Source organism: Heterocephalus glaber, unplaced genomic scaffold, assembly GCF_053883595.1.
Source record: "Heterocephalus glaber isolate CG9 unplaced genomic scaffold, H.glaber_assembly_v1.0 deba00001561, whole genome shotgun sequence".
In the NCBI taxonomy this organism is placed as follows: domain Eukaryota; kingdom Metazoa; phylum Chordata; class Mammalia; order Rodentia; family Bathyergidae; genus Heterocephalus; species Heterocephalus glaber.
In genome coordinates, this window is record NW_028258349.1 from 9,707,961 (window position 1) to 10,178,407 (window position 470,447).

The window sequence follows — 470,447 nt, forward strand, 5'->3', positions numbered from 1 at the left end:
ACCGGTCCCTGCCTTCTATACGTACACAAGTATTTCCAAGAATGTGCACAAAACCATTTCCCTATTACAAAGTTATTTGAAAATGTACCAAGGACAAACCCATGTTTGTAGCTGTAGGCCAAAAACATAAAAAAATAACAGTATAATCTATAGAAATTTATAAAAAGTAATACATGGCAATAAATTCTAACTTAAACATTGACCTGGTTTGTGCTGTAAGTTTTGAATTTGAATCAAAAGACTTAAGGAAAGATGTGCCAAATCTACCCTCTAGTAACCATCCATTCATTAGGTGTGACCTTTAAAAGGTTATTAAATTTTATTTTTTTGGTGGTGCAAGGGATTGAACCCAGGGCCTCGCTCGTCCTAGGCAAGTACCTTGCTGCTGACTGCTGTCCTCTGCCCTTAAGGGAGGAGGTCCTTAACGGAAAGGTATATTTCTGGGAACACTGCTATACGTGCATACATGCAGTGGCCAATGTCTGCTGGAAGAGAACAGCTCTTATGTGTGCTAAGATGAACGTCAGAATGGTTCCAATGCTGCTTTGCAAAGGAACATTTTCCGGGTTCCACTTATTCATTTCGATGTGACATTTCTGCCTGGCCTCCATGGTACCATGAAACCTAAGTTTCTTCTCTTTGGCTTATCCCAGATGAAGGGATTCTCTTTGCATATGCTTTGCTAATTTATCACAGAGATGAGCACCTTGGGGTAGGAGGACGGAATCTGACAGTGAACCCTCTACCTGCAGCCAGGAAATTCGAATACTTAGAGACACACCTCAGATGTAGGAGCTGGACACTTACCAAATTTCTCTCCATTCCTTTTCAAGTGTATTCATTAGCTTTGAAGAGGAGAGAGATGGTGAAACGTTTTTGTTGCACTCATTCTTTTAGCCACGGAAAAGCTTCTGGGGACCTTCTGAAGACAGCCTGTCAAGTCAGTTATTTCAAATATACTTAGGTGTAAGCTGTATTCATGCTGAGTGTCATCTCGCATGCTCACTTGCTGGCAGCAAATTTAACCCCATTACTGTTGAGGCTGGGAGATAGTGGCCTCCTGGGAGGGGGTTGGGCTACCAGCAGTCTCTGGGTCCTTGGGGACAACCACGACATCAACCGTATGCCTGCGGAGCATTCGCCGGTTCCTGGGAACCAACTGCTTCCGTTCGGGCCTCTCCTCAGGCAGGTCATCACTTCCCTCATCAGCCGTCTGCAGTCTGCTCTGCTCTGGCAGGCAACTGGTTCTGTGTGCCTCTTTGCCTCTCTGGCTAAAGAGAAGGTACAGTTCAGTTTATGTCTGCGTGATGCTGTAAACACGATGTCCACAGCAGCCACCTTCGAGTGTTACTATGTCGGGCCATGGGCTCAGCACTCTACAGGAATGATGCCGATCCCAGCATCCGTGCGCTGTGGTGTGACTGTGTGGTTAGTGCCTTTTATGTTTTCATGTTTTTATAGCTCTTCAGATTATTCTCCTCACTATAACATTTAGCAGCAATTAAAACTGCAGTTCTTTTTTTTTTTTTTTTTTTTGGCAGTGCTAGGGATGGAACCCAGGGCCTTTCTTACATCAGGCAAGTGCTTTACTGCTGAGCTACACCCCCAGCCCTTAGTGGGACAGACAGCCCACAGTACACACTTCGTTGATGTATTTAAATACATTTCCAAGTGGAGAAAGGAAAGTGAGGGCAAAATGGAAAGTCGCATGCATGGGAAGCTGTGTTTTTCAGTGTGTACACTCAGTGAAATATCTCAAATTTCTGTTGTTTTAATCATGAAAGGAAGAACAACAGTTTGTACATGGGTGGGTAAACAATATCTAAATATGGTATAAAATTGTTTATCTACACTATTCTTTATGTGGCCATCTCCCTACTACATTAGTTAGTTATGAAAAGAATCCTGATTCACAGTCTACTACTGAAAGTAATTCATCTCTGAAAAATGCCATTCAGAGAGACCACCATGGCCTATGTGGCTGGGCTTATTGGAACAAATACTGTACCTAACATTTTAAACTACACTTAGTTTCAAAGTGATTTCTTGTTGGTGCATGTCTGTAATCCCAGCACTTGGCAGGCTGATGCAGGAGGATTCCTTTGAGTTTGAAGCCAACTTGGGTTACACAGTTTAAGGCCAGTCTGAACCACATGGTGAGACCCTTAAAATGTGATTTCTATTAAAGTGACTAATTTTGATATCATATTTAATATCTCATGGCTTTGGTTGGAGACCTACTCCTTAGCAGGAAACCCCATTAATGAAGAAGACTACCAAGAAAAAAATGTGTTTACCAAGGATTACTTTTAAAAAAGGCAGGCTTTTAAAAGTATGACTATAAGCCAGGGTTTAAAAACTCACCTCATGCAAACAACCTTCTGTAAAATTAGGGACACTTCTATCTCTTGCTGTAATCTCCCTTGAAGTCCTTCCCCTGAAACCCAAAAGAAACGAAATATTAACCCCAAATAAGTATTTGGGATATTGGGTTGAAACTGGTTGGTCACAAGGTGGCAGCACTGGATGACAGTCATACTGTAGATTAAAAGCTGTACATGTGCATCTTCTGTTTCAAGTAAACTGCAGGGTCAGAAGCACAAAAATCAACTTGAATTTTATACTCACTTAAATGGACCAACTGAGGGAACAAAGTAAAACTGTCTTGTAAAAGGCTCATCTGGTAGATCACACATTTTTGAGTTCCCTGTAAATGAAAGGATAAATATTTGAAATCTTAAAATGGATTAGATTGTTTTAAAATTGAAGCATAGAAACAAGCTTCCAATTTTCTTTAAACAAAATATAGAAAATTAGGCATTAAAGTTGCTTAAAGAAACACAGCAGATACCTATTTATTATGTGAGTCCCTGCAAGACAAAACAATAAATCCTTAATACACTGATACTCAGCCAATTATGGTACAGCAGCCTCAGGATCATCCAGATACATGAGTGGGTTATGTACAGTACTGCAATGCAATTATGAACTGCATAATGTTATTTTACAAGACAGGAGAACAAGGACCTTTTTTTAACTTTCAGAAAAGAAAATACTTCCGACTCGCAGCTATTTGGCTACTGCTGTTCTAATTACCATCAACCTGCATCACCTGCTGGGGCATGGATGTAACCCAGCAGTAGAGCAAGCACTTGCCTAGCTTGTGCCAGGCCCTGGGTTCAATCCCCAGCACTACCAAAACCCAAACAAGCAAAAAACGTTAAAGGTAACATTACCCCAGAGTCCAAGAAATATACACAACACCTGGCTTTGGCACATGAGGTCTGGAGTCTACCAGAGGTCTCTCTTCCTTGCCATTTGGTAAGTGGAGGCCTAAATCTTCAGGTAAGCTGAGAGTATCTACTTATTTCCTCAGGAAACATCCTAACAATCAGCCAGAAGATTAATTTAAAAACTTTCCCCTCACCTGAAGAAATCAGAATGTGACAGACATTTCTGTGGTTCCTGTATGCCTCCCAGACGTAACTACAATTACATTTCACATTCAAAATTAAAACCAGTAGCTATCCGTGAATTTCCAAACAAACCCAAGTGAAGATTGTACATGCTTACACTTTTTCCTGATCTTGACAGTCACGTACTCCTTGTGCTCTGTTTCAGCAGCATCATCTAATGAGGCAACACAACTTGGTACTACTTCAAGTAACTCCATTATTTTTGAATTCTACAATTTAAAAGGGAAAATGTAACACAATTTTTAATTTTTTCATAGCAAATTATTACTTGTCTGTGTCGGTATTGGTGTGGATGGAACAAAAAAATGCTCAGAAGCAACTATGAACAAAGTTTTGAGGCCATAAAGCCCACTGGTAGAAGCAACCCTGTATTTACAGCCCAGCTGTGCCCTCTTTGGGGTACTCAGGGCTGTGGGTGTAACTGCTCCATGTAGTTGGGCTGGCAATAGTAGGACCGCCACATAGTAAGTACTCAACAAAACACAGTCATCATTTGAAAAAGTCTTCAAACTAAAATATTTCAATTCCGTTAAGAAAGGTCACTGAAAATTAAAAATCAGGAGGCCTATGGTTAAGCTGGATTTATGGTGACTTCAATATCCCATTTGGGTCGTTCAATACCCTTAACTAGCTGTCCATTCTGAGTGGAAAACTAGATAAAGGTTCACCAAGAAGACAAGAAAAAGAGGTACCTTGTCCCAAGAGACGAGGCTGTCTCCCCTTTGGCCCTGACAAACACCCACTGCACTGGAGAGAGTTAAACTGCAATCATGCCTCTCCTCGCAGAACTTCAGGAACTGGAAATCCACAAATGCATTGAGCTACAGGGACTGGCAGAACCAGAGGAGTCGTAACTCCCTACTCCCCTTGAGCGCCGTGTGCAGTGAGGGTGCCACACGAGGGCACCTACTGGGGGCCGGGATGGGGACACCTGCAGCCAGGCTTTGGAAGGTTACCCCAGAAAGGATGGTTCCTGGCTGCCTGGGCTGCCGCCCACCCTGACAGGTAACCAGGAGCAGGTGTCCGGCACACTAACAGCCAGGCACTGAGTTCCAAAGGTGTCGGTGGCTGTGGCCATGGAGAATCTTGTTCCAAAACTGGGCTGCAGGGGAGCTTGGGACCCCAGATCTCTGGCTGTCCCTGCTCACCTGTTCTGCGCAGTCCATAGCTGTGCGCTGCCGCTTGTTCAGGATGTGCACCGATGCCCCGTGAAGCAGAAGCAGCTCCACCACGAAGATATGCTTTTCTATCACGGCTTCATGCAGGGCTGTGTTGCCCATATTGTTAGAAGCATTAATGGAGGCACCATGCTAGAAAGGGAAACCACACAGTCAAAAGGGATGTGAAAAAATGCTAATCAGAATCTAGGTGGTGGATGTATGGATATTTACAATAAAATTCTTTCAACTTTTCCATATCTCTGAAATTTTCTGAAAATCTTGGTGGTGAAAGTAACACTGAGAAAAAAGATTGATGAGACAAGGATGTTTACTGCAGCATTTATCATTATAGCAGAAAAAACAGAAACCACTTAAATGTACAGATCAGTAACAGTTCAGAAAAAGTGGCCTCTAATCCCAGATACAGGGGACGCTGAGGTAGGAGGATCATAAAGTCAAGTGTAGCCCAGACAACTTAGCAAGACCCTGTCTCAGAAAAATTTTAAAAGGGTGTGGGGATACAGCTCAATGATAGAATGCCCCTGGTTCAATCCCCAGTATCACCACAAACTTTTTTAAGAATATCCAGACTTACTTGACCATTAAAAATCAAGACTTTAGGGCCGGGGATTTAGCTCAGTGGTTCCAGTGCCTGCCTTGCAAGTGCAAGGTCTGGAGTTCAATGCCCAATACCAAAAAAAAAAAAAAAAAAAAATCAAGACTAATAAACAGTTTTCTACATTAAATGGAAAAGAAAACATTTAGTGATCTAAACCATGCACATTTTTGTTTTGGTTTTTTTGAGACAGGGTCGCACTATGTAGTTCAGGCTGGCCTTGAACCATACACATTTTTAAAAATCCACCAAAATGAGTTCCTTTGAGCAGGAAAGTGATGAACGAACCAGGTTTTCCTGCTGCTTTAGATTTTGCTCTGCCTCAACAGTGTGTAACCTCCAGCAAGAAAGTGCAGAGAACCAAGGCCACCTGACTGGCACTGAGGTAACGCCTCGGCTCAGCAATGGGAAGTCGGGCCAGGCCCAGACCTTCAGAAAAACAGAGCCCAAGTCCTCAGTGCTGCAGCCCGCACGCACAGCACAGACCTTGAGGCCTGTTCCGCCATGCCCAGCAGAATCATGGGAAGTAGGGAGGGGCCTGACCTGCAACAGCAGCGTTGCGACCTCGTGATGGCCCCCAGAGCAGGCGTATATGAGGGGTGTGTTCCCACTTACGTCCTTTTTATTGGGTTTTGTGTTAGAATCCAGTAGGTACTTCACCACCTAGGCCAGAGAAGAGAAAATTTCAACCTTAATCAAAATTTACAAGAAATCCTCTAACTTGAAATTCTGACTTCTCTAAGCTTATTGAGGCTTTTCAGACATGGCTGACCCTCAGGAGAAAGGACAGCCACAGAACCGGGAGGGACATTTGCTCTGAGGGACTCTGTGCCAGGCAGCATGCTAGGCACCAGTGTTTCCACTTCATCTTTAGCTCTTTTCCCTGTGGAGAGCTGGGGTTATGACTCCACTCTGACAGGTTAGGGAGCTGGTGCTGGAAGCACTCTGCAAGGAATTCAGGGGAGAGATGGACCATGTCTTTAAAAAGCTTACAGTGGGGCTGGGGATTTAGCTCAGTGGTTTCGCCGCCTGCTACGGAAGCACAAGGACCCGAGTTTGATCCTCGGTACCAAAAAAAAAAAAAAAGTGCTTACAGTGGAGGGCTGGGGATTTAGCTCAGTGGCACCAAGTCTGCCTCAAAATGCAAGGTGGTGAGTTCGATGCCCAGTATCAAAAAAAAAAAGTTTACAGTGGAACTGAGAAAGGAAAATGAAAAAATATACGCATAGATAATTTTCCCCCAAATACAGGATGAATCCTTCCCAAATTCTTTCTTGAACCCCTCCAAGGAGGCCATGCTTTTATGAAGGACTGAACTGTTTAGCTCAGGTAAGGTAACCCAACACCTGAGCACAGGAGACAGGTCAGAGTGACACCGCTGTGTCCCCCAGATGTAAATGGCAATGGAGCAGGGCTGGCTGTGCCCGAGGGAGGACCAGAGTCCTATGCTCTGCTGCAGAGTGATCCCGCCACAGGCATCTCAACTTGGGCAGAAGGAAGGAATCATGCTACTGACCCTGAACCCTGGGCCTCTGCACAATTCCACCCAGTGAGTTCAGCCAAAAGCAAGCTCCTGCTATGCCACCTAAGAAACAGAGCCCATACCTGAAAGTGGCCCTTCTGGCAGGCCAGGTGGAGGGGCACAGCTTGGTTTGTGTTCCTGGCACTCGGGTTGGCACCGTGCTTCAACAGGAGGGGGACAAGGTCTGCTCGACCGTGCAGGGCAGCGATGTGCAGCGGGGAGGAGCCGTCCTGGTTGGTCACATTCACCCCCAGCCCACTGGCAGGAATCTTTGCCAGCTTCTGGTACATGTGAAAGATGAAACAGAAATGTCACCAATGTTCAAGAAATCAGGATGAAGAAACAGAAGCCATCTGCCCTCCGTCCCTGCTTGTATGCCAAATCTGGGATGACAGTGGGATCCGGAATCACATGGCCCTAGGTGAATCCCTGTTACTTAAGAAAGGTGTGCTATACCAAAAGATTAGCTTCTATTTTTAGTAAAGCAAGCCTGCTAAAAGGATGCCCTGTTACAACAGGCATCAACAAGGAAAGTCTGTGGTGGGAATGGGGCAACGAGCTAGCCACACAGGGAAATGTGGCACATCAGCCCTTTCTCATTCCAAACATACAAATCAAAAGCCATCACAGACAGACAAGTAAAAGCTACAATTGGAAAGCTTGCTTATTTACTTATTCAGACACAGAATATCACTATGTAGTTTAAGCTGGTCTTGAACTCATTATATAGCTTAGGATGGCCTCAAACTCATGGTGATCCTCCTGCCTCAGCCTCCCAAGTGCTGAGATAACAGGCATGTGCCACCATGCCAAGCTATACAACTATAAACTTCTTAATCAGGCATGGTGGCACACATCTGTAATCCCAGCACTTGGGAGGCTGAAGCAGGAGGATCGCAAATTTGAGGCCAGCCTGAGCTACATAGCAAGTTCAAGTCCAATCTATACTACATATTGAGATGTTATGTCAAAAAAAAAACGAAAGAAAAGGAAGGAAGGAAGGAAGGAAGATCTTTATGGTACTGGGGTAAAGATTCCTTAGAGAAGATATAAAAACTAAAAGTTTGATGAACTGGACTTATAAAAACTTTAAATGTTTGCTCTCTGAAAGACATGATAAGAAGATGAAAGAGAAAGTTGCAGAATGGGAAAAAGTGTTTGCAAGAAAAATGTTTTTTAAAAATTTATATCTAAAATTTCATACAGCTCAAAAAGATCATCTATCTTAAAAAATAAATAGCACAAGATCTGAAGAGACCCTTCCACACAAATGACAAGTGAATGGTCACTGAGAACCTAGGTTATCAAGAAAAGGCAAATCAGAGTCAAAAACAACCGCACCGAAGGGTGAGGGAATAGAGCAGCGGCAGGTGGGCGGGAAAGTAATCTGTGTGACCAGGAGAGGATGCAGGGCTTACAAGGCTGTGCGCACCTTTGTCTGACCTCATGAGACTGCTCCTTACTTATCTCCATTCTTCTTCATTTTTATCATGAAACGACCTTGTCATTCACAGTGGTTTCTCAATCAGCCATGCTGGGAAGGATGATAAGCAGTGAAAACCAACCGCTTTACAGGCCTATCACTAATTAACACATTAAATTGTATGCTCGATTAAAGGCTGAATTTTACTATGAGTAAATCGCACCTCAAAAATCAAATGAAGAAAATCTGAACACACAGAATGAAATACCCCCTCATATTTTTTAAAAGGACACAAGTAGAAGTGCACCTCCCATTTCCACCTGTTCCTGGCCATCGAGAGCCTCCAGCCATGCAGACGACACACCTGTACAGTCAGCACCTGCACCTGCACCAGAATGGCTCCCACTGAAAAGTGCTGAACCAGATGTGGAGCAACTAGAACTCTCACAATCCACTGGTGCAAATGTAAAAAGCTACAATTCCTTTGGAAAATTAGTGGTTTCTTTTAGGGATACTCAAAGCCTATGCAAATATTTCAAAACCTAAAAAACGGAGACACTTCTGGTTCCAAGCACTTCAGGTAAGTGATACTCAACTTGCACTTTTTGATTCTACTTCTACATAAAATCCTAGAAAATGCAAACTAATGTACACAGACGTGTGCCTGGGGCGCAGGAATACGGAGGAAGGACTGACTGCAAAGCAGCAGGTGGAAACCTAAGGAGAGACACAGAACTCCACCCAGACTGTGTGTCAGTCTGCACATCCCTAACAGCTCAATGCCTGTAAACTACACGCATATACTTTATTGCATGTAAGTCACACCTCAAGAAAGAGGTTTTGGTTTCTTTTTGGTTTCCTGAGACAGGGTCTCATTATGTTACCCAGGCTGGCTTTGAACTCAATCCTCCTGCCTCAGCCTCCCAAGTGCTGGGATTAGAGCTGTGAACCACCACACTACTTTCAATAAAGAACTTTTAAAAAAAATAAATTCTAAACACACTTCTGGGCTAGAAGAGGATGATGGTTGGGGTGGGGATTTTAACAATTTCAGACATGAGGCAATTTAGTGTTGCGTATTTGAGAAATTACAAAACAGAAAAGGATGAGAGGTTTTAAAAGACCAGGGAGTGTAAGACTTATCCAATCTACCAATATTTTTATGTAGAATTCCATTTCTTGCTACAACTTGTGAACTGTGAGGTGGGGAAGCACAGCAGGTAGGTAAACGACAAAAAAGGACAGTAGCAGGGACACAGTAAGTGCTTCTGGCCACCCGCAGGCATGGGCACCAACTTGCTGGCCCCCAGGCTCCTTTGGAACAGCATCTGCCTTTCAATGCCTGTGTTTCTCACAGCAGGAGCCTGAGGAAATCAGTCTTTGGACCACAGAAACCCAGCAACTTAGGGACAGATTGAAAGTTGCATGTCCTCAGTGGTCAGCTCAGCCTCAAATGAAAAGCTGTAGGTGGATGAAACCTGTAGTTGTTTTCAGGACTCTTAGGTTAGAGTAGCCTCACAGCTGTCTTTTTTTGGGTTGTTTTTTCTTCTATTTTTTTGAAGCTGTCTAAATAAGGTAGTGTTTTCTCACAACACTGTTTTGTGAAGGCAAATTAATTTTTTTCGAAGAGGATGTAAGCACCTCTAGTTACCCACATATGAGTAAGTATGATGCACACAACACCATTCACAAGTGCTGTAAAGAAAATAGCTAACAAAAGGCAGAGTATCTGTGCTACAAATCACAGACTGTTGAAAGAAATCTGAGGCCAAAGTACCTGGAGAGATGGGCCATGTTCTCTGATGATTTCCACATCATAGAGATGTTACAGTGGACCCTTGACCTACAAACTCAATTCATTCACAGGGGCTGGTTGTAACTCAAGAGGCTCAGGCTCCTCTACACAGACTTCAAAGTCTCTCTCTTGCATAATTTTAGGCCACACTTTCTTCCTGGCAGATCTCAGTGTCCTTGAGACATTGGCCCAGGATTTCTCAATTAACCCTACACAGGAAAGGATGTTGTAATGTTCCTTCTGGAACTCTAAGGGTTAAATCTGTATCTGAGACCATCTGGAGGCACAAGCAGCCAGCATTTGGGTTGTAACGCAAGACTTTGGTCGTAAGTTAAAACTGAAAGTCTGGTCTTAACCCAAGTCGTTCATGTATCAGGCCAGTCGTAACTCAAGGATCCATTGTATTTCTCCCCAAATTGATCTACAGATTCAATGTAATTCCTATCAAAATCCAAAGGAGTTTTTGGTTTTTTTGTGAGTATATGCAAGCTTGTAAGATGTAGATGGAAAGGCTCAGGCCCTAGAAAAACTATAACAATCCTAGCAGAGAAGAATAGATTAGGAGGACTAACTGCCCAGGATCAAGACTTACTACAGAGCCTCCATAACGGAGACAGTGTGGTAGTAGTGAGGGACACAGATCAATGGAACAGAGCGGAGAACCCGGAAACAGACGCACACAACTGAAGTGCAAAAGGCACTCTAAAGAAGTGTGGACACCCATAGGCAAGTAAAACACTTCAACATAAATCTCACACCTTGTAAAAAAATTAACACAAAGCCAGGCACAGTGGTGCCCACCTGTTATTGCCAGCACTCTCAGAGCTGAGTAGCTGGGAGGATAAGCACATTCGAATTAGTGGTTCCCAGGGGTCAGGCCAGCGGGGTGGGGGCAACAGGGAGAGGGGTAGGTGTGTTTAGAAAAGGACACGATGATTATTCTTGTGCTGAGGAAACTATTCTTGAATGTTGCTATGGATATGCAAACCTGTGAGTGTTCCCAAGCAAAATTATATGGAACTAAATCCACAAACGAGCACAAGTCAAATTGAGAAGATCTCAATTAAGATCAGTGGATTACATTCACATCCTGGTTGTGATGCTCTTACTGTAGTTTTGAGAGATGCTCACCTTGGGGGAAACTGGGTTAAAAGTCCAAGGGATCTCTCCGTACTTGCACAGGGATCCCCAGGAAGGGCGAACCCCAGAGCAAAGGCAGCAAAGGGAACCCCAGCACAGGGACGGACACCCTCAGGCACCTCCGCTCAAACTCCTACTCCGTTACTGGGGCCCAGAGTGCAGCTGGGCGCCTAAGCAGTGGGCGCGTACCAGCCCTCTCACCTGCCAAGGCAGAGAGCAGGCGGCAAGCCAGAGCCCACCCTGGTGTCAGTGTCTTCCCACCCTCAGCCAGTTAGTCCCCAGGACATCTCAGGGGACACTTCTCATAGCTCCTCAATAATTATTTGGCCAAGCAGCAGAGAACCTTCCTAAGGGGAGAAAGAAGAATTTGCCTCCCCAACTCCAACAACAGAGGCAAAGCCAAACCTTTTGGGCTGGAGCACATTTGGGGCACTGGCACAGGGGATGACAGAATTCAAGATCCACTGCACTGACAGCATCCTCCACTTCGTCCAGGTCCTCCTCCGTCCACTCCAAAAGGTAGCGCACCTAGTGTTGGACAGTAAAGAGAAACAGGAGCTGGAGGTTACCCTCAGCACCTTTATGGGCAACGGTGCCATACACACCCTGAACTATTCCCACTGCGGGGAATACACTTCCTTCCTCGACCAGCAAAGCAGACACACCTGTGCCCAGGCCTTTCTAAATTCCTGTATAAAAATGAACTCAAAGCCAGGCACAGTGGTGCACATCTGTAGAGGATGGAGAGGGATCTGCCTACCATGTTTGCGGCTATTAGTTTCTCTTCTGTCTTACAAAGGGGCATGCTGGTGCTGCCTCAGGCAGGCTTTCCGGCCTGTCCTGGCACCTGCTGAGTATGTCCCTTACATTTGTTCCCTAGCTGTATGTGTCCCACACGCCAGAGGCAGCTCCCAGAGCCTTCCCTCTTTACCTGCCAGACCATGTGCACTGGGCGGTCACCAGCCCATCCCAGAGCGTACAACCAGTTGGGCAGTGAGACCCACCCACAGGCACCTGGACTCCACACCAGTGTTCTGCCACTACTGCACTTTAGCCCACAGGGGAGCACTGAAAAGACCCTCAAATGGAGCAAATTTATGTTTCAGTAAAGGCTGGTTTCTATGATATCAGATGCCAGAGAATAAAGCATATAAATGTGTTTCAAGGCCTGGTTCTAAGTACTGCAAGCCACCACATTCCTGCAAGGAGGGAGAGTTTCAGGAGGACCCCTACTGATTCCAACCTTCAGCACTCCAGGTCACTTCCACATTCCTGATAAGGAATGCTGCCCAAGGGGACACACTCCAGGCCTCTAGGCAGGGACCACCAGCCTAGGTGACACAGGCCGTGGGCAGCTCCTCTTGGAGAGAGGAAGGGAAAAATATTAGGGTGGGAACCTGCTGGGCAGGTGGCCTGGGTAGGGGAAGGCAATCAAATGTGAGGAGGTCAGCCTGAGGACGACTTAGGGCCCTGGGCAGCTGCCCCTGTCCATCGATGACCTGCCACAGTACAGCAGAGCACCCGAGCCTGAGACAGTCACGAGCGCTTCTCTACTCAGGCTGTGCCCAGCTCACACCCTGGCACCCTCCTCCGTTTCCACAAAGAATGCCAAGTGCTCCTGGGGCTGGTCTCAGCCCTGGCCAGACACTGACACTCGTGCCCCCCCCCCCGCCCCGGCCCGAGGCTCCGTGTGCCACTCTCACAGACCGACAGGGGCCTCTGGGTGAAGACCAATAACTATTCAGATTCTGCAAGATTCTGCATCCTAGAAGCGGTAAGAATAGTGGAAGATGATTTTCTCGTAAGAGAGGAAATCACCCCTCTGTATGGAATTGGGCAACTGTGGGGTAACTGTTTTTAGACAACTAGGGGTTAAGTGGGTAACTATGCTGTTTCTGGAATGCACCTGAGTGACCATGACAACTTCTGTAATTTGTCACCAAAGGAACGTAATGGACTCAAAAAGTCCTGCTGGGCCAGGGATTTAGCTCAGTGGTTTCACTGCCTATTGCGCAACCACAAGGACCTGAGTTCGATCCCTGGTACAAAAAAAAAGTCCTGCCAGAACTCTTCCCCTTCCCACACACACACATACCTGCTGCTCTGCTTTGTGTAAATCCTGCTTGCTATATTCCCAGGGAAACGCCAATGAAATCAAGCCTTGTAAATATGAAAAGAAGTATATAAAGAAGAATAAACTCTTAAGACTGACAAGAGTCACTTGCTGAACCGCCAGCATTAAAGCTGATTTGCTTCTTCTTTATGTGTCAGAGTGGTCTGTCTGGGAATCTCATGCAGTTTCCTACTGCACTCAGGGCTTCTAAATGGTTAAGCACCTAATTTACTACTCCATTAAAAGTGGCAGACATAGGCTGGCCACTGTAGGGCATGCCTGTGATCCCAGCAGTTTTCCAGGCTGAAGCAGGAGAATCTCAAGTTCCACCCCAGCCTGGGGACCTTAGTGACTTAGTGAGACTTTGTTTCAAAACAAAAAATAAAAAAAGGGCTGCGGATGTAGCTCAGTGTGAAGGCCCTGGGTCTCATTCCCAGTGAAACACACATGGCATATTCCTTTCCGGAAGCCAAAGGAAAGCCAGGGGAAAGTGCCCTTAGGAATCTCCCAAAAGCTATCTCTGCTGTCCACCGAGTTCATCAGATGTGCCCCGTCCCTTGGCAGTGATGGTAGAACAGATGCCTTCCCAAAAGTCACAATATCATCTTCAGCTGCCAGCCCAGAGTAGTCAGACCCCTGCTTGTGACTCTCAGAGCCCCAAGCCTCAGACCTCAGCCCCTGCCCCAAGTCAGAACTGCCAGCAACTGCAGCCCCACTCAGGGCTCTGGACTTGGCCTGGTCTCTACTACCTCCTCCTCTCCCCGTGACCCTGCACTCTCTAGGCCGCTGGGCACAGTCTGATCTTGCCCACATCTCACCATCCCTGGAGCAAAAATGTCTTCATACTGTGCCTCCAAACTCATTTGGAAAATACAACATTGCTGCCATCAAATACACATGTACCACCTCATCTAATGCAGACTGAGCAAAGAACCCAGAGCTCAAGAGTGCAGACAGGAACACAAGTGTACTGTTTCAGATTGAGCACTAGCTTCTTAAAATACTCATCTGAAGACTCACCATCTCCAGGTCTCCATCAGCAACTGCTCTTAAGAGTTTTTCTACCTTAATAAAAGGAAAACAAAGAGTCGGAGATTTAGCTCAATGGTTTTGTCGCCTGCTGCTAAAGCGCAAGGACCTGAGTTCGATCCCCGGTACCCAAAGAAAAAACAAAAAAAGGAAAACGAGTGTTAGGAAAGTGATTTTAAAAATACAGTAATAAGAAATAATATAAACATCCTGAAAACCTAGTAAGTAGCCTTTGTCTCCTGATGTGTTTTTTTTTTTAATTCATTAAGTTTATTGGCACATTTTAGGTATACAATATGATGACATTTATCACTGGGAATTTGTACCTTTATATGATATACCTTGGTTCTTCTTTTTTTTCCCCATTCCCCTGCCCTCCCTTCAACCCCTCCACCCCTCCCTATTTACAAAGACTTTGTTTCCATTTTTTCCTTTTCTCATATTTATGCCTTTCCTTTCTTTCCTTTCCCCTACCCCTCCCAATTCCCCTTCTCTATCCCCTTTGGACCTTTTCTTCCTATTTCACATTATCTATTATATATTTTGATCTTTATTTACACTTTTAGTTTCTCACACTAGAGAAACTATTCGGTATTTACACATGTGTGTCCTATTTATTTCTCTTAAGAGTATGGCCTCAATGTGCATCCATTTAGCTATAAATGTCCCTATCATTCTTTATGGCCGAGTAGTACTCCATTTTATTAAAAAACCACATCTTCTTTAACCAGTCACCAGTTGATGGGCATTTGGGCTGTTTCTAAGATTTAGCTATTATAAACTGCGTGGCAATAAACACAGTTTATGCACATGTGTTTAACAGCTTATTTAATACATTTCAAACATATCCCTAGAATTGCTCCAAAAGAGCATCCTGGGAAAAATCTATTGTCATTTAAGGTACATAAAACATAACTATTAGCTGTGCATGGTAGCATACACCTGTAGTCCCAGCACTCAGGAGGGTGAGGGAAGAGGATCTCAAGTTTGAGGCTAGCCTGGACTTCATAGTAATGCCTGTCTTCAAAAAGAAACAAGACAGGACCAGGGATTTAGCTCAGTGGTGCCACCGCCTGCCTCGCAAGTGCAAGGTCCTGAGTTCAATCCTCGGTCCAAAAAAACAAAACAAAAGAAACAAGACAAAGGCCGTGGATTTAGCTCAATGGTCGCCTGCTGCGCAAGCGCAAGGACCCGAGTTCGATCCCCGGTACCAGAAAAAAAAAAAAACAAAAGAAACAAGACAAAAGAAAACAACCATAGCTCTTAATTACTAGTCTGTAAAAGGTGAGATGATGGTGACCTTGGTGTATACTGCTTTCTAAGAAGCCAGGCACCCTATAATTCAGAACTAAACAAGGCCTAGAGATTTAGCTCAGCCTGGCAAGGGGAAGGTGCCAATTTGATTTCTGGTACAAAAAAGCAAAACAAAACAAAACTTGGGCTGGGGATTTAGCTCAGGGGCAATGCTCCTGCTTTCCAAGCGCAAGGTCCTGAGTTCAATCCCCGGCACCAAGATTAAAAAAAAAAAAAAAAGGACTACACATACTCAGCTCTCATTAACCACTACCCAGGAAGGTGGATACCTCCTCACAAGAAAGACTTCAGGTCTCTGCTGGCCTGTGGACCGTGCCTCTTGGCTTTCTTTGTGGGTGCTTTGCAGAGACTAAACTTGTTGGGTCTCCAAGAACAGGTCACAGCTTGGGTCTTAGGGATGCTAGGGCTGAGTCACTTCTTACCTAAATTCTCTAAGAAGCCAGGGATGACCTGTATCAGATTATTAGTGGGGTGCTTATGGGTTTGGGATGGAGAGCAGAGAATGTACTTTGCAAAAGGTCTGAAATCAGTGGACCGGCAGGCAGCTTTGCTTGTATTTTTCTTAGACTATATTCTCTCTGCCTCTGTCTTTTTCTTCTTCTCTCATACACATAGTTCATCAAGCTGCTGAGGGAGGAGCCTGGAAGGGCCCAGAAGTGAAGAGCAACGTGAGGTACAGTTGGGCCCATCACAAAGGTACTACCTTGGCCCCAGCACAAGCGGCTGTTGCAGTACCAGGCAAGCAGTCTGATGGGCAACTCACATCAGGTTATAGCTTTTTGTTTTTGCAGTACTAGGGATTGAATCCAAGGCCTCTGCACTGAGATACATCCTCAGTGCCCATCACCACTATACCCCCAACACATACTTTTTTTTTTCTTTTTGGTACCAGGAATCGAACTCGGGTCCTTGCGATTGCAAGGCAGGCAGCAAAACCACTGAGCTAAATCCCCGGCCCCACATACATTTTTTTTGAGAGGGTCTAAGTCACTAAGTTGCCTAAGCTGGACTCAAACTTGCAATTTAATTCTCCTGCCTCAATCTCCCAGAATGCCAAGATTACAGGCACCATTGTACCCAGCTCAGGCTATGGCACGTCCACTGGCCACCCTAACACCAGAGCCACAAGGTCCTCTTCACCCTCCTCCCATCAGGAAGGCTCACCTCTCTGTAGTCCTTCTTGGGGTCCTTTTGTTTAGAGCTCACCAACACAGAGAAGCTGGAGGTGGAGGAGCCCTGGCTGATAGAATCCTCAGAGTGTTGAGGGGACAGTGCAGGGACCTGCAGGAAGTGCACCCAGGCAAGAGAAGGGACACGGGCACACAGGCACGTGAGGACCATGGAGGGGCCCGGAGCTCCCATCTCACCAGCTAGTGCAGCCCGGCTAACTCACCTCAGGAAGCTTTGGCCTCCTTTCAAAGGACAGATGATGGGCTTCCATTATGGACAGGATCTAGGAGGACATGGAGACATGAGAAGCAGTGAATGAGATGTGCTGTCACAAAGGGTCATCACCCACAGTTCCTCTGCCCATCTGTCCCCATGGAATGTCAGCGCAGCAAGAGTCAGGTCCTGCAGCCCAGCCATAACCTCGGTCAGACGCCAAACTAGCCCTGGTGCAGTGGGAACGCATTCAGTATCACACTGGACAGAGTCGGGGCTTCCTGCCCTTGTACTGCACTCCTCTAACAGCGAGGCAGAGCTTCCTAGGTCTCAAAGCTCCCTGTCTGGCCTCAGCCTGCCCTCCACAGCGTCAAGTGGGACTTTCTGACTGGTGCTCACTAGTCTCAAGCAGGGACAGCCCAGAGTCAGGCCAAGAAGGCAGCCTGCTCTCTCCTCTGCAGCTCTCCCTGCAGATGGGCCTCTGGTAGCAGCATCGCAACGCCAACCCAGGAAAGCACAGCTCAGTCCTCTAAGCTGCTGCAACCTGAGACCTTGTGGGTTTTCAGGGCAGCATAGCCGGGGCCTCTGGAGCCAGGAGCAGAGGCGCAACCCTTCCAAACCACTGCTGCTATAGACCTAATGCTAAGGGTTCTTAGCACACGCACGAAAAGAGCAATAATAAATGACAGGCAGGGGCTCACTGGTGACGGCAATGTTCACAGCACAGGCTGTGGTGATGGCTTCATGGGTGTGTACTCAGCTCCAGATCCATCAAGTTGTCCCTGTGGAGTATGCACAGCTTTTTCTATGTCAACCTCAACAAGGTGGTTTAAAATAGATGAAGGCCGGGGATTTAGCTCAGTGGTTTTGCCGCCTGCTGTGCAAGGACAAGGACCGGAGTTCGATCCCCAGTACCAAAAAAAAAAAAAAAACCACAACAACAACAAAAAATAAAATAGATGAAAACTGTGCTACTCTCAGAATAGATGTGAATAAGACAAAGGAACTCCCCGAATTGGAAATGATCAGGGAGAGCCAGTAAAACATCAAAAGGCAGAAAGTTGGACCTGTGTGAAGGGGGACAATTGGAACCTTGTTCTAAAATGGAGACACTTCTATAAGCTGAGAATCACTGCTGTTCTGGGCCCACAGAGGGTTCATCTCACAGGGGTCCTTGCTTCCCCTGGCAAATCGCCAACTTGCTTCTCCTAGGCTACCCCTCCCACCAGGGAGGTGCTGGGGTGCTGGACATAAGGATTGGTCCCCATGAGCTGCCTTCTTCCCCACCCACTCATGAGCAGTGGGTACTTCCATGCAGGGTGCCAAAAATCATATTTTGAGAAATCACTACCAGGAAAAGGTGTCCAAGCTTGTTACAAATCATTGATGAAAGAAACTCTACCCAATGAGGTTCAGCATTGGCCAAATGAAAATAAAGCTTCTAGCTGGACATGGTGGCCCCTGCCTGTAATCCCAGCACTTGGGGGACTGAACCAGAAGGATCACTGCAAGTTCAAGACCAGCCTGGGCTACATAGTGAGTTCAAGGCCAGCCTGAACTACATAGGGAGACCCTGTCTCAAAAGCCAAAAAAAAGGAAAGAAAGAAAATAAAGCTTCTGGAAGCTGAAGCGATGGTAGACAGAACTAGGACATGTTCTGCTTTCATTCCCCCATCCCCTATGTCTGTTCCTCTCACCCTGGGTCCCACTGTCACCTGTCCACTGCTGGAAGAAGTCCACAGCCTTCAGAGGCCAAGCCAGCTCAGCTGGGAGCAGCTCTTAGTACAACACTGAGAAAAACTGCTAGTAACGCTGAAAATAATCTAAATAAGTAAAACCTATTAACAACGACATTCCAAATATAGCACAGAGGGTGCAGACCAAGTTCCACCACTAATAACACGTCCAGACACTAACGGACATTCATCTAGTGAGGCCAATCTATGAACACTGATTTTTTACACTTATCTGATGCTCAGAGACGAAAAGAGCTACCTTTGAGTTTAATGCACACTTGAGCGCCGTCTCTTTCAGCCTGTTTTGGATTTCTGTGGGTGCCCCATTCTGCAGCAATGTCTCTATGATGCCTTGGTAACCCCAGCGTGCAGCTATGTGAAGGGGCGTGTCTCCTTTCTCATTGCCAATATCCAGTCTGCAGGACTGCACATCATAGTAGACCAAAGCCTTCACACACTGCAAGGAAATGAGAAGGTGCCACTTTGTCCTAACGTGCAAAGTCTCAGGCAGCATCTGCACCCCCATGGCTTCAGTCCATGTCCTGCTTCAGCTGAGGCCCCATGCACGAAGCCAAAGTATAGCAGCACACAGTATAGCTCTGGGAGCCATGTTACCCCAGCAGGACACTGTGCTGTTTTCAAAAAGAACACAATACAATCAGTAAATCAGTAAGAAATAGCTGACTGAAACTGTGATGTCTCCATGTACAGCCCAGAGGCCTGGGAATGCTTTCCTTTAAAGGCCTTCTAACGAGATCGTCCCTTGGCCTGTACTGTTCCTCAGACCCTGGATATAGGGAGTGAGCCATGGTCCCCAAGCTGACAGGTGGCTCACGCAGCCTGCACTGTGTTGTACAACAATGTGGTTTATGCCGAACATATGCTTTCCTTCAGGGGTGTGGAATTCTGAGCCACAGGACGCTCAGACAACCAGTGAGAATAAAAGTCTTGGGCACCCAGTCCCTAACAAGCTTCCCTGAGAGATGACACTTGGTGTGTGTTGTCACAGCTCACTGCTACAGGAATAAAGCACATCTTGTGCAACTCCAGAGAGAAAGGACTGTCGGAAACTCTGCTCTGGTTTCCTCCAGACTTCATTCCTGTGCTTTTTCTCTTTGAGGATTTTGCTATGTCCTTTCGCTGTAATAAACACAGCTGTGAGTCACGCAACTATATCGTGAGTGTTCCTAGCAATCGGTGAACCTATGTGGTCCTGAAGTCCCTTGATATACTACAGGTGGATTGCTGTGCTATTAAAAGCTATTTAAGAACAGGTGAGATTTATGCTGATCGCCCTGGGGGATTTTGCTGACATAATAAGGTGGGAAAGCGTGTTGCATAGAAATGTACAGGGTATGATCTCATTTTTGTACATTAACCCCAAACTCAGCCTCAACTTTACACGTGCACATATCTATTTCTGTATAATTCTGGGGGATGAAAAGGGAGAAGAGTAGATAGCAAAAGATAACACAAGCAGAGTAAAATAGTAAGCAGAAATGGAAATTATAAAATTCCTAGCTGTTACTTATAAAATGGAAAATTTGAATATGCACTGAGTTAAGAACCAGATGGTAGTGGAAATGAGTGAAAATGATTTAATTTCAGGATAAGATAATGGGCAATTAAGTTTTAGTTTCTGTTACTTCAATAAAACATCTGTAATACATTAAATTTTTTAAACTAAAAATATTACACACCCCATGCTTCAATAATTATCGACACAATACACAACATTAAACTAGCTAGAAGTTCACATTTCTCCGGGAGTTAATGAAGAATGAAAACAGCCGCTCCTGGAAGGCCAGGTGCCACTTACATCTTCGTGCCCGTAGGTGCAGGCCAGGTGCAGGGGGGTGTTGCCGTTGTTGTCCTGTACCTCAGCACTGGCCTTGTAGTGCAGCAGCAGCAGCTGGCAGACAGACGACAGCAGGTGAGCCCAGCAGGGCAGCAGGAAACAGGAAATGTGTCTTTGCGTCTGTCTCATGGGCGGAGGTCATTTGTTCCCATCTTGAATCTATGGATTGACCATTCCTAATCCAAAACTCTCAAATCCAAGATGCCTCACAATCTAAAATCCAGAGCCTTGTGGATACTGGGCAAGTGCTCTACCACTAAGCTACAGCCCCAATTCCCACAATCTGAAACTTTCTGAGTGCCAACACATCACCACCAAGTGGAAAATTCCACGCCTGACCACATGTGATGGGTCGAAGTCAAAAAACAGATGCATTTAAATACTGTATGAGATTGCCTTCAAGTAGGTGTACCAGGTAAGCATGAATCATAAATGAAGCGTGGAGTGGTGACGCACACCTGTGGTCCCAGTACTCTAAGAGAGGCTGAGGGAGGAGGAGCACAAGTTTGAGCCCAGCTGGATATCCTAGTAACTTAGTGAGACCCTGTCTCAAAATAAAAAATTAAAAAGGGCTGGTGAGGGCCTAGGATTTAGCTCAGTGGTTCTGCCACCTGCCTCGCAAGTGCAAGGACCCAAGTTCGATCCCCCATACCAAAAAATAAATAAATAAAAGGGCTGGAGATATAGCTCAGTGTGAAGGCCCTGGGTTCAACCCCAGGACTGTAAGCAAGCAAGCAAACATACATGAGGGAGGACTAGAGGAGGGGAAAAAGGTGATCAAAATGATCGAGATATGTTATATATGTACCAATTCCCCAAAACAAATGCTAGTATCATGCACTGCCAACATATACCAACACGAATAATTTTTTTAAAAAAAACAAATGAATTTTGTGTTTGTACTTGTGTTCCATTCCCAAAATATCTCCTTATGTATGTGCCAATATTCCAAAACCTAAAAATAAACTTAAACCAAACACCTTTCCAAGCATTTAGGATAAGGGATATTCAACTTGTGCTACTACTAAAACTATGCCACTGCTTTCACCCTGCCTGTCAAAAAGTTTGGAGATTAAAGGGAAACATCTCCAGCCCCACCCTCTCTTCCCTCGGACGTTCAGTGGACCCAGGCAGGTGCCTCCTGCTCCCACCCACACTGCACTGCCCACACAGCTAGAGGCGCAGCACCGGGACACTTCGGGCAGCGCAGGGCGAGCTCCTGAGCTCCCAAGCTCCCAAGGCCCCTGCTCACCGTCACGCTCTGGTAGCCCCTCTGACACGCCAGGTGAAGCGGAGTGGAGCCGTGATAGTCCATGGCATTCACCACAGCACCCTTGGAAACCAGGAGGTCGATGAGGGACGCCTGCCCTGCAGAGTGGAGAAGTAAGGGCAGGAGCTTCCCACACCTGATGTGAAGCCACGGTGCATCTTACCCACCTCTTACATCCCAGCAACAGGCACCCCGGGATGTCTGTTTTCTGCTGGAGAGGAGCCACAGTAAATGTCAAGACAGGCTCTGCAGACTCAGAAAACACTTAAGGGTCGGACCCAGCCCAAGCCCATCTCAAGGCAATCAAAGGCAATGGAAAAGAGCCTTACACAGCCACAGAACATGTCAACTTATAGGGTGGAACACTATGCAGCCATTAAAATACAAATAGGGAGAAATGCTCTGATACATTGCCAAGTGAAAAGCAGCACCGTCCAGAGCAATATGAGCCTTGTGACATAAACAGATTTTATACATACATACACAAAAGCATGCAGAAATTCCAGATACTCAGAAATTAAAATTATCTCTGAGAGATTAGAGGATGGCCAGTGACACAGGAGAAGTTTGGATTTTCTGCCTTCACTGTCCACTGTAAAAACATTTTTAAGCCAGATATGATGACACACGCCTATAATCCCAGCACTCAGGAGGCTGAACCAGGAGGATCACCAGGAGTCTGGGGCCAGTCTGGGCTACACAGTATGTTCAAGGCCTGTCTGAACTAAATAGTAAGGCCCTGTCAAAAAACAAAACAAAACAAAAAACACATATACACACAAAAACACCCACATTTTTGAGGGTAGTGAATGATGGCATCTCATTATGTTGCCTAAATTGGTCTTGAACTCAGAATCTTCCTGTCTCAGCCTCCTGAGTAGCTGGGATTATAGGTGCACAGCACCAACTGGGCCCAAAATTATTTTTAAAGGCAGAGTTAGAAGAACCCTAAACTGATAATTCTGAGACCATTCTCATGGTAGGGATTCCAGCCTCTTCTCCCTGGGCCCCAGCCCCAGGGCAGTGTCAGGCAGTGTCTACCGGGTAAGACCCATGGATGAGCTCTTCTGGCCCAAGAAGCAGCACGATGGCCACAGAGGTCACACAACGGCTATCCAGGCCCATGGGACATTCGCTATTCTCCCCTTGCCAGCCCTGGGAGTGCATCCACCATGCATGCTCTGTGCTACCCCGTCAGCCAGGCTGCACCGGGCCACCTCGCTCGGTGCCACCCCTTTGCCACAGGAGCCACAGCAGGGCCACATACCACAGAGAGCAGCCACATGGAGAGGCGTGTGCCCCCTGTCATCTCTGGAGAATGGAGTGACAATGGATGGATCATTCAGCCTCCTAGGACAGAGAAGACACAGAAAAGCACATAGGTGGAATGGCATGGTAAAGCCTCTTTCCAGCCAGGCCATCATGCCGGCATCTTGAGATCGCAGAATGTGTCCGCACTGGCAAGGGACCTCCTGGCCAACTCCTATAGGGAGAGGATCCGAGGCCTGTAGCTCCAGTGTTCCTCCCCGTCCAGCCCTTTAGGTCTCAGCACTTGGCAAAATAGCCTTTTGTTTTTGTTTTTTCCCAGTACCAGGGATCAAACTCAGGACCTTGCGCTTGCCAGGCAGGCATGCACCACTGGGCTAAATCCCTGGCTCCCCAAATAGCCTGTTGAAACCAAAAGTGTAATTTGGAAAAACTGACATTGCCCCACCCTAAAGCCCCCTTTAAAGCTGAGGCTGAGGAAGCCCTTACACCAGCCCAGTGGCATGCAGATATTTTTACAACCTCTACTTCGCCTGGTTCTCCTAAGGAGCGGATGTCACATGTGGCAGCAGAGGAAGCTGAGATGCAGTGAGAATGTGGCCCTTTTCATAAGTGCACGGAAGATAAGTGGAAAATTCCACCAGGACCATGTCTCCTACCCCTGGCACACACAGCTCCCTCTTACCCAGAGACCAGTTTCTCACAGTCATCACAGAAGCATAGTGGGTGACACATCTTTTGGACAGCATCTTTGTCATGGTCTTCTTGGCTCAGAAGTCTTTCCACTTCCTTCTGGTTACCTGAAGCGATGTGCTAAAAACCGAGATCCCAAACTCTATCAATGCTAAAGAATCACTTGTCCTTGGAGGTGTGAGTATTTTGAAAGCCCTGATTTGCTCTCTAGGATTTCCTTCAAAATTATCTGGGCAGATGGGGAGACTAGGAAGGGCTGGAGATGAAATAAGTCTGGGTGATGGTTACACAGCAACTTGCTTTTTATACTACTCCCCTTATTTCTATAAATGTTAGAAATTTTCCATAATTAAAAAAATGATAAAATTCCCAAAGCAATAGGAAGGGCCACACACAGTATATCTCTGAACCTTAACGTGGTTTTTCATTCCTCGGTCTTATTCCTCTTATATTCGAATACAGCCTCAGCTTAGGGGAAAAAGATCAGGTACAATGGGCAAGAGGCCCCACTGACACACAAGCCAAGGGCTTAGCCCTGTGACTGCTGGATGCACTCGCTGGGAGCATCAGTAGGCTCCCCAAAAGGCCAGCCTCTCCCAGCCCTCCACGACTCCCTGCAGGCACCACCCCAGCCTCCCAGGGTCAGTCAGTATCAGTGCAGGGAGCTGTCTCATGTGCCCACGATCAAACCACCAAGGAATCAGATGCTGCAGTGGCTCGGGACCTGCACACATACCTAGGTGACAGCAGCTCCCACAGCCCAGCAGAGGTAGCAACTCTGCGGCAGCTACCAGGGGAGGGGAGGCACTGCTGAGCCGACCACGACAAAGACATCCCAATATCTTACCTTAAAGAGGCAGTCAATAGGAGTTGAGGTCATCTGAGACAGTAAGCTCATCCTCTGCTTAAGAAACAGTCTGTCATCAAAGCCCTCCGACTCCTGCAGGAAAAAGCAAACAACCGGTCTTATCACACAGACCCTGCCACATAGAAGGCCCAGCTGTGATCCCTGCCATTCATCACAGAACAGGTCAGGGCCACTTCTCCCACACCTGGATCTGCTCACTGAGGCAGAGAGCAAACTCAACTGGAAGGGGAGACTCTCACTACGGCTGTCTGTTTGGGACCAGGAGGCACTGGCTATGCAGTGTGGAATGTGCCACCCCTGCACGTGGAATGTCGCGCACACACACACCATCATCCTGCAGATGGAAGGCTGGACTGCCCTGGCCTCTTTCCCTCTTCCCCATCCCATCACATTAGCCAGAGGTACAGACAGAAAGCAATCAGACAGGCTGGTCCCTCCTACTTCCCAGTGCCAGCCAGCACAAGGAGGCGTCCTGCTTTGGGAGCGTACTCATGAAAGAGATGCCACACTCCTGGGGCCAAAGTCTGGGAAGGCCCTAGGGAAGAATTCCTGACACAAACAGATCCTCTCATCTCCAACCACTTTTGACATTTCAAGGACCTGCCCTACTTAACAAATCCAGATCTTCATACTGCAGATATTATTTGGATACAAAAATCTAGACATTTGTCCCTCCTTTATGAAATCATATCAGGATAATTCAGTGGTCACTTGAGCACCTGCAATGAAACTGTCTCATCATGAATTAACTTCCTGAAAATGGGTCTTGGTGGGAGGCGAAGGGAAATTTTTCCCCCAGCCGGGTTCTATAGGAATGACCCTAAAACCATCACAAAATGGTGGGGTGAGGTGCTTTTTTTACAGTCCACTGAGTTCTGAGTTGGCCGAAGACAGAGCCAACAGCATGTCAGGGGATGGACGTTCTGGGCTTCTCCATTAAACAGGGTCCTTAAACAGGGTTAACTTGACAGACAAACACCAGCGCCTCTGAATGAGCCACTTCGGCCCCCAGCTGCTAGATGCTATATAAAGCTCACACAATCTGCTTTATAGGGTGACTCATAGCTGAGCCGCTTAGGGCCAGAGAAACTCAGATCAATCCAGGACTTCTTCCTCAACTCAGGGTAGCTGTCTGAAGGGCAGCAAGGAAGAAAGTAGGTCTTCCAGGACTGAGTCTTCAGGGGGAGTGAGCAGTCAGAAGGGACAGTGCATCAGCAGAGACTTATTTGGGAAATGGGTAAATACTATTTACTAGAAACTCAGGCTGGGGATTTAGCTCAGTGTTTCTGCTGTCTGCCTCGCAAGTGCAAGGTCCCGAGTTTGATCCCTGGTACCAACAAAAACAAACAAACAAACAAACAAACAAAAAAGGAAAGAAACTCAGGACAGTGAAGAAGACCAGAAGTATGCAAATCTGGAGCAGGGGATGATAGTACAAACATATAACCTCAGAACTCGGGAGGCTGAGGCAGAAGGATCATGAGGTTGAGGCCAGCCTGGAGTACATAGTGAGTTTAAGACTAGGGCTGGGGATTTAGCTCAGTGGCCCCGCACCTGCCTCGCAAGCTCAAGGTCCTGAGTTCGATCTCTGGTACAAAAAAAAAAGACTAGCCTGGACTATACATTGAGACCCTACCTCAAACAAGGAGGAAGGAAGGAAGGAAGGAAGGAACAAAGAAAGAAAGAAAGAAAGACAGAGAGAGAAAGAAAGAGGGAAATAACTGGAACAAGAAATGGTACAAATTGTTTCAAGGGTTTTCCCTTAATTTTCTGATGAACAAAGGCAAAACTGGAGCCATCTCAGTAATATTTATTCTCAGAAAACTAAAGTCTTCATTTGTGAACACACTTAAAGAACGTGTGTGGTCAGACCGGGAATGCTGGTGCACACCTATAATCACAGCACTCAGGAAACTGAGGCAGGAAGATTGTGAATTCAAGGCCAGCCTGGACTACAAAGGAACATAGCAAGATCTTGTCTCAAAAAAAAATTGTTTATGTCATCTCAAGTATGGTTATACCTTTGGGAGAAAATTTCTGTGGAACCATATTCCATATTAGATGAAGAGTTGAAAGTAAAATCTTATATAATTTACTAATATTTCATCCTTACTGCTTTTCAGAAACCTTGCCTGCTGTGCGGAGACACATGTGAGCTCTTCCCCCAGGAAGCAGCACCATGACATTGCACTGACTTCACCTATTCCCTAAATGGAACTTCATTACCTAAAAGAAGCCAGTCAGCAGCAAAGGCAGACAACTGGTACAGACAGAATCCCAATGATGGTGTCACCGAAGACAAGGAGGCCACAGCACCTGGTCTGTCGATAACAGGCCAGGCTCAGGACAGGTGGGGAGCAGCTCTCAAGGGTGACTCACTTAACACCCAGGGGACAGGCCCCAGGCAGGCCACAAAGACGACACATCCATGGCCCCAACATCCACCAGAATCAACACCCTGCATTCAGGAAGGCAGGATCAGGGCAGACACCCCAGGCAAGATGGGCTGTGACCCTCCCTTGCCCGCCTAAGCCAAACACCATCCTTGGGGATAATCTTTCAGGATACACAGGGGAACCCAGATGCAGGGGAGAGCAAGCAAGGGCACCAGAATACCTTGGTGCTTCAAAAGTTACCCTTTGCTAACATGTCTGATTCTCCCAAAGATCTATCAATGGGTAAAATATGCAGCGTTGTCCCCAGTATAAATGGGAAAATGGACAGAGCCTTAGAGTGACAAGCAGATTTGCCAAAGGTCAAATAAAAGGGCAGGATTCAAACTACCACCAGCAGGAGAGGGACCACTTGCAACATTTTCTGGAATAAAAGCAGGTGAGAGAAGCTCCCTGGTTTTGTTTGGTCAGCTACCTCCTTCTAACCTGGCCAAAGCCTTTAGGTATTGACTTTCCTAAGTGCCACAGAAAGGAAGAGCCAGGATGGCCACACTGTGGGGCAGCAAAGGGACAGGACCCCCCTCCAGAAGACAAGGGATGCTCCCAGCCTCATCATGGAGCATCAGGCTGATTCCCCTGCATGATGGAAGAGCCAGGAGAGAAAGAGGAAAGAACCACAAAAGGCAAAAAAAGGCAAAAGACATGGGAAACCACTCCAGACATGATGAGAACAGCACATGATGCTCCTAGACCCTCACAGAAAATAACTGCAAGGAAGAAGCCTTACAGCCAAGGGAATGAACAGCAATTCTGATTCTGCACACACATGTGCACGCAGAGGCATGTGTGCACACACATGCATTCTACAATGTTATTGATTTCCCCCTAAATATGGACACCACTTCAGAAGAGCCACAGCCGGCCACACCTGAGCTGAGAGGGATCCTATCACACCCCAAATAAGGGCAGACACTAACTCTTCATTGCTAACCATAAAACCATCAGATTACACACAAGTAAGTCAGCAAAATACAATTATATCTGCACAGAGAAAAAGCATATACTAAAATGTTAATAAGTCACCCCGGTTGTTAAGTTCATGAAATTTTTTATGTCTTCACTGTAATTTTATGTATTGCAAATATTATCTATAAGCAAATATCAGTCTTCTGATCAGAAAAAAAATAAAGTTCTTTTCAGGGAAAAGCAGTATGCAGTTAGGTAACATGCATGGATAGGGAAAAGTCTAGAAAATGCCCCAACATGTTAGTGAGGAATGGATTCAATGGAACTGCTTTCACCTGAGGGCACCTGTCTGTGTAGGCAACGGATGGACTTCCCAGGTGTTTTAACTTGATATTTATTGCAGGAGAGAATCTGAATTAAATGATATTCAATTCTCACCATTCTTGGTTTTTAATGCAGAAATCTCCTCACTTTATTGACCTCACCTTTGAGGCTTCTCTGAGGACTATTAATTTTGACTGAAGGTATGTAACAGAATATGCCAGTGTTGTGGTTTATATCCAGATACCCCCCAAGGGCACTCACAGGCGGGGCTTCCGGAAGGTGATCAGATTATGGGGGCTTTAGCTGATCGCTGCTGGGGGGGTCTGGCTGGAAAGGGCAGGTCACCAGGGCCTGTATCTCTCTGCTTTCCGGATGCCACGAGGTGAGCAGCTCTCCTCTGCCCAGGCCCTTCCACCACGCCTTCCCGCCTTGGAGCCAGCCAACCATGGACTAAAAACGTGAGCCAAAATAAGCCTCTCCTCTTTCAATACCTGCAAGTGTCAGGTACTTTGTCCCGGTGATGGGGACAGTGACTACAACAGCCAGCAATGCAAATGTGGCCCAAGATTCCCACAGTTCACACAGAAATATAAGCATCTCCTTTAGCCAAAGTTCACCGATCAACCAAGAAAAAAATGATAAGGCCACTGAGTCCTAAAACTGCACACATTAATAATCACTTCTTGCCTCTCATTGTCAAGAAATCCAAATTCACCGTTTCTGGCTTCCTTTTCCACGCATGTGCTTCTGAAGATGACAGGGGTTAATGAAGCAGGACATTAACAGCATGAATCGCAATGATAACCAATCAACTTTCACAAGCAATGAAGGGCTTAATGTTTGGTTTCCTGGGTGGTCATCAAGCATCACAGCCCTCCAACAGCTGAGGCCCCATTCTTTGGACACACTGTAAGACTCCCCCCTCCACAACCAGCCCAGAACACTGTCAGAGGCACCACGGTGCCCACAAAAAGCAGGGAAGGAGTGTGGTCTTACAGGTGGTTTAATGGAAAGGCTTCCTTGCCGAATATATTCGATCGCAGCCTCAACTGAGGTCAGGCAGTATCCCAATTCATCTTTCGCTGAGCTGCTAAATCTGAAGTTTTTGATGTAACTCAAATTTGCCATCCTACCACAAAGAAGAAGAGTTTTATCATTGAGTACTTAGTTAACATTTCTCCAAAAATAATGCTATTGGTTTGGGTGACTGATCAAACACCCACAGTAAGTCAGGTAAGGGAGCTACAACCACTGTCCCTCCCTTGATCTCTCTGCGGAGTGTGTGCCATTAGGACAAGTAAAACTACCTGTTGCTTCCCTGAATAGGCTAGCTTTCAGACAGCTGATTATTGAAATGTGAACTATGGGTTCCTAGGGGAAGAAAGGACTGGAGTCAGCTTCCTGTTCAGCCACAGCCTCGCTGCATGGTCCAGAACAAGAAACATAAGCTCCCTGAGGCTCATTTTCCCCACCTGTAAATAGGAGGAGCCCCTGGAGGAAAGAGGAGAGGACAAGCACCCTGTCCATAAGATGCACAGTTAGAAGTGGCTATCCCTGGGTTGCACTGAAACTATACAGTACATGGTGCTGCCACTTTTAAAAAGCATTTTAACAAAAAACGTTACCAATTAGGGATCTCTGTTTTCACCAGCAAATATAACAGGACTGAGAGAAGATCATCAGTACACATGGTCTCCAAGTTCACTGCAAGAGAAAAATGCACGTTCAAAGCCATCATGAGACTCCAAGGGAAGGATAAGTATACAAATTCCCTTTTGCCATCCAACCCACAAAACCACACTCCAGCAAGATTACAGGTCACTAAGAAACAAAATTGCACAAGTGCCCTTACAATCTCCTGAACAGATGTCAGACTCAAGGGGATAAAAGAACATACAGCATTTTCAGAACATGTGCAGCAAAAGGCAGCATCTCCATGCGGACCAGGTCTTACCATCCTCTCAATGGGTAAAGATCCCAGGGAGGCAGTGAAAGTAGACACAAAGGAAGACTTGCCCCAACCCATCAACAAAGCCCCTCTCTTCCTGAGGTCACTTTTGGTTTTTCCACGCATAGTCTTATGTCCTTGTGTACCTTCACTTTTTTTCATTTTGCATTTTTAAGTAATCCATTCACGACTGAAAATTCGAACAGTACAGAGTCAGGAGTGTGACTCAGTGGTAGACCACTTGCCTAGCATGAATAAGGCCCTGAGTGTGAGCCCCAGCACTGCAATAAATAAGCAAACAAATTCAAACAGTACCAGAGAGCAAGGAATGAACGCCCCTCCTACCCTTGCCACTCAGCCTCCTTTCCCAGTCTCTGCTGCCACTTCCTGAGTATCTTTTCAGAGGCAGCCTATGGACTTGCCTTCGTATATACAGACACAGAGCTGCCCACACTTTCCTGGATGCTCCTGTGGGTGCACCATATCCACTCCATTTGCTCCACTCAGTATGCTTAGAGACCATCCCCTATTCATATGTGTAGACCTGCCTCTTCTTTTTAATTTTTTCTTAGCTTCTTTTGTTTTACTTTTCTTTTTTAAATTTTTTACTTTTGCAGTGTTGGGGGTCAAACCCAGGGCCTTGCACATGGTAGGCAAAAAAACCTCCCACTTTACTTTTTATATTGGGAAATTTCAAACATATACCAATGCAAAATTAGAAGGAACAGCCTAACAAACAGTGACTCCTCCCTGTACCCTTCACCAGCTTGGCTCATTTTTGAGGCCACCACTTCTGTCACTGTTTTCTCACCCTTATCATGCCTGACCCAGCTGTCCCCAAAGTGCTCCCACTGGAATGCACTGCGGAACCTCAGCCCCAGCTGAAGGACCCTTACAACAGGGGCACTTCTGAGCAGGTGCCCTCATCTGGATGTGTGCATCTAGCCCTTGCCAGGCCCTTCCCCAAAGCACCAACCTCTCTGGCTGGGAGACTGTGTAATGAGCTGTACCACTTTTCGCAAGCAGAGCAGCTTCTGCTGGGGCGAGGAGCATTTGTTCAGCTGAGCCAGCTCTCTCTTTGCACGAGGGATGTTGAAGCTGTAAAATAAGTGGGAAACATGACAACTGCAAATCATGGTGGGAGCACCCTTCTTCCTCGTTCTAATAACATACCTCAGGTTATACTTTTCTTACATCAAACTGCAAGCAATGAAAACAAAAACAGAGAAGTAATTGGACTCAAGCCAGTGGCAAAACAGAATGGATTTACATCCTATTCAGCCTGCCAGGTGATACAGCTGCATTAGAAATCTGGAACTAAATAAAAATCCTGAGCCCCAAAGGAAAGAGGAAAACAGCCCTAGAGGGGGGGGGCTAAACATCAACCCTGTAGACATTTTTGCAGCCCTAGGTGCTTCTACGGCAGGGTTCTCTGAGACAGGCAGGTGGGGAGAGACTTCGAGCCTGCAGACCCTACCTGAAGACCAGGTGTACAAAACAAGGTCCCCTTTAGCTCCCAACCAGCCAGCTGCCTTGCTGGCTGCAGAAGGGGACAGCTTCAAAACAGAGTCTAGTCAATTTCAGCCTTTTATCTTTGGTCGAAAGTAACTGTGAAGCTCCTCGCAGGAGACTAGGACTTACTGCAGAGGCTCTAGTAACGTCCCCTTTCCCTGTTCCCTGCAGCTCCTCAGTAGTAACCATGTCAAGCTGGTGGCCACCACTGCCACTGGGAGAGAGGCCAGCTCTCAGGAGAAGATGGCGCCTCTGAGGAGATGTCTCAGAGAACACTGAGCTGCTGTGGCAGCACAAACTCTTACCTGAACTCAGGTTTCACCCCAATATCTTTCTGCTGGAGATCTTGAAGGCTTCTTGTGATTTTGTTAAAGGCAGCATCCTAACAACAGATTTTAATGAGGCTTCAAATTTCTTAAAGAGCACAGAGTAAGGCTTCCACCCTGGATGATGGTGGTGACTGTGAACCTACCTCGCTTGCCTCCATGGTCCCCATGTATTTGAAGATGAGATCATAAATATGGTGATGGACGTACATCTGTGAAATAAAGGGACCTCAGTTCAGGCCGTGTGTCCAGCAATGAGGAGAACCACAGGCTGCAGCCACCCTCCCTCTCCTTACCTCCACTGCCTGCTTCATCAGGGTCATCTGGGCCTCCTGCTTCGCAAGCACTTTCTAGAGGGTAAGAGGAGCATGGTTAAAGAGCCGGGACTCACAGGTGAGCAAACTGCAATTCCTTCTTTTGAAAGTCCCGCTGCTTACCAGGTGAGAGTCCCTCAGAAGCTGGTGGAGGCATCTGGTGTACAGGGCATTCACTGAGTCCTGTGCAGCCCAGAGCAGACAGAGGTCACTCTCACAATCCGAGGCCAGAAACACAAAAACCCAAGTGCGCAACCCATCCCAGAGCAAGAAAAACACACCTCAAAATGGGTTTCCTGGACAACAAGCTTGAAGGAGTAATGCAAGCTTTACCAACTCATTTTCATGATTGATTCTTCAACTTTTTTAAAAAGGTGATTGTGCATTAAAAGTAGGAAGAAATTCCCCTTGGGGTTAACATAGGTGATAATGGTGCTTATTGTTTAGACATCTCCAGGATTTTCAAGTTTTCTATTGTGGCTTATATTACTTTTACAGTCAGAGAGAAACATTTAAACAAAACTTCCTACAGTGGAGATAGCAGCTAGGAAAGTCGGAGAATAAACAGGGGGACTGAGGGCTCTGAGCTGGCATGGTGGGCACAGCCAGACCCGGTACTGACTATGTGGTGACGGAGGCTCTTCCTTTCACATTCTCGGAAGGTTCGGTTGAAGGAGGCGATGTTCCTGTCAAATTTCTCAGAGTGTCTTCCCAAAAATTCTCTCACATCTTCAATGGTTTTCAGGGTAAAAGGATCTGAGGGGGCTGAAGACTCTTCTGAAAAAGAGACAGAGGGTCAGGCTGGCTGAAGCCTTCACTGTCTCCTGAGGGGAAATGTTGCATCCCCTGTCCTGCTTCCACAGGACTGAGGGCCCCTGTTGTGGGGGAGGATGGTAAGGCGTGATGAGGGCAGGCAAGGTCCTTTATCTCAAGACACTTCCCAAGAACGCCTTAGTTATAGGACAGCCTGGGATCCAGAGAGCATGCTCTTCTCAAGGCCTTTCCTTGGGACAAAATTCATAATATCTGGAGTTTCGTGAGGTGAGTTGTGGGGCTAAAGTGAAAACGCTGTTTCCTGACAATAAGAGCTTCAGAGCTGATTTGACATACTGTTATTTCAATTTCCTGGGGCAACGGAAGAATTATTCTTCTTTCCAAATAATGAGATCTCAAAGAGGCACCACGGCCAGGCTGGGAGAGGAATGAAGCTAAGCCCCACAGATAAAGCCAGGGCTGCTCCTCTGCACACCTTAGGAGTGAGTCACATCACATGTTTGTCACAGGTACGGCAGGGTCTGTGTGAATGGTGCCTCCTGGAGTTGTATAACACCCAACCTGCATGACCACACACCCCAGTCCACACCCCCTGAGCTGGAGGTAAGTTGGATTAAGTTCTGGGGAATTCTAATAAATAGTTACATAGGTTTCTAGTGGGCTCTTCACTATTTTCTGTGACCTTTCACTTTTTAACAGAAGGAAGAAGCTAGACCAGGAAGAAGCTCAACACACATACATTTCTCCAAATCAGGAGAAAAGGGTTTCCACCCATAATACCTGAACTCTCTCTCTTTTCCAAAGGATGAGCTATACACAGGATGCTGAAACTTTCTTCTTTTTCATTGTAGAAAGTTTCTTCAAAAAGGATGGGTACTGAGAGAAGATGGGCAAAACCGGCTCCTAATTTAATCCTGTTTCCTTGTATAGACACATCCTGGAATGAGAAAGCCATCACTGTACCAGCAGCTAGTGGCAGCCACTCTCCCCCAAGGACAGTACTTAACCAGACCCTGCCGCTTCACCCAGCATGGGTTTGCTAGGGCACTTAAACAGGTGAGCTAGCTATGGTGAGCAGCTCCTCTGCAGGAACACAGTATCATGCCTAGTGAGCCACAGAGCTGCTGACCCTGAGCGGGCCTCCTGGTAACTCCATCCCTGCTCTCCCCACCATGGGGCCCACAAGCTTGGGCGGCTGAGTCTAGGGCTGCACTGCAGCCCAGCCCCAGAGAGAAGGGCAGTGTAGCCTGGCTTTCCTGACCTTGTGTAGGTTGGGCAATGAAGCCAATCCTGACTGTGAGTGGAACTTCCCCCTCTCAAAACCTACCTGCTTCCATGAAAGAAATTTTTAAAAACCCGAAACATATGCTCCAAATTACCATTAACAGTGAGACAAACTGGTATCACGTGCCTCCTGACAGGACACACTCAGAAAGATAAAACACCCTTGCCACGTCATTCCTACCAAGAACGCCTGACCGTAATCTAATCATGAGGAAACATCAGACAAACCCACACTGAGGGAGAGTCCACAAAACCAAACAAAAATCTCAATGTCATGACAGACAGATGCTGAGGAACTGTTTCAAATGAAAGTAAAAAGACTTCAAACAGCCAAGTGCATTATTTGATCATGGGTCTTAGAGAAGAAATTTCTTTCTTTTTTGATATAAAGGATGTTGTAATTAGTACCGTGTGCCTAAGGACAGCGAGTTGGGAACATTCACTGAACAAGCAGGCCTCTGAGCATGGCTGTGGCACAGCAGATAAGAGAACGCTGTTCTTAGGGTCGGCACATGTCTGCAGCTTACTCTCACAAGATTCAGAAAAATTAGCAACAGGTATACAGAGTCACAGATAAGTCAAGTGTGGCAAAATGCAAACAGTCAGCCAGCCTGGAGAAAAGGGTGCATTAGAGTTCTCTGTACTTTACGCAACCTTCTGTGGGTTCAAAATTATTTCAAAACAAAACGGTTTAAAAAGAAAATTCATCCCTGATGTCTAATTTTTGGCTGAGAAACCAAGGGGCTTTCAGGAGCACTGAGAAGAAAGAGCTCACTCAGACACACACTTCACTGAGGAAAGATGCTGAGGAGAGCCCAGCCCTCCCCACCCTCCAAGGTGACCCCGGCCCCAGGCATCATTCCCCTCCTTTCTCCAGCCCTCCCTGGGCTGCTGAGTGTGTGTCAACACTGTCATTTAACTCAGTAGAGGCGAAAGGCCAAGAAACAGAGCTCTCTCCCCTCATCCCACCTCCCACCACTGACCTAGCGACCCAAGAAATACCTTTCCATTTAAGGTCTGAAAATGTCCTTCCACAGGTATCAAAATGTAGGACTCGAACTGACAGGTGGACTGAACACTACTGGACAGGCTTCCTCTGCAGGGCACTAAGACCTGGAAAAAAACAATGAGGGGGAGCTCTGGAGAGAGGTGGAGCATATGGCTCCAGCAGCAAGCACGTCTTCAAGCCACTCGACCGGACCCACAGCAGGACCTGCAAGCAGACTCTGGCATCGCTGGCCCAAATGGCCACTGTTGCTCTAGCTGGGTCCCTCTGCTGTGGTAGTGACGGAAGCAGACACCCCTCTCCCAGAGGTGGGAGGATGGAGAGGCACAGGTCAGTCTCCATCTTCAGATTCAGACATTGGGCTCCTTCCAACCCTTGCTGCATCCCTCCCACAACTGACCCCAGAGACTCTCCGCTCCCACCAGTCCAGCTCTAAAATGCAGCAGGCTCAGGCAGAGAGAGGGGGTATGGAGAGGACAGAAAGGGAAATGAGAGAAGTCACACCGATCCCACCACCTGAAAGATAAATGCTTCATGCTGAAGACGGCTGCCATGACAGTTTGTAAGGATGCGTCAAAGGCCACGGAGAGTTTCTTATCACAGGCTGCCTCCTGAGCCTGGTGTCTCAGGGTGCCAGCCTTTCCCTCAGAGGCAGGATCAATCGGAAACATGCAAAAGAGACCACAGCCACCACACTGACAAGATGTCACCTTAGCAGCACGGTGCAGCAATGGGAAGGGGCTCTCTCCCCAGGCCAGACCTGGGCTTAGCTCAGAAACTTATGTTTAAACAGAAATCTCTGACTCAAGTGTTCCAAAAAGGAAGATGGCCAAGGCAGAGAAGCCCCACAGAGCCTGACTCTCACAGCAGCCCAGCACAGAGACCAACAGGCAGACAGCCTGGGTGCCACTCCTGGTTCTATGCCCCCCAGCTGGGGCCCGAGCACATGAGCAGTCCTTGTTCCTCGGTATCTGCATGTGGACAGCAGGGTTGGTGGGAGTGTGCTAGGAGTGTGAAGCAAGGCCTTGGGGCATGCGCAGCCCACCGGCTGACCTATAACCTGACCCTCAGTCGGGCACTGCCCTTGTTATGACCCAGGCTCTTAAAGCAGTGCACACATCCTGAGGGTTTGACTGGTGGTCTTTGAAGAACTGGGGGACTGCAGGAGAAGAGGAATAAAAGCTGCCAGTTAAGTCTTGGCTGAGTTCACTCCAACATTAGATGGCACGAGTTAAGGAAGCTCAGGCAGAGAAATAAACCACCCTTGGATCACTTCCAAAACTAAGACTTACTGATCCAAATATTCAAAATCATTAACTTTCAAGAGATGTCACAGAAAATGGTGGAGTAAAAAACCCCAGAAGTCGAGCCCTCTACCAAAACAATTATTAAGCTTGGAAAAAAACTCAAAATCAATGATTTTGGAACTCTAAGTTCTGACTTTATACTTGGGGCAGGCCAATGAGTGCCAGGTGAAGCAAGGTTGCTGATAATCACATGCTCCTCAGCCCCTGCCCTGGCCTTGGGGACAGCACCCACATTCCAGGAGGGGCAGGCAGTTAAGAACCTTGCCCTTCAAAACATTCCTAAAAGTGGAAACAATACAATGCATGCAATATCCAAACACCTACACCCGAGCTTTATCAACTGTAAATGGTTTGCCACTGTCTTACTCTCTCTAAAGAAGAAAGGTTTGTTTAGCCATGTCATCTAAACAGGCTTGAGAAATTCTTGTGTAATTCTGGGCTGAGGCTCCCATTTCTGGAGCGTCACTATATGCTGGGCACCGTACTGAGCAGTCTAACACTATGACCTCAATAACTGCCTGAGTAGTTTCTGTGTCATCCTCATTTTACAGACAAGAAAACTGAGGCTCAAGAGTTAAGGCTTGTCCAGGGTCACACAGCCAGTGGTACAGCATCATTCAAATTCCAGCTGCCTCCTTGACCACTGCCCTATCTGCTGCCCCCTGGAGGCGACTGGAAGTAAAACCATCATATTCCATCGGAGCCTTCAAGAATGGTGTCCTCAGGTAGGGGACACTTTTTTTTGTTTTTGAGACATGGTCTTGCTAAGTTGCCCAGGCTCGGCTTGAACATGTGATCCTCTTGCCTGGCATCCTGAGTGCTGGGATTACAGCCGAGTGCCACCACACCTGGCTAGACAGGTGAAAGGACAGCAAAAAAAGAGGAAGTACTTGCTGATGGGGAAGACAACTCTGTGAAGTGCTCTTGCCCTCTCCTCAAAAAAATCAAAACTGAGTCAGATTGAGAACTGGATTTAACTACCAATGTCAGGAACATGAGGCCATGTCAAATACCATCCCAAGACTACAACTGGCAAAAGGTAGAATGCCAGGAATGCTACAGGATAAATGACCTGGTTTCTCCTACAAGTGAACTGCAAGAAAGGAAGGGCAGGGGATTTAGCTCAGAGGTTCTGGTGCTTGCTGAGGAAGCACAAGGTCCGGAGTTCGATCCCCAGTACCAAAAGACAAAAAAAAAAAAAAAGAAAAGAAAGGAAAAAGAAGGAAGGGAAAGCTACAATTAAAAGGAAAAAAAACCCTGCCTGGGCATGGTGGCTCACACCTGTAATCCCAGCACTCTGGGAGGCTGGGGCAGGAGGATCAAAAGTTCCTCCTGGGCAAGTTAGCAACTCAGCAAGACCCTGTCTCAGAACAAAAAAGGGGCTGGGGATGTAGATCAGTGCAAAGGCCCTGGGTTTAATTCTCAGTACTACCAATAAATAAATAAATAAACCTTAAGACTACAGTGAGACTACACTGACAGTTTGACAAGTCTATAAAGCATGTCAAAATTGACCAAATTTTACAGTGTGTTTAGCTTAGTGAACTTCATTTTAACACAAGAACAGTGGTAAAGAAGACTTAGAAGTCCTTTATAGGTCTTTAATTGTGGATCTCCTCTGGGTCTTGACTTGAACAAACCAACTGTAAAACAAAAATAAGCTAGGAGATAATTTGGGAAATTTGAAATGACTAAATATTTGACAATACTGAAGAATTTTTGAGAAATTATTTTAGATATGGTTATGGTATTATGGTTATATTTTTTTAAGAGGCTTTATCATTTAAAAAGTACAACCCAGCCGAGTGTGGTGGCCCATGCCTGTAATCCTAGCACTCAGGAGGCTGAGGCAGGAGGACCACTGTGAGTTCGAAGCCAGCCTAGGCTACATAGCAAGTTCAAGGCCAGCCTGAACTACATAGTGAGACTTCAACTCAAAAACACCAAAAAAAAAAAAAAAAAAGTACAACCCTAAAAATATTTACATTTGAAGCCATATGTCACCTTATATAATTTTCTGGGATTTTCTTCAAAATAATCCAGGGGCTGGGCCAGGGATTTAGCTCCACCACCTGCCTCAGAAGCGCAAGGTCGGTCCTGAGTTCGAACCCCGGTACCAAAACAAACAAACAAACAAATAAAAAATAATCCAGGGGCTAATGCTGGGTAGAGATAAAATGGGATTGGCCACTACACTCCTTCTGTTGAAGTTGAATGAAGGCTGTGTGGGGCTCACTGCATTACTTTTAACTACTTTAATATGTTTAAAATTAAACATGATAATCTGAAATGTTAGTAGAAAAAGTTAAAATAAAGGGAAGCCCTCAAGTATCTGCTTGAAATGAGAAACAACCTCAAGGCTCCGAGGTGGCTCAGAGTTACACAAAAAGGGCAGCTCACATTGAACACGAAAGAAGATCCTGGGGACCCAACAGGGGAGCCCAGCCAGGGGAGGTACCCAACGCCCCAATTCAAAGACTGAGAGAAGGCTCCACCCACATGCCAGCTTCCAGGATGAAAGGCCCACACGGACAAGTGGAAGGGCCATGCTGGAGGGAGAGGAACTTCCCAGGCGCTCAGCAACTCCGCCCCAATTGCAATCATCCTGTTTACCAACTGCCACACACCTTCTCCACCTTCCCAGTGTGAGCAAAGCTTGTCCAGCCTCAGTGGCATTGTAGCCCGTGGCCAAGCACACTGTGTCCTTCGGTAGATGCCCAATCCATGTTTGCTGAGTGAACAGGGACCCTCCTCCCAGCCCCCTGACTCCCACACGCAGTTTTCTAGCCTTGTGAAAGAAGCTCCATTCCTCCCATTCCAAGGAAGAGAGACCCCTTCTGCCCAGGGCATCTCACTGCAAGTGTGGCCAATCACTCTCCATCACATCCTGCAGACACAGGGGTAAAGGGACCACCAGCAGCAGGCTGCAGAGCAGCTATGGAGGCCCCCAGGCAGCTCAGGGGCTCTCCCCTGAGGAAGCTGCAGAGCTCTCCTGGAAGTGTACAGTTACCAGGCAGACTGAGCTGGGGACCTACTCACTTCAGAGTTTAACAATAAAATGTTTTCTAACCCCTTTATAGGTAACTTTAAATAAAGGAAAGGAAAATAAAAAGCAAGAATCTGCATTAGTGGCACCCACTCCAGCGTACTCTCCTACTCAGTTCCTTCGCAGGCCAGCCCCCAGGCCTACTTAACCTAAAATCAAAGGATGTCAATAAAAAGACCAAACTTAATCTCTTTTAGTAATTCTATTTTTCCTATGGGTAACTGGGCCCACCCCCATACACCCAGAAAACCTGAAGGCCTTTCCCTTAGCAGCCCATGGACAAGAGCCTCAGGGACGCAAGCCTGCCTAACCACCTGTGAGGAAGCCGCGGTGCATAATTAGCCAGGTGGTTGAAGAACAGGGGTGTCTATTAGAACAGTGCGGTGACAGAGGCCCCTGTGATTGGAACCTGGGGAAGCACAGGAGAAGGGATTTCACTGTGCAGTCAGAGAAGGCAGCCAATGGCAGGAAGACTGATCCTGTAGATGCACACCGTTTGAGGACTAGTAAGGACTCGAACCCCCAGGGAAGATTCTAAGATGAGCACACCTGTCCCGTGGCCAACCTCTATGGAGAGAAACTCCACACTCGCCTGCTGAGGCTAAGCAGAGCTTCCAGAAGTGAAGGGAGCTGAGTCCCTTCTACAGATGACCAAAACATTCTACTTTCTCATTCGACCAACAAACGTGGCTGAAACCCAACTAAGAACTGGACAGGGAGACACCAGTGTCCCCTTGCACAGACAACAGGTATATGTATGTGTGTGCCCAGGATATGACTGTTTCTTGAACTAGGATTTAAGCTCAGGGAAAGCAAAGAGGATGAAGTGTGTTCCTATTTTCCTGATGAACTCCCAGGATCGAACATAGTGCCGCACATATAGTGGCATCTAATAACCCCTGTGAAATGAACAGATGACAATGAAAGTTTCTGGTGAGCTACATGAGATTTTTACTTTCTTCTCAGGACACAGTTATATTTTTTAATTTTTTTGTTTGTTTATTTTTTGAGACAGGGTCTCACTATATAGTTCACGCTGGCCTCAAATTCATAGAAATCCTCCTGTCTCAGCCTCTCAAGTGCTGGGATTATAGGCATGTGCCATCATACCTGGCTATATTCTCTTATTTTTATAATGAACTTTGGGAAACTTATAAAATCCAAAGTAAAAAAATTCTACTGAAAGCATGTGAATCATAAAACTAATCATAAAAACCAGAAGTGACCTCAAGTAACCAGGCTTCTGAGGGCAGAAATAAGGGGAAAGTTAGTTCCGGTTTTCTAGGGAAACAACTAAGAACGTGAGGCCAACCACAGTCAACCTGAATTCTCCTGACTCAAAACCCCAGATGGATGACATGTCTGAGCACAGTCACACCATAGGGTAGGAGAAGTGGATCCACACTGTGAAATGACAAGGGAACAACACAAAGAGAGGACAGACAATATCTCAAGCAGGGGTCATAATGAAAAACACCCAGCACACCGTGTCCCAAAATGCCACCTACGGATGCCCACCAGGGTCACTGACCCGAGAACTAGAAAGACCCTTAACATGGGCCTGCCCTCCCTCCACACAGCAGAGGCCTCGCCAACAACTAGTTTCTTCCACCTGCATCTCCTATTCCTGCTGTCTCGTTGCCCCATGGGCTTTTAGGTTGCACCAGTGTTAAAAAGTTCTTGCCCTTTAGGAAACACCCTTCATAGCTATGCACAAAATCATGAGTTCCCTTCTTCTGCGGGAGTGAGCACCCAGCTCAGGTGAGGACGTGTGAGGCTCTGAGAGGAACACAATTCCTGCCTGGTCAGGGAGGGAAATAAGATACAAAGATGAGCACGAGAGATTACAGTGCCATCGGGAACACGCCCCAAGCAGGTCTGTAACTGACTTCCTCTAAATGCCACCTCAGTCTCCCACATTCCTGGCATTAGCCACACCAAACAACAATCCTCAGGATCAGTGTACTCACAATGCCATGCATTTGGGCCACCTTGCTGCACAAGTCTGGACGCCACTTCTGCAGGGCCAGATAGAAAGGATTTTTCAGGAGATCTTCATCATACAGAGCCATATGGACTTCAAAGGGATCAAAGGGAGTTTCCTGGGACAAGGGAGGAAAAAGCAATGAATGACCACCTTCAGGTTTATGTAATGCATAAAAAATTTTCTGGTCATTTCTAAAAAGCATCCTTGACACATACTATTCTGCTTCACAGTTAATACTCCACCAGCAAATATCATAGGTAATCTACAAATATCCAGGTGGCCTATTTATTGTTTAAATGTATAAACTGTGGCCAGGTGCGATGGTGCACATCTGTAATCCCAGCACCCTGGGTGGCTGAGGCAGGAGGATCACAAGTTCCAGCCCAGCTTGGCACCTCAGTGATTTAAAGAGATCCTCTCTTATGGTTAGGTAATGTTCCCCTAAATTAGGCAGATGTCCCCCTAAAGCTTTCTGAGCTCATAGGTGGGACATTTGGAAATGTAACTGGATTATGGGGGCTATGGCCAATTTGCTGTTGGGGGTGGGGCCTGGTCAGAAGAAGTGGGTCACTGTGGGCGTGACCTGAAAGGTTATAGCTCTCTTCCACTTCCTCCCATGACTCTCTGCTTCCCAGATGCCAAAAGGTAAGCAGCTCTCCTTGCCAAGGCCCTTCCACCATGCCTTCCTGCCTTGGAACCAGCCAACCATGGATTTAAAACATAAGCCAAAATAAATGACTCCTCCTTTATGCTGTGGGTGTCAGATATTGTGTCCCAGTGACAAGGAAAAGGAACTAAAGCATCCTCTCTCAAAATTTATAAATTTTCAGTACTAGGTTCAATCCCCCCCAAAATGTGTAAATTTCTATATGTATAAAAATGAAAAAATGTATAAATTGTGTCCAAACAATCTTGCTAAACTCCAACTTGTGATAAGAACAAATGGCAACTTTTTGCATGTCCTACATGACCATAATTATGACTTTATATTTCTTTTTTTTTTTTGATACCAGGGATCAAACTCAGGACCTTGCACTTTTGAGGCAGGCAGAGGAACCGCTGAGCTAAATCCTCAGCCCAATTATGACTTTATAAAGATTCACCTGTACACATTTTTGTGTGTGAGATGGGTTCTTGCTATTTTGTCCTGGCTGGTCTCCAACTCCTGGGCTCAAGAGAACCTCTGGCCTGAGTACCGTGTATCAGAGGAGACATGTACCCCCCTCCCATTATCTCCTTCCCTTTCAGAGGCAACCACTATCCTAAAGTTGGGGTGTACCTTCTTTCCCATGTTTCTATGCCTCTAACGGTTACATATCCCAAAACAATAAAAACTATTTTTTGTGGGTATCAACATTTACATGAATGGATCACACTATTACTGTTCTGGAACACACCCTTTTCAATCCACATTAAGTTTTGAAGTTCTACTCATGATGAGCCATAAAGCTCACATTTAGTCACTGACTTCTGTTATACAATATTCTTCTAAGTGAATGTGTCACAATTTACCTCACACCCTGTATTTATTCAAGTTTCTTCTACCTTTTCGGTATTATACACAATGGTGCGAGGAACATCGTCATGGCCTTGTATGTGTTCCCTGAACACGTAAGACAGGCACCAAAGGGGGATTCACCTGTGAATGCAGCAGAGGCTGACAATGCTGGATGACCCTCTACCTCCATGGAACTGTATGAGCATTCCTCTTCCTCACGCTGAGGTCACATCATGACTAACAATGTTTGCAGTCATCAAATCTGGGTTTGTTCATTTTATTCTCCTGCTGGGGAGGGAACCGAAGGCCTCACATATGCTAGGCAAATGCTTTACCACTGAGCTACAGCTACACCCTCAGCCCTTCATCAGATTGTTTCATTTGTCAGTCTGAATGTTCGTGCTTCCCCAAGTTTCACATATTAAAATCCAAAACAATTCCATATTTTCAAAGGTGATGACACTGGAAGTTGGAACCTACAGGTAGTAACTGAGTTACTAAAGCAGAGCCCTTGTGAATGGGACTGGTGCTCCTATAAAGGAAGCCTAAGAGAGCTCCTGGGCTCTGCAGAGGAGTTACAGAAAGGAAGGGGCATAGACAGAATTAAGATGTGTCATGTATATGTATGTAGCAACTCCCCATGATGAATGGAAACTTTATTTACTTCAAATGTGTACTCATAAAAATAAAACATTTTTTAAATATTTAAATTTAATTTTTTTTAATTTTCTGTAACTGTACAAAGACAGCCATCTATGAACTAAGCAGCAGCCCTCACCAGACACAGAATCAGCTATACCTTAACCTTGTATTTCCCAGCCTCCAGAATGAGAAATAAATTTATGAACAACAAAATGGTATTTTGTTACAGCAGCCTGTGACTATAAAGTAGCACTCACTGTTCTTCTCTAAAATAATCAGAGAAAAGAAAATTAAGTGACGTTAAACATCACTTCTTTTTTTTAAATAGTTTTTTTTTCTTTTTCTTCTCCCCTGTACCAGGGATCAAACTCAGAACCTCGCACTTGTCAGGCAGGTGTGGCGCCACGGAGCTAAATCCCTGGCCCTAAACATAATTTCTTTATGTTGTGTGAATTGCTGTATGTCTTTTGCCTACTTTTCCCTTGGTTGTTGGCCTTTTCTTGTGATTTACAGTTTTCTAGGTTGTTTTTTGTTTGTTGGTTGGTACTAGGGATCCAACTATAAAAGGAGCTACATTCCAAGCCCTTCTTTAAATATTTTTATCTTGGGACTGGGTCCTGAACAGGGCTTGAATGTGGGATCCTCCTGTGTCAGCTTCCTTCAGTGCTATGATTACAGGCAGGCACCATATAATTCTTTATATATCTGGATTCTCAAATATGTTACAAATATCTTCTCCTGGCCTATGACTTGTCTTTCCATTTTTCCAAATAAGTGTTTTCAGAAATATTTTTTTTATTTTATTTTAATGTAGCTGTATTTGTCAGCCTTTGCCTGTTATGGCCAGTGCTCTGGGGATCTTAGGAAATCTGTGCCTATCCTCTGGCATGCTTCTTTGCAGAGTGACTTCACCATTTTCCCTAACAGAAGGTGGGGTTTATTTCCCTGTTTTTTGAAACTGAGCCAGCACTGTGACCTCCTTCAATCCACAGAAAGAAATGACATTCTAGGGTTTTTCAGTGGCAGCCTCACAGATCTACTCTCATTCTCTCCACACCCCAAGAACAGCACGCTGGGATAAAGGCCATGTGATGAAAGACCAGCGAGGAGAGAGAGGCTCGGATGGTCCAGGAGCACAGCAAACCTGCCAGCAGAATGCACCCACGCAAGTGAGCCTAATGACACCAGCAGAAGAGCCACTCAGACGACCCCTCCAACAGTGGGAAATGATGAAACTGGAGCAGGTTTAAGGTTCTAGTCCTGAGTTGGTTTGTTATGCAGCAAAGGCTACCTGAAACCACATCCATCTTCAAAGGCATAAAAGACATTTTATGAAAACAAAGCTCTATAATGCATAGGGATCTTAAAAAGTTTTTCATGGTTCAGCCTTCAATTCATCTGGATTTTAATTTTGCATATGCTTTAACTGGACATTTAATTTTATTTTTCCAAGGGCCAGGGATTTTGAACAGTGGTTCCACTGCCTGCCTTGCAAGCACAAGGACCCCAAGTTCGATTCCTGGTACCAAAAAAATAAAAATAAATAATTTTATTTTTCCATATGGTAAAACAATTGTCCACTATCGGTATTTGAATGTTCTATCACTTTTGATAATGCTATCTTTGTCACATTCCCAGTCTCCATATGTGTGGCCTGCTTCTGGGCTCTAGTCTGTTTCAATGGTCTAGATCAGCACTGTCCAATGGAAGTACATGACAAATATGGCTATATCACATATAATTACATATATCAGTTTATTATATTTATTTTGCTTTGTCTTATCTTTGTTGTTTTCTTGAGATAAGAACTATGTTGTTGGGCCGGAGATTTAGCTCAGTGGTTCTGCCACCTGCCTTGCAAGCACAAGGTCCCAAGTTCAATCCCCAGTACCAAAAAAAAAGAACTATGTTGCTACGGCAGTCTGAAATTCCTATGGTCAAATGATTCACCTACCGCAGCCTTCCAAGTAGCTAGGCTTATAGCACACACCACGGTACCTAGTGCATACATAATCGCAATTTCCCAGTAGCCACATTAAAAAGGAAATGGATGAGATTAAATTTAATAATATATTTTATGGGGCTGGGGATTTAGCTCAGTGGTTTTGCCACCTGCTGCACAAGCACAAGGACCCAAGTTCGATCCCCGGTACCAAAAAAAAAAAAAAAATGAATATACACACACACATAGTACCTTAATCTAGCCAAAATATATTTTCAACGTGTAACCATTATTTTTACATAACAGATGACATATTTTACATTCTGTTTTATTCCTACTAAGTCTTCAAAATCTGGTGTATAGAGTATTTTGGTTTTAGAGCACTTCTCAATTCCTACCAGTCATATTTCAAGTGCTCAGTAGCCTCACGACTAGTGGCTATTGCGCTAGACAGAGCAGGGCCAGCACACATTTTATAGAACTACAGCTTTGCAGTCCCATGGAGACTACTACCACCTGGCTGCAGGATTCTCACACGGGACATTTACATGCCACCATCATTATATTTGACATACTGCAGGGCAGGGGATTTAGCTCAGTGGTTCTGCCACCTGCCTCGCAAGCTCAAGGTCCCGAGTTAGATCCCTGGTACCAAAAAGAAAAAAGAAGGATATTTGACATATTGCAAACCAATGGACTCCTAGTCACTGTTGGCTCACCTGGTGTCCTTGTGAGAATTAGAAAAAGGCATCTCTTCTTCCCAGCGCATGCAGTCCTGTGCCACGGCATATGGTGTGCTAAGGAGCTCTTAGCTGTGCATTGGCCCCCGAGAAATGAATAACCTGCACAATTATATGTAAGGGTTCTGTTGTTAGCGTTTGACATTTTTCCTTAAACATCCACTCTTTTTAGAAAATGAAACCTTAGTACTTCAAATAGAAAAACAGTGTCCTTTCCCATAAAGAAGATCATCTTAAAATTACAAAAACGATTGATGTTATACTATTGCCTGCCAAAGGTTCTTAGCTTCAGCCTAAACCCTTCTTCCCCTCTTTTATTTTTATTTATTTATTTATTTTTTTGGTACCGGGGATCAAACTTGGGTCCTTGCGCTTGCGGGGCAGGCGGCAGAACCACTGGGCTAAATCCCTGGCCCACTTCTTCCCCTCTTTTAAACACAGAAAATTAGCAACTATTAAAGAGCACCATGCAAATTTTTCCTTGATACAATCAGATGAATGAAAAACTGAATTACTTTCTCACTATATAACAATGTTCCCAGAATGTCTCCTTTGGAAAACACTAGAAAGTATACATAAGTGCATAATGAATTCTACCTTTTATGGTTAATGACAAAAACAGCCACCACTGAGGAACATCCTTGTTCCATGCACCGTGGTAACGTGTAGACATCCTCATCCCATTTTGATACTTATAATAATGTCAAATAGGTAGCACTGGCCCCAAGTCACAGATGAAGAAACTGAGGTTCAGCTGGCTGACTCAAGGTTATAGGATGTCAAAATGTATCCTAAAACTCATCCTTTAGCCGCTAGGCTCATCACGTAAAATTAAAATGCCTGGAAAAGGGTTATTTTATGGGCCACAGATGGACAGGATACTTTATGTCCCTGGATGGAAAAGTCCACAGGATACACAGACCCCATACCAAATTCCCTTTGTTCAGCCAGAGCAGTCTCGCCTGCAAACCCTCCTGGGTCTCCCTGAGGGAGGCCACTGAGCTCCGTGCAAATCCTTTTAGGAAGAAGAGTCTAGCATAAAAATGGCTGCAAGTAATCCTTTCCTGGGCCCACGGAATGCTGGCTCTGCAACTATTCAGGTATTTTAATTGCAGGATTCAACTATTACTAGAGCCCAGATGATCCTTTTATGAGTCCCCCAAAGAACTACAAGATAAATACATTTTTTCCAGGATAGAATCACAAGAAAACATTCTTCTCAGTTCTATGTGGCAGAGTACAACAGTCAAGATGTTTTGGATTAAAACCACCTGACAAACAAGATCCACAATACGGTCAGATTAAAACTGGGAAAGAACACTCCTGCTCCTCAGACATGACGCTGGCAGAACTCCAAACCTTCACTCCCCAGACAGAGGTAACAAGCGTGGGTTTCCCAGATGGGAGGTAAGGACCCAAGAGAGAAGAAACTGGCAGAGAGGGGGGAGGGGTGGCATGATGGAGGCATGCCAGGCAAGGACAAGAGCAGGACCAAAGGTTCAGGAGGCAGGCTTCCTGTAGGCACAGAAGAACCAAGTGGATTTTTGTAAAAACTAGAATCCAAGCAGAACCAAGCGTGGTGGCATACATCTATAATCCCAGCACTCTTGCAGGCTGAGTTAGGAGGATCACAAGTTGAAGACCAGTCTGGACAAGACCCTGTGTCAAATTTTAATAAAAACAATTAGGGAGGGCAGGGGATTTAGCTCAGTGGTTTTGCTGCCTGCTGCACAGGCGCAAGGACCTGAGTTTGATCCCCGGTACCAAAAAAAAAAAACAGGGATAGCTCAGTGCAAAAGCCCTGGGTTCAATTCCCAGTAACACACACACACACACACACACACACACACACACACACCCCTACACAGAGGGCTATAGGTATACCTCAGAGACAGAACATACACTCTGCATTCAAGAGCAAAGCTCTTGAACCAGCATTCATTCCCCAGCACAAAAAAAAAAACAAAACAAGTATCCAAGTGCAGCAAGTCAGAGAGGGGTACAGTAGCAAGGGAAAGAAGGGCCTGACTACCACAGTGAAACATTCAAGTCACACGCACCAAGTGTATAAACACACAAGGTTCTTAGCAAGTGCTGCTGCTGCTGCTGCTGAGCCTCATGTGATCTGCTTTCTCTTGAACATCAGTCTTCTTTGTTGGCAATGACTGAATCCAAGAGTAGGAACTCAAAGAGCTCTGCCCAGCACTATTCTCAACTCTTCTGTCCTGGAATGAACAGTATGTAATAATATCATACAATCTGGTGCTTAATGCCACAGATTAATTCTTATGTGTGGATAAATGCTTAAAAATAATTTAATATCCTGACAAGTTTACTTGGACGAATTAGTCTTCTATTTTAAAACAATATGCAATGAAGCTGGCTGTGGTGGTACATACCTAAAATCCCAACACTCGGGGGGCTGAGGCAGGAGGAGCTTGAGTTTGAGGCCAGCCTGGGCTGCCTGGTGGCTTGGACTACACAATAAGACTTAACCTCAAAACAAAACAAAACAAAACACCTGACTTTTCTTTATAAAACTAGAAAGTGAATTCTCTTATAAAATTCCTTTAGGGTCTGGGGGCTCAGTTGTAGAATCCTTGCCTAGCATGCAAGAGGCCCTAAGTTTGATCCCAGTACCACCATTACTCAATCATCTATAAGGAAAAAAATAATAATTCCATCCCTGCCTGACTTTACAGAAAGTCCAGTGAGTTAGTCAAAGATACCAAATAACCCTGCCCATGAGTTATCTGAGGTCACTCTATGAATAGGGAAGCCCTGTGATGCCTCCAATTAGGACAGCACTTTACGAGGCTGCATGCACACTCATGGTTTGTGGTCTTCAACCATTCTGCCACCCAGGATAACTCTGGGTAGTCAGGAACCATCTGGTGACAGCCTGCAGCCCAGCTCAGCAGAAAGTACCACAAGAAAGTCTGTGCCTCCCAGAGATGTACTCCTTGCCAAAATATCTCCATTGTTATTGTTGCTTCTACCCTTCCAGACTCCTCACCAAAGACCCTAACCAGGCATACTTTTCAACTGATAAGCAATTCAAGAAGAAAAAAGAAAATGTTCTATTCTTCCATCTTTAATGCCAGTGGAAGCAACTTGGTGACATAATGTATGCTCTCAGAGTCCTTCTGGCCTGTAACTTGTGTCCTTCTGGCCCGTCACATTTAGCCTGTCCAAATTAATCTTGTTTGTTTTTGGGGTTTTTTTTGGTACTGGGGATCGAACTTGGGTCCTTGTGCTTGCACAGCAGGCGGCAAAACCACTGAGCTAAATCCCCGGCCCAGTCCAAATTAATCTTAAAGCCTCTCAGTAAAGCTTCAGCCCTGTATCTCGCTCACTGTAGACATGAACTGTCATACACTTGCACAAAATAACTGAGGTTTTAAGAGGAAGCTCAACCTCCCAGGGAGAGATTATCTCTCACAGGATCTGGAAATCCCTGTCTGAGTAGGTGAAGCGTCAGTCACAAAGGCAAACAACCCAAAACAATAAGGCCAGTCAGAGCTGGACAAACACGACAGCTGGAATGTGCAGGGTTACAAGGTCCCAGGCCTGGAAACAAGGTGGAACGACAGAGGGAGCAGGCCAGTTTGGAGGAGCAAAAGCACCCCTCAGAATGCCACCCCACCACCTTGTTCCTGGAGTTCCACCATGCACCCATCTCTCTGCCAGTATCTTAGGCAGTAAGAGCCACTTCCTAGTGTCTCTCAGGTGTATACTCAACAGGACAAACCAGGTCCAGATTCTTCTGGTCTGAATTCTTTCAGGTCTGATGTCTATCACCACAGTCACATTCCTCAGTGTCTCTGAGAGGATAGTTATTGGATACCAGCCTAATGCTCGCCAGTAATAAACAGGAGAGCCTCAACAGAGCAGAAACACTGAACAGCACAGTCGCATCGGTAACACAGGCCTGCCTAAGAGCTGCCTGTATGAGGACAACACAATCCTACAGGCCCCTGAAAGCAGTCAAGCCTTGATCCCAGGCCCTAGGCAGACACTGCCTGGCAGAATGACTTCAGGTGGCAAGTAAAGGCTGGGAGAGCTCATCCAAGGTCAAAGGAATATAAATCTGCCCAACTACAGGGCCCCAACTGCTTTGTCACTAGGGCTGGTGAAGAGATGCATCTGCTCCTGTCACATCCTGTTCCTCCTCCAAGGCCTAAGTACTCCACCTCCTGGATCTTACTCCCACCTGCCCTCCTGGATCAAAGTGATCCTTCCAAAAGCAGGGGTGCCCCTCTGCTCCTTATCAACTTCTCTCAATCTCTGTTTGGTGTCTTGCCTGTGGCCTCTGTCCACTTTTGCAGCCTCACCATCCTCAGCTGTCTCCAAAAGGATGAGTTCTGCTTCCTTTCATCCGTTTTGTCCTGAAAACCACTATTTCCCGTGAAGACTGTGGTCTGTAGGTGGCTGAGACTTTCCTCTCCAGAGTACGGCCAAGGCCCAGAGTGCCCAAGCTCTGCCTCCAAACCGTCAGTTCAATTGGTTAAAGGGCAGACCCCTGAATGACAGTGAGTCCCGGGGCCCAGCACTCCAAACTTCTTGGCTGCTTCAATGCCTGGCCCCGAATGGAGGATCTCGAAATGCTGATAAGGCCAGTTGAGAGCTGCGTTAATTATAATAGGACCTTCTCTCAGTGAAACCCATAAACTTAGAAAATTCCAGCTCATGTACACCCTGATACTCCCTCTTGTCTTGCCACCTCTCGTTCCCTGAATGTCCTAAATCCTTAGTGAAGATGCCCCACTTGCTCCCACCGCCTAGCATAGTCCGAGGGTGCCTGAGTCCCCTGCACTGCAAGGGGCAGCCAGAGGGGTAAGGCCTGGCTCGCACACCTATGGACAGTCCCTTTTTAACGAAGAAACCTAATAGGGTCAGAGTCTGGAGCATCCTTTGGTGCGCAAGTTTTCAAGAAGTAATCTTTACACAGGAGAAACTAGGAGAACCCGCCCCAGAGAAGGCAGGCAAGCAGGTAGGCAGGGATCCCCCCTCTGCCGGCATTCCCCACCCCCCACCCCCACCCCCACCCCCACCTCCACCTCCACCTCTGATCTGCGCGCACCGCCAGGACCCCACCCCCACTGCCGCCGCAGCAAGCGCCCGGAAGCCGCGCGGGGGACTCCGAGCCGGAGCGAAGGCCCCGCCCACTGCCCCCAAAGCAGTGCTCCCGGACCCTCGGACCGGTCAAGGAGTCGCCGGGGTCAAAGGGAGCATTCTTCGCGCGGCCCTCTGCTTCCCTCTGGACCCTAGGGCTCAGAAGTCAGAGCGCACCGGACTGAGGATAGGACGACCGGGCCGGCTAGGGGCCGGGACCCAGCAGCACAGCCCGGGGCGCTGGTTCCGAGAGAAAGGAGCTCCTCCCCACCTGCTCCCGGGCTCCGCCTGGCCTCTGGGCCCAGACGTCCGGAGAAAAGGGAGGCGCAGAAGGAGACAGGCTGAAGGACACTTACTTAAGAGCTACATACTCCCACTTCCCACCTTTAGGCTAAGGAGGTACCTCGCAGGTCCTCGATTGAGATCTTATTGCCCACCACTCCAGGGCGGCCGCTCAGCATTGCGACCCACCCCTTTACTCTAACGTTGGGCGGAGCCGAGCTCGGGTCAGCCCAATGAGCGGCCGTTCTTATCCAGAGTGACGTGCACGCAGAGCAATCATTGAGTCGGCCCAACCGAGGGTAGGGCTCAGGCGACTCACTTGGCTTCCTACTCAGGCTGGACCCGCCCAAACCACCGACTGCGCGTGCCCAGAATGGGAAGAGGCGGGGCTGAGGGCCGGTCTGACTCTAGGGTTGGGGTCCGAGCTCCTAGACTGCGGGCACAGCGATGGGGAAGGAGAACCCACCCGGAAGCTTCTGGACCCCCGAATCGCACTTCCCCGCACGCTTTGCAGGACAGAGGTGCTCGGCTCTGAGAGGCGCGCCACTCTGTTTCTGCCACTGTCCTTGGGTTCTAGTCCTCTCACTTCCATGGACTCCGCACGAGCTAAACCCTCTTTTCAGTAGTACCAGGATCTCAGTGTCCTCATCCGCAAAATAGCGAGAGGTTGCCGGCTGTGGTAGCGCACACCTGTGATCCCTGCACTAAGGGAGGCTGAGCCAGGAGGATCACAAATTCCAGTCCCGCCTGGGCAATTTAACGACATCCTGTCTCAAAAAAGGCTGGGGAATGTAAAAGCCCCGGTATCTGACCCCCACCCCAACCCCGCGGAAAAGTCGAATCTGCTGAGTGCTGACGTTCCAGAACTGTGTGGAGTGCAGAGAGAGTGATAGGAGACTCACAGGTGACCGCCCGAGCGGGCCACGCCCACCCCAGTCCCGGGGGGGGGGGCCGCCTCGCGCCGGACAGCGGGGGTGGGCAGGTCCTCGGGGACCGGCCCCGGCAGACCTTGTCAGTGGCTGAAGCGGCGCGCGCGGCTGCTGGCCCTGGGGTTGGCACCAGAGGAGGATGGGGTCCGCAGCCCGGGCATGGCAGGGAGCCACGGTGGAGGCCAGGGTCGCGCAGAGAGGCGGCGTGTGACAGAAGCGCGTCTGGGAGAATGAGTGAGCCGGTGGGCGGCAGCTAAGAGGGCTCCCTCTCCGCGCCGGTCTTCCGAGGCGCCCGTCGCGAATCCCGGGCCGGCTCGGTCGACGGCAGCGGCAATGCCTAGCGAGTGGCGAGCCATGCGGAGCGCTGGGGACGCACAGCCCAAGCCTGGCCTCGGGGCCGGCCGCGTCCTGTCGCGCTGAGGGCGAAAGGGGAGCGGGGGCGCACCGCCATGGCCAGGGAGGAAAGCAAGGTGCTGCTGGACGCGCTCAACAAGACGACCGCGTGCTGCCACCACTTGGTGCTGACCGTCGGCGGCTCGGCGGACTCGCAGAATCTGCGGGAGGAGCTGCAGAAGACGCGCCAGAAGGCGCTGGAGCTAGCTGTGGCCACTGGCACCCGACTGACGGTAGCGCTGCGCGACAGGGGTCTGGCCGCCGAGGAGCGCGCGGAGTTCGAGCGCCTTTGGGTGGCCTTTTCCGGCTGCCTGGACCTGCTGGAAGCCGACATGCAGCGCGCGTTGGCGCTGGGCGCCGCGTTCCCGCTGCACGCGCCCCGGCGGCCGCTGGTGCGCACGGGGGTGGTGGGCAGCTGCTCGGGCGTGGCGGCACGCGCCCTGAGCGTCCGCAGCCTTCGGCACGAGGCGGGGCGCGACTTCTACGTCGTAGACTTGCAGGAGTTGGAGCGAGAGGTCCTTCAGGTGGGCGAGATGATCAACGACATGGAAATGAAGGTCAGCGTGCCCCACTGGACAGTACAGCCCCGGCAGACGGCGGGCGCCGAACTCCTGTCCAGTGCCAGCGCCGGAGCTTCCTCAGCCATGTCGGTACCGGAGCGCTCGGGGCACTGCGACCCGAGCAAGGCCCTGGCTGCCACGATTTTCAGCGCGGTGCTGCTGGCGGCTGTGGCTCTAGCCTTGTGCGTAGCAAAGCTGAGCTGACCGACACCAGCTGGTCACCGCCGCCGCAGCTCCCACCGCGGAAACAAGACTCGGGATGGGCTTGAGGTCTGGGCTGTTAAGGGGAGGGGCACTAAAGCACTTGTGTGTACCTTGAGTACACACTCATTTCATGCATACCCCTGCCTGGGTAAGACATCGTTTTCTCTTGCTGGGCCCGGAGTTAGCTTTTGCGGGCCGTCAGGGCATTATGGCTAATGTATGCGGGAGCATTATTCTCTACCCCAGATCTCATCTTGTTAGTAGGGCATCGTTACACAGAGTCCACATTTGGTGCCCCCAACCCTGTCAATGTTTGTCCCCCCTGGGTGTGACAGTTTGGAAAAATGGGTGAGGTGGAAGGAAGCCTAAAGAGCAGGGCGGTTTTGCTCCATGTGGGTGATTGTTTTGTTTCCTGGACAAGAAACAATTTGCAATAAGATATGAGCAGTTTCTATGACCTTAACCCCGTGGGGCCCATGCTTAGAAGGGTGCACAGTTAGAAGTTCATATACAGTGCTTTCATTATGGCGCACTATTGTGCTTCTTGGCAGAGTTTATCCATTAGTCACCAATAGCAGCTACAGAGAGGTTTGGGGTTGTGACCTCCCACTACTGTGCAGGATCTGACCCTATTTAGGAAACCAAAGAAGATCATTGAACCGCTGTGGCAGGATTGTATCTACTGTACACACTTTGGCCTGCAGAAGAGGGCCCTCCTTAGCCAGCCCAGGACGGGGGAAAGATGGGTCCAGGAGGCTTTGGAGAGAGCCACAGGTTATATGAACGGGCACTTTCTCCTTCACAGGGACTTATTTTCATTCCAGAACTAGACCAGAGTGTTTGATCCTCCTTTGAGGGAGTGCTGGGAAATCCTCTTTGGAGTACTTAATCCTGTCTATCCCCAGAATTTGCTTGCTGGCCAATAGGAGAGCTGGGCTTTGGAGGGAGCTGCGAAGCTCCCTGACCCCAACTTTGCCCAAAGAAGGTAATGTGGCGTTACTGGCCTACAGAGGTTTTCAGCCAATCAGCTCTGAGACTGGGTTAGAATTTGTAACAGCTTTAAATTGGAATTTAAGAAGCTTTTTAAAAAATGATAATCATCTGAGAGAAAAAAATCACATAAGTACTATCAAAGCCGTTTTTTTAAAAAAAAAAAAAATAAAGGACATTGGGCCACAAATTCATATGTGCCAATGAGCCAAACATAGAATTCTTTAGGTGGACTTAGGTTACAGAAAATACATTTGCATCTATTTTTAAAAACCTATGTTCTTAAATATAGACTGAATTTTGAGGTTGTAGCATAAACTACTGGCGTGGATGACAGAAGTAAATGGCCCCGGCTTCTTTTGATCAATAAGTACGTAAATGTGGAAAACACTCTTGGTCCCATTTGCCTGAGCAATGCTGCCACCTTCCACCTGGGGTCCAGAGAGGGCTCTGCCACAGTCCTGGGGGAAGTGAGGCTGAGGAGACTGATGTACAAAACTTTCTAAAGGTAATTTTTTGGTTTGTTTTAAATTTTTTATTTTTTTTGAGACAGGGTCTTGCTATGTAATCCAGGACTGGCCTTGAACTCAGTGTGTAGTCTGGGCTGGCCTCAAACTTCTGGCCATCCTCCTACCTCAGTCTCAGCCTTGGGTTATAGGCATGTGCCACCACGCCCAGCTAAAGGTTATTTGGAACAAAAGAGACCTTGGTTTGGTTGAAAATTGTTGCAATTTTTTTTTTCATAACCCCAGAAGTGGGAAAGGAGACCAGGTGGAGGGAACTGGCAGTTTTTCACAAGGGCACCTTGAGAGCTAAGGGGGCAGAAGTAAATACTATAGCGTTGCTGTCTGGGAACCCAGTCCTAAAGGCCACTCTCCTCGCCCATTCCCGCTCCTCTTCAGCACAGATTCCAGAGCTTCAGCTAGGGATACGTGGACTCTAAAAGCCCACAGTAGGGCTTGGGTGTGGCTCAGTGGTAAGGTGTTTGCCTACCACACCCAAGGCCCTAGGTTCAATCCCTCTGCTTTGTAAAAAGGTAAATAAGATCTACCAGATCTTAAACTGATCAAACCGAGATTGTTTCAAAGAACACCAAAGGGGTGGATATGCACCTCAGTGTGAAGGCCCTGAGGGTTCAATCTCCAGTGCCACAAAAAAAAGAAGGAAAAAAAAAAAACTTGTACGACAGTTACTAATAATTGAAGCTTCTTCTGCCTCACTAGTCTGGGTGAGTCTAAATAGAGGCCACACTCAGTTTTCTTGCACTTGCCTGCTCAGGATGCCTTTGGAGATGACACAGAAAGACTTTAAACTCCACCTCCCACACACAACATGGAGAATCTGATACCTTCTCCAAAGTCTTCTCCCCCTCAGGCAAGAAAAAAATGGGGCATTTTATGACTCTGTATTGGAAAATATCCCTAAAAACCAAGCCCCAAATGTACTTCTAAGATTGCTGTTTCTAAGAGCTCAACCTTCTGTTTTTTTCAGGGTATTTTGATTCACGAAAAAAAATATTCAGTACAACCTATTTTTTAAAAAACACTCTCAGGGACTGGGCATTTAGCTCAGTGGCATTGCATCTGCCTCAAGCACATGTCCTGAGTTTGATCCCCAGTACTGCAAAAACAAAACCCAAAAAAATGCATATTAGAAAAAAACCTCTCAGTTGAATAATCCACTGAGAGCAAACAGGACAAACACATTTTCTTGTCACTTTTTCCAGCCACCTGGCAGTTCCTAGGGTTTTTAATTCTATGTGCAATCAGGTGCATATCTGATTCAGAGATTCTTTTACCCACTAAAATTAGTAATAAAATGTTGCAAAAAGAAATAGCTAATTAGAGCATAATACTCACCCTGTGAACCTGTTAACCTAACACAATTCTTGAGTCTGAAAATTTTAAGCATTAGGAATACTTGGCATTCTTTGGAGTTATAACATCATCTAAGAAAACTATATGACAAGCAAAATCACTCTCTGCCTTGTGCTGTAGGCTGCTCTCTAATATCCCTGCTTTCATTTCTATGTATAATGCAAGAGATTGCTTTCTGATATAAGCCTAATTCAATTTAGATGTTTGGTAGGGAAGTGATTGATTTTCTATAAATATTTGATATGATCTTATACTGTGATACAAGTGATAGTAAAATATTTTAAATGCATTGGTTGACATTAAAAAGAAATTGGAATGGCAAGGCACTTATGATATAATAGTTGTAGGAGAAAAATGCCTGGCTATTTTTTCATATGTTCTAAAAACCTATGCTTTTAAATGACACAAGGGAAAAATATTATTGCTAAGTAAAAAAAAGTTAGAGTATAAATTTCATGATTTGCCTACAGCTTACAGTAAGCTACATAAAAGATGTGTGATATTTAAAGACTAAAAAAATATGTGTGATGCTGAATGACTATAAAGTAGCTCTGATTGAAGAGAGTTCGGTGTTCATGAGAACCCTGGTAATGCTGCTTCTTTTCTCCAGTGTGCACATTGATCCATTTTTAGCTACTTGGTCCGTTCTGAGACTGTGCTTCTCCACTCTGCAATGAATACTTTGTAAGGGTGTGAGCCCCAGAGTGTGAGCCTATGTGTCAGCCTGAGAAATGAAATGTAGAACCCACCTCTGCATTCCCCTGAGGTGTGCCTCCTTCCTCAGGGCTCAGCCAGCTGTGATGAGCCAGGGACTCTGCCTCTCTCCTGGTACCTCAACAAGACATTGACCTCCCTGTGCCTCAAATCATTCATTTGTGAATTGGGATTTCACAAAGGACTGGTTCACTCTAACATCCTTTTCGAGCTTAAAATGTTTGACAGAATATAGTTAAGCAAGAAGGGTTATATTGTTGATTGGTTAAGTCTGGGGTTTGTTGTCTGTTGGTTTTGGTGCATACAGGAATGAAACCTTACAGCTTAGTGGTTACTGTCTAAAATTAGTTTTTGAAAAATTATGTCAAATTCTATATTAGTTTTAAAAATCAGAACTAATAAGGCTTATTGCGATTTTTTGTTTTTTTGGCACATCAGAATTAGTAAATGGACTTTAAAAAGCAAATGTAGGGCCAGGGATTTAGCTCCAAGTTCGATCCCCGGTATCAAAAAAAAAAAAAAAAAAGTAAATGTAGGCCAGGTATGGTGGCACATGGCTATAATCTCAGAACTCACGAGGCTGAGGCAGGAAGATCCTGAATTCAAGGCTAACCTGGTCTACATAGCAAGGCCATATTTCAAAAAACAAGCACAATAACCAAAGCAAATGTGGGGCTGGGGTTAAAGCTTATTGATAGAGATCTTGCCTAGCATGCTAAGGAGCTGGCACCACAAAGAAAAGAATAGTAGGGGCCGGGGATTTAGCTCAGTGGTTCCGCCACCTGCCTTGCAAGCAGAAGGATCCAAGTTCAATCCCCAGTACCAAAAAAAAAAAGAAAAGAAAAGAATAGAATAGTAAATGTGTATGTATGCTATTTGTTTATAGTACTTAAATTAGATGAGAAATTTAAATTCAGACTCTATGTCTGAGTCCAAGAAAACCCAGTTATTTAAATGGTCTGTGTTGCCTGGCAATTAGGCCCCCTGAACAAATTCTGGGAAATTCTAGATACACACCCCTGTCATTTGTCACAGAGGCTGGAAGAAAGATTCTATAAATTGGTGGCCTCAGAATTGTAACTGCATTCGAAGCAGCAAGGTTGCTTCTGTATGTGGCATCAGATGCACAGTGAGATTAAAGGCTACATGTCCGCTCTTTGACATTTATTTTGACAGGTTCTAGAATTTTTATTAATTAGTGAAAATTTAAAGATAATATGCAACTTGTATAACTTACTGGGAAAAGGCACCTTCAAATGATTCAGCTATCAACTTGTGATTTTAAAATAATATCCTTGGGCTGGGGATTTAGCTCAGTGGTTTTGCTGCCTGCTGCACAAGTGCAAGGACCTGAGTTCGATCCCCAGTACCAAAGAAAAGAAAAGAATATCCTTAATTTTCCTCACATATATTTGAATAAAAGTGAACATCCTGATCAACATATTTATCCTTTACAGATTATATAACATCAAGAGATGTTCACAAATACTTTACAGATCATAAAGGGCTAGGTGCTTTTCTACAATATGATTATACTCAGCTTTTAATACAGGAAGGAATCTGGGAGGAGTAGATCTTTGGCTCAGGTCACTACAGGTCAAAGTTATATTTTAAATACTGTTTCTTCTGGCTCTCTGGAATTGGCAAGATGTAGATGCTGTGGTCCTGTGTCCATGAGGACAAGATAAATTTCTCATTTATATATTTTTCATCTCATTCCGTAGATCAGGGGTGGCGAACCTAAGGCACATGTGCCACAGCAAGCATACAGAGCCCGCTCAGTGATAATCTCACAAGTTGTATGAGTCGTTTTTCTAAAGTAAACCCTCAGAATTCAGGTTTAATTGCAGTGTTGGCACTTTACAATAAATAAGTGGGTTTTGGGTTGCAGTTTAGACACTCAGTCTCTATAAGGTTTCCCATCACTGCCATAGAGGATCCTGGGTGTTTTCACTGCAGTACTATGAGATGTTGGACATACTCATTCTTGGATGTTTAGGTTGAGAATTTACAACCTTAGGGCTGGGGACATCCTAAGAGGTAGAAGTCTGACTAAGTGGCAGAGCTCTTGACTAGCATGCATGAGGCCCTGGGTTCAATCCCCAGCACTCCAAAACAAAAACCTTAAGGTTTATATGACCTATGTAAATAAACAAAGAAAGCTCCTGTTTTCAAATGTTTTTTTTTAAAGAGCCTTTTTCATTTCTGGTGCCAGAAAGCAAAGTTGAATGTCCACTGCTTGTAATATATGTATTAGGTATGTGGAGAGTCATAAGAAAATATAGAGAAATGAAAATACTTGTTAAAGTGATGGGATTGTGAATGGTGTTTTTCAGTATTTTTATTTCATGTTGTTATGTTGTTTTTACAATAAAATTTTAAATGCTGTTATCATCTAGAAAATGTTATTTAGTTATTAAAATTTTAGCAGGCGATGGTGGAACACACCTTTAATCCCAGCATTCTGGAAAGCTGAGGCAGAAGGATCACAATTTCAAACCCAGCTTGGGCAACTTGGGAACTTAGTGAGGCCCTGTCTCACACTAAAAAATAAAATAAAATGCTGGAGATGTAACTCAGTGTGAAGGCCCTAGGTTCAATCCCCAGTAGCACAAAAAAAGTGTGTTTTAGCAGTTTGGGTATCAAGTAGAGTTTCAGAACTTTCTCCCAAAAAGCAAAGCAAAATCCTTGAAAATATTACCCAAGAAATCAGAAGAAGCATGTTTTACAATGTCCTGCCACTGTTATTATTATTTGTCATACTATGTTAAAAGCCCTAAAAATTGAATAGTAATAATGCAGTCATGACATAATCAAGGACCACTATAGGAATGGGGAAATAGGCAGAATCCTAGACCCTGATGTGCTGATCATTAAAAGCATGATTTCTGTTTTTTTCTTGGACTTTAAAGGCCATTTCTACTGTTAACTGAGACAAGAACTAAGATTCTATTAGTAAAGACAGCAGCCCAAAAATTGAGTCAGTAAATCCAAAATGAAGTCTGCTGGGTCATCATTCTCTGGAGATCTTACAAAAATATCTGCCAGGTATCCTGCACTGTCACGGAGCTCCCCAGAGCATGATCAGACAGGCCATTGGCTGAAGGGCACATGAGCCAAGCATGAGCATTACATGAGCACTGTACAGATTAGACCCTGAAAAGTATGTAGTCTCCTATAGGGTAGAGATCATATCACTTACATAATGGCCCAACCTCTCTTCTAAACTCCTTAAAAACTCCAAGACAAAGAGCCTTCAAGGGTATTGTGTTCAGTGTTAAGACCGAGGGCCTTACCAAACGCTCCGAGGAGCTGAAGTGGAGCACACCCGGGGATCCCAGCGGTGCCTCCAGAATGTAAGACCAAAGGCCTTACCAAATGCTCCAAGGAGCTGGAGTGGAGCACACCCGGGGATCCCAGTGGTGCCTCCAGAATGTAAGACCAAAGGCCTTATCAAACGCTCCGAGGAGCTGGAGTGGAGCACACCCGGGAAGGAACACACCGGCCAAGTTGGGAAACAGACCTTTATTAGTCTGGCCAGACGGCACTCCCGAAGCAGAATAGCTTAGAGAGGCAACTGGCTCAGAATCCCAGGCTGTTTTTATAGGGGGTTAAGGGGGAAGTTAACATATCAAAGAAAAGGGGACAAAGGTTAGTGGTCGACTGTCACATATTGATGGTTAGCAGACGTCTGCAGCTTGTTCTAACAATTGTGGTGCCTGGAATATCACTTCTGGATAAACAAAGAGTTGAGTAGTTTACTCTGGGACCCTAGGTCGGTTACAGATCCCTATCTAGCATCTCTAGACTAACAAACATCTCCATCCATTAACTCACATTTTAATCACAATGGGGCTGGAGGATCTAGCGTCCTTAGACTAACAAGCATCTCCATCTATTAACTCATTTTAATCACAATGGGGCTGGAGAAAAAGGGGCAAAGGTTATGCAGTCCCACATTCAGGACTCCCTTCCAGCTAGCAGGAGGTTTACTTCCTTGCCTTTATATCTTTTAAATAAATTGGCTTACACTGTGCCTCCTCCATCCATAAGTTTATTCTTCATCACCATGAGACATGACTCTAACATTCTGATATCATGTTTGGGGGTTTATCAAGGATCCCAAGAGGAGGTAAGTAAAGTCTACACTTTCCTACACTCTTTACTTGTACTTTGCGGCTTTCTGCTGAAGACAATATCAGGACCCCATTGGCCAATTAAAAATAATTTATCACTGCCACCAATCTTTAAAGACTTGGGGGACAGGTTTCACTGATGCAGGCTGTATCAGTCAATGTTTACTAGAGAAACATTTAATGCAAGATATACAAATATATAAGAATTTACAAGATTGGCTTACAATGGTCACCCACAGAGTCAGATGTAGAAGAGTGCTGACAGCCTGTCTGCATGCTGGAGATCTAAAGAGTCCAATCAAAGGCTTGGAGCTCAGTGTGGTGTCCCATGCAACTCCATATCAAGAGGCCAAAGAGTCTGTGATGGAAGCCTGAGGATGATATCTAAGGTGAAGACAAAGACTGCAGTTCTTCTGAAGAAACAAGCAACCCTTCTTTCTGAATTTCTCCTTTACACTAAAGTGATAAGTTGCCCTAGGGTGGGTCTTTGGTCTTCAGCAAATCCTCTCAGCTATACTCAGAACTTCATTGATCCAATTTAGTACGGTGTTTCTTACTCAAATTGATACAACCAGTTAACTATCACACGGGCTGAGCTGATCCCCCCAACAGGGGTAAAAGAAGTGTCAACACAGTCTCCCCTCAGCTTTCCTTTCCAGTTTGATCCTTCTGCCCTTGGTGCTCTTGGCTCTCCATAGCCAGCAGTCCTTAGATTTATTATATCTTTAACTTGCCACAGGTGTCAGAGGAAATGAAACCCCTTTCTCTATTATCACTGCCTTTCCTGATGAGCTGAGCCAGGGGATAAGAAAGAATCTACATCTTATCGTATCATCTTAATTGTCTGGTTACACTCTTGTGGGCATGGGTCAGATAATTAAAAGCCTTCATGGCATCAACTGCTTTATTTGTTTGTTTTTTTGGTACAGGGGATCAAACTCGGGTCTTTGAGCTTGCTAGGCAGGCGGCAATACCCCTGAGCTAAATCCCCGGCCCTGTCAACTGCTTTAAAGACTCTTCTAAAAGGACAATTCATTTGTGAAATGGAACATTTTAGACTCTTCCAGAAACAAAAAGAACTTCCACAAATCTGCTAGGTTTATGTTTTATATTTATATAACAAAATGATAAAATGTCTTTGTCTCACAATATTCTCCTGCACCCTAAATGTTTTGCTCTTGTTGCTTTGGAGTTCTGGGGGTCTTGTTTATAATCCATTGTCTCCTTTCTGAGTCATATTCTTCCTGTTGCTCAAACACTTCTTCCACCACCCTCATCCACCAAATTACATCTTGGCTGACTGATAACTTTTGTTTAGATTCCAATTTCAATTGGTATTTTTATCTAATTGGTGTGCTTAAAACATTTTTTGTATCTTGGGATAATTCTTTTCTTTTCTTTTCTTTTCTTTTTTGGTACCAGGGATTGAACTCAGGACCTTGCGCTTCCAAAGCAGGTGGCGGCACCACTGAGCTAAATCCCTAGCCCAATCTTGGGATAGTTCGTAAACTACAGTTACAGAATTAACTTGCTCTTCTGCTCCTTTCTGCTCAGGCTAAGATAAAGATGTTACTCTAGGCCACTTGGAAGTATATTGATCAGCCAGTCCTAATTAAAATATAAACATCTAAAACTTCACTGAAACCAAAGGAAAAAAATTATACTAAGGATATTTTAATATGCAAGCAGCTACTAGCCTTGTTACCAAACAAAACAAAAACCCCACACATACAAAGTAAAATTTAAAAATATTTAAAAATTATGAATATAAAGATATATTTTTGGTACAAAACATTTTATATGATAAGGTTTATCCTACCAAGATTAAAAAGATGGCAACAAAACTAAGAGGTCCAAGTATGTTAAAAGTTTGTACAGGATGGTAGAGTGGTGAACAGCAGAGAAACAGCTTCTCCAAGATTTGATGTCCAAACACTGGAATATAGCAATGTGAAGAGGAAAAGAAGAAGAAGGGGATTAGGTCCTTGAGGCCCAGCAAGGATCTAAAGGGAGAACTGAAGCCCACAAGGTGAAGAGAGAAACCTCAATGCAGAAGGAGATGGCAAACAGCGCTTTCTCCCTTAGTCCTGACTCACTGCGTGGAAGGGGCAACTCAAATCTGCAGACTCCTGTTGATCCCAGAGTCCTCCATGAAGAAATGCACCAGTGGAACAGAGCAGTGGACACAGTGGACTGGAGTGGTTGCTGAGATATTTGGGTTCAGACACCCTCCATGAGAAGGTACTTGGCCAGTAGCCATCTTTGAGAGAGGCCAGCTGAGTTCAGACCTCAGAGCAGCTGTGGGCTGGCTCCATCTAGTGGCTCCCAGAGTCACGATGAGGCAGAATAAAGTTCAAGTCGCAGGTCAAGGAGTGTTGCAGGCTGAACAAATCGGTTTTCAGCCTCAGCCAGAAACCAGCCTGAACTTCAGTGGAACTAAAGGTGCAGGCTTGCTGGTGTTATCCACTACCCCACTGTAAATCTACAGCTGGCTTGCTGGGAATAATCAACACATATCTGGGCTCTATCTGATGACTCTGCCTATCAGTTACAACAGAGACATGCCCTGAAATGGATGTATTTTCTTTTCTGTTTTTGATTTATTTTGTTTTCTTTTTCCTTGATTGTTTGTTCTTCTTTTTATGAGTGTGAACACTGTTTCTAGTTTTTGTTGTTGTTCAGTTCAGTTCCTGTTTGTATTTCTTCCTTTTTTCTTCCCCTCTTGCCTTGTTCACCAGTTTACCAAAGTTTGCATAATCTTCCTTTGTCCTTCAGTCTTGCTTCTTATCTCCTCCTCTTCTTCTATTTCTCTATTTTCCTCCATAACCCCTTTTAAATTTTTCTCCCCTGATGGTAAAATCACCATATGGAGGGCATATTTATTTACTGTATACAAACATCTGGTTTGTCTTAGATTTTGTTACATAACCACAAATACAGTTCATATGGTTAAAGGTGACAAATCAATAGTTATCATAGTTGCTTATTTTCTAGGCTGTTTGATGCTATTGTCATTCCTGATCTTACTGATTTAGCCAAGGTGACATAATTGTTCTAATCTATTCTTCCTGGTATGCTAAGACTGAGATTGCCTTTGCTTCATAAACAACACTATAGATCAGTTCCAAAGAAACAGGCTAGGCCAAATGAGCAGCAACTTCTCATTCTCAATAAATTGAAGAGGTAGTATCTTATAACAGACTCAAAACCCAAAAGCGAGCTACACCTGGAAGACATTCCTGAGAAGTAGTCATTTCCTGAGGGTTCTAAATACTAGCAATAAAGCAATTTACAAGCATCAACTCAGGAATTAAACAAAAAAAAAAATAGAAAGTGAGAAGACACTTAAGCAAAAGGCAACCCCAAATTTCTAGCTCACCAAAGGCAAACCTAGGGGACAATGAGGTGGAATAATTTGAAAGCCTCTCTGTTGGACTCTCTGATGTGGTAATAGCAGAAGTAAAAAAGGAGATGAATGAGGCTTGTGTTAAGTTATTTTTCTCTTGTTGCTGAGACAAAATAGCTGACATACAAAGTTAAAGGAGGAAAAGTTTATTAAGTTCACAGTTTGTAGAAGTTTCAGTCCATAATGGGCTGGCTCCAAAGAAGGGTAGCACATGGCAAAGGAGCAACAGTTCATGGCAATGGAAGACAGCAAAAGCAACAAGGGACCTTAACAGTGTCATTCTGCCCCTTTTAACCAGACTACTTAGGGTGGTTAACACTCACACCCTTAATCCAATTCCCTTGAGCCTAGCATTGCAACATAAATCAACCACACACTCTAGATTCAGCCACGTATTAAAAAAAGCCTCATCTAAAACTTTGTGAGGTGTTGAGGGGACATCTGGACACAAACCATAATAAGGCTCTAGAAAAAATCAAATCAGAAATACTCTCTCAGATAACTACAGAGGTGTTGACCATAATGAAAGACATTGTCGGTGACTCTAGAGCAGATACAAATAAAATAATAGAGGAGTTTAGGAAAATTATGAAAACTATGAATGCACAACATAGAAAAGAAATAGAATCCATGAAACAGATTCAAACAGATATCATGGAGTTGATAGTGCCCATGGCAGAATGAACTAATGTGAATATCAGATATAGAATATAGATATAGAAAACAGGATTGCAGATAGTGATCAGGAAAATTAATTAATTAATTGTAATGGTACATTTTAGGTGTACAATATAATCACATTCATCATTAGACATTTGCACCTTTACATAATCTCTCTTGGTCCTTATTTTTTCTCCACTCCCCTGCCCTCCCTTCAACCCCTCCCTCCCTCCCTATTTACAAAGAGTTTCTTTCCATTTTTTTCATTTTCTCATATTCCATTCCCTTTTTTCCTAGGAAAAGAAAGATTTCTTAAAAATAGCACAAAAAAGACCACAAAAAAAATCAATCCAACAGCTGCTAAGTGATGTAAAGAAGAATAGCATAAGATTGCTTAGAGTCAATGAAAAAGCAAAAGATAGTGCAAATGACATAAAAAACTTGTTCACAGAAGTAATGGTAAAAAATTTCCCAAGAATGGAAAAAGAATTTGACATACAGATAGTGAACACAGTGAACCATATAGAACACAAATTATCCATGATTAAAAAAAATCTACACCAAGGTATATAATAGTCAAGATTCCAGAAACACAACACAAGAACACAAGAATAGAATATTGAAAGATGTTAGAGAAAAGAAATAAATCACATTTAAAGGAAAGCCCATCAGAGTCACAGAAAATTTCTCAACACAAACCCTCAAGTTAAGGAGAGCTAGGAGTGAAATATTACAAGCCCTAAAAGAAACAACCTCCAACACAGATTGATGTACACCACAAAATTATCTTTGAAAATTGATGGAGAAATAAGATACTTCCTTGACAAAGAACACCTGAAGAAATTCATGACCACCAAACCAGCACTCCAAAATGTTCTGAAGGACAACCTAGAAAAAGATAACAAGGAGTACAACTCCATGAACTCCAAGAGAATGAATCTACTGGGCAAGGCAAGTAATTAAATGGGGTGGGGGGGCAAGCAACAGGAAAATAGCATCATAAGGATAAGTCAATACATATCAATTGTAGCCATCAATATAAATGGTCTTAATTTACCAATGAAAAGAAACAGACTGGCAGAATGTATCAAAAAGCATGATCCAACCATATGCTCCCTATATGGAACACATTTAATTAAAAAAGAAATTCATAGACTGAAAGACAAAGGATGGAAAACAATACTCTATGTAAGAGGAACCTGCAAAAAAGCCAGGGTAGGTATTCTGTTTGCAGAAACAGTGGATTTCAAGCCAAAATCGATTAAGAGAGACAAAGGTCACTAAGGGAACAACCCAAGAGGAAGAGATAAGAATCATGAATATAAATGCACCAAATACCAGCATACCCAACCATATAAAACAAATATTAACAGGGCCGGGGATTTAGCTCAGTGGTTCTGCCACCTGCCTTGCAAGCGCAAGGTTCCGAGTTCGATACCTGGTACAAAAAAACAAAAAACAAACATTAACAGACATGAAAAATCAAAAAAACACTAACACAATTATAATGAGGGACCTCACTACCCCATCATCACAAATAGACCAATCAAACAGACAACAAATAAAAAGGGCCAGGGATTTAGCTCAGTGGCACTGCACCTGCCTTGCAAGTGCAAGTTCAATGCCCAGTACCAGAAAAAAAAAAAGCGGGGCAGCGGGGGGGTAATGTGTTAAAACTACCTATCTGGGGCTGGGGATTTAGCTCAGTGGTTCTGCTGCCTGCCTCGCAAGTGGAAGGACCTGAGTTTGATCCCCAGTACCAAAAAAAAAAAGTCGCTCTCCTCTTGGTCCAGAGATTTAGCTCAGTGGTTCCAGCACCTGCCTCGAAAATGCAAGGTCCTGAGTTTGATCCCTGGGACCAAAACAAAAAAAACAAAAAACAAAAAAGTACCTATCTGGCCAAAGTACCATAATTCCCTTCCACCTATTCAAAAACTAGACCAAAAAAATCAACAAAGAGATAAAGAAATATCTGAACTAAACCAAAATCTTGAACAAATGAACTTAGTAGATGTCAACAGAGTGTTCCACCCCACAACATCAGAATATATATTCTTCTCAGCTGCACACAAGACATTCTCCAAAACAGACTACAGACTAGCTCATAGGACATGCTTAAGTAAATGCAAAAGAATTGAAATTATACCATGCATATTATCAGACCATACAATGAAACTGGAAATTAATATCAAAAGAATTCACAAAAATTCACAAACACATAGAAATTAAATAACACCCTCCTGAACAATCAATGGGTCACAAATGAAATTAAAGAAGAAATTATACAGTGTCTACAATTAAATGATAATGCCAATACAACATACCAGAACTTATGGGACACAATGAAAGCAGTCCTACAAGGGAAATTTATAGCAATGAATTCTCATTTCAGAAAAACAGAGCAAGCTCAAATAAACAACTCAAGCTTCTAGAAAAAGAAGAGCAAGTCACGCCCAAAGTTTGTGCAAGGGAGGTGTAGGACTGCATAACTCTCTAATCATAAAACTCCCCTAGAACCAACTGTGATTGAATGTGAGTAAATAGATAAAGATGCTTCTTAGTTCCAGGACATTAGATAAGATCCTATCAGCCGTAATTATTCAACTCTTTGTTCCGGACACCACTATCTATAGAACAATCTACAAAGCATCTGCTGACTATCAGTACATCTCAGGCTAATTAACATACCAATGTAAGACCACTAACCTTTGTTCCTTCTTCTGTAAATTTCGCCTGTTAACTTCCCTGCAAGCCCCTATAAAAAGAGCCTCAGACTCTGGGCTGATCGCCTCTCTAAGCTACTTTGCTTTGGGAGTGCCGTCTGGCCAGACTAAAGTCTGTTTCACTTTCCAACTTGTCAGGTGTGTTCCTTCCCGGGTGTTCTTCGCTGCAGTCAGCTCCTTGGAGCATTTGGTAAGGCCCTTGGTCTTACATTCTGGAGGCACCGCTGGGATCCCTGGGTGTGCTCCACTACAGTCAGCTCCTTGGAGCATTTGGTAAGGCCCTTGGTCTTACTTTCTGGAGGCACCGCCTGGGTCCCTGGGTGTGCTTCACTATAGTCAGCTCCTCGGAGCGTTTGGTAAGGACAGCAGTCTTACAGAGGAAATTATAAAGATCAGAGCAGAAATTAATGCAACTGAGACTAAAAAAAATACAAAGAAATAATGAATTGAAGAGATGGTTCTGTTAAAGATTGAATAAAATCGACAAGCCCTTAGCAAATCTTATCAAAAAAGGAAAGAAAAGACTCAAATCCATGCAATTAAGAATGAAGAGTGAAATCACAACAGATCCTGCAGAAATCCAGAAGATCATCAATACCTACTTCGAGAACCTGTATTATTTTTTTGTTTGTCTACCATTTTCAAAAAGTATCAAAAAGTGAGTGTATTTAACCATACTTGGCTGATAATAGAGCAAATAGGTGAAAAATAATTCACACTACAGCATGTTCAGTGAACTGAAAACAGAAAGTTGGTCCGAGGAAGACTGAGGAACGTTTATCTTGTAAGAATTAGAGCCGAGGGGCTCCATAATCATCTGACATCCGCTTGATGTTGTATCTGTGATTAGAAATGTATATGACAGCCTGGGCCCCGGGAGGCGTGGCTTGTGTACCTGGCCGTAACGCTTCGCCGGCTTGAACCGCAGCCTCGCGGAGCGGAGCGAGATGAAGCGGGCTCCAACGGCCGAGGCCACGGGTCGGGAGACTGAGCGGGAGCGCGGCGTGGAAGGGGCGGCGTAGTGTAGGGCTCCGGCTCCAGCTCTAGGAGTGGAGCTGCAGTCGCCCCGTGAGAGCCGCGGGGGGCTGCTCTCCTAGCACTCCACTATGATCGACTGGGTGAAGCTGCGCCGCGATACCGCGGCCGACTTCTTCTGGCACTACGAGTACCTGTGCGCGCTGCAGGACTTGGTGCCACTGCCCGCCGTGCGCGCCTGCCTCCGGGAGGGCGTGCTGGACTTCAACGCCGACCGTCTCCGCGTGGTGGACTGGGCACCGCTGCTGAGCACCCTCAAGACCAACAAAGACCTGCCCCTCATCTCCATCCGGAGCTGCTTCCAGCCGTGGCTTGGGGAAACAGGTTCTAACATAAATAAGGTTTACAGAAGTCGTGTTCCTGCGATAAGATCCAAAGATGTCACCTTCCAGTTATGTAGAGCTCTTAAAGGCTGTTTAAATATATCAAGCATGCTGAGGAACCTGGAACTAAATGGACTACTGAGAGAGATTTAACTATTTTAACAAAGGGATTGAATAAATCAACTTCTTTGGTGCACCTGTCTCTTGCAAATTGCCCAATTGGAGATGGAGGTTTAGAAATTGTCAAGGAATAAAGAACTCTATTACTCTTAAGATAGTCAACTTCACGGAGTGTAATCTGATGTGGCAAGGAGCAGATCACATGGCCAAGATCTTAAAGTACCAGGCCATGAGAAGGCATGAGGAGACATGGGCTGAGAGCCTTTGCTATAGGAGGCCTGATCTTGACTGCATGGATGGCCTGAGGTGCATCACATTGAACTGCAACACATTTGTTGGGGACCTGGGTGCATGTGCTTTTGCGGAATCTCTTAATGAGGAGTTATGGCTTAGAGCACTTGACCTGCAACAGTGTGGCCTCACCAGTGATGGAGCTGAGGCTTTACTAGAGGCCCTGGAAACCAACGGAACTCTGGTGGTTCTGGATATAAGAAAAAAACCCACTCATTGATCATTCTATGATAAAAGCAGTTAAAAAAGTTCTCCAGAATGGAAGGAGTGCTAAGTCAGAGTACCAGTGGATGACTTCTCCATCAGTGAAAGAATCACCTAAAACTGCTAAACAGAGAAAGAGAACTATAATTCTAGGAAGTAATCAAAAAGGAAAAGCTACTATTAGAATTGGATTGGCTACCAAGAAACCTGCAAGTAGTGGAAGAAAATATACCCATGCTAAAGAGTGCTGTGCTCCTGAACCTCTCCCACCCCGTGTGTCTGGTTTCTTGCCATGGCGAACTGCAGAACGTGCTAAGAGAAGCAGGAGTTTTCCATTAATCAAAACTCGAGATATACCTAATCAGCTGCGGCCATCAGATTTTCCTGTGACTGTGACAGTAGAGAGTCCTTCATCCTCAGAAATTGAGGAGATAAATGATTCTTCAGAAAGTGTTCATGAAGTGCCAGAGAAAACCAGTGTAAAACATGAAGTCTTGCAAGAAAAACTGGAGGATTGTCTAAAGCAGTTAAAAGAGGAAAGAGTAATAAGGCTTAAGGCTGATAAACAAGTCAGTGAGCTAGAAAATGAAAATGCCCAATTAAGAAATATAAACTTCTCTTTGTCTGAAGCCCTTCATGCACAGTCATTGACAAACATGATCCTGGATGACGAAGGTGTTTTGGGAAGCATTGAGAATTCTTTTCAGAAGTTCCATGGTTTCCTGGATCTTAAAGATGCTGGACTTTGGTAGCTTGCCACAATAGCTGGTATAGATCAGTCAGATTTTCATTTATTAGGTCGTCCCCAGATGAATTCTACTGTTAGTAATCCACCTGAAGAAGAAAAGAAGGCACTTGAAGAAGAGAAACCTGATCCAAAGCAGAGTGCCGTAGGACAAATGCAAAATATACAAGTTTCTATTTGTATGCAGTCAGCTTACAATGAAGGAATACTAATGAAGTTTCAGAAAATTACAGGTGATGCTAGAATTCCTTTGCCTCTTGACTCCTTCCACATCTCAGTTTCTACTCAGGAGACCATTGTAACTTCCAGAGACAACCTGGGAACCCCAGCCCCTGAGCAGCAGCAGCAGGACTCTTTTGAAGGATTCATTGCTAGAACATGTTCTCCTTCAGCAGATAAGATCCCTGAAACTGGAGAAGAGGAGTTGTCTAGAAATAGCAGATCACCTTCAGAGAAAATGACCAGAGCAGGTGACTATACCAAAAAACACTCTGCTAAGAAACATCCTGGAAAGGACCTACATTCCTATTCTGACTCTTCTATAAGCTGGAAAAACAAAGGAACTAAAGAAAATGTTTCTTTAGTTAATGAACCAACCAAAAGTGAGTCTTTGAAAAAATATATTTCTGTCAAGAAAGAAAGTAGAATAGTAACTGTTTCATCCAAGACAAAAATAAAAACAATCCACTAGAACATTCTGAAAGTGATACTCTTGGATCTGACTCTGAAATTCAAGAAAGCATCCATTCTCTATCACATTTGACATAGGTTTAACCTCTGAATTATGTTTTTGCCTTCCAATTTTAACAAATTTTCTCATGTTTTTATTATGAAAAAAAAAAAAAAAAAGAAATGTATATGACAGGAACTCCAGGGATCTTCTGGATTCTCCTTTTAAGGTCCCAGGCAACTGTGGCCACAATGTAACACTTGTGCTGAGTTACTCTCTGCATTAAGCAGTCATCTGCATAGGTCCCTTTATGTATGCAAGGTAATTGTTTAAATCATGGATCCCTTCCGTGACCCCCATTCTTACTAAAAATCCTGGTATGCTTGCTATGTCACTTGTTCCCCCATTTGACCCCCATTTCATCAATATTACCTGGGTGACTGTACTTGTAATCTTATTGGCTGGTCATGGTTTTGTCCCACCTTATGCCCACCTTGTAAATTTCCATTGGGTCTTATAGTTTTGTCCCAATTTGTACCTGCTTCACCATATGGCTTTGCTGTATACATCTTTGAAAAGTGGGGTGAGTGGGCAACCCACCTTCCGGTCCCCCTTCTGTTTCTCTTAGGCAGAAGCTTTCTTTCTCCCAATAAATTTTTCCCACTTTTAAAAACAAACAAAAAAACAAATCATGGATCCTTGGCAATCCTTAGAGCCACTCAATACTTCTGTCCTTATTTCTCAATTTCAGCCATTACACAATCAGTTATACAAGGGATACACTTGGCATACAGACAGCCCATCATTGATTATACTAAGTCCAATTTAGCTTTGATGAAAAAGTTGATGAAATTGGTACCAACCAGGATATGATAAGGTGGGCCCAGCTGTGTATTATATTGGAAGAATAAGCAGGAAGGATGTTGGGGGCCTTCTCCTTCCTTTAGAGCACTGGGATCTTTCTTTTCTTTCTTTTTAGGTTTTAATCTATCCTTTTCTTTGCGTCTCTCATCTCTGAGACTAAGCATTTGCTTCATGGTCCCATACTTCCTTGCTTTCTTTTGTTTCCCCATGTTTAGGCCCTGTTTGTTTTGTTTTTTTGAGACAAGGTCTCACTTTGTAGACTGGCCTTGAACTCACTATGTAGCCCAAGCTAGCCTGAACTCACAGCAATCCTCCTGCCTCAGCCCTCAAGTGCTGGGATTACCACCACACCCAGCAGGAAACTGTATTCTAATAAGATGGAAAATACAGAAGAAATGGACAGATTCCTAGATACATATGAATTACCAAAGCTAAATCAAGAAGATACAAATATTCTAAATTAATATCAGTCAATGAAATTGAAGTTGTAATTAAAAATTGAAGTTGTAACCAAGAAAAGCCCAGGCCCTAATGGATTCACTGCTGAATTTTACAAGAAATTTAGAGAAGATCTAATGCTGCTACTTCTCAAACTCTTTAATTAAATTGAAAGGGAAGCAATACTCCCGAATTCATACCTGGAAACAGGTATTACCCTGATACAAAAACCAGAGAAGGATCCAACCAAGAAAGAGAAATACAGGCCAATTTCCCTAATGAACATAGAGGCAAAATTCCTCAATAAGATACTGGCAAGCAGAATGCAGCAAATTCTCAATGAGATTATATACCATGACCAAGTAAGATTCATTCCATGATGCAGGTATGTTTCGACATACCCAACTCAATAAATGTAGTACACCATATTAACAGAGCCAAGGATAAAAACCATATGATCATCTCAGTGGATGCAGAAAAAGCATTTGAAAAATCCAACATTCATTTGTGATAAAAACCGTACAGAAAATTGGAATAGATAGTCTTTATCTCAATCTGATGAAAGCCATCTATGACAACATCAAATGAACATCATATGAAATGGACAAAAACTGAAAGCTTTCATGCTAAAATCAGTAACAAGAGAAGGATGTCCACTACCACCACTCTTATTCAATATAGGTCTGGAAACATTAGCCAGAACAATAAGACAAGAGAAAGAAATAAAAAGAATAAGGAAAAGAAAGAAAAAAGTTAAATTATCATTATTTGTGGATGACATGATACTCTACATAGAAGACTTCAAAAACTACCAAAAGACTCCTAGATTTAGTAACCAAATTCAGTAGTATAGCTGGACACAAAGTCAACACTCAAAACTCAATAGCATTCCTTTACCCAAATAACAAACTCACTGAGAGAGAAATTAGGGAAACATCACCTTTCACATCAGAATCCAAAAAAATGAAATACCTAGGAAGCAATCTAACAAAGGAAGTAAAAGACCTTTACATTGAAAATAACAGTACTCTGAAAAAGGACAGTGAGGAAGAAGAAATAAGAAAATGGAAAGACATCCCCTGTTCTTGGGTAGGAAAAACCAATATAGTGAAAATGGCAATACTTCCAAAATTGTTATAAAGATTTAATGCAATTTTGATCAAAATACCAATACCATACCTCACAGAATTAAAGAAAAGAATCCTAAAATTCATTTGGAATCAGAAGAGACCTAGAATAGCAAAACCAATTCTGGGCAACAAAGGCAAGGCAGGGGGCATCACAATCCTTGACTGGAAATTATCCTACAAAGGTACTATGATAAACACAGCATGGTACTGGGGGAAAAAAAAAACCTAGACCCAAAATGTTTTTAACTTTAATGTATCTATTACTTAGATTTACTTAGACTAGACAATAACAGCATATAAAGAGTACAAATAGGGCTGGGGATTTAGCTCAGTGGTTTTGCTGCCTGCCTCGCAAGTGCAAGGTCCTGAGTTTGATACCCAGTATAAAAAAAACGTGCTATCTGACCTTTTATGCCTATGCCTGGCCCAGGTTCCCTCTGGAAGATGGCAAGGAATTGTTACCTAAAAACCAAGCTGGGAGGCAACCATACAAGGTAATCCTGTCCACCTCAACAGCCATCAAAGTGAGAAAAATTAAGTCCTAGATATAACTTTCTGGATTCAGACCCTGGACATTGCTACCCCCCAAAGATAAAAGAAACAAAAAACTGACCATTACATCTGTGAGCCACTAGAGGACATCAAACTCCTCTTTTTTAAAAAAAACCCCAAACAACTCTGATTTCTTCCAAGATAAGTCATGAAAAATAAAGAGGTTCCAACTCATCCCCTGTTTCAGCTAGTTGTATTCATAAGTATCCTTACTTTAACCTTTAACTTTTGATATGCCTGCTTCCTGGGGGATGAAATCTCTTCAGATGCTATCATGGTAAATAAGTGGTCACATACCACATCCCAATCCCAAGCTCACTCTGGAAATAATTCAATTATTGGTTCTTCTCTGAGCAATATGGGTGAAGCCCTACTTTCATCTTTTATCCTTTTTCTCACTGAAGCTACTGGGGAAGGCTCCCAATGACAACCAGTAATACCAGCCCTAAAAAACATGACAAGTATTACCAACCTAAACCAAAAATCTTGGTTGGGCTTCCTCCTTAAATCCTTATGGAGGCTGGGGATTTAGCTCAGTGGTTACACCACCTGTCTCAAAAGCACAAGGACCCGAGTTCAATCCTTGGTACCAAAAAAAAAAAAAAAAACACCTTATGGAGTTGGGCTTAAACCCTTATGAGTCCCTTCATACCAATGTTGATGCTCTTGCGACTAGTCTGTACTCTATTTCTCCAGAACTTGTTTACTCAATCTGCTTATTTATTTTGTTTCTTCTAGCCCAAAGTATATTAAACTTCACATGGTCATGCAGATAGAACTGTTAAGGAACGTATAAAATAATATAGAATAACTGTCTGCCTCATTCTGCTTCTATAACTTGCTTCACTTGCTTGTTTCACTTCTCAGAATAGTAATATCAGATGCTTTGCCATTAACCACAAGTTTGTGGGCACAAAATAAGCAAATGCCTGCAACATTGCCTAACCGCAACCCCCACCCACATGAAGCCAGATGTCTGCACCAAGATAACAGTCACCATGCCTCATGAGGAAAATTACACATGGACCCTAAGCTTTCTGTAAACCACATGACCAGAATTGTATAAATGTAAGCCACCAGTGTAACTCCGGGTCAGCCCTGGAAGGCATGTTCCTGTGGGTCTGGCCTGCTAGCAAATAAATTTTTTTGTTTTACCCCTGCTCCTCCATCTCCTGTGAGTTTTTCAGTTACTCCCAGCAAAATCCACAACAGAACCTGCCGTGGAGATCCCACCTGACTTCTATCACAGACTATTAGACAGATGCCCCAGAAGCTGCCCCTGACTGCTGACCCCTTCTCACCACCCCTGTACAACACAAAGCAGCTGGAGTGGTCATCATCCCTTTTCCCTAATGGTAGTTAGGGTAACCTCTTCAGAGGGGGAAATCAGACAGGAGTTAAGATTCTATTGCGTAGTAAAGACAGTGGCCCTAAAGTGGAGTCGGAAAACCCAAAATGAAGTCTAAATGAGACAGATGTGAAGTGTGTCACTCTCTCATTTTTCCCCTGCTGGATGGAGGAGGTGTGGCTTAGCCACCAGCAGTCTTCCTCTCCCCCTCCCTTCCCTTTGCTCCCTCTTGCACTCGAATGGACTGGGACAATTTGCTCCAGTGTCCTCTTTGCTCTCTAGTGGTGTCCTTCCTGGCACTCAAAACTGCCATTCACTACTCCAACATGAGTGTAGCCAGTCAGGCAGCATGGTGACCCTCTCTCTCCCATTCCAGCCACTTCAAAGATACTGATGTATTTTTGAGAACAGAAAGGGTAGCCTGGAGTGGCTAAAATCAGGAATAGATAAATCTAGGCCCCTTATTTACATATCTAACATTTCACAGCAAATGTTTCAGAAAAGTCCTTGGTTTCAGCCCTCACCCTCACTGAAACAGGCCTGCAAGCTGCTACATAAATTGCATTTCCCAGGTCTTAGTCTAGGGAGGCTTCATCTGTATGCTGCCTGCCCTGTGCTACAACACAGGCCCTGTTAAAATAAATCCTTGCTTTGGTGTTCTTGTAAAGCTACTTATGATTTATTTTTCAAGTAATATAGACAGAACAGTGGGTTTCCAAAGAAAGACAAAAAAATCTTCAAAACTGTTAATACCAAACAGGTCCATATTTAATAAATGGTGTTGGAAAAACTGGATTTCAACCTGCCAAAGATTAAAACTAGACCCATACCTATCACCATGCACTAAACTAAGATCGAAGTGGATTAAAGATCTAAATATTAAGTCAGAAACACTAAACTTGCTGGAAGATAAGTTAGGTAGAACTCTTAATGACATTGACATAGGAAAAGACTTTATGAACAAATCTTCAGTAGCACAGGAGCTAGCACGAAGAATCAACAACTGGGATCTCATCATATTAAAAAGCTTCTGCACTGCAAGAGAAACTACCAACAGAACTAAGAGACAACCTACAATATGGGAAGAAATTTTTAGCAGCTGTACCTCAGACAAAGGTCTACTATCTAGAATATATAAAGAATTGAAAAAAATCAGACCCCCCAAATTCAAAGACCCAATTCAAAAATGGGCATCCAAAATGAACAGACATTTCTCACACAAAGAAGTAAAAACAGCAAATAAATAGATGAAAAATGTTCAACATCATTGGTTGTCCCGGCCCGCGGGTAAGTCAACGAAGACCCTAGAGGGGGAGCGAGGATGAGAAGGGACAGGGGACACGAGAGATGGAGACAAGACAGGTTTCTGATCAAGTCTCGTTTATTGCGGAAGCTGCTACAACATATATACCGTAGGGCTAGAGGGGAGGAGCGAGAGGAGGGTACTGGGGCTACTTCCTTGTTGCCGGGTAGATTTGCAGCAGGCCCGGATATGTCCGTAAAAGGCACTCAAGAGTTCTAGCGGGGGTCAAGGCCCCCCACAGGTCCTCCCTTTAAAATTATAATTATAAGAAAGGCGTCAGGAGAGCCAAGCCTGCGGGGGCTGAGCCTGTCTTGGGTCAGAGCAACATACGTGTCTGCACCGTGCACCTTACCCATCATCGGTTAACCAGAGAATCAATGCTCTGGCACCTGTCTTAGGCGGCACACAAGGGCCTTTTTACAGCATGGCACGCTTGCTCAGTTGCCCGTCATTGGCTTGCCAGCCCTCTCACCAGGTACTCATCCTGATCAGCCATGGCTAACCGATTATAATGGACCTGTATGGGCGCTGTTTTTATTGCCTTGATTTGGGCTTTTAGGAAGGCCACGATTTTGTTATAAAGTATGGGCCCTAAAGAAATGAGCAAGAGTAGACCCAATAGAGGCCCCAACAAAGGGAGGAGATAGGGGAGAAAACCATTGAGGCCAGTCCAAAGGGGATTTTGAATGAGTTCTTGTCGTCTTCTGTTTAAATCTTCTTGAAGTTCGCGAATTTTTCCCTGACGATCCCAGATTTGTTGGCATAGAAACAGCAATGTTTATTTAAGGCTATGCAAATCCCTCCTTGTTCTGTTGTGAGGAGGTCCAGACCCCTTCTATTTTGAAGGACCACCTCAGCCAGGGAATCAATCTGATCTTGTATATCTGTAAGAGTGTTGGAGAGAACTTGAACATCATTAATCAATTGGTTGGATAATTTGGCATAGGAGTGTAACGCCACCCCAACGCCAGCAGAGCCAGTGGCAAGGGCGCTGGACACCCCTAGCCCCACGAGCAAGGGGACCAGTGAGATGGCCCTTTTATGTCGCCCAGCGATATAGTCAAAGCTGGGCAAGGGCACTGGCTCATCTCCAGGAATAAGGGAGATGCCCGGGAGGACAGTCGCCACCACGCACAGCCCAGTCCAATTAGTGGGGAGGGAGATGAATGCCAAGCTCCCTCCACAGACGAGCACGTGACCCGGGGCAGGGCAAATGGCGGCAGGGCCATTAAGCACTACCGAGCAGAGAAAGAAATTTTGGACTCCAACACATATATCGAAGCTATTGTTGTGGCCCGAATTTAGATAACAAACTGAGGCATTGAACTGTACTGGCTGGACCCTGAAGGGCAGAGAAAAACTGCAATTGTAACTAGAACTGTTGGCATAGTCAGTTTGGTCGACAACTGGCAAGGCGAGGGGCAGGGGTGTGTCAAGAGTCAAGCATAGCCAACAATCCGCAGCAAAGGCGGGGTTGGATGTATTGATCAAATGATAAGTGGCCTCTAGGACACTCAGAGTTTGGGCGTCAGGGTCTGGGCCTCGAGGTTTGGGAAGGACCAGTGGATGATAATTTAGGGAGGGATACATCTCTTGGATGATAGTCTCAAGTAGTTTTTGTACTCGCTCTTCCCTGAGCTGATCTGAAGGCCCACCACCATCAGATATATGGATTGGGGCCTGTGGTGGCCAGGAACAGCAACAGACCATGCAACAGATTCAGGGATGTCATCTCTTTAACCTGTAAGCAAAATTTCATCCTGCGATGTAAACAAGGCTGGGCTGTAGATAAGAGAGTTAGGCTAACCTGATTAAGCTTTTGAAGATAACCAATGTGGACATACTACAATAACATATTCAGAACTTAACCAATATAAACATTTTGTAACAACATATTCAGTGCTTAAATATCAAGGACAACCAATACAATCAATTTATAACATATTTAGATAATATTCATTGTGATATGTCTCCCATAAGATTATATAATATAAAATTTACTAGGGGGTCCCTTTAATGAATTAAGACCAGAATAATCATTTTCTGGGTGGCCACTTCTATATTCATCAAAGGGAGTCCCCATCTTAAGTCATTTTGACAAACAAGAGTCTATATCTTCCTATTTTGTAACTGTCAATTGCAAATTGATTATTGCTTGTAATGCACATTACTTTCACAACATAAATTCCAATGGTACTTTGATCCATTAACAACCTGGAAAGGAAGGCATGTCTTTAATTCAGTCATATTTATCTGTAAATCAATTTAACAATAGGCGAATATCCTATGAAAGGGAAGGAACATATTGAGCTCAACTGTACGAACACAAACAACAGACAATAGACAAACATATAAGACAGTGTATAAAATTAGGGTGCACCCAAATATAACTAACCAAATTGAATTATACTATACTCTTGATGATTATTAGATTGTAATTGTAGGCGCCGTTGTTAACTGGTTAAGATTGGACAATGTCAGGTCATCGGCATCATCAGCACGCCTATCGACTTGTTTTACTAGGCATTCTGGGAGCCACCTGGCTGACTTCATTTCCTTGGAGTAAATACACACTGATCCTCGGCCCCAGATAAGTACAGGATCGGGCCCGTGCCATGAGTGGTCCAGGGGGTCTTTCCACATCACCGAGGCAAATTGTCGTTGCGTCTCTGGTTGCCAGAAACGATTGGCTGCAGATAAACCTTTGGCATCCAAATTTAAGAAGTTAAGAATAAATAGTGCATGTGATATCAGGTTTCTAGGTGACCCCTTGATAGGGTACCATTCCCCTCCTTTTATTTTATCTAATGTAAGTTTGAGTGTGAGGTTGGCTCTTTTTATAATGCCTTGTCCCTGTGGATTATATGGGATTCCCGTTATGTGTGTTATGTCTAATTGTTTGCAAAACTTTGAGAAGCCAGAACTGGCATAGCCTGGACCATTGTCTGTCTTAATTTGTTGTGGACATCTAAGTACTGAGAAGGCAACTAGAAGGTGGGCAATTACATGTTTAGTAGCCTCCCCGGATTGTAGGGTGGCAAATACAAATCCACTATATGTATTAATGTTGACATGTATATATTTAAAATTTCCAAATTTAGGGTAATGTGTGACATCCATATAGTGTATAACATACATTTGGGCCCAAGATTTACGTACGGCCTGAATAGCTGAAGCTACAAAGGACTGGCTCAATGGGCTGTACAATACCTGTAGAGTGTTTACCTAGCCCTTTGCCTGGAATGTACCCATTTTTAAACATCTGTGTAGTGACAATTTTATTAGGGCTAGAAATAATCATCTCCATTTGTGATAATAGGTCTCTCCCCCATAGATTAATGGGTAACCCTGAGATGATATAAGGTTGAATGGTGTCCTGATTACCATCTTGGTCTCTCCAGGTCAGATCTTTGGCACTTTGTTTAGGATTTTGACTCTGACCTATACCCCTGAGATGGGTGAGGGTGTCTTTTAATGGCCATGCCTGAGGCCAATTTTTTCCCTTGATGAGAGTTACATCAGCACCAGTGTCTACCAATCCAGAAAATTGTCTCCCATCCAACCACAAGGTCATGAGAGGCTTCTGGGCTGAAAGCATCTCCGACCAGTAGACATCGGATGAGCCGAATCCCTGGCTGCCTCGGGCGTTGTTAAGAGCCTTATTAGAGGTAGAGAGAAGGGGAAGGAGTAACAATTGAGCAAATCTTCGGCCTGATTGAATGGTGTTAATGACTTTGGGGGAAGAAACCATAACTCTAATCTCTCCGGAATAATCACTATCAATCACCCCCGGGTAGATCAGCAGCCCATCTATAGTGCTGTTGTTTTTGTCTATTACAAGCCCAAAGGTTTCCTTAGGCAGGGGCCCAAAGACCCCTGTCGGAAGGGCCTGTATCCCCATTTCTGGAGTCAATACTGTGTGGGCAGTGGAACTGAGGTCCAGTCCGGCACTTCTCGTTGTTGCTCTGAAGAGGTCTGGAATGGATTGTTGTTTGCTGGAGCAAAATTGAGCGCCCCGTAAATTTGTTTGGGTGTGGGGGCCCGGGGCTGGCCCCCTTTCCCGTTTCCCTGGTCCGGGTTATGGACAAGCGGGAGGGGCCAGCCTTGAGCGTCAGTCATGGACTTGTATTTATTTGTCCAATGTCTCCCTTTATTGCATCGAGGGCAAGGCCCCGGAGGTGTGGCCCTAGGGGCCGACGTCCTAGGGGCCTGACATTCTTTGGCAAAATGACCCGTTGTCTCGCACCGGAAACATTTGTTACCCGGGCGGTGTGACAAAGCGACAAAAACTGTTTGACCGTGTAACCCTGCATGGCGGCAGCCCTGGCAAGTCCCTGTTGGTAGGCAGTCCCAATTTCTGAGCAAAGGCGAATGTAACCTGAGAGATCAGTTTTCTTTTTATAAGGGCGGATGGCGGCCTGGCAAGCAGCATTAGCATTTTTAAAAGCAAGCTGTTTAACAAAATCTGTCCCGGTTTTTGTGTTCCCAAAAATCTGACCCGCTGTTGTGAGCAGGCGGTGAACAAAATCCGCGAAGGGCTCATCAGGCCCCTGTCGGATATTGGTGAGAGAAGTACTCACATCCCCTTTAGAAGGGAGCTTTCTCTAGGCTCTAGTGGCTGCGGTCTGAATCTGGGCATATAACCCCGCATCAAATTGCATCTGTTGATCGTTGGTAGCATAGGCCCCATCCCCTAGAAGCATATCAAGTATCCAACCATTACCCGCCTGAGCATTGTGTCTAGCAGTATCTCGGCAATTTTCAATATATTCAGATTTCCATAATAAATAATCACCTCCTGTAAGGGTGGCGCGGGCCAGAGTCTGCCAATCAATTGGGGTGAGCCAATTTTCTGCCACCGATTCTAGAATAGCCATGGTGTAAGGTGCAGTGGCCCCGTATTGAGCTGCGGCCGTTTTAAGTTCTTTAATAACCTTGAAATCAAAACCACTATGGTGTCTCCACGCCTGTCCCTGTGCGTCAGCAGTCTCAGTTACAGGAAAGACTTCCACAGTTTCAAGTTTTAGGGGTACCCTTGATCCAGATGGCACCCTGGGGGTCGCCCCTCTAATGGGGGGTCGTGGCTTAAGGGTGTCTTTTCTACGGACATTTTTATGGGCTTTGCCTGTTCTTAAGCCTTCAAGCTGGGTAATAAGGTCTTGATGTTCCTTTTCTAACCTTATCTGTTTTTTTAGAAATTCTATTTTGTCCCAGAGTTCCTTTTGGGGATCAACAACAGGGCATGTCAAAGCGGGCGCAATGGGAGTGTTGGGTTCTGGAAGATAAGGAGGCGGACATTGAACTACGGGTGGCCAATCAGGATTGCGATATCTGGTTGCCTCCTCCTCAAGATTGGTCCAGTCAGCCTCCCCCGGACCGTTCTGTGGGAAGGGGGGGGTTTCTGAAGTGTCGGAGGGAAGGCTACAAGGCTGGTTCCTCCTTAACAGGCGGGGCGGGGTTAGAGGCAGGGGCTGAAAGAGCGGGGGCGGAAGCTGAGGAGCGCCGAAGCTTTTTTTTTAAAAGGCTTGGAAGAGGCAGAGCCCGCCTGTAAGCCCTCATCAATAACATTTTGTTTTTCCTTGTCTAAGTCATCGTCGCTATCAAAAGACATCAAGTCTTCTCCTTCATCCTTTGAAGGAGTCCCGTCCCGCAGGGGCTCGGGCCTCGGCGCCATCTTGGCGTCCCACAGGGTATTTACAAACTCCTCACTCCGAGGGAGAGTGATCAACCCTTCCTCCGATCGGAGAGCTATCTCCCCGACCTGGATGGCTTGAGCCACCACCGGATCTTTGGTTTTCTGAGAGATAATGTCATTAATAAGATTCCAATAAGAAAATGCAGTGATCGGGACCTTTCCTGGTCCGCAAGTAGCATAATAATCTTTAAGGGCCTCCCCTACTCTTTTCCATCACCTCTCGTCAATGGTACCCTTGGCGGGAAACCAAGGGCAGAGATCTCTAATATAATAAAAAAATTTCAGCAATTGTTTGACTGTAACCTTTACCCCTCGTGCCTGTAATGTCTCCTTGAGACCTTGCACGAACAATTCGTGCTGACTAATGCCCTGTCCCATAATCGCTGCTCAACTTACCGAGGTGCGAAAAAGACGGCAGGTTTACGTCAATTGCAAGCCTCTCCTGTGTCGAGTGTGCTCTTTGTTCCTCAATCTTAATCTTAGGGCCCCTGAGCAGCGTCCTTCACTGGATCCCCCGTTCTCTGGCCCCACGTTGGGCGCCACTTGTCCCGGCCCGCGGGTAAGTCAACGAAGACCCTAGAGGGGGAGCGAGGATGAGAAGGGACAGGGGACACGAGAGATGGAGACAAGACAGGTTTCTGATCAAGTCTCGTTTATTGCGGAAGCTGCTACAACATATATACCGTAGGGCTAGAGGGGAGGAGCGAGAGGAGGGTACTGGGGCTACTTCCTTGTTGCCGGGTAGATTTGCAGCAGGCCCGGATATGTCCGTAAAAGGCACTCAAGAGTTCTAGCGGGGGTCAAGGCCCCCCACAATTGGTTATTTAAGAGATGCAGATGAAAATAACACTGAGATTCCACCTCACCCCACAAAGAATGGCTGCTATCAAGAAATCAACCAATAACAAATGCTTGCAGGGGTGTGGAGAGAAAGGAACCCTTCTCCATTGTTGGTGGGAATGTAGACTGGTGCAACCACTGTGGAAGTCAGTATGGAGATACCTCAAAGAACTAAGACTACAGGTCCCATTTGACCCAGCTATTCCCCTGCTGGGTATCTTCCCCAAAGAATTAAAAGAATCATACCACAGTGATATATGTACACCTATGTTTAAAGCAGCACAGTTTGTAATAGCTAAAGCTTGGAAACAGCCCAAGTGCCCATCAACTGGAAACTGGATAAAGAAGATGTGGGCTTTTTTATAAAATGGAGTACTACTCAGCCATAAAGAATGAGAAACTAGAGTCATTTATAGCTAAATGGATGCATATTGAGGCCATACTCTTAAGTGAAACAAATAAGACACACATGTGTAAATACCAAATAGTTTCTCTAGTGTGAGAAACTGATAGTGTAAACAAGGGTTAAAATGATTAAAATGAATAATTGATAATTTGAAATAGGAAAAGGTCCAAAGGTGTAGGGGTGGTGGGAGGAGAAGGGGAAAGGGAAGAAGGGAAAGGAAAAATTATGAAAAAGAAAAAAAATGGAGACAAAGTCTATGTAAATAGGGAAGGGTGGAGGGGGTGAAGGGTGCACAGGTAATGGGGGAAAAAATAAGAACTAAGATACATCATGTACAGGTATAAACACCCAATGATAAATGTAAATGTATACCTAAAATGTACCAATAAAGATATTTTTAAAAAATACCAAAGAGGTACAGAGACCGGCAGCCAGTGAAGACCAGAAGCACAGACCAGTGCCCGATTGAATTGACCTAGTGTTCATACAAGCTGGCACTGGAAGGTCATGACTAGCAGCAGCAAGGACCCAGCATACAGTAGATCAACATAAGGTATTCGGCACAAGCTGGCATCAAATGGTGATGGCTGGCAGCAGCAGTGACCTAGCACCCAGTAGAATTGACCTACGGTGCCCAGCATAAGCTAGCACCAGACGGTGACGGCCCGGAGCAGCAGTGACTAGCAGCTGGCTGTGTCAACTATTAGCATCCAGCATTGTCTGGTGTTATCTGGTGACATTAGGACTGCTACCAGAGCTGCACTTTGCCAATTCACAACTTCCACCTGAATTGAGCAAAGGAACCCTAGGATGATTGTTAATGTACTGAGTCATCAGTCTCCAGAGATCTTACAAAAGCATCTTCCAGGTGTCCTGCATTGTCAGGAATCTCTCCCCAGTGCACAATCAGACAGGCCATTAGCTCAAAGGCACATGGGCCCTGCAGGGTACTGCTGAACATTGCATAGATTGGCCCCTGAAAAATATGTAGTTCCTATAGGGGAGAGATCATATCACTTACACAATACTCAAGCTCCTTTCTAAACCCCTTGAAAGCTCCTAGACAAAGTGCCTTCATGTGTATCATACTCAAGACCCCTTCCTGGCTAGTAGGAGCTCTACTTCCTTGCCTTCATATCTTTTTTTTTTTTTTTTGTACCAGGGATCGAACTCAGGACCTTGTGCTTGCAAGGCAGGCGACAGCACCACTGAGCTAAATCCCCAGCCCCACCTTCATATATTTTAAATAAATTTGCTTACACTCTGCCTCCTCCATCCATGATTTCATTGTTTGTCACTGTGGGGCACAACCCCTGTGTTCTGCTATCAGAACATAACTCCTAGCCATACATGGTGGTATACACTTACAATCCTGAGCAGCACTCAGGAGACTGAGGCAGGAGGATCATCAGGAGTTCAAGGTCAACCTGCACTACATATGAGTTCAAGACTAGCCCAAGACCCTGTCTCAAAAAGCAAAATGAGAGAGAGAGAGAGAGAGAGAGAGAGAGAGAGAGGGAGACAATGACTCTTGACTTGGACCTACCAATGACCAGTAGATAACTAAAAGCAGAACAAAGTTTGTCTTTTGTTTTGTATCCTTTCTTACTATAAATCTTGGCTCAAATCTACTCTCATCTCTGCACAGGGGTATCCCACAAAGAGGATTAGGGTTGATTAGCCCTGAATTTATAGGACCTCATCCACCTTCAAGACTGGGAACACTTCTAAAATATCTCCAAGGCAGTTTTCTCATCAGTTGAAAAGTCCTTCAAAAAGAGAACTATTAGGAAACCATGGTTAATGATGGTGGAAAAGAAAAGCTCCATCAGTTTTTGGAGGGAATAGCTTTAAAAATACTTGAGTGGGGTCCAGGGATTTAGCTCAGTGGTTCTGCCGCCTGCCTCAAAAGCTCAAGGACCAGAATTCGATCCCCGGCACCAAAAAAAAAAAAAAGTTATTGAGACAATAAAATTGAGAGGAGATAAAAAAAAAATTGAGAGGCCATTGGTTTAAAAAAAATACTTAAGTGGTTAAGTTTACTTGGTGCAGTTAAACATTAAACTTTTCAATTTTAACATTGCCATTACATCTGAAATAAACTTATATGATGTTCCAAAAAGAAAGAAAAGACTGAGAATACCCAGATAAGAGGTTTACAAGGACATTCAGCTACACTAGAAGCCTCCAGGAATTGTACTAGCCCTGTAATCAGCTGGATTCCAGGAAAGGTGGAGCCCCACATGACTGAGACCACCACAGAAAGAGACAGTCATTTCCTGGGAATGAAATCCTCCCTCAGGTTCTTGAACTGTGTGAGATCAGTGCTGAGACTGTGATCAACCCAACCCCCGCCCACCAGCTATTCCTTAAAAGCAGGCCTCCTGCCATTGTGGGTGGGCCAATCTGAACCCTTGTATCAGAGTGTGCCCCCTCCAGACACCTAACCTAGAGTCCTTACCTATCTTCCCTCTAATTTTCCAATTAAAGCTTTCTCTGTAAATTTGTGCTTCGGTTTTAGTTTCCATTTCTATTAAAGCAAAGATCCATGGTGGTTGGTGACAGTTGGGCAACAGCAACAATATATATGAAACTTGCTATAACTCAGCATCTCTTAAAAATCAATTTGAAGAGCCAGGTATGGTGGCGCATGTCTGTAATCCCAGAACTCAGGAGGCTTTGGCAGGAGAATTACCTCAAGTTTGAGGTCAGCCTGGGCTACATAGTGAGCTCAAGAATAGTGTGAACTACAGAGAAAGGCTCTGTCTCAAAAAAAAAATCAATTTGAAGGTTAAAGCTAGATTTACTGGTCAAAAGAGAAAAGATATGCGTAAAAGAAAAAATAGTTTAATGTGGTAGGTTTCTTTCCTACTGAGACAGGAGATTAGGGCATGGCAAAGCTGGTTGGGGAAGTAGGTGTGACCTATTAATTACAAAATCCCAGGACACAGGTGCAGAACAATTCCTAAAGCTCTGCATATGGACTTCTTGCAAGAATTTGAGCAGGTTTTCGATAGGATGGCTTAGACCTGACATCAGCCTGAGGAATGGGTGATACAAAAAGGACAGTCATCATTGAATTTTTGCTACTCTGTTCCCTCTTGTGTGGTGGCCCACCCTGACACTGTACGGTATACTTCTTGTCCTATTTTTACCTGGCCTAAACTCGCTTTCCAGAGCATGTTTCTTTTCCTGTCTCTAATAAAACTTTGCTACCATGTATGTTTGGCTTGATCGATTCTTTGCTCAGGACAGAAAGTACCTAGAAACCACCTCCAGAAGGAGACTCCAGCACCCCCAAAACATTGTAACACTAACTACCAAGAAATTCTTCAGCAGAAACCAGCTTGGGTGTCCTATAATTCAATTCTGACCCTGTCTACCTACAGATACCATCAAATCCCACAGACTGAGAGCTCTTTCTCCAAGATTGCCAACCTCTTGCTTCAGACATTAGTCACAAGTATGACCTCTACTCACAAAGCAAAATTTAGAGGAAAACAAGTTTTCCTTCTTCCCTAGCCTTGAGCAATTGTCCCTCAGACTTCTCTTCCCTGTAACCACTGATCCCAGCCCTGTTACAGATAAGAGTAACAACCATGGTCCTGTAAACAAAGTCCTATGACATCCTGCTTCCACAGGATTCTGTTTTCTTTCAAGGCTATTATAAAGCTGTCACTGGGTAAGTAACTGCCTTTGTCCTCTGTAATTTCCTTTGCCCACCCAACAGTCTCATGGCAACCCTTTTCAACTAAATGTATGAAAGCTAGAGCTTTTCCTTTGTTCGGTGCTCATTCCTTTGGACACAAGTCTGCTGAGTCAGTGTACACCTAAATTAAATCCTCCTGTTTCTCCCATGGTCTCTCTGGTCTCTTGAATTCCGCAACACTCACACATTAGCTAGAACTTGTCTCAAAAATAAATAAATAAATAAACTCTAGCCCCAAACCATAATGCACTCTCTTTTGAGGCCCCGTACTCTATTTTTTCTTGAGGGTGAACTCCTTTGATCTTGACCAATAAACCTTCCCACATTTTTCACGTCATACCCTGCAATTCTTTTCTGTGATGAAATTTAGCAAATCTACAACTTCCCCTGTGGATAGGGGAGTTGAAGTCCCCATCTTCTCTTTCAGGGACCTCCTCAGACCCCATCCAGTGACACTATTGTGGGACTGCATGATTCCAAAATCAATTATTCCCCTAGCCTCTACTGTACTTGTAAATTAATGGTTAAAATGTGCTTGTTAGTTCTGGGAGAATAAAATCTGTAACGAAACAGAGTTCCTAAGTAAAATTGCTCAACCCCTTGTTTGTCCGGAGAACGAATGTTCCTGGGCCCACTACCTGTAGAACAATCCATCAATGTGTCTGCTGACCATCAGTACGTGACAGTCGACCACTAACCTTTGTTCCTTTTTTTTGTAAATCTACATGTTAGCCTCCCCCTCAACCCCCTATAAAACAGCCTCGGACTCTGAGCCAGTTGCCTCTCTTAGCTACTTTGCTTTGGGAGTGCCGTCTGGCCAGACTAATAAAGGTCTGTTTTATTTTTCAACTTGTCCAGTGTGTTCCTTCCCAGGTGTTCGTCGCTGCAGTCAGCTCCTCGGAGCGTTTGGCAAGGCCCTCGGTCTTACACTATCACTTAGCTACATCCCAGGCCCCTGCTAATGGTTAATTTTGGTTGTGAACTTTACTGGATTGAGGGATGCCTACAAAGTAAGTAAAGAGTTCTTCTGGCACTGTGTCCCACCCTGCTCTGCCTTGAGATTCTTCCTGGAAGAAGACTATTGCCAGATGCCACCCCTGACCCTGGCACAGAGCTATCTGCCCAAACCAACCTCTTTCCTTTACAACCATCCAGTCTGCAGTACTGTTATTAGCAACAGAAAATCGACTTGGACAATAGGACACAAATAAAATGATGTACTCACCCCCAGGCCACAGATCTATGCTAAATGTCTCACACCCGGGCCTGGAAAACTTCAGCACTCATTGCCTAACATGCCTAACATGTTTGGGTATGGGCAACCTCAACACCTGCCCAGAACCCAGCACCTGACTTCCCCTGAGGCCGCCCCAAGCCAGACACCCAAAGGCAGGACAGGGCAAGACAGGCTGTCTTGGCCTTCCTCTGGGCAAGCACTGTGGACCACTGTGACCACCTGCCCTCCCTGATTCACTAGTGTGGGGACAGCTGGCCTTCCACTGCCTTGCATCTGTGTTAGCAGAATTTAATCAGAGCACAGGGCTCACCAGAGGGAGACCAAGTTTCCAGACTCCCTCGGGGACAGGTGTGGCCAAGTGACTAACCAATGAGCAACTTGCATCCCCTTGCTTCACAGGAAATTGCCTGTCCAGACTTCTGTTCTTTGTCCTTCTCTGGAGTTGGAAAAGCAAAGTGGGCAGCTTAGGCCTGGTTTACAAGGACTCTGACCTGATGCAGGCACCTTAGAACATTCTGAGGCATGGACTCCTTAGATCTCTTCTCAGCAAAACATTCATAAATGCATAAAATAAAATACCCCTCATAACACCCAGGAGAGAGGCTGAAAACCCAGACCAGAGACAAAACAGAGCAACTGGCATGCTTGCGCTGCTCATCCAACCCTGGGGGGAAGCAGTTCAGAGCGTTCAGGAGTGTCTACACTAACCCTACATCTGCCCCGTAACCCAACCCACAGCTTTATCCCCAGAGAATCAAGTGCTGCTGTCTCCCAAAGATAAACAATGTTCATGGTAGCTTTTTTATAATAGTCACTGTCAGGTAAAAGGGCCAAAAACCAAGACCAGACCAGGCCACAACAAGCCTTTATTAGAGGAACAGATCTGCCGGGCTGTCTCTGAACAAAGGAGAGACAAAAAAGCAATATAGCCAGGACAGCAAGTGCCTTTTATAGGAGCAGGGGTGGGGCTTGTAGGAGCTGAGGTGGGGTTGAGTGAGGTAGTGGCTAGGGAATGGAGGAGCCAGTGACGTCACTAGGTGGCAGGAGGTGAGCGAGTATTAGGCTAGTCCCTAGGTGGGAACAGGGGCATGCTGGAAAGAAGGGTTTGTTCTTTGGTGGGAGCAACCATCTTGGCATGATGTCACACAGGGGAGGGGGCAAGGCACGATGGAAGAAGGCCGCTACTATACATAATAGCTGCTGAGGCAGTGGGAGACCTATCAGTCAGGAATGAGAAGCAATCGCTTCTCGGCCTTTTGGCTAAGATCAAGTGTGGAACGAGAAGCAACCCATCTGTGCACCAAGAGGAAAGTAGACAAATATATTGTGTTGGTTCATAAACTGGAATACTGCACAACAGGAAGAGAACAGATGAGCAGACACCAGACAGAACCAGACACCTCCCACCACAACTGTGTTGGGAATGAAGCTGACACAAGGGTTGCTCTCGGTGCTGCAGTGAGCAGAGAACACTGACACGGAAGTCCAGGTGAGTCACTTTCCCACAGGAGGCCACACAAGAGAGTAGCATACCACAAGGAAACTCTGATACCATCAAGCAGGTGTACATGCATGTCTGATTTCACTAAGTGCACACTTAAGGTTGTGTATTGCATACACTTATTCTGTATGTATTAAAACTCAGTGAAAAAAAAAAACTCAGTGAAGAGTAAAAGCTAACAAAATAAAATAGAAAATAACATTGTAAAAAAAAAAAAAAAGAGTTCTTCTGGATGTGTCTGTGGGGGTGTTTCCAGAGAAGACTGGTGTGTGTTACTGACTGTAGCTAGAACACATAAGTTCCAGGCTCTTGTGTATGACAAGCGATGAATTGCAAATGTACACCCAATGGTAAGTAAAAAGCAGCTACATTTATTAAAGATCATGGGAAGATGTGCTCAGGCCAAGTCCATGCCAACAGAAACAAAAGGGTGGCACAAACAGAAAAGTGATATTGGGGCAAAAGGGATGAAAAGCATAGCACAGAACACTGATAACTCTGCCTTTCAGATTTTTAAAAGAAGTACACCCCAGCCAGTTACCTCTGAGGAGCTCTTGCTTAGAGCTTCAAAGATTTCCTGGGTCTTTGTTATTTTATTTTCTAACTCTCTTAAAACAATGGAAGGAGGATTGGCCCTAGGGTGTTGCCCAAACTCAAGTGGTTGGAGGAGATTGATTTCTTCAGCCCCATTATGCTACCTGAACTATGTGTGTGGGCTAACCCAGTCAGGGAATACCAGCTCTATCTGTGATTGGCACTATCCAATAGGCTGGGGCCCGATGGACAGAAAAAGTGGAAGAAAAGGAAAACTCAAGTGTGCACGCCCTCAGCCCTCTGGAGCTGTTGCTGTTACCTGTGGACATCAGACTCCAGATTCTTCAGCCATTGAATGCAGACTCATATCAAAACTCTCTTGCAGGCTTCCCAGCCTTCAGCCTCACTCTGGGGCTTTATCTTTGGTCCCTCTAGTTCTAAGGCTTCCAGCTTCCAGCTTCTTTTTTGGGGGGGTACCGAGGATCTAACTTGGGTCCTTGCGCTTGAGCAGCAGGCAGCAAAACCACTGAGCTAAATCCCCGGCCCAGCTTCCAGCTTCTTAAAGTGAACAGCTATCATTTCCTAGCTCTGCAGCCTACAGAGGTTCACTGAGGAACTGAGGTAGGATAGAAACAATAATGATAGGTAAAAAGAGGACTACTAAAAGGACTGCAACTTCCATAACCCAGTCAAAGGTATTCAAGGCTATCCATATCAGCATTCCCTTCATTAATTTAGGCTCCTTTCCTTCCAGACTCATCACACCCAAAATTTCTCAAGAACACAGTCCCTAAAATGGCTTAGTTTAAAAAGAGCAGGAAACTGATGCTAAGATAAAAGAACAAGTTGAAAGAATTCAGAGAATGCTTAAATTGCCCATCCTTTAAAGAATCGTTAAGTTATCCATCCCTAAAAGAAAAACAGGCCAATGTGATGGTGCATATCTGTATTCACAACATTTTCAAGGCTGAGGCAGGAGTGCCACAAGTCCAAGCACAGTGAATTCAGGACGAGCTTAAACTATATAGGTAGACCATGGCTACAAAAGTGGGTAGAGGCTCATACTTGTAAAATGGACCAATACCCTTGCTCTGTGTGTGTGTGTGTGTGTGTGTGTGTGCGTGTGTGTGTGTGTGACACCTTTTCCTGGATTTTCCAGCCCTTCAAAGCATAAATGTTCCCAATTCCAAGGAATAATCTGTCTCTCAGCTCCACTCTATTTCTTTGTGCACTGTTTTTGTTTTGAGACAGGGTCTTGCTATGTAGTTCAGGCTGGCCTTGAACTCACTATGTAGCCCAGGGCTGACCTTAAACTTTTGGCAATCCTCCTGCCTCAGCCACCCAAGTGCTGGGATTATAGGGGTGCCCCACCATACCCAATGAGTGTGTACTTTTAAATTTATGCCTAATAAATACCTTTACGCCTCTTAATGACACATCCTGAAAATTTTCTTTCTGAGACAAGAGTCAACAAACCTGTAAACTTATTCTGTGGGTAGGACGGGTTTAGGATCCTTATCTCAGTGGGAACCTCTTGGGACCCTTTCTGGTGACACGACTGACTATTCAGCCCCCGATCATGTAAATCAATCTAATAAATCCCCTCATATATTCTATTGGCTCTGTTCCTCTGGAGAACCCTAATATATCACATATTCCTGAATTGATTCTTTGCTTTGGAGAGTTGGTCTATCACTAATTTATTTGACAACATTTTATGTTATGTTTATTTGATAATTTCCTAGGATAGCAATCAACTCAGAGAAACAACTTACTTACATCGACCAGGGTTTGTTTGTTTGGAGACAGGGTTTCATGGTGTAGTTTTCCCTAGTCTTAAATTTACTATTGTAGCCCAGACTGGCCTTGAACTCATAGAAATCCTCTTGCCTTAGCCTCCCAAGTACTTAGATTACAGGCAGGTGCTACCACACTCAGCTTGAACAGTTTATTGTAAAGGATAAAGATGAATGGCCAGAAAAAGAGATGAACAGAGCAAAGGATTGGGGGTGGGGACAGGGTTTTGATGCCCTCTCGAGATGGCAGCCTGCCAGGACCTCCATGTGTTCCACAACCCATCAAATGTGGAAGTTTTTATAGAGACTGATTGCCAGTTGTCCTCCTTTCGTGGAGGTTGGTGGGTGAGGATGGAAGTGTCATCCCTTTAATCCTCTAATCACCTGGGCTTATTGGTGGATGACCCCATCCTGTGGCCATGTAGGGGATCCCTGCAAAGTCACCTTAGCATAAACTCAGGTGTTCTCAAAGGAGCTCAAAAATCACTCCTATGACACAGAAAAGTCCAAAGATTTTTAGAAGTTCTGTGACAGCAACTGAGGACCAATGCAAATATATGTTCTAGGACATGGCAATATGTAATCTGGAAGAAAACAAGCCAAAACAGGAGGGCCCAAGGAAAGGCTTTATTGGAAAGGAGCTTCCAGAGAGAGAATGAGATTAACTGGGGTGAGGTTTATATAGGGCGGTGTAGTGGGGAGAGTATCGTGAGAGTTGAGAATTGGTCAGGTTGTTGGGCAGGCAGCCAGATGCCAAGTGATTGGAAGGGGAGAATCATGAGGGCAGCAGTGATGTAGGGGGAAGAGAGGTAACTCCCAAACCTACTAGATATCTGAAACATGAGTTCGTGTTCTCTAAAATTGAAGCATGATAGCCGGGGATTCAGCTCAGTGGTTTTGCCGCCTGCTGCGCATGCGCAAGGACCCAAGTTCAATCCCTGGTACCCCAAAAAATAAATAAATAAAATAAAATTGAAGCATGAATTCTAGGAACAGAGGTTAAGAGTAGGAAAAATTTATTGGGAGAAAGAAAGCTTCTGCCTAAGAGGGACAGAAGGGGGACCGGAAAGTGGGTTGCCCGCTCACCCCACTTTTCAAAGAGGTTGTATACAGCAAAGGCATGTGGTGAAGTGGGTACAAAGTGGGACAAAACTCTAAGACCCAATGGAAATGTACAAGGTGGGCATGAGGTGGGACAAAACCATGACCAGCCAATAAGATTACAAGTACAGCCACTCAGGTAATATTGATTAAATGGGGGTCAAATGGGGGAGAAAGTCACGTAGCAAGCACACAAGGATTTTCAGTAAGAATGGGGGTCAGGCATTTATCCTCAGGGGAAGCACAAGGGTGTGTAGTTTCTCTCCTTTTACAATTCTGGCCTTCAGTGAGTATGTCTTGATTGTCTTCCATGTTAGCTCCTTGCCGTGTTAGCTCCTGGAGGGCTGGTCCTGTCTAACTGCACACGAGATATCTAACTTATCTATCTGCAATATTCCCTCCTCTGAAGAAGTACCCATAACTACTGTGAGGGGGCAAAGGGCAAAGACTGTTCTGGCTACTTCCAGCTGAACAGGGTTGTAGTTGTGATCAGCAGTAAGAGTTACTCTACAGAGTCTATCTAAAGGCCCTCAATAGGTGCCAGGTATTGTCATCTTGGTAGCCATACAGCTTTGAGTCTGGAGGACACAAAACCAAAGAAACAGTTAATACATGGGCCAAATTATAAGATCAGCAGGATTGCTATGAATATAGCCAACAAGGGTCTCCACTGGGAGGAACTAGTAATAACCTCCCACAAAGAGGATAAGGAGAAAGTCCAGGGGACTTCAGAATCCAACATAGAAGTTGTATTGTATAGTTTAGCAGTTATGAGCTGTATACAAGGTCGATCTGGTGAATCCTGGTAAAAGAAGTCTAGCAAATTTGTCATTGGTTCCATTTGTATGACTGCTTGGAGTTTGGCAGCCTCTAGGCAAGAATAAACAAAACTTTTAAGAAATTAGAGCATGTGTAATCTAAGCATGAGCACACTAGAATGGAAGGGCAGGTTGGGGAGAAAGTTGCACTTAGAAATTGAAATAGTGATTCTAACCTGCTGGGTCTTAGATTCTTTCATTGATAAGTTTATATATAAGTCTGATACTTTGTTATAAATCTCTCTAGTTTTTTTTAAGGTGGGGAAATAAATTTTATTTTGATTGGTACATGATGCAAATACATAACGATTACATTTATCATGAGGCCTTGGTACACGTACATGACATCTTCATTATAGTCACCACCCTCTCCCCCTCCACAATCCCCTCCCATTGGACATTTTTTCAGTTTTGGGGACAAAGTCTTCCGTGTACCCCAGGCCAGCCTCCAACTTGCTCTACTGCCCAGGCCGACTCCACAGCTCTCAGGCTTCAGTCAGGGGCTGGTGTGGTGTCATCGGGGATCAGGGCAGCAGAGCAGTTCTCCTGCCCTGGGACTTCTCGCCCCAGATGCAGGCCTGGAGCTGCCCACACAGGAGGAGCCAGGATCCACGCCCAGTCAGCTTTTCCCAGCTTGGCCTCTGGGGACTCACTCGGGCCCTGGTCCTGGGTGCAATGGGCTCCAGGAGAAGCCACAGCAGCTGAGCCACAGGACCAGGAGGACCCGAGGCACTTGCAGGACCACAACCGCACTCAGGTGGCCTGGGACATGTGTGAGACCAAAAGTGACTCCATTTTGCTAATGTGAGACCAGAATGACTCCATTTTGTCCAAAATGGAGCAGTCTCCTTTGTTCTTTCAAATTAATGATTAAATGTGCTTAATCTGGGACAAAAGACATGATCTGTAACTCAAGATTCCTAAACTCATTACTCAGCCATCTGTTTGCCCTAGAAACAAGTGTCCCGGGCCCACTATCTATAGGACAATCTGTTAACGTGCTGACTATCCACACAGGGTGGTCATGACCATTAATCAAGATGTCTGCTGACCATCAGTACGTGACAGTAGACCACTAACCTTTGTCCCCATTTTTCTTGTAAAAACCTATATGTAATCCCCTTCAACCCCCAATGAGCCTAGCCAATCAAAATTCTACACTTCATACTTGCTAAATGTTAACCAATCATATGGCTGCTAATGATTGAAGCTTGCTGTAATCTCAATAAAAACCCTGCTAATTTGGAACTTGGGGCTCTCAGTCTTGATCCACTGTGTCGGTGACAATTGAGAGTCCCTGCTTAAGCTTGAATAAATGACCCTCGTGTGCTTACATTGGAAACGGCCTCCTGGTGATCTTTGGGACTTCGTAATCTTGTAAGACCAAGGGCCTTACCAAATGCTCCGAGGAGCTGATTGCAGCGACGATCACCCGGGAAGGAACACACCGGACAAGTTGGAGAATAAAACAGACCTTTATTAGTCTGGCCAGACGGCGGCACTCCCAAAGCAAAGTGGCTAAGAGAGGCAACTGGCTCAGAGTCCGAGGCTGTTTTTATAGGGGTTGAGAGGGGGAGGTTAACATGTAGATTCACGGAAAAAAAAGGAACAAAGGTTGGTGGTCGACTGTCACGTACTGACGGTCAGCAGACACACAGTAATGGTCAGGACCATATGGTCACGACCGTCACGTACTGATGATCAGCAGACATAGTGATGGATTGTTCTACCGATAGTGGGTCCGGGAATTTTCATTCTCCGGACAAACAAGGGGTTGAATGATTTACTTAGGAACTTTGCTTTGTTACAGATTTTATCTACTATCTCAAGACTAACAAGCACATTCTAACCATTAAATTTTTAAACACAACAGAGACTAGGGGAATAATTGAATTTTGAATCATACAGTCCCACAATCTGGGCACAACACATGTCCCCCACCTGATGCTGCTCCCGGCCGAAGGCGGCCAGCTCCGCCCAGCTCAGCGGGCGGCTGCGCACGCGCTGCAGCATCGTGTGGCCCCGGGCCTGGCTGCCTGGCTCCCCATTGCCCAGGCTGCACAGCAGCCCCCACAGCCAGCGCTGCGCCCCCGGGGGGCCCACCACCGTGACACGCATCTGGCCCACCTCCGTGGCCCAGGCCTCCAGCTGGATCAGCGTGTGGCTGTGCTCCTCGATGCGCCGCCGAAGGTCGCTGTCCTCGCGGCCGAACACGAGCTCCTCCTGCTCCGCGTCCACGTAGAAGACCAGCGGTGCCTGGAAGTGCTCGGCCACCGTCCACCAGGCTCGCCCGCCACCACCAGCGCTGCTCTCCATGGCCCCTGGAACTCTTGATTTTGCTCTGTGAAACTTCCTTTGAGAAGTGGGCTTCTTTGCAACCCACTTTCCAGTCCCCTCCTGTCTCTCAGAAGTTCTCTCTCTCTTCCCTCTCTCACTCAAAATTTCCCTCCTGTGAACCTCCGTAGTTCCTTAGAATTCAATCTTTGATTCTGGGTCCCATGAATTCGGCGTATCTGATATCTACTGGGTGGGGAGTTATATTCATTTCCTCTGTATCACCCTGGCGGAAACAGCCTAGAGCTCTGGATCCTCCTGCTTCAGCCTCCTGAGTGCTAGCAGGCACCACCACTGCCTCAGCTCCTTTTTAAATGTTGAGACTACTGGGTGTGGTGGCTCACGCCCGTAATCCCAGCAATTGGGCGGCTGAGGCAGGATGATCATTACCTTTTTTTTTTTTTGATATATCTTGATTCTTATTTGTCTTTTATTTATTTATTTTTAATTAATTTATTTTTTTGGTACCAGGGATTGAACTCAGGACCTTGTGCTTGGAAGGCAGGCGGTGGAACCACTGAGCTAAATCCCCAGCCCTAAATCTCTAGTTTTAGCTGTAAGACGATAAGAGACAATTTGAAGAACAAATCTTGCCTAAGAAATTTAAAACTCTAGCTGAGCACTTAGAGATTTTACCATGGTTTTTTCCTAATGACCCATAACTGTGGTCAGCTACTGGTATAGCTAGAAACTGCCAGAAAGGGTCAGTGACTGCAGCCCCTTTTTATATCTAGCTTTATTACTATGGCATTATTTTATACCTCTTTTGGTTATTCTTTTCTGCTGGGTGTTTAAGACCAAGTTAAAGTGAGACCTGTGTCAATCAGTATGAACCTCTTGCTATCTATCAAGGTCAGTTAAGTCTCCTCAGGCATCACTTTGGAACCATGAATAGAGCCTCTCAGCTCCTCTGTCAGGGTCAGCTATCAGGATGGGTGATGGCCTTGCTAGAACCTTGTTGCTTTTAGTGAAAACATGGGAGATTTTTACCTCATTGTGACACTCCTTTGGCACATGGTACATTTGTCTTCTGGTGCCCAGCAATCTCCCTGCTCAGGAGGTTGAGTAACTTACCAAAGATGTAGGTAGGATACTGTAGGAAAGGTTCCTTCATGTCCTGGATTTTTTGTTGACCTTGAGGAGCCAGGGCCAAAATATTGGCTGTCCTCTTAGCCCAGTTACCTTTCTAGTTTTGTTCTTCAAACTTTAGTTGTTGAACACCCAGAAGAGAAGATCAGTGACATAAGTATTTCAGTAGGAGCAGTGAGCTTAACTGTTGTAATAGTTAAGACACCAGACTTTTGAAGTATAAAGCACAGTTAGAGGGCTGTTGTTTTACCAACCATGGTTGGTAAAATGCTAACAGACAACAGTTATATGTTGTATAGAAAAACTTAAAATCAAGAGCCACAGGTAGTATTTTAGCATGACAATCATGATGATATCTTCTTTGTAACACTTACATGTCTGTCTTAGTATGGAATAGTCTTTTAGTCAAACACCTTCATCTGATCACAAAACATTAAATGACATAAGGAAAACTTATTGGGCTGGGAATTTAGCTCAGTGGTTCCGCTGCCTGCCTTGCAAGTGCAAGGACCTGAGTTCGGGCCCCAGTTCCAAAAATAAAAAAAAGAAAACTCTTATTTATTATTCTTTATTAGGATGCCATCTAAAGAGAACATACATATTGGCCTATAAATGTATCTTAGGAGTTCATAATGTCTAGCCTCTAATTTTAGTGTGACATTGTTTCAAGTGTTTGGTGACTGAGCATCCTTAAGTGTGGTGACGCATATAACATACATCATGTAAGTTTTTAAAATAACTATTATTTGACTGGTTTTCTCATGCTGGCTTGACATGTACCTCTTATCACAAGTAGATAGAGTGCAAGAAAAAGGCAGATACCTAAGTCAAAAAAGATCATTACCATATACAATATCCTAGAAGACTTGTACACCCGGAAGGCATGAATATATATATATATATACACCGTGTAATAATAATGAGTATCAGTTACATGAAACCCTTTGTCCCTTAATTTTGTTTTGTACCAAGAACATTTAAAATAAAACTTGGTTTTCCCACAGAAAACTTAGACCATGACCAATGTATACATATCACGATATGTTTAGCAATATATTTCCCATGACATTATGAAATTGGGGTCCCCTTTGTGAGCAAAAGCTGGAATAAATTTTTCCAGGAAGCTGCTCCTTTATTTACCAAGGGGAGTCCTGTCCAGTAGTTTTCCTAAGCCCAAGAGTCTTTATTTAATTATCTTAACAAATTTTTAGATGACCTGAGAGCTAGGTCATAACAATTAACACATTATTTTTGACCAATGAAAGATTCCCAATATTATACATAGACAACAATATGTACTGTATTTGTAAAACCAGTTGACATTATTTGGATCATCTGGCAACCTGGGGGAACCATGTCTTTAATTACATTTATCTATAAGCCAACCTGAGTTACAGGCAAACATCTTTAAAAAATCTAAAATGCCAAAAGAAAAAAGCTCAAACATAACAGCTGTACATGTTGTAACAAATTGAACAGACAGCAGACACACACATAAGACAACTTGTTTGTAAACTGGAGTGCACTCAGATGTATTTGGCCAAGTTGAATTATAATAACTTTTATAATTTTTAGGTTTATAACTATAAATAAGACTAGTCAAAAATTTGTAGATCAATTAATAAAGATCTCTTGTAATAAGAATCAAAAGGAATAAAAATCTTCTACAACTGTGAAAGCAAAGACCATTTTAAGATAGGCCCTAAGCTGATGGTTTATCTGACTGGAATACCCAGCTACACAGGCTTCTCATTGTTGCTTTGATAACCACAGTTGTTTGATGGCCACATGTAATTGTTCCCTCTAAAGGGACAGACCGTTAAAGGTAATTTTAACTATCTCCAGTGGGGTCTGCTCAGGCCAGGTTTGCATGTAGAAGAGACTAGGTGACACTCTTTGGAGCTAAGTATGAATTTCAAACAGTGAGGGAAGAAGCCCTGCTAACACTCCAACCTGCTGTGCTGTAGATGTCTACCTATGAGTTTTTCCCATTTTGAAAACAAAGGGAAAGAAGGTATCCTTGTCTATCTCTCTTGTTCTGTGCCCAATCTAAGGTGCCTCTTTTTTTTTTGTACCGGGGATTGAACTCTGGACCTTGTGCTTGTGAGGCAGGCACCAGAACCACTGAGCTAAATCCCCAGCCCCTAAGGTGCCCCTTAGACTATCTCATCCAGTGCCAGTGGTGGCTGACGAGAGGTGCAAGGAAGTGGCCAGAGCCAGGTTAGCCGTTCTTAGCATTCTCTAATTTTGCCTGAGGGCTGAAAGACAGATAAATATGAACTAAAACTTTGACATTTATCTTTTGTGTTTCAGGATTAAACCTAGACCAGTTTTCTATATGGTCCAGTGATAAATGAAGGTCAGCTTTACTCTGGAAGGATTCCAGGGAGGGGAAACTCACCATTCTGGAAGCTTTGTCTTGAAATCCAGCAGCCACAGAAAAGGAAAGTTCCTTGAATCAAACTGTTATTTATTAGAAGGGCAGTGGAGAAGGGACAGAGGAGTGCCTTTAAGTATGGCACAAGAACTAAATCTTAACCATCTCAGGTGTAGAAGGACAATTAAGACCAGGAGCTTTTCCAGAGTGGATCTGTGATCCTTAGCAAAACATGTCTCCAGAACAAAAGCTATGATTGACTCCCACTGCATTGCCAAGCAGAAAAATCAAACCAATAAGCAAAAAACCCAAATGGCTGCTTTTTGCCTCTTCATAGAGAATGAAAGTGTTCTAACTATATTGTTTAGGGCTTACCCTTTTAATGAATTACACTGAATCTATAATATCTAATTTATGATTGAAATACCCTACAGGCTGTTGAGCAGCTCACTGATGTTGTAGAAACACTCCCAAAGCCATGTCTCACCTTTTATTAACATACAAACTGAAATGGTGTACTGTAGTTAGGCACTTAGAAGTGCTTGTTTGAAATTCTAGAGTGGGGTCTGGGAATGAGGTCCCCAGGTGTCTGTCTCTTGGGTTTTTCTATAAGCTAATAGAGGGGTCACACATTCTCATTTTATCCTGCTATGTGAAGGCCACAAAAGCCTATAATTTCCAGGAATCTCCTTAGCTGTTTTAGAGTCTTGGACTGTGGAAAGGAAAGAATTGATTTAATTCTTTCTTCCCTCAGTCTTTGGGTTCCCTTAGATATAATAAGCCCTAAATATTTTATCTCAAGGCTGCAAAGCTGTGCCTTAGATCTAGAAACAGTACAACACCTGTCTGTTAGAAAATTCAGCAGAGCAGATTCTTGGCTAGAAAGCTCTTCTGAGGGGGAAGATAACATACCATCTACATATTGCAAGACTGTGACTTGGGAAAAACTAGTATTTCCTTCTATCAAATCAGGATCTAGGGATGTCCTCATCTTTTTCCTGGTAAAGAGTTGACAATTTAAAATAACTGAAGGACTTAGTTCTTATCTTTCTTAGATCTTCAAGAATACATGCCTGAAAATGTCTTCTATTTTACTTTCCTATCTGATTGGTAGGCCAGTAGGGGTCTTGTATAGGAACTGGTTGTGTTCCAGTAGGAACCAGTTAGTCCCTTGGCTGCCTGTCTTTTGAGCTTCCAAATTAAGGTATTTGTCACTATATGTAGTAGCAGCTTGTAATAGTACTTGTCTCTCATTAGAAATCAATGTTTGATTTAAGAGCAACATTATATCTTTTTAATCTAGTCCATAGGTCTGAGTAAGCCCTCTAAAAGACCTCAATGTACATATCAGGGTAATCTGAAAACTTAAGTCTCATTTGATCTGTCTAAGATTACTGAGAGAAAGACACATGAACCCAGGTAGTCCCATATTTGCCATTTACTTCCTGCAAGGGATATTGTCTTTGAAGGACCTCAACAGCTTAGCTCAGGATGGATATAGGCTCGTGGAGATTAATTATAACTGGCCTAGAAATTCCAACCTCAGCACCTGGTGGCTAGGGTGAGGAGTAGCCTTAGGCTTAGAGGTACTGAATGCCTTAAGGATGAGGTGTCTTTCATTTTCCATGGCCCACATTTATATTTGAACACAAGCAAGAATTACTTCTTAATGTAAAGAAAATCTCAACATAAGATTATTTTGACCATTTTCTCTCTTTTACAGCATAATTCTAATCGTGCTTTCCTCTGTGTACTTGGCTTTAGGAGGTAGGCATACCACGAGTGGGTGTGGAGAAATACTAAATTGCTCCTTAATATATTTCAAAGGAGTAAGAGGTTCAGATATGGAGCTCCTAATCTGAAACAAGAGAAATAAATATGGCATCCCATAAGTCTCTGCTTGATTCCTGTTCCCCCTAGGGCATCCCCAGGGCATCCCCAGGGCATCCTCCAAAGTTTATACCACCCCAGGGTAGGTAGCTACCATCTGGAGAGAGAACCAAAAAATAAAACTGGACTCAAGTATCTACCTTTTACCAGCATGCAATCTTATCTTCCTCAGGTAACTTACATCTTTACTCCAGTAGGTACTCTTAAAGCACAAGTTACAATTGATGTTAGCCATAACAATCATGTTTAGAGAAGGAATTATTGCTAGCAAACCAAGAGGTTTAAACCACTGCTTTCTAGTTCCTTGAAGGAGAGAGAAGAAAACAGGTCAACAGTCAAATTAGGGCACTTTCCCTGCAAAAGAGATCACTTCCAGAGATTGTTCAGAGATTTTGCCCTGGGCCCTAGGGCAGAGAAAGCTCTGAGAAATTTCTTGTCTATCCAGTCATTTGGGAAACTTTTATTAGCAAGGCAAGGCTACTCCTTTAAGGTCCATTTAAAATTCACTAAGTATTTGAAACTCATAGGTCCTCCTTTATCAACTTCCTACAGGCATGCACGAAGGAAGAGGAAGGCTGACGAAAGTAGTCCCATATTCTATTTAGCATGTAAAAACACAAATGCAAGTTACTGATTGTTATTTTCCCAAGTGCAAGACAAAACAGTTGTTTTGAGTTGCCTTAGTCTGACTTTCTGGAAGGAGGAGCGGTCTGACTACTAGGGATTCTGAAATGAACTCCCAACTGTTCGGCATTCCGAACCCCCCACAAGAACAAGCTCTCTCCTCCCGCTTCTCACCTCGGTTCTCCTCCCAAAACGGCAAACAGGGAACTCCCGCATAACAAAGGCTTGACCCCCCCTAGTTAATGACCTCCTACCCTGTTAGGGGCTTCTCTGCCCCACCAGTTTTCAGGACCAAATGTTCCCTTAAGATAGGGACCTCCTGGAGCCTGTCACTCCATCCCCCAACCAAAATTTGTTGCTATATGCCCTAACTGCAATCACCCACATCAAAGGACTACGTGCTCTCCCCCATGCAAAAACTCCATATAAGCCTCCAGCTCAGCTCCTGCTGTGGCTGGCCTCGCTTTTGTGAGTCAGTCCTGGCAGGCTGCAGACTGCCGCCCCAATAAAGCTTGCTTGAACATTTGTGTGCCCCTTCCTTTCGGCGACCCCTTCACCAACAAGCTGGAGAAAAATTTAAGGGGAGTTTTTAACTCACTAGCAGAGAGAAAAAGTCCAAAAAAACCCCAAGCTGGTTAAACATTCCCCAAAAACCACCATACAGCATTTTATAAGTCCACAGTCAATGTTCCAAAGTCCATAACCTATCAGAAAAGGCATTTTTCCCCTACACACAAACGATGAAGACCATGCCTGGGGGGAGAAAAGGTTCAGGTAGCTTTTAATCTATCAAAGATTCATTTTCTACATTTGTCTAGAGGTCTGTCTTACTAGTAGTAGAGAAAGCACTCCAAAACTGTAGCTCAACTTTTAATGGAGGCTTAAGAAAGGGCTCTGATGAAATTGCTTCAGATCACTCTGAGACAGAGGATATCTGATGATCACCGACAGAGTTCCCCTTTCACCTCACTGAGGAGTCCAGATAGGGACAAGATGTGGAGATTTTCTGATTACCCAGGTGGGCTGTCGGGACCTAGTTTCTTCTGAGGGACCTTTGGGTATCCGCCAGAGAGTAGCCCTGGCCTTGACCCCTCAGTCGTCACCTCAGTTTCCACTAGTTCCACACAAGCAGAGATCTATCCCCGAAAGGAACCCAATTGCCTGTCTGGTCAACATTCCACCCACCATTGGTATCAATGGGAGTGGGGATTCACCAGAGGACAACTGGAGAAATCTGCCCTCTGCTTTGAGAGTGGGAGCTGCCCTAAAGGCAATTACTAGCTGGCAGAGTAACCACTGTTTGGCATTCTATAAGGGACAGATAAAAGCCTGAACTGTTTTTATCTGAGACAATTTCATAAGAGACCCATTTTACAACATTTTAAAGCAAGTAAGTCCAAATGTAACAAAACAATAAAACGTAATTTTAACAAAAGACAATGCATAAGAAATTTGCAAACATTTAAAACACACAACTTAAAATTAAGACACTTTTGGATTTGTTTTTTTTTTTTTTTTTTGGTACCAGGGATTGAACTTGGGTCCTTGAGCTTGCGAGGCAGGCGGCAAAACCACTGAGCTAAATCCCTGGCCAACACTTTTGAAACAAAAGCTAAAACAAAGGCCAGAATTTATATGAAACAAAACCCAGAATCTACGAAACAAATGTCTAGAGCCTATGAAACAAAAGTTACAATCTATGAAGCAAAGAGACCAAAGTTAGAACCTATGAAAGAAAACTCTTACCTCTGACCATTAATCTTGGTGGAAGACCTCCAAAATGATATAGGGGGAAGAGGCGTAACTCCTAAACCTACTAGATACCAGAAATGTGAGTTTGTGTTCTCTAAAATTGAAGCATGAATTCTAGGAACAGAGGTTAAGAGTAAGAAAAATTTATTGGGAGAAAGAAAGCTTTTGCCTAAGAGGGACAGAAGGGGGACCAGAAGGTGGGTTGCCCGCTCACCCCACTTTTCAAAGATGTTGTATACAACAAAGGCATGTGGTGAAGTGGGTACAAAGTGGGACAAAACTATAAGACCCAACGGAAATTTACAAGGTGGGCATGAGGTGGGACAAACCCATGACCAACCAATAAGATTACAAGTACAGTCACCCAGGTAATATTGATTCAATGGGGGTCAGTGGGGGAGCAAATCACATAGCAAGCATACAAGGATTTTCAGTAAGAATGGGGGTCAGGGATATTTCCTGGAGAGGCTGGGTTAAGACCCTGATCCCACCATCAGATGATTGATACCTATTTCGACTATCAATCAGTGCCATTTATCCCCAAGGGAAGCACAAGGGTGTGTAGTTTGTCTTCTTTCACAATTCTGGCCTTCAGTGAGTGTGTCTTGATTGTCTTCCATGTTGGCTCCTGGAGGGCTGGTCCTAACTGCACACAAGATATCTAATTAACTTACCTATCTGCAATAGCAGGGTGGAGCAACAAGTTAGGTTTTGCTTCTCCAGAAGGAGTAGGGTTCCCTCCACCCACCCACCCCCAAGTGGCTCAATTCCATAAGCGGGAACCATTTTAGGAACAGGAGCCATTTTCGAATGTAGGACCCTTGGGGCCATTTTGTCTGGTAGATAACTCTATCATAATCAAAAGGCCCAAGTTACAGAGGGGAATTCAGGTCTATCGAGAAGATGGAATCTATACTTTTTTACAGTCAGCTTTATTGATGTTTTTGGTGTTTGTTTGTTCATGGTACTGGGGATTGAACCTATGACCTTCCTATCCACCAGGCAACATTCCCAGCCTTTTTTTTGAGACAGTGTCTCATTAAGTCATTAAATTGCCCAGGCTGGGCTTGGATTTTCTTTCTTTCTTTTTTTTTTTTTTCTTATTACAATTTTATTATAAAAGACACAAATCAGAGCCAGCCAAACAAGGAGACGGACAGGGCAAGGAGGAGGGCCTTGAATGGAGAGCTTGCTGCCCTGTTCTCAAGGAGCAGGGAGCATCACCCTCCTGGCCCAGCTGTGTCCTTGCCAGCCAGGAAGCCCTCTGAGCCTCTATGTTCATGGATCAGATTGGAATTTCATTCTGTAGGCAAGATTGGCTGCATCAAAGGCTTGAAGAATTGGCCACATGACTGAGCTCCATCCCCACCCATCTTGCTCTCCCAGAGGTCAGGATGGCTCAAAGCCCCAACCTGCTATTCACACCATAGGTCTTTCAGGTGCCGGCCCCATCCTGAGCCAACTCCTCCTGGCATAAACTCAGGTGTGACCCAAGGGCTTGTGGCTAACAGAGACACTTGTATCACTCAAGAATTTCCAAAAACTTAGGGCCCTCTCTCCAGGACTCAGGAGCAAAATCAGCCAAATTCTCCCCACCACCACCACCACCACAGATCAAACTCAGGACCTTGTGCTTGAAAGGCAGGCACTGCCATTGAGCTAAATTCCTGGCCCTCAAATTCTTTAATGTACAATAACCTTAGCCCTACACCTCTTGCGACTCCTCCTATCCTAACAGGGATAAAATGCCCTGAACTGGGCCCACTGCTGGCCTGGGCTGCTTTCTGTTTTACTTTTTAGCAGAGAAATTTTCAAACATGCAACAGTAGAAAGAATAATGAGACCTTGGTTCCCACTGTTGTTCACTGATTATTCATATGTAGTTTACTTGTTCCCTGACCCTCCACTGGGCACTTTCCTAAAGGTAAGCCCAGATACATATCCTACCAGTCTGAGAGCTCTTCATCCAAAGCTTTCCATGGGTGCTGCACCCATAGCAGGGCCACCAAGGGTCCAGAGTGGCTGGGTGGGGGCTGGAGCCCTGGGCCCCTGTTCTGTTGAGCTCGAACCTTTGTTTTTTTCCTCCTTTTTCCTAAGTTTCCAGAGTCACCTGAGATGGTAGATGCCTCAGACTTCTCTGGCTTCTTCCCTGGAAGCTGCTGGAGGGACCACTTCAGCTTATTCTTGAGGTGTAAAGATCTGGTAGCCCCCTTTATCAGCTCACGATCCACCTTCACCTTGGGGATGTAGACTGGTGGCTTCGTGGAGATTTGACACTTTTGGGAACAAGCAGGGGATAAAGGCAGGCAGTTCTGGGGAAGCCAGAGTCTGTGCTTCATCCTTTCCAACCTCCTAGGAGCTCCCTGTGCTCATGGGTGCTGAGTCCAGGGAGCCTGCTCAAATTTCAGACCTGAGGTTGCCAGGGCTTAAAGTATTCCTTTACCGGCATTTAAAATCTGGACCTAGAAAACAGCCCTGAGGTCCCTCATCTCACAGATGTAGAAACAAGTCTGGACATGACAAGTGTCCTTCCAGCAATTCTGCCAACTAGTGGCACACAAACAGTTGAGACAGAGGTTTTTTCTGTGCCTTCCTCTCCTCCAGCAGCAACTACAAAAGAGTCTGGGCTCAAATTTTCTTTTTCTTTCTTTCTTTTCTTTTTTTTTCTTTTTTGGAAATAGGACTATGTAGTCCAGGCTGGCCTCAAACTCACAGTGATCCTCCTGCCTCAGCCTCCCAAGTGCTGGGATTATAGGTGTTCACCGCACCCATGCCTGGCTCAGGGCTCAAATTTTCAATCCTCACGTCTCAGACTCCCAGAGGTTGCAGGCATATACCATCACACCTGTCTTGAAGTATAATTTAAATACAATAGTATTCACTCTTTTTAGGGTACACAGCATCTCAGTCACTTTCTCATCACTGTGACACAATACCCAACACCAGCAACTTAAAGGAGGAGAGATTTATTTTGGCTCACATTTCAGCAGCCTCAGTCCTTGTATGTTCAGCTTGTTCCCAAGCAGAACGTCATGGCAGAGGGGCATAGTGGAGGAGAACTGCTCATAGCATGGGGGACAGGAAGAAGGGAGCTAAGGGAGGAGCTAGGAAAGGAGATAAACCCTTGCAGGTCATGCTCATAGTACATTTTGACAAATGTATACACATGTATATCCCCTTATCCATTGGGATACATTTCAAGACTCTGAAAGCACCAAACATTATATATACTATTTCTTTCTATCATTGTGTGTGTGTGTGTATATATGTGTATATATATATATATATATATATATATATATATATATATACCAATGATAAAGTTTGCTTTATAATACTGTCCTTTGTTTGTTTTGGTACTGGGGATAGAACTCAGAACCTTGTGCTTGCGAGGCAGGGGGCAGCACCACTAGGCTAAATCTCCGGCCTCAATATTGTCCTTCTTTTGATGATATGAAGTGATACAATGCTTATGGGAGACATTAGTTGTGTTATATAGCTAGTGTGTCAGGATCACTTGAACACAAGCACTGCAATACTATCACAGACAATCTGATAATAAAGAAAAGTACTAACACAGGAAAGGCAGGGTAGTCTATATAGTGATCATATGCTGGACAAAGGGATGATTCATGTCCTGGGAAGGATGGGGTGAGACTGTGCAATATCTCATTATGCTACTCTAACTGTACACAATTTTAAACTTATGAATTGTCTATTTCTGGAATTTTCCATTTAATATTTTCACCATGGTTGATTTTGGGTAACATAGAAAGTCAAACCTCAGAAAAGGGGTATATTATTCAGCTTTCCATCACTGTAACAAAAGATCCAAGATAAGTAACTTATAAAGAGGATTTTTTGGGTATTTTTTTTCAGTACTGTGATTGAACCCAGGGCCTGCATACTGAGCTATATCCCCACTCCTTTTTATTTTTTTATTTTTTTATTTTGAAACAAGGTCTCACTAAGTCATTAAGTTGTCCAAGCTGGGCTTGAACTTATGATCCTGCTGCCACAGGCACCCAATGTGCTGGGATTACAGGCATGTTCCATCATACCAGCTATGAAGATAGATTTATTTAGGCTCACAGGTTTGGAGGTCCAGTCTAAGATTGGGTGACCCATTGCATTGGGCTTCTGATAAGGGGTGTTGGGATAGCAGGGAGCCCAGAGCAGAGCAAATTGCTCACCTCATAACCAGAAAGTAAAAGAAATAGGAAGGGGCTGAAGCCTCACATTTGAAGGCACATTCCCACTGATCTAGGAACCTTCCGCTAGATCCCACCTTTCAAAGGCTCTAACACTTCCCAATAGCCCCACTCTGGGTACCAAGCCTTTAACACATGGATCTGTGGGGAATATGCAAGATCCAAACTGTAAGGGGAGGGGCCTAGCACACAATCATGTAGGTACTACAACAATCAAGGTAAGGAATGTTTCTATCATTCCCAAAAAGTGTCCTCATGTTTATTGTTTTGTTTTGTTTTTGTCTTTGTATTTTGAGACAGGGTCACTCTATGTAGTTCAGGCTGGCCTTGAACTTACTACGTAGCCCTGGCTGGCCTTGAACTTGAAGCAATCCTCCTGCCTCAGCCTGCTACATGTTGGGATTACAGGCATGTGCCTGGCTCCTTCATGTTTTTTGAGTGGTATTTTTTGCCCACCCTAAGTTCTGGAAAACATTGAACTGATTTCTGTCCCTAAAGTTTTGCCTTTTCCAGAATGTCATTATCGAAAGACAGGGGCTGGGGATTTAGCTCAGTGGTTTCGCCGCCTGCTGCACAAGTGCAAGGACCGGAGTTCGATCCCCGGTACCAAAAAAAAAAAAAAAAAAAAGAAAGACAAGATTATAACAAAGTTAGTTATAGATCTAATTTATCTAATTTGGTTATAGATCACTTTTATTTGTGAGTCATGAATCAGGCCAGTGTCCATTCTACAAAATAGAATGACAACACAGTGGGAACAAGGAAACAGACCAATAGGTAAAATTGATTTGTTAACATCAAATTACTTTTCTCTTTTTGGTATGGGGGATTGAACACAGGGCCTTTGGACTGAGCTACATCCCCTTTTTAAATCTGAGACAAGTTCTTGCTAAGTTGTTCAGGCTGGCCTTGAATTTATGATCATCCTGCATCAGCCTTTCACTGTCCTGGGACTACTGGTATGAGCCACCACACCAGGCAATCAGGCTATTTTTAGGGGAGGTTTTTTTTTTTAAGTAGGTAACAGGCCATTTTTAAGGCTAAATCAGAGTACTTCCTTATTGTGCTAACTCAGGTGGCTGGAGTCTCCTGTTTTCAGGAAAAACTGGCCTGTTTTGGGACCTATTTTATTCCTTAAAGTTTCAGTTTGATTATGTAGCATTTAGCATGAATGACTCCATTTTGGTTTGGTCTGTTCTGCTGGAGCCTAATGAGGGAGCTCCATTCAAAATAATGACCTTCTATATATCTGTTTAATATTATGTCTTAGTTACTTTCTCACTGCTGGGACACAATACCTGATGCCCACAACTCTAAGGAGTAAAGGTTTATTTTGGCTCACAGTTTGTAGAGGTTTCAGTCCATAGTTGGTTGGTCCAAGTCAGGGTGGACAGGCAGAGAGACATGGCAGAAGAGAAATAGCTTGTGGCATGGCAGCAGAAAGAGATCATGGGAGGAGAGAGGGAGATACACCCTTCAAGGCCACACCTCTAGTGCTCCCCACCTCAGACCAGTCATTCTCTGCCAACATCACATTTAGCTATAAATTTATCAGTGGACCAACCCACTGATCAGTATCATGCCCTCATAATTTAATCACTTCCTAAAAGCCCCACCTAGGTGTACATGAAGCTTTGGAAGGATATTTTTATATATACTATAACATAGCATATAAGTGGAATTCCTACAATTTGAGGAAGCAATATTGTAAACCTGCATTAGTCATTTTCCATTGCTATAATGAAATGCCTGAGTCTGGATACTTTATAAAGAAAAGAAGTTCATTAGCCCACAGTTTTGGAGAATGGAAGTCCAAGACTGGAATCCCCACTGGTGTGACTACTATTGGCTGCCTCACATCATGGAAGCTGGCATTATGGCTGAAGCACGCACAAGAGGGAAAAATTGCATAGCAAGATAGGATGCCAGAGAGCAGGGATGGTCAGACTTCTCTTCTAGAGAAACTTACTCTCTAGGGAACTAATGAGGGTCACATAAGGACAACCTTAAACTCTTCTGAAGTCAGTGCTCCCAGTGACATAACCAACATCTAGTAGGCCTGATCTCTTAAAGATTCCACCATAGTTAAGCTTGGTGGTGCAAGCTTGTAGATGCTGTACACTCTGGGAGGCTGAGGCAGGAGGATGACAAGTTCAAGCCCACTTTTGGCCATTTAGCAATTTACTAAGACCTTGTCTTTAAGAAAAAAAAAAGGTTCCATCAGCTTTCAACATTGCCATACTGAGAATCAAGCTTCTGACACATGTGCCCCTAGGGGCCACACTCAAACCATACCCAAATCCAAACCATACCAGAACTGGGCTGGGGATTTAGCTCAGCTCCACCTGCCTTGCAAGTGCAAGGTCCTGAGTTTGATCCTCAGTTCCAAAAAACAAAACAAGCAGAACTTTTAAAAACCCTTCTTAAAAAACATAATGAAGCCTGGCATGGTAGCACACACCTGCAATCCCAGCACTCATGAGTCTGAGGCAGGAAGACTGCCTCAAATTCAAGGCCAGCCTGGGCTACTCAGGAAGAATTTGTCTCAAAAAAACAAAAACAAAAACAAAACATCATGAGCCAGGTGCAATGATGCAAGCCTGTAATCTCAGGTACTCTCTGGAGGCTGAGGCAGGAGGACTGCTGAGTTCAAAGGCCAGCCTGGGCCACTTACTGAGACTCTGCCTCAAAAAATAAACACTAAAAAATGGCTGTGGTCAAGTGTTTGCCTAGTATGTGCAAGGCCTTGGGTTTAATCTCCAGTACTCAGGAGAGTGGGAAGGGAGATTGGATGTTACTGATTATTCACAAATGACTTTTGTTAATCCGCAGTGACATGGCTGGGTTTATAGGCAGGTTAAACCAAGTCACTTTTAAAATTTTTATTTTTATTAGTACACGTTTGCAGTACATAATGGTTACATTTGTCATGGAGAAACCAACTCACTTGTGCCTGGTGTCTCCAAGCTGAAGTCATCTCTAGCCCTGTAGACTACACTCTCTTCCACTTCTCTCCTCTTTGTCCTCTTTCTTCTTTGCTTTGGTGTACTAGGTCAGAAATCTAGGACCTTCGTACTGAGCTACATTCTCATCCCTTTTTTCTTTGATTTATATTTTTTCACTTTAGAGACAAGGTCTCACTAAGTCACTAAATTGCCCAAGCTGGGCTTGAATTTATGATCCTCTTGGCTCAACCTCCCAGAGTGCTGGGATTACAGGTGTGAGCGAACACACCTGGCTATCAGGCTAGTTTTTAAGGTTAAACTAGAGTACTTCCGTATTATGCTGACTCGGGTAGGGTAAGAGCTCCTGTTTTCAGCAAAGACTGGCCTGTATTAGGACCTATTTGCTTCCTTAAAGTTGTTTGATATGTGGCATTTAGCATGAGTGATTCCATTATGTTTTTTTTGCTGTTCTCTTGAGGCCTAATACAAGAGTTCAATTCAAAACAATGAACATTTTTATTTAATGTCATAAATGGAATCCCTGCATTTTGAAAAAATAATATCGTGAAGGTTACTGGTCTGTTTTCCACTACTATAACAAAATGCGTATTTTGAAAAAGAAAAGAGTTTTTTTTTTTTGGTACCAGGGATCGAACCTGGGTCCTTGTGCTTGCGCAGCAGGTGGCAAAACCACTGAGCTAAATCCCCGGCCCAGAAAAGAGATTTAGCGCACTCTTTTGGAGGCAGAAAACCCAAAATCAGATGACCCCATGGGTTTGACCTCTAGTGAGGACACCGTTGGCGAAGTCACTTCATTGAAGATGGCATTAGAGCTGGAGCATATGAGAAAGGGAGATCACATGGCCAGATGGGAAGCCAGAAAGCAGGGGTGAGTTAGATTTGCTCTTTTAAAACAACTTATCCTTGAGGGAACTAACTGGGGTCTCATGAGAACTACCTCTTCCATGAGCAGTGAGCGTTCCCAGTGACCTCACCACCACCCACTACACCCTACCTCTTGAAGATCCCACCACCTCATAACATTGCCACACTTAGAACCAAGGTTTATAACACACAGAGTCCTGAGGGACACACTCAAGCCATATCCAAGTCATAGCAGAACCTTTAAAAATCCTTCTAGAAAACACTGGACCAAGAGGTGGAGGGAGGAGAGAGGGAGGGAATGGAAAGGGGATGTAAAAAGAATTAAGATGTGTTGTGTACACGCACCAACTCCTACAGTGAATGTAATCATTATGTACTGCAAATGTGTACTAATAAAAATAAAACATTTTGAGCCAGGAATGATAGTGCATGTCTGGAATTCCAGGTACTTGGGAAGCTGAGGAAGGATTGCCATTTCTAGCCAACTTCGACAACATGATGACACTTTGTCTCAAATATAAAAATTTAAGCTGGGAATGGTGGTACACACCTGTAATTTGAGCAGTCTGGGAGGCTGAGGCAGGACACAAGTTTGAGCCTTACCTTGGCAATTTAGCAGCTCAGTGAGACTCTTTCTCAAAAATTAACAAAATAGAGGTCTGGAGAAGTAGCTCAGGGTAGAAGTCCTGGGTTCAGTCCCCAGTATAATAAATAAATAAATAAATAAGGAATTAAATAAATAAATAAGTTAGGAATGTAGATCAGTGGTGGAGTGTTTGTTTTGCATGTGTGAGGAGTTGGGTTCACTCTCCAGTATGTAAAAAGAGAGAGGGAAGAGAGAGAGAGAGAGAGAGAGAGAGAGAGAGAGAGAGAGAGAGAGAGAGAGAGAGAGAGAATTTTCATGTGGTGAGTCTCAATGCACAAGATATTACTGTTCATTCATGAGTTAATTTTGTTTGTCCTCAGTGACATGCCATAGGATGATTTTTTTGGAGAAGATGAGTAACAGGAACAGAACCTAGGGCCTTTGCACTGAGCTATATTTCCAGCCTCTTTTTTTTTTTTTTTTTTTTTTTTTTGCCAGAATCTTACTAAGTTGCCCAGGGTGGATTTAAAACTTGGGTTTTTGCTGCCTCAGCCTACAAGACTGCTGGAATTACACTTACCAGACTTCATGCCTTGTTTAGTAGGCAGCTATCTTAGTCACTTTCTTCATTACAGGAGCGAAACAGTCATCAATCTCAACTTAAAGAAGGAGAGGTATGTTTTGGCTTCTATTCCAGTCCATAGACTGCTGGCTGTACAGCAGAATGGCATGGCAGAGGCACATGGCAGAGAAGAGGTGCTCACAGCATGGTAGATAAGAAGCAGAGAGTGTCAAGAGAAGAGCTATATTCGGGATCATGCACATAGCAACCTGGCCCCTTTGACCAGACCTCATCTTCTAACAGCAAGTCAACTATAGTATCCCTATAAACCAATCGCCCCTCAAAGGTCTCACCTATGATCTCATGGGGTTCTTGGGGGACAGACTCATATACATCTTTTTATGCAAATTACATTTAGTCTATCTCTAAGAGTCATTAAAGTCCTAACAGCCTCACCACTGTTGCAAAGTTCAAGTGCAAAGTCTCCTCAGAGACTTAGGGCAAAGTCTAAGCTGTGAGCCTCGATAAAAGTAAAAAAGAAGTTAAACACTGGCAACATACAATGGCACAGGATAAATATTCTCATTTCAAAAGGTAGGTCTAGGAACAGAGAAAGGAATTGGACCAAAGCAAGACAGAAACTCAGCAGGACAAATAGCAAATCTCATAGCTGCATGTCCAGCATCCAGGGCAAGTTGTGGCAAAATCTGAACTCCATAAGGGCTAGAGAAACTGACCCTATGGCATTGCTGGTGGTTGTAGCCCTCAGGGCTTGTATCTCAGGCTGGCTTTGCTAACTGCTTGCAGCTTTCCTCAGATTTTCCACATTCCTGGCTTCTTCACCTTTCTCAATTTTCCACTGTATTTTCAGGTTCACAGCCCTTATAGGGCCTCCTTGCCTGGCCTTCTCGGCTTTCTTCAAGAAATGTGGGTGGAGGCCTTTCACTCCACAAATCTTGCATTCTGCATGCCTGTAAAACCAGCACCAATGGAGGATGCCAAGGTCTGCTGCCAGCTCGAGCAGTAGCCAGGCATTTTACATCATGGCTACAGAAGTCTCTGAGTCCCTGGATAGATGAGCACTGTGAACAGAATTCCAGGAATGCACATTTCTATGCATCTTTCCTCCAGGTTAGTGCCCAGGGGCTTTCTTGTTAAAGCAGTCTTTCACTTTTACAACTTTGAGCCTGTAAAGAGTAGGATGTTGTTGGTTTCTAAAGTGCTTCAAGTCATCTTTCTTATTGTGCTGTTGTAAATTACCTGGCTTCTTTAATGCTAATTAGTGGTAATCTTTTCAGCAACCAAGCTCTCCCCTTTTCTCACTTTGTAGGCCCCAGCTTTATAGGAGTTTCCTTTCAGGTGAAACTGAAAACTTGAAATAACTCAGCTGTGTCATTTGCTTTTGATTCTCAATGTAGAACTGGCTAGAAGACACCAACAGTACCCATGCCACAACCTAAATGTTGGGCTGCCTTGAAATTTCCTCTTTCAGATTAATTATTCTGCCACCTTTAATCTTAGTCTTCCACAAAGACTTTGGACCTGAGCAAAGTGTAGACAAATTTTCTGCCAGAACATAACACACATGGCCTGGCATCCATCTGCAAATGGAGTCCTTCTTCCTTTACCCAACTGAAACCTCCTGAGCCTGGTCTTTTCCATTTTTTTTTAAAATCAGTGTTCTGGACTTCTGAGCTCTAACTAGAATCTCCCATCAAGCTCAGCTTACAGTATTCTAGGGCTGGTTGTCTAGCCAACATCTCCAAACCTTTCTAAACTCCTCCTGTGAACCAGTTCCAGGGGCTTTTGATCCAGACTGTCAGGTAGCACCACAGAAACAATCTCACTTCTCTGGTACCTAAAATCTTTCTTAACTACTTTTTCATTCCTGGGACAAAAACTTGAGACCCACAACTGATGAAGGAGAGATTTATTTTGGCTCATGTTTCAGTCCATAGCTGGCTACCTGCAAGGCAGGATAGCTTGGCAGAGTGGCATGATAGAAGAGAGGTGTTCATAACATGGTGGACAGGAAGCAGAATAACAAGGGAGGTGGCAGGGAGGCAGGTGTAACCTGCTAGGTGACACCCACAGTGACCTGCCTCTTCTTACCAGGCCCTTGTGGGGTACCGCTCTGCCTATACTCAAAGCCCAGCTGTCTGGGGGTGTCTGAGGACACAAGTCTACTCTCAAGGACATCCACATAATGGGCCACAGTTGTCTAAGAATGACAGCATACTCAACCACACATGCACAGGATAGCCAAGGTCATACAGCAGGTATTTTGTCTCTCCATGTCCTGGTAAGCAGATAAGACACTATAACTCCTGTGAACTAAAGAACACTGTAACCTTTTAGTAGCTGTGTTTGCTATGTAGCTGTAACTTTTATTTTTGAAGAAGGAATAAAAAGACATGCAGCTCTTGAGCTCTGGAGCTGCAACTCCAGTTCTGCTCTGCTCTGATGCTGATGATTATCACCACATGTGTTATTCTCTTGGGGGAATGAATTAATTAACTCACTCACAATGGACTATATGGACTAAATGTACCCCTTTCCAGGTGCCTACTGGGGAGGGTTGGCTCAGCCCTCACAGCCCTACCTCCTAACAAGTCAAGTTTTTTGTTTTTGGGGGGTTTTTTTGGTAGCCAGGATTGAGCTCAGGACCTTGAACTTGCAAGGCAGGTGTGGTGCCACTAAGCTAAATCCCTGGCCCTAACAAGTCAGTTATAATGGGCCGGGGATTTAGCTCAGTGGTTTCGCTGTCTGCTGCATAAGCACAAGGACCCAAGTTTGATCCCCGGTACCAAAAAAAAAAAAAAATAATGTCCCTATATTCTAATCACTTTCTGAAGGTCCTACCTATGATTGGATGAGGTTTTACTGGGACATATGCATATAAACCATAACAGCAGCTTAAACCAACACTGTGGTAGTTGTCTCCAAGCTGAAGGCATCTCTTCAGGTAGCCCTATAGCCTATACGCTATTCTTTTTTTTTTTTTTAATTAAAAAGGCTGATTAATAATGAATAACAGAAATGAGTTTGAACTTGCTGAATTTGAGACTGAAGTAGAAGTAGAGCCCACATGGAGGTAGGCAAACAGCCATATGATCTGTTTGCAAAGTTTATTTTTTCTCTTTTCTCAGTTATACATGTTCTAGTAAATCAAATGAGACCATTTCTTATTATGAAGATAGCCAGGGAAGATCACTAAAATAAAAGAATGAAGAGTCGAGTTTTTAAGCTATGAAGTGAGCAACTGTTGTCATAAACACAGCTGCCCACTCCCTTGTGACCTAGTGGCACACAGTTATTAGTAGTGCTGATAAGGGATGGTTTTGTGGACTTACACACAAGGCTCAGGTCTGGAGCTGCTGGCAGTGTGCTATCGTACCGGACAAACAGTACAGGGCACTCAGAAGATGCTGGTGGGTTTGAAGACCAAAAAACACTTGTCTTTATGATCTTAGTCACTATGAACTGTCTTTTTCTATCTCTTGATCATTTTTCCACAATCGTAGTTTTTTTCATATTTTCTAAACTCTAAAATTTAGTGATAGACATTCCAGATAATTTTTCTACTTTACCATATGTCTTAGACTTTGCTGTTAGTGTTTTTTTGTCATAACAGTTATGTATATAGACAGCCAAGTTGATCAATCTTTTCTTTTATTGTATCTAGCTTTTGAGACAAAGGAGAGCAAGTATTAGGTTACTCTTTTGGTGGGAGTAGGGACATGTTGGGAAGAAAAAGGTAGCTATTATATACAACAGCCACCCTAAATTGGAGGGAAAGCTATCACTGAGGATGTGGCTCAATGGCATAGCACTCCAGCTGTGATCTTAAGCATCATTAAAACAATAAATACTCCTCAGTACTACCCTGGAGTCTATAGTAGACTCAGAAATGATTATCAGATCAGAGAGTTCCATGCTTCATAGCTGAGAGAAACAGATCAGGGATAGTTCCTGTGTTAGTTACTTTGCTCGTAACTGAGATGCAATACCTAACACCCACATCTTAAAGGAAGAAATGTTTATTTTGGCTCATAGTTTGTAGAGGTTTTAGCCCATAGTTGGCTGGCTCCAAGGGAGGATGGCATGGAAGAGGGGCATGGCAGAGAAGCTGCATACAGCACAGTGATGGTGCTGGTGAGGTGTAAAGAGAATGGAGGAGTAGGAAAGAGAGATAAACCTTTGAGACCTCTTCCTACCAGACCCCACCTCCTAATAGCAAGTGAGTTATAAACCCCCATAATCCAATCACCTTCCAAAAGCCCCACCTATGAGGACATGAGGCTCTTGGGGGCATAATTAGAGATAAACCACTATAGACTCCCAACTCAGGATTCTGCAGACTTCTTAGCAAAAATGTGGTTTCTCCTACAAAGGTGGAGGCCTGGAAAGCAGGATGTTTTTCTGTTCAGTGTCATCAAGCCAGAAAGTGAAATGGAAGTTGACAGCCAAAAGCACAAGTTTATGTACTCCAGAGAATGGAGAAGCAGGAGTCTAGGCTTGAAATTGACTTCTCAACCCATTGGCGATGCATACAGGATACAAGAAATGAAGGGGAGGACTGGGCAAATAAAGAGGAAGAATATCTTTATGGTCATGGACATGACAATTGTCAATTGTTATGGTGCTAAGGGTTGTGTCATTTAGCATGCAAGTGGGATTATAATGGGATTTAGGTCTGTTTGAGATTTAGATGGTCATTTTGAAGCTAGCTTGGATTCTAGCTGGATCAGTGAGAACTCTGGGTCTAGAAATAGTCTATTCTCAAAGATAAGCTGACTAGAGGTTGGCAAATGTCTATCCAGACTAATTATTATTGTGGGCATCAGACCTAAATTGGGTGGAAGCTGGTAGATCCTCTCTGTAGAACACGTCTTCACTTGACCACTATGTGCCTTTTTCAACATGTGGCCCCATTTTCTGCTTGGGGGAATGCAGTAAGTACACAAGTTATTTGCACCTTTAGAAATTATATTAACAAAAATTACCCTAAATAGTGGCATTACTGTTTGTGGATTCTCATGAGGGGGGGAAAACCTATATTAAAACATGGTTTGTAAATAAGCCTCAGCAGCATCAAAGGGTCACTTGTGTCAACTCTACTAAAATGCCAGTGGATAGAAGGGGTCATGAGCTAGGTTCTTCTGCACAGCAGGCTCAAGCATCTGGCTTCCCTGTGCTCTGGCTCCTGGTGACAGGATCCATACCCTAATCCAGCTTAGGACAGCCAGCTGGACGTTGTGGGACCTCAGGCCCCTCAGATTGAGGGCAGAAATAAGCAAGGGGTGACTTGTCACTGGCACTGAAGGACAGAACTTTAAGTTAGGTTTTTCCTTCTAGAACTAAACAACTTCTCCAGACTTCCTCCTACTGAACACATAACTAACATTTTCCCTTTTTTTTTATGTAGGAAAATTTTTATTTGATAAATATAACTTCATAAACTTTAAAAAAGTACTGAGTACTGTACAATAAGTATACTACAGTTACTGACAATGCAGAGAATTTTTAAAGGATTAGACAGCCACAGTATCTAAGGTCCAAAATTTTAACTAAGTATTGCTACATATTTCCAGCTACTCATTTTTCATAAAAATCTAACAATTACCATTATTACAAATATATCATTAGTTATGATTTTTTGTAGGAATATCATTCAAGTTATATATATTAAACAGCATTTTAATAGTTTTATTTTTATGAAAATAGATGACTCATTTTAAGATAGAAGTAAAAATGTCTATAAAGGGGGACCAAAATAAATAAACATGTTTTACATAAAACTCTTTGGTTCATTAGGTTTTTCAGTACCTGCCTCTTAAAAAATTCCCTGTAAAGATTGATTTTTACAGGGAAAACACAAACATGAACAATTCCTTTCCCTCAGTACCCAAGATTTCCAGAGTAGTGAATTAATTATTTATCCTGGTACCGGGGATCAAACTCAGGACCTTGTACTTGCCAGGCAGGTGCAGTGCCCCTGAGCTACATCCCCGGCCCTTGAGTAGTGAATTTTAAACTTTCAGCTCTTCACTGTAAATTTTAGTGGCCGCAGTTCCTCCCTATTGAGTCCCAAGCTTATCAGACAAGGTCAGTTCCACCAGCTTCTGGAGTGGAAGTGACCACATTTTCTCCTCTTGGCCTAAAAGAGAGAATATGCAGACACTGGAGACCAGGTTCTGGTCCACGAGAAAGGGAACAATGGGCTGGAGGCAGCTGAAGGGACACAGCATCAGAGCTCTGTGCCCCCCTGCTGTTTCCTTCCCACCCACACACAGGCACATGGGCCCTTCTGTCTCCTCAGATCCAGCTTTGAAAAAATCCTTTTTCCTTTTCACCAAAACGCTTGGCCTCCTTTGATTTGGTCAGTAGTGAGCAGATGAACCTGAGAGGCTGGGAACAACAGAGCAATTTCTATCAAATAAAAACCTGATGATTTACGATCTCGAAGATAGCCAGGACAGTGCAACTAAAGACCCTCAGGAAAGACTCCAGAGCTGCTGCAGAAAGTGATGAGGAGGAAGGGAGGAGTGCACTGGAAGGGAGGAGGAAGATTTTGAGGGGGAATTCATGGCCATGTTTCTTTTCTTGGAACAATTTTTTTTTTGGTACCGGGGATGGAACTCGGGGCCTTGAGCTTGCAAGGCAGGCAGTCGAACCACTGAGCTAAATCCCCAGCCCTCTTGGAATACATTTAAAAAAAATTAAAAATAAGGCTCAGCAGGAGTATAGTCTAAGTCATCCAAAAACATAAGGAATGTGTGATCCATAGTAATAGAATTGTAGGAGGTGCTGTTGGTGACTCAAAAGGAATTGTAAGAGAGGGCTCAGATTTAAACAGGCTCTTTCCAAAAGACAGTGCTACTCTTGGAGCTTGGAGTCTCCTGGCTTCTAACAAGCTGAAGAGAAATCCCTGTCCCTGGGCCAAGACAGAACATCTCCCAAGAAAGTGGAATTAATAAAATAACCTAAGATGCCTAAGGAGGTCCCCAGGTGTCCTGACAATAAAAGGCATCTAGTAATAAGACAAACTGGCACCGGGAATAGGGATTCTGGAAGGATCGTTCACATTTAGGTTGCACAGGAATACTGTGATTTAGCATCTGATTCATCCATTTGTTTCTCGTTAGCATGGTTCATGTGAACCTGCAAAACGCAGACACCTGCTCCTTGAGCACCCTCTGCCCTACTCCAAAAGAAACACTTCCAACCTTGTTCAAGGGAAAAAAAAGTCCTAGTCCTCAGGTTTTAGTGGGCGAGGAAGGTATAATAGTTAGGCCTTGGTTTCCATCCCCTGTGTAATATGGCAAGTCATATGCGGCCTTAAGCACTCAGCTCTTGGTCTAAGCATACCGAGTAGGGCTAATGCAGCCCCCTTTTCTGGCAGCTGTGAATGACAATCACTCGCTGGAGCCCCGCACATCCTGGGACAGTGACTTGGCTAGACGCGAGCTCATTCGAGGCGGTGCCCGCTCTCTCCGGTGTCACGCCCCTCCCACAGGCAGGCGCTGGTGTAAATAAAGGCCCCTTGGTGCCCCGGAAGTGGCCCGGTCGGAGTAACACCAGACAACCTGTCCGGGCGCTCGGGTCGAGCCTGAAAGCCGTGCGCTGCCGGCCGTCATGAGTAAGCCCCTGAAGCCAGACCTAAGGGTCTGGCGCAAGGCGGCCACCGTAGTGCTGGCGGCCGGAAGGAAGAGCTCGGGCGCCGCCGCGTCCTCCCTGCCGCCCACCGAGGGGTTCCGATTGCTGCTTTTGCGGCGCTCCATGGGCCAAGGCTTCTTGCCCGGCGCGCACGTCTTCCCAGGCGGCGTACTGGACGCTGCCGACCGCTCGGCTGACTGGCTGCACCTCTTTGCGCCGCACCACCTAGCACCTCGCTTTGGCCTGAGCCCGGCTACGCCCCAGCGACTAACCTTCCCGGTGTTGCCGGACTCTCGGCCCGAGGTCGAAAACGGGGATGCCGCGGCGCTGCCTGATGACGTAGCCATGCGCATCTGCGCCATCCGCGAGGCCTTTGAGGAGGCCGGCGTGCTGTTGTTGCGGACCAGGGGCCCCCGGCAGATTCCGGAGTCCCAGGATTCCGATCCCGAACCCGACTGCTCCCTCGAGCCTCCGCCGGACGTGTCCACCTGGCGCGCCCGCGTCCGTGGCGACGCGCGCCACTTCCTGGACCTGTGTGCGCACCTGGACTGCACGCCCAACATCTGGGCGCTACACGACTGGAGCGGGTGGCTCACGCCGTTCATTCCTGAGAAACGCCACCGCTTTGACACGAATTTCTACCTGTGTTGCTTGCGCGAGCCGCCGCCCATCCAACCTGATTTGGCCGAGGTGGTTGACTGCCAGGTGAGGTGTCCTCATGGTAGGGTGTAGGGTATCACAGATAAGCTGAGCCTGGGGAGGATAGTTACTAGCCAGGAAGTGACTGAGCGGTCTTGGGGCCCCGGCCGCCAGTCCCTCACCTCTGCAGACTAAAGCCCAGAACTTGGTGGAGGGCTGTTTTGGTTTCCTTGGCTTCACAGTCTCAAGGGCTCGGCTCTTACCCCTGCGGGGCACTGTCTCAACCAACCACTCTATCTGGATACACTCGTTTCATCCCCACTTCAGTTTATTTTGGTTTCCTTTATGTAAATGCGAAAAATTGCAGTCCTTTTTTTTTTGGTACCGGGGATCGAACTGAGGTCCTTGCGCTTGCGACGCAGGCGGCGGCACCACTGAGCTAAATCCCCGGCCCTCTTTTTGAAAAAAATATTTTTTTGTCTTACGTATGTACAAAAATTGGCACTATTAAGGAAACACAACAAGGCATTCTACTAGCAGTCTCCCTCAAAATAGATTTAGGTAAAATTGGGTCATCAAAACTTAAGACGGGCCGGGGATTTAGCTCAGTGGTTCAGGCGCCTCCCTCGCAAGCTCAAGGTCGTGAGTTCGATCCCCGGTACCAAAACAAAAGAAAAAAACCTTGACTTCATTGATTTCAGTTCTGAGGCCATATGTGTAAATCAAAATATGTATTACATTAAGGCAGTAAAAATGAGCTGAAAGTAACCACAGTATTCGGAAAAATTAAACGTTGCATTTGCTAGCGTTAGAGTTACTATGTGAATACGCGAATCTCAGTAGATTTTAAAAGTAGTGCAAAGAGGGCCAGAGATTTAGCTCAGTGGTTCCGCCGCCTGCCCTGCAAGCACAAGAATCCAAGTTCGATCCCCGGTACCAAAAAAAAAAAAAGTAGTGCAAAGATCATCTGGGCATCGAAGTTGATGTCGCAGAGGTGAGCAAACAGCTCAGTGACCCGGTGTAGCTTTGCCAAGGGCTCTCTTCTGTGCATCTCCTTTCTTGGGTTTTTGCTGGAGTTTGTAGTCCACCTCAGTGGTCGTGATTGCATCTTCTTCCTGAATGGGGCAGTGCAGTTTCACCGGCGGAAGGCAGAGCTCCTTGGTGTCTCTGTGTTTTTGATAATCAGGGTTTTCTCCCCTTTCTTCCCTTTCACCCATTCCAGGCCTAATGGGCTGGAGGCGATTGTAGAAACACAGCCAAAGGTTTTAAAACTGGCATCCACAATCTTCCTCTTTTCATCCACTTGAATATGTAATTTCAGGATACCACCACATGCAAGAGCACTCACCAATACAGTTTCAACATTTTTAGATGTCTTTTCTAGGGTCTTCACATTTCTTGGATTTCTGTAACCATACACAACCTTGTGATAAAGCCAGGCTGGAGCTGACAGCAGCCAGGTGGGCCTGTGTGGGCTCTAGAACAGCTGGGCAGATGCCACCCACCTCAGATGCTCCTACGGCTTTTATCTTGCCAGCCTGCACTTGCTTCTTTTAAAAAAAATAAAAAATAAAAATTGTTATTATTTTGGTACTGGGGATCGAACTCAGGGCCTTGCACTTGCAAGGCAGGTGGGGGAACCACTGAGCTAAATCCCTGGCCCTGCACTTGCTTCTTTTTAAATTTCTTGAGATTCATTTATGGCCATGCATATGGTGGATCTTGGTGAATGTTCCCTTTGCATTTGGAAAGAATATGTGTGTATTCTGTTTGATGGGGTGTTTGTAAAATTCTTCGCCCTAGGTGAGCTGTGGGAATTTAGCCTAAAAGCTCCTGGGTGGGGGATTTAGCTCATTGGTTCCGCTGCCTGCCTTGTACAAGGTTCCGAGTTTGATCCCCGGTACCAAAAAAAAAAAGGGCTCCTGGGTAATTCTTTTCTGACCAGCCATCTTATGTGGTTTTACTTTACGCATGCGAATGTAAGTATTTAGCCAAGATTCAAGAGTATTCTATACAGATTTCTAGAGCTATATTCTCTGTAGATCCTTCCTGTCAGGCATACTGCTAACGCGAGCAGGCCTCCCAAAGTCTGATTTCTGTCTTCTCAACCCAGTAAGAATCCTAGACTCCAATTAGGTTCTCCCTCCCTGTGCTGCAATCTGGGAATTACTTTTAGGAGGAAACCATAGGCAATAGTTAGACTCACCTTACTCATTTTTCTTTTCTCAGGTTATAATTCTACATTTTCACAGTCTGGACATAGTTGTTTCATACATTTTATCTGGATTTCTGCTACTTACATGGGAAGAGGAGGATGATTTGAAGTCCCATGGATAGAAGAGGAAGTTCAAATAAACATTTCTTTTTAAAAATTTTTTATTAGTACATGTTGGCAGTACATAATGTTTACATTCCTAGTGGAGAGTTGATACATGGACATAATGACTTTTTTCATCTTCCTTCCATTTCCCTTCCTCTGATACTCTTCCTAGTTGATTCTCTTGATACCCTTCCTTGTTGAGAAACATCTAGTACCTCCGTACTTCCTATTATTTTCTTTATTTTGCTCTTTATTTATATTTTGGGTTTCTCATATAAGAAACCATATGATATTTAAGCTTATGTGCCTGATTAACTGCACTTAACATTATGGTCTTAAGGTGCATCCATTTGCCTACAAATGACTCAAGTTTATCTTTATGGGAGAGTAGTACTCCACTGTGGGTAAAAAACACATTTTCTTTATGCCTTCATCTGTTGATGGACATATAGGCCACTTCCAAGACTTAGCTATTATGAACTGTGCTGCTATAAACATGGGTATGCATGTATCATTGTACTTTCTTTTTTTTTTTTTGGTACCAGGACTCAAACTCGGGACCTTGTGCTTGCGAGGCAGGAAGCAGCACCACTGAGCTAAATCCTGGCCCTGCATGTATCATTGTAATACGATGTCGTAAAACTCTTTTGGGAAAATACCTAAAAGGGGAGTAGCTGGGTCAAGTGGAATTTACAGTTTTAGTTTTTTGAGAAATCATAATGATTTCTATAGTGGTTGTACTAATTTACATTCCCACCAACAGTGTAGAAGCATTCCTTTTTTCCCTGCAGCTTTGCCAGCATTTGTTATTAAACAATAAACAGTTCTTTTTTTGTTTTGGTACCGGGGATCGAACTTGGGACCTTGCGCTTTCGAAGCAGGTGGTGGCACCACTGAGCTAAATCCCCAGCCCAACAATAAACAGTTCTTAATCTGGTTTAGTTCAGTGGTTCTCAGTGGTGTGATATGTTAATCCTATCCCGAGTGCATTTGGCAAGGTCTGGTGGGGTTTTGTTGTTATTGTTGTTTTGGGTTTTTTTCGAGACAGGATCTTGCTATATAGTTCCAGCTGGCAATGAACTCACTGTGTATCCTAGGCTGGCCTCAGACTCAGTGATCCTCCTGCCTCAGCCTCCCAATGCTGGGATTACAGGTGTGTGCCACCATGCCCATTATCTTTTGGTTTTTTAGGGTCTCACTGTGCAGTTCAGGGTTGCCTTGAACTCATTAAGTAGCCCAGGATGACCTCAAACTTCCAGTAATCCTCCTGTCTCAGTCTCCTAAATGCTGAGATTACAGGCTTGCTCCACCATGCCTGGCTCTGAAAACTTTTTAAATGGACTTTTTGCTTTTGTTTGAATAGATCTTGCTATTGGAAGCGGTAAGCAGTAACTATGCCACAGGCTGAATATTGACCTGCCTTGAAACTTCCTCCACCAGATTAATTAGTCCACTGCCCTTAATTTCAGCCTCCTGCAAATTCTGAAGACATGAACAAAATGTAGACAAATCTGCCAGAGTGTCACACACATAGTCTCTACCCTTGATGCTAATGGAGTCTTTTTTCCCAACTGAAATCTCCTAAACCTGGTCTTTTCGTATTTCTGTCAACATTCTGGTCTTCTGAGATCAAGTGCAGCTTACAGCATTCTAGGACTCTTTCTCCAGCTGGCATTGCCAAACCTTTCCAGACTCCTCCAGCAAAGCAGTTCCAAAGGCTTCTGAACCACATTGTCGATACCCAACACCTGCAACTTATGGGAGGCTTTGTTTCGGCTCACATTTCAGCCCGTAATCAACTGGCTTCAAAGCAGGATGGCATGGCAGAGGAGTATGGTGGACAGGAAGCAGAGAGAGAATGGAGGACTGGGGAAGGAGATAGATCTTCCAGGGTACATCCCCAGATACCCACCTCCTGGACCAGACCCTTTCTCCTAACAGCAAGTCAGCTAATAGCCCCCATAATCTAATCACATTCCAAAAGTCCCATCTGTGATCACATGAGGTTCTTGAGGGACATCTAGATTAAAAAGCATAAAGAATGTCTTGCACAACAGCAGGCCAAGAAGATACCCATACCCTGAGACAAGAGGAAGGGCTTATATGCTAAGCTACTGGGCTGGGGTCAATATCAGTTGAGAAATAGTCTAGGTGTCAGTGGCTAACACAAAACCCCAGGCTGACTGTCTTAACTTTTTCCTGTAGAGTTTAGAGTGTGTGCAAGGGTCACTTGGCAGGCAAAATGAGAGTTACCACCACAATGGCTTCAGCCACATCAAACTGGATCCCTACAGGGTAGCAGTTTCCCTTAATGCAAGTGGATATATTTAGAAAACCAATTAACAACCTTTTGGAGTTTTTCCATATGCATTGAGTCCTCTCTTTTTGTCTGAATATCTGTGGAACGCGTGTTGGGGATGGAGAGCAGGCTACAGCAGCATGGCCATTGAAATTTAGTGGGAAGCACTGTCTGGTTGGAACCCTGCAGAGTTATTCCACTCCCTAGACTGTGGGCTGAGTCATGCCTCTTGACTTTCACAAAAGCTCCTACTGCTCTTGATTCTTCACCCGATTGTAACATGTTGCCTAATGTGATGCGTTTTGGTGGCCGAAGTCCCCAAAGGGCCTAAGGACTGTGTTGTATCTACTATCATAAGCTCAGGGGCTAGCCTAGGTACACATTTATGGGAGGAATGAATGGACACCAAATTCTCAGTCTACCATGAAGTTCACCCTTGAGCCTTCCTTCCTTTGTGAGTGGCCAGAACCACATTGCCCTTTCAGCGTCTCTTACCTTTTATGCTGAACAACACTTCTGGATCAAGTCTTGGTGATCTGTTCTGGTTTATGTACTAGTTCTCAGGGTCAGCATCCCAACAATTAACCTCTCAAAAGGATCAATGTAGCTTTCTTCTCCAAATCTCCCTCCCCTCCCCAACCTTCCCCTGACCTCCCCTCCCTTCTCTCCCTTCCCTTCCTCTCCACTTTCTGTCCCTTCTCTTCTCTCCTCTCTTCCTCCTTTTCTGTTCCTTCCTCTTAGATCAAGTCTTTCTATATTGCTCTGGTTGGCCCTGAACTCTTGGGCTCAAGCAATCCTCCTGCATTGGATTTCTTTTTTTCTTTTTAATTTAATAATTTTCTTTTATTTTAAAATCACAAATCTAATCAAATATTCATAATTTACAAATTGGAATTAGTGTCTCTGTTAGTCCATGATGCAAAATGGTTAACATGCCAAATTCCCTCATGTGTTTATTTTTATTATTTATTTATTTATTTGGTACCGGGGATCGAACTCAGGTCCTTGTGCTTGCGCAGCAGGCAGCGAAACCACTGAGCTAAATCCCTGGCCCACCCTCATGTGTTTTTTTTCCCCATTAACTTTATTGGTACATTTTAGGTATAAAATACAGTTACATTCATCATTGGGATCTTGTACCATTACATGAGTCTCTTGGTTCTTATTTTTTTTCCCCTTCCCTTGCCCTCCCTTCACCCCCTCCACCCTTCCCTATTTGCAAAGACCTTGTTTCCATTTTTTTCCTCTTCTCATATTTTTTCCTTTCTCTTTTTTCCCTTCCCCTACCCCTCCCAATTCCCCTGCTCTTTTAGACCGTTTCTTCCTGTTACACAATATCAGTTATACATTTTTTAAATTACAATATTAAGATCTAGGACACATTACCACAGATTTTACAGAATTTAAAAGGATATAGAAAGCATATTACAAAAATCTTTTTTGAAATAAATTTGACAACTTCTAAGAAGTAACTTAGAAGACAAATTAATGAAACTAACTCTGGAGGAAATATAAAATTTGAATAGCACCTATTAAAGAAAGTATATTCCTAGCTTGAAAACCTACCTATATGACAACAGCAGGCTCATAAACATTTTAATTGATAAATTATATCAAACATTTAAAGCAGAAAAAAGAAGGAACACTTCTCCCCTCATTTTAGGAACTCAACATTGTGCTAATCCTAAAACTGGATAAAGATAATAGAAGAAAAAAGTATTAACATAGATAGAAATTTGTTTAACAAAACAAACTCTTAGAAGTCAGATCTGGCAGTATGTAGAAAGTGGTTTTGTTATAGGGATGGCAGTGTTGCTTCAGCATTGGAAGATCCACCCCCAAAAGTAATCATTTTAACAGAGGAAAGGAGAAAGCCATATGATCTTGTCACTAGTTGGAGAAAGAGTATTGGGCTAAATTCTACAGCTGTTCATGGTAAAAGCTATCAGGAGACTAGAAGTAGAACAGAACCTTCTCAACAGATCAAAGACATGTACTCCATACTTCCAACAAAAACTCCTTCTATGAATGGAGACGATACAATGCTTTCTCCCTAAAGTGGGGAACAAGGGGAGATATGCCTACTCTTCTTCTGTCCATTAAACTTTGAAACATAGGTCTAAACCAAAATAGTCTGGCAATGAAATGACACAACTAGGATAGGATTGGCATGGCAGAAGCAAAATCTTTATATGTAGATGAAATGATCATCTACAGAGAAAATACTAAGAAATCTCTAGGAGCCCCTAGAACTTGTACTTGAATTTAGCAGGATTAGAAAACACAAAGTATATATAAAAATTCAGGTCTGTGTATACTTGCTATAAATGAAGAACTGGATATTGAAATTTAAAAGTTATGTAGGAGTACAAAGGACCCAGAAAAGCCAAAAACAAAAACAGTGTTGGAAGACGTTTAGCACCCAATTTTAAGACTTCTTCTAAAGCTACAATAATCAAGGCAGTGTTGGTATAAGGAAAGACATGTAGATCATTTGAATAAAACAGAGAATCTAGAAATAGAACCACACACACATGGTCCACTGAGTTTTGAAAGACTATCCAACATCAGCATTTTATAGAATATAAACTCGATTCAAGAGCCAAGGAAGAGATAGTATCTTCAGCAAACGGCACTAGAACATCTGGTATCCATATATAAAAAATTAACCTCAACCCTTTTTTTCCATACATGAAAATAACTTGAAGGGATCTATGAACCTAAATAAGAAAACCTAAAAGTATAAAACTTTAAGAAGAAATTATAAGGGAAAATATTTATGAATTCAGGGTAGGCAAGAACTACCTAGGATACAAAAAACATGATGTATAAAAGAAAAATGATAAATGAGATTCCATCAAAATTTAGAACTTTAAATGACATCATTAAAATGAAAAGTAGTCCTTAAACAGACCATATTTACAATGCATATAACCTATGAGCAGAATATATAAAGAATTCTTAGAGCTCATTAATAGACAACCCAATTAAAATGTAGACATAAGATGATAAATAGCCAGTATAGCACAAGGAATGGTGTGCAATTCTAGAATCAGAAAAATACTAATCAGTACAATAACAAGATTGAATTATACACTCATTAGGGAGATGAAGTCAAAACTTTTAAAAGCCTTGTCATAACTTTTTCTTTTTGTTGGATTCTCCCCCTTTGCGATTAATTTGTCACGCCCAATGGATTCATTCTGCTGGGTTTCCTGGGGTTGTGATCCTCATTGTCTTTTCCTAGGGTATTGTCTAAAATTTTTTGGAGTGCTGGTTTGGTATTCATGAAGCTCTTGAAGTGCTCTTTATCATGAAAGTATCTTATTTCTCCATCAATTTTGAAAGATAGTTTTGCAGGGTCCATCAATCTGGGTTGGAGGCTGTTTTCCTTTAGGGCTTGAAATACATCACTCCAAGCTCTTCTTGCCTTGAGGGTTTGCATTGAGAAGTCGGCTGTGATTCTGATGGGCTTTCCTTTGTATGTGATTTGTTTCTTTTCTCTCACTGCTTGTAGAATTTTATTCTTCTGTTGGATTTCTGGAATCCTAACTATTATATGCCTATGTGTAGATTTTTTTTGATTAAGGCTAGCTGGAGTCCTATATGCCTCACTTATCTGTATGTCAAGTTCTTATCCCCTCTTTGGGAAGTTTTCTGCCATCACTTCTGTGAAGAGTTTTTTTATGTCATCTGCACTCTCTCCTCTTTCTTCATTGACTCCAGTCAGTCTTATGTTATTCTTCTTTGCATCGTCTAGCAGCTGCTGGATTGATTTCTCATGTTCCCTTACAATTTTAAAGCAATTTTTCTTTTCCTCTTCACTAATTGCAATCTTATCTTCTATATGTGAAATTCTATCCTCACATTGGTTCATTCTGCTGCGCAGACTTTCAATGGAGTTTTTAATCTCTTGGAAATCTGTTTGTATCTGTTTTATGGATTCCATTTGTTTCCTATGTTGGGCTTCCATCGTGTTCCTCAGATCCTCTATTTTTTTATCTGAGTCCGCTCTAGATTTATTAATCATGTCTTGCACCATGAGCAAAATCTTTGGTGTTATCTGAGTAATTATTTCTGATTTCATTTTTCTCAGATCCTCTTTTGTTGCCAGTTCAGAGAGTCCAGGTGGTTGAGTATCAGAGTGTTCCATCTCGTTTCCCTTTGGGGTTGCTGTAGGTGATCTGGAAGTCTGTTTGTGAGGCTTATTTATGTGTCTTCTCATTTCCATGGGGGTGGGGTGGGGGGGGTGCTTCTGGTGCCTGAGCAGCTCACCTTGTCTGCCCTAGGAGCTTGGGATGGAGGCAGGGGAGCTTCCTTCTGGGTGCTGGGACCGGCTCAGCTTCTCGGTCCTAGGAGCTTGGGATGGTGGCGGGGGAGCTTCCTTCCGGGTTCTGGGACTGGCTGAGCTTCACTGCCCGAGGACCCTGGGATGGAGGTGGGGAGCTTCCTTCCGGGTGCTGGGACCAGCTGAGCTTCTCTGCCCTAGGAGCCTTCTTGGCCCTAGGAGCCTGGGATGGCAGCGGGGGAGCTTCCTTCTGGGTGCTGGGACTGGCTGAGCTTCACTGCCCTAGGAGCCTGGGATGGAGGCAGGGAGCTTCCTTCCGGGTGCTGGGACCAGCTGAACTTCTCTGCCCTAGGAGCCTTCTTGGCCCTAGGAGCCTGGGATGGCAGTGGGGGAGCTTCCTTCCGGGTGCTGGGACCAGCTGAGCTTCACTGCCCTAGGAGCCTGGGATGGAGGTGGGGAGCTTCCTTCTGGGTGCTGGGACAGGCTCACCTTCTTGGCCTTAGGAACCTGGGATGGCAGCGGGGGAGCTTCCTTCTGGGTGCTCTGGATTTCTGATTAGTTACGACCACAGGTATGTACTACTATGCTAGTTTTCCAGACCTTTTCATGTTGTCTCAGAGGGAGTTAGCAAGGCACATTAATAAATTAATTTTAGATCTTCAGATAGCTCTTAAGTAGTGATTTAACAATCTCATATCCCGTTAATATAATAAATCTTAGGAAGTCCTACCTTTGTTTTTCACAGTGGTCATCTCCATCAGAAGCAACTAAAAGTTTCCTTTCAGAAGAAATTTGGCTGGCACCCCCACAGTTCTATGAAATAAGAAGACTTGAAAACTTTGCTTCTCTTTCTAACTTGCACAAATTTTGTTTGGAGCATGCATCAGAAGGGGCTGAAAGATGGCTGCCTATCATCTGTGTAACTGCTGATGGGATGGTCTTTCTTTATCCAGGTAAAGTAGTGGAACATCAATGCTGCTGTTAGTATTAGCACAGTGCAGTGGGCTGTCCAGCAGTACTATTCAACAGACATGAGTTATAGTCAGTATTTTATAGCCTATAGGATATAACTTAAATACTGTCAAAGTTTATAACATCTCCATAGTGTTTATTATAACCCAAAATTCTGAATGTTGTATATACACATACATGTATACATTTATGTAAATATATAGTGATACTTTGGTTTACAAATGCTTTGGTTTGTGAACAGTTTGGTTCACAAACCCAAGCATTTGGCAAAATTTTGTTTTTGTTTGCAAACTCAGCTTCCGGTGATGAACACAGCTGTGTCCATTTTTCCTGGACGAACACGAACGTGGCCTCTTTTCCAGAATCATTAATGAATGAATTAAGTTTGTGAACCGAGATTCCACTGTGTTTCCTAAACATTAACAGAGTTCCTTTTCATATACTGTCTCACTTTTTCACATTTTAATTTTGAATTATGAGAATTTGTAAACTGCCAGATTACTTAAATTAGGAAATTTGTTGATGGTCAGTTGGAGTGGGATGAGCACAGGTTAGAGATCTGTGCCAGGGATTTTGTGACCTGTTATACTTCGTGTTTGACTGGTCAGTTCCTGAGAACAATGGTAAGATTTGTTATTCAACCTACAGGGGGACAATTTAGCAGTTTTAATGTAAATCATAATTTCTTTAAATTAACTTTCAGGTTATCAAAACACCCCACAATGAAGCACCAGAAGTATGGATCTCAAGACCAATATTAATGTCAATGTTGAATAGACTAAAGAGAGTTATGAACTAGTATAAAAGTACGGTTCACAATGAAGACTTTCCGGTGTAACTTTAGGTCACCCAAGAAAATTTTTGGCTGGGGATGGATATATTAAAAATAAAAGAAATATATTGAGATAAACTCTTAAAATTAGAGTTATTTAACAACTCAGTTTCAATTATATGACATAGATAAATATTGATTTGTGTGTCCCCAGTAAATATATTGGAATGATGTATCAAAAAATATTTTATGGAATAAAATTTTATTATTTTTCAGGAGATGAGCTATACTTAGAAGATTCAGACTTTTTAGAAAAGGTTTTGTCTACTGAAAAAAAGACTGAAGAAATCATGAAGGAAGGCAAGAAACTTCACCGATTAGTGCAACACAGCAGGCATCTCTATAGCATTCATGTGACTATTCAGTCAAAGGGTAAACACATTTACCCTAAGAACTATGTGGTAAATAAGAGCCATTTGTAGGGTGTAGCTTCTTTGTAAGCTAGCCTCCTTGAAGTACAGTTCATGATTAATAAGAGCCAACCATATTTGCTTAAAATTTAAGGAACTTTGTGCCTATAAAAGTTATAATGCAGTGTTTCTTATTTCAAGTGGACATCTCTTGTTTTATTGTATAAACTATATAGCATCCACATTATAAAATTTATTAATGATTTTGTTACCAAAGTAATAAAAAATTCACAATGTTTCCTACTTCTATATTGCTTTATTGGCTCTCCTGTCATTATTTTAACTGTTCCTTGTAGTAGCACTTTCCCTGATATGCTTTGGAGGTTGATCCATGAATTTTCTTTATGCTGGAATTAATTTATGGGTACATGATTAGTGAACAGTAAACTGAGACAATCTTCAAATGATAAAGTTTAAAATAAAATGGCATTAGTTATTATGTTTCCCAAATTAGAAATCTATTTTAGTTACTATTTTAAAGAAACATGAAGTGATAGAAAAACTCTGAAGTGCTAGTTAGTGAATGCAAAGGTCAGGGTTACAGTGTTAAAAATTAAGTTTACTTTCAGTGTGCTTTTTTTTAGTACTGGGGATCGAACTTGGGACCTAGTGCTTGCAAGTCAGGTGGCGGAACCACCGAGCTAAATCCCCGGCCCAATATGGGTAATTTTTTTTTTTTTAACCTGTCTAAAGAGGAATAGTTTTTTTTGTTGATTAAAGGTAGGAAATGATAGTTAAGACAATTCTACTTTAAGAGCTTTGACTATATTATGTGTTAATGGATTTTTTTCATGAAATGTCTTAGTTTTCTACTCAAGATGAAGGCAGTGATAATAAAGTTTATATGTATATTTAATGCTGCACTGGAGCCAGGTGTTGTGGCTCACGCCTGAAATCCCATCACTTGGGAGGTTGAGGTAGGACGATTGCTGTAAGTTTGAGGTCTGCCTGGGGTACATAGTGAGTTCAAGGGCAGCTTGAACTGCACAGTGGGATCTTGTCTCAAAAAACAAAAAACGAAAACTGCACTGGCTGTCAACATGGGCATTTGCCCTTGGGAGTTTTTGGCTATTTCTAGAAACATTTTCATGGGTCACAACTGGAGGAGATACCATGGCCATCTAGTGGACAGATGCCAGTGATGCAGTTAAATGACCATGTGCAGGATAGCAGCCCAAAACAATTATCTAGCCAATGTTATGAAACTTTGAACTACAGTAAAATCCATTTTTTTATTGTTGTTTATTTAGTAAATGGTCCCAATATATAAGTTTTGAGAACCACTGTTATTTAGTTACTGTTATTTTATCCAGCTTCTGAGTCTACAAAAATCTTTGACTTTAAGCCTTTAACATATACTTTGATTCTCACAGAATATTAGAATGCTACAGCTAGAAGGGATCTGAGTAAACATCATGATTTTGCCAGTGAGAAAACAAGAGTCATGCAGCTAGGTGGTTCCACAGCCAAGGGAAGAGCTTTATCCCCAGCCCTGTACCCTCTTCACTAGAGTTCTTATGTAATGTGACTGGTTTTTGTCATAGAAAAGATACAGTTCAACTTGGTACTGTTTTTTGTGGTTGGTTGATTTTATTGAGATGGGTCTCACTGTGTTATAAAGGCTGGCCTTGAACTTGTGATCTAAATCTGAATGGATCTTAAAATTACTTATGGGAGACTATCACATGACTTCCTACCAGCACTGATACCGTTTCAGTAGTCCAAGATAATAGGACTATCTTCATGTGCCAAAAAATTACACTGTTGTAGTGCTCAGTTCATGTTCATGGCATTTATTATGCATACTGGCTTTCTTACCTAATGGCTACCTGGGCTTCATATACAGAAGCAGAAAGCCGACTACGGTATTTATTCCTATTCCTCCTTGTCACCTTCGAATTGGTATCCCTACTTGTCTTAATCACTTTCCTGTTGCTGGGACAAAATACCCAATACCTATAACTTAAAAGAAGAAAGGTTTATTTTTGCTCATGGTTTTAGTCCATGGTTGGCTGGCTCCAAGGCAGAAATTTCACAGGAGAGGAAAGTTGTTCAACTCATGGAAGCCAGTAAGCAGGGAGAGAAGGGAGATGAACTGATGAGTGTCCAATGATTAGTACAGCACCCTCATGATCCAAACACATGAGACTTTTGGAGCAGTTTTAGATCTTAAACCATCACATTCTGTTCCTGGGCATTTGGGTTCATATGCTCAGGTTTGTTTGCTCACCCCTGACCAAATCAAAAGAGGCCATTTATTTTGCTAAAAAGGAAAAGATTTATTCAAAGCTAGCTCTGAGGAGACAGAGGGACTCATTTGCTTCAAATCACTATCTCACCATGTGCACGTGTGTTGGGGTCTTTTACAGCGTTTACAGTGAGGAGCAGTGGGGGAGGGAATACAGTGGAACAACAGATTTTCAGGAAGATAAAAATTACAAAGACAATCAGATTTGTGAGTTTGTCACAGTAACAGGATACACTAGACAGTATGCATAAAATATTGAAGTTTTGGAAAAGGATGCATATAGTTGATAATTCTGTATCAGCCATATGTGAATACCACAGAAATAATCTTCATTTACATATGGACTGAAGATTCCACCCTCTCTGAAAAGATTCATGATAGGGAATGCCATAGTTGACTGAAAGATTATGCAACATAAAAAAGCTCACTTTTTCAGTAGGAGTGTGCAGTAGAAATCCTGATGGTGAGTGTGGAAATCAAAGAAATATGGAAAGTAGGTCTGAGTAGTTACATATGGCTAAGAAGCACTGCAAATACAAGATTCCAAATTTTGGCCTGTTTTGTAAAAGAAAATACACCTTTTTCATAAAAATAATTCAGTTCAACAATCTCAGATTATACTGCCATAAATAAGAGTGGCTACAGGAGAAATAACAAGAGGAGGGGTAAATAGCTGCAGATTTGTATTACAAATACTTTTGTAGGTATGGTTTAGGTACAGGTTGCATGCAAAATAACATTCATTCAGAGCCTCAGTGCAGTAAGCTCCTATTACAGGAAGCATGATTCTTTGTCCCAGTATGATGCACAAGTGTTTTATTTTCTCTAGGCCATGTTGTGAAAGAAAAGCTTGCAAAACACCATACTGTGGCATGTAGGGATCAAGTCAAAGGCTGAAAAGGTTGTCCCACACTATGACTGGGAGAAGGTGTCTTGTCACCAGTTCAGACTGAGGAGGCTCACTTGAGATTTGGGAAGCCCAAAAAGAGACACAGAACTGTGGACTGGGTTAGACATCTTTTATTCAGCTGTTTAGCTATAATCCACCTGTGTGGCTGCTCTTGCAGTTCCCCACCATCGTACACTACTGGCAGTCCTCAGGACTCTAGCCTACCCATGCTCGTACCAGTCTTCAGCTGCTTACATTTACCCCAAAATACACAAAGGTGGCCACGTGCCAGTAATGACTTTGGGTACATTATTTACACTGAGCTTGCACTCAAATCTTGATGACTTGGACTTAATGTCCACCAGAAATCACCTTCCAAGCCTGAACCAAAGTGTAGCTGTCTTGTGCTTTGCTGCTGCCCCAAGAAGGTTCTATTTTCTGTCTTTGGGGCTTGGGAACTATCTCTGGGACCTCGTTAAATCATATCTTATGGTTTCCATCTGCAGCTTTCAGGTGAGCTGGCCTTGCCAGGTGCCCTGACTCAAGGTTGGTGTGAGGACCTGATTAGCAACAGGTGAAATTCATGCATTCTGCAGCAGCGTTTTTCTCCTCTGGCAGTCACTTACCATTTCTGACTCTCCTGCTTGAGATATTTATTAAGCATCTATTTATGGGACCTTGTGAATTTTTATTTTTATTTTATTTGGTGGTGGTGATTGTGATGATAGGGCTGGAACCCAGGGCCTTCACACTAAACTACATCCCCAGACCTTTTAATTTATTTAATTTTACTTTGAGATAGGGGTCGCCTTCACAAGTATCCGACTTGCTGCCTCTATGGTGATCAAGGGTTCAGGTCAGGTCACTGCTTCTGGGGCCATGTGCCCACTTCTGGAAAAGGCCCCAGCCTGTTTTCGTTATTGAGGGAACACGGATTTCTCCAACTTAAGCATTTCTAATTGAGCCTGTTTTCTCACCTAAAAATTAAGACTCGCAGAGTGGTTCTCAGAGTTTGATGTTATCACACTGTGAAACCAGAAAGCTGGGTCCCCACTCATTCTTTTATTTCGACGCCGCCACAGGTGCGCTTGGCTTCAGTATCCATACTGCGCAGGCGTGAGCATCACGTGCGCGCCAAATGCCGGTAACCGCCCACCTGTGCGTGGAGCCTTCAGGTGCGGTAGAACCCGGCACGAGGGCAAGGGTTAGAGGGACGCTTAGTTTGTCACCTCACGCGCAGGGCCTCTGAAGGCTAGGGACTTATCTGCCCTCTGACTTACCTGTCTGAAGGGGCAGTCAGTTCCTCACCGTTGCCTTCCAGGCGCCCGGGAAACACGACCTCCTGGCGGGCCCTCCCGACGCCGGAGGGCGGAGACGAAGAACTCTGCGCATAGGCTCGAGGACGCAGCGGGCAGTGGAGGGCTCAGGATGCTGGAGGTGCTGGTGCTGAAGGTGAGGGCGGCGCGGGGCGGTGTGAGCCCGGGATTCGGATAAGCAGCGGGGAGTTTGGCTGAAGTTTGTCTCCTGTGCTGCTGGGGATTTACAGTGCTACATTACTACGGGTGGTTTCCCCGAAATTCAGATGAAACTTGCCCCGTGCGTGTGAATATACGATCTCTCCTTTTTCTTTTCTTCTCTTTTCCTTTTTTCTTTTTTGGTCTTCTTTCTTTCCCTCCTTTATTTCCTTTCCTCTTATTTTCCAAGGCCTTTGAACTCAGCTACATCTTTTTTTTTTTAAATCTTGAGACAGTCTTTAAAAGACGTTAAATTGCCCAGTCTGAGCTCGAACTTGCCATCCTCCTGCCTCAGCCTCCCAGAGTGCTGGCGTCACGCTTGTGCCACCACGCTCGGCTTGCCCAGTATTAACTCCTCGGAACCCGGTCCCGCGCACACCCCTTCCACGCACGTGTATTGGACGCAGGGCGGTGACCTGTTCCCCTCCCCCGATGTGAGCACAGCTCGGTCTTAAGTCTCCCGCTTTGCTTATTACACCGTTCCGCTTGGGGCAGTGTGAATGTCCCCGGCCGCTGTGGGGTGGCCACCTTTGGGTCTTTGCAACAGGTGATGCTTCTTGGTGGATTGGGAACATGTGCTGCTTGGAGGAAGGAGCTTGCAAACAATCACAAATGACCAGGCCTGGGTTATTGGAAAAAGGGAATATAAGTTATTTTAGAATCATGCTTCAGTAGGCAGAGAAGAGACACATAGAAAATAATGGGATTTTAAAAATCATCCTATTTTATGTAATTTTTCTGCACAAAGATGCACGAACTTTTATAACACCCCACTCTATAATTAGACGATTTGCCCTGAGATTTTAGAAGTTTCAGATTTGCCTGGCAAGGTTCTCTTCATCACATCAGGTGTTGTCAACCCATCCTAACTTTGGTGACTAGATTTCTCCTCTAAAAAAGACAAGGCTGTTCCAGAACTGGAGATCCCTCCATGTGGAGGTCCATGGGGGAGAACCTTGGCAAGAGGAGCTGGACTCTGCTTCCTGCTTGGGAAGTCCTCTCCTCTCATTTGGCCCTTGGGAACCTTTTTCTTTGCCCTGTTGCCTCTGACCTGCCCTTACTTCTGACTCCTACCCAACTCACCCACTGAGGAAATTCTCTGTCCTGTATAGGAGTGCATATTTCATCAAGTGTGGTACAGATACCACTTGTCCTCCATATAGCTTTTACGTGGATAAAATATTTCTCAAGTGTCCAATACTGAATACAATATTGTTTAACCTTAAAAAGGAAGGAAAACTTGATGTACAATTCAACACGAGTGAGCCTTAAGAACATGTTAAAGCCATTCACCATGGGACTGTGCTTTTCCAAGGCAACAGCTAAAACTATTTCAGCCTTCCAGCTGTTTGTCTTCTCTGACTCTTTTAGAGTCTTACCTAAGCAATTCATGGTCAGCCAGGATGTGGGGGAGGGTTCATATGGAGGTTTGGGGGCTCCTCCATGGTTCTCCTTTTCTGATTTTTTCCCCTTAGTTTTCAGCTGCCCTAGAAGCCCCCAAAATCTGTTTTCTTATTTTCAAGCCTCAAAATGTACAAACATTCAGAAGACTAAAAAGAATACTAATGTAAACAACCTGTATTCCTTCCTCAGCCTCCCAAGTGCAAGGATTACAGGGATACACCATCATGCCTTGCTGAGAATCTTGATGTTTTACTTTGTTTTGTTTTATGTAGCCCAGGCTGGCCTCAAACTCATGGTGATCCTCTTGTCTTAAACTACCAAGTGCTGGGATCACAGGCATGCACCACCATGCCTGGCTGAGAATCTTGATTTTTTTTTTTTTTTTTTGGTACCGGGTATCGAACTTGGGTCCTTGCACTTTTGAGGCAGGCTGTAGAACCACTGAGCTAAATCCCTGGCTGAGAATCTTGATTTTTAGTAACAGTATATCACAAGATACATTCACTGAGGTCTTTTGTTCTGTCCTAGTCCACTCTTACCTCTTCCAGTAGCTAATAGTATATATTTGTTTTATCTATTTTAAAAATAGCAGAATGTAAATATATTTCTCTTTCTTACAAAAGATTAAAAACATTGTACTGAATCTTATAGATATCATTATGAATATTTTTTAAAATGTAGGAGATCAAGAGCCCTGTTTATAGTCATAACATGAAATTGAGAATTATTTGCATATTATTGCTTACATGCTTTGGAATTCATCTTTGACCATTTAAGAATAAGATACTTGTCAAGAACTTGTTAGATCACAAATTAGAAAAAGTTATTTTGATTTTAAGTTTATTATTTTACAGTTCTTTTAAATCAAAAATTTTATCTTCTAAAAAATTGTTTTTTGTCTTCTAAAATTTTTGTAGATTGAAGATCCAGATTGCTTCTGGGTTGTTATAAAAGGATGTAGTCCTTTTTTAGATCATGAAGTCGACTATCAAAAACTAAATAGTGCCATGAATGACTTCTATAATAGCAGGCATCAAAATACGGAAATGAAACCGTTGATTTTGGAAGAAGGGCAGGTATGTATCAGATGTGCTTTAATCACCATGCCTTGAAACACTACTCAGAATGTAAAATATGTTGGTCCCTAAGGTGATGAAAGCCTTTGGAATATTTTGGTTGTTTACAATCATCGCCCAGTGTTAGGTTTGATAGGTTGCGTGAGATTTAGGCCAGTCCTAGAAAGGAAGGGTTGTTGTGCAAGGCTTATAGTGTGCAATAGGAGATGGCATGTCATCAAGATCCAGGCACTGGGGCCATCCTCCTGGGGCTGGGAGCCAGGAGATGGTCTTGGATCCAACACAGGTGTAGAGATTTCAGCAATGAGGGCCTGGATTTTCAGTCTAGGGCTGATGCCTGCCTTGACATTGCTCGTGACTTTGGCAGCTCACACTGCTTATCTCTGTATTCCACATCATGGCCTCTCTTTGCCTTCTTGCAGAATCAGCCTCTCATTGTTCATTGTTCTTGACAGGTCAGCTGTTTTTCAGAAGAGTTTGAATTTTTTTTTAATAGTGTAATGGGAAAAGATTTATACAATATGAGAAAACTAGAAAATATTTGTATTCCTCCTCCCAAAATCATAGTAACAGTTTACTTTTTGTAGGTGTATGTAGTATTGGAGATCAAATCCAGGGTCTTAGCACTGAACTACATCCTCAGCCCTTTTTAAATTTTAAGACAGTCTTGCAGAATAACTTCTAAGTTGCCCTGCTGGGCCTGAACTTGTAATCTTCCTGCCTCAGCTTCCCAGAGTGCTGGTATTACAGAATGTGCCATGTCTGGTTCTTTAAAAATATTTTACATTTTTAATATGTTGATTGCTGTTTGGTGGAGGTAGTTTTAACTTTTCACTCTATCCTCTGTATTTTCTGTGGTTTGATATTTAAATACAGTTAAATATAAAATTCTAGGTAAGTTCAGGGTCAGGTTTTTTTTCCCAAGAATGTTTGCTCTTTGAGCTTCTTCTTGTATTAAATTGGGAGATAACATCACTTGTGGCCAGTGGATTTGGATAGTGAGAGCCTGACACCTCCCTCTGCCCCCACTTTGGTAGTTGCCTGTCAGTCATGCACTGATCTCTCCATTCAGTGACCACTGCTGCCCAGTCAGCTTTCATTCATGCTTGTATCATGGTAATTTTTCTTATTCCTTCTGCATTCATGAGCTGGGGTTCTTCTGTGTAGAACTTTCCCTTATTTATTGTATTACACTCAAATAATTAAGTTGATACTATAAAGATTTAAAAATTACTTGATTCTTTCCCTTAGAAATTTTCAGTATAATGCTTTGTGTCTGCATATCTCCACTGGTGTTCAGATGTGTCTTTTTCACCCCTCCTTTTTTTCTTGTGCTGGGGATTGAAACTAGGGCCTTGTGCATGCTAGACAAATGTTCTGCCACTAAGCTATGTCTACAACCTCATTTCTTTTCATTTTTAAGTCACATTTTGATCTTCATGGCTTTTTAATATATTTATCAGTTGCAGTCACTGTTGTTACTTAAATTGTCCCCTTTTTGGCTTGTAGAAGCTCTAGTGTAACCCACTTTCAAAGTTTTACTGCTATGTGAATTATTAACTGTTCAAACTATTCCTACAAGTTGCTTTGATTTTAGTGTAAATAGAAATACCATTTATCCTTTGTCAGGATTTCTCTTGAGTCATTTGAGGTTCAAATTATGTGAGGTACTCAGGATCCTATCCCTTGCAGTGTGGCTATAACTGCATTTTCCAGTTTCCATTCCTAAGGTCTGGAATCTGCTGGCAGGCCTCTTTCCAGCTTGGGCACAGCTTCTCCTCTGGGTGGCTTTAGAAGCCCGTGGTCAGTGTGTGGTCTTCTGGGCTATGGGTGGCCAGTTCAGTTGCTGTGGCCTGGTGGTCCTGCCATCTAGTCAGCATGGTTCCCCTTAAGAGGGACTAATGCAGGCATTTATTTAGTAAGCTGTTTGACAAGTGGGTTTTGTTATTCTTGGTGTTTGTTTGCAGTGCTGGGGATTGAACCCAGGGCCTTCCCACTGAGCTACATGCCCAGCCCTTTTTTATTTTCTATTGTGAGACAATGTCTTTAAGTCAGTAAGTTGCCCATGCTGGGCTTGAACTTGTGATCCTTATGCCTCAGCTTCTAAGAGTGCTGGGATTATAGCCACCATGCCTGGCTCAACAAGTAGTTTTGAAGACTCAGTATGAGCCAGGCTATGCTAGGAACTGGGATCATGGCAATAAGCATGATCATGGAGCCAGCCTCCACTTGTGACAGATAGTAAGCAAACAGTAGAGGGCAGGAAAGGCCATGAAAGAGAATGGGAGGATGAACTTGGGGTTGCAGTTTTCCAGTGGTTTGATGCAGCATTGCCAATCATTTGTAATTGTGAGCTTTATTTTTCTGATTTAAAAAGGTAAGGCAATGCATTTTTAAAATTTTGCTTTCTAAAAATTGTCCTTAGTTAAGGAGTCAAAATTATTTTACAGTAGTCTCTCATCTGTAGGGGATATGTTCCACAACCTCCCATGGAGGCCTAAACTGTATACAGTATATAAACATGTACATCTACATATATGTACATATACAAGTATGTGTGTATGCATGCTTAGGATAAAGTTTAATTTATAAATTAGTCACAGTAAGAGATTAACAACAGGGCCAGGGGTTTAGCTCAGTGGTTTTGTCACCTGCCTCGTATATGCAAGGTCCCGAGTTCAATTCCTGGTACCAAAAAAAAAAAAAAAAGATTAACAAAAACCAGTGATATAATAGAATGCTTATAACCATATACTTGTGTGTTAGCTGTCCATCACTGTGACAAAACTTCGGATATAAATCAGCTTAAAGGAGGCAGGGTTTCTTTAGGCTCCCATGAGCCTAAAAGTTTCAGTCTAAAGTCAGCCAGGTCCATTGCTTTTAGGCCTGTGTGAAGCAGAAATATCATGGTGAAAGGCCAGCAAGAAAGGGAAAGGGCCAGAGGTCAGATATATCCCCTAAAGTCACACCCCTATAATCGCCTCCCTTCTGCTAGCCACCACTCCTGTTCCATCACCCCCCACTAATGGCATATAGTTATGATTCTTATAGTCTAATCACTTCCCAGAAGCCCATCAGCTGGCCTTTAGGGGACATTTTAGATCCAAACTGTAACAATACCATAATAAAAGTTTCTGCTTTAGGGCTATTAAGTAAAACAAAAGTTTCTTTCTTTTTTCTTTTCTTTTTTTTGGGCGGGGGCAGGTACCAGGGATCTATCTTGGGAGCTTGAAAACAAAGGTTTCTTGAGCATAAGCACCTGGGATCTGTAGTAGCTCGTCTGGTAACTGAGACAGCTGCTAAGTGACTTAAGGGCTGGATGGGTCACACATATGGTGTGGCTGTGCCAGACAAAAAAGCAATTCATGTTATAGGCTTTGTAGGGGTGAGATGGTGCAAGATTTCCTTGTACTACTCAGAACAGAGCCCACCTTATAACTTATGAATTGCTTACTTCTGGAATTTTCCATTAATATTTTCGGACTGTATTCATCTGTAGGAACTACTGTAGTAAAAACTGGAACAGATTGCAGGTGACCTATGTCCTTCCTTTTTTTTTTGGTACTAGGGATTGAATTTGGGTCTTTGCGCTTGCGAGGCAGGCGGTAGAACCACTGAGCTAAATCCCCAGCCCTCTATGTCCTTCTTGAAGTTCTTTTCCTGACAGGCTGTGTTTGGTTAGGGCAGGTCCATCTCCCAGCATCTCTGTCCTCTTCTATGAGTTAAAATGCAGGGCAATACGATTTTGAGAGGAACTTTTTATTTCTGTCATTATGTGACTGGGTATTTTAGCAGGGAACTTAAAAAATAAAACCTTGCTCTTTATTTTGTAGGTTTGTGTGGTCTATTGTCAAGAGCTAAAGTCCTGGTGCAGGGCTGTTATTAAATCAATCATACTTTCAGAAGACCATTACCTGGCCAAGTGTTTCCTGGTGGATTTTGCCAAGTACATTCCAGTAAAATCTAAAAAGTATGTACGTTGTTTATTTCACCTTACGTTCTTCAAGGAGAGAGATGTCAGTTTGGACAAGGAGAATGTTAGTTTTTAAGGGGATATAGAGGTCATTCCCTTTTGAGAAAAGATAAAATAGGAATTTCTTAGCTTCAAGAAGGCAGCACTTGCAAGTTCCAATTCTTCACCTACTGATTGGAAGAGCAGGTAATCAAATTGAGGACAACTCTGGCCCTTGGCCTCCTTGCTTCTGGAGAGGGCAGGTCAGGTCCAGGCCCTTCTGTCTGCATCTCCTGGACTCATTTGCCAGGTGCTCTGTGGTCTGGCCCCTCAGATGATGAGGTGAGTCCCTTAGGGAAGTGTGGCCCCCAAAAAGACACTAGTGCAAGGTAGGAGAGGTTGCTGGCCCAAGCTCAAGTTGCAGAGAGCAGAGTACACACTCAAGTATGTAGTCCTGAGACTTTTCTTCTTCACACATGAGGATGAAGAAACATACCACAAACAGCAAGAGCACAGCCTGATGCCAACTGGGCAGCCACAGGTCAGTTACTGGAAAATTCTAGCACAAGTTGTTCTTGGTGTTCATGATAACTATTCCATAGTTTCCTTCCCAAAGTAAGAAGTCGTCAGTTTAATAAATAAGTAGGAGGATACTTCTTCCACTAAAGAAGGAGCAATGTCAAATAGACGTTAATAGCAATAAGAGAGGTCTCTTAAGAATCTCATGGCAGAAGGGCTTGTTAGACATTGGGAAATTACAGATATTTAAGGAAAAAAGATGGCTTTCCAGGTTGTGATTCTGTACCTTGATAATTTTATTAAAATTACTGTTATGCTTAATGTTGGGTAGCTTTTCTTTTTGTATTTGGTATTTTAAGTTTAGCTTGTTTTGGGACGAGAACTATATGCTGAGATAGAGCTGTTGAAGCAATTAGTGTAGCACCTGTTGGAGATAGAAGACAGTGCAACTGGCTATGCTTGACACCTGGAATCCAGGGAAAAGAACTGGCTTATGTTTAAATAATATCTTTTTTTTTTGGTACTGGGGATCAAACTCTGGTCCTTGCGCTTGTGCAGCAGAAGGCGAAACCACTGAGCTAAATCCCCGGCCTTTAAATAATATCTTACCATCATCATTGGCCTGAAGAAGAATAGAATAAGAATGTAGAATTTCTTATTTGTTAAATGTCAATCTTTTGCCTCTTTTGTGCTAACAGCAATTTATTATTGAAACATCCATTTATATACAGAAACTTTTTAGTTTATAGAAACTTCAGTGTGATTCTAGTCAGATATTGAAATTGATACTTAATCTTAAACAGAATTTTCTTCACAGGTTTTGCTCATCATTACTCAATATTTCTCAACCTTGTCATCCTCTCTAGACCTTTTTTCCTGAACTCCTGCCCCTGTGCTGTGAAATGTTAATACCACAGAAATATTTAACATCTGCTTATGCACCATGTGTACCTGTGCTTTATATACAAAGAGTGTATTTTCCACTCAAGAAGCAGCTTTTATCCCCTAGACCAGTGATAGCAAACTTTTTAGACCTTTCAGTGATAATGAACAGCCCACCATGGCACGTGTGACCTAGACAGAGTGTCTTCAAGCACTGTTGGTAGCTAGATTGGAAACAGAATTGTTTCTGTTAAGTATATTAACTATATAGATGTACTTTAAATGAAATGAATTTATTGTATATAATTTTGTTTATAATGGATCTCTCTTTCAAGCATCTGTGTTGCAGTAGAATCTTTTATGCAGCTCCCCTATAGAGCAAAAAAATTCAGACTCTATTGCACAAAACCTGTTACATTACACATTGACTTCTGTGAAGACAATGCTGAAATTGTGTAAGTATAGCTTCTTAAATAACTTAAATCATTAAAAAAAGCCTTAAGTCAAGTGTGTGATGATTATTTGAAATTAGGCCCCATGTGGAAGTGCTGAGAGTTTTTTGTTTTGGAGGAGGTGGGTTCTGAGTTTCTGTTGGTCAAACCTGCCCATGCAGCAGAATCTCATGGGTTAGCCCCATCTTCAGAGGCTGTGTTTGGGGGCTTTGGAGGAGGGCCTGAACTCATGCTTTTTATCTTTTTCTAAAAATTTATAAAAAGTAATAAATTACAGTAACTGTCTAGGAAAGCAAAATTTTGCTCATGGACCATTAAAAAGTTTATTATTGAGGTGCAGTGGTACATACTTGTAATTCAGCTACTTTGGAGGTTGAGGCAGGAGAATCAGGTGAGCCCAGGAGTTTGGGGCCAGCCTAGGTATCAGCAAAACCCCATCTCAAAAACAAAACAGCTGAGTGTGGAGGTACATACCTGTAGTCCCAGCACTTGAGAGGCCAGCCTGGGCTATTAGTGAATTCAAGGCCAATCTGAACTATCTAGTGAGACCCTGTGTCAAAAGCCCAAAAAACAAACAAGTTTATTACATTGTTCTCCAGCCTCACATTCTCTCTCCTAGGGGTCGTGGTCTATTACAGCTCTGAACTTCCAGACATTTGTCACTGTTTTATCTGTGTGGAACTTTAATGAAAATTAGAACATGCTGTCTTACTTTTAAAATTAGCTTAATAATGCATGTATATTGAAGCTCTTTACCAGTATGCGTCCCTCTTTTTAGTTTTTCAGTCTCTTTCATAGATGGATATAATTATCATATTTAACCATTCCTCTCCTAATAGCCATCTATATTGTTTCTAAACCATTTGGTACATCCACATAAAGTTTAAAAAAGATATAAAAATCATTTAATTTATGTACTATATAATAATTTAATATTTTAAAATATATGCTAAAATGATTAGGTAACTTTACATCCATATAAGCTACAGATATGGAAAGGTATACATATACACTCCCTCATCTTTGCTCCTTTTTCCTAGAACTCAGCTGTGGGGGTAGTGTTTGGACTGGATAGATCCCTGCAGCCCTCTGATACCTCTGGTGAATAGCTTGATTCCTGGTCCTGTGATTGGCTAGGCAGTCTTGTCCTCTACCTCTGGCCCACAGCACTATGGGAAGAAAAACCATTCAGAACAGTTCCAGTGATTCATTCATTATTATCATCATCATCATCATCATTATTTGGTTCTGGAGATTGAATGGAGGGGCTTCTACATTGAGCTACATCTTCAACCTTTTTTATTTTTTGAGACATAGTCTTACCAAATTACTCCGTTGCCCAGGCTGACCTTAAATTTGTGATCTTCCTGCCTCAGCCTCCTAAAGTGCTGAGATTACAGGCATGTGCTACCTGTCACACCCAGCTGAGAACAGCTGAATTCTGACTACTTGTATGTCCTGGTGATGTGGCATTATGCTCTCTGTACTGCGGAGCTGTTCTCTATGGATACTTGTATGGGCTCTTCTAAGACCTGAGACCTTCCTGTTTGCTCCCTACTCTCATCACCTGCAGTCTCTTTCAGGTAGTGAGTGTGTCACCTTGTGGCTGGCCTTGAATTCACACCAGTAGGATAAGAAGCAGCATATTTCCACAAGGCTGCCCTCCACCCATTCCACACCACTATTCGTGCACCTTTGCACAGAGACTGGGTTTGAGGACCCTGGAGCAGCAGCCTCACCGCCCCCCGCCCCTAGTCTGTCAGAGCAGGTGTGCAGCCCACTCCTCCTCAGAGGAAGCATGTGTCCTGTTCAACTTGCTCCTCTGTGCAGGACACTGCAGGCATCCTTGGGCCTTCTAGGATACCTCCAGTATAGATGAAGGGCCCATAACAGCTCATCTCACTCAGTTTTGTTTTGTTTTTTGAGACAAGGTCTCACTTTGTAGTTCAAACTGGCCTTAAACTATGTAGCCCAGGCTGGCCTTGAACTCATGGCACTTTTCTTGCCTCAGTCTCTTGAATGCTAGGATTATAGATGTGCTCCATCATGCCTGGCTGAGTTTTGATTATCTTCTTTGACATGTGATACCTGTTCATTTATCCTTCATCTAAAACATTTTCTTAATGTGTGTATTCTAATTTTCGACAGACTGTCAAATTTCCTACTTTCAATAGGATTAGCAATTTCTGTTACCATTATTCGGGTAGTAGAAAGTGATCCTTTTCCCATGCTACGTTGGCTGTTATGGGCTTTTTAACTGTTGCTTGTTTACTGGGTGGAAATGGTGCTTTGTTTTAATTTGTATTTTTTTTTTTTACTTACAGAGTCAAATATTCATGTGTTTATTCTGTGAGTGAGAGACTGATTGAAAATGAATTACTTGTTCATGTCCTAGATTGGTTTTTCACTTGGGTTTTGTTGCCTTATAGGAATCTAATATATTTGGTTTTTTAAAACTTTCTAGGTAATTTTTGTGTGTATAGCAAGATTTTAGAGCCACTAGCTTTTTTACTTCATTCTTTTATGAACCTTTTGTAATTCTCTTAAAGTAATGTGCTTAACTTCTCTCTTATTAAAAGTAAAAATAACAGAAAACCTTTTTGGTGTTAGGGATTGAACCCAGGGCCTTATGCATGCTAAGCATGATCTTTACCACTGAGTTAGAGACCCAGTCCCTGTGTACCTAATATTTTTGAATACTGATTATGTCTGAGTACAGTATTAGGCCACATGTTTTTGTATGTTACCTCATATGATGTTTAAGACAACTCTTGGAAGATGGTGGCAGGAACCCTGTTAACTGAAATAAGAAGCATAAAATGTATCATTTTAACTTTAAAATTTTATTTTTATTCCTTGCTTCCAAATACTGGTTTCTCCTGCTTTCTCATTGCCTAAAGATTTTATTTTTCAGTTTGTTTGTTTGAGACAAGGGCTTGCTGTGTAGTCCAGGCTGTCCTTGAACTTACTATGTAGCCTCATCTGGCCTTTCTCCCATGGTGATCCTCCTGCCTCAGCCTCCTGAGTGCTGGGATTACAGGTGTACACCACCATGCCCAGCCGTACCTACAGATTTAATATACAGACTGATCAAAAAATATAGTGTGCATTTAAATTTTAAAAAGTTTTATTACAGTAAAAGATGCATTGCTATTAATCTCCCTCAAAATACTCTTCCTTGCTTCAAACACATTTATCTCATTGTTCTTGCTGCTTTCTGAAGCAGGTCTGAAACTTTTCTTTTGTGAGTGTCTTTATGGGGTAGATCAAAAATATGTTGAAAAAAATATGTTGAATTCTATACCAAGTCTCATCCAGTAGAAAGGCAGACTCGTAAAAACATTATGGTGTCAGCTTTTTCACCTAGTCTGGCACGTTTTATCTTCTGGCTAGGGGAAGTATTGTGAGGGGGATTAAAGGCAATGTATCTATTTTTTTTTTTTTTTTTTTTTGGTATCAGGGATTGAACTCGGGACTTTGTACTTTCGAGGCAGGCGTCAGAACCACTGAGCTAAATCCCTGGCCCAAAGGCAATGTATCTTTTACTGTAATACATTTTTTTTTTTTTGGTACCGGGAATCAAACTCAGGACCTTGCGCTTGTGAGGCAGGTGGTGGTGGCACCACTCAGCTAAATCACCGGCCCCATACTTTAATACATTTTTAAAAATTAAATACTCATTGTACAGTTTAATCACACCTGATAGGAAGGCTGTAGAAAGAGCAAGCTGTTGGAAGTCAAGTGGGAGATGGCACCTGGGTGCTTGTCAGCAGAGTGAGAACTAGCATGGGATGATGACAAATTCCCCCTGACCACCTCTGAGAGTGCTGGTCTAGCCAGCGTATGGATCCATTTGCAGGACCTCTGCCCCAAGGAGTTGATGTTAGGGAGATAGATTTGTGATCAGGGCAAAGATGGTATTGGGACAGAAAATGCCATGGTATTGGGCACAGATATCTCACTGGGGCCTCTGTGCAATGTCACTGGTGCAGGTAACATTGCAGGATGCAGGCTCCCTGTTGTCTACACCATATGCTTGATATTTAATATCAGAAACATTCAATGAGTAGTTTACAAATTGATCTTATGTACCAGTCTTATGTTTTTATTTAGTGAAGTTGAATCTGTTTACTATTCCAGACCTGCAAAGAAATGGGACAGTGCTGCTATCCAGTACTTTCAGAACATCCTGAGAGGTAAGGCCAGTGCATTGTGTACTCTGGGCTGCTTTGAACTGACACGTGCAGTGACTTACCCTTCTGTCAGCAAGAGGGTTTGAGATGTGCTTGCCAAGCTCTTGGTCTTCCTCAGATGGGTTTCATAAGTTACCTGAAGTCTCTTCCACTCCAGATGTCACCGTGACTGCCCCCCTGGGACTTTGTGGGTGGATGTGGATGTCAGCAATTGACAGCTGAAATTGGAAAGGGTCTCTTGTGTAATAATCATTATTGCTAGTTTAATATATACAAGATGTCTGGCTATTTAGGGTACTTTATTTTATATAAGTGACTATAAAACATAGTCCTTTTCCTATCATTGTTCCTACCCTCTGGTAGTGGCTGATCCTCCCTCTGAGTGGGTGTGAGGTGCCTGGGATGCCTCTGTGTACCTGGTTGGTCCCAGCCTCTCCTGTGCTGTCCTGTTGCCTGGGTAAGGGGAAAACCCAATGCTTTGAACCTAGGAGATGTGAAAAGTTGTGGAATGTCACTAGGTTTGGCATCTGGGCCCTTGCATACCCATTAAGGGGTGATGGGAGATAAGAATATGGTTGAAAGCAGTGGTGGTGAGCCTATGGCACACGTGCCATGGCTGTTTGTTATCATCGAAAGGTTCACTATCACTGGTTTAGAGGAAGCAGACCACCTGGGGTTGAATTTTGCCCATCTCCTTCTGTGTAGCCTTGAACAGTGTACTTAACTTTCTCTGAGCCTGGCCTCTTCACCTGTAAAATGACAGTAGCAGTACTTGCCTCAAAGGGTTGAGTTAAAAATAAATGAAATATGGTATATAAGTGACTTTGCACAGTGCATGATAGATGCCCATAAATGGAGTTGCTGTTTGGGTCTTTAAGTCTCTGATAGTGTAGCCTAGAAGTGTGATCCATAGGGCATTTGGGGGAAGATGGAGCACTCAGGTGAAAGGGTGTGCCTGGAAGTTTGGATTTGAAAAGAGAGAACCCAAAAAGTACTTGAGGTTTTCATAGGGTGACAGGAGGACCCTGGTGATGAGGATAAAAGATAGGCGTCCCACTCCATTGAAGAGTCTTTTGTGTGGATCGGTCATCTCTGCTGCCTTTATTCTGGGAGTTGTCATGCTTGAGGAAGCCATTGACCATTCTGGCACTGGGTACCCTTTAAGTAGTTTTGTTTGCAGAGGCTGGGGAATAATCTTAAATTGCTTTTAAGTATGTGTTTAATATCTATTCATTTGTGCTTTCATGTATGCCTTTTAGCAGCTACTGAGGTGCAAGCCAAATTATGTGCTGTGGAAGATGATACTTTTGAAGTTTACCTTTATGTAACAATAAAAAATGTAAAAGTAAGTGAAAGAATTCTATTTTAAAAAATATTTATAATTACCTTAAATTTTGCTTTAATAAATAATAAACCCTAAAGAAAACAGTATAATTTACACAGCATAGAAATTGTTTTTGTTTTTTGAGATAGTCTCTTTATAGTCTAGGATGGCCTTGAACTTGCTGTGTAGCCCAGGCTAGCTAGCCTCAAACTCTCAGTCCTTTGGCCTCAGCCTCCCAAGCGCTAGAATTTCAGGGGTGTGCCACAATACCTGGTCAGAAATTTTTTAATGTTTCAAGGTCTGACTTAGATCAGAAATTAGCCATGATTCTGTCTTTTTTTTTTGGTACCGGAGATCAAACTTGGCTCTTTGTGCTTGCGAGGCAAGTGGCAGAACCACTGAGCTAAATCTCCAGCCCTCTGTCTTTTTATTACTTAAAAATTACTGGGCTGAGGATTTAGCTCAGTGGTTGCGCCACCTGCCTCACAAGTGCAAGGTCCCAAGTTCGATCCCTGGTGCCCCCCCCCAAAATTACTTTAGCATTTTACCAGGATGGCATCTCATTTAGTAATGAACAAGAAATTCCTGTGGTGATAGGAAATGTTTTCTTGTAAGAGGACATAGTTTATGAATACACTCATTTGCTGTGGTTCACTGCTTTTTGAGATTTTCTATTTGTAATTTGTGGTCATTGTAAAGAATTCAGCTGTCCTCTAAGTGTAGAAAGAAAGAGGGTGTGACATATGAGAGCAGTCTCTCTGTCATTTTGGTCGCTACACCATGCTGGCTGCAATTCCTGAAAGGTGTTGCAAGGTACAACTCTGCAAAGGGCACAGATCTCAGGGTGTGCCCAGAATCCACAAAGGGCACCTTGGGAGGGACTCTCTCCCTCCCTCCTTTTGTTGTGGTGGGGATGGAATGCAGGACCTCACATATGCTAAGCACACACCCTGCCAATGAGCTACACCCCCTATTCCCACCTAGGGATTTAAACATTTTTGTTTTGAAATTTTAGACTCACAGAAGAGATGCAGAAAAAATGTGGAGGTTTCTGTGTGTGCTTTGCCAAGGTTCCCCTAATGTTTTGGGTTTTTTTTCTTGGTACTGGCGATCTAACTCAGGACCTTGTGCTTGTGAGGCAGGAAGCAGCACCACTGAGCTAAATTCCCGGCCCTCCCTAATGTTGATTGTATAGAATCATAGTACAGTAATCAAAACAACAAAGTTGGGCTGGGGATTTAGCTCAGTGGTGCTGCTTCCTGCCTTGCAAGCACAAGGTCCTGAGTTAGATCCCCGGTACCAAAACAACAACAACAACAAAAGGATAGAAGGGAATGGGATTAATATGAGAAAATGGAAAAATAGGAACAAAATCTTTGTAAATAAGGAGGACTGGAGGGGTTGAAGGGAGGGCTGGGCAAGGATGAAAAATAAGAACCAAGAGAGACCATGTAAAGGTGCAAATTTCCAATGATGAATGTCATTATATTGTATACCTAAAATGTACCAATGATTAGAATGAATAATCGAAAATGTAAAATAGGAAGAAAAGGTCCAAAGGGGTAGGGGTAGTGGGAGGGGCAGGGGAAAGGAAAGAAGGGAAAGGAAAAATGATGAGAAATGGAAAAAATGGAAACAAAGTCTTTGTAAATAGGGAAGGGTGGAGGGCGTGAAGGGAGGGCTAGGAATGGGGAAAAAATAAGAACCAAGATGCATTATATAAAGGTACAGTTCCCAATGAGAAATGTAATTGTGTTGTATACCTACAATGTACCAATAAAAGAATTTAATAAAAACAAAAACCCCCACAAAGTTAACATTGACAAAATACTGTTTTAAAAAATTCTCAGACCTTATATGAATGTTGCCAGTTTCCCTGCTACTTTTCCTTTTTCTAGTCTAAGCTGATCCAGGACTCCATGTTGTTTCTGGCTGTCATGTCTCCTTTGTCTTCTCTAGCCTGGCACTCTTCTCAGTCTTCCCTGACCTTTCATTCCCTGGACACTTCTGAAAGTTCTGGCCGGCTATTGTGTGGGATGCTGCTCGAGTTGCCTGCCCCTGATGTTTGCTCTTGATTTATCAAGGTGGTGCATTTTGAGAATGCCCCAGAAGTGATGATGCCCCCTTTCAGTGCATCCCTGTGGGGCATTCATGCTGGGAATGTGTCTAACCGCTAGATTTAAGTTCGTTCGCTTGGTTAATAGAATGTTGATGGGTCTTTCCTGTTCAGAGGTGCCTTTTTTTTCTTTTGAAATTAATAATAGGGAGATATTTTGAGACTATGCAAATATCCATCAATGGTTCTTGCTTATAAAAGTTAGTACTGGGCCAGGGATTTGGCTCAGTGGTTCTGCCGCCTGCCTTGCAAGTGCAAAGACTGGAGTTCAATCCCCGGCACCAAAAAAAAAAAAAAAAAAAAAAAGTTACTACTGGGGCTGGGCATGGTCCAGAACTCAAGAAGCTGAAGCAGGAGAGTTGCTGTGAGTTTGAGGCCAGCCTGGACTATGTAATGAGTTCAAGGCAAGCCTGAATTACATAGTAAGACCTTATCTCAAACAAACAAAAATGTTAGTACTATGGTGTTGGCCTGTTGGCCTATTTCCATCAATCTTGCTGTGTTTTTAATTGGAATTTTTCTGTAACAAAGACCTGTCCCTCCTCCATTTATTAAGTTATTCACAACTTATATTAGTATGGAGTTGGGTTATTTTATTTGGAGAATATGATCCATTGCTATTATTATTGTCTCAGCCGTGGGCCACTAGGAGTTTCTTCATAGTGGCTCACATGTCCTTTCAAGGTGCCCCATCATTTTTTAATCCTCCCTATTTTCTGGTGCCACAGGATCATTTTGTCATTTTCTAACCCCAGCCCTGGATTCCTCCACTTCTCTAAGAAACTCTGGCTCCTTTTGTTAAGGAGTATAAGATGAGGGCACTGCATGTGCTTGCTGCTATAAAGTATTGTGGAGAGCCTGTCTTCTCAACAGAGTCACACTTTACACCACTTACACCACTGCCATCTGTGCCTGTATCCAGAGCTCTGACTAGCTCCTCCCTCTACCCAGTGTCCATTCTGACCCTCATTTTTCCTTATTTTCAACACCCTTTTCCAATAGTGAGAAATCCCCTCTTGTTACAGTATGTTTATTTGCTCTTAGTATTCACATAATTTCACAATTGCTAGTCCATATTCCTTTTAAAAAAATTGTCTCTAGTCTTACATTATATAGCCAAAATACTGTTCTGAAAATTGCTCAGGTTAGTTTTTCTCTTTCCCGCTCTCTTCATTGTTATTCTTTTGTAGTAAGGTTCATTTGACACTGTTCATATTGCATTTTGGATTCTCTACATCCTGGTTAATTTTAACTGTGATTCTTCACTGCTTATTTTGCATATTGGTAAAAATACTACGGTGTTTGCTGTAGGACCAGTTTTTAAAAACATTTCTTCCAAAATAAAATCTCTACTGATTTGCTTTCCTCTTTTCAAAAATTAGGTTCCTCTTTCTCACCATGTGATGACTTACATTTATTTCATGGTGGTGCAGTGCAGAAGGTAGGGAGGTCCATGCTCATTTGAGTGAGAACTTACTAAATAATGTGTGGGTCATAATTGCCAGAAGATTAGGGCCCCCCAAAGGGAGTACAAAGATATGTCTTAGGGTATTCTCATTTTTGGCCTGGTTCCTTTCAGCAAAATTAGATACATCCATGTTGCTGCGTGTATCAGTGGTTCATTTCTTTTACTGTCAAGAACTTTCCTTTATGTGGATATACTAGAGTGTATTTATCCATTCTCATTGATATATATTTGGTTTGTGGTCAATTTGGGGATATTGCAAATATTCACGTATAAGTTTTCCTGCGGACCTATGTTTTCATTTTTCTTCGGTAAACACCTACAAGCTCAACTTCTGGGTAGTATTGTAGGTACTAAGAAACTGCCATATTGTTTTCCAGAGTGGTTGACTATTTTATATTCTCATCAACAATGTATGAAACTTCCAATTCTTCCACGTCCTCTTTGACTTACTGGTTTTTTAGAGGCTTTTTTTTGAGACAGGATCTCACTATGTAGTCTAGACCAGCCTTCAACTTGCTCTGTAGCCCAGGTCGACCTTGAAGTTGTGGTCTTCCTACCACAGCTTGTTGAGTGCTGAGATTACAGCATTCTGACTCTTGTATGATTATTCCAGTAGGTGTGTAATGGTATTTCTTTGTGCACTAGATTTGCATTTGCCAAATGATAAATGATGCCTTATGCTTATACAATTCATTTATCTTCTGTGAAATATTCATTCAAGTCTTGCCTGTTTTTTTCACCACACTGTTTTCTTTTTACTGACTTCTGAGTGTTCTTTATTCTGGATATAGTCTTTTCAGATACTTGATTTAAAAGTGTCTTGCGGCAGATCTTTGCCTGGTCAGGCTCTGTGAGCTCTCCATGTCATCAGCAAGATGTTTCATTTTTATGTCATACAGGTCCCTGCCGTTTCATCAGTATGAGGGTTGTTGAGAAGTTTTTAGTTCACTGTTACCACAGCAGAAGTCAAGAGATCTATTTCTCTCAGATTATATAAAATAATATTTCTGAAGATTGAAATTCAGGGTTAAGTTTGGAATATTTACAGTCACTTGACCATGCTCATTCATGGAATGTTTTAACATTTTTCAGGTTTGCGTTAATGATGACCTAGTTGCAAAGAACTTTGCCTGTTATGTGTCACCCAGAAAGAATGAACACCTTCATTTAGAGGAAGCAACATTCAATATAAAGTCAGAATCCTTTTCCAGTAAACTCAATCCAGCACTTACTCTTTGGCCAATGCTTTTGCAAAGGAAAGATTTTCAAGGAACAAAAAGTGAGTGGATCCTCACCAATATATATTTCATTTAAAATGTTTTATTTTTAATATTAGTATATTGTTAGAAGGTGGTATATAAACTTTTCCCTATGTGGAGACAGAGACTTGGACTCTGCTTAACAGTTAAAGTTTAATCTTGATGAGTGTGTGACAGGTTTTATGATCCTAAAGCTCCTACAGTTAGTTTTTATGAAACCAGAAAAAAGCTATAGTCAATTTCTCAATATGATTCTTTTTTTTTTTTGGTACCGGGGATCAAACTCAGGACCTTGCACTTGAGAGGCAGGTGCGGTGCCACTGAGCTAAATCCCTAGCCCTATTGTCAATTTCTTATTAACATTGAAGTATATTTTTAGAAGTCTATATGTTTGTAGTTTGAAGCTTTTACCAAAGTAGGATTTTGAATATTCAATTATTTATTTATTTATTTATTTATTTGGTTGGTTGGTTGGTTTTTTGAGACAGGGTCTCACTATTCAATTCAGGTTGGGCTTGAACTCACTATGTAGCCCAGGCTGGCCTAGAACTCCTGGCAGTCCTCCTGCCTCAGCCTCCCAAGCCCTGGGATTACAGGTGTGCACCACCACAGCTGGCTTGGTTTTTATACACTTTTAAAAAGAGCTATTTATCACAAATGATCTCAGCATGAAAGTATGAGAAGAGTTAATCATGGACCGTGGAAGACAATTTTCGTGTTCCTCTCTATTTCCAGAACTTAGTCCCCTCACATACTGCTGCCCTCTTGTTAGGGCTTCTTTAACATTATAGTAAAGCAAGAGCAGAAGAACTATACTAACAGATTGACCTTTTTATTTTGCTTTTTATTTCATGGTTTAATTTTGAAATTTGTTCTTTCAGATTCACATGGGTTAGATTTTCTGGCACAGTCTCTCCAGCACACATGGTGCAAGGGTGTTGCTGGTGACCTTGGGCCAGCTGCTGCAGTACTGGGTGAGTCCTGCTAGTTTGGTTCATGTATTCATTCATTAATTTTGCTGCTGGAGATTGAACCTAGGCCTCATATGCGCTGCCACTGAACCACATCTGCAGCCCCTTAAAAGCCTAAGGATTATAAAGATAACTGTTTAAAAGGGCTATGGTAATTTTCTCTCCCTGGCCTTTTTTTTTTTTTTTTTTTTTTTGGTACTGGGGATCGAACTCGGGTCCTTGTGCTTGCGCAGCCGGTGGCAAAACCACTGAGCTAAATCCCTGGCTCTTTTTTTCTTAATATAATGGAACTAATTTATGAAAAAAGGCTGACAGTGATCATTAACTCTGCAGTCTACACTTAGAGATTTTATGATGTAAAGAATGTAACAATCTTGTGAGCAGATGTGGTGGTACATGCCTGTAGTCCCAGCTATTTGACAGGCTGAGGCAGGTGGATCGCTTGAGCTTAGAAATTCAGGGCCAGCCTGGGAAATATGGCAAGACCCATTTCAAAAAAGGAAAGAAAAGAAGGAAGGGGAAGATGGGAAAGGAAGATGGGTGAATGACTCGATATGGATTAGGGATAAAAGAGCTCATTATGTTATACACACTAGTAGCATCTAAAATGATTCAGACTCAAATAGAATACATATAATTGTTTTAAAATTTGGAGATAAAAGCCAGGTGTTTGGCATGTGCCTGTAGTTCCAGCATTGTCTTGACTTATAGGACAGATGAGTTCTGACCAAATCCATATTCACTCACTCATTAGTTATTTATGAAACACTGTATACCAGGCACTGTTCTAGGGGCTCATCAGGAAAGGACCGAAGTCTCTGCTTTTGTGGAGTTTCCATCCATCTTTTTAATAAAATTGTTCCCTTTTCTTTTGTGGTTCTGGGGATTGAACCCAGGGCGGTAGGCGAGTGCTTCACCACTGAGCTTTCTGCAACCCTGAAATCAACAGTTTCTCCAGGTTGCCTTGGCTCCCTTTATGGAGAGTGGCATTTTCAAGCCAAGGTTTGAAACAAAGGCATGTTTTTTGTTCCTGGGATGTCATTGTTCCCAGGCACTAACAGTGGACGGAGCTAGGGACTTTGTATGTATGTCTATGTGTGGATGTATGAATATGTACACATACATTTGTGTATCTTATGTCTGTGTACGAAAACTGGGAGCTTGTGTGTGTATGTGTGCACATTTTTATCTTTCTATACATATTTTAAGAACAAAGAATCTGTACTAATATGTACTTCCATTTGTGATTACTGCTGGATTGAGTTTAGTTTTCTGCTTTTCCAGATTTCTAACTCCTTTCTCTGTGAGAATCTCATCTCCTGTTATCTTTAATACAGTCACTTTTTGGGTCAGTCTTCTATATGTCAACACTCTTTCTGGTTTCCTCACTATTTGGTGTTCATCACCCTTCTTGTCCCTTCTGTGCTGACATACTCCTCAGACTAGGAAGATCTAATGCCCCCTACTGGGGGCTCCCACAGGTACTTCCTTCTTTCACTGGAGCTGGGACATCACTCTTTTCACCCTGCCTGGCTCTATTCCCTTAGGGGGTTGTCCCTGCCTCTGAGCCTGTCACATAGAATTGAGTTAGTTAATATATAAAGCCCTTAGAGGAGTTCTTGACATATACTAAGCACTAAGTAAATGCTGGCTTTTATTCTTAATGTTATTATTGCACTACTGGTTTATTTTTCTTCTTCTTGAAGTGTATACTTTAGTAGTTCTTTAGTAAAAGACTCTGAGTGTAGTATGTGTTAAAATACGGTAATAGTTAAGCTGAATGTAGTACTCATGTTCTTAGTTACTGTCCATCAGCATTGAATATAGTACTTAATATTCCATTAAATGTTAGTCTTTCTTTGTAAGTAATTGGTATATTCTCTTGATGACTTTTTGAATTTTTCTTTTTTCCTTGATATCCTGCAGTTTTTTACAATGTATCTTGATGTGGATGGTGCAAAATGTATTCTGTTGACATTTAGTGTTTTTCAGTTACAAAATTCATGTATGATTTGTTTCTCAAAAGTATATGTTAACATTTTATAAGATTTTTTCCTTCATCTTTTCCTCTTGTATCTGAATCTTTTAGTCAGATTCATGTCTTCCAGTTCTCTTAGCCTTTTTTTTTTTAACGTTTTCTTTTTTTTATATTTCCTTTTTTTTTTTTGGTTCTAGGGATTGAACTCAGGACCTTGTGCTTGTGAGGCAGGAGGTGGAACCACTGAACTAAATCCCTGGCCCCTTTTTTAACTTTTTCTATTTTATCTCTCTGAATCGATTTCTGAGAGGTTTTCTTTTTGTTTGTTTGTTTGTTTTTGAGATGGGGTCTTGCTATGTTGCCCAGGCTGGACTCAAACTCTTGGACTCAAGGGATTCTCCCATCTCAGCCTGCTGTGTAGCTGGGACTACAGATGCATACCACACAGCCTAGCAACCTGAGATGTTTTCTTAATTTTTCAATTTACCATTTTTCTCTTTGCTTCTATTAGTGTTTATCTTTTGAGTTTTTAACTTGATGGCTATTTAATATTACTTAGAGTTCTCATTGGTTCTCTTTTATTTTAAGACACAGGTTCATGATGCATTTCAGGGTGGTCTCAATCTCATGGCAGTCCTCCTCCTCAGCCTCCCAAGTGCTGGGATTACAGGCATTTGCCGCCATGCCTGGCTCTAGTTGGTTCTTTTTTATATTTGCCTATCTTTATACATCCACTTGTTTTGGTTCATTATTACTGTTCTTTTTTTTTTTTTGGTACTGGGGGTCAAAGTTGGGTTATTGTACTTGCGAGGCAGGCAGCAGAACCACTGAGCTAAATCCCTGGCCCTCTTTTTTTTTTATTAATACATATTTGCCATACATAATGATCACATTTATCATAGAGAATTTTTACCTGTAAGTACTATTCTTCATCTTTTGGATATTTAATTTTTAAATTTTTATTAGTATGTTTGTAGTACGTACTGTTAACATTCCTTGGTTTGTTTGTTTGGTACCGGGAATTGAACTTGGGACTTGGTGCTTGTGAGGCAGGCAGCAGAACTACTGAGCTAAATCCCCGGCCCTGTTTGTTTGTTTTTTGAGGCAGGGTCTCTGTGTTGTTCAGGCTGACCTTAAAATCACTATGTAGCCCAGGCTAGCCTCAGACTCATGGTGATCTTCCTGCCTCAGCCTCCCAGGTGCTGGGATTGCAGGTGTACGGCACCGCGCCCAGCTTTCAGGCTACTTTTTAGTGTCCCCCCCCCTTTATCATTTATAATGGCACTGAAATACTTTGTGATTTTTATTTAAGAGCTTGTCTTTGTAAAATTTTTAATAGTACATGTTTACAGTACATAATGATTACATTCATTGTGGGGAGTTAGTATATGTACATAACAGAAGAGCTTGTCTTGTGTGGACATTTTCTCTTGGTGAAAACTACCACCTCCATTTCTAGCTCCAGATCAAAGATTTTGTATGCTTGGCTGAAAAGTTGCCTGAAGAGATAATATAATTCTAGGCCCCAAGACTGCATAACATGCAGTACTTTAAGGAGGGATTAGGTGAGTTTATGTGTCACATATTTCTGGTATTAGCTATTACTTTAGTGCTTTGTATTGTTTTAATGGGTGAAAGTTGTAACTCACTTCAATATGTATTTCTCTTACTAATAGTTAAAATGAACACTTCTAGAGTTGTCTCAGTAGTTCTCTATTAAATAATCACTGAGTTGGGTTTCCTTTTCTTTTTCTTGAAGTCATGCCTCAATTTTTACCCAAATGTTTAAATTACCCAGCTTGATTATCTGTATTATTCAGTAGACAACTTTTGTCACTTTTCAGGCCTAGAGAATTAATATACTTGAAAGAGTCTGGTGTAGAATGTTTTTAAATTTCTTTTTTGTTTGATTTTTAAAATTTCCTTTTCTTTTTGCTTTGGAATTTTGATACCTCCGGGGTTGTTTAAATTCAGCCCGTATTTTAATACCTTCTGTATGTATTGTTCAATTAAGAAATGAGATGCACAACAGTGACCCTAAACCACAGCTAACACTGAGTTCTGATTGGTACTTGGTTACTATTACCAGATGACACATCTCCCAAAACTTGTAATGTGAAACAGTAACTTCTGTAACACTAGTGGATTCAGAATGGGCACAGGAGGAGTGTGTGTTCCTATCCCAGGAGGTGGGACCTCAGCTGGGAAGACATAAAGGCTGGTGTAACTAGCCAGTTGGATTCATCTGAAGACATCTGCAGTCACATTTCTGGCAGTTGATGCTTGCTTTTGTGTGGGACCTTGGTTGAGGCTGTCACCCAGAATCCCACCATGGCCTTTCCATATGGTTGCTTGGGCTTCCTCACAGCATGGCAGCTGGGCTTCAGAGGTGCATATCCTAGAGAGCAAGTCACCAATATGTGTGTTCGTGTAATGTAGCTTTAGAGTTGCATCACGTCACCCCCACCATGTCTACAATCCCACCTAGGTTCATGGGGAAGAAATACAGATTGCATCTCAGTGGGAGTCAGAGTCCCATTGTAAGAAGAACATGTGTGTGGGAGACACAGTTGTGGCCTTTGGAAAATACAGACTGCCAAGTTGGGAAAATAAATTAGGTTTTATTCTTGGTAAGCTGGTATGGGAATTTTTATTTATTTTATTTATTTTTTTGGTACTGGAGATCGAACTCAGGTCTTTGCGCTTGTGAGACCGGCGGCGGAACTACTGAGCTAAATCCCTGGCCCTGGTATGGGAATTTTTAGAACTTTAACAAAAGGTTGAAACAAGATTTTTAAATTTAATCTCCTTGAGTAAAGTTTAAGGCACAATCCTATTCCACAATAATTTCATGTATTAAGATTATATAGTGGTATTTGTTTGTATCACATTCTTTTTTTGTCCTGTTTCCTATCAACATTTTTTAAGGTAGTTTTTTATTATTTTATCTTGCAGTTAAAGGTGTAAAATGGAATATGGGTTCATTGAGAGACTCACCTAATAAAAAATCTGAACAGCAGCAGCAGTGTGTCTCTTTAAAAGATATAAATAAGGTTGTATCTTTTAAGTGTTCTTTAAATATAAAGTTCATATAATGTTAACATTCTTCTATTATGAACCAAAGTTATTTCAATTAAAAATATTTGGCTATGGTGGTTTTATTTGTGAAAAAATATACTTTACATGTTTGTTTATTTTGAAAGAACAAGGTGATTGCAGCCCCTCTCTTGTCAAGCTCTCATTTTTGCTGAGTAATGGGCTTGCTATAAAATCAGGAATTTATCATTTTAATAAGGATGTGAAAATCTGGGATTTGGAGGCGCACTAATAGTTAATTTCAGTTTTAAATTCCCTTCCAGTTATTTGCACAAGACAGGTGAAAGTAATTGTAGGACATGTTAAACAGTAGTTATCTGAAATGCCAGCTGCCTGTTATTTGGACATTTCAATTTAGTGATTATACTCACAGCATAATCATCCAACTTGCCAGCTCTTTGTCTCTTATGTGTGTGTATATGAAAATTTCCTGGAATGGTTTATGACAATTTCCATAGAATTTTGATTCCAAAAGAATATATAACTTGTTGAACATACATATTCTTTCTGAATATTTTTTGTAGTGTGTTGAATCTTCAACTTACTGGCCAACAAAAAGAGGCATAACCATATATGCTGATCCAGATGTACCGGCAGCAAGGTATGATTTGAAAATTCAGTGGAATCCACTGGAGCCTCAGGTGTAATACATGGCCTTATGTAAGATGTCATCCCCCGCTATCTTTGAGGGATTGGTCCCATGACCTGGAGAATACCCAAATCAGCATAGCAGCTCAAGTCTTGTACATAGAATGGTATAGTACCTATGCACATCCATCCATGTACTTTAAAAATCATCTCCAGGCTACTTATAAATAATGCTACATAAATGTTATTGCTTAGAGAATAATGACAAGAAAAAAGGCCTATACATATTTTTCTCATATGTTTTCAATTGGAAGTTGGTTGAATACACAGGTACAGAGCCCACAGATGTGAAGGGTCAATTGTACACGATTCTATGTTCTAAAAAGTGAATGGTGGGAAAGTATTCCATTTCAAATAAGAGTGACCCAGGACATTTGATTGAGTACATATTAATTTAAAGGAAAAAATCTTGTGACAGCTGGTTAGCAACACAGTGGACTGAAAACTGGCAGTGGCTCTCCTTGTTACCTTGGTGGGAAAAATTGGTTTTGGAAGGCTGGCAAAAGTGGGTGTGACATGAAGGATGGGTAAATGGACCAGTGGCAGTGCAGCCTTGTGCGTTACTTGAATTCAGCAGCTGATTGTGCTGTTAGGAGGTGAGGTGTGGCTGGAAGAGGCAGGTCTCTCCCCTATTCCTCTCTGCTCTCTCTGCTTCCTGATTGACATGACTTGAGGAGCTTTCCTCTGCTAGACCCTTCTACCATGTCTTCCTGCCCTAGGGCCAGCCAACTATAGATTGACTCTACATAAATCTGTGGGTAAAAATCGACCTCTCAGGTCAGGGATTTAGCTCAGTGGTTCCACTGCCTGCCTTGAAAGTGCAAGATCCCGAGTTCAATCCCCGGTACCAAAAAAAAAAAAAAAATCAACCTCTTCTCCTTTAAGTTGTGGGTGTGTCCGGTATTGTGTCTCAGCAACGACAAAGTGACTACGGTACCAGTTAATGGAAACCAAAGAATGGTTTGTTATTGTCTTCAGAAACTCAACTATACACTGTTCTCATGGAGATGTACATCGGTGACATTAATAAAATCACATGAAAGATGTCATGTACTCTTCATGTAGAGGTTAAGAGCTTAAAATGGGATACTTCTATTTCCCCACTTCTGGACTTTATGCTATGGTTATTATATGTTGTATTTATGCATATGTTAAAAATGTTTAAACTCTATTATCACTTTTATTTAAATAATTTACTTTTAGATTGAAATAACAAGAAAAGCACCATATATTTACCTCCGTAGTTATACTGATGGTCTTCACTTTTTGTGTAGGTCCACATTCCCATTGGATACCACTTTCCTTCTACCTGAAGGGCTTATTTTAACACTTATGTTGGAGATCTACTGTTGATGAGCTCTTTCACTTTTTGTAGTCTGAAAAATTGCTCATTTTAGCTTTATTTTTGAAAGTTTTTTTATCTATAGAATTAGTACTTTGCTCTATATAAAGATATTGCTGCACTATCTTCTTGCATTTTTCTTGGTGGGAAATCTGTTAATCTTTTTCTTTGTCCCTTGGTAAGCAGTGTGTCTTTCCTTTGACTGCTTTTAAGATTCTCTTTATTACTGATTTGAGCAATTTAATTATATGTCCTAGTGTAGTTTTTATATTTTTCTGCTTGGGTTATAGTAAGGTTCTTTGTAGTGTTCTGTCTTTCATCAAATTTAGGAAGTGCCTTTGTTCATTTTGTGTAGCTGTCACAAAACACCCCAGACCAGGTAATTTATAAAGAACAGAAATGTATTTTGCACAGTTCTGGAGGCTGGGAGTGCGATGTCGAGGCATCAGAAGTGTTGGTGCGTGGTGAGGGCCTGGTCTTGCCTTACAGGATGGCACCTTGAACACTGCGTCTTCCAGAAAGGAGGACCACTGTTCCCCACATGACACAAGAGCAAGAGTGAAATAAACCTACTGCCACAAGCCATTTGTTGATTTTTCAGTATTAGGGATTGAACCCAGGGCCTTCACACTGAGCTACATCCTCACTCCTTTTTTATAGTTTTTATTTTGAGACAGGTTCTCACCAAGGCACTAAATTGCCCACACTGGGCCCAGATTTTTGATCCTCCGGTCTCAGCCTTCTAGAACATTGGGGTTATAAGTGTGCACCACCATACCCACCTCCACAAGCCCCTTTTTTGGTGGCATTAATTCACTTATGAGGGCTAGCTAAAACACCCTCAGGAGGCCACCTCTACATGCCACTTAAGTTGCAGCGGGAAATATGGGGAAGACAGAACATTCAAACCATAGCACAGTTTTTAATTGTTATTTCTATAAATACTTTTTCTGTTGCAGTCTCTTTCCTTTTGAGACACCAGTAGAAATTTTCAGACATTTTTGTATTTTTAAAGGTCCCTGAGGCTTTCATTTTCAACTTTTTTTCTTATTAATAATTATACTGATCTGCTTCTTCTGTCATCTCCATTGTTACTGACCTCATCCAGTGATTTTATTTTTTTCATTTCTAAAACTTTCTTCTGTTTTTTTATAGATTATATTTCTTTGCTGAGAACTTTTATTTTTCCATTCAAGAGTGTTAAACTTGGCCAGTTGTGATGGCACACACCTACAATCCCAGCCCTCGGGAGGCTGAGGTAGGATTGCCCCAAGTTTGAGACCAGCCTGGACTGCATAGTGAGACCCTGTCTCAAAAAGAACAAACACAATAGTGCCAAACTTTTCTTACAGAGCAAGGTTATATTGGCTCCATTGAAGTGTTTGATAGGTCCCACTTATGAACACTCTTAGGGTTCCTTTTACAATATCTGATTTTCCTGTTTTTTGTCTGTTGGGTAAAATTGGATTGTGTTCAGGATATTTTGAGTAATATGTTGTGAGACTCTGATTTCTGTTAAAACCCTCTGGATAAGGTTGGAGGCAGAAACTTGGTAAGGTTCAGACCTCAGGGTCTGCCTCAGTCTGTGTAGATGGTGGCAGTATCAGCCCAGTGTTTCGGACTGTTTTCCCTGAGGCTCATACTGGGGTCACAGCAGCAGGGTGTCCCCATCCAGGGTCCCTGTGTTTCTGGGATACCCTCACCAGTTTCAGGTGTTCCTTGTTCCTGCTTCTCTGGCCTTTGTGCAGTCTGGGCTGGGCATAGGCAAAACAATAAGAGGAGTAAGAGAACAAGGGCAATGGAGATTTTCTTTGCACACTGGACACAGGCCCCTCATTTCCCAGTTCCTCTGACTGCAGGGACAGGTTTTATTTTGGGATTTTAGGTGACTGAGATGCCCCTCTTAAGATTAGAGCTGGCCTTGGGGCAGGGCTAGGGAAACAGAAGAAGAAAAGAAAAACAGGGCTAAACCTTAGTCCTTACAGAAATTCATTTAGCTAGACCAAATGATTCCTCATTGCCACAGCTTAATTTTCCCCCTAGAAAATAAAGATGTTTTCAGTATTAAGATAAATGGGTTTACAAACTTAAATACAATTTTTGATTTTTAAAATTTCTAGTGCTTCAAGTCAGAAGCCAAATGAGAAACCACTAAGATTAGCTGAGAAGAAAGAGTGTGATGAGAAGAATAGCTGTGTAAAGTAAGAATTTCTTCTTAACCTTGTTTATTGAAATAATTGTAATAAAATTATAAGCAGGAGAGATTTACATTATCTTATTTTGTGTGTGTGTGTGGTCCTGGGGATTGAACCCATGGTCTTTGCATTGAGCTCTGTCTCTAGGCCCTTTTATTTTGGGATAGTCTTGCTAAGTTACCCAGTTGGGGCTCAAATTTATGATCCTCGTGCCTTAACCTCCCAGATTGCTGGGATTAGAGGTATGCATGTGCAATGGCACCTGACTTACATAATTTATTATTAACTTCCAACTTGTATTCCCATCAAAAAAAAATGTATGTCCGTTAAAGTCTCCTGTAGGCTTTGAGGGTGGTTTCTTCTTTTCTGTTCACTATGGTAAATTTTACTGTTGAAAGCTTTTATCTGGTGTGAGTAGTCATCCCCTACCCCATTCTTTTGGTGAAGTGAACAATTTTATGAAGTGAATTAGGTATAGTTAGTTGTTTTGAACTGTAGATTTTTTTGTGGATTGGTGTTTGGTTTCTTCCTACTTTTCTGATGTTAAATGGGCCTACCTCTTGCTTTATTAGCCGCAGAGTAATAACTTCATATTTTTAACCCACAAATTATTTTCATGATTTTTTTATATCATACTAGTCTTCAGCAGCTTAAAGAATGTTACATTCCAAGTAAGTATGGCTACTCTGAGTGACCAGAGTGACACAGAGTCCAAGACAGCTCAGAGGTGAGTGGGTGGTGATACACCCACCCATTGTCCTGGGGTTGGAGGATGTTGGCTGCACAGCCATACAGACACCCACCTTCTGCACACTGATGCTCATCATGAGCCCAGGCCTTTCCGGAGAGCTCACAGTGCAAGGTGGGGGGATGGCTGTTCATGCACCTGGTGTGATATCTATCTCCCAGAGCAACCTGATACCTTACGGTTTTTCTGCTCTAACTGGTTCTTTTCCTTGGAATAAAAGACCTTTCATTATCTATGCTGCTCATTTGGTTCTTAAAATTATAACCTGGAAAAAAATTATAACCTGGTAACTTACCCCTAATGTATTATATTCCCTTTTATTTCTGTATTAGAAAGCTCTATTTTACCTTCTGTTCTATTGAAAGCCCTTGATGTGGAACCCATTGAGGGAAGTACATGAGTTATTCCATTCATCTTCTGTGGGTTGAGGAAACCTTGAAGTAGTTCAAGATTAAACAGCAAAGGGCAAAGAAGGCAGTGTATTTCTTAGAAACCCAAGGGCAACTTGGTGACAGTGCGATCTGTCTCTGTGGCCAGCCTGTGGTCCTATTACCAGCCACACTGTGTCTGTAGCCTGAGAACCCTAATTTATTTTTTTGAGATAAGGTCTCCCTATTTAGTCCAAGCTGGCCTTGAACTTGCTGTGATCCTCCTGCCTCAGCCTCCCAAGTTCTGGGATCACAGGTGTGCGCCACCACACCCGGCCCAGCCTGGGAAACCAAGTGTCTGTCATTTCTGGTCAGTAGTGAAGGCAGCCTGGAGAAGAGACATCTTTTCTTCAGAGATGGCCAGCTAGGGATTTGCAGGTATCACATAATGAGATGCAAGCAAAACACATGGTAGATGTTCAGGTTTTAAAAATAGTATTACAGTAAAAGACACATTGGCATTAATCCCCCTCACAGTACTTCCTTGCTCTGAACACATTTTCCCCGTCATTCTTGCCACTTTCTGAAGCAGTTCTGCAAGTCCTTTTCCATGAGTGTCCTTAGTTACTGTTGTGGCCGCCTTAGTGTCCTGAATTAATTCAAAGACATTTGCCTTTCATGGTCATTTTGTCTTTGGGGGAGGATCAGAAGTTGGACAGTGCCATAGCAGGTGAATAAGGTAGCAAAGATACCATAATATTTTTACAAGACGCTTTTTTGTTGGATGGCACTTGGTAGCGGCATTCACTGTATTTTTTTTTTCTTTTTTTCTATTTTTTGGTACCGAGGATTGAAATCGGGTCCTTGTGCTTGCACAGCAGGTGGCAAAACCACTGAGCTAAATCCCTGGCAATTCACTGTATTTTTTTATCAAAACTCATAGAGACACTTAAGAAAAAGGACTTTTAGAACTGCTTCAGAAAGTGGCAGTAATGATGGGTAAGTGTCTTTGAAGCAAGGGGGAGTATTTTTGAGATATTCATAGAAATGTCTTTTACTGTAGCAATTTTAGAAAATTTAACATTCACCATACATTTTGATCACCCCTGTAGCTTGGTATGTGATAACAGTGACATTAATCACAATAGGGAGGGCCACACACAGTGACTTCTGCATTTCATCAGGACTCCTGCCTTGCCTTTGAAGGGCCACCCTAAAGACCAGGCATGCCCTAGCCTCCTCTGAAGCCTGCAGTTTTTTGTCCTGTCTGCTTGTCATACAAGTGGCATCGCTTAGCCTGTAAGAACCTGCAGCCAGTTCTGTTTCTTTCTTGTCCTTCACTAATTTATATCCTTCACTGAACTCATTTGCAAAACCTCAGATTATAGTACATTCAGGAAAAGATCGCGCCATATTTGGTAGTCTTTCCCATTCTATGATTCCATACTACTTTCTCCTTTGGAATCCTGGAATTTGGATTGGCAAGAGAGTGTCAGGTTCTACATTCAGAGTTTAGGAGCCTGCATAGCAGATTTCTTTTTAGGGATTTCTAGGTGTCCAAGAGATAGTGCTCTGTTCCTCTGAGATGTACTGGAGATGACTGGACAGCTTAGATTGAAACTTAATTCTAATCTGTGGCAGCTTTATCAGTGGCCCTCCAGTATATGCTGGGAATGGCAGAGGAGTTCCATTTCATTTGGTGGTTGGTGGCTCCCTGCAGCATTATTTTGAAGAGGATTTTGTGCTGGGGAAGGATACTTTTCTGATTAAGGTGTCTGATCTGGATATAGGAACATGCAGTGGCTTCCCTACTTGCCACCCTTTTGTTGTCTGTTATGGTTTATATTTAGATGTTTCCCAAGAGCCTCATGTACTCATAGGTAGGGCTTTTGGAAGGTGATTGAATTATGGGGGCTTATAGCTGACTTGTTGTTAGGAGGTGGGGTCTGGTTGAAAAAGTTGAGTCACTGGGGACATGACCTGGAGGGTACATCTCCTCCCTTCACTCTCTGTTTTCTGGCCACCTTAAGGTGAGCAGCTTTCCTCTGCCCAGGTCCTTCCACCATGCTGTAAACCATGCAAGGGCTGAAACTTCTGAAACGAGCCAAAATAAACCTTTCCTTTTAGTTTCAAGTATCAGGTATTTTGTCACAGTGAGAAGGAAAATGACTAAGACATCATCTTTGATGTTTAATGTAATCTTGTACCTTTCTTTGCAGTTCTTTGCCTTTGTGTATCCCAATACCTACTATAATACGTGTTTGTTTCTCTTCACTTGCCTTTCTGTAAACATTTTAACATTTCTCTACTCTGTACCATCCACTTATTTAAGTTGGAAAGTTCTTATAAATACACATATTTTTTACAATGCTACTTCAGTGTCAAGAGTTAGAACACCAGTACCTCACTAACACCCATCCTGAATGCTGTGTACATGGGCTGTTGGGTTCCAGTGGTTGGCAGCTGTCCTTCCTGGCCAAAACTCTCCATAGAGTGACTGTTGACAGACTCAGCTCTGTTCACCCTCCTCCTCTCTGCTCTGAAGTCACATCACACATGGTTCCTCCCATGACCCCACTGTCCCTGTGTCAGATTCTAGTGAGCTGCACGGTCAGTGTCAGCAGGCTGATCCACACAGGAATGCAGTGGCTGCTTCTGTTTTGGCACAGCTACTTGGCTTTCCTGAAGTCAATACATTATTGTCTGCTATTTTTGTTTCTTTGTTTTTTGGTATGGGGGATCGAACTCGGGTCATTGTGCTTACAAGGCAGGTGGCAGAACCACTGAGCTAAATCTACGGCTCGTCTGCTATTTTTTATGTATTTTCATTAATTCATCTCCAGAACTTCCTTATGTTATCTAAACTTACTGTCAGTATTTTCTCTTGTGTCTCTGGAAACCCTCCCACCTGCTGTGACCTGTGGTGAGGTGTCCTGTGTCCCTTGTCACCAACATCCTCCAATTTCCTGCATTTTTCCTGAATTGAGGCCCTTTTTTTCTGGATCTTCATCTTCTCCATACTTAGTTCGCTCCTTGTTATGGAGGAGAACATCCTCCACTAGCTTCTTGAGAAGGGAAACACAAATGAAAAATTTTTGAGACAGCAAAAATGCTTATAGATTATCTTTACTTGATTCACATTTTCAGTATCAATTTTTGAAGGAAATTCTTCATTCTAGTGGCCAGTGTTAAGTCAACTCCTTTTTCATTCCTTATTTATTTATTTTTTTTAGTCCAAAGAATTTATTAAGGTAACTTACAGAGAGAGGGCTGGATTGTATTGTCATGGACAGCAAAACAGAAGTTACTGTCTCTATTTTTTTTTTTTTTTTTTTTTTTTTGCAGTACTGGGGATGGAACTCAGGACCTTGTGCTTGCCAGGCTGGCACAGTGCCGCTGAGCTACATCCCTGGCCCAAGACAGAAGTTACTGTACTGGAGTGTGTCTGTATTAAAGGGTTTATGGAGTTTATGTAAGATTTAAGGAGCAAGCTTTGTGAATGAGTTGTGCCATGGAGTTCCCCATAGTGATAGATGTGTCCTCAGCCTGTATCCCCTTCCAAAACCAGCCCATCCTCCCAGCTGCTCAGAGAGTGAGGGCCAGTGTCCACCCACTTTTAACAGCTGTGAGCTGGCTCCCTTAGACGCTGTCACAATGCCACTCTCTCGTTCCAGCCTCCCAAAAATGAGAAATGATAGGGTCCCTATAGAGATGAATCAGAATTTAAAATTGGAAGGTCTGGCTGTCAAAGACCTGATTTTTTTTTCACTTCTTTATTTTTAAAAATCATGTTTGTGATACATAGCTAATACATTCATTATAGGGAGCTGATACATACACACAGTACAGCTTAGTCCTTTTTATCTCTCCTTCCTCTCCTTTTTCCCCTCTATCTCCATCCATAGTACACCTTCTCATCTGCCAAAGGTCTACCTCCCTCTTTGCAATTGCATGTATTTTATTTTGTTCTTTAAATTACTTGTATTTTAGGTTTCTCATAAAAGAGAAACCATGTGGTACTGATTTATTTCACTTAGCATTATGATCTCAGGGTGCATCCATTTTCCTACAAATGACTCAAATTTATGCTTTTTATGGCGGACTAATGCTCCATTGTGTATATACATCACATTTTCTTTATCCATTCATCTGTTGATGGACATATGGGCCATTCCCTTCCAAGACATAGCTATTGTGAGTTGTGCTGCTATAAACATGGATATGCATGTATCCCTGTAGTATGACGTCTTTAATTCCTTTGGTAGGATACCGAGAGGAGGCATAGCTGGGTCAAATGGAATCTCAATTTTTAGGGGTTTTTTTGGTACCGGGATCGAACTGGGATCCTTGTGCTTGCACAGCAGGCGGCATAACCACAGAGCTAAATCCCTGGCCTATTTTTAGTCTTTTTAAGGAATCGTCAAAGTGATTTCCATAGTGGTTGTACTAATTTACATTCCCACCAACAGTGTAGAAGGGTTCCTTTTTCTTCATAACCTTGCCAACTTCTTGTGTTTTGAGTTCATGACTGTAGTGTTCTTTTTACAGCAAAATGGAATCTGTGTTGTTTTGATTTGCATTTCTCTGATGGCCAAAGAGGCTGAATATTTTTTCATGTACTTATTGGCCATTTGTAGTTCTTCTGAGAAGTCTCTTCATTTTCGTTGCCCATTTTTGATTGGGTTTTTATTTTGTGGGGGGGGTCTTCCTTTGTGGTACTAGGGATTAAGCCCACGGCCCTCACCTTGAGCTGCATCCCCAACTTTTTTTGTGTGTGTGAGACAGTGTCTTGCTAAGTTGCTCAGGCTTGCCTCAAACTTGTGATCCTCCTGCCTCAGTCTTGTGAATAGCTGGTATTATATGCATGTGCCACCATGCCTGGCTCCAACCCTCTGCCTTTTCGCTTTATTTATTTTTAAATAGTGTCCTATTCTTGTTTCATATAGGTGATGTTTTTTCTCAATTCTCCAAAGATGAGGTGCTGATAATTTGGAGGAAAGCTTTCTTGTGTTTCCATTTCTTACAAGTTGAATCACTCTGTTTTTATTTGTGGTGTCTGGGAGGCTAGCAGGTTTAAGGTGCTACGTGCTTCTTGACTGACTGTTCACCTGTAACACAGGGACCTAATGTACCAATTAGAGACTGAGTCTGCAGTGGCGCCTTGACCACGAGTCTCTCTGTGGAAGGAGGTGCTGTTAATGGTGGAACTTTTGAACTCAGTCCCTGGTCTTTCACCTCAAGTGGATCAGATTCCCCAGCGAGGCTTCTGCTGTCTCTTACTCCTGAGTGAAGACCTCCTTCGCAGGTGTCCTGGGTTCACAGTAGCAGAAGCCAGCTGCAGTCTCAGTATTCACAGTGAACTTGTGGGCTTAACACCCCGCATTCAGTGTGGTTTCTCTGTCAGAGCTGTGCCTCTAGCACCCCAGTCCTGAGAGCCCAGCTTTATCCTCTCCAGAGACTCGCCCTCTAGTCTTCTCTAGGATGGGGGTTGGTAGTAGCTGTCTGTACTGAGACACATCAGGGGATCTAGGGGGTGCCCCCTTTATTTTAATCCCCTGCTCCATTGCCACAAGTGGAAAAGCTTGGTCTTCATTTCTACACTTCCTTTTTTTTGGTACCAGGGATTGAACTCAGGTCCTTGCGCTTGCAAGGCAGGCGGTGGAACCATTGAGCTAAATCCCTGGGCTGTTTCTATGCTTTCTGAAGATTGCTCTGTGCAAGCCAGGCTGGGCCTTGCCTGGCTGCCTCAGACTCGGCTCTTGCGGGTCTGCTGAGTCACTTACCATTGGTCCATGTGCTTTCTAACTTCTAAAATTTAGTTACAAATATCGTGTCCTCTGTAGTTCTTTCCTTCCTTGTGGCTTTAGAAAATAATTTATTGAGATATGGTTCATCTTCCATAAAATTTACCCCTTTAAAAATGTACAGTTCAGTGGGTTGTTTAGAATGTTCTCAGACATGTGCAACTGATCACTGCTGTCTAAGTTCAGAACATTTTTATCACCCCCCACCTTGAAAAGCCTATGTGCATTAGGAATCTCTCACCATTTCCCACTTTTCCCATTTTCTGGTAACCACTAGTTTACTTTCCATTTTTAAGGATTTTCCTATTCTTGAAATTATATATAGATAGAACCATACAGTATGTGGTTCTTTGTGACTGGCTTCTTTCACTTAGCAAAATTTCAAAATTCACCTCTGTTGTGCACAAATTCCTTTTTATGGCTAATATCCCATTGTATAGATACAGCACATTTTATTCATTCTTTGGTGGATAAACATTTGGGTCTTGCTGTTTTAGTATTAAAGATTTTATTTACAGGAATGAGATTTCAGAAAACAGTGCAATTTGACTTGTGTATTTAATCCACCATTTTTCTCCCCAAGTGCTGCACTGAAAATGGTTTACGAGTTCTCTGCTGCTCTCGGCAGACCTTACTCATACTGGCATTGGGTTTGAGTTAGCAGAAGCGGTAGGGTACAAGTCCATCTAGTCTTCTGAGATTTCTTTATTTTGAGGGTGTTGTGTTTTCAATGCTGAAGGTCAAACCCTGAGCCTTGCACATGTGCTCTACCACTAAGCTATAGTTCCAGCCCTTTCTTCAAATGTTATTTTGAGCCTGGGTCTTGCTAAGTTGTCTGTAATTTGAACTTGGTCCTTTTGCAGCCTCCTGAGTAGCTGGTATTACAGATGTATCATATACAGCTGAGTCTTGTTTTATAATCTGTAAAATAAAGCCAGTGAAGAAGACCAAGCTCAGAGCTCCCTAAGCTTGGCTGGGCCTCCTTTCAGGTATTCTGCAGGATATGGGAAGTAGCATTGTGCACCACAGACATAGACCTAGGCTTGTGAAACACAAAATTGGTCTGACCAAAATGACCTTCTTTTCTTAATGAACCAAGAAAAGCAACGCAGTCCTTTGATGGCTGTACATTAGGGCATATAGTCCATTAGACCTGTGTCAAGAGGAAGAATTGAATTAATAGCTCAATTGATGGTACATACTTTTCAAATTGTTCTTAACAATTTTACAGATTACTGCAGTTTTTAAACCCTGATCCTTTGAGAGCTGATGGAATCTCTGATCTGCAGCAGGTATTACAAGCCCTACAAAAAGTTAAATAGAACAGAAAACTCTCTTCTTAAAAATCCTTCTTCCTCTAGTTTTGAGATTAGAAGGGAACTCCTTAGGTGGGGAACTTTGCCTAAAGACATCCTTTAAAAATTATCTGGTGAGGGCCGGGGATTTAGCTCAGTGGTTCCACCGCCTGCTGCACAAGCGCAAAGACCTGAGTTCGATCCCTGGTACCAAACAAAAAAACAAAACAAAAATTATCTGGTGAATGGGCCAGGGATTTAGCTCAGTGGTTCTGCCACCTGCCTTGCAACTGCAAGGCCCCGAGTTCGATCCCTAGTGCCCCCCCCAAAAAATTATCTGAGAAATATTTTTTATTTGATTAGATGATCTCTTAATTTTGGTAGTTTTGGGGGTTTTTCAGAAAGCATATATATTTAGGTTTTCACATGGTTTTCTTCTGTGTAAAGTTCTTGGTACTCTATACTAATGGCTCAGGGGAAATACTGGTTGTATAATGCCTGTATCGCTTAGTTGCAGAAGCTGAAGTCAGGCACGCAGCAGCCTGTCATGGTCCTCCGGCACAAGATCGAGCCTTGCCTGACCATTGACAGTTCACCACTGTCTGCAGATTTGAAAAAGGTGAACATGCTCTTAAAACCAAACTCGTGAAGAAATACTGAGCTTTTCTAACACAGAAGGATTTCTGTATGTGTGTGTGTGCACGCGTGTGTGTACACGTGGTGCTAGAGACTGAACCCAGGGCCTTGTGCATACTAGGCAAGTGTTCTACCTCTGAGCAAGGCCTTCAGCCCATAGATTTTTTTTTTTTTGTACCAGGGGTTGAACTTGGGACCTTGCACTTGCGAGGCAGGAGGCAGAACCACTGAGCTAAATCCCCAGCCCAAGATTTTTTTAATAAGTCATTCTAAGGTTGTTTGTATAGCTTCTTTGCTTTTGAAATTCTCCTAAGACTTTGTTACTACTTATTCTTAAGTACAGGTTAACATCTTATAAATACATAATTCTTTTGTGGAGAGGCCGTTGTAGAATTCTAAATCCTCTTCTGAAATAAATTTTCAAATGTGCCTTTGAAAAGGGGGCTTAGAAGAAGCAACAAGTTTCAAGGAACTGTAAGGTAATTCTTAGCCACTCTTTCCAAAATTGCTTCATAGATCTGTGGTTTTACTTGGTAAATTGATTGTACAGGCTTACCTGTACACTCCTTCCTGATTAGAAAAGGGTTAAAACTTTTAAAGATCGAAAAATAAAAACCACAAGAATGAACAAAATAAGTCTTCAAGGGCAAAAGATTTCTACAAGCCTGGAACATTTCTATAAAATGAAACACAGCAGCCATTGTATTGCTCTACATGTTCTACAGAAGATGATTGGAAGATCTCTCTGGAAAATTTGATGGCCCTAGACGAACAACCTTGAATGATGCTGTTTATGGTTTAATTATGAAATGTCCTCAAAGATGCTGTCTTGATGCCCCATGCAACAGTGTTCAGGAGTGGGCCCTAGAGAGGTGACTGGGCTCTGACTTCATCATTGAAGCCATAATTTGATGGCATTATTAGGAGATGATGGAAACAGGAGGTAGGGCCTCATTGAGGGCAGTAAATCATTGAGGCATGACCTTGGGGACTAGCCCTGGTCCCTGGCCCCTTCCTCTTTGGCTCTTTCCCTTTTTGTCTCCTGCCTGGCTGGAATGAGAAGAGCACCTTTGCTCCACCATGGCCTTCCACCATAATGTTCTGTGTTACTTCGGGCCCACAGTAGTTGAAACAGCTGATCATGAACTGAAACCTCTGAAACTGTGAGCTAAAATAAATCTTTTTTCCTTTAAGTGGTTTTCTCAGGACTTTGGTTATGGTGACAAAAAGCTAATACAGATACTGTTTAAAATTCTCACAGTAAAAGTACCTGCTTCCTGCCCTGTCTTCCTGAAGTGATGTGACATTTACACGGTTGCAGGGTTTATCTGTCCACAGAGCTTGCAGTCAGGTTTTAGTATTTTTCTCTTTAATATGAATGAACATCAGGAATCATAGACATTTGAAGAAAGAGTTCACATTAAAAACAATAAAAACAAGACTTCACATTAAAAACCAGAACAAACTCTGAAAGAAACAAACAATGCAAAAGTGGAAGAAAATGTTAGAAAATAAGTATTGCCAGGTACAGTGGCATGTGCCTGTAGTCCCAGCTACTTGGGAGGCTGAGGCAGGAAGATTGAAATTTAAGCCTACCCCGGGCAACTTAATGACTTAGAAAGAATCTGTCTCAAAAAATAAAAAGGACCATGAATGTAGCTCAGTGTGAAGGCGCTGAGTTCAATCCCCAGTACTGTCCCTAAAAACCTTAGCGATAAGAAAAGGTACTGTATTCATTTAACAATAACAATTATAAGGTACTCCTATAAAGAAAAGAAACAAAAGATACTCAAAATATTATAGAAATTTAAAACAACAAATGGCAGGTTTGAGATATAAAATAGAAGTTCACAGAAAACAGAAAAAGCAGAGAGCTGGAAAGAGGAGGAAAAATGAATTTGAGGCTCTATTCGAGAGTCAGTATCTGAAAATGGAATATTTAGAAAGACTTAAGGGAAATGGTAGATAACTCTCTGTCACATGAACATTTTCTGGACCTAATGGACTCAAGTTTCTGTCTTCAGAGTTTTTACCTCCAGACAGCACAGCTGATGAACAGATATTAGATACATGGGTGTGAAGCATCTATAGGGGCTTAATGAGACCATGGAAGCTTCTGGAGGAAGAGAGTCTCACACATGAGTCTATAAGTCAGCATGGTGTCAGACTTCTTCACAGCAACATCTGAGCAGCATGGACTTTAGCACTCTTGATGAGAAGTTACTTCAGCCCTCAGGTCCACACTCTGTGCCAATGAAGTATGAGAGTATAATGAAAATATTTTTACATAAGCAGGGTCTCAAAGGACCTCCCTTCTGCCTTTTGTCAAGAAGCTACAGGAGTATGTTCCCCACAAAACAAAGCATACCAAGAAAGAAGACTAAGGATTGCAGACCAAGGAAGCTCCTGGGTCAACAGCAGAGAATAAGCTGTCCCATTCAAGCCAGACTTCAGGATTCTGTGGAGGAGGATGTCACAGACATTGGTGCTGATGAGCTCAGCCTTTTGTGAAGTAATAATCAGTGTGGTTGGAGAACTCTGTTGGAACATTTGGGTTTTAGTGACAGTAACAAAAATAAGCAAATAAAAGCATGTTTTTAACAAAGCTTTATAAGTGAGGCTGTTGGACTGGCAGACTACTAGGAGAACAAGGAGAAGAAACTGGCTTTATTGTAGTGAACTTTAATTATCTGACCAGTGGACTACCTATTGGGTCCTTTTTATTTTGGGACCCAGAAAAACAGTCTTAAAATAGTAGTTTGGTATGGAGTAAAGATTCCTGGGGACTTACCAAGTTTGGTCTTGGAACCTCTCTGCTGCATACTGGTAGTTGGGAGTAAAGGGAACAGTGAGTGGGATTTTTGTCTTCTCTACTTTCTTGTGGTTTTGGTTGTTGATTTTTGTTGTTGTTAGGCTCTTCAGAGAAAGAAGTTCCCGGGACCCAGCCGTACTGAATCTTACTCTTGGCCTCCCATAGCACGTGGCTGTGATGTGGTTGTCATTTCTCACTGTGGAAATGACCCTTTGTTGTACCTCCCACCATTGCTTACCATGTTGCAAATGGGGTGTTGCTACAAGTCATTACCAAGTAGAAACGGAGTAAGTTGACAGTTTTATTTCACAATAAAATGGAATAAGTACTTATTTTAAAATTGTATACCTAAGCTTTGGTAAATTTAGGTTACAGTTATTCAGTTTGGTTTCCAGATTGCCAGGACATAAGCTATCCTGTGAAAATGTTAGCCTTTCTCTTCACCGTGAGCCCCAGTTGTGGGCCATTGGCTGGGTAGAAGAGTTCTGGTTTTTAGGGATTAATATAGAGTTTATAAAAATGATCTCACTGATCATAATACATGTAACTGTCATGGCAACCATGTGAGATAGGTGTGTATTCTCACCACTTTAAACAGAAAATTCAGCTCATAAAAATCTATTGGGATGAATTCTTAACAACTGACAAGAGGTAGACGTGGGATTAGAAGCTCAGTTTTGGTGGTCTTTGTTGCATATTCTTTAAATTACATTATAGTACCCCACAGTGTCTCATAATCTTACTTTCTCCCTGTGTAAGAATCTGAAAATAACTGAGAAAACAATGGAAAGCAGGGAAATGGGGAATTGAGGACCAGATGGTAGTAGGTGGTGATGTCCGCTTTGGCTCTCAGGAGAACTAATAGATATAAAACCTCCATCCGAGGTCTCAGTGCAAAGAATGCACTACAGATGGTTCCATCATGCATCACATCATGAGAAACACAGATATAGGCAAACACGCTTAGAGTTGCAGTTAGAAAAGATCATTTTTCTAATTATGCCGCACCTGTGATGCTTCCTTTAGGAATTTGCTCTAGTTACTATGTATTGGTTTAATCAAATTAAATGAAAATATCTGTACTCCTTAAATTAACAGGTAAGCCCTGCTGATGAGATGTGACTTGTGTTGAGGTAGAACCCTGGCTGGGCGCAGGGAAGGATGCCAGGCCTTGCCCCTCATGTCTCCCTGACTGACTCCATTCGTCCATGGTCAGCCTGCTTTCAGGCCTGTGCCTGGCAGCTGGCACTCACCTGGATCTGCCTGAAGGAAAGAAGAGATTAGGCTTATGTTCAGTTAACAGCAAGCATGTGTCCAGAAAGTTGTCTGGCATACATTGCTCATGCAGGAGAATCCAATAGCAGGAGGCTATTGGAGGGCAGGGTTCAGAAGGTAATTTCCTAAGGAAGAGAAGTGTTAGCCTTTTTTAAGGCCCCCTTTGGGAGGCAGTGAGTTAATTGTCATACCTAGGAATGAGAAATCTAGACTTAGGTTAAAATCCTATTGTCACCATGTGGTAGCTATACAGCCCTGGGCAACTGATTTCACCTCTCTGTCTCAGACTCTTCATCTGTGAAATGAGCCCTACCCTGTAAGAGTGTTTTATAAACAAAGTGAATTAATACTTATAAGGTACTTAGTTTAAATCCTAGAAAAACCCAGCTCAATGTGTCTAAATCTATCTTACTGAAACTATTCTTTTCCACTTATATAACAGTAGCAAAAATTTAACATAGTACTTTTTCTATACAAGGAGCTGTCCTAGAAATTTAACATATGAGGTAGATAAAGTATGGTGTGTTTTTAAATTTTAAAAAATGGATTACAGTAAAAGATACATTGCCATTAATCCCCCTCAAAATACTGCTTTCTTTGAACACACCCCATTGTTCTTGCCACTTTCTGAAGCAGTTCTGGAAGTCTTCTTTTGTGTCTTTAATTGCACTGTCTTGGCTACCGTGATGTCCTGAAGTGATTTAAAACATTTAGGGCTGGGGATTTAGCTCAGTGGCACTGCACCTGTCTTGCAAGCACAAGGTCCTGAGTTCAATCCCTGGTACAAAACAACAACAACAAAATTTACCTTTTATGGTCATTTTTACTTTAGGGAAAAGCCAGAGGTTACGAGGTTATGAGGCCAGATCTGGTGGATAAGGATACACCATAATGTTTTTACAAGGCTGCTTTTCTGTTGGATGGCAGTTTATAGCAACATTCATTATATATATTTTTTGGTACCGGGGATCGAACTCTGGTCCTTGCACTTGCGCAGCAGGCAGCGAAACCGCTGAGCTAAATCCCCAGCCCAACATTCATTATATTTTTGATCACATCTTGTAAAGACATGAAAAAAGACTTCCAAAACTGCTTCAGAAAGTGGCAGGAATGATGGGATAAGTATGTTTGAAATGAGGGGGAGCCAGGGATTTAGCTCAGTGGTTCCACTGCCCGCCTCGCAAGGGCAAGGACCTGAGTTAACTCCTGGTACAAAAAAAAAAAAAAAAAAAAAAAAAAAAAGAGGGGGAAGTATTTTAAGAAGGACTAATAGCAATGTGTCTTTTACTATAATAAGTTTTTAAAATTTAAATATTCACTGTAGTTTTCAATCACACCTCGTATACTGTGTTTGATTCCTAACTACTGTCCAAAATTATTTGAATTTGTCTTTGTAGCCTCTTGTAATAATCGTGTGCCCTGGGTGGAAAAAGGCCCAATTAACTTTTGAATTATTGGGAGACTACAGCATGTCCTCCAGGCCTCTTCATCCGATGTTCTTAACAATTGGACTTCACAAAGATGAAGCCAAAAACATGAAGCTTCCAAGGGGGTGTAAGCATCCTTTTCTAGCTGTTTGGTTTCCCTACAGAAGACAGCAGAACCCTGGGGTCACAGATGTTGCAGCTTGTATAATACTGCAGCTGGTGGTCATTATCCAGACCTTCCTTGTCAGTTACTGATGGGTATTGATGATGATGATTCAATCTGGATCTATATCCGTTTCACTGAGAAAACTACATGACTTGATTCATTTGTCAGTTATCTACTGACCACTTGCTGTTTGTTAGATGCTGGGCTTGCAGTGTTGGCTAAAACCCTCCTGCCTTCCAGGAGTGCAGAGCCTGGCAAGGGCCCAGGCATTGGGGTCAGATGCTTGGGGGTGGAGGTAGGGGTGGGGGTTTCCTCACCCACCAGAATAGAGAAACAGCTTCTGAAAGGTATAAGATACCTTAGCAAAGGAGGTGTTAGAAATCCTTTGGAAAATCTAAACTGTTCATTGCTTTTTCTTTTAAAATGCAGGTGATGTGATAGTCACAACACCACACAACCTCCTGAGGCTTCTTGAATACCAGAGTTTGTTATTTCTTAGAGTCTGTCACCTGGTCTTGGATGAGGTGGAAGTACTATTTTCTGAGGCTAATGAACAAGTAAGTATGACATCCATTTGGATGTCATTACTTTTCGGAATGTATATTTCTTTTTTTTTTTTTTTTGATACCGGGGATCAAACTCAGGACCTTGCGCTTGCAAGGCAGGCGCAGGAACCACTGAGCTAAATCCCCGGCCCAAGAATGTATATTTCTGAAATATATGTCTTAACTGCTTTCAGGAATCAGGAAAGTCTCCAGTTGGGAGTAAACTGGTTGATCTCCAAAAAAATTTTTGTCTTTTAACTTCTGTAATTTAGAAGAGAGAATGTTTATCTGAAATTGCCTTCCCAATGTTCAAATTCACTCTTAAAGAGCAAAAATTCTTTCCCAAGAAGATTTGTTAAAATATTTAATACTTTTCTGATTATAGAAATATTTTTTATTTTTAAGAATTTGAGAAATAGATTCAAACACTTGAGAAAATTCAACACCTTTAATCTTACACCCAGAGGTAATCATTCTTTTGAAGTATTTTCATATTTTTAAAAAAATTCCTGCATGTGGTAGGGTTACTGCACTCCTGCCAGCAGGAGGCCTGGGCCTGGTTTTCTTTGCCAGGCTGATTGTTAAACAAGTGAGATCTCATTAGTGTAGTTTGTATTTCCTTGATTACTTAAGTTGAGCATTAATTCATATTGATCACTGTGTTTATTCCCCTATGATTTGCTTGTGTCCTTGGAGTCATTTTTTTAAAATCAGTTTTTTAAGTTTTAAATGTGAGTACTTTAATCTCTTGTTAGATATGTTACACATATTTACCAAGATGTTATTTTTGCTTTAATCCTTTTTATAGTGGGATTTTATGATATTTATTGACTTTGAGCATTTTCTTTTAGCTTTCCTTTCCTTTCCTTTTATTTTCAGAAGGGCTTTTCCCACTCTGAAAACAGAAAACACATAATCCTTTACATTTTATGTTGTCAAACCAATTCTTACTCTTCTTAAATATATATGAAATTTATGTCATTTTTTTTTAGATGTTTGCTATATTAGATAACTTTAAAAAAAATGTTAAAATGGAAGAAAGGGAGTCTGCACCACGTCAGATCATTGCAGTTGGCGTTCACTGGAACAGACACATAGAACACCTGATGAGAGAGTTCATGAGTGATCCCTACGTTGTGATCACAGCCCCAGAGGAAGCTGCCCTCTATGGGAACATTCAGCAGGTGATTTGCGGGGGCAACTGATGAGCACAAGCAAGTTACCTGTATTTCTTTTCTTTTCTTTTTTCTTTTTTTTTTTGTACCAGGGATCGAACTTGGGTCCTTCCGCTTGCGAGGCAGGCGTCAGAACCACCGAGCTAAATCCCCAACCCAGTTACCTATATTTCTATAGCTTAGCTATGAAAAGTGAAACTGCAGCCCTCTGAATATACCTTGCCTTATGTATTTCATTACCAGGTGGTGCATCTTTGCCTAGAATGTGAAAAAACCTCTACTTTACTCCAGGTTCTTGATTTCATCCCCAGTCGGGCACAAAAGACCTTGATCTTTACCTGCTCTGCAGCTGAAACAGAAATAGTGTCTAAGGTGAGCCCATCCACCCATAAAAATGTTTTCACAGTTAGTTTACACGGGGGCTGAGTCTTTAGTGGTCAGAAAATTACTAGAGTGAATATGTGGCAGAGATACATTTTCCCAAACTTCACATCAGTCTGCAGAGGAGGCAGGTTCTGCCAGAAGTGCTGAGAGCAGAAGACCTGGCCCAAGGGAGGAACCACACAGGGGTCCAGTTTTTCCCAGAGGCGGGTTCCCCAGAGAGCAGTGATGGGTGGCCTTGTCACTGTGGAGCGTGACAGTATCCGAGTGCAGAAGTGCCCACATCTTCTCTACTCTGAGAAGATAACTGTAAGATACTGTTCTGAGCCAGAATAGCAAAAGAAATTGGCTTAAAAACTTACTATGTTTTACTCTGATTTTGTATACATTAATGCTAAAATGTAGAAACAAAGGCAAATACAATAAAAGCAATCAGTAATGCATCTTTTTTCCTTTAAGAATGACCTTGAGAGAAGATAAAAATAAAAAGTCCTTGTTGACAGTAGGACCTTATATTTAATGTATACTTTCATTACAGTATGTATATATGCACATACACATGTGTATGTATTTTAAAAGGTAGGGAAATAGTTAAACAGTTACAGAACTTTGAAAATATTTAAGTTTATATTCATTTCATTCTCAAGAATTACTGGGTCCATGAGGTAATGCCTTCCCAGATAATGTAAAGTCATTTACATTAATAATTACTCATGAAATAGTCAACTTCAAGCTTGTGTTCCCTACTGCAAACTTACTTTTGGTTTTATCTTTAGGTAGTGGAAAGCAATTCAATATTTTGCTTGAAAATGCATAAAGAAATGGTTTTTGACTTAAAAAATGTTTTAGAACAGTGGAAGAAGTTAAGTTCTGGCTCTCACATTGTATTAGGTAAGTGTTTTAATTTCTACTTATATTTAGACAAGGCTGATCTAATGGGAACCATGTCTTCATTTATATATCTTCAGATTTCTCATTATTTCTCAGAATGTGTTAGTGATATTAATTTTATAATGAAAATTAACTTCCAGTTGAGGTGACTCTAGATGCTCCCAGGGCTCTCAGGGCCATAGGCAGCAACTGGTAGTCTAGCTATTCTCCCTGGGATTCTAGTCTGTATGCAGATAGCTCACAAAGTCTTTATTTATCTATGCACCAGTGCCTACAATGAGTCATGGTCATAATATTAGAAATATAAAGCCAAAATGTAGAAAATTAGTGAAAAATATATAGGTGGCCTGGATTTGTCATAGAAAAAAAGCATTTTTTTCAGCCCAAAAGGGAGGCCATTTCTCTCTGGAATTTAAGCACTGGGCTGTGTCATTTTTTGGGAAAAAAAATGGGAACGTTTCTTTGCATCTAAAAAGTAAAATGTGGGACTAGAGGTATAATGATACAGCACTCGCCTAACATGCTTAAGGCCCTGGGTTCCTTCTCTAGCATCACAAAATATAAAAGCAAAATACAGTATGGAAATGCAGTGCACCATGATTACTGGGACTGCTCATTAAAGTGAGTGCCAAAAGCTCCCGCTCATGGAAACTTGTTGGAATCCTTTCCTCCAGCCTTAACTGATGACTGCATACCACTCCTGGCCATCACTGATGCCACATGTGTGATTCACTTCAGCTTCCCTTCTTCACCAAAATTTTTTGGTGGTCGCCTATATTGCATGTCTGATCACTTTGAGAGTTTAACTGAACAGGTTTGATCAATTTTTGTTACCTTCACTGTTTCACTGTCATTTTCTGTGTAAAAAATTCAGAGCCCGTTAAGTTTCATTGAGACTGGTATAGATGATCACTTCCTTTGTTTATCCTGATTTTAAGGGTTCTCCTGCAGAGCAGAGAGATAAAAAACCCAAGTCTGTCTTGTTGCTGACGGAGAAAAATGCAAGCCAGGCAGTTGGTGTCCTGCGCTACTTGGAGCGAGCAGATGCCAAAATCCCATTGGAGCTGTATGAGTTTACTGCAGGAGTCCTGGAAGCCAAAGAAGATAAGAAGGCCAACCGACCTCTGTGTCGGTATCTTAAGGCTTTTGGATTTTGCAAGTAAGCCTGAGTTCTTTCTAAATTGAAGTGTAACATACAGTAAAGTACACAGATGATAAGTTTACAGCTTGAAACATCACATCTGTGCATCTGCATAAACCACCACCAGCTCTCAGAGCACAGAGCTTCCCGTACTCTTCCTAATGTGCCCTCTCCAGAAGTAACTACCCTCCGTCTCTCTCAACATTGATAAGTTTTGCTCCTTTTCACCCCAATTTTAACACATCTTTATTGTATATGTTAACAGGGTTTGATGTGATATTTACCTACATGCATATAGTGAAATCTGGCTCTCCTTTTTTTTCTACCCCACCCTTACACTCTTCTCTTTCTAGTAATCACTAATCTACTCTCAATTTCACTTTTTTTAGCTTCCATATATGAAAGTGAATATGAAGTACTTATCTTATTTCACCAAACAATGTCTTCCAGATTCATCCATTTTGATGCAGACAATAGGATTTGTTTATGGCTGAATAGTACTCCATTGTGTATGTAGGCCGCATTTTCTTTATCCATTTATTTGTTAATGAGCACCCAGGCTGATTTCATATTTTAGAGTTTTGCTCATTTTTGAACTTTCATATAAGTGAAATTATAGTGTGTACTCATGTTTCTGTCTTCTTTCTTTCAACCTAGTATCTCTGAAATTCATCTGGGTTGTATGTATCCATTTTATTTATTTTGTGGATATAACCCTTTGTATGAATATATCACAGTGTATGTATCTATCCTGTTGACAATCATTTATAATCCTAAAATCTGAAATGCTCTCAAATCTGAAACTTTGTGAGTGCTGACATATCACCTGGTAATCCGTATTGCTTTAGTTTGCATGTATAATCTGAGGTCTTGACTTTTTGCATATAGATTATCATCTGTTCCATCAGCCAAGTGGTGGGGTATGCAGTCTGTTTTGGGAGTCTGTTTTACTAAATTGGACCATTTGTCTCTCCTTTTATCAACACTACACTTTAAGCATTGTAGCTTTATAATGAGTCTTGGGATCTTGCATATAAACCCTCCAACTTTATCTCTGAGGTTGTTTTGGTTATTTAAAATCTTTTGCTTCTCCATACACATTATAGAATAAACCTGTTAATTTCTCCAGAGATCCCACTAGAATTTTGATAGAGACTGCATTGATGCTGTAGATCAGTTTGGGGGGGTGGGGATACCTGAATAGTCCGGAGGGCCTGCTAGACATGATGCCACTACTTGGTAAATGGACAGCTGGTGTGTAGGTGTCTGGTAACATGTACTGGATTGAATTTAAGATAACTATTGATGTTAATTATTTTGCATTATGATATATTAAATACCTTATTAGGTATTTTATTTATGGTTTTAAATAGAATATTGTAGCCAGACATAGTGGCACATGCCTGTAATCCTAGCACTTGGCCAGCCAAAGCAGGAACATTGTGAATTCAAAGCAGACCTGGGCTGCATATCAAGTTCAAGGCCAGCCAGGACTCCATAGCAAGGCCCTGTCTAAATAAGTCAATAAATAGGAAAAGAAAAGAAGTATCTCGTTTACAAACTTGATTCTTTCCATAATTCTGGTCAGAACTGAATCAAATTCAGTGGTTAGGTTCAATGTTAACCTTACGGGGAAGTTTGATTTGGTTCTTGTCCAGCTTGGTTTGTGACCAGAATTGTGGAGAGAATTGAGTTCATGAACTGAGGTATAACTGTATATATGTAAAATTCAAAATTTCTTTTTAATATTAACTTTTAAAATTGGAACTTTAACTGTTTCTCAGTTTGGAGGTAACATTTAAGGAGTGGCTTCTAGTTCAGAGGTTAATTGTCCTGTATTTTGGATTATGATGATATTATGTTGCTGAATATTTTTGAAGCATATTTTGTTAGTTTACATATCTCTTTTCCACTTATCTGTATATTTATATATTGTTAGTGTCACCTGAAGTATTTAATGTGTTTACTTAAGATGTAAATTTACTTGGAATAAAAGTTCTCTAATTTCAGTTGCAGATTAATTTTTGAAGAATGTTTCAGAATTCATGTTAAATGTTCTTATTTTTTCCTAGCTTTGAAATCTAGTCATTTTAGGGCGCTAGGCATGTAGCTCAGTGGTAGAGCTCTTGCCTCGCATGTTTGAGGCTACACACAACTACCACCACCACCACAACAGACCTAGTCTTTTTTTTTTTTTAAGAGACAAAAGGATCTGTCCTGACCGACACCATATTAATCCAGAAACGGACATGCCAAGGAAATTAACCAAACAAGCACTACCGATGTTTGGATACATTAAAGTAAGTTCTGTTAAGATGCTTTTGTTCAGTGTGGATGGTTGTTTTAATAAATATATTTAAGCAGAAGGATCTTGGTACAATTTGTGGTCAAATATACTACCATTAATCCAGTAACAGAAATGGATTCTTATAATGTGCTTTATTTTAGGGCTTCGGTTTATATAAGACCTAAATCAAATTGGGTAAATTGATGACAATTTAGGGATTTTTGAAAGTTATATTTTTAGAAAAAATTATGTGTTTGGAGGCCATTAAAAATAATGCAGTGCCGGGCATGGTGATGCATGACTATAGTCCCAGCACCAGGAAGTTTGAGGCAGAAGGATCACCGCAGATTTGAGCCCTGTGTGGGCTACCTAGTGAGTTCAAGGCCAGGCTGGAATACATAGTGAGACCCTGTCTCAAAAAATAAAAGAAAGTTAACTCTCTTAAAAATAATGCACTTGGGGCCGAGGATTTAGCTCAGTGGTACCAGTACCTACCTGGCAAGTGCAAGGTCCTGAGTTTGACCCCTGTTACCGGGGGCAGGAAATACAGTGATTAGCTGAGTCTTTTCCAAACATCCCTGATTATTCTTGTGCAGAAAATTCTCATAATCAGAATTGCTGAGTTGTCATTTTCTTTCAAATCCCTTTGATTAATTTCTACATTCCTGAATTTAAATTTTTTCTTCTCCTTTTTCATTTAATGCATTATCTTCTATATTAGTTTCCTGTGGCTTCTGTAACATATTGTAACAAATCACCTCTTTTGGTGACTTAAAATGACACAGATTTCTTTTCTCCCAATTCCAGAGGCATTGGCTGGGCTGTGCTGGGAGCCTCTAGGAAATACCCTAGTCCTTGCCTCTTCCAGCCTCTGGCTCCACGCATGGCTTGGCTGGTCTCAGCATGTAGCCATAGCTCTCCTGCCTTTGTGTCTATCACATCACTTTCTCCTCTTCTCTCCTGTCCCTCATGGGGACACTCTTTATTGGAGGGAAAGCCACCTGAAAATCTACAACAGTCACTTCCTTTGGAAATCATCACTTATATCTGCAAAGACCACCCCCCTTTTGTTTTTCTTTTTGAGACAGGGTCTTTCTATGTAGTGCAGGCTGGCCTTGAACTCACTATGTAGCCCAGGCTGCCCTTGAACTTGTGACCCTCTTGCCTCAGCCTCCTGAGTGCTGGAACTACAGGTGTGTGCCGCCACACCTGGTAGAACTCTTTTTTAAGTAAGGTCACAGTGACCTTGGGAATTAGGATGTGCATATATATTTAGGGGAAGGACACCATTTCAAGCTACTAGTTTTTATTGAATGTTTTTTTCTTTAATTTCTAATTTGTTTCTGAGTTTTAACACCTCATTTCTAAGTTTTTCTAATTCTTTTTTTTTTTTTTCCCTGGGGGAATGGGAATGCTAGGGGTTAACCTCAGGGCTTTGTATGTGTTAAGCACACTGTGCTCTGCCATTGAGCTATATGCCAATCCCTGATTTATGGTTTTTGTGGGGTTTTTTGGTACTGGGGATCAAACTTGGGACCTTGCCCTTGCGAGGCAGGTGGCGGAACCACTGAGCTAAATCCCTGGCCCTGATTTATGTTTTTTATTTTTTAATTTATGTTATTTTTAAATGTCACATAGCATTTAAAAGGCTAAAAGGCACCGTGTTTTGAAATTAAAGGGTACAATTTTGATCTGTTTTGTGATACATCTTTCATTTTATTTTGGACCCAGGGGAGCTCTACCACTTAGCTACATTCCCAGCCATTTATTTGTTTATTTATGTGGTTATTTATTTAAATCTTGACACAGAATCTCAACTAGTTGCTTAGGCTAACTTCAAACTTGTGATCCTCCTGTTTCAGCCTCCCAACTAGCTGGGATTACGGGTGTGTGCCACCATGCCTGGTTGTGGATAGTCTTTCTAATGGTTTTCATTATCTCTAAGGACTGGTTTTTTTTCTTTCTTTCTTTCTTTTCACCAGGGATCGAACTCTGGACCTTGCGCTGGGAGGCACGTGGCAGAATCCCTGAGCTAAATCCCCGGCCCTTGATTCTTTCTTATTTTATTTTTATATATTGTTTTTATTAATACGGGATTTGACCTTGGTACTTTACTATTGCTAGTTTTTAGATAAAATTTATTTTCCTTAAATTTGAGAAGAAGCTGTACATCAGAGTAACTTTTCTCATTTCAGAGAGTTCTCCTTTCTGTTGTTTATGTGTTCTGTGAAAACAAAACAAAACAGCATGACAGAGCATCTGATATCTTCTGGCTCCCTTCCCTTCTTCTATCCAGCCCTTTCCTTCCTTCATTGTTCTTGTTGCTAGAGGGAAGTCTTGAGATATTTTGGCAGCTGGAGCTCCCCTGCTGTGGGAGCTGGTGAGAGCTGGTGGTGGGGCTGCCTTGTCCTGCAGGCTCATATGTTTTCCTGACCACCCGTGGGCTCTGCTCTGGGCCAAGGGCTGCTCCACTGCTTCGCTCTGCTGTTCTGTACTAAGCCCTGAGGCAGCACCGTGAGGCTCTTGTGCTCATGGAGCAGGATTTGCTCATTTGCCCTTTTTTTATTAATAGATTTTGATTTTTAGAGCAGTTTTAGATTTATAGAAAATATAGACAGTTCCCATAAACCACTTCACTTCCTCTCTCCTGTTTTTCCTATTATTGAAATCTTGCATTAGGGTGGTACATTTGTGACAGTTGAACAAATATTGGTACTTTATTATTAACTAGAGTTCTTAGTTTACATTAAGGTTCTCTCAAAGTTGTATAGTCAGGTGGATTTTGACAAATGTAAAAAGTTTGTATCCACCAATATAGTATCATTCAGAGTAGTTCCACTGCCTTAGACATCCTCTGTGCTACACCTGTTCATCCCTCCCCTTCAACCCAGACTTCTGGCAACCACTGCTCTTTTCTCTTTTTCTCTTTTCCAGAATATATAATTAGAGCCATACAGAATGTTTCCTTTTCAGGTTGTTTTCCTTTAGTAATATGCATTTAAATTTTTCACGTCTTTTCATGGCTTGATATGTACGTAGTAGCCCATTGTCAGGATGAGTCACAGTTTATTTATTCATTCATTTTGAAGGGCTTTATAGTTGATCCCAAGTTTTGGCAGTGAAGAATAAAGCTGCTGTGAACATTATTGTGCAGATTTTTGTGTGACCATAAGTACTCATCTCCTTTGGGTAAATAAATACAGAGGACTGTGATTGCTGGTTCAAATGGTAAAGATACAGGGCCAGGGATTTAGCTCAGTGGTTCCACTGCTTGCCTCACAACCACAAGGACCCCGAGTTCAATCCCTGGTACCAAAAAAAACCCAAATGGTAAAGATATATTTAGTTTTGTGACAAACTTCCAAGTTGTCTTCCAAGGTGGCTGTATCTTTTTTTGCATTCCCACCAAAGATACCTGAGAGTTTTTGTCACTCTATAATCTTACCAATATTTGGCACTGTTGGGTTTTGTTTGGATTTTAGCAAGTTTTTAGCTATATAGTGGTATGGGTCTTGTTAAATTTTCCTGATGACACACGTAATATGATTCAAAAATATGGTGAATGTTAAATTTTCTGAATTTATTACAGTAAAAGACACATTGCCATTAATCACCCTCACAATATTCACCTTCACTTTGAACACACTTAGCCCATTCTTCTTGCCACTTTCTGAAGCAGTTCTAAAATCCTTTTGTGAGTAACTTCAGTGGCTCCCTTGATGTCCTGAGTCTGTTCAAAACATTTACCTTTCATGGTCATTTTAACTTTGGGGAAGAGCCAGACATCCCACTGTGCCAGAGCTGGTGGATGAGGTGGATGAGGACACACCATAATATTTTTATGATCTTGCCTTTTTGTTAGATCAGAAGCAGCATTCACCATAGTTTTGGCCACATCTCAAAGACATAAGAGGACTTCCACACTCCCTCAGAAAGGGGAAAGAATGATGGGATAAGTGTGTCTGAAGCAAGGGGGAGTATTTTAATAGGGATTAGTGGCAAAGTGTCTTTTACTGTAATAAGTTTTTTTTTTCCGGTACTGGAGATCGAATTCAGGACCTTGTCTTGTGAGGCAGGTGTGGTACCACTGAGCTAAATCCCTCGCCCTCACTGTAATAAATTTTAAACGTTTAAACATTCACTATATATTTTCATGATACCTCATAAGCTGTTGAGCTTCCTTGACATGCTTATATGCCATCTGTATATATTCTGTAGTATGCTGTCTGTTGAAAAATTTTTAATTGATTCTCTTATTGTTTTATTTTTTGTGGTGCTAGAGTTTGAACTCAGAGCCTTATGCATTCCAGGCAAGTGCCCTACCACTGGGCTTTCTTAATTGTTTTAAAAGTTCTTTATATGTTTTGCATAAAAGTCCTTTGTCAGGTAAATGTTCTGCAAAAATTTTCTTGCCCTCTTTGGATTGTCTTTTTCATTTGCTTTATGGTATTTTTTGTAGAGCCTAAGGTTTTTAAAATTTAATGAAGACAAGTTACTAATGTTTTTTATATCATGGATTTTACTTTTGGCATTATATCTTAAAACATCAACAGGATGTAGTAGCATATACTTATAATCCCAGCTGGTTGACAGGCTGAGGCAGAAGGACAAAAAGAACTAGGGATATATCTCAGTCAAATCCAAGGTCACTTAGATTTTTTTCCTGTGTTATCTCCCTCGTCTGCTGTTATTTTAGGGTGCATGGGAATATTTTGTCAATTACTGTTGTAAGTTATGTGCCTGAGTTCTGCTTTTGCCGACCTGTTGTTCTGTCTCTGTTCATGTGAGGATTTAGAAACAAAAAAATAACTGGCATTCACTGTTGCCACCTTTCGAGACCCCCTCCCACTCCCCGCCAAATCTCTTAAAGTCTCTTGTTTTTCAATCAGCTGTATTGAGGTATAGTTTACATACAGTAAAAATAGTTGTATAGTTTGTCAGGTTTTGATAAATCTGTATAGCCACTTAACCACTACCACTGTCATGATACAAGCATTTCCATCACCCCATAAAGATCTGCCCCTTGACGGTGAGACTTTGCTCTACACCACCATCCCTGGTAACCCCGATCTGCTTTCTTTTGTGATAGTTTTGCCTTTACTGGCATTTTATATTAATGGAATCATGCAGTATGTAGTTTTTTAGTCTGATTTCTGTTCTTCAGTATAATGCTTTTGAGATTCATCTATGTTGTTCTTTTCATTACTGAGTAATATTCAGTTATGCAGATATATAGTGCCATAGTCGGTTCACAGGTCAGTGAACATTGGGTTGTTTCCAATTTCTGTCTGCTTTAAACATTTGTGTTATAAGTCTTTTTGGACATATATTTTCATCTCTCTTGAGTTAGACTTAGGAGTAGAATTTCTGGGTCATAAAAGTATGTTTATGAGAAACTGTCAATTTTCTAAAGTGCTTGTAGCATTTTTACATTCTCACTAGCACAACATTTGGAAATCTAAGTTGGTCCATATTCTCATTAGTACTTTAGCTATTCTGTTTCACTGATATCTTATTTGTAGTTCCCTAATAATTAAGGATCTTAAGCATCTTTTCTTTCCACCACATCCTTTTGGGGCCATTTATATCTCTTACGAGATCTCTGTTCAGAATTTTTTTCCTACAGAAATAGGGATGGAACGTAGGGCTTTTGCACTGAGCTACATCCCAGCCCTTTTTAATTTAATTAATTAATTAATTAATTAATTTATACCAGGGATCAAACTCGGGACCTTGTGCGGCGCCAGAAACACTGAGCTAAATTCCTGGCCCCTCCCTTTTTTATTTTTTGAGACAAGGTCTCACTAAATTTCCAAGTTGCCCAGACTGGGCTCAAATTTGTGAATCTGTTGCTTCAGTCTCCTAGAGTGCTGGGATTATAGGTGTGCACTACTACAACCCATCTCTTGCCTATTTTTTAAATTTGTTTTTTTATTTTCTCTATGAAGTTTTAAAGAGTTCTTTACATATTCTGGATGCTCTGTGTCATGTGTGTGTATGTGTGTGTGTTTGTGTGTGTGTGTGTGTATAGAGAGAGAGAGAGGGCGAATAGATTTTTTTCAATTGCAGAGCAAAGTTTTTTAATTTCTGTGAGGAGTTTATCACTTTATTTTTTGTGCTTTTCATGTTGTAAGAAATGTTTGCCTACTCTGAGGTCACAAAGATTTTTTTCTTTTTTTTTCTATATAATTTTACATTTAAGTCTCTAATCCATCTCACATTACTTTTTGCTTGATTTGACATGTGGCACAAGGCTTAGTCTCATGGATAATCAGTTGCTCCAGCATCATTTACTATAAAGACCTTCTCTTTGCCTTTAATTACATTGGCTCCTGTGATGTAAATCAGGAGACCATCTATGTGGATTCTGAGTTCTTGACTCTGTTTCTCTGTCTGTCCTTACACCATACTGGCTTGATTAGTGTTATAGTCTTGAAAACTGGTGGGTAAGTTTTGTACTTTTGCCTTTCTTCAGTATTCTTTTTCTATTTTTTTGCATAGTCATATAAAATTTTACACTTGTAAGCCTATAGGGACTTTTGATTGATACTGCATTGAGTCTATAGGTTAATTTGGGGAGAATTAACATTTTAACCAGATCAAGTGATCTAGTCCATTAACATTCTAAATCATCTTTAATTTCTGTAAGCATTGTGTTACAGTTTTTAGTAACAAGTGTCATATTTACTATGTTAAAGTTATCCCTAGTAATTCAAGTTTTGGTTGCCATTGTTAATATTATTTTTAAGCTACCTTTTTTTTTTCTTGCTTGCTTTTTTCTTTGAAACAGGGTCTTGATATGTAGTTCAGGCTGGTCTTGAACTCACTATGTAGCCGTCTGGCCTTGAACTCATGGTGATCCTTTTGGCTCAGCCTCCCAAGTGCTGGGATTACAGGCATGTGCCACCATGCCTACCTAAACTACCTTTTCTAATTGTTTTAGAAATTAACTTGGTTTTAATATTCTTACCTTGGATTCTGCAATAATAACAAACTGAATTATTTATCTGAAAAGGTCCAAGGGAGAGTGGGATTGAAACAGGCAGGGGAGAGTGCCTAACAGGCACCCTCTTAGTTTATACAGTCAAGACAGGGCTTTTCCAGCACATGGGACTTCCGGTGCTAAAGCTAGGAAAGACCCCTGCACACCAGGATGAATAGGTCACTGAGTCTGAAAGCCTAATACTGCCCCACCCTTTTGTGAAGAGCATCCAGTCCCCCAAACTTCCTTTGACCATCTCCTTTCTGCTGCAGTAAATTGTGTTTTGATATGCTAATGCTGTGCAGGGGAACTGCCTGGCTGAGGCCCCTTAGCCTAGCACACACAGGTGTATCATTTGGGAAGTGCAAGACTAAAAAGAATCCCCAAGTCTTTATTTTTTATTTTGAAATGGGGGTCTTGCTTAATTACCAGGTTGCCCAGGCTAGACATGAATTTGGCATTCCTCCTGCTTCAGCTTTCCAGAGGGCTGGGATTTCAGGTGTACACCACCAATATCCTCCACTAATTTTTTTTTTTTTTTGGTACTGGGGATCGAACTCGGGTCCTTGCACTTTCGAGGCAGGCGGCGGAACCACTGAGCTAAATCCCCGGCCCCACTAATTTATTTTTAAAAGCCCTGTGGTCACTCTTTGGATTCTTAGGTCAGGTGCATTTTCTGCAGATACAGGAGGTGTGTATACATCTTTGTTTTAAGTTAAGTTTGGTTTTTGGATATGTTTATTGTGTATGTTTCAGATAATACCTTGTTACATTTCAAATGCAACGAATTATTTTGGTCGCATAATTGATAAACATGTGGATCTTTATGCAACTCTTAATGCTGAAATGAATGAGTATTTTAAGGATTCTAGTAGTAAAACAACTGTTGAGAAGGTGGAGAAATTCAGATTGTATGGATTAGAAGAAAAAACATCTTTTCACAGGTAAAATAACTGTTTCATCTCTAACATTGTGAGGCATGAGATAATTCTAGTGGTTTTGCATGCCTGTTTTCACTCTTGGCCCTTGACTGAATGTGTGCACCTTATGCCTGGCCCCTCCTGGGAGGGTAGTGTGGCACAGTATACCCCAGACCCCTGGTTTAAGGTGCATGGGACACCACCCTGGCTCCCAAGCACAGAGCATGATAGCAGAGCAAACCCAGATGTTTATTAAGTCGACACTGTATGGAACATACACACGCCTCTGTAATCCATTTAATTCTTACCAAATTCCTGTAAAACCGGCAGTGTTTCCGTTTTACAGATAAGCAGCCTGAGCTATGGAGGGTTACGTCGTATATAAGTTGTTGAAGCTCAGCTCAGGGTAGCACAGTCAGTGTGGCCTGCCTGACCCATGTGCTTGTTTGCACCCACTTTTCTGAATCCACACCCAGTGCTCCTGGTTACTGCCTTGAATTGGAAACTGTGAAACTGTACTTTGCTGTGTTTTTATTAGGTTGTCTGGTAAAGGGAGCTACTCACTTCAGAAGTACTACCTGCTTTATATTTCTGTATACTTTAATCAGCCATTAAGAGCTCTTGAAGGCCCTAGTTTTTAATATTCCGAATAGAGGGTAAAATCATGCAGTGTGGGAGTCTTTTGTACATTTTCTGTTTTATGGGTAAGTTGAACCAGAGATGATTTCCTGTTTTAGAATTGCTGATGCCACAGTTGTTCTCCAGGGTTCAAGTGTTAGAGATGAGCCCACGAGAAGATTCATGGGTCCTGGACAGTGTCCTGGTGAAATTCATAGATGAAGGCAGGACAGGACTGGTCGCTACAGCCCAGCTGTTGCATCTCCCTGAGAACTTCAGTGCTCTTCCCCCGCAGGCTGTGGAGTTTATTGTCTGCAGAGTGAGGCCCGCTGACAATGAGATAGAATGGAATCCAAAGGTGAGTCTCCTTGGCTTTTTATGTTTTCTTGACTTGTAGAATATATTTAACCCAGAACCTATACAGAATTTAGGCTTATTTGAATTTAGAGCATTGCATTTGGGCCTTAGCTTTATGCCCTAGCATGCAGTCTGCTTAGGTTCCTGCTGGTACAGAATGGTGCTGACTGCCACCTTGCATGGAACCGTATTACTGATATAACACAGGAGTCGTGGTGAAATAAACTGGTTGTCAGCTTAATTGGAAGAAACAGTGTGAGCACCTACAAAAACAGGTCCCAAAGTGGGGATAGAAGTGGTGCCTGCTTTCTAGAGGGCCCTAGAGCTTCTGTTGGGGTAAAGGATGGACAAGGAAGGGGAGGTGGAGGCTAGAAAAGCTTCCAAAGGAAGGGACATTTACTATGGGATCACTAGGATGTTACAAAGCAGTGTGGATAGATAAGGGACTGATGGTAGAGACATAGCCTGTGCCAGGACATGGGGGACAGAGTAGTCCCATGTGGGCTCATGTGATGCCAGAGTGGGTGGGGGACCTGACAGACCGCGCTGCTTATCACTGGAGCAGTGAGCCCTGTTCCTAGTGATGCTCCTGATTCTTCAAGAGAAGGTTAAATATTGTGGATGCTGATTAATGGGATATAAAACCATTACAATTAGCAAAGTAAAATCAGTTTGTGTTATAAATAAGTTTAGGCACTGCCCAGGAAATAAGTTGATTATCTCCAGGATAAACTCGCTGTTATGGGTTTAGTAAAAATAGCCTTTATCAAAGTGTAGTCCTTTCTTTTGTCATATGAGGTTTTTTCTGAGAGGCTATTGTGTGCCAGGTCCCGTACTGGGTCTGGATGTGTAGCTATCAGCTAGAAGGTCGAGGTCCTTGTCCTAAAGAAACTTTTGGTCTGTAAAGATGCCTAACTGTAATGTTCTTTGAAACATAGCTTTCTGTAGAAATGGGGGCATGTTCTCCCAGATTCACTTAAGAGAGTTCACGGAGGGTGGAAACAATCTCATGAAAATGACTGGCTCCCTCATTCTCTGCTTTATTGGTGTTTAACTGCTCATGAAACATTGTTCAGACAGTTTCACTTTTAAAAAAATTAATTTATTGGTACATTTTAGGTATACAATATAATGACATTCATCATTGGAAATTTGCACCTTTACGTAATCTTTCTTAGTTCTTATTTTTCCCCCTTCCCCTGCCCTCCCTTCAACCCCTCCATCCCTCCCTATTTACAAAGACTTCGTTTCCATTTTTTCATTTTCTCATATTAATTCCATTCCCTTCTTTCCTTTCTCCTACCCTCCCACTTCCCCCTCCCCTTTGGACCTTTTCTTCCTATTTCATATTATCTATTATACCTTTTAGTTCTTATTTACACTTTCAGTTTCTCACACCAGAGAAACTATTTGGTATTTACACGTGTGTCCTATTTATTTCACTTAAGAGTATCACCTCAGTGTGCATCCATTTAGCTATAAATGTCTCTAATTTCTCATTTTTTATGGCTGAGTAGTACTCAGTTTTATAAAAAAAATACCACATTTTCTTTATCCAGTCTCCAGTTGATGGGCATTTGGGCTGCTTCCATGTTTTAGCTTTTACAAATTGTGCTGCTATGAACATGGTACACATATATCACTGTGGTATGATTCTTTTAATTCTTTGGGGAAGATCCCCAGCAGGGGAATAGCGGGGTCAAATGGGACTTCCATTCCTAGTTCTTTAAGCTATCTCCATACTGATTTCCACAGTGGTTGCACCAGTCTACACTTGCACCAGCAGTGGAGCAGTGTTCCTCTTTCCCCACAGCCCCTCCAGCATTTGTTGTTGGTTGATTTCAGACAGTGTCACTTTATGGCCCTATTTGAGAGGAAACAGTAATGCACTGTTGCTGGCTATAGAGTGGCTCCCTAGTGCCTAGTGACATTCTCTGGAGCCTCAGGGACAACCTTCATTTCACTCCCCTTGAGCTTTCAAGGAAAAACATTTATACTCTAAAGATAGGTTGATAGCTGGAGGAGAAGGAAGCACCATGACCACAGTGGAAATACTTGTCGAGAGCACAAAGGCTCAGACCCTCACCTGCCCTTGGAACTTGCTAGCAGGAGACCTTGAGCAAGCTTCGGTGCCTTTCCACTCCTATCCTTGTTAAACTCTACTGTTACCTTCAGCAAGGAAAGGGTGTGGATGCCTTCCTAACCTATAGGGTTGTTGTGAGGCTCAAATGAAATGCAGTAATATTTTGCAAAGTACATAGTATATACAGAATAAGGTATATTTTCTTATTAAAGTTTCAGAAAAATAACAAGTGCTTTTTTCAGGTTACTAGGTACATTCATCATAAAGTTGTTGGAAAATTGCATGATGCAAAGGTGGTATTGGCTTTGGGAAATACAGTTTGGATTGATCCAATGGTAGGTATTCAGACTTCCTAAGAAGAAATTATTTTGAACAGGCCACTAAAATGATCCAAATTGTTCTAATGTGTTTCACTGCTTATATGGTACTCTGTGTTGGGGAGGAGTGTTTTGTACATTATTTGTGTTTTTAATTTGGTTGTGGGTTATTTGATGGATTGTTTTACATTGTAACCAAGCACTCATATGCATTTGTGTATGTGATGTCATGCTCTCATGCATACACAACTGAAGTTTTGTGAAACTGTCCTTGCTACCCCTGTCATTCTGTAATATCTACAATTCTGTTCTACTTTTTTCAAGCATTGATCATGATCATTAAGTTGATTTCACAGCCCACTGTCTATACAGTGTACTACACAGAGGCCCTGGGCTGATAACTGCTACAATAGTGCCTGTCTTTTCTAGTTTGTAAATGATCCTAAAGACCTGGGAGGTGCTTGGTAATCCTGAGGGTTCCAGTCCTTGAGCACTAAAAGATAGGTTTTATGTTGACATTTCACTCATCAGATGTTTGTTGAGTACCTGTGGTACGACCAGAGCTAGACCCATGGGTTTCACCTGTGAGCAGAGCAACAGAGGCCCCTCTACTGCAGCAATAGGGGTGGAGAGTGAGTATGACACAGGACATGGGCTTGGGGCCTCTGTCTCTGTACTGTGCTGGCACCATCCCCTTTCCACTTATACCACTAGAACTCTACTTTTCAATTCAAGGTTTTGCTGTGTTAGACAAATCTTAATTATTATGATTAGATATAAAGGAATTCAGTTCAATTAAATGAACTATTTTGCTGAAAGTTATTTGCATAGGGTTAGAAAAGCTTTAACATGTTAAAAGGGCAGTATCAGTATAAGACTTAAGAATAAGAGGAGAAGCAAGGCATGGTGGTACAAATCTGTAATCCCAACACTTGGGAAGCTGAGGCAGGAGAATCACTGAGAGTTCAAGGCCAGCCTGGGCTACAAAGTGAGACCGTGTCTCAGAAAAAAAAAAAAAAAAAAAAAAGGAGAAAATAGTTTTTAGAAAAGAAAATACAGATTATCAGTGCAGGTAAGTAGAGTGATAAAAGGGTCATAGTTGATGTAGTCATTACTCAGTATTACAGTTGCTTTTTATTCAAGAAGAAAAGTGGAAATTTGAATTAGGCAGGGATTTTTAATACTACAGCTCAAAGAATGGAACAAAAAAGACAACCCACTTGGCAAATGTATTTCCACAGCTACAAAGTGTGTAACAGTGCCTCCTGGCACACTGGAGGGGAACAGACCCCAGCCACCTCCACTTCTGTCTTCCTACCCAACAGCGTAGCTGGGGTTTGTACTTTGTTTGAAAGGAAGCATGCAGTGTGTCTCTTTCATGTCTAGCTTCTGAGACTCAGAATTGCCTTTGTAGTTCTTCTGTACCCAGCCCAGCTCCCTGTCCACTTTGAGGGGGGAAAGGCTCTTCTGTCCAGCCCAGATGGGACTCATGTCCAGGGTTCACTCTGGAAGGTGCCCATCAGACTAGCCTAGCCCACTCCTGCCTGCCATGGAAGGGACACTCCTATACTTCCCCTCCATAGGAATCAGACTATTGCAGATTTTCATGGTTTACTTAATATTGTATAAATTAAAATGAATGAGAATGTTTTGGTTGCAAAAAAGATGGAGGAAATGGTCCAGAACGCAGGATTTAGGGTCTTGACATAAGCCCTTTCTAGGCACAGGAGGACTCTGAGCTTTAGGATCTCCTTTGTTAATAGAAGTAAAAGTAATTGAGTAAGAATCAGAAAACAAATCACAATTTTCTTTCCAGTTGTAGCATTGTAGATTTATCTGAACTGAGGATTTTATTCCCATACCTGCTCATATTTTTGCAGGTTGGGACTGGGTTTTGGGTGGTTCTGTTGTAACTTCAGTTGTGAAGTAAGCAGATGCTGCAATGGAAAACCTTTGTGCACTGTGGCATATCACAGAGAGACACTTTAGAGCATTCATTGTTCAATTAAAAATCAAAGAATGGCCGGGCATGGTGTTGTACCCCTGGAATCTCAGCAACTTAGGAGGCTGAGGCAGGAAGATCAAAAGATTGAGGATAGCCCTGGCAACTTAGACAGATTCTGCCTCAAAAAACATAAAGGTCTGAGGCTGTAGTGCAGTGGTAGAGCATGGTACTGGGAATAAGGTGTGACTCCTGCAGACATTGTTTTTTCTTTGATTCAAGGTACATGTTACAAAACTTTCAAATTTGAGAACTTCTGTTGTTGATTATAATGTGCGAGCTGAAATTTTGTCCATGGGAATGGGCGTTGATAATTCAGAACATGTAGAAGAACTAAAAAAATTATACAAAGGAGCTAAAATGCCAACTTCTGAAGAAACCCTAAACCAAACCCCGTAAGTGCATCTCTGCCTCCCAGTCAGGATAGCGGTCCTGTTTTATGGAAGTACGACTCCCAGGTATGAGGTTCAATGAGTGTGCTTGTTGCCATCGCTCAGCTCTAGTGATCACCAAGAAGTAACATGACTCAGAGCCACCTCTGTCACCCTCCCAAAAGAACCATTCTCCCATCATGGAAAAGCATAGCTGGGGTTTGTACTTTGTTAGTACTTTGTTTGCAGTGTGTCTCTCTCATGTCTAGCTTCTGTGACTCAGCAGTCCACCTGCAGTTCATCCACACTAGGCATGTAGCTATAGACCTAAGTATGCCCTGCTGCCTAATGTCCTTTTGTCTGAGTGTACCCTAATTGTTTACCCACTCTGCTGTTGACTTGGGAAACTTAGGTTGGGGCTACTTCAGGTAATAATGCATTAAACATTCTCCTTTGTGTCTTTTGGTCATCTCATGGAGTGGAATTTCTAAACCGTAGTTAGAGCCCCTGCTCCACCTGTTTTCCAAAGTGACTGTCCCAGTTGCCATGCCCTCAGCAGAATATGAGCTATCTAAGTATATGAGATTTGAGTATGTGAATGTATGAGAGACTATGAAGTCCTTCTGAGAGGGTATACCGGTGAGCCCAAAGGTGGGTGATGTCATGGAATGTTTGTCCTGGAAGGATTTGTACCAAGAACTAATCAGAAAGAAAGATGCAGACTACTAGGGGTAAAAGACTTGGAGCAGCTGTTTTGCAGTATATGAAAGAGTGCTCAAGGTTACTCGTCAGCAGGGAAGTACATGTTAAAGCCATGCTGAATAATACCTCCACAGCCCCACCTGAAAGGGGAAATGAGAAGGGAAATTCCAAGTGTTGGTGAGGATATGGAGGAACTGGCTTTTAAAAGCATACACAGAGCTGGGGATTTAGCTCAGTGGTTCTGCCCCCTGCCTCCCAAGCGCAAGGACCCGAGTTCGATCCCTAGTACCAAAAAAATGTATATGCAAATATACCTACTTGAGTCCCTGCTTTGACTTCCTTTGGGTGTATAATCAAGCAGAATCTGGCCAGGCAGTGATTCTTCTGCATTTAATGAACCATCACAGAGTTTTCCATACCAGCCGCCCCATTTTTTGGTTCTGCCAGCCATGTGTGGTGACTTCAGCTTCTCCACACTGTCACCTAGGGATCAGCCCAGGATGGAAGCTAGGGGGGCTCTTCTGAGCACGCTTCTTACCTCTGCGCTTGTGGAGTTCTCTGAATTCCCCTTCTGCCTCCTTTGACCTCCAGCTTTTCCTCCAGGCCCCAGAGGTCGGTCTTGTGTCCCCACCTGTCATCACTGGCCTTGGCATCAGTGGGTCTGTTGTGCCTTGGAGTTTTTAGGAGCATGTGCACCACTTTTCTTGCCTGGGACACAGAGACCAGCACCTTGCACGGTCCCCCAGGTGTCCCCTGGGCAGATGGGACCAGACGCACACAGTAACTCACCAGTGAAATCTGCTCTCCTCTCTCCAGTTTGAGTGGGGCAGAAACTAGGCTGCTTCCAGCTCAGGACAAGACCAAGCTGAGGAGGAGGTAGGGCGAGGGCAGTTCATGCCGCAGAACTGTCCTGCCGTTGTGAAGCACAGCATTTTTAATTGCTGTAAACCATTCCCTTGATTGGGCATTTCTTGATTGCAGCACACTTTCAGCTGTTTCGCATAGTGCCTCCAATTAGGCCTCATCTGGTTGTATTCTGACATTTCTGAGAGGGACAGGAGCTTGGGGCCGCCCAACCCATCATTTTGCTCTGTGTGTATCTTCATAGCAAGTTGCTGGGACATTTCTTCAATCTAACTTTGTTCCAGTTGACCTATTAACAGATAAATTAACAGGTAAATACTTGGAATTGAAATACCATTAACTGAAGTGTAGTTTTAAAAGTCACTAAGTATGGTGGCAGATGTCTGTAATTCCAACACTCTGAGAGACAGAGGCGGGAGGTCCCCAAGTTGAGAGCCAGCCTGGGCAACTCAGTGACATTGCAAGCCTCTGTCTCAAAATAAAAAGGGGTAGGGATGTAGCTCTGTGCAGAGGCTCTGGGTTCAACCCCAGTACAACAACAATAATAGTAATAATAATACTAAGAAGAATTATTACTCACTTGGTCAGTGAATATTTAATAGATCCCCCCCTCCCCCGGATTCAGTTGGGGAACAGACAGCCAGCCCTCCCTTCAAGGGGGTTAGGTTTCAGTGGAGAGATGAAGAACGCATAGGTAAAATATGCACAGTGGGTCAGATGGCAGTAGGTGAGATGAAACAGTTAAAGCAGGAAGGAATATGGGGAGCTGGGTCTGGGGAGGGCTAGAGCACAGACTGAAGCAAGATTGTAATGGGTTTCGAGAAGCCTCCTGTGGGCAGAGGGAGGCCTGGGCAGTGAGTTGTGAGATCAGGAGGAGAGCTGAGCCTGGAGCAGCAAGTGAGAGAAAGGGACTCCTGTAGGTCAGAGGGGGTCTGGGGTGAGCTCTTGCTGGACCCTGTGGCCGATGCTAGGAAGATGCTCTCAGGGTTTGGAGCAGAGGAATAACTTGGTCAAAGGACAGCTTGAGGCTGCTGTGCTAGGAATAACTGGAGAGGGGGTGGGGGACACAGGCTGTGCCCAGAGGGCAGACAACATGGCATGGGGAGAAGCAGCTGGTGCTGGGATGTGTCCTGAGGCTGGGGCACAGGGCTTTCCAGGCCTTCTGGATTTGTAGTGAGAGATGTGGGAAGATTAGTAGATCATGTTAAGTTTGGGGCAAATTAGGCAACAATAAGTTCAGTTTTGTGGAAAGAAGGTGTACAAGGCTGGGTTAACAGCTAGGCATAGAAGTCCTCATTGTTCACATTTGGTATTTGTACCTAGATAGCAGCCAGTGCACATTAAAAGGGTTTGCAGAGTTCTGTACACCTGAGCGCAGTGTACTGGGATGAGGGAGGACATTTCAGGGGGAGGTGGGTGAGGGAGTGGTGGGATCACCTGGACCTGAAGGAGGCCAGCACCTTCCAACCAGCAGGCTAGGAAGGGGTGCAGGGTCAGGTGCTCACGAATGGAGAAGCCATAGAGCTTAGTGAGTGGCTAATGTAAGGGGTCAGACTGTGGCTCTGAGACCCAGTGGCAGACCCAGGACATTGACACTGTGGGCAGTGAGAGATGCTTCCCAGAGAGTGGCTCACTGGAGAGGAAGAGATACTGAATTTGGTTTCAGACATGTTAAATTTTACGTTTATTGAAAGTACCAGCTGAGAGCTTGGAGGAAGCAGTTAGGGATGCCACTTTTGAGGATACTTCGAGGCAGAAGGAGCAGAACTGGCAGAGGAGCATCCAGTGAGGAGGTTAGCTGTGGATGAGGAGGAGGAGGATGCAGCAGCCTGGGGGTGGAGTGCTCTGCCCTCTGCTGTTTGGGGAGTGCCGTGACCGGGTTAAAAGACAAAGGTGAGAAGTCCCCTGGGAGATGCATTAGCTAACACTTCGTCCTCGTAGGATGTGTTGCACTGTGATCTTGTAATTGAGCAGGGATGCCTGTGTCTGTACAGGCTTGCTCATTTAGGCTTGAAGCATCAAGTAAAGGATGCACAAAAAATGAATTATATTGCCACCCTTGAAGGGAACTGGATTCCTGGGAAATGGATGCAAGGTAGGTTTCACCATATAGACGTTTTTATTTACTTTTAAGATACTGAACTGCGTCACCTGCAGTCTCAGCACCCATGGACCCTGAGACAGGAAGAATGTGAGTTCAAGGTCAGCCTGGGCAACATAGCAAGACCCCATCTTTGAAAAAAGAAAAAAATCTTCGATGTGCAGGTGTAGCTCAGGAGTAGAGCTTTTCCCTGCTGTGCATAAGCCCCTGGCTTCCATCCCTAGCACTGCAAAAGAAAAACTCAATGTGATTATGGTGGTTTTGTGGTCCACAAAGCAAAAGAATAATGTAATACAAGAAATTTTTAAAAGAATTAAGTTGACTTTTGTATACTGAGAGGAAGTAATCTCTAGCTAGCTATTAGGTATAATGAAATGAGGAGCAACACATTTAATTTAGTAGGTTGCCATGTGTTTAAGAACATGTATCTGTCTGTTTTAGATAGACATAAGTAGTGTTTGCTTTTTCAAAGAACGTTTCTAGAAGTTGACTTGGCTGGTAATGGGATGGTCTCTGGGAAGAGCCTGAGAGACAGGCAGGCAAGGAAGGGAAATTCCTTTTCACTTTTTGCCCTTTTATCCTATTTGAAACAAGGTAGAAGTGTATGTTGCTATTCTCAAAATTTCAGTGAATTTGGAAGGAAAATTATTTTAGTAAATAGGCAAATTCTTTTCCTTGATAATCCCTGTCTGTTATTAACCAAGCGCTTGATGCACGGCCCAGCAGTGAGCAGAGCTGGTCAACAACCCTGTCCAGCCCTCGGTAAATCAGTCATCAACTTCAGTGTCGTAAGCACCTCAGTCTTTTAGTGCCTGCCTCCTCTTTTGCTGAAGCATCTCTGAAAGTCCTACAGTTAATCTCTGCCTCTTCTGTCCAGGACACCTCCCTCGACATCTGCCTCATCTCCTTTGCTGTCAGCAGAAGATACCACTTGTCTCCAGGGCTCGAAGCAAGAGAACTGTGGTGCAGAAAGAGGGACTGGCTCTGAGACAAAGTCAGAAAACTCAGCGCCTGGTTGGTACTTCTTAAAGATGGTTAATGAAATCATTCATGTTGGAGAGTTTCTCATGTTTAGGCTTTCCTTTACATCAAATGCAGTGAAGATGACACAAACTGACATCACTTAGCTGTTCCTGCTTAGACAGTTCACTTCAGTGACATTTTTTTGCAGCTGTTTTCCATTTTTGTTATTTGAAGCATAGTGTATAGCTGGCGAAGTGCATGAGTGAGACATATGCAGCTCATCAGGTTTTGTGCATATGCATCTGTCCCTTAGCCATGCCTGGATATGCTGTTGAGGGTTTCCAGGACCCTCCACAGTGACCACTCTGCTGAGTCCTCTCACCATTAGTTTCACTGAATTGGAAGCATGCAATATATACTCTTGTGACTTCCTTCAGTCAACATTACTTTTACAAAATTTCTCTGTATTATCACAAGTAGCAGTAGATTTTAAATTGCTAAGTTGTAGTCTGCGATATGAATATACCACAATGTATAGTCCTTCACTTAGGACTATTGTAGTCAAAGCTGCTATGAACATGGTTGTTTAGGTTTTGAATGGTAGCCTTAAACATCTCAGATCGCAGGGATTAAATTGCATTGTCTTAGAAAATATGTGTTCAGCATTTGTTCCTGCAGCATGATGTCTATATCCTGGATGTCATTTTTGGCACTGTCCTGACAGGTTAAGACAGTACAGAGAAGCCTGGGCATTTGTATCCCATAGGTAGCAGTCATAATGTGGTTCCTCTCCAAAGAGTGACTGTACTTCCCTGATTGTTTAATACTTGTTAAAACTTGTTTTTATTTTAAAATGTTATGTTAATATAACTGATTTGCATTTTTTTCTAATTCTTTGCAACTGGGTACTTGGGTGACTATGAAATTTGTATTACATGAGTACTTTCTCATCTGAAAGTTGGATAAGGTGCAAAACACCTTATGTGTATGATCTGTATATGTTATGTAAAAATATTTGATTTTGTACAGAAACTTTATCTGAAAACCCTGGAGATATTTCCGCTAGTAGAACATTGCAGCCACAGCTGAAAAGGTATGTCTGTCCATTGCTAGAGCACCTGCTACTCCACTGGGGACTAAACACTGGTAATGTGTAAGCCATTCTCTCCCTTTCTAGCTTCCACCCACAAATAAAGTGGTTCCAAAAAGATGATGCTGTCATCCTGAAGATAAAAATAACGAATATAAAGGATTACAAATGTAAATATTTTAGAGATAGAGTTGTTTTCAGGTAAGTTGTGTGTATCTTACAAGGTAAATTAAAATAATTTCCAACACTTAGCAGGTTGACTTTGTTTCTTTTTATAAACCCAGTGCATGGGTGGGAGACAAATTTTACTTGGCTGATATGGAGCTGCAGGCCAGCATAGTAAAAGAAGACTGCAAGTGCATAATTACAAATGATGAGCCTGTAATCACTCTCCCAAAAGAGAAAAGGGGATCCTGGTGTGGCTTACTCCGACAGAAGGTGGGTTGTGAACTGTGGTTGACTGGACTTCGCTGTGTGGCTGTGTTATAGCCACTCACTTCTGTAAACTGTTGTATTGAACAGAATCCTAATGTGACATTTGACTTCGACCACTGGGAAGAATGTGATGAGGACAGAGAGGAAGGCCTCTTCTCAAAGGGTGAGATGGGAAGGGCCCTCTCCCTGAAGGGAGGATCCTGAATCTAGAGTGGGAGGGAGAGGCTGTCAGTTGATCTTAGGGATTCAGACTCTGTGGGAATGGGCTGTTTGAGTAAAGCCCTTAGAAATTTCCTTTCTCTTTCTGGTTGGTTTTGGTACTAAATGTTCTGGTAAGAGGACTTATCAATCTACATACGCTTCGATTTTTTTTTTTTTTTTTTTTGGTACTGGGGATTAAACTCAGGACCTTGTGCTTGTGAGACAGGCACAGTGCCACTGAGCTAAATCCCCGGCCCAATCCACATACTCTGCTAATACTTTTACACATAGTCTTTGTAGGGGAGTAATTTATTTGTAAGCAGACAAATTTTACCTGCTCATTTCTTTTTTGTTCGCTTGTTTTATAATTCAGTCTGGTCTTGAACTCGCTATGTAGCCCAGACTGGCCTCAAATTCAAGCCAATCCCGCTGCCTCAGCCTCCCAAATGCTGGTATTACAGGCATGCTCTGCCACACAACCTCTACCTGCAAATTTCTTGCCTAAAATAATGAAAATATTAAATAAGTTGCAAGATAGAGCTAGAATCCAAGAGATATTTTCTGTATTGAGCAAAATAATGGGGGTGGAGAGATTTACTAATCTGTACTTAATATTTTAAAGTAGTATCTAACTCTTTTAGTTGTAAGTTGTAAAAACCAGTCCTGCAAAATGTCCAAGGTGTTTGAAGACAGTGACACCTCTTCACATGATGACGGGAGTGAGAGTGAATAACAGTGTCATTTAAACCTTGAAGAGCACCCAGAGGACTCTGAGCAAAAATGGAAGTTGTTATGTGACTGGAAGTTAGGAAAACGAGCAATCATAGCCAAGCCTTTTTTCAGCTAAAGGATAAGGCTCTACTAAGTGTTGCCTTGTGGCAGCGGGATGGACAATGCTGAGAAATTCTTAGAAATATTTCTGAGAAAAATATGTTAAGAAGATGATGTTGCTGATGATGATGATTGTCAGAGGAGGGTGGAAGCGGGGTCTGGGGTGAGAGAAGCAAAAGCGCAGGTCTGGTCCAAGCCCAGGCTGCAGTGTGTGTCCCCCCAGCCGCCTCTCACACCCATCCTGACATGCTCAGGTTCCGTGGCACAGAGCACACTATGGCAGTCGGGTGATGGGCTGTACTCCCTGGAGTCCGTCCTCACGCTTTCGTCACTTAGACCTCCACTTGTGTTTGGTATGTTCTTCAGAACGCAGTCCTATGCATGTAAGTGGAGGCTTCCACCTTGCACATTCGTACTTGGCAATTACCTCACGGACCATTCAACCATAAGTCCGTTGGGATTTGCCGTAACTGAGTAAAGTACTGATGCTTTTACAGTTCTCAAGACATGGAGAGCTGCTGAGACAAGGAAGCTCACATCTTTTCCCAAGGACAGTGGGATGGCCTCCGTGAGACCAGCAAGACCCAGGCTTTCTAGAGGTGACGCTTCGGGTTCTGGATAATGCCTGGACTTGAAAAGGGACTAAGGCAGTGATGACAAACCTTCTAGAGCTTTCAGCAATACAAACGGTCCACTGAGGCATGTGTGCCATAGTTTCTCTACCGCTGGACTAAGGGGTCTTTGTTGGCAACTTAACAGGAGTCGTGCAGTGCCTGGAGGTAACCTTCAGAACACCTGGGAGAGGTGAGCACCCTGGGTAAGGTGATAGCACCTGTCGTCACCAGATTCTTGGGAGAGCGTACATAGTCCTTGCCACTTAGGGTAGGAGTGTCCAGGGGCTGACCTTGCGTGTTTGGATTTCTTTGTTGATTGAGAAAGTTGGAAATGTGAGCTGTTGGGAAATTGAAAACCTTATGCACTCAGCTGAGGCGGGAGGATCACAAGTTCAGGGCGAGCCTGTGCAACTTAGCAAGACCTTGTCTCCAAAAGGGCTGGACATGTAGCTCAGTGGTAGAGCACTCCTGGGCTCAACCCCTAGCATTCCACTCCCCACAAAACAAACCCCTGTGCACTTCCTCCATGTCAGTTGTTAGATTCTTCTAGAAGTAGAAAAGACCACTGACAGAGCGTGACTCGGGGGTGAGCACTGCAAGACCTCTATTCTTTTTGTCACCGCTCTGCTTCTGTTTCCTCATCTGTGAAGTAAGATCCTGAGCTCACACACAGCCTCCCTTCTCCACAGGCAGTGGCCAGGGACCTGCTCTGCGTCTGTGCGGGGACTCTGTGACAGGCATCAGAGCACTGCCCTCCAGGTGAAGGATGTGGCCCAGCCTGGCTAGAGGCCAGGAGCCTGTCCTTGCTCCCCTGTGACTCTGATGGGTTGATTGGCAGGTATCAGCTTGGCCATGTGAAGTTGGGTGGCTCATGACGAAGCAGAGAGTTCTGGTGTGTTTGCTGGAAAGGCTGCACTCAGAGCTCATCCTTGTCAGTGGGCTCTCTGCAGTGGAGGCCTAGAGCAGTGGCCAGGCCTCCTGAGCCTGTCCTGTGGGCAGCAGCTTGCTGTGCTGAGTCTCTTAGGAATAGCAGTGGCGCGTCCTAGAGAGCACAAGCCTGCTTCCAGTGCAGGCGGCAGTGGCACCTGCCTGGGAGAAGACACAGTGCAGACTCTTGCGGTCCACTGACAGACACTGAAAATACTGGGGCAGGAGGGCTATGGGTTTCAATCTCAGCTTCTTTTTCAGACACTCGAATTTTCTAATATTTAAAATTCTGAATAGTATTTTGTAGGAAGTGGAATGCCGACTATGTCAACAGTTACTAATTGTTTTTCTGTACTGCTATTAAAACATACGGGTTCAAGTCTGGGTAAATTTCTGAAATGCAAAGTAAAAGCACTTTAGTGTTTATGCTTCCAAAATTGGTCATTGCTCTGTTTTGATGTGAATGACTTTTGCTTGCGGTGTCTCATCAATAAAATTTCAACGTTTCCCCCAGAAATGTTACTGTTTACATTTTTTAAACAATATTTTCCCTGAATGCCAGATGCAAAGTAAAATTTTATTCACTATGCTTTCTGGTGACCAAAATACCAGTGAAAGCTGGTGGGAGCAGGTGGTGTGACCTGTGATGAAGCTGACCCTTGTCACGCAGGCTTCCAGTAGTCCTAGAGGGGTGAGGAGCTTGGCAGTGAGGGTCTTGTTAGGCAGCCTGGCACTGACCTGCGGTGTACATCGCAGGTAAATCACAGAGGCAGCAGTGCTTTTGAGGTAGGGAGTCAGAGTAAAACATACTTTAAAAAATCTTTTAAAAACAATTGGCACTAATAAATATCAATCACAGTGAAAGTATTACCTGATTTATGTAAAAGAGTAGACTTTATTGATCACTGAGTTTAAGGAATATCTTTTATTTTTAATTTCATTTAACTTATTTACTTGCAGTGCTGGTGCTGGAATCCAGTGCCTTGCATATGCTAAGCAAATGCTCTGCCACTGAGCAACACCCCAAGTCCTGCTCTGTGTTTCAGTGTGATGTGCCCTCATTAAATAGTTGTCACCAGAATGGTGGTGGTTTTATGCAACCTGCCAGCAGCCTTCTGTTAGGTGACTCTTCTCTTGATAACTAACACACACCTATCACTTCTCCTATAGAACCCCTCCCATAGAATTAAGGTTATCTAAAGATATTACATAAACACTGGAACACTTTTCATAAGAAAAAGAAGAAAGAATCACAAATACTGCTTACAAAAATAAATTCATCACAGCTTTGACTGAGCTACAAGAGATGCATTTGTTAATCCAGATCTTTCTCCGGTGGGACGATTTCCATCAGCATCTGTAGGTACATGGTAACTGGCTCTGGAACACAAGTCAGCAAGTCATGAAAGTTAGAAAAATGTAGCTGAGAGGCCTCACTGTGCTTGTTGGTGAGCAGTGATATTATTCTTACCCTGTGGTAATATGTCCCTCTTAGACCCTATACTCAGGATATCTGGTGTTTAAAGTGAATCAGAACTATCCTACTAGCTGCACTGCTTCTTCGGGATTCAGTTCTTTCCTAAATATTACTCCCCCTCAACAATTTACCCAGTAGGAGACTATGAGTGACTCATTTATGCAGGTGTGTTTACTACCACTGACCAAGTGGTGACTAGTCTTAAGTCACTGAGACGGGTTTTGTTTCAAATACAGATTGGTTTTTTTCCACTACCTTGACCCAACTGCTTATCAGTTTTTGGAGGGAACAGCCAAGAAGCAAACCACATTTTGTACCATGAGGTTGCAAGTCGTCCTGCTTAGGCTCTCTGTCAATCTGATCAAATCCAAGTGCATTTCTGAGGCTCAGGGCGGGGGCGTTTCACTAATTTTCTTTCCTTTCTATAGCTGTGTGCCTGTAGCCCATCAGCTTAGGTTAAGAGCAAAGAGGTTGGGGGTAAAAGGAACTACGTGGGGAAGGAAAAAGTCCTGATGGAAATGACACTCGTGTCATGCGTTGTTTTCACTTTGCTAATTACAGAAAATGAATTCTCCCTCTCGCCTCTAGCACCACTGTCAGGTAAGCGATGGTCCCTGACTCCCCAGCTGAGCAGACAGGGGAAAGGCTCTGAGGACAGACAAGCTCAGCCACTTTCGGCTGCACCTGAGTCCCACGTCTACTTTCCTGCCTTCTAGTTGGGTGTTGCTCTTCCATACCTCTGTAAGTTTTATGTAAATGATGGATGGATGGCTGATTATTTTCATTTTCCAAGTTGCAGGTACATAAATAAAAACCTCATAGGGCCAGCAGGATTTACTTTCCTGGCCAGATAGGCCGACAGGAGCAAGGAAGAGCTAAGTTTCTCATCACAGTTAACAAAAGAAATATCCAGTAGCTGGAGTGTGCCGGGCACAGTGCTGGATCCAGGATGAAATTGTGCACCGCCCCAGTTCAAGGCATTCAGAGCAGAGACAAAATGGGCCACTGACCGCCTCACTCCCTGGTGAGGCTCCTCAGGAGGCCTGAAGGTTTCCCGAAACTAAGCTGCTGTAGGAGGCAAAATGTTGTGAATATAATACTGCTACCAGCTTTTAAATATCGTTACAGTTCAGCCTCTCTTTTCATAGACTTTGGCATAGTGCTTCTTTTAGAAGGAAAGAGGCTAACGTGGCTCAATTAGTAAACATTTGTCCTAAGATAGATGAGGGTCAGGACTGCAGAATGAAGAGTGACACCTATGGCCTCAGTGCAGGAAGGCTCAGGCCCTTCTCCCAGTTGCCCCCAGTGCCAACTTGCCCACTTTGGGGTCTTTGGGAGCCTCTTCGATGATGTCTCCATAGCTGTCAGGAGAAAACGGTGCTCTGGGGATGAGAATATACTCCATACTACTAAGCCATCCACTCAACATTGAGAAGGAAATTTTGTGTTAAGTGTATTTAACAATTAAAAAGAAAATAGTCCTTTTCCTTCCTACTTGTTACAGTCATTAGCAGGAATGAAAGCCACGTATGGTGGTGCCTGTCTGTAATTCCACACTGTGGAGGCTCAGGCAGTAGGATCAAGAATTCAGGGCCTCCCAATGATGAATATAACTATATTTTATATAAATGTAGCAATAAATTTAACAGGAAAGAAAATAAAATAAAGTTCTAAAAAAAAAAGAATTCAGGGCCAGCTTGGACAACTCCGTGAGACCCAGTCTCAACCCAGTGACCCCCCTCCTCCAGGGTTGAACCCAGAGGCACGGCAGTGGGGGAGAAGGTCACATGTCCTGGGGTGACATCTGCTGGATCCTGTGATGAGGGTATTTGCAGGATGAGGAGAGGTAAGGTGGTGGTTTGCTAGGCTGCCTGACCTTTTCTAATATCAAGAAGCCTTCTGGTGATACTTACTTGAGATTTTCTGAGCCCATCCAAACTTGCAGTAGACAAAAAGGAAGTAAAATATAAGGCCGCTCAGTATAAACAACACACAGTAGAGATATTCCCAGGCAGGCTTGCTGATGATCGGCGCCAGAACCAAAAACACAGATAGGAGAATCACCAAGACGGGGATGAAAATAGGCACCTGCAAAGAAGACAGCAAACAGGGGTCATGGTTTGGCCTCAGTGGTGTTTTATTGTCCCCCTAAATCCTCATGGAATCATAGGCAGGACCTTTAAAAGGTGATGGGTTATGGGTATATTATAACATACTTGCTGTTAAAAGTGGCTGGTTGAAAAGGGAGTCATTGTGGATGAAACACAGGATTCTAACTCCTTCCTGGCTCCTCCCCTGAGTATCTCTCTGCTTCCTGAATGGCATGAGGTGAACAGCTTTCCTTCCACCATGCCCCTCTGCCATGCTATCCTACCTTGGAGCCAGCTAAGTATTAACTAAACTGAGCTGAAATAAAGTTCCCCTTCTCTAAGTTGCAGGTGTCAGGTATTGTGTCTCACTGAAGAAGAAAGTGACTAATATATTGCTTATTTGTTGGAGAAACTGGATAGTTTGTTCTCTCTAGCATCTTATGCTAGTTTTGCATGATTGCTTCCTTTGCATGTCATTTAACTTTGTCCTGTCTTTCCTGTAGATGAGTAGTGAGAGAGAGAGAGGCATAATGCTTGGTAGTCGGAGCAGTGTACATCGTTGTGTGTCACATGGATGGGACTCTTAATGTCAGATTTTCCCACATCTGAATTGCTGAGACCTGGGCAGGTCTCCATTGTAACTGCCCCCACAGTGGCGATCATGGTTTAAAACTAAAGCTAAATATTTAGTGGTTTCAGCCTCCACTGATCATTGCCTTGGTTATTTCATCAGTGGTTGTAAAATGTCAGTTTTCTAATTCTGTATTCTGGATTTAATTATTTGAAGTTCTACAGTAAAGAACTTCAGCTGTTATTCTAAACTGCAGTTTGTATAGGAAAGGCATGATGAATACTTGATTCTTTTATTTCTTAGTTTTCACAGTGATGAGTTGGTTCCCTGAAACCTCCAGTGGTGACTCAAACTCACGTGTTGTTATGTATTTGTGGGTTTCAGCCCTTTGTAGTCATTTTTGCTGATATTCAGAATGTCCTATCAATACCAGCAGGATCCCCATGAAATTGGCTTTGGCCCTTTGGTGTGACCCCAGTGGTCTTAGGCAGCTTTTCTGCTTTGTGTGACAGGATGTTCCAGACCTGGATTCACTCATCTCTCCAGGGAACTTCATATCCCTTTCATGAGAAATGGGATGTAAAGATGTTATTCTGGGTAAGTGAAATATTCATTGTTCTTTTAGAAGGACAGCGATAAATAAGCTTCTTAGGGCAAAAAAATCATAAATTCACACTGATACGTTCGTGGAAATGTAAATATTCTTTTTCTTCCATTATTTAAGATTTGTCTCTTATTTTCAGTATAATTTCTAAAAATCTTGTTTCTCAATAGGTTAACATATAATCTTTATCCTAGTATGTATGTATATTAATTTCAAAATAACCGTGTTATTGCTACTATTATGAATAGTACCATGACATTTAAGATATTTTTGTGCAGTTCTTTTTAACCACAGTATGTAATCCACAATGGAGATTCATTTAAAATACTACACTTTAATACTAGTTCTGGTACTTATTTTCTCTGTTTGGTTATGTTACCTACTTGTTACAGAGTAAGGTTTAGTTCCATTTGTTTTTAATTTTTAGAAATGCATTTTTTCCTTTATATTTGTTTTGGTTTTTAGTATACTTTTTTACTTCTGCTTTTTTCCCCATAATACTGTGTCTTAAACTGAGGGTGTTCAAGATGTTAGCCTTAGTGTGTGTGTGTGTGTGTGTGTGTGTGTGTGTGTGTGTGAGATATTACTTGCAAACATTTTCTCATTATTTTAGAAGTGTGTTTCTTTCTCAAAGACAGGCATGAATTTTTCGTTTATTAGGATATTTTTATCAGTTTTTTTCCCCTTACTACTTTTGGATTTTGAGTTAGAGTAAACAACCCCATTTATGAATTTAGAATTTGTTTTGTTCATGCAGCAGTGCCATAATATTTCAATTTTAGAACCTTGAATAGTGAGGTTGTATTTTAGGGTTTTCCTTCATATTCTTGCTTGCATGTTCTTCAGTATGAATTTGTTAATTCATGCAGCTCCAAAGAAGAAAAGCATGGTGAATTTTATGATTACAGTAGATGTCTAAATTAAGGAACATTGAATTTTCCTGTTCAAGAACATGTGTGAATTTCCATCTGTCCAAGTTTACCATTTACATCTTTCAAGAGTATTTTATAGGTTTCCAGGGAGGGCCCTATCTCCTTGAAGTTAGTAAGCTTTTTGTTGTGTTTTGCTTTGGGGCATGAGATACTCTCTTCAGTTATTGTTCTATAGAAGTCACTTGCATAAAGGCTTTGGATTTCACTATGCTAACTTTATATATTGCTACTTTGCTATAGATTCTCTTCAAAAGAGGAGAGTTTTGAAACTTTTATTTCCCCTGCAAGACTGAGGATTGGACCCAGAGTCTTTGCACTGGACTACATCTTTAGTCTTCTAAAATTTCTTTTCAACAGACTGTCACTAAGTCACTAAGTTGCCCAGGCTGGTCTGGAATTACCATCATCCTTCCTCTGGCTCCCAAAGAGCTGGGGTTATAGGTGTGCACCACTACATCTGGCTTAGAGACTTTTTTAATACTTGTTTTCTTCTCATTGCCTTGCTAATATCCTTAAAACAATGCTAAATAATAGAAATAGAAGTCATTCTTCTTCCTAGCTTTGGCAAGGATCTCTCTACTTATCAAATAAAATAGCTTTTTGCCTTGGGATGGGAGAGGTAGCAGGAAGGCTGGCCATATTAAGGTCTGTTTATGTCTTTATCTTTCATGTATGTTGAATTTTATTTTTTGTCTATGATGATCACAGTTTTCTCCATAGGTATGTCAGTGTAGTGAATTAAACACATCCATAAGTTAGTGGACTTTATGACCTTTAGCCACCCTTGCATAGACTGGACATATTTGTGACATATTTTTTAATGTAACTGATATCAAGTTATTAACATTTATTATTATTATTCATAAGTGAGACTATCAATCATGTTTCCTTTTTATGCTATCTTTATAAGGGTTGCTATTAATATTCTATACAAATAATTTGAAAATAGGACTTCTGGGAAAATGGTGGTGCAGTGCGCAGCAGTGAGCCAGCCTCTGTGAGATTCAGAGTCCGGACACTGTGATACAACAGCTTGGAGAAGAAAAGAAGGAAGGAGGTGAATCCCCAGGACCCAGGAAGAATCTCAAGGGAATCATCGGAGCCCACAGAGAAGATGAAGAGATGGACCTCAACACAGAAAAGGGAGGTGGCAAACTTCACTTCCTCCCTGACTCCCAGCTCTCAACATGAGAGAGGAGGCTCAAATCTACAGAGATACAGTGGGGGCAGGTGACCCCAGAGGCTTCCACAGAGAAATCCTCCAGGGGAATGGAGCAATGGATGCTGTGAACTACGACAGCTGGTGATTAATTCCAGTCCAAATGTCTCCTACAGAGGGAGCATGGCCATACACCATTGTAGGGAGGTGACAGCTGAACCTGGGACTTGAGTTGTATGCTGGGTTCTGCTCAGGGCTCCCAGAGACTGTGTGAGGCACCACTGAGGGAGACATCCAGGGCTAGGGAGCTGAGATCAGGGCAGCAAGAGACACCCAGGGAGTTGTAGGTTGAACAACTCAGGCACCAGCCCCACAACCAGAGGCCAGGATTAGCTTGAAGTTTTGTGGAATTGAAAGCACCAGAATTGGCTATTCCTACTGCAGGCTTGCTGGGATTATGCAGAATTCTGCCCTAATCCTACTGAAGGCTTGCTGGGAACATACAGCACATATCTGGGCACTGTCTGCCTCCTATGTCTAACAGTGACAGTGGAGACACACACTGAATTGAACATTACCACAAATCCGTAGCTCCTAGATGATAATCACAGGGTTGAAATCACAGAGAAATATTTTCTCTTTGCTTGTGTTTGTTTTTCTTGATTGTTTGTTTTTGTTTTTTCATGAGTGTGAACATTACTTTTAGGGTTTTTGTTTTTGTTTTTTCCTTCTTTCTTTCCCTCCTGTCTTCTTCCCCAGTTTTCCAAAGGTCGGGCAGTTTTCCTTTATCCTTCAGCCTTGTTTTTAATCTCTTTCTCTTCTTTTCTCTAGTTTTTCCTTTTCTTTCTTTTCGGTTTTCTCCCCTGAGGGTAAAATCCCTTTATTGAGAGGATATTTACTGTGCATAATTTTCTGATTTGTTTTAGGTTTTTTTTTGGTACAGGGGATCAAACTCAGGACCTTGCTCTTGGAGGCAGGTGTGGCACCACTGAGCTAAATCCCTGGACTCCTAGATTTTGTTATATAACTGTCAATCTTGTACCTGTGGTTTAAGGAGGTAACAGCACAGTTTGGAATTTTCTAGCCTGTGCTTGATGCTGCGGTTACTACTGATGGCACTACTTTAGCTAAGGTGGCATAGTTGTGATCAGTTGTTCTTCCAATAACAAGATTGTCTTGGGGTCATAAACAATACCATAATCCAGGACCAAAGAACTGAGTGCTAGGCCAAATAGGCAGCAACTTCTCATCCCTAAATGAAGAGACAGGATCTTGAGATAGATTCAGAAGCCAAAAGCCAGATACACCCAGAAGACATCTCTGAAAAGTAGTCATTTCCTCAATACAAGTAACAAAACCTACCTACATCAAAGCAGGAAAGAAATTTGAAAATTATAAAATGAGACATGGAAGCAAAATGCAGTCCTAGACCTTCAGCTGACCCAACAAAAATCCAGGGGGCATTGAAGTGGAAGAAATAAAAAGCCACCCAGCTGAACTTTCTGAAATTGTAGCACCAGAAGTAACACAGCAGATGAATAACACCCTAGACTAAAACAAGTCAGAAATAATTACACAGATTACTAATGAAATGATGACCATAATCAAGGATATTTTTAATGAATCTAGAGTAGATACAGATTTTTAAAAAGAGGAAAGTAGGGCCAGGGATTTAGCTCAGTGGTTCTGCCGCCTGCCTTGCTAATGCAAGGTCCTGAGTTCGATCCCTGGTACCAAAAAAAAAAAGTTGGGCCTTTGGAAGCTGAATAGGTTTTGAAGGCTCTCTATTCATGAATGAAAAAAAAGAGGAAAGTAAGAAAGTGGTGGAAATTATGAATGCCAAACATAGGGAAAAACTGGATTCCATAAAGCAGATTCAAACAGATATCCAGGATATTAAATTTTCTATTGTAAGTATATGCAGCAGAATCAACCAATGTGAAGATAGAATATCAAATATAGAAGACAGGTTTGTGGTTATTGATCATCAGATGAAAGAATGAAAGACTCTATTTGCACATAAAGTGGATTTCAAGCCAAGACTGATCAGAAGAGACAAAGAATGTCACTACATGCTTGTTAAGGGAATAATCCAAGAGGAAGAGATAACAATCATAAATATGTATGCACCAAACAGCAGCACATCCAACTAGATAAAACAGACACTAATGGATATGAAAAATCAGATAAGCAGTAATACAGTTATAATAGGGGACCTCAATACTCTTCTGTCTCAAATCAACTAGACAAAATTTGACAGATATCAGAGTTGAACCAAACCTTTGAACAAATAGACTTAGTGGATATCTACAGAGTGTTTCAACTCACAACAGAATACACATTCTTCTCAGCAGCATACACGACTTTCTCCAAAATAGACCACACACTAGTTCATAGGACATGCTTAAGTAAATGCAAAGAAACTGAAATTATACCATGCATATTATCAAATCATAGTGCAATGGCACAAGGAACCACAAAAAGTATATAAACAATGGAAATTAAAAATACCCTCCCAAACAACCAATAGGTCACAGATGAAATTAAAGAAGAAATTAGTTTGTACAATAAAATGATAATGCTAATATGACACAGCAGAACTCACAGGATGCAATAAAAGCAGTCCTGTGAGAATAATTTATAGCATTGAATTCCCATGTCAGAACAGCAAGCTCAAATAACCTAAAGTTGAAAAAGTTCTAGAAAAAGAGCAAGCTAAACCCAAAGCACATATGAGAGAGGAAATTACAAAGATATGAGCAGAAATTAATGCAGTTGAAACTAAGGTCAGTACAAAGAATCAGTGAATTGAGTTGGTTCTTTAAAAGACTGAATAAAATAGACAAACCCTTAACCAACCTTATCAGAAAGGAAAAAACTCAAATCCATGCAATTAGGAATGCAAAGGGCAAAATCACAGGGGATCCTGCAGAAATTCAGAGGATCATCAATACCTACTTTGAGAACCGATACTCTATTTTTTAAAACATTTTATCCCATTCCCTCTTTCAAGCCCCCTCCCCTCCCTATGTACAAAAGCTTTGTTTCCATTTTTTCCTTCTATTTTCACTTTTTTCTTGTCCCTCCCTCCTCCCTTGTTCCCCTTCCCATTTAACAGTTTCTTCCCATTTCCCAACATCCATTATACATTTCAGTCCTTATTTCCACTTTTGGTTTCTCACACCAGAGACACAATGCAATATTTAAACGTGTGTCTGATTTACTTAAGGGTATATTCTCAAGATTCCTAGATACATATAAATTATCAAAGCTGAGTCAAGAAGGTATAAGAATTCTAAATACAATACCAGTCAATGAAATTGACTACCAACAAAGTGCATCCTGACAGATTTACTGCTGAATCCTATAAGAAATCTAATGCCACTACACCTCACTTTCTTTAATGAAATTCAAAAGAAAGCAAAACTCCCAGACACATTCCTGGAAGCAAGCATTACCCTGATTCCAAAACCAGAGAAGGACCCAATCAAAAAAGAACTACAGGCCAATCTTAATGAACATAGATGTAAAACTTCTCAATAAGATAGTGGGAAACAGAATGTAGCAAATCCTCAAGAAGATTATATATCATGACCAAGTAGGATTTATTCTAGGGATACAGGAATGTTTAACCTACAACTCAATAAATGTAACACACCACATTCACAAGACCAAAGACTAGAACCACACAATCATCTCAATAAATACAGAAAAAGCATGACAAAGTTCAATACCCATTCATGATAAAAATCCTACAGAAAATTAGAATAGAAAGTCTTTATCTCAATCTGACAAAAGCCATTTATGACAAACTAATAGCCAACATCATACTAAATGGTCAAAAACTGAAAAGTTTCACTCTAATAATAGGAACAAGACAAGGATGTCCATGATTACAACTTGTATTCAATATGGTTGTGGAAACGTTAGCTAGAGGAATTAAGAGAAAGAGAAGAAAGGACTATGGATAGGAAAGGAAGAATTTAAATTATCATTTGCTGATGACATGATACTGTACATAGAAGACCCCAAAACTCCACCAAAAGACCCCTAGATTTAATAACCAAATTTGGCAGCATAGCAGGATACAAAGTCAAGGCTGAAATATCAATAGCATTCTTGCATGCAAATAACAAACTCACTGAGAGAGAAATTAGGGAAATCACACCTTTTACACAATAGCATTGAGAAAAATGAAATATTTGGGAATGAATCTAACAAAGGAACTGAAAAATCTATACATTGAAAAGTACAGTACTCTGAAAAAGGAGGTCAAAGAGGGTTTCAGAAAATGGAAAGATATCCCCTGATCTTGGATAGGCAGAACCAGTATAGTGAAAATGGCCATACTTCCAAAACTGTTGCACACATTTTATGCAATCTCAAAATACCAACAGCATACCTTACCGAATTAGAGAAAACAATCCTGAAATTCATTTGTCACCAGAAGAGACCTATAGTAGTAAAACCAATTCTGGGTAACAAAGGCAAGGCAGAGGGCATCACAGTCCCCAATTTGAAGTTATACTGAAAGATACTGTGATAAAACAGCATGGTATTGACAAACAAAAGGCCGTTCCACTGCTCCCACCCCAGAGGAAGTGAGCCATGTGGGTGCCAACAGCACACCCCCCTCGAAATGAGAAGACAAGTCTCAAAACCAGACTTCCAGATCACCTACAGCAGCCCCAAAGGGAAATGAGATGGAACACTCTGATACTCAACCACCTGGACTCCAGGAACTGGCAACAAAAGAGGATGTGGAAAAAATGAAATCACAAATAATTTATCTGATAACAGCAGAGATTGTGCCCATAGTACAAGACATGATTCATCTAGAGAGGACACAGATAAAAAAAATAGAGGCACTGAGGAACACGATGGAATCCCGACATAGGAAACAAATGGAATCCCTAAAGCATATTTCCAGGAGATAAACTCCATTGAAAGTCTACACAGCAGAACGTGGCCAATGTGAGGACAGAATTTCAGATATAGAAGATAAGATTGCAATTAGTGACCAGGAAAAGAAAAATTTCTTTAAAATAGTAAGGGACCACCAGAAATCAATCCAGCACCTGGTAGACAATGCAAAGAAGAACAACGTAAGACTGATTGGGGTCAACGAAGAAACAGGAGAGAGTGCAGATGACGTAAACAAAACTGTTCACAGAAGTAATGGCAGAAAACTTCCCAAGCAGGGGAAAAGAACTTGACATACAGATAAGTGAGGCACACAGGACTCCAACTAGCCTTGATCAAAAAAAAAAAATCTACATCTAGCCATGTAATTGTTAAGATTCCAGAAACCCAACAGAATAACAAAGTTCTACAAGCAGTTAGAGAAAAGAAATCACATACAAAGGAAAACCCATCATCAGAATCACAGCAGACTTCTCAACATAAACCTTCAAGGCAAGAAGAGCTTGGAGTGATGTATTCCAAGCCCTAAAGGAAAACAGCCTCCAACCCAGATTGATGTACCCTGCAAAACTATCTTTCAAAATTGATGGAGAAATAAGATACTTGCATGACAAAGAGCACCTCAGCAACTTCATGAATACCAAACCAGCACTCCAAAAAATTTTAGACAATCTCCTAGGAAAAGACAATGAAGATCACAACCCCAGGAAGCACAGCAGAATGAATCCATCAGGCACAAGAAATTAAATGTAAAGGGGGGACTCCAATAAAAAGAAAAAGTCATGAAAATGATAAGTCAATACATATCAGTTATAACCATCAATGGTATCAATTCACCAATCAAAAGAAATAGACTGGCAAAATGGGTCAAGAAGCAAAATCCAACAATATGCTGCATACAAGAAACACACTTCATTCAAAAAGAAACTCAGACTGAAAGTTAAAGGGTGGAAAACAATACTCCATGTGACAGGAACCCGAAGAAAAGCAGGAGTAGCTATTCTCTTTGTAGATCAAGTGGATTTCAAACCAACACTGATTAAGAGAGACAAAGAAGGACACTACATCCTTGTAAAGGGAACAATCCAGCAGGAAGAGATGACAATCATAATTATATATATGCATCAAATGCTAGTGCATCCAACTATATAAAAATACTAACGGACATGAAAAGTCATATATGCACTAATACAATAGTAGTGGGAGACCTCAGTACCCCACTGTCATAGATAGGTCAACTAGACAAAAAAATAAGTAATGAAATACTAGAACTCAAACTCTTGAACAAATGAACTTAACAGATGTTTACAGAGTGTTCCACCCCATAAAATTAGAATACACATTCTTTTCAGCTGCACATGGGTCATTCTCCAAAACAGACCACATACTCGCTCATAGAACATGTTTAAGTAAGTGCAAAGGAATTACAGTTATCCCCGGTATATTATCAGACCATAGTGTGATGAAATTGGAGATGAATAGCAAAAGAAACTGCAAAAATTTCATAAACATGTGGAAATTGAACAACACACTTCTGAATAACCAATGGGTCACAGAGGAAATTAAAGAAATCAGACAGTTCCTTCAATTAAATGACAATGACGGTACAGCATATCGGAATTTAGAGGACACAATGAAAGTGGTCTTATGAGGGAAATTCATAGCAGTGAATACTCATATTAGAAAAACAGAGTGAGCCCAATTAAACAACCTGATGCTAAACCTCAAGCTTCTAGAAAAAGAAAAGCAGGACAAGCCCAAAGCTCATACAAGGGAGGAAATTATAAAGATCAGAGCAGAAATCAACTTAATGGAGACTAAGAGAGCGATACAAAAAATCAATGAAGCCAAGAGTTGGTTCTTCAAAAGAATAACCAAAATTGGCAAACCCTTAACCAACCTTATCAGAAAAAGGAAAGACGAGGCCCAAATCCATGGAATTAGGAATGAAAAGGGTGAAATTACAACAGACCCCCCAGCAGAAATCCAGAGGATCATCAGCACCTACTTGGAGAACCTATATGCCAATAAGATGGACAACACAGAAGAAATGGACAGATTCCTAGATATATATGAATTACCAAAGTTGAATGAAGTAGACCTAAAAATTCTAAACAACCTAATATCAATGAAATTGAAAATGTACCAACTAAGAAAAGCCCAGGTCCTGATGGCTTCACTGCTGAATTCTCCAAGACATTTAGAGAGGAACTACTGCCACTACTGTTTAAACTCTTGAATGAAATTGAAAGGGAAGCAAGTCTCCTGAATTCATTCCTGGAAGCAAGCATCACCTTGATCCCCAAAGCAGAGAAAGACCCAACCAAAAAAGAGAACTATAGGCCAATCTCACTAATGAACATAGATGCAAAAACTCTTAATTAGATACTGGCAAATAGAATGAAGAAGATCATACACCCTGATCAAGTGGGATTCATCCCAGGGATGGTTCAACATATGCAAATCAATCAATGTAATACACTATATCAATAGAGCCAAGGACAAAAACCATATGATCATCTCGATGCAGAAAAAGCATTTGACAAAATCCAACACATTTATGATAAAAACCCTACAAAAAATTGGAATAGACATCTCTACCTCAATCTGGTAAAAGCTATCTATGAAAAACGAACAGCCAGTATCATACTAAATGATAAAAAACTGAAATCCTTCACACTAAAATCATGAACAAGACAAGGATGTCCACTATCACCACTCATGTTCAATACAGTTTTGGAAACATTAGCCACGGCAATTAGACAAGAGAAAGAAATGAAAGAAAGATAGGAAAGGAAGAAGTCAAATTGTCATTATTTGCAGATGACATGATACTCTATATAGAAGACCCCAGGAACACCACCAAAAGATTTCTAGACTTAACCAAATTCAGTAGAGTGGCTGGATACAAGGTCAACATACAAAAATCAATAGCTTTCCTCTACACAAACAACAGACTCACTGAGAGAGAAATAGGGCAAACAATTCCTTTCACAATAGCATCCAAAAAACTGAAATACCTAGGAATCAACCTAACGAAAGAAATCAAAAACATCTCCTCTGAAAACCATAGCGCTCTGAAAAGAGAGATTGAAGATGATATCAGAAAATGGAAAGACATCCCCCGCTCCTGGGTAGGAAGGATTAATATAGTGAAAATGGCCATACTTCCAAAACTGCTATATAGATTCAGTGCAATGCCAGTTGAAATCTCAGCAGCATTCTTCACAACCCTTTAGGAAACAATCCAAAAATTCATTTGGAACAAGAAGAGACCCAGAATAGCAAAAGCAATTCTAGGTACCAGAGACATGGCAAGGGGTATCACAACCCCCAACTTGAAACTATACTACAAAGCTACTGTGATTAAAACAGCATGGTACTGGCAAACAGACCTGAGGATCAGTGAAATAGATTGGAAGATGCAGAAACAACTCCAGACACACTCAGCCACCTCATCTTTGACAAAGGAGCCAACCACCCTCATTGGAGGAAAGATAGGCTCTTTAATAGTGCTGGAAAAATTGGATTTCAACTTGTCAAAGATTAAAACTAGACCTATATCTCTCACTATACACTAAACTAAAATCGAAATGGATTAAAGGTCTAAATATTAAAACAAATGCTGAACCAGTTGGAAGAGAGGTTAGGTAGAACTCTTGAAGACATTGGTGTAGGAAAAGATTTTATGAACAAAACCTCAGGTGCCCGTGAACTAGCACAAACAATTAACAAGTGGAATCTCTTCTTATTAAAAGGCTTCTGCACAGTAAGAGAAACCACCAGCAGTGTGAAGAGACAGCACACAGTGTGGGAAAAAATCTTCACCTGCTGTTCCTAAGACAAAAGTCTACTATCTAGAATCTATAAAGAACTTTAAAAAATCAGACCTCCCAAATTTAAAGACTCAATCTGAAAATGGGCCTCTAGAATGAACAGGCATTTCTCAAAGAAGTAGAAATAGCAAATATATGAAAAAATGTTCAATATCACTGTTCATTTGAGAGATACAAATGAAAACAATGCTGAGATTCCACCTCACTCCAGAAAGAATGGCTACTATCATGAAATCAACCAACAACAAATGCTGGAAGGGCTGTGGGGAAAGAGGATCCTGCTCCACTGCTGGTGGGAGTGTAGACTGGTGCAACCACTGTGGAAATCAGTATGGAGATACCTCAAAGAACTAGGACTGGAAGTCCCGTTTGACCCAGCTATTCCCCTGCCTGGGTATCTTCCCCAAAGAATTAAGAGAATCATACTACAATGATATATGTGCACCCATGTTTATAGCAGCACAATTTGTAATAGCTAAACCTTGGAAGCAGCCCAATTCCCCATCAACTGGAGACTGGATAAAGAAAACATGGTTGTTTTATAAAATGGAGTACCACTCAGCCATAAAAAAAGAGAAATTAGAGACATTTATAGCTAAATGGATGCACATTGAGGAGTTACTCTTAAGTGAAATAAATAGGGCACGTGTAAATACTGAATAGTTTCTCTAGTGTGAGAAACAAAGTGTAAACAAGGACTAAAAGGTATAATAGATAATGTGAAATGGGAAGAAAAGGGGCAAAAGGGAAGGGGAATTGGGAGGGGTAGGGGAAAGGAAAGAAGGGAATGGAATATGAGAAAATGAAAAAATGGAAACAAAGTCTTTGTAAATAGGGAGGGATGGAGGGGTTGAAGGGAGGGCAGGGGAAGGGGGAAAAATAACTAAGAGAGATTATGTAAAGGTGCAAATTTCCAGTGATGAATGTCATTATATTGTATACCTAAAATGTACCAATAAAATAAAATTAGAATACCATGGGGAAATTCTAAAATTCACAAAATCCCAGTATTTTTTCTAGAGCATTAAAAAAATTTCAAAATGCCAGTCTGACTGGTATTAGTTATCATTTATTTCTGTTTTTCTCTTTTCCAACACCATAAACTCTTTTAGGTCTACTAATTAGTTTTACACTCAGTTGTTCTCTCGCTTTTTGAATTGCCTGTTTTCTATTTCATTTTCATTAATATAAACCTTTAAGGAAATGTCAAAGCTTACGTTCTTAGAATATATGTCTTGTTTTTATTAATTTTTAGAAATTTATATGCTTTAATTTCCTATTTCTAATGGGACCCAAACATGTATTTTTTATATTATTCTCTTTCATTCCACTGTAGAGAATGTAATTTATAATTTTTCTTTAAGTACCAGGGTTTTCTTTTTGCCACAAAGGATTGTCAGTTTCCAAACACATCCTCGGTGCACCTGAAGTGTGTCTGCTGATGTCGGGCAGACCATGACGGAAATCTCTAAGATCTGCCCTGTGATAGTTCATAGATCTTCAGTCAGTTTTACACAGGGGTGTTGGAGGAGGCGTTTTCAAGCCAGCTGCGGTTAGTGTATGTGTTTCTCCTTGTGTGTAGTTTCTGCTTTGTAAATATGGTTGCTGTGTGGTATGATGTAGAGGTTTCATAACTTCTCTCTTCCCTGTGAACTTTAGTTTTCACCTTACTTTGTCTTTAGAAGTTGTGCTTTGGGCCTGGATGCTGGTCTAGTACTGTTTTCTGTTTTTTCACTTACTGATGAATCTTTGCGTGTCCTTTGTTTTTAATTTTGCAAGCTTTGTAGATCTGCCTGGATAATCTTTTGCTTGTAATGGCTGATTTAAGCCAGATAAATCAGTTTATTCATACAGTTGATAAGTTTGGTCTCCATTCTCTCATGTTGTTTTATGTTAGATTTCTACACATAAATGTCTCCTTACTGTCAGTCTTGTGCCCTCAAAAAGTGACATTCTGTGGAAAAACACTCCTAGGAATCTATTTCTCTTATTTTAAATGGAGAAAAAATCATGCATTATTTGAAACCTCAGCTTCCCAACCAGTATTCTCAACTGTAGCTAAAACACAGTGAATATATATAAATAACATAAGCTAACACCATAGTGTGTTAGGAATTAAACTGGTTGTGTGTGTGTGTGTGTGTGTTACTATTGAACCTAGGGCCTTCACACTGAGCTACATCCCAGCCCTTTATTTTTTGAGACAGAGTCTCACTAAATTGCTCAGGCTGGGGTTGAACTTGAAATCCTCCAGTCTATGGCTCCCAGAGTGCTAGGATTACAGGCATGGGCTATCAAGCGCAGGTTGGTATCCTCAATTGAGAGTTTATTTGGTCTACTTTCCTAGATTGGCACATACTTGTCATATCCTTTTTCCATTTTTGTTGTGTAATATTAGCACACCATTCTGCCACTTTTATATCCCATCATTTACTCTTATCTCTGTAGTGAAATACTCATCTTATGCTAATGACTTCATTGTTTCTGAAGTTCATTCTCCAGGAAATTACTTGGGAAGAGCACATATAATAATATGCATCTTGAGTCCTTTCATTCTGGTAACTGTATCATACAAGGTCAGTTTGGCTGGATATAAAACTATTGACTTATATTTTCTTTCTTTGAATATCTAAAATATATTGCTCCCCTGTCTTCTGGCATGAAATATTGATAACAAAAGGTCTGATGCTAAAGTTCTTTTTTTCCTTTGTAAGTGAATTAGTGGTGGAATTAGGAACAAAAAAGAGTTAGAAATTAGAATAAGGAACAAAAAAGGAGGAATGGATTCACAATTCTGTCAGACTATATTTTTGTTGCCTATTTGCCAGTTGTATTGCATGCCTTTCACTGTGTTGGTGGGATGGTAGAGTCCTCCCTCCAGTCATTCCTTCTACCTCAGAAAATAGTTATTGAATTACAATTTTTAAAATTCTCTAGAATTTATTTCATTCTCTTCTTCTTCAGGGACTCCAACTTTACATGTATTACAACCACGTTTTTGCTGTCTCCTTTACTCATTTCCTCTCAAATCCCTTTTGTTTCTGTTTGCACGTTCCAGTCCTTTCCTGGAATGCTTCTTTGCTCATGTTCCTTTTTGCTTACTCTTCTGAAATGATTTTGTTTCCTGAAATGTTGTGAACGTGACATGGCCTCCCTGTGCGGCCCCCTCCCCAGTGGGGAGATGCATGTCCCCAGGCTCCACTTGCTGGGCCCCGATGTGCTTGCCATGTTTGGTGTGGTTTCTGTGCCCAGCATTTATTATAATCTCGTGGTTCTGGAAATGTTTCCATACCAGAAAGGAGCTTTTGTGGGAACTTGCAGGATCCTTGAGGACTGAGCTAGCCCTGCTTCTTCCTTCAGCTGGTGGGGGCTCATGTCTCCTTCTGGGAACCCCACCAGTGGACCTTCCGTTGTGGCTTGTGGCACTTCCATGCAGTCTGGGGTTTGTGGCAATACCTCATTTCCTTGTTTTGTGTTGAAGATGTTGGCTGTCAGTTTTTCTCTTTGCTTTCCTAGTGATTCTGCCTGGGTTTATGGGGGATTTTGTGCAAATTAAAAACCTATACTGCCACCACAGTCTTGCCTCCTGGGAGAGTTGCCCCATGTCTCCAGAGACATGATGGAGGTCCAGAGACAATGCAAGGTAGACCATTAGATTTCTGAAACAAAGGCCTAAAGCTAAGCCAGGTCTCGTGGTACATACCCATAATTCCAATACTCTGGGAGGCTGAGGCAGGAGGATCACAAGCCCGAGCCCAGCCTGGGACATTTAGAACTTAGTGAGACCCTGTCTCATAATACTTAAAAAAAGGACTGAGGATGTAGCTCAGTGCAAGGTCCCTGAGTGTCCTAAATTGAAAGACAGTATCCTTATTCTTGTCCTGTTCATTTGCCTATTTTTTTCTTCTATCTGTGGTCTGTTACCCTAAGAATTAAATAGCACGGTGGTTTGTGTTTTTTTCAGTCCTTAACATAGAAAAACCAAATAAATTCTGCTTCATCTTCATTGGTACACAGATCTTTGCAGCCTTTCAGGGAGTGGGAAGGAGCTAAAAGTATGTTGTGAATTTGGACAGGAAGGGGCCAAGGGCCAGGGTTCAGAAGACCCCAGCAGTGTATGGAAAGTGTCACAGCTATCCCTGATAGCTTAGTAAAATGATAGCCAAGTAAAATGAATGACTATGTGGTTAATTAGATCATAAGCTATTATATGAAGTGCAGAATAAACTCCTGTCTAAAGGACGATACTCAAGAACAGAGTAGAGTCAGGTAGGAAGAAACAAGCTTTTCTTCAGTCTAGTCACCAGAGCTGCTTGTGACATTTGGGTATGACACTTACCTTGATAGGCCTTTCCTGGTTTTTCTTCGTAAACCTCATCACAAGAAGTCCTATAATCGTCATCCCATAAAATAACCATGTAGCAAAACTGAAATAATTGACCAAGGTGTTTATGTCACCAGGGATGATATAAATCATTGCTATTAGGCCCTGATAGAAAGAAGAACAAATTCCCAAGTCATTAGTGCATAAAAACATTACTCTTATCACCTCATAGAAGTCTGAAGAAGCAGTTTTTCCTCTGGATAAACAGATCAGCATGAAAGAAACTTCCCATGTATCCCATTGCAGTTGGTTTGAATGTGACCTTGGCTATGATAACTGTTCTCTCTGAAGCCTGGAAGGAAGAACTTGAATAATTTTTGAGTCTTTGAAGTTATGACTTTAAGCAAGGAAAAAAATAGATAAACTCTGTATATATTTTGTACCAGCTTCATGATGATGGATTTAACTTCCAGGAGTCTTCATCATGGGCAAGAGCCCTAGACCAGGAAACCCGGGTCTGATCTTGACTGCGTTAGTCACCTGGGCCTTGACTTGTGTCCCTGTTCTCTGGCTGAGGTTCCCCATCTTCAGAGTGTGCAGGTGGAAGAGAGACCTGTTCTCCTCTGGAGCTGGCAGGCGGTGGACTGGCCTGAGCTAGGAATGTGGAAGGTGTCTGTGTGCCCAGAACTGTTGCACCTGACCTAGACGATCTACCAGTGAGAATCTCCCATTAGAGATGCAGAGGCTCTCAGGACAAGCAAGTTAGTAGACCGTAATGAGAGACTGCGGTTAGCAGCACCTTGTAAAGTGCCTTGTTCTCCTTCCCATGTGCTAGAGGGCTTCCATTTACCTTGTTACCAGGCGCCCAGAACAAACAAATGAACATACATGAAAAGTAGCATGGTGCCAGTTTGGGGGATTCAAACAGTATCTTTGGTGGGTACATTCCGAAACAGGAACAGAAATGAGATAAGTTGAATTATCCTGGGAATTTTTTTTCATGTCAAGGAATAAGGGAACCTGGATCCTTTTGAGGTAAGGGATTAGGGCATGGATATGAGCCTGGACAATCAGGTGTGACCCGTCAGTCACAGAGAGCTGTCTGTCAAGGCCTGGATGCATGTGCAGAGCCCTTCATGGGATGGCCCTGCTATCCGCAGTGGGTATAAAAGACAGTGGCCATTAATCTCGTGGCGACTCTGAGTGTTCTCACCCTCTACCCTCCACTCTGCTCAGCTTACTTTTCCTACATGAACTGGCCCACCCTCGCTCTGCAGAGCGCACTTCTCTTTCCTTCTTTTCCTACCTTTGATCCTACCTTCAATCAGTGTTAAACATTTGTGTTCTTTGTTCCGTCCAGTTCTTTGAGGAGGATAATACGAGCCTGGACAGGACCACTGGTTACAACACCTGGTAACACTTTGAAAACCACTGGGAGAAGTGTTAGCAAAGGAGGTCTGTTTCATTCCGGAACTGAGGGCTCTCTGCATGAGGACAGGTATTGTGCTGCACTTCATACTTACATGGAAGATGATGGCAGGGGCGGGCGTGAGGCGCCTGACACTGATGTAAGAAAGCACCTTTAGCATGTGCCCTTCTCGGCCTGCGACGTAAATGAGTCTGAAAGAAGAAATCACACGGAGGTGCCGAGGAAGTGTGTGCTGAGTTTTACCAGTGTCACAGAGAAGACAGTTGAGTGGTGACTGGCCTTCTTTGGGTGACTCTGTCCCCTGGAGGGATGTAAGTTTTGAAAGGGTGAGGAGCCTAAGTGCATCTTGGCACAGCAGAGTCACCAAGGCGGGGACAGATGGAGATTGTGTGCACACTTGTAATCCCTGCACTTGGGCAGCAAAGGTAGGAGGAGGATGGCCGGGGCTACATAGTTCAAGGCCAACCTGAACTACAGAGCAAGACCCTGTCTGAAATATATAAAATACATCACATGGAGGATGAATTAGCAAACATAAGTTGGCACTTCCCCTCAAAAGTCTTGACAATTTAGTTATATGAAAGACTATGTTTAAAATATATAAGGGGGAAAAAAGCTAAATAGGATTTCTAAAGAAAAAGTTACTCTAATTAGAAATTTAATTAGAAGTGAAACAGTAAGTTGGAGGGTAGAGCGCAGCATGAAGCCTGGAGAGATGGAAATGTAGATGGGAAGGTGAGAGAAGACACAAAGAAGCCCAGACATCAGGGAACAGCACAGACAGCAGAGAACTTTCCCAAAATTGAAAAACATTGTGAGCCTCAAACTACCCCATTCTACACAAGAAAAAACATACTCAGCTATAAGCAATATAATGGGAGGGGAAAAAAATCTGAAAGGCTACTGAATTTAAGAGTTTACAGAATTAGGACGAGGAGAACGACAGCAGACATTTTATGAGAAATAACATTCTCAAAGTGATGAGGGAGTTTCAGACGAATTTACATCATTAAACTAGCAGTCAAGACTACTGGGAAAGTAAGTACAGTTTTAGGTGAGCTATGAGACATTTACTCTCCATTCCTTAAAAGTGTCCACTATAGAAAAAAAATTGAACTTGGGGGAAGAATTGATTTTAAGAAAGAAGGTTAAGGAAAACACAGTAAAATATGTTGGTATTCAAGTATGAGGTTAGGTTTTGTTTTGGTTTTTTGTAATAAACATTTTTTGGAGGCATGGGTTCATGAGATTTGAAACACTAATATCCTATTACACATTCATGGTCAACTTTAGGGCAATCATTAAATGAACAGATAGATAATTTCCACACCAGGAGAAAAATGGAATAAAGACAAAAAATATAACAACTTAGTATAAGATCATTTTAAGCCCAGGAGATGCAAGGTGATATGTGAGAAATTCATCCAGCTCTATCATTAATCACATTAAATATAAACACATTTTAAGTTTGCTAGAAACTCTCAGGTTGGATTTGTTCAAACATACAGGCTGAGCTCAGTGACACTGAAAGCTGATGATAAAAGACACCGGACATTACCGAAAATAGCTTAACTATAGCTGAGGTAGTATTACCAGACAAGATAGTTTAAGGCTTTAAACAGAGTTCCTAATGAAGAAAGAAATAGTCCACCAAGAAGGCAGAAAAGGGATGATACAGAGATCAGGAGCCCTTGAGGTTGGATGTGGTGGTGCATGCCTGTGATCCCAGCTAATTGGGAGACAAAGGCAGAAGAATGGGCAAGTTCAGGGCCAGCCTGGGCAATATAGCAAGATACTGTCTCAAAAAGGACTTGGGGTGTGGCTGAGTGATAAAGCATTTGCATAATATGCACAAGGCTCTGCATTCAAACCTTAGTACCAGAAAAAAGAAACCAAAAGGAGTCCTTGAAACAGAAGGTAAAATTTGGCAAATTTGTTATTAAAGTGGAAGAGTTAAATGGTACAAGTTACAGCCTTGATGATTTTAAAATCTAGAAACCGTTACATGAGCACATTATCCTCAGTATCATGAGAAATAAAATTCTCAGGAAGTAAATTTTAAGACCTCTGAATTGATGTCCTAGAGACCACATAATCTGGCTCCACTGCCATACAATTTAGTGTTAGGAATACACAGGCCAATCTGGGTATGGTGGTGCATGCCTGTAATCCCAGCACTCTGAGAGAATGAGGCAGGAAGATCACAATTTGGAACTCAGCCTAAGCAGTTTAGTGACTTAGTGTGGCCTTGTTCCAAAAAGGGCTGGGAATGTAACTCAGTAGAGGTCCCAGGTTCAATCTCCAGGACTACTGCAGAAAAAAAACCCCACAATGACCAAAAGACCCATCTACATAAAACTACATATTTGAAGTTTGAAATGATGTAAACATGATATAGAGTCCCAGAAAGAAGTAGTGGAAACAGGAAGTGAATTGACAGAAGAGAGACTCAAGATGCTACTGTAAACTCAATCTACATTTCATCAGTTCTCCACAAATTAATATGTAAACTCCAAGCCATAATAGTGCAGCTGGATAAAGAAAATGTGTTAACACAAAGTGGCATATTACTCTGCCCTAAAGATAAACTGGAGTCATTTGTAGGAAAATAGATGCACCTTGAGACCATAATATTAAGTGAAATAAATTAGACGTACAAGCTTAAATATCACATGGTTTGGTTTCTCTTATACGAGAAACCCAAAATATTAATGAGCAAAATAAAAGATAGTAGGAAATAGACAAATCTCTTGCAAGTGGGAGGGAGACCAAGAAATGGAGGAAGGGGATTAAAACTGAATGAAGATGTATGCATGTACCAGCTCCACATGAGGAATGTGATCATGTCCTGCAGACATGCACCAATAACAATACAGATTTTTCAAATGCAACTGGATAAAATCGTTACAAGTGCATCTGGAATGCCAAATAGGCAAACAGTCTAAGTTGGGAGTGCTAAGTCCTGCCAGATTTTATGTCACCACAAGTAAAATTTTCCATAAATATAACAGCACAGAAAAATTCAGTGACACCAAATGAACCAGAAACAGTGACAATGATGGCATTTCTACCCAGTAGGGGACATAAATGGTAGACTGTGCAGTAAACAATATTGTGACAACAGATAAAGGTTTAGAAAAAATGACTTGGGCCTAATGTCAATGTACATTCCACATTGATCAAAGAGCTAAAGTTATGCTAGAAATTAAACACAGGAATCTCTATAATTTTAAAAGGAGGGAGGAAGATATGTCAATGTGAGAAATTCAGAATCCATTAAAAGAAAACTTTATATTTTATTCTAGAAAAATTATATAGAGCAGAATGCAGTGGTGCATGCCTATAGCCTCAACTATTGGACAGGCCGAGACAGGAGGATCGCTCAAACCCAGGAGTTCATGACCATCCTGGGCAACATGTCAGGTGAAACCCCATATCAGGGAAAAAGTGATAGTCATCCTTCCATTTCTTCCAGGGTTGGTTCACGGGTCCCTGCAGATACCAGATTGCTCAGATATTCAAGCCCCTTCCATCAAGTGATGTATTATTTGCATATAACCTATGCACACCCTCCCATGTCCCTTAATCTGATCCCTAATGGAGTGTAAATGCTATGTAAGTTACACTGCATTGTTTATTGAATAATGACAATCTGCACGTGTTCACTACAGATACAATTTTTTTCTGAATATTTTTGCTGTGCTATTGGTTGAATCCATAGATGCAGAAACTATAGATGTGGAAGGACAACTATAATATAGCACAAGTCCCTGGGCAGCCCCCAAACTGCACATTTGTGAAACTGTAAAAAATTAGTTCAAGTTATTGGGGCACAGAGGTGCACACCTGTAATCCCAGCACTCCAAAGGTTGAGGCCTGAGGGTCACCATGTGTTTGAGGCCAGCTTAGGCTACATAGTGAGACCCTGTCTCAACCACCCCCCTTCCCATTACCTGAATTGTGCATCTGAATGGAAGGGCTAAACATATAAAACTTCGAAGAAGAAAATCTTTGTGAATTTGTATTAAGCAAAGACAGTAAAAATATGTCATGTAAAAAGTGATAAGCTGGGGCCAGGAATTTAGCTCAGTGGTTTCACCACCTGCTGCACAAGCGCAAGGACCCCAGTTCGATCCCCGGACCCCCCCCCCAAAATGATAAGCTGGACTTTGTCAAACTTAGAAACATTTACATCAAAAACACTATTACAATGAAGTGTGAGATGTATGCTTGTGTGTTTGTGTCTATTTCAGCCATAAAGAAGAGAGAGGACAAACTATAAGGTCTTCTGGAGATGCAGGAGGGGAAGGGGATGGAGGGGAAGAAAAGAGAATAAAGGGGAAGAAAAGAATAAAAAATAAATATTGATGAAAATAATCAAAATATGATCCATGCCTGTATGAACACACCGTAAACAATCTCATTCTGTGTGAATAATATGCACCAATGAATAAATCAGCATTATAAAAAGACAAGCTGCAGACTAGAAGAAAATATGGGCAAATCATATCTGATAAAGGATTTGTATGCAAAGTACATGAACTCTTACAATTCTATAATGATTAACCTAATTTTTAGATGGGCAGATTTTTAAATATTTTACTAATGTAGATGAATCCCCAGCCCTTGCACATGCTAGGCACATGCTCTACTACTAAACTATTCCCTCAGCCCACCATATTGGTACTTTAACATAAATAAAAGTGGATTTTTTTTTCTCTCATATGATTAGTTGAGTAAAAATTTAATTCAGCTGGGATACGGGCTCCACAACTATAAATAAATGTCGAGTTTCTTTTCACCAAAAAGAAAAGTTAATCATGAAGTTACTATATGGCCTAGTAATTCTATCCCCAGAAATTTCGAGAGAAAAGAAAACATGTCTCCATGCAAAAACACACAGAGGAAGGTCCAAAGTAGAGCTATGCATAACAGCCCAGACTGGAAATAATCCAAATGAATGGATGAATTGTAGTACACCTGTTGATGTAATATTTTACAGAAGCAGAACCACACCTGGCTGGTTTGTTTTTAGTACTGGAGTATTGACTCCAGGGCCACACTGAACTACATCCCCACCTTTTTTTGTTTTTGAGACAAGGTCTTGGTAAGTCACTAAATTGCCCAGGCTGTGCTCCAACTTGGGATTTTCCTGTCTCAGTCTCCCAGGGTGCTGCTGGGGTTACAGCACCATGCCTAGCTAGCTGTTTTATTTTTTTGTGCTGCAGAATTGAGGATTTATAATAGACACCTTCATACCTACAGCCTAGAGTATTAAACTTTGACCATTTAAGGGAAAGTCTGGTCCAGTCTGTATATGTAGTAACCTGAGAAGATGTTTGGGAATCGCAGTAGGTAAAGCAATGCAGCTTGAAAGGTGCCATGCAGAAACCAAAGCTCATTTTGCCCCTGTTGCCTCCCTCTGCCCTGTGCTGAGCACTGTTTCCCCCATAGTTAGCAAGCTTGGCTCTGCCACAGTGGCTGCGCTGAGGTTGCGGGGAGCCTTGTTCTCGCTTCCCTTGCCAGTCTGCCTTTTGAGTCAGGGCTACATATGTTCTCTAGACTCTGGGACTCCGAGTTGGGCCGTGAGGCCCTTGATCAGGCGCAGTTCCAGGGACTGAGGGCCTCCTCACCGTGACATCAGCTTTGCCACCTCCTGCCCACCCTGGGACAGAGTGACTTTGGGGTCCCCTACCTGCCCGCAGTAAAACAGGACCCGTTAGCAGCTCCAAGGGTGGAAAACGCCACAAACAGTGGGACGACCCAAGAGGCTGGATAGAGAACGCGGTCACCAAAGGTCTGGTGGGACAAGGAAACGAATCCTGAGGATCTTCTATAACCTCCAAGAGCCATTGGTCCGAAAAAGCTCCTCAGCCCTCCCAGAGAACCCAGGTTCCGACCCCGCCTCCTTGGGCGCAGCCTCTGGGGGCCCCTGCTGGAGAACAGAGAGTGGAAAAACTCTTCAGGGTCTTAGGATTTTATATTGATGGACAATCGATGGCAGCACTGGGGATAGAACCCAGGGCCTTCACACTGAGCTATATCCTCAGTCCTTTTTTTATTCTGTATTTTGAGACAGTGTCTTGCTAAGTTGCTCAGGCTGGGCTGGAACTTTTGTTCCTCAGGCCTCAGCCTTGCAGAGTGCTGGGATACAGGCCTGTGCCACCACTCTGCATGCTTAGGATCTTTTGGTGCTGACAGGAACCTTCAAAGCCACCACTTCTGGGCTTCATTCTTGGGTATTGAACAATCCTGCCAGCACCTGAGCTCGGAATGACCTTGTTCTCCTTCCCCTTAGCTGCCCAGGCTGGTGATTGGTGGCCTGGACATTAACCAAACTGCAAGTCCTGCTCCTGCTAAGCCCCCACCATGTCCTGTCTTTGTCTAACTCATTTTCTGACCTATCCCAACTCCACCAGGCCTCCAGCATGTGGAATCCATGCATATTTTCTAGTCCTTGGGGCCCAATACCTTTTTTTCCTTTTTGTGTGTGTGTTTTTGTTTTTTGCTTTAGTGGAATTGAACCTAGAACAGTTTCTCTGAGCTACATCTGAAGACCTTTTAAATTTTTTTTAAATTTTGAAATAGGGTTTCTCTAAGTCACTAAGAGTTGCCTAGGCTGGGCTCAAACTTGTGATCCTTTGTGTGTGTGGCGGGGGGAGGTTATGTGGGTGTGTGTTGGCACGGGTACTTGAATCCAGGGGTTCTCTACCTCTGAGCTACGTACCCAGCCCTTTTATTGTTATTTTGGGATAAGGGCTCCATGAGGTGCCCAGGCTGAGCTCGAACTTGTGGTCCCCTGCCTCAGCCTGCCAAGTAGCTGGGATGATAGGCGTGCGCCCCTCTGCCCAGCTTGCCTGGTCTGCCTTCCCTCCTCACTTGGCTTAGATCCACACCTCAGTATGTGAATTCACTCCTTGCACTTTCCTCCTCTCCTTCCTCCTGCCAGCCCCCAGCCCTGGTTCCTGGAGCCCCCCTCTAGCCAGACACTGTGCCTGCACCCAGGCAGCTGGGGCCCGGGCTGGGGCTGGAGAGGAAGAGCCCACCACCCCTGCCCAGCTGCCCTAGGCCCAGTCCTCTCACGTCAGCTCCCCGGATCCGTCCCCTCTCCAACTCTCCCCTTGCCTCCTCCCGCAGGCCACGGCCCCTCCACGCTCACCACGGCCACTGCTGGGGACTGCAGGAGTTCCGTTGGGGTCATCACGGTGAAGTAGGAGATGTTCATGAGAATGTAGCACACTGTCACCAGAGGGATCCCGATGATAATAGCCAGGGGCAGGTTTCTGAGAGAGAGGGTGACAGGGAACCTGGGGTCAGACCAGAGGGTCCCGTGTGCTTTTCATCCCATCCTTTCCCCTCCCTGCCACACACCCCTTTCTCAGTGTGATGACCCAGGCCACAGATGCCCTTCCTCAGGCCACTTAGGCGGGGTCTGCGATATGGCAGAGCCCAGCTGGAGCAAGAGAGATTTTCCAAGGAGAAGTTTCCCTCTCGGGCACTAAGACAGTAGAATCAAATTGTTTAAAAGAAAGTAACGTGAAGATAAAGGAAGTTGGAGTTCCTCCTTCCCCTTAGAGACCATTCCACTGCCCCAAACACAGCCAAACCCTAAGAGTGGATGACGAGCTTAGAAGGAGCCATTCTCTCCCATGGCAGAGCGCTTGCCTTGCATACACGAGGCCCTGGGTTGGAAGGACAAAAACTTCACTGCCTGGAATGGAATCATGGAATAATAGGAGGCAGCAGCTCTACTTTTGCCTGGGAGAAGTGAAATATGCTTTGGATCTGTTGTCTCCTGCCTGGCTCAGCTTTCTTACCTGTAAGGATTTCTGAGTTCTTCTGTGATGTAATTGAGTTGATTCCTGGGAAAAGAAAAGGAACAAGGGTGACATGTGACTTGGATTTCTTGACTAAGAATGGGAAACACGCAATAATAAATGTTGGCCTCATTTTAGATTTCCCACTGCTGGGCATGGTGGCACACACCTGTAATGCCAGCACTCTGGGAGGCTGAAGGAGGAGGATTGCAAGGTTGAGCCCAGCTTGGGGAACTTAGGGCCTTAGAAAGACCCATCTCAAACCAAGAAAACTTTAGAAAGGGCTCAGGATGTAGCTCAGTTGAAGGCCCTATGTTCAGTCCCCACTACCGCAAAACAGGAAGGCAGGTTGGAAGAGGAGGAGAAAGACAAAGAGGGAAGGAAGGAGAAAGAGTGTCAGAAAGAAGTGCATGTCAGTAGCAGTGTGTCACCAGGTCCTCTAACAAAGTGGGGGCTTTTGGAAAAGGGGATGAAATCAAAAGGTGAAGGAGAGAAAGCCCAGCATCAGGATGCTCATGCTTCTCCCTCAAGGACCTGAGCAAAGAACCAGCGACCTCCAGGTCTGAACAGAAGTGCCTGCCGTCCCCTGAATATTCCTGGCTGAGACAAGGGCTCGGCCTCGCTGGCTGCCTCTAATTCAGCTGAGCCAGTGTTGCCCGGTGAGAATTTCGTTCAGGGCCTCAGCACTGACTGCTCACTGGGCGTGGTCGGGCCAGTGCCACATCCAGGGAGAAGAGCAGATGTCTCGGTGTCTGTGGGGTCCCAGGAAAACGGAGCGGACAGGGCCCAGAGCCTGGCATGATGGTGCACGCTCACAGTCCCAGCACCGTGGGAAGCTGAGACAGGAGGATCACAAGCTCAAGTCCATTCAGGGCAATTTATCAACTTAGACCCTGTCTCAAAATAAAAAATTCAGAAGAACTGTCCTGGGTTCAGCCCCCAGGACTAGAAAAGAATGGGGAGTGTGTGTGAGGAATTTTTCCTAGAAAGGAGATGCCTTTACTTTGCTGGACAAGTGAAATCAGAGTTGCCTATAGAAGCCTATGCGCAGTCTTGCAACACCTCAGGGTCCCCCTCACCATCCATCGTACGCCCAGAGTCCATTGTAAAACGCCAGGCTGATGCCGCCCACAGATGCTGGTGTACCCACAAAGGCGTTCTCAAAATTTGTTGTGTTTCCTGTAATTAAGGCAGACGGTGACTGATTTTGACGCTGCACTGCTCTCCTGAGGGCTAGGGCAGGACACACACTGAGAAGCAAGCAGCTGAGTCTTGCTGCCCAGTCCCCGCCAAGGTCAGACACAGGCTAGGGACACGAGCCCTCAGACGGAAAGGAGGTATGAGCAGGGCGGCACCCGCACTCCCCCTCCTGCCACGGTCACCTTGGGCCAGGAGGACCAGGCCGCTGACGATGATGATGACCACAATCACCATCTTGGCCGCAGTGAAGACGTTCTGGACGTAGCTCCCCAGCCGCACACTCAGAGCGTTCACTGTGGTGATGACCACTGGGGAGTGGGGGTGGGCGACACCTTCTGTTCAGGTTTCCCTGTGTCCCTGCTGTCCCTGTTCCATCCCTCCACACTGTGGCCCAGGGCACAGAGCACAGATCCAAAGGAGGGGGTGGAAAGACCTTTACAATGCCCCTGGCGGTGGCCTTGCAATCAAGCCGCTGCCTCAGAGGGTGAAGCAGAGGCAGCAGCCAGGCCCTGAGTGGAGGGCACTGCCCGGTGACAGGGACAGCCCGCAGTGGCCCTCCCTGCAGCCCTGACAGGCCTGGATGTGGCTCAGCACCCAGGGGTGGCCGCCAGCCCCGCTGCTCCAGAGACCCCAGCCCCACGAGGCCTCTTTCTCAGTGGGCACAGAGGATCTGAGGCCAGCATCCCCGGCCGCAGCCCCGGCCTCTGCCAAGCTACCTCTGCCCCCTCCGCAGGGTGACAGGCTTGGGCACTCACGGATGGCGGCGGCGGCAAGGCATTTAATGACCACTTCGGGAGGTTGGCAGCCCGAGTAGAAGGCTGCACACACGTACTCCGAAAAGCTGAGGCAGATGATGGCGAAGGATGAGGGCTTCATGACCACCATGCTGGTCCAGGAGAAGAGGTAGGCAGGGATGGGCCCAAAGGCCTGCATCAGGTACGGGTACTCACCCCCTGACTTGGTGATCATGGTGCCAAGCTCTGCAAAGCACAGAGCACCTGGAACAGACAGGTAGGGCCCCACCCAGCCGCTCGTGAGATGTTATCCTGTCTGGGGCCCTTCCCTGGGGGCTGAGTCTTGCGGGTCACTGGACATTTAGCTCCAGCCCCATTTACCCTTCTTTCCTCCCAGTCACTGAAAGGGGACCAAGCCGAGTGTGGTGGTGCAGGCCTGTAATCCCAGCACTCTGGGAGGCAGAGGCAGGAAGATTGCAAGTTTGAGCCTAGTCTGGGAGACTTAGCAACTTACTGAAACCTTGTCTTGAAATTAAAAATGGGCTGGGGTCCCAGCAGCAGCAAGGACAATGCTTATGTGACTTGGCCCTGCTTTCCACGGGGAGGAGGCAGGAGGCGGAGTCTTTGTTACCCAGTGTGGCGAGGACTCCACAGGCTGCCCATATGATGAGACAGGGCCCCACGGTTCCTGTGTTGCTGAGCACAGACTTGGGGGAAATGAAGATCCCAGAGCCGATGATGGTGCCCACGATGATGCAGATGCCACTGAACAGGCCCACCTGGGACGGCACGTGGAGGAAGGAAGAGGAGTTAATGCTGTCACCCCGGGGCTCACAGGGTCAGAGGCAACCCCCAACCCCTGGGTCTGGCCAACTCAAAGTGGACCCCATGTTCCAGGCGTGTCCGCCCTGAGGTGCTGTGATTCCACCAGGACGCTGTTACTGGGGCTGTGTGTGCGTTGAATTGGTCAATCTGCTGAGTGTGGAGGTGGACACCTGTAATTCCAGGCTGAGGCAGGAACATCTTAAATTTGAGCTCAGTCTGGTCTGGGCAATTTAGCAACTTAGCCATATCCTGTCTCAAAAGTACTTAGAAAGGCGTAGGGATGTAGCTCAGTGTGAAGACCCTGGGTTCATTCCCCACCCCACGCCCAAAAAACAAATTCCTAAAACAGCCCCATGAGTTCAGTACACCGTACCATACCCATTTCATCATAGAGAAAAGAGCACAGCAGGGCTGCTTGAGACCTGAGTTACACAGCCAGGACCAGGTTCCAAGCTCCTGGCCACCACCCCTGGTCCCCTCCACAACAGAGGCCCTTGGGAGGACCCTCTTCTCTGGGCTGAGTAGAAGGAACTTGTCACCAAGGAAACCAGGATCAGGACCTGAAGTCCTGGCCAGAGGAGCCACATGAGCAAGAGACGCCTCCCAGGGAGGGCCTGGAACTTCTCTGTCATAATATCCTGTAGGGCGTGAACTTTCTAAGATCTACTCAGGTACGAACAGTCCCATTAAATCCATGTGAGGGTCAAGGACAGTGTGGGGGGACACACAGCAATAGATATTCCAGGTTAAGGGCCACGTTGTCTCTCTCACACACACATGCACAGATCCTTTTTCTTTTTCTTTCCCCCCTTTTTATTTTCCAGTCCTGGGATGGAAAGCAGGACCTTCACACTAAGCTACATCCCCAGCCCTTTGTTTTTGTTTTCGTTTTTGGTACCGGGGATCGAACTGTGCTCCTTGCACTTGTGCGGCAGGCAGTGAAACCACTGAGCTAAATCCCCGGCCCTTTGCTTTGGGACAGGGTTTCACTAAGTCACTGTGTTGCGCAGGCTGGCCTGGAACTTGCAGTCCTCCTGCCTCAGCCCCACAGAGGTCTGCAGTTACAGGCATGAGCCACTACACCTGGCTACTCCAGCTCCTCCACCCCTACCCCTAACCGTCCGTTCTTTCCTGACCCAGAACCGGCCCTACCTCCTCACCATGTCAGCTAAGAGCATTCAGCTGTGGCCCATCTCTGCCAGCCGAGTCTTGCAGTGAGACCCTTAAAACAGAGCACTGCCGCTGGAGGCCCTGCCATTCTCACCTCCAGCACAGTCGCATGAAAGAGGATCAGACGTTTGCCGAGGATGGAGAGAGGGGACTCCACCACAAGACTGCTCCCTCTGACCACCCCTGAGAAAGCCATCGGTTTCAGCACATACCAGACCCTCCGTCGCTCCCCAGCTGATGGAAGCACACACGTGAAGCTCGTGTATGATACAGGACCTTCAAGAGTGTGCTGAGTTCACCGGTGACAGGGCCAGGGTTAGCCCCAGAGAATGGCTCATTTAGAGACAAACTTTATAGATACAAAGCCATGAGCTTCAGTGGGTCACAGGGGAGCAGCCAGGCCTCCACTGCTTCTGCCCTCATTCAGATCACCCCAGCCCAGGCCTGGGAAGGACCCACCGGGAAACAGACAGCCTCACCTCTTTCTGGAGACTTGTGGTCTTGGGTTCATTACTCTGGACCGACCTCTCATCCTCCTTGCGTTTTCTGGGGCTCATCTCCTCCCCCATCTTTCCTCCTACCAGTTCCAGGAGGCTGCAAGGAGAGCACGGGCTGAATCTTGATTCAGCAAAAGCAGACAAGATACAAAGGGGGGCTCGGTAAGGGCTGCCCCAGGCTGGTGTGCCCAAGTGGAGGGCACTGACGCCCAAATCAAAGGTCGGCTTGGCTTTTAGAGGGGTGCAGGTGGCAGTCCCTTGGGGATAATTTGCTCAGCCCCAGGGAGAAAATCCAGTCATTCATATTATTCTGGCTGCAGGAAACAGTTTCCTGTATCTTTTCCAAAGCTCAGGGGCTTGTTTTGCCCCTGGCCGGTGTGTCTGCCAGCCCCCTAGGTTCCATGCCAGGTCACTGTCTGCTAATCCTTAGCTGTGACTTGCTTGAAACTCATCCTGCCTCCATCATCCAGCGTCTTTATTTTCAAAGGTAAAAGTTGCTTAAAACATACTGGAATATACTTAGCAGAATCAAGTCCAAGGCAAGTATGGTTTTTTATATAATTCCTTCTTAAGATTAAGGCCCCTGGTGCACAACTGATCCGCAGTATAGGTACAGTACTTTCTCATTCTGGGATGCAAGGAATAAAACAAAACAATTGCTGAGGAAAACCAGTGTGAGATGGTCATGTCACCACTCTAAATTCAGTCTCTGTCCAGGCCCCGCCACCCAGCCAAGACAGCAGTGGGCCTTCCTATCACCCAGCCGGGCTTACCTTTCTCCTTGACCTTGTGGATCAAGTGGAGCGGCCAACCCAGCTGACTGCCTGTGAATATGGACCAGCCCAGGAAGGGCCATATCTTGTGCCCAAGAGTGGAGGAAGCCAGAAAGTACAGAGGTCAGCAAAGGTAATTATTAAACCTCCCCCACCTCCTTTTTCTAAGCAATACAGCTTAGACCGACCACACCAAAAAGAGAGGGTCAAGCAAGCCAGTTTCTCTCCAGAAATGTTTTTGTTTATCTATGTCTGCATCAATTCTTTTTTAAAAACAGACTCTCCTAGATCAGCTACGTCCCTGAAGAGGAAATCTCTGCAAAGAGTAGAAATCCTGCTTGCTTTCTTCTTGGGGAATCAGGGGAGATAAACTTTGAACCAACTCTATCATTACCTTAATGGGTCATATTTATAACTCAAGGCAGGCAACGTGTAGGTAACTTGACAGCTGTTTCCCTCCCCACTGAGGAATTTTTCCCAAGGAGAAGCAGGTGGGGAGGTAGGTGAGGCCTCCCACAGAAGGTGGGGTGATGTCACGAGGCCTCAAATGGGCCTCCGCTCTGTCCTCACCCACAGCTCTGGCCATGAGCTGTCAGGTTTGGTGGTGGGACTGTCCAAGGAGCCCAGGACCCTGTTCCCTGGACTTAGAGTGGGAAAAGGACACAAAAATGTCATCCATTTCATGCTCTGGGGGAAACTGGCCCAGCAAGAGTCAGAAGCATGAAGCCACAGATCCCTGGCCCTGCTCCAGCTCCTGGGCCCTGAGGGCTTGGCTTCCCTGGGAGGGAGCAGAGGTCCTCAGGCTGGGCTCAGAGCAGGGGGTTATAGCAGACTCTCCCCTCCCACCAGGCAGGCTCAGACCCCACAGCCAAGCAGGAGTGCTAGACTCTTATCTTAGATCGGCCTTCTGCTGGGCAGGATGTTCCTTATCAGAGACTCCAGGAGGCCAGCAGTGACACAAACTGAAGCAAGCACCCTTGCTGTTACCTCTAGCCACAATTCTCCAAGGTTTGCCTTGTGGTAAATTTCATAGCATCCCCAATGTGGGCATGGGAACAAAGGTCAGGGGACAGAGGTGGTTGTCCAAGGTCATTTGGGAGCTCTTCAGGGCAGATTGACCTGGGAGAAGGACAGATTTCTAGGCTCATCTCTTATGAAAACCCTTGCTATCCTAGAGACAGGGAGGAGTTTATCACTTGCCCTCTTAGCTGGGCCAAGCCTGTGCACCTGGGCAGAGTCCTGAGTAGAGCGCTGGTGTGCAGGATCATCTGCCTGGATGAGCATCCAGAGGCAGCAGCCAGGCCTGCCCACAGGATGGGTGGGGCCCTGCCTTAAGTATTCCCTGCACTGTGGCTCTCAAAGCATTGGCCCATCTATTAGTGAAACATAACAGCATTGCAGAATATTCCCAGTCAAAAGTACCTCAGTAGGATGATTTTTTTTTTTAAAGATCTGGGGTCGGTGACCCTCTGTGGTGATATAAGTCTGTAATCCTACCACTCTGGGAGGCTAAGGCAGGGGGGTCACAAGTTTGAACCCAGCCTGGGAAAATTAGTGATTTAGCGAGAGCCCCGGTCTAAAAATAAAAAATAAAAATAAAAAGGGCTGGGGACATATGTCAGTGCAAAGGCCTTGGAGTTCAATCCCTAGTGCCGCTCCCCCACTCTCATATGCGTACACATCCACACACATATCACACAGACATGTGTGCACCCACACACATGTGTACATAAGGGAGAAAGATGGGGTCTGGGCGTAACAGCCTCCCCTGTGTTCACCACGGGGCCACAGCAGGTGCTGCTGACTAAGAAGGGATTTGTTCAGCTAGGCTATGACCAGGGCAGAAGCTACCAATGCCAGAACCAGATCCCTGTGGAGCTGAAGAACCGGACTGATAGGCAGCAGTTTGAAGAAACAGTTCAGACTCTATAAATAGCCTTTATGGAAAGTAGAGAAACTAGGGGGCCAGTCAGGCCCTGAAGGCTGTTTGGCTTAATATACCATCTTATGAGGGAAACCCATTGTGACAAGTTTCTGAAGGAAGTCTCCAAACGTCTTCAGGGACAGAGTGAGAAGAGATGCTCCCCAAGGCCTCCTCCTGACAGACCCCACTGAGAGAGAAAAAATATGTTTTTTGGTGGTATTGGGAATTGAACCCAGGGCCTTTGCATTGTGCTGCATCCCTAGTCTATTCTCTCTCTCTCTCTCTCTCTCTCTAAATAGACAAATTCTTGCTAAATTTTCTGGACTGGGCTCAAACTTTTTCATTTACTCCAGGGACCAACTTTGTAAACTGATACCAGTAATCCCAACAGAGACATTTGGGAAATGGTTAGGAAAGAACTTCTAGAACATCCAGAGTCTTAGGGTCAGCATATATGACTACCAACCGTATTTGAACTACAGACTTGTGAAATGTGGGTTAATGTTGGGCAACAGCAAAGCTTTTGTTGTACTTATATTCTGATATCCACTCATCCTTATCACTCTTACCATTTTATAGTCACTATTAGAAAAAGAGAAGATAAAGAAAATGAACTACTCTTCAGTTGTCTTTTTTTAACTACTGAGAAAAAACAAGGGAAAAACGTGTAAACCTGTTTATCTTCTGCATCCTTCCGAGCTCCACCTCCAGGGCTTTGTTCCGCACCATCAGGCTCTTTCTCTGCACTTGCAGGAGCGCCAGCTTCTCTACCAGCTCCTCCATCTCCTCACTCTCTTTCTCTTCCTCCTTCCGCAGCTGGCTGAAGGACAAAGACATCACAGGCTCGGATCCAGGGCACCCAGGCTGAAAGGAGGCTTCGCTGCCAGACTGGAGACCTGGACAGTGCAGGGAAACCTCACCACCAGGCCCCGGGGCCAGCTGCGGGGGACGCATGCACTTCCTTCATAGTGATCCTCTGACCCCGGCATTTTTCTGTCCAGTTTTTGTTTCTATCTGTGTATATACACTCATTTGTATCCTATTCTTTTGAGAAAAAAAGTTCAATTTTTTATGTGGCTGAAATTGCCAGGAGACAGTCCTACCTCCAAAACCAATTTCACTTCATGATAATATAATGATTACATATGCTTTATGATAAAAGAAACAAACAGATGGGGCACTTGTTTGGTGAACACCGGCTGGGTACTGTCCACGCTGTGTAGAGGGTCACCTGGTTTTGGAGCAGGAATACCCAACAATGCAGAACTTTGAGGTTAGTTTGTCAACTGTGACTAAAAACACAAAATCCAAAATTCATTTCTTTCATTGAAAACTGAGTTAGCTATTATTTACTGGATAGATAACTGAATTGGGTTCACAATAAAGGGTAAAGGACAATGGAGAAACTATAGACTTCTGCTTCCAGCCAGGATAAAATTACAGGGGGCAGATGTACTCTTTGGCGCGCACACACACACACACAAAATTGCAAAACAATACTTTTCAGACTTCGGACAAGAGGCAGGGCAGTGAACCCCAGAGATGGAAAACATGGGAGTCTACGGCTGCTTCACCTCACTGCCACCCAAACAGAACCTTCGGGCGCTGTTTCTTGAGGAGTCAGGGAGAAAGGTCAGGAGGTTATAGCAGTGACAATGTCTAGGACAGAGAAGAGGGAGAAAGGGCACTGGAGCTCTTTAGGGGTCACAAGTCTTTGGCTGAGCACTGCTCTCTTCCTGTGTGAGAGGAAACTGCCCAAAGCTGAGGAAAGAAACACTAGACATGAAGAGGAGGAAGAAGAATTTCCGGCAGCCACAAATAGCGCCTGAGCCCAGCAGAAGGAGTGGAAAGAGGTATGCTGTAAGGGACACGGAACAGAATCCTCAGAGGTGGGCAGGAGGTTGCTTTGGAGACACCCAGAGGGAGATCAACTCTGAGCGAATCCAGCGACTCTCTAGGAACTTAAGTGTACAAAAGACCAATGTCTAACACCATGTAAGGCAATGCAATAAATCTAGCATCCCACATAAAAATCTACACCGTGCAGCATCTACTCAAGCAATAATAATAATAACCTGATCCATGATCAGGATGGAAACAAAATCAAAGAGCAGATTCAGAAGTGAGGGAGAAGATGGATTTGGGAAAGGTTTTAAAGAGTTATTATTCTGCTTGCAAGAGAGCAGAGAAAAGTAAGGATTAAAGGAAAAATGGAAAATACAGAAAACAAAAACTCAGAGGGATCTGCTGCTATAGATGGAAAAACCAACCCTGTGAAATGAGGAGTTGATGGGAACAACAGCAGATCAGACTGCAGGAGAAAAGAGTAGTGAAGGTGAAAACAGCGCAGGAGATGCTGTCCAGTGGGACAGAGAAACATGAAGGGGGTGGCACAAACATGGGACACATCCACGGGACACTAGCAAACAGTCCTAGGAGAGATAAGAGGAAAAACCAGAAAAGAGTATTAAAGAATTATTAGCTGAAATGCTTCCAAATTTGATGAAAGATACAAACCCACAAGAAGCTCAGTGAGATCAAGCCAGGGCACATCCTAACTGAATTTCTGCCAATCGGTAATAAAGAAAAATTCCTTGTAAGCAGCCTGACATTGTATCTAGAGGAGCAAAGAAAATAAAGACAGCCAACTTGCACCAGAAGCAATGCAAGCCACAAGAATTTGGAGAACATCTTTAACCAGAATGGAAGCAGATACTCAAAAGCTACTGGGTTCAGATTCTTTACCTGTTGAAATTATCTTATCAATAAAGTATTATGATTTCCCAATAGAAGTACTGTACATCTTTCTATTCCTTATTATTTGTGATGTTTTGAGAATGGTTCTTTCCTTCTTTTGAAAATATCACTTTCTATATATTTGTCCCTACAAAGAAGTACAATTAATTTTTATTGTTTGAAATATACAAAGATCTTTTTTCCCAGTAACTTTACTAAAATTCGTATTATGTCTAGTGAGTTCCTGGTAGATTTGTTTCTACACAGAGTTATATAGCTCTGAATAAGGACATTTCTATTTATGTCTTTCCAACCCTTCTAACTTTTGTTTTCATGCCACGTGGACTAGTTATCACTTAGTAACAAGTGTGGTTAGTGTTGCTCAGAAATGGGGTCAGAGGACCATCTTGCATTATTTCCAATCTCAACAGAAAAGCTTTTAACATTTTCCTCCTTAGTGTTTTACTTACTGCAGTTTTATTTATTTTGGTACCGGGGATTGAACTCAGGTCCTTGCGCTTGTGCAGCAGGCGGCGAAACCACTGAGCTAAATCCCCAGCCCTGCAGTTTTATTTTACTTATTTATTTTTTGGTACCAGGGATCAAACTCAGGACCCTGCACTTGTGCAGCAGGCAGTGAAACCACTGAGAGAAATCCCTGGCCCTGCAGTTTTATTTTTTAATAGAAGCGTTAAAGATGGTCTTGTCTATACCTGATAGTGTCTCTAGATACTATCTAGATTCATGAGTGAAAAGTTCTACCTTGTTGTATCAAGGTTGTATTAACCCCATTAAATGACTTTGGCAGCATTAACTTTTTTTGACAGCTCAGGTTACAGAACCCAGGACAGGAAACAGGCCCTCTGTCACTGAGCAACATCAGCCCAGCATCAACTCTTTCTTTTCTGTAGAAGAGTTTATAGAAGACTGGAGCTGTTTATCTCTTGAGTGTCTGTAGAACTCTGCAATCCAAGTAGGTCTGTTGTTTTCATCAGAGAAGGTCTTTGATTCAGTTCTTTTAATGATTAAAAGTATTTCAGGTACTCTTTTTCTTCCTGAATATGTTTTGGCCAGTTATGTGTTCTAAGGAATTTGATTATTTCATCTAAATTTTCAAATGTGTTGACATGAAACTATTGCTAGGTACACACAAATGTAAACCTCTCCTTGAAGAATTAAGCCCATTGTGTTTATGAATTGATCCTCTTTGCTAAGTGGTGCTTTTTACATAACATCTATCTTGTTTGGGGCTAAAATTAACTACCTCTTTTGGTTTATATTTGAGTAGCATACTTTTTCCTGCTGTTTAATTTTTCACGTTTCTGAATCCTCATGCTGAAGATGCATACTTTAAAGATAAGAGCAGCTTTTCATTTTATCCAGTCTGGCAAACTTTGCCTTTAAAACTAGAGTAGGGGGCCAGGAATTTAGCTCAGTGTTTTCGCCACCTGCTGCGCAAGTGCAAAGACCCGAGTTCGATCCCCAGTACCAAAAAAACCCCCCAAAAAACTAGAGTAGGCAGTCTATTTAGTATATTTACTATGGATGTATTTGGTTTTAAGTGTAACATTTTACTTTGTGTTTTCTATTTTTCTTGCCCTCATTTGGATTTTTTATTTTTTGAGACAGGGTCTTATTACATGGTTTGGCTGGTCTTGAACTCATTATATATCAATATATAGCCTACGCTGGCAATCCTCCTGCCTCAGCCTCTACAGTGCTAGAATCACAGACATGTACCACTATACCTGGCATCATTTGGATTATATTTTTAACCATTCTCCTTTCCCTGTATTAGTTTAGAAGTTACAGTAGCCCCCCTTTATCTGTGGTTTTTGGTTTCTGCAGTTTCAATTACCCATAGTCAATTGCTGTTTAAAAATATTAAATGAAAAATCTTAAATATTAAATATTAAATCAACATGGCTGGATAGAGGAGGAGCCACACTGGAGCTACTCAGAGAAAATCAACTAAAAGCACAGGCAATTGGAAGAAAGGGAAGGACACACATCTTGATGTCAAAATCAATCTGAAATAAGAGACTTGCAGATCAAACAAAACATAGACATAGGACTTTATAAAATGATGAACCACCCCACAGGGCTGCTGCCTGCACTCAGAGCAGGAACCACCATTCTGGGAAGTTTCCAACAAACTGGTGGACTGCAATAGTGTGGCCAACTAAGTCACACAGGATAAACTTGGGATATAAGGCCCTCACCTCTGTTGCCTCCCTGCCCACAGAGGATTCTGCAGCCTGGAAGCAAATTTTGCCAGCACACACAGGGATGAGTGACCAGGAAGCAGCTCCCTCTCTGATGGGCCACTAGTTTTTTGTTGTTGTTGTTGTGTACCATAGTGGCTGACTGGCACCTCTAGGGACAACAAGGTTATTGACTTCAGCGGTGATGGTGAAAGCAATGAGTAGAGCCACACAACCTCTCCTGCCCTGTGACCAGTGGCATGAGAGAGGGATACAGACACACGGGGTTTAAGCAGCCTTAAATGTCATGGGCCATGACAGGGCAATGAGTGAGAATTGAGCACTCTCTGCTACAGAGGAGATTGAAGTGGGACCAAGAAGCCTTGGGCTGTCTTGGCAGTGGCAGCAGGGGCAGTAAGTTGGCTGACAGAACTCCTGCCACCATGACAAGCAGTGTAAAAGGAGAGAGTCAGTGGGAGTGGAACAGAGGAGGCTGTGCTAGGACCAGGAGGGGCCAACTGGGCATGGGACTGGGAGCAGCCTTGGGCTGCCTCTGTCTGAGGGTGCCACAGCAAACGAGAGAGTAATGCAGAGACAAACAGGGTAAGGAGATGTGGGCAGGCCGCTGAGGGACGTACAGAAACAGAAAGGTACCAAATTAATAGTTACCACGGTTGCTGGCTGAAGACTGACCCCAGCCCCCACATCTGGAGAGCAAGATCAGCCCCACATCCAGCACTGATCCTACTGCAGACCTGGCAGGGTTACCCAGCATAGTTTTGGGCTCTGACTTGGATGCTACCACAAAACTGTGGACATGAGAGGAATTTTGACCCATGTGACCCAGGAGTACTTTACTCCAGTCTTGTTGACCAGGAGGGGACAGGGTGTTGCTGAGCCTCTTACTTTTGCTTTCAGGACTGGAAATGATGGGGAAATTAATTTCCTGGTGACTGAGTTTATTTTTCTCGAGCATACTGGAGTGCACAGGTTTGCTGACTGTTCTGATCACGATGGGCAGGGCAGAACTTTTGGGCTGTGTGAGTCAGTGGGGTGACTCTGATGTTTTCCCATTCCCCACAAGTAGCTCTTCCCTTTGATCATCTCAGTGTTTTCACAGAGCAGGAAGATTGAAGTTTTATGTCACCGTAGTTCTCAATGCTACTTTCAACAGATGCCCAGGGAACACTTTATTAATATATATGACCTTGTCCTGTAGGATGAGAATACTTATGATTTTCTTTTCTTTTTTTGAGACAAGGTCTCACTGTGTAGCTGGCCTCAAACTCACAGCCATCCTCCTGCCTCATCCTTCCAAGTGCTGGGATTACAGGTGTGCACCACCGTGCCCAACATGATTTTCTTTCAACCCAGGACATAAAATAAAATCTTAGTGAGAGGAAAAATAGACATATAAATTCAATTCTTAGGCCATGTTTGATCCTTAAATGTCTTGAAAATCTTTCAGTTTTAGGAACAACAGCATATATATGCTGGTTCATCCATATATGATTTAAGACTTTGGAAAGTCAGCTCCTGGAGGACTGGACTCACATCTTGTTAAATATTAGAGTGAACCCTGGGGCTGGGGATTTAGCTCAGTGGTTTCGCCACCTGCTGCACAAGCGCAAGGATCCAAGTTCGATCCCCAGTAGCAAAAAAAAAAAAAAAAATTGACATAATAGAGTGAACCCTGGTAAATGTTGTAGCGTGCACAGGGAGTGGTTCCAGGTGTGCACAATCAGGGTGGACCCCAAAACCTGGCAGAGGCTCGGTCCCTGTATAAAACATGGTCAGATTCACATCCGGCCTCCTGCACACTTTAAATCACCCCCAGGTTACTTCCACTGCCTACACAGTGTAAATGCTACGTCAATAGTTGTCACACTGTGTTATGTGAGACATGGTGACAGGGAGAAAGATCTGTCTATGTTCAGTGCAAATGCAATTTTCTTTCCCCAAATATTTTTCTTACACGGTTGGTTGAAATCCACTGATGTAGAACCCACAGATATGATATAGAGGGCTCATTGTATACTTAGTGAATGCTGAATACAGGGAAAGCCATTTCTATGTGGAAGGCTTTGGTACTAATTTATAACATTCCAGAAATTTTTATTTATTTGGTATTTGGAGATAGGCCCTCACTCTGAATTCAGGCTTACCTTGAACTCACTGTAGCTCAAACTGGCCTGGAACGTGCAGCAATTGTCCTGCCTCAGCCTCCTGTGTGCTGGGATTACAGGCATGTGCCACTACGCCTGGCAAGAGTTTTTTTAAGATCACTTTTCACCTGACTCTCGCAGAATCTATCTCCCAGTAATCGGTACTCAGGTTTGACTAAGTGTTCTGTGCCAAGTCTTTGTCCTTCTCTTTTGCTTTTCAGTTTCTAAGCTGACTAAGCAGCTCATGCTCCTAGAGTCACAAACACAGACCCAGGAAAAGGAGCTGATGGAAAACAAGGAGCAGCTGGAGAGTTTTCGTGCCAAATGCCAAGAACTCAAAACGGACCTGGATGGCAAGATTGCCATGAAAGTTCACGCTTCCATTGTAAACAAATTGAAAGGGTAAGGACTGAAGTCTCTCCGAGCATTTATGAGTCACCGCATGTTGCTATGGGCAGAATGGAAGAGGTGGCTCAGTTTTTCTTTCATTTCCTCACTATGTTGCCCAGGCTGGGCTTGAACTCCTGGACTCAGGTCATCCTCCTGCCTCAGCCTTCCAAGGAGCAGGGACTCCAGATCTCTCCACTTGTTTGTTCTCCAAGACTTTCTGTTACCTACACCTGCACAGGGACGTGAGGGTGAGTACAACAAATATTTTATTATAGAGGAGCTTGGTATCAGTTAAGACTACAATTTGCATTTTGTGTGTTGATTAGTTGTTTTTCCTGTTCTGGCCTGAATTAGTCTTAAAACCAAAGATCACATAAGGGAGTATAACTGGTAACCTAGATACCGAGTATAGGAAACTGTTACATGTAAAGATACAACCATAAAATGGTTGTTATTAAAAGTATACACAAATATACCTACTTGAGTCCCTGCTTTGACTTCCTTTGGGTGTATAATCAAGCAGAATCTGGCCAGGCAGTGATTCTTCTGCATTTAATGAACCATCACAGAGTTTTCCATACCAGCCGCCCCATTTTTTGGTTCTGCCAGCCATGTGTGGTGACTTCAGCTTCTCCACACTGTCACCTAGGGATCAGCCCAGGATGGAAGCTAGGGGGGCTCTTCTGAGCACGCTTCTTACCTCTGCGCTTGTGGAGTTCTCTGAATTCCCCTTCTGCCTCCTTTGACCTCCAGCTTTTCCTCCAGGCCCCAGAGGTCGGTCTTGTGTCCCCACCTGTCATCACTGGCCTTGGCATCAGTGGGTCTGTTGTGCCTTGGAGTTTTTAGGAGCATGTGCACCACTTTTCTTGCCTGGGACACAGAGACCAGCACCTTGCACGGTCCCCCAGGTGTCCCCTGGGCAGATGGGACCAGACGCACACAGTAACTCACCAGTGAAATCTGCTCTCCTCTCTCCAGTTTGAGTGGGGCAGAAACTAGGCTGCTTCCAGCTCAGGACAAGACCAAGCTGAGGAGGAGGTAGGGCGAGGGCAGTTCATGCCGCAGAACTGTCCTGCCGTTGTGAAGCACAGCATTTTTAATTGCTGTAAACCATTCCCTTGATTGGGCATTTCTTGATTGCAGCACACTTTCAGCTGTTTCGCATAGTGCCTCCAATTAGGCCTCATCTGGTTGTATTCTGACATTTCTGAGAGGGACAGGAGCTTGGGGCCGCCCAACCCATCATTTTGCTCTGTGTGTATCTTCATAGCAAGTTGCTGGGACATTTCTTCAATCTAACTTTGTTCCAGTTGACCTATTAACAGATAAATTAACAGGTAAATACTTGGAATTGAAATACCATTAACTGAAGTGTAGTTTTAAAAGTCACTAAGTATGGTGGCAGATGTCTGTAATTCCAACACTCTGAGAGACAGAGGCGGGAGGTCCCCAAGTTGAGAGCCAGCCTGGGCAACTCAGTGACATTGCAAGCCTCTGTCTCAAAATAAAAAGGGGTAGGGATGTAGCTCTGTGCAGAGGCTCTGGGTTCAACCCCAGTACAACAACAATAATAGTAATAATAATACTAAGAAGAATTATTACTCACTTGGTCAGTGAATATTTAATAGATTCCCCCCCCCCCCGATTCAGTTGGGGAACAGACAGCCAGCCCTCCCTTCAAGGGGGTTAGGTTTCAGTGGAGAGATGAAGAACGCATAGGTAAAATATGCACAGTGGGTCAGATGGCAGTAGGTGAGATGAAACAGTTAAAGCAGGAAGGAATATGGGGAGCTGGGTCTGGGGAGGGCTAGAGCACAGACTGAAGCAAGATTGTAATGGGTTTCGAGAAGCCTCCTGTGGGCAGAGGGAGGCCTGGGCAGTGAGTTGTGAGATCAGGAGGAGAGCTGAGCCTGGAGCAGCAAGTGAGAGAAAGGGACTCCTGTAGGTCAGAGGGGGTCTGGGGTGAGCTCTTGCTGGACCCTGTGGCCGATGCTAGGAAGATGCTCTCAGGGTTTGGAGCAGAGGAATAACTTGGTCAAAGGACAGCTTGAGGCTGCTGTGCTAGGAATAACTGGAGAGGGGGTGGGGGACACAGGCTGTGCCCAGAGGGCAGACAACATGGCATGGGGAGAAGCAGCTGGTGCTGGGATGTGTCCTGAGTGATGGAGCCAGCCGTCACTTGTCGAACAGTACCTGAATGGGGGAGTGAGGATGAAGAAAAAGACGCAGAAAGAAAGACGCAGAGGTAGAGTCAGGAGCCTTTCAGAGAGAGGGGAGAAGGGAGGGGGGGCAGAGAGAGGGGGGAGGGGGGGAGAGAGGGGGGAGAGAGAGGGGGGAGAGAGAGGGGAGAGAGAGAGGGGGAGGGAGAGAGGGGGGGGAGAGAGAGGGGAGAGAGAGAGGGGGGAGAGAGAGGGGAGAGAGAGAGGGGAGAGAGAGAGGGGGAGAGAGAGAGGGGAGAGAGAGAGGGGGAGAGAGAGGGGGGGGAGAGAGGGGGGGGAGAGAGAGGGGAGAGAGAGAGGGGAGAGAGAGAGGGGAGAGAGAGAGGGGAGAGAGAGGGGGGGGAGAGAGGGGGGGAGAGAGAGGGGGGGAGAGAGAGGGGGAGGGAGAGAGGGGGGGAGAGAGAGGGGAGAGAGAGGGGAGAGAGAGGGGAGAGAGAGAGGGGAGAGAGAGGGGAGAGAGAGAGGGGAGAGAGAGAGGGGAGAGAGAGAGGGGAGAGAGAGAGGGGAGAGAGAGAGGAGGGAGAGAGGGGGGGGAGAGAGGGGGGGAGAGAGAGGGGAGAGAGAGAGGGGAGAGCCCCACGCTTTTCACTCTCCTCCTTTTATTCACCGGTGAGTTTGGTTGTTCATCATGACCCTTATCCAGAGACACCTGCTTCCTTGTTTTCTAGTTCTTTGGGAATTACCCACCCTCATGGGCCTTCCTGTTTCTCGGGCTTACAAAACATTCATCATGCTCCAGGGCAATCTAATTCAGCAAGGATGGGGTTCCTCATAACAGTCTCCTTGCTCTATACAATGGAGGGTAAGATTTAACATGGAGCCTCTATGGCTAACACCACTCTCCACATATCCCCGTTTTATATGTTATGATCAAGGTCCCTTGATCACGCAGATAGGCTGTGCCTGTTTTAGGCGAGGAATATAAAGAAATCCCTTACCCGTCATGGAGTCAAGAGCGTCACAGTACTCTTGCTTTGTCTTAGGTTGGTGATTTCCTATACTCCTCTTACCCGTCATTTACTACCAGCCTCTGCAGGGAATTACACCATGGGTTTAGGGGGTGTAGCATGTAATTATAGACCAGCCATCCTCATTAAAAAATGCATAAACATCTGCAGTAGCGCCGGAAGGATCATGCATCTAAGAGGCAGCCCTCCTCCAATAATTACTATGGAAATGAGTTACTGCATAAATGCAGATGTAGATGGCAGAACTTTTCTAATTTGTTCGATAAAAATCCTGTGCAGCCTGGGCTGCATCAAATTCCAGGGATTCTGCATTTTGGGGATCTATAATATCCAAATCTAAGAACACATTCGCAAAACCATTATCTGATTTTCTGTTTGGGTGACACAATTGCTTATTTGACAATTGAAGTAAATTACATTATAATAATCATAATCTTTCTGAACACTAATATTTCCTACAAGTAATACCTAAGAGCACATGACATATGCAGTGACATTTCTTTTGGGATGACAAGAATTTTCAGACCAGTCCAAAACATAAGTATCAAGTCCAGTAATATTATATCTCACAGAGGCATCCGCCACACATCTCTTCCATGGAATAGTCTTATTGGAGCATTAAAAGTCTGAGGCACTACACCAGTGGTCTCTATACCCACAGGTAGATGTAGATGGACTCCAGTGATCCCGCCTTTGCATTGATCTACCTGCCTTCCTGTCAGGGTGCGAGCGCTCAGTCTTATACAATCAGTTCTGTTGATTTTGAAGAAACATATGGGGGTTCCGGTTTCTGATCCCGTATAGTTGAACAATAGGACCTCGTTCTTGTCAGGTGCCGCCGTCTCATCCAACAGCCTGGTATTGTTCACCCATACCATTACTTCTCCATTTTTTGAGCTCATTGGATGTACAACAGGTGGATCAGGTACATAAGTCCAATAAACCTTCTCATTCAGCGTCATCATTAGATTTATCAGCAGGACAGTTGTCAGGATCATCCTAAGGGGCAGGAGAATTTCCCGCAAAACGGACTCATCTTTCAGGCAGCCACCTGGCACCTTCAGCGTCCTGCGGGAAAACACAAACATGCCCTCGTCCCCATATTAATACCAGGTCGGGGCCACTCCATACACCCGTGAGGGGATCTTTCCACCTCACTTGAGCATATGATGATTTAGTTTTAGGATGCCACAGCCTTTCTGCTGCAGTCAATCCATAAGCATCCACAATTTCCCTTTGCCAGGGGTCCAGGAAGCCCAGAATGAGCGCTAATGTGACCCACATAACAAGGACAGGTGCAGGCATGTATGCACCATTGTATCTGAGCAAAGTAATTGATTGGCGAGGTCTGCATATTGCCCTTCTCCTGCCAGCATGTCATAATCAGTACCATTTCTATTAGCCCAATTTAATTCAGCTGTTCTTTAACACTGCTTGGAAAATTCTGTTTTCCAAAGGAGGTAATCTCCCCCAGACAGGCATGCTTTAGCAAGCTGTTTCCAATCTCCAGGAGGCAGCGCCTCTGTGCTCAACGATTCTAACGTAGCCTGAGTAAAAGGTACAGTAGGGCCATATTGCGCACATGCCATTTTTAACACTTTAAGTTGCTTAAAAGATATCGGCCGATGGATTCTGACCATATTCCCTTGAGCATCAGCTTCCTCAAATACTGGACAAGCTAAACGAAAGCCCTGGGTATCTTCCCCTCTGTCAACCACATGTTGCAGGGTAGCTTGTAATGGCAACAGAGACCGAGATTTGACAGACAAAGGCCTGGGTCCTAGGGGATGTTTAATCATGGCTATAAGAGGGTCAGTTTTTTTCATTAATCTTGGACCTGCAACTGGCGGGGGATCAAAACCAGCAATTATACTAGGAACTATTCCTCCCTCACCCTGAGTCTTCTACAGGAGGTGGAGGGACAACCTTGGGAACACCAGCCTTGTCACGCTCCTCCGAGGAAGGACTTGAGGGTCCTTCAACCCTCTCTCCCTCATACTGAGAATCCAAACTATCTCTAATTAAAACCCATAAACTAAAAGCATCTATAGGGATTTTAGTGGGTCCATGACCATCATAACAGTCCTGAAGTCGCTTCCCTACCTTGTTCCATACTCCTAAATCTACTGTGCCTTCTTCAGAGAACCAAGGACAAACTTTCTCTACGAATTCTAAAAATTACATAATTATTGATGCCCTACCTTTGCTCCACGAGACCGAAGCATTTTTTTTAAGCATATGTACAAAAAGCAGCCGGCTATTACCAATACCCATCTTGCTAGACGCCGAATCAGCCCGCTGCAGACAGGCAGGTCTGTGCACGCCCTACCAAGGTCCTGAGTCACGTGGAAGACACCGAATCACCCCACTGCAGACACGCAGCCACCTGATTCCACATTACCAAGGCGCAGAGGACACCAGACCACCAGACCAAGGTACTGAGTCCCACTGTTCCCGGCCCAGAGGTAGGGGCTTCTGAGCCGTCGTCCCACTGCTCCTGGTCCAGAGGAAGGGGCTTCCCGGTCCCCATCCCTCCCGATGCTCCCAGCCCAGAGGAAGGGGCTTCTGGGCCACCATCCCTCCCACCACTCCCGGCCCAGAGGGAGGGGCTTCAGAGCCACCATCCCACTGCTCCTGGTCCAGAGGAAGGGGTTTCCAGGCCACCATCCGTCCGGCTGCTCCCAGCCCACAGGAAAGGGCTTCTGGGTCACCATCCCTACCGCTGCTCCCGGCCCCTGTCCCACCTCACCCAGCTCAGAGGAGGCAATCCGTGCAGGCGCTAACAGCCCCTGCCCCAGTCCAAATGAGAAAACACATAAATAAGTCGCAAAACCAGACTTCCAGATCACCTACAGCAACCCCAAAGGGAAATGAGAGGGAACCCTCTGATACTCAACCACCTGGACCCACTGAACTGGCAACAAAAGGGGATCTGGAAAAAAAATGAAATCAGAAATACCCATCTTGCTACTCCCAAGTGCATTCACCACCCTTAATTTACTTATCCGAGCTCACGACCCACGGTGTCCTTCACTATGGTCCCCCGTATTCAGGTCCCTGTTCAGGCACCACCCGTGACAGAGCCAGCCGTCACTTGTCGAACAGTACCTGAATGGGAGAGTGAGGATGAAAAAGAAAGATGCAGAAAGAAAGACGCAGAGATAGAGTCGGGAGCCTGAGAGAGAGAGAGAGAGGAGAGAGAGAGAGAGAGAGAGAGAGACGAGAGAGAGAGAGAGAGAGGAGAGAGAGAGAGAGAGAGAACCCTGGGTAAAGTGATAGCACCTGTCGTCACCAGATTCTTGGGAGAGCGTACATAGTCCTTGCCACTTAGGGTAGGAGTGTCCAGGGGCTGGCCTTGCGTGTTTGGATTTCTTTGTTGATTGAGAAAGTTGGAAATGTGAGCTGTTGGGAAATTGAAAACCTTATGCACTCAGCTGAGGCGGGAGGATCACAAGTTCAGGGCGAGCCTGTGCAACTTAGCAAGACCTTGTCTCCAAAAGGGCTGGACATGTAGCTCAGTGGTAGAGCACTCCTGGGCTCAACCCCTAGCATTCCACTCCCCACAAAACAAACCCCTGTGCACTTCCTCCATGTCAGTTGTTAGATTCTTCTAGAAGTAGAAAAGACCACTGACAGAGCGTGACTCGGGGGTGAGCACTGCAAGACCTCTATTCTTTTTGTCACCGCTCTGCTTCTGTTTCCTCATCTGTGAAGTAAGATCCTGAGCTCACACACAGCCTCCCTTCTCCACAGGCAGTGGCCAGGGACCTGCTCTGCGTCTGTGCGGGGACTCTGTGACAGGCATCAGAGCACTGCCCTCCAGGTGAAGGATGTGGCCCAGCCTGGCTAGAGGCCAGGAGCCTGTCCTTGCTCCCCTGTGACTCTGATGGGTTGATTGGCAGGTATCAGCTTGGCCATGTGAAGTTGGGTGGCTCATGACGAAGCAGAGAGTTCTGGTGTGTTTGCTGGAAAGGCTGCACTCAGAGCTCATCCTTGTCAGTGGGCTCTCTGCAGTGGAGGCCTAGAGCAGTGGCCAGGCCTCCTGAGCCTGTCCTGTGGGCAGCAGCTTGCTGTGCTGAGTCTCTTAGGAATAGCAGTGGCGCGTCCTAGAGAGCACAAGCCTGCTTCCAGTGCAGGCGGCAGTGGCACCTGCCTGGGAGAAGACACAGTGCAGACTCTTGCGGTCCACTGACAGACACTGAAAATACTGGGGCAGGAGGGCTATGGGTTTCAATCTCAGCTTCTTTTTCAGACACTCGAATTTTCTAATATTTAAAATTCTGAATAGTATTTTGTAGGAAGTGGAATGCCGACTATGTCAACAGTTACTAATTGTTTTTCTGTACTGCTATTAAAACATACGGGTTCAAGTCTGGGTAAATTTCTGAAATGCAAAGTAAAAGCACTTTAGTGTTTATGCTTCCAAAATTGGTCATTGCTCTGTTTTGATGTGAATGACTTTTGCTTGCAGTGTCTCATCAATAAAATTTCAACGTTTCCCCCAGAAATGTTACTGTTTACATTTTTTAAACAATATTTTCCCTGAATGCCAGATGCAAAGTAAAATTTTATTCACTATGCTTTCTGGTGACCAAAATACCAGTGAAAGCTGGTGGGAGCAGGTGGTGTGACCTGTGATGAAGCTGACCCTTGTCACGCAGGCTTCCAGTAGTCCTAGAGGGGTGAGGAGCTTGGCAGTGAGGGTCTTGTTAGGCAGCCTGGCACTGACCTGCGGTGTACATCGCAGGTAAATCACAGAGGCAGCAGTGCTTTTGAGGTAGGGAGTCAGAGTAAAACGTACTTTAAAAAATCTTTTAAAAACAATTGGCACTAATAAATATCAATCACAGTGAAAGTATTACCTGATTTATGTAAAAGAGTAGACTTTATTGATCACTGAGTTTAAGGAATATCTTTTATTTTTAATTTCATTTAACTTATTTACTTGCAGTGCTGGTGCTGGAATCCAGTGCCTTGCATATGCTAAGCAAATGCTCTGCCACTGAGCAACACCCCAAGTCCTGCTCTGTGTTTCAGTGTGATGTGCCCTCATTAAATAGTTGTCACCAGAATGGTGGTGGTTTTATGCAACCTGCCAGCAGCCTTCTGTTAGGTGACTCTTCTCTTGATAACTAACACACACCTATCACTTCTCCTATAGAACCCCTCCCATAGAATTAAGGTTATCTAAAGATATTACATAAACACTGGAACACTTTTCATAAGAAAAAGAAGAAAGAATCACAAATACTGCTTACAAAAATAAATTCATCACAGCTTTGACTGAGCTACAAGAGATGCATTTGTTAATCCAGATCTTTCTCCGGTGGGACGATTTCCATCAGCATCTGTAGGTACATGGTAACTGGCTCTGGAACACAAGTCAGCAAGTCATGAAAGTTAGAAAAATGTAGCTGAGAGGCCTCACTGTGCTTGTTGGTGAGCAGTGATATTATTCTTACCCTGTGGTAATATGTCCCTCTTAGACCCTATACTCAGGATATCTGGTGTTTAAAGTGAATCAGAACTATCCTACTAGCTGCACTGCTTCTTCGGGATTCAGTTCTTTCCTAAATATTACTCCCCCTCAACAATTTACCCAGTAGGAGACTATGAGTGACTCATTTATGCAGGTGTGTTTACTACCACTGACCAAGTGGTGACTAGTCTTAAGTCACTGAGACGGGTTTTGTTTCAAATACAGATTGGTTTTTTTCCACTACCTTGACCCAACTGCTTATCAGTTTTTGGAGGGAACAGCCAAGAAGCAAACCACATTTTGTACCATGAGGTTGCAAGTCGTCCTGCTTAGGCTCTCTGTCAATCTGATCAAATCCAAGTGCATTTCTGAGGCTCAGGGCGGGGGCGTTTCACTAATTTTCTTTCCTTTCTATAGCTGTGTGCCTGTAGCCCATCAGCTTAGGTTAAGAGCAAAGAGGTTGGGGGTAAAAGGAACTACGTGGGGAAGGAAAAAGTCCTGATGGAAATGACACTCGTGTCATGCGTTGTTTTCACTTTGCTAATTACAGAAAATGAATTCTCCCTCTCGCCTCTAGCACCACTGTCAGGTAAGCGATGGTCCCTGACTCCCCAGCTGAGCAGACAGGGGAAAGGCTCTGAGGACAGACAAGCTCAGCCACTTTCGGCTGCACCTGAGTCCCACGTCTACTTTCCTGCCTTCTAGTTGGGTGTTGCTCTTCCATACCTCTGTAAGTTTTATGTAAATGATGGATGGATGGCTGATTATTTTCATTTTCCAAGTTGCAGGTACATAAATAAAAACCTCATAGGGCCAGCAGGATTTACTTTCCTGGCCAGATAGGCCGACAGGAGCAAGGAAGAGCTAAGTTTCTCATCACAGTTAACAAAAGAAATATCCAGTAGCTGGAGTGTGCCGGGCACAGTGCTGGATCCAGGATGAAATTGTGCACCGCCCCAGTTCAAGGCATTCAGAGCAGAGACAAAATGGGCCACTGACCGCCTCACTCCCTGGTGAGGCTCCTCAGGAGGCCTGAAGGTTTCCCGAAACTAAGCTGCTGTAGGAGGCAAAATGTTGTGAATATAATACTGCTACCAGCTTTTAAATATCGTTACAGTTCAGCCTCTCTTTTCATAGACTTTGGCATAGTGCTTCTTTTAGAAGGAAAGAGGCTAACGTGGCTCAATTAGTAAACATTTGTCCTAAGATAGATGAGGGTCAGGACTGCAGAATGAAGAGTGACACCTATGGCCTCAGTGCAGGAAGGCTCAGGCCCTTCTCCCAGTTGCCCCCAGTGCCAACTTGCCCACTTTGGGGTCTTTGGGAGCCTCTTCGATGATGTCTCCATAGCTGTCAGGAGAAAACGGTGCTCTGGGGATGAGAATATACTCCATACTACTAAGCCATCCACTCAACATTGAGAAGGAAATTTTGTGTTAAGTGTATTTAACAATTAAAAAGAAAATAGTCCTTTTCCTTCCTACTTGTTACAGTCATTAGCAGGAATGAAAGCCACGTATGGTGGTGCCTGTCTGTAATTCCACACTGTGGAGGCTCAGGCAGTAGGATCAAGAATTCAGGGCCTCCCAATGATGAATATAACTATATTTTATATAAATGTAGCAATAAATTTAACAGGAAAGAAAATAAAATAAAGTTCTAAAAAAAAAAGAATTCAGGGCCAGCTTGGACAACTCCGTGAGACCCAGTCTCAACCCAGTGACCCCCCTCCTCCAGGGTTGAACCCAGAGGCACGGCAGTGGGGGAGAAGGTCACATGTCCTGGGGTGACATCTGCTGGATCCTGTGATGAGGGTATTTGCAGGATGAGGAGAGGTAAGGTGGTGGTTTGCTAGGCTGCCTGACCTTTTCTAATATCAAGAAGCCTTCTGGTGATACTTACTTGAGATTTTCTGAGCCCATCCAAACTTGCAGTAGACAAAAAGGAAGTAAAATATAAGGCCGCTCAGTATAAACAACACACAGTAGAGATATTCCCAGGCAGGCTTGCTGATGATCGGCGCCAGAACCAAAAACACAGATAGGAGAATCACCAAGACGGGGATGAAAATAGGCACCTGCAAAGAAGACAGCAAACAGGGGTCATGGTTTGGCCTCAGTGGTGTTTTATTGTCCCCCTAAATCCTCATGGAATCATAGGCAGGACCTTTAAAAGGTGATGGGTTATGGGTATATTATAACATACTTGCTGTTAAAAGTGGCTGGTTGAAAAGGGAGTCATTGTGGATGAAACACAGGATTCTAACTCCTTCCTGGCTCCTCCCCTGAGTATCTCTCTGCTTCCTGAATGGCATGAGGTGAACAGCTTTCCTTCCACCATGCCCCTCTGCCATGCTATCCTACCTTGGAGCCAGCTAAGTATTAACTAAACTGAGCTGAAATAAAGTTCCCCTTCTCTAAGTTGCAGGTGTCAGGTATTGTGTCTCACTGAAGAAGAAAGTGACTAATATATTGCTTATTTGTTGGAGAAACTGGATAGTTTGTTCTCTCTAGCATCTTATGCTAGTTTTGCATGATTGCTTCCTTTGCATGTCATTTAACTTTGTCCTGTCTTTCCTGTAGATGAGTAGTGAGAGAGAGAGAGGCATAATGCTTGGTAGTCGGAGCAGTGTACATCGTTGTGTGTCACATGGATGGGACTCTTAATGTCAGATTTTCCCACATCTGAATTGCTGAGACCTGGGCAGGTCTCCATTGTAACTGCCCCCACAGTGGCGATCATGGTTTAAAACTAAAGCTAAATATTTAGTGGTTTCAGCCTCCACTGATCATTGCCTTGGTTATTTCATCAGTGGTTGTAAAATGTCAGTTTTCTAATTCTGTATTCTGGATTTAATTATTTGAAGTTCTACAGTAAAGAACTTCAGCTGTTATTCTAAACTGCAGTTTGTATAGGAAAGGCATGATGAATACTTGATTCTTTTATTTCTTAGTTTTCACAGTGATGAGTTGGTTCCCTGAAACCTCCAGTGGTGACTCAAACTCACGTGTTGTTATGTATTTGTGGGTTTCAGCCCTTTGTAGTCATTTTTGCTGATATTCAGAATGTCCTATCAATACCAGCAGGATCCCCATGAAATTGGCTTTGGCCCTTTGGTGTGACCCCAGTGGTCTTAGGCAGCTTTTCTGCTTTGTGTGACAGGATGTTCCAGACCTGGATTCACTCATCTCTCCAGGGAACTTCATATCCCTTTCATGAGAAATGGGATGTAAAGATGTTATTCTGGGTAAGTGAAATATTCATTGTTCTTTTAGAAGGACAGCGATAAATAAGCTTCTTAGGAGGGCAAAAAAATCATGAATTCATACTGATACTTTAGTATAAATATAAAATTACATGAGCATTTTTTTCTTCCATTACTGTACTTTAGACCTGTATCTTTTTTTATTATGCTTTTATAAATCTTGTCTCTCGATAGCTTAACATAATTGTTTATTTTCTTTATCCTGTAATGTGTCTATAATAAATTTCAAAGTGACTATACCACTACTACTATTATGAATAGTACCATGATGTTAAGATTTCTTTTGTAGTTCTTTTCACCCTCAAAACATAACCCACGTGGAGATTCAATTAAAATACTATGCTTTAATATCAGTTCTAGTAATTATTTTCTTTGTGTCATTATGTTACATGGTGATTATAGAGTAAGATTTTTTTTCCATTTGTATTTCATTTTTAGGAATTCATTTTTTCCTTTATTTGCTTATTTTGGTCTTTAGTATACTGTTTTATTTTTCTTGCTTCCATTTTCTGTTTTTTCTTTTCTCCGCTTTCTGTTTTTTCTTTCCAGTTCTGGGTAGTGAACTTAGGCTCTTTAAGTATGTTAGCCTTTTTCTGTGTCTGATATTACTTGCAAATATTTCCCTTTTACATGTGTGTGTTTCTAACTTTCTTTTTCAAAAGCAGAGCAGGAATTTTTGGTTTATTAGGGGGTATTTATCAGTTTTTTTCCTTATTACTTCTGGATTTTAGGTTGTAGGACAGTTTCTAGTTCATGAATTTAAAAAGAATTTGTTTTCTCCATGCTTCAGTGCTATATTTAAATTTTGAATAGTGCTGTCATATTCTAGAGTTTTCCTTCATATTCTTGCTTGTGTGAATTTAGTAATTAACTCATGCAGCTCCAAAGGGAAAAAGCATGGTGTTTTTTTTACTGTGATTACATTAAGTGTATAAATTAGGGAATCCTGATATCTTCATGACATTGAGTTTTCCTGTCCAAAAACATGTATGAATTTCCACCTGTCCAAGTTTACCTTTTAGATCCTACAGGAGTATTTTATAGCTTTCCAGCTAGGGACCTATCTCCTATGAAGCTAAGCAGTAGTTTTATTTGTTTTTGTATTTTGCTTTGGAGAATGAGATACTCAGTTATCTTTCCACTAGCAATCACTTCCATAAATGCTTTAGATTTCAGTGTGCTAACTTTATATATTGCTACTTTGCTGTATTTTCTTGTAGTTTTTTTCTTTGATCCTTTTAGGTTTTCCAGATATATAATTATATTACCCCAAAAGAAGAGGGGGGGCATATTAAGGCCACTATAAATTCCTGTTGATGTCTTTATCATTTATGTGTGTTGAATTATATTTTTCATCTATGGTGATCACGGAAGTTTCTCCAAAGATATGTCAGTGTGGTGACTTATACCCATCCATAAATTAGATTAATGGACTTTATGATCTTTAGCCACCCTTACATAGACTGGACTTACTAGTGATATATTATGTTTTTAATGTAACTGGATTCCAGTTATTATATTTTTATTCATAAGTGAGATTGGTGAATGTTTCCTTTTATATGCTGTCTCTATAAGGCTTGGTATTAATGTTATTTTTCTGTACAGATAATTTGAAAATAAATTATTTTAAAATGTAAAGAAGGAGAGAAAACACACAAATTAGAGACATAAACTTCAAACATAGGAAGGTTTTTAAAAAAATATATCCTAAGACTATTATGGACAACTCCATACAAATAAATTTGAACACCTAGATAAAATATCAATTTCCTAAGAAAATAAAATTTGCTAAGACTGATCTCAGCAGAATTAGAATATCATGGGGAAATTCTAAAATTCACATAATCCTAGTATTTTCTTCTAGAGCATTTAAAAAGGAAAACTTTCAGAATGTCAGTCTGACTGCTATTATTCATCATTCATTTTTGCTTTTCTCTTTTCTAAGATCTTAAGCTCTTTTAAGTTTATTAATTCCTCCTACACTTTGTTGTTCTCTCTCTTGTTTTTTAGATTGGTTGTTTTCTATCTCTTTAATTTTCTTTAATATAAACCTTTAATGAAATGAAATGTCAAAACTTATGTTCTTAGAATATATGTCTTGTTTTCATTATTGTTAATTTTTAGGAATTTATATACTTTCATTTCCTATTTCCTCTTGAACCCAAAAGTATATTTTAAAATTATTCTCAGTTTCGTTCCATTGTAGAAAATGTAATTTGTATGATTTATAATTTTTTTGAAGTACCAGGTTTTCTTTATGCCATGAAGGACTGTCAGTTTCCAAACACATCCTCGGTGCGCCTGAAGTGTGTCTGCTGATGTCGGGCAGACCGTGACAGAAATCTCTAAGATCTGCCCTGTGATAGTTCATAGATCTTCAGTCAGTTTTACACAGAGGTGTTGGAGGAGGCGTTTTCAAGCCAGCTGCGGTTAGTGTATGTGTTTCTCCTTGTATATGGTTTCTGCTTTGTAAATATGGTTGCTGTGTGGTACGATGTAGAGGTTTCATAACTTCTCTCTTCCCTGTGAACTTTAGCTTTCACTTTACTTTGTCTTTAGAAGTTGTGCTTTGGGCCTGGATGCTGGTCTGGTCCTGTTTTCTGTTTTTTCACTTACCTGATAATTCTTTGTGTGTCCTTTGTTTTTAATTTTGCAAGCTTTGTAGATCTGCCTGGATAATCTTTTGCTTGAAGTGGCTGATTTAAGACAGGTAAATCAGTTTATTCATACAGTTGATAAGTTTGGTCTCCATTCTCTCATGTTGTTTTATGTTAGATTTCTACACATAAATGTCTCCTTACTGTCAGTCGTGTGCCCTCAAAGAGTGACATTCTGTGGAAAAACACTCCTAGGAACCTATTTCTCTTACTTTAACTGGGAAAAATATCATGCATTATTTGAAATCTCAACTTCCCAACCAGTATTCTCAATTATAGCTAAAACATAGTAAATATATATATAAATAACATAAGCTGACACATATTAAAAGTAAACTGTTGTTTGTGTGTGTGTTACTACTACTGAACCTAGGGCCTTCACACTGAGCTACATCCCAGCCCTTTACTTTTTGAGACAGAGTCTCACTAAGTTGAAATCCTCCAGTCTGTGGCTCCCAGAGTGCTAGGATTATAGGCATGGGCCACCATGCTCAGCTTGATATCCTTAACTGAGAGTTTGTTTGGCCTAAATTGGCACAAACATTTCGTATATTTTATTTCCATACTTGTTGCATAATAATGGCACACCATTCTGTCACTTTTACATCCCATCATTTACTCTTAGCTCTGTAGTTAAATAGACTTACCTTATGCCAATGACTCTATTGTTTCTGAAGTTCATTCTCCAGCCAATTCCTCAGGAGGAGCACATATAATAGTATGTATCTTGAGACATTTCATTCTGTTAACTGTACTGTTCAAGGTCAGTTTGGCTGGATATAAAACCATTAGCTAACATTTTCTTTCTTTTGAGTATCTGAAATATATTACTCTGTTGTCTTCTGGCATGAAATATTGATAACACAAGGTCTGATGCTAGTATTTTTTTTTTAAGTGAATTGGGGGTGGAGTTGGGAACGAGAAAAGGGGAATGGATCCACATAATTCTGTCAGACTATATTTTTGTTGCCTATTTGCCAGTTGTACTGCATGCCTTTCACTGTGTTGGTGGGATGGTAGAGTCCTCCCTCCAGTCATTCCTTCTATCTCAGAAAAGTTATTGCGCCAGGGATTTAGCTTAGTGGTTTCGCTGCCTGCTGCACAAGCGCAAGGACCCAAGTTCGATCCCAGGCACGAAAAAAAAAAAAGAAAATAGTTATTGAATTACAATTTTTAAAATTCTCTAGAATTTATTTCATTCTCTTCTTCTTCAGGGACTCCAACTTTACATGTACTACAACCACCTTTTTTCTGTCTCCTTTACTGATTTCCTCTCAAACCTCTTTTGTTTCTGTTTGCATGTTCCAGTCCTCTTTCCTGGAATGCTTCTTTGCTCATGTTCCTTTTTGCTTATTCTTCTGAAATGATTTTGTTTCCTGAAATGTTGTGAACGTGACATGGCCTCCCTGTGCGGCCCCCTCCCCAGTGGGGAGATGCATGTCCCCAGGCGCCACTTGCTGGGCCCCGATGTGCTTGCCATGTTTGGTGTGGTTTCTGTGCCCAGCATTTATTATAATCTCATGATTCTGGAAATGTTTCCATACCAGAAAGGAGCTTTTGTGGGAACTTGCAGGATCCTTGAGGACTGAGCCAGCCCTGCTTCTTCCTTCAGCTGGTGGGGCCTCAGGTCTCCTTCTGGGAACCCCACCAGTGGACCCTCCGTTGTGGCTTGTGGCACTTCCATGCAGTCTGGGGTTTGTGGCAATACCTCATTTCCTTTTGTATTGGCTGTGGGGTTTTCCCTTTGCTCTCTTAGTGATTCTGCCTGGGTTTACGGGGCAGGGGGAGGGTTGTGGGAATGAAAAACCTATACTGCCACCACAGTCTTGCCTGTTGGGTGAACTGAGTAACGGGACACTGCCTAGGTCCAGGTAAGCTGCCCCATGTCTCAGCTGACTCCAGAGACATGATGGAGGTCCAGTGACAATGTAAGGTAGACCACTAGACAGATTTCTGAAACAAAGGCCTAAAGCTAAGCCAGGTCTCGTGGTACATACCCATAATTCCAATACTCTGGGAGGCTGAGGCAGGAGGATCACAAGCCCGAGCCCAGCCTGGGACATTTAGAACTTAGTGAGACCCTGTCTCATAATACTTAAAAAAAGGACTGAGGATGTAGCTCAGTGCAAGGTCCCTGAGTGTCCTAAATTGAAAGACAGTATCCTTATTCTTGTCCTGTTCATTTGCCTATTTTTTTCTTCTATCTGTGGTCTGTTACCCTAAGAATTAAATAGCACGGTGGTTTGTGTTTTTTTCAGTCCTTAACATAGAAAAACCAAATAAATTCTGCTTCATCTTCATTGGTACACAGATCTTTGCAGCCTTTCAGGGAGTGGGAAGGAGCTAAAAGTATGTTGTGAATTTGGACAGGAAGGGGCCAAGGGCCAGGGTTCAGAAGACCCCAGCAGTGTATGGAAAGTGTCACAGCTATCCCTGATAGCTTAGTAAAATGATAGCCAAGTAAAATGAATGACTATGTGGTTAATTAGATCATAAGCTATTATATGAAGTGCAGAATAAACTCCTGTCTAAAGGACGATACTCAAGAACAGAGTAGAGTCAGGTAGGAAGAAACAAGCTTTTCTTCAGTCTAGTCACCAGAGCTGCTTGTGACATTTGGGTATGACACTTACCTTGATAGGCCTTTCCTGGTTTTTCTTCGTAAACCTCATCACAACAAGTCCTATAATCGTCATCCCATAAAATAACCATGTAGCAAAACTGAAATAATTGACCAAGGTGTTTATGTCACCAGGGATGATATAAATCATTGCTATTAGGCCCTGATAGAAAGAAGAACAAATTCCCAAGTCATTAGTGCATAAAAACATTACTCTTATCACCTCATAGAAGTCTGAAGAAGCAGTTTTTCCTCTGGATAAACAGATCAGCATGAAAGAAACTTCCCATGTATCCCATTGCAGTTGGTTTGAATGTGACCTTGGCTATGATAACTGTTCTCTCTGAAGCCTGGAAGGAAGAACTTGAATAATTTTTGAGTCTTTGAAGTTATGACTTTAAGCAAGGAAAAAAATAGATAAACTCTGTATATATTTTGTACCAGCTTCATGATGATGGATTTAACTTCCAGGAGTCTTCATCATGGGCAAGAGCCCTAGACCAGGAAACCCGGGTCTGATCTTGACTGCGTTAGTCACCTGGGCCTTGACTTGTGTCCCTGTTCTCTGGCTGAGGTTCCCCATCTTCAGAGTGTGCAGGTGGAAGAGAGACCTGTTCTCCTCTGGAGCTGGCAGGCGGTGGACTGGCCTGAGCTAGGAATGTGGAAGGTGTCTGTGTGCCCAGAACTGTTGCACCTGACCTAGACGATCTACCAGTGAGAATCTCCCATTAGAGATGCAGAGGCTCTCAGGACAAGCAAGTTAGTAGACCGTAATGAGAGACTGCGGTTAGCAGCACCTTGTAAAGTGCCTTGTTCTCCTTCCCATGTGCTAGAGGGCTTCCATTTACCTTGTTACCAGGCGCCCAGAACAAACAAATGAACATACATGAAAAGTAGCATGGTGCCAGTTTGGGGGATTCAAACAGTATCTTTGGTGGGTACATTCCGAAACAGGAACAGAAATGAGATAAGTTGAATTATCCTGGGAATTTTTTTTCATGTCAAGGAATAAGGGAACCTGGATCCTTTTGAGGTAAGGGATTAGGGCATGGATATGAGCCTGGACAATCAGGTGTGACCCGTCAGTCACAGAGAGCTGTCTGTCAAGGCCTGGATGCATGTGCAGAGCCCTTCATGGGATGGCCCTGCTATCCGCAGTGGGTATAAAAGACAGTGGCCATTAATCTCGTGGCGACTCTGAGTGTTCTCACCCTCTACCCTCCACTCTGCTCAGCTTACTTTTCCTACATGAACTGGCCCACCCTCGCTCTGCAGAGCGCACTTCTCTTTCCTTCTTTTCCTACCTTTGATCCTACCTTCAATCAGTGTTAAACATTTGTGTTCTTTGTTCCGTCCAGTTCTTTGAGGAGGATAATACGAGCCTGGACAGGACCACTGGTTACAACACCTGGTAACACTTTGAAAACCACTGGGAGAAGTGTTAGCAAAGGAGGTCTGTTTCATTCCGGAACTGAGGGCTCTCTGGGTGAGGACAGGTATTGTGCTGCACTTCATACTTACATGGAAGATGATGGCAGGGGCGGGCGTGAGGCGCCTGACACTGATGTAAGAAAGCACCTTTAGCATGTGCCCTTCTCGGCCTGCGACGTAAATGATTCTGAAAGAAGAAATCACACGGAGGTGCCGAGGAAGTGTGTGCTGAGTTTTACCAGTGTCACAGAGAAGACAGTTGAGTGGTGACTGGCCTTCTTTGGGTGACTCTGTCCCCTGGAGGGATGTAAGTTTTGAAAGGGTGAGGAGCCTAAGTGCATCTTGGCACAGCAGAGTCACCAAGGCGGGGACAGATGGAGATTGTGTGCACACTTGTAATCCCTGCACTTGGGCAGCAAAGGTAGGAGGAGGATGGCCGGGGCTACATAGTTCAAGGCCAACCTGAACTACAGAGCAAGACCCTGTCTGAAATATATAAAATACATCACATGGAGGATGAATTAGCAAACATAAGTTGGCACTTCCCCTCAAAAGTCTTGACAATTTAGTTATATGAAAGACTATGTTTAAAATATATAAGGGGGAAAAAAGCTAAATAGGATTTCTAAAGAAAAAGTTACTCTAATTAGAAATTTAATTAGAAGTGAAACAGTAAGTTGGAGGGTAGAGCGCAGCATGAAGCCTGGAGAGATGGAAATGTAGATGGGAAGGTGAGAGAAGACACAAAGAAGCCCAGACATCAGGGAACAGCACAGACAGCAGAGAACTTTCCCAAAATTGAAAACATTGTGAGCCTCAAACTACCCCATTCTACACAAGAAAAAACATACTCAGCTATAAGCAATATAATGGGAGGGGAAAAAAATCTGAAAGGCTACTGAATTTAAGAGTTTACAGAATTAGGACGAGGAGAACGACAGCAGACATTTTATGAGAAATAACATTCTCAAAGTGATGAGGGAGTTTCAGACGAATTTACATCATTAAACTAGCAGTCAAGACTACTGGGAAAGTAAGTACAGTTTTAGGTGAGCTATGAGACATTTACTCTCCATTCCTTAAAAGTGTCCACTATAGAAAAAAAATTGAACTTGGGGGAAGAATTGATTTTAAGAAAGAAGGTTAAGGAAAACACAGTAAAATATGTTGGTATTCAAGTATGAGGTTAGGTTTTGTTTTGGTTTTTTGTAATAAACATTTTTTGGAGGCATGGGTTCATGAGATTTGAAACACTAATATCCTATTACACATTCATGGTCAACTTTAGGGCAATCATTAAATGAACAGATAGATAATTTCCACACCAGGAGAAAAATGGAATAAAGACAAAAAATATAACAACTTAGTATAAGATCATTTTAAGCCCAGGAGATGCAAGGTGATATGTGAGAAATTCATCCAGCTCTATCATTAATCACATTAAATATAAACACATTTTAAGTTTGCTAGAAACTCTCAGGTTGGATTTGTTCAAACATACAGGCTGAGCTCAGTGACACTGAAAGCTGATGATAAAAGACACCGGACATTACCGAAAATAGCTTAACTATAGCTGAGGTAGTATTACCAGACAAGATAGTTTAAGGCTTTAAACAGAGTTCCTAATGAAGAAAGAAATAGTCCACCAAGAAGGCAGAAAAGGGATGATACAGAGATCAGGAGCCCTTGAGGTTGGATGTGGTGGTGCATGCCTGTGATCCCAGCTAATTGGGAGACAAAGGCAGAAGAATGGGCAAGTTCAGGGCCAGCCTGGGCAATATAGCAAGATACTGTCTCAAAAAGGACTTGGGGTGTGGCTGAGTGATAAAGCATTTGCATAATATGCACAAGGCTCTGCATTCAAACCTTAGTACCAGAAAAAAGAAACCAAAAGGAGTCCTTGAAACAGAAGGTAAAATTTGGCAAATTTGTTATTAAAGTGGAAGAGTTAAATGGTACAAGTTACAGCCTTGATGATTTTAAAATCTAGAAACCGTTACATGAGCACATTATCCTCAGTATCATGAGAAATAAAATTCTCAGGAAGTAAATTTTAAGACCTCTGAATTGATGTCCTAGAGACCACATAATCTGGCTCCACTGCCATACAATTTAGTGTTAGGAATACACAGGCCAATCTGGGTATGGTGGTGCATGCCTGTAATCCCAGCACTCTGAGAGAATGAGGCAGGAAGATCACAATTTGGAACTCAGCCTAAGCAGTTTAGTGACTTAGTGTGGCCTTGTTCCAAAAAGGGCTGGGAATGTAACTCAGTAGAGGTCCCAGGTTCAATCTCCAGGACTACTGCAGAAAAAAAACCCCACAATGACCAAAAGACCCATCTACATAAAACTACATATTTGAAGTTTGAAATGATGTAAACATGATATAGAGTCCCAGAAAGAAGTAGTGGAAACAGGAAGTGAATTGACAGAAGAGAGACTCAAGATGCTACTGTAAACTCAATCTACATTTCATCAGTTCTCCACAAATTAATATGTAAACTCCAAGCCATAATAGTGCAGCTGGATAAAGAAAATGTGTTAACACAAAGTGGCATATTACTCTGCCCTAAAGATAAACTGGAGTCATTTGTAGGAAAATAGATGCACCTTGAGACCATAATATTAAGTGAAATAAATTAGACGTACAAGCTTAAATATCACATGGTTTGGTTTCTCTTATACGAGAAACCCAAAATATTAATGAGCAAAATAAAAGATAGTAGGAAATAGACAAATCTCTTGCAAGTGGGAGGGAGACCAAGAAATGGAGGAAGGGGATTAAAACTGAATGAAGATGTATGCATGTACCAGCTCCACATGAGGAATGTGATCATGTCCTGCAGACATGCACCAATAACAATACAGATTTTTCAAATGCAACTGGATAAAATCGTTACAAGTGCATCTGGAATGCCAAATAGGCAAACAGTCTAAGTTGGGAGTGCTAAGTCCTGCCAGATTTTATGTCACCACAAGTAAAATTTTCCATAAATATAACAGCACAGAAAAATTCAGTGACACCAAATGAACCAGAAACAGTGACAATGATGGCATTTCTACCCAGTAGGGGACATAAATGGTAGACTGTGCAGTAAACAATATTGTGACAACAGATAAAGGTTTAGAAAAAATGACTTGGGCCTAATGTCAATGTACATTCCACATTGATCAAAGAGCTAAAGTTATGCTAGAAATTAAACACAGGAATCTCTATAATTTTAAAAGGAGGGAGGAAGATATGTCAATGTGAGAAATTCAGAATCCATTAAAAGAAAACTTTATATTTTATTCTAGAAAAATTATATAGAGCAGAATGCAGTGGTGCATGCCTATAGCCTCAACTATTGGACAGGCCGAGACAGGAGGATCGCTCAAACCCAGGAGTTCATGACCATCCTGGGCAACATGTCAGGTGAAACCCCATATCAGGGAAAAAGTGATAGTCATCCTTCCATTTCTTCCAGGGTTGGTTCACGGGTCCCTGCAGATACCAGATTGCTCAGATATTCAAGCCCCTTCCATCAAGTGATGTATTATTTGCATATAACCTATGCACACCCTCCCATGTCCCTTAATCTGATCCCTAATGGAGTGTAAATGCTATGTAAGTTACACTGCATTGTTTATTGAATAATGACAATCTGCACGTGTTCACTACAGATACAATTTTTTTCTGAATATTTTTGCTGTGCTATTGGTTGAATCCATAGATGCAGAAACTATAGATGTGGAAGGACAACTATAATATAGCACAAGTCCCTGGGCAGCCCCCAAACTGCACATTTGTGAAACTGTAAAAAATTAGTTCAAGTTATTGGGGCACAGAGGTGCACACCTGTAATCCCAGCACTCCAAAGGTTGAGGCCTGAGGGTCACCATGTGTTTGAGGCCAGCTTAGGCTACATAGTGAGACCCTGTCTCAACCACCCCCCTTCCCATTACCTGAATTGTGCATCTGAATGGAAGGGCTAAACATATAAAACTTCGAAGAAGAAAATCTTTGTGAATTTGTATTAAGCAAAGACAGTAAAAATATGTCATGTAAAAAGTGATAAGCTGGGGCCAGGAATTTAGCTCAGTGGTTTCACCACCTGCTGCACAAGCGCAAGGACCCCAGTTCGATCCCCGGACCCCCCCCCCCAAAATGATAAGCTGGACTTTGTCAAACTTAGAAACATTTACATCAAAAACACTATTACAATGAAGTGTGAGATGTATGCTTGTGTGTTTGTGTCTATTTCAGCCATAAAGAAGAGAGAGGACAAACTATAAGGTCTTCTGGAGATGCAGGAGGGGAAGGGGATGGAGGGGAAGAAAAGAGAATAAAGGGGAAGAAAAGAATAAAAAATAAATATTGATGAAAATAATCAAAATATGATCCATGCCTGTATGAACACACCGTAAACAATCTCATTCTGTGTGAATAATATGCACCAATGAATAAATCAGCATTATAAAAAGACAAGCTGCAGACTAGAAGAAAATATGGGCAAATCATATCTGATAAAGGATTTGTATGCAAAGTACATGAACTCTTACAATTCTATAATGATTAACCTAATTTTTAGATGGGCAGATTTTTAAATATTTTACTAATGTAGATGAATCCCCAGCCCTTGCACATGCTAGGCACATGCTCTACTACTAAACTATTCCCTCAGCCCACCATATTGGTACTTTAACATAAATAAAAGTGGATTTTTTTTTCTCTCATATGATTAGTTGAGTAAAAATTTAATTCAGCTGGGATACGGGCTCCACAACTATAAATAAATGTCGAGTTTCTTTTCACCAAAAAGAAAAGTTAATCATGAAGTTACTATATGGCCTAGTAATTCTATCCCCAGAAATTTCGAGAGAAAAGAAAACATGTCTCCATGCAAAAACACACAGAGGAAGGTCCAAAGTAGAGCTATGCATAACAGCCCAGACTGGAAATAATCCAAATGAATGGATGAATTGTAGTACACCTGTTGATGTAATATTTTACAGAAGCAGAACCACACCTGGCTGGTTTGTTTTTAGTACTGGAGTATTGACTCCAGGGCCACACTGAACTACATCCCCACCTTTTTTTGTTTTTGAGACAAGGTCTTGGTAAGTCACTAAATTGCCCAGGCTGTGCTCCAACTTGGGATTTTCCTGTCTCAGTCTCCCAGGGTGCTGCTGGGGTTACAGCACCATGCCTAGCTAGCTGTTTTATTTTTTTGTGCTGCAGAATTGAGGATTTATAATAGACACCTTCATACCTACAGCCTAGAGTATTAAACTTTGACCATTTAAGGGAAAGTCTGGTCCAGTCTGTATATGTAGTAACCTGAGAAGATGTTTGGGAATCGCAGTAGGTAAAGCAATGCAGCTTGAAAGGTGCCATGCAGAAACCAAAGCTCATTTTGCCCCTGTTGCCTCCCTCTGCCCTGTGCTGAGCACTGTTTCCCCCATAGTTAGCAAGCTTGGCTCTGCCACAGTGGCTGCGCTGAGGTTGCGGGGAGCCTTGTTCTCGCTTCCCTTGCCAGTCTGCCTTTTGAGTCAGGGCTACATATGTTCTCTAGACTCTGGGACTCCGAGTTGGGCCGTGAGGCCCTTGATCAGGCGCAGTTCCAGGGACTGAGGGCCTCCTCACCGTGACATCAGCTTTGCCACCTCCTGCCCACCCTGGGACAGAGTGACTTTGGGGTCCCCTACCTGCCCGCAGTAAAACAGGACCCGTTAGCAGCTCCAAGGGTGGAAAACGCCACAAACAGTGGGACGACCCAAGAGGCTGGATAGAGAACGCGGTCACCAAAGGTCTGGTGGGACAAGGAAACGAATCCTGAGGATCTTCTATAACCTCCAAGAGCCATTGGTCCGAAAAAGCTCCTCAGCCCTCCCAGAGAACCCAGGTTCCGACCCCGCCTCCTTGGGCGCAGCCTCTGGGGGCCCCTGCTGGAGAACAGAGAGTGGAAAAACTCTTCAGGGTCTTAGGATTTTATATTGATGGACAATCGATGGCAGCACTGGGGATAGAACCCAGGGCCTTCACACTGAGCTATATCCTCAGTCCTTTTTTTATTCTGTATTTTGAGACAGTGTCTTGCTAAGTTGCTCAGGCTGGGCTGGAACTTTTGTTCCTCAGGCCTCAGCCTTGCAGAGTGCTGGGATACAGGCCTGTGCCACCACTCTGCATGCTTAGGATCTTTTGGTGCTGACAGGAACCTTCAAAGCCACCACTTCTGGGCTTCATTCTTGGGTATTGAACAATCCTGCCAGCACCTGAGCTCGGAATGACCTTGTTCTCCTTCCCCTTAGCTGCCCAGGCTGGTGATTGGTGGCCTGGACATTAACCAAACTGCAAGTCCTGCTCCTGCTAAGCCCCCACCATGTCCTGTCTTTGTCTAACTCATTTTCTGACCTATCCCAACTCCACCAGGCCTCCAGCATGTGGAATCCATGCATATTTTCTAGTCCTTGGGGCCCAATACCTTTTTTTTCCTTTTTGTGTGTGTGTTTTTGTTTTTTGCTTTAGTGGAATTGAACCTAGAACAGTTTCTCTGAGCTACATCTGAAGACCTTTTAAATTTTTTTTAAATTTTGAAATAGGGTTTCTCTAAGTCACTAAGAGTTGCCTAGGCTGGGCTCAAACTTGTGATCCTTTGTGTGTGTGGCGGGGGGAGGTTATGTGGGTGTGTGTTGGCACGGGTACTTGAATCCAGGGGTTCTCTACCTCTGAGCTACGTACCCAGCCCTTTTATTGTTATTTTGGGATAAGGGCTCCATGAGGTGCCCAGGCTGAGCTCGAACTTGTGGTCCCCTGCCTCAGCCTGCCAAGTAGCTGGGATGATAGGCGTGCGCCCCTCTGCCCAGCTTGCCTGGTCTGCCTTCCCTCCTCACTTGGCTTAGATCCACACCTCAGTATGTGAATTCACTCCTTGCACTTTCCTCCTCTCCTTCCTCCTGCCAGCCCCCAGCCCTGGTTCCTGGAGCCCCCCTCTAGCCAGACACTGTGCCTGCACCCAGGCAGCTGGGGCCCGGGCTGGGGCTGGAGAGGAAGAGCCCACCACCCCTGCCCAGCTGCCCTAGGCCCAGTCCTCTCACGTCAGCTCCCCGGATCCGTCCCCTCTCCAACTCTCCCCTTGCCTCCTCCCGCAGGCCACGGCCCCTCCACGCTCACCACGGCCACTGCTGGGGACTGCAGGAGTTCCGTTGGGGTCATCACGGTGAAGTAGGAGATGTTCATGAGAATGTAGCACACTGTCACCAGAGGGATCCCGATGATAATAGCCAGGGGCAGGTTTCTGAGAGAGAGGGTGACAGGGAACCTGGGGTCAGACCAGAGGGTCCCGTGTGCTTTTCATCCCATCCTTTCCCCTCCCTGCCACACACCCCTTTCTCAGTGTGATGACCCAGGCCACAGATGCCCTTCCTCAGGCCACTTAGGCGGGGTCTGCGATATGGCAGAGCCCAGCTGGAGCAAGAGAGATTTTCCAAGGAGAAGTTTCCCTCTCGGGCACTAAGACAGTAGAATCAAATTGTTTAAAAGAAAGTAACGTGAAGATAAAGGAAGTTGGAGTTCCTCCTTCCCCTTAGAGACCATTCCACTGCCCCAAACACAGCCAAACCCTAAGAGTGGATGACGAGCTTAGAAGGAGCCATTCTCTCCCATGGCAGAGCGCTTGCCTTGCATACACGAGGCCCTGGGTTGGAAGGACAAAAACTTCACTGCCTGGAATGGAATCATGGAATAATAGGAGGCAGCAGCTCTACTTTTGCCTGGGAGAAGTGAAATATGCTTTGGATCTGTTGTCTCCTGCCTGGCTCAGCTTTCTTACCTGTAAGGATTTCTGAGTTCTTCTGTGATGTAATTGAGTTGATTCCTGGGAAAAGAAAAGGAACAAGGGTGACATGTGACTTGGATTTCTTGACTAAGAATGGGAAACACGCAATAATAAATGTTGGCCTCATTTTAGATTTCCCACTGCTGGGCATGGTGGCACACACCTGTAATGCCAGCACTCTGGGAGGCTGAAGGAGGAGGATTGCAAGGTTGAGCCCAGCTTGGGGAACTTAGGGCCTTAGAAAGACCCATCTCAAACCAAGAAAACTTTAGAAAGGGCTCAGGATGTAGCTCAGTTGAAGGCCCTATGTTCAGTCCCCACTACCGCAAAACAGGAAGGCAGGTTGGAAGAGGAGGAGAAAGACAAAGAGGGAAGGAAGGAGAAAGAGTGTCAGAAAGAAGTGCATGTCAGTAGCAGTGTGTCACCAGGTCCTCTAACAAAGTGGGGGCTTTTGGAAAAGGGGATGAAATCAAAAGGTGAAGGAGAGAAAGCCCAGCATCAGGATGCTCATGCTTCTCCCTCAAGGACCTGAGCAAAGAACCAGCGACCTCCAGGTCTGAACAGAAGTGCCTGCCGTCCCCTGAATATTCCTGGCTGAGACAAGGGCTCGGCCTCGCTGGCTGCCTCTAATTCAGCTGAGCCAGTGTTGCCCGGTGAGAATTTCGTTCAGGGCCTCAGCACTGACTGCTCACTGGGCGTGGTCGGGCCAGTGCCACATCCAGGGAGAAGAGCAGATGTCTCGGTGTCTGTGGGGTCCCAGGAAAACGGAGCGGACAGGGCCCAGAGCCTGGCATGATGGTGCACGCTCACAGTCCCAGCACCGTGGGAAGCTGAGACAGGAGGATCACAAGCTCAAGTCCATTCAAGGCAATTTATCAACTTAGACCTTGTCTCAAAATAAAAAATTCAGAAGGACTGAGGATGTGAAGATCTGGTTCAGTTCCCAGTACCACACACACAGACACACACACACACACACACACACATACACACACACACACACACACACGATGGAGGGAGAGATGTGAAGGCAAATTTTACCAGAAAGGAGAAGGGCTCTGTAGATGAGAAAATAGGATATGGGGCTACTTAGGTTGTCTGGCTGGTCTTGACTAGAGGGAGCTAAATATAAACTTCATTAGAGAAATTCCCCTGGGAAGCAAGCCAAAGACAGATGTAGAGAAAGAGAAAAATCCAGATAAAGAAAGGCACCAAATGGCCTTGGGACTTGCACTGAGAGACCAGAAAAACAGCTGACAGGCCCGACACAGAGAGAAAGGCAGGTACACAAATGATAAGCCACCCATACCTCCGATAAAATATAGGAGAAACAAAATGGGGGCTAACTTTAAAGCAGCGTGTGCTCACACCTGTGCATTAACATCTACACATATTTATATGCACACGCACTCTAGAGTCACTGTATTATTCACTCTGTGGTCACGATAGAGTACAGTAGATGTCCACACGCCCCTGACTGACTCTCAGCTCACCAAGAATAAGGCACCCCCTTGCCAACTAGCCACCCACCCCAAAGACAAGGCCTTCAAAGGTAGGTCACGGACAAGTGAACAGACAGAAAGGAGCTGCTCATAGACCCCTGAAGAAATGACGACAGGCAGAGGTGCCCAAAGCCAGTGCAGTCATGGCCAGTTCCGGCTGAGGAGGAAGCCCACTTGACTCCCTACAAAGCAGCTGGGGGCAAAGGGCTCCCGGGTCCTCCATCTTTCCGAAGCCGCTACCCTGAATCTCTCTTATCAGAGTAGCTGTCTATCTTCTCCTTTCTTCTCCCTTCCTTGTCCTCTTTACAAATAAAGACTTCCTTTTGTTAAACTTCATCCCTCTAATTTTTTCTAGGGGCTGAGTTACAATCTCAATGGGCTGCTTGGATAGCAGAGCAACAGTGCTCGGCCCCCAGGATGTGGCATCTTTGGTTCCCTGACCAGGAGCCAGATGTGACACCTACCATCCATTGTATGCCCAGAGTCCATTGTAAAACGCCAGGCTGATGCCACCCACAGATGCTGGTGTACCCACAAAGGCGTTCTCAAAATTTGTTGTGTTTCCTGTAATTAAGGCAGACGGTGACTGATTTTGACGCTGCACTGCTCTCCTGAGGGCTAGGGCAGGACACACACTGAGAAGCAAGCAGCTGAGTCTTGCTGCCCAGTCCCCGCCACGGTCAGACACAGGCTAGGGACACGAGCCCTCAGATGGAAAGGAGGTATGAGCAGGGCGGCACCCGCACTCCCCCTCCTGCCACGGTCACCTTGGGCCAGGAGGACCAGGCCGCTGACGATGATGATGACCACAATCACCATCTTGGCCGCAGTGAAGACGTTCTGGACGTAGCTCCCCAGCCGCACACTCAGAGCGTTCACTGTGGTGATGACCACTGGGGAGTGGGGGCGGGTGACACCTTCTGTTCAGGTTTCCCTGTGTCCCTGCTGTCCCTGTTCCATCCCTCCACACTGTGGCCCAGGGCACAGAGCACAGATCCAAAGGAGGGGGTGGAAAGACCTTTACAATGCCCCTGGCGGTGGCCTTGCAATCAAGCCGCTGCCTCAGAGGGTGAAGCAGAGGCAGCAGCCAGGCCCTGAGTGGAGGGCACTGCCCGGTGACAGGGACAGCCCGCAGTGGCCCTCCCTGCAGCCCTGACAGGCCTGGGTGTGGCTCAGCACCCAGGGGTGGCCGCCAGCCCCGCTGCTCCAGAGACCCCAGCCCCACGAGGCCTCTTTCTCAGTGGGCACAGAGGATCTGAGGCCAGCATCCCCGGCCGCAGCCCCGGCCTCTGCCAAGCTACCTCTGCCCCCTCCGCAGGGTGACAGGCTTGGGCACTCACGGATGGCGGCGGCGGCAAGGCATTTAATGACCACTTCGGGAGGTTGGCAGCCCGAGTAGAAGGCTGCACACACGTACTCCGAAAAGCTGAGGCAGATGATGGCGAAGGATGAGGGCTTCATGACCACCATGCTGGTCCAGGAGAAGAGGTAGGCAGGGATGGGCCCAAAGGCCTGCATCAGGTACGGGTACTCACCCCCTGACTTGGTGATCATGGTGCCAAGCTCTGCAAAGCACAGAGCACCTGGAACAGACAGGTAGGGCCCCACCCAGCCGCTCGTGAGATGTTATCCTGTCTGGGGCCCTTCCCTGGGGGCTGAGTCTTGCGGGTCACTGGACATTTAGCTCCAGCCCCATTTACCCTTCTTTCCTCCCAGTCACTGAAAGGGGACCAAGCCGAGTGTGGTGGTGCAGGCCTGTAATCCCAGCACTCTGGGAGGCAGAGGCAGGAAGATTGCAAGTTTGAGCCTAGTCTGGGAGACTTAGCAACTTACTGAAACCTTGTCTTGAAATTAAAAATGGGCTGGGGTCCCAGCAGCAGCAAGGACAATGCTTATGTGACTTGGCCCTGCTTTCCACGGGGAGGAGGCAGGAGGCGGAGTCTTTGTTACCCAGTGTGGCGAGGACTCCACAGGCTGCCCATATGATGAGACAGGGCCCCACGGTTCCTGTGTTGCTGAGCACAGACTTGGGGGAAATGAAGATCCCAGAGCCGATGATGGTGCCCACGATGATGCAGATGCCACTGAACAGGCCCACCTGGGACGGCACGTGGAGGAAGGAAGAGGAGTTAATGCTGTCACCCCGGGGCTCACAGGGTCAGAGGCAACCCCCAACCCCTGGGTCTGGCCAACTCAAAGTGGACCCCATGTTCCAGGCGTGTCCGCCCTGAGGTGCTGTGATTCCACCAGGACGCTGTTACTGGGGCTGTGTGTGCGTTGAATTGGTCAATCTGCTGAGTGTGGAGGTGGACACCTGTAATTCCAGGCTGAGGCAGGAACATCTTAAATTTGAGCTCAGTCTGGTCTGGGCAATTTAGCAACTTAGCCATATCCTGTCTCAAAAATACTTAGAAAGGCATAGGGATGTAGCTCAGTGTGAAGACCCTGGGTTCATTCCCCACCCCACGCCCAAAAAACAAATTCCTAAAACAGCCCCATGAGTTCAGTACACCGTACCATACCCATTTCATCATAGAGAAAAGAGCACAGCAGGGCTGCTTGAGACCTGAGTTACACAGCCAGGACCAGGTTCCAAGCTCCTGGCCACCACCCCTGGTCCCCTCCACAACAGAGGCCCTTGGGAGGACCCTCTTCTCTGGGCTGAGTAGAAGGAACTTGTCACCAAGGAAACCAGGATCAGGACCTGAAGTCCTGGCCAGAGGAGCCACATGAGCAAGAGACGCCTCCCAGGGAGGGCCTGGAACTTCTCTGTCATAATATCCTGTAGGGCGTGAACTTTCTAAGATCTACTCAGGTAAGAACAGTCCCATTAAATCCATGTGAGGGTCAAGGACAGTGTGGGGGGACACACAGCAATAGATATTCCAGGTTAAGGGCCACGTTGTCTCTCTCACACACACACACATGCACAGATCCTTTTTCTTTTTCTTTCCCCCCTTTTTATTTTCCAGTCCTGGGATGGAAAGCAGGACCTTCACACTAAGCTACATCCCCAGCCCTTTGTTTTTGTTTTCGTTTTTGGTACCGGGGATCGAACTGTGCTCCTTGCACTTGTGCGGCAGGCAGTGAAACCACTGAGCTAAATCCCCGGCCCTTTGCTTTGGGACAGGGTTTCACTAAGTCACTGTGTTGCGCAGGCTGGCCTGGAACTTGCAGTCCTCCTGCCTCAGCCCCACAGAGGTCTGCAGTTACAGGCATGAGCCACTACACCTGGCTACTCCAGCTCCTCCACCCCTACCCCTAACCGTCCGTTCTTTCCTGACCCAGAACCAGCCCTACCTCCTCACCATGTCAGCTAAGAGCATTCAGCTGTGGCCCATCTCTGCCAGCCGAGTCTTGCAGTGAGACCCTTAAAACAGAGCACTGCCGCTGGAGGCCCTGCCATTCTCACCTCCAGCACAGTCGCATGAAAGAGGATCAGACGTTTGCCGAGGATGGAAAGAGGGGACTCCACCACAAGACTGCTCCCTCTGACCACCCCTGAGAAAGCCATCAGTTTCAGCACATACCAGACCCTCCGTCGCTCCCCAGCTGATGGAAGCACACACGTGAAGCTCGTGTATGATACAGGACCTTCAAGAGTGTGCTGAGTTCACCGGTGACAGGGCCAGGGTTAGCCCCAGAGAATGGCTCATTTAGAGACAAACTTTATAGATACAAAGCCATGAGCTTCAGTGGGTCACAGGGGAGCAGCCAGGCCTCCACTGCTTCTGCCCTCATTCAGATCACCCCAGCCCAGGCCTGGGAAGGACCCACCGGGAAACAGACAGCCTCACCTCTTTCTGGAGACTTGTGGTCTTGGGTTCATTACTCTGGACCGACCTCTCATCCTCCTTGCGTTTTCTGGGGCTCATCTCCTCCCCCATCTTTCCTCCTACCAGTTCCAGGAGGCTGCAAGGAGAGCACGGGCTGAATCTTGATTCAGCAAAAGCAGACAAGATACAAAGGGGGGCTCGGTAAGGGCTGCCCCAGGCTGGTGTGCCCAAGTGGAGGGCACTGACGCCCAAATCAAAGGTCGGCTTGGCTTTTAGAGGGGTGCAGGTGGCAGTCCCTTGGGGATAATTTGCTCAGCCCCAGGGAGAAAATCCAGTCATTCATATTATTCTGGCTGCAGGAAACAGTTTCCTGTATCTTTTCCAAAGCTCAGGGGCTTGTTTTGCCCCTGGCCGGTGTGCCTGCCAGCCCCCTAGGTTCCATGCCAGGTCACTGTCTGCTAATCCTTAGCTGTGACTTGCTTGAAACTCATCCTGCCTCCATCATCCAGCGTCTTTATTTTCAAAGGTAAAAGTTGCTTAAGACATACTGGAATATACTTAGCAGAATCAAGTCCAAGGCAAGTATGGTTTTTTATATAATTCCTTCTTAAGATTAAGGCCCCTGGTGCACAACTGATCCGCAGTATAGGTACAGTACTTTCTCATTCTGGGATGCAAGGAATAAAACAAAACAATTGCTGAGGAAAACCAGTGTGAGATGGTCATGTCACCACTCTAAATTCAGTCTCTGTCCAGCCCCGCCACCCAGCCAAGACAGCAGTGGGCCTTCCTATCACCCAGCCGGGCTTACCTTTCTCCTTGACCTTGTGGATCAAGTGGAGCGGCCAACCCAGCTGACTGCCTGTGAATATGGACCAGCCCAGGAAGGGCCATATCTTGTGCCCAAGAGTGGAGGAAGCCAGAAAGTACAGAGGTCAGCAAAGGTAATTATTAAACCTCCCCCACCTCCTTTTTCTAAGCAATGCAGCTTAGACCGACCACACCAAAAAGAGAAGGTCAAGCAAGCCAGTTTCTCTCCAGAAATGTTTTTGTTTATCTATGTCTGCATCAATTCTTTTTTTTTTTTTTTTTTTGGTACTGGAGATTGAACTCGGGTCCTTGAGCTTGCGTAGCAGGTGTTGAAACCACTGAGCTAAATCCCCAGCCCTAGCATCAATTCTTTTTAAAAAACAGACTCTCCTAGATCATCTACATCCCCGAAGAAGAAATCTCTGCAAAGAGTAGAAATCCTGCTTGCTTTCTTCTTGGGGAATCAGGGGAGATAAACTTTGAACCAACTCTATCATTACCTTAATGGGTCATACTTATAACTCAAGGCAGGCAACAGAATGATGTGTAGGTAACTTGACAGCTGTTTTCCTCCCCACTGAGGAATTTTCCTAAGGAGAAGCAGGTGGGGAGGTAGGTGAGGCCTCCCACAGAAGGTGGGGTGATGTCACGAGGCCTCAAATGGGCCTCCGCTCTGTCCTCACCCACAGCTCTGGCCATGAGCTGTCAGGTTTGGTGGTGGGACTGTCCAAGGAGCCCAGGACCCTGTTCCCTGGACTTAGAGTGGGAAAAGGACACAAAAATGTCATCCATTTCATGCTCTGGGGGAAACTGGCCCAGCAAGAGTCAGAAGCATGAAGCCACAGATCCCTGGCCCTGCTCCAGCTCCTGGGCCCTGAGGGCTTGGCTTCCCTGGGAGGGAGCAGAGGTCCTCAGGCTGGGCTCAGAGCAGGGGGTTATAGCAGACTCTCCCCTCCCACCAGGCAGGCTCAGACCCCACAGCCAAGCAGGAGTGCTAGACTCTTATCTTAGATCGGCCTTCTGCTGGGCAGGATGTTCCTTATCAGAGACTCCAGGAGGCCAGCAGTGACACAAACTGAAGCAAGCACCCTTGCTGTTACCTCTAGCCACAATTCTCCAAGTTTGCCTTGTGGTAAATTTCATAGCATCCCCAATGTGGGCATGGGAACAAAGGTCAGGGGACAGAGGTGGTTGTCCAAGGTCATTTGGGAGCTCTTCAGGGCAGACTGACCTAGGAGAAGGACAGATTTCTAGGCTCATCTCTTATGAAAACCCTTGCTATCCTAGAGCCATGGAGACTTGATTTAGGAGTTTGTCACCTGCCCTCTTAGGAGGGCCAATCCTTTGCATCCTGGCAGAGTTCTGGACAAAGCACTGATGTGCAGGGCCATCTGGCTGGAGTGAGTGTCCAGAGGCAGCAGCCAGGCCTGCCGACAGGTTGGGTGGGCCCTGTTTGAAGTATTTCCCAGAATTGTGGCTCTCAGAGCATTGGCCCGGGACTTCCAGGAAGATGAGGGAGAGGTAAACAGCAACAAATAAACCTCTATGAGTTTTGGCATCCAGACACTGGAATATAGTAACTTGAGGAAGAAAAGAAGGAGGAAGGTGGATCCCCGGGACCCAGGAAGGATCTGAAGGGAAAATTGGAGCCCACAGAGAAAGTGAAGAGACAGACCTCAACGCAGAAAAAGGGGGTGGCAAGCTGCACTTTCTCCCTGGCTCCCAGCTTGTGGCATGAGAGAGGAGACTCGAATCTACAGAGACACAAGAGGGCGGGTGACTCTAGAGGCCTACATGGAGAAACACACCAGTGGAATGGAGCAATGGATACTGTGAGCTACAACAACTGGTGAGTGATTCCAGTTCAAGCATTTGCTGAGTCCTCTGAAGAGGGTGCTTGACCAGATGCCATTTTAGTCTTGGGCCTACTGAACCCAAGACTTGGAGTAGCCATGGACTGGCTTCATCTCAGGGCTCCCAGTGACTGGGTGATGGACAACTGAGGGAGACACCCAGGATCAGGGATTTGAGGTCAGGCCAGCAAGAGATACCCAGAGTGTTGTAGGCTAAACCTACAAACCCACAACCCCACAACCAATCAGCTGAGGCCAGCATCAGCTTGAACTTCTGTGGAGTTGAAAACACCAGAATCAGAATCGACATCCCACCCTCTTCCTGCTGCAGGCTTGTCTACTAGTGACAGCAGACATTCCTGGAATTCTACACTACCACAAAAATGTAGACCCCATAAGAGAACCATAGGCTTGAAATTTCAGAGAAATCTCTTTTGTTTTCTTTGCCTCTGTTTTTCTTCCTGGATTTTTAAAAATGAATGTGAACTTGTTCCTAGGTTTTAGTTCTGTTTTGTTCCATTTTTGTTTTTTTTCTTCATCTTTCCCTTCTGTCTTCACCAGTTTCCTGAAGCTTGGGTAATCTTCCTTTGTCTTTCAGCCTTGCTTCTAATCTCTTTCTCTTCTTTTATTTCTCTATTTTTTCTCTTATCTCTTTTAAATTTTCTCCCCTGGGGGTAAAACTGCTCTATCAAGGAGATGTTTACTGTATATAATTTTCTGAATTGGCTTAAATTTTTGATACAACTATAAATTTTGTACCTATGGTTAAAGGTGGCAAATTAAGAGTTATTACAGTTCATCATTTTCTAGACTGTGCTTGATGATTTTGTTATTATTGATTGTACTACTTTACCCAAGGTGACATAGTTGTGATTGGTTGTTCTAACTTGTATTTCAATACTGAGTTTGTCAGGGGTTGTAAACAATACCACAGTACATTATCAAAGAACTGGGTGCTAGGCCAAACAGGCTGCAACCTGTCATTCCCAATAAGTTGAAGAGGCAGGATCTTGGGACAAACTCAAAAGCCAAAAGCTATACCTAAGAGAAGATCTCTGAAAAGTAATCATTTCCTAAGGAGGTCTCAATAGTAGTAATACAGCCACCTGTCATAAGCAATTTATAAGCATCAACACACAAAACAAACAAAATAAAATAGAAAATGAGAAAATATGGAAGCAAGATCCAAACCCAGCCCTCCACTTTGCCAAGGCAAATCCAGGGGTCACTGAGGTGGAAGAACTAAAAAGCCACCCAGCTGAACTTTCTGAAATGGTAGCAATGGAAGTAACAAAGTAGATGAATGAGGTTCTAGAAAAAAAAATCAGAAATAGTTATACAGATAACTAAAGAGATGAGGACCATAATAAAGGACATGGTTACTGAATCTAGAGTAGATACAGATTATTTATTTATTTATTTATTTAGTACCGGTGATCAAAAGGATACAGATTTTCTTAAATAGAGGGGTTTAAGAAAGTGATGGAAACCATGAATGCCCAACATAGGAAAGAACAGGATTCAATAAAACAGATACAAACATATACCCAGGAGAGTCAAATTTCTATTGAAAGTATATGTAGCAGAATCAACCGAAGTGAAGATAGAATATCAGATCTAGAAAACAAGTTTGTGGTTAAGGATCATCAGATGAATCACTTCTTCTTTTTTTTTTTCTGAGACAGAGTCTCACTATGTATTTCTGGCTGGACTTGAACTCACTATATAGCCCAGGCTGGCCTGAAACTCACATCCATCTTCCTGCCTCAGCCTCCCAAGTGCTGGGATTATAGGTATGTACCACCACACCTGGTGAATCACTTCTTAAAAATGGCAATGGCCCATGAAAAATTAATCCAACATCTGCTAGACAATGCAAAGAAGAACATAAGAATCAGAATCAATGAAAGATCAGAAGATAGCACAAGAATGTAAAAATCTTGTTCATAGAATAGCAGAAAACTTCCCAAGCATGGAAAAAGGCAATGACATACAGATAGTGAGGCATATAGAACTCCAATTAGACATGATTAGAGAATTTAAAAACTACAACAAGGCATATATTAGTCAAGAATCCAGAAATTCAACATAAGAACAAAATTAAAAGCGGTTAGAAGACAAATCACCTATAATGGCAAATCCCTCAGAATAACAGCAGACTGCTCAACTCAAACCCTTCAGTCAAGGAGAACTTGGAGCCAAGTACTTCAAGCTCTAAAAGAAAACAAGCTCCCACCCAGATTGATGTACTCTGTAAAATTATCTTTAAAAATTGATGGAGTAATAATATACTTCCATGATAAAGAACACCTGAAGAAATTTGTGACCACCAGACCAGCCCTCCAAAAAGTTCTGAAGGATATTCTAGAAAAAGACAATGAAGGCAAAAATTCCATGAATCCAAATAGAATGAATCCACCAGGAAAGGCATGCAATTAAACACAAGGGAAAGAAAGGGAACCAACAACAGGAAAATAATATGACAGGATAAGTCAATACATATCAGTTATAACCATCAATGTAAATGGTCTCAATTCACCAAACAAAAGAAACAGATTGGCAGAATTGATCAAGAAACAAGATCCAGCAATATGTCATGATACGGAAAAGTTTTAGATAACTTAATAGATTGAATATTAAGGTAGTTGTAGAAGCAAAATAAGTAATGGGTTCTTTTAAGATTTGCTTTTCCTGTAACTCCTTGTTTAAGGTGAAGATTATCTGACTCTAACCAGTAACTTCATTAACCTAACAAAGTTACCAGGCCAGGGTGAATTTACATTGTACTTGTCCTATCTTGTGTCTGTGACTTCTAAATAAGAACTGGAATTGTATACATATCAAAGACCACTAGGGATGAGATAATGGCTAAAAAGGAGATAAAAAGGGAAATGCTGAACAAAGGGGGCGCTGATATTGACCAGACTGGTTTCTGGTGTTCCCATCCGCTCACGAGAAGAAATTTTATTATTTTATCCGAATTCTGTGTCTCTGTGTATTTCTTTCCGAGATTTCCGTAACAGTCACATAAAAGAAACATTTAATTAAAAAAGAAATTCATAGACTGAAAGTTAAAGGATGGAAAACAATACTCCATGTAACAGGAACCCTGAAAAAAGCACAGGTAGCTATTCTGTTTACAGACAACGTGGATTTCAAGCAAAGATTGATCAGAAGAGACAAAGAAAGTCACTACACACTTGTTAAGGGAACAATCCAGAGAAAGAGATAACAATCATAAATATATATGCAGGGCCGGGGAATTAGCTCAGTGGTATCGCTGCCTGCCTTGCAAGTAAAAGGTCCTGAGTTTGATCCCCGGTACCAAAAAAAAAAAAAAGAAAATCAACAATAGATATCTACAGAGTGTTCCACCCAACAACACAATACACATTCTTCTCAACTGCATAAAGGACTTTTTCCAAAATAGACCACATACTAGCTCATAGAACATGCTTAAGTAAATACAAAGGAATTGAAATTATCTCGTGCATATTATCATATCACAGTGTAATGAAATTGGAAATCAATGGCAAAAGAAACCACAAAAATATCATAAACACAAGAAAATTAACACCCTCTTGAGCAACCAATAAATCACAGATGAAATTAAAGAAGAAATTAGACAGTTTCTACAATTAAACAATATGATATACCGTAACTTTTGGGACACAATGAAAGCAGTCCTATGAGAGAAATTTAAAATTTTAATTTTTTTTCTTTTTCTTTTTTTTTTTGGTGCCAGGGATTGAACTCAGGTCCTTGTGCTTGCAAAGCAGGCAGCGGAACCACTGAGCTAAATCCCTGGCCTACAGAAATTTATAGCAGTGAATTCTCACATCAAAAAAGCAGAGTGAGCTTGCATAAATAACCTACTGTTGAACCTCAAGGTTTTAGAAAAAGAAGAGCAAGTTAAACCCAAAGTGCATTCAAGGGAGGAAATTATAAAGATCAGAGTGGGAATTTTATAGCTGTGAATTCTCACATCAGAAAAACAGAACAAGCTCAAATAACCCAAAGTTGAACCAAAAGCTTCTAGAAAAAGAAAAGTAAGTTAAACCCAAAGCACATATAATGGGGGAAATTATAAAGATCAGAGCAGAAACTGATGCAATTAAGACCAAGAAGAAGAAGCAATACTGAAACAACAACAACAACAACAACAACAACAACAAACTACCAACAAAGAAAAGCCCAGGTCCTGATGGATTCCCTGCTGAAGTCTACCAGACATTGAGAGATCTAATACCAATACCCTTCAAACTCTTTAATGAAATTGAAAGGGAAGCAATACTCCCAAACTCATTCCTGGAAGCAAGCATTACTCTGATACCAAAACCAGAGAAGGATACACACACACACACACACACACACACACACACACACACACACACACACACACACACAAAAGAACTACAGGCCAATCTCCTTAATAAACATAGATGCAAAAATCCTCAATAAGATACTGAATGCAGCAAATCCTCAAGAAGGTCATATACCATGACTAAGTAGGATTCATCCCAGGGATACAAGGATGGTTCAACATACACAAATCAGTAAATATACCACATTAACAAAACCAAGGACAAAAATCATACTATCATCTCATTAGACACAGAAAAAGCATTTGACAAAGTCCAACATCCATTCATGATTAAGAATCCTACAGAAAATTGGAATAGAAGATTTTTATCTCAATCTGATAAAAACCATCTATGACGAACAGCCAACATCATACTAAATGATCAAAAACTGAAAGCTTTCATTCTAATTCAGGAACAAGATAAGGATGCCCACTATCACCACTCCTGTTCAGTATAGTTCTGGAAGCATTAGTCAGAGCAATTAGATCAGGTGGCTTTCGACTTCAACAAGTCATATTATAGTCAATATTCAGTCATATTCCCCCAATCATACTGGCTTTCCTCTAGGGGAAGGGTAATTATGTCTGTGGTTTTGCTAATGCAATGCCTAGACTTCAGAGAACAGCCAGTTTTGCCATGATTCAAATCCTAAGGCTGATATCATTTCTGAAACCAAAGCTCATTGTTTTATTATAGTGATTATTCCTAATTAGAGCAGTATGCAAAGCAATTAAAAAAAAAAAAAAAAGATGAGGGTTTCACTATGCTGTCCAGGCTAGCACCAAGCTCCTGGCTCAAGGGATCTTCTTGCCTCAGCCTGATTCTGAACACCTGGGCACAGAATTCTTCATCAAGGTCAGAAATCTCTGTTGCACTTCATCTTTGGTCCCTGGAGCACTTTTGTTTTTTCTTTCATTTTGAGACAGTCTTGCTAAGTCACTCAGGCTGGCCTCAAAGTCAAAATCCTCCTGTCTTGGCCTCTTGAGTAGCTAAATTACTGGCTGGTGATGATGACCATTTCTTAGAGCTATTTCATAATCCATTGTCACTTCAATCCCACAGAGTATTCAACCAAATACAAGGGTTTTTCCTATGGAAAATAATACAGATTTGATTTTAAAAACAAAAATTTTTCCAGTTCTTCTTTATCTTTATAAAGCTCATTGTGTATCCAGCTCTTCTTCTTCACAGCTGAAGTTTCACCCCCTATAGTCAATTACCTCTTACACTTACCCCAGGACGCTTCATCAACTCCACTATTTAACTGTGTGTATTTGTGTAGAGACGGGGAGCACTGGAGCTTGAAGCTGGGGCCTTTGCACTGAGCTATATCCCCAGGCCCTTTTTAAAATTTTGAGACAGGGTCTTGCTAAGTTGCCCAGGTTGGGTTTGAATTTTTGATCCTCTTGCCTCAGCCTCCCAGAGTGCTGGGATTACAGGCGTGCATCACCATGCCTGGTTTGTGTTTTATCTCTTGAAGGTCCCATCACCTCTGATATGGCCACCCTGAGGATCAATCTTTAACATATAAAAACGCTGGAACCATAGCAAGACCTACATTAAGGTTTCCACCTTTCTTCAGTAAGTTCACTGGATCTTATGTTCCTTCTCATTGCCACTGACAGCAGCATGGGGCTTTGGTTGACCCAAAAGACAGGTGTAACACAGGTGTTCGCTGAACTATCTGAATTCCAATGAGAAGCACTTAGGAAGTCTGTGGAATATGCGAAAGTCAGTGTGAAGGAATTACAAGAAGTCATCATAAGACAATTAACAAGGAAAGCATGATTTCAAAGTCTTATCTGGGAACAATCTATTTCTATATTCAGGACATGCCGGAGTACTGCAATTCTGCCTTAGAACTTTGTCCATTAACTTGCTTCTTTTTCTTCCTTCCTTTCCTTCATCTCTTCCTTTCTCTTCCTCCAAACTAGAACTGTCCTTTCCCTTCCCCCCAACACCACTACCATATAAATGAGGCAAGAACCCAGTGTGATAGCACATTAATGCTACCCAGCTACTCAGGAGGCTGAGGCAGGAGGATTGTATGCTTGAGGCCAGCCTGGGTAACTTAAAAACTATTTTAAAGGGCTGAGAATGTAGCTTAATTGTAGAATGCTTGCATAGCATGTGCATAGACCTGGCCTCAATCCTGAGAATGGCAGGGGGTGCAAAATAAAAGGGCAAAGCCAACCCTGGCAGGCTAGGACAGGGTTTCCACCTGGACTGGCTGCCCTGGACTCACTGTCCCTCAGAAACCCAAGAAGCCTGATATCCTGACTGCCAGCTACTTAGACTGGGGGGAGGGGGTTGCTGCTCAGTCTGTATTTACGGGCCCTTCCTGCTGGCAGGCCCAGGAAGGTCACGCCTGGGCCACCCACACTGTGAATGTGTCTTTCATTCGCAGGCAGCACAGGTAGCTGGGCTCCCATTGTGGTACCTCAGCTCTAGGGACCAAGCACTAGGTTGCCTCTTCCCTGTCTCTTTCCTCTCAGAGCCATTACTGACAACACCCAGTGTTGATGAGGATGTGGAGGAACTGGAACTCTCAGTGCTTCCTGGTGAAAAATGCAAAATGGTACTAATAGCAGACAGGGCTGGCGATTTCTTCTTTGAGATGAGATAACTGATGGATAAGTGGACCGTTGTCCACTGTCCAGTTAGGGTCAGGGTTAGCGTTAGGATTAGGGCTGAGGTGAGCGATTTCTTCTTTAATTGAGGTGAGGAGACACAGAGACAGATAAGCCTCCCCCTTCTTGCTGTGACAGCCAAGGGGGACGTGGCTTGGCCAGCAGGAGTCATGCCCCTTCCCCTCACTTCTTTTTGCCTTCTCTCGGTCCCCTTACCCTCCCTGCTCCCTCCAGCTCTTGTTCCTCTTCCCATTTTGAAAAGCTCTATTTCCATTTTTTCTCCAGTTTTGTTTTAATCCCTTTTCCTTCTCTCCCTCTATCTTATCCTCCTTCACATTTGAAAAGGATTGCCCTACTTCCTATGATCCAATTTTTATCTTGCTCTTGATTTATATTTTGGGCTTTTCATATAAGGGAACCATGTAGTATTTAAACTTGTGTGTCTTATTTATTTCACTTAAATTAGGGTCTCAAGATACATCCATTTACCTACAAATACCTCGTTTATGCTTCTTTATGGCAAAGTAGCACTCTATTGTGTACAAATATCAATAAATGGGATCCTATCAAATTAAAAAGCTTCTGCACAGCAAAGAAAACAATCAACAGAGTGAAGAGACAATCTACAGTACAGGAAATTTTTTTTCACCCCTATTCCCTGGATAGAGAGCTAACATCTAAAATATATACAGAACTCAAAGGCTGAGGAAGTAGGATAGCTGTGAGTTCAAGGCCAGCCTGAACTACATAGTGAGACACTGTCTCAAAAAAGAAAGAAAGAAAGAAAGAAAGAAAAAACTAAAAAAAAAAACCTCCCCAAGATAAAAGACCCAATCAAAAAATGTGCAACCAAAAATAGACACTTCACAGAAGAAGTATTGATGGCCAATAAATATGTGAAAAAATGCCCAACATTGCTGACCATTAGAGAAATGCAAATTGAAAAAAAAACTGAGGGCCAGGGATTTAGCTCAGTGGTTTTGCTGCCTGCTGTGCAAGCGCAAGGACCCGAGTTCGATTCCTGGTACCAAAAAACCCCACAAAAAACCGAGTTGCCATCTTACTCCAGAAAGAATGGATATCATCAAGAAATCAAATAACAAATGCTGGCAAGATCGTGGGGGAAAAGAAACTCTACTACATTGTTGGTGGGAATGTAAACTAGTACAACCATCATGGAGATCAGTATGGAGATTCCTCAAAAAACTAAAAACAGAAATTCCATTTGACCCAGCTGTTCCCCTTCTAGTTATCTCCTCGAAAGAGTTAAAGACATTGTGTTACAGTGATAGGTGCACACCCATGTCTAAGAGCTAGAAACATTTTTAATTGGTCCATATTTCATTAAGCACCCTAAAAAGGCCTTAGACTTAGCTCAGTCAACTAGCAGGCAAGGACATGCAGGCTGTAAAAAGATTCACAGCAGAGATAAGGTTGTAGGGTAAAAGGTTATTGCTAAACAAGTCTTCCCCAATTGTGGGAAGCCAAAAGGCTAAAGTAACTACAAAGAGAAATACAGAGGAGGGGAAGGGAGAAGGGAAAGGGGTATGGGGGGGGCAACAGGTGTGGGCCCAGACAGATTGCTTGGAATAGACTGAGAACCCTGGGTCCCAGGCCATGGAAGATAGGGGGAGGAAATCTCGCAAGTTAGAAATAAAAGCACACAGCTTCTGAACTGGAGGGTATCTGTCTGTGTTTCCGGGTACCACTCTTGGAAGTGTATGGATTAGAGCCTTGCTTTCGCTACCTCTGGAGTCCAATTTTTTGGAGATCTGTAAATTCATTTCTTACACCATGCTTATAGCAGCACAATTTATAATAGCTGTATCTTGGAAGTGGCCTACATGTCCATCAACAGCTGAATGGATAGAGTCACGTGTTTACCCACCACCACCCAAAGGTTTTTTTGTGGCCACATTCTCGGCTGCGCTGACTTAACCCTAACCCTAGCCTTGTCCCTGACCCTGACCCTGGAGGTCAGCTTGGCTCCCTCCCCCACTCTCACTGCCCTAGACACAACTGCCACCCCTGGAGAACTGTCAGGAAAACCACCCCTACATGGCAGATACAAGGGAGGGATCTGGGCCCATCATTCACTGACATCTTCAAACTCTAGTAAACCATGACAAGCCCAGCTAGCCCTCCTGAAGATTCCAGACTTAGCTCCACTATTTATTTATTTATTTATCATTATTTTTTTGTCAGTTAAGCAGCGGTGTCTCCCCATACTCCCTGCACTGTTGCCCTGACAGCCGTGGCTGCATAGGACACCCCAGACCACTCTGGGAGGAGTCTAACTGCAGCAACTTCGAGTTTGAAGCTAGCAGTACAATTGAATTTGCACCCATAAGTAAGCTTGAAATGAAAGGCTTGAACGTAGACCGATTTGAACCAAAGAGTAGGCTCAAATGTGGACCAGTCACAGGCTTGAATTTGGAGCAATCTCAGGCCTGCTGCTGCTATATAACCAGGACTCCTCTCAGACCTCTCAGGTTGGTCCTGAGGGCTCTTAGCCTATCTCGTGCATTGACCAGGCCTATTCAAATATAACCTTGCACCCCTGGTCCTGTAAATCTACTTGGAATCCTGAGTAATGTGGGCATAGTGGTCACTTTAAAAAGAGCTATACATAGGGCCAGGAATTTAGCTCAGGGGTGCCACCGCCTGCCTTGCAAGTACAAAGTCCTGAGTTCAATCCTTGGTACCAAAAAAAAAAAGGAGCTATAAATACTAATGGTAAATACTAGGGGCTGCTGGCTCTAAAGAGCTCCAGAGACCAACAGCAGAAATTGGCAAGAGCAGTGGCTGGTGAATGAGGCAGTTACCGAAAGAAGCAATGGGTAGCCACAGAGACTAGCAGCAGCAACTGGAAACCTAGTCAGCACCCAGAGCCACTAGCTGAGTTGCACTTTGCCAGTTCATGATTTCTCTCTTAAAAGAGCAAAGGACCCCCAAACTGATTGACAACAATGTCACTTCAGAGCTCAGTTCCAGGAGGGGTCAGCTTGAAACTGAGGAGAGATCCTAGCAGCTCCAGGACACACTGGGCCTTGCCTGCTCCTCCACCCAGTCCCAGTTTACCCAGGGCTGCTTTTAAATTTAATGCCAAAGCCTGCAGAGCTCCCTTGAATTCCTGGGTCATGTTTAATAGTTGTTGACTTTGGGTAATGTCAACCTGATGAGGAACTTTCTGGTGCCTTTTAATACCTTGCTGGGACCAGAAAGAAACTGCAGTTTCCTGCTCAGATTGGAGATGGGTGATGAAATGCAGAGCCCCTTCCCAGCATTCCCAGCTCCCCTGGCTCCAGTGTGGCCTCATTTCCCACCCAGCCTCCAGCCAAAGGCCCTGGTACACCTGACCTCTTCCTCTGCCCCCAAGGGCCTGCCTCTATGCCCTTCTCCAGCCCTCAAACCCTGTTCATTCTGCAAAGCCAGGGATACCAATTCCTCCACAAAGCACCTCATCATTTGTCCTCTCTTGAAACCTCGCAAGTTCTCTGCCCTCAGCAGCCTTGTCTTTCTCTGCTTTGCCTGCCTTGTCCTTTCCATCCTAGCCTCGCAGCCATCACTCACATCCTACAGTGCCCAGCAGGAAGCTGGCAGTGACCAATCTTGGCTCAGCCCCTACCTCTGCCCTGCTTATGATGCGGTCCAGGCATCTCCGAACTTGCAAAGCACATCTGAAATGTGATAAACTTATAGCAGAAATTTAAGGATGTTCTCAACAAATAAAATCCTCTCATAAAGGCAGAAAAAGGGGGTACCTGCAGTGGTTCTCTAGGTAATGTTTTCCCTCTGACAAGCCACCCAGAGCATGGGACATCTTTTGGACATTTAGCTAAATTCCTTTGAAATAACATCAAAGTCGTTTGCCAGGCCATCTCCCTGGGAGATGTTACACAATTTTAAATCTTGCTGTGTGCGCCTATTCTTTTAAAAATAAAGTAAAATAAGGATGGTTTAACTCTTGAATGGGATTAATATATAAAATAAATATAATTTCCTATCTCATCTTTCCATTTAGTAAGCAAAGATTGCATGTGTAATTTCTGTAGTGTACAGGGAGCTACTTCACACCTAAAGCGACACAGGACTCAGCTGGAGTGGGAGAGGCAGGTCCGAGACAGGACATTCAGGGTCCATCCCTTCCACCCATGGTTTGCAGCCCTTCCAGCCTCGGGTCTCCGACTTCTCCCACCAGGCCTGGCAGCGTCTACTTGTGCAGAGGGCAGAGTGGAACAGAGCCATGGCCCCTGCTGTCTTTCTTGCTAGCAGCAGTGGAAGAGGCACCCCAGCTGGGTGCTCAAAGCCAGGGCTGTCTTCAAAGGGGTGGGGAGCCACACGGCTGCATAATAAATTACCTTGCCAGGTGATGAAAGAAGGGCTAGGACAGAGGTTATAGCACATTCTGTACAGAAAATCAGCACCCAATATATTTACCAGCTGAGCAAACACTGCCTGGGCCCAGTGGAGAGCTGCCATGTGCCTATAATCCCAGCACTCTGGGAGGCTGAGGCAGGAGAACTACAAGTTCTACTTGCCTGGGGAACTTAGTGAGAAAACAAAAACATAAATAAAAAGGGCTGGGGATGTAGTTCAGTGCAAAGGCCCTGCATTCAATCCTCATATAGTAATGGCAAAAATTAAATTAAATTTTAAAAAATAAAGCAAAATGTAAAGACACAATTAAGCATCTGTGATGGTTTATTTCTTCATGGTGCCGCAGCACTGGGTGGGCTTCTGAACTTGGCCTCGCTGCTGGATCTTCTCCTGGGCCAGGGGCCACTTCCTTAAACCTTCGGGGCCACAGGCCTAAGACACAGGCTCCCTTAGACTCTGGTGGGTGGCAGCAGGGGGCTTCAAGTCACAGCAGCTGAAGCTGCAGCCATCCAGCAGATCTCCCTGCAAGGCGACCTGGAGGCTGGGATCCTCTGGATGCCTGGTGTCGTCCTTCACGCCTGCTCTGTCCAGTGTGGCCTGGAGCAGCACTCTCATCCTTTGGTTTTCCTTGGAGGTAGACTGCCAAACAACCTCGAGCTCGCCTTCCATTTCTCTGAGAGCAATAAAACAAGACCAAGAAAAAGCTTCACAGAGTCCTTAGGAATCCTAAAATAGCAAGATCTCGAGAGAAAGACTGCGTAACAGCAGAGAGCAAAGCCTGCTGTGCTTCTGTTCTGGAGCAGACTGGATGTTGAATTAAGCACCCAGGGACCCTGGAAACAGAAGGAAGTACAAAAGCACAAGCTGCAGAAAGGACTTCTTACTTAAAGCCAGGTGTGGTGGTGCAGGCCTGTAATCCCAGCACTCTGGGAGGCTGAGGCAAGAGGTTCGAATGTTCAAGCCCTGCCATAGCAACTTGGTAACTCGGAGAGACCATGGCTCAAAAAGGTGTGAGAGAGGATTTCTTATTTTTACGTCTTGAAGTTTTGCCTTCTTGACTTTGGCATTAAGACACAAATCCTCTATTCCCTAAAGAATGAACACATGCACATATAAGAGTGAAACAGAATAACCGTGGGGCTGACCCAAGCCAGTCAGACACCACAGCACAATGGCCTGGCCGTGGCCACCACCTCACAGGGCCGCAAGGTCCCCAGGAGTGTGGGAGAGAAGCTCAAGCCTTTGCCCAGGACAGCAGGTGTGGAAGGCCTGCTCCTCAGAAACTGCCAGATGGTTCTGGAAAATTCTAGAAACTGAATTGGCAGGTGGACTTAGTGCTGTTGTTTAATATTGAGGGTGGCCAGGCTGACTGATCCACAGTCACTTTTCTTGTGAGATATTTCTTCCTTTGGAGGCCCATGATGCCTACTGAGAGTTGGCGCAAATGGAGAAAATTAAGTGAAATAAGAATAAAAAGCCCACATGATCTCATATGAGAAATCTAAAATGGTGATCTCATAGAAGCATGCGAGTTTAAGGCAGGGTCTCACTATGTTGCTAAATTGCCCAGGCTGTGCTCGAACTTACAATCCTCCTGCCTCAGCCTCCCAGAGTGCTAGGATTATAGGCATGTACCACCATGTTTGCCTCAAAATTATAGTTAGAATAAGTTCTAGTGTTGTATTACATAATAGGTGACCATGGTTAGCAGTAATTTATTGTACAGTATATCTCCAAATAACAAGGAGAAGATTTTGCAGGTTTCACTACAAAAAAATGATAACTGTTTGAGGCAACAGATTGCTAATTACTTAGATCTGATATCACACAAGGTATACAAGTATCAAAAAATCACCTTATATCCCACAGATTTATATAATTATTATGTGTCAGTTTGAAAAAAAAAAAGAAAAGAAGCCCAATAAGGCAAGAGTCACAATACAAGATTTATGTATTTGTTTGTTTTGGGTTTTTTCGAGACAGTTCTGCATGTAATTCACACTAGCCTTGAGTTCACTATGTAGCCCAGGCTGGTCTCAAACTCATGGCAATTCCCTTGCCTCGGCCTCCCAAGTACTGGGATTACAGGCATTTGATACCAAGCCCAGCAACAAAACAAGATTTAAACACTACCCTTACCCCAATTTGAGATACACATACAATACAAAATAACTATGAATGAGATATTAAAAGAAATAAAAGATGTATAAAAATAACCAAAGACCAAGAGTTTATTTTTTAAATGATAGGTAGCTTTTCAAAATTATCAAATAGAACTTCTGAAAATGAAATATAGAGTTGTTAAAAAAATGGCTTGGTTAAACAGATGAGAAAAGAATTAGTAAACAGCAATATTGAGCTGAAGAACTTATCCAAAATGTAGACCAGAAAAACAAAGAGACAGAAAAATATAAAAATAAGGAATAAGGGGAATCAACGGCAAACCCTGACAAACATCTAATTTGAGTTCCAGAAGGAAGTTTAGAAACTGTGAGAAAAGACATTTTTATGAGCCAATGACTAAGAATTTTCTAGGACTAATAAAAGACACAAAATTAGCTGTACAGAGTGTACTTTATTCTAGGTGGACAAATAAAAAGAAATTCATAAATATATAACAATGAAACCGAGGGCGGGGGATTTAGCTCAGTGGTTCCGGCGCCTGCCTCGCAAGTGCAAGGTCCCGAGTTCGATCCCCAGTACCAAAAAAAAAAAAGAAACCGAGATCACAAGAGACAGAGAGAACTTTACAAAAGGCACGAACTGGGCTTGGTGGCACATGCCTGGAATACCCAGCATGGTGGGAAACTGAGGCAGGAGAATCACAAGTTCAAGCCTACCCCAGTTAACTTAGTGACTTAGTGAAACCCAAATTCAAAAAGTTTAGCTGAGCACAGTGGCACATGCCTGTAATACCAGCACTTGGGAGGCTGAGGCAGGAGGATCACCACAAGTTCGAGGCCAGCCTGAGCTACACAGTGAATTCAAGGTCAGCCTGAATTACATAGTAAGACCCTGGCTCAAACAAAAAAATATATTAAAAAGTGAAAAAAGGTCTGGGGATGTAGCTCAGTGTAAAGGCCTTGGGCTCAGTCCCCAGTATTGCAAAAATAAATTAATTAAAATATAAATAAATAGGCAAGAGAAGTGACAGACCACCTGTTTTTAAGAATGATAAAAGGCTTCTCAACAACAGCAATGAAAAAGATGACAGTGGAATGTGCTGAAAGAAATTGACTTGTCAAGGTAGGTGTCTGTATCTAGAAAAAGCAATCAACATTTAATTTTGGGGGCTAAAATGATAGCAATAGATTGTTGTTTTTACTTAGATTTACTTGGACTAGACAATGACAGCATATAGAGTACAAATAGGGCCGGGGGTTTAGCTCAGTGATTCTACTGCCTGCCTCAAAAGCCCAAGGTCCCGAGTTCAATCCCCAGTACCAAAAAAAAAAAGAGTACAAATAAGCCAGGTGCTGCACGCCTGTAATCCCAGCACTCTGGGAGGCTGAGGCAGAAGGATTCTAAATTAAAGCCCCGCCTGGGCAATTTAGTGGAACCTATGTCATTAAAAAAAAGAGCTGAAGGCTGGGGATTTAGCTCAGTGGTTCCACCGCCTGCTTCGCAAGCTCAAGGACCAGAGTTCGATCCCCAATACCAAAAAAAAAAAAAGTTCAGAGCCAGGCATGGTGGTGCATGCCTATAATCCTAGCCCTTGGGAGGCTGAGGCAAGAGGATCGCTGTGAGTTCGAGGCCAGCCTGAACTACATAACAAGACCCTGTCTCAAAAAAAAAAAAAAAAAAAAAGCTGAGGATGTAGCTTAGTGCAAAGGCCCTGGGTTTATTTAATCCTAGTACCAAAAAAAAGTAGAAATAATTAAAATAAAGCATCATATCTCATATTTGGGGAGAAATATAGAAATGCTGATTAAATTTAGACTTTTAAAACTAAGTGTCCATGGTAGATCTTAAAGGTAATCACAAAAGAGGAATATATAATTTTCAAACCATCAGAGGGCAAAAAAATGAAAAATAAATGTAATTCTAAACCTCCTGTCTGGCAAAAAACTTGGTACTGGTCTTTTTCCAAAGTGACTGTTTTACAGCAGTCAGAATTTCTGTGACTACAAAGTCTATGTTAGATAAGAATTTGCTTTGCCTGGCACTAAGAAGAGTCTTCCAGGGGCTGGGGTGTGGTGCAGTGAAGAGTGCTTGCCCGGGTTTCATCTCCAGCACTGAGACAGGAGATAGGGTGTGGCAGAGCTGGCTGGGAAATGCAAGGGACCAGTCAATTACAAGACCCCAGGACAGCGCCAAATAATTCCTAGGACCATGTATGTAGAGCTTTTCGAGGGTTCCCATGAGATGTGGACTCCATACAAGGACAGACGCTACAAGGAGCCTGTTATCGTGACTCTTACAGTAGCCCACCCTGTGCCTCCCAGACACAGGGGGTATGTTTTTTTTATCCTTCTTCTCTTTTATTTGGCCCAAGTTTGCTCTCCAGAGCCAATTTTTCCCTTTCTCCTTCACCCCTCACTTTTAAAACTTTTGGCATTTTTGGCTTCTATTGTCCAATTCTTTGTTCAAGGCAGGAAGGACCTGGAATATGTTTAATTGGTGACCCATTTCTAAAGGAACTACCTGATAGCACACACACACACACACACACACATGCACACACACACACGCACACACACCAGAATCTGGCTACTGGGTGTAGAGGTAAAAATACTTTTAATTGGTCCATATTTCACTAATCATTCTAATAAGCCCTTATACTTAGCTCTGTCAACTAGCAGACAAGGATACACAGTCTGTACAAAGACTCAGACCAGAGATAAGATGCTAAACAAGTCTTCTGGAATCCTGGGATGCCAACAGGCTAAAAATAACTACACAGCGAAATACAGAAGGAAGAGGAGATAAAACGAGAGGGGGTGAGGGAGGACAACAGGTGTGGGGTGAAATAGATTGCCCGGGATAGACTGTGAACCCCGATCCCAGGCCCCCCGGGGAGATGCGGGAGGGACCCCTGCGAGTTCAGAGTGAAAACAGCTTCTCAACTGGAGGGTGCCTGTCTCTGTACAGCCAATTCTCTTGCAAGTGTTTGCACTGAAAGCCTCACTTTCGCTGCCTCTGGAGTCCAATTTCTCTTTGGCCCAGACACGTGAGATCATTTCTTGTGGTGGGGAACACAGACAGATATCCGCATTCCAATGGCATCAAACATGATTACACTCAAAAAAAAAAAAAAAAACACAGCCAAGAAGTACTGAATTTTGGTAATGCTTCAGTTTATGTTCCAGCTGTCAAAGAGGCCAGCATTTGGGAACCCCAAACCACGTGAGGGCCGCCAGGTTCCCTTCACAAAGCACATGATGCCCTCTAGTGTCTGTCACACGCTGACAGTGCTACCTGCCCTGCTTTGAGGACAGAGGTGCAAGGAGTGCAATACCTCACCTCCTTGGAACATACTGTAGCCCATAAGCTTAGGATTACAATCTTACAAAAAGGCAAATGATCAGAGATCTACAAGTTCTCAGAAATTAAAAAAAAAAAGAAATAAAGCATTTAATAAAAAATTAATAAAATCTCCCAAGGAAAAGAAATGAAACAAAAATACCAAAGAGGAGAATAAAAGGAGACACAGAGCTCTGGAGTGTTTTTGGAGGTCTAACTCTAACATGAATTTTAAAAAGAGACTAAAGAAAATGAGAAAATAAAAATCAAGGCCAATGCTAAACTCAAATAAAACCAAAATGTGAAAACAACATTAAGCAAGCAAACAACAGGCCCTGAGGATTTTACTGGGAAATTTCCTGAAACATCTAGAGGACAGATGTCCCCGGGGGCCCTGGGATGCAGAGGCACTACCTCCTCTTCTGCAGGGCCTCGTCCAGCACCTCCTGCTTGTCCTGCAGCATCCGGTGTAAGTGCCTCATCTCCTGCTGGTAGCGAGCTGTCTTGCCAGCGAAGTCCTCCTGCTGCTCCAGCAGACGGTAGCTGATGTTGCCCAGCTTCTGTGAAGTCTGCTTCCTGTATCCCTGAGGGAACAAGGGGCTCTGTGAGCAGGGTGCTGCCTCCTGGTCACTCTACCCACTTATTTTCATGCTATTAGGGGTCAATGAAGTTCAATAAGCCCTGTGTAAGGCCAAACAGAGACAGCAAGCTTGGGGATCCTAATAGTTATAAAAAGAGCTGGGTGTGGTAGTGCAAGACTAATCCCAGCACTCTGAGAGGTTGAGGCAGGAGGATCCCAAGTTCAAGCCCAGCCTGGGAGACTTAGCAGGATCTTGTCTCAAAAGAAAAAAAAAGTGTGTGTGTGTGTGTGTGTGTGTGTGTGTGTGTATGTATGTGTGTGTATATATATATATATATATATATATATATGCATATATGCATGAATGCATGCCAGGCATGGTGGTGCATGCCTATGATCCTAGCATCCAAAAGGCTAAGGCAGGAGGATTGCTGCAAGTTGAAGGGCAGCCTGAGCTACACAGTGAGTTCAAGGCCAACTTGAACTATGTAGTAAGACCCTGTCTCAAACAAGCAAACAAATAAATAAAAAGAAAAAAAGACTGGAGATGTAGTTCAGTGTGAAGGCCCTGGTTCAATTCCCAATACAATACACACATACACACATGCACACAGACACACACATCATAAAAAGTGATAAAAGAATTTCAGATACAATAAAACTAAATTAGTTTGTATTATATCTTTTTATATGGCATTAATAAAAATTAAATAAAATATATCAACATCACTGAACAAATTGGCTGTTCTTGCAAATTAATCTACTTCTACATTTTCTTCCAGGACAACTTTTATCCACTGGGTAACTGATAACTTAAGAACTAGTACCACAGCCAGGCATGGGAGCAGGCATCTATAGTCTTAGCTACTTGGAAGGTTGCGGCAAGAGGTTCGTTTCAGCCCAGGAGTTTAAGGCCAACCTGGGCAACACTGTAAAAACCCACGGTAAAAACAAAAAAAATCAAACCACAAAAACCAAAGAACTAATGTCCACACTTGACAACAAACACTGCTGTGCCTTATGAGGGAAACCCCATACAAGAAGCTAGCAAGGGGCCAGGGATTTAGCTCAGTGGTTTTGCTGCCTGCTGTGCAAGTGCAAGGACCCAACTTTGATTCCCGGTATCAAAAAAAACAAAAAGAAGCCAGCAAGGCCTGTCATTCTCTATTGTCAAACGGATGACAGAGATAGAAGCCTGGCTCATTTATTAGCCCTCTTTCATTTTTATTGTATGATATTCAAGGTTCTCACAGCTGAGGATATCCACAATTGTTGTCATAGTCCTGCTATGTAGTTCATACGAACTCATTGTTTTAAAGATATTCTGATAACCAGTTTTTACAGTCCCTCTGGCAGAACTGGTTGCATGCATGTTTTACATTTCCCGGTGAAATAAATTTTTTTTAAAATTTTAAAAAATTGGGGGGATTGAACCCAAGGCCTTTCCACTGAGCTGCGTTCTCAGCCCTTTTTTATTTTTTATTTTGAGACAGGGTCTTGCTAAAATCACTAGATTGCCCAGCCTGGGCTTGAACTTTCAATTCTCCTTCCTCAGCCTCCCAGAATTACAGGTGTGCATCACCTTTTTGCCTTCTGATTTTGTTTATTAATTTCTGGTTTTTACATTTGTAATCAACAAATGTCTACAGTATTTCTACTTTAGGGATTTACTGAAGTATTCTTTGTAGCCAAAGTGAACAATTTGTGCTTTTATTATTTATATATATATAAACACATCCTATTCATCATGTTGTCATATCTTCTATACCTTTACTTATTTTTGTTTAACTTTGGTCATAAGAGAGAAATTAAAGTTCTTCTTATCATGCTTTATTTATCTTCCACATTTATTACTATGTTTTCATTTTTCCTTTGTGTTTCCTACAGTTTATACTTTATAAATTTGCTGCTGTGTTAATACACAGGTATTCACAACTACTACATATTATTTCTAATTTTTAGCATTATGAAGGCCTCCTTCATCATTATTTATTTATTTAATTGATTTTTTTTTTTTTTTTTTTTTTTTTTTTGCAGTACTAAGGATTGAACCTTTGCACTGAGCTATATCCCCAGCCTTTTTAAATTTTTGAGAAAGGGTCTTGCTATATCAGTAACTTGGGATTTTCCTGCCTCAGCTTCCCCTGGACCTTCCCCTGCTGGTGCTCCCCCCTGGCTGGCCCAGTAGAAGCCAGGGTGGGCTGTCTGGTAAGGCTGTGACTGCAGGGTGGGGACCAGTAGTTGGGACACAGTCTTCAAGGAGGGGAACTGGTTAGGGACAGACCCAGGGTGGGTACAGTGACAATGCCTGCTCTGGGCAGAGAAACTGGAGGGAACAATCAGGGTGAGGGCAAGAGGCCAACACCACTCTCTACTAGGACCAAAAATGCTGGGCTTGATGACAGAGCAGGACAGTCACTTAGCAATACAACCTGGAGAATTTCTGTTAATCTTTTTTTTTTTTTTTTAACAAACTCCTGTATGGTATTTTGTTGTGTAGGACCAAAATTTATCTGATGAGTTAAGACAGTGATGATGTACAGTTTAGAGACTAATGTCCAGACTGTAACCCAAAATCCATGTATTTATCACAAAATAGCAACACTGCAATTCAACCTGAGTATCTGATCCTCAGCTACTGGGGCGACTTGCCTCGAATGCCGACAGAGAGGGCTCTTCTGCACGCCTGCTACAGCATATGTGCCATGGGTTTGCCAACACTCAAATAAGAGGTGCTGTTTCTGACAGCAAGACCTTGTACTGCTTTCCTCTGTGATGACTAGTGACACATGCATGCAGAAATGTCATTTTCTTGATTCAGTGTGATGTTGTATGCCTGTAATCTCAGCATTTGAGACCTGAGACAGGAGGACCGCTGCAAGTTCAAGACCAGTCTGGGCTACATAGTGAGTTCAAGGTCAGCCTGAAGTATACAGAGCAAGACCTTGTCTCATTCCCCCACCCCCACATCATGTACAGGGACAAATTCCATATGATGTATGTTATCATTATGCATATTTAAAATGTACTGATAAAATTAATTTTATAAAATTCCACCCCCAAAGTCATTTTTTAAAACAGAAAAATCTGTATTTGTAAGACCTCTTTCCCATGGGAAAATGGGCTCTCTGAGAGTAAAGCACCACTTACCTTGATTTTCTCCTCTAACTTTCCCAAGCGAATATTGCCTTTTAGGATCTTGTTGAGGGCTCCATTTTTCTCACTTTCTAAACATTTAGCCTAAGGAGAAAGGCGAAAACAAAAACAAATAGGATCTTGATTTTATAGAAAAATTAAAATGATAAAAGTTTCTTGGGCTGGCAATATAGCTCAATGCTGGGGCACTTGCCTGGCATGGATGAGGTCATGGATTTGGTCTCTGGCACCTTGGGGGAGAAGCCCTCTTCTCTACAGAGTTGCTCCCCAGGAGCAGTCCCCATCCTGCCCCATCCTGTCCCTCCCACCTCACCCTACTTCCACTTCCCTCATTCCCAGGGTGACAGCTATGAGCAGCTATAGGCTGGGGTCTGAGTAGGGCTATGCAAGGGCCAGCACACTCGGCATGGGGGGGTCTATGTCCAGGCCCCACAGACGAGGGAAAGGGTCGTGATTGTTTTCAGAACACAGCTTTATCCTCACAGAAAAAAAAAATGTTAACTCCTTTAAGTACAACTGAGCAACAAGTGGTAAGGTACAAATAAACCTGTCCCTGGACTAACTTGATTAAGGACGGCAAATGAAGGATAATAACATGAACACACAATGCTGTTCTCCACACCAAGAATGCCAGAGAGAGTCTCCAGAGGGGCACCACTTGAAGCCAAGTGAGTTAAATTAATGTGCAGATGGGAAATGAACTACCACACACTATTCCTTATTGCAGTTGCTAAAATTTAAGAAAAAGTAAAGGTGAGCATTCCTTCTGAAGCAGCCTAGTGGTGGCAGTTTGACTTTCTAGAAAAGAAAGATAAGACACAGGAAAGTAAATATCGAAACCCTCAGTTAGAAATCAAGATGTCAGAATCAAAGAGTATGATGTCTCCCATAGAATCCTGATAAATGAGAGATGGGAAGATGGTGCCCGGGAATGGCAGTGATTTTAGCCACCGGTAATGAGCAGGCCCTCCCAGAACTGAGTGGGGCTGCCGCGGGCTGAGTGCACATGCGAGAGTGAAGGTGGGGTCTCTCCTGGGGCCCGGAGACCCAAATGGGACAAGGTAGGAGAACATGGCTCAGACCCAGACAGGGCAGAGGGCAGCGGGGCAGCCACTGCCAGCCCTGGTCCTGGACTAGAGGGGCGGCCTTGGCACCTCAGGGCCAACGGGTCCCGGGTGTTGTACAGCTCCCAAGAACCTCCCTGTTTGGATAGCACTGTCTCTGTGTACTCAAGAGCTCCCTGGTGACAGGTGGAGCTGGAGCTGGTGACAGGAGCTCCACCAGCTTTCTCTGTTTCAGCTGTGACTCAGAGGGGCCTGAAGATTCTGAACCTGAACCAGGCTTTCAGGCCATCATAAAGATCAGGGCAGGAGGACGTTTTATTTATGGTGTTGGTTTAATGTGCAATTTATAAATACTTGAGCACACAGTATGTGGCTTCCATTTGTATTTCCAGGCCTGGCCCACAGAGATGAGGCATGGGCTCAAGGGGGACCAAAACCGTAAGGGTCAGGGACCATCTTCATCATGGAAGCCCATGATACTCTGTGGCCCATGGGGGAGGCACGAGGCCTGCATTCCATGGACTGGGCTCCCCGCCCGCCCTGCCCTGCACACAAGACAGCTGTGCATTCAGGGTGGCACTGACATGTGGCAGGCAGGTACCCAGGGACATCTGCTTCACATTTTCCAACAAGGTTTTGCTTTGCCCTCTGGATGTCCAAGTGGGTGAGGTCAGCAGGCACAGCAGAAAACAATGGCCACTTGGTGCTGTTATACAAAGTACCACTAAGGCCAGCACTTTGGTTGGGACAGGAGTTTTTCAGGAGGGGATGACTGAGCCAGGAGATCTGAGTGCTTTCAAGGTTCCTGCCATGCCGTGTCCAAACAAGTCAAACTGGTTTCTAGAAGATTCCAGTTCTTAGAAGTCACCAGTAACATATGACCAGGCTGACCACACTCCTGAGAGCGACTGCTAGGGTTGTAAAAAATATTTCATGAGGGCCAGGGATTTAGCTCAGTGGTTCTGCCACCTGCCTCACAAGCCCAAGGACCTGAGTTCAATCCCTAGTACAAAAAAAAAAAAAATTTCATGACATTAGATAAAGAACAGGATCTTGATACTAGTTGAATGAGTATCTCTTTTATTAAAGATAAAGATATACATTTTTCCCTAAGAGCTGCCTACTATCTGTATTTCCTCCTATGTGAACAATTTCCTGTGGAAGAAATTAGCCACTTTCCCACAAGTAGCAGTGAGCCCAACACAGCTCACTAAGCCCTGGAGAAGGGCAAGTTCCTTCCAAGGCTGCTGGCCTCTGACTTTCTCATAGTGTCGACTGGCTTCCTTGGTCCTAACATCCATTCCACTACTGCTTGTAATCCTACACTACAGAGATTGCAACACTGCTCAAACGCACTAACGCATACACGTTCACAGGCAATATATATTCACTGCAGAAAAAAACAAGATGCAGATAAGTAAGAAGACTTTAAAAGACCACCTGGAATCCACCCCTTGGAGATAGCTCACTGATACAGTTGGGGATAAATCCTAGCAGGCCTTTTTCCATGCACATGCTTAGCATACCACGGGTCATCTTTTGCCGCACAATCTGTTGCAGGCATCTTTCTGACTCAACGTGGAAATGCCTAGAATCACACTTGCACCTCACTCCTGCTGGCTGCACCACACCGTCATCTGGGACACTGATCACTGACTGATTCCCTTCCTTGAGACAGCAGCTTTTGGAAACAACACAGGAGGAATATCTTGTGTGTGGGCAGCCACATCTTTATGCTTGTTGAACTATGTCTATAGGATGAGCTCTATTTGAGCTGTCTTTGATTTTTTAAATTTTTTCAGTACCAGAAAATCTCAGTGCATTTTAACCACACATTCCACTGAACTGCACCCCTACCCCTGTGCCTATGATTCTTATGTTTCATCTTCAAATGGGGAAAAAGTTGGACAGCATAAAGGTGCATATATAAAAGAAACAAGTGATGGCTGCTGATCCTACTGAGTTAGATGGACTAATTCCCTTAGTTTACCTTCTATAACAATATTCTATAACCCACTACTGAAAACCGAGGGTTATTTGTCTTTTAAAAATGTTTCTGCCAATGGTTAAAAGATTCAATTTTGGAGAATTTGGAAATGTATGGTTGATATTTTAAAACAGGGAGCTTTTAAGAGAGGTTTCTAAAATACTTTAAAAAATCACTTTTGCCTATTAACTTACTTTACCTAAGTTACTTGACGTAACTTTACTTAAGTTACTTGAGGAAACTGAGGAAACTTACCAAATACATAAGACTGTCTCGTTCCTGTGTCACGTTCTCTGCCAGGCCAACAAGGTTTGCCAGGTACTGGTGAGCAGACATTTCGTTCCCCGTGGCTTTTTCCACTTGCTTTTTGAGGACATCAATTTTTTTTTTATATCTCCTGGAGAGAGCCCCACCACCACCACCAAGAGTGGAATTAAAAAAATGATTAGCCTGCATGGCTAGGGCATGGTGAGTATGTGTCTTACAACAACAAGCATATAAATATGGAGACACTATTCTTGGGGCTGAGGGTGTGGCTCGGAGGCAAAGCATTTGCCTAGCAATGCTTGAGGCCCTGAGTTCAATCCCCCAGCACTGCCTCCCCCCTCCCTCTACCAGGGATCAAACTCAGGACCTTGCGCTTTTGAGGCAGGCTCGGTGCCACTAAGCTAAATCCCCGGAGTGCTGTTTTTGTTTTTTGTTTTTTTGTGGTACCAGGGATCAAACTTAGGACCTTGCGCTTGCTAAGCAGGCATGGGTGCCACTGAGCTACATCCCCAGCCCTCACCAGCACTGCCTAAAAATAAAAAAATTAAAGTATTCTAAAATGCTATTGTTCAGCAATTTAAATCTTCTATTAAATTTAAAGTAAAAAGAGGTAAAATAATTTAATTTGAAACCAGGTATAATAAGTGACTCCAAATTAACAGGTTTCATAACATGTCTTATAATAAATAGGCTAGTTAAATATTATTCTATCAACTTTTTTTTTTTTTTTTGGTACCAAGGATCAAACTCAGGACCTTGTGCTTGCAAGGCAGGTGTTGGAACCACTGAGCTAAATCCCCGGCTAGTCTATTAACTTTTTGACTCATGTTCAGAAAGATATTTTTTTCTTTTCTTTTTTTTTAGTGTTTTGAGACAGGGATTCACTATATAGTTCAGGTTTGTCTTAAATCCACTCTAGAGGCCCTAGCTGGCCTCTAACTCACAGTGATCCTCCCAACTCAGCCTCCCAATTTCTGAGAAAACAGGCATGCACCACCACATCCAGCTGGAAAGATACTTTTAAAAAAGGTATCTAGTAATCCCAACAGAGACATTTGGGAAATGGTTAGGAAAGAACTTCTAGAACATCCAGAGTCTTAGGGTCAGCATATATGACTACCAACTGTATTTGAACTACAGACTTGTGAAATGTGGGTTAATGTTGGGCAACAGCAAAGCTTTTGTTGTACTTATATTCTGATATCCACTCATCCTTATCACTCTTACCATTTTATAGTCACTATTAGAAAAAGAGAAGATAAAGAAAATGAACTACTCTTCAGTTGTCTTTTTTTAACTACTGAGAAAAAACAAGGGAAAAACGTGTAAACCTGTTTATCTTCTGCATCCTTCCGAGCTCCACCTCCAGGGCTTTGTTCCGCACCATCAGGCTCTTTCTCTGCACTTGCAGGAGCGCCAGCTTCTCTACCAGCTCCTCCATCTCCTCACTCTCTTTCTCTTCCTCCTTCCGCAGCTGGCTGAAGGACAAAGACATCACAGGCTCGGATCCAGGGCACCCAGGCTGAAAGGAGGCTTCGCTGCCAGACTGGAGACCTGGACAGTGCAGGGAAACCTCACCACCAGGCCCCGGGGCCAGCTGCGGGGGACGCATGCACTTCCTTCATAGTGATCCTCTGACCCCGGCATTTTTCTGTCCAGTTTTTGTTTCTATCTGTGTATATACACTCATTTGTATCCTATTCTTTTGAGAAAAAAAGTTCAATTTTTTATGTGGCTGAAATTGCCAGGAGACAGTCCTACCTCCAAAACCAATTTCACTTCATGATAATATAATGATTACGTATGCTTTATGATAAAAGAAACAAACAGATGGGGCACTTGTTTGGTGAACACCAGCTGGGTATTGTCCACGCTGTGTAGAGGGTCACCTGGTTTTGGAGCAGGAATACCCAACAATGCAGAACTTTGAGGTTAGTTTGTCAACTGTGACTAAAAACACAAAATCCAAAATTCTCTTCTTTCATTGAAAACTGAGTTAGCTATTATTTACTGGATAAATAACTGAATTGGGTTCACAATAAAGGGTAAAGGACAATGGAGAAACTATAGACTTCTGCTTCCAGCCAGGATAAAATTACAGGGGGCAGATGTACTCTTTGGCGCGCGCGCACACACACACACACACACACACACACACAATTGCAAAACAATACTTTTCAGACTTCGGACAAGAGGCAGGGCAGTGAACCCCAGAGATGGAAAACATGGGAGTCTACGGCTGCTTCACCTCACTGCCACCCAAACAGAACCTTCGGGCGCTGTTTCTTGAGGAGTCAGGGAGAAAGGTCAGGAGGTTATAGCAGTGACAATGTCTAGGACAGAGAAGAGGGAGAAAGGGCACTGGAGCTCTTTAGGGGTCACAAGTCTTTGGCTGAGCACTGCTCTCTTCCTGTGTGAGAGGAAACTGCCCAAAGCTGAGGAAAGAAACACTAGACATGAAGAGGAGGAAGAAGAATTTCCGGCAGCCACAAATAGTGCCTGAGCCCAGCAGAAGGAGTGGAAAGAGGTATGCTGTAAGGGACACGGAACAGAATCCTCAGAGGTGGGCAGGAGGTTGCTTTGGAGACACCCAGAGGGAGATCAACTCTGAGCGAATCCAGCGACTCTCTAGAAACTTAAGTGTACAAAAGACCAATGTCTAACACCATGTAAGGCAATGCAATAAATCTAGCATCCCACATAAAAATCTACTCAAGCAGTAAGAACAGTGTGATCCGGGCCACTGTGGCTTTCCTCGAAGAGCCTGCCCTGTGTCCACCACGCGTGCTTTTGCTCTTCTTTTTGGCTTAAGCTCACTCTGCAGAGCCAGTTTCCCCCCTCAATCTTCACATTTACTTTCTCAAATAAACTTTGCCACCATTTAATAATAATTATTATAATAATAATAATGTGACGTGATTAGAAGAGAAACCCAAACGTGGGAGAGAAGATGGCTTTGGCAAACAAAGGATTTAAACAGCTGTTATGAACGAGCCCCATCTGTTCCAGGGAGCAGAGAAAAAGAGGGATGAAGAGAGAAATGGAAAGTACAGAAAACAAAAAACTCACATGGATCTGCTGCTCGAGATGCAAAAACCAACCATGTGAAATGACTGATATGCTGACGAACAACAGCAGATCAGACTGTAGGAGAAAAGAGTAGTGAAAGTGAAGACAGCGCAGGAGACAGAGGACATGAAGGGGGTAGCACGAACATGGGACATGTCCATGGGACACTAGCAAACAGTCCTAGGAGAGGTGAGAGGGCAAACCAGAAAACAGTATTAAAGAATGAATAGCTAAAATGCTTCCAAATTTGATGAAACATACAAACCCACAAGAAGCTCAATGGATCTCAAGCAGAATAAAGAGGCCAAGCCAGGCACATCCTAACTGAATTTCTGTGAATGAGTAATAACGAAAAACTCCTTGTAAGAAGCCTGAGAGTGAGCCAGGCATGGTGGCGCATGTAATCTCAGCACTAGGGAGGCTGAGGCAGGAGGATGACCTGAGCCCAGGAGTTCAAGCCCAGCCTGGGCAACATAGTGAGGATATGTCACAAGACAAAATGAAACAAAAACTGAGCCACCTCTTCCACTCTGCCTATAGTGTCATGGAGCAACTCATGAATGCTTGGAGAGACTTCGGTCCTTACCCTTTCAATTCGTTTACAATGGAAGCGTGAACTTTCATGGCAATCTTGCCATCCAGGTCCGTTTTGAGTTCTTGGCATTTGGCACGAAAACTCTCCAGCTGCTCCTTGTTTTCCATCAGCTCCTTTTCCTGGGTCTGTGTTTGTGACTCTAGGAGCATGAGCTGCTTAGTCAGCTTAGAAACTGAAAAGCAAAAGAGAAGGACAAAGACTTGGCACAGAACACTTAGTCAAACCTGAGTACCGATTACTGGGAGATAGATTCTGCGAGAGTCAGCTGAAAAGTGATCTTTAAAAAACTCTTGCCAGGTGTAGTGGCACATGCCTGTAATCCCAGCACACAGGAGGCTGAGGCAGGACAATTGCTGCACGTTCCAGGCCAGTTTGAGCTACAGTGAGTTCAAGGTAAGCCTGAATTCAGAGTGAGGGCCTATCTCCAAATACCAAATAAATAAAAATTTTTGGAATTTTTTTTCCTCTCCTCACTAAGATTTTATTTTATGTCCTGTGTTGAAAGAACATCATGTTGGGCATGGTGGTGCACACCTGTAATCCCAGCACCTGGGACGAGGCAGGAGGATTGCCGTGAGTTTGAGGCCAGCTACACAGTGAGAATTTCTCTCAAAAAAAGAAAAGAAAATCATAAGTATTCTCATCCTACAGGACAAGGTCATATATATTAATAAAGTGTTCCCTGGGCATCTGTTGAAAGTAGCATTGAGAACTACGGTGACATAAAACTTCAATTTTCCTGCTCTGTGAAAACACTGAGATGATCAAAGGGAAGAGCTACTTGTGGGGAATGGGAAAACATCAGAGTCACCCCACTGACTCACACAGCCCAAAAGTTCTGCCCTGCCCATCGTGATCAGAACAGTCAGCAAACCTGTGCACTCCAGTATGCTCGAGAAAAATAAACTCAGTCACCAGGAAATTAATTTCCCTATCATTTCCAGTCCTGAAACAAACAGCAACATTCTATCTCCTCCCAGTCAATGATTCTGGAGCAAAGGATTCTGGGCCATGCAGGTCTATGGAGAAGTCTTGCAGGACAAACTCTCAGGGGACTCTTCAAGAGATGGGCTTGTTTATTTTTTTTTTTAAGTATTGAAGATACAACTCATGGGATCTCTACTACTAAGAGCTACATCCTATCACTTTTGTTATTTTTTAAAATTTTGAAACAGGGTCTCACTTGTTCCTAAATTGCCCAGGCCAGGCTCTAACTTATAATCCTCTTGCCTCAGCCTCTGAGTGCTGGGATTATAGGAATGCCCCACCATGCCCGGCAAGGTGCTTCATCTTTCATATGGCCTGGTTTTCAGCAGCACAGTAGCTTCCGTGCCAGCACAGGCTGGTAATGAGCTCTCCCACAGGATGGGAGGGGGCCATAATGTGCACAGGTGTGGGAGGGAAGTCAGGGCAGCAGGTTACAATGGCCCATGCAAGACAGCTTATATTTCAGATTCCTCTCCGATGTCATTTTCACTGGAAAAATCAGTAAAGGGGGAAAATGACAATGTTTTTGTTCTCATAAATTGGGTTTTAATCAAGGCAAAAGAAATGACCCTTAACTTGGCTGACTTTGATGTCTGTCAAATACTGTGGAGCTCCTACAGGTTCGGGGGCACGTGGGGACAGGTGACACTCAGAGGCATTCAATGGAGACCTAACTACAGAGGATTATCCTATGATGCCCAAGCCCCAATAAAAGGGAAAGAGCACAGAAAAACTGTGTACAGACTGAACTCTACTACTTATTTCTAAGTTCAACAAACATTTGAGAGGTCAACCCTGTGTTGTTTTGAAGGTTTACCTTGAGTGACTTCTCCCCCTTCTAGGACTGATGCACGAAATACAAAGAATGGCTGGGAGGTAGGTGGAATCTGAGAGAAAGCAATCCATGAACCAAGGCGGGTTAATGGCTAGAAATGTGACCCGCAGCTGCACTTCAGTTAAAGACCTGAGCGACAGGACCTCCCCATTGTCAAAGACACAGTAGCAATGTCACTCACCCTCTTGGAGATGCTCCTGCTGGGTGTCCTTGGCTTTCCTTTGCTGAATCTCCAGCTGCTCTAGCAACAACTTGTTTTCCTCTAAAACTAGTTTTGCTTGAGTCTGAAGCTGATGCCTGCAATTGATTTACAAAATTAAGTCCTGCATCCTGGTACTGAGTGATTATAGAAACACACAGGAATCTACAAGAAACCAAGTAAAGCAATGTAGGCAGTGACTATCTGGACAAGGTTCGGCATTTAACATACATATTAGTAACAGAGCAAACCCTGCCATGTGCATTATAGGAGGGAAAGGATCACAAGGGAGTTTGAGTTATGGATACTTCACTGCCATTTTTTTGGTTGTGTTGTTTTGTTTTTGATACTGGAGATTGAACCCAGGGCCTCTCACATGCTGGAAAGATCCTCCATCTACCACTGAGCCATACCTCAATCCCTCTGGTAACTTTCTAAAATGTAAAATTTCAGGCTAGAGGTGAAGCTCAGAGGCAGAGTGCACACTTAGAATGTGTGAAGCTTATCACTTCTCGGCCTTTTGGCTAAGATCAAATGTAGAATGTGTGAAGCCCTAGGCTGGACTCCCAGCTTAATCAAATAAACAAAGATTGCTGAAAATACAAAATTTCAAATATATACAAAAGAGAACAGAAGAGTAAATGCCCATATACATAATATTCAGCTGACACAGTCATTAAAGGGCTAATCTTGTTTTATCTATATAAACTGTCATTCTTCATACACACTGGATTATTTCAAAGCATGGACGGAGTTTCTAAAGAATTTAGAAAATTCATATTTAATTAAAAAGTTCTGGTTTGTCATCAGCAGCACATTTGCTGGGAAACACTGACTGTCGGAAAGCTTTGGAGTGGTCTGAGAGCCACTCCGGGCTACCCTTGGGCTGACTTCCCCGGGAACAACCCTGTCCTCAGCTGGGTGGGATCAACCCTTGCTCCACTCAGCCTGCACCATCACAAATTCCAATCAGTATGAGCAGCTGGAGGCTGACCACCCAAACACTCTATACACTGATGGGCTGTCTCAGTGGTCTCCCTTCAGTTCAGAAGTCCAGGTGGACAAGGGAGAGAAGAAAGATGAAAGGAGCCAGGCTGTGTCAACGGCCTCACAGGGACAGTGGCTGCACCCTGTGCAGTGTCGCGGCCTGTGACCTGCACTCAGGGCACCCACTGCCTCTTCATTCTTGCCTCGAACACAGCAGCTCCACTCAGGCCTGCTTCACATTTCAGACTTCCTGACAAGACTTTTCCTTTGCTAGTTCATTCATTCATTTTTCCTTCCTCACTCAACTCCCTCCTTTTGTTCCTTGCTTTAAGAGATCTCTCATTCCTAAAAAAGATGGAAGATTCAAATTTAGTTTAATACTCACTCCTGTTTTACAGGCGAAGAAACCAAGGCCCACTGAGTCTGAGGTTACCCAGCGGGTCAGGGAAAGTTAGGAAAAGAAATGCAGATTGGGCTGCAGAGTAACCACATACCTGCCCAGGTACAGGAAGCAGCCAGGAGGCTCGGGCAGGGTTTCCCAGGGCCACAGAGCTCAGGGACCCCAGCTCACCCATTCTGCCCAGACAATCAAGCTGGAGCTGAGGGCCAAGTCCAAATCTCAGCAACCCAGGATTGGGGAATTAGGCAGGGCTGGGAATTTGAAAGTGGGGCAGTCTTTTCAATTTAATTTAAGAAACACAAAAGGGCCTGACTCCAGCTTATAAACAAGGTTAGAGAAAGATCCTAAGACTCAGATTCTCCCAGCAGCCCTTGGAGGCCCATGAGACTCCGTCTAACTGAGCCACTTTCCTGGGTGCTGTTCATGGAGGGCACAAGGGAACACAAGCTAGGGTCTGTCCAGAGAAAATCCAGGCTCAACTGGAGAAGTCACGACACACCCAGGTCCAGTAGCTGCCCAGGCCAGTCCCAAACTCAGAGAGAACTCTAATGCCAATTCAGAGGATTTCACTAGGATTTCACTGTACCTTATTCATTGCTTAGTAACTCTCCCTTAAAATTCTTTAGTTAGAAAGAGATAATGTAAGTGGGGGGTGGTGGTGGGGCAAGCTTGTAATCTTACCACTCTGGGAGGCTGAGACAGAAGAATCACTAGTTTGAGCCCAGCATAGGTAGCATAGGGAGACCATGTTTCAAAATAAAAAACCTAAATTTAAAAAGGGCTGGGGATGTACCTCAGTGCAAAGACCCTCGGTTTAATTCCCAGTCTCTCTCTCTCTCTCTCTCTCTCTCTCTCTCACACACACACACACACACACACACAAAGTATTTCATGATATGTTAAAGTCTGTTCCTAGTATCTTGTATTTCAAATTAGCAGAATATCAGAAACACAACACCACTTGCCATTCCTCTCTGGTAACAGGACTACTCTTATTTAATTCCTGGTGCAATTCTTCATTTTCTTTCACCACTTCTTGGACTCGTATCCTAAACATTCTCATTTCCTCCTGAAACAAAATTGATGTAAACTATAACACGGGCATCCACATACAGCTCTAGATCTCAGCTCTAGTGATGTCGCTGGGCTCAAATCCAATGTCAGCTGCTGGCGGCAGTCTCGGCCTCACACCGACCTTGCACTCGGTGCTGGTGCCCCGCACCTGCCCACAGGAGATCCCTGGAGACGACAGCCATGGACCCGAGCACAGGGACAAAGCTCCTGAGTGTAATCATTCCATTCTAATTTGGTAACTTTTTTTGTTACAGCCAATACTTCAGAAATTAGTGTTTTAAAAAGAAAGCAGAGATGTCCATAAGTACTGCGGTTTTTGTTCAAAGACTTTGGAGGATAAAGTGACGATTTTATGTAACAAACAAGAACTTTCCATCCTCAATGGAAGCCTATTTGGGCGGGGAAAGGACGAGTGCAGGGGCTGGGGGACACTTGCTCCTTGCCAAAGAGGAGGAGCCACTCTGCTTAGACACCACTCCCTACCCTTTGTCAGCCCTGAGCCCTCGAGGAGAAGTCTGCGACTTGCTGCGGGATTGACTCATAATAATCTGTGTCCCCATTTCCAGCACAGTTCTTCTCAGCCAACAGCTGGCTGGCTTCAGCATCCAGTGCTGCCCTTTCGTGAGAATCTTGGATGCCAACACTTACTTGAGTTTTTGCAATATTCCCCCAGCCATCAGACATTTTTGCTACACCTGTTTATCTCAAGCAGCGTTGCCAAGTAACTTCCCTTCTTCTCACCTGCTGCCCAGACAAACTCACCAGTTGCTGGCAGCTCACTTGACTGTTTTTGGAACAGATTCAGGCAAACCAAAGCTGGTATGCCAGTCACCTGTCTTTGTAAATAAACTTTTATTGCAACAGAGCCCTGCCCCTTGTTTACATGTTGTTTATGGCTACTTTTATGCTATAGCAGAGAACAGAAACTACACGGCTCACAAAGCCAGAAATATTTTACTAACTGGCCCTTTACAGAAAAAGTGGGCTGACCTTGATTTAGAAATAGCACTAACATAGCCAGGGGTGGTGTAATCCGAGCACTCTGGGAAGCTGGGGCAAAAGGACTGAGTTTCGTAGCCTGGGCAACTTAGAGACTTAGTGAGACCCTGTCTCAAAATTTAAAATGTAAAGGGTTAGGGATATAGCTCACTGTGAAGGCCCTAGGTTCAACCCCCGGTACCCGCCCCCGCAAAAGCACCAAAATAGTAATTTTATTATTAAGATTGATTGCGGGGGAGGGGGGAGTACTAGGGCTCAAACCCAGGGGGGTTTTAACACTGAGCTACATCCCCAGCCCTTTGTATTTTTTATTTTGAGACAGGATTGTACCAAGTTGATCGGGCTGGCCTCAAAAGTCCCTCCTAACGATGGTGTTTGTACCTGTGGAGTCCAGAGAGCAGTGCCTCCCCTCTGCCACCTTCTCTGTACCCCACTGTCCCAGCCTACGTGGGGTTGTCTAGGAATCAACGGCTCCCTCCCAAGGAAGCAGCACCCTTCCCTCCACACCACTCCCTCTCCCCCTACTACCTTCTCTCTGCCAATTACTCCCTTCCTTCCTCCCTTCTCCCCAACCCTGCCCCGACATACCTCTTCCTTCCTTTAATAAACAGGAGAGTATCTGCCATGTGTTGAGCATACTTACCTTCAAAACCTTTCTGCAAAGTTTGAAACAGGCTTATCCATCTTGTTTGTCCTGAGACATCTGCCAACCTACCTCAAGGGTGGCATTGAGTTCGTCCTTCTCTTTCATTCTGTCTTCATAAGCCAGCAGCAATGGGGAAAGGTACTTTACATCCAACTGAAGATTACAGTGAAAGATGCAGTGCAGTAAAAGATGGTTAATGTATTTCCTACATTGAAATGTAATCAGCAAATTTTTAAAAAGGCAAAAACTCACTTATTTCGGAATGATTCTTAGTAGCTACACAAACAGAGCTGAGAAAATAGGGGCCTGAAATTAAATAACTCTCACTTACCAACCAGGGTGGTATAGGGCCCTTTGATGGGAGGCCTTCAATATGTAAACTCTAAGAAAAAACACATATTAAAGACAAAATAAACTATACTTCCTCTCAAATAGTGAGTCTTAGATAGTCTTTTAGGGGAGGCAGCTTGTGGTGGGGATACTAAGGATTCAACCCACAGCCTGTGCACTGGGCTACATCCCCAGAGCATTCTGAGACTGGGTCTTGATAAGTTGCCCTAGCTGGCCTCAAACTCAAGATTCTCCTGCCTCAGCCTCAAGAGAAGCTGGGGTTACAAGCATATGTGTCTTAGATATTCTTAAACTAGACCAGACATCACCCATCTGTGTGTGCATGTGCATGTGCGTGTGTGTGTGTGTGTGTGTGTGTGTGTGTATAAGAAACATTCTTTCTGAAATGATTTAGGAGTAATGCCCCTTTTCCTCTATATACTTCAGTGTATACTTTCTGAAAACAAAAACATTCATATATCCAACAACAGTACCAATATAAAAAGAAGGAAATCAAAACTGATACAATTTTACTTTCAAACAGACTATCTTCAATTTTGTTTATTTTCCCACTAATGTCCTTTCCCAATCAGGGATCCAGGAGAGGGTTGCATTTCAAATTGAGCTTCAACTTTTCTCTTCATTGTTTTGTAGTGTGAGGGCTGGAACTCAGAGCCTCATGTACGACAGGATGGTGCTCCACCACTGGGCCACACTCTCAGCCCCTGCACTCTGCATCCCTCTATCCTGTCCCAATATTTTACCAAGGGTCTTTATTGCCTTGATGAAGGAGAAGGGAGGGAAAGAGGGACAGTCTTTAGAAAGAATATGCTTTGAATACATTTTATTACTAAATTATAAGAACCCATTGGAATCAGAAATCAATTCAACGGTAAAGGCTAGAAAAAAATCTGATCTTTTGTAATTAGGAACATTACCTCTTCCTCGGACAAATGCCTAAATTTTGTTTGGTAGCGACTCAGTTCTACATTCAAACGATGGACGGTCATTTTCAAGCCATCATTCTCATCCACCAGCTCTTGGGCTTGTTTCCTCAGATAAAGTAATTCAGGTACAGCAACTCCTGAAAGAAAAATTAATGTAACATTATGCTATAATAAATTCCATCAAACTTATCAAGATTTTACATACGGTGATCAGGTAGTGAATTTTATGTATCTACAGAATAAATAATGAAAAGTTACCAAGTTTTTTAACACAAAACAGTCAACATTGTTTTGGAAGTTTATGGATGTTTTTGTGGGTACAATAATGCAAAATAATAAGTTTCTAAATAATAACTTTCTAAGCTGGAAAGAAATAGTCATTTCAGATGATATATTTGTGTCTTGAAAATTACACAGAATATTTCCAGTACAAACAAAATTGCATAAATGGAAAATTTGTTAAAACATAACTTTTCACATAATAGCAATCCACTATTAGAAAATACAATGGAAAATAAGTCCCACATAGAAACAGCACAAATGAAGTATCCAAAAATAAATGTGCCTAAGACAAGAAATATGCAGGTTCTGTTTGCAAAAAACCAAACCACTTGACTTACAGCCATTTATGGTCATGTTATATAAATATGAAAAAATATAAAAAATATTAGTGAATATTTATACAACCTTAAGTAAAGGACTTGATGCCAAGGGAAAATATTCTAGAGATTGAATTAAATTATCAACAAACTAAGGAAATATATACAAGACAAAGGGCTAAAATCCTTAACACATAAAGACTTCTGACAAGTCAAGAAAAAGAGAAAAGTCCTTCAACTTAAAGTAGGCAAATTTATGAATGAGAAAATTTATGAGATAAAATATCCACATAAAAAAGAACCAAAAAATCCAACAAAACAAAATAGCAATAAATATACAACATAAAATATTGACTCTCAAAATAAATAATAAAGTGTGTGAAGTCAGTTCAGCCCTTTAATAAAAGAACTGGGTACTCACCCCCACCTTCCTGAGAGGATGCTTTCTCAACCTCTTTCAGCCTTCCGTTGTCTTTTCCCATCCTTTTAAGTTTTAACTGTAATTTTTTCATTGCTTGTTTTATTACATTTAGTTCAAGTATAAGAGCTTGATTTGCATTGTGTAGGTGCAAATTGTCTTCTTTTAACTCCTCAAACTTTTCTTTGGTTATTTCTATACATCTCTGACGTATTCTGCCAGTTACATCTGAAAAAGTAAAAGGGAAAAGCTTGCAAGTATTGATGTTTACCATTTTACATCAAAAGAACATGAGACTTTATTTCCAAATCCATGTGAGCAACTACTTCACATCAGGCCTAGTGCTGTGTCCTTGGTCCCTGAAAGGGAATGGCCATGCAGGAAGAGGCCTGTGGTCTGGGGAGGCCATGATGGGTGGCAGCAAGAGAGGTGACAGAGGGGAGGCGGGCCAGAGGAATATTGTAGACAGCTAAGTTAAGTAGAAATATTATAGGCAGTCGGGCAGGGATAGGCCCTCAAGGAAATCTGCAGAAGATAAGAATAGGTTACAACTGTGGGATTCACTGAAAGCCAGGCCTCAAGATAAAGATGGAATGACTAGACCTACATACCTCCTGGAGGGATAAACAAAAATACTATGTCTGATATTCTACATAGGCATCAGTCACCAGGGTGGGTGTCTAGTACCTTCTAATTCATCTCTTCCAGAAAAGGTCTTTGTTCTTTTCATGCACACTTGCTACATGACCTGCTTCCCCACTGGATCAATTTTACCTAAGTGACTATACTTGTAGTCTTATTGATCATGATATTGTCCCCTATTGTACCCATCTCATGATTTTGTACTCACTTCATGATTTTGCTCTGTAAAACTTCCTTTGAGAAGTGGGCTCATGGGCAACCCTCTTGGGCCCCCTCCTGCCTCTCAGGAGTTATATCTCTCAATAAATATTTCTTACTCTTGACCTCCATTGTTCCTTAGAACTCATTCTTCGATTTTGGGGAATATGAACTCAGCATATCTGACACCTAGCAGGTTGGGAATTGTCATATTTCCCCTATATCATTTGGAGGTCCTATATCAGGAGGCCCTGGGGTTTGACAATGCACAGAGGAGTTTCCACCCTGCAGGCCACCAGGAGCCAGAAACTCTTCAGGACAGAGGGGTGAGAAGGAAGTGGTGCCACTCTCAATGGAGCTGAGGCCAGCGGGGTGGACAATGGACTGGAACAAGGCCTAGCCAAAGGGAGATTAAAGGGCAGCACTAGAGTAGGGCAGGGAGGAGGGGACAGCGACAGCAGGATTCAGAGGCCGAAACCCAACAGGTCTCAGTGGCTCACTGGGTTTGGGCAGTGAGGCAGGGAAATCAAGGATGAGTTTGTTAAACCAAAACTACAAGAGGCTATTGTTTGGGACTAAGGTCCTATAGTAGGCCCCAAGAGATCAGACTAAAAATCACAGTAGTGTCACTCATACTAAAGTCCCAAGTCCAGTACTGCACTGTTATCAACTAAGCTGTTATCTGACCTCAGGAGAGAGAGATAACCAAATTTCTCAAACAGGCCAGTTTCAATCGACCAGGATGATAAACTTCCTTCAGCTTTAACCCTTAAAACAAACAAACAAACAAACAAACAAACAAAGTAACCTGATATTAACCAGCCAGCTATTTTTGTACTGTTCTGTCTCCCTAAGCCCAATTTACAAGGAAAGAAATTGAAATGACCAATGGGGTCATTGTGGGTGGGGTAATTGTGATTGAACAGAGGCCTGTCATACTGAGCTACATCCCCATTTTGGGGTTTTGTTTTGTTTTTCGAGACAGAGTCTCACTATGTAGTTCGGGCTGGCCTTGAACTATGTAGCCCTGGGTGGCCTGGAACTCGAGGTAATCCTCTCACCTCAGCCTCCAGAGTGCTGGGATTACAGGTGTATACTACCATGCCTGGTAATCCCCCAGGCCTTTCTTATTTTAATTTTTATTTTTGAGATAAGGTCTTGCTAAACTGCCCAGGCTGGGCAATTTGGAACCCTCCTGACTCAGCCTCTCAGAGTGCTGGGATTTCAGATGTGTGTCATCTCGCCCAGCTTCCAATTCTCTTTTGTTCTTTGTTTCTCTTTCTTTGCCCTGTCCTTCTCTGTGTAGAAAGCCAACCTCTATTGCTCATGTCAGTGGAAAGTTTATTGTTTCATTCAAGTGTTGCCTGATGCTGGAATCACAAATAAAGCCAACTGAGTTCATTACATGCATCTACTGTAATTCTGTGGAGACAGTGACCTAGACAAGGGACAAGAGAGCAGGTGTGAGACTCCAGCAGGAGGGAAAGTGAACTTAGGTCAGGAGACGGCCCAGAGCTGGGAAGGCAGCTTCATTAGGACAGACTGGAGAGCCACCAGACAGAGGAGGTGACAAAGGGTTTCAGGAAGGAACAGCAAGAATTGTTAGAGGAGAAGAGTGTTCCAAGGGCAAGTTGTGCTCAAGATCAAAGGAGCTGAGAACCACAGCGGGCCCCTGGCCAGGACAGGCTCCCAGTGGAGGAGCAGACAGAGGCCGCGCTTCTGCAGGTGGACAGGGCAGGAGGGCCACCCTGCCCCTGACACACATGTGCAGTCCCTAGAACAGGGATGGCAAATCTTCTAGAGCTTTCAATGATAACAAACGGCCCACTGAGGCACACGTCCCATAGGTTCACCACCACTGCCCATGGTGGGTGGCAGGAAGAGAGGTGACAGAGAGGGGGTGGGGCCAGGGGAGGCCCTGGAGCTTTATAATGCAGAGAGGAGGTTTCATCCTGCAGGCCACTGGAGGAAAGGCTGAGAAACGGAGGACTCCATAGTTACACTGAACACAGGACTGAAGCACAAGAGAAATCCCAGGGTTAAAGTACAGTGTAGTTGAGGTTAGACCGAAGACAGAAGTCATAGCTAACTTGTGCTGGGAGAGGACACCAATAGAAGTGTGTCATGGCTTATATTTAGATGTCCCCCCAAAGCCTCATGTGCTTAAGGGCTTTTGGAAGGTGGCTGGATCACGGGTGTGTGATATTGGATTAAAGGCGCATGATAACTGGATTAGTCCACTGACTGGTTTAGTGTAGTCCTGGGTGTGGATTATGGGAAGGCCCACCCTGGGTGTGGATGACACCAACCAATAGGCTTGTAGCCTGGGTAGAACATGAATGGAAAGATGGAAGGTAGGCTCACTGCCTCCTGCCTACCCTGCCATGAACTGTTTTTCTTCTGCCATGATGCTCTGTCATGCTGCCCTCCCTTGGAGCCAATCAATTAAACTAAAACCTCTACAAACTGTGAGCTGAAATAAACCTTTCCTCCTTTAATTGTGGGTGTTGGGTATTTTGTCCCAGAAATGAAAAAGTAACTAAGACAGAGGGAGTGAGGCAAAGTGGCCAGGAAAGAGCTGATGTGGGGTCCAGTTAGAGCCCTAGGGTGCAAGAAGCAAGCAATCAACGACTGGGCCAAGCAGCAAGGGCAAAGACATTAGACAGGCAGAGCAGAGCAGGGTGCTGCAGGAAAAAGACAGCTTCTGCACCTGCTGGCTGGTCATATGTCCTGCCTGTCCCACCAGTCAATGGAAACAGGCTATATGGCTACAGACTCTCGGGTTTCTTCTGTTCAAGCAGCCTAAGTAGGGTCACAGCATTTCCAGATAAGCCAACAGACTCTCAAGGACCAATACAAGCACACCAACAAGAAAACCATCAAGTATCTCAGCCACGAGATGCACTGAAGTCAAATGACAGAGAATGGGTGTGGGGAGGGAGTGCAGCATAGATACAGAACTGGATAAATATACAATAGGTTCTCAGAAGAAGCCAGGCATGGTGGCACAGGCCTATAATCCCAGCATTCTGTGAGGCTGAGGCAGAAAGAGCTCAGGTTCGAGCCCAGCCTAGGAAACTTAGACCTTGTCTCAAAACAAAAAATAAAAATAGAATGAAATGTAGCTTGGTGCAAAGGCCCTGGGATAAAACCCCAGTATGGCAAGAAAAAAAATGTTCGGATGTTAGTATTTCACAGAAATCATTTTTTTTTTTTTGGTACTGGGGATCGAACTTGGGGCCTTGCTCTTTCCAGGCAGGCGGTGGAACCACTGAGCTAAATCCCCATCCTCACACAGAAATCATTTTCATTAGTAACAAAAATTTAAAGGATGGGCTGAACATAATACTTACAAAGTGGGCTAGAAGTTAGAATCCTAGCACCCTCCCAGAACACAATAGCAATAGCCCCAAGACAAAAAAGAGTCAACCGAACACAAAGGACAGATAAAAACTGGATTTTCAGACTACTAATGCAAGTCATACCAGCCTATAATCACAAAATCCACCTTAAAAGCTACTGTAGCACACCAAACTGCGCAAGTAATGCACCTCATAAAGTATCAGCCCCAGAGCAGAGCCCTCATTTGCATACACCAACTCCTCAGGGCCTAAGCATGCCCCTCGCTGCACCCCACCCCAGGACCTGAGTGCATGTCACATAGAGGTGTGCCCACCACGCAGTGTTATGGTTTATATCTAGACTTCCTCTGAAGACTCACTAAGCAGAGGTGGGGCTGCAGTGAGATGACTGAATTTTGTGGGTGTTATAGGGATAGGTAGATTAGTCACTGATGAGTTTATAGCTAAATGTGCTGTTCAGAGAGGTGGGCCACTAGGGGAGTGGCCTGGAAGGGCTTAGCTCCCTCTTTGGCTCTTCCTCTAGCTCACTCCTACCAGTCAGCCATGCCCCTCTGTCCTGGCCACGCCCCTCTGTGATGCTGGAGCCACCCAATTCGGGACTGAAGCCTGAGCCAAAATAAACCTCTCCTCCTTCAAATTGCTGGGGTCAGGCATTTTGTTCCAGCCTGAGGAAAGTAACTAAGACATCTGGTGTTTGGACCTTCTTTCCAGAGGCAAAGGTAGGAGTTCAACAGGAAAAAAAAACCTCTTTCCAAGTCCAATGATGGGGCAGAAGCAACATGCTTTCTAAGGAAAAGAAACCTAAACTTTACTTCCAGTGAGGCTGTTCTGTGCATTCACTAAAACGATAAGCTTTTCACACGTAAGGAACTCAAAAGGCAAATACCTGGGGAGGGAGGCGGCTTCTCACATAACAGAGTTCTTTCACCCTAGGGAAGAAACAGTATGGAGTGAGCTCGGGGTGTGAGCAGCTTCTGAGCGTGGGCAGGCAGAGCCCAGGGCAGTAGACACCAGGGGTACAAGCACACTTTCCCACTGCACTTTGGTTCTTGTGGTTCTCAGTTTATTTTAGCTTTAGGAAAGAACTATTATGGGATGATTTTTTTTCCACTACAAATAACAAGACTATTTTAAAATTATAGAGGAAATTCGATTTATTGAGAATATGGGTTTTTTCCAAATATGAGCTTACCTTTAAATTCAGAACAGAGTATTTATCATCTGATAAAAAAAAAGAAAAAAAGCCTCTTTAAAAGTAGATAAGAAATTTGACAAGTCAGGAGCGTGCAATCATACAAACTCACCTCCCACAGATGACCCGAGCAAGGCTCTAGACAGGGTCGGGATTTTGCACTGCCGCACAGCAAGTAGGTCCCAGGCCAAGGCAGGGCACCTGACTTTCAGCTGCTCATCTCCATCTGCCGTGCTTTCTCCTGAGCACTGTCATGGGCTCCAAGGATCGCAGACCCAAGCCCCTCCCAGCCACCCTTCCCTGCTGGCTCCTCCCCACCTCTCCAGCCCCCACACCTCCTCCCTTCCTCGCCGTGGGGGCCAAGGCTGACTCCTTCCCGCCCACCCTGTCTACAAGTAGCGCCCCCCTTCCTTGGTCAGAAAAATAGCCATTGCTTGAGGAAAACTGCCTGAGTGATGCAACTGGAAACAAAGCCCGCCAGGTCCTCACCTTCGGAGGACTGGGATCCCGGGCCCCCAGGAGGGGCTGACCTTAATTAACACTTTGCTACCATGAAAAGTTGGACATCTAGGTTGCTTCTAGAGTTCCACTACTGACGCACAGAGTATAAATAACTGAAAATAAGAACTACATAGTGAATTCAAGGACAGCCTGAACTACATTGTGAGACCCTATCTCAGAAAGAAAAGAAGTTGTAAATTTGCAGGAAAAAAATGTTTAATGCCCCCAGAATTCAAAACACCAACAAACATGCTTAAAGATACATAGAAGATTCCAAATCCACGTCTAGTTCATTAAAATTACCAATACTTGAACAATTCATCACCAGAGAGCTTACCTTTGGCCAAAAACTGTGGGAGCTGCAATCCCCCGACCAGCACTTGTGCCCCAAACTGAGGTTTCCTGGTGTGAACACGATCAGTCTCCAGCTCCCTGTTCTCATTCCCACCCTGCAGTTGGCACCATACTGAACTCTGTCAGTAGAGGGCGCAGGAGAGACGGGGGGGGGGGTGTCTTCCCTCCCACGGCTTCACTTCCTCCATTTGGGCGGGTGGGGCAGCCAGGTGCATCCTGCCCCGGAGAGCCTCACCTGAGTTACCCTCCAATCCCCAGCCCACGCCCTCTCCCGCCAGGCCTCAGCTCTGGGGCAGGGCAACCATTTCCTCAAAAACAGTGTGGCTGCTCCCTGAAGGGCTACTGGCATCCTTCTGCAGCGCTCTTTACCCCTCAGCAGGCAATCCTGTCAAACGAATCTCCCTCCCTCCTTCTCTGCTCAAATCACGCCATGGGCTCCATCTCCTGACTGGATCCTGGCTGGTATGTGACCCAAGCCACACAACACAGATGTTAGAAAGGGCAGAGAGAGCCACATGGACAGACTGGGGAAGTTATTCAGGGGCCCTTGTGAGATGAAAAGGCAGGTAAGGAAATGGTGTGCATTTTATAAATATGTATACACCATAAAGGGTTTAAAGTAATTATCCTAAGGTCCACAATTACGTGTGTTTAGTTCTATACATTTCCGTACTGGGCATTTCCCCCACCCCGGTATTGGAAGTGGAACCCAGGCCTGCTCACTGAGCTACATCTTCAGCCCTTTTTATTTTGCTCAGCTGCCCAAGCTGGCCTTGAACTTGAGAGCCTCCTGCTTCAGCCTCCTGAGTAGCTGTGATTATCAGACTTGCCTTTTTATAAACAGTGAAAAAAACCCTATTTCTATCATTTAAAATATGCTTTTTATGTGAATTTAATATTTATTAATGCTAGTCAATATTTTAAAATATGCATAGGCAGATGAAGTGGCACACACCTTTAATTCCAGCTACTCAGCAGGCTGATGCAAGAGGATTACTGAGTCCAGGAGTTCAGGGTCAGCCTGAGCAATGTGGCAAGACCTTGTATCAGAAAAATACACACACACATGCACACACATATATCTATACATGGTATATATGCTAACTATGTTACAGCTTGTGTCTAGATGTCCCCCCAAAGCCTCGTGCAGTCATAAGTGGGGCTTTTCAGAATGTGATGCTGGGATTAAGGATACAATGCTGGCACTGATTCAGTGTGATGCTAGGATTAAGGCTGCCCCACTCTGGGTATGAGTGCAGGTAGCCTGGATAGAATATAAGGGACAGAAAGAAGGCTGCTGCCATCACTTGCTGCTTTTGCTGCCTTCTGCCTTCCATGGACTGTTTCTCTTCTGTGATGCCCCTCTGCCATGCCACTCTGCCTTGGAGCCAGCTGACTATGGACTGAAGCCTCTGCAAACTATGAGCTAAATAAACCTTTTCTCCTTTAATTCTGGGTGTCAGGTATTTTGTCTCAGGAATGAGAAAAGTAACTTAAGACACTAAGGAAGAACAGTTTTACTCTCTTCCTCTCTGGTTTTACTCACCTACCAGTTTTATTCTCTGGTAGTAGAACAGGTACTACTATGCTAGCATTGTTCCCCCTCAAGCACCTTGTAAACTGATTTCCACAAAAGTGTCCCAAGCCCAGGCAGCTGTGAGGATCCCGATGAAGCAGTCACTGGTGGCCTGCTGTATGCCAGCTCCCCTCTTCACTTCCAAACATAACCCACTTCTTAGGAACCTCAAAACTATCCCAACCTTTGCTATAATACACCGAATGCTCTCATTGTGCAGCATGACACATGCTGTATAAAAACAGCTGACATGCACTTCCAGAATCGTATCTGAAACGCATCCATGTGCTCATACATTCAGCAAACTTTCACTGCCGGCCCAAGTAGCCAGGCCCTGCTCCAGGTCCTGGGTGGGGAAGGGGGCACGGGGGCAGGGATGGGGCTGGGCCACACAGGTGACCTCACCTGTGCACCCCCGGGGAGCAGGAGACAGAAGTCACAGTCTGGTAGGACACTCTGCCCCATCTGTCCTCTCACAGCCCAGGGCCGGCACCTTCTATGTCAAAGGCAACCTAATATCCAGTGAAAATAAATCTTAAGTATATTCCTAGGTAAGAACCCGGAAGCACAGTATGGAGGTGCAATAGCACCAATATTGGTATCCTATATGCTCATAAGAATTTTGGGTTTTGTTCTTTTTTACCTTTTTGTTGCGTAGGTGGAGGTATAAGAGATGACGAGCCTGGAAACCCATCTTGCTCAGAAATATTTTCATCATCTCCTCTGTCCACTTCATGTGACAATGGCACCTTTTTGTTACAAAAGATTAAGGGACAAACATGGGATAAGTGTTACTTGCATAATATGTCCCCTAACAAACCAGAACATCTTATTTCATACTGAAGCACCCATGCTATGCTGCTTTCCTTAGTGAGATCTAAGGGCTACCCCTGGGTCCCAGTGACACCTCTGACCCCTCAGGAGAAGCCTAGGGGACAGAGACAATCCATATGACACATAGCTGTGGAGCTGGATATCCCACCCAGGCCCTGGGGATGGTCCCCTTCCCCATCCCACCACCTAACTGATACTCATTTCCCCATGGGACAAGAACTGCTGACCTGCCTGGAGAACTGTCATCCAGGCAACAGTTAGGACCCAGGCCCTCCATGGTTGCTGACCTGATTCCACTGTTGGAATGGAACTCTCCCCTCCACTGCCATGATGAGCACCTATGTGGGTATCAAAGGTGGCAGGGCCACAGAGCTGTCCCTTAGAGGCTGTGCAAGGAACAGAACTTCCCCTGCCGAGGAAGGGGCATTCCCACGGGCAGGGATCTGGGGAATAGGGACAGGGGCTGCCCAAGGAGAAGAGTCAGAAGCAAGTCCCGCAGGATAAACTGGCCCAGTGCTCTCCAGGTTGGCTGCCCTTCTGCTACCCAGATTCTGCAGTAAACTCCTGCTGTGGTCAGCTTGGCAGCTGGCTGTGCTGAAGGCTGGCAGGGAAGTGGTGGCAACCGCCCCCAAGATACCCTTAAGAAGGGGCACTTCAGAGCTGAGAGCTGAGGCTGCTGGGTTCACAGGCTTTGTGCACATGGCTCTCAGGTGACCTGGTTCAGGGGAAGGAGTAGCTGGGTCTCCCAACCTACTCATCATTTGAAGGAAAAAGAGAAAGGACTTCTTGCTTTTGTGGCAGGAGGGGGCTGCAGCTGGGAACTAAACATAGGGCCTTCCACATGGTAGGCAGTGGTCTACCACTGAGCTACATCACCAGCCCTTTTTATTTTATTTTGAGACAGAGTCACTGAGTTGCCCAGGGTGGCCTCAAAGTTGTGATCTTCCTGCCTCAGATCCTGAAGAGCTGGGATTCCAGGCATAAGTCACCAACTTGGCACACCTCTTGCTTTTCACCTCCCAGGACCAAACCTCCCCAAGATAACTAAGCTATCCATTAGGATCAAGGAACTGTGAAAATGGTAAGAGCATGCAAACAGCATCATAAAGACACCCGACGTGGCAAACTGTCTGGCAACATCCACTAGCACTATGCCTGATCAATGCCTACGATCATGTATTCCCACTCTTCGGGTCTTTCACTCACCACAAGTATAGACACGTGTGTGTCCAAGGACACATCTGCAAAAGGTCATAGCAACACTATGCCCAAGAGCCCCAAACTGGAAACAACCAAACCAGTTAAGTGGATAAATGACTGACCAGCTGGTTATACAATGCAATGCTATATATCAATAAGAATGAAACAACTGCTGCTACACACAATAACTGAAGACTTAAAAACTCCAAAAAATATGTACTGCATGGTTAAACTCATGTAACTTTCAGAGTTGGCAAAACTCTGAGCCCTAATTCACATAACTTTTAAAGATCTAATCTAATTTTGGAGCTAGGACAATGGTGAAATCTGGGGGGGAACGGTAACGGGGAAGGGGGACTTCTAGAATCCTGGGATGCTGGTTATGCTCATTTGTCTTGAGACAGGGTCTCATTTTGTAGTTCAGGCTCACCTTGAACTCAGCATGTAGCCCAGGCTGGCTGTGAACTTACAGCAATTCTCTCGCCTCCACCTCTTGAGCGCTGGGATTACAGCTATGTGCACGACCGCGTCCAGCTCAGCTATGTTCTTCTGAATTTCTGTTTTGTGTATATGTGGTGCTGAGGGTTGAGGCCAGGGCCGCCTGCCTGCTAAGCAGGCATTCTACCACTGAGCTACATCTCCAACCCCTTTTTCATTTTTTTAGAAAAATCTCATGGTGGCTATTTTGTAAAAGAGTGTGTGGAGTTGTACACTTGTGATTCCTGTACTTTTTATGTATATTTAATATATCAATTTTATTAAAAACATACTCTTATAAAGAACTTGTGATACTATTCTACAAACATATTCTAAAAGGCTTACCTTTGAGCATTTTTTTTAAGAACTCCCCAATATTTCTGAGTGTGATAATTCCCTTCGGTAACTAAAACAAAACTTGCTTGGGTGCTGAAGAAGGGAAGGAAGCCGCAGGCCCACCCTGCCTCAGGGCTGACAAGAACCCAACAGCGCCTTTCACTCATGGCCTGCGGCTCTTGTCCCAAACCTCTTCGTCCTCTTCCTGGGTCTGACACTAACTTAGACTGGAAAGAGCAAAGGACACACACACCGTCATCTCTAGGGAGACCGCTGAAGTAAAAACAGTATCACTTCCAAAGTCATAGAACAATTGAAATAATGTCAATCCAAAGAAAGAAAGGAGAGCAGAGGGTGTAGCTTAGTGGTAGGACACTAGCCTAGCATGGGTAAGGAAGGCCCTGGGTTTGATCCTGAGCAAAAATAAAATAAGATAGCCAATCTAAATTCAGACACATGTATATATATGTACATATTATATTATAAAAATAATATATAAAATATTATAAAATACTACACTATATTATAAAAAGATTAAATCATCTGGTTAAAAGACAAAGCCAAAGATTGCCAAACTGAGTTAACAAAAACTATATGTGGCATTGAACTGTACACTTCATTTAAATGCCTGAATCACATGGTATGTAAATTATATGTCATTAAACTTGTTTTTAAAAACAATATGCTGTCGACAAGACACATTTAAACATAGGACATACAAAGGTTGAAATTAAAGGACAGAAAAATATTGACCATGAAAATATCAAGCAAAAGAAAGTTGGAGAAAAAAACCCAGCTGGCCCTGGAGACATGTGGCCCTTTCGAATCCTGTACATCAAATCCTGCATGTGAACCAGGGTAACAAACAGCACTGAGTTAGTGGGTGGTCAGCCACGCTAAAGGAACAGAAGAGAGACCTGCACTATTAAGAGACACATGGCAGCTGGGTGTGGTGGCACATGCCACTCAACAGGCTGAAGCAGGAGGGTGTTCATGGGTGTGAGGCCAGCACGGGCTTCATCGTGAGTTCAAGGCCAGTCTGGACTACTCAGTTTTAACACACACACACAGAAGAGACACATGACAATATTCCTCTAGTTAGGCATGAGTTTGAAGAAGGGTTACAATGTGCAGACTGAAAAGTGATAGGAAAATTAGCTTTTGGAGTCCAAGGAAAGAGCAGATTGCTAGGGGTTTTTTGTTGTTGTTGTTTTGTTTTTTGGTATCAGGGATCGAACTCAGGATCTTGCGCTTGCAAAGCAGGCACGGTGCCACTGAGCTAAATCCCCAGCCAGCTTCTGACATGAATCCTCATCAAGAACACAAAGTCGTTTACACTTGTCTTTGAAGGCCTTGATTTTGCCACATAAAGGAATGAAACTTAAATGTTAGCCTAACTAGACAGAAATGAGGCTGGACACATAAATCAACCAAACAACTAATTGATAAAAAGCCTGAAAGCAAAAGCTTTGAAATGCAGAAGAGAGAAAGGAAGCACTTCCTCAGCACTCTGTGCTATTTCTTATAGAGGGGGTGCTGAGGCAGGGACGAGGGGACACTGCTCACCAGGCTTTTGTGTGGCACGGTGTACGCAGCATCCCTGTGGCCGCCTCTTTCCTTCTGGGTGCTGCCATCCCCCGTCTCCTCCTCACTGGACGACTCCTGTGTTTCAGCATCATCTTCTTCCCCATAGCCTAGCGCTTCAAAGGATGATAAAGAATGTCTCCTTCCTGCTCCACTCTGCCAACTTGGCCTGTGTTAGAATATTAAAGAACATAAACAAATGACCTAATGCTTGACTTTTTTTCTTTTTTCTTTTTTGCAACACTGGAGATTGAATCCAGGGCCTTCACACTGAGACATATCCCTAGCGCACTCCCTCACATCCTTTTCACCCATTTTTGTTGACACAGGGTCTCACTAAGCTGCTAAATTGCTGTAACTTGCAGTCCTCCTGGCTCAGCCTCTCGAGTGCTGGGATTACAGGCATTCACCACCAGGTCTAGCTCAATATCAACACATGTATTAAATGCATTCCCTCTAAGCCTCCATAACAGCAGTATTATACTACAGTATAAAATATATAGAAGCTCCAAGATTAAACCACTCACTAGCTCACCTTTTGGTCTTTCTTTGGGGGGGGGGATGTTGAGACAAGGTCTTGCTATGTAGTCCTGGCTGGCCTTGAACTCACTACGTAACCCAAGCTGGCCTTGAACTCACAGTGATCCTCCTGCCTCAGCCTCCAAAAATGCTGAGATTACAGACATGCGCCACCACTCTGGGCTCTGCGCGCTTGTCTTTCTAGTTGTGGTTGTTCTTTTTCTATTTATTACTGTATACATATACAATCTGTCTTGGTTTTTTTTTTTGAAGAATATTAAAATTAACCCTTTCTAAAAAGGTAACAGTATATAATAGAGTAACAATTTAGGGCTGGGGACTTAGTTCAGTGGTTCCGCTACTTGCCTTGCAAGCACAAGGACAAGAGTTCGATTCCCCCCCACCGCCCCGTACCAAAACAACAACAACAAGAACAGAAAACAAAAAACAGAACAATTTAACTCATTTAAGCACTTAGCAACTTAGTAAGACCTTGTGTCAAACTTTTTTAAAAATGCGAGTGGGGTAGTAATATAGCTAGGTGCAAAAGCCCTTGGGTTCAATCTCCAGTACTGTAACAACAACAAAAAAAACCCCAAAAAAAACAAAAAAGAAAAGGACCAGTGTGTCATCATTTAGCAAGATCTACCCTGGAGAATTTTATTTTTGTTTTTTGGGTTTTTTTTGTTTGTTCTGTTTTTTGTTTGTTTGAGACAGGTTGGCCTCAAACTCACTTCTGTTGCCCAGGCTGGCCTCAAACTAGCCTCCATCCTCCTGCCTCAGCCTCCCAACTATGAAGAAAATTTTGATCAAAGCAATTAATGTCCCTGAACAGCGTCCCTTTAACGCTAGTGATAAAAACTGAAGGACTAACACTAGTCGTGAACACTCGTGCATGAGCACACACAAGCACACGGGGCACGGTCCCTACCGAAGCCGCGGCTGGGAGGCGGTGGCGTAGGGTTCGATGAGGCTGTCCTTCTCGGCGCAGGAAGCGTCACTCTCAGACCGCGACCTCTGGCGAGGCTGGGGGATGGCGACGGTCCTTCCAGTCAGCGTCGTCGCCAAAATGGCCGCGGCAAGCGCCGACCTGGGAACAGAAACAGCGCCCTGAGACCGGGAGACAGCACATCCGGGACGTCCAAGGCTGCCCTGGGAACCACAGAGATCTTCTGGACATCGCTATGGGCCCACAGTCCGCGGGGCCTCCAGACAGTCTCCTGGTTTTCACACTGACCGTAAGGATGACTATACTCTCAGCCCATGTCGCACAGAAATTAAATGACTACGATTTCCTACTCAAAACCAAATTTTAAAAAATTTTTGAAGAGAAAAAATTAAAAAACAAAAAGATTTTCTCATCAAAAAGAGAAAGCCAAGTCTCTAATGAAGGCAGTCAGATCCCAAAGTCTGTACTCAAATGGTATTTTTATTAAAATGTCAGATCAGAATGGAGAAAAATAACATAAAAAAGACATCAAAGTTTATTTGAAAACACTTGGAAATTAGTCAAAAGTATGTTACAGGTAAAAGAGTAACAGATTTATCCTCCTGCCTAAAAAAGGCCAAATGAAACAGACTTTTTTCTGGTTGTCGGGCTGACTACAGGAGAGAATTCACAGGTCACAGGGCACAGGCGGGGACCGGAAGCGCAGCCAGGCAACTTCCCAAGCTGTGGTGACCAAGCTGACAGCTGGGAAGGGACGCCAGACTGAGAGAGTCTGCAAGACAGCAGCAGTAGGAGGGAGCTGCTCAGAGAGAAGCTGGGAGATGCGCACAGGTGCCCCGAGTGTTCAGCAGAAGATTCGTCAGCACATGCTTGTGAGGAAAGCGGCGAAGGCTGGAAAAAGAGAGATGTCCAAAGCATTAAAGAGACAGAGACAGATGCTTACACACTGCCTGGGACAGTGCCACTAGGCTGGAAAAACATCACTTGTGGGACACTGGGGCCAGAACTCGGAAGGGCATCCTAGCTAAGCTCAGCCCCAGACCCTCCCTGACAGATCAAGCCTCCAAAGATCAAACTGTTGCCTACTCACTTAACTGCATCCAGGAGCAAAGGTCAAGAAGATTTATAGAAATACAAAAATATGCAGCATTTAACAAGGTAAAATTCATAACAATGTCTTGCACCCAAAGGTAACAGGAATGTAAAGGGACAGAAAAACATGGCCTATAATGAAGAAAAGAATTAATTGAAATTTGAAATCCAACAAACATGTGAGAATTAGCAGGAAAAGATATTAAGAGAGCTAATTTAACTGTATTTTATATGTTCAAAAACATTAAGTAGAGCCTGGAAGTTTATAAAAAAAAAAAGACCTGAACTTCAGGAGATGAAATGACAATCAGAGATTTAAAATATACTGGAGGAAATTAATAGCAGATCACACATTACAGAAGAAAAGATCAGTGAAACTGAACACAAAGACAATAGAAAACAAAATGAAACAGAAGAAAAAAAAGAAAAGAGCATTACTGAGATATGAGATAAAAAATACTTTTTGTTTTATGTTTTAAATACTACATTGGGCTGGGCATGGTGGCACACATCTGTAACCCCAGTACTCAGGAGGGTGAGTCAGGAGGATCACTGTGATTTCGAGACCAGCCTAGACGGCACAGTGAGTTCAAGCCAACCTGAACTACATAGCAAGACCCTGTCTCAACCCCCTAATACATACATACATATGTACATACACAAACATACATACATACTACATTGGGCTGAGGGTACAGCTGAGTAGTAGAGCACTTACCTACTTCACAGGCAGCCCTAGGTTTAATCCCTAGCATACACACACACACAAAATCCATTGAATCTTGGTGCAATTTGTTACACAGCCTTAGATAGCTGATATAATAGCCTTTTCATCAAAGTAGTGCTGGGAGAAGTGAATATTCACATGCAAAAAAGAAAAAAAATGAACTTGTATCCATGTCTTTCATGCCATATACAAACTTAAACTCCAAATGGATCACAGAACTAAATGTAAAGCCTAAAACCAACTACTGGAAGAAAATATAGGATAAAATGTTTGTAAACTTGAGTTAGGCACAGATTTCTTAGGTATGATACTGACAGCATGTATTTTTCTATTAAAGAAAAAACTGATGAATTGGATTTAATAAAAATTAGTAACTTCTGCTCTTTGAAAGGCACTGTTGAGAGAATAAAAAAACAAGCCATAGATCAGGAGAAAATATTTGCAAATCACATATTTGATAACAGATCTGTTCTTTTTTTTGGTACTGGGGATTGAACTCGGGTCCTTGTGCTTGCACAGCAGGTGGTGAAACCACTGAGCTAAATCCCCAGCCCTTGATAAAGGATCTGTATCCAGAACATATAAAGATCTATCAGAATGCAATGATAGGAAAATGAAAAGCTCGACTTTGGAAAATGGGCAAGACTTGAATGGACATTTCACTAAAGAAAACATACAGATGATTTTTTTAAAAAAGCATATTAGGGCCGGGGATTTAGCTCAGTGGTTTTGCTGCCTGCTGCACAAGAGCAAGGACCCGAGTTTGATCCCTAGTACCAAAAAAAAAAGCATATTAAAAGATGCTCAGCACTGTTAGTTATTAGAGACACGCGAAATAAACCCACAGTGAGATACTAATCATGTGGTAGTTTTTGAGTTTTGTTCTGCTCCACAGCTCCTGTGACCTTGATATTTCCTAAGAGACTAGAGCAGTAAGAGTATCTTATTTAAGTATTTGGCCTTTAGTCCTTGGTTCCTGAAGTGGCTCTAGAACAACTTCAGAGCAATAAAAGTAAACGACACAATCTTTTATTATTTACAAGCCCTTTCAGACACCCAAGTTTCGGTTACTGAGGTGATCTGCTCAAGTCCCTAGATAACCACAAGAGGAGGGGATTGGTTGCCATAGGAACCAACCCGGGCTTTCGAGAGTAGAGACTTTCAGCTCCATCTCCCACCTGTGGGGAGGTGAGAGGTTGCTAGTTAAAGGGATCACTGATGGGCATTTAACCCACCATGCCCACATAATAAATCTACCATAAAACCCAGAAAGACTGGGTTCAGGGAGCTTGCAGATAGCCAGACCATGTGGGGGCTTCTAGGAAGGTGTACAAGAACACATCCATGTGCCAACTCCACGGGGACAGAAGCTGTCTCATCACCTGGATGTCTGTGTCTTTATACATACTGTGTCCTAGGCTGGGGATTTAGTTCAGTGGTGCTACCACCTACCTTGCAAGCGCAAGGTCCTGAGTTCGATCCCCGGTACCAGAAAAAAAAAATACTGTGTCCTTTATAAGTAAACTGATAAACATGTTTCTCTGACTTCTATAAGCTGCTCTAGCAAATGAATCAAATGTAAAACGGGGGACTGTGGGGACCCATGTTTGTGGCCAGTATGTATAAAACACAGGTGAAACAAGCTGGGCTTGTGACTGGCATCTTAGATGTGGAAGGGGCAGCATTGGGGACTTAGCCCTCAACCTGTGGGGTCTGCTGCTCCCTCTAGTTAGGCACTAGAAGAACTGAACTGGGTCAGAGGAGACCCGGGTGGTATCCACTGCTGAATTAATTGCTTGTGTGCTGGTGGGATGGGGGAATCTACACCTTTTGGAGTCACAGAAGTGATCTCTGTTGATTGATGCTGGTTGAGAGTACAGGAGAAACAGAGGGTATAGTTGTGGTGGATTAATTAATGGTCAGCTTGTAACACCTAACTGAATTAGCCTGGTCTGGGCATGGAAGACCCACTTGAGGACTGTTGCCAATAGCCATAAAAAGAGAACTGGAAGGAAAGATTGTGGCCTACTGATTTTTCTAGGAGGAGCTTGCTGCAGATGGTTTTCCTGATGTGAACTTGGCTGTTCTCATAGGAGGGGATCTTGGGGCCTTGCTGTTGCTGGGAATGGCTGCTGTTCTCATCAGGGGAGCTCTGATCTTCACCGTGAACATTACTTCCTAGCTCCAAAGTAGATCCCTCAGCCTGATGGCACAAATCCTTCATCTCACTGGTATAGGTTTTTGGCTTCCACCACTGCCCTTTGGGCCTTTCAGGTGCAGATCCTCAATACCAACAAGCATGACACATTGCCATGGGCTCTAGGCCACTGGCTGGACTCGTGGAGGACACTGCCTTGGACTCTAAGCCTTTGGGCTTTGAGTGTATGGTTAATCTCTTACACTCCTTTGTATTTAACTTTTGGGTAATTATCATAAAATGATCCTATAAATTGTGTGTCCTGTATTAAATCTATTTCCCTTGGAAACCCTGACTACAACAATAGGAAAAGTCATATCCTCAGAGCTGCATACTATTAAATGTCCCCCCACTTTGTGGCACTGGGGATTGAACCCCAGGCCTTTGCACTGAGCTACAACCCCAGCCCCTTTTTTATTTTTTATTTTGAGATAGGCTCTCACTAAGCCACTAAATTGCCCAGGCTAGGCTCGCTTTCTTTTTTTTAAATTTAAATTTTTATTAATACTTGTTTGGAGTACATAATGATTATATTCATTGTGGGGAGATGGTACAGGTACATAACACATCTTGATTCTTTTTATGCTCCCGCCCCACATCTCTTGGTCCTCTTCCTGTTTGCAAAAGATCTATCTTGCTGTTTACTATTATCTATCTTTTCTTTCGCTCTTTGATTTATTTCTACTTTGGGTTTCTCATATAAGAGAAACCATGAGATTTAAACTTGTGAATCTGATTTATTTCACTTATTATGGTTTCCAGGTTGAATTTTCAATCCTCCTACCTCAGCCTCCCAGAGTGCCGATCTTACAGGCAAGGCATGTGTTATGGCTTATGTTTAGATATCCCCCAAAAGCCTCATGCAAGTGAAATGGGGCTATTTTGGAGGTGGCTGAATCTACAGTGTGTCATGCTGGGATTAAGGGCATGTGATTACTAAACCACTATATGTGAGTGATTGGTTTGACAACGCCCTAATCCCATTAGTCTGAATAAGATAAAAGGGGCAGAAAGATGCTGTTAAACTTCTTTTGTTGCTTTTGCTGCTTCTGCTCCCATGAACTATTGCGCCTCTGCCACCCTGCCTTGGAGCCAGCTGATTATGGACTGAAACCTCTTTGAACTGTAAGCCTAAAAGACCTTTCCCCCTTTAACTTTGGATGTCAGCTATTTTGTCTCAGCAACAAGAGAAAACAAATTTGGTACCAGAGAAGTAGGGCTGTTGCTACAACATTACCTGGCCATGTGGATCAAGAGCCTTTGGAACTGGCTTATGGGAAAGGGAAGAGTTAGGAAAGGTTCGGAGATGCCGGCTGAAGCAGAGCTGGAACTCCTGAGGCTGTTCTGTATGGGAGATTCTGGTCAGAGCTCAGATGACCAGAAAACCAGTAAAGATCAGGCTCGGGAGGTTTCTGCTGGGAAGACTCCAGATGATGTGTGTTATGGTTTGGCAGAAAGTTTGTCTGCATTTTGTTTGTGTCCAGAGACTTTGCCTGAGACTGATTTCAAGGCAAGCTAATGTTAAAGTCATGGCATGGCTGCTGTTGGGGGCTTTTAGCCAGATCTATGTTGAGAATCAAGAGCAAAGATCCCAGCAGAATGACTTAAAATGTTTTGAGTTTGGCCAGAAAGGAAGCTCCAGTAAAGCTGTGGACTGTAAAGATAGAGCAGAGGAGATCTTGATTGCTGAGAAAGAACAGGAAAATAAAAAAGATGGTGTGAGGGTATCACAAGAAGCAGCAGGATCTCACCCTTTAAAGCCTCAAAACTGCAAAAGTGAATGACTTTGTTTTGAGAAGAGAGCCCCAGAGCACCATGTTCCAGAATGGCAGCAGCCTAGAGAATCTGTTCCTCAGAATTGGACTCAGAGTGCTCAGCAATCGCACTGAACCCCTACAGCTCAGAGGAAAGACTAGCTACTGCTCCAGAGGGCAGCTGACCTTGGCATCATCCATGTGGCACTGGTTTTAGGTGCATGCAGAATGTGAGAGTTGTGGGGTCAGGAAAGCTTCCATCTAGATCTCAGAAGAAGGCCTGGGAGCCCAGGCAATGTGCCCCTGAGAAGGCAGTGTGTGAAGTCGAAGGTGCAGCGGAGACCCCAGAAGTTTGAAGAAGCCAGGAGTGTGGATTGTCTGAGAACTGCAAGGAGGGAGCAGAGCTGCCCCAAGAGAGAAATAATGGGAGCTACAACCACCGGAAGTGCCATAGGGGCGGAGCCACATAAGCCCTTTGGAGTTCATAACTTGCCACAGATTGCCAGGGATGCTGGAAGTTGGAACTGTGGGATTTAATGTTTGCCCTGCTGGATTTTGGACTTGCTTTGTTCCCATTCCTTTGTATGCTCCTGTCTGTAACTTCTGGAATAGAAATGTCTATCTTATGCCATTGAATGTTGCAAGTGTTCGACTTTTCTTTTCATTTGTACAGAGGCTTGCAGCTAAAAGTTCGCCAGTTTGCCTTAATTCTCAGAGGAGACATTGAACTTGGACTTTTCAGCAATGCGTAGAGGTAAAGAATTTCAGGACACATCAGTGAGAGGCATGGGCAGATTTCTTAGGCAGAGTTAGGGAGTAAGAGAAAAATCAAGAAGGGTATTAGGCTTGAGGAGCTATAGAAGTCACAGACACAAAAGAACAGGACAGCTTCTATGGCTTCGCTGGTATGGACGAGGGAGGGGCTGGTACTTTCGCATTGGGTCGTGAGTATGGCATCTTTTTAAACTTTCCCCTCATGTCTTATGGGATTTTCTCCGGGCAGGATACAGATTACTGGCATGCATTCCATATGTTGTTAGCAGCTTAGTGAGACCATGCCCCAAACTAAAAAATATAACTGAGGGTAAGCTCAGTGGTAGAGCCCCCCACCCCTGGGTTGCATCCCCAGTACTTCAAGAAAAAAAAGTTATCAAATTATGGATTTAAATATGTACAGTTTATTATACCTCAATAAAACTGACTTTACCCAAACAAGTGACTATCTAAAGCAAAAATAATAACCATACACTGTGGCATTTCTACAGTTAGAATTTATGTGTATGACAACAGTGGCGCCAAAGAGGGGAAAGAAATTGATTGCTGGAAGATTCTTACTTTATATATGAAGTGGAGAACAGGGCATAGTGGTACCCACCTGGAATCCCAGCACTTGGGAGGCTGAGGCAGGCAGACTGCCACAAATTCAAGACCAGCCTCAGCTACAGAGTGAGTTCAAGACCAGCCCAAACTACATAGCAAAACCCTACCTCAAGAAAATGAAAAATAAATAAATAAATAAATAAATAAATAAATAAATAAATAAAATAAAAATACAAGAAGTGGAATAATATGATTCACTAGGGTGAGGGATTTAGCTCAGTGGCACCACGCCTGCCTCGCAAGTGCAAGGTCCTAAATTCAATCCCTCGTACTAAAAATAAGATTAACTGAGATGTTATCTTTTAGAAATAAAGAATCTAGAAATACGCCAAATTTGCTAAAACCATGTTGATTATTTGAGGTTATAAAGACTATAATCCAGGAAGATAGTTGTGTAAAGCACAGGAGACAATGAGAGATTTTTCTAATAAGTCCACAACACGCTTGCCATGAAGTAACCTGTTCCATTACTTTTCTCCTGCACAGTGGATTATAATAGAAATAAGTCCCCAAAACACAACGAAAAAGCCATTCACACCAGTCTGAGGAGCTACAAAGAGCCACCTTCCCATTGTGGGGAGGCAGCCGCTCAACAGCCAGGCCTGTGATTCTGAGCCTCCCTACCACCTGAGCCTCCGGGGACCCCTCTCACAGGGTTGTTGAGAGGATGGAGGATGGAACAAGGCCATCTACTTCCAAGAGTACTCAGCAGAGAGTAAACACTAATACATGCTATCCATGTTATCAAGATTATGCTGAAGGAAAAATCAAACACTAAGACATTTCAGAGTGGCTCTTTTTTTTTCTGCTTTGGTGGTGCTGAGGAATTAAACTTCATGCATACTAGGTAAGTGCCCTACCACTGAGATATACCCTTAGCCCTTCAGAGTGATTTTTTTAATCAGGAGGCATACGATATTCTAGTACCAAAGGAGACTAAAAAGCACCTTTCTGAGATGAAGTCAGTTCTCATTCAGTGGAGTTTATGAATTAAAACTAGGCGATGCCAGGCATGGTGGGGCATGACTACAATCCCAGCACTCTGGGAGGCTGAGCCTAGCCTGGGTCAACTTAGCAACTTACTGAGACTCTGTCTCAAAAACTAAAAAATATAAAGGCTAGGGACGTAGCTCAGTGTGAAGGCCTTGGGTTTAAACCCCAGTACAAACAAAACAAAACAAAAACAAAAAAAACACTAGTCTTAAACCCTCCTGTCTTAAATCTTGGCGGGCACAGGCAGAAGTTCCAAGAATAAGAGTCAGCTTTTTGGTGCATTTGGAGTGCTGAAGAATGGGAAATCATAGCTTATTTTCTTTTGGGGGTGGGCTTGAGACAGGGTCTTGCTATATAATCCAGGCTGGCCTCAAACTCATGGCAATCCTCTTGCCTCAGCCTCCTGAGTGCTGGGATTGCAGGGGTGCACCACCACACCCACATAGCAGATCTTTTAAAAGGAAGAATTGTGTCTAAAAAGAAAATACACAATTTTTTGTGCACAATTCAAAACTCTCTGAAGGATTATTAAGCTGGGCTTTCATGCTTTCTGTTTTGAAAAACATGAACTGCAGCCAATTGTGAAATGCAACAGCACCAGACACTGAAAGGGACAGAGCCCAAAGAAGTCCACTGCCGCTCAGTGGAGGCAGAATCAGGGCACTGTGGCAAAAATTTCAAATTATAAGATTCCAGTCGCCCTACTTGCACTTTTCTATAGGATTCTAGTCATCCTGCTTGTGAGTTTTCACCTTCTAGGATCCTGTACTTGGCAGCTGAGCATGGGGTGGACCTCAGTACCTGCTCATCTGAGACTCACCTGGGTCTCTCTGAGGATGGGCTGGGGCTTCGGGGAGGAGGTGTTCGAGGCACAGCTGGCTTCGGAGCAATGCTGGCTGCAGGCAGGAGGCCATGGACGATGTGTCTCTGCACAAATAAAACCCAGCAGAAGTCACCAGGCTAGGAGAAATCACCTGGGTCCTGTCACCACCTCTTCCTACCCGAGGATCCAGCCACTTTCCAAGTGCATGCACCAGGGACTGCTGCCACCACAATGCCCCTTAGAGGGGCCTCTGTCTCTCCCTCCTCAGCTTTGCTGAGCATCCCCGAGTCGCCCTGCAGCCCCTCCACTTGTCCCACAGCACTACTCACAATGGGACCTCCCATGCCTCCCCTGTAGGTAGGAATGACTTCCTGGGAAACAGGCGCCTTTACCCTTGTCAACCCTAGAACTCTAGCACTGACCACACTGACCCACATCTGGTAGGAACTTAGGGAAAATTTTAGGTAGCTCAGCTCAAACATGCAGAGTAAGAGCCAAGGATAGTGACCCACACCTATAATCCCAACACTCTGAGTGCCTGAGGCAGGAGAATTATAAGTTAGAGCTCAGCCTGGGCAGCTTAATGAGATCCTATCTCAAAATATAAAAAAAATTTTAAAGGGCTGGGAGCTGAGCATGGTGGCACACACCTGTGATCCCAGCACTTTGGAAAGCTAAACCAGGAGGAATGCAAGTTAGAGCCCAACCTGGGCAATTTAGCAAGACCCTGTCTCCAAAATAAATAAATAAATAAATAAATAAATAAATAAATAAATAAATAAGGGATAGGGATGTATTTCAGTATTAAGGCCCTGGTTTGTTCCCCAGTACCACACACAAAAGATTCAAAGTAAGGTATGGAAAACAAATTCCTATACACAATGAAAGGCAGAAAGAACACTGCTTTAGGTAACTGAAGGTACTGGAGGTAAAAGTTTCTCTTTTTTTGTACCGGGAACTGAACTCAGGGCCCTTTTCTTGCCAGGCAGGCAGTGCACCCCTGAGCTACATCCCTGGCTCTCTCAGAAGTTTCTGAGACTTGCCTAATCTTCATTTTCTTGACACTAGTCTCCAGAGGCAGGATACCATGATAGCAATGAAGAAAACATGTCTTCATCCTCAAAGGGGTATAGAGGAATAAACACCCAAATCGTTGTTATAGAACACAGAATTAGTTGGGCATGGTTTTGCACACCTGTAACTCCAGCTACAAGGTAGGCTGAGTCAGGAGGATCATAATATTGAGGCCAACCTGGGAATTTTAGTAAGACCTTGTCTTAGCTCAGTGGTCCTTGGGTTCAACCTTCGGTACCATTAAATAAAAAAATATCAAGGGAGATGTAGCCCAAAGAGGGAAAGCCTTCTTAAATCTTGGAGCCAGCAAGGGGACCTCAAATGTTCTCTCTGGAGAAAATTACAGAGGCATTCAGACTCGGTCTTCAAAGACAGCCAATGTTCTCACATTTGGAATGTGATGGAAAAGCATTCTAGGAAGAACATGGACAAGGGACCAGAGTGAGACACTGGTGACAATGTCCTGCAAATTACAAGCACTCCAGTTTGCCAGCATCACCTGGGTGGGAGAGACCAGGACGATGGGCTAGGGGTGGCAGTGGGGATTATTTCCAATTGCAGGGCTTTGATACAAACTGACCAGATCTCATGGCCCAGTGAGCAGCACCCTTTGAAAGTGGCCTCTTCAAAGACTAACTGGCTGGTGGTAGGTACAAGGTACTGGGCAGGGAAGGAAGTGCAGCCAGGGGCTTCCTTCAGGAGTCAGGGATGGGCAGATCTATGGTGTCTCCTGCAGACCCCATCCCCAGTTCCAAGGCCACTCACAGGAGCAGATGTTCCAGAGACATCTCTCCTATCCCTCTACTCTGTGAACTTCTTTGTGTGACATCTACCTCCCTGTTTTTGTCATATAACTTGTCGCCCTCTTCCCTCTCCACTCTCCTCCAGATACTCAGGAAGAAAGGGGTTTCTTTTTCTTCTCCCCCCGCCCCCACTGGGGACTGAACCCAGCGCCTCAGAACTGAGCTACATCTTCAGCCTCCCCTCTTCTTTTTTTGAGACAGGATCTTGCTGAGTGGCTAAATTACACAAGCTAGGCTCAAACGTGTAATCCTCCTGCCTCTGCCTCCCAGAGTGCAGGGATCAGGATTTTCTTCCTAACCTTTGAATCCCCAAGGGCTGGCATCAGGTAGATCCTCCAAAAAAAGGCTTCATGAGCTCTGCTTGTTTTGATTGTTTTTGGTACCGGGGATCGAAAGGCAGGCATGGTGCCACTGAGTTAAATCCCAGGCCAGAGCTCTGCTTGTTTTGAGAGTGGACCCCCCATTTCTCACTTGTATCACGATAATTGTTTCCTAGGTATGGTCCTCCAGTCTCTAAGTGACAGAATGAGCCTACCTCCACCCTCAGGGACAGGGCATGGCACAGGCCGTATAAAATGGTTCCTACCAAGGGACCCAAATCCATCTCTTGCTACCCCTCCTCATCCCTGCATATCTTTGATACTCTAGCAGTCAGAATGGCCTTCCATATTCCAAACAGCGGATAATGTATTATTTTATTTTGCAGTAGTGGGAATTCATTACGAAATGATTTACTTTTTTCTTTGAAGTCTAATAATCTTCAAGGGATTGTGGTACTTCAAAAAACACAGATGAGTGAACAGTACTTCCCATCCATACAGAAGTACTGTTCCCGACTATGGGAACGCTGAGCTACACCCTCAGTTACGTATTTATACTTATTTATTTCTTTAGAGACAGACACTCGCTAAATTGCCCGAACTGGGCTCGAACTTGGGATCCTCCTTCCTCAGCCTCCCCAGGGATGGAATTACAAGCAGGCACCACCACACCCGAATAAAATCTGAGCTTTTCAAACTGAAAAACACTTCCTCCGGTGCCGCCGCCTTGCCTTAATCCCAGGCCAAAGCCCAAATACGCCCCAAAATCTCATCTCCTACCTAACTCCCAGCCCCATGGGGCCGATGAGCAGGACAGGATTGAATCTACTTACGAACTGGCTCCTGCGGGATCTCCGAAATCCCAGGAGCATCCTCGCTGCGGGGGATGACCAGGTCAAGGGTTGGATTTAAGAGTATCTATCTCCAGGGCCAGAGACCGTTCCCTAAAGCCAGTTCTACTACCACTGGAAGAACTCCGGACGCTTTTTCTTCCCAAGGAACTTCACAACAACCACGCCCGCCACTGGCTGTGTTTTATTTTCGACCAATCAGAGCTAAGGTTACTTCCAAGCCCGTCGCTCTTGGCAACTAGTGCGTCTCGTTCAAATCTCTACCAGCGCGGAAGCTTTCTTAGCTGTCTGTCCTCTTATTGGTCAGATCAGGTATCAATCACAGGCACCACAGCCTATCCGACGCTGTGGGAGGACGAGGGCGGGCAGGACGAAAAACTGGGCAGGAGCAATGGATGCGAACCCGGAAGTGGACCAGGCTCAGGTAAAGTTCTCTGATCCTACCTACAGGGGTGGAGGCGTGGTCCGCTCCTCTGCCCGGATCCTGGACTGGACGGAAGAGACAGGGTGCGGACCCAGCTGGGGTATCAGGGACCAGGCAGGTACCAAAAACGAGGGATGCAGCCACCAGGTCTCCTGGTTCTTAGACCTGAAAAATTATTCAGTCTTTCACTGACCACTCTGTAGCCGGAATCTTGCCAAAGGGGGCCCGGCTTCGAGGGGAATGTGGAGTCGTGTGCAGTAGAGCCTTTCAAATACTGTCTTGCATTTGCCTCATTAGATCAAGACCACCGATGGACAACCCCTCTGACAGCACGGGACCCGTGCACGTGCCTTTTGGGCACATCTTGGCCAACGAGAAATGGCGTGGGTCGCAGCTGGCGCGAGAGATGCAAGGTCGGTGGGTTGGGGTACTCTCCATTGCCAAGCCCTTTTTTCACCACACATTTAACGAAAGGTCACAGAACTCATTTTGTTGTCTGTATTTTAAGGGAAAATTAAACTCGTTTTTGAGGATGGCCTGACAGCTGTAGATTTTTACCTGTCCAGCAGATCTTGCATTCTCTATATCACCGAAGCTGATTTAGTGGCAGGAAATGGCTACAGAAAGAGACTTGTTCGGATCAGAAATGTAAGTACTGAATTTAAGAAACTGAAATTGAACATTGATTTGTGTCATCCCCGCCCCACCCCCAATCCCTTGGAATAATTTCTGTAATCCCATTGGTCATCCCAAGCCAACGATGGAGACCACCAATAACGTGATAGGTTTTTTGTTTGTTTGTTTGGTACCAGGGATTGAACTCGGGACCTTGTGCTTGCAAGGCAGGTGGCGGAACCACTGAGCTAAATCCCCGGCTCAGGGTTTAAATTTTGAAAGGAAACTCTTTACTAAATGGTTTGTTTACATTTTTCTTTTAAGTCTCATAATCTTCAAGGGATTGTAGTAGTTGAAAAAACACAAATGAGTGAACAGTACTTCCCAAACATACAGAAGTTTACCGTGCTGGACCTTGGGATGGTGTTGCTTCCAGTGGCCAACCAGACAGAAGCGTCCTGCCTCATTGTGCAGTTAGTAAGTATGGATTCCTCCTTCACAATAGCCCTGTCCTCATGCAGATTCTCAACTCACTTTGATGGATCATTTCACACTAGATATAGTTGTAACCCCTGACTCCAATCTGTGTGAAAGTTCAGCAGCCACCTCTGCAGCCAGCTGAGCCTGCCACCCACTTCAGGCAAGTGAATAACAAAGCGAACAAGTTGAAGATCTGATTTTAAGACTCCCAGGCTAATGTGATAATTCTGTCATTCATTATCCCGCAGTTAATGCTGGTGAACTTTTTTAAAAAAGTGACAGAGCTGGTAGTGCAGCTCAGTGGTAGAGCTCTTGTCTAGCATCTATGAAACCTTGGGTTTGATCCCCAGCACCATACAAACACACACACACACACACTCACACACACACACTCACAAAGTGATGCATTAGGTTTACCTCTGACCAACTGAAAATCAGAACATGAGGACAGGCCCTGAGCATCCATTTTTGTTTTTAAATCCCCTCTGATGTGCAACTTGGGTTGAGAACCAAATTGGAAATGCAAGCAGCCCTGTGAGGTTCACAGATTTCTCTCCACTGCATCCTTTGGTTCTTAATTCCTAACTTGCTATGAAATAATGCTACTATCTGCCTTGGTATAACCACCACTGACTTGAGTGGGTTTCTCCTTTGATAGGCAAGCTTCCCACAGGTCCTGTATGAAGCAGGTCTCATTTAGATACTGGGTGTGAATGTTTAAATTAAAAATTAAAGGGCCGGGGATTTAGCTCAGTGGTTCCGGTGCCTGCCTCGCAAGCGCAAGGTCCCAAGTTCGATCCCCGGTACCAAAAAAAAAAAGAAAAATTTAAAAATTATTGCATTAAAAGACACATTGGCATAGTGAGATCTTGTCTTAAAAAAAGATACATTGTTGTCAGTCCCTCAAAATTCTCCACCTCTCTTCAAACACACTTATCCATCATTTTTGCCACTTTCTGAAGCAGTTCTGGAAGTCCTCTTTTGTGAGTATATTTTCATGGCTGCCTCGGTATCCTGAATCAATTCAAAACGTTTATGGCAATTTCAGTCAGATAAACATTATGGTGTGTCCTTGTCCACCTTATTCGTTAGATCTGGCATTGTGTGACTTCTGGCTCTTATGAAAGATTAACATTTTTAATTGATTCAGGACATTGAGGCAGCCACTACAGCACAACTAAAGATACTCACAAAAGAGGACTTTCAGAACTGCTTCAGAAAGTGGAAAGAACAATGGGATGTGTGTATTTGAAACAAGAGGAAGTGCTTTGTGGGGGATTAAAGGCAATTGCTTCATAAGGGATTAAAGGCAATTGTAATAATTTTTTTAAAGATTCAGTTATTTTGCTGATGTCTGAAGATTTATGTTCATGGCGTCTGTAAACATTTGAACCTACAAGACAAGCCCAATCAAATGGAAAAATTTTAAGAAAACTGCTAGTCCTCCAGAGGGCGCTTATGTGCTTTTTCCTTTCATTTCCTGTTCAGGTTCAAGAGCAAACCAAAGAGCCCAATAAAAACCCTTTCCTCAGGAAGAAACGGGCTGTGCTCTCTGAGCCATTTCTTCTTCGAACTGTGCAGCAGATCCCAGGAGTTGGAAAAGTTAAAGCTCTTCTTCTGCTCCAGAAGTTTCCAAGTATCCAGCAGCTGAGTAATGCTTCCATCCAAGAACTCGAGCCGGTTGTTGGACAGGCAGTAGCACAGCATATCCATGTCTTCTTCACCCAGTCCAGGTGACCATTGGCCTCACATCTACGATGTTTTTCTCCTTTAGACCACAAACTACAAGATCCGGTTTTTATATTTAAAAAACAAGAAAAAATTTCCTTTCACAGCAACTTGTGAAACACAAGGAGAGGCCTAATGGAGACTGAATTGTAAGGGTTTGCTCTCTAGGTTTGGGCATTTAAGTTAGTGGCTGCAGGTGACACTACCTCATTCTGCTAAGATGAAAAGACCATCGAGGATCTGCCTTTGCTGAGACTCATTCTGAGCAAAAATCTAGCTAAGGCGGATTTTTGAGTGACCTTGACCAACATCTGCCACGGGAAGGTCTTGTAAAGTTCAGACACTGCGTGTGACCATTTAAAGGAAACTAACCGACAGTGAAGCACTGTGTATGCTAAGTCCCCCGTTCCTGGTGGCAGTTGCTGCTCTTCAGGTCTGGTCTGCATATGCTGTGCTCAGAGGGCTGCTGCCAACGTAAATAAACAGATGTACAACAGTCCCTTCCTTTGTGCCTTCATTCCTCCCTTCCTGTTTTTTTGGAGGAAAGGGATAGCCACCACACAGTCTGTTTATAACTACTGGGTGTGTCTTCTGAACACAGAAAGCCTGGGGTCTGAAATTCCCCATTTAAAGATGAAAAATACGTGTGAAGAAGGTGTCTGTATACCTGTGGCCCAGCAATGGGAGGATACACCAGAAAACATTAAGAGTGTGCTGCAGCCACTGAGGGGAGCCAGGGGCTAGGGATCAAAGGGTACAAGTGCCCATTAAAAAAATACACACATTAAAAATGCCACGTTTTTAAAAATACTAAGATAACTTAAGAGCTCATTTTATTTTAATGTTTAAAAATCAACAATAAAAACATCTTGTGCATTAGGGTGATACTTATTTGAAAGAATTAAAGTGACCCAAAAGCAAAAAAAGTCAGATAAATGTATTTATTTAAATATTTATACAAACATGGTTCTATGAGCAGTGGATAGATACACTTTCCCAAAGGTGGTTGCTTCCCTTAAGATATTGCACAATATAAAATATTTAAATTCTCATTCTCAAAATGCTATATTTTTAAGCTATGTCACTTTTACTATGTCAACCATGAATCTTTATTAGTCACAGTGTCATCCAACTTATAGCCAGAGAAATCAAACTGGTAAGAATGTTCATTTAAAAAAGTCAGAGCTTTAAATTTGAATCATTTACATCTTCACCGTATAAAATGTAAATCTACTTTTTTTACCCAAGACTCTTAAAATATAGTTATGTACTTTCTACTTTAAACACAATGAAAATGTTTTGAGTATCAAACAGCATATTATCTACCCTGTAGACAGCATCTCCATCTAACACTGCCACTGTGTTAGCAACTTACAAATAGCATGAAACTGGGAAAAGCTGCTTTTAAATTTTATTTTTATTTCTTGGTAGTACTTTTTTTTTGGCACTGCAAAAAAAAAAAGAATAATTCAAGACAAATTTGGCACTAGGCTTTATTTGGAAATAGCATTCATATTAGGTAGAAATAATGGGAAAATCTTATTTTAAGTTAATGAATTCCATGAGGAAGCAGCTCTTTAGAAGTTTTTAGTAACAAATTTCATTCTGTCATAGTCCTGTGACCTGCCTTAATTCAAGGGTCATCTGAATTCTAGGTTAAGGAAAGATTATTACCCAAACCTGGGCAGTTAACAAACAGTACTAATGTAGGTAACCACAATTTAACGCTGAGAGTACTTAAAAGTGGTCACTGTAACCATTAAAAACAGCCATAATGGGCCGGGGATTTAGCTCAGTGGCTCCGGCACCTGCCTCACAAGCGCAAGGTCCAGAGTTCAATCCCCGGTACAAAAAAAAAAACCACCATGATTTCAACACTACTCTATGTACAATACTTTATAGAATAAATAACTTGCAGCAATATTGCGATACTCAAGTGTGTTTTCCACAAACTTCAGAAGTTTCTTGTTACTTTCATAAAAGCACATCAAACACATGAGAAAATGGGATTTGAAAATATTGAGATACTCTGCATTATGGCACAAATGTTAAGGCCCAGTGAACCCCGGAAGTGAACATTTCCACTTCCTCCCGTCAGTACCGAGAGCTGTCAGAGCTGAGCAGGCTGAAAGGTGTGGGGAGCTTCTTCTTGACATGAGGCCTTGCCACCCCCACTGCTGGGATGCACAAGGTGCTGGCTGACTTCCGTCGGTTCTTATTGGTGCCCCAACTCAAAAATGAAAGCTTTTTCGTGATTTTCTTGGTTTTATCAGTTTTATCATCATCATCTATAGCTAAGCAGATCATGGAGTAAGTTTTCTGCATTCCCACAGAGTACGTGGCACACTTATTATGCTGCACAGAGAAAAGGAAGAAAGGAGGTTAGAAGTCTTCAAGATGCCTACTCAGTGATTATAAAGTTTCAGACCCACATTCTGCACCTACAGCATCCTATTAAGAGGATTCATTCTAAAACCAAGGTGACCAATGCTTACACAGAATTTGGCTCTTAAAAGCAAGGACAGGCACAGGCAGAGCAGGAACAGGCTTAGTGCGCCCTGCTTAGTACGGCTCACTCCGCCCACTTTCGACCAGGAGACCTAGCCGGAGACCTAGCCAGTGAGGACCCCCGGCATGCCCACCAGCCTCCAGCTTGGCCATGTGGGCGCCTGCAACAACAGCCCCCACCGCGGCTGGATCCATCCTACAGAGGCAGAGGGGAGCATAAAGGCCATTGTCCTCAGCTGCAGAAGTGAACAACAGAGAGAGGGCCACTCTCAGGCTCCCTGATGAAAACTGAAGCCCACTGGAAAAGTGAAGAGAATCTCTGCAATAAAGGCACACCAGACCACTGTACTTGGTAAGCTGGAGGGATCATCACCTCCCATTGGAACCTGGACTATCTTTAGGGGAAAGGCAGCTGGAACCTGCAGTAGAACCTTGCAGAGTTCAACCCTGCAGGATGACAGGGAGCTTATCTTGGGACTTGCAGACAGAAATCTGCCGGAATCTCACAAGTCACTGACTGGCTTACTAAGACTCATTGACTTATAACTGCACACTGCTACCCACATTGTCTATTGTGATAGCAGAGACATACCCTGAAGGAGGCCCTTCATTTTTCTTGTTATTTTCAAAATTACTCCTTTTTTTTTGCTCTTATTAATTTTTTTTCTTCTTTGCTATTTTTAAAATTTTTATTTTTCCTTTTTTTTCTTTTCTCTTTTCTGTCTCTCTGCCTCACTCCCTTGCTGTCCCACATTGTTCTTCATCTCCCTTTGTGTTCCTGTTCTGCCCCTAATTCATATTTCTTTTTTATCTTTCTTTTCTTCTCTTTCCTTTCACCTGTGTCCTCTGGCCTCACTGCTAACCTTCTCCTATCCTACTTACCTATTCCTCCCTCCCCAACTCCTTCTAACTCCCTATCCCAAAGGGTAAAGTTGCTATATTGAAGAGTTTATTCACTATAAACATATGTTGGGTTGGTCTCTGATTTTGAATTAATTCACACAGTTGAAGGTGATAGATTAATAACTACCACAAATTGTCATTTTCTAAGAGGTACTTGATGCTATTGTGTTGCTGATTATATCACCTGGGCTAAGGTGTTGTGATTGATCTAATCAGTTGTCCTTCCTGGTATAATGAAAATGACACACCCTCAGAGCCATTAGAAACTCAAAACCTAAAGACCAGCTATATCTGGAAGACACCTCTGAGAAGTAATCATTCCATAAGGGTTCTAAATATATCCACAAAGATATTTACAATAATCAACTTCAAAGAATCAACCCAGGAATTAAACCAAGGACAGTACCAAAAACAAAAATAAGACATTCAAGTAAGGGACAAATTCAGACTTCCACCCCACAAAAGGCAAATTCTGGGGGAAATGAGGAGGAAAAATCTGATAATCAACCACCTGGACACCCTGAACTGATAGCACAGGAAGTAACAAAACAGATGAATGAGGCTCTAGAAAAATTCAAAACAGAAATAATTTCCCAGATAACTACAGAGATGGTGAGCAGAGTGAAAGACATGATTAGAGGCTCTAGAACAGAAACAGATAAAAAAAATAGATGAGCTCAGAAACATGCTGGAAGCCATGAATGCCTAGCATAAGAAAGAAATGGAAAACATGATTGCCCAACATAAGAAAGAAATGGAATCCATGAAACAGATTCAAACAGATATTCAGGAGATTAAAAACTCCACTGAAAGAATGGAGAGCAGATTAAGGGAATCTGAAGATAGAATACCACGTATAGAAGACAGGACTGCGGTTAAGGACCATGAAAATAGAGATTCTCTCGTAAGCGCAAGGTCCCGAGTTCCATCCCCAGTACCAAAAAAAAAAAAAAAAAAAAAAAAATAGAGATCTCTTCCAAATAGTAAGGGACCACAAGAAATCAATTCAGCAGCTGCTAGATGATGCAAAGAAGAACATAAGAATGATAGGAGTCCATGAAAAAACAGGAGAAAGTACAATTGACATAAAAAAAAAACCTGTTCACAGGGCCGGGGATTTAGCTCAGTGGTTCACACTCCAGCCTTGAAAGCCCAAGGACCCAAGTTCGAGCCGAGCCACGGTACCAAAAAACAAACAAAAAACTGTTCACAGAAGTAATAGTAGAAAACTTCCCAGACAGAGGCGGAGAATTGGACATACAGATAAGCGAGGCATATAGAACTCCAACTAGCCATGATCAAAAAAAAATCTACACTTAGGCATATAATAGTCAAGATCCCAGAAACCCAGCAGAAGAACAAAATCCTACAGGCACTTGGAGAAAAGAAACAAATCATCTACAAAGGAAACCCATCAGAATCATGGCAGACTTCTCAACACAAACCCTAAAATCAAGAAGAGCCTAGAGTGAAGTATTTCAAGCCCTAAAAGAAAATAACTTCCAACCTAGTCTGTTCTATCCTGCAAAATTATCTTTCAAAATCGATGGGGAAATTAGAAACTTCCACAACAATGAACACCTGAGAAATTTCATGAACACCAAACCAGCACTCCAAACAATTCTAAGAAATATCCTAGAAAAAGACAATGAAAGTCACAACTCCTTGATGCCCAACAGAGGGAAGCCACCAGGCAAGGTAAGAAACTAAAGGAAAAGGGGGGGAAAAACAAGAAATAAAAGAGCCAACAACAGCAAAACATCATGACAAGGATGAGTCAATATCTATCAATTATAACTATCAATGTTAATGCCCTCGATTCACCAATCAAAAGAAATAGAATGGATTAAGAAGCAAAACCCAGCAATATGCTGTATACAAGAAACACACCTAACTCAAAAGGAAATCCATAGACTGAAAGTAAAAGGATGGAAAACAGTTCTCCACGTGACAGGAACCCAGAAAAAAGCAAGGGTAGCAATCTTATTTGCAGACAAAGTAGATTTCAAACCAAAACTAAGAAGACAAAGATGGTCACTACATCCTTGTGAAGGGAACAATCCAAGAGGAAGAGATGACAATCCTAAATATATATGCACCAAATACAAATGCCCCCAACTATACAAAATAAATTATTAATGGACATGAAAAATCAAATAAGCACTAATACAATTGTAGTGGAGGACTTCAATACCCCACTATCACAAATCGAAAGATCATCTAGACAAAAAATTAACAACAAAATTTTAGAACTGAACCAAGCTACTGAACAAATGGACTTAATAGATGTTTACAGAGTGTTCCACCCCACAAAATCAGAATACACATTCTTTTCGGCTGCACATGGGTCATTCTCCAAAATAGATCACATGCTAGCTCATAGGACATGTCTAAGTAAATGTAAAAGAACTGAAGTTACCCCCTGTATATTATCAGACCACAGTGCAATAAAATTGGAGGTCAATAACATAAGAAACTGCAAAACTCCCACAAACAGGCCGGGGATTTAGCTCAGTGGTTTCACTGCCTGCTGCGCAAGCGCAAGGACCCGAGTTTGATCCCCAGTACAGGAAAAAAAAAAACTCCCACAAACACATGGAAATTGAATAACACCCTCCTGAACAACCAATGGGTCAGAGAGGAAATTTAAGTAGAAATTAGACAGTTTCTACAAGTAAATGATAATGCCAGTACAACATACAGGAATCTATGGGACACAATGAAAGCAGTTCTACGTGGGAAATTCATAGCAGTGAATGCCCATATTAGGAAAACAGAGAGAACTCAGATGAATAACCTAATGCAGAACATCAAGTTCCTAGAAAAAGAAGAGCATAACAAACCCAAAGCACGTACAAGAGAGGAAATTATAAAGATCAGAGCAGAATCAATGCAATGAAGACTAAGAGAATGATACAAAAAAATTAATGAATCCAAGAGTTGGTTTTTTGAAAGAATAAATAAAATCGATAAACCTTTAGCCAACCTTATAAAAAAAAGAAAAGGCTCAATCCATGCAATTAAGAACAAAAAAGGTGAAGTCACAACAGACCCAGCAGAAATCCAGAGGATCATCAATACCTACTTTGAGAACCTGTACTCTAATAAAATGGAAAACACAGAAGAAATGGACAGATTCCTAGATACATACGAATTGCCAAGTTAAATGAAGAAGATATAGAAATTCTAAACACCCCAATTACAATGAGTGAAATTGAAAATGTAATAAAAAATTTACCAACAAAGAAAACCCCAGGTCTTGATGGCTTCACTTCTGAATTCTACAAGACATTTAAAGAAGAACTATCACCATTACTCTTTAAACTCATCAAGGAAACTGAAAGGGAAGCAAGGCTTCCAAATTCATTCCTGGAAGCAAGTGTTACTTTGATTCCTAAACCAGGGAAAGACCCAACCCAAAAAGAGAACTACAGACCAATCTCCCTAATGAACATAGATGCAAAAATCCTCAACAAGATACTGGCAAACAGAATACAGAGGGTCATCAAGAAGATCATACACTCTGACCAAAGTCGGATTTATCCCAGGGATCCAAGGATGGTTCAACATTCGTAAATCAATAAATGTAATACATTATATTAATAGAGTCAAGGACAAAAACCACATGATCATCTCAATAGATAAAGAAAAGGCATTTGACAAAATCCAACACCCATTCATGATAAAAATGCTACAGAAAATTGGAATAGGAAGTCTTTATCTCAACCTGATTAAGGCTATTTATGAAAAACCAACAGCCAGCATCATACTAAATGGTCAAAAACTGAAAACTTTCATGCTAAAATCAGGAACAAGACAAGGATGCCCACTATCACCACTCCTGTTCAATATAGTTCTGGAAGCATTAATTAAAGTCTTCTAGTCTTCTAGACCTAATTGACAGATTCAGTAGAGTAGCTGGATATAAGGTCAACACTCAAAAAACAATAGCCTTCTTACACATAAATAGCAGACTCACTGAGAGAGAAATTTGGGAAATAATTCCTTTTGCAATAGCATCCAAAAAAGTGAAATATTTAGGAATCAACCTAACAAAGGAAGCAAAAGACCTCTACACTGAAAATTACAGCACTCTGAAAAAGGAGATCATGGAGGATATAAGAAAATGGAAAGACATCCCTTGTTCCTGGGTAGGAAGAACCAATATAACGAAAACGGCCATACTTCCAAAACTACTATATAGATTTAATGCAATGCCGATTGAAATTCCAACAATATACTTCACAGAACTACAGAAAACAATCCAAAAATTCACTTGGAACCAGAAGAGACCTAGAATAGCAAAAGCAATTCTAGGCAACAGAGACATGGCTGGGGGTATCACAATCCCCAACTTGAAACTATACTACAAAGCTACTGGGATAAAAAAAAAAAAAGCATGGTACTGGCAAAGAAGCAGACCCGAGGATCAGTGGAATAGATTAGAAGATGCAGAAACAACTTCAGACATACTCAGCCACCTCATCTTTGACAAAGGAGACAACCACCCTCACTGGAGGAAAGATAGCCTATTTAATAAATGGTGTTAGAAAAACTGGATTTCAACCTGCCAAAGATTAAAACTAGACCCATACCTATCACCATGCACTAAACTAAGATCAAAGTGGATTAAAGATATAAATACTAAGACAGAAACACTAAACTTGTTGGAAGATAAGTTAGGTAGAACTCTTGAAGACATTGGCATAGGAAAAGACTTTATGAACAAAACCTCAGTAGCATGGGAACTATCACAAAGAATCAACAACTGGGATCTCATCTTATTAAAAAGCTTCTGCACTGCAAGAGAAACCACCAACAGAGCTAAGAGACAACCTACAATGTGGGAAAACTTTTAGCAGCTGTACCTCAGAAAAAGAACTACTACCTAGAATATATAAAGAACTGAAAAAACTCAACCTCCCCCAAATTCAAAGACCCAATTCAAAAATGAGCATCTGAAATGAACAGACATTTCTCACACAAAGAAGTAAAAGCAGCAAATAAATATATGAAGAAATGTTCAACATCACTGGTCATTCGAGAGATGCAGATGAAAACAACACTGAGATTCCCCCTCACCCCACAAAGAATGGCTGCTATCAAGAAATCAACCAATAACAAATGCTGGTGGGGGTGTGGGGAGAAAAGAATCCCTCTCCATTGTTGGTGGGAGTGCAGACTGGTTCAACCACTGTGCAAATCGTATGGAGATACCTCAAAGAACTAGGGCTAGAGGTCCCATTTGACCCAGCTATTCCCCTACTGGGTATCTTCCCAAAAGAATTAAAAGAATCATACCACAGCGATACATGTGCACCCATGTTTACAGCAGCACAGTTTGTAATAGCTAAAGCTTGGAAACAGCCCAAGTGCCTATCAACTGGAAACTGGATAAAGATGTGGTTTTTTTTTATAAAATGGAGTACTACTCAGCCATAAAGAACGAGAAACTAAAGCCATACTCTTAAGTGAAATAAATAGGACACACATGTATATGCCAAACAGTTTCTCTAGTGTGAGAAACTGAAAGTGTAAATAAGGATTAAAATGATTAAAACAAATAATTGATAATTTGAAACAGGAAAAGGCCCAAAGGTGCAGGGGTGGTGGGAGAGGAAGGGGAAAGGAAAGAAGGGAAAGGAAAAATTATGAGAAAAGAAAAAAATGGAAATGAAGCCTATGTAAATAGGGAAGGGTGCAGGGGGTGAAGGGCGCACAGGTAATGGGAGAAAAAATAAGAACCAAGATACATCATGTACAGGCACAAGCACCCAATGATACATATAAACGTATTGCACACCTAAAATGTACCAATAAAAGAATTTTAAAATAAAATAAAATATATTTTTTTAAAAAGCCAGGACAATTCTTAAGGAAAAGACTCAGTAGTAGTGATTTAGGCTTCAGAATAACTACTCACTTTTTAAGCTTCTTATTGCATTTGAGAAATACACAGCAATGTCAGCAAATGAAAATACAGTGCACAGCAGGTCTTCTCACTCTGGCTTCCTGGTGCCTCCTCTGAGTTAACCACTGTGCTATACTTATAGAGATAATGTACATACGTATTTGTATATGCCCATAAGGATACTTCACCATTTGTCTGGGGTGCTTGGGATTGAACCCAGGGCCTTCACATTGAGCTCCACACCCAGCTCTTTCAAATATTTTTGAGACAAGATCTCACTGAACTGCCTGGGCTGGGCTTGAACTTGTGATCCTTCTGCCTCAGCCTCCCACAGTGCTAAGATTATAGGGGTGAGCCACCACCTGGCTACCTCTTGTCTTAAAAGGAACATACTATACCTGTTTTCTACACTTTGCTTTCTTCATTTAGCAGAACTTAAGATTTCAATCCCTGCTAATAGGTATAGATGAATTTCATTCTCTTTAAAGACAATATAGAAATCCATGAAGATACTGCCATTAACTTTTTCCTCCTTCAAAATACTGTGATTTACCATTTTAATTAAATGTGCATTCAGCTTCAATAAACATGTTCACACTGTTATACAACTATCATCACCATCCATCTCCAGAGCTTTTTTCATCTTCCTCAACTGAAACTCTGTACACTATTATCTTTGAAAAAATTATGTAAGCCTCAAGTAGGAAATCTAAGGAAACAGCTTTCTAAGTCAGTTGCCTCTAGGATGGCCTAATATTGAGACAGTTTTGGTCACCCAGTGTTTTGTTCCAGGCACTAAACCAGGCCTTTTATAGAAATCTACCAAGGTAGGATCTCTGATCATAAAATACAGTGAATGTTTGCTTTTTAAAAATTTATTATGGTAAACAACACTATAATTAATTGCCACTATTTCCTTTCCCCTCAAAACACCCCCCAGCCCCCGCTTCAAACACACTTATCCCATTGTTCTTGCCACTTTCTGAAGTGATTCTGGCAATCCTCTTTTGTGAGTGTTTTTATGAAGTGTCATAAAAAATACATGAATGCTGCTGCTGAATGCCATCCAATGGAAAGGCAGGCTGGAAAAACATTATGTTGTATCCTTGTTCAGCTGATTCACCAGTCTAATAACATGTGACTTCCAGCTTTTCCCCAAATTCAAAATGACCATGAAAGGTAAATATTTTAAATCAATTCAGGACATCAAGGCAGCCACGACAGCACAACTAAAGATGCCCACGAAAGACTTCCAGAACTGCTTGTGCCAAGTGGCAAGAACTATGGAATAAGTGTGCTTGAATCAAGGAGTATTTTGAGGGGTGTTGATAGCAATAGCAATGTGTCTTTTACTATAATACATTTTAAAAAATTTAAACATTTACCATATACCATGTATCTACAGTGGTCAAGAACATTCATAATACAAATCTTAGGAGGAACTAGAGTAAGATAACAACAAAGGAGAGGCATTCCTTTCAGAATTTGATAACTTTGAATGAGAATTTCTCTCCCTTTTAATAAATATAATCATTAATCATATCATGCTTTCCAGGACACATACACTCTATCAAGAAATAACAAAACGGGGCCGGGTTTTTAGCTCAGTGGTTCCACTGCCTGCCTTGCAAGCGGGAGGACTGGAATTCGATCCCCAGTACCAAAAAAAAAAAAAAAAAGAAAATAAATTAATGAAACTAATAAACCCAGAGGCAGATTCAAAGCTGCCAACATTTTCTACCCTCAACCTGCTTAAGGGTCCGTCCTGTATCTAGAACCATTCTCTTATAAATACAGCTATCAACTCCAGTTAAACTCTACCCTCTGCCTCCCCTAGCCTCATACACAAACAGCTGCACATTTCGAAGATAATTACCAAGCAGAAGGCTTCCCTTGAAATGTTAATGTTCATGGAGGGAGGGGAAGAGGATGTAAAAATAATTAAGATGTCTTATGTACATGCACCAACTTCCCACGATGAATGTAATCATTATGTACTGCAAACATGTACCAATGAAAAAAAAAGCTTAAAAAAAATTTCTTATAGCTTACCCAAACCTCTGAATAGGCACCTGTCACTCCTGTCAGTCATATCAATCCTTTTCTCCTGGATACCAGTCTCATACCTCCTTCCCTCCTCAGGCCACTCACATGTCCTCCTTATGTAACATCCCTGCCTTATACTTAATGGCATCTGTCCCCACAGATCAAGGCCTCCTGAGCCTGGATTCTACTCCTTCTCTCCCTGCCCCAGCCCACTAACCTACTGTCTGACTCTACAGAAAATTCTATCAATGGAATTGTAAAATCCATTCATCCACCAGCCCTCTCCAACCTGATTCTGTTGTCATCTCTCCACAAAAACTGTCCGCTTGTCCTGCTGCCAAATGTAATAGATATGACTCAGCCTCTCCCATTCACTGCCTCTTAATTCAATATTCAATACAACTAGTCACTCCCTGATGCAAGATTTTCTTCTCTCTCTCTTTCTGTTACTGGGGTTTGAACCCAAGGCCTTCACATTGAGCCACATCCCTAGCCCTTTGGTGATCTCACCAATTTGCTAAGTTGCCCAGGCTTGGCTGGAACTTGTGATCCTCCAGCCTCAGCCTCCCAGAGTGCTAGGATTACACACATGCACCACCACACCAGACTGATTTTCTTCCTGACTCCAGAAGCTCCTCCTAACCTCCCTCTCTGAACCCTCCTTCTCAGTTCCTGTGCACCCATGTCTCTTCTAACTGGCCTCTAAATGCTCGAGGTGTCTCAGGTGTCCATCCACACCCCCCTGGTGATTTCATCTCGCTTCACAGCTCTAAATATCATCTCTATGTTGATGACTCTCAAATATTTATTTCTAGCTCTGACTTCTCCCTTGAAGGTTTGAACACTCAACTGCTGCCTACCTTTCACATCTGATGACCAGCAGCACCTGAAACATCCAAAGCCCAACTCTTGTTTTCTGTCTCCTCCACATCCCCTGCCCTGGTTCCCCACATGATGAAAAAGACCCCCTGCCCACACAGTTCTTGAAGCTAGAAACTGGGGCGCCTCCTCCCTGCTCTCCATCTGTACAAAAGCACCCACAACTCCCTCTCAGCCCCACCTCCAAACTACGTCTCAGGTGCACCCTCCTCTCTCTACTCCACCACCACTCCCACGCCTGACCACTGACGTCGCTGGCCTGGGCTGACCTCTGCCAAAGTAAACACCCCACCACTCACCGCCCTGCTGGAGGGGTCAGTGCCTTCCACACCTGCCACACACCCTGCCGCCTCCTCCCAGCACTCTCTCCCACCACTCAGTGCTGCCAACAAAAGGCTTTCTTTCTGGTGCTGGCAGAAGCCCATCCTGGGGCAGGGCCTATGAGCAGCACACTCTTCTTATCTCTAGGGCTCAACCTTGTCACTATGGTTAGTTCCAGCCCAGTCTAGGAGCCTCTCCCCAGCCCTAGACCTCTGACCACATTACGTGTTTTCTTTTCCTATAGCCCTTATCAAATCACAACCACGTACTTGCTTGTTTAGTGCTGGCTTCCTGGGGACAGGGACCTGCTCTGTCTACTTGGAGCTGAAGCTCCAACGCCTACTAGTACCTGGCCCTAGTGCTGTGGCTGGGATGTGGTTTGTTCCCCAAAGGCTCACATGTGGGAGCCTGGTGCTCGGTGAGGCACTGTTGGAGCCGAGACCTTTAAGAGACAGGGCCCAGCAGGAAGTTCCTGGGTCATCTGGAGGTGTCCCCTCAGAAGATGGACTTGGGTGGCTCTGGCTTCCTGTTTTGGGTTTGTTTTGTTTTTTGTTTTTCTGTACTGGAGATTTAACCCAGGATCTTCAGACTTAGCTACATCCCCACTCCTTTTTATTTTTTATTTTGAGACAGGGTCTCGCTAAGTTGCCCAGGCTAGGCTCAAAGTTGTGATCCTCCTGCTTCAGCCTACCAGAGTGCTGGGACCTCCTACTTTGGGATGTGATCTCTCCCTTTTGCATGTGCTCCCACCATGCTGCCATCTGCCATTAGGCAGCTGCCTGATCTTGGACTTTCAACCTCCAAAACTTTGAGCTAAAGCTAAGTAATCCTCTTTTTTCATAAGTAGCCTGCCTTAGGTAATTCACTAGAGTAACAAAAACACTAACACACACACAGCTGACGAGCAGTATTTGCTGAATGAATAAATGTTATAGAGGGCCTGTTAAGGTACACTGTTAAGAGTGGCAAAGTGCAGGAGAATCTCAGATATGATTCTTTCCACTGGGGAAAAGTTAAAGGTCCAACTGAGCATGAACTTGGAGAAGCATCAAGTACTTTCAAGGTCTCCCAGGAAATAGTGCTGCCTCTGAGGAACAGGGGACTTCTGCTTGCTGTCTTAACCCCTTCTGTACCATCTGAACATTTTTTAATCCTATGTGTTACTTCTGTAATTAAATAGAACTTAAGCAGAAAAACAAATCTACTGATTATTTTATCTATGGGATTAGAATTTTGAACTTTTCAAGTGATCCCTCTGACCCGGTGAGCACATGCAGGGGTGACTGGCTCGAAAGCAAACTGTGCGTGCTATGATGCACAGGTGGAAAGCAGGGGCCTGGGAAAGGCCTCGGGCTGAGCACACAGTGACCCCACTCCACACTGCATTCACCACTGGGAGCCTCTGTGCTCACCATGGACGACGTGGAATCCTGGAGGTTCGTGACCTTCATCTCAATCTCCTCCCCACCGAAGCTCTTCAGCAGTTTCATAACCTCGCTCACCGTCAGCCACTTACAATCCACGCCATGAACGGAAATGATATAATCTCCTTCCTTGGCTCCTGCCAGCTACAAAAATATCGTTTAAATAAAGGTCAGTGTTTTGTACATTTAATTCCTAGTCAGTTCCCAATAGACATGTGCATACGTTTGCTTCAAGAGAGGGCAAATGTTCATTCTTCCCTCTTTGGGCATGGAGCACCCAGCAGGCCTTTGGCATAGGTGAGCCCTAAACTCCGTCATCCAATAGGTATCTGGGCTGTCTGCTTTGTGTTCCCCCACCTGGAGAGCAATGGGCTTACCGCAGCAGAACAAGAAGGATCCAGAAAGTGGACCTGAACGGGGGTGTTGCCTCGCAAGGTGAACCCCAGGTCGCCTTCCTCCACAGAGAAGTGAATGCTTCGGGGAGGTGTCCACCTCTTGTTAGCCGAAAACATAGACAGGGGGCCCTTGGGAAGAGAGCATCATTAGGTTGAACATCTGAAGGTCAAATCAGACTCTTTTTTTGAGACAGGGTCACACTATGTTATGTTGCGCAGCCTGGTCTCAAAGTCATGAGCTCAAGGGATCCTCCTGCCTTGGTCTCCTGAACAGCAGGAATTGCAGGTATCCCGTGCCTGGTTCTGAACCAGACACATGGAAGCAAAGAGGAACATTGCCTGTTGTCCTGAAGACCTCCTTTGGCCTTGTTGAGAGGCTAAAGATACCATCTGGAGCAACAGGTGCTACCACAGGCATACAAGAATACTAACTGCCATTTTCTCTAACCTATCCAATATATTTAAAACAATATTATCTTCTAAAAAGTATCGTAATTAAAATTATTTTAAGCCAGGTGCAGTGGTGCAAGCCTGTCATCCTGGCACTCAAAGAGGTTGAGGCAGGAGGATTTCAAGTTCAAGGCCAACCAGGGATACACAGTGAGACCCTGCCTCAAAAACAATGAACAAAACAAAACCAAGTCTTAAATAAAACCTTTAACATAAAAAAAACCCCAAATACCTAAATATAGAGCTTTTAAAATATGCTATGGTCTGAAAGTTTTTGTCTCTCCCAAATTTGTGCTGAAACCAATGCGATCATTAGGATCAGGCCTGCTGGGAGGTGAATGGGTCATGAAGTGGAGCCCTCAATAATGGGATTAATGCTCATATAAGAGGGCCCACTGGAGCCACTAGTCTCTTCCACATGAGGACACAGTCGGAAGGCACCATCTCTGAGTCACAAAGCAAGGCCTCACCATACCCTGAATCTGCTGCTGACTTGACCTTGGACCTCTCAGCTGGCAGAATTCATGGACAGGGATTTCTGTTGTATAAAAGCCATTTGGTTTATAGTATTTTGTTACAGCAGCCTGGATAGGCTAAGACAATGTATTTTCTATTGGAAAATAGAAAAGCCAGTGGTTCCGCTACCTGCCTTGCAAGTACAAGGTCCCGAGTTTGATCCCCGGTATCAAAAAAAAGAAAATAGAAAAGCTGTCCCCTTAGGTCATTTTTGAAATAGGTGTTCAACATACCAGCTTCTGGAAGAAGTCCGTTACTGTCACTTTGGAGAACTGGGGCAGTATCATTTCAGCCTCTCGTTCCGTTTTAGCTAGAAAAGAAGATTAAAAATGAAAAGATAAATGTTTCTGTAATGGACAGCTATCCTTTAAAACTCAGGTCTTCAGCCTTCTCTCCAAACAGAAGACAAAGCAAGGCTCTCTCCTGGCCATGTGTCACTCGCCTTGGTTGGGACAGTGGGACAGTGGAAGATGGAATCCTGCTCAACCCTGGCTGGGGTCACTATGCCTTCCACTGGGGGCCACCTATGAGACATAACCTATTTGGGGCTGGGACAGAGGAGTAACAACCAGACACATTCCTCACCCCCTCGAAGGAGCCTACTCCTCTTCTGGTGGACTTCAACTGCCACTCTACTGAGAAATGACCTGTTTCAGATGTGGCTCTCAGTATACAGCCCTGATGTAATGGGCTTCCTGCTCTCATTACTAACATGTGATGCAAGCATTTCACAGTGAGCAGTGGCCCACATTCTGACATCTCCATAAAATCCCCAAAGGACAGGGCTCAGAGTTGCTTTGGGAGAGCTAAACACAAGGTGGTTCCTCGAGGGAGAACCACCAGAAAAGGCTGCAGAAGCTCAGCAACCTTCCCTCCACCTCGCTGTATCCTATGTCATTCTAGGAAACTGACCCAGAGGAGGAGTGCGGGAAGCTGATTTACAACTGGCCAGTGGGAAGTCTGGTGAAACCACCCAGGGCTTGTGAGCAGCATCAGAGGGTCAGGGAGTTCTGGAAACTAGGCCCTCAGCCTGGGGGACGTGATGCCACCTGGGGGTGGACAGCGTGGGTACTGAACTGGGCTACAGAGCACCCACGGGTGTCAGCTTTGGAACTGCTCGTCTGCTGGGTGGGGGCAACCACCTCTCACCTGGTGTCAGGAGGGGTCTGTCTTGTGAGTGTGCAGTGGGAGAAGTGGAGCCTGAGTTGGTTTTTCCTCTGTGTCCTCAGGAGGATCCTGATCCTTACCCTCCCTCACCATAAAGCCACTGCTCTAAGGAGGCCTTTGCACTCCCACCATCCCAGGCATAAGTGACCTCCATGAATCTAGGGCAGCAGCAACTGCCCAGTTCACAACCCACTCCTGAGCCAAAAGGGTGCCCACAACCCAGAGACGCTGAGAGATGGTGGTGGTGATGGAAAATGAAGAAAACAGAGCTAGGAGCAAGCTCATGAGGGGTACCACAAGGCTGTCTAGGAAGCAGGAAGTAAAAGACAGCAGAGCACAATTTTTCTAAAAAGTAGCTGCAATGTTCGTGGTGTGGAGCCTCTGAGGGCATCAGGGAGAAACATGAGTTCCCGGGGTCGCCTGACGACAGCAATGGCTGAGCCCCAAACCAGGTCCTGAGACCTTATGGAAAGGGCCCTAGAGAAGACAAACCAGGGAGAGCAGACCGTAGAAAAGGCTGGGATGGGTAAGACCAGACCACAAGTGCAGTCAGCCCAGAGGACAGAGAATGAGGGCTCACAGTACAGAGGTGGCAGGCACCTGACACTCATGGAGGAGTGTCAAGGGGTTAGGAGAGGAGCAGGGGCTGCACAGGCATCATGGGGAGGAAGACTGCAGAAGCCCCTGGATGTGGGGATCCAGAGATGGAAAGGCCAGGTCAAGGGAGGTCCCTCCCCATGCAGCCCTGCAGGACGAGCAGGCAGTGTGAATAGCAGGCGTCTGGCTTCCCACAGGGGCGTGGGAACTCCATACACATGCAGGGTCTCAGTCCTGGCCACTCACGGACAACGTTGGGTGCATTGGTGAAGTTCAGGAGATCGTCGTCGTCCTCCTGGTGCTGAGTGTACTTGAGCCTCGTGCGCTGCTGTGCGGCCGACAGCACCTCCTGAAGCACCTGGATGTCACGCAGCTTCTTGCACAGGCTGGCCTCCCTCACCGACTCCTCGTGGTGGGTGATTGCTTTGTGCAGGTGGCACTTTCCTACAGGAAGAAGACTCCACTCATGTGGCATGTGACTACATCACAGAGCAGCACAGGGCTGAGGTCCAGCCAAGAAGGTGGCCCTTTCTAAAGGATCTGCTGGGACAGCCAGGGGCCCTCTGAGATGCATGTTTACTTGTGTCTATTAAACGTGCACTCCACAAACATTCACAGAATGCCCTAGGTACTACAGATAAGTCATGACCAAAAACTTTCCCCCAGGTTCATGGAGTTACACATTACTGGATGAAGAGATGATTAACAGGCAAAGAAATTTGTAGTGGATCATGTGATGACAAGGTTATAGAGAAAAAATAAAACAGAGTAGGTGGGTGTGGTGAGAAAGATTGGGAATAGAAGCTATTCCATGATGGTGGACAAGGAGGAGTTTTTAAATAAAGTAACTTTTTTGACTTTATATTTTTATTTTTTATTCATCTTTTTTTCCTGCTTTTGTTTACCGTGTGATAGGGTAACTTTTGAGCAGAACCCCGAAGGAAGTGAAAGAGCAGCCATGAAGATATCTAATGAAAGACCATTTCTGAAAGAAAGCACAGCACAGGCATAGGTTTTCAAGGCCACCAGGAAGTGGGGGTATGGCTGGAGGGAGAATGACACAGAATGAAGTCAGAGAGGACCAGGGGCCAGATCAGGCCTGACCTTATAAATAGGATAAAGACTTGCTCACTCCCAACCCTGGGCCCATCAGGGTGTGGGGCAGTGGACTGAAATGTGGAACACAGAGAAGTGGGAAGACCAGCTATGAGCAGGGCACGCTGCACATCCACTCCAGGCCTCTGTTTCCTCCATGCCAATACCTGTCTCAGAGGGTTGTGTGGGGCGTGTTTGTCAAGCGAACACTATCTATGCGTGGCTTTTACCAGTGTGGAAGGGTAAGCAGTGACCAGATTTAGGATTATGTTTCCTAGGTAGGACCGAAGGAATTTGCTGATCAAATATAGGGTGCAAAAGACAGACAAGGGTGCAGAGTCCAAGGATCCTGGCCAAAGCATGGAGGGTGGAGCCACCATCCCCAAGGTGGGGGTGGGAGTGGGTGCTGCATGGAGCCAGGCTGCAGTGGCAAGGGATTCCCACTGACACATGGCAACCCACTGCGCCTTGACTTGCTCTTGGTCAAGCATAAGAAAACTAACACCGTGTCCTGCACTAGGACAGCAAAGGGCCACCCAAGGGCCACCAGTGTTGGGAACCAGTCACAGCTCTGCCTCCATGGTAAGAACCCTAGGCACCTCTGGGAGCCCTTTGAGCCAGAGGACTGTGCCTCAACATCTGAATCCAGAGTGGCCACAATGCCGTAGGATGCCCTGCTCCCCCAAGCACTCCAGGCACAGTTCCAGGTCCAGGGCAGGGACGGACCTAGCTGCTGGCGCTGTTGATCATTCTTCAGTGTGGCCAGAGGTGTCAGCCCCTCTGGCATATGGTCATACAGCTGGGACAGGCACTGCTCCTGATGGTCCTCGTCCGCACCTCGCTTCACTGCAACGAGAGCCACAGTCAGATCCCTGGAGGTGGTGCCACCTCGCCAGGCTCCTTCCTTCTGTAGTTGCACCAGGCACCTGGGGTACCAGACTCAGCCCAGGCAATCCAATCCCACCCTTTGCTCGCTGGGGCCAGCCACATGCCAGGGGCTCATGATTTGGCCCTGAGCCTCCACACATGACCTCCTCCAAGTTACCCACTGCTGGGCCCTCCTAGCACATCCCTGAACCTCTGCTGCCAGGTCTGCACACCTCTGGTGGCCTCCATGCCTAGGATGAGGCCTCACCTCTGCTTCACCCCACCTTCTGGAGCGTGTCCTCTGGATACTCACTTGCCTCATGACACTAGCCCCACACCCTGGACCTCCTCTCTTGTGCTCAGGTGCTGCCACTCTCCATTTTAGCTAAAAAAGCTGAACTCGCCAGGCCTGGTGGCACATGCTTGGGATTGCAGCACTCTAGGAGGCTGAACCAGGGGGTCTGCAAGTTCAAGCCCAGCCTGGGGAAGTTAGTAAGCAAGACCCTGTCTCAAAATTTAAATAAATGAATGAATGAATGAATGAAAGAAAGAAAGAAAGCGGATGTAGCTCAGTGCAAAGGTCTTGGGTCTAATCCACAATATCACAAAAGAAGAAGAAAAACAAAAGCCAAATTCCAATGTCACTGCCTCTGAGAAGCCATCTAGGACTACACGAACTGCTGCCTCATTTGTGTCTCGACACCACTTACCGGGAGACTGCTTTTCCATTAGTTCACCCCTAGTGGACCACACAATACTATACCGGCAGCTAGCACCTCCAGTCTCTAGCACACAAGGGACGCTTTAGCTTTGCATATAGGTACTCAGTTTCTACAACAGCTCTGGGGGTGGGTTCTCTTCCTATCTCCATTTTACAGATGAGACAACTGGCACAGAGCAGCTAAGCAGCTTGTCTGAGGTCACAGAGCTAGACAGTGGCAGAGCTGAGCTATAGCGCTGAACAGCTGGCCATTACTCTGGGGATCACCTTGATTAGCACTAATTACTACATCAAAAATCCCTCCTGAAGGGCTGAGGTTACAGCTCAGTGGCATAGCACCTGCCTGGCATGCATGAGGCCCTGGGTTCAAGCCCCACCATAAAACAAAACAAAAATAAAAATCAGAACTTCTTGTTATACAGCATACATATATATTTATTTTATAATTAAATAATAAAATGGAAAAAAAAAACCTCACCTGATCACTTGATCAGAACCAGCCCTTGGACTGAGGAAAGTGAGGTACTTACCTCAGAATCAATAATTTAAAGGGTAATGTGAATTCAATAAGATATATATTTCAATATCAATATAAAAATTAATGCCAAAAAATCCATGGTGAATTTCTTTTTTACCTCAGGCTCTAACAAGGCTCAGCACAGATCTGTTTACAGTGATGGTGATCCCTGCCTTTATTTAAAAATTTAATCACAGATTTTTCACATTAATTTTGATTTATTTAAAACACAACCTTAGGGCTGGTGATGTAGCTCAGTGGTAGAGCATTTGCCTAGCATGCTCCAAGCCCTAGGGTACATCCCTAGCAATGCTAAAAAAAAAATAATAATAATAATAAAAAGGTAAACTGCCACTTTAAAATGTTGCTTATCTTGTTCTTTTAATGTTGCTTATCTTGAGTACTGAGTTACTATTACCCCTTAGAGTCTAGATTCCAGGTGAAAATTCATTTGATGGATCCCAGGCAGAATTAAACTACCCCTTGTCCCTCCCACAGGAGCCTATAACCCTCACTCTGCCGGGACCAGGTGACAGCTGCCCAGTCAACATGTCCTCCCCTCTCTCTGGCTTCAGGCTGTGAGCACCTCCAGGGCAGGAAGGCAGCCTCCACTCACCTCAGAATCCCCCCAGCCCTGACCACCCCCGGCCCCCCCAGCCCCAAGCCTCACACTGGTGGTCGATGAGGAGGATGGCGGTGAAGTAGTGGGCCAGGGCTGAGTAGTGGTGGGCCTTCACACAGGCCAGGCTGGCCCAGGAGTAGGGGATGTTCTTCTTCACGGGCGCCTGGCTCATGGCCATGTGCAGCTGCTGGTACACCTCTCCCACCTGAAACAGAAGGGGCCATGGGAAGATCAAGCCCAGCACAGGGGCTGCAAAAAAAGAGACCTTTCTTCCAGGCAGCAGCCCCTGCCAGAGGCCCCTCTGGAATCTGGGCGCCATGCCAAGCGACTCCTCCTGCTGCCAGCATCAGAGTTAACTGGGCGATCAGCCACCTGTCATTAGGCTGGTTTTTAGGCTAAGCTCCAGATGGAATCAATGATCCATATCTGAAACACTGATGCTTGCCAAGATGTGAGCCAGCAGCCTCAGCTAGGGTGGGCACACTGCCCAGGTGACAGGCAAGCTGCCTCCATGGGAACGCCCCTCGCTGCGCCCAGGATGCCTATGCCCACATATCCTGCCCACCCCTAAAAGTCACAGGAACTAGGAAGCCTTACCTTGGCAGCCTCCTGTGCCACCTTCACCAGCATGAGGAACTCATTCCGGATCCCAGAGAGACTGATTTTCTCAAACACACTTTCTTGGGCCTGAGCAAGCATCATTCTGACCAGCACGCTGAGCATGGCGGGGCTCATGTCATAACTCGGAGTATGAGTGAATGTCTCTTTCAGGTAGTTTAAAACCCCTGCAATTACAAGTTTTTTGTTCATTAGTTGAGGATCATATGTATTTCACCATGCTGCTATAGAGAATGGTAGAAGTAATATAAAGCTGGGCTAGGGCTGTAGCTCAGTTGTAGAGCCCTTGCCTAGCATTTGTGAGCTCCAGCATTGCAAAACAAAACACACACACACACACACAAACAACCATACACACGTATGTATATGATATCCTAGAGCATCTTTAAAAAATGTGATTCTGAAATACTGTATTACTCAGCAATTCCACTCCTATATACCCAAAGAACTGAAAGCAGGGACATAACTGAAACATGTATACTCATGTTAATACTCACAGCATTATTCATAAGAGCTAAAGGCAGAAACAATCAAATGTCTGTCAATGGATGAGTAAGGAAGCACGGTATGTACACATGCAATCTCAGAGCCTTAAAAAGGAGTAAGGGACTAGAGGTGTGGTGCAGTTGTAGACAGGGCACATGCTCAGCATGCACATGGCCCTGGGTTTCATCCCCAGCACCACAAAAAGAAAAAAATATATTAAAAAATTTTTTAATATTAAATAAGGGCTGGGGATTTAGCTCAGTGGTTCCGCCCTCTGTCCCACAAGCGCAAGGACCCAAGTCCGATCCCTGGTACCAAAAAAAAAGGAATGAAATTATGACACATGCTACAACAAGAATGGAGACATTATGGTCATAAAAGGACAAACACAATATGATTCTGTATAGTGAAGTACCTGGAATAGTGAAATTCATAGAGACAGAGAGCAGAAGAGAGGTTACTAGGAGCTGGGGGAAGAGGAGAGGAAGCTGTTTAACAGGTACAGTGTCTCGGTGTAAATGATAAAAGCATTCTGTGCAGCTGGACAATGGTACAGCCACTGAATCGTACAGTTAAAAACTGTTAAAACTGCTGGGCACAGTGGCACACACCTGTAATCCCAGCACATTAGAAAGGTGAGGCAGGAGGATCACAAGTTCAAGCCTTGCCTGGACAACCTAGCTAGACTCTGTCTCAAAATTTAAAAAATTTAAAAAGGGCTGATGATATTGCTCAGTGCAAAGGCCCTGGGTGCAATCCCCAACACAATAAATAAATAAATAAATAAATAAATAAATAAATAAATATTACCTTACATATATTTTGCAACAATAATGTTTAAAACCAAAAAATTTTACAAAAAACAAAACAAAACAAAAAATTTTAAAACGTGTATTTTCTTCAAAAACATTTACATCTACAGCAACCAAATACAGCAGCTGGCTCCCCTCTGGTCCTGTCTCACCTGGGACAGATGTGGGACCTTCCACTGGTGACCAGGCATGAGACAGAGGTGAAAGCCGAAAGCAGGTGGAATGAGCGAAGGGGGCCGGGGGACACACTCACCCGGGAGACCTGGGTCACTCAGAGACATGGCTTTCCCAGGGCCCTCAGGGAAGAACAGCGCGATCCATTCCCACGGACAAGTTCTGCTGCAGCCCCCAGCCGACTTTCCCATACTTTAGAAAATTAACTGTCCAGAGCACTGACTGACAATCAAGCTAGACCTGAAAACACTCTACCATGGAACCCAACCAACCGGTTCCTCTGGTTTTGCTACCCCACAGAAAGATGGCACTTGCTTCCAGCGTTGCTCCCCTCTGGGCTTCCCCACATTCCCCCGCTGCTCTCCATCTTCCTTCGGTCTACCCCTGACATTTTGTAGATAGATCTCAAAGTGTGCCTGCAGAAAGAAACATTCTGCAGAAAGAAAGATAAGTCCAGAAATTTTCCAGTAGAAGAAATAGGATGCTCCAACATTTGGGAAGCTGAGGCAGGAAGATCTCTAGTTCAAAGTCAGTCTGGACTGCAAGTCAGACCTTGTCTCAAAAAACCAAAGAAAAAAGCAACGGCCATCCAAATGGGATCTTAGCATATCAATTCATCCAAGAGATCAAACATTTTAACACAAGAAATTTCACGATGGCAAAGCTGCAGTACTTCACAGGCTTTTAAAGCAACATGAGTACCAGGCAGGTTCTTTGTTCTGCTCATTACACTCCAGAGACAAATGGGGAGGAGCAGTGCACAGGCCGGAAGGCTGTGGAGCCAGCTCCTATGTCACTGGGTTTGTCCACCACACCACACTGACTCTGCCCTACACACAGGCCCTGCTAGAGGGGAGCAGCAGACCCCTCAGTCATGCCTAAGGCATGCCAGGCTCTCCCCCGCACCGGATCTGGTGATGACACTCTCTGTGGGCTGGCGATAAGCTGGCTTTCTCCTCCACCTTGCATCTAGGTCACTGTGAATACTTTTATGGATGACTGGCTGGGAAAAGAGGTTAAAATGGGAAATCCCGGAAGAGGCTCATAGAACCCTGAGGTATCCCTACATATCACCAGAAAGAGGGCTGGGAACAGCGAACTTGGCAGAATGAGTATCAAATAAAGGCCAAGAGAAACACACAGTAGTCCCTCTTTATCTGAGGTTTTGCTTTCCTTGGTTTCAGTTAGCCTCGGTCCAAAAATACTAAATGAAGCCAGGAGTGGTGGTGCACACCTGTGATTCCAGCAGCACTCTGGGAGGCTGCAACAGGAGGATCGGGAGGATCGAAGTTTGAGCCCAGCCTGGGCAACTTAGTGGGACCTTGTCTCAAAATAAAAAAGGTTTGGCAATGCTCAGTAAAAAGGCCCTCGGTTCAATCCACAGTGAGAAAGTGAGAAAGTGAGAAAGCAAGGAAGCAAGGAAGGAAGGAAGGAAAGAAAAGGAAAGACGGAAGTTGGTTTAAATAACTTCTATGACAGTATATTTTTTAACTGTTCTATTTTATCATTAGCTATTGCTGTTAATTTCTTATTGGGTCTAGTCTACAAATTAAACTTTATATTAGGAATGTTTATATAGGGGAAAACATAATATATATACAGTCCAGTACTGTTCCCAGTTTCAGGTGTCCACTGAGGGTCTTGGAGCCTGTCCCCGTGGATAAGGGAGGCTATAAGATCACTCACTGATAAGATAAACCAAGGCCCACATTTCCACAGTTTTGGAGAAGTTATTCTGCCCTCGTAGAGCAGTGAAAGGAACAGTTCTTCCTGGCATCTTCATTAACCGTTAACCACAGGCCTCACTGTGAACATGAGCCACCACAGACCAAGCCCACGTGGCTTGAACCATCAAGCAAGTTATGTGACAGCAAGTTACGTCAGTGCTGGAAACAGGCTCGGCCCTTTCAGGCTTTTGAGGCCAAGCATGGATCTGCAGAGGACCTGTGACCCTCTGTTGGCAGAGGCCAGGCTGTGTCCACCAGCCCCAGCAGGGACTCACCTGCAGCCCTCTGGAAGGCATCCACAGCACTCTCCAACCCTGCTTGAGTCTGCCGATTGCACCGGGTCCCAATCTGTGTATAGAGAGCTCCGATGTTGAACAGGATGCTGGCCTTCTCCAGCAGCAGGTTCTGTTGGCTGACCGGAACCCCGGTGAGGGAGTCATACCTATTTAAAAGAAATGTGTTCTGAGAATACAGGTTACTCAACTAGTTAATGCCACTTCGGGTGAATGTGGGCAAAATTTCTTTCTTCCTTCCTTTCTTTTTTTTTTTTGAGACAGGGTCTCACTATGTAGCCCAGGCTGGCTTCAAACTCTAAACGATCCTCTTGCCTCTTGCCTCAGTCTCCCGAGTGCTGGGATTACAGGCATGTACCATCACTCCCAACTCAAAATTTATTTCTTAAATAAAATCCAAAGATACACATGCAATGAGACTTTTGTTGCCAAGCAAGATGACAGGTCTGATCAGCCTGATTAAAGACCCACCACAGTCACATACAGACATAAGGCCTCTCACCTGGATATGCTGGTGTACACCTATAATCCCAGCAATCTGGGAGGCTGAGGCAGAAAGATCACAAGTTTAATCACAGCCTGGGCAACTGTGACACTTTACCAAGAGCCTAGCTCAAAATTAAAAACTGAAATAAGGGTAGAGATATAGTTCAGTGCAAAGGCTCTAGGTTCAATCCTTAGTCCTAGAAAAAAAAAAAAAGACTTCTTAACCAAGATGCTCCTCAGCAGGTGAATGGAGAAACAAACTATGGTACATCCAGACGATGGAATATGAGTCAGTGCTAAAAAGAAATGAGCTGGCAAGCCATGAAAAGGCATGGAGGAAACAAATGCTATCACTAAGTGAAAAAAGGCTATCTACTGTCTGACTCCGACCATGTGATGTTTTAGAAAAGGCAACGCTAAAGAGACAGTGGAAAGATCAGTGGCTGCTAGAAGCTGAAGTGGAGGGAAGGACAAAGAGGATTGGAAGGGCAGAAGAACCGTTCTGCATGTTACTACAATGGGGAAAGCAGGTCCTTGTGCATTTGTCAAAACCCAGAGAATACGCAACACCCAGAGGAAACCTAATATAAACTGTGGAGTCTGGGTGATAAAGGTGTCAAGGGGCATTCATCCCTTATGACAAGCAAACCTCAGTGGTGGGAATGTTAATATTGAGGGGCACTGAGTGTGTACAGGGAGAAGGGACAATGAGAATTCTATACGCTTTTTGTTCACTTGGCTGTGAACCTAAACCTTCTCTTAAAGAAGAATGCTTATTCTTTCACTTCAGTTTTTAATGTCCATGTTTGCTGTACTTGTCATTGGCACAAAACCCAATTCCCACTCACACCCCATAGCCCTGTCCCATCTAGGGGAGAATCTTGCTTCCCACTGGTTCAACTTCAGTACTCCAGTGTTTCCCCATGGACATAATGAGCCTCCCCTCAAAAACAACTTTTCCATAGGGGCTGGGGATTTAGCTCAGTGGGTTCACCGCCTGCTGCACAAGCGCAAGGATCCGAGTTCGATCCCTGATACCAAAAAAAAACCCAACTTTTCCTTGGCTCCCTTGTTCTAAGATGCAAGCACCCAGTCTAGTTGAGCCTTATTTATGGTCCCCACCATAAATATCCATCTGTTAACACACACCCCTCCACAGAGTCTGCTGTATAAACACCAAAGGCAGAAAGAGGGGACTGCAGTGCAGGAGGAGAATCTGCAACAGGTGTGGGTGGATCAGGACCTGGGAAAGCGCCTGTGCAGATCTCAGGCACCTACCAGGTAAACAAGAGCCCCATCTGGCAGGTGGGTGGGAAGAATCGGCTCTCTACAAAGCCCAGCTGGATGAAGTAGCCCATCAGCAGTTCAACCCCCGCCTCATCCCGGCTGGGTGTCCGACAAGCCTGGAGAGAAGGATAGGCAGAGGCATGAGCAGGACAGGATGTGCTGGCTGCCGTGCGCTGCACACAGGAGCAGGAGCCGCTCACTGCTTCTCAGCTCTGTGGGCTCCAGGGCCGATACCATGAACTCAGCAGGAGCAAAAGGGCCTGAGAGAAGTCAGGAAACCACCTCCAAGGCCTAACAACAGGCAGGTGTCACCCCTTCTATGGTTTTTCTTAGGGAGCAAGTGGAATGGGTGATTCCATCCCGCCACCTCCAACCATCCTCCATTCTCTAGGACTACAAGTGTCCCGAGGACTCAGCAAGGAGCAGGAGCCATCCTCCCAGCTCTGATGCACACAGAACTCACCTGCCTCAGATCCATTAGATCTGCTATTTCATCTTCATACAAATAGCCATCTTCACTGTAATGTTCCAGGATAAAATCCTTGAAGAAAAATGATCAGATACGGTAAAATATGATTCAAGAAGCCAGTGGTAAAGCCGCTAGAGTACCTGCTCTACATGCATGGGGCCCTGGGTTCCAGCCCCAGCACCAAAAAGCAAAACCAAATAAAAAGAAAGAAAAAAACGAGAAAATATAATTCAAAAGCATGAATCTGTTTACAAAGACTTTGTTTCCATTTTTTCCTTTTCTCATATTTATTCCTTTCCCTTCTTTCCTTTCCCCTAAATAGGGATGGGTGGAGGGGTTAAAGGGAGGGCAGGGGAACAGGGAAAAAAATAAGAACCAAGATATATTGTGTAAAGGTACAAACGCCTAATAAGGAATGTCAGCATTGTGCTCGCTTCGGCAGCACATATACTAAAAATGAATGTCAGCATATTGTATACCTACAATGTACCAATAAAATTAATGGGGAAAAAAAGCATAAATCTGGCTGGGCATAGTGGCACACCTGTAATCCCAACATTCTGGGAGGCTGAGGCAGGGGACTGGGTTCAGTCTGGACAACTTAGTAAGACCCTATCTCATAAATAAAAATTAAAATTAAAAGAGATTGGGGATATAGCTCAGTGTCAAGGGCCTATGTCAAATGTACCTCCCTTACACACACACACACACACACACACACACACACACACACACTACAGAAAAAATGTATGAGAGACTGCATGGTGAATCAATCAGTGGTTACTAGAGAAACAGATTTACAACCATCACACACACACACAGTCATGATTTTCTGAGTGCAAGGATTTATTTTTTTATTTTATGTTTTTAGATGTTGCTCTGTAAAATACTGAAGTTATTTTTTGTTTAAAAATATCTACATTAAACACTTCTAACAGATGACACAGATATGCAAAGGCTCAGACCTTCAACTTTTGGGGCTCCCCTCAGCACTTAGGGTCCTCCAGAAAAAGGAAATCTGTGTCTGGGGATGTGACAATGCACCCCTCAGGTATAATAAATACATAAACTATGTGGTATACAAGTAGCTTTATCCAAATGCATGGGACCATTAGTGTTTCTGGTGTCAATGTTTTTTCAGGTTTTGGAACATTTGCATGTATCCAATAAGATATGGGACCCAAGTTAAACACAAAATCCATGTATGTTTCATATACATCTTATATCTATAGTCTGAAGATAATAATACACTTTTTTTTAGGGTGCTGGATATTGAACCCAGGGCCTTCACACTGAGCTATGGTCCCCAGTCATCACTGTCTCCTCTTCTTCCCCCTCCTCCTCCTCCTCCTCCTCTTCTCCTCTTCCTCACCCCCTCAAGTTGGTAAGTTCCCCAGGCTGGGCTCATATTGCAATTCTCCTGCCTCAGCCTCCCAGAGTGCTGGGATTACAGGTATATACTACCACCTCTGGCTTATACATTATTTTAAATAATTGTGTACATGAAACGAAGTTTCATGGTATGGTATTTTCTATTTGTGGCATCATGTTGGCAGTCTAAAAGTTACGGAATTTGAATCATTTTAGATTTTCTGATTAGGAATGCTCCATTTGTATTAAAAGATGCCAAGTATTATAGGAAAAAAATAAGAGAGATATAAGAGGCATGGAGAATGTTTCTACAAAGCACATTTCCCAGGTGTTTGTGCACATTCACTGTACACACTTTGCACTTTAAAACTCCTCCTGCTTTTGGCGTCATTCAGTGCACACACACACACACTACCACTGTAGTATTGTGTATACTGTACAAATGACTACGTACTGAATACACAATGGCTATGGCTATGCCCTTTTCTAAACTTGGCAACGTATCAAATGTTTTTATATGCCATAAAATATTCTATAACATGATGCTTAGTGTTCTATAATCCTCCAATGTAACGAGTGCACAATTTATGTATTCAACAAATAATCTGAGCACCTGCCACATGTCAGTCAACCGCAACAAGGTTTTATTTAACTTCCACTTGATAAGACACCAAAATCATTTCCCAGATTTTACAATGAAAGATAGTATCTTGACAATCATCCCTGTCTATACCTCTGATAAATTCTAAAATAAATCCCTAACAGATTGATTTGATTTGGTTATTTTTAGACAACCCCAGTGAGGCTATGTTGCTCAGACTGGGCTCTAACGCCACGCTCAAGCCACCTCCACAAGCAGGTGCCACCGCCCCTGACGCACACTTTTCCTGGTGTCTTATACTGGCACAGGTTTTCTTCCTCTCTTTAAGTGATGACTGGCGTCAGCTCCTCTAATAATACAATGGCCCTTTGTAAAATTAGGAATGGTTTTCAAATACTGTATGATCAATGCAGCTAGCAAAGGCAAGGATGGTCAGCAGGACAGTGTTGATCTTGGGCTCCCCGCTGACGACCCTGAGCCCAGGGCTGAGGGGCTGCCACTCACTCAGCAGACACCCAGGGGCGAGGATGGTCTGCCTCCCTCACATGGCACCATGTCCTGCCGCCTCTGCTGTGGACACTGCGACACTTTTCTTAAAAGGAGAGGAATTATACTTACGATAAGAAGTTAAAAGAGAAACCTATGTTCACCTCATAAAAAGACAAAGAGGATTTTGACAAAATACAAATGTAAAGTCAGGCACGATGGCACGTGCCTGTAATCCTAGCACTATGAGAGACTAGAACAGGAGGATCATAAGTTCGAGTTCAACCTGGGCAATTTAGCAGGACTCAGTCTCAAAAACCTAATGACTAGCTATATAAATAAATATACTCTGACTTTTGAAATTTGGTAAACTAGGACAGATTAAATGTATGCAGGAGTGCTAGGCATTGTGGCACAGTCCTGTAATGCCAGGACTCAGAAGGCTGAGGCAGGAGGACTGTCCCAAGTTTGAGGCCAGCGTGAACTACGTAGAAAGACCCTGTCTCAAAAAAGAAAAAAAATGTATTCCGGAATATAGAAACTATTTAGCTGGAATCCACTGCAAACATCAGGGACAAAATAAGGGTTTCTATCACTTTAGTATAATTCTTAAAGTTCTCTAGCCAACAAATTTGAAAATTTAAGGTGCATACTAAAAAGAAATACCAATTTTTGACAAAATAAAAGCAGTTATAAAACTCAAGAGTAGCAACTGAAAAATCACTAAGTAAGAATTCTTTTTTGGGGGGGGTAACAGGGATCGAATTCAGGACCTTGCGCTTTCGAGGCAGACGCCAGAACCACTGAACTAAATCCCCAGCCCCAAGAATTCAATAAAGTAGCTAAACAGCTAAGTCAATAATGAGAAAAAATATTCTTTTCTTACACAAGCAATGATTAGTCACAAAAATATGACCGAAATAATAACTTTCACAATAGCAACAAATGTACGATATTCCTAGGGATAAAGTTAATAAAAGCAGACAACTATTCTACTTTACTAAAGGGCATAACATTTCATTCATTCTTTCATTCATTCATTAATTTTTTTCCCCAGTAGTGGGACTTGAACCCAGGGGCATTCTACCACTCATACTCAGCCATTTTTTATCTTGAAACAGGGTCTTGTTAAATTGCCCAGGCTGGCCTTTAACTTGTGATCTTCTTGCCTCAGCCTCCCAGGGTGCTGGGATTACAGGTGTGCACCAGTATGCCTGACTTTCATCAAATGGTTTCTGAAAGATAGATATAATCCCTACCACTATAACACTTGCTGTTTGTTGGCCTCAACAACTGAGTATGATACTCAAAGAAAAATATGCAATACTGTAAAGTTGCACTTTTGTCCAAAACATGGAAACAAAAATGCAGGGGGAAAGCCAAATAACATAGGAAAAGCACAGTAACAAAGGAGGCTTGCTCTACCAGGAGATAAAACGCACAGACGACAACAGTGAGGAACTGTGTGCAAAGGTGAGAAAACAGACCCAGAGAGGGCTCAGAAGCAGATTTCAGTAGATTTAAGAAGCAGGTAGAGGGGCCGGGGATTTAGCTCAGTGGTGCTGCTGCCTGCCTCAAAAGCACAAGGACCTGAGTTCGATCCCAAGTACCAAAAAAAGCAGGTAGATAACAGTGCCAGCAATGTCCCCAAAGGAACACAAAAAGCCATTCTCAGCCACAGCTCTGCAATGGTCCAGTTCTGTTACTGGATGGTTCGGTTCCCCTGACTGTGCGGAGCCTGGGAACAGTGAGCACCTGGCTGCAGTCAGCTGTGCTTGGCAGTTTCCCCTAAGGGCAGCACAGCCACAAGGTTAGCAGGAAGGAGGCAGCGCACGCACACACACAGGTGGCTGATGGGAATTTCGGGGATTATTACTATTACAGTGGTGTGGGCAGAGGTAAGGGAAACCACAGGGGTAGTGCTCTCGGACCATTTGAATAAATCCCAGTATTGCAGATAGGTAACTTAGATATCTCACAGGCAGTTAGACAGGGCCAGCCCAGGAGGAGCCAACATGGAGGACAATCAAAACACACTCACTGAAGGCCAGAAGTGTAAAAGGAGAGAAACTACACACCCTTGTGCTTCCCTGGGGATAAATTGCAGTGACTGATATTCTAAATAGGTATCAATCACCTGGGTGGGGGGTAAAGGTCTTAACCCAGTCTCTCCAGGAAATATCCCTGACCCCCACCCTTACTGAAAATCTTTGTGTGCTTGCTACAGGACTTGCTCCCCCATTTGATTCCAATTTAATCAATATTACCTGGGTGACTGTACTTGTAATCTTATTGGTTGGTCATGGTTTTGTCCACCTTGTAAATTTCCATTGGGTCTTATAGTTTTGTCCCACTTTGTATTCACCTCACCAAACGGCTTTGCTGTATAAAACATCTTTGAAATGTGGGCTGGGTGGGCAACCCACTTTCTGGTCCCCCTTCTGTCTCTCTTAGAAGCTTTCTTTCTCCCAATAAATTTTTCCTACTCTTAACCTCCATTGTTCCTAAAATTCATTCTTCAATTTTAGAGAACACAAACCTACATTTCTGATATCTAGTAGGTTTGGGAGTTACATCTCTTTCACCTGATCTGAAGATTTAGCTCTTAGCAGGAGGGAGAGCTCAGGCTCAGGCTCAAGGCTCAAGGCTCAAGGCCTCAGGCTGGATCCCACCACACAAAACAAAAAGTAACAATAACTGAGCCCCAGGGGCTGGAAGGCCCAGAGAGAAGCACCTTAGGAACTCCAGAGAGGTGGCTACCTAGGTAGGCATCCAATAGTCCCCTGTGGCCGTCCTAGAAGAACACAAAGGGCAGCTGGAGGAGTCAAGGAACCTAGGACTTCCCTCTCCGATGGCCTACAGATTCCCTGCTGCTCCTCCTCCTCCCCTGGCCATACTGAATAGGAAGCCAAGGCAGGAGTCTATAGATGCCTGCTTGTCAGGAACAGAGGGGAAAGGAGGAGTAGAAAAGATACTCACAATGCCCTCTCCAGGGAGGCCCCTGATTAGAGGAAAAGATCGGGATGGCCAGGGATTAAATACAATATTGAGCAAGTTACAAAGCTCTGTAGGGAGGGTTCTTTACATGTCTTCATATTTTCTGAATATTCTGCACTAATATTTTCTGGGGGGTTTTTTGTTTCTTTGTTTCTCTTTTTTGATCTTTTGAAACAGGATTTTGCTATGTATGTAGTCCAAGCTAGCCTTAAACTCAAGATCCTCCAGCCTCAGCCTCCCAAGTGCTGAGATTACTGGTGTGCACCACCCAGCTTGAAAAGGGAATTTTTTTTTTTTTTTTTGTACCAGGGATCGAACTGGGGACTTTGTGCTTTCAAGGCAGGCAGCAGCACCACTGAGCTAAATCCCTGGCAAAGGAATCTATTTTGATGGTGCTTTTCTGTTTTGTTTTGAGGTGCTAAGAATGGAACCCAGGGCCATACCCATGCTAGGCAAGTAAGTGCTTTACCAGGAAGCTACATGGCCAGCCCTGATGGTGATTTTTAATGTGGCTATTAAAAGCTCATTTCGGTAGCACATGCCTGTAATGCCAGCAGTCAAGAGGCAGAATAGTGAGTTCAGGGCCAGCCTAGACTACATAGGAAGATCCCATCTCAAAAAACCAAATAAATACATAAATAAAGCCTATTTCTTTAAAATAGAACAAAATCACCCCACGAAGGTATCCTAACCTTAAACACCCTATGGAACTCCCAACTCAGCCAGCAGAACCCCTTCTCTGGTATCTGTGTTTCTCCCAAGCACAAATGTGAAAAGCAGAAAATACAAAGTGCCCAAACATTCCCATTTTTGGATGACTGACATCTGCAAGAGCCCCTTTTAGGCTGAAATGACATGGTCAGAAGCCATGGCTGAATAGTAATTAGCCATCCCCACAACATGGGATTTTTTTTTTTTTCCTCCTGCTTTAATGTGGAATTCAGCATGTGACCTATTTGGAGCCTTACAGATGCTCATAAAATTCCCAAGTTTCTTCAAAAGAATCCTTTAAAATGCCTGCATTCCTGTAGCTCCGGCACCAAGCAACAGACAAATTAAATCTTAAAGAAAAGACTATAAATACAACTAAAAGCATTTCTACAAATACATGGATTGTCTCAAATCCCACAAATCAGTGACAAGTTACATCTAAAAGCTCAGGCAGCCTTGAGAAGCTAGCATAAAGCTGCTGTCTCTGAAATGTTTCCAAAAGAAAAGAAAAGAAGAAGAGGAAGAGGAAGAGAAGAGAAGAAAGGGAGAGAGAAAGAAATGTTTTTTATCCAGAAAATAAACTCTGGTAAACCTGCCCTTCTCCCATTCCAGCCTAACCTCCGACTTCCAGGGAGGGTCTGTAACCTGGATTTAAACAAAAACTGCAGCAGAAGAGGCCCTGGGTAAAGGGGAACTCACAGTGCAAACGTTTAATTGCTTTTCCCTCCCAGTACTGGTGACTGAACCCAGGGCCTTCACCCTTTTTTAAAATTTTGAGACAGGGTCTCACTAAATTGCCAGGCTGGGGTTGAATTTGCAATCCTCCTACCTCAGCTTTCCAGAATGTTGGGATTACAGGCATGTATCACCACACCCAGCTTCCAACTGCTTTTAACAGATAAATTTTTTAGTGGTCAAAATGCCATATGATAATTTTTTTCTTTCCTCAACTAAAAATGGTCCGAGATGAGTCACTGAACAGGATTACTAAGAAACATAATTCTTTGAAGCATTTCTCACCATTCTGGGATTCTTTCCTATCTCTTGTGCCTGTGCTGTTAAAGCTCAGAGACAGGCACCACCTTCCCCCTCATTCTCTTAATCTCCTCCTAAATGGCAGCTAGAAGTGATTCATGATATCTCAAACCGATGACTGGGCTGAGAATGTGGCTTAGTGGTAGAGGTCGGGCTTAGTACACACAAGGTCTTGAGTTCGAGCCCCAGTCCCAAAAAAAAACCCCAAACCTTAAATTGAGGATGGTGGGTGGAGGGTTGGAACATTCTACGCATGGAACAGTATTCTGGCCCCAGGCTGGGAACACAGCCTCTCTTGTGAGTTCCACCAAAGTCCCTGTCTCTCCGGGCCTCCACTGACCCACAGGGCACAGTCTGTGGCATTTCTAGCACCCAACACAATGTCAGCACAAGTATCTGCTAAATGACAGAGGAGCTCAGACACCCAGGAATTAGATAGGGGAGAAAACAAACCCCAAACTCTAGTTATTCAAGTACTGAAGGGGAGTAAATTGACATCTCTGATTTACTTTTAAATGTGTCACAAAATCAGGTGGACTGATGTATAGAAACAAGGATGCATGAATGGACAGATATCCAATAAAGCAAGATGTTTTAGGTACGTGGTGATAAAGCATATGGTGTATTATGGTGTTAACGGTAGAATCTACAAAGTAATATACAGGGGTTTGTTATAAAATTCTTTCAGTTTTTCCATAAACTCAGAATTTTTCCATAATCAAATGTTTGGGGGAAAACTTAACCTGGTCTTTCACAAACATGGCCTAAACTGCTTACACAATTTTAAGAATAAAGATACTAATATAATAGGGTACAATTTTTAACTTGCACACCTGTACAGACCCTCTTTTCACTTGACTCCCATGGAGTCCTGGGACTCCAACACGCCTTCTACATGCAAACAGGAGGAACTTCAGAGCCACACGCCAAGAGAGGGCTCAGAGTCACCCTGCAGACACCAAGTGACCCTTGGCACACAGAGCCTAAAGCCACTGTAAGGAACACACAAGTCCTCCATTTCCACTTTAAACTCTGAGCCCAGGACCCAGTGCTTGGAGATTTACCTTGAGGACGACAGAAAAGTCAATGTCTTTGGTCTCCTTCAGGCCAAGAGGAATCAAGGGAATTGTAAACGCCTCCCTACAAGGAATACAACAAGGTATATGAGCACCCCAACCTGGCCACTGTACGCCCTATGGCCCTGCCCCAGCAACCCAGCTCTCATCCCCACCCCTCTCCTTAGGCCAGTCCAGCCCACTCCTGGCTGACAGGCTGGCATTCCATAAAGACAACTCTGGCCCGGGGATTTAGCTCAGTGGTTCCGGCGCCTGCCTCGCAAGCGCAAGGTCCTGAGTTTGATCCCCGGCACAAAAAAAAGAAAAAAAGTGAACATAAAGACAACTCTGGTCACGCCCTTCTTTCTGCTCTTCAAGGGACTCCCCAGATCCCTGTGATAGCTGAATGGCCCAGCATGATAACAGGGCCCCACCAGCTCTCCAGTCCTATGCACCTTGCAGCAAGTGTGCCGAGAACCCATGTGCACCAGGTCTATGTCTGGGGTGCTCACTGCCTCCTGACCTGCCCTGGGTTTGCCACCTGCTACACTGGGCCTCCTTCTGGTCCTCAGCCCCCACCCTCCTCCTCCTCTTCTTTTCTTTTAGGGCGGGGTACCGGAGATCGAGATCGAACTCAGGACCTTATACTTTCGAGGCAGGCGACCGCACCACTGAGCTAAATCCCCAGCCCCTCCTCCTCTTCTCATCACTGTGGGTCTCACCAATCCAATACCCACCCCCCCAGAGCACAAGCCTGGGCTCTCAGATGCCTTGTCTTTTGGGGCACATCACACCAGGTGTTCCCTTACCTGTTCAGGGAATGCCTGTCTGACACCTCAGTACACCCAGCTCCCAGTCCAGGGCCGGACTCATGGACCACTTCATATCCACTCCCATCCAGTGCCTCCCACTGACCACTGGGGCACCCCACAGGCTGCCCTGAGAGTGCTCCCTGAACCCACATTCCTAGGGGCAGGGCCAGCAGGAAGTGGACTGGTGCAGCCTATGTTTTGCAAAGAGGGATTTAGCTCCCCAACCTGTAACAGGAGCCCTCCAGCCCATCCCAGAGACAAGGCCAGGAATGCTGGGCACGGTGAGTGGACAATGGGGCTGTAAGCTGAAACTGCCACCATGGCACAGCTGTGCTAAACGCAGGTGAGACACAGCCCAGGTATGCAGCTTCCCCAAAGCCCACCAGGAAAGCTGGACTCTGGCGGAAGGACCCGAGGGCAGGTCAGGCCTTGCTCCTTCAGGCACCAGTGCTGTCCTTCCTCAGCCCACATGGGGCTGGAGGCACGCTCTGCTCTTCCCACAACGGACACCCAGGCAAGGAGAAGAGGAGTGACAGGGTGTCCTGAGGACCCAGCCCCAGGGCACCCAGCCCCAGTGTGTCACTGCGTTTTCTCATCTGCACAGTGAGACCATTTCTTCCCTGTCTGCCTCATGGAAGTGTTTAAAGATGTACAGTACCAGGAAGGAAAGAACATTTTTAAAAAATTATTTTTCTTTTTTTTTGGTGGGGGGGGGGGCACCTAAGATTAGAGAAGCAAGAGGAAGGTACAATGTTGCCCAGAAATCACAAAATGGTGTCTGTCCCACTGACAGTGACAGCTGACACTGGCATAGTTCCAGGGCAAGGACGAAATCAAGGTTTTCTCTCAGCACCAGCTACCAAATCCTGGCCTCCTGCTTAGGGGAGGACCTGCGGAAGGGCTAAGGAAAGAAACGGCTTTGAAAGTGCTTAGAATGGAGGATGCAAGCGCAAGGTGCTACTGGGAATCTGCACTTGTCTCCCCTCTCCTCCGTGACACAGAGGAGTGACTGAGACCACTCCAGAGCCACTGTGACCACATGAGGGCCTTAAGTGCATGGCTCTGGGAGAAACCCCCATGATGGACACCCTTGCTGTTTAACACAGCAAATGCAAGTATGAAACAGCCTCCATTTACTACCAAGGTTTACCTTGCCTCGCCTCTTCGAGGAACTGGCCTTTTTGGGCAAACTGGAATTTAACACCAGCATCTAGGCTAGGAGAACCTTCTGTGTATTGCTGCTGAGTAGGCTTTCAAACTACACTGGGAGCCCACTGGGGAGGCGGCAGGCAGAGGAGGGGCCAGAGGGGCTTTAGGCTTCAAAAAGCCAGGGGCCCTGCAGAGGCTTAGGATTGGGAAGTGCGCATTCCAAGGTGACTCCAAGTCCCCGAATGTCTTCCTTCTGTTAATCCAGTGAACTATTTTGCTCTCAAGCTCTCCCTGGAGTCCACCCACTTTTACAGAACCTCCCTTCCGTGAAAGAAAAGTACATAAACCGTTTCTGGAGTTTAACACTTCTCAAACAGGGGCTTCCACTACCTCCAAAAAAAGTAGCTCACCCTGGGTGGAAAACTTTCTGGGATTTTCAGACAGCCACACCTCAATATTCCACCACCCACAAACACTCCCTAAAGACTGCTCCTGAAGAATATTCATTTCTCAAATATTTAACCAGATATGTTTCTGAAGTATCATCATTGCACTGTCTTCTTGGAGATTTGGGGGGCTTCCCTAATCTTTATTGTAAAATACCCTTATCAAGGCAGTTTCAACTCTTGCATCTTTTCAAGGTAAAGACCCAAGGGCAGGCCCTGTGCTTGGTATAGGGCTCGGGGACAAGGCCAGGCCCCATCTGGGAGGCCAGCTCTCTCAGGACATCTCTCCGCAGACACACCATGCAGCCCAAGTGAGAGATCCTGCCTCCCCCTTAGACCCAGACACACAACTCTATAAAGCACGTCCCAAGGGGCGCCCAGGACAAATGTCTTTTTGTCCAACAATCCAGTTACTTCCCATCCAACTCCACAGGCTCATCCCTTTAACCTGGCACTGGGCTCAAGCCCAGGTCCGATCACTGTCTCATTTCCTGCAGTAGGGGGCGCCAGCCTCTTGGCACACCCCCTCAGAGGCGGGCGTGTCCGTGCGCTGCCCACTTACTCCCCACTCTGGTACACTCCCACCGAGATGTTGAGCCCCTCCAGCTCCTCCTTGAGCATCTGCAGGTCGGAGTTGACGAAACTCAGCTCCAGGCGCACCTGCTCCCGCACCTTCTGGTTCGTGGCCACTCTGTTCAAAGAGAAGGACAGAAGAGGACTCAGCCAAGGATCCCAGCTGCCGGGCAGACAGATCCAGCTCCTAGGCCCTGCTCAGGGCCGCCTGAAGCTGAGGGCCAGATGTGATTGGATAAGGTGTCTCCGAGATCCTGGGTACCTGCCCCATCACAAGCCATGACTGTTGGCAAAGGGACTTGGGGATGTAGCCAATGACAGTGTGAGCTTATGCATGTGAATCCTAAAATGCCTGCAAAGCAATAACCTTCAGAAAAGACTGCGCCCAGTCACCCCCCTGAAAGACCATAAATGATCCCCTTAAAAGGACATGGGTAAGCCAACAAGTTCAGGGGCACACACCTGTAATTCCCACTCCTTGGGAGGCTGAAGTAGAAGGATCTTTTGGGCCCAAAAGTTCAAGGACAGCCTGGGCAACAAAGTGAAACCATTGCCAAGCATGATGGAGCTGCCTATAATCACAGCACTCGGGAGGCTGAGCCAGGACAATCAATGTGAGCTGGAGGCCGGCCTGAGCTACATAGTGAAATCCTGTCTCAAAAAATTAAAACAAGGCCCTGGGGATATAGCTCACTGGCACTGTGCCTGCCTGGCAAGCGCAAGGTCCTAAGTTCGATCCCTGGTACTGCAAAATAAATAAATGAATACATACATACATACATACATAAATAGTTTTTAAAAATTAAAACAAAAAACAAACAACAACAACAAAAACAAAGTAAGACCATTGTTTCAGTGGAAGTATGTAGGAGGAGTGGACAAAAATTCTCAACAAACAAGGAAAAAAAGAGAATTTACAAAACCTAACAAAGGGAATCTACAAAAACTGCCAGTTAACTTCATAGTTAACAGTGAAAGACTATTTTCCCCTTCTGACCAAGGCAACCCAGTCTGCTCTTGCCACTTCTTTTTGTAGCTGTTTTTATGGTACTGGGGGGATTGAACCCAGAGCTTTCACACTGAGCTACATCCTAGCCTCCCACACCTTTTTTTTGTTGTTTTGAGACAGGGTGTCACTAAATTGCCCAGACTGAACTCGAGCTTGCAATCCACCTGTCTCAGCCTCCCAGGGTGCTGAGATTACAGGTGTGTACCACCACCCCTGGCACTTAAATCCATGCACTGAGATGCAAATAAAGAAATTAAAGGCACTCAAATTGGAAAGGAAGAAATAAAACTGTCTTTATTCACAGATGGCTTTTTCTTTTTGGGGGAGGGGGTGGTTTGGTTTTTTATTAGTACATTTACAGTATATAATGGTTACATTCCTTGTGGGGAGTTATCTTATACAGTATGTAGAAAATCCCAAGGCATCTACAAAGCAAATGTTAGAATCAATGTGAGGTCACAGGATACAATCAGTATACAGCAATCAGGGCAAATCTCTCTAAAAGACAACAACAACAACAACAAAAGAAATTAGGGCTAGGGGCATGGCTCAGTGGTAGAATCATGACCTTGGGTATGATCTCCAGCACCTAAAAGAAAAAAGGGGGGGAAATACACATAACTTACTTCCAGCTGGGCATGGTAGGACATGCCTATAACCCCAGGATTGTAGGAGCCTAAGGCAGGAGGATTCCAAGTTTCAGCCCAGCCTGGTAAACTTAGTGAGATCCTGACTCAAAATAAAAAATAAAAAACAGGCTAGGGATGTCAGTGTGAAGGCCCTGGGTTCAAAATGCTACAAACAAACCAATAAAATTCTATTTCTACATATTAGCACTGAACAAGCTTAAACTGAAATTGAGAAAACCATTTCATTCACAAAAGCATCAAAAAGAATAAAGCATTCAGGAATAAATATAACAAAAGTATTAAAAGACTTGCACCTTGAAAACTATGAAACAGTGCTCAGATATTAAATGGAGAGCTATTCCATGTTTAAAGATTAGAAGACTGCTTATAGTCAAAAGTCAAGTCTCCCCAGTTGCTCTACTGAGTCAATGCAATCCCCATTAAAATCCCATAAGCTTTGTAGCAGAAATTGACTAACAAATCCTAAAATTTATATAGAGATGCAAAGAATGTAGAATAGCCAGTTTAAAAAAAAAAAAAAAAAAGACCAAATTTGAAAGAGTTCTGATATTTGATTTTAAAAGTTACTACAAAACCACAGTAATCAAGACAGAATAGAGCAGACAATGGAACAGAGTCCAGAAACAAATCTTTATATTTATGGTTAACTGATTTTGACAAAAGAAGTAAAATTCAACATATGGTGCTGAAGCGATCCAACATCCAGAGGTATGCCAGCGTTTCCAAGATCACCCCCAGTTCACTGATTGAGCAGGACTCTCAGGACTCATGGCTTTGATTCATCAGAGCTAAAGGAGACAAACAACACAGGCACAGAAGCTCATGCCTATAATTCTAGCACTCAGGAAAGCTGAGAAAAGAGGGTCTTAAGGTCAACCCAGCCTGGACAACTTGACTTAATGAGACCCTGTCTCAAAAGAAAAAAATAAAATAAATTTTTAAAAAAGGACCAAGAATGTAGCTCAAGGTGAAGTCCCTGAGTTCAATCCCTAGTATTGATGATAGAAAGAAAAGAAAAAGATTCAGTCAGCAAAGGAACAGGCCCAACAGGCCCATAGGGAGGGATATGAAGGAAGCCAGGCACAGGCTTCTAAGAATCCTTTCCCAATAAAGTCAGACGAAATATGCTTAATTCCTCCAGCAACCAATTATATGCAAAGTCACCTACCAAGGGAACTCATTAGAGACACAGTGTCCAGACCTTTTACTGGGGGCTAATCAGGGAATTGCCTCTGCTTAGAAAAACTGCAGAATTCCAGGTTCCCAGAAGGAAATCAGGCAGCTCAGCATAAACCACATCATTTGTAGAAACAGTTTAGGCCCAATGAGTTCACTTGCCAGTCCGGAAAAGATGAAGCCCTCCTAAAGTCCAAGTTTCCAGACTCCAGTCATGGGCCAACCTTGCAAGCAGGTCTTCCTTCTTAAGGATAGCAGTCTTAGGCCTGCTATGTGAACTTTTTTCTGCACAAAGGACAATGAATTAACCTCAATCTAAATCTCATACCATATACAAATATCAAAATGCCTCAGACACCACAATTTAAGAGGTATACCTCTAAAACTTCTAGAAGAAAATACAGGCTGGGTGTGGTGGCACACTCCTGTGACTCCATTACTGGGGAGGTAGAGGCAGGAGGATCATTAGTTCAAGGCCAACTTGAGCTACATAGTGAGTTAAAAGCCAGTCTGAACTACAAAGTGAGACCTTGTCTCAAAAAAACAAACAAACAAGCAAAAAACACAACAACCACCAAAAAGAAAATACAGGAGAAAATCTTCATGACCTTAAGTTGGCCAAAGAATTCTTAGCTACACACCAAAAGCATAATCCATAAGAGAGAGAAGAAACTGATAAATTGGTCATTGTCAAATTTTTAAACTTCTAAAAAAAAAATTTTTTTGGACCCGAGTTCGATCCCCAGTACCAAAAAGAAAAATTTTTAAACTTCTACACTTCAGAAGACATCATAAGAAAATGGAGGGAATAGACATTTAACTCAGTAGTAAAGTACGGGTTCAGCCTATGTGAATACCTGGATTTAACCCATAGCACAGAAGGAAGGAAAGAAGGTAGGAAGGCAGGTGGGCAGGCAGGCAGACAGGCAGGGCGGCCACAGACTGAAAGAAAATATTTGCAAATTATATGTCTGATAATTTGTATGCAAAATATATAAGGAATTCTGTTAATTAAATAATTAAAAACACAATTCAGGGTTTTTTTTAAAATCACCAAAAGATCTGATAGACATTTTACCAAATATACATGAATAACTAAAAGTTTATGAAAACAGCACTCAGTATCATTAGTCAGCAGAAAAATTCAAATTAAAACCATAATGAGATACCAATATTAAAAAATGATACTAACGAGTGTTAGTGAGGACACTGGAGAAACTGGAACCTCCATATACTGTTGGTTGGAAATCAAAGAGCCACTTTGGAAAACAGTTTTCTTTTTAACATTTCTAAAAATGTTAAACTTACAAAACAACCTAGAAATTCCACTCCAAGAAATCTATACAAGAGACAGAAAATGTGTGCACCTAAAGACATGCATATTGGGCCAGGAATTTAGCTCAGTGGTTCCAGCACCTGCCTCAAAAGCGCAAGGTCCCAAGTTTGATCCCCAGTACCAAAAAATAAAAAATAAAGACATGCGTATTAATGTTCACAGTAGCCAAAAAAGTAGAAACAATCCAAATGTCCATTACCTGACAGAAATGTGACACTCACATGGTACACTCATGGAATAATAGTCTTCAACAACAGCACAGAGCAACAAACTATACCCAAGTTTTCAAGCAGAGGCTCTGACATCAACTCAGAGATGTCCTTTATTTCACAGATGAGAAATCACAACAAAAATAACAATGGACTAACTAGCAGGCACTGAGCCACACCTGAGCTGAGCATATGTCCATGAACCTCCCCTCTCGCTGAGTGCTAGAATCATCCTCACTTCATGGATGAGGAAACATGAAGCTCACCGGCTAGGAGCTTCAGCCACCTGGAGACCATCTGACTACTGCTGCCTCTCAGCTAGGAAAACCTAGCCAGCTGTCACCTGCTCACTCTGCTCCCATCTGCCCACCTTTCCCCAGAAAGTCAAGTGCGTACCCTCTTCCTCTACCATCTGCCTGTCCACTAGGACTCTCCTTCGCCTCATCCTCTGGCTGCTCAAAAGTTTTCACACCTGTGTTTGGACTTCCCCCGCCAGGTGGTGAGCTACTCAATGATACTCAGCTTGTGAGTACCACGGGCCTGGAGCCTACTCTGGGGGTAGCTTGATCACCAGTAAGAACAACATTTTATATCACAGAGTAGGGCTTGTGTACCCAAGCACAACCCTGAAACAAAGTCACACAAAAGCGAAAGGTGTGATGCCCTCTGACATAGTCCACTCTACTCTATGCCTTCTTTTTAAAAAAATGATGTTTGCAACTCTCCAATTTTTTGATTCTCCAATACCAATTGGGTTTCCAACAATTCAATTCTGATTGCAACTTCTAGAGTTAGCACAGACCCTCCCCAAACCCACAGGTTAAGGGCTCCTCCACACTTCAGGCACCAGTCCCAGGTCCCAGGGGAAGGAGATGCCTGGACTTCTGACCAACCAGCTATAAATCAGGGGTACCTACAACCCCCTCTTCAGGTTTGGTAATTCACTAGAATGACTAAGAATTCAGGAAGACTGGCTAATTCCAAACAGCCAAATGAAGAAATGTACAGGACAAGGTACGGGAGGGAGGTGTGGGGAGATTCCATGACTTCTCTGAGTGGTCACCCTCCCAGCACCTCAACATGTTCACCACCTGGCAGGCTCCCTGCACCCCATCATTTAATAGTTTTATGGAGATTTCACTGCCTAGACCTGATTGGTTAAACCACTGACCTCAATCTCCAGGCCCTCTCCTGTATCTGGAAGTAGGAGTCGGATGGAGAGCTAAGGGTTGCAATCCTCTTAGCAGGGCTTGGTCTCTCTGGGGATCAGGCCCCACCATGAAGCCTCCCACTCAGAGTCACCTCATTAGCATACAAAAGATACTCTTATCACTCAAGACATTCCAAGAGTTTTAGGAGCTCTGTGCCAGGAACCTAGAGGACAAGGGTTTTAGGAGTTCAGGGACCAGGAACACAGGAACAAAGGGAACAAAGACCAAATATTTATTTTTTTTATTATACCACAGCAACCCACTGAATTGATTTCATTGTACACCATGGGTCACAGCCTGCAGCTTGTAAAACTCAGTGCTACACAGGTATTACTGAGACAATGACTGATTTATGGCCCATATTGTCCACAAGACTCAGGGAACAAAAATTTCTCAGTCCTCGGTGCTGGGAACAGTTTCACTTCTTAGCAATTTGTTTCCTTCTGGCTAATGAGTATATAATGTGGTCCAAATCACATTCCCTTCTTCACATTGGCTGCCAGGAAGCTCAGTGGCTCCATCTAATAAGACTTTTGTGGCATTTACCAGCCCTGCCTCCTGCTAAATCTTTTATTCTTCTTCCTCCTGCTCCCATATCTTCGTTCATTTTTACTTTAATCCTATGTTGTACAAGGGTGTAAATGTGCGTAGAATCTACTTTGGAAGGAAGCAAGATAAACAGTGATAACTCCTGGAGGACAAGCCTATTTCTTTGTATTTCTCTTGGAAACCAGCAAAATCCTTTCTATATCAGGGATGATCAACCCACTCAGTTTGACTGACTTTGGGCAACAGAGTGGGTCCAAAATAAACATGGAAGCCAGGCGTGGTGGTGCACACCTGTAATCACAGCAGTCTGGGGTGACGAGGCAGGAAAATGGCAAATTCACGCCCAACCTGAACAACTTAGCAAATTAGCAATAAATAATAAAAAAAACCCCTGGTGACATAGCCTGGTATGAAGATGCTGGGTTTAATCTCCAGTACCATAAAAAATAAACACAGAAATGAAGATTTCAAGACTCTCATCTAAATATTCAGAGAATATCTATGAATGGTGACTCTTGATTTCTCCACTTTTATATATTAATTTGCTATGCATCCTCTCGACTAGGCAACTTACCACTTACTATGTGCAACCAATCAATGAGCTGCTCTTTGGATGTGGACCTCTTTGTGTGGGCAGTCTGAAAAATGTTGGAAGCCAGAGGGATGTCAAGGTTGATTTCCACGACGCTGCCTTTTAGGTGCAAAAGTGATTCAACTCTAGGTTTTGAGCAGTTTCTAGTATGGGTAAGGATTTGTGTTATTGATTCATTGGTGGAAGGCTGTTTCTCAAAAAGGTGTAGCGGTTCAAGATGGTAAGTGTGCATGGCTATCTCTGGGTTCAGGCTGGGGCAATGGATAAAAATAAAACAAGCCAGCCCAAATCAGGGATTAAGGCCAGAGCCTTGGCCTTTTGTGGATGCCAATGCTCTGTATCCAGGCTGCCTTGCTGGGTAAAAACAAATGGCCTCTATGGGTCTTTTCAGAGGAACATGGCCTTTTTCAAAAGCTTTTGCTTGGGAGATACACACTGTGGCTGATGTGGTCTAGTAACAGGTGTTACAGCCTAAAGAGAATTTGTGGCTGACCAGGATGAGGCACACGGGAGTTTCATTCAGCCCTTTCCTGCCCAGAAAGGGGCCCCATGAGAATCCATGGCCTCTGTCTGGCTTGGAGCCCCAAGGGAAGGCCCACTCCCCTGGGTTTCTCACAAAGAGTGGCACAACTGTAAGAATGAAGAATGAGAAGGTGTCCTGCTTCCTCTCTGTGAATGATCAAGCTATGTGTCAACAGGGGAAGGTAGGCCACAGTCAACCACTTCCTGTCACTACTGAGCATATCCACACACTTTCCCTCAACTTGGAGCCTCTGAGGCCTTTTGTACCATACCAAACCCCTACGTGACAATGGCTTTGCTGTCCCAAGTCCTAAATTTTCTTAATGTGCCCATGTTGTGTCTTAAGGATATGTATAAACAATTTTGCATCCTGGCCCATGTGCCCCTATTTGTTTTAGTGTAAATTTTTCCCCCAGCCAAGTCTTTAACAAAATTGTCCCTCTGGGAACAGGCAGCACATTGATCCAATGACTTGCACCTGCTTCAGAGACCTTACTGGAGCAATTTAGTTGACTCTAGGGAGCTGTCTTCACTTTGTTCTTCCAGGAACTGCTCCCAAATCCTGCTCTGCCAGGGATTCAGGAGATGGGCAGAAGACTATCCCGTCCCCTCGTGTGACCACCCAGCTGAGGCAGAACATGAGCGGGGCTGGCAGGACAGCTGTGCTCTGCCCATCTCCCAGTTGGTGCCAGCCCCAAAGGCCAGGCAGGGCTCACACACCCCACTGTAGATATGTACTGGCCCCTCAGATCTGCCAACATGAGCTGTCATTAACCTCAAGTCACTTTCATTACAGCCAAAGCCACCCTGGCCTAGAATTTTACGACCCTCTAGTCAGGAGATCATTCACTGGACTGGAAACCTGTGTGACTTGTTCACTTGTCTCTCAAGAGTGTTGCTTTTCATAAACTGGTTGTGAATATTTAAAAGTTCAGCAATCAGAAGATTGAAAAAATAAATCTTCTGGGCCGGGGATTTAGTTCAGTGGTTCCACCGCCTACCTCGCAAGCACAAGGTCCCGAGTTTATCCCTGGTACCAAAGGAAAAAAAAGAAGAAGAAAATCTTCAACTTCTCCTAGGCGTAAGAAAAGTCAGATCTGGCAACTCAGGCCCGGCCCCCATGGGGATAAGAGCACACCTGAAGCCCAGAGGGAGTAAGTGATCTTAAATCTCACACAGACCATCATTTCACTTTGGGAGAAACAGCATCATCATCATATTTCTACTCCAGCTTTTCTCACAGGTGGTAAAGGAGTTGGAAAAAAAGAATATTGTCTTTGCTGATTCTGAAAAGGCACCTCTAAAATATCTGCTATCTTCCTAATGAAACTCCAGGGATCTCACAGACTCTGAGCTGATGTGGATCAGAAATAGAGAAGATCTTGAAGGACCTGCTCAGCTATGGTGTACCCTCACCTGAGCAGGTAAGGGCTGGGACCATCACTTCCAACCCTGCATTTCTACATTTCCTAAACGTTCCCTGGCCCCCATTCCAACTGTTCTACCTCCAGTGGGGTATGCAGTGGGACAGCTGGGATGCAGAAGAGAGGACACCAAGGGCCAAAGAATGACCAAAAGGACTCCTTGCCCATAGCAACAGCCACATAATCATAATCAGTTGCCCAAGGACAATGCAGGCTCAGAGCTGGTCTTGGCCAAATGCCCTATTTGTTTTTCGGAAACCACTGGTTGAGTCAGATTAATAAATACCTTCAGGGTTTCCTCACAACATTCTCCAGAGGGGCACTCTGCACTGCTAGGTCACTGCAAGAATCATTAACACACTCTCCCCACTCCCACTCCTGCCCACTGAATGACTGCTAACTTGACAATGAGCCTGAGCCTGAGCCAGGCTTGGGCCTCAGACAGGCTGTTTGTTGGCTGGTGTCACTAACAGAACAAACAGCACTGCCCTAGTTCCTGCCTGAGAAACTCCCAGCTCCCTGTTCAATGAGGCCTCCTCGGAGACCCTGTGTTTCTGAGGCTGTGCCATCCCAGGTCACCCTAGGTCAGTGGTGGTGAACCTAAGGCACATGTGTTATTGTTTTTCTTTTATGACAAAAGATGTTAATATACAAGTTGTTTTTTCTAAACAAAAACCTCAGTATTCAGGTTTAATTGCAGTGTTGCCACTTTGGGATAAAGAAGTGGGTTTTGGGTTGCATTTTAGGCATTCCTCTCTAAAAGGTTTGCCACCACTACCCTAGGTCAACCTCTATCACATTTCTATTTCATCATACCACAGAAAGTATCACTTCTTGATGTGATCTGGTTTGTTTACTTGTGTACAAAAGTCTCCCTTGCGGGATAAGGGCATAGCACTGTGGCAGAGTGCTTGCCTGCCCTGTACAACACCCTGAGTTCAATCCCCAGCACTGCAAAAGTCTCCCCTCAGTAAGAGACAAAGCATCACATGGGTATATCCTCATCTGCACTGCACACAGCCTTCTCTCCTGCACCTCCTGCCTGCCACTTAAGAGGTGCTCAATGAACCCAGGAACCAAATTGGCACAGCCCACTCCTAGGGAGGCCACAGCACAGGACTACCCCTTTAGCTACAAAGCTGGCCTGTCAAATTGTCAAAGTGTCCACCAGAGCCCAAAGCCACAAAACACACCAGTTTTCCAAGCTCAAGGCAGGGGTGCCAAAAAAGTAATTCATGCAGTTGTCAAAAACATATTCAAGCAACAAAGAGAGTAACATGAAAAGGAAGAATCACCTCTACCTCCATCCCAGTCTTGTTCCCAAGAGCCAACTGCTAATGGTTTCTTTGTCCTTTTGTGCACATGTTCAAGTCCTTTGTGCGTGCACGCACAGGTGCGCACACAGGCACGCGCGCGCGCACACACACACACAGCATGCAGCCATGATCCTTTTCGTTTTTCTCTTTTTTCTCACTTTCTCCCTTCCCTCTTCTCCCTCTTCTCTCTCCCTTTCTCCATACCCCTCCCCCTCCCTCTCCTCTCTCTGAAATACTAGAGACCGAACCTAGGCCTTTACCACCGAGCTACATTCCCAACCCCTGTCCTCCACTTTTCCCCACTTAATATCTCATCAATCTTTCACACTGATTCAGAAATGAATTTACCCCAAGATCAGGGTCAGAAAACCTCCTCCTGTTCTGCTGACTGCTCGGGAGGTAGCATGTGTGACCTCCCCAGGCTGGGAGCTCTTCTACAAACATTCAGATGATGTGTGTGTGTTTCCCAACATCCTCCCAAGCAGCCTCTGTGCTTCCTGAGGCCTCCAACACTGAAGCTGACCCACTGAGAGCACCCATTATCCAAAACTGTGCCCACATTTGGGAACTCCCCTCCCCACCCCACCTTGGAGCTCCAAGGGAATTGCATCTCCAACAAGCAGACTAAGCCCCTTCCTTGCCAGGTTTTGGGTTCCAGGCCCTTGCAAGCACTCCACATCTCTTCCTGAGGCACCAAGAGGTACCCAGGAAGCAGGTATGATGCCCATTTTGACTATCTGTTGTAAAAGGTGGCAAGGGAGTGACAAAGGCTACCTCCAGAACTCTGAAAGAAGAAGAAAATCTGCATTCTTTGTAAACAAAAGGACAGTGGCACAAGTCTTTTGTTGAATTTAAGGGCATGTGGAAGGTTGATACCTACCTAGATATGGGTAAGGCTTCAATAAGTTCTGTGATTGATAAGTAATTATTTTACCACCAAAGTATAACAGTGAGTGCCCCAAGCGCACAGGCTGTACTGTGTCCCTCGCATTAGCTGACTCTTTCTGTTCTGAGATGCTGCCCAGGCTGATCTCCAACTCTTGGGCTCAAGCAATCCTCCAGCCTCAGCCTCCCGAGTAGCTGGGACTATGGAGCAGCCCTCTATAAGCAGTCAACACCCCTTTCATTAGAAAGGTGGACACTGGCAGTAGAAATATCCTAGTCGCTCCTTCCTGCCTTCTTTTCCCTGACACATTCAACACACATTTACCAAGCAGTGACTCTACCCCGTCATCGTGTAGGCAGTGGAGAAACTGTCAAGTCCCAAAGAAAGCAGGGAGGACAAACACCAAGATGACACTAACTGGACTTGCAGGTACCCCACTGTCCATGTGTCTCCTCAAACACAAAAATGAGGTGGGCAAAATGTTTGCCTTTAACATAACCACGCTCTAGGCAAGAATGGACCCAGTCGAAGAGGCAGCAATGAGGACAAAGCAGAAGGTGACAGCAAAGGGTAGGCTCAGGAGTGTAAGGAAGGCTGCACAGGTCTCAGGAGAGCGAGGCAGGGAAGCCAGAGACACCTACTTCAGGAGGTTTTCTGCTCCTGTCCTCAGCCGCACAGCCTTCAGGATCTGCTGATTCAAAGCAGCCCTTTGATTCTGCAGTTTGCTCCGGCCAGTCTGTGCAAGGGGATTGCATCCCTAGGAGAAAAATAAAAGATGCTCCTTTAGAAGTGAACCACTCTAAAAACGACAATAATGTTTAACAAAACAGATGTTTAACAAAAAGACAATCTCTTCTGAAAATTAAAGTCAACGTCAGTACAGAAAAATGCATAAAATGTTGAAAAGTATATAGAAAATAAGTCATTCACAATAATACAACTCCAAAACAGCTACTGTGAATTGGTCTTCTTCCTTCCGGTCTATATTAAATGCATGTTGTTATTCTTCACATCCTTGGCTGTGCCGGGAGTCCCCAAGACCACCCAAATGTTTGCATCTGTGAGGAAGACTCACAGGACCTGGTGTATAGTTGTATTCGTGGCTATGATTCATCATACTGGCTTAATAAGGAGGCAAACATAGCTGGATCGTAAGGAGGCACAGAAGCTAGAGGAATCGAGTGTGGCTTTGCTTCACACTGTCTCCCACCCATGCTGGGTGACAAAGGGCACCCTCTTCTCCAGCACCAAAACTCCAGCAACTCTAGCTGGGCAAGGTGGCATATACCTGTAATCCCAGCACTCTGGTAGGCTGAGGCAGGAGGACTGTAAGTCTGAGCCCAGCCTGGGCAACTTAGCAACTTAGGGAAACCCTGTCTCAAAATAAAGAATAGCTAATACCAGTACTCAGGAGGCTGAGGCAGAAGGATTAACTTGAGTTGGAGGTCAGCCTGGGCTATTTAGAGAATTCAAGGCCAGCCTAGACTACATAGTTAGACCCTGTTTCCAAAGACAAAAAATAAATAAAATAAAAGAAGAGCTAGGAGTGTAGCTTGGTGCCAAGGCCCTAGGTTCAATTCCTACTATCAAAAAAATAATATTAATAAAATTTTATTAAATGCACCACCTCATATACAATGTCTTGCTCATATGAGCTCATTAAGAGAATTAACACCCAGAACTTGTACTGAGAGCTGATCATATAAGAACACTCTGCCTAGCAAGTACCAAAGTTCCAGGCTCCCGGAAGGAAAGCAGGTCTTCCTCACAAATCATGCCATTTGCACCACCAGTCTAGGCACAGTGGACCACCCTTACCAACTAGGGAATTGTGGGAACACTCCACGGAACGGGTCCCCAGAAGGCAGCCAGGCCAACCTTGCCAGCAGGCCTTACTGAGGAGAGCAGCCTCAGGCCTGCTGCGTGAGCCCTTTCCCGCCCAAAGGCACATACTGCTTGTCGTGTTTTCTCACTTAGTACTCCATCCTGAGATTCTCCTCTATCACAAAGTGCTCCTCAGCTGGGTGCTCTGGGAGGAAGAGGCAGGAGGACTTCAAGGTTGAGCTCAGTTGGGGCAACTTAGTGACATAGCAAGACCCTGTCTCAAAATAAAAAATGAAAAATGGCCCCCAGTATCACCTCCACCAAAAAAAAGAAGTGTTCCTCAAACACAAGTTTTTTGTTTTGTGGGTGTGATACTGTGTATTGAACTTGGGCCTTACATGTGCTACACAAGTGCTCTACCACCTGAGCTACACCCCTGGTCCCATCTTTTATTATTATTATTATAGCTATCCTAGTGTGTGGTATCTCACTGTAATTCTGAACTGCATTTCCCTGATGATTAATAACACTGAACACTTTTTCACTGGTGTAGGCTGGAGGTGTAGCTCAATAGTGGAGCACTTACCAAGCATGTGCTCAATCCCCAGCACCATTTTTTTTTTTTGGTACTAGGGATCGAACTCTGACCTTGTGCTTTCGAGGCAGGAGCCAGAACCACAGAGCTAAATCCCCAGCCCCTCCCAGCACCATTTTTAAAAAGAAAAAAAAAAAAATCCCTCTGCTTGTTTCAGAGGCTATGGCTTAGGACCCAAACTCTTAAGCTGCCAAGGTTAAAAATTCCTGTCCCACATGGGTCTCCTTGGTCCTTGTCTGTGGAATCTGGTGGGGTACGTAGTAAAACTTTCATGGGTTTATTGACCTCCTCTGAGAAATATCAATTCAGATCCTTTGCCCATTTTTAAAATGGATTATCCATCTTTCTATTTGTTGAGATCAAAAGCATTATTTTTAATGACTGCAAAAGCAAGCATCCCATTCTTCCAATCTGCATGCTTTATCATTAGTGACAGTAAACATTGTTTTTCATATAGTACTGATCTCTTAGATTTCCTCTTCAGTGAATTATTTGCTTGTGTTCTCTGCCCATTACAGTATTTCCTGGAGTATTTGGATTACAATGTTTTATGCTATAGAGTTTTAAATCAGAAATTTTAAAAAAGTGTCATTTACACCTAATGGTGTTCTCCCCACCCAGACAGAAGCCTGGAATCAGTTAGGACCACATTCCTCTGAGGCTTATCTGCAGGACCTGCCTGCTGTGGCTACTCCCTGGGAGTAGCCGGAGGGGCCATATTCCAGACCAGCCCTCTCAGCTCTGGAAGAACCTAGCCTCCCTAGCAGGCCTGCACCACAACCAGGCCTAGACCCCAAGGGAGAAGAGTGGGCTATCTGTGGCCCCACGTGGGGTTCTCAGGGGTCCTTGTATCGGTGGCCTCTGGACTAGTGGTCAGACATGAGTTACATTTCTCCTACAAAGATTTCTCATTCTCATCCCCCAGCAGGTCCCCTTATTTGTCCCTCATGCAGGCCCCACCTAGTTTTCCCTGTCTCATGTGGACACTTTCCCCTAAATTCAAATAAATTGTACAGATACTCAGAACCTGACTTGGAATGGATCCTGAAGTTAGGACTGTATCCCCCCCCCTCCCCTGTTACTGGAGATTGAACCCAGGGCCTTCTCACTGAGCTATATCCTCAGCTCTTTTTTATTTTTTAATTTTTGAAACAAGGTCTCCCTAAGTTGCCCAGGCTGGGCTCAATCATGTGATTCTCTTGCCTCAGCCTCCCAGAGTGCTGAGATTACAGGCCTGCACCACCCAGCCTAGCTAAATCATTAAGTGATACCTGATTTATGTTAATTTAATACTATTGGGCTACAATAATTATCAGTCTCTTTCCACTTCTGAAAATTACTATGAAGTGCTGGTCTGATTTGACTCAGTTACCTGGTTCACCAATGCTGTGGGTTAGTTAGTCAGTTATTTTGGTACCGGGAATCAAACTTGGGACCTTGCACTTCAGAGGCAAGCAGAACCGAACTAAAACCCTGGCCCTGCTGTGTTTCATTTTACAAACAAGCCTTAACAATTAATCCCTTTACGTACATTCCAGGAGCTCAGATAAGCAGCCATTCCAGCACAGGATAAGAACTTTTTCCTGCTTCTAGACTTCAACCAACTCCTGGAATTGCTACGCCCACAGTTGTGGGCTCAAGTTTCTAGATAAGACATTGGAATTCCCAGGTGGGATCTGACGGAGTAATTGGACCCAAAACTACATTACTTCTTACTGACAGGTAGGAATGGTGAATCCTGCTGAGGACAGAAACACCCACTGGGCCACCAGGAAATTTCCCTGAAAGGTAAGTCTGTGCAAGTCCACCAGAAAGACCCCCGGGAATCACCAGGGGCTGCTGGGGCGGGGGGGGGGGGGGGCTCCCATAGTCATCCTCACCCACACATTTCTCCTCCCTGGTTTTATCTAATAGCAAGCCTTCCAGACTAACCCCTGCAACCCAATGGCAGTGACGTGTTCACGACAGGACACAGAAGTGTTCAAAAATGGTCAAGGTCTGTGCCAGGGAGCAGGGAAGCACGTGTCACCCCAGCTTGGCCTGGGAACCAGGGCCACTCACAGAGCTGTCCTGGCCTCACAGGTCACTGCTGACAAGGTCTTGCCATGATGTCAGCCTTTCTTTACATAACAGTCTATTTCGTTCCCTGAACAGGACTAAGTTTAGGCATTTTGGTCCGTCTTGAAATCTGGAAGGATGGTCTGACAGCTCCCACTCAAGGAAAGCCAAATACTGAGGGAGCTCTCAGCACCACTACTAGCTTGGGGGGCAGGGGGGCTCTTCTGAGAGTCAGACACCTATGTGGACCCCAGTGCAGCATCTAGGATCCCAGTCTTAGCTCTCAGATGGTCTGTAAGGCCAGCACAGCAGCAGCAATGCATGGGGGTGTTGGGGCAGCTCACCTCCCACTCCCCAGCCACACTTCATGTGCTTCCTGGTTGAGGACTGCCAGCATCACGCCACATCCTTTGGGGGATAGTGATCCATGCACACTCTCCCACCTCATGGTCCACGTCAGTCAGAGGTGGTAAATTCCTGTTGATCTCCTTCCCAAGTGGAAGAACATCTGACTCATACCTGGGCAGTTGGAAAATCAAGCCCCTAGCCCTGAAACTGGTTCAAGGATAAGCACATGAGGTACAGCAATCAAATGCCATCAGAGCTCATCAAGAAGAGACCCTCCCTCGATAGTCTCCAACCTAGGAAGAGTCAGACCAGGTGGCCACATTACCAGCATCTTCCCACAAATGGAACCAACCTGGGAAAAACAGACCGAATAGCAGCTCTGGTGACTACATTTGAGTTCCTGATCAGCCTGATCAGAAACTATTCCTCTGCATTTCTCCGTTATAGGAGCTGATGCATTCCCTTCCCTTGCCTATGCCATTTTTCAAGTTGAGGTACACTTTACATATAAAGAAAATACAAGCTTTTAAGAATATAGTTCAAGCAGGGCTGGGGATTTAGCTCAATGGCGCCACGCCTACCTTGTAAGCACAAGGTCATGAGTTGGATCCTTGGTACCACAAAAAAAAAAAAAAAAAGAATATAGTTCATCCAGCTTAGACAAATGTATACATTCATAAAACCACGACTCCTATCAAACTACAGAACATTTTCATCATCCCTGGGCTACCAATACTCTATCACCATAGGTTTCTGTCTGTTCTAGACCTTTGTAAACTGAATCAAATACCATAGAATGTATTGTCTGTGACTGGCTTATTTTGCTCAATATGTTTTTGTTGCTGTTGTTGTTTTTGTGGTACCAGGGATCAAACTCAGGATCTTGAGCTTGCCAGGCAGGTAGTGTGCCGCTGAGCTAAATCCCCAGCCCCTTGCTCAATATGTTTTGAGACTCATCCATGTTAATGCAGTCATCAGTTATTTGTTCCTTTTTTACTAGTGAGTAGAACTCCATTTGAAGGAATGTACAGTGGTGTGTCTATTTCATGGTGCCCCAAATAAAAAGTCCTAGAGTAAGTTTACCTAGACTGAAAATCTTTCTTGTGGCAATGTACTCCCACATGCCCTGAGTATAGTCAGATCATTCACCTATTTTAAAAAAATGTATTTAAGAGCATCACCTAGCTGGGCACAGTGACAGGCACCTATAGTCTAAGCTACTTGGGAAGCTGAGCTAGGAGGATAGATTGAGACCAGGAATTTAAGGCTAGCCTGGACCAGGAGTTTAAGGCCACCCTGGGAAACATGTTAAAAACCCATTTCTCTCTCTCTCTCTCTCTCTCTCTGTCTCTCTCTGTCTCTTCCTCTCTCTCTCTCTCACACACACACACACACAAAGGCCAGGTGTGGTGGTGCACACCTGTAATTCCAGAACCCTGGGATGCTGAGGTAGAAGGATTGCACGTTTGAGTCTAGCTTGGGCAATTTAACAAGACTTTGTCTCAAAAAAGGGAGGGTAGGGGTGAGTGGCCTTCCAGGTGAAGGACCTGGGTTCAATCCCCAGTACCCCCCACCAAAAAAAAGCAACACATAGGCAAAAACTTACAAACATTTAATTTGGAAGAAATGATAGACTCTTATGGAGACATGACACCAAAATGTTCATGAATCAAATATTTCCAAACCCAACCAATGACCTACTTATTACAACTGACAAGATACAGAGTTCTTTTTTTTTGGTACCAGGGATCAAACTTGGGCCTTGCGCTTGCGCTTGCAAGGCAGGCGGTGAACCACTGAGCTAAATCCCCAGCCCAGGATACACAGTTCTTATCTAAAAAGTGCCTGTGTATGTGTTGAAAGTGAGGGCTGGTATTTGTATCTCATCTTGAGTTTGCATTTCTGTGACTACCTTTTAGTACTTACTTTTGCAGGATGTGGTAGCACACACCTGTAATCCCAGCACACACCTGTAATGCCAGCACATGGGAGGATCACCACAAGTTCAAGTTCAAGGCCAGCCTGGGATAAAGTAAAGAACGGTTGCCTTTTCTCCCGCACTGGGGTCCCACTCCATTCAGTGCTGGGCACCTGCCTGCCTCTCTTCTACCTTGGTAACCAGGGGTGCCCTTCTTCCTCATGGCCAAAGATACAGCCCAACATGTAGTTATTTTTCCAGAAAATTTAGGGCAAAGTGAAACCTTAGGATCTAGAGGTCAGAAGTAACCGACTGCAAGGTGAAAGGGCAGGGTTGAGGGAGCACCTGGCCAGAGACCCTCATCCAGGCCACAGGAGGACAGGTATCTTTAGCTGCTTCTTCAGCATAGATATTTTCTTTCTTTTCTCATTCCTTCCTGGTTACACAATCCCTTACTCAACCACCAAACTCTGGAAAATAGAATTGTTTGTTTATGAGTCCAGCCGAGCTGTCAACCAGAAAGCACAGAAATAGCATGCCATACCCTGCAATACACACATACATCTAATTTAACTTTCCCCACACTGGAGATTCAGGGAAAGCTGGATGGAAAGAAGCTAGCTTTTACATGTCAAAATAATAAAAAATAAAATGCCAACATGAATTGGTACTTATGAATACCCTCCTGCCCTCCCTGGGTCTCTGTCAGGTGTAGGGGCTGGCTGTGGAGGCCCCAATCCATTCCCACAGGAGCGGGGTGGGCACAACATGAATCAATACTTAGCCTTAATTTAAGCCTGAGTCCTTAAGTTGCCCAAGCTGGGCTCAAACTTTCCATCCTACTGCCTCAGCCTCCCAGAATGCTGGGATTAGACATGTGCCACCACGCCTGGCTCTGGGTGTCTTTTCAACATGCTGAACAAAAAAGGTTTTACTGTAGCTACCTGCTGTATGTGAAATTACCAAAATGTCCATGAATCAAATATTTCTGAACAATGAGCTGCTTATTACAACTGACAGGATACACACAATGTAGTTGAGAATCCTTATCTAGAAAGTATCTGAGTATGTGTTGAAAGTAAGGGCTGGCATTTGTATTGGATCTTGAGTTTGTATATTTCTGTGATTACTTTTTATTTATAACAATTTAAATTATGTTTGCCAGGTGTGATGGGACACACCTATAATCCCAGCACTTGGGAGGCCAGTTCAAGGCCAGCCTGAACTACATAGTGAGACCTTATCTCAAAAACAAAACAAAGGAAAACAAAACCCCTCAAAAAACTTGTTACATTTATAATGCAAACAATACTGGAAAAAAATAAACTATCTGTGAAGTTGTTTTGATCACACACCCTTTTCTCTCCTTACAAACAAACCAAGATCCAGAATTTCCAAAGGCCTAGGCAAGCTGGGCCTGGTAGCTCTCGCCTAGAATCGAGGCACTCTGGGAGGCTTAGGCAGGAAGATCCCAAATTTGAGCCCAGCCTGGGCAATTTAGTCACTTAATAAGAACTTGCCTCAAAATAAAAATTTAAAAGGACTGGGGATGTAGCTCCCATAAGAAGGTTTTGGGTTCAATCCCTGGTACTTCGAAAATAAAAAAAGCTTAGGCCACAGTGAACTCTGTGGGCCTCAGCGGGAAGGCCAGAGGCATTCACATATTCACCACTGTCTCTTTGTCCCAGGTGCCGAGGGAGACCTTGGTCCCAGCCAGCACCCCCAGCCCCACTCTGCCAGACACCCTGTCCTCCGGCTGAGCTGCACCTGCAACCTCCACTGTGCTCTCAGGCCACCTCCAATGCAGCCTCTGTGTCACGAGACTGTAGTAGCCAGCCAAAGGAGGAAGTGTTAATCAGGCTAAAGTCAATGCCTAGCAGCATCAGGTGTTTTGGCAACTGTCCAAATAGCCCCAGGAAACAAGGGACATTTAGGGTTCCAGCTCATCACATTGACTCTCCTCTGAGTCACCATGAAAATGCTGTTCTTCCAGAGGACTCTTCTGGCCAGAACCCCACAGTGTGAGGTGTGCTGGGGACACCCTGGGAGCTGGGCCCCTCACCAAGGCCACAGTCAGCCTGGGTCCAGCTTGGCCTTTTGCACCTGAGACCACAGTAGGGTAAGCAAGGGTGGGGAGCAGAATCTCCAGCCTCCACTCCTCCCTTCTTCCCTCCCTACCCGGGAAAGGACTGCGCTCCAAGGGGATAAGACCAAACAGCTATAGAACAATACCAGCACCCCAGGAATGCTACAGCTTGCAGTCCCCCCTCCCTCACACCATGCTTGGTGGACCTGGCCTATCAGAAGGCTTCCCACATAGGTGCACGCTCATAAATGAGACACACAAGTGTCTACCATGAAATCAAACCCTGCTAAGATGAATGGTGCAGAGGAAGAACTCAGATTCTGGGTTTCAAAAAAACAAAAAGAGGGCTGGGGATTTAGCTCAGTGGTCTCACCACCTGCTGCACAAGTGCAAGGACCTGAGTTCGATCCCCAGTACCAAAAAAAAAAAAACAAAAACCCAAAATGAATTCTCCTCCTTCCTTCTCTGCTGGAGCCTCTAAAAAGCCCAGTGTAAACACAGGCCATAAACCAGGACACAGTGAACCTTTGGGCCCTGTCCAGCCTGCAGGTTTCTGTGAACAAGAAAAACTTCTACAGCTCTTGAGTAAAAACAATGGAGCTAAATTCACTTTGGAGCATTTGTGTTCCCTAAGGATGGCGAGGCAGAGCGAACAAGTGATAATACCATACTTTGTACTCTCTCTCCTTCCACTCATGCTAAGACCTTTCATTTAGGGCCTTTCAGCAGTCCTGGGGAGAGCCTTTCTCTATCCTCCCCCCACCCCAGCCGGTTTTCTCATGGCCAAGGACAGGTTTTCCTGAGGAGTTTGAGGACTGGAGCCCCAGAGAAGGGATCTGCTATCATAATGCAGCCTCCCGGAAACCTACTTTACTCTGCATTTAAACACAGAACACACACTTTCTTCTAAGACTTTCAGTAGGGAAGAGTATAAAAATTGGGGAGGGGAATACATTTCTACTGGTTATCCTTTTAAGAAAGAAATTTACAGTAATCTGATAGAAATATACCACTGAAGCCAAGTGTGGTGGCACATGCCTGTAATCCCAGCACTCCTCAGGCTGAGGCAGGAAGATCACTGTGTTCAAGGCCTGCCTGGGCTCCACAGTGAGTTCAAGGCCAGCCTGAACTACATAGGGAAACTCTGTCTCAAAAAATGAAAAAATAAAAAATAAATAAATAAATATACTGTTGAGACTGAGGCAGGAGGCAAGCCCAACCTGAGTGACTTAGCAAGACCCTGTCGTAAAATTTTAAAAAGGGTTAAGGATGTAGCTCAGTGCTACAAAGGATGTAGCTCAGTGCTCAGTGCAAGCTCTGGGTTGATTGGGGGGAGGGGGGTTTATAATTAAACATTATAAATTTAGTGAGAAAAAAAAATCAGTGAGAAGCTAGAGAAAGATAAAAGTATGATATTATGACAGACCAGAAAAAGTTTTCTTTTTCCGTTCTTATTTATTTATTTGGGGGGGGTATTGTTGTTTCGGGGGTTATCTTGTTTTGTTTTGGGTACTGGGGATCAAACTCAGGACCTTGTGCTTGCCAGGCAGGTGCAGTGTCACTGAGCTACATCCTTGGCCCGTTTTAGGGGGTTTTTTTGGAAACAGGGTCTCACTATGTAGTTCAGGCTGGCCTTGAACTCACTATGCAGCCCAGGCTGGCCTTGACACAGCAATCCGCCTGCCTCAGCCTCTCAAATGCTGAGATTAGAGGTGGATGTCACCACACCCAGCTAGTTTTCTTTTTTAAAATTCAGAGACCTCCCAAGTTGTCAGCCCAAACCAAGAAGACAGGGCTTGCACTGAGATACATGCTCAAAGTGGGGCTAACTGGTGTCCTCCACCTCTGTACAGCCAAATTCTTTGCAACCCCAACAAGACCCTGATTTGAGTCACACCCATCCTCCCCACCACTGACTAGCTTGCAATTTAGGGTTCAGGTCCATAAAGGACTTTTCAGCAATTATGTTTCATTAATATGCAAGACACAAACACAGCTGATGCTCTGAATATGGCCCTAAAACCACCCTACTTCTTGTTCTGTGACATCAAGCCAAGGAAGCTACTTTCCAAGCATGGCCCAAGCTATCCCCATAAAGCATCGGCTCCCAGCTCAGCTCAGCACCCCAGGAAATGAGGCCTGCCTTGAACTGCAAGGCAGGGGGCCTGGGTATAGCTCTGTGAGCATGCTGAAGGGCCTGGGCTCAATCCTTAGCATGCAAAAAAAAAAAAAAGTCAAGGCCCCAATGTGTCCCAAAATGTGATGAGATCAGGCACAGAGCTGTCACTCCAAAATGCTTTCTGACTGAATGAAGCAGAAAGGCACTTCGAAAAAAAGAGGAAAGGGAGAGAAGGCATAACAAAGAGAAGAGAATGAAAGACAAGCCTGACTTTAGTAGAGACAATGTGATCACCTGTGTGCAAAATCCTGAAGCCCAGGGCTGGGGATTTAGCTCAGTGGTTCCGCCGCCTGCCTGGCAAGCACAAGGACCCGAGTTCGATCCCCAGTACCAAAAAAAAAAAAAAAAATCTTGAAGTCCAAAGATGGGTGGGAGAACTTGACTTGGGGACAGATTTATCGTGGCTAACTGCAGGCCTGGGGGTCCCCACTCGCTGGCTCAGCCACCCAAACCATGCAGCAGATGCTTCTAGCCCTAACCTCCCCAGCTGGTTCTCCCTGAATCTCTAAGAATCCACCCAGCCAACTTCTTCACTTTCAGCTTTAAAAGGGCTCCAGGGGGCTGAGGTAGAGAGCTTGCATAAGACCATCAGTTTGATCCCCAGCAAGTCTAAAACAAACCAAAAAGGCTCTAGAATTCTCATTCCTCTGTGGGGCAGGGGATGCTTAGTGTGTGTGAGGCCTTGGGTTCCATTCCCAGCACTGCACAAATAAATAAAATAAACAAACAACATATAACAGTGTACCTCGTCTCTTCTCTATCCCCATCTCCCTCCAGCAACCATCTTCTCTGCCCTTCCCTATTCTCTGCCACACTGACTTTTGTTCCCCATTCTCACCCCCTAGTTGTCTGATAGCTCCCTAAAGACTAAATCTAAAACTCCCTGGGGCTTTTCTTCTTGTCAACCAGTACTTCAGTACTTCTCAGCTTTCTTCACACCACTCTCTGGGCTTGCCCCTGCCTTGCTAGCTAGCCCCTAAAATGACAGATTATTCCCTTCAGTGCCAGGTTCCTTCACTGGATACCCCAACTTGCTCACCATAGCTGTATTTCTAGCAAGAAGCTCTCATAGCTGCCAAGTCCCAGGTCTACTGAGATCATCACTTGCATATCCCACAGGGGACCTCAAATCCACCTACCCCTCCACATCAGCCTCCTGGTTCACCCTATCTCAGTGAGGTATGACCTGACACCTAAAGCAGGCACTCTGGATTCCTGCTGGCAGTGCCCTCCCCACCATATCCTACTTATTCCCATCCTTCCAAACCCTGCCTGTGCCCAGGATCCCATCATTCCAACCTCTGCACTGGGATCCCTACCTTCAGGCTGGACCCCTGGTCTGAGTTAGGGTACAAGCTAGTGAGAAGGACAGGTGGTCAAGGCTGTGCTGACAAAACACTTTAAACTGATGGACATCATTAGCCTGTATCAGAGTAGGAAGGACAAAGATGATGATTACCAGAGGCTAAATCCCCTCAACTCCAGCCTGCCTAGCTCTGTCACTGCTTCTCCACCACCCTGACCCTCTGACACCTCCACTGTCAAAAAGTCTTCCTCTGATAAGTATTTCACATGTCTCAGCCTGCTTTAAACACTTTAATGATTCCTAAAACTCCATTGCCTTAGGATGAATGACCCGGAAGTAGTCCCCACTTACTCTTCCACAACTCCAGAAGGTTCCCCCATAAGTATTCACAATTCTGTGCCTTTGCCCAAGCTGTTCCCTCTGCCCAAAGTGCTCTTCCTTCCATTCTTCACCTGAATAACACCCACCTGTCGCTCAATGAGCATTTGTCTTAGGTCAAATTGGCTCAGGTCACAAATCAGGAAAGATTCAGATGTCAATACCTTTTCTTTTCTTCATACAAAGAACACTCTTTGGACTGGTATGACTTAACTCAGACATAGCACAATGACCACTACAAGGTCTCGTTTTCTAAACAGCTGTTTCTAATTGTACAGCAGTGATTCATCTTATTTTGCACTCATTCACCACCAGAGAAACTGCATCTAAAAAACACCCAGCTGTGCAACCTTTCTTGGCTTCGTTGCCATCCACTGCTCCCCACCACCACCAACTCCTACCCTGGTACTCAAGCCCTGGAGTGGTCCCACAGGAAAACCTGTTCTGGAAAGCCTGGGACCCTCACTCCCAAAGGAATTGCTCCATCCTTCCTCACCCACCCCCTGCCAATTACCCTAGGTGCTGCTGGAGGTCCATAAAACCATCTGTTCATAGGACAAACAATCCAGAGAGGGAACTCAAGTCCCCAGAAATAGGCAGCAACTTGTCAGAAGCCATCAAGCAATTTTGTGGGGGTGGCAGTCAGGCCTGGGGCCCTGGACTGACATCTAGGGATTCCCAGGCCAAGCCACCTTCTCCAGTTCTATGGCTTGTGATCCTCTGTCCCAAACACCACACATAATTAGAAGCTATAATCCTGTAATTCTATGATGACATCTTTTAACTTAAATATACTTCAAAACTGCTTTTTCTTTTAAAGCTAAAAGCAACTTAACAAAAAAAGCAGCTTTCCCATTCATCTGTGCATTTCCAGATTCCCCTCCTGTCCTACCTTCACTGCCCCTCACCAGTGAGCAAAAACTCAAACTGGTCAGTGTCACATGGGAGGAGAAAGATGCCAAGACCAGGTAGCAACTAGATAGCTAGGCTGTGGAACAAATAAGAATTGATTGCCCTGTGGCAAACAGTTTCACTTCCCTATTTATAATTATGCACTGTGCCTTCGATCCTATATGCTATAAAAATATCGACAATCTCTCAGCCCACCTAGTCATCACTGGCCAACCTCCAAAGGCTACTTTTAAACTCACCAGGACCTGTAAGGAGGAAGGTGTGGAAAGTGTCACTGTGACTTCTAGCTCGAAAGCATCTTTCCTGGTCCTGTCGCCAGTGGGCTTCCCAACACCCCAGCTGGCCCCAGTTGAGGTGGCTTGGTGATGGGATGGGGGTACGGGGGTGTACTGGGGATCGAACCCAAGACCTTCCTACTAAACTGCATCCCCACCCCCTTTTTATTTATTTATTTATTTATTTAAAAACAGGGTCCTGATAAATCGCTAAATTGCCCAGGCTGGGCTAGAACCTGAGATCCTTCTGCTTCAGACTTTCACAGTGCTGTGATTACCGGCGTGTGCCACCACCGCGCTCGGCTCTGGGGTCGAAGGCTTTGGAGGAACTGGGCTTAGTTCCAGGACGGGAGGCTGCGGGGAGGGCCGAGCCTGGAGCCCGCACTCGCCTGTCCAGTCTCTCAGACAACCAGATAAATCCACTTTGGCATAAAGTAAGAACGGCCGAGACCACCGCGCTCAGGCCCTCCAGGGCGACCGGGGACAGGCGAGGGGGCGGCGCCCGAGGTCCCTTTCCACAGCCGCTGCCTCTACGCCGTAAGAAGTCGAAGAGGCGGGTCCTGGAAACTTTCTGGAGGAAAAAAGGCGACCGCCAACCCGCCGGAGTGGTCGCTCGGGCGCAAGCTGGGCTCAGGTCACAGGGCGCGCGAAGGCGCTGGCGCTGCTGGGCTCAGGTCCTTCCCGGGCACGCGAGGTCGCCGGCGGGGGTGACCTGGGCCTCCCGCAAACCCCGCACTCAGGGCAAGCACCTGCAAACGCGGGCGGCCAGGTGGCCACCTGCTCCTCTCGCCCTGACGCCGCCGCGCCGCCTTCTCCCTGCTCCCCACCCTCCGTCTCCGCCCAGCAGGCCCGAGACCCGTGCGCCCGCGCCCCCTCCCCCTCCGGGCCGCCGCCCCCGTGCACGCGCTCCCGCAGCCCCCTCCTCAGCTGGGGGGTGGGGAGGCGGGCTGGAGCCCGAAGCCGCCCACCTTCCGAAAGTAGTCTTCGCCCTCCTTCTCCAGCGGCTGGCGGGCCGCGGGCAGCAGCGCATCAGTCATGCTGGCGGTCGGGGCGCGGGACGGACTGAAGTGCAGTGGCCCCGGCTCTGCCCGGACGGCGCCAGGACCCGCCCATTCCCCCCCCCCGCGGACCCCGCCCCGCCCACCGGACCAGCCCCTCCCCGCCGCCGAGGCCCCGCCCCCAGCCTGCTTGCCCAGCTGGGAGCCCCTGGGACCCTCCCAGTCTCTTTCGCAGAGGCCCCGCCCCGAGCCCCGCCCAGGATAGGGTCTTCAGGCTACCCGCGCCGGCCCAAGCCAGAGCTAGGCAGCCCAGAAACGTGGGCACCTGGCCGGCCGCTCGCGCACTCTAAGCCTCGGGGCCCAACACAAGCGACGTTGCTGGCTCAGCCCTGTAAGAGCCACGGTGGCGCAAGGGACAGCGCGGGGGTCTCAGAGGCCGCAGCGAGGCTTGGACGGGGCATTTGCCCCTTTCTCTGGCTCCATGCTTCCCGCAGGAGGACCTCTGTGCCACCCATCCCCGCTGCAAAGACTGGGCAGGTCAGCCGGGGGTGGCTGGGAGAGGGGGCCACCTATGGAAGGAACCTCGGGAGAGGTTTTGTGTCGGAGAGACCCGCGGATGTCCTTGACGTGTCTTCAGCACCACTCCAAGCCTCGATTTTCTCAACTGCAAAATAGGGTTCCGTATTTCCCCGGTTGGTCGAGGGCATTAGGACAAAGGTGCGCGGTAAAGCTCGTAGTTGAAGCGTAGGGAAGCTCTCAGTTTGGGAGAAAAAGAGGGATTTGTAGGGCTGGAGTCTGCACCAGTCCTACCCGTGCGCACTGGCTGCAGACAGACCCCGGGCCTTGCTGCCAGGCTGCGGGAACCCGGAGCGCCCAGCCCTCGGGGCCCCTCCCATTTCTGCCACCTGCCTGCAGTGGCTACTTGCCCCTCCCTCAGCCGAGGGACAGGTTCGCGCAGCTGCTGCTTCCTTTCGCGGTTGCTGTAGAGGTCGCAGGTAAAACACAATCTGTCTGCATTCAAAGCTACCTAAGCGTTGTCTCTGTACTTTCTTTTTTCTTTTTAAGTGTTTTAGGTGTTGTCCACAGTTTTTAAATAAACAGTGGCAGCTACCAAGTAAATATTAAATACATACATACATACATACATACATACATACAAGTTTGGTACATGCCTGTAATCCCAGCACTTGGGAAGCTGAGGCAGGAGGATCGCAGTGAGTTCAAGGCCAGCCCAGACTGTACAGTGAGTTCAAGGGCAAGACAAGACCTTGTCTCAAAGAAAACAGAAAAAGAGGAAGGGCAGGAGGACAAGGAAGAAAGAGAAAAAGAAAGTGGGTTTTCAGAAAGGCCTATTTAATTCTAAGAAAAAACCTGTAGAGTCCTAACCCTAGCTCAGCGTTAGAGCAGCTGTGCTTCTGTACAAGCTGGTATGGTGACACAAGCCTGTGTTCCCCACACTTGAGAGCATCAGTTCTTAGGGACTTGGAGTTGAAGGCCAGCCAGCTGTATAGAGAGTTCAAGACTGGCCTAGAGCTGGGTGTGGTATTGAACACCTGTATTCCCAGCTCTGAGGAGGCTGAGGCAGGAGGACTGCTGAGTTCAAGGCCAGCCTGAACTACCTAGGGAGACCCTGCCTCAAAACAAAATAAAACCCATTACCCTTCTCTCTTACTTTCAGAAGCAAACATCCAGCTAATTTCAACATGGATTGCTTAATCCACTGCCTTGGAAATGTCCCAGTCCAGGCTTGGAGTTTAAAATAGCCAGTTGGGCTGGGGATGTAGTTCAGTGGTATCACCGCCTGCCTTGAAAGCGCAAGGTCCTGAGTTTGATCCCCGGTCCCAAAAAGAAAAAAAAATAGCCACTTGAGAAATAAATTGGACACACAAGTTTAAATACTGCATTGTTTCTCTGGTGTGAGAAACCGAAAGTGGAAATAGGACTGAAATGTATAATAGATATTGAGAAATAGAAAGTGTTCAAATGGGAAGGGGAACAAGGAAGGGAGGGGAAAAGGAAGGAAGGGACAAGAAAAAAAGTGAAAATAAAAGGAAAAATGGAAACAAAGTTTTTGTACATAGGGATGGAAGGGGGGTTGAGGAGGGAATGGGATCAAATAAAATAAAATTTATTTTAAAAAACAGCTACTTGGGCTCAGCCCTGGGGTGGTGACTCACCCTATTACATGTGTAATACTAATAAACTTATCAATAAGAGAACCTGAACTGTGGCCAGGAAGTTTATGGATATTGTGCTGTGCATAAAAGGAGTAATTGCTATTCCCTGACAGGTGCGGAGACCTGGTCTCAAAGGAGTGACCAAGAGTACACGCCCCGCTTAGCTCCAACTTGCTGACACCAGTCCTTCCCTCGAAACTTCATGTCTTCCCACCTCCTTCTACCATCTCCAAGCCCAAAATACCTTTGCAGTTTGTCACTTGTACATGTCACTTTTCTTATTGCTGGCTTAGTAGCCTTCTTTAAAATTACTCATTTTGATGGACGTGGTGGCACAAGCCTGTGATCCCAGTACTTGGGAGGCTGAAGCAGGAGAACTGCCATGAGTTTGAGGCCAGCTGGAACTGCATAGTGAACTCACGGCCAGCCTGAAATATATAGCAATATCCTGTGTCAAAAAAGAAAAGAAACAAACAACAACAACAACAAAAACCAAATAATAAGTAAATAATTCATTTTACTTAAACAAATTTTATTTGAAGAGGCAACTATAACAAAACCATAAGTGAAACAACAGTGGTACTTTGCCCGGCAGAGAGGCACATAAAAGTAAATACAATGAAAACCAAAGTCCACTATATAATCTAGCCTGACATCATTGCCTCTTCCTGCTGCTGCTGCTTTTGTTCAAAAGGAAGAAGAGTAAGAAAAGAAAGGTTGCTGTTAAAGACACTGTAGGGGATGATGAGGTACAAATGATCAAAGTGTGCTACGTGGATGTAGGAATCTGGCAGAAGAAAGCCCATTCATCTGCATGACCAATATGCACTCATTAAAAAAAAGATGAATAAATGACTACCAATAAAGAAAGAAAGAAACACTAGCCCAGTCTAAGACTATCTCCTGGGTGTCTTCAGACGTCAAGGTGAGTCCCAGCGGGTTACCCATCCCTTGGCCACATGAACCACCTGAGTGTCACTCCTTGGGGTCCTGCAAGACCGGAAAGCTTTGTGCACTCCCATGACTCATCAGAATGGGGCCTGGGGTTTACTGTGTTTCTCTGCTCCCACTGTGGCCAGGGAAGTAGAATCAGTGCTTCTGACCAACACAGGATCAACAAGTAACCTCCTGCTTGTCAACCCCACTGGCATGTTCTAAAGAACTGGTAGTTGGGCTGCAGATGTAGCTCAGTGGCAAGGCGCCTGCCTGGCAAGCACAAGGTCCTGAGTTTAATCCCTGGTTCCATGGGGAAAAGAAGAAAAAGAAGAAAAGGAACTGATAGTGATTCCCTGAGCTCCTAACTAAAAAGCTAGGGTGATTCCAGCACCTGCCTCGCAAGCACAAGGTCCTGAGTTCAATCCCCGGTACCAAAAAAAAAAAAAAAAAAAAAAAACTAGGATGAGAATTTCTGAGATAGGCAAAAGATTAAGATCTCAACTGCAAGACATATGTGGTGGGGCACACTTATAACCCCAAAACTTGGGAGGCTGAGGCAGGAAAGGTCTCAAGTTCAAAGCCAGCAAGCCAGGACAACATAGCAAAACCCTGTTTCAAAACAACAACAACAAAAACTTCAACTGCATTTTGCCAAGTCCCATCATACCATCTGGTTCAGGTTGGTAGTTGACTGTCCAGGGACCCAATTTCTCCAAGTAAAAGTCTCGCCTTGTAAGACCTGCTTGTTGACAAAAGGAGCATTGGCTTCTCTGGGGACAGCCAGATGTATGTTCCTCTTGGGGAGTCTGATGAAATTTGCCAAATTAAATGCAGAAAAGTACAAGGCCATTGCCAGGGTTTGGATATGGTTCAGTTGTACACAGTTACCACATTGCTATCAGGTATACCATGAATGAATCTCACAAAAAATATTGCTGAGTAAAGGAAAACAGACGCAAAATAATGTATGACGGCATTTTATGTAAAGTACAAAACAAACTAATCCATTCTGATATTATTTCTTCTGAGATTCTAGAAACTTTCTTGCTTGCTTTTTTTTTTTTTGCATTGAGGACTGAACCCAGAGCATTTGTGTGAAGCTACATCCCCAGCCCTTTTTATACTTTTTTAATTGCCCAGAGTGGGTGGGCTCAAACTTTTTATCTTCCTGCCTCAGCCCCCCAGACTGCTAAGATTACAGGCATGTGTCACCACACCTGTTTGCTTACTTGCTTTTTTTTGGTTTTGTGAGACAGGGTCTTGCTATTAGTTCAGGTGGCCTTGAACTCACTGTAGCCCAGACTGGCCTCAAACTCATGGCAATCCTCCTGCCTCAGCCTCCCAAGTACTGAGATTCCAGGCGTGCGCCGTGACACCTGGCTTACTTGCTTTTTTGTTTAAATTATGCCTGTGGACAACACTGCAGCTCCTGCCTGGGGTTTCTAGCCTGCTGGTCTTCTGTGTGGATTTTGGATTTGCCAATCCCCACAATTGTCTAAGCCAATATCTTGAAATAAATCTCTGCCTCTGATTCATCCTGTTTCTCTGGCAGAACCTTCCCTGACACAGGGGCCATTGATAAAGTTCAGATTAGTAATGATAAAAATGTATCTGGGACCATGGGAACTGAGACACAGGAGTCATGTTTTAGAGCTATTTCTAAGATGGGTTCTACAGAAGTTAGAGATAAGGCTTAAAGTAAAAATAAGAAATAGGGGGGAAAAAAGATAAACTTCATATTCCTGGAGAGAGCACAGATGTTTATGCTGTGAATGGAGATAAAGAATTCAGGAGCATTAAGGGGTCTGGGTTGGGAGAACACCAAATATTTTGGAGCACAGTAAACTTGAGGTCCTTGAGGGGCTTTGACTGCCTATGTACCCAGCTGGCTTTTGAAAATGAGTGATTCTTAGGGAGACATCTGGGCAGAAGAAAACAATGTAATTTTGGAAAGAATGTCTCTCTGTTCCTTGAACTATTCCCTTTTTCTTTTACATTGCTGTGCGTTCATCTGTGTGCTTTTCTTTTCCTTATTTCCCTTCTGAAGATTGGACCCCTGGCCTTGCACACACTAAACAGCCACTCTACTACTGGGCCACAGCACTAGCCCTGAGGTTTTTTTTCTTCCTGATATTGTTTTCTTCCCCTATCTGCTGATTTCCAGAGTCAGGTCACACTCAGGCAGAGTATCCACTACACATGTTCTGTGTAACTATAAAGAGTGAAGGTATAATTAAGACAATTTCATTTAGTGTGCTGGGGCTCGATCCAGGGCCTCAAGGATGCTATGCAACCACCCTACCTTGGTGTCACAACCCAGGCCCCATGACAATTCTTTAATGAAGTACCCAGAAACTTTTCCACTCTTTGAATTAGTTGGCTCTAACCCTGAGTCCTTGGGGACTGCTGCTCTGATATTTTAAGCTTCTGGTTTCCAGCTCCTTTTTCTAGGAATTCAATCCATCAGCCTTCTTTTTGCCATGGTTTCAAAATTTTTAGTTCCCTCCCAGTTTCCTTTTTTGTGTTAGAAATTTTCTGTTTCATGCTTTGCACGGTGACACATACCTGTAAGCGCTGCACTGGGAGGCTGAGGCAGGAGATCGTGAATTTTAGGCCAGCCTGGACTACATATTGAGATCCTGACTTTAAAGTAAGAAAAAAAGAAAAGAAAAGAAAGTCCATTTCTTAATCTGCTTGTTGCTGCATGCATACATTTACCTTATGAAAATGCACAGAATTGTGTATGCTTGTGATTTGTGCATACAAAGTCCTCCCTCCATCCTCCCCCTTCTCTTTCTTTCTTTAGTACTGAGGATTGAATCTAAACAGCGCTAAGTGGAATTCCCCAACCCTTTTAGTTCATTTATTGTTGTTGGCTTTGTCTTCTTTTGTTTTATTTTGAGACAGAGTCTCACTATGTAGCGCAGGCTGGCCTCGAACTGGCTATGTCAACCAAGCTGGCCCAGAACTGGAAATCTTCCTGCCTCAGCCTCCTGGGTGCTAGGATTACAGACATTCACCACCATGCCTGTTTTATTTTATTTACTTACTTACTGTAGTACCGGGGATTGAACTTAAGGCCTTTGCACTTAGCTACATCCCAAGCTCTTTTTGAATTTTTGTTTTGTTTTGTTTTTTGAGACAGGATCTAGCTCTGTAATTCAGGCTGGTCTTGAACTCACCATGTAGCCCAGGCTGGCCTCAAAGTCACAATAATCCTCCTGCCTCAGCCTCCCAGATCCTGAGATTACGGGCACACACCACCATACTGGACTTTTTAAATTTTTTTTTTTTTTTAATTTTGGAGACAAGGTCTTACTAGGTCACTGTGTTACCCAGGCTGGGCTCAAGCTTACAGTCCTCTTGCCTGCTGCCAGAGTGCTGGGATTCCAGATGTGCCCTGCCACGTTTGACTTAGAGTGGGTTTCTTTGTTGGTCATGAGTGACCATTCTACTTGATGTGTGGACCCTGAGAAAAAATATTACTCCCTGCCCAGATGATTCGGGCCAACTTCTTATCTGTAGCCTCTGAAGGTCTTGAATTTGTATCTTCTTGCATTGTGAATAAGGAAGAAAGGTGTCATTAATCTCTTTTCTGCTACTAATCACACAATGCCATGGACTGGGTAAACTGTTTTTTCTTTGTTTTTGTTTTTGCTTTTTTGAGACAGGGTCTCACTCTGTAAATCAGGCTAGACTTGAGCTCATTGTGTAGCCCAGGCTGGCCTCAAACTCAAACTCATGGCGCTCCTACTGCCTCAACCTCCCAAGTGCCGGGATTATAGGCGAGCACCACCTGTAATCTGCAAGAGGTTTCTTTTGGCTCCCAAGATCAGGGGCTGCATCTGGTGGTGGCCTTCTTGCTGGCAGAGTTCCTGAATAGTGCAGGACATCACACAGCCATCAACAGAGAAGGTGCTTGTGTGTCCTCCCGTCCCTTCTGGTAGAGCTGCCAGCATTCAAGCAGGGGATCCACCCCAGTGGCCTAATCTAGTCCTGTTTACCTTCCAAAGGTCCCATCTGTAAGCGCCATCATCAGATGATGTTTCCAGCTGCTTAATAACTCACGTGAGCTTGGGAGGGGACAGATCATATTCAAATCATTAGCAGGAGGGCATATGGCACTTAGGCTGGTGCTGTTTTTGCATAAAGCACACGATGTTTCTTGGTTCCCTCTGCCAGGAATCAGTGGTGTTGTGTTGGAAGTGACCAGGGATCCAGATGAAGTGTGCAGTCACACAGCCTGAAGTCAAACAGCCTGAAGAACTTCTCCAAGGACTTGGCAGGGGTCTCTGAGCCTCAGTGATCAGGAGTCAAAGGGCTGATTATTATTCCTTTATTAAATGTTCATGATTGCTGAGAATCTAAGTAAAACTCTCAGTAATACATTTATTGGGTATTTCTTGCCTCTTTGTAAGCTATAAGCCATGGGAAAATTAGTTTGAGCAGTAAACAAATTTTTATTAAAAATGATGACTTTCCAAAAGTCAGCACTTGGTACACACTTGTAATCCCAGCACTCTGGAAGACTGAGGCAAGAGGATCACAAATTTGAATCCAACCTGGGAAACAGTGAGACTCTATCTCAAAATAAAAAAAATAAACAAAGGGCTGGGGGTGTAGCACAGTGTGAAAGTCCTGGCTTTCAATCCTAGTATTAGAAAAAAAAAAATCATGAACTTTCATCCAGACATGATGGCACATACCTATAATCAGAGCTTTCCAGATGGCTGAGGCAGGAGGATCACAAATTGAAGCCCACCCTGGGCAGTTTAGCAATTTAGCAAGAACTTGTCTCAAAAATACAAAATAATAAAAGGGGCTAGGGATGTAGCTTGGTAAGGCTCTGGTTTCAATCTTCTATATCGGAGAAAAACTTAAAAATCATGGACTTTCATGTTTTGTCTGGACATATGGGTTTATCCTGCAAGCTTCTTTATTTTCAATATTTACATTTACATTTACAATGACAGTTCATGTTTAAATGATCCCCCTGGGCCTTGCAGGTCTTCAAAAAATAGGAAGATATCTTTTTTGTTGTTGTTTTCTCTTCTGATACTGAGAATTGAACCCAGGGCCTTTGCACTGAGCTACATCTCAGCCCTTTTTAAATTTTTTGAGACAGGGTCTTGCTAAGTTACCTAAGCTGCACTTGAACTTATGATCCTCCTGCCTCATCCTCCCATAGTGCTGGTATTATGGATGCATGCCACCAAGCCCAGAGTGATATCTTTCCTTTAGTACACTAAAGGAAAAGGCCTTATAACACATATAAAAACCTTTAAAATGAAAATGGCCATACTTAAAAATGCTTTGGAAAGGGGCTGGAAATGTAGCTCAGCGGCACAGAGCCTGCCTGGCAAGCACAAGGCCCTGAGTTTGATTCCCAGTACCAAAAAAAGAAGAAAACGCTTTGGAAAGAATATTATGAATGTAGCTAAAAACAAAAATTCAAATAGTACAATGCTGTGTACATGTATTCCTCCTGCCCTACCCTAATTTCCTTTGATCAGTGGTAACCATCTTACTTGAAGTTTAATGAAGAATAGCATGCATACAGTATATTTATGGATGTATTTGTCCCTACATTGTGGATGCAATAGCCAAAATAAACATGGCTATTTATGCTTTTTTTTAACATAAGTGGTAAGACTCTATGTATTCTCTCTCTGCTTTTGCTCATATCAATATACATGCTTTATCAGTATTTTTGTTTGTTGTCTTTATTTTCTTTCTTTTTTAAAATTTTTTTTATTTTTGTGGTACCAGAGATCAAACTCAGGACCTTGTCCTTGTGTGGCAGGCACAGCGCCACTGAGCTAAATCTCCAGCCCTATTTTTTTCTCTTTATCTTTTATCCTTTTTTTGTTTCTCTTTTATCTTTTCCCTATCAGCCTTTTTTAATGCTTTGTAGGACTGTTGTAGATTACTCTAGTTGCCAATTGCTGTTAACAAATTATCACAAATCTTAATGGCTTAAAACTAGAATGATCATTTTATTATTATCTCCCATGATTCCAGGAAGTACCTGATCTCAGCTAGGGTGGGAGTCTCTCCTGCAACTGGTCACTTGGCAGCTGGACGTGGATTTGTTTAGAAATCTTCCTTACTCACATATCTGATGATTGTTAGGCTGATTAACTGAGACCTTAACTAGGTCAGGAGCTGGGACACAGGACCTCTCTGTTATCAAACCAGGCCCATTTTGCCAATCACTGAAAAAGAGAAAAGGTTTATTCACAAGATGGCCAGGCCTGGAAGAATAAGTCTCCAATGTGTCTGCCCAAGGACAGGGGTCTGGGATATTTATGGGATAAAGATGTGTGGTGGTCCAAGGTAGGGAGAAAGGACAGGAGAAGCAATCCATGATCTGCATGTGTGTAATCAGACCCTTGGCTCTGCAAGGACACATGTTCAGAAAATGGAAGTGTTAGCATGATGTAAGGATGGAGTTTGGGCCTTCTTTAATTTTTAAGGCAAAATTCCTGGCCTTGAGGGTCTCAACAGATGGGGCTCAGTCTCTTTTCTATAACACCAGTCAAGGAGACAGGCAGTGAGGAAGGGCGGGAAAGATGTTTTAATCAACACAGCCTTGCTGGGAAGCACAGGTAGAGGCTCAAGATCTGTCTTAGAGGGGCTGACAGAAGCTTTGGGGGTTTATAGAAGAGGGTAACAAAGGCAAAGGCTGGGGTTGGCATAGCTGAGGTTTCCATTGCTGGCAGTTTAGGCGATTCTGGCCAAATCAAGGTGTGGTGGGTTGATCAGTGTCATGGACTGGTTTTGAGACAGTCTGGGAGAAGCCAGGTGTGGTAGCACCCTCCTGTGATCCTAGCATTCTGGGAGGCTGAGACAGGAGAATCACAAGTCCAAGCCTAGTGACTTAGGGAGACCCTGTCTCAAAATGAAAAATTGAAAGTGCCGAGGATGTAGCTCGGTGTGAAGGCCCTGTGTTCAAGCCCCAGTACTTGGCGGGGGGGGGGGGGGGGGGGTTGTTCTGGGAGAGCCATTATTGCTTGAGGGGAGAGACAGCAGCTCCTGCTTTGGAGGGCAGCCTCAGGTCCCATCACAGGTAACTGTCCTGCTTAGGGGGTGACCTCATCCTGAGAGGGTCTTCAAGGCTCTGCTTTTCCCAGAATCCGAGGTGACTGCAGGTTCGGGACAATGAGTGGAGACTTCTAGACATCACTCCGGGGGGGTGGAACAAGACAATGTGAAAGTTGGCAATTAAATGTCACTGCAAAGCCTGAAAATTACTTCAGTTATGCTTGTCTTGGTGTCCTCAGACTTGAAAAGGGATGAGACAGGATAGGTAAATTTAGGGTTGGGCCGGGGATTTAGCTCAGTGGTTCCACCACCTGTCCCCCAGGCTCAAGGACCCAAGTTCAATCCCTGGTACCAAAAAAAACAAATTTAGGGCTAATAAATCTCGTAACAGACATTCCCAGAGTGATTAGCATCCTACATGTAGAGCAAAGCAGAGATCTCGGGTTCGTTCTGCTTCCAACTGGGTGTTTGCAGGTCCAGCCTCTAGGTCTCGATTGTCTTCTGATGTGGAAAGGCCACCCACACGACACTCACACAGGCCCAAGCCAAGGGGTCAGGGGCTCCACACGGTTTGAGCTGGATGAAGGCTGCTTCCACTTCCTGAAAAACAGCTTAGGCTACCATTACCACCACAACCCATAAGTCAGAGGTGTTATCCATAGCAAAGCTTATGGGAATCTAATAGACTGCTTAGCTATGTGACCACTAAATTTGGGGGGGGGGGTACCGAGGATTAGACCCAGAGCCTTCACACTATGCTACATCCCCAGCCCTTTTCAATTTTTTTTTTTTCCAGACATGGTCTTGCTATGTAGTTCAGGTTGGCCTTGAACTATGTGGTTCAGGCTAACCTTGAATTCATGGTGATCCTCCTGCCTCAGCTTCCCAAGTGCTTGAATATGTAGATTTGTTGAGACAGGGTCTTGCTGTGTAGTTCAAGCTGGTCTTGAACTCACTAAACAGGGCTGATTGGCCTCAAACTCTTGGCAATCCTCCCTCCTCAGCCTCTGGAGTGCTGGGATTATAAGGGTGCACCACTGTGCCTGGTAAAACTTAGTGATTTTTAAAGTGTACTAAAAGAAAGTACCTAAAAGCAGGCGAGACAGGTTAAGTTTCATGGGCATAGTCAGATTTGTCCTCACTCTTCTCTCCATGTGGCCTTGACTTCCTCACAGTGTGAAAGTTAGGGTTCGAATGAACGCCCAAAGAAACTGAAATTTGCTTTTTTTTTTTTGAGATCGGGTTCTCACTGTGCAGTTCAGGCTGGCCTTGAACTCCCGGTGATCCCGCTGCCTCAGCCTCCCAATAAAGAAACTTTATTGATCAGTGCTTACTAAGTTGCAGTTAGAATTTGAAGCTGCAGGTTTCTTAAGGCTTGGGTATAGAGAATGTCATACTGCCACTTCTGAATTATTTTGATCAAATCTGAGACTTAATTCAGAGGAAAGGGGCTTAGAGTCCAGAACTGTCAAACAATTTGGGGCCCATGGTTTTAATTGATTAATTAACTAAGCAGCACTGGAATTGAACACAGTTCCTTTGCACTGAACTACATATCCAGTCCTTTAAAAAATTTTTTTTTATTATTATTCTTAGCTAAGTCACTAAATTGTCCGGGCTGGGCTCAAACTCACCATGTCCTGCCTCAGTCTTCCAGAGTGCTGGGATTACAGGCATGTGCCATGTGCCTGGCTTATTTATTCATTTTCAAGATGAAGCCTTACTACATTTCCCAGGCTGACCTTAAACTCCTGGCCTCAAGCAATCCTACTCACTCAGTCTCCCTAGCAGCAGGGACTAAGGCATATACCACCACTCTCAGCTTGCAGTCATGATTCAAAACTGGTGGGGTTTCCCCTTCCCTCAAAAAAACTGGTGTTTTGTTTTGTTTTATTTGCTTTGTTTGTTGTGCTGCCCATTGAACCCATGGTCACACATACATTCCCAGCCCTCCATAAACATCTGGACAATGGGAGAGCAAGGATTTTTTGGACAAGACCCCAAAAAGCACAGAAAACAAAAGCAAGACCAGACTCTAAATATATAAAGAGGGCCGGGATTTAGCTCAGTGGTTCGGCTGCCTGCCTCCCAAACGCAAGGTCCTGAGTTTGATCCCAGGTACAGAAAGAAAGAACCCCACAAATGCAACAGCAAAATTATATTCTGACTTTGAAATGGGCAGCTAGACATATCTCAAAAGAAGACATACAAATGCCCAAAAGGTTTATGAGAAAAAGTGCTCAACACCACCAGTCATCTGGGAAATGCAAGTCAAAACTCCAGTGAAATATCACCTCACTCTAGTAAAAATGGCTATTAACAAAAAGATTAAAGATGCGGGATGTGGTGGCACAGGCTTGTAATCCCAGCACTCGGGAGGCTGAGGCAGGAACATCTCTGAAAGATCAAGGCCAGTGTGGGCTACATAATGAATTCAAAACCATCCTGAATTACATAGTGAGACCCTGTCTCAAAAAACCAAAACAAACAAAATGGAAGATTAAAGATAACAAGTGTTAGATGGGGAAAAGGGAATCCCCCACTGTTGGTGGGAATGTAAATTACTGGAAACAATATGGAAAAATGGTATGGAATTTTTTTTTGGTACCAGGGATTGAACTCAGGACCTTGCGCTGGCGAGGCAGGTGCCGGAACCACTGAGCTAAATCCCCAGCCCCTGGTATGGAATTTTTTAAAAAAAACAATTACCCCTTTGGACCTTTTCTTCCTATTTCAAATTTTCAATTATTTCTTTTAATCATTTTAATCCTTATTTACACTTTCAGTGTAAAGAGGTAGGGGAAGTGGGAGGGGAAGGGGAAAAGATAGAAGGGAAAGGAAAAATTATGAAAAAAGGAAAAAATGGAAACAAAGTCTTTGTAAATAGGGAAGGGTGGAGGGGGGTAAGGGAGCACAGGGAATGGGGAAAAAATAAGAACCAAGATACGTCATGTACAGCTACAAGCACCCAATGATAAATGTAAATGTATTGTATACCTAAAATGTACCAATAAAAGAATTTAAGGAAAAAAAAACAATTAAGGCTAAAACTACTATATGATCCACATATCCAAAGAAAATGAGGGCCGGAGAGCTAGCTCAGTGGTTTCACCGCCTGCCTCGAAAGCGGAAGGACCTGAGTTCGATCCCCAATACCAAAAAAAAAAAAAAGAAAGTATGGATTGAACAGATAAAGGAAATGTACAACGGCATGGTGGAATACTATGTAGCTGTAAGGAGGAATGTGTGACAACATGGATAGAACTGGAGACCGCTGTATTGAGTGAAATAAGCCAGGCACAGAAAGACACACACTTCATGATCTTGCATATCTGTGGACTCCATAGAAGTCTATCTCCACTGCCTTGCAAGCACAAGGTCCTGAGTTCAATGGCCGGTACAGAAGAAGGAGGGGGAGGTGGAGGGGGAGGGGGGGGGAGGAGGGGAGGAGGGGGAGGGGGGGGGGGGGGGGGAGGGGGGAGGGGGGAGGGGGGGGGGGGGGGGGGAGGGGGGGGGGGGGGGGGAGGGGGGGGGGGGGGAGGGGGGAGGGGGGAGGGGGGGGGGGGGAGGGGGGAGGGGGGAGGGGGGAGGGGGGGGGGGAGGGGGGGAGGGGGGAGGGGGGAGGGGGGAGGGGGAGGGGGGGAGGAGGAAGAAGAAGAAGAAGAAGAAGAAGAAGTCGTCTATCTCATAACAGGTGAGAGTAGAATGGTGGTTACCAAAGGCTGGAGGGAGGAGAGGTTAGGGGGAAGGATGGGGGAAAATTGATCAGTGCTTACTAAGTTGCAGTTAGAGAGCAGAAGAAGTTCTAGTTTGCAGTTGCCCACTAAGGTGACTATAGATAACAATAATGTACCACACATTTCAAAAAGCTAACAGGGAGGATTTTGAAAGATTTCACTATATGGAAATAGTAAATGTGTGAGAAATAGATAGTCTAGCTTGATTTAAACAGTGTACAATGTATGCAAGTATCAAAGCATCACATGGCAGCCCACTAAGATGTATAATTTGTATGCACATGCATATGTATGTATGTGTGTGTGTGTGTGATGCTATGTATTGAACCTAGGACCTCTGCACTGAGCTACATCCTCAGCCCTTATTTTCCCTTTTTGAGAAAGGGTCTCAACTGGATATAATTTTTGTTTTTACGTGTCAGTTGAAAATAAATTTTTCCAGGAGCAGTGGCACATACCACTAGTCTTAGCACTCTGGGAGGCTGAGGAAGGAGGATTGCAAGTTCAAGCCCAGCAGGGTTGTGTGTGTGTGTGTGTGTGTGTGTGTGCACTGGTACCGTAGTACCTTGGGTTCAATCGCCAGTATTGCCAAAAAAATAAAATAAAATATTTATTGAGTGCTTACTACATGCCAAGAACTGTTCTAAACTCTGGAGGTAAAGCAAAGAAAAAAGCAAATTCAATAAGTAAATTAAATTACATGATATATTAGAAGGCAATAAATGCTATAGAAAAATATGAAGTAAAGAGGTAGGGACTGTGGAAGATGGGGGTTGGCTTTTACAAAGGGTCAGAGAGAACTTCAGGGAGAAAGCAGCCTCTGAGACCCGAGGGGAGGCCGCAGGTCATGAGGTATCTGGGGGAAGAGCATTCGGAGCAGGGAGGACTCCCAGTGCAAAGGCCTCCAGTAGATTGGAATGGTCAGGAACATAGCCCTGCCAGAGCAGCTGGTCTGGAAGAGAGGTGGGGAGGGACAGTTTAACCATCCCAGTGATTCTGACTCAAGGGCCCTTCTGACCCTGAACTTCCTGCCAGGTGATAAAAATGAAGCTCAAATAGTATGGGTGAGGCTGATGTTAATACCTGACCAGGAAAAGGTGTTTAGGGTGGCATACTAGCACCCAACTTGTCAGGTGTTTGTTTCTTAAGGTTCAATAAAGGAGCCCTAGCATCCTGCAGCCCTATGTCACAGCAGTTTTTTGTTTGTCTGCTTGCTTTTTCTTTATTGTCTCATTTTCTTTTCGGTTTTCTTTTCATCCTTGCCCTCCTCTTTTTTCTTCTCCACGGTCCTTTGTTTTCTTTCTTTGTTTTTTTTTTTGAGACAGGATCTCATTATGTAGTACAGTCTAACTTTGAACTAGTGGTAATCCTCCTGCCTCAGTCTCCTGAATTCTGGGATTACAAGTATGCCACCATGCCTGGGAGTTATTTTTATTTTTTGGCAATGCCAGGGAACCCGCTACACTCCAGCCTACACTTTTTTTTGAGACAGGTACTCACAATGCAGTTCAGGCTGGCCTTGAACTCACTTCTTAGCCCAGGCTGGTCTCAAATTCTCGGTGACCTTCCTGCCTCTGCCTCTGCCTCTGCTTCCTGCCTCTGGGGGACAGTAGGGTGGCTTTCAGCTTCTTCTTAGCGTACCCTCGACCTGGCGGCCTGTTGCAGAACTAGGATGTCTAATCCTTCGAGGAAACTCCTGCCTGGGTCCGCCCAGAACTGGATGAGACTAAGCAGCGCCGGTCAGGGAAGGCGGGGGTGTGTGTGGGGGGCGGGGGCGGCGGCGGGCGCAGACACACACACACACACACACACACACACACACACACACACACACACACACACACACACACACACACACACACACACACACACACACACTTTCTTAACTAGCGGCTACAGCGCAGGAGAGAAAGCGAAGGCTTTTGGCCCACCTAGGCCCCTGTAGCGAGAGGGCGGGGCCCGGGAGGGCTCCGGGTGGCGGCGCTGGACAGCGACCCCGAAACGAACCTGGTCCTTATGGGACGGGCCTGGAGCCTCTTGAATTTGTGGGCACCACTGGTCGGCAGGGTCTATGGAAAACAGGCCTGGGATCCAAGGTTCGGGACGGAAACTTACAACTCGATGCTGGGCCTTAGCTCCCTCTGGGCGCCGGGACTCGGTGCCTTGAGGAGGTGTGCGGTAAGCTCTCGGGGAGCTCACTTTTGGGAGAACAAAGAGAGACCCAGAGGGCTAGGAGATGCAAAAATGACGAAACATCTCGAGTGTCAGCGCAGGGTGACCAGCCAGTATCTTCCCTTGAGAGAACACCTGCTCACGGAATTGAAAACGAGGAAGAAATGAACCATGGGAGGGTCTGAGGGGAAAGCATTTCAGGCAGAGGGAACGGCCAGCGCAAAAGGCCAGAAGTGAGGGGCAGCTTAGCAAATTGAGGGGCAGGCAGGATTGATGTGGGTGGAACAGAAGTCACAGGGCAGGGGACTGATACCAGATGATGTCAGAGGGACAGGTGGAGACTAAATCTTGACATGTAAGGAGTTTAGATCTTATACTAAGTGTAGGAGAGTCATCGGAGGGGTTCCATAGGGGAGCATGTACATTTTTAATATTCTATCTTCGATTTTGAGACTAGTCTGGTTGGAGATGAGCAAGAATGAAGCAGGGAGATTAGAAAAAAATCTGGAGAGATTAGTCTGGAGAGTTAACAATGACAAGTAGTGGTCTGAATCGATCTACTTGGAAAACAGAGCTGACTAGATTTGCTGGTGGACTGTAAGGGCAAGATGAGTCAAGGTTCTCTCCCGTATTTCTGGTCTGTTCGACATAATGACTTGATTGGTTCAGCAAGCATGTATTGGGTATCCAGTAAGGGCTGATGGCAGTGCTGGCCTCGTGGGAAAGACAGGGGAAGCATGGTGAGCCCTTCGGCCAGAAGTTACTTGCAGACTTTCCATTGGTCTGGGTGAGCACTTTCCATAATAAAGGATCTCTTCTCTCTTCCCAACCTGAACACGCCCTGCCAGGTTAGCTATGCTTCTGGGATATCGCCACTGATGCTCCTTTTATTACCTACAAACATCTCCACTGATGCTCCTTTTATTCCCTACAAACAGTTCTAGTCATTAGAAATTTTTGCCAGCTACTGGCTCTACTTCTACCCTCTACTTCAAAAAGGCAGAGAAATGCTAGTTTCCTGAATGCTTCTTAAGTGTTTGAAGACAGCGTTGGTGTTTCCTCTAAGACATCTCCATTCCACATGGAACATACCCAGTTCTGTAATAAATTCCATGTAAAACACCCTCAGCCTTCATTTTTCAGAGCTCTTCTCCAAGGAAACCAAACTCAGCACAGCAGGGTCATCACTGGCATAGCCCTCGTTCTAGACTTTAGTACAGCTGAGATCGTGTCAGTTTCCTTGGCATGTGTATCACCCTATGATTTTGAAGAATTTGTTGATAAAATCTGTTATTTGAGGAGTTTCAAATCTAGTAAGGACAAAATTACAAGGTTTGCAAGTGCTAAAATATGCAGTATAGGCAGGAAACACTACACATGCTAAAAAAGAAGACTCAGGAGGTAGGATGAGGCCCTTTGGAGACAGGTTAAAATTTAGCTGTGTGAAAGGACAAGGCCCAAGCACACATAAGTGAATGAAATTTACTACTGCTGTGTTAGGCATCTGTTGATATAATTTCTATATTTCTGGACACATAATCATTTCCTTATGAACTGATACATTGCTAAGTCATCAACTATTTGGCCTTTTTTTTTTTTTTCTGGTTTTTTGAGGCAGGGTCTCACTATGTAGCCCAGGCTGGCCTCGAACTCATGGGGATCCTCCTGCCTCAATTTTCCAAGTGCTGGGATTACAGGTGTGCACCACCATGCCTGATTTATTTGACCTTTATATTTCAAATTCTTATTTTGATAGTGCAAAAAAATTTGAAGTAAAGCCACTGGCCTAACCATGTTTTTGAAGTGGAAGAGGCAGACACTTGATCTGTAGACTTTTTTCCCCCTGGCCTAGAATATCCTTTAATTTATTAGTATTAGACACTTTTGAGGATTGATTAACTGTATTCTTTTTCTTTTTTTCCTTCCTCTTCTTTTCTTCTCCTCCTCTTCTTCCCCTGTCCCCACTTCTCCTTTTTGGGTGCTAGGGATTGAATTCAGGGCCATCTGCATGCTAAGTGTATATTCCACCACCCAGCTACAGTCCTAGCTCCTGATTCATTGTTTTCTAAGCACTTTGAAGTTTAATGCACTTGACTACATTTTACAATATAATATGCTAGGCCCATAATCAGTTACTCCTGCTTTGAAGTTTTAGTGATAGGTTAGACAAATGTTGGTAGAGGAGGGACTCCACACCTTAATTAAAGTTTCTGGTCCTAACAGAAAAGTTTATTGGTTAAGAATTCACCATGGAAGCCAGGCATGGTGGTGGCACATGCCTGTAATCTCAGCACTCAGGAGGCTGTAACAGGAGGATCACCACAAGTTTGCAGCCAACCTAGGCTACATGGTGGGTTCAAGCCTAGCCTGAACTACATAGCAAGAACCTGTCTCAAAAAAAAGGCGGGGGCCAGGGATTTAGCTCAGTGGTTTCGCCACCTGCCTCACAAGCTCAAGGTACTGAGTTCGATCCCCGGTACCAAAAAAAAAGAAAGAAAGAAAGGAAAAAGAAAAAGAAGTAGCCATGGAGTTTAGTGACAATTCAGACCTGGAAGAAAGAAGACACCTGTACTTATCTACTCTTTCCTTAGATATTTCATTGATTTTAGAATTCCTTTTCTTTTTTTTTAACCATGGCAGTAATCCTAGCACTCAGGAGGCTGAGGCAGGTGGCTGACCACGAGTTTGAATTCAAGGCCAGTTTAAACTACATAGCAAAACAAAAAACAAAAAAAAGAATTCTCATCTCTAGATCAGCCTCTATGCAGAGTAGTTTCAGGCTATTTTCTTCCTTGATGCTGTGATTCACACTTAAAACTACCTGGGGCCTCCATCACTCACAGAATGAACCATAGACCCTGCAGCACCATATTCAAGATTTTCTGCACCATATTCTGCAGTGTCATATTCAGGATCTGCACTACCCACCTTTTCAGTTCCATCCTATACTCTTCCCCTCCTCCAGTCCAGCTCAATACACTAACAACATGGATATTCTGACACCGACATTGCCTCTGTGTGTACGTGTGTGGCTGTGTCGCTGGGTATTAAATCCATGACCCTATGTATGTAAGCTTGTGCTGTACCTCTGAGGTACACCCCAACCTAACATTGCCTTTTTATACCTTATATGGGCTGATGGGAATTAATGCTTCTGTTGGGAATCATGTCTCTATGTGCAGGTATCAATATTCTGCTCATTCCTAAGGATGGCTGATATTGTGGTTCTTCACACTCTCAGAAGCATGCAGTACATTCAGGTCTCTGCTGGCCTGTGTGTTTAGTTTTCTACACCAGGGTCTAGAACCGGGCTACTGCCTAAAGGCAAGGCCATCAGTAAATTTTGGTCCAGGAATAAGGGACTGTGTGGGTGGTATCCCTCGCTTGGAAACAAAGTTGAGATCTGGTTCAGCTTTGTGCTTATTAACTGTGAACCTCAGGGCAGTTATTTAATTAGTGTCCTTATGAGGATGTGATAAATGCACCAATAACATAAATGACTTATCATACCCTGATAAAGAAGGAATTGGTTGTTATCAGTAGCAGTAATTACCACAGGGCCTGGCTAAAGTGCCACCTCCTCTCTGGAGTTTTTCCCTGACTGTGATTAGAGGTGGTGCCTTCCCCTCAGAAACCCTGTGAGACCTCATTAGCCACAGTGGTCAGCCCTCATCATCTGCCGCCACAGGCGCCACTTAGATGTCTGCAGATCTTGTCTCCCCTTTCAGATCAGACACACTTCTAGAACTGAGCAAGAACAGCACCTAGCACTGGCAGGACCTGCTCTCTTACCTTAGCCTGGTAGTTCTCAGCTGGGGACAGTTGGCAACACTGGAGACATTTTTGGTTGTCTCTCATAGGGGGAAGTGTGTGTGTGATAGGGGGCAGGGAGAGTTGTTATAGGCATCTAGTGTCGCAGGCCAGGGATGCTGCCAAATTATTCCAGGACTCTGGACATCTCCCCACAGAAAATTATCCAGCACAAACTCCTGGTAGTGCTGAGATTGAGAAACTCCAATTTAGCTAAGAATCATGCTGGGTCCACATGCAGTGATAGAACAGGTATACTGCGTTTCTAAGGAATGATGAAAATCTTGGATTATGGGGCCCAAATTGTAATTTGTTTCTTTAGAGTAAAAAATGACATTATAGCTAATATTAACTGAGCTTCACTATAGTATGGCACTGTGGTCTTCTGGCTACACTTATTTAATCCTTGTTACAAACCTATGAAGACAGGATCTATTTTTTTTTTTTGACAGCTCTGTTATTACCCCAACTTTACACTGTTGGAGGCTGAGGCCTAGAGAGATAAGTAATTTGTCCAAGACCACAAAACTAACAAGTAGTAGAGTTAGGGGATTTGAACTCTTCTGGTCTTCAAACCTGAGCTTTTTTGTCTGCTGTGCTATAGGTTACACTCCAGGAATGACCTAAAGACTACAGTAAGCTACAAGTAAGATTTTATGATTATGAAACTGGAAACTCTTTTTTTTTTTTTGTATTAGGGATTAAACTGGGACATTGTACCACTGAGCTACATCCCTAGCTCTTTTAAAATTTTTATTTTGAAACAAAGTCTTGCTAAATCGCCCAGGCTGGCCTTGAACTTGTGACTCCTACCTCAGCCTCCTGAGTAGCTGGTATTACAAGCATATGCCATCAAGCCCAGCCCATTTTATTTTTTGTGGTGCTGGGGATCAAGTCTAGGGCCTCACATATGCTCCAGCTTACTTTTTGTCTTTTGTTTTTTGTTTCCAATGTAGGAAGCTGGGCTTGGAGATGCACACCGTAAGCCCAGGACTTGGAAGGCTGGGGCAAGAGGATCACTAGAGCCCAGGAGTTTGAGGCCAGTCTGGACAACACAGTAACTCCCCATCTCAAAAAGAAAAGTAGATAACAATTTTTGAAGTTATTATACATCAACGATGTAATCTTTTTAAAAATCCATCTTTCAGGGCCGGGGATTTAGCTCAGTGGTGCCAACGCCTGCCTTGCAAGCACAAGGTTCTGAGTTTGATTCCTGGTACCAAAAAAATCAGTCTTTCATGAAAAGTATATTTTATGTAACATGTAATCAGTTAACTAGATTTTTCTTGGTAAACTAAGTGTTCTTATATTTGAAGTTGACTTTAAAAAGCCAATGAGGGGCTGGGGATTTAGCTCAGTGGTTTTGCTGCCTGCTGCACAAGCTCAAGGACCCGAGTTCGATCCCTGGTACCAAAAAAAAAAAAAAAAAAAAGCCAACGAGCAGTCCTCAAAGTTTACACTCTCAGGCGACTAATAGAATAGTGTTCAGTTATGGAATCTATAATTAAAGCACCTTGTATTGTCTGGTTTTAGAGTGTCCAAAGGTTTAAAGCATAAAGAGTAACATTTTATCTTATATTAAAGTTACATTTCCCATTTGTTGTATACATGTTTTATGAGGAATGTTCAACATTACCCTCCAAGTCAGTTCCATGCATAACCATTTACCAAATATTGCTGATGTGGTTTCTTCAAGGAAGCATTCTTTGTGGTGGTTTGATGCAATGTCATCTTGCAGCTTGACAAATAGGTTTGTAAGGAATTAGAAACTGTGTGTATTAACAGTACCTTTGTATAACAGAATGTAAAATTAAAGATGAGAGATATGCACAAATGATCATTCAATGTTTTTAAATTGATCAATAGTATATCTAAAACTGTGGTTCGTATGTTTTAACTTTCATAGTACAAAATAAATTAAAATAAAAAGAAAAGTAGAAATGTCTAATTATTGAAGTAAAGGTATACATGTACTTTTGAACACATGTTATACATTGTGTATAATAACCATAATAATATTAATAGCCGCTAGCTCTTTTAAAGTATTTACTGTGTGTCCCTCTTCTTGCTACGAACTCTGTAGACATTATTTAATTTGCATAAGTCCATGAAATAACTAATATTATTAATGTCCTTATCATTTTACAGATGAGGAAATTGAGGCACAGAGAGGTTAAGTTGACCAAACTCTAGCGCCAGGAAAGGTGAGTTGGCCTTAACATCCAGAGCACTGACTCTCAAAGGTGTGCCCTTGGTTAACTACTGAAACTACTTTCCATTCTGAAAATAACTTGTTTTCTTAAAAAATATATAAATAAATTCAGAATTTTGAATTGGAGTTGATAAAAATTAGGCAGTAGTTTGTGTCATAGTGCCTGAAACTGTAAATCTGAGGAAGTTTTAGACTTGGCTAAAATGTATTAAATGCCTTTTGCTTGTGTGATATAACAACTCAGCCCTTTGCAGCAAAGTAGGACAAAGGAATAAGTTTAAAGAACATGAGTTGTGGAATAAGGAGATTTGTAGAATTTAAGGAAGCTCTTAAATTTGGGTAAATGAGCAATCCCTAGAGGAAGTATTCTGCAGTCAGGGATGCTGTTGAAGAAATTCTGGAAGAGGAAAACAAGTAAATGTTCTTCTGTAGTAGACTTTTGCATGCCATATGTTACTTTAGCAACTTGATTTTTTCTTTTTGAGACAGAATCTTGCTTTGTAGTGCAGGCTGGCCTTGAACTCACTGTGTAGCTCAGGCTGGCCTCCACCTCATGGCAATCCTCCTGCCTCAGCCTCGGAGTGCTGGGATTACAAATGTGCACCACCATGCCTGGCACTACTCGCTCTTGATCTGGAGAAAAATCAGTTAAATTTTTCACATTATATAGTATAACACATTCCATATACTTAGAGCAATATACATGGGATTTTTGTTGTTTTTTTGGTGCTGGGGTTCGAATCTAGGGCCTCCTGCATGCTAAGCAGGCATTCTATCACTAAGCTACATGACCATCGACCCCCATCCTTTCTTTAGGTTACTATGTTTGTGCAGGCTGCTGTGGTGAGGGTCCTAGTGTGGTATTACCTTTTAAAGTGACCTTGCTCAGATCTTGTGTTTTTTACAGTTTATTTGTTGAGACAAGATCTAACTATGGTGCCGAGGTTGGCCTTGAACTTCTGGGCATAAGTGATCCTCCTGCCTTAGCTTCTCAAGTAGCTGGGACTACAGAGCCCACCATCACACCCAGATTTCTTCCAAGTTTAACTTTCAAAATAGAATTTTATTTCTCTTGATTCCAAGTTCTTATGGGGATACCACTAAATCCACTAAGACTTGACAACAGGGGTGAGAGAAGTTAATAAGAAGTGTATGTGGTGTAATTATGTCTATGTAAAAGTGAGATGGGCAGTACCTTAGAGTCTATAGTTACTGGCAATTGCAAGTCCTTACATGTTACTTAATTATTTAGTTATTAACCTATAATCCCAGCATTTGGGAAGCTGAGGCAAGAGGATCACTGAGAGTTTGAGGCCAGTTTGGGCTACATAGTGAGTTCAAGCCCAGCCTGAACTACATAGTGAGACCTTGTCTCAAAAAAATTTTTTTTGAGTTATAAACCAAACTGCTATCAATAATTGTAATATTGTAAACTCTTCTTTCTTGGATGGACACTCTCTACCTTTGTGTCTTCACAACAGAACAGAGCAGACAAATCTGTTCTCAGTCCACGAGATTTTATGGATGAAGAGGTAAGTGTGCAAAACTCAAGTGCCAGTTAGGTGGGACATGTGTGGCTGGTTGTTGTGGCACCTTCCCTCTCCCTGGAAAGTCCAGTATGTGATGTCCTCTGTGTTTGTAGGGCTTTCCCTTTTAGGTATTTTCACTAGAGTACCCTGTACATCAATGCAGTCTCCTGCATTGGAGCAGTTTCTATGCTAGGGCCAGGTTCTAAAGTCAGGAGTATAAGAGAAAAGTCATGTGCAGAAAAGTCATATTTACTTGAAAAGTCCCACTTGCCCCTAAAGCACTGTATCCATGGTGCTTAGCCTACGGCTTTCTCGAGTGTACACAGTGCTTTAAAGAATAGTGGAGCAACTGGACTAAAACAACCTCTTTATCCTGAGCTCTTGGGCTGGATTCATCATAAAGATTAAATAAAGTATTTATAGCAATGTGCTATAGACTGCAAGGAGGAGGAAAGATAGGTCTCTTTCTTTTTTGTAGCAGCATAACCTATTAGGAAATTGTATTAGTTTTGTCACTGTGACAAAATACCTGATAGAAATCAACTTAAAGGAGGAAAAGTTTGTTATTTTGGCTCACAGTTTCAGAAGGTTCAATCAATAATCAGTTGCTCCATTGCATTAGGCCTGTGGTGAAGCAAAACATCATGGCAGGGAACATGTGGTAGAGCAAAGTTGCTCACCTCACGACTGCCTGGAAACAAAGAAAGAAAGAATATGAGAAGAAGGGCCAAGGACAAAAGATGCCCTTCAAAGGCATACACCAGTGACCTACTTCCTCCAAGTAGGCCCTGCCCCTTAAAGTTCCTACCACTTTTCTGTAGCCTGTTAAGCTATGGTCCATCAGTGGATGAATCCATTTATGTGGTCAGAGCCCTCATGATCCAGTCACCTCCCAAAGGCACTGCCTATGAACACTGCTGTATTGAGGGCTGTTATAGTTTGGGTCTAGATGCCCCTCCAAAGCCTCATGTGGTCATAGGTGGGGCTTTATCAGAGGTGGCTGAATCTAGAATGTGTGATGCTGGGATTAAGGGTGTGTGATTACTAAATCAATTCACTAATTGGTTTGGCACCACCCTAATCTCAGTAGCCTAGATAGAGTATAAAAAGGGCAGAAAGAAGCTGCTAGGGTCTCTTGCTTGCTTTGCTATCTTCTTCCCCCCATGAACTCTTTCTCCTCTGCAATGCTCCTCTGCTATGCCACCCTGCCTTGGAGCCAGCCAACTATGGACTGAAACCTCTATAAACTGTGAGTCAAATAAACCTGTCCTCCTTAACTTTGTGTGTCAGATATTTTGTTTCAGCAGCAAGAAAAGTAAATAAGACAAGGACCAAGCTTTCAACATGTAAACTTCTAGGGGACATTTAAGATCTATATTAGTGAGCTTTCCTGTCCCTGGGACAAAATATCCAATACCTACAAGTTAAAGAAGAAGCTTAATCTGGCTCACAGTTTTGGGGACTTCAGTCCATGGTCAGCTGGCTCCAAGGCAGAAACAGCATGGTAGAAGGACATGATGGAGGAAAGCTGCTCACCTCATGGCAGCCAAGAAACAGAAGAGAAGGGAGAAACAGGAGATAAGAATACAGCCTTCCAGGTCATACCCCTCAGTGACCCACCTCCAGCGGGCCCCACCTCCTGACAGCACATTCAGGAATCCACTGATGAGTACAGCACCCCATGATCCAATCACTTTCCATACACATGAGACTTTTGGGGACCCCATAATAAGATCCAAACCATGACAGTCATAGATCATGTGTGGCAGGTAGTTTACATGTAGTGAGCTTCTCAGCACTCTCTCATACTTTATATGTAATGCTTTTTATGTGTAAGGCTTTTTATGTGTAATGGTCCCCATTCTTAACAGTAGTGTATGAAAGTTCATGTTTCCTAACCTCAACAAAACTCTGTCAGACTTTAAGCTTATTATTTTCTACTTTTTCCCTTGCCCCCAGCCTTAGACTCTGAGTGAGCTCTCTGAGGGCAGCCAGCATTTCTTGTGGGTTCTTCCTGATGAAGGAGCAGTGATTATTGACTTCCTGTTAGAGTGTGAGGGGTGGGGTGGGGTTGGTGGGGTTGGTGGGGTCCGCTAGTGATGTATTTAGTGATGTACCTCTGATCCTAAAGCTGCATCCCTTTACAAGCACAGATGTGGTCCTGTAAAGGGCCAGTGAGTTGGGGTTTTTATTTTTGGTTGTTCATTACTCATGCCTTTGAAATCTCTTTTAGAGATCCCAGAGTAAAAATCTGGCTGTGAATTATCCCCTGAAGGCTCTGAATGTTTAACGGTATTGGTTCACCAGAACTTGTTTCTTGCTGATTGTGAGATTTTAGGGTTAGACACAATTTGAGAAATCAGTCAGATCCTATTACTGTGAAATACCCATCCCCTGAAACTCCTCTCATTTTATCAGATAGTGTATTCAGGAAAACACCTGCACCATAGATATCCTCAGTCTGTTCAGATTCATAAAATGGAGTTGTGCTAGTATCATTTGTGCAAGGATGCGATTTAGTTATTTATACAGCATAAATGAAAGTTTGGTAATTGTTTGTTTGGAACTAATCACCACATTAGTATTTATGAGTTTACTTTTCGCCATGGAGTGACTCACCTTAATGCTACTTTAAACATTGGAAATAGGATGAAGATGATGACTACTTGCCCACTAATGTGACCTTTGCATCCAAAGACGTCAGCCCTGTGGATTTTACACCGAAGAATAATTAATGTACAGGATTGGGTTACAAGGGCCTGGATCCCCACCAAGTACGGATTGGAACTTCAATAGAACATTTGAATCTTTTCAGTGGAGGATCTGAGGGAGCCAGCAATCTTCCTGGAGAAGTTGGGCTAAATAAAGGAAGACAATTGGGAGTTTCAGGCTAGGTAAAAGTGTTTCTGCATATAAAGGTGGAACCACTGACAAGTGAATATATTTTCTGTGTTTTATCTGCACCACTCATTCTTTGTTGAGTGAATGAAGACTTTGAAGTGGTTAGGTTTTCCCAGCATGTTTTCTGGAAGATTTGTGAAGCACCTTCCTGATTTTAATATAGGGTTCCTGAAAGCCTGGGCCCATCTTCTTGGGGTTATGTGTTGCCGAGAGTAAGGATTGGTTTCTTACTTTTTTTTTTTGGTACTAGGGATCAAACTCAGGACCTTGTGCTTGCAAAGTAGGCACCAGAACCACTGAGCTAAATCCCCAGCCCCTTGATGGAATGTTTCTTAACTGAGTGAATCTATCTTCATTTTACCTAATTTCCATGATTGACTTTTATTTTTCTTTTTTCATGATCAGTAGGGATATAATAAATATTCTTTTTATTAGTACATATTGTTATACAAAATGGATTGCATTTTGATATATTAGTACATGCATATCATACTTTGATTGTTCCCCCATTACCCCCTTTCCTTTCTCTCCCCCTCCCCAGTCCCTTTCCTCTTCTCTAATAGTTTCCCTTATAATGAATATTCTTATATCTGTATCTTTATGCATATTTATTCCTTTAAAATTTTTCAGAGTAAATTTATGAAAGAAAAATTTTTGAGTTTTAAAGGAATACAAATTTCCAAGAATGTGATCTTGAATCCCAAATTATCCTACAGAAATTAGGAACTTTATAAACTAGTAGAAAAGTTCAACTGAGTTGAAGGGGAAACAGGTTTTATGGGGAAGGTGGTCACTCAATGGTGCTGCATTAATGAGGCAGGAGATTAGGGCATGGCAGACTGGCTGGGGAAGTGGATGTGACCTGTTAATTATAAAGTTCCAGGACACAGGGGCAGAACAGTTTCCAAAGCCCTGCACATGGACTTCTCATGAGAATTCGAGGTTTGGATAGGATGGCCTAGACCTCCCTGAGAAGAGGGAGATGCAAAAAGATGGTTGCTGTTGAGCCCAGGGCTACAGCAGTCCATTCTCATGTTGTAGAGTGTACCTTTTCCCCTACTTTTTCTTGGCCCAAACTCACTCTGCAGAGCATGTTTCTTTCCCTACCTTTAATAAATATAAAACCTTGCTACCGTTTGTGTTTGTTCTGTCCAATTCTTTGTTCAGAACAGAAAGAACCTAGAGACCACCTCTAGGAGGAGACTCCAGCACCCCAGAACCTGGCAACATTATCTGGGCAAGACTTTGGCTCCTCTTCACTGTGAGCTGGGCCTGCATCAGGACTGAGCCAGAGCTTGTGTAGGTGCTTGTCCTATAGAAGGAGCTTTTGGTATAGAAAATATAGTTCATGTGCTTAGACTTTGCTACAACCACCCTAAGCAGGAAATTGAGACTCCCAGGGCCCTTTGCTGGCAAGGCTGTCTCCATGGCCGGCGGACAATCTCTTACTCTGAGTTCGAGGGCGTTGGTCATTCATGTCCTCAGCTGTGATTATTATCTTCTGTTAGAGTTTCATTTGTGAAAAAGAAATGTACTTTTAATTTGTCCTTGGGTCAGATTACAGGCTAACCCGATTGACCTGCCTTTTGTCCTTTATTTGGGTTGTTGCTAAGGAAATTGAGAGGTACAGTAGTCTACCTATGCTCCTTCACCTCCTTTCAGAAACAACTCTCACAGTTGTGATTTCTATTTTAGCCATAATTTTCCTCTTGATGGTTTTGCTTGTGACCTTTTACTCCATAGAATATCCATAGGCTCAGGAACTAAGGTCCTTTTTCTAAAAGTAATGTTGAGGTATTGTCTTAGGAGACCACACCCTCGTGTCCTGGCTGCTGAACAGCCAATGGTGGCACAGGCTGGGCCACCAGTCACTGTGTCAACAGAGGTGTGCAGGCTTTACGTGCCATTATGTCTTCACCTTGCTGCCACCCCTGAGTGAGGTCACCTGTGACATGTACTGTTTATGTTCTTGGAGATAAGAAGCTCATGTCTTTTGTCTCACTCTAATTGTCTCTACTTCTGGAGTTAATCAGTGAGATTATTTTGTAGAAACAGAGAAAGATCTTGGCAAAACTGTAGATGTATTTTCCTTGGCTTCCCAATCTTTATCATCTAAGAAAATGAAAAAAATTTATTAAAACAATTTTTTTTTCTGGTTTGGTACTTAAATGTTTACTGTTATGTAATCAGAATTGTTATGTTAATTGAAACAAGAGGGTAATTCTGTTTTCCAGAAAAAACAGAATATTCTGAACCTGGGTGTGGTGGTCCATTCCTGTAATCCCAGCACTGAGGAGGCCAAAGCAGAATTGTGAGTTTGAGGCCAGTGTGGACTATATAGCAAGACCCTGTTTGAAGAAAAAAACCACAAAATCTGCATTAGAAACATCAGTCAGTAGCTATGTTGTATTTAAACCTCTATTGCTAAATCCTCCCCTGCCCCAACCCCATACTGGGGGCATAGAACTCAGGGACATCCTGCCCCTAAGTAACATTGCTAGCTTTTCCTTTTTTTGAGACAGGATCGCACTAAGTTGTCCAGACTGGGCTTGAATTTGCAATACTCCTGCCTAAGCTTCCTGAGTCACTGAGATTAAAGGAATGCACCACTGCTCCCAACTTAATTGCTAATCTTTTAAAGCCAAACTTCAAATTAATGTTTATTTTCATTAAAAGAGATATAGGAGGAGCTGCAGATGTAGCTCAGTGGTCAAGTGCTTGCCCAGCATATGTAAGGGCCTGGGTTCTATCCCCAGCACCATGGATACGATTCTAGGTGCAATATAACTCCAGGAAAAGCAGAAAACTCCCCCCAAACAATCAGAACCCACAGTCATGACTCTTCCTGGTGCCCTGAAACCAATGTGAGCCAGGTTCCCTGGACTCCATAGCAGCGACTGAGCAGAGGGGGCAAGTGGCAAGCAAGTGGGTCAGGTCCAGGGAGAGCTCTCGGGCCTCCAGACAATCCTGCTTTTATGTGAGGTTTTGTTGCAGCATACGTGAAAATGTGCTGTCTGGCCAAGCAGTGCTCTTCCTTTATTATTATTATTATTATTAATTTATTTATTTTGGTACCTGGGATCGAACTTGGGTCCTTGCGCCTGCAGAGCAGGTGGCGAAACCACTGAGCTAAATCCCCGGCCCAGTGCTCTTCCGTTAACTTGCATCAGAGCCTCCTGCTGTCAGCACACACTCAGGACCTGGCTGTGGATGTAGGGGCACCTGCCCATTTACTATGTCAGCACTCCTTATTGAGATTGTTTCACACTCTAACCAGCTTTTCTTTTTTCATTCAGCAAACATGTGTTAAGCACCTCTAAGACGTGGCCTCTGCTTTTTCAGAATAGAGGAGGCCAATGGGCAGTGCAGCCTGAAAAACCACATTCGGCATTACAGAGGCTTGGCTTTGTTTAGTTGTGATAGTGGAGATGTTCTAACAGCAAACAAATACATTTAGAATAGTGTTAGACATGTAGTAAGCTGCTATTGTTACCAGAAATGCCAAATAATATCAAAGGAGAATATAGGTTTTTTATATGTAAGAAAAGGAGGCATAGTTTAAAATGGTAGAGAAGTACTCATTTGACTTAGGGATCAATTAGCAATAATCACGCCTCGGATAAACCTCATTGGCTATGATGCTGCCACTGCGCAAAGCTGACTGACTTAGGGATCAAAGATAAACTGTTCTGGACTTGGGAGTGTGGCCTAGGAGTAGAGCAATGTGCTCACGAGGCCCTGTGTTGCACCCACAACATCCAGCAGACACATAGGGAGCCAAGTCTCAGGCCCAGGGACACCCTGTCAATGAGGGTGTGACACAGACTGACACAGCACAGTGCAGGCAACTGCAGTCAGTGCAGAGGTAAGTCCTGGGGTCCCTAGAGAGCTTTGTGCGAGAATGACTTAGAGGAGGGCTCTGTTCCCCTAGCCTTTCACAGGTGGGCAAGTGTTCTAGGTAGGTGGTTAAAACCCCAGCCTCTGCATTGAGAGGCCAAACAGAACAGTGACTTGGCAGAGGGAGAAATGCTTTGAACCTAATGGGGCTTATAAAGATGAGGCATGTACACACCCCTCTTTTCCACCAGGCTCTTCTGAATTCCTATCCTTTTTTCTTTTCCCTTTTGCTTTCCTTTGTCTTTCTTGCTTTCAGCTTTCTCTTTCTTTTTTCTTTTTCTTTCTTTTCCTCTTTGTAGTACTGGGGATTGAACCCAGGGTCGTCACACCGAGCTACATCCCCCATTTTAAAAAAATTTTATTTTGATACAGGGGCTCAAAAGAGGCCCTGAGTTGTCTAGGCTGGGCTTGAATTAGAGATTGTCCTGCCTCATCCTCTAGAGTGTATGTGTATGCCCCTATTATAGACACCTAAGTTAGTTAAAATATTATAGGCAGTCAGAGGGGGCTGGGCCTTTGAGAGAGTCAGTGCAGAAGATAAGAACACATTAAACTATGGATGAAGGTGCATTTATTTAAGATCAGGCTTCAAGAAAAGGGAAAAATGGGCCGGGGATTTAGCTCAGTGGTTTTGCCGCCTGCTGCTCAAGCATAAGGACCTGAGTTCGATCCTTGGTACCAAAAAAAAAAAAAGGAAAAGGGAAAAATGACTATACCCACATATTTCCCCTACAGATGAACAGCAGTGATTGATATTCTAAATGGTCACCAATCACCTTGGGTGGGGGACCAGAACCTCACCCCATTCCTTTCCCCAAAATCCTTGTTCAGTCCATGCACCCTGGGTACGTGACTTGCTTCCCCATTTGATCCCCATTTAATCAATATTACCTAAGCAACTACACTTGTAATCTTATTGGTTGACCATAGTTATGTCCCACCTTATGCTCTTCCAGTGGGTCAGTATTACCTAAGCGATTATTCTTGTAATCTATTAGTTGACCATAGTTTTGTCCCACCTTATACCCTGCCCCACCTCGTGGTTTTGCTCTATAAACTCCCTTGAGAAGCAGAGTCCACAGGGAACCCTCTTTCTGGGCCCCCTTCTGTCTCTCTTAGAAGCTATCTTTCTCTCAATAAATACTTCCTACTCTTAACCTCCATTGTTCCTAGAATTCATTCTTTGATTTTAGAGAACATGAACTTGGCATATCAGACATCTAGCAGGTTGGGAGTTATAATATCTCCCTCATATTATTTGGATTATTTGGAGGTCCATATATCATCCTTACGTCATAAGCCCTATATCACTTGGAGGAATCCTACCGAGATAATTGCATGGAGGTAAGAGTTTTCTTTTGTTTCATAGATCCTGGATTGTCACTCGCTTAGGTAATCAAAATTGTCTTGAATTTTTTTTTTTTTGGTACCGGGGGTCGAACTCGGGTCCTTGTGCTTGCAAAGCAGGCAGCGGAACCACTGAGCTAAATCCCCGGCCCCTATGTCTTGAATTTTTGTCAGTTGCATATACCTTGAGTTTTTATGCCTTGTTTGTCTTTTATGCATTGTCTTTTGTTAAAGCGATGGTAAATTTAAGTTGAGAACATGGGAAGATATGTCCCATCAAAGAAAATGACATTTTACATTTTATTCTTGTTTTGTATACACTGCATTTGGGCTTAGTTACTGAATTTACTGGTGCTCTTGACTTGACCTGTTTGACTGTTGTGGTTTGTTATGTCAGACAACAGTGCTAGGGAAAAAGTAGTGTTACAGTGACCCCCTAGTGGACTTTGATATAAAATTCTGTAAAATGCATCTTTTTTATGAAGTCTAATTTTTATTTAGAATATATACACGCCTATTAATAAATCACAGGACCCCTTCTGTCAGTTAAAAGACAATAGATTGGTGACTGTTCTTAAGACTTAGGGACAGGGTCGGGGATTTAGCTTAGTGGTTCTGCCACCTGCCTGGCAAGTGCAAGGTCCTGAGTTTGATCCCCGGCACCAAACAAACAAACAAACAAACAAAAACTTAGGGACAGGTTTCAATGAGACAGATCAGCCCTGATTGCCCCTCTATAACCCAGAGGGACTGTCAAGCCTGTTTTGCCTCAGTTTCTCTTCTGGTCTAATCTTTGGTGAGAAGGCAGTCTTAGCTCTTGAGATTCCGCATTCTCCCCTTTCCAGGCTGAGACTGCTGACTCATGAGCAAGTTGTCTCAACAACTCACCATGAACATGAGAAGAAAAAACTTCCTTTTGCCGATCTCCTTTCTGATCTTTTCCTGCCATTTTATGTCCTTCTCTTTAAAGGCATGTAAGATTAGAGAAAAAGGAACCCTAAAGTCTCCCAACCTTTCCTTCCTATCCAACAACTAAGAACCTTTAAATTGAGTCCATAGAAAATGAGCATTTGCTAATGCCGAAACAGGGAAGTCATCTTAGATGAAGAACATGTACCCCATCTCTGGGTCAAATGAGACATTGGGACTTTGCCCATCCAGGAGAACACACGTGAAAGTGATATCCTCGCTTAGTGTTCTGGGCAACAGTCTTCCTTGGGAGAGTGAACCTGAGACCCTCGTGGAAAGAACCAACTTCCTGGTGAGACTAGAAGGAGCTATTTCCTAAGCACAACATTTAAGGGACCAAAACACATTTAGTTTAAGGGTGAATCCCCAACATCCTGGCATTCTCTCTCTCTCTCCTCTCCTAGGTCTGGTTCTCATCATTTATGTGTGTAGGAGAGGAAAATACTTCTGCTAATAAGTTGTGGACTTTGAAACTTTTATTGTAAACTTGTAAAATGCTATGTAATGATTTTGAGGGAGGGATTTTGATTTTTAGACAGCTTAAGCTTTTATCTCTACCATATAGGACTCAAACAAACAGTGGTTTGGAGATAAATCTCTGATTGTAGAACTAGTCGAAGCTGAGAGGACAACTGAGGGGTCATTGCCAGGGCTACTCTCTGGCAGATACCCAAAGATTCCCCCATGAAAGGTAGGTCCCAACAGCCTGACTGGGTAACCAGAAGAAAAATCTCCATTTATCCATTGTCCCTACTTGCATTCCTCAGTGAGGTGAGAGGTAGCTCTCTCAGTGATCTCCTGGTATCCTCTGTTTCAGAGTGACCAGAGATGACACTGTTAGAGCCCTCTTTTAAGCCTTCATTAAGAGTTGAGTTACAAGTTTGGACTTTTTCTCTTTGATAGTTAAGTTAGAAACTCCCCCTAAGCTTTTCTCCCTCTCATTTGGTGTTAGCTTTAGAGCCACCTTGTATTTAGATTGCCCCTCCCTCCAGGAAGCCAGGCTAAGGCAGCTTGCAACAGCTGTTTGCCTTTCATGGAGAATAGCAATCAGCTAGTGTTATGGTTTGTGTTTAGATGTCCCCTCAAAGCCTCATGCAGATGAGGTGGGACTTTCATTTTCAGAGCTAGTTGAATCTGGAATGTGTGATGCTGGGGTTAAGAGTGTGTGATTACTAAACCACTACATCTGAGTGATTAGTTTGGCACCACCCTAATCCCAGTAGTCTGAATAAGATAAGAGGGGCAGAAAGATGCTATTAAATTCTCTTGTTTTCTTTGCTGCCTTGTGTGCACCATGTTGTTTCTCCTCTGCCATGCCTGTTTGTCATCCCTCCCTTGGAGTTGGCTGATTATGGACTGAAACCTCTACGAACTCTAAGTCAAATAAACCTCTTCCCCTCCAACTTTGGGTGTCGGGTATTTTGTCTCAGCACTGAGAGAACAGTAACTAACACAGCTAGCAACTTACACTTGTGCTTTGTATATGCTAAGAGTAAAAAAGGGATTTTAGTCAGCCTTTCTCTTCTTTCATGTGCACGTAGAAAACTGATAAATGTGCCTTTACTAACATGTGAACTGTGGTTGCTAGGCAGAGTATAAGTTTAACCTGTGGGCTTCAGAGACAGAGAAATTTTATATTAGACCTTGAATAAGGTGTAGCATTGTCTTGCCATTAAGGAAGGTTGCCTAGGTGATTAGGTACATAACAGAAATGTCTTGGGCTGGAGATTTAGCTCAGTGGCACTGTGCCTGCCTTGCAAGGACAAGGTCCTGAGTTCGATCCCCAGTAGCAAAAACAAAACAAAACAAAACAAAAAACCAGAAATGTCTTAGAGGTTTCTCTGCCCTAGGGCCCAGGGGAAGATTTCTCCAAGCCATTTTACCTGACTCTATCTCTACAGATGATCTCTTTTATAGGCTCAAAAGTGCTCCAACTATTTCCAACTTGCTCTTTGATATTTTCTCACTCTCTTTCAAAGAATTAGAAAACAACAGTTTAGCTCTCTTGAAATGCTAGCAATGTTTTCTTCTTTAAACATGATCATTATGGCTGGAATCAATTGTAGCTTGTGCATTTAACATCTGCTAGAATTAGGAGTATGAGTTTCCTGGGGGAAGATAGGGTCATGAGCTGGAAAGGGATGGTTAGTCCGACCCAGCCTACCTTCTAGTTTCTCTCCAGAGAGTGGCCACCTGCTCTGGAGTAGTCACCCTGAAGATACCTGGAGGATATAGGAATCAAGTAGAAATTAAAAGGGACGCCAATTTTTTTCTCTTGCATTTATGGGAAACTCAGTATCAAAATCTCTTTCTCCTCTAAAATGTACCAAAATCAGAAGAGAAAAAAGGTCTGAGTAGGCGACAAAAGATGCAGAGGTAACTGGGCCAGAGGCTAAATGAAGGAAGAAGGCACAGAGTTGCCAAGATTCTTGAGAAAAAATGAAATTCAGAGGAAAGTATTAATTATGATGCTATTTCACAACTAGGGTTGAATTGTAAGAAAGAGGGAAAATGGTCAGAATTACCTTATATTCAGACTTTTTTGCATTAAGAAATAATCCTTACTTGTGTTTGAAATGTAAATGTAAGTGACAGGAAAACTAGACATCTCTGGCCTGTATGGCATCCACTATCACTGAGTCTTAGGCTACTCTTCTTCAACCTTTGGAACCTGAATATGAAGTTTCCCAAGGCTATTTTATTTTATTTTTTAATTCTTAAGTTCTTTTATTGGTTCATTTTAGGATACAATTCGTTTACATGTATCATTGGGTGCTTGTACCTGTACATGATGTATCTTGGTTCTTATTTTTTCCCCGTTACCTGTGCGCCCTTCACCCCCTGCACCCTTCCCTATTTACATAGGCTTCATTTCCATTTTTTTTCTTTTCTCATAATTTTTCCTTTCCCTCTTTTCCTTTCCCCTTCCCCTCCCACCACCCCTACCCCTTTGGACAATTCTTCCTATTTCAAATTATCAATTATTCATTTTAATCATTTTAACCCTTATTTACACTTTCAGTTTCTCACACTAGAGAAACTGTTCGGTATTTACATGTGTGTCCTATTTATTTCACTTAAGAGTATGGCCTCAGTGTGCATCCATTTAGCTATAAATGACTCTAGTTTCACGTTCTTTAGGCTGAGTAGTACTCCATTTTATTAAAAAACCACATCTTCTTTATCCAGTTTCCAGTTGATAGGCTCTTGGGCTGTTTCCAAGCTTTAGCTTCCAAGGCTATTTTAATCAAAATCTTACCCACTATTACTGAGTCTGAGGCTTTCTCTACTTGTCCTTTGGGTGCTCAGGGTGGGGCTTCTAGGCAGGCTGTAGTCAAAGCCTCGGTGAGACTATATCCATCCTTAGCTAATTTTGTTCAAGCTCCTCAAGGATGATATCCCTTACAGGAGGTAAATGGCGAATACAGGACTACCTGTGTTCATGTGTCCTTTTCTCTCAGTGACCTAAAGCAGATCAAACAAGATCTAGGAAAGTTTTTAGACAACCCTAATAAGCACATTGAGGTCTTTGGAGGACTTACTCAGACCTATAGGCTAGACTGGAAAAATAAGTTTCACTTAAATCAGACATTGACTCCTAATGAGAGACAACAGTTACAGACTTTAATCTGTGGGTTTCTTAAGTGTGTTATAGATACCTGGGTGTCAGTCAAGGCCAAGCCAGGAGGGCACCTGGAGAGGGGTATGTTTAGCCCATATAGTCCATTGTGAGTGAATTAATTCCTCAAATAAAGAACAACACATAGTCAGTCACCTGCATCAGAACAGAGCAGAGCTGGAGCTGCAGCTCCAGAGCTCAAGAGCTGCATGTCTCTTTATTCCTTCAGCAAACACAGCTACTAAAAGGTTACAGTGTTCTTTAGTTCACAACAGTTAAAGTGTCTTATCAGTTTGAGACATGGTGAGACTAAACACCTGCTGCATGACCTTGTCATGCTGTGCATGTGTGGTTGAGTATGTTAAATCATTCTTAGATAACTATGGCCCATTATGGCCATGTCCCTGAGAGCAGAGTTGTAACCTTAAGTGTCCTCAGATGCCCAGGCTTTAGTATATAATCAGAAGTGGTACCCCACACTGGGGATATGTATTTTGAGAGTAGGTTTAAATAGAGCCTAGGTAGCACTGCTATAAAGTTACCTAGGTGACTAGATAGCCAAAAATGAATGTCCCAAAGTCCTCTTTGTCCTAGGGCTGAGATTTCTTCTGGGCTATTACCTGTCTCTCTCTGTCCCTGGGTTTGATAGATCTCTCTCTCTCTCTCTCTCTCTCTCTCTCTCTCTCTCTCTCTCTCTCTCTCTCTCTCTCTCTCTCTCTCTCTCTTTTAACCAGGGATCAAAATCAAGACCTTGCACTTGCAAGGCAGATGTAGCACCACCAAGTTAAATCCCTGGCCCCTTGACCTCTTTTGCAGATGGGGATTTTAGAATTTTTTGATTCAGAGTCATTTATTACAAAGTAAGACCTAAACAATATAGTTAGAACACTTTCTTCTCTCTCTCTCTCTTTCTCTCTCTCTCTCTCTCGGCAAAAATAGCCATTCAGATTCTTGGATTATTGTTTAATTTTCTGCTTGGCAACACAAGTTAGAGTCAACCATAGCTTTTGTCTCTGGAGGCATGTTTTGCTAAGGATTAGAAATCCACTCTGGGAAAGTTCCTAATCTTAATTGTATTTCTGTACCTGGGATGATTAAGATTTAGTTCTTATGTCATACTTAGAGTCACTCTTCTGTCCCTTCTCCACTTCCCTGCCCAAATAACGCAGTTTGCAACAGTGTTTAGTGCAAGGCAATTCTCTCCTGTGTGGCTGCTTGATTTCAGGTCCAAGTTTTCAGAATGGTGAGTTTCCCCTCCCTGGGACCTTCTCTTATCTCTGGGCCATATTCAAAAAACTGTTCTAGATTTAATCTTGAAACTCTCAAAGAATAAATGTAAAAGTTTTAGTCCAAGTTTATCTGCCTTTCAGTCCTTAGACAGAACTAGAGATTAACTCCTCTTACTTCCCTCTCCCCTCAAGAATGATGCTGACTGAATTTTATAGCACAGGGAAGACTGACTAATTTTTATAACACAGGTAAGTTCACTGATAGAACAAAACATTCTTAGGGAACTTTATGAGTTTAATAACAGTTTTAAACAAAAACAGGTATTGAAGAATAGGCACAGCCCCAGTCCCCAGAGGACTGCCTCTCTCTTCATGATTATTCTCCAGAACATCTTGCCAGGCCAGCCACTATTCTCAGAGATATGCTAACTGAGGCTCTGAAAAAGGAAGTCCTATAGCTAATCATGTGCCATGGCCTGCATGGCTGAAAGGTTCACCAGTGAGAATTGACTTGAGAGATTAAGAAAAGACAAAGTGATATAGATGGGGCCAGGTGGGGCTTTTCCTCCTGATAGGAGAAAAAAATCCCAGTGAGTTTATTTATAATGGTAGAGATAAGGGAAGTGCAGGGGGAGGTAAAAGGGGCTGGTCTGTAACTAGAGCCAGGAGAGTACCTAAGATCTGCAGGACATCATGCTTGATGGTTTTCTGATGAATGGGCAGGAAAACAGTCCTCTTCTCAGCCAGGCCTTGCTCCACCATGCCCTCTTGTCACCTGTTCTCCTCCCACAAGTCCCTGCCTCATCCGTGGGAGGAGGCAAGTTAGGCCTGGCCATAGTGATCTATAGTGCTGTGCTCCCAGCAATCATGGTCCAAGGGTCACAAACAAAATGAGAAAAATCTTTCATTGGTAGACATTTGCAGCAGGACAGATTAGAGCCTTGGCAGGCCTTCTTCCCCCACTGTTTACAATACATACTTAGCTCCAAAGAGTGCCATATAATCTCTTTCTACATGGAAACCTGGCCTACAATCCACCCCTAGAAATAGTTAAAATTACCTTTTAACAGTCTGCTCCTCTAGAGGGAACAGTTGTTACATGTGGCTATCAAAACAGCAATTTTGTCTACTAGCTGTGACTATCCAACAACTATGACTATTAAAGCAACAATGAGGAGCCTGTAGAGTTAGCTATTCCAATCAGATAAACCATCAACCTAGGGCCCATCTTGAAAACTATTTGCTTTCACAGGTGTAAAAGCTTTTTTCTTCTAATTTTTATTATAAGAGATCTCTATTAATTGACTTACAAAAGTTCTGACTAGTCTTATTTATAGTTACAAACCTGAAAATTATAAAAGTGTGATTATAATTCTACTTGGCCAAATATATCTAAGTGCATTCTGGTTTATAAACAAGTTGTCTTATGTGTATTTGTCTGTTCAATTTGTTACAATACATATAGCTGTTTTGTTTGAGCTCAACAATTTTTTCTTCTTTTTGCCCTTTTGGATTTTTTTTTTTTTTCAGTACTGGGAATTGAACTTAGGGCCTTGCACTTGCCAGGCAGGCCCAGTGCCACTGAGCTAAATCCTTGGCCCTCATGACTGGTTTTATAAATGCAGTACATATTGTTGTCTGTGTATAATAACTCAGGAATCTTTCATTGGTCAAAAATAATGTGTTAATTGGTATGATCTAGTTCTCATAGGTCATCTAAAACTTTGTTAAAATAATTAAATAGAGAGCCTTGGGCTTTAAAAAAAAAGTACTAGAGCCAGGGATTTAGCTCAGTGGTTCCGGCACCTGCCTCACAAGCACAAGGTCCCAAGTTTGATCCCCGGTACCAAACAACAAAACAAAGTACCAGACAGGACTCCCTTTGGTAAATAAAGGAGCAGCTACCTAAAAATATTTTTTCCAGCCTTTGTTCACAAAGGGGACCCCAATAATTTCCATAGCCTTATGTAAAATACACTCCAATAAACATTGCTAAACATATTATTGTGATATGTTTACATTGGTCATTGTCGAAAGGCTAAGTTTTCTGTGGGAAAACAATAAGGATTTTTTTTAAAAATGCTCTTGAAGGGCTGGGGATTTAGCTGAGTGGTTCCAGCACTGCCTCACAAGCACAAGGTCCCAAATGCTCTTGGTACAAAACTACATTAAGGGACAAAGGGTTCATATAACTGTGATACTCATTACTTTATGGTGTACTAGATTCTTTTATGCCTTCTGGGTGTACAAGTCTTCTAAGATATTTACGGTAATAATCTTTTTTTATTTTTTTATTAAATAACTTTATTATTATTTTAATAATCTTTTTTTGACTCAGGTATCTGCCTTTCTCTTGCACTCCAGCTACTTGTGATAAGTACATGTCAAGCCAGCATGAGATAACCAGTCAAGTAACAGTTTTTCTTAAGAACTTATGTGATGTATATGTCATATGTGTCACCACACTTAGGGATGCTCAGGCACCAAAAAGTCCAAACAATGTCACACAATAAAATTTGAGGCTAGACATTATAAACTTTGTTTTGGGGGCAGGGTTTGGTACCGGGGATCAAACTTGGGAACTTGTGCTTGCAAGGCAGGTGCCGGAACCACTGAGCTAAATCCTGGGCCCTATAAACTTTCAAGATACATTTATAGACCAATATGTACATTCTCTTTATTATTTTATTTTTTGGTACTGGGTATTGAACTCAGGTCCTTGTGTTTGGGAGGCAAGTGGCAGAACCACTGAGCTAAATCCCCGGACCTATACATTCTCTTTAGATGGCATCCTATTAAAGGATAACAAATTAAATAAGAGTTTTCTTTGTGTCATTTAATGTCTTGTGATCAGATGGAGGTGTTTGACTAAAAGACTATTCCATACTAGGATGGATATTTAAGTGTGTTACAAAGATAATGTCATCATGATTATCATGCTACAATACTATGTGTGGCTCTTGATTTTAAGTTTGTCTATATAATGTGTAACTGTTATCTGTTAATATTCTATAGGGATTCAACTTTTAGAACAATGATAGTTCATAAAAAGTAATAGTCCTCTAACTATACTTTATATTTCAAAGTGCTTGATAGCCAGGTAAAATCATAGTAGTTAAGCTCACTACTCCCACTACAATGCTAATGTCACTAATCTTCTCTTCTGGGTGTTCAACAATTAAAGTTTGAAGGCCAAAACCAGAAAGGTAACTGGGGTAAAAGGATAGCCAATATTTTGGCCCTGGCCCTCCAAGGTCAACAAAGATCCAGGATATGAGAGATCCTTTTCTACAGGATCCTACAACTTTGGTGCGTCACCCAACCTACTGGCCAGGGAGCTTGTTGGACCCCAGAGGACAAGAATCAACAAATGTACAAAGGAGGGTCACCAAGAGGGAAAAGTCTCCCGTGATTTCATAGAAAGCAACATGGTCAAGCAAGGCCGTGATCCATCCTGATAGCTGACCCTGACAGAGGAGCTGAGAGGCTCTATGTGTGGTTCCAAAGTAATGCCTGAGGAGACTTAACTGACCTTGATAGACAGCAAGGGGTTGATTTTGATTAACACAGGTCTCATTTTACCTTGGTTTTAAACACCCAGCAGAAAAATATAACCAAAAGACATATAAAAACCGTCAGGCCTAACTTAAGTGAGTCCTTCACAAACAAACGAGACAAAGCAAACAGGCTGCTTTTAGCAAACAAGAGCAGCTTTTCAGTAAATAGGGAAAATGGACTCAAAATATAGTATATAACCCCCCTGGCAGTGAGAAGTCCAGTAATTGTGTACACAACTGAGCAGACCATCATTGGGCATCCAAGTCATAAATATCCCACCCCAGATTCCTTAGCCCATTCAATACCTATATAAGCCTAATTCCTTTCCCAGTTAGTTGCTAATATCTGTCTCTCCTAGTGTTAACTCATCCATTCAGAGATGAAGTCTGTCCCAGCTAGCTGCCACTATCTCTTTCCCAATGTCAGCCTATCCACACAGAGATGTAATAAACTTGGCTTTTCCCAGCTACCTGCTAGAATCTCCTGATTTTAGTCTCTGTTAACTGGAATAAACTTTCCTTTCAAAAGCCTATTTTTGACAAGTGGATTCTTTATAACAAAAACAATATTAAAAGAGGCTCCAATCAATGACTCCTTCCTGCAGTTTCCAGCTACACCAGTAGCTGACCACTGTTACGGTTCAGTGAGGCCAAAAACTACAGTAGAGGCTATAAAAGCTCAACAAGAGTCTTCAAGTTCTTTAGTTACAACTGTCCTTCAAACCCACCAAACGCTCCATCTTCTTACAGCTGAAACTAGAGAGACTTATGACAAGAAATATCAGGCTTATAGATAATCTCCATCAGTAGAGGGCTCTAAGAGCCAACTGGTTACAAAAAATTTTCTTGGAAAATTTGTTTATTCTTGCCTAGAGGCGGACAAACTCCAAGTGATCACGCAGATGGAACCAAGGACAAATGTGCCAGACTCCTTTTATCAGGATCCACTAGATCGACCTTGTGAAGGGAGTTCATAACTGCTAAACTGCAGCCTGACTTCTAGCCAAGACCCATTAGATTAGCTGTGTAGAGAAGGCCCCTGACTACTGTCTCCCCTACAATGACCGTACTCAGCTCAAAGTGGCTAGATAAAAACTGTGCCCCCTTTCCCTTCACCACATTTAGGGATAGCTCTTCAGAGGGGAGAATATTATAGACATTGAAGTTAGTTAAAATATTATAGGCAGTCAGATAGGGCTGGGCCCTCCAGAGAGTCAATGCAGAAGATAAGAACATATTCCAACTGTGGCTGGAGGTGCATTCCTTGAAGGTCAGGCTTTCAGATGAGGAAAAGAGACTACAGCCACATATTTCCCCCTAGAGATGAACAGCACTGATTGATATTCTAAATAGGCACCAATCACCTTGGGTGGGGGACCAGAACCTCCTCAGCCCATTCCTACCTGGAAAATCCTTGTTTGTTCATGTACACTTGCTATGTAACTTGCTTCCCCATTTGATCCCCATTTAATCAATATTACCTAAGCAACTACACTTGTAATCTTATTGGTTGACCATAGTTATGTCCCACCTTGTACACACCTTGTGCGCTTCCAGTGGGTCAATACTACTTAAGTGACTATACTTGTAATCTCATTAGTTGACCACAGTTTTGTCCCACCTTATACCCTGCTTCACCTCGTGGTTTTGCTCTATAAACTCCCTTGAGAAGTGAGATCTGCTGACAACCCTCTCTCCAGGACTCCTTCTGTTTCTTTTAGACAGAGCTATCTTTCTCTCAATAAATACTTCCTTTCAATGTTGTTTATTGTGAACACATAATGGTGTATGTACCCCTTCCTTTTTCAGACCTGTCTTTCCACTCTCAGTTTGGGTTGTGTTGTAAAATCACAACTTTTTCCTTTAAGCTCATCTGTTTTTCGGCATTTAGTGATGATCTAGGAATGTGGTACATTCACCTTCTAGGTACACCCAGGGAAAGTGTGCTTTTTCCCTTGAGGAAGAGGGTCGGGCAGCTCCACTTGTGAAAGCCGGAAAGGAATGAGTTTGTCGAGAAGTCTGACGAACGTGGAAAATGCCCCACAGGGTGCAGCAAAAAGACAGTAGGGTAGATGGCCTTGGGTTTCCAGGGAATCCAGCTCTGCAGCGTAGTCGTCTGGGAGCCTAAGGGCGTCTCGAGATAATCACCCAGGGCAAAACTGCCTCCCCATCCCGGTGTCCCTCCCACACCTGCGCTCGCTTCCTCCGACCGGAAGGGAGGAGCCCTGAGTCTCGCCCGACCCCGCCCACCCCGCCAGTCCGCTCAGCTCCACCTCCAGTGCTGCGGGTTTTCTGTCTGTTATCTGCCTTCCGCTGCTCCACCCAGGTCTCGCCAGCTTCTCTACAGCCTCCTTTCCCCACCTGCCCCTCTCCAGTCCGTTCCCTTCACCGAGTTACCTCAGTGTTTCCCTTACCACTCTCCAGAGACAGACTACCCACAAGGCCCTGTTGCTCCAGTCCCGCCTGCCTTTCCGTGTACGCTGTTCTCTGAACCCCTGTGGTCCAGCCTCCTGATCCCCTCTCTGCCCATGAACCTGCAGACCGCGATGCCACCTCAGGGCCTGTGTGGTTGCTGTTTCCTCTGCTTCTGTTCAACCTTCATATTTTTGCAAGTCTGGCATGTGTTTCTTGTTTGTGTGTTTTTGTTTTGTTTTTTGAGACAGAATCTTGCTATGTAGTTTAGGCTGACCTTGAACTCACTATGCAGCTCAGGCTGGCCTCAGACTCAGAGCAATCCTCCTGCCTCAGCCTTCTGAGTACTGGGATTACAGACGTGCACCACCATGCTTGGCTGACCTGTGGTTTTTTGGTTTTTCGGTTTTGTTTTTTTAAGACAGGGTCTCACTATGTAGTTCAGGCTGGCTTTGAACTCACTATGGAGCCCAGGCTGGCCTTGAGTTCACAGTGATCCTCCCACCCCAGCCTCCAGAGTGCTGGGATTACAGGTGTGCGCCACCATGTATGGGAGACATCCAACTGTTAACTTCCATTTTTCTCAACTGTGGTCACAAGTTTGAGTCCACTCTAGGCAACTTAGCAACTTACCGAGACCCTGTCTCAAAATTAAAAGGGCTGAGGATATAGCTGAATGGGAAAGCCCTGGGTTCAGTACCCACTGAGACACACACACATGCGCACACACACACAATGTAGAAAACTTCAGTCCTTTGTAATTTCACTTTTTTTTTGTACTGGGGATCAAACTCAGGACCTTGCACTTGCAAGGCAGGCGGTGGAACCACTGAGCTAAATCTCCAGCCCTGTAATCTCACTTCTTAGAAATAACCACCATTAACACTTTGATGCATATTTTTTAATTTTCTTTTTCATCTACCTGAAGATGTAGCCACCTTTTAAATAATGTGGTTGTCAGTGTGAATGTGATCATTTATTTTCATTTTTTCCTTTGTTGATAGTTTATTCTGAGTGAAATTAGTCCTCAGTTCTCTAGGCTGGGACCTACTCTTCGACCCTGTTTGTGTTTGATTCTCAGCTCTGCAGTGACCTGGAGTGTGTGACCCTAAGTACACCTGCCTCTCGGCGGGACACCCTTGGTGCACCTGGTCTTAGGTGTCTCCATGTATCTCACTTCCCTGCTTCAGGGTCCCAGAGGGCAGAGGTGGCTCTGCCATGTTCACCGCTGTGTCCTCAGCACCTGGCCTGAGCTACTTAAGTGAAGTGAAGACAGCACATTGTTTGGTGGTAAAAGACATTAACAAAAGACTTACATGTATTAATACCCGGGAAATGGGTGAAAGTCCTGCTCTGGTGTTTTTCTGAGCCCGCCTGATACCTCTCTTACTGACACAGAAGATGCAGCTGTATGAATAGAAGAGTCGGGCGTAGCTGCCTCCCACCTTCTGCCCCAGTGAGTCCTGAGCTCCTTGCTTCGCCTGCCCGTGTCAGCAAGCGTCTCCCTGAGGTGTGACAGCTCTACCGGGTTGTTACACCCACCCAGCCCTCTCATCCCGCACCATTGCCTCCACCTAGTGCCTGAATAGTAGCTGTTGCTCAACAGTGCCAGAGACCTTTAAACTTTTCCCTTTCTAATTTTCAGATGTTTATTGTAGAATCGTAAACATATTAAGTTTCATCACTTATAGAGATTTAAAAAAAAAAGTAAAAGTCTTGCCTACAAAGATGGGAGTGGAGGGCCGGGGATTTAGCTCAGTGGCACAGTGCCTACCTGGCAAGTGAGGTCCTGAGTTCATCCCAGTACCAAAAAAAAAAAAAAAAAAAAAAGGATGGGAGGGGAATTGCAAGGAGAATATTTTAAGACCCTTTTATACTTTAGGTAATAAAGCAAATAAAACTAGTTCTTTCAGAAGAAAATACTGTCCATCCTCGTTTTCCACTATCTGTCAGCAACTCCTGCACAGTGCCACCTGACGATGACATCTCCTGATAAAATGTTTAGACTGGTTTTTATCATCTCTTTGAAGGTTGCGTTGACAAATATCTGATAATGTGACCCAGATATGTGAATGGCATATAATTCCAATTGCACTTTATATTTTCCTACAGTACCCACATTTAAATATTGGTTTGGTTAATTAACTCAGCTTTCAAAGAGATGCTAGAAAGCAGAGAAAAGTATGAAGCTGGGGAAAATCGCAGTGACTGTATTTCTCATTTGCTTTAGTTGCTTAGATCTTTTGTTTAAAATTGATGTCAGTACTTGAAAGCTATTTAGGAAGATGACTATTCCTTCCATTCTTTTCTAGAATGTCCTTGATACCCATAACATAATTTACAACAATTTGATGTATGAATTATTTAGGGGACATGATTTTCAAAAATCAGCATTAACAAAAATCAAAGGAGGTCAAATTCTGAAATATCTGTTGAACTCTAAAACTAGAAATTACAGCCATTTGTTGACTGGGTTTGGAAAATGGCTACATTCCTAAAACATCTTGAAACTTCTCTCTAGATGGAAAAAGTTGATTTAATGACTTGTACTGTTTCTACTATCATGATTTTTTGTTTGTTTGTTTTTGATGACCTGCAAATTAACAACCCATGAAAATGTTTTGGTCTGAACTGAGGTAATGAGTCTAGGCACATGCAACTTGTTTAGCTTTTTCTTTTCCTTTTTCTTTCTTTCTCCCCTACTCCCCTGCCCTGGGACTCAGGAGTGTACCCAGAGACTTCAGTCTAAGATTCATCCCCAGCCTTTTCATTTTATTTATTTATTTATTTATTTATTTATTTATTTTTATTTTCAGGCAAAGTCTCACTAAGTCCCTTGGGCTGGCCTTAAACTTGTGATCTTCCTGCCTCAGCCTCCTAAGTAGCTAGGATTACAAGAGTGTGCCACCATGCCTGGCTTCAATTTTTCCTTTTGGTACTGGGGATCAAACCCAGGTCTTTCCACTTGCACAGCAGGCAGCGAAACCACTGAGCTAAATCCCCGGCCCAATTACTTTTAATTATTACATATATTAAGTTGTTTTATGCTAATGTTAGTATCTCCACTTATAAAATATCTTTTGTGAAGAGAAGATGATACATGAAGAGCTGACATTTATGTGCCAAATTCTGGGCTGTGGGATTCAGGCGCCTGGTCTTAGCTCATCCTCCCTTTGTCCCTAAGAGAGCAGGGATTCTTGTTACCCCGTTTTAAAAATGGGGACAGACACTTGGAGAGCTTGGGCAACGCGCCAGAATCACAGGGCTGGGCCTTCAGCCAGGACTCAGCTTTCGGCTGGCGCCGAGCTCACCTGAGGATGACATGACCACAGGCTCGTGGGCTGTCTGCTTCAACTTCATCTCCCTCTGTGTCATCCGGAAGTGAGGGACGGCGGGACCCTGCTTGGGTTGCTCAGGTCCTGCATGAGGTTTCAGGCCACTTCCTGGCTGTGGCTCGATGGTGCGCTGTGCTAATCTGTTCATCATTGAGGCAGAAGCAAATTGCAGTGTGGTAGTGATGCTGGGGTTCTGTAAAAAATAAACATTCTTATCAGCCAGAGATGCAAGCTAAAGTATTCATGGCCGAAATGGTGAGAGGTCTGGGATTTGCTTTAAAATATTCCAGGAAAAAAACTGGGTAAGAGGGTGATGAGGCAGGTTGGGAAAGTCTTGCTGCACAGCTGCTGAAACCCAAAGCAGGCTGATGGGAAATCAGAGCCCGTTCTGATTCAGTTCAGCTGGGTGTTACAAGTTGACTATTCATCTACCACAGTGGCACAGTGCCTGTCTGGCAAATGCGAGGTCCTGAGTTCAATCCCTGCCACCCAAAACAACAACAACAATAACAAAAACCAAGGTGGCAGCTGATGATGTAGCTCAGGGCAAAAGCCCTGGGTTCAACCGCAGTACTACCAAAAACATTTTTTTTCCATGACCCAGCAATTTCATACCTGAGCAAACTCCCAAGAGAAGTGAGTGAGGGGCTGGGGATTTAGCTCAGTGGTTCTACTGCCTACCTCGAAAGCGCAAGGTCCCAAGTTTGATCCCTGGTACCAAAAAAAAAAAGAGAGAAGTGAGTGAGTATGCCCATCCAAAAATCTTCTCACAAATTGCTTTTATCCATAATAATGCAAGGCAAAAAATGACCCAAATGTCAAAGAACAGACCAAAGGATCGTGTTAATATTCATACAATATAATGCTATTCACCAGGTGTGGTACACGCCTATAATCCCAGAACTTGGGAGGCTGAGGCAGGAGGATCACTGAGTTTGAGGCCAGCCTGGGCCACAAAGTGAGACCCTGTCTCAAAAAAATGCACATACATAATGCTATTCAGCAGTAAAAAGAAATAAACTACTGACACTCACAACGACAGATGAATTTTCAAGGCACGATGCCAAGAAGAGACCGGCACAGAGGGACCTGCTGTGATGTTCAAGGGCAGGTGACAGAATGAGGTGACAGACAATAGAGTAACGGGGGTTACCTGGGCATTGAAGAGAGGGGGCATGGGGGACCCCTTGGAGGTGCTGCAGTGTTTTACATCTTGATAGGGGGCTGCTACATGGAAATGCAAGAACCAGTGAGGTGGGCATTTAAGACCAGTGCATTTGTATATTTATGCTATCTATGTTATTACTCAATTTAAAAACAATGAAAAGAAAAAAACCTGGAAGTGTTTTGAATTTCCAAGAGACCTAAGTCAGTGAAATTTAAGCTTTTATATATGTATATATACATATATTTTTATTTATTTATTTATTTTTTAGCAACAGCCTTTTTTTTTTGGTACCAGGGATCGAACTCAGGTCCTTGCGCTTGTGCAGCAGGCAGTGAAACCACTGAGCTAAATCCACGGCCCCATATATTTTAATTTTTACTTTGACAGTGCTGGGGATGGAACCCAGGGCCTTGCACATGCTAAGCAAATGTCTACCACTGAGTCACACCCCTATCTCTAAGATCGTACTTCAGGGTCTAAGCAACCCTTTCTGAGTTTCTGGGTTACGAGCTAAAGTCTCTTGTTTGGGAAATATACCCGGTGTGTGCTGGAGTCCAGGGCTCCCAGAGGGCTTGGGTTCATCCTGCCATTTCCCGTGTGTAAAACGCACCAGCCTTGCCTCACCAGCTCTGTCCCAGTAGCAACTGAGGAATCCATTCTCTTTTCTACTGTGTTTATTTATGAAAACATTCGTGGCAAAATCCTAATCCTCACCTGGTCGACTCACGGATCCGAACAACGAGCACCGTAGCAGTGTGAAAGACGAGGGTGGTCAGCCCTCGAGGTGGGCGGCCTGTTCTCTGGGACCTCCTCCTCCGGGGCGGGTGGGGAGGGGCATCAAAGTTGCTTCTCTCCCTTGTTCTATTTGTCCCTTTTGCTCCTCTGACCTCCTCGTCCCCCACGGGCCCGGGCCCCACCACCACTCAGCTCCTCCGTCAGGCGCTCACTGCAGAGCTGAGACGGGGCCTTGGTGTAGCCAGGGCCGCCCGGATGCCCTCAGCCTGGGGCAGAGACTGCAGAAGCAGAGAGCTGGGGGGCTGGGGAGATTTCAGCGGACTGGAGACCCTGGGATTTAAAGACCCAAATCAGATTTTTCCAGCCCATGAAGTCATCAGGAGCAAAGCGGAAGCTAAATGAAAGGGAGCTGTGTGTGGCGGGAGAGGCGGAGTCCCGGTGGCTGGGATGTGACACGCCCAGGGGTGGGTTTGGGTGTGTGAGGAGGTCTGGGCTGCATCCAGCAGGGCAGGGCCACCAGGGTGGGGCCTTTGACAGGGGACACATTTGCAAGCTATTATGAGGGGGATTTGCCTTGGCTAGGATGGGGAAGTGGGAGGAGCAGCTGAGAATTATCAGGACCTTTCAGTGTGGGGCTGTCAGACTCATCAAATAAAAATACAGTGCTTCCAGTTAAGTTTAAATTCCAAACCAAGAATGAATCATTTTTAGTATAAATATATCCTGTGCAATAATTAATCTGAAGTTCGAATTGAACTGAGTATCCTGTGTTTTTTCAGGTGATCCTGTTTCAGAGTCGTTTCCCTGGCATGCAGATAAGATCTGTGTGGGCACTGCTGTCACTATTTGACTTCCCCCTGAATAATCCTTGGGCCCACAGAGTGTCATGTTTCTTTTTCAGCTAGAGCAGTAGCATAGTGAAGAGCATTGTCCAGCACCATCTTTGGTTCAATGTCATGGGTCGCCTGTGTCATCACTGATTCATTGTCTCCTAGATCCATCTTAAATGTCCTTGCTTTTTAAATTTGGTAATGATATCCATGAAATCACTGGTCCAATGGGTGGGTTATTTTTCCTATACCTATTACAATAAACATGGGGTAGCCTGGCGCCTTAGTTGCTGTCTGGATGGGAAGACAATTCCTGGGGTGCTTGCAAACCTGGGGTGAAGGATGAGCTGAAGATGAGCAAGTGGGAATTGGCTGTCTGCTTCCAGGAATCCAGCGGGTCCAGAAGAGCACAGGACATCTATGTGGCTGGGGCCGCACTGCCTGAGACGGCTCACACCGAATCTGGAGCGCCAAGAACAGGACTGGATTTGCATTTGAGGAGTTTAAATCCCTGATGGGCAACACCGCCACCTGGCGGCCGTAAAGTGCTATTGGCGAGCACTCGTGGGGTTTGGACGCCAGTGTTTAACGGTTGTGGGTGTGTTAAGAAAGCTTCTCCTTGTGCTTGGCAGCCGTGCAGTTCGGTGTCAGCCCTGGCCTGGCAGTAGAGTTTCCCCAGGTTTCTCAGTGTAGACTGGAGCCACCAGAACCGCGACACTCAGAACTTGAACCCGTTCTCGATTCTTGTCCAGGCACTTCCGACCCCGCAGGTCCCATAAGGAGCCCAGAGTTTGGTCATGATCTTAGCACTTCTTCCGAGCAATAGTCCTCCCTGAGTTTTCCAGATGCCACCACGCTGTCCTTCCCGGAGGTCACTGGTCCACCCTGTTGTAAAGACTCCTAGGCAGTGACAGCGTTGCCCTGGGCCTCTCACCACTCAGCACAGTCCATGGTTCCCCACAGGCCCTGCCTGTGTCTTTCCGGGTGGGCTACTGAGCCACAGGGAGGTCAGGGTCCTCCTGGTGCCCGGTGTCACAGGCCGTCCCACTGGGGCCAGGAGGAGGGGGTGCGCAGAAGCCTGTCGAGGGTCTCTTATGTGCTACCCTGGGGCAGGTACCATCATCTTCATTTACAGACGAGGAAACCTAAACTCCAAGAGATGAAGCACATGCAAAAGGCAGAAAGAACAGAGCTGGAATTCGGCTCCCTGACTGGAGCCTGCTAGAAACATTGTCCTGGTTCGATTCCTGTCCTGCATTCTCAATTGTCCCACAATCCCTTTCTTCCTATCAGATACATATACTCACATTTGTTAGAGTAAATGTTAAGCTGCTGTAACAAAGAAGTCCAGAATAGGCCTCAATTGTTTGTGCATTTTTCCTTAGAACCCAACTAATAATTGTTCATGGAAACCTCGGCAATTTCACAGAAACCACAAATATCCTCCGATTTTTTTTTTTTTTTTGGCCAGAGGTGTTGCAAGTGGCCAATTAGAGAGCATTATTCAGTTCTCCTTGCTGCTGATTGGCTGCTGCCTCTGTAACCCATTTTAGACAGATGCACCAGCTTCCTGTATCATAACAGGTTGCTGTACCGCGTGTACCTATCTCAAGTGTTCTCAATTTTGTTCTTCTTAAAGCCCTAAGATCCCTAAGATGCCGCCAAAACACCCTGCACCTTCTAAGGCTTTATTAATACAGTGTTTTATTACATTAAATTACAAGCTGGGCATGGTGACTCATACCTGTAATCGCACCACTTGGAGGCTGAGGCAGGAGGATCGCAGTGAATTCGAGGCCAGCCAGTGCTACATAGTGAATTCAAGGCGAGGCTGAACTACATAGTGGATCCCTGTCTCACACACACACACACACACACACACACACACACACACACAAATTACATAACCGAGGGAGACATAACATATTTAGGGTTTAAACTATAAAAATAAACATTTTCCTGACCATATCTGAAATTGGTGGTTTTTCACAATTCAGTGGTGCTCTAGTAACAACCTCCGGGAATTTTGGGGTCCGCTGTAGTTCAAAGTAATCTTATTTCTGTCTCACGTAAAATTATAGGCAAGTGTTTCAGAGCCCACATCCACCACAATGGCTCCCTCAGATCGGAGGAGAGCACATGGCTTCTTTTTAAGAGTCTAGCCTGGAGGATAGTACATACAACTTGCACTTATCTCTCAGGATGACCCAAATGTCATCACACAGATAACCACAGCTGCAAGGGAAGTTGGGAAGTGTAGTCTTTAGCTAATTTAAATTGCCAGGCAGACAGGAGCCACTATCAGAAGAGCTTTGGGAAACCCTTGCATGATGGGCAGGCCATTCATGTTCTCCTTAGAAAGCCTGGACTGAGTCAGATTACCTGGCCTAGAGCTGCACTCTACCACTGAGGTGTGATCTGGGTGAGCTGTATGACCTCTCTGAAGCTCAGATTTTTCTTCTGCACAATGAGGTAATGATAATTATTAATCTGTATATCTCAATGGGATGTTGGGAGGCCCAAGTAAATGACCCTCTCTGAAAGCCTGGCATGGGCT

General features: G+C 43.8%; 10 protein-coding genes, 2 long non-coding RNA genes and 2 pseudogenes across 37 annotated transcripts; 7 read left to right on the forward strand and 7 right to left on the reverse strand.

Moving 5' to 3' along the window:
• Positions 1 to 841: 841 nt before the first annotated feature.
• Positions 842 to 52,318, reverse strand: Ankrd27 (ankyrin repeat domain 27). The gene is given in 32 exon segments (XM_087191014.1): positions 842 to 1,250; positions 1,252 to 1,271; positions 2,365 to 2,437; positions 2,629 to 2,707; positions 3,574 to 3,685; positions 4,625 to 4,786; positions 5,796 to 5,915; positions 6,858 to 7,055; positions 11,538 to 11,660; positions 14,266 to 14,310; positions 16,753 to 16,869; positions 16,982 to 17,041; positions 18,967 to 19,164; positions 20,527 to 20,619; positions 21,818 to 21,933; positions 23,103 to 23,185; positions 23,787 to 23,914; positions 24,642 to 24,734; positions 29,342 to 29,474; positions 29,971 to 30,049; positions 31,270 to 31,391; positions 32,111 to 32,187; positions 32,278 to 32,343; positions 32,428 to 32,481; positions 32,569 to 32,628; positions 33,068 to 33,222; positions 34,000 to 34,156; positions 35,506 to 35,616; positions 41,833 to 41,964; positions 43,489 to 43,632; positions 46,651 to 46,773; positions 52,190 to 52,318. Coding segments are annotated over 29 exon segments (3,156 nt in total). The 5' UTR covers positions 41,935 to 41,964; positions 43,489 to 43,632; positions 46,651 to 46,773; positions 52,190 to 52,318; the 3' UTR covers positions 842 to 1,030.
• A 760-nt stretch (positions 52,319 to 53,078) lies between these two features.
• Rgs9bp (regulator of G protein signaling 9 binding protein) lies at positions 53,079 to 56,290 on the forward strand. The gene has a single exon (XM_021239769.2). It carries the CDS (start codon positions 53,447 to 53,449, stop codon positions 54,152 to 54,154), a length of 708 nt encoding a protein of 235 aa, XP_021095428.1. The 5' UTR covers positions 53,079 to 53,446; the 3' UTR covers positions 54,155 to 56,290.
• A 13,358-nt stretch (positions 56,291 to 69,648) lies between these two features.
• Positions 69,649 to 73,636, forward strand: LOC101718957 (centrosomal protein of 78 kDa-like). The gene is given in 5 exon segments (XM_087191016.1): positions 69,649 to 70,019; positions 70,088 to 70,091; positions 70,244 to 70,631; positions 70,633 to 72,043; positions 72,046 to 73,636. Coding segments are annotated over 5 exon segments (2,157 nt in total). The 5' UTR covers positions 69,649 to 69,766; the 3' UTR covers positions 72,147 to 73,636.
• Positions 73,637 to 93,978: 20,342 nt separating this feature from the next.
• Positions 93,979 to 108,639, reverse strand: LOC147823993 (KHDC1-like protein pseudogene; annotated as a pseudogene).
• Positions 108,640 to 117,586: 8,947 nt separating this feature from the next.
• Nudt19 (nudix hydrolase 19) lies at positions 117,587 to 134,241 on the forward strand. Its single transcript, XM_004858799.4, has 3 exons — positions 117,587 to 122,939; positions 132,526 to 132,733; positions 133,801 to 134,241. Exons 1-3 carry the CDS (start codon positions 122,214 to 122,216, stop codon positions 134,004 to 134,006), a joined length of 1,140 nt encoding a protein of 379 aa, XP_004858856.1. The 5' UTR covers positions 117,587 to 122,213; the 3' UTR covers positions 134,007 to 134,241.
• Positions 134,242 to 134,379: 138 nt separating this feature from the next.
• Positions 134,380 to 227,174, forward strand: Tdrd12 (tudor domain containing 12). Of its 12 annotated transcripts, XR_002387468.2 has the most exons (34): positions 134,380 to 138,583; positions 140,967 to 141,125; positions 144,959 to 145,095; positions 146,814 to 146,933; positions 151,071 to 151,126; positions 152,383 to 152,468; positions 157,124 to 157,310; positions 158,172 to 158,264; positions 163,195 to 163,292; positions 163,860 to 163,936; positions 167,446 to 167,526; positions 175,672 to 175,732; positions 176,247 to 176,354; positions 179,285 to 179,470; positions 181,856 to 182,012; positions 182,481 to 182,608; positions 183,589 to 183,780; positions 184,015 to 184,143; positions 184,929 to 185,043; positions 185,718 to 185,857; positions 185,982 to 186,202; positions 188,385 to 188,484; positions 196,210 to 196,397; positions 197,139 to 197,349; positions 199,674 to 199,766; positions 201,973 to 202,145; positions 206,666 to 206,802; positions 207,781 to 207,844; positions 207,929 to 208,042; positions 208,126 to 208,279; positions 208,364 to 208,439; positions 209,806 to 210,112; positions 215,500 to 215,584; positions 217,473 to 227,174. XR_002387468.2 is itself a non-coding variant. In XM_021239627.2 (32 exons), exons 1-32 carry the CDS (start codon positions 138,560 to 138,562, stop codon positions 209,208 to 209,210), a joined length of 3,957 nt encoding a protein of 1,318 aa, XP_021095286.2. In that variant the 5' UTR covers positions 134,380 to 138,559; the 3' UTR covers positions 209,211 to 211,627. The 12 variants fall into 12 exon arrangements, 9 of the variants coding, with proteins under 9 accessions (XP_021095286.2, XP_021095284.2, XP_021095285.2 ...); XR_015443064.1 differs by lacking the exon at positions 146,814 to 146,933 and having other exon boundaries at positions 209,119 to 210,112; XM_021239627.2 differs by lacking the exons at positions 215,500 to 215,584; positions 217,473 to 227,174 and having other exon boundaries at positions 209,119 to 211,627.
• LOC147823994 (b(0,+)-type amino acid transporter 1) lies at positions 211,760 to 255,580 on the reverse strand. The gene is made up of 15 exons (XM_087191026.1): positions 255,330 to 255,580; positions 247,808 to 247,954; positions 245,211 to 245,295; positions 244,420 to 244,534; positions 242,577 to 242,724; positions 241,967 to 242,209; positions 241,394 to 241,519; positions 241,091 to 241,190; positions 240,012 to 240,056; positions 239,354 to 239,477; positions 237,890 to 237,993; positions 232,289 to 232,385; positions 230,781 to 230,930; positions 214,240 to 214,414; positions 211,760 to 212,229 (listed from the first exon to the last, which is right to left on the reverse strand). Exons 3-15 carry the CDS (start codon positions 245,291 to 245,293, stop codon positions 212,165 to 212,167), a joined length of 1,575 nt encoding a protein of 524 aa, XP_087047152.1. The 5' UTR covers positions 245,294 to 245,295; positions 247,808 to 247,954; positions 255,330 to 255,580; the 3' UTR covers positions 211,760 to 212,164.
• On the forward strand, positions 230,924 to 249,952 carry LOC147823995 (uncharacterized). Its single transcript, XR_015443066.1, has 3 exons — positions 230,924 to 232,263; positions 235,500 to 245,343; positions 247,951 to 249,952. It is a non-coding gene; the product is annotated as an uncharacterized LOC147823995 (long non-coding RNA).
• Positions 255,581 to 258,205: 2,625 nt separating the features above from the next.
• On the reverse strand, positions 258,206 to 287,262 carry LOC101713642 (b(0,+)-type amino acid transporter 1). Of its 3 annotated transcripts, none has more exons than XM_087191024.1 (14): positions 287,178 to 287,262; positions 286,388 to 286,502; positions 284,541 to 284,688; positions 283,931 to 284,173; positions 283,358 to 283,483; positions 283,055 to 283,154; positions 281,083 to 281,127; positions 280,425 to 280,548; positions 278,960 to 279,063; positions 273,359 to 273,455; positions 271,851 to 272,000; positions 265,198 to 265,372; positions 263,075 to 263,187; positions 258,206 to 258,884 (listed from the first exon to the last, which is right to left on the reverse strand). In XM_087191024.1, the coding sequence occupies exons 1-13, from the start codon at positions 287,258 to 287,260 to the stop codon at positions 263,123 to 263,125; spliced, it is 1,575 nt and encodes a 524-aa protein (XP_087047150.1). In that variant the 5' UTR covers positions 287,261 to 287,262; the 3' UTR covers positions 258,206 to 258,884; positions 263,075 to 263,122. The 3 variants fall into 3 exon arrangements, with proteins under 3 accessions (XP_087047150.1, XP_087047151.1, XP_087047149.1); XM_087191025.1 differs by lacking the exon at positions 258,206 to 258,884 and adding an exon at positions 262,387 to 262,585; XM_087191023.1 differs by lacking the exon at positions 258,206 to 258,884 and having other exon boundaries at positions 262,714 to 263,187.
• A 13,447-nt stretch (positions 287,263 to 300,709) lies between these two features.
• Cep89 (centrosomal protein 89) lies at positions 300,710 to 350,928 on the reverse strand. Of its 4 annotated transcripts, none has more exons than XM_087191018.1 (19): positions 350,726 to 350,928; positions 347,693 to 347,799; positions 338,712 to 338,870; positions 337,244 to 337,430; positions 333,474 to 333,579; positions 330,400 to 330,428; positions 330,094 to 330,136; positions 325,009 to 325,233; positions 323,980 to 324,125; positions 323,043 to 323,093; positions 322,781 to 322,864; positions 320,958 to 321,061; positions 318,588 to 318,703; positions 316,576 to 316,756; positions 314,252 to 314,398; positions 312,909 to 313,050; positions 309,597 to 309,686; positions 306,281 to 306,450; positions 300,710 to 301,076 (listed from the first exon to the last, which is right to left on the reverse strand). In XM_087191018.1, exons 1-19 carry the CDS (start codon positions 350,762 to 350,764, stop codon positions 300,836 to 300,838), a joined length of 2,367 nt encoding a protein of 788 aa, XP_087047144.1. In that variant the 5' UTR covers positions 350,765 to 350,928; the 3' UTR covers positions 300,710 to 300,835. The 4 variants fall into 4 exon arrangements, with proteins under 4 accessions (XP_087047144.1, XP_087047148.1, XP_087047145.1 ...); XM_087191021.1 differs by having other exon boundaries at positions 301,076 to 301,236; XM_087191022.1 differs by lacking the exon at positions 314,252 to 314,398.
• Positions 350,929 to 351,059: 131 nt separating this feature from the next.
• Positions 351,060 to 354,489, forward strand: Faap24 (FA core complex associated protein 24). Of its 9 annotated transcripts, none has more exons than XM_004858806.3 (5): positions 351,061 to 351,167; positions 351,465 to 351,580; positions 351,676 to 351,815; positions 352,107 to 352,259; positions 353,751 to 354,489. In XM_004858806.3, the coding sequence occupies exons 1-5, from the start codon at positions 351,139 to 351,141 to the stop codon at positions 353,997 to 353,999; spliced, it is 687 nt and encodes a 228-aa protein (XP_004858863.1). In that variant the 5' UTR covers positions 351,061 to 351,138; the 3' UTR covers positions 354,000 to 354,489. The 9 variants fall into 9 exon arrangements, with proteins under 9 accessions (XP_087047154.1, XP_004858863.1, XP_021095302.1 ...); XM_021239643.2 differs by having other exon boundaries at positions 351,062 to 351,167; positions 351,737 to 351,815; XM_004858807.3 differs by having other exon boundaries at positions 351,158 to 351,285.
• Positions 354,490 to 354,912: 423 nt separating this feature from the next.
• Positions 354,913 to 420,714, reverse strand: Rhpn2 (rhophilin Rho GTPase binding protein 2). Of its 2 annotated transcripts, none has more exons than XM_021239639.2 (15): positions 420,696 to 420,714; positions 404,039 to 404,154; positions 392,507 to 392,635; positions 389,547 to 389,622; positions 381,276 to 381,353; positions 380,804 to 380,928; positions 379,022 to 379,188; positions 375,527 to 375,714; positions 374,978 to 375,134; positions 372,929 to 373,048; positions 371,354 to 371,551; positions 369,577 to 369,653; positions 368,360 to 368,506; positions 367,971 to 368,126; positions 354,913 to 356,345 (listed from the first exon to the last, which is right to left on the reverse strand). In XM_021239639.2, the coding sequence occupies exons 3-15, from the start codon at positions 392,563 to 392,565 to the stop codon at positions 356,085 to 356,087; spliced, it is 1,809 nt and encodes a 602-aa protein (XP_021095298.1). In that variant the 5' UTR covers positions 392,566 to 392,635; positions 404,039 to 404,154; positions 420,696 to 420,714; the 3' UTR covers positions 354,913 to 356,084. The 2 variants fall into 2 exon arrangements, with proteins under 2 accessions (XP_021095298.1, XP_004858866.1); XM_004858809.3 differs by lacking the exon at positions 420,696 to 420,714 and adding an exon at positions 418,245 to 418,369.
• A 13,321-nt stretch (positions 420,715 to 434,035) lies between these two features.
• Positions 434,036 to 445,929, forward strand: LOC110344750 (uncharacterized). The gene is made up of 4 exons (XR_015443067.1): positions 434,036 to 434,346; positions 440,299 to 440,354; positions 441,844 to 441,894; positions 444,540 to 445,929. It is a non-coding gene; the product is annotated as an uncharacterized LOC110344750 (long non-coding RNA).
• Positions 445,930 to 448,385: 2,456 nt separating this feature from the next.
• On the reverse strand, positions 448,386 to 448,451 carry LOC147823996 (U4 spliceosomal RNA; annotated as a pseudogene).
• Between the last annotated feature and the right edge of the window lie 21,996 nt (positions 448,452 to 470,447).

Coding starts and splice junctions, on each gene's coding strand:
- Rgs9bp (XM_021239769.2), top strand. CDS start 53,447: ATGGCCAGGGAGGAAAGCAAGGTGCTGCTGGACGCGCTCAACAAGACG.
- Nudt19 (XM_004858799.4), top strand. CDS start 122,214: ATGAGTAAGCCCCTGAAGCCAGACCTAAGGGTCTGGCGCAAGGCGGCC. Junction 122,940..132,525: donor CCGAGGTGGTTGACTGCCAG/GTGAGGTGTCCT, acceptor TGTTTTTCACAG/TGGTCATCTCCATCAGAAGC. Junction 132,734..133,800: donor GATGGTCTTTCTTTATCCAG/GTAAAGTAGTGG, acceptor ATTATTTTTCAG/GAGATGAGCTATACTTAGAA.
- Tdrd12 (XM_021239625.2), top strand. CDS start 138,560: ATGCTGGAGGTGCTGGTGCTGAAG. Junction 145,096..146,813: donor ATTCCAGTAAAATCTAAAAA/GTATGTACGTTG, acceptor CTCTCTTTCAAG/CATCTGTGTTGCAGTAGAAT. Junction 182,013..182,480: donor CATGAAGCTTCCAAGGGGGT/GTAAGCATCCTT, acceptor TTTAAAATGCAG/GTGATGTGATAGTCACAACA.
- LOC147823994 (XM_087191026.1), bottom strand. CDS start 245,293: ATGGCCCTTCCTGGGCTGGTCCATATTCACAGGCAGTCAGCTGGGTTG. Junction 241,520..241,966: donor CCTTGCCGCCGCCGCCATCC/GTGAGTGCCCAA, acceptor CCCACTCCCCAG/TGGTCATCACCACAGTGAAC. Junction 230,931..232,288: donor CCCCTGCCATCATCTTCCAT/GTAAGTATGAAG, acceptor TCTTTCTATCAG/GGCCTAATAGCAATGATTTA.
- LOC101713642 (XM_087191024.1), bottom strand. CDS start 287,260: ATGGCCCTTCCTGGGCTGGTCCATATTCACAGGCAGTCAGCTGGGTTG. Junction 283,155..283,357: donor CCTGGTCCTCCTGGCCCAAG/GTGACCGTGGCA, acceptor CCTTAATTACAG/GAAACACAACAAATTTTGAG. Junction 263,188..265,197: donor ATGGGCTCAGAAAATCTCAA/GTAAGTATCACC, acceptor CTTGTGTTCCAG/AGCCAGTTACCATGTACCTA.
- Cep89 (XM_087191018.1), bottom strand. CDS start 350,764: ATGCTCCTGGGATTTCGGAGATCCCGCAGGAGCCAGTTC. Junction 330,137..330,399: donor ACTCTGTTCTGAATTTAAAG/GTAAGCTCATAT, acceptor TTTCTTCCCTAG/GGTGAAAGAACTCTGTTATG. Junction 322,865..323,042: donor GCCCTATACCACCCTGGTTG/GTAAGTGAGAGT, acceptor TGTAATCTTCAG/TTGGATGTAAAGTACCTTTC.
- Faap24 (XM_004858806.3), top strand. CDS start 351,139: ATGCGAACCCGGAAGTGGACCAGGCTCAG. Junction 351,168..351,464: donor CGGAAGTGGACCAGGCTCAG/GTAAAGTTCTCT, acceptor TTGCCTCATTAG/ATCAAGACCACCGATGGACA. Junction 351,581..351,675: donor GCTGGCGCGAGAGATGCAAG/GTCGGTGGGTTG, acceptor CTGTATTTTAAG/GGAAAATTAAACTCGTTTTT.
- Rhpn2 (XM_004858809.3), bottom strand. CDS start 418,313: ATGACTGATGCGCTGCTGCCCGCGGCCCGCCAGCCGCTGGAGAAGGAG. Junction 392,636..404,038: donor GGAGCAGAAAACCTCCTGAA/GTAGGTGTCTCT, acceptor CTCTTTGAACAG/AGTGGCCACGAACCAGAAGG. Junction 380,929..381,275: donor ATCTAATGGATCTGAGGCAG/GTGAGTTCTGTG, acceptor CCTTCTCTCCAG/GCTTGTCGGACACCCAGCCG.